The sequence below is a fragment of the Apteryx mantelli genome, chromosome 3 (assembly GCF_036417845.1).
Source record: "Apteryx mantelli isolate bAptMan1 chromosome 3, bAptMan1.hap1, whole genome shotgun sequence".
Taxonomy (NCBI): domain Eukaryota; kingdom Metazoa; phylum Chordata; class Aves; order Apterygiformes; family Apterygidae; genus Apteryx; species Apteryx mantelli.
Window position 1 is genome coordinate 39228394 of NC_089980.1, and position 511184 is coordinate 39739577.

The 511184-nt window shown below is 37.8% G+C and overlaps 2 protein-coding genes and 1 long non-coding RNA gene across 7 annotated transcripts; 1 reads left to right on the plus strand and 2 right to left on the minus strand.

Moving 5' to 3' along the window:
• Positions 1-460: 460 nt before the first annotated feature.
• On the minus strand, positions 461-144928 carry SRBD1 (S1 RNA binding domain 1). 5 transcript variants are annotated; one of them, XM_067293159.1, is made up of 23 exons: positions 144833-144928; positions 143127-143237; positions 138432-138528; positions 136757-136839; positions 136133-136298; positions 134702-135070; positions 132910-133076; positions 131965-132082; positions 131684-131822; positions 128890-128986; positions 127319-127454; positions 121387-121490; positions 116188-116295; positions 108718-108875; positions 107388-107478; positions 106068-106175; positions 75010-75101; positions 60458-60540; positions 24477-24583; positions 21604-21780; positions 18737-18907; positions 4167-4351; positions 461-1456 (listed from the first exon to the last, which is right to left on the minus strand). In XM_067293159.1, the coding sequence occupies exons 4-23, from the start codon at positions 136837-136839 to the stop codon at positions 1167-1169; spliced, it is 2949 nt and encodes a 982-aa protein (XP_067149260.1). In that variant the 5' UTR covers positions 138432-138528; positions 143127-143237; positions 144833-144928; the 3' UTR covers positions 461-1166. The 5 variants fall into 5 exon arrangements, with proteins under 5 accessions (XP_067149260.1, XP_067149261.1, XP_067149258.1 ...); XM_067293160.1 differs by having other exon boundaries at positions 18737-18904; positions 138432-138557; XM_067293157.1 differs by having other exon boundaries at positions 138432-138557.
• A 30503-nt stretch (positions 144929-175431) lies between these two features.
• On the minus strand, positions 175432-175932 carry LOC106485475 (uncharacterized). The gene is made up of 2 exons (XR_001292719.2): positions 175847-175932; positions 175432-175531 (listed from the first exon to the last, which is right to left on the minus strand). It is a non-coding gene; the product is annotated as an uncharacterized lncRNA (long non-coding RNA).
• Positions 175933-176012: 80 nt separating this feature from the next.
• Positions 176013-477973, plus strand: PRKCE (protein kinase C epsilon). The gene is made up of 15 exons (XM_013943872.2): positions 176013-177108; positions 281128-281191; positions 362491-362650; positions 363828-363862; positions 365193-365278; positions 367465-367597; positions 370404-370546; positions 371772-371868; positions 373611-373825; positions 374873-375046; positions 420793-420947; positions 444950-445088; positions 447520-447708; positions 452786-452932; positions 474749-477973. Exons 1-15 carry the CDS (start codon positions 176761-176763, stop codon positions 474893-474895), a joined length of 2232 nt encoding a protein of 743 aa, XP_013799326.1. The 5' UTR covers positions 176013-176760; the 3' UTR covers positions 474896-477973.
• The last annotated feature ends 33211 nt before the right edge of the window (positions 477974-511184 follow it).

Consider the following 511184-nt stretch of genomic DNA (forward strand, 5'->3'; position numbering starts at 1 on the left):
GCAGTGAGCTCTGTACTACTTAAACCCAACTCTTATTAAGACTTACTCCTGCCATAAAACCAACATGGAGCAGAGAAGAGAAAACAGTTTAAATGAATGGCTTCACCTATCATCTTTATGTATCAGAGGCTCTGATATTCAACCTAATGAAGTTACAGACAGCTAGAGAAGGCTTCTGTCACTAGCATGTACAAGATTTTACTATGCATTTTTTTCAGAGAAGTCTGATCCTGTAAGCATTTCCTTAAAGTCTCAGGATTGTTCTACTTCTGTTGACTATGCCCCAGAAGCTTCAGCCAATGGGAAAACAAAATAGAAAACAAATCCTAAGAGAGGAGACTCTGACAAGCGCATCCTCACAAGGACATCCTTAAATTGAAATGTTATTGAAGTAGCACATTTTGGAAACAAAGAGTGCTAAGACTCTTAAATTGCTTTTATAACCAGTACACTGAGAAAAGACGGCCAGAAGTGTTTTTATTATGTACAAGTATAGAACAACAAAAATGTTTTTGACACATTTGAGCAAAGTTTCTTAAACCCCAAGGTATATCCAAGTGTGTTAAAGAATGATAACTGATCAAGCAACAATAAAACAGGAAAACAGAACTCCTAATAATGTAGCTCAAATAAATTAAAGCAGAATATTTCTGAACCATCAATAGTATTAACAGATGCTCTTTTTCAGTCTACTTTTGAAATGATGTCATCACCAACTAAACTTAAAAAGATCATTTTTTTCTACAACTAGGTACCCTCTTTAGATTCTCTTCCAGAAAACAAGCAAACTGAATGACTGCTTTTTGTGTGGGAGCAATAGGTGTGTCTGCTGGAGCAGTACTGGCCAAAGATTGTTTGAGAGAGCAAATCTTGAACACACAGAACAGATAAGAGATTTGTCTGACAGTCCACTGGAATTTCATTTACTCTGTACACAAAATAAGAAGGTTGCTTGGAGGTAATCCAATAAACCATTCCAGCAATTATTAATAGAAAGGATTCAAGAAATGTGGAAAAACTGTTAGATTAAAAAAAAAAAAGTGAGATTGAAGGTTTCAAAATTCATTCATTTTCAACATTCTCATTAAATGCCTGAATCTTTAGAACCTTGCTGACAATACTTAACATTTAAAATGAAGCAAGACTCAACCATAAAAAAAATCCTCTCATAAAACACGAATAAGATCCAATGTTATCCTTAATCGAGGAATATCAATATTAACCACTTTAACTTCCACTCTTTCTCCAGGGCCTAACCCAAGACTTCTTCTCTTCTTCACTTTAGAAAGTTTTGCTTCTGTTATGTTTCGCACTGGAATCAAACCTGCTTTTCCCACACCAATATCAACAAAGACTCCAAATGGTGTTGCATTTTCAACTTTTCCGGTCAGAACAGTACCAACGCTTAGGTCTTCAAAACAGACTATGCTTCTCTTGAAGTCAGGTTTATCAAAATCTGTTACAAGAAACAAGAAACAAAAATAAGACACTAGAGAAAAAAACTTGCATTTTTTTTCTGAGGGTTGTTTCTAGTTGATTGTTTCTAATTAATAAGTCATTTCAAGGTAGCTCTCAGGCCCCACATACTGCTTCATTAGATTTTTATATAAAGACCCATCTATGGTAAAGAACTGATTTCTTCTATTTTATTAGCCACTTCAAAAGATTATGGCTAATGGAATAATAAGCACAGTGAACTGTGTGGTAGGAGAGTATCACAGGAGATCAGAAGCATATATTAGCTAGTGGCTGTGAAAGATTTCTTAAATATTCTTGGAGCTAGTGACAAAAGATGGGATGTTAGAGGTAACTCTTACTTGAGCTGCATAAATCATACTATAATTCTATTTCAGATCACAAATTTGTATCCAGGAAGGTAAACACTCAATCTCACCACATATTAAACAACAGAAAAGTCAATGATGCACTACTGTTCTTATACCACCATAACTCAGGCTTGTTGTTCATCTGCATCATGACAACACATAATCAACTGCTTCTTTGCACTGACAACATCAAAAGTCACACTTGTGATTTTAAGCAGGTATCCTAATGTATACAAATTCAGATGGTACAGTTAAGGTTTTTCAAACTCTCTTGTTACTTACTTTCCGCTTTCTGCTCCTGCACAACACCCTTCCACCCCCAAGCCATCTCAACAACTTCCCTTTCAAACTTTTCCTGTTGCTGTTTTATCTTTTCCACGATCCACTAGGAATGAGATTTTCTACACTTCCCCCTCACCAAAGGGCAGCGCCAAACCAGGATTCTAAAATTTTCCTATATTTGCCTCTAAGAAATAAAAGAGGGGAACAAGCTTTTAGCTAAAATGCACTGGAAATCAATGAGAATCTTTGTGACTTCACCAGGCTTTGGATCAGACTCCAAGAGAATACACAAGCTGGCAATGGCAGCAGTAGACTTTGAATGACATCAAAGTTTCCACTGAAGGAATGTACCTAATTGCTTGAGTCCAAAACAGTTAATCCTTTTGTAACATTATACTATGCAGTGGCACTTCAATGAAGAAAGCAACTAAACAGCCGTTCAGGGCAATGACCACAACAAGATTTGGAGGAATGATGGGAATCCTTTTAATGTTTGCAAATCTGTTTTTTCCATCCTGGCAGATTCATCACAGTTACCTGAGTAGCTGTTCAACTTCAGTGTTAGAAAGACCATTTCTTATAAGTAATGCCTTGTAAGGCTGGAAAAAAGGATTTTAAAATAATGTATTAAAAATATTCTATTCTCTCCCTTTTCCCAAACAGTTCTTTGTGTTTGCCTTGCACTAAACTCATTCAGGAAAAATAAGCAACAACATAGAATTTCAATTAAGCTTAAGAGGATGCATAGGAAAGCTAAACAAATTACACTAAGTAATATATAGTATGATATTGCTACCTTACTCTTTTACTCTTTCTTTTTACTCTTACACTGTTGTTGGGAACAAGAGTGGAACTGAATCTTAAACCAAGATTATTTTTTAAACCAGTGTAGAGTGCAAACTGCTCAGTCTGCCTGAGCCCTGTTAAACATTACCCATTCCTTCACTGACAGTTACTAGCGGAGTTGCAAAGATAGTGAATTACAGCTATACAAGGCCACTAGGAGAACACCTACTACGACTGAGACTTGCCACCAATCAGTGAATATCTCCTACCTTGGGCTTGAAATTCCAAAGTTGGAACACAGTTTTCATCTGACAAAGGAAACTAGGCTAGTCCTTACCATTTCTGAGTTACTATGCTATGACAAGCAGAGTTCCAGTCAGAGATTCTGTCTACAGTAATATTGAATGAACTAGAGCAGCAGAATCTGGATATTTCCACTGAAGATTCCCTTATGCATTTATGTTTATATCTTTATATCTTAATAATCTATCCTACTGTAATTTAGATGCGAGACCACCAGAATAAATGAACTCTCATAAAATACACATTTTCAAGATCACCGGTGGAAAATATTTAGAAAATTTGCAAGGAAGCTACTAATCAGTCCAAAAAATGTGGAACAGAAATGTTATTTTTCTTAAAGCATATGTTTACTATTTATTATTTCAAGCCTGTATCTTTGCTGTCTACCTTTATCTCTGGCTGTTGTAAGAGAATCCAGCTGTAAGTTTCATTAAACAACAGCATCTCCAGATGTTTTACTTCATTGCCTACCTCATCTTTGCTCCCCCCACCTCAAACTGTTCAGCACTATTGCAAAGTTCTAACCAAAGGTGGGTCACGACCATGTGCTCCAATTACACTTTTCTGCAGGAACTACTGCAATAAACGAGCAGAATCACACACTACTGCTCAATAGACTTTTATTACTACCGTTTCAGCTTGGTCTCAGCATTCCCCCCATGATGGAGAGCCAACACAGATTTAATCAGTATAGAGTCAACATATTGAAACTATTTCATTTGTTAACAGCCATACAACTCCCCTTCCTATGGCTGAAAAGGCCATGATTTAAGACAGGATTCACACTCCTTAATTACTGAGCTGGAAAGAAACATCTGACTATGATATACCCTTTACCCTGTCTGAGAAAAGAATGGGAGTTACATGTCCACAAAAATCTACCACTGACTTCAGAAGAAGAAAACATGCTGTTTTAAAATTGGTATGTAAAACAATCAAACTGAGATTACAGCTTTCACAAGGGTTTACCTGTTCTGATGTCAAAGCCTTCGGGCTGAGTCAGACCATCAATGATTAGCTGCAATGTGTGCACTGTTGTATTTAGCCTTTTTGCTACTCCTTCCAGGCCTTCCTTTTGAATTACTGCATTTACTTTTTGCTGCATATCTGGCTTTCCTATGTCATTTGGGTTTCCTCCAATGAAAGATAAAAACCTGAGAAGGTCAAACAAAGATATGGTGAGAGATTTGTAACATCCTTTGGTGGTAACTGGACATTCACTACATTCAGGGTTTTAAATTACTTTTGCATCGATGCATGAGAAAACTTCTTTTAAAAAATCTGAACAGTGAACAAACCGCTTCTTAAGTGCATACCCTCTCAACTCCTCACTGATCCGAAACAAACATGGAAACTTTGAGCCTATCTGCATATGCTTATCTCCTGGAATAGGTTACAAAACTGTAAGCAAGATTTCAAAATGGGAATCACTTCTCAGACTGCTGATTTACCTCATACCAAAAACTAATCCAATCATGACCGAAAGATTTCTCTTATCATGAAAGTTCACTAGAAATAAGTGAAATTTCTATAATATTATCATTTTTAATGTCTCTCTAGTTCAAATGAAAATGAACAGCAATCTAGTAAAACTACAATGAACATTTAAAATATTAAATCAATACAAGGAACCTCTAACTAAAATTAAGAATAACAAAAACTTTACATAAAATACAGGCGTACCTCATTTTATTGCACTTTGCTTTATTGAGCTTTGCAGATATTGCATTTTTTTTGTTTGTTTGTTTGTTTTGTTTTTTAAACAAATTGAAGGTTTGTGGCCACCCTGCGTCGAGCAAGTCTATCGGCTTGCAGTCCAACAGCAGGTGCTCACTTCGTGTCTCTGTGTCACATTTTGGTAATTCTTGCAATATTTCAAACTTTTTCATTATTATTATATCTGTTATGGTGATCTGTGATCAGTGATCTTGGATGTAACTATTGTAATTGTTTTGGGGTGCCAAGAACCCACCCGTATAAGACGGCAAACTTAATCAATAAATGTTGCGTGTGTTCTGCCTGCTCCACCGACCAGCCGTTCCCCCGTCTCTCTCCCTCTCCTTGGGCCTCCCTATTCCCTGAGACACAACAGTATTGAAATTAGGCCAGTTAATACCCCTACAATGGCCTCTAAGTGTTCAAGCGAAAGGAAGAGTTGCACGTCTCTCACTTGAAATCAACAGCTAGAAGTGATTCAGCTTAGGGAGGAAGGCATGCCGAAAGCCGAGATAGGCCAAAAGCCAGGTCTCTTGCGCCAAGCAGGAGCCAAGTTGCAAATGCAAAGGAAAAGGTCTTGAAGGAAATTCAAAGTGCTACTCCAGTGAACACATGCATGATAAGAAAGCAAAACAGCCTTACTGCTGACAGGGAGAAAGTTTTAGTGGTCTGGATAGAAGATCAGACCAGCCACAACATTCCCTTAAGCCAAAGCCTCATCCAAAGCAAGGCCCTAACTCCCTTCAATTCTGGGAAGGCTGAGAGAGGGGAGGAAGCTGCAGAAGAAAAGTGTGAAGCTAGCAGACGTTGGTTCATGAGGTTTCAGGAAAGAAGCCGTCTCCATAACATCAAAGGGCAAGGTGAAGCAGCAAGTGCTGATGCAAAAGCTGCAGCAAGTTATCCAGAAGATCTAGCTAGGAGAACTGATGAAGGTGACTATGCTAAACAACAGATTTTCAAGGTAGACAAAACAGCCTTCTGTTGGAAGAAGATGCCACCTAGGACTTTCATAGCTAGAGAGGAGAAGTCAACGCCTGGCTTCAAAGCTTCAAAGGACAGGCTGACTCTCTTGTTCGGGGCTAATGCAGCTGGTGACTTGAAGTTGAAGTCAATGCTCATTTACCATTCTGAAAATCCTAGGGCCCTTAAGAATTGTGCTCAATCTACTCTGCCTGTGCTCTATAAATGGAACAACAAAGCCTGGATGACAGCACATCTATTTACAACATGGTTTACTGAATATTTTAAGCCTGCTGTTGAGACCTACTGCTCAAAAAAAAGATTCCTTTCAAGATATTACTGCTCATTGACAAGGCACCTGGTCACCCAAGAACTCTGATGGAGATGTACAATGAGATTAATGCTGTTTTCATGCCTGCTAACACAACATCCATTCTGCAGCCCATGGATCAAGGAGTCATTTCAACCTTTAAGTCTCACTATTTAAGAAATACATTTCGTAAGGCTAGAGCTGCCATAGATAGCGATTCCTCTGATGGATCCGGGCAAAGTAAATTGAAAACCTTCTGGAAAGGATTCGCCATTCTAGATGCCATTAAGAACATTTGTGATTCATGGGAGGAGGTCAAAATATCAACACTCACAGGAGTCTGGAAGAAGTTGATTCCAGCCCTCATGGAGGACTTTGAGGGCTTCAAGACTTCAGTGGAGGAAGTAACTGCAGATGTGGTGGAAGTAGCAAGAGAACTAGAATGGGAAGTGGAGCCTGAAGATGGGACTGAATTGCTGCAATCTCCTGATAAACCTTTAACGGATGAGGAGTTGCTTCTTAGGGACGAGCAAAGAAAGTGGTTTCTTGAGATGAAATCTACTCCTGGTGAAGATGCTGTGAACATTGTTGAAATGACAACAAAGAATTTAGAATATTACATACACTGAGTTGATAAAGCAGCAGCAGGGTTGGAGAGGATTGACTCCAATTTTGAAAGAAGTTCTCTTGTGGGTAAAATGCTATCAAACAGCATCGCATGCTACAGAGAAATCCTTCGTGAAAGGAAGAGTCAATCAATGGGGCAAACTTCACTGCTGTCTTATTTTAAGAAATTGCCACAGCCGCCCCAACCATCAGCAACCACCACCCTGGTCAGTCAGCAGCCATCAACACTGAGGCAAGACCCTCCATCAGCAAAAAGATTATGACTGGCTGAAGGCTCAGATGATGGTTAGCATTTTTTTTTAGCAATAAAGTATTTTTTAATTGAGGTATGTACCTTGTTTTTTTTTAGACATAATGCTATTGCACACTTAATAGACTACAGTACAGTGTAAACATAACTTTTATATGCACTAGGAAACAAAAAAATTTGTGTGACTCTCTTTGTTGAGATATTCGCTTTATTGCAGTGGTCTGGAACCAAACCCGCAATATCTCCAAAGTATGCCTGTACTTCTCCCATCTATGAACTTCATGATCAACAGCAATTACTTTTTCAGAAACTGAAAAATTATCAAGCAAAAGTAGTCATGCGACACAAATGCCCTTATTGTTCCCTATTGTTATATGCATATGCACATTGAGGAATGAGACAAATTTGGACTGACATCTAAAAGGCTGAAAATAAATACCTTAAAATTAAAAATATATACATCTTGCCCTGATAGCTCTTAAAAAAAATCCCACAAAACAAAAAACCCAATAAAAATAACCTTACTGACATTCCAGTTCAACAACGTTGGCACATATGCTGGGGCAAGCACAGAGAAACAGCAACAAAAATTCATATGCAGACCCTGCTCCTTAAGCAATGATGCCTTAGACAGTTTATTTATCATTGAAGAAGTGTTCTTGTTTTGGCGCAAGACTTCAAAATGCAAAACAAGTTGTCCTTAATGCAAACAGACTATGAAATTGAATTACTTTCTCTCTCCTAAGGAGTTTGAATATTCCTTTCAAATTCCTAATAGAATCTCTCCATTCTGTCCTTATGCTACCTCATAGCACCTGACAGGTGTAACCTACCACCCACAGGAGACATGTAGATCAGCAGGTTCATGCCCTGCACTTGGGAGTGGTGGGAAACATTCCAGCTCCATAAGAAAGCAAGCCTCCCGGTACTCTCAGCCTCCGTTCCCCTCAAAAATACACACCCTGCTTTAATCGAAACCTGCAGCTAGTGTTTCTTTTGACAGGAAACAGTATCTTTTTTACCCAAGAAACCCAACTGACAGTGTGATAGGTGGTAACTCATAAAATGTTACATGCATTGAAATTTAAAATTAATTTTTTCTTTCAGAAAACAAAATAGAAGGAACAAAATACAAGCAATATCCTGACTTTCAGTAAATCACAAAGCTCATCTCTGAGCACAGGGGCACATCTTCATTCCAGACTGCCCACTGATATCACCAAGAGGAAGATACCAGTCTAAAACTGGCTGTCAGTACTTCCAGTTTGGTACTGACTAAAGGTGCAACCATGGTGATTTAAGAGTACTGTTAGCTGAAATACATACAGTTGCATTTAAGAGTCATAGATATTTTCTCACTAGTTTTCTTAATTTATATGGATATTTCATGTGGAAGCATGTGAAGAAAAAACAAAAAACTCACACAAGAATTCAGTGGGTGACTGCTTTAATTGACCAGATTTCAACTTTTAATGTTCCTAATTTTTAAAGTAATTTGAGGTTGTTAGAAAACAAAGTAAATATCAAAACAAATGCAAAATTGTTCAATATTAAACACAACCCTTTATTTCCAGTATACTATGCAAACACTACTACTACGCAAGTATTTTGTATAATAACAGCCAATATACAAAAACATCAGACCTTCTATGACAGTATCTTCCGTCTACTGCAGAAAACCATTAAAAGTGGTTGTAACGATGATACTGAAAATGTGTGTAAGTCCAGGCAAAATATTCTTCACAAAGCTACTAAGAAAGAGCTGCTGACTGTTGGTGTTGAGAGATGGACAGTGCCACAGCAGCGCAGCAGTGACAGGCAGCAGCTGTCCACGCTTTGACTGACATGCCAGATGTAACACGACAAGCCCTACTAGCCTCATGACTCAACCTTCTAAATAATATATGCTTTACTGAGCACTCCTATAAACAAGTTTGCTGACATTCACATACTTGGCTCTATTTTACTTCAAATGGAAATTCAGCTCGAGTACCTCCAAGTCACATTTTTTCACCCTTAGAATCTCACAGAAGCAAGCTCACATTGGAAATCGGCAATGGGGTGAGTTTCACTGTTAATAAGTGCAACTGCGTGGAGCGTTCACAGATGTATAAAACTTACGCACAGAACTTTTAGATGTGTGGCTAATGCAATCAGAATGCACTGCAGTATGTGCAGGCTGCTGGAAAGAAAACTAGCGAGCAACAGGATGTAAACCAGGTGCCTGATCCCTCAATAACTATTCATAAAAGTTATTCCCTCCCCTGCCACCCCCCCCCTCAAGGAAATCCCAATGAAAGTATTTAGCTGGTATTAAAAAGAATCCCTCGTGTAAGCAAAATGGTAGGTTTGGGCTCCGCATTGTCAATTATAATTGTTTCAGTAACTTAACCTGGTTACTGCTCAGAATAAAAATTTGGTTCCAACTGAAGAAAGTGCTTAAACATGTGCCCAGTTTTAAGTACATATGAAGTCCCACTGTCTTCAATACATTTATTCATGTTCTGAAAGTTTGGCAATTATTTAAGAATATTTCACAATTATGGGCTATAATAGAGACAGAACAATGTTTAAAAAGGCCCAACATGCACAAACACATACACAAGAAATACCCATAACAGAAACAACACAGTTCTTCGCAAAGTCTCTTCTCTTTAGGTTTTGGTAAAAAAACCTATGTATTAAAATATTTTCAGATAAAAGCAATTTGTTAGTGACTACAAATGTAATTTAAAAAAGATACTGTTTAATCTAGTTCTATTTTTCATGTATCATTTTTTCACTGAAATGAGCATGGTTTGAGGGCACTTAGAATAAAAATCGATATAAAGTACAAATCTCTGACTGAAGAGTGGTGCATTATATTGATCATCTCTATTTTTAAATGTCATTGCTAAGAACAAAGTTAAATGTTTCCTTATTAAAAGAAACCAACCCTACAACTTCCTTCAAGAGTTACTTCAAGGTCGGGGGGGAAAAAAAGATATAGGTCAGTAGTGAGTATGACTGCGATATGGCTACAAAAAAAAAAAAAAAGTTTCCCCTAGTCTCCTTATTTTGGTCTTAGTTATGTTAAACTCTTTCAATACAAGTCTTCGAAAATATCTAACCAAGTTTGTAAACGACAGTTCCAGCTGCATGAATATAGGAACATAAGCAATCTGTAAAAATGCAAGTCCTCCAAATATTTTCCCTGGCTACACATATGGACTAAGTAACATGTTGCAGTAGTTCAAGTGCTATGTTTATCTACTCAAAAGACAAAACCTAGGAAGTGAAAGATGAGATTTTTTTTCAGAAGTGAGGTCATTATTGTAAGATATACTATTCTTATTTCCTCAAATACTGATGGTTTGTGTGAATGGTGAACTTTGTGTAAGGAACAGCAACTCGCCAGTACCTTAGGAAAGTATTACAGACCAGGATGAGATTTAGCTGGTTTAGAGATTTAGAGTTTCAGGGTTTCGAGATTTAGATGTTACTCAAAGGCTTTTACAACAACCTTTGTTTTAAAAGCAATCTTTGCAGTGTTACAAGACCTGCAGAGAATGGTCATGGCTAAATCACTGATGTTTTTTATTTAATACATAATTTCATCCATCTTACCCAGATAAAGAAAGAAAAGTAGCATAAATGTAACAAATAAGCACATCATGTTCACTTAACACACACATCTGCACAAAATTATAGTACGGCCATTGCAATGCCTAAAAGATAATGTAAATTTCAGTGGAATGCAAGAACAGTCAGAAAAGAGTAAAATATTACCAAGGGACGCTTTCAGTAAAATTTTAAGAAGCTATTTTAACCCCCCCAAAAAGCTTCTTATAATATGCAGGAGTTCTAAAGCTTTGCAAGGGTTTTAGTCACAGTCGTTCTGTTTTATGTAATCATTTCCAGCAACACAACTTAAGAGCTGGGAGTACTGGGTTCATTACATTAAAGCAACATGATATGCCATTACGTCTTGTCACAGTGCACACATGAATTAATGGTAATGCAACATAATCACTCTGAAAACAAAACAACTTTGCATTAGCATGTGCTTTGTTAAGTAAAATGTACATACGTGACAGTAACAAACTGCTAAATTATGCAGACATTTATGTTTTAGTCATGTTTTGAAATGCAAAAGCATTATTGGTATAATGCAGATGTTGACTGTTCTCACGCTGTTTTCACTAGTCATATAAATCTTCAGTATTTCAGCTACTAATGGGGACTATGTATCAAATAATATTTGTGCATTACTCTATGTAATTAGTTGCTGGATACAAAAAGTTAAAGTTTCAAATATATTTAAAACTGCTTATGTGTTTGGCCAGATATAGGTATTAACCAATATGTGTTTTTCTCAGAGGCATAACTTATTAAAATCATAGATTATCTGAATGTATGCAGAAGACTACAGAGCACTCAGATAATTTACAATATTTTTGAAAGTACACATGTGAGAAACAATCAGTTTGACTGAGAAAAGAAATTCAGACATCAATACACTGCAGTGTGGCCACTTTGCTACCATAGTGTTAGGCAGGTTGTCATTAACCATTTTCACAACTACCAATATATCATATAACTGAAGCATAACCCTGAGATACAATGCAGTGAATCATGAATAGTTATCCAGAAATAATCAGTACTACAGCTAAATGAGATCATTCAATAAAAGAAGCTTCATAATTTTTTTCTTCAAAATTATTTTTTAATCCAACTGGTAGGAAATCATTTAGGTTTTCAAAACCTCAACCAAAAAAAAAAAGAAAGAAAAGAAAAACACCACTTAATTTTATGGGTCTAGTATTTACAGTGTAAATGGAGGATAAATTTGTTGTAATTTAAAAGTTCTCATAATCATTCTTGTCAACTGTGTGTTGCACATAATATAAATATTTTAAAATATCTTTTATCAAATGGCTATTATCATTTAAAGCCTTTTCTGCTCTTTTAATTTGTTAAGAAGATATTTTTCAAAAGTAAATGCTCTAAAAATCCAGCTATTAAGTTGAGAATCAGGCAGGTGAACGAACTGGTGTTCCAGAGTGATGAATATCAACTATTATTTATTGGGCTTAATGGTCTTAATTCTGTAAATGTTCTCCTTAATTAGGTAGCAAAGGGTTACCTTTGCTACTAGAAATAGACATAGCATTCATTAATTTACTGAGCTTAACTTTAACTTTTTCAGGCCTTTTTAAAAGAAACTAATACTTTACTAGGACACAAAAGGAATTATTTTGCACATTAAACAGCTTGAATACACACACAGTCCACATTAGCTAGGTAACTACAGTCTTGCTGAAGTGGACAAAAGGTTTTTCTGATGAAGTTGTAGTGAATTAAATAAAAGATATCCTATCACAGTAAAAATTCCCATCCTCTGTAAAATATACATGTTTAGAGTGTATAGAACACAAAGCTTTTTCACTTGCTCAAACACCTTATCGCATAACTGATTTATTCCTTTGCCAATTTCTATTCTCCTTATGGATCACCTCAGTTACTGGGTGACAGAACAGGGACCTGGACAGAAGGTCCCCACACCAGCCAAGCAGAGAGCTGGCAAGGCAGTCAAAGGAAAAGCGTACAGTTGTGTACAGGACAGATGAGGAAGCCCCTTTTCTTTTGTAGTTCCCTCTTTAATCAATAGCTTTCCTTCTCCATTTCCCTGAGTGTCAGTATTTGCCTTCAAAGCTAGCAAGTGCAGTTACTTGCTGCAGGTTTACAGCACAGCAGCTGAGATACTACCCATCAGCTGCTAAATCCACCCATTTACCAGAATGGCAGAAATAACAGAAACATCTGAAAAGTGGTCAATCCATATGCAATGAAATATAAAATTTTAACAACAGGATGCTGCATTTAACTCCAAAACTTTTAACTCCAAATATTTTTATGGTGAGTATAAACACGTGAACAAGTGCTTTGTTGAATCAAAGTCCTTTAGGGGCAGCAAGAAGCATTATCAATACACAGACCAAGCAGGAGGCATGAATCTTCACTACAAGTCACTCTGCTCAGTATGTCAAAAACATCTCTTAAGGCATTACCAACCACAGTTAGCACCATGATTCTTTACTAGGCAAGGCCCTACAACCATGCAATTAGCCAGGGGAGATTCCCACCTGCATTAAGCTAAATCACAACTTTAGATCTCTGTTCTAAACAGTGGTAAAAGATTTTTAAGAAGTCAGACTGATTGAAATACAACCTGCCTGCCAGATGCTGCAATTTGTGAGCATCAAATACACATGCTGATTGCGAATCTTTATCAAAGAGTACTTTTTATGAGACTTAAACAAAATCAGCAAAGGTTGAGATTCCATCATATGAAACTAACTACACTCAGCAGACTGATGCAACACAGAAAAACGTTGCCTTTTCTTTCCAGCATTTTGGTTTATAAGCATAACCTGGTTGTAACTTCTGGAGGTTTCCTAAACGTTTCCTTGGTTTTCCTAGCAGCTCTTTTACAATGTGTACCAAGAAACTGGATATGCTCTACATGTTGTATTAATTGTATGTATAAGATTCTGCCACTATAAACTGGTTTTCACATACAGACTCTTCATAAACTTAAAACACAGTCCTGTTTTGCAGGAAAATATGCTGTCTACAAAGTACTTAAAAATTTTTTTTTCCTTCGGTGTCTAAGAAATTATGATTCACACTATTTAGAGGTATTCCTAGGCTTGATCACTACACATCACAAAACCAAGCTTTGATAATGCAGAAACCATGAACAGAAATGTTTTGGTCATCTGCACAACGTGTTAAGACACCAGTAAGATGCTTTCCAATTATTTTACAGAAATTGTACAGATTTTAAGTTAAGATGACTAAATGCCATAAATCAATCATACCAGCACCATTTGTACCACCATAGTAAAGATTACATCAATGTTTCCATTATAAAAAAAACTTATTTTTCAGGAGGTTTCTAATTCATCCATAAAAATTGGCTCCAGCCTAAAGCTTGGCAACCAAAGTCGCCACTTGGGAGCAATTCTTTTAACCTTTTTTTTTTTAAAACTGCTTGGCCTCTTGAGCTACAACATAGTTCAGAAAAACAAAATTTGTGGTTTCAAGTTTTGGTGGACTTCTATCCCTCAAAAACATTGTTTTAAAAACTGATAATTTTGTATGTCATAAATCTGTAATGTGGACTACTGCTTTTGGGTAATTTGGGTGGAAGCAGTGGATAAAAATTACTGGTTTATTTTGTTTAAAAATAAATGCAATTTCCCATGAAAACTTTTAATTCAATAAAATTTTCATGAAAGAATTTTTCTCATGGAAAGATATGGTAGACATGGCATAAGGAAGTCTTTATGGTTTGTTCATGCAGCATTTATTCCAGCCATTTTGACTGCTATGGTAAGAGATATGTAATACTGTACTTTGATGTCTTTAACTAAATCTGTCCATCTTATTCATGATAATAATTCTGCCCTTTGGTAGCACAGATCCACCCTTGAGTGTGACATGGCCCCTGACAAAATTCTGTGAAAACAGAAAGTCCCTTTGAAAGCAACAAATAAAGAGTGTTACTTGGAAATGTATTAAGTACTGATTCTAACGGTCTCAGTGGTTCTTGTGTGCATTTGATTTAAAATATAAAAACTATCGATTAGCTAGATTTTAAACCATAGCAGAGTTAAAGCTTAATACTGACATCTTAAAAAGCCCCTCAAATGGTGGCTGAGTTCAGTAAGATCCTCAAATCAGCAACATGAACACAGTTTGACCTACAGGCTCTTAGAAACTTTTCCATGAACTTAGGCTCAGCAACAGGGAATTACAAGCCCAGTTCCATCCACTGCCCAAAGTTAACAAAACTCTTCATCAGGCCTAAAATGCTTTGGATCATATCTTACATGCAGTCTGTATTCCTGGTATAATTTTTTCTTAATTCAAATTTATGCAGCAAATTGGTTTGGAGGACAATTTCCCTAAGTTCTGAGAAGCTTAACAACTTATACACTTCTTCCGAAAGGTCAGTTTAAACATATAATCGTTACTAAACTATAGCATTAGTTGCTTCGGGGGAAGATATCTGGTTTATATTTAGCCTTTATGTCATCGGTGTCCATTTTTAATACTACACCTCTTGGCTTTTGTAAGGTTGCTGCAAAGCTGTGTTTTTTTTTTTCTTCAAATAACTATTTACAGTTAAAAAGCTTTAGGGTTATTTCCCTCCTTCCGCACACCATTATGTGTCATCTATCAACTCCATGTTAATATAATCTATACTGCAAAAGTTATCACCTTCATGTTTAATGAACTTTCAAAGGAAATCAGCTTTCATTGCAAGAAAAACACTATTGAACATAGAGGGAGTACATTCATAGAAAGCACTTTTTGATATTATTTTTACATCAAAATACGGATACCGATAAATATAAATGTATTGATACCATCTAAGAGGTAAGACAACAGAGAACAAGCCCAAAGCAAAAAGATAAGACTGATTCAGTTAGTTACAACAGACAAGGATGCTATGCTTACTACTTAAGGTGTTTCGCTAATAAACACTGCTATGTTTTCATATCTGTTTTGATCTTAACTGACATTCTTTTGAATAAGGAAACTACATGATACACTACCTACAAATTCCATTTGGATCTAAAAATTTCAGCTGAAGATTCTGGCTAAGTGGCCAAAATGCTTGGTAAGAAGCATAAAGAACAGACAGTGCCTCAGCTGGAAGCTTACTTCAAAGCAATTGCACTAGACAAAAGCGACACGGAACATAGCATCGGTCTGTTGCAATGCCACACTCCTCTAATGGCTTTGCTGCTCCCAGAGCCCAGTGAGTTTGGCACTGAGCACAGTCTGGGATTCTCCAAAGTAACTCTAAGTGATTGGTGATTCAATAGGGGGCAGCCTCCTCTCTGAATTACACAAAAGCCCAAGATTTAAACCACAATCTTTTGGTTGAGATGTAAAAAATTATGCTCATTAAAAATTCCAGGGCATTCATTTATTTATTTGCTTAATCGTGCTAATCCTGGATTGCCCACCAAATTCCAAATCAGGTAATTATATTCTGCTTTCTAAAATTGTCTCTGGAATTTCAAATGGATAGGGTAGTTCAGATATTCATATACAGTAATAATCCTACTTACCACTTCAGATATAAAGGTAACCTGTGCTGCTCCAGAATCACAGCATAATCCTCTATTTTCTGACCAACCTTCACAATATTATATACAGAAAAAATCCTATTGTATTATACCATTAACTGGCTACATTTCTCTGCTCAGTGAAGCAACCTTTTTGCATCACCTTCTAATTGAAGCTGGTAACATTGGAAACACTTTGATGGTTACATTATTGGTACACTAGAAAAGAAAAGTCAAACTGACTATTGACCAAATCCTGGCTACTTGATATTTAAATTGAATGAAATACAACATTGAATACTGACATTAATTTTGAATAACAGGTTTTTTTACATTATCTCACTATGAATTATCTAAAGCAGGGGTGACCAAGCTTCCTAACCCTATAAGTCACATACCAAACATAAGGTCATTAAGATCAAGATTTTTTCATAGCTACGTGTAGGGCAGAGAACTAATAACGACTACTGACGCATAAGAAGAAAGAAGAAAAAAGGCACCAGGAAAGGGAAAATGAGTTATCTACAGATTGCACAAAGAGTAGGGAATTGCACAGTGGCCCTAGAATTAGGGATGAAGAACAACGAAGGGACTGTGGCCCAGAGAGGATGGAAAAAAAAGTGCACTGCATGCCTAGCAGAGGGAAAGAATATGGACCTATGCATAGAAGGTTATATACGCAATAATCTCCGCTGGAGAGATAACAGAACGTGCATTGTTAGGAAGGTGTCCTAAAAATGAAAGGTACCAGAACAGTATTTTAGATAGGAAACACAAGTGCCATGAATTCAAAAAATTTAGCATATCTTTTTGAGGCTTAAAGATTCTGTTTGGTTATAAACATAAAGCACATATGTTTCTCTAGGAATAATGATCTCAGTGAGGACCATTAGAACCCCAAAGCACTGAACTACTGCTGAAATTAGCTCCAGCATGTTTTAAGAAAAGAGCCTGCTCACCACAAATCACTTAAAAAAAATAAATATGTGCTCGTTTATGGTAAGAGATAATGTTTTCTCTCAAAAGAACAGGCAGATTTCAATTTCAACCAGAGAGTGATGACAGAAGAAGATCACATCTTATACTACAGCTGCAGTACCCCCTAAACAGACACACACATGGGTTCCTAACTACTTTTTGTGATCTACACAAAAAACATTCTCTTCTTTTAGCCAAAGGTCACATACTAAAACTGCCATGGTGTTCATGTATTTGGGCGCTTAACATAGACATCTTAATTAGATCTTGCAACATCAGAATTTAATTTTAAAACCTCATAATAATGACATGCGCTCACATATGTCTTTGTGTGCACACACCACACACATGCATATACATATTTTGGTGGTCAATATTCACTGTGCAAAAATAGTTTGTTTTGCAAATGCTGAACATAAGCAACAACGTAAAAACAGCTCTTCATGATGCAGAGGTATCAAACAGCCCCAATTGTAAATCTGGATGACATTTCACTTAGACTTTTTTTTAAGAACAAAGAAAATTATACTTTAATTATGGTCTGGAGCAAAATAACATTGAAAGCACAGTCAAGTAAAAGCACATGATTAGACACTTTCTGTTAATTTGCTCTTCTCAGTGGAAGTTACAATGAGCTAAGACACTGTATTCCAGTATTTTAAAATTATCTACATAGATTTATTGAAACTGGACACCTTACTAACATGTACTGCTTTGCTGTTTGCCTCACAAACAGTTAAGTGCTTCAAGTTTCACTGAATTTAACAGAATATCTGGCTATCTGAGCATTCAAAGACAGAGACCATTTGCCAGATAACTGTGTTAAATTCAGCATTCAAGTGATCATATCCAGTTGTAGAAGCATTTGCTGAAAGAAACGCCTTCTCCTAATATACAGTCAATGGTATTGTTGGAGAAATTTAAATGCAGGCACAAGAAAGGGAAATACTCCTGCTTGAAAAAGTTACATTGCAGAAGAATGCCTCAGAAGTTCTTTACATGATATATGGGGGCAAGGTAGAAGACAAAAATCAAAACTTTTCCAATATTTGTGGAACAAATAATTTTTCTCCACACTTTGTAAACCAAGAAATCCAAACACCACAGCAAGTGGCATGAAGAAAGTTGGCAGATAGAAGGAAGTTGAGAAAAGTGGCCTCAGTGAGAGGTAAAGTGATGATATCAAGTCCGGATCGTGGGAATGAAATGCTTTGCTGTTTTAAGAACAAGGGAGCATTTAGATTTGATAGTGAGGTGTGCTGTCTTGGCAAAGTTTAGAAAATTCACTAAATACTGAAAAACAATGATATGAAAACTAAACGAACAAACAAACCCCCAAAAACCAAAAAAATCCCCCCAAACCCCCAAGGAATATGAACATATGAATTCAAATCCTTCACTGTAAGAGAACTTCTGAAACATGCCTCTTTCTTGAAGAAAGGTGAGAAAGAGCATCAGATCAACATATACATTCCTGTCTCAAAAGGCTGAACAGGCTGCTGTCAGAAAAATCAGTATTTGCTATTTTAAAAATTGACAGTGCAAGTGGTTCAAAAATTTTCCCATTGCTTACCTCATTGCAGTGTTGTAGGACTCTGGATGAATACAAGTTTGGTCCAAAGGATTGGGCTGTTGTGAGGCACCTGGTGTCAGTTTGCTCTTCTTTTTACCCTGTTTCTTCTTGGTGACTTGTGCACCTGCTTTATTCAAAAGCACATGACTTTCAAGCTCAATTTTCTTGCTACTGTCAGAAATCAAAAATGGACATGTTATTCATACTGAACAAAATTATAGCACAGTGCCCACACACTAATGTTAAAGCAAAACACTTCCTGAAAATGAGAAAGTGATAGTGCTGGCAGTCAGTTTAAAATGCCTGGCTGCACAAACTACTGTTTAGTACCCAATCTAGCTAGCATCTTCTGTCTGTAAAATGGGGACAACTGCATTTACCTACTTCATAAATATCTTGTGAGGATATTTTCATTCTTAACTGAACTGTCAGTTCACAGACTGCATTATTATAAAAAGGACTACAGTTTGAAGAGTTTATAAACAAAATATTATAAGGTAAGCAAATTGTGTCTCAAGCACATGTACGGAACAAGGAAGTCTGACTGCTTAAATACCACAGGTTCTTAAATTACATTACTTTGACTTTCTACACTTCACTTTCTATACTGAAACTCAAAAGTCTGAAGAATTTTGCTCAAACATGGATGTGGTAAAAACATCCAAAATTTCAAATCAAAAAGACTTAGATCAAGAATTGTTTAGAACAGTAAAAAACTAAAGGTCAAATTTATCACTATTCCAGAATTTATAAACCATTCTTGCAAAGTATCTTAATAGAGCTTTCCTTAAATTTTGTGAATACATTTTTAGCTCTTAATAAGTTAGCTTCAGTTAGAGGTTGAGTTTGGCTTTTTTTTTTTCCTTCAATTGCCAATGAGAAGGCTCCAAAGTCACCAAGAGATCAATACTTCAACAAGAGTGATACAACAAAAGATATGAGAGAGAAAGAGATCTATCTTTGTGCGAGCAGCACGTTTACAACACGTGTGCTTTTTCCCTTAAAATCTCCCTCCAGTAAAAAAAATGCTCACAGCAAAGTAAAGGCATCAAATGACCCCTATCGGCAAAGGCTCTTTGCTCTCTTCTTTGTTTGTTTCTGTTTCCTAAATCACAACTGTTTCCTGCTTTTGCAGAACAAAACAAAAGGTACCACAAGTCTTGGAACTAGCACTCACACTTAGGGCTCTATCCATGCATGGAATGTGGACAGAAATGCAGACATATAAATTTCTCTTTCCATATTAATATTTTAAATAACCACTAAGTATTTGTTAACTTCCAAATACAAAGCACAAAAACTAATTCACATAGTACTCTATAGCCAACAACATGATTTGAGAGGACAAAAATGAAATCTTCCCAAGATTCATTTCAAAGTGTTTCTTTTTGCCCCCTTGGGCCACAAGAAATGTTGTGGAGGCAATGGCATTTGAGCTTTATTTTGGCCCCAAAATCTCAGGCTGTAGCAGATTTTTCAAGTTATACAGCGTTCTCAAGTTTTATGGTATCTAACTAACATCAGACGTGTGCCCAGCAAGGGCGGGGAGGGGAAGTGTTCTTAAACATTTCACCAGTGAATTTCTGGAAAAGAAAATGGTGCTGTGTTCTTAAACATTTCACCAGTGAACTTCTGGAACAAAAGAAAATGGTACGCTGTTCTTAAACATCTCACCAGTGAACTTTCGGGGGGAAAAAAAAAAAAGAGAGGAGTCAGCCTTCTCTTCCTGTGTTTGTGTTACAACATCCACTAAAACAGATCTGTACAACGTGAGACCTTTCTGTCATCTACAGCCTTGAAAGCAGTTTCTTTGGCCTTCTGGTGATTACAGTGTGCACCATTTGGCCTGCAGCATGTGCCTCCCTGCCAGATGGGCAACCGATCTGTATACCTTCCACCTGGGCGGTGAGCCAATCCTAATGTGCCTACCTCCTGCCTGGAAGTTACGCATGTGCTGTTTGGCCAGCAGCAACTGGGAATACAGCACTGCTTCTGCGTCTTGTGTTGGCTAAAAAATAGCATGTGCTTCCCAGGAAAATATTTTTTGAGACGAGTGAGCAGCAAAAGGGTGGGGATGGTGCTACCACTGTGTCCTTTCTTAGCTATTTATACTGGAAGGAGAAATGGGAAAGATGGGAGAAAAGATATTGCCCTAGAAAGTAGGGGACATTTAGCACTGGAGAGAAAGCATTTCAGATGAAGAGCAAAGCAGAAGGGATGGTTGCAAGAAGGAAAGGCTTGGGTACAGAAACAGGAAATAAGATAATAGGGAAAAGGAGGACGCAGCACTGACAAACGGGAGTTGGTAAAGGGACTCTTACTCATTTGGGATAGACTGCAGTCACATTGCGCTTACGAGGCACGGTAGTATAACACATAGACAGAGCTTAGCCCAGACAGTTTATCAGCCTTCTCTGTCCTGGTAACGGAATTGAAAGTCTCTGAAAATCCACACAAATTTACTACCATTATGTTCTGCAGAGTATCCATCTTCACCACATCAAAATGAATTTACAAATTACTAAACTATGCCTGAAACACACGTCTCTGAGGTTTTAATATCTCATAGATAACCACACTCTGCCACATGCCAAATTTCTTCTACTGGTTCAGTGGCAAACTATGTAATTAAATTACATACTTACAGAAGCCCTGACTTTGGGTACTGGGCTAATAAGCCACAATGATTCATAGAAACAGCTACATTCAACCACTGACTTGAGTAAGTTTACTCATTAAGATACTGTCTTTGGAGGCCAAAGGCCTAGGACTCCCCAAGTCCCAGGTCTGAATACAAAAGAGAAGGGGGAGAAATCTTCTCATACCCCTTTGGATAATTTTTTCAAGATAACTAATATCTCCATTACCTGCAGAAAGTCTTGATATATTCTTGATTGAATCTGATGAAGCCAGCACACTGTTGGAAGGATTTAGGACCCAGACCTTTAACTTCCTTGAGCTGTTCTCGATTTATAAACGGTCCATTCTTCTCTCGCCATTCAATTATATTTTTAGCCCTGTTAGCATTCAAACCTGCAATATGTCTGAGAGTAAAGTTTACAGAATGCATTTATTACCATTGAACAGTGATTAATACAAGCTCCTACCTATTACAAGGATATACATTACTGTAGAAAATCTGGTTTACAAAACCTCAAAAACTTAAAAATAGCTGAGAATTTTGCAAATAAACTCCCAGACCAAAAGCTATAATCTGAAAAAGGATCTCTTCTCTCAATTCTATGGAAGGAATCCACTAAAGTCAACAAAACTTGGTACTGCAATAAGGTACTGCACATATCTAACTGGTAAGCCAGGGATGTGTAATTTATGATCTGTGGGCTATTTTTGTAATGCCAATTCAATTTGTCATGTCTTATGGCCTGCCCCCAGCTGCCCTCTTCAGGAAATAATGTGGGAGGAGGGTTCAGGACAGATAAATTGTTCCTGTGAGAACAGCCCCCTCTCAGCTATTATCTTCCCAATGATACTGTAACACCTTGCCTCAATACAAAGGGCTGGCGTCTGCTATGCAGAAGGAGGGTGGCTGGGAGCAGCTTGCCTTCCTCACACAATTTAACAGATCCACACAGCTTGTTCCTTTTCTCTCAGCTGCTCTTGAGATAAAAGAGCAGCTGGGAACAGGCTGCATGAGTTGTTCTGAGGGCAACTCAGGTCTGGCAAGGAACTTACCTGTAAAGTGCAACTGCAGTAAGCCAAGTTCTTTCAGGAAGCAGTGGGTTTCCTGCACATTTTCTGTATGTACATACACTGAAAGTTGTACTCACGTGGAACAGGTTAATCACAGAGAGAGGGAGAGGGGCTGTGGTGGGCAGTTAGCCCTGGCACTAGAGAAGGAAACGTCACCCATCTGACTTTAAATACCAGATGCCACTGCTTTAAGTCAATGGCAGCAGAGACCTGTTTATAGAATGACACTGACTGATTCTAGAAAAAGAGCATCAGCAAACCTGGCAAGAATAGGCAAAATCAGGAATGAGAGGAGGAAAAAAAAAAAAAAAAGTCATTCTCATCCTCAAATAAAAGTTAAAAAAAATTATTCAAAGCTGCTGAAACACCAGAACTGTAACAGAGACACACACATTTAACCACAGACAAAATATTAATCATCATGAATGGAAGTTTTTCCAAAACTTGCTTAGAAAGGTTATGAAATCTAGCTTTTTTACCCTGACAAAGGAGCATGACACAGAGTTCACAGAGTTTTTCACTGATCTTCACAAGTCTTTCAAGTAGAATACTCAGTATCAGTAATGCAGGTGCTGTAATGTTATCAGCCCTTCCAAGCATAAGATGAGGCAACGAGCGTATTCAATGCCTCAGAAGGCATGAGCAGAGCCTTGCTCGTAGTATACTTTAGCTAGGGTGACAATTTTGTACACTATACCTCCGAGAACAATTTAGATCATATCGATACAGTACAGCAGAATCACACTGTTAAGGAGCAAATCAGTTTCAGAGCTTGAAACAGCACAAGCATATGAGCACCATATTATGGGAAGGTTAAATAGGCCAGACAAAGTATTTTGCCAACTTGTATTGGCACTTGTATTGGTTACAATACTTTTAGGCTTCTGGTTGGTGCAGTGTCACTCCACATGGCTGGGCAGTTCTGTGGAGACACAGCAGCACCCAAGCCTGGTGCCCCCTGCTGAACTGCACAGTGTACATGCACCCTTCAGAAAAGTGACAGTGCTCACACTGCACTTGCTCAGGTAGGTTTTTATTCATAGAATCTGCTACAGAATGAAACTGTCCTGTGAAATGCAGCTCAGACTCATTTATCAATAGGTGCTGTGCAACAAAGAATGCTTTTTTTTTCCTTTCTAACAGCTGATCTAAATCTGGAAGAAGGGAAAACAAAATAATTCAGGAGTCAGACTAAGAATTAGACACACAGAAAATATGGAAGAGAAAGCAAACAAAAATAACAGAAAGAGATATTCAAAGATATATGGAAAGAAGACATTTTCAGGGATGAAAATAAGTGGTTAAAAAAAAAGAAAAAAAAAGACAGAGCTAGTAAGAATACATACTTCTTAATTGTTATACCCATTATAATTGCCACTACCAAGATCATGGATGTTCTTTTTTTCCCTCTCCTACTAAAGAGGATGACAGCAAAACTTTGCTCTTTTAAGAGTCTGTTAAGTTAAATGATTCTGAATTCTACATATTCAGGAGAGAAACAGCTTAAATTCTAACCCAGAAAAATAAACTCCACGACATTTTCGAAGCAAATATGGCATAAGTAAATACTTCAGAAAAAAACTATAGAAAAAAGGGACATATTTTTCAGAAATTTTCCCTTAAATCTTTCCCTTTCTCCTTCCCTCACCAAATTTTTACAAACTGTTCCACTTATCAGTGCCCATAAAATTACCTGCTAAGAGACAGAACATACATTTGAAAATCCCTTTCTTACTGCAAAAATACAAATTAATTACATCATATTTTTCTAAATTGCAATGTTGTTTTATAATTTTTTAATATTTGTTTTTCTCTGAAGAATAGTTCCACCCTGGAGAACTATACATACCCTTAAAAATGACTCTTAATGATCCAATAAAATACTGTCTTAATGTGTCATTTTCATGTAATTGGAAGTTTAACACAAGAGCCATTTGCTCTAGCTGAGTTTTAGTCAGATGGCAGACTAAACAGAGACTCTGTGATCCAGAGCCATGTAATTACTGGAATAGGAAAATGTTTGACTCACCTTAACAGTATTTCTGAGCAGATGTTAATATCAACTCCTACAAAGCTGACACACTCTTCAACCACACTGTCCAGAGTTGCTTTGAGCAAAGTCTGTGACACATCATGCTGAGAAACAAAAATGGAGATATCAGGTTACTGAAATATTGGAATATACATAAATAAGAACTACAAACAATAGGAATGTTAACAAAATATGTGCTAGCACTTCTCAATACATGAAATAACAGAATACAAGTACCTTCTGTGAGGGTACCAGTTAAGAATATAAATTGCAGAAGGTATTTTGAAAAGATCTCCAGTAGCTCTTTGCAACACCTCTATCATGATGCAAATCCCTAGAATAAGTGACTCTTCATATAAGACTATGCTGTTTAATAACCATCTCCCTGCACCATGCAAAAACAAACACTACATTGCATAAATAATGCTTACTTAGAAGGAGTAATTCTTCTTTTCATCCACAATGTCTTTAATCTGACACAGTTACTTACCTATAATCTCAGTTTAAGTTATTAAAAGTAAATAATATTTTCAAAATAAAGTATTTAGAGAAAAGAAGATCTCAATACTGTTGCAATTGTACACACAAATCCTTGCAAAAACTGTTCACTTTACAAGCGTTACACTATAGTACAGTTATTATCTACTGAAAAAATAAACGAGATATTGCATAAGGGTGGACAATATATAGGGTACATAGTCCTGCAACAACAAAATGTTTCAGATTTTGAACAGATGTTTCTGGGAAGATTGGCAGGTCCTTGACTGATGCACCACTAATGGAAATTCTTCCAGTTTTTCCATTATTATTCATAGTGTTTCCCTTTACTTCCTCTAAAAGAAAATCAGTCACACTTGTCAAAGGTAAAAATTCTGAAGCTCTAAGATTTCTTTCCCTTCACAATGTAGGTATACTTCAATTCAAAACACGAAGCTCCCCACACAAGCTCACAAGTGCTTAGAAGTCTGACCTGGAGGGAGATGCCTCTCTAAATGCAAGAGCTAATGCAATCACTATGTTGGCTTAGCTTCAGGGCTCTTGTACGTCACTCATGTAAATCTGGGTTGATCTGTTGTGGTTTTGTGATGCATTCATTTAGGACATCAAGCTGGATTCAAGCCAAGACACTGAACATTTTATCCACTACTTTATCTTCTAAGCCATTCAGATCTTTTAAAGTTTTCATAATTAAATTTAACATGCCAACAACACCAACCTTCATCTACTCATATTTGTAGTTCATTGAATAGTGGTTAATATCTGAAATGATCCTAAATCTTATACCAATGTATATCATAGCTTGCTCATTTCAACTAATCCTAATGTGATATATTTTCATCGTGACATACATAATAAAGTAACTTAAAACTATCAAGTGCAACTTTCACCCATATTACTCCTCGCTACATGAAAGTCCATATGCAAAAAGCCATATATATACATAAATACTTGCATTTGCACACATTTTTGGCCTCACAAATACAAAGCTTACTAGTAATCTTTGCATATCAAACGTCAGTTTCTACTAACGTGTTGCTAGTATAACACATTAGTACAACAACGTGTAGAAACGATATCTTTTCTGAAAAAGAGGTATAAATAAAAAAACCACACCCTAAGAAAACTCTCTTGTTTATGTTTCTATTTTTCCGACTTACTGAAAATGCAGCTCCTCTTAGTAAGGATGTTCTCTATAGGTCCTCCCTCCACCATCAGCTGAGTGTTTACTAGAACTGGAGGCTTCCTAGTCACCCCCCCCACACACACACACAAATGCAAGGATGTATTTATCTAAAGGAGTACAGGAACCAGAATAAGATATGAAAAGTGTCCGGAAACAACACCCAAATTCTCTTCTTTGCCGAGCATAGCTGCCAAATGCTGTGATAGATTTTCCAAAATGAACAACAAATTAAAAATTAAATAAGGATATTTATTAAACAATCTTTTTTCTTAATGATGGGGGAAGGCAAAAGAAGGAAAAAAAAATGCAGGATATTCAAAACTTCCTCTGCTTTTGGGAAAGGCTACTGACTCCAAGGCACTTGGAGGATGATTATCATGTGTTTCAGCAATTACATTAACCAAGAACTGTAACAGTTGTTGACCACCTCTAAAGACTTTGGTCTAAAATAACTACTCAGAATATAAAGCAGGAAGTCTGCGGCAAAGACTGAGGTAGAATCCTGTTTCCCTAGGTTTCAGGCTCATTCCTTAGGAAGCAGATCATTCTTCAGAAGGAATAGCAGGCAGTCATGTGATTCAAGACCGAGACATTCATCTCTGTCTCTGCAATGCCTTACAGAACAGGCTGCAGCAAAGGTGGTAAGCACACCCATAGATTTGGCCTAATCTTCCTAAGCAGCTATTTGGATGCAAGAGTTCCAGTTCTGCTGAAAGTGAACTTATACAGCAATTTAGTCACTTATATCCCAAGTAAAACTGGGGAAGGATATATAAAATCACGATCAAAAGCAAGAAGCATCCTGAAATACCGGTAGAAGAAAGAAGACCTGTGCTCACAGCTCCTGAGCTTGAAAAGTGAAGTTAGCATATCTGAAGTTTTAAGTTTGTGGATGCAATAGTTTGTGTAAATTTGGGGTGACAGAATACACATAATTTGGAAAAAAAAAAGTAATATTCAACTGTTTATTTCTCTTGCCAGGAACACTTGCCCTTGACAAGGAACTCTCAGGTCTCTCAAAGAAGGTTTGCATCTTTTAATTTTACTGGTGCTTGACAGCAACCATTAAAAACAAGAAACAAAACAAGACATGCACAAGTTCTTCTTTAACACTCCAACACATAATAGTTGTACCACTTTGAACAGCCACCACAGCATGCATGTGAATGTATGGATGATGAAAAAGTGAAAAGGTAGATGTGATAGATCAAGATAAGCATAAGACAGCCTAGCTAAAACCATTCCTCAGCTACCCTTACCTTACAGAGGAAAAATACACTCAGATAGTGAATGATGTTAAATTACAAATGCCAGGAAACTTTACAGCCAGCAAATCTGCCTCCCAAGATGCAGCTTCCTTTCCAGCACAGCTTCCTTTCACTACAATGGAGAACTTTCTACGCCCCTCTCCACACTGATACAGAGCACACAGAAGTGTTATAAATTTACTTTCTAAATGTAGTTAACTAAAATGATCAGTTTATTATCCAAATATCTCTATAGAGACTTCCTACTGCTAACAGGTTACTCTTCAAAAAGGTTTGAAGTGAAGTGTATTTTCAAGTCTTCCAAAAATTTTTATCAGCGGTTTGATATTATATCCTTTTATGCACTATTTATCACTGCGGTGATGCCATCAAATTATTCAGATGCTACCAGCACGACACATGCTCCATGCCTTTCACTGGCTACAACAGGTCTGCAAAGACAGCGACCCCTCCCAGCTGTTGCTTGCAGTGCATCAGAATAAAAGCTGCACAAGATAAAGCCTGAGTCCAAAACACAAGACTACTTTCAAAGTACGCCTGTGCAGAACGGTATGCTGTACAGCCTCTGACAACCCCTCCACCCTTCAGTGGGGCAAAACCTTGTATCAGCTGACTCCCAGCAAATCCTTCTTAATTAAAGATTTGCATATACAATGCTAGGTCTGAACAAACCCTGCTGCATGAGGGTGTGTCCCCTAAAACTGTAAGTATACATTCTTTTATTTTCTATATATAATATTTATTTATTTATTAACTGTGAAGTCTTTACCTGTGGAACAAATACTGCAACCTCCTCCAACAACTCCCTTTAGAAAGACAGAAAATATCAACTCCCTCAACCAGCTGAAACATCCTTACCAAGAGCTTACTCTGAGTCAAGCACACAGCACAACAGGCACCCCAGACAGCTATGCTTAACAAGTAGGAACATGTCCTTTGGTGTGAGTTTCAAACATCAACTTATGTTTACCACCTGGATAAATCACTGAGGTCTTATTAAAAAGATACTCAAAAATCACTTTCATGAAAACATTCAATGCTAGACTAGTAGGTCTAAAAAGCAGAAGGTACCACTATAATAATCCAAAACAAACTCCTTGCATAACGATCTCTAAGCAAGGAAAAGCTTTATTGCTGCCAATCTATTTAAAGTAAGGCCAGCAGAAATAAGGGACTTGCCCCAAATTGCATAGTGTCAGGTGCCGAGTTGGGAACTTTCCTTTTTCCTCACTCTGAAGCAAACAAGGCCAGCCTGCTCCATGGATACACAAAATACGTGCTAGCACACATTTTGGAAGTACTTAGACAGTCAACTACTTGTTTTGCTTTTTCTGGTAGGACTACAGAAGGTAACCTTAGAAATATCAGGCACTGTAACCATATTTTAGTATTTGTTTTTTAAAGTATTGCCAAGTGAGCCAGGGAACAAGATTCATAAAATAAATTATTTGACTAATTGAGACTGCTAAAGTAAATAATTGTAGTTGACCAATAAATGAAATTCTAATATTGTATTTTCCTAATGTTTTATAGAGAATATCTCAAATGCAACTTATGTTCATAAACCTGGAAAAAAGTTAAGGACTGCCTGTTTTGATTGCTGGTCATGACTACCGCCTCAAATTAGTCTGTGGCCAATTTGTTAAAATTACCAGAAAAAAAACATTATATTGCATGTTTTAAATCACCATTCTGCAAATAGATACTAAAAGAGCAATATAACTTCATTTCATATACTTTATTTAGTAACAGCACTGAATGTTTAACTTAAAGGAATAACAAAAAAACCACATAAAACCTGACTATTATGCACAATAGATTGAAAGCAATTTTTCAGTTGCAAAAACCTGTTGATATATAAAAAAAGACAACAGTAATTCAAGCAGCCTCAGCTGGTTTCTAGAGGTACACCAGTACAGACCCTGTGAAAATACACATTATTAGCATCACAAACACATAAAGTCAAAGAACAACTGTACACGTGAAGCCCAGAGGCTCTCCTTAGCCAATGTGCAGGAGCCTAGATGGTGGACCAGGAACCTCACCTGACCAAACACACAAAACACCAGATTATCAGTGCTGGACTACAACAATCCCAACCTGCAGCTTGTACAAGGAAGAAAATTACAGTTCTAAACTCTCTACTTTTGACAGCCTAATACTAAAACGATACATATAGCTACAAAGTGTAATTTCAGAAAATATGGTATGATTGTGTGTCTCCGTGAAAGATATTCAAAAGTTTAAAATTCTACTGCAACACAAACATGTATAGCAATTTTTTTTAAATACATCTATTTTACATTCACAAACGTTAGTAGAAATCAGCAAGACCAGCCCATGCATTATTATTACTTTACAATGCCCAAGAGTCAAGCAAGGCACCTTACAACACAGCTGAAAAGAAATTATTTGTACCCTGAGGAGTTTACAAACTTAGTACAGACATGATCTAATGAGGTTGTTAACAAAATAGTAGGGAGGGGAAGAAAGAGATTTCTCAAGTCTGTGCAGCAAATTTCAGGCTCTGGCCTCAGTCCTGGAATAGCAATAGTGTAACAAGATCAACATTAATCCTAAACAAGATTGAGCTGCATGTCAGGCAGTAATCTGTTTTGTTTCTTGATCAAGTTATATACCTCACTTGTCCTTTGAATCCAAAAGTCAACCTCCAACGAGGTAAAGAGTAAATGCAATTTATTTTTTTCTGTCTTCAAGTAAGTCCTGAAACACTTCTAACAGCTCATTAAATGTTGTTTTGCTGGTACCTACCCTTAACTCCTGTGTCCATGAATTTTAATACTGGCACGTGAGACTAGCCAATACGCCCCTTGAAAAATTACTTTTTTCTTTTAAATAAATAAATAAATAAATAAATCTTGCAGCCTGAAAAACATTTACATAATGAGAGATTAGGTGGGACAACACATCCTAAGCAAAGTTCAAAATTGTATCATTTTACGGTAAGGTAATCCATGGAAACGTGTTTAGTTTTAAAATTTATAAAAGGGGAAAAAAGTTCTCTACTAGTGTTGTGGCCTACATACAATCAGTTGCGTTTCAAATGTTTCTGAAACCACAAAAGCAGAATGCATTCAGGACAAGAAGTCCTTAAGTACAGCAGGACTAACGTAGTACACAATAGTCTAATGATTAGCACCCTTTCATGTACAGAATTAGGAGAAAAAAAAAAAACGTAAAAACACACCTTACACGTGAGGTAGAAATGCTGGAAAGTTCACGCTGGGGGGTTTTAATCTGTAGCGTCCTCTGGAAAATCCCTTTCAGTTAGATTCTAAGAAAACAAGATTATCCCTCTGATGTTTGATAAAAGGAACTAACATTGAGAATTTCTTTTGAAGAATGTTTGTGGTTTCTCCAAATGGGGCTATGCTGTTATCTTATGTACTTAACTCTGACTCATTCCTTGTCTTTAAAAACACAAATTCTGTTTATTTTTTAACAAAATATTACTATCATTGAAATACCCCAAGAGAGACAAATGGATTAATATTTTCAAAGAATATGATAAAACGAAATCAGTCTGTCAGTTCTGACATTAAAAAAAGAAAACAAAAACACACTCTTATCACATAGATGCTTCAAGTTAGTTGCAAGTTGCTGGAATTCATCTTACATTTACTCATGCTTGTGTCCTAACAGAAGCAATAATACTGCTAAGCTTGTTACACGAATTCAGTCCAGTTACTAATATGTCTGATTCCCAAAGCTTTCTTTGCTGCAATATGACCAACTAGCAGCAACTGACATTTATATATAAAACTTCTTCCTCCTTCCAGAGCACCTATAACAGTGCTCTCCAACACATACTGTTACTGTACTATGGGGCAGCAATCTGCTCTGCAATCACAACCAACAGCTTGATTCCTGTAGAGTTCAGTGCAACAAGAATCCGCCACCTTTTCTTTTTCCATAAGCAGCGAAGGGTGCTATACCCAACTGCCAAATGGAAAGTCGACAATTCCATTCCACTCTAACACTGTATTTTGAGGATATTAAAGATCTACAGTTATAGGGAATACCCTGCAATATTACAGAAAGATAAAGTCAGGAAGATCAGGACTGGAGTTTTGTAGACCATATGGCTGAAAGGCAACAAATTCAACCAGGATTTTTCCACAAAATGCTGAAGGATAAGATAGCAAAGCAGATTATATTTCGATAGAGGGAGAAGAAATAGTACATTTTTAGAGGGACAAGACAGAAGTCACGAAGCCCTGATGAGTCTGGTCATATGTGGGACTTCTGTTTAGTCTCAAGGCAATGACGCTCCCACTGCAGTGAGTGAATAAGGAATAGCAACTACTGCACATGAAGCTCCTCCAAGGCCTCCCTCAGAAGAAAGCAAGTCCCCCAGGAGATGTAAGGAGCTTGGTAAAAGCTTATATAAATAAACAGACTCCTGCCGGCTCCACTGAAGACACATTCCTCTAACCCATCTCTAACAAAGAATGTGATACTTTAATGTTACTAAAAACAACAAAATGCAAATCCATTTATGAGTATTTTCTAGAAAGGAAAGGTTTGCACAGTCGATATATAGTCTGGTTTTATTGTATCCTAGATTTGACACTCACTGGCTTTCTCAGGCTTAGTATAAAAATATACTTAGCAACTATTGTACCAGACTATCAATATATTACTTTGGTCATATCAGCAATGCACTGAGAATATATTTAATACAATTACACATTCATGGCTTCATTAGAAAAAAATATATATACCAAACAATGTCATTCAGCAGTTTTTTGACCCCACACCAACAGAATTAATCATGATCTAAGTCAAGAGGAAAAAATATTTTTATTTAATGTGACAACAACTCCAGAAACCCTTGTTTAAATAATTTGACTTTTTCTCTCTCTCTCTCTTTTTTTTCCTTTTTGGTTAAAATATAGTTTCAAATCCTGCTGTCTAGTCCTCTACCTCTCTTCTGTTTGGCTCCTCCTTTGCTCTAATCAGGCACTCCTCCCCTCTTCATCCCCACACCTCATCCACTGTATAGCTCAAGGCAAAAATAAGTTAGGAATGAAATGAAATGAAATGCATGATTGTCTTGCACAGAACACACAGCCAAACTCAAATAAAGCAAGCTTATTTTCTCTGCTTGCTAGAAAGCATACTCTTCATTTTGATTGACATACAGCACCTCAAAGAAGTCATCCAGGGTAGTGTATATTGAATGACCCATGAAAGACTGAAAGCTGACAGAAAACTGGGAAACATTTGAAAAAACAGAACAGTGTGTTCAGTACCTGTGTTTCTGGATTCGACAAGTATAGTATATAAGCACCCATTGTGTCATTCACATCTTTGATAACTGAAGCCAATTTCAGCACCACTCGTCAGGTATGAAAGTAAGCTGGTAAAAAAATTTCTCTGCAATGTAGCAAGTTTGTGCCTTTTCCTTTTAAAGTCTGTTTTGCACTAAGATTAGCAAACTTTGCATTAAAATGTGTATTTAGTACCCTTCCTGTTATGTATAAAATAGTACAAGCAAAATGTTTGCACACTGAAAGTTGAAAAGATGACAGGACCAAATAATACACTAGCTATATTAACTTTTCAGCACTAAAATTTTAAGTTCCCGTGATAACTTTTAAAGTAAGCATGAATAACAACACTTCTCTCATTCTCAAAAACAAGAGACATTTCTATTCAAGTAATTAACATGATATAAATGGTGAGAAATCAAAATGAATTAGTGGAAGGGTATAAACAAGAATAGTGCCTGTCCACACTGTACCTGCAAATAGTAGTTGAGTGCTTTTCCAGTGTAACTATTTTTTAACAAATAAGATCTCAGCACACAGGAGGGAAAAGCACAATCAAAAAGCACTTATTTTCCCAGTATCCCTAACAAATGCTGCAATTTTTGGCCTTGTAGCATAATCCTTACTTTTATTTAAGGCATGGAAATTCCTTCAAAAGGTTTCTTGCAAACTTTAAAAAATAGCATTTAAATTATTTGCAAATATATTAAATATATATATATAAATTTTTGTAGTGTAACAAATTAAATGAGCTTGTTTTGAACATAAAGTTCTCTTATGTCTTCTCTAGTGGAAGAGCTGGAGATGTAAATAAAAATTACATGAATATTTCTGGTTTATGAAGTTTAATGATAACTTTAAGTACTGCCTATATTAACATGCCTGTTTGAAATATATGTAATCTGATCACACCGATATATATCGCATTATTTCTACTAATTCGAAGAACTACCTGTACTTGCATTGCAAAAAATTTTTTAATGGATCTAAAGCTTAACCAAAGTTTCAGACATGCTTGGGAAATCATAAAGAGAATTTTTCACTTCCATCTTTTTAAAAAAAAATTTTTGAAAATTTGAGCTTTGAAAATTTAGAAACTCCTAAAACTATCATATTTAAAACAGATATCTTTATGAATTTTATTTATAAAAGCATTTAGTTCAAAAAGTGACTGTACTGAATTAAGTCCTTTCTCAAGGTTTTTGTTTGTTTTGTTTTATTTGCTAACGATGTAAGGTAGGGAGAATACAGTTCTGTTTGCTTGCTCAATTATTTACAGCTGCAAGCTGTGAGACTGGTATATGATTGAGCTAGAAGAGAATTAAAAACACTTCTTATTTAGTAGCACTTACATCTGCCTTCTACCATTTGCAAAAGTAGACGCTTACTTTATAATGTGAAGAGCAATACAGAATCAAAGCCTGTTCCATTGAAATCAATGGTTGATGCCCACTGCTTTTAATAAGGACAGAAGTTAGTAGAAGTTTTATCTATGCTTTGCAGAACTGGGAAATTAAGATATGAAGTACCTGAAGAATCCAACTGAGTGATTTGGTCAGAGTATTCAATGTGTGCCTGCTTTGTCAAATTTTTACTTAAAACGTGAACCTATTATTCCTAAGTATGCAAAAATTTTCCTTATAATTGGATGTTCCTTTCTGTATAGAATTTGTATTTTAAGAATACCAAAAGACAGTCTTTATTCTAAATAACTTAGATGAAGACACCAAGCTTCTAACTTTTCTCATACAAGGCAGGAGTTGCTCTGATAAGAAGTAAGACAATTGAGATGCTTCAGGACAGCTAAGGCTAAACTTCTGCGATGCATGAAGCTTGGCAAAAGAGCTCAGGTGAATCTCTCATAGCAGGGTCTACAGCATATGACTGGCTATACCAATGCCAGGAGTAAAAGGTAATCAAAATCACGGCAGGGTGGTGCCGGCTAAGGGCTGGCAGGTCTCCACCACTAACCTAGGCCATTTCTACCCTCCAATGCAAGAGAAGGATACATGGACACCTAATACCATTCCCTGCCTGCAAGCTCATCTCAGTTCCCCTGCTGCTCAGCCTGCAGGTCTCAGCCATGCAAAGTTTTGGTGTGTAGCTTATGAGGTTCAAAGGTAATGCTTGCACCAAAAGGCAATCTCGCAAATACACACTTGTAGGTACACTCAGCTGGAGTAAGGACCTGTCAAAGTTGCCTGACAACTCACTTCAGTACTGGGCATATGATTAAGTGTTGGCAGGATTCGGTCATCTCAATTAAAAACAGAATCTAGTAGGAAATTAGAATATTTCAGTAGTTCTGGTAGATAATTCAGTAGACTTAGAACAACAAAATAACAAGTTTTTCATATGGTTGTAAAAACAAAGTTCAAGGAAGACAAAACACAAAGCTCCGCTATGAAAGTACGGACTGGTCATTGGCATTATTTGATGCTAAAATTTAATCTTTGTCCTTGATCACTTATATTTTGCATCTATGTTAGGTTTGAGATGGTAAAGCGTTCTCAAATTCAACTTTTGTCCCATCCACCCAAATTTTATTTTAAAGAAAAAAGCTTCCATAGAAACACAGATAAAAAGAAAATAGAAGAAAATAGAAGTAACGGTAAAGTGACATTAACATGTTGTTTTCTGTTTTCCAATGAAAGTTTTTAGAGGAAAAGTGACCGAAAACCACTCTATTTCTTATCCTAGTCTTTGAAAACATAGGCAATCAAGAACGTTAAGAAAAAAAAGCAACTCCAAAAGTAACAGCATTGGTGATCTGTGCTGGCCGGCATGCTCTTCTGCCACAAACCCAGAACAACTTCCTCTTAAAATTCTTAGCTTAGCTTATTTAAATCAAGACAAAACAAAAAAGTCAGTCCACATTCCAAGAATGTTGTTTTTTTCCCCCCCAAAAATCAAAGGCATTTGATGTGCAGGTAAAAATTAAAAACAGTTATACACAGGTGTTATAATTACAATACATTCAGACAGCTCTGTCTTTGGGTACATTTCTACACCAGGCAGAAGGCTCTTCTTCACATGCTTTCCAATTCACACAGGCAAGGATATGATGCTTTCAGCAGACCAGGATTAGCTGCAATTCTGAAAGCAGGTTTGCATCATGTTGTAACAGAAAGAGATCAGAGTTCAAAGGCAATGTGGAAGCTTATCAAATCTCAGCTTGCTAATTTTTTAGCACAGCAAAGCTCTCAGTAAGTTTAATGCCCCACAGAATACACGGTTTTGATAGAGATTTAAAGTCTACATTCAATAATATATCATCCTTTTTATTTTTAAATGGATGTAAACATTGAGAGGTTTTAGCTGAATCACAAATTTAGTGTTTCAACATTTCTAAACTGTTACACATATAAATAACTACATGTGCATAAGGAATTCATTTTAGGTGATCTGTTTAACAGAGGCTTCTCTTTTTTTCAGTTTTATTTTCCCTTCTATTATCCATTTGAATACGGAAATTTGAGTGTTACAATACAAATATAATTAGCATTAGACATCATTAGAATACACTACTAGTCCTGAATAACCTGTACATGACTTTTTTTTTTAAATAACCAAAGACATAGGACCGAGTTACACAAATTTCTATGATTTTGTGTCTCACTGTCATTAGAAATGAAAAATGATGAATTGACTCTGTACATCTGCAGTATTTTTAGGCCACGAGATCATTTCAGTCAGGAGGCTTATAAACTGATTTGAATGTTTCGAGGAGGAAAATAAAATCCAAAAGCATTCAAATTTTGTTGGGTCTTTTTGATTGTTTGTTTTTAGTTACCACCAATTGGTAACTTAAAAAGTCTTATATTTGGGTTTTTTGGAGAATTTTTGATAACCTGAACAGGCATACAAATTGCTTCTGCATACAAGAGTTGTATACGCATGGTAAGGATACTTCTTTCTGTTGCTCATCCTGCAACTGATTAAGAGCAAATTAGTTGCAGAACCTCAATCTCTAGCTAACACTTTTTGATTTCCAAATCCTGCTCATAGGAGTCTAGAAAACCTGCATGTTAGAGTAGTGCATTCTCAAAAATTCTGAAGTCCTTTCATAAAACTCTAAAAGTACTCATAACTTCTCCCAAGTTTTCAGTGGCAGAAAATAAGTAGATGGTAATGCAGAGATACTAAGCGGTGACTTTTGGTTTTGGTGTTTGTATTCAGACTACTTTAACCTGTAGCTGAAAGAACTTTGGGGAAGAGATTTTTACAATAGTTCTGTTTTTGCTAGAATACTGTGAAATCAGAAGAGCAATAACCTAGCCTCCACGCACACATAAACACTGGAGAACCTTTAAACTTCACAAAGCTACTGAGATATAGACAAATACTGTCCCAGTGTTAGAGATGGCAAAACAAAAGCACAAGATCTTAGTAATTTCCCCTAAACCATAAGGGATGTCAAAGAAAAAGTAAAGACTACAATTCCTCACTTCCTTTCTGCAATTTGAGCAACACTACCTAGCAGCATACAGCATACTTTTTAGTACTCAGATATTTTACTATGTTCAAGCACTGATCATTATGTTCTCTGTTTGATTGCATGGACCAGGGTCATCTTACAAACATTTTCATATTTTTGGCTCCATGCATCAACAGGTAACAGTTAAAACATAACATCCTTCATTTTAGAGATTAATAATCATATCTCATTAAGTAATTTTCATTGTTAGCATGGTTGGAGAGAAAGTGCTGTAACTGAATCCATTATATCCTGCTCCAAAGGAAGCGCTCATATGCTCAGCGCAGTGATAAAAATTAAGCTGCACTCTTTCCTAAGTTGTTTTTAGATAAGTAGCAAGATTCAGATGTAACCCCCTTACGCTACTAGATTTAAGGTCTGGAGTAGAAGTGGGGAAAGAAAACTATTTAATAGCACACTGCAGTTAAATCCGAGCAGCATGAACACATAAATGTCTCCAAAAGCTGATCCCAAACCCTCCTGCTGCTACTTAACTGTTAGCAACATAAGCTGGACCACCTTACATGCTTGACCAAACAGGATCAATGGCTTCAAAATTGTTTTAGTTAAATAAATTCTTAAGATACTAACTTTGTACAAGAAAAAATTGCCTGTACATCAGTAGAGTTGTTTTTGTTTTTTTTTTATTAAAGTATGATGGGACTTCTGAGGAGCAGATTTTTTATTACTGCATTTATGCTTCTAAAAGATGACTGGCAACCAAGACTCAAATGGCTCAAGTTATAGGTATACTGATAACTCTTTCATGCTCAGCAATTTTTTTTAAAGAAAGCTCTTCTCTTTGAATGAAAAACTTAATTGCAGTCACTTAAATAGTGACAAGTTGGTGTGAATTTAAGCAAGGATAGTTGTTGATACTAGCACAGGCTATATAGGACCCTTATTTTAGCTATTTCAAAATGCTAGGAAGACGCTGAAAAATTATTTGCAAAACTGTCTTTGATCTTTCATCCTTTCCAAGGCATAAAGGTAACTACTCATTATGGGATCACCATCCTTACGCTTTATAAGCTAATCTAAAGGATACACCTTTCTACTCTATATCAACATACAGTTCACACCAAAAATGTAGGATTACCATATTTTCCACTTTGGTACAAAGGTGCATCTATCATGCAGCCACACATTCTTCTAATAAATCTACAATAATCTTCTACATAAACTAAAATTCAAAATACTTTTCATAATTATAATATACTAACCTCTAGCTAGTAATCTTAAATCCATGTGCTGCTGTATAAGGGACCTGCCTTCTCCTCTTCCTCCAGGAGAGAGGTTAAAATGAAGACTAACTTCCTTTAAAGCCTGAATTCAGAGTTGGGTTTTATCCGACACAATGAAAAAATTATTAATTTGCAAGGAAACAATGAATGGCAAACATTTTCCCCAAGCTGCAAGCTAATTGAAACATGTTTTATTTACCACTTTGCTAAATCATCAGATGATGAGCATTCAGGATAGCAAATGCACTTAATATTCCAGATGTGAAAAATTCAACAGATGTCTACAGAGCAATATTGTTCGGATATCTTAGTACATCTTAGTTCAAACATGCTATTAGGCAGGTTTTAAACTACAAAATACCTGTATGAGATCGCTGGTCTCTTGTATTGTCTATATTCAAGTGTTAAGTTGTAGTTTAAGTCATTTGTACTGTTATTTTTTCCACCTGAAACCTAAGGTAGTACTGTAGGATTTGCCCACACTGTGGGGAGGGGGGGGAAAAGGAGCAGTAGTTTTTTTGTTATTCAATATGGCAACCCCTTTTAGTTTCTGGTCTCTCCCAATCCCCAGCAAATACTAATACAAATATACACACTAATCTAGTCCATGTAATGCTTCCATGTGATCTAGTCCCTTTCTCTCAGAAGAAATGGAGAGGGGTCACATATTATTCCAATAGGCAAAGACAGAACTAAAAGCTTAAGCCACTATAAGTACATCTGCATGTGCAGAAAGGTCCTACCAAAGCTAGAGCTTGTGCTCCAATAGAAGAAAACAGTTTGAAAACTGGGATCTGAACTCAGTAGCCACAGGGACTGAACCTTCTCCGGGTAAGAGGTATGAGAACCTGGTCCAAAGTATATTGACATATGGATAGTTTAGAAAATAAGAAAAGAAATGCTATGAAAATAAAGAGCATGGACATAATATCTTGCACACACTTCAGGTCGAGTTCTGTCATCATTATCCTTCTTACCCACACTTACCAGTCTTTTCAGCAGAACACCCCTGTGTTCTTCAACAGTGCTACTCAAACTGAAGTACTTCTAGCTGTTTGAGAACCAGATGATGGCACACAGATAAGTAAGGAAAAGGCATGGCAAAAATAGTTTTACCTGAGACACCCCTAACATATTATTTCATCACAATATATATACACACACACACACACACACACACAAAACATATTCATTCAACATGGCTTTACTACACCACAGGAAAGAGAAGCAGTTGCAGAGGCAGAAGACAGCAGGCAACCCTAATTTGTATAGCTAGGCTAGTACTACTAGCTAGTAGTAACAGCTACTACATAGCTACAAGTTTGCATGTGTGTGCATGTGTGTAGAAAAATAAAACAGCTAGTATTTCTTTGCAACCCACCATTTACCTTTATAAGCAATTTTGTAGAGGATGAAAAATGCCCTTAAAAAAATGTAGTAGATACCTTGTCACTATAAAGCACTTCAACATACACAGGCTGAACTACCTCTCCCTGCATTTTAAGTATATCAATCCAAAATACAGGAAGACAGAATGGTTCTCAGATGATGCAGAGGAAAGAATCACCAAGAGCTGGATGTGAAGGCTGAGACCTGTTAGCAATCCAGTCACAAGGTTTCCATACAATCTGTTCTGCTCTGCTAGACTGCAGCCAGATCAAAACTAGGTTTGTTCTGAATCCGAACTTTCCAATTATTGTACCCTTCCATGAAGGGTAACAAATATTTGGAATAGGAAATGGTGATGCAGATTACCAAAAAGACTCATGACAGCCAGACGTATACTAAGAAGTCACTCAGAATAGAGCATCATACAATTTTTTTTTTCTTCATCAAGTATTTCTTACCTCTGGAAGGCACTCATTATTAATAGCAACACCTGAAATGCCATTTGTTTATTAACAGACAACCTCAAGTATTTTAAAACCCAAGTGGAAACTGTGAAGAAAAATATCTGAGTAACTGTACCACAATGAACTGCTCTTTCCACTCCACCCCCCCCCTTTTTTTTTTTTAAAATCACTTAACATCCTCTATATCTCCTTTCACTGAATGCTACAAAAGAGAGAGAGAAGGAGACAGCGTGCGCATGCAGGAGAAAGCGCGCTCACGTAAGAGAGAGAATGAACAGATTAATATATCATTTAATAGAGATAACTCATGTTTGACAAAAGCTTCTGGCAACATGCATACAGCTTACTGCTGAACATGAACCTTACCAGTTCAAGGAAAGAGAAAGGGTTATAAAAAAAATGAGAAAGTTTCTGGACACCCAACTGCTGGACTGAGTGAAGGTTGTGTTGTGGCTTCTTAGAAACAGATTTCAAAAACTTAAATGACCCTTGGTGCCAGGTGAACAAGCTCTGGTGTAATAAATTCTGTTACCTAAAGAGTAAAAGTTAATACAGTCACCAGAGCAGGCTGACCAAGTTCTTCAGCTATTTTAGAACAGCCGTCTTCAACTAAGGGCCAGCAAGGCAGTTAGACGATGGTGGATCTAGCAACCACCTACCAGGCTCACGCATGCCCAAAGCCATCAACTCTACAGAGAAAAAGCAATGAGCACTGAAGAAGAAGAGTTATAGCAGCTGGTTTAGATTGCCAGGAGCGGGTGAACAAAAGTGCACTCACACACACATGCCAGTCTAACGATCTCCTGCATCCCTAGTCTAAGGTGGCTGAAATGGGAATGGTGGTGAAGGGAAAAAGCTGAGCAGGAGCATCTGATGGGACTACTCACTCTGCTATGAAGATGTAATCGTTTCTCTTGGGGGGGAAGTGTGTATGTGGGTGTGTGTGCACGAAAACATATGCAAGGAGGCAAAAGCTGTAAGGAATGATGGAACTGAGCTACAACTTCAGAAATTATTCCCCATACCTATACTTGTACACAACATGCGGGAGGGAGAAGAGGAATGAAAGAAAAGTACTTAAAAATCCCATTTACAAACTTGCAGAAATATAAGGCAAACTACAGAGCAAAAAATGATGGGCAGTATTTATACTGTAAAACTTCAAGCCAGGGCCTGCCAGCATGTCCTAACATGCTCCCAGTCTTGTCCATTCAAAAATAGTTTGTTCAAGAACCCTACTTTAGAATAACCATATTTAAAAGTAGCATTTCACTTTCTTTTAGAATAAAATGGGACCTGTCGCTGATATAAACCTCTTCCACTGAAGAAACAAAAATTTAGGAAGACACAATGAAAATAACATTTCTGTAACCTCTCCCCTTCCAGTTCATTCATATATAATTGCATCCAACATCCAAATTAAAATAAAGGACAACTACACAATAGGAATAAAGAGAAGAACCCCTAAACAGACAGGAAGAGTTTTAATACTTAAAGAATGCTCCAGATTACTAATCCATCTGCTTGAAGGTTTCGTGACCTCCTAAGTTTATACTAACCTTAAGGGAGCACAGAGCTATGAGAATCTTGATTCACAGTGCCATTTCTATACGCATCTTGTATAGATGAAGCCAAACTGAATTAAAATATGATTATTTCAAATACCGAATTAGAGACAAAAATGTTACAAGGCTGCTTTAATGCTTCTGCGCAGGGAAGTAAGTCCAGGCTCAAAGAATTTTCATTTTGCTCTGTAATAATAATATACAATACATACACCACTACAAATAAGCATAACACTTCATCTTGTAAAACAAGTGAGTTTGAAGACCCTAAATGTATGTTTATGTGGTTAAAATGAATGTTTTTCCTTAAAGCTCATTCTTATACACTAAGATTTCTGTAACTGCAATTGCAAATCATTCTAATGTTTCTGTCCTTAAATTATTGATAAACATTCTGTCTTAACAGATCATTCTTTAAAAAAAAATTCCATTTGACAAGACCATATAAATTATTGAAAAGTTCACACAGAACACTATAGAAGGAGCCCCAGAATTTATGATGAAACGTAATAAAAAAAAATGCAGTCTCAACTTTGAATGTTTAGTGCTGTTGCTCTGATAATCATCAGAAAATGCCAACCTGTTTTACTCTGCACTGGAGCAGCAGGAAGCAGCAGCACAGTGGCCAGTTTTGCCTGCTCTCCATATTCTTCTACATATTTTAAACAAAATGTTCATTTGCAATCAATAAAACTTAAAAAAAAGTTTTTCTATAGAAAATAACATGGAAAACAGAATTTCAAAATGGTAGCCATCTTCCATGGTATCCAACATGACAGTAGCCATATACCTGTTCTCCTTGTACTTCCAAGTGCAACTCGAGGTGCCCGTACTGCCCTCTGGCATTTTGCATAGTTTGGGTCAAACTTCACAACAGCTCAACTTTCCTTTGAAACACTGCCATGTTTGGTCTGTTTAACAATGAAATCTGCTTGCCCTTAGGGCTTGATAGAGTTAAAGGGCAAAATCTTGGCTCCATTTAAAAATCAGTGGGCAGTTTGCCAGTTAATTCAATTGGTCTAATATTTCACAGTGACCTTCAGGGTATACTGAAAAGCTTGTACCCATGCTTCCTTTGCTTGGAGGTAGCGTGCATTAGTTTTTAACGATAAAGTCTGGGTGGCAAGTGGAATATGTTCGCTTTTACATTAAAAGCTCACAAGCACAAGCTCATTCAAAATTATAGGATAAAACTGTAAGCATTGGTTCATCAACATAAAATTTATAACTTCTAACTAGTACTTAAAATTTAATTTTAACTTTTAGAAACTACAGAACAGATAAATTTGAGAAAACATTCACTATCATTTAGTCCAGATGATTTTAAAGAAAAGGATGAAGCAAATCACATTTTATTTCACAGCAAGAATGCACATGACTCAATATTAACAAAAAGCAAGGCTGCAACAGCGCCATATTGTAAATGACTCAAGAAGAGAGAGCAGAAACACGACATTTTAGATTATTGTCTCAGCATCCTAAACAAACCATAGGACATAACAATACCTAATTCACAGCAGTATCCACATCTTCATTTTTACTTTTAGAATTGTAAAGCTTATAAAGATCAGGCTAGTGCATGAATAATAAACCTGAGAATTGAGGTATAAATATTTAGATGAACTATGAGGGTCTATACATTTGTATTCTGCTTTAGGTATTGAGGACAATTGTTTTCATCTCATTTTATTGTTTATTCTAAGACTCTCCTCCTTGTTCCACCTGGGAGTGCTCTTAGCACTAAAATATCTGGCTGCAGCTGAGAGGCTCAATTCAGCATCTAATAAAGACCTCTTCGGCGAGGAAGATAAGACAACACACAGAGCTCCAAAAGGAAAAACATGAGAAATTCCTTAAAGAGCAACCACATCCAGTAACACAGGGTTGGATGGGCATATTAATTTGTGTATCACCATGGGTAGCTGCAAGTCTGTAAAGAAGGCTTCATGAAAGAAATTAGTCAGCTAAGAGAAGAGTTGATTCAGAATTTCTAACTACTGAATGCAAAAATGATTTTTTTTTTTAATATCAGCAGCTCAACAATTTACAATTATTTGTAATCAATGACACACATAATTACTCACCTCCTTATAAAACAGGATTCAAATGCCCCCTCATACAACTCATACAAAATAATACTACAGGACTGTACAGTTAAACTGTGGAAAAAGAATGTTGATATTACTATAAAACCAAATATTTGCAGTGTTTCACCTCTCACACTTAAGTAAAACAACACTATACATCAGTGATGGATGCTGGGATGCTTGGATCTCCAATTTTTTTCAGTTCCCTTATATAAATACAGTCTTCTGTGTGAAAGTTAAAAATACTCTTCCTTCTCTCAGCTAATGTATATGGGTATTTATATATCCATATTTTGAAGCTTGGCAATAAATGCAGAGGGGAGCTGTTTTTGCATAATGTCTCTCTTTTCTGCTTTCAACAACCTGGCATAATATTAAAGACCAACTTGGAAAAAATGAGGGGAGAATGATTACATATTATTCACGGTTTTCTCAGTTTTCAACTGGAAATTAAATCAGTAATTATTGTTCAGAAGATTTGTTAATGGCACAAGCTTGCTCTCACCGCCAATACTTCAAAAATAAGAAGTAATAAAAACCGCAGGTAGTCATTTCTGATCTCAAGACAGACAGACTGGTGTACTTGCATATTCATTCTAAAAAACATTTTCCATTTATTTTCATCATGTAAAATAAAAATACACTCCAAAACTCACACAAATAATGGAAGCACAACCTGCTAGTTCAGAAAGGGGGAGAAAGAGAAAGAGAGAATTCCAATTAAAGCAATTACTCACAGAAAAGATCTCAGGATGAGTACCTATCAGGTCATGTTTAAAAACACATCAGAAGCACCAGTGTTTAAAAAAAAAAAAAAACCAAAAAACTCTATGCTGAGTAGCACTATTAAATTCAGATGCAGGGCTCTGTTTAGGTTGGACAGGCCCCAACAGTAGAACAAAGTCAGTCTGTCTTAGTACCATAACCAAATTCTACAAGTTAACAGCTTTTCATGAAAAGCTGCCATTTCAAAATGTCAATCAAACCTGAATATAAGTGGGAACTCCTGCAGAAATAACCAGCTGCAGGTTTGAAAAACATTTTTCACTGAAAGTGGAAACACAAAAGATGTTTGAATGAGATCTCTTTTCATTCCTGTAACAGTAGACGGTCATTTTCACAACATCAAGGACAAAAACACAAGACAAAATTGCAAATAATGTCTTGAAAGAACCATTTGCAGGGGTGATGAATGATTCAAGTTACAAATGACAGAATTATTGGCAAATGGAAATTCATTAATATGAAAAAGCTTCTCTTGTAGGATTGTAGTTTGACTCCGCTTATTTTTATTGCATCTGAATTATTAGGTTGTACGAATGAATTCTGATCCATGTTTAGTATTCTCTTTCTCACCTTGAGGCAGCAGCTTGCACCAAGATCAACTTGCAACAAAAGCAGTATGTCTTTACATTTGTTTATTAAGCAAAAGAAACACTTAGTTAATCGATCCTCAGATCCTGACAGAATGAAGTTAGAACTGATAATCTATACACTGAAAGAACCTGAGTTTTCTAATTCCGTTCTGCACACCCAAATGGAAGTGATGTTTACTCAATAAACCAAGGGGGAAATATTAGTTATACAAATGTACACCATAATGGAAAAGAAGCTGAGCACTAACACTTTGGCCACATTCTTCTTTCTAAAGAGTATAGCAGGAACAAAACTTTATTTTTCCTATTCTGTGAAAAATGAATACTGCCAGCCTCTGAAAATGAATTTTCTGTCCAAATACCAACATGAAGAAAAATTATATTCAACAATCAGACTGACATAGTGCTCACTTTATTCAAAAATCTCTACCCTCAATGCCTTGACAACACATCTAATAGGCAGCTCTGCTGAATAGCTATACTGGCTTTAAAAAGGCTTTTTTCCCCAGATAGTTAACAATTGTACTCCAACAGCAAGGTTTATGCTACAGTCAAGTGTTTTCTTGGTAAAATAATAAGAAATAAAAAAAACGCATGGTAGACGATCACCTCAGCATGTCTCAAAGTTTACAATATTATTGTAGATATACTGCCATATACATACTTACCTCCTTCCCAGTGTGATTATCACTGATTATGATTACCACATGAACGGGATAACAGTCAGCCTTTAAGTAACACCACCTTTTTCTGAAGTTACACCTTTCACCAAAGTGGAAATACGTTTATGAAGTTACTTAAAATTCACAAAGTAGAGTGAGATAAAGTGGCACAGTTATATAAAATATAACTGATTAATATTTATAGGAAATCAAAGTTTGAAGAGTAATAAAAGTTTGAAAATAACACAAACATGACTCTTCAGTTTTCATTGAAAAAGAAGATGCTACACAGCATAAAATTCAAACAATTCCTCACTAACTTCACTGTACTGAGATATTGTTTGCATCACCTGATTTTACATTCTAGAACTGTTTTCCACAGCAAACATTAGTTTCTGATACCCAAACCCTTAATGTTCATATTGTATCAATCTGCATTTCTATAGCTGCAGGCTGAAACATGCTACCAAAGTCACTTGAGAATTTTCTCTTATGCTCAGACTTCACTTCAGTAGAGTCACAGCAGGAGCTTATCAGTAAAGATGCGACATGCTTCCAAAAATACAACAAAAATAGCGGGAATTTCATTGCTAGCTCTTGCTCTTATCAATCTGTATCACCAGCATTTGTTTTCAAGTAAGGTGGAGTATATACTTCCTACTGTGAGATTTTGGGGATGAATAATCAGCTGTATGAATAAATAGTTGAAGCAAGATTAACTTGGCCATAAAAGGTTGCTACCAAGCTATTTAAAAGCTGAGACAGAAAAAAGGAAAGAAGGAAAGAAACAAACTGTGCCAAAATTACTGCCTTAGCAAGCAGAGTATTTTTTAAGCATTCTCAAAAGCATAAGGATTTTCTATTTACTTCAGGAAACAGCTTACAAGTCAAAACATGCTGGAGGTTTTTTTGTTTTGTTTTGTTTGGAGCTGCCAATTGTTAGTCAAGATTACCATTCACTTTGCAGGAGTGTTAAGAATGCAAATGGTTAACAGTAGTATAAAGTATATACTTGGTTCAAGTTTGAATGTCTAAAACTATTACACACTGCATTCATCTGCATTCCCTGTTTATGGGAATGAAATATGTAGTCATTTGAAGTCCACAATATGTATACTGTGTTTGTAATAACTGCAGATTTTACAAGCACATTATTCTTTCCATTAGGATTAAAACCTCACTGAATAGCAATTTGTGAAAGAATTCTAGCAGGGCCCTGAGCCCAGAACTCTGACCTCTGATGAGATGCTTGGCAGCAACAAACTCTAGGTCTAAGCAAAACATCTGGTTTGAGTTAGACTTCCTGAAAAAATAGCCCCTGTACTGGGGAAACTGGTATTCACTCAGCTTTGTCTATACACTTTGACTGACTTCAACACTGCTGCAGAAAAAAAAAACCTCACCAGAATGCACGTCAATCACTGTAGACTTCTTGGTGGCCTCCGAAGAGCGAGGCACTTACATTAAGATACACTGTATGCATTTGTTCATGCTTCTTGGGCTTTTTCCTATTGTACCTCATAGCTCAATGTTTATTTCAGAATTAGTGCCAACTCTGCATTATCTAATCCAGAACTACACTCAAGCTCAAAATATAAATTTTGCCTGAAGAAATAGTTTCTGCAGATTTTTTTTTTAACAATAATTATTTTAACCTCATTTTTCTTGCAAATTTAGACAATCACTGTCATCATAAAATGGATGGAAATATTCCCAAAATAAACACAAACTCAACAAATTGCCAAGAAATTTGTAAGAACAGCAACGGCTTTTGTTTGGCTCCCAAGATATTTTATACACAACACAATTTTTATGTACACCACACAGATAACAGTAACATAGAAGCATAACTGTAATGAGAATACTGATACACTGGCGCAGGGTATACTGAGAATGTTTCTCTGCATAATCAGCACAAGCTCCTGCGAAAAGGACAAGAAAAGGGTAGAGCTGGTTCTTGCTTCTCATTTTGCTGGGATGAGAGGTACACCTTAGCACAGCGTGTATGAAAATGAAGAAAGGAACAACTTATGTAGGCTCAGTGAGAGTTGCACTTTCTTAAAACTGCCAGCCCAGGTAGCAAACACAAAGATGAGCAGCCCAGTGCAGCAGGTAGGACATAACTTGAGTAACACACGGTACTGTCAACAAGAAGTAAACGGCCAAATTTAGTTCACGAGATATAAAATCTCCTGCAGAGAAAATATCTATCTCTAAATATCATAGTGTAGCCTTCTGAAACTAATTAAACAATAATAATAAAATGGTAGGCAATACGTACTAAGACCTGTTAAATTAACAGATCAACACATTTGCTTTAAATATCGTATATAGAATTAGGAAACTCAATATAATTGAGTTTAAAAATGACCGATACAGAAATCAATGGAGAGCTCTGTCAATACATTCACTGATGTTGCATACCCTTTATATGTGTAATAGATGTGTGATAATATTTATATACACACTTTTGCTTTGTATGGATGAATTTATCTTTACTTGGGCTAGTAGTAGGACCTAATTCCATTAACAGCATTCTTTTCTGTACATTCTGTACTGCTTGCAAAATTGAATATTAGCCTTGATAAAACTGGTTTTGGTGAGAAGAAAAGAAAAAAGCATATGAATTAAAATATTTTCTTCCGTCTTCCATCTCCTATTCTATTTTATAGTAGTCTGCCATTCTACTGTATATTATCAATGTGCTTATAGATCATTTTCTTCCTTTGATTGCTAAAGCAATAATATTTTTATTCTTGATGTAGCAGTACCTTTACACTGGAATAAAATATCAATTTCTACTTCCCACTCCCCAAATTGTAAACTGAATGCAATTGATACTAACCCCCTGCATTCAGGAAAAATGCAGCCACCAATCCACAAAGGGACATACATAAAACAAGCTGTGCTTGTTTGAACTGCAGCACTGCCGTCAATGGCATTTCACCCAGGAGACTTAAATAAATAAAAATAAACCAAAGTAATAAACACCGTGTTTTATGGAGCTGTACAAATAAAAAAAAAAAGAAAAGAAAAAAAGAAAAAAGGGGGAAAAGAAAAGAAAAAGAAAAGGCCTTCTGGTAAACTTATACAATTAAACTTAGAATTTGCCCCTTTCATTCCTGAAGACTTTGGGCCTAGATTGGCTCACAGTGCCATTCCTGAAGGACAAGGAGCCCTGCGCAGGAGGCTCCCACCAGTGTCTGTACTCTGCCTCAATGTCTGCACATTGTAATGCAACCTCCCTTGTCACCCAACACTGTATATTACCATATAGAAAACAGGCCTTGTAATATGCAGTTATCATGATCTCTGAGGAGCTACTACTTTTTCTACTACTGATAGCATTCCAGTGGTTATGTTATTCAATGTCTGAACTGAGACAGTGAATTAAAAAAAACAAAAAACCAAAAACCAAAAAAACCACACATCTGTCCACAGACTTCAGGTTTTTAGAAGATTGAATATAATTTTAGAATCATCAGCAGCAGCTGGTTGACAGCAATAAAGACAACATTCACTTTAAATAACCCTGAACTATATAGAGTTGAGTAAATTTGAATTTGTTTTGATTAAAGGTCTTCCAAAGTTGAGGCCAACATGCTGAACAAAAAATATTAAACTATCTATAACCCTGTGTCAACATATGATGCTACTGGGAATGGTAAGTGAATTAATTTTCCAAGGAAAATTAATTACTTATGACTTACAGTTGTAAAAGCAAACAACGTAACTCTGGATTAGGGCACATTTAATTTCTGTTTGGAGTAGCGATTAAATTAATTTCATATAATTCATGGTATGTAATGGAAAGCAGAACAAAGATGAAGTCTTAGACAATGACTGACACAGAAAAAAGTGTATATTTATGTTCCTGATCCAAAAATAAAGGTCACAGATATTAATCGCTGTCTAGTGAAACATGATTTTGGTTTCTAAAATGATGTTTTTTTCAAAACTGTTTGGAAAAAAAAAAAGTGTTATTAGCCAGATAAAATCCAAAATGCAACAAATTACAAAACATTAGAGAAGTCTTCCATGTTATGTCTCTATTAGTGAAAAGAAACTACAAATTTCAGTGATATCTCATGAATGACAAATAACCTTAAGTTAAAGGATTATTATGAGGAACCGTGACATTAATTTACATTCACCTTAATTTACGTAAGAGAGGAAAAATTTGATCACAGATCCAGTATTATAAACAAACATGTACATTAACACTGCACTACAACTTAAACATAAATTACAGGATTTTTATCAGTTACTCACGTCATCTAATCAATTTATGTAAAAATAAATCCACAGCTAAATGAACCTATGAACCAGTTATTGCAGCATTCCATAGTTTGCTTGTTCAAGCCAGGTAAGAGAGAAGTATTTTATACATTTCAGTACAAAACACACCAAATTCTTTTGTTGCATAGGATCCATCCCTAGAACTGTACACATTAACAAACAGTTTATGGGTTTAAAATACTATCAGGATTTTAAATGACACTTATGGTCTCCTTCTGAAAGTGAGTATGAATTTATTGTTGATTTCAGATTTTCAGATATCAAATCAACAGCTGCTGTACTATGAACTAAACTAGAATCAAAGTTGAGTATGATAATATCAGCATTTTTCCTTATGAGTCAAATGAATATACAGTTAATTCAAGAAACCAAAACAACAAATGCAACATGATGGCTGCGCAGCAAACAGTAACTAAGGAATTCCACTAACAAATAATATTTGCATCCATGATGTTTAAAATGACCCCCTGCACATATTCAAAGCAAGTTATTCACATCTCAGTCACCACTTTTACCTGACTTTGGACACTTGAGAGATGTTTTCTTAATTTAATCAATTTTATGATTATAATATTTACATTAAAATCTGACTACAAATCCTAACACAGTGCCTTAAGGATTAAATTACTTCACATGAAGATAAATGTTTGGGCTTGAAAAGCAAGTTCTACGAACAAAAATATCACATCACGGCTATAGATAAATGCCGAGGATAATCTGCAGCTCTCTGGCTGCTCTTTATTGTAGTAATTAAAAAATATGTGTTTCAAAAATTTAAAGAACTTCAATTTAAGAAAATTTAAATTAAATCTAGATGAAAGAGGTTGAACATTTTTTCCATGGTTAAAAGTATAGTTTTATCTAAAGCTATCAAACACTTTAATGTAAACAGGAAATCTAACAACATCTCATGCATTTAGAAAACTGTTCAATCAAGGTACTTTTGAGAAGATAAAGTTCATCACCCTATTTTTTGTTCCAGCTTTTAGTCGATTAAATGTTTCCAGTCGGATGTATAGAAGAGTCATGCCAAACCAATTTGAAAGCTCACAGCCTTGCAACTCACATTTTGTTCCTCTTGCCACTTGGCTTCTACATCAGAATGGTGTCTTGCAAGGATTTAAATCCACCCTGTTGGATCATAACTAGTCTAGCCTGTGTTTGAACTAGCTTTGCCCAAGTACACTTATGGAAAGGCAGATCAAACGGAAATATTCATCAGGCTTGCACAGAGGGTACGCTACACCTGAGGAAATTCTGCTCTTGAGGTCCTAGATGCTTCTTTTGTGGCAACCTGGAAATAAAGAACCTTTACACCTATTTCTTGTGAACTACAGCATGTATAATTGTAATCTAATTAGAGTGTAAGGCACATGAGAACGTTTTCACCAAATCTGTTTTCATATGGTGACAAAAAAACTTCCTAACAAACTTCTACCAACAGATTTGGGAATTAAACGATCAGAAACAAACTGATGAGTGAGGGCAAATCTGTCAAACAGCTGTCTTCTATCAGCAGGCTATAGTTCGACTCTTCCATCTCAGTGTATCAACCCTTTTTCCAAAACTTTCCCAATTTTGTTAAAATTGCAGAAGCTCCATAAGAACACGCATAGGCAGACACAAACAGTCTATAAAAATCAGCAGTAAGGCAAGAGGGGCAATATTAGCATTAATGTCTAAAATTTACTTGTAGTTCAGGTTGCTTACAAAGGAACAGCTCTGACAGTTTTCAAATGCTCTCTACCTCGCATTTTTTGTGACAGCAGTGAAAATGGACGCAGTCCATTGGCAGTTTGGTGAGTGACATGTGCAGATGCAGTGATACAGCCGTGCTCACGCACATCTTGTGAACACACATGCACAATTTGCCTTCGTTTCCTTAAAGGGACAGTATCTCACCCCACTGAGCCGGTACGTTTCCTTGGAGATGCCAGTAAAGATACGCAGTATATTAACTAAAAACAGTAATAACAGACAGTTACCTTCTTTCAGTATTCTTTTCTTCTGTTATAACATGCCATAACAGACTAGCAAAGGTTTATCATGCCATCGCTGACAGAACAGCCGACTTCTCTTTGCTAGCCAGCGAATAGGTAGACATCACTGTAGAGACTCTGCCATTACAGGATGTAAACCAGCACTGGCAACCAGCAAACCTGTTGCTGAAGATCGATTTAATTATGCAAATCCGCCAGAAGTGCAACTTGTTTAAAAAGTGTTTTTTGTTTTTTTGCCTTTTTTTTTTTTTTAAAGAGTTTTGCACACCTACTTCATTGGAGTGGGGAATGCAGAAGTATCCAAAAAACATTTTAAGAAGTGACTAGCTCTTCCTGACACAGCTGTCTTAAAGATTTTCTTCTCCATAGCTCATAGATGGTTTGATTCACTGCCTTTACTTTTCAAAATGAAAATCACATAATTCACCCTAAAACATGTTGGGCAGAAACGTGTATGATTTTCCTCACAGAGCTAATACCTTCCCACTACTACACTATAATCAAGAGAAACTTCAGCCAGCAAATTGATGGCCTGCAAAACATAACTAAAGACCGGATAACTAATCCTAGCAATAGGATTCCATAATTTGCTGGGTGTTAGAATTCCTGAATAACGCACAAACGCATTCACCAGTCTGCCCATCCACTCGCTTCACACAGCTTTTCCATACTGGCAAGATTCAGGGTTCTTCCTCCCTGCCTTCAACAATATTTTATAGACAAAGCCACCACACCTCATCCCTCAAAAAGGGAGGAGACTACAGGTTCACAGGAGAGATTTACGTTTCCTTTACTGAGAAGCAGAGCTAAGAGCACTCTTGTGAAATACTATCCCACATGCCCTTGTCTCTCAAGCCTCAGTGAGTTCATTCAGAGATGAGACCAAACACAGAAGAAGCCCAGAATCTGTCCAGTCACTGTCATAAATTTGTATTTACAATAGTGGCAACATAGTCATTGGTCTATTTGTTTAGGAATTTAATATCAGAATAGCCAGTTTCTCTCACGATACCCTACAGTTTCAGCCACACTCCATTTCATCAGAATATTTCGTATCTTAAGTTTTTTCCACTTAAGGTATATCTGTAATTACCCAGTTGCCATATACTGCCAGAAGGGAATGATGCATGTCCTTTAATAAGGGATCTGATTACTACGAGATGTATAAAACTGAACACTGGCATCCTTAGACCCCTCGTGTTTAAGCAAATACTTTATCTCTTTAGGTAGCCATTTCAATTAAAGTACAGAAACCCATAAGCAAGCTCACAGAACTGCAATTATATCATAAGAGATTCAGTTCTATGCCTAACTGTCCGTATATATTCCGTGCAGTAATTTAGAAGGAATGCTGAAGCATTTCGTAGACAGGCTGTCCAACTTGGTGTTGAAACCTCAAATCTACAGTTCTGACCACTGAACAACATTCCTGCTGAACAGAGTTTCCACAGGAGCTACATGAATCACACAATATAAAGCACTGTTCACCTAATAAATAAGCTATCCCATTTTCTTAATCACAAAAATATAAGTTGCAAACCAAAACAGATTTGTTTCAATAAACTTAATAAAGCAAGCTTGAGTTTAAGTTTGTTTTGACAATCATACTTTGAAGATTAAAAAAAAAAAACACTTGCACATCGTATGTCATCGTATTCTCACAACATACATGAGTGATTCTCCTATGCTATCCAAGTAATACACCTAACTACTCATATGCCCTGTGGATCAATTAATCAAAATACAAAAGTGAAATAAAGCTCTTAAATAATCAGTGAAAAATGAATATTTCAGACTGAAGTCAGCTCCATGTTATTAAATAAAAAAATTACTTTGCTCTGTCTTATTAAATAAAAACATACCATGCAAAGGATACATGACTAAAATCAGATTCTGAGAAAGATGCAAAGTCTCTTATATTTTGTCATTAAAAATTGTACATGTATTTTAATGCAAACTGAGAAAAAAACTTCTTAAACTGCACGCCAATTCTTTATGATGGTCAATGCTAAGTTTATAAAGACTCTTGTTTGTACTCACCAACTACTTCTCAACTTTTTGTTAGCAGTTTCCTCTATTAACATTAATTTTCAAGTTTCCACTGGTAGAGAAACAATACTACAGTTAAATTTGCCCAAAAAAGGGTTAGATAGTAAAGAAAGATGTCTAATAATACAGGTTATTAAGCCTCAGAATGACTTAACAGATGAAGTTAATGAATTATCTTCACTAGAGTTTTCTAACAGCAGGTAGGCAAGCATGTGCAGCGAAAGGTACAAGTTTGCTTTCCTTGAGGGAAAGACAACAAATGGAAATAATGCATAGGCTTGTTCAGTCCACAGATGTACCAGGCTGACCAAAGTGTATTTGATCTTACTCTTGGATTTACAGGCACCCTTGAAGTTCTTTTGATCTCTGAATTTCTAAAATTGTTATAGTTTACCTCCCAAATATTTCTAAAGCTAGTAAATATTAAGTGTTAAATATACAATCAGTTGCCTCAAGTAAATAATTTTCATGATGGGAGTGCAGAAGAACAAAAAAATTTTAAGTGATACTACAGTCATAAATGAGATTAACAATTTTCTAACACACATCCTGTTACTACAGAGACCCACTGGAGATTTAGAAAGCCTTGACAGCCACATCTTTTGAGGAAGATCAAAGAATGAAACAAAATAAAATGGCTCTATGGCAGCTTCAGCCTTATGCAGGAAAGGACAGTAATATTCTTCCAGCACTGCCTACTCAGTTCCCCCTCATCAGCATGAACACGCTCTAGCAATGGGGCAGGGACAGAAAGACATACACAGCGATAGCCTGTGATGACAGCTGCCTTCTCAATTGCTAGGGTCCGACTACAACAAGCTAGTCATGTGAGAGAAAGCGTTCTACATGATCTTCTCTAAAGGAGAAAAATTCCCTCGTTTCCAGTAAGAATTGAGATATTTGTTGAGTGAGAAAGCTCACTATTAACTAGCTGGCTATAGGTTTTAAAGTGGTTCTTATCCACAATCCAGTAATTAAGACAGAATTGTGTCTACCAAGGAGGAGGCATCTCCAGTTAAAACAGTGTTCCCTTAAGTTGTATTGTCATTTAAGAAAACATGCCCAACTTTTTGGGAAAACAACAATAAAACCTAAAATGCGTATCAAAATTCATCTGAAATGATAAAAGGTGCTAAGGTTAATAGTCCAATGCAAAACTGATACACTTAGCCAGAAGAAGACGGAGGGGAAAAGGATGAGAGGGAAATAAAAGGCATTTCCAAATTTTAAACTCTGAGGCATTCTAATTATGCTTTATGAAACTCTCCTTTGATCAGGATCCTCCAGCAATATACAGAAACTAGAACAGGAATTAGCTCAACTGGTTTCCCTGTAAGAACCTTCATTTAAGAGTATTTTTCACAAATTTCATTTGTTCAAAATGTTTCAGCTATATCTGGACTCAAGCATCCTATTCCAGAGGTTAGAAAATTGGACATTATACAAAAACAGATCATGATTAAAACTATAATCATCAGGATATTGCTTCTTTAAGATCAGACATGGCACACTTCTTTTTATTCTTAGACACAACTTGTTAAAAATTCTGACTCTTCAACACATGCCACGTATTATATTCCTAGATTACAGGTGAGCTTAAGCTCCACCACCACGAAGCGTATTTTGCCTATTTAGATTTACCCATTTTTCTAGTGTGCAAAGATTTCACTCAAAATCAACAGTGAAGGACCAAGCAAACTTCACATATTCCTTATCACTTCCTTCCCTCTTCTCTGCCTTAAAATATGGATTCAGGTTTGACTTTTTAAAATTTTATTAGTTTACTTCCCCCTTTACCTAGTTTTTTTGTCTTTGATAGGGACTGGTGGACAAAAAGTGTATTCTCGCACCGGTTTATTCTCACATCAGAAGTAGGAGGTTTGTTTGTTTGAGAGGAAGGAATTTTTCTTTCTGTTAGGACTGTTTTTTCTTTTTATTATTTTATTTGCTCTGGAAATCTATGCCATAGCCACAATCTTTGTGAAGCAGCTTTGTTCTCACCTCTTATCTGCATCATCCAAAAGCATTACAATCGCAGTGGTGATTTATCAGCCAAAATTCAGTTTTCAGTGTAATAAAGTCTTGAGCCATTAACTATTTTCCTGATGGGAATTTAGCTTTGAATTGGCATTGGGAGGTGACAAGGCAAATGTATCCTGTTATCAGGCAGAATCTGGGCATCATCTTCGTGTTCAACTACAGAAGAAACCATACTAATATGGACTGAAGGTGATAAATTAATTTTGGCTAGGTTCCTGTCTGGGAGGAAAGAACAATTTTCCTAATGAGATAAAGGTGTAAGAAGACAAGGACCTTTAGACAACTGGAACTGGGGTCTGAGAGAGGCCCTAATAAATCAGGTTGTAGCTTCTCTTTGTTCAAGAAAGTACCTGCTCTGACATTTGAGGCCTGTTTATTTTTCTCTGACAAAGCAGTTTTTCTTGGCAGTGTACAAACTCAAAATCATAACTTGAAATGAAATGAAAATAAAGCATGTGGTCAGGTACAAACTTCTAAGTTTTTGTCATCTTAAATAAATAAATACAAATCACAATTGACAGGACTCAATTTCCAGAGGTCTCTTGCTACCTGGAAACTTTTATTGAAGTGTCTATAAAACAACTGAGCAGATTTGCTTGGAAACCTTGCACTAGCAACACGTGCCTTGAAGAAAACACCAGTATTCCCATTAAGAGGCATGTGATGGGATACTAATAGCTCCAAGATGCCATGTAGGGGGGGGATGCAAAATACCATGGAACCAGTGACTGCAGAAGACTCAGCCCCTTCTCACAGTAGCCTTGAGACACACACAGGCACACAAGCGCTCCACGGACTTTGAGAAAACTCTTATTTTGAGCTGAAAACCTGCAGCAGATACAATACAGCCACTTTGTCTTCCTGAAGCACTGTTGTCATTATTGACAGAAGTAGCTCCTGCTCACGTATATGAGAATCACTCAGCTGAACAGGCAATGTGCCTGAATCACAGTTCGTGGACAACCCATTACAGAAACTATGGCCTTTTTCAGGTGGGTTCTGCTTAACCAGTGTCTTGCTTTGAGCTCAGGGAGAAAATGCCAAGAAAAGACACAGAAATTACTGTCTCTTGGCTATTGCCTTTCAAACCCTAGAGAAGCCTGAGACTTCTCTGACTATCTTAAACTGATGGAGAGGCCATGTCCCAAGTCAATCCAAACTCAGGCAATGGGGCAAGCAGTGGCCCCATCTCCTTCCCTCCTTCAAGCTATCCATTCCTGCCCCTCCCTTACCCAAGCCAGGTTATCATGTAGTTACTGACAGCACAGGAAAAGGATCAGGGACACTTGGACAGGAGTAGCAGAAAAGGCAGGACCACTCCTTTCAGGAAGTCTGCACTTAGAACAACATACAGCAAATGTGAGACCATCCCTGTAGAAATCACAACTGTGCTTGTGCTATAAAACTTCCACTTAGCAGCAGCGATATGCAACCCCACCTCAGCCAGAAGGGGGTCAGAAGCTGGATGAGTCAGAGGAGTCAGAAGCTGGGTGCAGGACTAATTACTGTCTGTCCTCCAGGACAGGTATACTCAAATCTGGATTTGTCAAATTCCTAAATATCAATTTCAGGGTGTTTAGAGAGAGGTCATATGTAAAGGCTTATAGCTACAGCAGGCTAAAAAGTAACATTTTCTGTGAAAAGTCTGTTATATTTGATCTAGACTGCACATTTTGTATTTCATCCCAGAAGTTAATAAAAAGTTACAGCCAGTAATTAGGTTATAAATTAAAGAAAGTATAATATAATCTTTAAAATTGCTTCAGATAATATCAAATTCTATACCTTATATACTGTTTATCTGAGGTATTAGATCAGCAATTACTCTAGGACTCACTATATGATACAACAGCTTTTTCCATGCCTAGCTTCTGAGATACAAACAAGTAACTCTTCTCCCTAAAGGGAGGCAAGTAATAATAGCTTAATTCCTCTCCTCCTCCCTTTCGCTCCTCTGCCAAGAGAGCAGTCTAGTGTCCAAAGGGCAGTAGAACTTTTGACTTTGCTTTCAAGAGTGCAAATTTGCTTTCAAGAATGTCACATAAAGCTCTAATACCTCAGAAACCTTTACATCATTGAACAAGCATCTTATAGCTACTGGGGTGATATTTAAAACTTCTGACAGGAGGTGTATCTATCTAAAAGGATTATCCAAACCATGATGAGACTTAAAAGTGCAGATTGCTGGGGGTGAACGACTTCCGAGGTCTACCTTTAACAGGCTTTTAGGAATTCTTTCTCTCAAACTTTTAATATAACCAGTTTGGACATGAACAAATAATGTAGTTGGACATTCACTTGTAAAACACCTTTAGTGGATCAAGAAGTTTCAGTGAAAGGGCCAGGAAGATGGTGCTTACCTGCTCTGTTTCAGTGCAAAGTAAATCAAGCTGGCTTAAACCACTGAGACAGTAATGAACAGCTGCTTTCTGTTTATTATAAATTCATCTCCTAATGTCTTCCTCCCCAAACCATACACCAACCACCAACTCTTCACTTGAGATGTTCAGTAGTACAACATGCATGTAGGCCACAGTAGATAGTGTGCATCTAAATCAGTACCTTTTAAGCCACAGAAATGCAAGTTCCTGAGACATACAAATCCACAGCATTTTGAACTTGATCTTTCTTTTTTTTCTTTAAAAAAATCCACCAACTTCTACTCAAAGGGCTGCTATTAGGATATAACATTTCTTTTTTTCTTTTTTCTTTTTTCTTTTTTTTTACTTTTTTTCTTGAAAGACCAACAAAAATTTGTACCACTTTGTTCTTCTTGTTGCTGCTTTTATAAATAAAAGCATTTGGTTTCCATGAGTAACGAAACCAACTATGCTTCAGACTGAATCTTCTTTTTGTCAGATCCCTGGTTTGTAGCAGCTGTCAGTAGAGCACACTTTTGCCACATTCTGGATGCATTCATTACAGAAATCTAAACTATTTTAACCTTTAAATCTAATTCTCCTCAAAAGCTATGGTATATTTCACACTGCAAGATTAATTATATTAGTTACTTTCTTGATCGGCTCTACAGTTAGCAAGCAACACAAGCACATTTTCTAGTCTGTGGTAATACAAGTACAGCTTGCAAAAACAGCACTGAGTGCTACCTTTACCAACAAAAATGTTGACCTAGGTTCTTTAAAAGTAATCCAGGATATTTCCATTTCTTTGAAAATAAAAGCTTGCAGCGAGTCCTCTCAACAACACACACAGACACAAATTTTTGTCTTTGTCACACCGCCTTTAGCAGTGGCAGTAAAACCACTGTAGTTTCTCAACTGCATTCTATTCCATTGAGTCTCAGGAGCTCACCTGAAAGCTCCAGACTATCTCAGAACAGTCTTACATTCTGTGCTTTCTGTTCCGACTTCTGTTCCATCCATTCAAATTTAACTTACAGGCTATAGTCTTGAAAATACAGAGGAAAGCACAGGCTGCATTTTCTATTTTGCACTTCTCTGTTCTGTGGGACTTAAGCACATGCATAAGTGCTTTCCTGAACTGATGCCAACATGCTATAAAATAACAATTTTTGTACCACTTCTCAACGCCACTCACTTTGTAAAGACACTTTGAAAATAAATTTCACCCCTCAAAAATAACCTACAAAAATGCACAAAACTGAGAATAGTCAAACATTTTCCAATTCAGCTTTAGTAAATGAAAAATGTCAAAACTAATGTTTTTACTACAAATATAAGAAGGAATGCACCTAATAATACAAATTAATGGCTTCTAAGTGAAGGATCAGTATCTCACTGCATTTTACACAAAGAGCTAAAACCCCATTGCTGTAATGATGCAAAAAAAGAGAAGGCTTTACAGATCAGGTTACCTACCTGACCTGATGTTTTAGACTATAAATCTGGCTACAGACATTTCAGATTCTCAGTAACAATTGTTAAAATCAGAGATAAAAAAAAAGCCACTCTATGACTTAAAATGTTTACTACCATTCTACCAACTCTATACAAACCTTTTAAAGATGACAAAACTAGTGGACACAATTATAAAGAAGTGTTTTGGTGTTGCTCTATATCATGATGGATTACTTGCATTAAATGATATGCATTACCTTACCTGATACATTCCAACTCCTATGTGTTTGGGCTCAATTTTCACTAGCTCAGCTAATGGGTCTTGTACGCGTCTAGCTATGGAAACTGAAAAACAGAATTAGAAAACAACTATATTTTTTATCTGAAAAGCAGAATTATATAATTACTTTTTCTATTTTTTTTCAGTATTCTACATATTTAATCTATTTTTTGACTGGGGGAAGAAAAAAAGATAGCAGCACAAAGTTATCAATAATATAATAGAAACTTTTTCCCATTGTTAGACCCAACAGATGAAGCGTACATTAACTTAAAAAAAAAAAAAAGAAGTAATTCAAGCAAAGACCCAAGGCAGTTTCATACTTAACCATGACATTCACTTCCGCAGTTCACAGGGAGAAGATACAGAATTATGGACAATAAATTTTGCACTTGTATCCATACTAAAATGCATAGATAACATCTGAAATTAAATTCCGAAATAGCCTTTAACCTTAAATCACAGGCATGTAACAACAACTTTTTTTTTTTTTTTTTTTTTAAAGCAGGTAACTGTTCACTGAATTATTTCTCCAATATAGTATTTTTCTAAGGTAAACTGCACATCTGGAGTTGAATCTTTATATACACTTCAACTATATAATTCAGTGTTCACTTTCAAAGTATACTAGACAGTAACAATGAGATAAATGTATGCAGCCCTTCTCTTGCCAGAAGGGGTCACTTTGAAAATGGGTCTTGGGTACTCAGTAATTTTACCATCTTTTAATCTAAACTTCAGCCTAAAACACATCAATTTGCAACCTACTTGGTTATAACCAAGTTTGGAAAAAACAAAGCCATTTCCAATGTTTCTGATGCCATTAACAGCACGTGGGAGGAACATTTAGCCTTATTAATCCCAACGCCCGAGCCAAGACTGAATTTTTGAAACCCACCTTTACTGTTAAATTCTTTACTTACTGAAATGTCAGAATAAATACTTATTTGCAAAGCCTCAACCTTGGTCTAATTCTGCACATACTGGGTTGCATTCTTCAACCTGCCCCAGCACTTCCAAGCGTGCTTCCTCCCACATACACTGAAACAAAAAGTTCTATCTTTATATTTCTGAACTCATTTTCTCCTGAGCTTGAATGCACAGAAAGGACAAGTTGTTTGATTTAGCACCTCTCAGTCCATTCATTCTACATAGTGAAGAAAACTCTGATGAAGAACACCAATACAGGGAGGCACTCTTAATACTCAAAACCAAACCAAAGGTCTTTCCAAAAAGACAAGTTATATGCAAAGCAAACATAATACAGAGGTAAAAAGAAGAGATTTTCAGAATAATATTCCTTCTCTGAACTAGTTTTAGCACTTCCTGATAATATTGCACAGAATCAGACATTGAGGCTGTAATACAGTAAATTACTTTCCTACAGGAAAACAAAGTCACTCTAAAAAACAAACCTGAACAGATTATCAAGCAGGTGGGATTCAGTAGGTTGACATTCAAGGAAATTAGAAAGTCAACAAATTCTCCAGAGATGCCACAAAAAATAAATTTACATTTGCCAAGGGAGAGTGGGGTTGTCTGGTTTATCCCAAGATAATTCCTGGTCATTGGAGTTCATTGACAGAACTCCAGCTATCTTTTCCTTACCTATATTCCCCATGACAACAGAAGGGCAGTTTAGCAACTCCAGTGGCAGTCTTAAAACAGTAAAGGTTCCCTGTTTACAGAAGATTCTTCAGGATCTGAGACAGCCCTTACATCCACCAATAAAGCTGTTTAGCATTCTAGATAATCAGCCTTGTGTTAAGAGTTATGACACTAATGCGCCCTTTTCAGTATTTTCCACAACGTTGGAATGCATTTCTGTTTTAAGTTCTGTCATGAGTTACAAAACACATTTTTCCCTGTGGTGACTCTGCTAAGATTAGCAAAATATAGGAAAATTTTTTTTTAAATTGAGTGGTTTTTTCCTGATAAATTAGGTAAATAGTTACAATGTAACACTATCACTATTAATGTTCCATGAGTTTTCTGAGGCCCAATCAGGGACCCATAGGTACTTTATTGGCATTATACAACACTAAAGAAATAGCTGGTACCTGTGCCAAAAAGATTACAAGTCAAACAGATGAAGACAGACAAAAGGCAAGGGAAAGAGACACAAGCTAATGGTCATATTAACCAAGGTTCCTTTTACAGAAGCAAGAATAGGAAAAGCTGGACCAACAGCATATAAACAGCAGAGAGAATGTATGGACAAATAGATTCTAATAAGCCAAGAGGAGCAGGAAAAGCACAAAGGTCAAAGCACTGGGGTGGGAAGGGATCTCCAAGATGTCAGTTGACAGAGGTTTTGAAGGCCAGCTCCTGTTTTTATGGCTGCTTTTCCTGCTGTGTGAACTTGTGTGAGAATAAGAAGAGTGCGGTTGGACAGGAGAAAGCTGTGACCCTTCTCCAGAAGCAGCTTTACAGTTGGCTTTAGCCACATTTCAAGAGGCATTTCCTAAAATTTATCTTTATTATCATTATTTTATTTTTATTTTTTAAATCAAGAGAGGGCAGAAGAAGAATAGGCAGGAATAAACAGGTATATACATAATGTGATTTGGTCAACAATACATACATAATACTTAAATAGAAAAACTGTAAGCATCTCCAATAGTCAATAGCTCATATAAATACAAAAATCTTTACATGCCTAATTTAAATGGCCACTACTGCAGATTGTTAAATACTGATTTCACAGCATTTTGGAAAAGAACTTTACTAAATATTGATACTTGAGGCCAAAATAGTAGATCTAAAGCCTGCCTATTTACTAGTTATGTAGGGGCCTCAGACCACAACAGCAAAATTTATCTATTGAATACAGCACCAAAGATTTCACTTTAAAGGTCTGCACTGCTAAATGTACAGTTAGCATGAAGTTCACTGCTCGGTCATGCAAGACTTCATATCCTTTATTATCAGTTTGAACGTATGCTGACAATGGCAGTTTGCTAGCTAGCCTCAGAAAGCACTATAGTGGTGACATCCGATCTGCCTGCTTCTCTAACAGAGGTCTGAATTCAAAGGCTCTCACATACGCCTTCTTGTCAGAATCACAAAAGGTTAATCAGAGCAAGTGCTATAGCTTACAACAGAAATGCTTTCCTGTAGCAATCATACATATTAATTACAATTTGAAACACTAGTGGTACAGATGACCAGTCACCTTTAAACGTAGGAAAGTCTGTGCTCAACAGAAACTAAAATAGAACAAAGCATCAATGAAAATAATGCTGATCCAAAACCGGAAAGAACTCTATATAGTTTTTATTCTGAAAATACACAAGTCTCTATGTAGGTACAATTCAGTGGTTTCAATTCAATTCCGTAGGCTCTATAATATAAAATATATTTCAGAAGTTACATTTTAGACAGCTTGAGAGCAAATATTTTTCAGTGTCCATATCCCCTTTCATTACACCTTTTAAAAATAAACAACTACACTGATAGGCTAGTACAGGAAATTTCCAATCATAACTTTTTCTCGGGAACCTTCTATTAAAAAGTAAAATTCAGAACCTTATTTTTATAATGGCTAGGTTGACAGCGTCATCATATCCCTGTGAAGCTTCCAGCAGAGATGTAGTCCCTGATCCAGCAAAGCACTTCAGCACAGATGTATACTGGAATTCCCACTGGAACTAGCAAAACTATTCGCACGCATAAAGTTACACAGACATTTAAGTGCTTTCCTGACTAGGTCTAATGGTTGTTATGTTGAAGGGTGAAGATCAACTAACAGACAGTTATACGGTTTGAAGGATGCAGTTCCTGCAGTCATAAGAGCAGGAGAGCTGACTGTCAAAGTCTTCTCTAAAGCCTCAATTCTATTCCAGAATTTCTCAAACTCAAAATACAATAAGAGAGCACAAGAGGGAAAATGCAAGACCAGCCCACCTGCTCTCTAGGCACAAATTTACTCCTACACTGACTCAAGGTTAGTGTCTACAGTCTCTCATACAGGTATAACCACCTTTTCTCTGTTACAGTAATAGCATGCTTCAACAGATATCTTTTTAGGGGGCAATGAGGCTCCACTCCAGCAATTTAATCTGCATGGCTGGATTCCTGCAATGTAAGCAGAGTCTTATTAAAATCATGAGGGCTGTGCAGAAAAGCAAGATCTGCTCCCATGGGCCAGAATACAAAATCGGGGTCAGAGAGAGTAAAAGCTGATGTTCTCATATTTTCCCTAAAATAATTAAATAAATAAGTTTCATATTTTTTTATATTAAATAACTATATTTTTATATTAAATAACTATTTTATACTGATACAGGTATTTCCTAAAATTAATTGTCTGTATGTTTAAAGTGCAATTCAGAAAAGGCTATAAACAATGCATTTTTTGAACAGAGACAATGAAATAGGCAGCGCAATTTCACTTCTACAGTTAAGTTATGCACCATTTTTGTTTAAGAAAATACAAAAATAAATTCTGTGATGACATGCAGGGCAAAAAAAAGAAAATCAAGTTCCTTAGAAGTAATCAGTAGGGCCAAGCATGAAATGCTTGACATAATAAGTGTATTGTGAGAACGGTCAAGTAAAATGTGGGGAAAAAAAATAATCAATAGTAAACACAGTATATTAACAGCAAAATGATATGTCCTTCTCTTAGAAAACAATCACAAGAACCTCACACCAGAGAGATGCAAAGCTTCTTCAAGTTGTCAATCAAGAACAAAACATTATTGCAACACTTGGAATGACAGCAACATATTGTGCTGCCATGCAGTAAATCCATGTAAAATTTTAAAGCTTGGGGGGAAAGAATGGCCTAGGTGGTCCTCTGACTTTAATGTACATGATCTTCACCTCCAAGTGGAATGAGAAAGAAAGAAGGTTACAGAAAGCATATTTTCTGAAATACTTTCTTATCATTACAACATTTTCTGACATTTTGTAAGAAAGCAATTTAATAACTGCTTAGCGGTCTCAATTCACTCCATAATCTGGTTGTAGGACAAAACAAACCCACCAGATACTTGAATATTTTTGCCTGTCAGAGCGGAAGTGCAATGACAGTGGGGTAGGTGAAAAGCTTGCATAAGATCTGCTTGCACAGCTCATGCCATTCTCAGCCTCTGATCTTCATGGAAAATAAATAATTATGTTAAAATGTTCTGTTTCCAAATGGCTAATGAGCAGATGTGCCCTCACGAACTTGCAAACATACTTAGTTATCCAGCTATTCCTGTCTTAAAAGATCAAATCTGTCTTAATTCCATACCAACAAATTTGAAATTAAGGCTATTTTCTCCATACATACTCATCACATTTCTAAAATTTGTTTTTACTATTACTTTCTACACCAAGCAATTCCACACTTTTCACAGGGATAAAAAAGGGTACAGTTTCCACTCTGGAACACTGATAAAAGCCTTCAGGCAAAGTCTTTTTAAGGACTGGGAGGGGGGAGAGGGGGAAGTGTCCGCTCCCAGCAATGGGGAAAAAAAAGACCCATAACAGTCTTCCAATTATTTCTCTAGAGTGTATATATGCTGTGTAAATATTATGTGACAGCTGTGTCAGCTGTCAGCCATAAAAACAGAAATAGTGCTAACTTTTTAATTAGGCTACCTGCCTCCCCTCACTAACAGAATAGATATAAACCATTCATTAGGGCCAAAATCAGATGTGCACCTTAAAGGTGCAAGAACAGCTAGTGAACTGCACAAGAAAATCCATAAGAAATAGTTAAGTATTGTGCCTGTTTCTGGGGCAGCCTGCCAATTGCTTTGGTTCAGACAATCACATATTAAAATGTTCTCCTTTTGCATTGCTATATGTAAGAACCACACCATAAAGCAAGAGCTTAATGGCTGTAGATGGGAAAACAGTAAAAATGAGCATAGAAAGTTCTGCCAAATGCACTATGAAAGGCTGCCAGAAATTATGATGGGTGGAAGAAGAAAAAAAAATAATTTAATTTCTTTCAGTTACAGCAGCATTCAAGTGTTGCTTGTCACTACAAGCAGTAAAATATTTTCAGCCGAAAATCTGAGTTTTATGCTGATGGCATTCCTTTAAACACATGGGTCTTTATATAAGGATAAAAATGTGTCCCAGTCAATAACTGTGACAGTTTAGCTACCTCATGTGAGTGGGAGCATTTGTTTGTGTTTTGAAACAACGTGAGGTTTCCAGATGTGAAGGCAATGGGCATAGTTTTACAAATAAATATATGGCAATCACAAGCTATTAGGCTATGATTAGTTCAGCCTCAATTTTGTCATAAATGAGAACATTCTGTATTTTTATTATAAAACCTCAGTATTTTGTTCTTGCTGAGACATGTTACTGTAAGAACATCCAAGTAACTCATCCCTCTCTCCCATTTTAAATCAACCTTTGCTTTTTGGATGTCTAGATTGAAACTTCAAATGTCAATTCAGTAAAAATTAATATATTAAGGTAATCAAAGACTAACTCACAAATGCATGTATAATTGCTGTCAATATATCATACCAGGGTAGATATGGAGACATTACAACTCATTTAAATCCTTTTATAAAGCCTATTATTGTGTTCAAGATCAATTACTCTCCATAAGTATCTGCAATAATGTTTGCTCAGTGATCGATTGTTCAGGTTTCCGGAGTCCTGGAAGCTTTCTATCCTGTTGACCTGAATTTCACCCCCCTTGAGAAGGATACAGTGAAACGTACAGTAGTCTTTTCACTAAGCATTCTTTCTCAGTAGGTCAGGATTTGTGACACAGTTTTGAATCCTCATATATCTTCTTGGTGGGTTTAAAGTATGCAATTTATTTTAAGCAACTGCTCAACAGCTGCATTTCATCCAAAATTCTTCTGTGGCAAGTGAGCAGGTTTTTGTTTTAAAAAGATTACATTTTAGTTTACTTTTAACTCCATAAAACTGATAATCTGTTATTTGCTTAAGATTAATGAAATAATGAATGACAATGTTCTATTTACTTACAACAAAAATCTTTAAAAGAGATGGCTTGAATACAAAAAGGAAATAAGAAATACATATAAAAAGAAAACGTCAACAAGTGAATACTGCAATGCTTTAAGTCAGTATTTTTCTTAGAAACACATCCTCACAAACACTTTCCGCTACTCACTGGTATTTTCTATATCACAGGACTTTTTTTATTCAGAGTGAGGAGGGAGATATATAATTACTTAACTGAAGCCTGACATGATTTCCCTTCTCCCCCCACCCTGAAATGAGTCTTACAGGATGGTATACATTGAGAAAACTTTCCCCATCTGCTCGGCTTAAAAGGTAGAATTTGCCCATACACATTTCACATACAGATCACTGGTATTACTTTTAGCTGCATCACCATGGCACTAACTACATTACTACTAAAAGTAAAGGTTTCTTGAAGCTCTATACCTGTAAGAGTTATTCATTCATGTCAACAACAAAAATTAACCTTTCAGAAGCGACCAGAGTGCCCTTTTCTAAGCCTATATTATGAACAACAGCTTTGGACAATAACACTGCTATATTAAAAGCAAAACAAAAAACTCTTCAAATTAAAGAGCAGCCTTGTACTCCTTGCTTGCCTGGCTCAGTGCTTCAAAGAAACGACACAGCCTTCTAAGGAAATTACACAGACACTGAAACAAACACACACACACACACACACACACACGAATGTTACATGAATAGGGAGAGAAGAAAGTTGTTTCCATCATTCTTTTATGCTTGTGGAAACTGGCTTTACCAGAACCTCGACTAATGCTCTGCTCCTGGAGATCACTTCTAGACAGAAGTGGTGTGGTATTTTCAGATTGTTCAGAAGCACAGCAAACAATGCTCTGAAAGTAAACGGCCACTTCCTTCTGCTGAATTCAGACCCATCTGGCATATTAGAAATAGGTAAATGAGAGGAAGGCAAGGCCAACATCACATCTTTCCATGAAGTATGGAAAGATCAAACATCAGTTGCAAACATTAACTTACAGAGTGCAGAGAATGATGCTCAGGTAAAAGCTACACACACAAGTCTCTTAATTTATTGGAAATATTCACCCCGAAACAGCCAAGCAGTAGAGTTTTCACTTAGTTCAAAATAATCTTGTTTTAATTCTGTAACGAGGTGAAAGCCTAGGGACATCTACATGGGTCTTGATTACGCAGCTCGGAAGATTCAACTCGAGTCTACTCCTCTGTTCCACAGCTTCAGAGGAGGTACAGTGCAGATCAGCAGGATGTGCATGGTTATATGCCATCTCTCCTGCATGCCATTAAGTTTGCACAGATTGGAAAAGATTTAGATTCTTGTCTAGAACAGCAAAACAGTAAAGACTGGAAAACATCTTTAACTCCTGTGTAACAAAATCCAGTATTGTGCCACTGTTTCCAAGTGATTCAAAACCATTTTTCTACGTATCAGAATCCCGATGCAGGCATGCATGTTTATGTACAAGTTAAAGAAGCTCAACCATTTCCAGACTAACTGCAGTTACATACTGTTTTTTAAAAACTATGCAAAGATTTGCTTTAACTTCTGCTCAAACTGTAGAATGCAGTCCACACCTTCAGGCGAGCTTCTTCTCATTGGCAGGAGCTGGATACTATGGGGCAACAAGGAACAAGCCTTCTTCACCTTGAGGTGACATCTTGATGATGACATTTTGCTTCATTTCAGGGAAAATTAAAACAAACAAACAAAAACTTACCAAGCAAAAAAACCTACTGCATCTCTTCCTTTCCAACACCACAATTCAACTCAGTCCTTCATAAATGCGATAGAATATAGCAGATTAAAGAGGAAATGCAATACCATTTTGTACTGCTGTATTTGCACACACTCCAGTGAAATGAATAACATTTTGTGGCCAAGGCAAAAATGTTCTAATGTATAAAAATTTAGAGCTTACTTTCCTTTCTTCTAACTCTTTCTGAAAACTTGTGGAACTTGTACCAATCCTCTGTGATTATCTGTAGAGAGAAGCTTATACTTAGGAAGCACTGGGAGTGGTATAACCATAAGACTTCTGTCCAATAAAGTTTTTGAAAAATGACCTTCTCTCCTGAGTAGCCAAGGGGAAGTAGTGCTCTTTTAAGAAGATGAAGAAATTAGCTCAAGTAGACATCAAGGCACTATGTCCCACACATCTAATCATCAAATTGTTTTACTTTCCTTAAGATAAAGTCAAAAGAAATTACATTTTCTCTGATCTTTACCTTCTATTTGCTGGCCACTATGACAGCTCCGAACTGTATGTCTCTATCTTTAACAGCACCCAAGGGAATAAAACCCTGCAGCATGACAGTCTCAAAGTCCTAACAAGCCCCAAAAGCCTATAAGGCTTTCTTTTGCAAGCAAAAGTGCAAGTGGTTTGCTGAACTTTGAGTGTACAATAATCCAATGTATTCTGCCCTGTGGAGAGGAGACAAGAAGATGGGATTTGACAATGCTAAGGCAAGCTGTGCCGTGTGACCTTTTGCTCTCCCAGACTCTTTATCCTCAGAAATCATCCTTTACAAGCAGCAGTTGCCATAGCAGGTCATACCTGTGCATGGAACATGGAACATATTCTAGCTCTATTAGTACGCCAGATCTTTACAAAAAGTAACTTTAGGAGTATTTTATCTACAATTGAGGTTCACTGCTTTGCTAACTGGGTGACAGGGTTATGTGGTCTATGGACTTCTTAAAGTCACTGCATTAGAAAAACACAAGTATGTTACTCCTGTTTCAGCATCCGAACACAGATTTGCAAATTTAAATCCAAATGCACATGGATTAAGGCATGGAAATAAATCAGACGGGCTTAGCATGAGATCTCTTCTAGCAAGGGATAATATAAATGTTCGTCTGAAAAAAAAGTAACTATTTGCCACCTTATCCCAATGTTTAAAGAATTCTACATGTTTGGGTTTGTTTGCATCATTTTTGTAAATCAATGTAGTGAAGTACATTAGGTTTTTATTTTGCTTTTTAAATATTGGAAGAAAGAAGAGATTGCTTTTTTATTAGAACAGTCATCTCAAAATGAAAGGTAATCAATCAATTTCATGAAATGAAGACATTCCTCATTTTATAATACTGGGTGTATATCTAGCCCAGGGTAAAATCCCATTCTCATAAACATTCCCAGCCATCATGTCACTGTTTCTCTGGAACTCGGCACTTTCCTCCATTTCTTAGAATTCTTATGCAACATTCAACTTTGACTTGGGTACCATGATGAAATGAGGTGACTGTTCCACTGGATCAACTTCTTTTTACATTATGTAGATGAAAAAAGAAGGTAAAACTTCTGATTTGAGCACATGACAAATATAGGGTGCATCTGTTCTCCTCCTTGTACTAAGCACAACACCACCACCAGCTGAGCATATATAAAAAGAAGTTTGTAGGCATCCAGGAAGTATATAAATTCCGATGTCAGTATTTCTAGGTATCAGTCCTTCAACACTGAGAAAAGTCATCCATGTTACTCTTTCCATATACTTCACCTGACCCTCCACAATCCTTCCATTTTGTCTAGTCCAAGTTTCAGCCAACAAGTTTCTGTAACCACAAGGAACTAGAAAAGTGAAGAAGTGTTATGTGAGAGCAATAACAAGAGTGGCATAGTGTCTATGCATTGATAACAGCACAGACTCTTCTTATTTCTTGTCCCAGAAGTCTCATTTCCATGAGGAGCAAAGGTTCTGCATGACAAAACAAACCCTTGAGCAACACTGTATAGGAAAGGATGGAGCTAACATGAGCAAGATAATCAAACTTTGGAAGATCATTTAATTCCAGAGTTCACAAGCCCAGAATAAGAGTGACAACAACTGAAAATGGGTCTACACTGATTATCACAGAGTCCATCTATTGAGGGAAGAATGCTCACCACCACTGACTTTAGCTCTTTTCTCTCACTCGTACAAAGAACACCACATCAAAACAGCCTTCTCAACCACTCTTATAATGAAAGAAGGCTAACTAATGGCAAGGAGAATTATTGGTAAACTTGCAATGCACAGTAACTGTTTATTGAACATGATGTTTACAGCTACTTCAAAGGGAAACTGGCATCCAGACCTTCCATTAAAAAAGGCACAAGCAAATCTCAACCACAGAGAGACCCAGAGTATCCCAAGGGAAGGTCTCATGTACAAGTTGCAATGAAAAACTCCAACTTAAAGCTGCCACAAATAAAAGCTCACCAAAGCTCTTCAGCCTGTTCTTAGGAACGGCTTTTGGGAAGGAGAGGTCAAGGAAGCTTTTTATTCCTTTCTCTCTCAAGTTGCAACTCTCTATGGCAAATTTATCCAAAACCTCCAATTCTTGAACTCCAGTGGCTTGTTCTTTAGGCAGTACCCTCCTAATCTGCTGCAGCTAAACTTCCTCAGCCTATCAAGTAGGAAATCCTTTTATTGCTCTGCCTATAAGCCTCTTACCTCCTAATTCTGTGAGACTGAGAAATAGCTGTTTTGCTCATTAATCCTACAACGACTGTCAGAAGGAGATATATACCTTCTCACACTACTCAAACACAAGTAACTAGGTTTCATTAAGTTCTTCACTATCCCGGTAGTTGAACTCCATTCTACAAGATTTTATAGGAATTTGAATAGCAATATAGAAGCTTCTGCTTTTTATGAAATATTCATACTTGGTGCTACAAACATTTTAGGGAACCTGGTTCAACGTAACAGATTGATACAGGAGCTGATATTGCCTAGAACCAGATTGAAGAAAGGGAGCCATCTCTGGAGGATGGTTCTAAAGTTAGATAGAGCCTAACCCATTTATGCTGCACTGTAGAGAAAAGCAAATGGTTTATGAAACAAGCATTTTTTCAAATAAGTACAATAGCGGTTAAAAGTGCTATACCGATGACTGTAAAGTCCTTCAACTATAGTTTATGCAAACACAGTTAGTTTTTAATGTGACTTTTCTCAATGATTTATTACAAACATGCAATATCCATTATCTTAAAAGACAGCTGAAAGAAAAATAACCAGTTGAGTTCTTGGCTTAACTGATTTCCCCCCCATACAAACACTTATCCAAGAAGAAATTAATAAGATAATATTTTTATCAGGATCAGTATCTTCTACTTCTATATGTGAAATGAGAACTGACTGAGAACAGTTGCTAAACAGCACAGTAAATACGACTGAGAAATAAGACAAGATGTAAAAGTGAGTTATTTAAAATGCATTATTTAATATTGTACATTCACATACCTGATAGGCAAAGAGAGACTTACCTATGTAATTCCTCCCTGCCCCCACAAAAAGACCCCTTCTATCAAGTTTGCGTTCAGAGAAGTGTTAAAGTGGCAAACTGTGTTAAGATCACAGATATCTCACGTCTGTTGTACCTTTTATTTTAACTATGTCACACTTCATCATGCAGCTGTCAGCTTCCTTTAATGTACTAAACACTATCATGTAAGCACAAAACTTGACATGATGTAACACAACAATTAAAATAAAAAAACAAGTCAGCTTTGACACCATGTAATCACGTTTATATTTGCTGAAAATTAAATTTTTGGGCAAAACCCCCAAATCATTCCTCTAGTATCATGTCACATATTCACTTTCAGCTTGAAAAAAAAAATGTGTCCACAGCTTTAGTGCACCTAATTACAAACTGGAAAAAAAAAAAAGTCTAAAAATTTTTAAAATATTTTAATAAAAAACCTTATATCTGTCAGTTCCATAAAAAGTGATATTCATGGGACTAAGCAATTGGTTTTTACTTTCTGTCCTATCCTTTTTCAATTTCTATCCATTCTACAGTCCTGCTGCAGAATGGTAAAAGAGCTGCTATTTTCAGTCCAGATGCAACAGCATGTAAGTGATGCCTGAAGCAGCTCCCAGTAAAAATGAATGGTGGACTCTAGATAATTAATATTGAAGTTGGTCATGTATTACAAATTTGATTTTCATTTACTGTATTTGATGCACAGCAGGAAACAAATTTTTCAGAAATCAACTTCAGAAACATTAAGAAAACCCAGGAATATCTGGAAAAGAAAAAAAAACACCCAGGAATATCTGGAAAAGTATATTGTTGATAATTAGATTTCTTCCTTTTCTAGTATTTTTCTGTTCATTTACATCAACTCTAAGAACATCTTTAACAAGCAACAGAAAAATATACAGAAATAGAAAAAACTTTGGCCCAAGGGAAAATTAGTGACATCTGTCTGAAACACAGAAACGTCACAAGTCTAATATTCACTCTGGCCATACCATGACACATTCAAGATCTCCTTGGCCCAAGGAAAAAGTAATCACCATGGAGTAAGTGAGCAGACAGGAAGGAAAGAGCCAAACAAAAAGCTAGAGGCCTGTCCTGGGAAGGGAAGGGTTGAAATAGACATTTAGAGACTATTCCTGTAAAACATCCACTTGAAATATCAAATTAATGCAAATCCTTTTTTCCCTTTGAGGAAATAAGAGGAAAGGGATCATATGAGGAACCCTGGAAATTTCTATCCTCAAATACCACACGACTTCAGAACTGGTTTCTGATGACCCATTTCTACACCCTCCTCACAATTTCCAAGTCAATAACCTGCTAATGGAACATTAAGACTAAGAATACTATCATTTTGACTGGAAAAGACTTGTATCGTGACAGTGTTGCTGCACTCTTAAATGTGATTTATTTGATTCAGTACGACAGCAGTTGCAGGAAAATCAAGAAACTAAAAAGTAAGGGTTGATGACACAACTATAAAAGAGTTGCAAATAAAAAATACACAAAGGAAGTAATCCCAAATAACCTTAGATCTGCCCTTACAGCTGTCTCCCAATAAACCAATTCCATGAGTAGAACTTGGACACCAGTGACGTTGCTAAGAGCGTGACCTTTAAAACTACTCTTTAACCAAACACTGAAAATTTTAATTATAACAGTGATTACACTTGTGTATTCTGAAGACATAGACTATATTATATGTCAGTAACATTTATGCTAAAGTGTTTTTTTGTTTGTTTGTTTTTAACTAAAACTAAACAGTATTTCTCCAGGACTGTATTCAGCTACATAAACACTTCAGAAGTGATCACAAGGAAAGCAAAAGTGCCATCATCATCATTCAAGATGAAGACAAACATCTGTTCTAATCTTACTGTTCTCCTAGCCCTTAAAATGTTTAAGGATTGTTAGAGACATCTGTGTACTTATAAGGAGGAAAAGAAAAGAGGGAAAGTCTAGCTCTTATAGGCATGGACACGTGCAACGTGCAACAAAGGTTACGCAATTTATTGGCTATATTAATCCCCATAAATTCACGTGTACCATCCTATTGAAGGAATATATCCACAATGACCTTTACATTACAGGTGGTGGTAGAAGATGTGGTCATTAATGGATAGCACTAGGACCTAGGACTTCGAATGTGAAATGATGCAAGAATAAAGCTAATGCCAAATTAAAGTTCAGAAACAAAGCAATCAAAACCTTCACTCTCTATACATTTGACCCTTATTGTATTTAACATTATAAACAATACAGTCAGAGAAGTGAGAATTGAGCCCCATGTTGAAATGATGATAAAATAAAATATACTTCTTACCTGCACTTCTTAGGTTAGGGTCTAGGTCTGGCATTTCCTTAGATGCTTCTGGACTAACACTGTAGATAGATGCTCCTGCTTCACTGACAATGCTACAAAATAAAATAGCAAAAAGTTAAAGAATGCACAACTGAGAACACCACCATTGAAAGACTTTGTTAGCACGTGAATTATTTGATTTTTTTTTTTTTTTTAAGTCTCATGTTTTAAAAATATTTTGAATTAACTGTATGCTTATAAAACAGTACAGACACAGGAAAATACCTCCATAAATGCCAACACCTATCCCTGACCTGCAACATCTTTTCTTGTTCAATTCCAGCCCTATTATAAATACAAACTGTCCATGATATCAAACTCCATATTAATCTTATAATGGAGAAAACAAGCATGAGAAACAAGCATTACTAGCAGTCAACAGGAAATGCAGTCTGCATAAACAAATAAACAAACGCAAAGCACCATTACCTAACTGGCAATTTCATTAAAGAATCAAATTGTGAAGTCTAATGTTAATTAAACTATTACATAAACCTGCATGCGTGTGTGTGTGGGGGGGTGTTGGTTTGCACATGCTTTAGCTAAAGCAAACTGCCTAAAATATTCAGGAAAAAACAGCTCTATGTAGACTGAATCACAGAACTGCAGCTCACTTCTCGGCAAAACTTAATACAGTATTCCTTCTGATCTCCTTGCCCTCCCCAAAGAAAAACACAGATGGCATGTCTTCAGTAAGTCAAACTATAGTTTATGCATCTGCAGCACACCTCTAATTCATTCAGTAATAATGATAAACTCACCAATTCAAATCACACCATATAATTAATAAAACCCTCAAGTGCTCTAGTTCCACTCAAGAGAAAACAGCAATGAAATGTTCACAGTATATGTTTATTTTCAGCTGTGAAATTTTGACACCACTAAAATCAATAGCATACTTCTTCCAATAACTTTTATCAACCTGAAATTCAAGTTTCGTTATTAAGGCATGATACAACTACTGCACTGAAAAGGAACACTATCAATTTCAGAAATATTTTTACTATTACTATTCCCCTCTTAGAATAACCTCATGTTCTCCACAAGCAGAGTAACCACAATCCTTAAAAAGCAGACCTTTCAATACAATCATGTTTCCTTTATAGGTTCCTAAATGAGACCGTACATTTTCCCTTTAAGAACATTTAGTAGGTCAAATTTTTGAATAAAGAAACTGATAGTTAGAAGCCCCTCCCTGTAGAGAAGCTGAGAACAGTTCAGAGATAAAACACACTTCCATTCAGTCATTCAGTACTGGCAATAAATAAAGTAAAAAAAAAAAAAAAAAAAAAGGACGAATTTGAATGTAGCAAGGTTTTTACAAATTTTTTTTTTAAAATTATCTATTCAATCTAAACTGGAATTTGTAAAGTGCTGTACACACAAGTCAGATTTTATAGTTACTGGAATCTCTAATGAACATTTCATTATTACAAACAGACTGGATCTTTCAATAAATACAGAGAATAAAATCCTGTTCTCATTTGTATTAGCGTAACTCCAGAACAATCCAAGCAACTGGCTGAACAGAGCACAAATTGCACAGACCAGTTGGTCAGCAAGCTGAGTGAGGCAAAGGAAAATGAAACTATTCCACGATCTTTTTAAAAGATTCAATGTTGTGGGCATTCCTTCAGCATAAACGGCATTCAGAATATAGTCCCGTAACAGACAATAATTGAGAGTCACCAACAAAACTAATTCCAAAATACAGTCATATCACAAAAATGCAACTGCTGAAAAATGAAGATGTTGACAGAAATCTCATCAAAATGATTTTTCTGATGAACTGGTAGTTTACCGAACAATGCAACAGAATGTATTTCTTAAGCTGTTCACACATTATAAAGGCAGCATCTGGCAAACTCTCCCTTTTTTCATGAAAGAGAAATTGCTTCCAAAAAACCACACACATTAGCACATACTTCCAACAGCTTTTAACTAACCTCTCTTCAATCTCAGTATTCAAATAGAACCAAAAGTTAACCTTTAATGCTATTTCTAAATTTAATACATTTTCTATGCATATTACACTTCCATTAAAAAAAACCCACATTCAATGTTTTGCACACATTTACAATGCTGTACTATAAAATGTATTACTGCACACAACTTATTGCTTGATCCGTTTCAGTATGTTGTACAGTTAAAAAAAAAAAAGTGACTTGGCTGGGAATTGTAAGGCACTTGACATTTTACTGATTCTCATTAATGATAAATAGACAATTTTCAGAAATAAGATGAATGCAATACTACGATTCTATGGCAGTCAAAGTGAATTGCTCTGCCAAATTTTAAAGTAGGTAGCAAAAAAAAAAGTTTGTTGCTAAAATGAGTTAATAAAATTAAATTTAGGATAGGAGGGAAAAAAAAACAGTTGAAAAGAGCACATTTCCTTTTCTCAAGAAAATTTACACACGTCGCTGGGAGGGGGAGGAGGGCAGCACAGACTAAGGAGGAATCCAAGCAAAGATTTGCCTTGAGCAGGAAAACAAAATATGAAGAGCACTTTCAGAAGAAGCATACGCTGGATATTTGACATCCACTGTGAGGTGGTTTTGTATGTACGCATATATTCTGTGAAGTATTTGGTATAGCTGACTTGAAAAAGGAAGAATTTCCACTCATACAGGACCTTGGTTACAACTGTTGTTCCTAACTGAGACAGTAAAACCCAGACATTAAATAAAAGTTGTTATCCAGAATAAATGCATAGGGCCACAAATTCCAAAGAAACTGTTCTCTGGTTGGTTCAACCACAGTCAACCAAGAGTTTACAGACCTATTAGCGCTTGTCATGTGGTTTTATTTAGGTTGTTTTTAGCTACAGTGAGGCAGTTACTAATGTGACATTGGCACATACATACTAAAACACTTTAGCTTGGTCACAGTACTAGGATTACAACAAGAGAAAAAGGTTTGGGGATTTTTGGTTTCTATTGTTTTACGTTTTGTTTTTTTTGACAGGAGAAGATACACTTTGGTTCACAGCCTTTTTTGTATTTTTTTTTTTAAATCCTATTACTCTTTAGGGGAGATATTACATAGGACAACATAGACTAATTTAATGTTGTAAAACACTTTTTTCAAAGAATCCGCATATTTTATGGCAGAGCACATTAGGCCAAAAATAAACCTGCTAAGATCAGTGGGCCACTTACTCTGGACTACTTTGGTCCACACTGTTGCTTAACCCTGTTGTTGTTTTTGCTTTGCCTTTAAACACAACAAAACTCACAAACTCCAAACAAACAAACAAAGTATTTTCAAGAGAATCAAAAGAAAGCCCTCATAAAAGATTGCTTTTGAATCACTGGAATGCAGGTACTCTTAAAAATTGTAGCTAAAAATCTGTGTATCTTTAAAATTAGAATTTGTTTCTAATTTGACTTTTTAAGCCAAACAATGCCCTAAACCCCCCCAAACTTCTAAATCATAGAAAATCCATATTCCTGTGCATTCCTTTAGACTTGCAGGAATGGTTCTTGTACTGGCCAAAATCATAACACTTAAAACAACATTACTAAAAAAGCTGTATTTTCCTATTGGAAATCAATATGTAATTGATAAACAATCAATTAGAAACAGTAGTCATGATATGCAAAGTGCTTATAATATATGAACTGACAAGTTTCATAAACTGCTGTCTGACTTAACAAAAAAGTTGGTAAAGAATCTGGGAATATGCCTCCATACTGTCTGCTGCATTATCCATCCTACAGACTAAATGTTTATTCTCAGGATCTATATGCAATTTTTTAAAAGTGCCCAAACTTCACTTGAGCACAAATCCACTACACAATTATTCAATTTATTTTTATTAACTGTACTACCAGTCCTGTTGCAGAGAAAGTAAATCTTTGTATACTGGGCAGATCTCTCACGTTTATTAAGACTCATTCTAAGTACTGCTAATCCATCATTAAACATATTCCACTAGCACCACCTGGTGGTCCATCGGCTTTATGCTAGACACTATGCTAAGCTGTATTTTAAAAGCTTTAGGTAGGAATGCCTTTTAACACTTACTAGAATAAATTATTTTCTAACTCAGCTTAAATTAATATTATATATTTCACATGAAAAGATAATTTGAAAATACAAAAATGCCTAATGGTAAAAATTACATTTAGCACACTAGAATTATCGAAAACTGCTTAAACATATTAATTTCATATACTTGCATATAATGGAACATTTTTTAAAAGCTCACAATGTTTTTAGGTAATAATGTTTCACTGAAAAAAAATTCTAGTCACTCCCAGGCACTTATAAGCTATGCATAAAAATCTGTAACATACGCATATGAAGGAGAAACATATACATCAGGCTGGAGGCTTCCTGAGTTAAAGATAGATACGGCTTTCCAACATTTTCATGAATCTTACCAACATTTAAAACTATTTTATTACACAGAAGTCAGTTCCCTAAAACTGAATGTAATGCTGGATTAATAACCTACAGCAAAGGAAAAAGTAACTTTATACAATTCTACACAACTTACTATTTCTACAGCCTCTGAAACCACTCACCCTGGTTTACAACTGAAAGCCTTTAAAGTAACATTTTAAAAAACAATAACAGAACAAAGAGGAGACCAATATTAACATTTGGGAGAAAACTGTGGTCATGCAGAAATCACAGGGAATGCTGACCACAAAATGGGCCCAGTTTTTCACGGAAGTTCATGAAAGAGAAATCCATGGGCCTTACTGAAAACACAGAAGCTGCATTCAGCTCCATAAGTGCCTAGAACTGAGAACGGTTGAGAGGTAGGGAAGTGCTAGAGCAATAGCATATATACACTTGCCTTATACCTTCCCTAGGTACCTGCTTTTGGCCACTGATCATCACCAGCTAGGGGAGGTCAAAGAGACTCCTCATATGAAACAGCAATAATCGCTTTGGCTTGTGACTCTCTTTCCTTTAATGTCAAGCAGGACACAGCCCAAGGCAGGAGCGACTCTGACAGCCCATCCAGCTCCTTGCTGTTATGGACGCGAGCTGCAGGTGGCATGGGACGAGGAGTTTCTTGCCGTGGTGGGCAGTTGCCTGCCGTCCCCAGGGTCTCTCTGCTGCCTCAGCACCCTGGTCGCGTAGGTGGGCACTCCAGTCCCTGAACACTCAACACGGCTCCTTCTGCTGGGGAGGGGATCAATACGGCCCACGGGAAACTGCAGGCCAGGGCAGGCACAGTGAAACGTTGCAATTTATTCAGCAGCCGGCACTTCACCACAGGAACAGGATATGAGACTTGACAGTGCTGGGGTCTGACGTGGTACAGCCATTTTTTTTTTTGTCTCGCGAGGAACAAATGTCATGAAAGTGCAAGATAAAAAGGATCTGGCATATACTCAATGACATATTCAAGGAGAAAAAAGCCCAAACATTTGAGAAAGCCTGTTTATTCCGACAGATGCAATTAAATGCAAAATCTGGTCTTTCCCTCACCTCCAATGAGCTAGTGGTACTGCAAAGGAAGATGTTGGGACCACGATAAAAAAATATTAGAAACCAACCATTATTCAACAAAATGAAGTCAAGAAACACACAATTCTTCATCTGTGCCTTTAAACAATCTGAAGACTTTAAATTTTAATAATATATAAAACTCAGTAAATATTTCAGCATTAAATGTATTTTACAATAATTAAACAAATTGCTTTCAAGGAAACATTAGTTTATGTAGCTCATAAATTTTGTTTATATGAAAATCCACCTTTCAAAAGTCACATGAGACAAGTCGAGGTGTTATAGCTTTCTTTTGCGACAGTACAGCAGAAAAGCTCACAGCGACTGCCATTCACTTAGAGACAGTTGTGGGGAAAGCAAGTTTTACAGAATTGCTTCCATTCAGGAGTTCCCAAGCATCCAAGAAGTTAAGCACACAAAGCGTCTTCAGATATCCTAACAAATCATAAGCAATTGTAAACAATGTGGTCCTCTCATTGCTGCTCAACTGCATTCTGTAAGTTTCCATAGAAAGTATTATGTGAAATTCTGCTTATAATGAGTGGTTTTGAATTAACAACAAAAAAGCCTGTAAACATTTCTATCCATGTGTGAATTAACCAGCTTAGTATTTTGCAAAATTTACTAGAAAATGCAAAGAACAGCAAAGAAATCTCTTCCTGACCAATTCATAACCTCCTTTTTAAAGCAAAAATTATTTCTCAGCTGTTTCAAACCAGGACCCCTGTTGTGCAGCAAGTTAGAATACAGCACAACAGTATCTCTTTCAGTCTCAAATCTACTTCTGAAACAGCTTGCTGGTCCTACAGCAGGTACAATGAGCAGCTTATGGAGCAGCTTCTGAAATGCCAGAATTTCAAGGCAACCATCACTGCATTAAGGTAAACTTAACCTGGGACCAATTTCACTATGTATTTCAATACATGCTGCAAACTAGTTAAGGGTTTAGTCACCTTCGTGCAGGGAAAGAACAAACTTACACAATTGGAAATCTATTGTTTGTATTTCCCACTGTCTCTGTTCTTTTGACCCACTTGATCTTGTCTGCCTGGTTATCTCATACTATGTCATCTCCCAAAGTCAGTATGCCCTCCATTAATTCGCAGAGGCTGTAATAATTCATGCATCAGTCTCCCCCCTCTCTGACTCTAGTGACTGCAGACATCTGACCTTCATATGATATGCTCGACCTCGTAGGCCTAGGTTTGGGCTCAAGTGTCTTTTTATCACTTGAGCACTTAATATTCGAGTAAGAACTGTTCTTTTGTGAGCATTCATTTATATTTTTCATGTGTGTTACAGTGGGGAACTTTGTAGTAACTATTAAAACATCTGAACAGTATTAAATTGGAATAGATATTCAAAACATGTTCTTCAAATAAACAAATAAACAGAAATTTAATTTTAGATATAGGTTTTCAATGGTACTTCAGAGAAAGGCAGCTTCTTGAGGATTCCTCTTCAGATAAAATGTAAAGCTAACAAAACAAATGTGTTGTTATATGCATTTTTCTCCCGTTCACACACAAATGACATTTAGCACCAGACAAGCAGATAGATGTCTTGGTACACAGCTTCTGTTTTTCAAATCTACTGAATAGAATGGAATGAGGTCTGTTTATTTCAGTGTTCAGCAAAAAATCTAATCACAGTTTGCATCATTGGTTCAAGTCATTAAAAGTGGCATATATCTTAAAATAATAAGTCTAAGAATGGTATTTGTTTTCCCCTTTTTTCCAGTATGCTTATACAGAACTAAACTTCACTACAGAATTGAGGTATGCACTTTAAGATGAAGATCAATATGCAAAAAATAAAGTTGCATTTGTTTAACATTTTAAAACACCAAATTATAATCTTTCCACATCAGAGAAAATGAAAGAATGCCTCCATGTCTCGACTTCATAAGAAATTAAAAGGGATACAAGAAAGTCAAAGCCAGTTTAACTACAAAGACCTGCAGCCAAATCTCAGAGAACAAATGAAATGCATAACAGAGACTGGAAAATTAGGAAATATATCCAAAAATGCAATTACTAAAGTAATTATCTTCAAGTACTGCCCACTTCCGTGCAAGCTGGGAAATATTAGCATAAACATAAAACCCAACATTTTAGACCTTCGCTGCTCTGCGGTGTAAGAGAGGACACTGTGTTGATTTTACATCCTAAGAGCATTTTGCAAGAATTCCAACATAATAAAAGGTTATTTCAAGTATAAGAGCAATTACATTCTGAGCCACACAACCTGTCTGCCTCTTTGTGAGTGCAAAATAGGTTTCAACAACATGGACACACACACACAAACTGTGGCATGCGATGTAAAAGCTTTTCCTTTAAAAAAAAGTTACTTCTCTGGAAAATGCAGCCCAGTTCTGTTAGCTTCCTTATTTGGATGAATGCAGAAAAAGTAGCCCAGATAAAATATTTCACTGACTACAGAACCATAAGAGTTCAAAATTCTCTGATTTTAGTTCTTCTACCACCATCGTTCCCTTCCCCAAAGAGGTGATATGAAATTTCCTGTCTGACACTAAAGCAATAAGATGACTGTATACTACATTTTACCAGCAGAATGAAATAGGTTTGAGAAATACTGCAAGATATAACAAAAAGCCATCATGATTTAATTTCTTCTCCATTAGATATAACTCAACCCCTAAATGAAACAAAAACTACTTACTGTACTAAACTAACATAACTAACTGTACAGCTATGGCCCGTAATCCTTTATTCATTTGTCTGTGAACCATGCCCTCAGCACATCCCTGCAAACGGAAGCATGATCAGATATCTGTCTTCATCTTGTCTGAAAATGATGACATTTTTCAGTAAGAAAAAGGTCCAAATGGCAGGTGTCAAAGAGCTTTAGCTTCACACGTGGTGCTAGGAGGCAGAAAAAACAACAGCAGCGTGTGGCCATGTCAGAGCTGTACAGAAGCTGCCGTACAAGTGCATATCTGAAAAGAGCAAACCTCATAGTCTGTTAAATCAATCTAGTGCCAGATGTTGTTATCAGAACAAAACTGGTGCTGCGGATTCATCCCCAGAAGAAATACACGTCCCGTGTCTATAGTGAAAAGTGAAAGACCTAGTGTGGCACATCTCAAGACTGAAGGTGACAGTTACCTGTGACTGCCCCCACCATTTTTATTGACAGTTTCAGAAAACAGGTCCTGTCATAGCTCATAAACTGGTTTGAGCTGAAGCTGCTTTCTGCTCTTGCAAAGAGCTTTAATATATGAACTTCATGTCCAAAGTCTACTTCCAACTTAATCATCCAACAAAAAAGCAACAAGTCATTTATTTTTACTTTAAACACTGTAATATAGTAGGAACTTAGAGATGGAATTTAAATACTGCTCTTTTCCCCATTGTAGCAATGCCTTGGAAAGGAACCACAGCAACTGGGATAATAGTTATAGAATAAAATATTTCCTCAACTTAAGAGGACAAGTACAAATAATAAATAAATAAATATAGAAATAGAAATGTCATGGTCTTCCTAATTCTAATTTTAAAAATGTTATTAAAAACATCATAGCATTAAAATAATTCTAAGCAGAGTTAATGATAATTACATATATTCAATTAGGAATACATGTATCAAAAACTGTTAAAAAATTACCTATCTATAGCCAATTAACATTAAATGCCCAGCAGTTCAGACTTAGAACCAAAGAAAGACAGTAAAAAAGGCTTCAGGATTGACATGGGAAATGAAAACCCGAAAGTCCATTTCTAAAAATAAAAATAGGCATGAAGATTGGTATACTCTTTATGAATATATTTCATGATTTCAAGACCACTCCTGCCAACATTCACTCTTTGCACACAATTGTCCCAATGACTTCAAGGGGAAAAAAATGTTTAAAAAACAAAATATATATGTAGCTGAATATTGACAAGATTTTACCTAGCCTATTTTACCTACTACAGGAAAAACAACTTTTGCAGTCACAGCTTCAAAAAAGAAGAAAAGCACTAGGTAGTGTTAAATGCTCAGGTCTGATGTATTCATAGACACTCTTTACATGGAATTGCCTAGATGGACACATCAAAAACATGGCACGTTCCAAAAAAAGATTCTGTCATTTCCCCCCAAAACCTAACAAAACTCTTCCAAACTGAAGAGTCCAACCAGTAACATTAGCCCCTGCCCCTCTTAATCCTTGGTCAGAGCTTGGTCAAGCAAACAAGCCCTGAAAGCCAACGGCCCAAAGGAAGCAGCAAGTTCAGAGCAGAGCGCCATCACTAACAGCATCCTGCTCGCAGCTTGTTCTCCACTTGGCCAAGTGGAAACCCCAGCAGCAGTGGCAGCCCAAGGGGAAAGAAGGTGTTTCATGCAGTCCATCTCCAGCCAGGCAGGATCTTGAGGAAGATAAGACCAACCCAGACTGCTTTTAAAAATCATACTAGCAAGCAGTGCAAATTCTAGAACTCTTAAATGACATATTTGTGCATAATTATTCAAGTGTACCTTGAAGGTGGAGCATTATAAAATAAAAGGAACTGAGTTTTTTGGAGCAAATGATAAAAAAAAAAGACTGTTTTTGTTTTGTTTTGTTTTTAAAAGATCTCTGCCAATAAAGGAATAGCTAGAGTTTGCTAGTACTGTCTGTATTTGGTGTTGTCACCGACATATTGCGTTTTTTTTGACATATTAATTTTCCTTCTACTTCTCCATGTTCTACTGGCTATAAGTTACTTGTCTCTTCTTCTCTTCCCCTGCTAACTTCCACTGTTCTCCACAAGTACCACTTATCTTCTCTTTCAGAGATAATCTAATTGATACACACCTAACCGAACTCTGAGCAATTGTTCTCAGCTTCTGTTTAGTCTGAAATCTCAAGTTTCCGTTTCAGACCCGAAAAGGGATATGTGCCAAAAAGTCTGCCTAATTTCTCAAACTGCAACATTTCCCTGTTGTAAGCCTTATCCTACCTATGACACTGCCCTGCTGTGGGACACAAGACATTTAAGACACAGGTGATTCGTTAAGGAGAGTCTGTGGGCTTCTCTAGTAAATATGAAATGGACCTCTCAACCAGTTAATTTGTCAATGAACTTCCTAGAAGTGTTAAGAAGTGTTGTATACTAATAGTCTGTATTAAATTACCTAGAAAGGCTACAAGAACATGCTATTTAGTAGCTCCACTTGACCCCTGGAATCATTTTTATTTGGAAAACGGGCAACAAACATGCAGCGACTGCAGTGGCTAAAATGCAGTTAATCATGCCAGACCAAAGGCTGGAGTTTAAAATCATGTTAATTGTCATGGAGACTTTGTCCCTAGAGTGGAATATAACTGGACAAGACCACAACAAATGGAGCAAAATGCCTCTTGGAGAATTGCACCTCCAGCAATTGTCATTTCCTTTAATGCTCATTCTAAACATTTTGGAAGGAGTTCAACCAGAATTTTGGTGCAGATTCTATAGCCTTGATTTATACAAAATTTTGGCCTGTAGCTTTGCCTTGATTCAGGCTTTATTCTGTTTTTCCTCCCCCCTTCTTACAATATCACTGATCCTAATACTTGATCTCTTTAGCAAGCCCTCTTCCCTGGTACGGATACATGGGAAAAATTAGAGTGAACTCTACCCCTTTTATTACGGGTTAACCAGTGCAAGATAGATGCTCCGCACTGTGTGAGCTAAATACAGTTCCACCACTGCTGCTCCTCCCTCCTCATCCTTGTTATGATCTGGGCTGTATCTGATCATGTCATATTAAATATTTTTGAACTACAGGCACTTCCTGGTACACATATAGAAACCCAGAAAAAATTGGAGTGATTCTTGACTGGAAAACTTCTTTGAGGTATTATATAATAACAAAAGGTGTGACTAAATTTTTCTAGTAGTGATATTTCTTCTGTCTTTGATTTGTAATTCATTTTAAAAAGGTATCTGTTTCAGCTCACAGTAGATAAGCCTCCTGTGTCTATTCTCTAACTTAAAATACTAGAGACAGATGTTAGATAAAGTAAATGGTGCTTTACACAGACCTTATTATAAAAATCATATGCTATTATCTCTCAAAAGTAATTTTGATACCTTACTGTAGTTTAGGAATATTCAAAGCTGCCACTTATCAAGGAAGAGTTTCATTCTGTCCATCAAGGAAATTTTTTTCACTGGAAAAAAGCCTGTATGTTCAGGGACTAGTTTAGTGCTCCCAGCAAAATCTATTAATCACCTATAAAGGAACTGTAGCATCATAGTATGAAAAGGATTATAGCAGCAAACAGGGAAAAAGTCAAGGAAGAGCAGTTTGAGGGGGAGGGTAAGGACACACTGGCTGCCTCTGACTGTTTATGGCCTGAAAGCCTGAACAATTATCAGAACAAAACATTTTTCACAAAAAGTCAGAAAGAGTCAAATTAAGCTTGCTTTACATTAGCAAGCATATTATAAAAGATCAAAGATGCATAAAAGAATTTGTATCTGTAATCACAAAGGCATTTTAAAATATATCCCTTCAAAAGCAAGATGTTCACAATTAAAATCAATTCTTCCTTAGAGTTACATTTCTCAGACACAGATTTCAAGGTGAGAAGACTTACTCAAGTGTCTGTAGAGCAACATAAGTAGAATTAGTGTTTTCTTATTAAATTATACAGTTTTCTCCTTTTAGGCCTCTAGGGTTCTTTCATGTCTTCTCTAGTGCTCCTCATTGTCATGTTTTTAAATATTGTTATTCTACTGATATCATATGCATCTTCTGGGCATGTGCAATAAGAGATGTTAATGTGAATTGAACATATTTCCAAATGAAAAGGGGTTAAACACTGGCTGCATTATTGTTTATCTTTTTATCATTTAAAACAGTGGATATCTTCTTATTTTGAGCTACAAATAGAAGCATATACAAACCTCAAAAAAGAAACAAACAAAAAAAACCAAATCCCCACAAACCTGAAATGGATTCATGAATTGCACATTTTTACAGAAAATACAAATGTCTTTGGTAAGACTCTAACATAAGGGTAGGAAAAAAAACACAAGGCAAAAACAAAATTTGAAATTAGTAAAATAAAAATTCAGTTAGGTAGTGGTATACTTTTTTCCCCCAATTCTTTCAAACAAGAATAATTTGTTCCCCAAGGTTGTGATGAATCCACACTACAGACTTATCATGAGTAATATTACTAGAGCTAGCATAAACATATGCTGAAAGACCACTTCATTTAAAACACGTTTTTCATCCATTTACAAACACTTTAAAAATTCTTCTTCTGGACTGAAATTTCTCATGCTTCATTTCTAAGCAATTACATTAAAACTGAAAAAAAAAAATCTTTTTTTTACCTATCCAAATGTGAAAGCATAGGAGAGGAAGGTTTTCTAATATTTAAAGAGGTATCTTTACATCTGAATCATAAAAACACACGTGGATTATTTTATATCCTACTTTTTACATCACAATTTTCAAAGTCATTCCCTAGTCACAGATGTGTAGCACAGTAGGTAGGTACTCAATCACCTGCAAATCTAACAGTAGAATATCTTCAAATAGGGTAAAGATTCATTAACACTTTTATACATCTAACTACTTGCAAGTCCACCTACAAATATTTTGCAGCTGCAAAGTCTTGGCATATGCATGTTTTTAATCATGCTAGCCCTCTTTTTGAGACCCATTTTATATGGAGAAAGTTTCTTAGAAACATTTGAGGACTTGTGGGTCACAATTACAAGTAACATTATGTGATTTTAAACAAACAGTAATGAAAATAAAGTGGTTGGTTCATCCTTTTCAAACACAACTAAGTTATTTTCTCTTAACAGATGACAAAGTTCACAACAGGAAGTTCAAAATCAGTTTCTTCTTGGAAGGCATAAAATGGCAGCAACAGCCCAAGAAGCGCCCCCAGACCTGAAGCCCTAAAATAAACCCTGTTAATGTCCTTCTTCCTCCTTTCAAACCTCTGTCCTCTCTCCCCACTACACACATTACTTCAAAAGGAGAGAAATTCTTTCAAAGAATCTTGCCAATTCATCCCTGAGCAGCAAGAAAGAAAAGTAGGCTGAAGAGTCTTCTGGAGGACATTATAAAGAAAGTGAGAACAGTCAATCACAACCTACACCTGTAAATATTGGCCAAGATTACAGTTATATGGGCAATGCACATTGACACCAAACTGACTTCTGTGGACTGATCATTAGGCTCTTATGGCTGGATTCTGCAAGATAAATAATCAATGCAGAATTAGCACCTTGGAACAATTCTTTCAACTTTTGGAAGTTACAGGATTTCAGTGAATCACAGAAGGCAAACCTAGAGACAGTCTAGCCCAATCCCCTTGCTCAAAGCAGGGGCAGCTAGAGCAGGTTGCTCAGGGCTCAGGGCAGACTAATGAGAACACTTGGATTCACCATAGCTGAGAACTGAGGTTTCAATGCTATTAAAACTAAGGTCCAGAGTTTTTTTAATGGCAGTTTAAAAATTCAACACTATACATACCTCTCAGAAAAGCAGTATATATTTGCCCCCAAATAGAGTCTGATAAACTAGCTTTGAGATTTTAAAAGTCCTCAGTGCTATTTGTTTTTAAACAGAGCTGCACTGAAAACTTGTTGAAAAGCCTAGCTTCCTCAAATGCTACAAGCAAAAACAAAAATTGAAATTGTTTAGAAATGAAATTAATGGGAATATTTGCACTGTTGATTCTTGCAGCAGCAGAGTAGGCCCACTTGATTTCAGCGTCCGATGTTAAAATGTTACAAATATTCTTGCAGTTGATAACTAACATCTGTTACTAAAAAAAAAAAAAAAAAAAATTTGGAGATTGGGGGTATGGATACCACAGTGTTACAACCACAGAAGCATATTTTAACTGTCTAGATGAGAATGAGAGTCTATCTGCTAGAGACTCTACTGCAGCACAGCAGTGGAGAGCCTCGAGGCATTCTGGCTGATGCAGACCACTCCTACCGGGGGTTGTGGAGAACATACGCCAGAGTGGACTACGCAACACCCTTTAATACAGCAGAGCATCTTCTGCCCTCAGGCGCCTGCTCAGCTCTGCTGGCTAGCGTGGAAGGTGGCAGCGCCAAGCAAGCCTCATCATCAGCCTCCCTCTGATAGACAGCCCAGGACGATTGCTGCCATTAGGGTCGCTGGGGCCCCGAGCCAGAAGAGCGCACGGCGCACATTCACACACCAGTGTCATCACTTGCAACAATGTGACCAAGAGCTGTACTGGACCATTCTAGGGCTTTTACTGGTCAGGGCATTTTGAGGCTGAGACTATTTCTTACCCACTACAGGGATGGAGTATTATAGCTGGATGGAAAGGAATATGGCACAAATATTAAATAATTTTGCCCCAGGGAAAGGATAGACTTCCAAGCCTAAACATAAATAAATACTCAACTAATTCAGATCCAAAGTCTATTAAGGAAGCATGCTTGTAGATTTTAAATGATAAGGGTCCAATTACCACTTTCCTTTCATTAGTTTTTTGCTACAAATTTATACAATTGTAGAAAGGAGAACCTAATCCTAAGAGGTCATGTAAATATTTCTAAAATGCATATTTGAAAATTATTTTCTAAAAATATTTAGACAAGTGTGTTCAGGATTCCATTCAAGAAGTGGAAAAACTTGCTTAAAAATGTAAATAAAACTTAAAATTACTGATATCTCAAACTGGATTTGGGTTTACTCAAACCCTGAGAATCAGAACAAAGCATTTCAAGTTCCTCTGAAGTTTAGAAGGGCTCAGTGTAATCATCACCATTACAAGCTCTGTGCCATTTATGCAATTTAGTTTTACCAACTGTTGCACAGTGAAGAAACTCCAAGCTTACATTTTCTCATGAAATCCAACAGAAGCTTACTTACAAAAGCTTCAAAAATAAGAAGCCACAGCTACACATTCTATTAAAATTTTTAAATAGGGGGTCTGTTTTAAGAATTAAAAGTTCCAATCTTTATTGGGTGCAAAAACTGGTATTTCAGATTACCCAAAGACAATTTACATACATAAAGCTTCTCTGGAGTTCACTGTACTAATGATAAATTGTAGCTCATCACAATCTAATACTATCAAAAAATTAGCTTCTTCATAATGCCCAAATGTTTCAAGCAGACCAAAAAGCAATCAACACTGCACTTTCTGCATTACATATTAAATAAAATATATTTACACAAACCTCTATAATCAACATTTAATCTGGATTTTTAATTCATAAAAAGCTAGAAATTCCCTATAGACTTTAAAATTTAAAGAGGATCTTCTTAGATGTCACCAATTTCCTTTTTTGGTTAGCAACAAATCAGTTCATTATTTAAAATCATATCTCAGTCAGAAAACTTCACTCTTGCTAGCATCAAGAGTCAACCTACAGTAACCACTTTACCAAAAAGATGACAGTGAAGGAAAACTAATTTCCCCTACTTTGCTCTGCTAATAAGCGTCAGCAGCATTGCCTTTCCAATGGATGGTCTTCTCCAGAACCTCCAAAGGGTCGTTAGCCAGTTTCAGTAAAGAGAAAGCTACAACTGAGAAGGCAACAAGTAGCTGTGGACAGACAGGTAAAGCAACAGCAATGTGCCAACAGAACCAGCATGGGCCCATACAAAAAGAAATATTCATAAGCAGAGCAGGAAAACAGGAATAGGAGACAAAAGGACAGCCTTGTTAAGCATTCCTTTAAAAGTATGTTTGTGTTAACTGAAGAAACAGGACATATTAAAAGGATACTACATAACAATTTTAAAATTGTGATAAAAGTTAATTTAAAAACATTCAAATTGACAATGTCTCTTTCTATTAACTTTTGCAGCAGAGGAGTAGATTTAACATCTCCTTCAGTAGGGAGATAAGCACTGAGAAGTAATACAGGAATATCCCATTTGATTTACTTAAAAATGACAAACTAACTTCTAGAAAATAACTTTAATAATAAATATGACAAAGTAACTTTGAGCTGTGATAACACTATGAGGAAAAATAGACCACGAACAAGTAATAAATGCATCACTGATTTTACTGAAGCCTACTTCCAAAGTGTATTTACAGTACAACATCATAATGCTGACAAGAGAATCATCCAGTGAAGATGCATGTCTAAATTGTTTCCCTGAAACATTTCTTATCAAGTTCAAATGTCAAAATGTGTTTTATCCAAATGTTAGTTCTAGTACATCCCAATAAAAGAATTGAACAAGCAGTAGGCATGTTGCCTTAGCTGCCAAAGATGTTTAATGAAATATGAAAATTAATAAGGTTTGAGAGAGAAGTTTTATGTGAAGAGCCAATTTAATATTAGCAATAACCATAACTGCATATAGATGAACATATTTTTTTTTCCTCCAAGATTTTTATTTGGAAAGCTCCAAAGGCAGCTGAGCTGTTTGAATAACATTGAAAGATCTGATGTTACTTGAAATAATTCAACATAATTAGATACTGTCATATATTATCTGCAGGTACAAACAGGAATACAATTAAACCATTATTTTTATCTTGATAAAAAATTTGCTTTCAGGAGTTTTTGAGTGTTTGAAGAAAAGGAAAATAATGCACAAAATTCTAGAAGGACACAACTAAATTTAAACTTGCATTTCAAGCCATCAAACCAAATCTATAACCGAAAAGGGGGGGGGGGGAACGGAAATCTCATCACCCGCTTTCTCTGCCATTCTCCCTCCAATTGTCAAAACAACCCACAAACGTATCTGTTTAGTTATGCTCTGGTCATCACAAATTACATCAATGAGAATTCTGTTATTTACTTATAGCAGAATAGATCCCTTAAACTGCCGAAGCTAACTATGAAAGTCTTTCACACAAATATCTTTCCTAAAGAATGTCTGTCCATGCATGTTACATTTTCCAAAGATTTAAGGTGAGAGAGATCATTAGGTTGTCTTGTCTGATCCATGCAGTTCAGGCTATGTAACAGCCATTCTCTATATTTTCCTATAAATCCCACACATCCAGAAAGACATCCAGTCTTGATCTGAAGATACCAAGACACAAATAATCAATTTTTCCTTGATGATTTCACTCCAAGGATCAATCACTTAGATTCTTAAAAGCACATACCTTATTTCTAATTTAAACCTACTTGAATTTAACCTCCAGACACTCATTCTTGCTTTATCCTTTTTTGTTATATTGAAGTGCCCACAGCAACTAGTTTGTTCCCCCAGTTACAATATTTTGTCCTGCGATCTTAGCATACCTGTTTTCCATTCTCTGTGCACCAGAAATTATATAGTTTCCACAATGCACCACTTGAATCGCAGAATTTTTTTCTATAGATAAACTATATGTAAGTCAAATTACTTGACAAATCTGATTTATGATAATACAACCATATGAAGGGAAGACAATACAAATGGGATGAGCTTGTTAAATATTTCTACAAACACATCCTTAAACAAACAGGTTGGTATAAATAGGTTGGAATCTACAAAAGCAATAGGTAATTTACCAAAACATATTATCTACCTGAATTGGCTATATTCCTTTACATTTTGTTCATTCTCTCAGTTCTGTGCTATCAAAAGGTACCAAAAGCATTTCTCTTTCACCAAGTGTTAACAAAGATGTAAACAAAACCATTACTATGATTCTTAAGAATCTACTAGGCTTCATTTCTCTGACATTCCTTTCAGTATCTTTTTAAAATTACACATTTTAAAGGTGCAGCTTTATTTATGCCAAAGGAAAACAAGTTTGACACAACAGCTAACAAAACTAAATGCTGTTCCAACTATATTCTTTGTCTTCTCTGTTCTCCCAGTTGTTCCTGCTGAAAGGGCCTGGTACCAAAGAAGGTGCTTCACATAGCTTGTGCTTTTTGATGTCTGCTTCTAGACATACTGTTTCTTACCTCCATATCATGAACTATGACAAATGGATCATTTCTCATTCCCTCCACTTATTCATCATTGACAAGACTGCTGGAATCCAGTTATAAGAAGGAATTCTCGACAGGCACCTTCAGTTACAGCTAATGCCTTTTCAAGCTGAAATAACCTACTCAAAGACCCTTTGAGACACACAGCATGTATATATTCTCTGCCTCTTGTGCCCTGAAAACATCAGGAGTATGCTGAAGCATCTCCTGTTGCTGTGGCTTCTTTTGATGTCATTTATGAAGCTTTTAAGACTGCCATGCACTTTCTTGATCAGAAAAGTCAAGAGTCCAGACAACCATAGGTCCCAGTTTCAGCATCATACAGAATTAGTCTGACTTAAGGTGCAACACGGGTAGGACTCAGATCTGCACTGTTAACAGCCTCTAAAAGCCAATAGCTTGAAATCAGGAGTAGAAAAGAACATTTTATGTAACTGCAGAGGGGAAGAGCCCTTGCTGTATTGACAGACACACTGTATTTGCTTTTCAGTCCTGGAAGATTCTCAAGCTATCAGACACAGAAGTAATTAAAGTCAAATTTTCAAGTTTCCCTAAAATCGAAGTTATTTTTCTTTTTTTATTCAAAGTTTGTAATATTTGAGCTCAGGGTACTGAGAGAATTTTTTAGCAGCCATCCAAATGTCAATTTCCTGAGGTTTAGTACTCAAACAACCCTGAGCAGATTTTCAGAGGGAGAGTTGGAGGCTTCTATCCAATCTTTGGATCTGTCTGAAAATTTTCATTTCTTCCAGATAACTTAACAGTGTTGATACTTCAAAGGGAAAAGGAACTTTTTTTCCCAGCCATTTCCTATTATTCTTTAAAAACACATGCAACTCACATATACACACTCCCTAACAGAGATCCAGGATAAAAAGTTTCCTCTCAAAGGTAAATCTATCAGTTAAAAGCCACTGAAATTAAGGTACATAATGTAGAGTGTTAGAGAACCTAAAATAATCTGACCACCTAACCTAAGCTTCTGCTATCATCATCAACTATAATAGTACAGTTTAAATTCAAATAAATAAATAAATCTATATACCACATCTCACAACAATAAAGGCAGCCCAGTAAGAGCTGAAATGCAGAACAGCAAATGTGGTTTCACAAATGAATAGGTATGAAGTTTGGCAGAATCTCAACTTAAGTAAAAACATATTACTGGCAATCTCACAAAACTGGAAAAATGCTTACCTTTCCATTATGTTCCTACAGAACGTCGACTTGAAGACAAAACACTATCCAAATATACAACCAGGTCAGACTGTGCAATAATACTCAGTCTTAGTACCTCACAAATCAAAGGATACATTATGGATTTATATCATTTTAATCTGGATGCTATCAATATTAATCACTCTGTATATTTGGATGCCTCTACTTAAATTAACTCCTGACAGGGCTCCATAAGTAATCCTGCTTTTTTACATGGTGAAGAGCCTAAATTAATTTTCTTAATCATTCCTGGTAAAAAGTTACCAATTCTCACAGCTATTTCACAACAAAATCACTTAAATACACACAAGCACATATTTCTAATGCCTCTATGAAGAAGATAATACAATAATATCCCAAATACCACAAGTATCATATATTTTAGACGGAAAGACAATACTGAGGTAAATCATAAGTTAACAATTTTACTAGTTTTAATTTATTTACATTCACATTTGAGTATTAAAGACTTTGTTAGCGTGGCAGTACCATACACAAATTCTGCACCACCACCAGTAAGTTTTCAACGATCCGCAAATCAAAAAATATATCAAAAGCAAACATTCACCATCATTCAGTTTAGCCACTATCTAATTGCTCTTGGCTTCCGTTTGAGCAGGTAACATCCGAATCTGATCATAATCCATTGCCATTAGCAAACAGAAGTGGAGGTGACTACACTCAAACATAAAAAGGAAGAGTACAAGAGGTGGAAGCAGGGGCAGGTGACTCAGGAGGAATTTAGAAACTGAGTGAGCATGGGGTTAGGAAAGCCAAAGCCCATCTGGTGAGGGTTGTGACGAGCAACAAGAAAGGTTTCTACAAGTACATGAGCAGCAAAAGGAAGACTAGGGAAAATGTGGGCTCGCTGCTAAATGGGGCAGGAGCCATGGGGACAAAAGACACAGAAAAGGCCAAGGCATTCCATGCCTCAGTCTTTACCAAGAAGACCAGCCTTCAGGAGTCCCTGGCCCCTGGGACCAGAGGGAAAGTCTGGAGCAAGGAAGACTTACCCTCAGTGGAGGAGGATCAGGTTAGGCACCATTCAGAAAAACTGGACGTACAACAGTCCATGGGACCTGGTGGGATGCACCCACAAGTGCAGAGGGAGCTGGCCAGTATCACTGCTAGGCCATTCTCGATTATCTTTGAAAGGTCATGGCGATCAGAAGAGGTTTCTGAGGAGTGGAAGAAAGCAAGTGTCACTCCTATCTTCAACAAATGCAAGAAGGAGGATCTGGGGAACTACATGCCATGCAGCCTTACCTCAACCCCTAGGAAGGTGATGGAGCACCTAATCCTGTATAATACTTCCAGACACATGAAGGACAAGGTGATTGGGAATAGTCAGCATGGATCTACAAAGAGGAAAACATGCTTAACCAAACTTGACTATCGTCTTCTACAATGAGCTGACTGACTTGGTGGATGAGGAGAAAGCAGTGGATGTTGTTTATCTCAACTTTAGGAAGGCTTTTGACACTGTCTCCTATACCATCCTCATAGACAAGCTGATGAAGTAAGGTCTAGATAAGTGGAGACTGAGGGGAACAGAAAACTGGCTGAACTGCCAGGCTCAAAGAGTTGTGATCAATGACGCTAAGACCAGCTGGAGGCCAGTCACTAGTGGTGTCCCCCAGGGGTTGACACTGGGTCCAGTACTGTTTAACATCTTCATTAATGACCTGGATGATGGGATCAGTGTACCCTCAGCAAGTTCACAGATGATACAAAACTAGGAGTATTATCTGATACACCAGTTGGTTGCACTGCTATTCAAAGCAAACTCAACAGGCTGGAGAAATGGGCAGAGAGGAACCTCATGAAGTTCAAAGCAAAGTGCCAAGTCCTGCATCTGGAGAGGAACAGCCCCTTGCCCCAGTATACACTGGGGCCAACCAGCGGGAAAGCAGCTTGCAGAGCAGGACCTGGAGGTCCTGGCAGACACCAAGTTGACCATGAGTCGGCAATGAACCCTTGTGGCAAAGAAAGCCAATGGTATCCTGGGCTGCATCAGGCAGAATGTTGCCAACAGGTCAAAGGAGGTGATCCTTCCCCTCTACTCAGCACTGGTGAGGCCATACCTGGAGTGCTGGGTCCACTTCTGGGCTCCCCACTGTAAGACAGACATGGATTCACTGGAGCAAGTGCAGCAAAGTTCCACAAAGATGATTAAGGGATTGGAGCATCTCTTATACAAGGAGAGGCTGAGAAAGCTGGGATTGCTCAACCTGGAGAAGTGAAGGCTCAGGAGGATCTTATCAATGTGTATAAATACCTGATGGGAGGGTATCAGGAGGACAAGGCCAGACACTTCTCAGTAGTGCCCAGTGACAGGACAAGAGGTAATGGGCACAAATTGAAAACACAGGAAATTCCACTTGAACATAAGAAAACAATTCTTCACTGTGAGGGTGGTTGAACACTGGAACAAATTGCCCAGAGAGGTTGTGGAGTCTCCATCCTTGGAGATATTCAAAACCCAGTTGGACATGGTCCGTGGCAACCTGCTCTAGCTGATTCTGCTTGAGCAGGGGATTGGACTAGACAAGTTCCAGAGGTCCCTTCCAACCTCAGCAATTCTATGAACATGTGGTTAGGAGGAAAAAGCAAAAAAGACAAAAAACAACCACCTACAGTGACAATGAATCATACATGCTAATTTTTGAGGCTCTTAAAATAGTGCTGCAGAAGTTTACCTGAATGCCTAAGCTTTTCTGTTTTGTTTGAGACCAGTATTAACATCAAGTTTGGAACATTCAGGGCTCACATAATTAAACCTTCACAATCCTGGCTGCATAAGGACCTTGATTCCTTTTCTGCCTATAGTGTCTCACAGTAATTGACTAGATCATTACCTTCTAAGCCTTATGATGAATAGACACCATTTTAAAACATGCTCTGGAGTAACATAAAACAAACATTCTTCAGCTCATTCCAGCCAAAAAAAATGTATTATTGGGCAAGTATTTATAGATACTGCTTGAACGCTTACTGTGAGAAGCAACAATATATCATTAGGTTGCACTTTTCAACTGAAGTCCCCACCAGTTTTAAGTTTGGACATGTACACTGTCCATTCACTCCTGCAAACAATTAGGGGAGGGAAAGGAACAGGACAGGGAAACTATCCTCTTGTCAGAATATGCTGTATTGAAAAGACAATGCACAGGAATGCACAGCTCAAAAGAGCTTTGGTGTGAGCAGAAGGCAGCTAGAGGTGCATGTAGCCTTTTGCAAGACACTCCTCCTGCACACTACAAAACTCCCATAACCACATTTGAGGGCTTCTGTCTGGAGGAAGTACCATGAAAATGCCTTGCCCTTTATTCCCTGACAGTACCTTGGTTCCTTTTGCACAGCTTCCTCTACCAAGTACCGAATTTCTCAGACTTCTTGCATTCCTCAAAGCATTCTGAGAACTTGGCCACTCCCTACACATCTCTTAAAAAAAAGGGTCCTATGTCTTTTCCTGCTGAGAAGCTGGCATACACAGTGCAGAGACCCATATGCAACCTTTCAGACACAGACTGCAGCTTATAAGTTTCATCCTTCAATGTGCCTACCAACACTCGAGAAATCATGTGAGTGAGCTGAAAGCCATCACAAGGAAGGGTGGTTTGGTGACCCTTCAGAGAAAGAAGATTGTTGGACTGAAGGAAGAGGTAACGAGAACAATGACTCTGCGAGAGACAAGTACGTTACAGTATCGCCTGTATGAGCTCTTCATGGAGACTTTCTTCAAGACAAAACTGAGAACAACAGTGTGCTGTTGACCAAACAGCACAAAAAAGGTTACGTCCAAAGGATATAATCATAACAAATAACAATAACCTAAATAAGCTTTTTATTTCAAAATGAAGTTATTTTTAACCTCTGAGGTACCCCCTTGAGGTTTTTTTCTCTCAAGTGAGTTTTTGAAATGAGATGCGTAGTCTTGCACCATGAAGGTACTCTGTACAACACACATATTCCATAACTGCTCCCAAAGGCCCGACAGACACACTCAGAGCAGAAGTACTAGCACTGTTCATTGTATATCTTTCTTTGCCTGGCTTCTCTGAATTACCTTTTAGATTTTCAACTTTTTCTTGTTCTTCTGTTTGCAAATATTTTTTCATATGCTTCCCCTTCTTCACCTGACTTCTGCTATACAGCAATAGCAGATGCCTACTAGCTCGTTATCTAAAAAACACCATGTTTTATTTATTTATCTGAAAATATCAAAGATTTCTACAAGGAAATAGCACCCCTGTGTACAAATTACTGCTCAGTGGGCAACATAAAATAAGATTGAAAGTAGAAGTTATTTTGCAATCCTGAATATGACAATGACTTCTCCCTCTATGAGAAAAAAGAAAAAAATATATATATATTCGGGGCAGGGAATTATTGTGATAAAGTTATCACATTGACTATCTGATTTGCAAGACTGGATTTGAGATCAGTACATTTCCAATTAAAGAGTAAACAGAGGTGCCCTTGAACACACTGTTATGTGCTTACCAGCTTTTTGGCCTAAAATTTTTCCTAATTTTATAGAAGCAATTCTTATGTTTAATAACTTTACAATGTCTAATGAGATTTACACATATATAACTTTTTAAATCACTGTTTGATACTACCGTTACTATGATTTTCTCTTGAAAGGATAAAACAAAGAAGAGAAGTTTTGTGAATAATTCCTCCCCACACACCAAAACTATTTTCCCATAGATTGTCCTGGACCTGAGTCAAATGACATGTTCTAGTGATCTGGAAAAATTGACTTTTTCTCCTCTAGATTTAGATTTCTTTCACTAGTTACTTTTTTCCCCCCTGCCTGCATTTCACATTGCTAAAGTCTAGACTCCACATATAACTTTCTCCTTTCTGTACTTAAAGGAATTCATAATCTCTTTAGCCGCACTGACACACTCCCAAATAGACAGTGTTCTCATCTTAACAACAGTAAAGTTGTTTCTCTGAAACAGAATTCAAATAAGAGGCTATTCCATAATTATTCTTATTTCCCTCATTGTTATCAAGACCATTTCACAGCTTCAATGTATTACTTTTAAAATCTGTTTCAAGAATTTCAATTTCATGCTATACAAGCCAGAAATTATCATCTATTTCACCTGTGCCATTTATGTGTTTCTTCATCGCTTCCCCTTATTTCCTTCTGAAAAAACTCAGAAAATGGTTCAAGATCGTACTACTACCTACAGTAAACCTTTATAATAAGCAACATAGCTAGGGGGAAAAAAACCAAATCTTTCCTTTCCTAGACTGCTTCAGAATCTAAGAGGACTTCTGAATTTCTCTTTTGAACATAGGATGGATTCAGCTCAACTTAGATAACAGTTTGTGGTTGTAACAGGAACAAACCTCAGATACCATTTTGAATGCTGCTACTTGTTACAGTTCATACTGTGCTGAACATATTCAGACTAATTACTACCAAAACTTATGAATAATCAAGTGTAGCAAGAGGAGAAAGCCTCTATGCAAAGTAAAGTTCCAGTTTACAGGACAGTCTCAAATACAAACATACACAAAATGATTGTTTACTTGAAGTGTACTTGACCATATTTTATGCAGTTTCGATAAATAATCACAATGGATAATTACTTGTAAGGAAGGGACAAAAGACAGCTTGGTTGGAAAGCAGTACAGTACATAGTTTTAAATATTTTTACTGATTATATCCTCTTCACACACATTTTAATCTGTTGCTCAATAAATTGTTTCTTTGTTATTTAGAACTTCTCATGACTCCATTAGAGCCTGAAAGAAATGAAAGCAGCACAAAGGTTCTTCAGTGAACAGGTCAGATGTGCGTGCACTGTTTCTGCAGAATATGTATTCCTTTTGCAAAAATTTTGCAAACTATTTTCTACATTCTGTATTAGACATCTTATGACTTAAGATGTGTTGATGCAGGTAATAAACGTGTCATTGATATTGTTATATTGCCTAACGGACCAAAATAACAACTTAAAGTAAATATAATCAAAATGAAATAGGAATAAAGTTTCCCATATCCCTACCCACCCCCCACCCTGGACTCTCAACAGACTTGAAACAACTGCATTAATGCAGCAAGCAATAGCTTGTAAAAGGATGCAAACCAGCTGAAACATTTGACAGACAGTGTTAAATACCAGAGGATTCATATCAACCACTTTATTTGAAAAGGTGCTTTGATGTTGGCTATCTTTCATGTACCTCTTTCATGGCACATTAATTTACCCCATCTCAGTTTTCCTTATTAAGTCCCAAGGTCGTATCTAGAGTTACAGCACTGTGGGTACCTGATGAAATACGGATTAATGCTGCATGAGCACTGAATAAATAAAACCACTTCTGTTAACCACTCAAACAAGTTTTACAAGTAGTTCTGAACTTCATTCGGCAACTAGACTTCAGACATCTTAATCCCCCCGCACTGCTTTGAAACCTAATTATCATAATGTGAACCCGAATGTTAGGTCCCTTTCAAACTTAGTGCTATGAAGCAGAAAAGTAATGGGAATTAAGCTAGTGTAACATTAGAAATGTAGAGGCACAGAACTGGAAAGTGGCATTTGTTAAAGCTGAGAGAGTATAATGTAGATATTCAACAACATAAAACACATTAAAATTGAAAGGGATATTTAAAGCATGTGCAGACACCTATAAAGTACAAATGGACCAAAAACCCTGTAGAACAAACATTTCCAAATCAATTTCTCGCCACCAAATTCCAACTTCAAAAGGTATTAAATGGTCCTATTCTACTTCAGCAGAACATTTCTAAGTATTCTAAAAGAGACAATTTAAACATTAAAGAAAACCAAATGAGAACTTTACAAGACATTACAGATTTTCCCTGATTTGTCACAGTACAGAAATGTTTGAACTTAAGGAGCAGTAAATTTTCAATTAGATTGCTTATAAAGCCTCAAGAGTCAGAAAACATTTTGCTGAAGGTGACAAAAGGATTTTGTATCAAGTTTAAAACAAAGCATAACAAAAACAAACACCAAGCCACCCACAAAACAACCAAAAACACACTTGCCTGTCTCTACTCTTACTTTACAGCTTGTTGAAAATCATGACCAATTCACAGTACCTATCAAACTTTTTTGATATGAGCTGAAATACTTTATTCTAAGTTTGGATTAATATAACAAGTAATTAAATAAGGTTGGCCAGCAAAAATGCTTGTATTGTGACAATGGAAACATTCAGGCAGAAAAAATTGCAATTTTATTTTTCTAAATATGATTGAGTTGTTTGTGTTATCCTACTCTAGCATAGCTCACCCATCATTCAGATAGTTTTCAGTCCCAAGATACCTAGAACTGACAGCAGTCAAAAGAAACCACAGTTGCAGTGATCTAAATATGGAACAGGATTCCTGAATTTTTCAGGATTTTAATTTAATCCAAAAGGCCAATGAAATCCTAAAAGTTTATCATCTGCCATGTTAATGCTGACACACTGTTGTTTCATTTACATTTCTGGTCCTGTTAAAACAAATACACTTGTCTAAAACAGAACATCTGTTTTGGTTATAATACATTGTATCTTTGGCATGAACTCACAATAGAACTAACATAAATAATCAAGAATATTTATTGAACCTTGTAACAAAAACTGATTTGTAACAAAAAACCTAACGACCAGATATGACTGTCTCTGGGCTCTAGCCCAGTCGTAATCTAAGTCAATAAACAAAGCTCTACAAGGGAAACTACATTGGGGAGGTGGGGGGTGGGGGAAAGGGGTCCTGCAGTTATTTAGGTTGGATGTAGGTATCTGAAAGTGTGTTGGTTATAAAAATATTGAAAAATATTTGCTTTAAATCAAAAATTGTCAAACTGAGTCCAGAGAGGTTTTTAAAGCCACAAAAGAAAAAAAAAAAAAGCGTGCCATATGCCTCATTTCCTATCACTGTCTACACCGATTTGTCTTGTCAGAAAAGTTCAGTAAAACTATACGTAGTATGTAATTGTCATTGCTGAGGACTTATTTGAATAGCTTGGCTTTTACATATTTATTGGTACTAGAAAAACACAAAGTGATGATCAAATAAAATACCGTGATAAATAAATATCAAATAAATGATTGATAATTCATAATTGGTTTATTGATAATAAATATCAAATAAAATATCACAATGTTTTTAAGAGACAAACTTAACTGGCTTCCATGAAGAAAATTATTCTGAAAATCTCTCAATACTGGTACAGCTTAAGTATATGGACTGGAAGTAAAAGAGTAAGAACAGGCTATTTTTATTTATTTATTTGTTTGTTTATTTTTTAAGAAAAATCACTTCTGATCCCTATCTCCACTTTTAACTATAAATTTAAGTAGTATCATCTTGCAGGCTTTATTTGCAAAAGAAGTTAAAGTCTGTAGCTCCTATCAGCCACCTCTCTTGAATGACAGCTTAAAACATTGATTGAAATTTTGTTTTTAAAGTCCTATAAAACAATCCAGCCCCATCTGCCAGGCGACTTTCTTTGGGGTCCTTTGGGGTCCCGAACTCCAGTACGATTGGCTTTTCTCCAAAATCTGCATATAGCAATGAACTGAGTTCAATTCCACTGGGCAGGGATTTCTGCCTTCCCGCCGTTCAGTGCATGAGTGTGAGAGGCCGAACGCTTGGAAAATGGTACAGTGTTAAACTGTAATAGAATGCAGTTGCACTTAAGTACTTTCTTTTTCTTTTCTTTTTTTTTTTTAAACAGTTCAAACAACTGAATTCAATTGTAAGCCCATTTGCCTAGTGCTGCAACCTTCTGAAGCAGATCTTCTTTAAGCATGAACTGTTCCAAAGTTACTTAAATTGGTTTCTTATAGACTTAAAATGAAAACCAACAATTTATACAGATCACTTGATCCAAAAGTATACTACAGGTTTCCATCAAACTAATTAAAGAGCTGTGTTCAACCTACAGGTAAACAAAGCCCTCACATTTTCTCTATCATGAGAAAAGGTACAGGAGAAAAACTAATCAAGGGAAGACTTAGTACGTGGAAAGTGAAGAGTCAGTCGCACAGAACATGCTTTCTTACAGCATCAAAACACTTTTAAAGATGACTGACAGAGCTCATTCTTCCATTTCATCTTTCATGGTCCCTCTCAAAAGGTAGCAGTGACTTTGCAACATATGCCTGCTGTGACCTACTGTTCAAATGATCATTCTCTACTAGCTGCTCCACATTTAGCAAAGATACTTATGCTTTTAAGCTCAGACTTAAGTATTAAAAGGCCTGACATGAATTCCAGGCATTTTATTGGATTATTTGGGGGAAGAGGGGGAAAATCATCATTACTTTCTGCTACTAAGAAATACCAAGGAGATTAAGAAGAAAGTTTTCTGGAGCTAGAATGGGGACAGAGTAGCTACTTTGCAGGATTCAGTGGCAAGGCTGTGAAACACAAGCACTAGATAATGCAATGAGATGCCTATAAAACTGGTTTAGCAGAAAGGGCAACATGGGAATCCTCATCTTGAAGAAAGAAACTCAGTCAAGAATGTCAGAATAGGACAAAAGACATCAGGACTGCAAGCCCAGCTTATCTGTAAGCCTACATACATACACACACTCCAGATGGTAGTATCTGCATAGTACAGTATCAAAAAGTTCATCTATAACATGTAGTGCAATAAAAACTTAAAATCTTCCTTCTTTATTTTACTATATAGTACCTCAGTGTTCTACATACAGATTCTGAGGTAGGGACCAACTTTTCATCATTTATGAGCATAACACAAGGAAACCATTAACATCACTACAATATAAAGAAATAGTGAGATTAAATACTACTTTGATTATGCTATTTTTTTTTTTGCAATAATTATTCTTGTGGATCAACAATTACATTTACATATTTTTCCTACAAACACCAAAACAAATTCTGGAAAAATTTAAAATTCACCAGTGGTCCTAAGTAAAAATGAGCCACCCTGACCCCCCCACCCCTCCCCAAAATCTGACACTACTAGACAAAGCAACCTACTTGACAACCTCTATGACTTCTGCCTCATACTAATTCCTATTTCACAACAGTTTTTATCAGTTCCAAGAACTTAGTAGTTCTATCAGCTCAAAATCAATACTGATAATAATTTTGCAAATTCTGTAGTCTTGCTCTACAAACAGGGAGAAAATAGAAAAACAGAAGAAACCACAGTAAGAAAACCACCCAGAGTATTATATAAATAAATTTTGTTGTATGACTAAACAGTTGCTTGCATTTTGTAGCATATGATGAAAAACTATTCAAATCAAATGACTATGGCTCCTTCAGACAAGGAACAAAGTGTTTATGCTACCATAAAGGATTTTTAAACTGCTTGAGGTGAACAACAGTGAAATTTACTATTTGCCAAAAAACTCAGTGTGAAGTGTTTGCCATTCTGTACTGTCTATACAAATCCACTTTTTGGGGGTTGAATTCAGTAGACAGCATACACAACTTTTCAAAAGCTTGAACGGTCTCTTTCCTTTGCAAAGAATTTAAAAAATCTGAAAACCCCTGCTATGTCTCTTGAAATAAAAAGCAGATTGAAGCATCAATCTTGTTGCAAATTTATACTCATCATAGAAGCAAAGAACAGTGCTATGAAATAATAGCGTCATTTCACAGGAACAATACATTGTTGAACATTTCTGTAAGATAACTTTATAACCTATGGAGAGGAGGGTCCATTAAATGGAGTAGTAGTTTGAACAGAAATAGGTGATGTCTTTTTAAAAAATTTAGACAATGTATTTCAGTATGCTAACACAGTAAAAACTAAATATTGCTTCAGCACAAAGAGTAATCCAAGATTTAAGTCACAAAAAAGGTTAAGGGAAAAAAAACCCCAAGTGTGAATAAAAAATTAAGAGCAGTTCTGCATGATGGAAAAGAAAGCAATATAGAATGGCTATCATTCAAACCAAAAGCAGAATAGTTTAGCTTGAGTTCAACAAACTAATGTATAAAATTTGAAGCTGTAACAGGATAAATACCTTCACAACTTTCTGCTGGATATTAACAAAATATTTTCTTGCGGACCTCTCTCTGCCCAGGATTAGCAAATATTCCATACCATAGACAACACGAGCATTAACATTTGCGTTTAAACCTCATTGATCAGGAAGTTAAACACACAGTGCAAACACAAGTCCTTGGCGTAGGTTTAAGCTGCTAGGCTGCCAGACTCTGTTATAACAGTAATGGCAACAGAGAGAGCTTCAAGAAGAGGAACTTCAGTGAGTGTCTCTTACTGACTCAGAGAACTACCATCTTGCTCCAAAGAGCTTCAGCCATCTTCCCTTGGCTAGAAGGATGAGTCAGCATGACTCAGCAGAAAAAGAAGATGAGATGACAGAAAGAACCACTTCAAAAATTATACTTAAAAATACCTGTTAAGTTAAAATGTGAAGAGATGAACATCACAGAAAGCAAAGCGATCTTACCAGTAAACGACATCCAACGGTGCAAAGTATTTCTTCATAATTAAGTCAGCAAAGTAAGCTTCTGTTTCTCTGCAGGCTGTGCCATTGCCAATCACAACAGTGCTACAGCTTTGCACAGGGTTTAAAGAAAAAAAACAAAGGTTATTCTTAATTATTCTTTTAAGGTTTTTTTACAGACAGTTTTGATACACAATAATTTTGATGTACAATTACTTTGCATAATACAGGGCTTATATTTAATAAGAACACATACCTCAGGAGGATCTTGGAACCTCACAAAGATTAGCATCTTTACTGGAAACCAGACTTAAAATATAAAAATTAAAAAAAAAAAAAATCAAGCCCGATAAGGCACAATAGGGGAAAGGAAGGTTGCAAGACTAGTAAGACTAGTGATATCACATTGTGTTTAACAGGTCTTCAGTACGACAGTTCGAGAGATGAGGCAAAATTTTCACTCATTTGTGATGGAATTGAACAGTGGCAATACTAACAGAGAAAACAAAAATGATGCTTCATATTCATAAAAGAAAGGTAATGTATTCACAGTCCTCGAACCCTTCTAACCTCGTATTTCCTTCATCTGTATAAGTCACAAAAAAGGGCAGAAGCCCAAGCAATCAGAATTTCAGTTCCTTAATAGGAACGTTATAGTTTGCAACAGCTTGCAAGGTTACTCCCTCTGAACGTCCCCAACACAGCCAGGCAGCCACCAAACCACCATGTTTAAAGGCAAACTAATGCTTAAAGACAAACCAGACTGTATACAGTGGCAGTTCAGCAGCTGATTCAGTGGACCAGCTGTCTGTCCACAGGGGATCCCAAAAGATCTAACTACAATAACCCTGTAATCACACTGTCCTCATCTGTGAGTCAGTCCAGAGTTCTATCCAGGCAAGATTTCCTTTGCTTAACACAACTCTTCTGAAACTAAATGTGGCTTTTCAAACAGGCAAGCATTGGTCAGTGATTTTATTTGGAAAGGAGGACAAGGACATGAGATGGGGGGGCCAAACCTGTTCGTTAGCTGAATGTTAATTTCTACTCCTAAAAATTAAACGGATCAGCAGAGTTTTATGGAGATACATTCATATCATGCAGTTTTAGTCACAGTCATTCTTTGATTTCACATGCTTCTAAAAGATACGTATCATAAAAGCATGAACACAGACCGAAAGAAAAATAAGCCCTGAGCTACGTAAAAGAGTAATTCCAGTTAAATCAGTAGAACTCTGATTCCACCCAAAGGCCAGTCTTGATATAGTGAAGATTTCTATTAGATTTAGTAAGAAATAATAAGTGGAAGCTTCCTTAGCATACTTGTATTGTAGAAGATGCCTCTTTATCTTCTCAGCTTCACGAAATCCTTGACCAGAGTGCAAGTAGACGACATCAGTATGGAGTATCTGACCTAGAACAATGAAAGACAAAGCCATTGATAAAAACAGGGATCCAAAAGCTATTTCCTATTTCCTGCTGAACTACTAAAGTAATTTGATGATTCACACAGAAAGCTTTTTAATAAACCATCCTTCCCTTTCATTTTTATATCTTATTATAAAAATAATTATGGTGGGTGGAGGACAGAAATGCTTTGGCTGCCAGAGCAAAATTGAGTTGACACATTTTCTAGGTCCTTGAAGACATATCCACATAACAAATAATGACGATCTAGTCACATTAAGAAAATAAAACATATTATGTTATCAAAGAGAAAAACAGCAATTCACTGAAAAGGACTTATTGCTATAGCCTTGTACATTTTACAGATCCATTAAAGAGAAATGAAAATTAGGAATCCAGATTTAGACTTGCAATCCAGAAGCCAGAACTCCAATGCCAGCTCTTGCCATAACCTCATCTATCAAATCTGGAAACAACTCGGTATTAACTGGTATTGATAGCTCATGGTACAGTAAAGTTTGAGCTGCCATTGCAATCTAATAACCATTTACTTTACCTTTATTAGCATTTCAGCACATGTGAATGACAAAACTTCTCTTCCTCCCTGCTGAGTGGACATATTCTCAGAGAACAGGCAAAGACAAAATACGAAGGAAAAACAAACCATTTTCTCGTGGGTATACAGAGTATCTCCAGATCAGACTAGGGTGCACTGGTAGGGTTTTGTCCTATATCTGTCCAAGAATTGAACTTAAAAAGTTCTGCAAATACTTCGTCTGACTGCTCACATTAACACACAAATGACTAAAGGAAAGGGGCCGATTTAAAAAATGTCCAGATGTCTGAGATACTACACATAGAAAAAAAGCTAAGTTATAGCAAGTATTTAAATTCAATTTTTTTGTTAATCAATAAAAATGACAGGCGTGCTCTTTGCTGACTACTGAGAGGCACAATTATTTGAACCTGTACTCAGGAAGACAGAGAGGATTTTAACTTCTACTTCAGAAAAGGGTAAAAACACCAAAAGAGACATTGGAATTCATACACACAAAATTTAACCTTATGCCCGAAGAAGGGAATTTGCATGACAGAATGTGTGGAAACACAAAATCCTTAGCAAAATAATAATTAAAAAAAAAAATCGGATAAAAAAAAACAGGTTTTGTAACAACTATCCTTTACAGTAATTGAATATATTTAACAGCCCTTTCAAAACAAAAGAATATTCAGAACTGACACTTACTGGTTGGTGAAATAATAGCCAACTTGCAGCCATGTTTGTAGCCAGGATCTACTCCCATCAAAGTACGACCCCTAACAGGGCTGGTCAGAAGCAACTGCCGAAGATTTCTTCCAAACATCATTACAGACTCTTTCTCTGCATCAGATGTTAACTTTGATCTTAGAAGGATGAAAGCAGAAAGCATTTTTCCTCCACTTAGCTTTCAAACACACTTTTGAATTGTTCGAAAGTTGTAAGTTTTTTCCAATAGGTCTTTATTACCTTCAAATAAACATTGCACTTTCAATGAAGTTTTTGACACTTTTTTAAAAGGAACAGTTATATGGCCATCTCATTCTGGTGAGATGAATATTACAAGTATAGTAGAAATACCTGTAAGTCTTATAAAAGCATGCACCCATACCAACTTCAATTGAAACATTCACTCATCATAACTTTGAGTGGAGAGCAATTTCCCATCAAAGCTTGTATCTGCTTGCAAAGAAAACTGGGTTTGAAAAAGGCATGGGTTGAATTCATCATAATTTCCCAGTTCCAGTGAAAAATCACAACTCAGGAGAAGAGGGATTATCATTTAGGCCAGAAATGGACTAGACAGAAACAGGAAGGGTCTACCCAATTAATTGCTTACACTCTATCACTCATGAGACATCCAGTCTGGTCTATGAATTACGTTATTTAACTAGCATAACGAAGTGTGCTGATTTGATGTCGCTCTGTGAGGGTATTCTGCTTGCTCAGCAAAACACAAACCAGAAAGTTCACAAGTTCGTAATATTTCCCATCTTTCTCTTTTCCATGTTTTTCAAAAGAAGGAATGGAAGTGAGTCAGTGCACCAAGGACTGACTTGGGTGGCTTTAACACTGTGCAGTAAGTATTCTCGTTTAGGTGAGACAAATCACAGTTGTCTTAAGTAAAGGTGTACAAGATGCATGATGTCTTATTTGTCAAAAGTGGCCAGTGAGAGAACAACTGGTAAAGACAAATATTTTTGTCATTGTATGACTTCTAATATAAGAAAGCAAAATTGAAAAGTTATGGGACACAAATATTCTTCATCACCTGTTTTGGGGCTTTTTTTTTTTTCTTTTTCTTCCCAGATATTCATTTCCATTTCCAACTGCATTCCATGGTCAATAACTAGAATAATTAGGCAAGCAAAAGCATTCATAACTTTAATACCATCTGTACAACTCCTTTCCTTTTATTCATCACTGAAAGGATTGGACATCTTCAGATGTTGGAGAACTTAAGAGTCTGACTTGAGCATGCCAAAGATCCAGTCATATACCCAGCTTAGCTCTGTCTCATCACACAGTGGAAAAGAGGGATCTGGTAAGTCCTCATCATCTCTCATTTGTAAAGTGGACTAAAGATCCTCTTGTCAATCTGTGGTAAATGGCCTGTATCTCTGATCTCTTAGTCATTCACATTTTTGGGTATGCAGCTGTGGGTTCAGAAAGACAGACTGCTGTCATCAGTGAGTTTCTGTGAATTTGACAGCATTTTACATGCAGCTGGTTCTACAGCTTCCCTCACAGCCAGTCCATTGTGCCCATTCTGAAGGTCAGAGCAGCCAAAGAGAAGAAAAAATATTTTAAAGAAACAAGCAAACAGAAGACTGAATGACTGAAAACCACAACAGGCTTCAGGACATATGGAGAAGTGGCATATTAGAAACTTGACTCCTTCACCCTCTCTGTCCTAAACTATCCCCCCCCTCCAGTAGGTGTGCTAAATTTCAGTTTCATGATATCTTGTTAATGCTCAGTCAACTGTTCTCTTCCACACATTATTGGTAGAGCATTTTCTAAGGAAGCATGCAAAAGGAGATGAATCCCCCTTACTCTCCCACCATGTTGTTTCTGTACAGAATATACTAAATTAACACAGATATTATTTAGAGCTAGATGGTGAAGGGTAAACATGCATTCCAAGACTCCCTAGGAATTCAAATGTCCTCTCAGCACCAAAGAGCTGATGCTCTGGATATCACCACCACTAAAAACAAGCATATGGGAATGGCAGTGCTAGTTGAGACAAGCGGTCCCTCTATCCCAATATCTTGTCTCTATTGCTACACCACTGCTATAAGCAGCTCTCTAGGGAACAGGAATAACAGCACTAGCACACCTGTCCCATAATCTTATCCTAGCCTCCAACTATTTTCAGCTCAGTAGTCCACAACAGATTTCTTGTCCAACTATTCGTCCAGTCTCCCACTGAACCCATGTGCATTTCTTGCATCCAGAGTCCTTTAGCAAAAGTTCTGTAGGTTCATCACAAACCATACGAATAGCTGTCTCCTTTTGGTTGGAAGCTGATTCCTCTTAACTTCATTTGATGGACCCCTGAGTTCTTTTTTTATTGAATGAGACAGTAAAAAAATTATCCTTAGAAACCTTATACCACTCATCACACAAGTCTTCTCTTTTCCAAGCTGAAGACTGCTAGCCTAGTCAACCCTTCTTCACACAGAAACCATTTCATACCTTGTTCATTACCCTTTTTCCCCTTCTCTGGGACTTTTCCAGTATTAATACATTTTTTGAGATGAGAGGACCAGAACTGTACATAATATTCAAAATACAGGCAGACTATATCATTGGTTCTGTTTTGTCTCTATTCCTTTCCTAAATAATCTCAACATTTTATCTTCTGAGCACCTAATACTTTTGTGGAGGTACCTTCCATAGCACCAAAGTCTTTTTCCTGAGAGCAGGGCAGCTCAGAGCTCATTGTTTTCCGTGTAAAAGGAGAATTATATTTCCTTGCAAGCATCACTTTACAGTTATCTGCACTGAATTTCAGTTGCCATTTCATTGCCTGGTCATCCAGTTTTGTAGCATCCTCCTGCGATGCATCACAGTCTGCCTCATTCTTGAAGTATTAAATAAATAAAAAAAATCCAAACCACAAAACCACCTTCTTCCATAGGGAGTCCAGAGATATAGACTGGAGGTGGTTGGCTGAATTCTAGCCCATGCAGTTAGCATAACAATTTGATGTCACTTGTGAGAGACCAGAAAAGACTGAAGCAAATACTTAAGCCTCACAGTCATATGGCTCTTCTACATATGTGCACGACAGAGGTTCAACCAGCAGCTTGTGTGTGGAAATGAAGTTTGTAAGTGGCCTGTAATGAAGAATGGTTGAATGCTCTTGGACTGAAGACTTTGTACAGACACAGAGCCCAAATTCTGCCTTTCATCTATCCCTGAAATATGGGCTCCCTATGGCCACAAGGCCAAGTGTTCCCACATTGCAAATTCACATCAGTCCACCTGCGAAGGGGGTCTTGTGCAGGAATTAAATTTGCCCCTAAACACATGCTATTAGTTATGTGCACCTTATGGAAGTCATGTTTAAAATTGGCATGGATATACAGAAATTTTCATAATAACAGGAAATGTTACAGAAAGTGTCAGGTGCATGGGAGGAACATAATGAATGCCCTTGCTATTACATAATATCCTGTCTTTTTAATTTCAAATATAGACCTCTCTTTTCTCTCTAACTGCCTCCCACTCAATGCTTGAATCAATGACATGATCTACCGTCCCAAGTACTGGCCCTTAATTCTAAGTTTTGGATAGTCATTTGATCCTTGAACAAATATCAAGCTACCTTGGACAATGTAATATCCTTTTCTTTTTCAGTGCACCACTGGCTTCATCCAAATGGCAAGATTCCCAGCTTTATGTTTTTCCAATTTCTGACAATTCTCATTAATATTACGGAGATATAAGGCAAAGGAGGATAGTGGTCCTCCTCTTTAAACACAAGAACAATGATTATTTTGCAAAATAAAAAAAAGCCCCACACTACTCAGTTGCTATGTTATGAAGAGTACTGATGAAGTCACAATTTCAAGCCCATCCCTTAAAATCTCAGAAGCACTCAGGCATGAGATAACTAACAGCTATATTTCAATAAAAGCAAATAACCTAATGAGCTATTAGTTTCTATATGCACTGTTAGAGGATTCAGTTTTCAAACTGAGATTTAGAACTCCCCACTTCCATACACAATCTGAGAGGCAATCCTTTCCATGGAAAAATGTCTGCAAACTAGCTTCAGGTGCGAAACAAGATATACAGAGAAATGTTTGTGTCTCTGAAGACAGAGAAGAAAGTATTCCCTTTGGGAAAGCATGGAAAATTAGGAAAGGATTATCCATTAAAAAAATATGTCCACGCCGCATCACTTGTATCAAATCTTGATGGAATTATTCCATGCAGTACTGCAACAAAATAAAATGTATTCTGAAGTGCCAAAAGCAACACTGGACATTATTATACCAGATACAAGAAATAATGGTATCCGGCAGAGAGTGGAAGAAAGGAAATTAAACAATAAATAAGGTAACTGTCTTGCTGGCAAGTTTTATCCTTTTGATGACCAGAATTTTCAATGCACTCTTGGAAACTTTCTGCTCCAACATTTAATAATTAAAAAAAAAAAAAAAAAGTGCGGGGGGGCTGGAAATACTAACGCTAAAAGGAGATATTAAGTACTTTAGCAGCCCTTTGCTAATACTCCTAAGAAAGAGCTTCTGTTGGGAGAGGAGAAAGAATAAAAGAAGGATAAGGGTTAAGTCGTCATGGGCCAGGAATACTACTGGCAGGTGTTTTGCATTCCTCTTCATAGGAGATCTGTTTCAGGACTCATCCCACATCACTTCATTCCTGGGCTTTTCCTAACTAGATACTGCCCATCATGCCAAGTTATCACAAAGAGTAAAACATAAGCAGATATCCACTCCTCAGAACAGGCAGCAAGCTTTGTTTTCTTTTCATCTGAGCTTTGTATTCTTTTCATTTGCAAGCTACATCCAGGAAGGAAGGGAAGAAACACTTCAAAACAAAACAAAACAAACAAAAAAACCCCAGAAAACTCTGCAATAATCTGCCACTGCAGCAACCCCTCAGTGTTATATAAACACTCATTTTTAAAAATTGAATTAAAAGAAATTAAAGGTGTTGGCCAAAACGGACCTGTGATAGGAACCATGAAGCAAAAACATGAGAAAAGAAGCTTGAAGAACCCTTATGTTACAGTTCCCTTACTCCTGATAAAGCCAAACACCACTAAAAAGGCAAGTCTCTCTAAAAGAGTTTGATTCCTAGAAGCCTAGGAATGACAACTACTTTCACGCACATTTGACAGAAGCCAACACTTGGACTCACTGTCATGAGATGTTCAGTATTTTGGCCAAACAGTGGACACAGTACCTCCCCTCACTTAGGTAGCTACATGTACTAAGGTCACAAAGAGGAGTGATCTCAACACTTTCAAAATCTCTGAAATTCACGATAGCTAAAACCAGCCTCACCATAGGGCGACTAGTCAAGTGAGTTGAAGCAATCATGCTTGCAAAGTAATGCACAAACACAACATATTGCAGTGAAGCAACCCAAAAGCCATTAGAAGTATCTGCTCTTCAAAATTTCAGCTGTCACTTGCTTTCAGAGGGGAAAAGTGTCCAGCCAACCACGTTCATGAAAACAAGTGCCTGGAAAACAACTCTTCAGTCGAACAGAAACGTAAGAGTGCAGCCAGGCAGGCATTTTTCAGATCAGCACATCTAACAAGTTATATAAGGACTACATTTCAGAATGCTATTGCTGATTTTAGATACTCAATAGTCTCAATAACCAACACAAATCATTTCAACATTTCTGATCCAAGAAACCAGGTCTCTTTGATAAACTCCATTTGAACTCCCTCAAAATAGATTTTAAAATTTAGATCAGGCACCAGGAAGCTTTGCCTGAAGCTAATATGTTAACGCTTTGGGGAGCTTCTCTTGTATTCATAACAGAAGAATCACACCGTCAGCCTCACAAAGCTCTTGCCAGATGTTTTACGGGAAAGAAAAGGCTTCTTCTTACCTAAGAAGGAAGAGAATTAATTTCACCTTAGATACTAAGATTAATTCAGAGGAGTAGAAAAAAAATGACAAGACAGACAAGTAAGATGTAGCAGGACCGTGCTTTTGGCTGGCTATTCTCTCAGAGGAAAACCTTGCTACTTTTCTCCTCTCAGCTTTTGATATGAAATACAGGAAGTGCTGCCATATTACAGCACAGCTACCAGGCAAGTTTTTAGGGCTAGTTTTATAGTACTGCATTTTCCTTTTGACATTTAATGGAAGACTCATCCATATGTCCCTCAAGAGAAAATATGCTTCCTCAGAGTATATAAAGGAATTAAGCTAGCTCTTATGCAATAATTTCTCATACGAAATGTACTAACAGTATTATTTCCATTTTAGAGAAGATATATCTTCAGTATAAGGTTTGAAGTGTTTCAGCTAAAGCCATATAAAAAAATCAAGAACATACCCAAGATCCTTTTCTGGGAGCCTCTTATCCTAGAATTGCTTAGCCATTGGCTACCTAGCTGAACAAGGAGAAGCCCCTATCTTGTCACAATATAAAGAAATCTGACTAATGCAGATGAAGCCCTGTCAGCATAAACAATAAACAGTAGCTTTTTTCTCCTCACAAGGAGACTAGCCATAAAGAAAACTTCAGATGCAAATTAAGCCTGACACAATACTTCATTAGAAGATAATGCTTTTAGAAAGTAGATTTTCTGCCCTTTTTGATCATTTCATAAAGGAGTATATGTTCAGTTCCCGTACTTCACCATGCAAATGCACTACCTAATGCTACTTTGACACTAAGTTTTAAATTTTCTTTAAATTTAGAACAATATTAAACATCTTACATGTGACACTTCATCTAATGACATTGTTACTACATTATCACTAGAAATAAGATTACTGAATTCTCTAGAGCCATTACAATATCCATGGAATAGTATCAGACTAACATTATGACTATTATATTTATCACAAAATGGAGATGACAAGTATGAGGGACACTTCCAGCCACAGCAGTTGCTTTGTCAGTTCCTTTCAGACAGGTAGAGGAAAGGGAGCCAGAACAATGCCACTGACAGTATTCGTGCAGTGACATGAGCAGATCCTGGGAAAATTCAGTGGCATAATGGTTAATGCTAATATGAGGATAATGAAGCAATTCTATTATGGTAATGTAACTCTAAACTGTACTTCATTGGATAAATGTACTGTCAACAACACAGGAACTCATAAATATTTCTTCTTCCATAGCCAGAGGTCAGGTATTTGTCCCTGGCAAGTAATGCAAAAAAAGTGGAATATGGACTGCGTGGGGGGGCGGGGCAGTAAAAAGAACATATCCTAAAAATAACAAACACACTTGCTATTCTGTGACTTCATAGATATAATTTCTTTATCTCAGACTAAACTGGATAGGGCCACAAATGAAATCTATAGCACCAAGACTACACAGTTTATTTCTTCCGAAAACACAGTCAGAAATGTACTGATATTTTCAAATATATAAAAGATTCTAATAAAAGGCAGGGAGGGGTTAAGAAATCAATAGCATGAAAATAAGCAATCATTCTGCACTTACCTGAATTCTCTACAGAGGAGAGGATATATAAGGCGCTTATATGCATCCTCTACTGAATTCTGTAGTATCCTCATTAACTCTGGTTTTACAAAGTGTTTTGGTCTCCATCTGTATACCCATAGAAAAAAAAACATATATTTTCAGCACATATGGAAAAACTCAGATAAAAAAGGAATTTTCCAAAAAAGTCTTCTACATTGAGTGTTACAGTGTAATGCCCTATAAATAGCAGAACTACTACAGCTTTTACGCAAGGAAGTCATAGCTTCAATTGTGAACAGAATCAGACACTAATGCAGTTCATGTTTTACTGTCAGACATGGTACAAGGCCTATTTCTTTTAGATATTAGAACTCAAATCATGTTTTATGTTTTACAGAAAATATAAGAAAAATAAATTAAATCTTACTCTTCACTTAGAGAAGTCAAAACTTATCACAACTGAATGAAGAAGTTGGTTCCATATTACCATTATATTTGTCTTATTTTCTATTCCTTGACACCTAAAAAATGACCAAACATCCTCTACCAATGTCACTACAGGGCTATTGACGTAAGGCAACTGTGTCCAGACAGAAGTTCAAGCGCTAAAATAATGCCAAGTAATGGAACACAATCCAAATTTCGTCTGGAATGCTTTGAGTGCCTCTATTCAAAATGACAATAAAACTTACCAATTTTGCAGCAGTACTTGTTCAAAAAACAAAATCAGTTTGCAAGTTATTTTTCTCTTTCACTGTTACAGATATGTTTAAAGCATAAATAATATTCTAGTAAAAGGCAAAACAAAACCAAAAAATACCAAACAAACCCAGCATTTTCTAAGCCAAAGGTTTTTGCACATTCCCTTCTTTAAGGAGAATGTGCACAGTGGTCAGGGCCACAATGAGTTACTTCAAATTTTGTCCTCAGTTTCAAAGCTCCCCAGAATGCAGATCCCAGATAGGCACCCCATTAACCTTTTTATCTTTGTCAATGTTACTATGGAAAAAAAAATCCTCTGAACAATTACAACTGAATCGCTGAGACTGCCTTCCCAAGGAGAAGGAGAGGGGTGGAAGGGAGACAGCCAGATACATAGTACTCAAATAACATAAAGACTGTGAACATTTTCTATTACAGTCCAGCTGTTTGTGTTTCTTTTTAAAATATTGATAACATCCATGCTTTTCTTCATTTGGTGTCTTTTTTTTCCATGCCTGGGTGACATACGTACATATGGGGGAAGTGTGGGTGTGCTTGCTCCCCCCCACACACATTTTTTTTTTTTTTTGAACTATCTGGATAATTTCTGTAAGGCTTTTTTTAAAATGCAGCAAGATAGAATTATGGCCATCTGAAAACGTGCCCAGATGCAGGCCCAGGCAAAAACAGGGCTGAATTTCACTCTTGGTTTGTTTACTTGTACTCAACTCAGAAATAATGCAAATCCTAAACTGCTCCTACCCAGAGAGCTTTTCAGTTGTTTAAGGGGATCTACAGTTTCCTGTAACACCTTTTACTTTTGTAAGTGTCTGTGTATATAATAGTTGAGAAACGTGTGATCAAGTCAACACTGCATTAATGCATACAGACATGGGAGCAGAATTAAACTTACCATTCAGTTTTACAACTTCCAGAGTTTTGAGTGCTTAGCCACATGACCTCATCACTTCGCTAAGAGTTTTTGCTAATAGTTGTATTATACCTATTTGTAACTGGAGACTTTTTCCATACATATTAAAACTGGCAGAGGCTTTAATTCCCCTTATCGCCACACAATCCTGTAAACATGAAATTTTTTACAGGTGTTAAGTATGACTAAATTCCCCCAGGAAGTATCCTCAGTACAGATAGGAACGAATTTGGAAAGCTGTTCCCCTCTCTCTTCCATCCATTAAAGTTAGTTAGTAAACCTTTTCTCAGCAAGTAGGTTATCACAGCAGATATTTTTATTACCTGCCTATATACAACTAAAAGTGATTCAGGCAAAATCCTGTTAGAAATCCTAAAAGTGCTACAAAACCAATTCTAGGCATATCACAAAACTAAGAATATCCAAATAGCAAGTTCAATTCATAGCAAATACTGTATTTTAATGATTCCAATACTTTGTGAGGAAAGAGAAAAATCCATATTGTTGTGAAAAACAAGGCACAAGCATGTCTGTATGCCTTTAAAGATCATCTAAGCCTAGTTAAACTTCTCCCTAAGACAAAATTTTTATTGATTATTTAACACAGAACTAACTTCTAAAATGCTTTAAATGAATCCCTATTCAGAAAACCTCCATAAAAAAAATAGTATCATCTTACTATGCTCATCAGCCCTCTGTGAACACATGCTTAGAACACAGACCATGATAAACCTAAGTGGCTTTGTATACACTAATACATCTCAAAGGGCGTATTATATTATACATCATCAACAGAATTTATGCAGCCCAGATAAGAACAACTAGTATTAATTAATGACTGTTTCAGAAAGTGTACAGCTAGTCATTTAGACCTGAATTACATAAAGCAGAGCTTTAATTTGTTTTCCTCCAAAACATTACATGAAAGTTATACCAAACTGCTAACCATACACAAAACATTCCTTTAAAGCCTTATAATATGGACTTTACACAGGATCTGAGAATTTTGTCTGGAAACTGCTGTGAAGTCATTTTTTAGGATGCAATCCCACTTTGGAAAATTCACCCCTCTTCTGAAGGAAGAATTCCAAGTTGTCTTTACTCTTAAAACCAGCCAAGCAGAACCTCTTCTGGCTGTTTCTCACTGTTCTTTTCTCCATGCCCCAGTTCACAATTACATCTTCAGGACCAGAGCAGTCCTAGTGCTAACAGAGTTATGTATGCTGTCAAACCCCACAGGGATGCCATTTTCTGGAAAAAAATAGATTTTATTCCCACCTGTAGTGTCAGGTTTAAGGATATGTACTCCTCCTGAGTTTTCAACACAATCCTGAATTTCAAGAAAACATAAATGCTACTACAAACATAAAAAAATATATACTGAACTTGCAAGGAAAATACAAGTCTTCTTAGAGGGTGACTACATGGAGTTCAACACAATAATGAAGAATTCCAGACTTCAAAACCCACTTTCCATTCAGTAGCATTTAATGCTAAAAAAAATGCCTCAGGAGAACAATTAAGGGTTAGCATATCCGTTACTAATTCAATATGCAGTAGGTGATACTGTCTTGTGGCAAGCATACTGGCCAAACTCTCTAGCTAGGTAATATTTCTGGTTCTGCAACTGATTTTGTGTGTGACCTTGAGCAAATTAGTTAATACCTTCCTCAAGTTTCGAACTCCTTGTCCCAAGCAAATATTCTTAACCTTCTGTTCTACCCAGTAAGCCAACACAATAAAAATAATCCTTGGCAGTCATTTCCAAGCTTCTAAAGCAGAATACACGTTCAGTAGGAAATATTTGTCAATTTGGTAACACTGTTGCCAGCCATTTAACAAGCAAGATCAGTATTTGTCATGCACCAAGATGTACTAAAACGATTCCTTCTGAAATTTTTTGGTGGAGGAAAAGTTGCCCCTAAATAGTAAAACCTATGAGCATATATAGCCTCATGAATGCTAAGTATTAATAAACGGTTCCATTTCCAAGGTCAATATTCTTTTTATCTCAGGATGACTCACAAAAGTGTAATCAATCAAAAATATCTCAATTTACATCCCGCTTTCATTTGTGTAGCACTGACAAGCTGTTCCAATAGCTGTGGCTCATAGTGCTTCCAAATTCTGTCACGGATGCAGTAAAAGCAAAACTGATGGATATTTCTTGCCTATAGAATATACATGTTGGGAGGGGGAAGTGTTCTATTACACGTACTAAAACTTAAATGAAACTTAAAGTGTGTTTATGAATCCTGCTGCTTCCCTGAAAAGTGATTTACTATTATACTCAGATCATACTATCCTATTTGGCCAAGGAATGTTTTAATTTCTTTCAGGGCTTCCATACTGGAGGCAGATCTATTAATTTTCTACAGAGAAGAAGTGCATTTTTAACTATATTCCTTTCTTGGAATTGGTGAAGAAGGAAAATACATGTCAAAACAGCATCACAGTATATAATTTACATATTACAGAAAAACATTTTTTCCCAACTTCTTTCTTCCCCTGGTTAATTGAATGTTAAGATGCAAATGTAAGAATTTTTAAGACGTTCTGAAAGCAACACCCAATATCTCAAATTATTGGAAAAGAGAAACCTATCTTTTATATGTGCAGGCAAAATACATGAAGTTTGGATAATAATATTCTACAAAAGGGGCCAAAGTCCAGTTTCCAATAAAAAGACTAATATACGGAACAAAATACTGAACTAAACAACCTATACTTATACCTAATGTTTTGCAACAAAATCTCAGAGAGCTTTGCAACACTAAACAAGCCATAGAACAAGCTTAAAAAAGCAACTTGCCAGAGCAAATCAGTAAGAAATAAAAGAATCACCCACTATTTGCAGCCCAGTTTTCTGACTTAACCAGAGATCACAATTCACAAATTCAGCTCATTTTATATATAAAGATGGGAATCATGGGCTGAAGACAGCCATACTTATGTTTGCCTCATAAAACCTTTTCTTTCCTTTTTTTTTTTTTTTTTTTTTTAAAAACAGGTCAATGAATGCAATTCCGTGTATTTGTGGAACTCGAACTAAAAGTATATACTTAACAGATCTAAAATACTATGTTTTGGATTGGGGGGGTCCAATTTTTATTAGAAATGACACTTTTTCAATTTTATCTCATATTTTGAAGATTGCCACCTTTAAATACTAATCATATATATAAAAGTATTTTTAGAACCTAGAAATAAACTCTATTCAATTTTACAAATTCTTATTGTTAATGACTACTGCATGCAATGCATATTGTAAATTCAAAATATATCCACATTTCATCAAGCCTTTGCATATTTTTAAAAGTTTATTTGATTGAAGAACGGTGCCAGTATTCCCAAAACATGGCCAAAAGCATCATATTCATTAGTATAATGCTGCAGCAGGTGGAAATACAGAATAAGAATTAGCCATTCACTAATTTCATCTAATAAATAATTGTTTAAATTATTCTCTTAATGTAACAAGACATGTGAGGTATGTTTCAGTATGTAGCTGCTCATGCTGGGTGGGGGGAGGGTGGAAGGACAGGGGGAAAAGAATTTCTGTAAGAATATGTGCTTATGCAGACCTTTCATTGACACACCACCAACAGAATTCATTCTTCACCCCATCAGGAACGTTGACCTTCACTGTCAGGATCTTCAGATTTTCCCCTCGGTTAATGGCCAGAATCTGAGTGCAAACATAAATGGCAGAGACAGGTGACACACAAAATATCCAAAAGATAAACTTATCAACATTTGTGTATGCGCTTGCTTGACATTCTGTAGCAAATCACAATGGTGGTACAGTAAAACAGTTCACAAAGCACTAGCATGTACAGATAGCATCCACAATTTAAACACATTAAATTATGCTGTAGCAGAACATGGCATACATTTTCCCTGCAGTCTGCAATCCCAAGATCCAGTTTATTTTACACACAAGTCAGCATGAATTTAGTTGCTGAAATAACCTTATTTAATAACCCAAATTAAAATTCAAGAAATTAATTGAAAAGTGATTCCAATCATAACTAGAGACCACAAAGTGAGAAAGTTTCTTCTATGCTTCAGGCTTCATTTTGCTTCCCAAGAGCAAATCCAAATTTAAAATTAATTATGCATCAGAACATGTGACACTATGGTAATCAGCTTAATTTGTAAGAGGATGAGTTCTTGATTATTTAAACCTAGATCATAAACAGCTGAAAATATTGTAGATACATCTTTAAATTAATATTAATACTCCGGCCTTAAAATGTATGCACATATTTCTGGCACAGTCTTGTGGGTACAAATGCATATTCATGAGTTAAATACAAATCTGGTTGCACAAGTGCTATTTGCATAGAAAGTTCTATTTTAAATGGACATCTGTGACTATACATTTAAAACCAGGATCACAGTACAAATGGCAGATACTGAGAGTTCCCTATTAGTCTCATCTCACTGTAAAGACAATGAATGCTCACCTGAAGCAGACCTTACAGTATTTATTAAAAAGATAATAAATAAAGGCACTAAGGGCTTTGAGAAACAGAATAAAAATTAGAAGCAGCTACAGATAAAATAATACAGGCTTTTAGATTTCATTTTCCTTTCCAAAATTCTTTAAAGTGCAGAAATCATTAAAAAAACTGCTAAAAGTTGATATTCCTATATTACTACACATGTTGCTGTATGTAACAGGCCCTAAGCACTGTCACAATAGAGCATTCTGTGTCAATCATGAACTTTAATTCAATCACTAGCTAACTCAGACATGTCACATATGTTAAATACAACAGTTTAAAATGACTGCAGGACATAGTACCAATTTATATTCCTCAACTTTACTGCTCTTGTGACATACCAAGCCTGACATATCATTGAACAACAAAGCTAATAATAAAAATTGCATGTGAAATATTATCGCATCAGGTACCTTCATTGCCAAAGCAAATGTTTTCATGTAGAGATTAGAAAGACATATTTTAACAAATCAAATGCTTTCATGTTTATTCTGATTTTATTAAAAAAGAGCTAAATGTCAAGCTAAAACAAAATCAAAATGATGCTCAGGAAAAAGAATATATCTGATAGAATTATGTTGTCATCATTCACTACACTGTTAGTGGGGTCAATATTTGCATCGCATTTTATTTACCGGCAACCAGTCTGTAGAATGTTTCATGCAGCCGACCTTAAAACAGCTGTATTGCACAAGCAAATATTTTTAACACCTTTATTCTTAAACAGTCTCTATCCTGTTGTAAATGACATGAATTGAGAAGAATTACAATCTAGGAAATGCTCAGTTAAAAAAGTAACTAATCAATTTCTCCTCTTAAGGTGATGAAGGTGCTTGTTCTTTAGGTAACATTCAATAGACACAAAGTAATCTTTCAGGTCTGGAGGAAGCCTGTTCTTAGGCAAAACTGGAACAGATCCAGCTGAAGAGTTAGTGAAAAAAGCTAACTTTTTTTTAAAAGAAAGCAAGAACAATAATTTGACTTAGTCACAAAAAAGATTTATCAAATCTTATTCCATTTATCAAAAAATCCAACATCCTTCATATTATACCACAGATCTTTATTTTCTAGACTTACTGAGACTCACTGCATAAGTTTTGCCTATTTTGCCAAGTACTTTAATTTCAAATTCTTTTTTAAAAAAGATTGAAAAGAGAGCACTTGCCTCAAGTATTACAGGTTATGAATAAATCTTTTTCCTCCCACCAACTCTATCTTCTCCAAACAGAGGAATGCAACCTCAAGGAAGACACAAATACTAAACTGTTTACTATTAGTCAGAAATTCAAATATACTGGCAAAAGGTTTTTTTTTTCTCCTTAGTTGTGGCAGTGTTTCTATGTCTAGATAGCTAATACAGACAGGCACATCCTGAAAGAGTCTGGCTGGATTCTCTTTGGAGAGAGGAAGGAAGGAATGTCAAAGGAAGGAATGAAGTTGAACTTCTTGATAGCAAAAATGTTCCAGCAGAAAACACCCACAAAATAGTCAGATTAACTGATCATGCCAAAATCTGGACTCATTTTTTTTTATACAAATAACTTTTCCTTACTTCAGGTTCAGTTTTTTAACCTTTTCAGTCAGAAAACCTGACTCCAACCCTTCCGATCATTTATTTCATGGCACGTCTAAACGCATAAAAAACCCAGCTTTCATTAACATTGAACAACAGCACATGAAATAATAGCTTACTGCACACCATTATACCCTATTTTAATATACACTGCAAGGCACACTCATGGCTATAAATATTTTGATCATAGAGTTTATTGTCTTACACATAACATGTGAGTTTACTCCTATTGCCTTTAATTACATGCAGATGTAGAGCAAAGTTAAGGTTGCATACAGGCCTATATCTTGGCAAAAGTACTTGGCAAAGCATGCAAAACTATGTTATATATAAGTATAATATATATTATTATATACTATATATTATATATAAATAGTAAATATAACAAACTATTTTTATCTATATATAAAAAGTATATGCAAAACTTAGTGAGTCTCAGTAAATCTGGGACATAAAGATCTGTGATATAATATGAAAGCTGTATTTTTTTGATAAATGGAATAAGATTTGATAAAGGCCTTCAGCTGATGACCATTTTCAGTGTAGTATTTTATCTGTATAAATAAATACAATCCTTTCTGTGGAAGTCTGTAAAGAGGTGATTTAAAGTTGCTTTCCACTTTTCCATCTAGCTAAATATATGGAGAATGCTCATCTATGAGCAGTCACCAAAGGAGCAGAAAAGGCCTTCAAAATAATCAGTTTTACAGACTGTACCCAAACACAGCTATTTAACATACAGTCTTGGGGGGCTAGAAAGTTTTGAAAATTCCTCCTCAAATTTCCAACTTCTCTACCTCATTTGTAGGTATAGGCTTCTTCTAGAAGTTCTGAACCAAAGCACAGGAATTCTTAACTTAAACTTCTTAAACATTTCTCTCAAAGCAGATTCAAGAATACATTTTTACACAGCTTTCTGAATACAGATAAGACTTCTTCAAAGTCTTAGATGAAAAGACTTTAAGGTATCAAAAAATAAGACTGTAATCCAAGAAAATAAAAGTGAAACACTGATCACTTGCATCAGCAGGATAATAAGGTCTGGTAAATAAAGAGATGGAAGATTATGAGCAAGACTAGTGCAATACTAAGGTCTAAGTTTAAGGATAAAATGGCAGATAAAACACATTTTTCTTTCCTTATTTCACCATCAAAAAGCAAAAGTGAGAAAAAGAAAGAAACCAGAAAGTTAACAAAAACAAAACAACAACAAAGTTGCAACATTTTGAGAAAATCAAGAACTTAAATGCCAAACTGCACATGTCAGAGATGATCATAAAATGCCTTTGTTCCTTGACTAGCACAGAAGAGCCCTAGCATGACTGAGGCCCTGAAACTTCAGCAAAGCACAAACAACTTGGACCTTTAATAATAGAGAAGTGTTCAATATGTTAGAATAAGTCATAATAGTTACATACAGAAGATGAAAGACAACAAGTAAGAGTGCAGAAGACATCAAGTGATAACAGGACTACTTGGTGAAAACATAATAGTTATTACTTTGCTGAAGACCAGGAAGAGGAAAAGAAAGAGGCATTAAGTTTACTGTCTAATAAAAAGCAAGCAAACAAACAAAAACGCTGAAAGAAACACAGATTTTGAGTTAATCCTAACATCAACTAGACAAAATGAGGACATGTCCTGGATGAGGAGCAGCGCAGCCACGTGGTCAGAATCTGGTTTCTAGCCCTGGCTCTGCCTGAGCAACAGTCTCCCTTATGCAAAATGGAAGCAAAATTCTGCCTTAGACAAAAGTAAACCATATCATCACTATTTCAGAAAATACTTGAACACCCAATATAAATCACACATCTCAACATTCACCACTCTCAATGCTGGAAATGCTAAACGCTCTGTGATAACCAATGTGTTCAAATATTCATTTAACAGAAAAGCAGCCAAAGAAAAAACCCATACTGCTTAACACTTAATCTCCTGGTGAATCTACAAACCTTTGTGATATTTCATCACAGTAGTCTTGGTTTGCTCTTTTGACTTTTCCAGACTCTTTAGACACAAGTTTGCACCAGATGATTACTGATATAAATACAGGAAACTTTCTTACTCAGTACAAAGAAAACAAAACAAGTACCTCTTCACACATGTATAGAGGGCCTGCCTATTAAAATCACTTGTAGTAATATTGTCCTGTACCCCACACTGAAGTCCATATTATAGGGTGGTTTAAAATTAGTTTGCATATGCTTGCGAAATACTTCTCCTAATAAATTCATTTCAAGACAGGCAGGAAAATCCATTATTAATTCAAAAGTGTCCTACTGTTTTAAAATGGCAACCAGAGAGAAAATGAGAGCCTACCAAAGATTACAAAAGGAATTCAGTTGCAAATTAAGACAGCCATCTAAACTAAAAGGATGTTTTCAGTTGGAATCATCTAAAAAATAAATAATTTTTTTTTTTTAAAGCTCTGCAACTGTGACTGGGAGGAGAGACAGTTCATGTGGTGATTAGCAATGCATCAGTGCAGAGGTCTTGACAGTTGCATTACAGAGGGCATCACAGTTCAGCAGCTGAGCTTCAGTTGCAGGGGCAGCCTAGCTGTTGAGGCAGTCGCTCATCAGCATGTAAGATTGCTTCATCCGTCATTCCTTTTCCTAGTCATATAGATCTAGGCTTGTAGCTTGGGATAACCAAAGATGTTTTAGAGAGGCAATACTGATGACCTGCTAAACATACCCCTGTTTGCAGGGGCTAGTGCATGGGACATTCCTCAGAGCCTTTTTATTTGGATTGTTCAGCTTCCACAAGAAGCTGCTGCTGATGAGAGCTGCTTTTATAGGTCACCTTCCAGCTCAATGTTTTAGAGCTTTCCCTAATGCTTTTCACCAGTTTCACCTGACAGGTTTAGAGCCAAACAGCTCAGAGGACTCTGGCCACAAGCACAGTTTGAGCTGACTCAGCAGCACAGCAAACATCCAAAGGCAACGCAAAGAGTAAGTTTATCTGAGTTTGCTTCCAATGCTTACACTAACCACAAAGCTTCCACTACTCTGCCACTACTCTTATCACCTAGCCTTTATCCCCCTCCTCATAACACTTGGTAAGTGCTTGACACCAGTGGAAGGGAGGGAGGGGGAAGCACATGATTTATTACCGTAGAGAAAATAAATCATACCAGTATTGAAATCTCTGATACTAGCCAAACTGTTATAAATATTTGTTTAATAAGAATTTGTTTAATAAAAATCAGTTAGACAACAGACAAACTGAGGATCCTCTACTCAGTTTCTTAACACAGTGCTTAAGAGTTTAGTCCTGTATTTCAAGAATCCAAAAGTCTCCGTTATCTTTGGTAATTGAAATGTAAAATCAAATATCAGTAAAATCAGTTTTAAAGCAACAAAATTCAAAAGCAAAGTCATCACTGCTACAGTTAAAATTGTAACAAATAAACCCATAATTTTGTAAGTGTACCTGATGATGCTGAATGTTCTTTATATTACAAGAAAACTCGTGGTATAGTTGGAATTTATCAATATCTTTCTCATTTATATTTTTGGATGACGCCTTTGCCAAAGCTGACTGGATACAAATGTATCTTTGCTGACATCTAAATACAAGAAACAAAATGTTAATAAGGTTTTTAAACATGAAACTTTTAAAAGGTGCTTGTATTAAGTAAAAAATGAAGTTTGGAGTCTGCCCAGTTACAAGTTACATTAACTCTGTAATCATCTGCAGAACTGTATTACATATCTTAATGCTGAGACTGAAATGACTATACCGAATGGAGTGTACCAACAGAAGAAAGCAAACTTCAGAAAATGCAGACCCAGGCCTTCTTGTGAAAGGCATGGTTACTCAAAAGCCAACATCTGCACTTCAGTTTGGTCACTTAAAAACTTCACACGACAAAGTTTAGGAAGTTGCAACAAAAAGTTATAAAAGTAGTCTATGTAATACAAATGTAACATCTCTCTTTTATTTCTACCCAGTGTCAGAACTGACTTCTTGCTTTGAGCACCTAACACTCACAGAAATATTAATTACTTTATTTTTAGAAGTAACTTAAGTTCCAAGCAGCTAGCTTCCTGGACACTCTTCAAAAGTACTGCATGTTAATGATTATTATACATATAACATGTATTAATTTAGACCAACACGATACATCTGTAGAGCACCATGGATCCAATTAAGAAGCTTCTGGTTGTCTGAAGAATGAAAATGGTAGTCTGATAATGACAGCATGTTCTGTACAAAACAACCCACACACTGAAATTAGCCTTTTGATGAAGTTGGCCATTACTCACCACAAATAGCAAACAAGGGTCAACTAAGCAGAATTGAGCAGATTCAGACTAACACTGTATATGCCTAAGAAGGTACCTGTTCTTTGATAAACCTCTTCTCTGTCCCAAATGGTATGCAGCAGAGGAAAAAGAATAGTGAGCAACTAGTCCTCTGTCACTGAACCCCCAGACATGACAGATACCGTGAAGTCATTATATAAGAAAAATTAAATTCAGCTAGCACAGTCCAAGGATCAATAACTCCTGCTTTAAAAACTGTAAGATTTACTTGCTGATTGACTATCAATGCCATAATCAACCATTACCTCATGTTCTCTACACTAACAGAAGTCAAGCACTAAATTTTACAGCAGCTGCTTAAGCAGACACACCTCTGAAAAGTTGTAGCTTGAACGAATGATGAGATTTCCCTTACAGTTTGATATTTTTCCCTTATAGATCACCCTGTAACTGCAAGGGAGACCAGTTCCATCTGTAACAATGCCACAGAGAATTTTGCACTCTTTGGGAGTCACAATATCTTGTTACGTTCTCAGGCAGATTTCTCCATCACAGACAGCTGGACAGGCAGAAAGGCCAAAGAATGCCTCCAGCACAAGTGAAGGAATGGGCATAACACAATCTCATAGTAAAACCGTTTTCACATCATTAGAAAACAGTAAATTGTATCTGCACACTAGGAGACTGAATTTTACCATGCAACCTGGAAAGCTTAGAAAGTAAATCCAAACTTACAATTTCCTGATGAAATCCAGTGTATCTTTATCTTTCGCAAACATGTCAGCTAAAATGTGCTGTACTCCAGCCTCTACCTCCTGGATGGTTGAAAGTCCTTAGAAGAAAAGATGGTTAGTAACTACAAAAAGGCTAAAATTACAAAGTACTCTGCAGAATTGCATAAGCACAAAGAAATATCTTTAAATATATACAAACTGGAAGAAAACTGATAGAAGATGTTTGACTAATTTGCAGAGGTTGCACCAAAAAATCCTAGTTTGTTAGAATTTTTTATTAACTGAGCTTCCTTTCTAAAACATCTGAAACCATTATCATATTTTTATGATTCTAGAGTGATCAATGCAATCAAAAAAAAAATTAAAATGAGAGAACAAGAATCATTTCTTGAGGCCAATACTAACAGGTCTTGACATTTATGATGCAAAGGAATCAAACTACTTACAATAGTAAAGTTGGATATTTGAGTATAATTTGTGAGGTTTTAACAAAATGAGTAATCACAGCAGAAGTTCACACACTCTTTTACTGATACGGGAAGTACTTAGTATCTTTGCAAGCAATGCCGTCCTTTCTGTACGTAATAGTTTTATATTTCTACTGGTTTGCAGCAGGAGTTTGCACAATGACAGTTCTGAGGTCAGGGCTGCCTCATCCTCTCCCATGAAAACACTGTTCAAACAGTGAAGTTACAAAATGTCTCCATAGCCAAATTATTTTAGAGACATGATAGCAAAATCATTCAGCTTTCCGATACACACAGAGACACTCACAGAGACACCCAGAACTCTCCCTCGCTTCAAAGGACTGCTCAGATTGAGCTTTCTGATGCATCACATGCAAAAAGGTGGCACTGTGTTCTTCTCAGCATGGAAGTGCAACTGGCCAGAACCAGAAGGCTATGGAACAAAACTGACATCTTGTATTTTAAATCAATATATCTAATCCTGTTTCTGGCAATAGCCAGTAACAAATGCTTCAGAGCAAAACACAAGAATCCTAGATTTGGCAGACATGGGATTGTTTCCTACAATACACATTATTTTTTTACTCTGCTCTCTCCTAGACTGTCTAATGCCTTGCAAGAGGTTCAATATCCTTTTGAAGAAACTGTGTAGCTCTAATAACTACTATTTTTCTGGAATTCACGAGTGCTAGTCAGTTTGAGCAGAAAGCCCCCTTCTTCCATTCTTGGGTTATGACACATGAAAAGAATCCCATACTTGTCTTCTCTAGATGATTCATTAATTTTTACATACCTTTAAAACAGTCTGTTATTCCATATCTGCCTAAGGTACCCCTCTCCCCACAGTGTTTTCAAAATAAATATTTGCGCAGATTTTTTTTTCCTCATTACACAATTGATAGTTTTTGTTATTTCTGTGGTTACCTTGAAGTATCCTTTTGGAATAGGTAACAAATCAGGAACAGAGTCTCCAGGTCACACCACAGATATTTAGAAACATACTGAATTTTGTATGTGGTACACCACCTTATTCCTCATGGTAGTGTTACTAACCTTTTTCAAGTAAAAAGAGCACTTTGAGCACAATTCTTCATTGAGCCGTCCATAACAAATACACAGTTTTTATTCAAACTATTACCATTAATTCAGAACCCTAATATCCACGTTGTTTATATTTGTCCTTTCAGTGTACTGGAAACCACAGTAAACTCAAAGTTTGAGAGTACTTTAATTTCCTTATCAAGAAGGATCAGGTCTACAAGTAGACTCTTCAGAACGTTAAGAAGAGTTCATTAAATATATAAACATATTTTGTTAAAAAACCTGGGCTCAAGTTCCTATGCAAAACACTACACCTGGGGCTTCCCCCTAGCTAGAGCCCCCAAAGGACCCAGCCACTCTTCAGCCAACTCAGGAAGGCATCCCATCTTGGATCTACAAGTTGTGTAAGGAAAGATGTGAACTCTGAAGCAAGAGAGGTACCAGCTGCTCAGGGGGAGCCAAGATCAGAAAATTTGTCAAATGATTTTCAGTGCCAAGGTAGGGTCACTTTATAAATGATATTTAAGTAAAAGGATGACTTAAGCTGGAAGTCAGGTTCAGCATTAGTATGTTAAAATTCAAAAAGTAAAATCTTAGGGCAGGGGAGAAGAAAAACATTTCTCTATTTTAACACCATACAGAAGGCTGCAACAATGTTGATTTTTTTTTGTCAGAGATTGCCCCCTACAGATTCACCCATAACTGCATTCATAAAGAAACAGAATTCTGTAGTCTATATACGTTACAATCATATAGTTTAAGTTCCTGCTCAAATTTCAGAGATTATATTTTCTGCAACCCCTACTGTCATCCAAAAGGAAAAACTCTCCTACTCCCTCTCAGCCACTAAGGCCAATTTTTTATTAAGATATGCTTTGATGGGTGACATTTACTTCTGTGAAGAGTATGAGCATAAGCTTCTTATAAAATCAGGGTCAAATTTTCAGTTAACGATTCAAATAGGATTAGAACCATGGAAAGGTCTCAGGTGTGTAGTGCAATTCTCTCTCTCCTACAACCAAATACAGACCTGAACTATCCCCTAATGTCTCCAGGCTTCTTTTTAAGGTATAGCACAATTACTACCATTTTGAATATAAAAGACAGGAAACAAAGCAGAAATATGACCCTAAATTTAAATGCTACTGCATCTTGCTAAAATATCTGTGGAATTTAAAATAGTTACATAACTTCCAACAACTTATGCACAACTAAAAACATTTAAAACCCTTTTAAACCATTTTAAGGCATTTAAGACATTACTGCTCATAGAAGCAGAGTGCTTACCTTTGATATTGGGTCTAACGTAAGAAAAGAGATTGAGTTCCATAGGATTCTGCAGAAGAGAAAGAGCAGCAGGTTCTAATCCCAGCTGCTTTGCTCTCTGGGCTTTGGTGCCTTTACTTCCAGTTTTATAAGGCGCAGACTTAAAACAAACAAAAAAAAACCCTGTTACTAAAAGACAGGGAAATATACTAGTCATGCTATATACTTTTCATTATGCACTATTTAGTTGTGCAAGATTACATTTAACTGAAACATGATCTAAAAAAGATTAATACACTGACCACATGGTCTAATTCTTCCAAAGTTCTGCAATTTAATAATGCTGTTAACAGGCCTCCTGATAGTTTCCCTTCTTTCTTCAGCTTTTGTATCATTGCATGTGTCTTCTTTGCAACAGTACTAAAACACAAGAGATAATATTAACAGTAACTTTTCACAGTGGACTTAAACACACTATTTGCTGTGACTTTGTCTCCTACACTGTTAAGTAGTGTGTTTGCTCTCTGAACCCCCTGCAGAGTAAATTGCATGTTAATCTTCAACAAAACAACTGTGACAATCCAAGAAAACTCCTATTTCTCTCCTACTTTAAGTAGTTCAAAACAATATCAAAATACCTTGTGTTAGCTTTAAGAAAAATGAACAAACAAGGGTGAGAGTCATTCCTGTTATATATATTTGTGCAAGGTGACTAGCCTAAAAGCCAAATTCAAAGGCTCTAAGTTAAATGAACGTTGATGAGCACTTACAGCTGTAACTCACATCAAGGTAGTTCTGCAGCCTCAAGTACAGGGTACCAGATTTTAAACTCTTAGACCTTCAACAGGGTATGTATGACACTATCCAACAACAGCAGACAGCAGAAGTATTTTGTTATCAATTCAATTACTTGTCAGGACAAGAACCATCTCAGGCCACATCCCCTCTTTGGGAAGAATCTCTTGCTAAGGGATAGCCCAGGATTAAAAAGGGAAGACACAATGTTGACAGAACAGCTCACAAGTCTGTTCCCTCACCATCTCAAGAACACAGAGCTGCCCTGAAGCAGATTTTGCAGGCCATCTCTTTGTTGTTGCAGTTTTAAATTTTCTGCTTCAGAGTCCCTTTGTAATTGTAGTGTGTACAAAACACCGTAACACACACAGCAAACACAGAAGCAGCAGTAGGCTGTTACCTCCCTCCCCTTTTTCCTCTCCCCAGACACTTCCCTGTATTAGCTTACTCACCGTAGCTCCTCCAGTGTTTGCTGTATTTCTCGCAAGGCATCAGCCTCCAGATTATTGATGAGCTCTTTTCGATACCGAGCAATAAAGGGAATTGTGTTTTCTTCTTGAAAGAGGCGAATTAAGTTTGCACATACCCATGGTTCAACACTTGTTCTTTCTGACAAGACCTGCCACAAAAAAATGAACCATTTTAGAAAGGTGGTAGACTTCAAGCAGCCTCTCACTTCAGGTTCAAAATCAAGCCCAGAATAATATGCTGACTAGTAGGGACTACTGTTCTAAGACAGAGTGCTGGGGCTTCCCATGCGTCCTGTCACCACATCGAGTACTTTAAAAACACACAGCAACCAAAGTTTCCAGAAACTTGTGACTAAGAAAGAAAATTCAGAAAGGAATGCCTCTTGGGACCAGGACAATCCAATTATATTGAAAATATTCATTTTAAACATTTAAGTTGATTCTCTTAACAGAATAAAAAAAATGAAATCAGAAAGAAGACAAACTGCCTACAACAAGTCAAAACTTGGATTTTTTTTAAACCAATACCAACAAACTTTATGATTAAACAAAAAACTCTAAAGTCAATCCAAATCCCACTGTCAATAATTAGAAACTAGAATGATGTTACCAAGGACTTCAACATGAATCAAGCCTCACAAAATTAAACATGTTTTTGTACAAATAGGGCTTTCTAAAGATATAGTCATAGTGTATGGAAAAAGGAAATGAGGATAAACTAAATGGCTATATTTGCGTTTGTGTTATCTTAGAAACTTTTTAACTATCCTGGTTTGTTCTTCACTATACAGTAGTTATTTCCATAGACAGCTGATTTAAAAGCCTTTAAAAAGTTTTACTCTGAAGCCTAAAAATATAACAACACCTGCATAGTCATATTTACTGCATTTAGAACAGTAATATATTTATGGTTATAAAACATATACTTTAACATACTTGTCTACACAGCTAATTCTAGCTAGTAGCATATGGCACACAAGTTTCACTGTAGGGATCTGAAAGATCAAATTCTCCATCTGCACTTCCAGGAACATTCTAAAAGACTCAGAAACAGTATTTTATAACCATTTTAAGCACAGTAGCAAGTATGATAGGATGTACCCAATCTATTCCCCATTCTATTCATATCAAAATGTTCTATAGCCATATCCGACCTCCCAGAGCAAGAGCTACCCTAGAACTGTTTTTAATTGAATGGCTTCAAAGTTAACACCCTACAGAAAAAGATCTCTCCACGATGTCACTGTTGTTCCAAGAATCTCCACTGATTCTCCTTCCTGATGGTATTGTAGATTGATATGTACTCTCAAATGTGTCTCTACAACCAAATGTACTAACTACTAAATCTTACAATTAGTTTAGTTAGTACACACTAGCTAAATCTTAAATGCTGGAAACTATGCACACAGGCATCCCAAATCTATCAACAATCATTCCTGTAGGATTTTCAGTTGACCATACTATCCACCAAAACCATGTCGTGGTACAGAAGAAATGTACAGTAAACTGTTACAGGCAAGCTTTGTACTAATGACTTCGTAAGTCAGGGATATTAAAATTATGTTCAAGTTCAAACTTGTGACACCAACAACCAACATTTATACATTTATCAAGACAGTTTACGTAGAGGTTAAATGACTATTTAATAGCACAGTGACCCACTGACACTCCAACTGAAGCCAAGAGGACTCAAACTGTATCTTAGATTCCAAGTCCTAATCACGTAAGGAAATGGTTTCACTGATACCTCAGAGAAAAGGAAAAGATCTCATACCTGTACCATGTCCCAGTTCATTTCAAATTCTTCTTTTACTTTGTTGCCTCCTGCATGTTTTACTGGCTTTCCTTCAAGGCATGTAGTTGACTTAATCCTTTTAAAAGGTGGTTCATCAAATGTAAAATCTTCCTCAGATTGCTCGTGTTTCACTTGCTTTCCCACCACAAGAACACTTGTTGAGGGTTTTTCATCACTCTCTAAGCTGTTTAAGTTCTTCCCTTGGAAAGAATTTAATTGCACTTTTTTAGGCACCTCTGGCTTTTTATTTAAAATCTTCAGATTAGTGCCTACATCTTCTTCCTTAGGTTTCGAAAGAGGCACTCCATCTTTACTACCTTCTGCAGGAGCAATAGGCAAGGATACATCCTGCAAAAACAAACAAAATCACCACTGAGACCGTGTTAGGCATTGACTCCAATAAACTGGTTCAACAACATTTCAGTCAAATCCATAGAAGACTTGATACCAGACATCATCTTCCCAAGTGCCTCTGTCTTGCAGGGAAATGTCAAGCGAGACACGAAGTTACCTGAAATCTTTCTTGTGTGGAGGAAAGAAAGAGATACAAACATACCCAGTGAGCTGTAATTTAAAAGGTAAAATAAAATTATCCTAGAAAGATTTTAATTGGGTTCTCCTACAGAAGACAGCAATGTGCAGTTTGTACTTCCACTCATCTGAGCAAAACAGGGAACAGCAAGGCAGGGAAAGCACACTTCTAACAAGGCATTAGGTGCAATGTGGGAACTGGAACTGAGATGTGGTCTGCTAAGATACTGTTTAGCTTGGGCAAGTCCTAAGTTCTTTCCTGAACTTCCCCACAGCTCTTCTTCAGAGTCCAAGAATGGATTTCTCAATATGACATCTATGTCAAATCATCTAAAAACATTAACATAAACTAGGAGGACTGACTTCTGTCACAGTCCAACCTGTCATAGCAATCTTTGAAAAAAGTAACTTCTATCAAAATTGTATCTTATATTGATCATCATAAATTGCCATCCTTTACTGAGTCAAATAGCCATGCAAAGAAATATATGCACAAGACTTCTTTTTGTTGTGGTACCCAGTTGGTAAAAAGGTAAAAGAAAAAGATGCAACACTGAAATCAGAGACATTAGTGTGTTTAGTTTTCCTTATAGAAAGGAGAACATTTTTATTCATTTACTGTTGTTGTTCAATGAGATCTTCAGGGAAAACTATGTCAATAATCACTGACCAAAGTTTTAAAAGAAGGCCCTTAGTTCTGAGACGCTTAAATACTCAGGAAAGGCAAGTTTATCAGATATACTGAACATTCACTGTGTGGAATCTGACATGTTGATCACTCAGAGTCAGGTAACCAAGTGAACCAAGGTTAGAAAAATTCTGCCCATATTTTACTTGCAGTCCACAGTAATTGTATGCCTCTTGCTTACAGATACTCACCAATTCCTCTTTTATTGCTATCTTCTTGACCCTTTTCCTGGCCACAGTTGACTGTGGAACAGCAACTCTTTTAGGTCTGGACTCATTTTGCTTTGGCAGCCGAGGCCTCTTGGCAATTTTGCTTTTTGGCTCCCATTCCTCCTCTTCCTCCTCTGATTCAGAGCTCCTGAAAAACAAATGAGTAAACAATATTGCTTGTGAGAAGAAGTGTGTAAGTAAGCTAGTCCAGATATTTTCTGACATAAAAGGAAGCGCACAGGAGAGAGACGCAAAAAGGTAGGCAGACTCAATAAACACAGGTCTTTCATGCTGCGGCAGAGCTAATGCCTGGAACAAATTACCAAGCTTTCTTGAAGCTGGTCAGTGGGATGGGTACACACTTGATTCTGTTGGGACAACTGGCAATTCAGTTTTACACCATCTTCACTGTGAGCACGAAGCAGCAAAGGTAATTTTTGTTTTACAATTTAACAGAAGTTTTGTGTGCTAAACCTTTTTATCAGCCTCTCAGAAACCAAGTGTTGTTCTTATGAAACCACTCAAGCTTTGCACAAACCATTAAAGAACACTTTTGTAACATATATGCACACCAGAAAAATGATTCTAAGAAAAAAGAAATCTTACAAATTAAGAAATGAAGATAATTCATCATCTTCTGATATAAGGGGTTTGGCTTCAGATTTCACCCTCCTTGGTAGAGATGACATCTGAAACAGAGCGGAGAAGAAGGAAACAGAACATTTGGTTTAAGATATATTCTCTTACTTAGCACTTTAACTCACTACATGTGAGTTAAACTAGCGTATCCTCAATGTCTTCACCAATCACAAAGAAATATAAACTCTCTCTGGAAGAAATTTAAGTATCTAAGAATTTAGGCTACATTCAACAGTCTTCTCAGCTTCACCAACAGACAAACCAGTACCAAAGACTTTCAAATTATTTTTCCCTTCAAATGGAGGTAAGTGTTGGGCTTGCACACAGAGGTACCCTGAGTACTGCTTCTCACATATATTATTGGGTGTCACTTAAATACTGTGCCAGTCCTGCCTCCATCAACATTCTAAGAAACAAAGAAAACAAAATTAAGATCCAAGAATGTGAGCTAGCAGCTGGTTTTGATGTGGACAGGATTGCAGGAAGATTTTCCAATTTGATCTATAGTTCCACCTCTAAGGACTTTATGTTGCTTGTATTCATAATAAAAGCAATGATTTTAAAAGAACTATTCATTAACATACCGAACATGCATAAGGCAATTACCAAAGATAAAAATATATACAATTTTCTTCATAGAAGACAAAAAAAGCAAGATCAGTAATTTACTGAGATCTCTCTGTATATCACCCTGTAAAAACGTTCAACAAGTTTCTACGAAGACCATGACCACCTTTCTTCATTTGCCTGCTTCTGGTTTCTAAATCCCGCCTTTGGGCCTTAACCACCACATTAAAACATTTTGGCTTATCCTGAGTAGAAAACAAAGCTATACATAAAGACACTTACTTATAGAAATGTATTCTATTTCCCCAGCCAAAAGGAAGGCACTGACCTTCTCCTGACTTGAGATTCATATCTACAGTAGTTGCGTTTTGGTTAATCAGTTTTAGAATTTTTGGCAATGGTTGGTGACATCAATTTCAATCATCATGTTTGGCAAATTTGGTTACAAAATTTAAATTCCTTCAAAACCTTACCTGACAAAATTAAAAAAACAAACCAAAACAAAACACCCACCTCAAACACAGCATTTCTATAACTACAAAATTAATGAACTTCAATTGACTATATTAAAATCTCTGGTACAGTTCATTCCTTCCACTCTATTCTCCAGCCCTCATACCCAAATAACTTTTAGCTCCTTGGTCTTCAAGTCAGCATTGCCATAGTAGGCGCAAGCCTTGAAGTCCCATGTTTGCACGTACAAACTGAATAAACTTAAGCTGCTTTGCAGAGCGCCCTTTAACTCAAGTTCATTCTGGCCTCTATTCAAGCACTAGAAACATAACTATTGTTATAAATGACTTTCAGCAAGTTTTCCTTGTAAAATAGTACCAGAAATTACTTAAGTGACAGTTTTCAACACCACAGTGGAAGAAGTACAATTGAGGCCCAATTCAAACAGCACTAGCTATTAGCTTGCTTGCAAAACCCCTTCCTGTGGCAAATGTCATGGTCAGAAAAAGGTCAGTTCTCCAGTGTTGTTCCACTGACTGAAATCACATTATGTGAATGATTAGAAAACAGGTCTGGCACAGGAAAACAGAAATCTCCACAGAAGACAATTAGTATTACTCACCTTATTAGCTTTCCCAGTGACTTTTCTTCTTCTCCGCTGTCAATTCAGAGACACCTGCAACTTCACCCAGCCACTCTGCTTCTGTTTTCCTTTGCTCCTTACAGCAGAACAGTCATTATCATAACCCTGAATTAATTAGATATTTATTCCTGTTACCTCAGAGGCATGAAAATAATGTTTTCATTTTATATTGTATTTTAATCTGTGAATGGGGGAAACTGAAAAACATTATTCATTTTTGCAGCACCAGGATTTGCAAATTAGGTAATGCCACAGTCAGATGGATCTCTGATCTTTTTTGTATGCACCTTTCACACGGTCAAGTCCCACAGTTCTCTCCATTTCTGAACTAGGCATTTAGTGCAAAATATCTTTATCAGTCATGCGTCTTCAGCTAATCCAAGTTATTTTGTTTAATATTACAGGCAATTTTGGGAGCTAGCGATCAGTATTTAAACACTCTAATCAGCTTCTTTGTAATTACCCATAGAACCATAGCAAGGAAAAAGGAAAAAGCCAACAAGCATGTTCTCTCACCTGAGTTCAGCATTCCCCTTAGATAGCACTCCTCTCAAAACCTCCCTGTTAATTTGGGACACCTACCATAGTAACAAGATTAGGCTTAGCGAAAAGCCCAGGTAGAGGAAAGCTTCATCCTGAAGATGTTTTTTCTGCTAACATTTCCCCCTCACCTAAAGAGGCCAAGGGCAGGTTCCCAAAATATCTTGATATCTATATTGCTACATTAAGTACCAATAATTAGAGCAAGCTTACATTATAAAGCTTATTCTACATCCTGCAGTGCAACACTGGTGACTGATTTAACCCCTTGCATCAGCATAAGAATAGAAGATGTCTTTAAGTCTGATTCCACTTGTCTTCATCCAATGAATGAAGCAGAAGTCCCATACAGCAAATATAAGAAATATCACTGGAAAGCATGAAATACAATAGAAAGTGATATGTAACAGGGCTAAGGCTTTATATGTCACTTCAATTTTTATATTTGTATCACTTTTGATTTCTTGGATTTTCTACTTAAAAAACAATTAATCATCTTTTAAGCATTTGTTGCATTCCTTCAGAAAGCTGGAGAAGTATCAGATACATGTAGTGAATGCAGAAGATGAACAGACAGATCTGTCCTCTGTCATACTCAACAATATTTTGCCAGCTCTTACGCAGACTTAGTGAGATGAGTGAGATGGCCTCAGATATATAAACTAAACTTCAAGTTTAATTATATTATTAATCTGCTAAATTTTCTTGAGAAAAGTGGTAACTTGGTTCCTAAAGGTTTTTATACCTGCACTTACAAGTTAATTTAGACTAAGGTAAGACAAGCATTTAAATCACAATACTTATTTCAGAGTAAGTCCATGAACAAGCAAGCCATGGTCAGAAGCTACAATGAAAATAAAAGCCCAATACCCAAGAGCATGTGCCAGATGAATATCAAACATGGGGTATTAGAAAGGGAAAAAAAAAGTCATGATATTTCACTGTAAGGTGGGACCAAATCATAACAACCTCCCCTTCTAATAAAAGTATAGACAAAACCAGAGAAAAAATGTACTTCATAGAAAAAGAATCCTGCAGTTGCTCCATATATTCTTTTTGTTTACAAAGAATCATTTTTTGATTCAACTCCACAAAAATACTTCTGATCTGATTCCAAATTGCCAGACAGCTGTCTGCTAAATTTTCCTTCTGAGCTGCCTGCACTAGGGTGTGCTAACACCTACAGTCAATGACTAAGAAAAACATTTCTTCTGTGATTCAGTGTGGGGAGGCAGGGAAGAGGATGAAAAAGCAACACGCCTAAATGCCACTGATGATGATATATAAATATTACAGAATATTTTTTAAAGTTAAAGTTGTCTGAAGTGAGGAAGGAAGAATCAAGTAACAGACAAATGCAGACATGCTTCACATGGGGCATCTAATATGTCAATTGCACTGACTACGTGACAAAGCAATCTACAACTTACTGCCTGCTTCGTGTTTTGCTTCTGCTGGGATACAGTATGGTCCCCTGTGTCGTGCAGAGTGGACTTTTTGAGAGGAGAAAAAAAGGGTTCCTACCTCAAATGTTTAGTGGGCTAGGAACAGCTTTATATACCCTTCCACAGCACAAGGATCAAGACAGTGCAAAGCTGGCCACTTAGCTCCTATTATATTTTCAAGATAGACTGGCTTGAGTGACAAAACTGGCTTTACCACTTCCTTTTCTGAAGCCTCCAGGTAACCTTACAGAATCAACTGAAGGCCTATAAACTTAGATTTATATCCTAAGGAAAGAAACTATGGATAGTATAGATTTGTCTCTCTTTTTCCAAATCCAGAAAATTCCCATAGTTGTAGAAGAGCCAATTACATGACTGAATGCTTCTTAAAAAAATGAAGAGTTATCAATTTAAACCTGAGAGAAGTCAGAACAATTTTTTCCCCCCTCCTCTGTGTTCAGCATTGATGTACCTCACGGCAGATGCTTGCAGTGTCTGGGTTACTGGAGACTCCTGTACTCCTGTAGCAGTTGAAGGAAGTCAACACACAGTATCCAGTAGGTTATCTAACCACCCTGTGTAGGTTTCCATTGGCCTGGCAAAGGGTGTATTGAACTCCTAGAGCTTTGTTCTAGCAGCTCTCCTAGTACCTGAAGCCAACAAACTTCCAAGTGAGGTTTGCTAACTCATTTTGCTACCTTTTTTGTATCTTGTCAGAAACTTAGCAGTAATTCAAATATGCTGTTCCTTGAGGAGACAATCATCTTACCAACACTATTTTACTTCTGTGCCAGACAACTGGAACTGGGAGCAGAGAACTTCTGCCTCTCACAAATACTTTAGCTCCCAACTCCTTTTTCATTTTGAATCTGTACACATACCATATTTTGCCTCTGTGCAATAGGCTGAAATCCTAATGGAGAACCTTCACGCTAGACCCTTTGCCATATTCAGGCAAATCAAAACTCTTCTGTTTGTCCTTCTACCAAATGTCAGCTGGCAGCTTGAAGCATCACTGCCAGAAATGTCTGAATTCTCTCTGCTTGATACACTCAGCAATTGCTAAGGGCTTGCTTCTCTGAAAACACAAAACAGTTCAAGCATGTTCTTCAAAAGTACTCCCTGCTTTCAAAAGAAAGACGACCTTCCAGAATTAACATGCTGACCAGTGAAGAAGAGTTGAATCTATTCACATCATTGCTATCGTAGATAAATATTCTCTCCATCCAATGCAGTACAACACACTGCAGTGATCTTGATGGCTGTAAATAGCACACTTTTCCCTGTCTGGCAGCTACTCATGAAAATAAGGCTAGTGTAGTCTGGTGTTGGGCCACACCAGCAATAAAGAGTGACCAGGGTAGCTCTTATTATTATTATTACCACCTCTTACCGTACAGAATCTTAATACAGGTTTGCACAACACAATCAGCAAGGAAGTAATCATCCTCCTGTTTTCTCTTTCCAAACAGGAGTTCTAGGCAGTATGTAGAATGTAAGTAGGTTTAGGCTTTAAAGGCCTTACTATGTTAAGGAGCTATCTGAGTTTCATTTAGAGACCTTGAAAGGCTGATATTCTCTTCATCCTCTCTATTCACACAAAGATACAACCCATTAAAAGTAAATTTGGTCATATGTGAATCCAGGTGCCATCAGCAACTACTCACAGAAGGAAAAAAAGGTTTCTAAAGTCTTAACAATTTAAAAATAATTAGATGAGAGGAAAAAAAAAAAAAATCCTCCTTCCCCCATCCACTCCCCGCCAAAACCAAGAAAACCCAGTGTTATCACAAGGCTGTCTTGTAACTCAACCATTAGAGCAACAATTTTCAAAATCAGAAATTGCTCCAGTAATCTTAACAGATTGTCACATCTTTTATAGTGCACTCCAGAAAAGAAGGTCATATTTAAAAGTTACAGAAAAGATTATACTTCTGCAGCATGATTAAGTGATGCCACTACGGTAAGTTTAAATCTCAAAACCCTACTACACAGCTCACATAATTTCCTCATAAATAAAAAAGGGAAATATAGATCTGAGTATCAACAATAGCTGCCTTACAATTCAATCAAATTGATTCTCTTTGCTGAAGGCACAGCATTAAAAGCTATACACATACACTTGGAAATTTATTTAATTTCAGTACCTACAAAAAATTCCTCTCCAGCAGAAAAGGACATGGAAGCATTTAAAGCTCTTTTCTAGTTAACGCAAAGTAATGCGTTCCTTCTGTGACTATGTAGGAAGTTCCTGAATCTTTGCTCTGGATGCTCTGCTTTTATAAACTGAAGCAAGGATAACAAAATTTTGCATTTGGGCCTTTTCTTAAATCACATAGTTGCTTTAAAGCACATAGTAGTAGCCAAACAACAATTTATTAGAACACCAAGTGTCCAGGGCAGGAAAGAAAAAGCACTATGCATCCCACATGATAAGTGAACTTTTAGTACATTATTAGTAGCAGCAGAGTGGCCCACTTTAATAATAATATATAGGCTTTCAACAGGTTCATTTTGTTTGCCATTTTAAGACACTTCCATTGCATGCTAGAACTAAGATTATAAGAAAAAATCAAAATGTGAGTGTACTGTCAGCAGTGAAGAGGAAAAGATGTGACACTGTTTTATCATTCCAGATGGTTTTTAATCACCTGTAACACCTGAACTTCAAAATATAAATCCAACTTACTGGAAACCTCTTGAGGTTGAAGTGCTGGAGAGCTCCCATAAAGTTTTGCTCAAAAAAGTTGGTGCAGTAGCTTTCCAGGGACTTTTCCTGCACAAAGCCAGTCAGGACTGCCTGAAAAAGGAGTCAGAAATACAAATCAGAAGATTCCAGAGCTACCTGAAAAGTTGCAGTCAGAAAGAAACAGAGAGACAGAGAGTGCACATACACAGGAAAGCAGTCCCCAAAGCTAATCAGAAATGAAAAGGTATAAGATTATTAGGAGATATTACAGAAGTACCATCAAAAAGACAAAACACCAATGTTACACCCTTAGAAAGCACACTCTCTTCTGAATCTGTTCCAGTAACAACCACGCTCATTGGAGAAAGGAACCTGCAATATGTAGCAATCTATCAATGAATCAGAAGAGGTGTGAACAGGAGGAAAAAATATACATCCAAGTCCTAGGCTAATATTTAACATCAAATTACCTCATGTGCATGTAAACACACACACTTGCCATGCATTTTTTTAAATCCATCTCAAATGATTAAATCCTCAAATCACCTATGAAAGCAATCAGCATTATCCCAAACCAAGGGGAGAGTGCTTCTGATTCACTAACAGGCTGCTACATAATGTATTGCTACTTCTTCCCTCCAACCCAGTAAACTAGCCATAAGGCAGCTCTCCCATTCTGTTTAATGGGTTGTTTTTGTCACTGAAGGGTAACAAAGATGTGTCTTTCTTCCGCATGGTGACAACCACAGCACAGCTTGTTGTACCAATAACATCCATTTGGGGTTCTTATCACAATGAGGAGAGTTGAGAGTAAATAGTTTGTTGCTGGGTGTTTCACTAGCATAGAAATCACTGTTTGCAGGCCCTGACATGTGACCAAACCTAAATGCACTTTATGTACTTCCAAGCCCCATCCTTCTGCCAGATGACACTCCACTTTCCTCAGATCTGATGACAGCATTCAAGATGAAGGACTAACAGAGCTGTTTGATACCAGCTTTCACCCCCAGTGCTAGGGAAATGCATTGCTACGTCAGCTCTCAGTCAGAAACCTATTATCTGAACCACACTCCAGTGCAGGAATCGGCAACCTTTCAGATCACTTCCTTTCCCAAACTGAAGGTTACACATACAAGAGGAAACTCGGCAGAAGCCAGGAGATGCTGTCTCTCTGCGAGCTGCACCTCGTCCTGGGCAAACAGGGCTCCTGCTCCCGCTCCCATCCCACCGAGCGGGTGCCAGCGCCTGGAGCCCCGGCTTGTTGCCAGCGCCTTTCAGGGGCGCCGCAGCCCTGTCCCGCCCTGCTCGCCCCCCGGGCACCTCTGCCCAGCCCGCCGACCCTACTCGAGGCGGAGGGGGTCCCTCAGCAGCCAAAAACTGCCCCCGGGGACTTCAGCGGAGCCAGTGCTTCGCTCTCCAGCGAGACTGGGGGAAGGGCGGGGAACAGAAACGGAAGCCCAGAGACAAGGAAAAAATGGGCAGCTTCCACCTGAATTTCGAAACAAAAGGCCGCCCCCGGCTTTCGCCCTGCGGCCGGCCCGAGGCGGCGGGGCGGGCCCAGCCCCGGGGCCCGCAGCCGCCCCGCGCGCCCAGCGGCCGGGCCGGGCCCGGCCCCGCCGCTCGCAGCGCAGCGCAGCGCAGCGCAGCGCCGCCTCGCCCGCACCCCCGGGCCCGGGCCCGGCGCCCCCTCCTGCCCCCGACGTTACCCCCTGCTGCCAGCACCCGATTTTGAAAGGGCCGCCAGGGCGGCCATGGCGGAGCGAGCACCGCGCCCCGCCGCGCCGAGGGGAGGAGCAGGAAGCGGCCGCCGCGCCGAGCCGAGCCGCGCCGAGCCGAGCCGAGCCGCGCCGCGCCGCAGGAAGCCGGGCAGTGGGCGGGGCCGCGCCTGCCTCCGCCCCGCGGCCCGGCCCCGGCCCCGGGCGCTGCCCGCCCCGAGCCGCCGGAGCCCCAGCGTCCGGCGTGGCCGCGCTCCCTCCCCGAGGCAGCAGAGCCCGCTCAGCCTCTCCTGCCCCGCGCAGCGTGCGCCCACCGTGCGGCCCCGCAGCCTCCGCTCTGCGCGGCGCGGGAGGCGGCCGCGGCCAGGCCCCGCCGCCGCGGCCAGGTGTCGCTGCGCGCCGGGGCGGCCGCGCCGCCGTAGGGCGTGGCGGAGGCCGGCGCCGTGAGGGGAGCGGAGCGGGGCGGGGCGGCCGTGGCGGGGGCCGGGGGCCCGGGGCCTGGAGCAGGGGTGGCTCCCCGGGGCTGCGGCTTAATGCCCCGGCTCATGTGCTGGAGCTGCAGGGGGGTCGCCGTAAGCCTGCAGGGGCGGGTAGAGGGGGTCCCGCGTGGAGCCTTCCGCCAAGCCGCGCGGTCGCCGGGGCCGCGCGGGGGACGGGGCTGGCGCGGCCGTTGGGCGCGAGGCCGTTGGGTGCGAGGCCGTGCGTGTCCCAGGGCCTCCTCTCCCACCCGCCTCCCTCCGCGGCGGCCCCCGGCGTGAAGCCAGGGCAGCTCCCGGACAGGCACTGTTCAGCAGGTAGCAGGCAAGTGCTGCTTAAATCTCCTGTTAGTGCTCAAGATGAAAGCCTCTCCTAAATAAATATTAATATATATCTCTTTTTATATCTCCAGCAGATTTGAGTAAGTAGCAGTACTTGTATGACATTGACACAGTTCCCAACAAAGGATTTATTGTCAAAAGACCCTTAAGAAGGGAGAAGTAATTATCTGTGTTTTATGGATGAGAACTATGATCTACAAATGCAGGAGGCCCGGATCCCTTCAAACCAGTAAGAGCTATATTCTGAAATACCTTTCTTGTGAATTCTGACCCTAAGCTACTTGTCTAAAGTCACAAGAAGAAGTTTCTAGTAAAGTGAGTGAAACCAGGTCTCCTGGCTCCCAGGGTGGTTGGATGATTAGGAGACAGTCTGCTCAAACAGCTCGCTCTCCACCCAGGCTCTTAAAGGTAGGTGTCATTTGCAGCTTTTCCCCAGGGAGATTCATAAGGAGCAGGCACAGTATGCCAGGACATAATGTAGTGCCTAGTTGCCACAGGGACAACACGATCATAGCATGTCACGATTTGTCTGCTATCCTCTTCCTCTCCTCCAAAGGAAAGATATTTGGAAAAGATTTTGTGTAAGCTGAAGGGGTGAGGACTGTGTGCTGTCGAGCAAGCTTTCCTGTTCTTCACAAAAGGTCTGCTGCCATTTGAAAGGATCAAAGGCCTTTCATTTAAGCTAATGATAAAGAATGGCAGTGAAAAACCCAAGATTCAGTTCCTGGTTGATAGGTTATTAGCTAGCTGGTTGGTAGATATTGGGAATGTTTCCACTGCTTTCACTAGACTTTGGATTAGAGCCTCTGTCATACTATGCATCATTTCTTTCTCTCTAAAATGAGGGTAATTATTTTTCATAGGGGTACTGGGAAGGAAAAAACATATTTGTGTGAGACTGAGATACTACAGTAAGGTCAACTACAGATGACATAGAAACAAATATAGTCTGCTTTTTTTTGCCCGCTGGTGTAGATAAGAACACGTAGATCCAAGCATATTTTGTATATTTATGTTCCTTTACCTCGTGCAGACTAGGACTTACATTATTTTTCCTCATAGCTGTAAACATTTGTACTGTAATGCTGGAAAAACTGTCAAAGTGGCAGCAGCCTGTCTTAAAGTTTCATGCAAAGTTATGCTTCCCTGTAACCTCTGTATTTATTTATTTTTCATCTGTATGTACTAAATTAACTTCCAGCAAGGATCCTATGAAGTCCATCTCATATGTAAGATTTAATGGGTGCTAGTTTTCTGTCATTATAAGAATGTAGCAAGTAGGCTACTACATTGAAACCTCCTTTTAAGCTTCCATTACCATAAAAGGTCGTCTTCTTTGTATCATAAATATTTGTAACTTGTGGTCATAACTACCAGCCTCAAGTCTTGGAATGGTACCATCTTAAGTGTAACTAAGGTGTAATAAACTTAAATAATTCATAATTTTTCTTCTTGACTTTATAATAAATGTGTGTTTAACGGTCTGGAATTACTTTAAACACAGTAATGTTCAATGCAGTCTCTCTCTTTCCGCGAAGTTTACCTGACCTCTATAGCTTTCTGGGGCCCAAACAGAGGCTTAAGCACATACTTGTCGTTATGCATGGGGATATATCTGTGGTGCCAAAAGAAGGTGCCAAATTAAGTTTATATCAGCTGATATAAACTGTCACAGCTCTGTTGATTTAAATAGGCCTATGATTTACACAAGTTGAGGATCTGACTCATAGACCTCAGCAGAACTGTTCACATGTTTAAAGGTAATCAAGAGTATAAGTGTTTGAAGGCTCAGAGCTGATTCACTTGGAATTTTTTCCTAGTAAGAACTGAACAAAGAGTAGTTTAGTCTAGCAATAGGGAAGTATTCACTGCTAAGACTAAACTGTTGTAATTTAACCAGCTAATGTCATACTTAAGAAATTATGTTAGAACCTCAGGCAGAGTTATTCAGTTGAAATATCTTCATTTGCAATAGGTAAGGTTCTGAATTTTTGTACTTCAGATCAGATGCTGCTCTTACTTATACCAATGTGAAAACAGCCTTTAAATACAGATATAAATATAGTGCACTCAGTGCACTATCTGATTGAGATTGTCACTATAAATAGCTTTAAGATCATATTTAAATACTTAGTCTGATTATATTTCATAATACTTACAGTGAAATTTTGTGCTTAATATAAAAATACTGCCTATGTCATCTGACTCCTTTGATGCACTGCATTAAAATTCCTATGTCTAGGTACATATCATGGAGTCAACTTCATTTCTTTTCTATTAATAGTTTGAAATTAGGTCACCATGCTTGTAAGGATGAGCTAAGCCTATACAGCTGATTTTAGAAAAATTATCTTTATAAAAATGTTTGTTTTTTTTTCTCATGCTCGCCTACTGTGACACTGTTCCTTATGTATAATCAGTAATTTTACTATCTGTTCTGGCATATGTATTCTATGCTGGCAGAATCTTTTAGATTTGTTTATAGTGACCCCTGCTGCAAAAGATTAAGACTGACATTTCTCTAAACCTTTAAAAAGGCATTTACCCAATTATTTCAGAGTTCAGTTCAAAGAACCAAACAGTTATAAATTCAAGTTAAGGATATAAAACTTGAAACTCCCTAATTTGGATCATTTTGAATAAAATAAATCTAATAATGCGAGGCTTTTTTCCTCTCATAAATATGTAGGATTTACTTTTTAATGCAATGCAGTATAGTTACAAAGTGAAATGCCTTTTAATGTCCCAGGTGTAATGCTTGTTCTCTGTGTTATTGTTCTTTGATAGGGTTAGACTCAACACCAATAAATCAGTCAGAACTCCCATATGTTAATGTTTTTAGAGTTCCAATCAGGAAAGCGCGTGCTTAAATTTATCTCTATTCAGGATAGCAAAATAGTAAAAAAGCAGATTAAAGCATATGACTAAGTTTAAACACAGATTACCCCTCAGGTTTCAGAGGGACTTAAAAGTCAGTCTGTTCAAGTATTGCCCTGAATAGAATGAATAGAATGCTTTCCCAAGCTTGGGCTTAAAAATTCTTCAGCACAAGGTAAGTCTATATGGTGTTTTACAAGCAAAAGATCCATCTGTTCTCTGAGCTGACCAAAACTTGTGCAGCCGTAGCTAGTGCATCATTTAGCTTGAAATAATAGAACCTGCTAATGGAGAGTGTATGAGCTCCAGCTTTGTGCTGTGCTTATATAGCTATTATGGCTTCCTACCAGTCTGCACGGTGGACAAAATAAGTGTATACTTGCTTGCAAAAGACATTCCAGGTGTATCCACAGTAAAATCCTTTGTCTATGTATGATTGTAAATATTATCCTATGTATGTGTGTGTGTCCGTATCTGTGTGTGCGCATGTGTGTGTTTGTGTGTGATGTATTTTTTAAAAGCCGTGTTAAAAGAACCTTACTTAGGCTGCAAAGCCAAGCAAAATGCCATGCTTAGAGCTACTTGTGTAATCGTGGCTCTGTCCGTTGTGCAAATATTTACTGATGGAAGTAAGCATCCCATGGAAAAAAATTGAAAATATCATAATGCAATATTCACAAGGAGGCAAAATTAAAATCTTATGAACATCCTGAATTCTCACTATTTGCCCATATTGAGTGCTTTATTTTGCAATCTCAATGGCATTCCAATATGGATGAGTGCAATTTCTGAATTTCTATAGAAAGGTAAAAGCTAAATTGAGCACAGTTGTCCCTCATCCTGTGTCACCAGTGGGGCTTGAATCCTATATTTTTTCCACAGTAGCCATAGTTGAAGATCATAAAACCAGTGAAATTTGTCATGTTAGTGTAGCAGTGATGGATTCTTGGTCTTAAAGGTAGTCAGTGGGAAGAAACCTAGCATAGCTGCCCTTTTTTTCTGGGAGCTGGAAAATTAATGCCACGTGAAATGTTGGGAGGGAAGGTGAGCCTGTGGGGCCATGTGCAGGGTCTTTCTCTCTCCTCTTTGAGAACTGGAAGAAATCCGGTTCTTCACAATGTTCCCCATTAGGGGACAGGAAATTGGCTGTGGGGTGCAGATGCTAGATTAGTTATGGTATGAGAGAATGCAACCTGGTTCTTGGCCATGTTGCAGGAGCATGCAGAGGGTCATATGGTCTGTATTCGGTCTTCATAAAGAAGGTAATCCATATCTCCATTTCCTACCTCAGTGCTTTGGCAGCTCATGAGTTAGCTTCTTCTGCAGCCATTGCTGCTGCTTTGGTGATGGTGTGAGCTGAACTGAGATTTTCATGTGTTTTGGTATCATCTTGGCAGACTGACAAAAATTTCCGTAGGAGTGCAACCGAGAGAAGAGAATTGTTGTTTTTTATCAGTCTATTTCTCAACAAAAGGTAACCAAATGTAATGAGACAAAAGAATACAGAGAGGGCCAGAAAGACATGTGAATTCTGCCCAAGCCCTGAGCTTGTCAGACGTAGGCAGGCCTTAGTCCAGAAGTAAGATAACTGCACAAGCCTAAGCTAATAAGCCCTGCTGAGAAGCAGGGTATGTTAGTTTGGGCATGGTGCCACATTAGCGTGACTCTACATCTTCCAGACAGAAGCTAGCTTATGTCTGGGCATCTCAGAGCATGAGCAGAGCTTGCTTGTATTTGTCTGCACCTGTCTGCGTAGCCTTGCAGAAGAATAATTTCCCAATTAAATAGCAAAGGCCTCTTGCAAACCAATGCTGACATAAGAGCATCTACCAAAAAAGTATATATCCTGCTTCAAAACCTCATCAATTTCTCCTTGTCTACAAGGTTTGGAAGAGCATGGCCAGTGGCGTAACTGAATCCGTTGTCCATCATTCCAATATGCTTTCAAAGTGCTTTTGTAATCCCCATCTGTTTTTGGATTCTTCTGTTCCTTCTTGTCTTAGAATGGGCTTCCTGTCTTTAGATTGAAAAGTCCCTGGGAGATAGACAATCTCACTGGTTGTATTTGTACAAAAATACAGTGTGATGGCATCCTCATCTGTGCCTCTTACTCCTAGATGCTGTTGTGTGTCTAGCAGTGATATGGGTGATCTGTGTTAAATAACCATTTGATTTGGGACTGACAGAAATTTTAATTAGCAAAAGCAGAGATCTATCGGGAAATAATTTTCACCATATTTAGAATTACCATATTTTCTACTTGACATCCAGACAAGGCACTAATATTTTTGTGTGGCAGTGACGCTTGTAAATGAAAACTCCAAGTCACTGTTAATTTTGCCACTACAACAAGCTTAACCTTAACTTTAGCCCATGTCCTGCCTATCCAAAATACAGATGTGGCCCCTGCAATTGCAGAGTTTGAGTGCCCCACATTCTTTAATGTATCTATCATGCCTTCTCAAAGTGGGTGTCCTCCGTGTTTAGATCCGAACTACCACTTGGAAGAAGACACTGCAATGAGCTTTCTTAGTCCAGCATCAGACATATTGAATCTACTGGCCATTGCTGTGAAGTCGTTCTGTACATGTGTACAACAGCTCTATTTTATGTGTGAATGAGGCAGGATTCATGGCCCATGTGATGTAGAGTCCCTGTGCATATATGCAGCCAGTCTGAAACATTGGATTTGCTGCATGTGGGCAGAAATTCCTATTCTAAGAGCATGTTTGAAGAGCTGCTGAATTGCTTCAAAAATAACTTGTATTTATCCTCTCAACCTTATTGTTTCCTGGTTTTGGAGGACCAAGGCACAGACAAAATAAGTGATTTGTCCAAAGGTACAGAGCTGTAACCTGCATCTTCAGAATCCACCAGTGTTCCATACAGGATCTCTTAACTGTACAGCTGCTCAGAGTGGGGTAGTTTGGCTCTTCTCCTCATTCATCCTGGCAGTCATTTTGCAGAATTGCTACTGAAGCTCTGCTACATGTTAATACTTCCAATATATATATGCAAGGGAATGGAAAAGAAGTAAGGCAAATCTTAGAGGAAGGTTAAGGGATACAAAGGATGTTTAGACTATGGTTCTTGGATTACCAGATACATCTAATTCAAACATTAAGGTCTATTCAGAATCAGAAGTAAACAGCAGCTCTGGGATTTCTAGTGGATAATTGTACCTTGAATTTCTGTAAATAAGCATGCTTAAGATTATAGGGAACATTTTTAGTAGGCTGTATAACAGTTCTGTGGAAGCCATCACATTTGGGGGGAACCTAGTCAGAATTAAAGCACTCCACTCAAAGTTAGTTAACAGAACTAGCAAAACCCTTTATTCCTGTACTGTTATCCACATAAAAGCATTTTCCCTATTTATTTTACCATTATTTGTCAGAGACAAATCAGAGTTTACAAAACATGCTTTTGTTTGGATACATGGAAGGATAGAAAGGATATAATGTATCTGTATTCTCTATTAGCATTTCTTTTTCTCTAGTTTCCTTTGTTTATAGAAGCACCTAGGTCAAGACCTTCAGCAGGCATAGGGCCGTGTGTCTTGTTACAGACTAATTAAATGTATCACTTCTGAAAGCAGGAGATGATGTTGTCACGTAGAGTGGCAGCAAAGCATGTTCCGTTATTCCCATCTGTTCGAATAGAGGTTTAAGTGCTTACAAATTGATCAGATGCTTTCAGCAAGATATGAAAAGGATAGATCTACGGAACATTAATCTAAACCTCAGATTCAGTTTCCTCCTCTGCAACAGATGTCCTGTGTGACCTTTGATGAGTTATTCTTTCTGTGCCTCAGTTCCTCCTCAGTAAAATGGGCTACTAACAATGTTTCCTAGAAGGGCATGTGAGGATAAATAATGATTATGATATGCTCAGATATTAGTACATAAAGGGGGCTACATGAGAATATTAGATTTTAGTAACTAGGAGTTATCCAAGCCTAGAAGGCACCAGCACTTTGTATTGGTAGTAGAGGGCAACAGCAAACATCATTTCCATCTGTAATTTGAATATTTTGACATTTGTTTTCATTAAGAATTAAAAATTGAAATATTGAAAAGTCCTGAAAAATACACTTCAAGAATTTCATAGTTTGGTAAGTTAATAAAAACTGGAAGTAAAACTTTTCATTCCAGTATAAAAGACATAATAACATAAAAGTTAAAACTTTCCAGTCCTCTCAAAATTAATCTTATTGTTAAATTCCATTTGGAAACATTGAATATGTTGTCATTTTTGTGCCTTTTTTAATGAAAAATTCCTGTCATAAAAATTTTGACCAGTTCCAGTCAGTGCATACAGTCACAATATCTGATGTTTGCTATGTTTGCTACTTGTCTGTTACTTATTGGCACAGTAGTTTACACAGAGGTACCCAAACAGCTCCAACCAAGTAATCTGTGGATTATTTTGAAACAGGCAAGTTTGTGTATAGTCAAAATTTAGTCATAGTACTAAATATCATGACACAAAATTATCATTTAGAGAACTTCTTTATTTCTCAGTCAGCATTTTCTCTCTTTTTCCATCTTCAAAAGCAAACATGCTTTAAAATTCAACAATTTTAGTCTAAGAGGTTTTTTATGTATGTATGTGGCCAAGTCCACATAACTATAAAGATCAAAATGAGAGTCACTTAAGGCGCCTCTCTCATGCCTGAAATTCCACTGTCTTCAGCAGAGCTGTTGCTGAGGATTGATCAGTCTGATCCTAGGTTTGAGCTGAGAAAGACACTGCTCTTCGCTGAGGGGAAAGATTTTTTCTTTTCTTTAGATCCAGCAGTTCTGTGATTGATTATTGCAGCCAACAGCTACCACTGGAATATCATGCTAGACCATGACATGGCCTTCCTGTACTGAAGTTATAGCTTGTTTTCTGATTGTGTTTGTAACATTTAAGTGCTTTTACTAGTATGACAGCCTGCAATTTTGTTAGTAACACTTTGAAGATGGTTCTGTTAGTAATTCTAGTGACAATTCTTTTAAATAATTATGATCAGTCTTGCAGACTCAGTCACAATATCTGTTCAGTTTGAAGTGCATACAGTATTTTGTAACCAGGCCAAACTTTGGAGGTAATATAAACATATTTAATACCTCATCTATGCTGACTTTGAAGCAATGTTGTTAGGTTCAAGAAACAGTGATCCAGCAACTCTGCTTTGATAGTAATAACAGGCCTAGAAAATGGACACTTTTGTTGCTTGTTTTTGTCTTTCTTATCCTGCACCATAGCAGGTCATTCATTCTCTGACAAGAAGTTTCAAAAATTCCAATGAATGGAGAATGTTGACATATAAAACTTAGCTGCTATTCCTGTAAAATAACTATATATAGCCAGATGTAATTGCTTCTCTAAATAAAATACCAGTGAACACATTACAAGATTAAAGAGGAACTTTGAGCTTCCATCACATCTATTTGCTAACTCCCACCCGTATACACACTATGACTTTGCAGTCATAGTTCTGCAATGCCATGGAACTTAATTTAGGATATGCTTGACATATTACACTTCCCCACATTCCTAAATGAAGTGTTCTTCCATTAGCAGTGAGCTAGCTGCTTAGTTCTCATTTTAGCTGCCCACTTCAGCTTTCATGGGTGAAAGTATGTTCATTTCACTGAATACTGTAATACTGTAATGCAATTGCTTGTTATTAGTAGTTTATTGTTAAGATTTGTGAATCCATAATAAAGCAGTTAGGTGACCATGGGGATTTGGATACAGTATTTAGATCATATTATTTTGAAAGTTGCAGTCTTTAAAAAAAGTCTCTTTAAAGTGGCAATTATAGACAGTAAAAGTGAGGTAAATTGCTAGAAGATAGGGTCAGAAGTGATGTATCTTACTAAATGTATGATCGACCTTTGAGAGGCAAGATATTACTAGCCTAAAGACCATTTTGGAGGTAGGAAGGAACACTGGTTAAATATTTTGGAGGATACATTTGCAATAATCTCAATAACCTCTGCTGTTCAGTAAAGGAGAAGTGCTACTGCCTATTAACTGTGGGGTTTTTGTTTACTAATTTTGGAAAAACTAAAAAGCCTGCTCATCCTTTATACCTTTTACTGGTATGGACTTAGCAAGTTCACATGCAAGAAGTACAGAGGGTACCTATATAAGGCTTTGAAAGTCCTTTGATTTTTCTTTTCTAATCTGTCAATAATTAGATTAATCTGTCTTTGCATATGAACCTTCAGGAAAGAATACAAATCTGTTTCTATGAAATATGTTTTCCTGATTCAGTCCTTTCACTGTTATTGTTGTTACTACTATTAATATTATCATAACATCTGGGAGCCACTGTGATAGAGCAGTATCCCACCATGCTGTGTGTCAAACAACAGATCAAAAGCAGAACAATACTGTGCATGCATTTGTAGGTGTCACAGTAAAGGAAAATTTTAAGTTCTGAAGAACAATGGGTAGATTGGCATATGTCTCCAGGGAACTCCTAGGGATAAGGGCAGCATAGGAAAAACACTCATGGGGGACTTCAACCACCCCGATATCTGCTGGAAAGACAACACAGCTAGGCTCAAACAGTCCTGGAGGTTCCTGCAGAGCATTGGTGACAACTTCTTGACACAGGTAGTGGAGGAGCCAACAAGGAGAGGTGTGCTGCTGGACCTCGTACTAACAAACAAAGAAGGACTGGTGGAAGATGTGAAGGTCAGGGGCAGCCTTGGCTGCAGTGAGCATGAGATGGTGGAATCACAGAATCACAGAATCACTGAGGTTGGAAGGGACCTCTGGAGATCATCTAGTCCAACCCCCCTGCTCAGCAGGGTCACCTAGAGCACATTGCACAGGATTGCATCCAGGCGCGTTTTGAATATCTCCAGAGAAGGAGACTCCACCACCTCTCTGGGCAACCTGTTCCAGTGCTCTGTCACCCTCACAGTGAAAAAGTTTTTCCTCATGTTAAGATGGAAGTGTCTGTGTTTCAGTTTGTGCCCATTGCCTCGCGTCCTGTCGCTCGGCACCACTGAAAAGAGTCTGGTCCCATCCTCTCGACACCCTCCCTTCACATACTTGTACACATTGATAAGATCTCCTCTCAGCCTTCTCTTCTCCAAGCTAAACAGGCCAAGCTCTCTCAGCCTTTCCTCATAAGAGAGATGCTTCAGTCCCCTAATCATCTTTGTGGCCCTTTGCTGGACTTGCTCCAGTAGTGCCACATCCCTCTTGTACTGGGGGGCCCAGAACTGGACGCAGTACTCCAGATGTGGCCTCACCAGGGCTGAGTAGAGGGGGAGAATCACCTCCCTCGACCTGCTGGCAACACTCTTCCTGATGCAGCCCAGGATACCATTGGCCTTCTTGGCCACAAGGGTACATTGCTGCCTCATGCTTAACTTGGTGTCCACCAGCACTCCCAGGTCCTTCTCCGCAGAGCTGCTTTCCAGCAGGTCAACCCCCAACCTGTACTGGTGCATGGGGTTATTCCTCCCCAGGTGCAGGACCCTGCACTTCCCTTTGTTGAACTTCATGAGGTTCCTCTCTGCCCACCTCTCCAGCCTGTCCAAGTCTCTCTGAATGGCAGCACAGCCCTCTGGTGTATCAGCCACTCCTCCCAGTTTGGTATCGTCAGCAAACTTGCTGAGGGTGCACTCTGTGCCTTCATCCAGGTCATTGATGAAGAAGTTGAACAAGACTGGACCCAGTACTGACCCCTGGGGGACACCGCTAGCTACAGGCCTCCAACTAGACTCTGTGCCACTGATCACAACTCTCTGAGCTCTGCCATTCAGCCAGTTCTCAATCCACCTCACTGTCCACTCATCTAGCCCACACTTCCTGAGCTTGTCTTTGAGGATGTTATGGGAGACAGTGTCAAAAGCCTTACTGAAGTCAAGGTAGACAACAGCCACTGCTCTCCCCTCATCTACCCAGCCAGTCATTCCATCATAGAAGGCTATCAGATTGGTTAGGCATGATTTCCCCTTGGTGAAGCCATGCTGACTACTCCTGATCACCTTCTTTTCCTCCACATGCTTGGAGATGGCCTCCAGGATGAGCTGCTCCAATCACCTTTCCAGGGATGGAGGTGAGGCTGACTGGCCTGTAGTTCCCTGGGTCCTCCTTCTTGCCCTTTTTGAAGACTGGGGTGACACTGGCTTTCTTCCAGTCCTCAGGCACCTCTCCTGTTCTCCATGACCTTTCAAAGATGATGGAGAGTGGCTTAGCAATAATGTCTGCCAGCTCCCTCAGCACTCGTGGGTGCATCCCATCAGGGCCCATGGATTTGTGGGTGTCAAGTTTGCTTAAATGATCTCTAACCCACTCCTCCTCCACCAAGGGAAAGTCTTCCTCTCTCCAGGCTTTCTCTCTTGCCTCCAGGGTCTGGGGTTCCTGAGGGCTGGCCTCAGCAGTAAAGACTGAAGCAAAGAAGGCATTCAGTAACTCTGCCTTCTCTGCATCCTTCGTCACCAGGGCACCCACCCCATTCAGCAAAGGGCCCACATTTTCCCTAGTCTTCCTCTTGCTGCTGATGTATTTGAAGAAGCCCTTCTTGCTGTCCTTGACATCCCTTGCCAGATTTAATTCCAAATGGGCCTTAGCCTTCCTCGTTGCATCCCTGCATACTCTGACAACATTCCTATATTCCTCCCAAGTGGCCTGTCCCCCTTTCCACTTTCTGTATACTTCCTTCTTCTGGTTGAGTTTTGCCAGGAGCTCCTTGCTCATCCATGCAGGTCTCCTGCCTCCTTTGCTTGACTTCCTACTCATAGGGATGCACCGCTCTTGAGCCTGGAGGAGGTGATGTTTGAATATTAACCAGCTCTCTTGAACGCCTCTTCCTTCTAGGGCCCTAACCCATGGGATTCCTCCAAGTAGGTCCCTGAAGAGGCCAAAGTTTGCTCTCCTGAAGTCCAGGGTTGCGATCCTACTTGGTGCCCTGCTGCCTCCTCGCAGGATCCTGAACTCCACCATCTCATGGTCACTGCAGCCAAGGCAGCCCCCAACCTTCACATCTTCCACCAGTCCTTCTTTGTTTGTTAGTACGAGGTCCAGCAGCACACCTCTCCTTGTTGGCTCCTCCACCACCTGTGTTAAGAAGTTGTCACCAATGCTCTGCAGGAACCTCCAGGACTGTTTGTGCCTAGCTGTGTTGTCTTTCCAGCAGATATCGGGGTGGTTGAAGTCCCCCATGAGAACCAGGGCCTGGGATCGTGAGGCTACTTCCAGCTGTCTGTAGAAGGCCTCATCGACTTCCTCATCCTGATCAGGTGGCCTGTAGTAAACACCCACAACAGTGTCACCTCTGTTAGCCTGCCCTTTGATCCTTACCCATAAGCTCTCGACTCGCTCTTCATCCACCCCTAGGCACAGCTCCATACATTCCAGTTGCTCTCTCACATAAAGAGCAACTCCACCACCTCGCTTTCCTGGCCTGTCTTTCCTAAAAAGCACGTAGCCATCCATGACAGCACTCCAGTCATGTGAGCTATCCCACCATGTCTCTGTAATGGCAATGAGATCATGGCCCTGCGACCGCACACAGATCTCTAGTTCTTCCTGTTTGTTCCCCAAGCTGCGTGCATTGGTGTACAGGCATTTCAGGGAGGTGATCGAGCATGCAGGTTTCCCAGGAGGGGTAAAAGAGGGTCCTCCATAGCCACATCCCATGCGCACTTCCCTGGCTGCATTCACCTGTTGGAGGCATCCTGACATGAGCAGTCTTTTGCTAACTACCCTGTCACTATAACTCTCCCCTTCCCCCATCTTTCCTAGTTTAAAGCCCTCCTTACCAGGTTGGCCAACCTGTTGGCAAAGACCCGCGTGCCCCGCCTCGTGAGGTGGATCCCATCTCTCGCCATCAGTTGTCGATCTTCAAACAGGGTCCCATGGTCGTAGAAACCAAAACCCTGTTGCCAACACCAGCGGCGCAGCCAGTCGTTAACCTGGAAAGTCCGTCTCCTCCTCCTCTCATCCATCCCCCTCACTGGCAGGATTGAGGAGAAGATGACCTGGGCTCCCAGACCCTTGACCACCATCCCCAGAGCTCTGAAATCCTGCTTGATGGTCTCCAGTTTGCCCTTGGTGTCATTGGCGCCCACATGAAAGAGCAGCAGTGGGTAATAGTCCAAAGCGTGGACAAGCCTTGGCAGTCTTTGCATGACATCTCTCACATGAGCCCCCGGCAGGCCACAAACCTCTCTAGACAAGAGGTCAGGTCGGCAGATAGATGCCTCCGTCCCCTGCAGCAGGGAGTCCCCCACAACAATCACCCGCCGCTTTTTCCGGGTGTTCCGGCAGGGCACAGGGTCTGTTGTCCCAGGTACTTCCCTGGCAGCCATGCCCATCTCCTCCTCATCCTGGAGGGCACTGAACCTGTTCTTCAGCTTCAGGTCTTCAGGAGGAGTAGGAGCCTTTCTCCTCCCACGAGCAGTGACCAGTTTCCAGCCTTCTTCTACGATGTTATGATGTACCGTTTCACACGGCACAGAGCCCTCTGGCAACTCCACTGCTGCAGGGGGTTGGGACTCCTGGAGCTGTACAGTCTCCAAGAATACCCTGTCTATCTCTTGCTCTGCTTCTCGGATGCTGCGCAGCCTACTGACCTCCTCCTGTAACTCCCTTACCTGACGACACAACTCGTCAACAGCAGCACACCTCCTGCAGGAGAGCTGACTGCCAGCCCAGGCCTCCTGGAGAGGCCCCAAGCACTCCCTGCAGCCTGAGACCTGTAGAGCTGCATCTACTGTCAGAGGGTCGGTCTGGGTCCAAGCCTCTGACACAGCAACTCCAACAGCCGCTGGGGAACGCGCTGTGCGGCGTGTCATGACCATACTTGAGGAAATGTACACCACAGGGAACAGAAACAAAGGTCCCTTCGCACGTCCCTTCGCGCGCCCTTCTGCGCGAACTGCTGCGCAAACTGCTGCGTCTGTTCGCTGCCTCTGTTAGCTGCGCTCTGAGTTCTGGAGTTCAGGATCCTGCGAGGAGGCAGCAAGGCACTAAGTAGGATCGCAACCCTGGACTTCAGGAGAGCAAACTTTGGCTTCTTCAGGGACCTACTTGGAGGAATCCCATGGGTTAGGGCCCTAGAAGGAAGGGGCGTTCAAGAGAGCTGGTTAATATTCAAACATCACCTCCTCCAGGCTCAAGAGCGGTGCATCCCTATGAGTAGGAAGTCAAGCAAAGGAGGTAGGAGACCTGCATGGATGAGCAAGGAGCTCCTGGCAAAACTCAACCAGAAGAAGGAAGTATACAGAAAGTGGAAAGGTGGACAGGCCACTTGGGAGGAATATAGGAACGTTGTTAGAGTATGCAGGGATGCAATGAGGAAGGCTAAGGCCCGTTTGGAATTAAATCTGGCGAGAGATGTCAAGGACAGCAAGAAGGGCTTCTTCAAATACATCAGCAGTAAGAGGAAGACTAGGGAAAATGTGGGCCCTTTGCTGAATGGGGTGGGTGCCCTGGTGACGAAGGATGCAGAGAAGGCAGAGTTACTGAATGCCTTCTTTGCTTCAGTCTTTACTGCTGAGGCCAGCCCTCAGGAACCCCAGACCCTGGAGGCAAGAGAGAAAGCCTGGAGAGAGGAAGACTTTCCCTTGGTGGAGGAGGAGTGGGTTAGAGATCATTTAAGCAAACTTGACACCCACAAATCCATGGGCCCTGATGGGATGCACCCACGAGTGCTGAGGGAGCTGGCGGACATTATTGCTAAGCCACTCTCCATCATCTTTGAAAGGTCATGGAGAACAGGAGAGGTGCCTGAGGACTGGAAGAAAGCCAGTGTCACCCCAGTCTTCAAAAAGGGCAAGAAGGAGGACCCAGGGAACTACAGGCCAGTCAGCCTCACCTCCATCCCTGGAAAGGTGATTGGAGCAGCTCATCCTGGAGGCCATCTCCAAGCATGTGGAGGAAAAGAAGGTGATCAGGAGTAGTCAGCATGGCTTCACCAAGGGGAAATCATGCCTAACCAATCTGATAGCCTTCTATGATGGAATGACTGGCTGGGTAGATGAGGGGAGAGCAGTGGCTGTTGTCTACCTTGACTTCAGTAAGGCTTTTGACACTGTCTCCCATAACATCCTCAAAGACAAGCTCAGGAAGTGTGGGCTAGATGAGTGGACAGTGAGGTGGATTGAGAACTGGCTGAATGGCAGAGCTCAGAGGGTTGTGATCAGTGGCGCAGAGTCTAGTTGGAGGCCTGTAGCTAGCGGTGTCCCCCAGGGGTCAGTCCTGGGTCCAGTCTTGTTCAACTTCTTCATCAATGACCTGGATGAAGGGACAGAGTGCACCCTCAGCAAGTTTGCTGACGATACCAAACTGGGAGGAGTGGCTGATACACCAGAGGGCTGTGCTGCCATTCAGAGAGACTTGGACAGGCTGGAGAGGTGGGCGGAGAGGAACCTCATGAAGTTCAACAAAGGGAAGTGCAGGGTCCTGCACCTGGGGAGGAATAACCCCATGCACCAGTACAGGTTGGGGGCTGACCTGCTGGAAAGCAGCTCTGCGGAGAAGGACCTGGGAGTGCTGGTGGACACCAAGTTAAGCATGAGGCAGCAATGTGCCCTTGTGGCCAAGAAGGCCAATGGTATCCTGGGCTGCATCAGGAAGAGTGTTGCCAGCAAGTCAAGGGAGGTGATTCTCCCCCTCTACTCAGCCCTGGTGAGGCCACATCTGGAGTACTGCGTCCAGTTCTGGGCCCCCCAGTACAAGAGGGATGTGGCACTACTGGAGCAAGTCCAGCAAAGGGCTACAAAGATGATTAGGGGACTGGAGCATCTCTCTTATGAGGAAAGACTGAGAGAGCTGGGCCTGTTTAGCCTGGAGAAGAGAAGGCTGAGAGGAGATCTTATCAATGTGTACAAGTATCTGAAGGGAGGGTGTCGAGAGGATGGGGCCAGACTCTTTTCAGTGGTGCCGAGCGACAGGACGCGAGGCAACGGGCACAAACTGAAACACAGACAATTCCATCTGAACATGAGGAAAAACTTTTTCACTGTGAGGGTGACAGAGCACTGGCACAGGTTGCCCAGAGAGGTGGTGGAGTCTCCTTCTCTGGAGATATTCAAAACACGCCTGGATGCAATCCTGTGCAATGTGCTCTAGGTGACCCTGCTTGAGCAGGGGGGTTGGACTAGGTGATCTCCAGAGGTCCTTTCCAACCTCAGCGATTCTGTGATTCTGAGATATTTGAATTAAAGTGTAAGAAAGGAGTTTTTCCTGCTTGTAGTAGAGAGTGACCAGAGGTGGGCATTGACATCTCTTATGAATGAGCCATTGTAGGTAGAGTGGGGATGGGCTGTGTAGGAACCTGAAAGTGAAAATCAGCAGTGCGAATTTATGAGAAAGGGAATAAATCATGAGAGCAAGCGGTATGCTGTCGTAGGCAAAACTTTGTCAAAAACCGACACAGATCTTTACAGCATTCTGAATGAATAGGAGTGGTGCAGGATTGCATCTATCACAGCCAAAAAGGCAGGATGTTGCTCAATTGTAAATTGGACAGGCTGTGATTGAAGATTTTAGTGCTGAAAAAATCAGCAAGGCAAACTGTGAAGACAATTCAGAGTAGAAGATGACGCCTGTGTTATTAGAACTGACAGTAGTGTGACAAGAAAGCAGATAACAAAGAAGATTCACTACAAGAAACAAAATCATACTAACTTGTTTGTTTTGTCTCTTTGTATTTGAATAAGTTTGCAGCAATTCAACATTAGTTCCCAAAAGTGCAGGCATTTTTGCTCTCAACTTGTTGTCAAACAAAATGACAGCAGGTAACAACCCATACTTCAGTAGTGTTGCTTCTGTAACAACAGTAATAAATACTCTCGATGGTCAATAAACCATTATCACAATAGTATCCCAAATGTAAATACACACAATGCCAAAGAATACTGACATTACTTCCCCTTTAACCTCTTTTTTGTGGCCTGGCTCCACTATTCTGTTTCTTTTGTTTCTTCCTCCCTTTTCTCTCCCAGAGGCACAGTGAATTAACATATATGGCTGCTCCACTGGAGAACTGAGAAAAATAGGGCTATGAGCTGCCTAAGTTTGCTGTCCCTATAGCTGACAGCTCTTCTCCATCTCCTCAGAGTGCCAAAGCAGAGCTGCTGTGCATAGAGCACAATACAAAAGAGGAAACTGGGATGGGAAGATTAGTTCTATATTCCAGAGTTCTGAAAGATGAGGATGTCCCTGTATCAACCTGGGCTGCAGCACTCTACCACATACAGACAGGTCTCTTTTAACAGACAGATCAGATGGGCTGAGTACTTAATGACAGAAAAGACCCCAAGGTTCCTAAAACTTCATAGCCCTTGTCCTGAAGGTTTTGTAGTGTCATGATATTTGATAGGTTGATGATATATTTTTATATCAGTACAATAAATATTCTAATGTTGTTACCCACTGTCATTACCAGTACTAAATACAGACTGGGCTCTGACTCTGATCCTTTCTGTGTAGAAACATTATTTTAGCACCACTTTTCACCAGTCCAAGAAAAGTTTTATGGTCAAACCACTAGTTTATTACAAACCAATTAAACTGATGATTACTAGAGGGTAGGCTATTATCAGTCATTATCAGGCAAACTGAATCTAGCAAAAATTGCTTTAATATGGAGGATTACCAGCTTCACATTTGAAGGCTATCACAGGAATGTGAGAAAATAATATAAGGATATATACTCTTTCATTCTTAGATAGTCACAGACTCTTCTAAGCTTTCACCTGCTTTGTGTACTGCCTGCTTTGTTTGCTGGTAGTACTGGGTCTAGATTTTGGCATAGATGACCAGTACAACCACTCTCCATGTATTCATGCACAGATCTCTTCTCCCAGTTTGAGAAAACACTTCTCTATAAAGCATCTTTATGAAAAAAATTAACTAGTAGGTTGAAACACAGAGGTACAAGTCCTAGTGCTTGTCCCATTAAATAGGGAGGTACTGAGTGAGCTTCTTGTAGAGTTTGGAAGGGCCCTCCATAGAATTAAATAATTTTCCATTTAGTCTCCTAGGAGGACTTTGGGAAGCTCTCTTGTAAAGCAGAATGATATAGGTGGATACTTTGAACAGCTGTTTGAAGGACAAATCTGGAAAGCATTCCTATCCATGAAATTCCAGGGAACATACTTAACTTTAATCATACAGTGTAGATTAATCCTGTATTTCCTATCTGTTGAGAATGGAACAGTTGTACCTTTCCATTACAGTAATGTGATTTTTCCCCATGGGATGTCTTTTTCAGTGCGAACTATTGGTCTGCGTAATGTTGTTGATCTGGTGTTTCTTGGCATGTTTCCCCTTTAATGGCAGAGGTCTGACTGCTTCCGAGTCTCCCCAATCTTCAGCTGAAGCTCCCTGAACACACTCATGTCTAATGAAGACGTGAGTCTCCAGGTCAGAAAACCATTTATGCACTACATATCCTTGTGTATTCTGAAGCATATTGCTTTAGTTACACACTTGTTTTAACCTAAATGTACACTTCATGATATAGCACTCATGTCTTCAAAACAGCTATAACTACTGGTTGTCTTCTAAGATAAACAAGCACTCACCTGCTAAGCTAGGAAAAAAAACCCTCTAAGGGGTATTTCAGACAGATCAGTAACACTGAGGATTATATTGTCATCCACTTTATGCAAACCACTGATAATCAAGAAAGAGAAGAAAACCATCAACATTTCATACGCCACATAATGATGCATTGTCCTTATGTAGACCGGCATGGGTGGCAATATCTCACAGCTTGCCGACTTCAAATATCTCTGTGAAAGCTATGTCTCATCAGTAGATTTGTATTGCCAAAGTAAGTAGTATCACGTTTCAGTGAAAGACTGTTCCATTAATGACCTAACGACTGAAATAGGATGAGTTTTTACCCCCCAAATCCCAGACCTCAAATATTTCAAATCCTTCTCTCCTGCATGCTTTCTCCTGCTATTCTATTTTCTTGATAGATACTTGCATGGATCTAAATGTAGGATAAAGGCCTAAATTTCTAAATGAGCAGAAGTCATTGGAACTCTTTCCAAAATTTACAAAAGAGAGGTAATTGAAATGAGGTATTGGAATTCCTTATATCTCAATAAAGTGCAATAACTTTAGGAAGCGCTAAGTATAATGGGAGCCTAGCTGATGTCATCATCAGCCCTGGAGACAAGAACTTTAATATTTAGATACCTAAATGTATTTGAAATTGTTAGCTTCTGTCTCTTTAGACTGTAAGAAGAATAAATCTGCGCAAAATTTTCTTGAGAAAAATGTCTCATTTAAAACTCATAACTTTGAAGCAATTATATTGATTTTTCCAGGCTTGGCATGTCTCAAATCATAACAAAATTAAAAAAACAAACAAACTAGGTGCGATGTTTCTGTCCTCTGCCATTATTGAAATAATCAGGCGTAAAATATGCTACTGAAACATCTGAAAAGGGTTATGTTATTAATCCACACATAACTCAAAAATGTTTGGAATGGTATTACCCAAACTTTTATATAAAAAAGATTAGGAAAAACTAGAAAAGTTTCAGTCCAAAAGAAGTAAAGCTTTGAAAAGTTATGAGAATATCAGCACAGACTTGGAAAAATGTGTTAGAAGTAAGATGAAATTCTACTTTGATTATACTAGATAACAGCTGCTTCTGCAGTAATAGATACTTATTAAATAAAAAAAAAAATATTACAGTTTTAAACTTGATTTTTATACACCTTTTCCCTCCTCTCTCCCTATGACTTCCTACTGCATATAACAGCTTTGTGTATTTTGGAGTAAGTCTAAGCTACCTCCATATGTTGGAGGAAGATGTATTCTAAGAACACTGTTCCTTTAATTTATAAACATGCATTTTTCCTAATACATAAAGTAGCAACATTTGTAACCAGGCTAAATACAGAGTGAAAATTTGAAATATACACTGGAACATAAGAGCACAAAACAAAATCTCCTTACTTTGAAAGGGATACAAGGGTATGCAAATGTCACTATAAGCAATCAGATTTAAAAAAATTAACTGGGGAAGAGTGAAAGTGAAGCAGTGAATACTACATGATCCAAATGAATATATATATTTTATTACTTACTTTCTGAAGAATAATAAGATACTCTGAGGACTGTGATACCTACAACAGAGTAACTCAAAAGCAGAAATGTTAATATTTTCTCTTTGCTGCTTTTTCAACCATCACATCTAGATCTCTAGATACAGTGAATTTCTTGCACTTCCACTAGGGATGGGTGAAGAATACCAGATTTCCTAAATTCAGGTAGCATGTGAAAACCACTGATATTGAAGAACTCCCAAGGGACTCTTTCATTTATATTGATATTAGAAGTGGGAAGCATTTGGGGTGAATAGCACTGCAAAAGAATGCTATGCCATTATAATTAAACCTACACATATATTTTCATCAAGTTATATTGATAGTTATGTCCAGAACAAAAAATAAATACACAATGATTTATTAATATTTAATCTTTTTTAAAGATACATTGTAACTAATCTCATTTGAACATTTTAATTACTATTCAGACTACTTGGAAATAATCATTCATACAACTATTCCTATCTTGGATTTATTAAGAGTCAGCAACCATATATTTGATTTGTTTGGATCAACCACCTATTTGACTTTAGAAGAGCAGCATTAAGGCAAGCACCATCTTATTAGTTTGTTTAGGTTCAGATAACAAGAAGTAACCCACCACATGATTGTGTAAGATTTAGATTAAGCCAGTCAACTCTCACACATTTATTGTGGAGCATTTCTTTCCTTAAAAAATATTTTCCTTTCATATGAAAACTTAAATTGCATGAGAGATTATTTTAAGTTGAGAGCTAGAATGGTTTCAGATACTGAGCATTGTAATCTATAGTATTGCTTTCCCCCTCCCCCAAATACTTGATATGTCCAAAAGCTGAAATATTTGTGATTTATGGTAGAGAGGGAAAGGATGTCGCTTAGAAGTTGTCTGCTAAATCCAGGTAAATTTAGACTTATTTTAAAATGTATTTAGATAAAATTAAAAAAAAAGTTGTTTTCCTTGATTTTTCATAAGGAAGAAAACCTGTTTTCTATTTAGATCCAATGAAGATTTTCTTTGTTGTGGAGGAATGGTTAACTGAGAGCGGGCATGCTCTGATTGGGATGAGCAATCCCGTCTTCGGGGTAGAGGAAGGCATCTAGGCCAAGGCCAGCGAGCCTGCTGAAAGCGGCCTTATGTAGGCCAAGGCAAGCGAACCTGCTGAAAGCGGCCTTATGTAGGCCAAGGCAAGCGAACCTGCTGAGGCCTGCTGAACGTGGCCGTATAGCGGCCTTGAGCACTACAAAAGAAGGTATTCACAAAACTGGTAAACAAGTCTGGACGGAACTAGGTTCCATAAATGTCGATGGAGCATAGTCAGCAACTTTGCACCAATCATGTATCCGCTTTATACGTATGGACAGAGACTGTAACCATCATGTAACTATTGCTAACGCATGCGTATTGCTTGTCGATATATATACTTTGTGTAAGCTCTAATAAAGGGAGAACGACCATACTCATATTGAGACTCATCGTTACTCCGGGGTCCCCTCCCTCACTCCAACACTTTGTCTTTATAGAACAGCTATCAAATTCTAAAATGAAAGTGTTATGAGAGTCAAGAAAGATGCTTTAAGGACATGTGAACGTTTTGTAGAAAGCTGTGAGATTATAGAGGTGCAATCACTAATTAAGTAATACTAACTCAAATCCTTAGGGCTTTGCTCAGGCTCAGAAGTTCACTACTAACTTTAATGGGAGTGGATCATGCATTATCTTGCAGAAAGTGTTCTGCTTCATAGAAGCACATCCTTTGTTTTTTACCCCTCTCATGCTGCACTGGAAGAGACTGGGATTATGTTTAAGGAAGAAATTCTTTGTGTTGATTTTGCTATGAGAGCTTCTACAATACAGTACAGAAAAGACTAAGAAAAACAGATGAAGCTTTTAGCTGGACAGATAGTGAGGTGGATATATGGTGGGTATGTAAATGCAGAAGAATAACAGAGTATGACAAATCACAACCATGCCCACAAACATAAAGAGGGAAAAGAAAAGTAAAATAAACTGTGGAGGAGTAATTATGGCCAGCTGATTCTTTAAGTTTTCATTCCTTATGTGAACTCTGAAGTTATGAGTCATGTTTGTTTAGCGGTCGAATGTCTTCTATTCTGCGTTTGCCAGCAAAGGTCCATAATGCATGAGCATGTGAGAAAAGACCTTTCTGTCTGTCCACACCTTAAAATTTTGTCCAGATACAGTCTGCTGACATGTTCTTACTTGTCCACCACCTGATACCACCCATGTATGTTCACATTGACTCCCTTCCTTTGCTTATGTGAAGTATGTTGGAGAAATAACCATTGCAGGAGTGTTCACATCTTAGAAAGTTTCAGCTGCCACCTATACCAGGAAAAGAGGCTGGACTTCAGCCACTTTAAAAAATAAAAATTTTGTAATTGCATAGCTAGGTATTACATTTCAGTTCTCTGAAGAAATGCAGAGGAATATGTCTACTGCAGAGTCCTGAATTCTGACATTTCAGATTGTGTAATATTATGCACATACATAAGCCTTTTGGGGCTTTTGCTATCATTGTATCTCGTTAATGAAGCCAGGTAGGAAGCAAAGCTCAGCATGTCCTACATGTCCTGAGTCGCAATACTGCAAATACTGTAAAACATTAAATCACTTCATTACTTTTGCATTACTTTCTCAGTTTAGAAAGTTTGAGTTCTTGAACACTGCAGTGGGAAAAGGCTGGTGGAAGGCTGATATCATGAGATAAAGCTTTTATTAATGACTCTTTTAATGATTTCATGTGTGATTTTAAGCAGGTGATTAGGACTACATTCTCAAAACAGTCCACTTGAGATACCTAAGATACCCTTAGTCAGATATTCCACAATTAAAGCACTCAATATTCAGAGTCACTTCCAAAATGTAGCCCTTTAATCATTCTCTTTTTTAGTCCTCCTCTCTGCAAAGTGGCAATAATACCTACTTTTGATAAGCATTTTCTTTTTATGTTTAATTAATACCACTGAACTGATGCATCATTTAAAATCATCAAAAATTAGCAAAAGCTCATACTGAAAGTCACAGCTTGGACACACTTAATACTCAGCTGCAATTTACCAACTGTGAAATGAGTTTGCCTTGGAGTGTCACATGTAACAGTGACAGATACTGCAAATTTTCTAGGGGACAGTTAGATGAATCCGAGCAATGTCTCTATAAAGTGCATATACCCTGCCAATATTCTGAGGAACATTACATATTACATTCAGTAATGGCTATGCATACAAATTTAAATGACTGTTTCCTTTGATTATGAGGCAGATGCCCAATCTAGAAGCACCAAAGTTTAACTTCCAGAGCAGATCACCTGTTTCAGATTCTGATCTCAGTTAAAAAGCTAAGTTTCCCCATTGTAATTAATGGAGCTTTTTTCTGTATGACATTTGTGTAACTAGAGTAACAGTCTGTCCTCCCCAACACCAATAACTTGAACCCATTAACATTTTACAGGATAGCTGCAAGACTAGTTACATTGTCATTGATATAAACTCCTGTCTCTGTCTACTGTAGCAAAACAGTAGGCCTTCCAGAGTTGCAGCCTGTTCTTCTGGAGGGAATATGCTGCATCTTGCCATGTGTTTTATGGTGGGCACTTTCTGTAGTGTATTAGGAAGCTTAGAGAAAATTCCAGTTCCTGGAGGCAAATGTGCTCAGATTCCTTGGGAGAGTACCTTTTGGGGAGGTCCCCCTCAAATGGGGAAGAGTTTCCAGTAGGAACAATACTGTAGTATTGTACTGATAGAAATAAAGTAGAAATAAGAGCAAAAGCCAACAGGAGTATGGATAAATGACAGCCAGACCCAAAATGCATTGGGTGTCCATCCTCAGGGGAGCTGTAACAATAGATACTACCTGAGGATCAGCTTTCCTATGATAAGAGGAATTGCATTCAGCACTGTACTATTGGTTACCTGGCAGAGAAGAAAGGAATGCAAAGGCCTCATCTTCTTTGCTACTTACTCTGCATTTTCTTCATATGATACAAATTTATGAATTCAGGCAGCATATATAGTGCTTTTTCTTTGTACTGCTCAAGACAGCAATGCTGGAAAAGCAAGACTGAAGTTCCTGTTCTTTTCCTTTTCTGGTCCTAACGCAGGGAATAAGTTGCACCTTTAGAAAAACACTACTTCCGAGGCTCATCTAGAGTGAATGGAGAGGCTGACTGAGGGCAGGGGGTGCTCTCTTGCAACCTGATCCACTTCACAATTCTCTCCAAGGTGGTGCAGCTCCTCATCACTCTGTCCCAAAATTATTCCTGGCAAGCACAACTAATCATTGAGTCAGAATATAGTTAGACTCCCATTATAGTCCAGAGCAATGTCAGCAAGCTGCAAGCTTTCCTGCCCAAGAAGCTTGTTTTAAATTCTCTAGTGAGGGCTGAAAACTAAATGTGATTGGAACAGAACAGATCTGGGTCTTACCCTGCACAAGTTTCTCCAGGAACTCCATGTCTAGAATAGCAACAATCCTGTGAACTGCAAGCCCATAGTGAATGCTGCCAACATGTACTAGACCAGGTCTAAGCCTATGTTTGGGACACATTTCCAGTATATAGTGCTGTATTTTACCAGAGGGCTGCCACAGTGCTAGAGCTCTTTATACCAGTATAATAAAATCACCATCCACAAGCAAAAAATTAAAAATTATACTGGTAAGAGTCCCTGGCACAGCTGTGTTTGTCTGGGCTCATACTGCTTTACAGCCCTGACTAGGTAAGCCAGAAGTCTGTAGTCTAGATATGACCTAAGCATATGCGCTGTAACTGGAGGTATGTTTTTGTAGCACATGCAGATATGCTTGAGCTGGCTCTAATCTATCTAACTCAGATAAGAACTGCCGGGAAGGTATGATATCATGGGTTTCAGTCTTGGCTAGCAAATCAGGTACATACCTGAAATCATAAGCTGACTAGCAGACACTGCACCGAAGTCACCATGTCACTATGTCTGCCAGAACTAGGTACCTTAAAGCTGCAGATCCTGCAAACCCATATCAGTTGCAATGCAGATATAGTCTAAAAGTTTTCTCCCCAACGAAAGCTAACAAACTGAGGCACAGTTTAATGTGTTCTTTTGAAAGAAGTTGGGAAGAATATCAAAAGTATAATTAAACTAGAGAGAGTTGGAGAGCATTAATCACTCACTGAAAAGATCTCCTTTGCTAAGACATTTCACAGAGAACATTAGGAGCGCCTTAAGTAACTTCCTCAGGTACATGCTTTGCAGTGAAGAATAAATTACTAGGAAATTGGCTGGACTCAAGAGAAGCTGTCAGAATGGTGTTGGCAGTTTGACCAAGCTCAGTGAAACTGGGCTTTTTCTTCATCTTTAGAAAAGAAGAATTAGCTATTGGTGTACCCAAAAGATCCTCTGCAGCATGATAGGAGTGAAAATGTTCTTGAGGATGCTTATTTCATAACTGTGTGTCCAAAGTTAAATATCTAAATAATAATTTGACTTTCAAAGATAATCAGCATTCACTGGCAGTCTTTGATTCTAGTGATTTCATGCCAGGAAGGGGCTGATCCCACTAATACTCAACTATTTTTCTTGTATAAGCAGATTCATTAAGTTCAAAGGAATTCAGTGGAGGTACTGGTGTTAGTGAATGTCTTCACATGCACAATGCTTTGAACATATTCATGTCTAGTGTGGAAGTGTGGATTCAGAGCCAAAATTCCTCAAATTTTATAAAGTTTGTAATTTGGGATCTGGCTTTTATTTCATTTTTGACATAGAGGTGTTTCAGAAAATCTCTCCTTCCATGCAAGCCTGATTTTTTTGAATGTGCAAATACCTGTTTTAGTATAACTTTAAGAAATGATGCTCCTTTAAAAAACAAAGCAAAACAAAATCCCTTCTCATTCTTTGAGATTACGTACCAGGAAAAACCTGAAACATGTCAACAATTCTCAAAGATTTAAGTAGTTCTTCAGGAAAGCACTAGAAATTGACTTTAGCATTAGTTTTGAAAAGACTAAGATAGGTATATTCCCCTGCTTTATTTACTGTTGATCACCTATTTGACCATTTGGACAGTTTAAAAAAAAAAAAAACACTCTTGCCTCTTGAAAACCCAATCAAGCTATCCATCAACCTTAGGCAAGAACACCTCAAAAGCAGTTGGAATTGTGGCTTTAATAATAGAATAAAGTCCATTAAAAGTCCTGAAAGGATCTTACACACTCCCTCCACCAGATAGTGCTGTTTCTCCACAGAGCTATTTAGGATTCCTAGGCCATGAAAAGGTCAGGGGCTGACTCAAAGTAACAAATACTGCCTACAGCTTGCTAGTTCCCTCCATTTCACTGCCACTGTAAATAAAACAGGGGAAGCAGAGACTGAAAGGGATTTGAAGGAATAAAAGATGTATTAAAAGGCTGTTCTTTGCAGATGACTACTTGCTGTTGTTTCCATTGCTATCTGTTACAAGTTTAATGTGTTCTTGTTCCTAAATTAAGAATGCAAATAGAAGCACATGCAAATATAGTGTGCTTTTATGATCTTTTGGGAGTGTTTTCCTTACAACGTTCAGAACACCCTGACTATACTGTTGTCTGCCAAGTAGTTGTTTGGACTGAGGTAACACTATTGAGAAAATCAAATCACAAATCTGCAAACACTCCTACAGATGAGCAGCATAGGCCTTGAGAAGTCCTGACACAAAATGATGTGTATTTTGGTCTCCCAGGCAAAGAATCCTGAGGAGAAGGACTTAGCTAGCAGAAGCTGCTTTGGGGGAGTAAATTGATTTCCTTAACCAGTCCTGAGTGTGTGTACCCTGTAGCCAGATTCTGGGCCCTCCACGTTCTTTTAAAAGAAGCTGGGAAGAGTACCAGAAGTATAATTACTATAGGGTGTAGTTTACTACTCTGCTGTAGGTTTTGTACCAGAATACAGAAATGCAGGTAGAGTGCTTTCTCTTGCCTTTCTGCAGCAGAAATATGGCATGTCCTATGTCTTGTTGTCTTTACCCTCCTATGAGAAATAGAAGGAATAGCATTTGCTCTTTAACTCTTTAAGAACCAAATCCTTCTGAACAGTAAGAGAACAGGAAATAAAATCATGCAAACAACTAAATGCTTAAAAATCTACAAGGTTAAAAATAGTGCCTACAGCTGGAATGCTCTTTATTGTCTGTTAGGTAAAAATAATTTTTGAGACAGTTGTGCCAATTTTTCTATTGATGAACTTTGTAGGAAGTATCTGAATGTTGTTCATTGTATCTGAGTTAACTGGATTTTAAGAGTATTGTTCAGGGGTCCTTTGGTAAATTAATAACTGCTTAATGTTAAAAGCTCAATCTTGACATAGACATGCTTTCTGAAAGTTTATTAAAAAAATAAAAACATATATACAATGGAGGAAATTAAATGAATATAATGAAGGAAAACAGTGTAGGGTATGTGCACAGATGTTTTCCTAATCAATGTAAGGATGGAATTGACTGATCCTAATGAGCTTGTTAGCCCTCATTCATGCAAGCAGTCTCCTTACAAAAGATTAATTGTGGAACCAAACTTTATCTTGCTTCAGTGCATGGAAAAGTACAGATGAATCAAAGTAGACATCAGGGCCTACATATGTATGCAGTTACCCATGTAGATTATATATGTAATTTTCCAAAAATAAGATTTATTTATATTATTTTATATATTATTTGTGTAAATGTTATCTGCATATTTAGTTATTTAGACTTGTATAATATAGAGGTGTGATCTCAAAGAGATGCTAGGTCATTAAACTCACCATGGAAATTGTGTTTATTTAAATCTCACCTTGGGCATTCAGAATATATGTGTAGTTGAAAGTCTCTTAAAAAATAAATAGGAAAAAATCAAATAGTGTATCTGCTCAGCTTTTAAATTTTCTTATGTCTAAAGAAATAGAAAATATTTTCTACATCAACTGTAATTCAGAAACATAAACACATCCAAAGGAAAGATTTAGTTGCATAGGAATTCATTCTGACACATTAAAACTAAGACCGTGTAGCTTAGTGTGTAGTACTGTATGGGCTAGGTTGTGATTGGGGTGGAGGGGAGAGGAGGAGGTAATTCCTGTACTTGTGATGTGGCCTGTGAGTACAATGCTTTACAGAAATAACACTGTAGATGTATCACAGCTGCCTGAGAGTGAGCCCAGGAAACACTGAATTGTGGAGGAAGACATCTCCTGTAATTGGCTCCATATCACAGCTCCGCATCAGAAGATTGTACTTGAGGATTGTCAAAATGATAATGAACATGGAAATTTTACAGTACTTCTGCTTTTACTGGTCGTTTAACTAGCAATAGGCACCAAAAGGCTTTCTTCCATAACGTGAATGCTGTCATGACCCTTAGGCTTCATTAGTACAGTATCCTCTACCTGGAAACTACTCCAGAAGCACAGATCCTGGAGCTATTTTATCAGCTCCAAATATGATGCCTGCCCCTGAGCCATTACCTGTAGAAATCCATAATTATCTGTTCTTTGCTCTCCAGTCAGCAATTCAAGATCCAGATCAAGGATTTGGTGTGAACCTTTTAAATCCTTACTTGACTGGATCCAGGCAATCAGGTTGCTTCTTTTTCTGTTTTGTGACTCTGAAGCACCCCAGCTCTTGAATACTAGAGCTGGCCCAAGATTTCTCTTCCTAGTGGTATTAAAGTGAATTCAGATCTTACCAAATCTTCTAAAAGGCCTTTTTCACAACAGATTGGCAAAAGCAATAGCGAAAAATAAGTAAGCCAGTGATAATTTTCACCAAAGGAAGCCATGTAGACCCTAAGTCTATGTACGTTTGTTCTTGGGAGGAGAAACCCATACTGTACCTCGTCCCCTGGTTATTTAATGCAGCATTCAGTAACACGGTGATGAAGATGACCGAGTGTTACATGGCGTGTAGACAGGCTCGATAAAATACTAAGTAGCCCCTTCTGGAGTATTTTTTTTCTTTCAGTGCCCCTAAGTACCGCGGCGACTGCCCATGGCACCGCCGGTCGGTGCCTAGGGGAGGCAGCGCAGCCGCGGGGCGGCGCGGACGCAGGTGAAGGCGGGCGGCGCCGGGCCGGCACCGCCGGGGCAGGCGATCGGCACCGCACAGGCCCGGGGCGGCCGCGCCACGGGCCGCTCGGGAGGCGCCTCCTGCCGCCCCGCCGCCCGCGCCCCGCGCCCGCCTCCCGCCTCCCGCCTCCCGCAGTGTGTCCGGCCGGCAGGAAGGGCGGCCGGCGCGGCAGCGGGGGCGGGGGCGGGGGCGGGCTCCGGGCCGCGGGAGGCCGCTTCCCCGGCCGCGCGCGGCACTTCCCGGCGCTCGCACACCGCGGGGAAACTCTTCCTGCGGCCCGGCCCCCGCTGACGTAGCCGTGTCTCTGCCGCGGCGGCGGCGGCGGGCGGCGGGCGGGGGGGCGCTGCGCAGCCCGCGGGGCGCCGCCGTCCCTGCGGAGGGGGCCCGAGCGGCGCGGCTCGTGCCGTCTCAGGCGCGATTTATCGCGGCCTGGGGCGCGCCGAAGGGGTCCCGGGCTGGTGCTGTTACCGAGAAGAAAGTGAAGAAAAACAAAACAAAACAAAACGGACGGATGGAAAATCCGGCAGGAAGAAAGGCTTACGTTCAGCTCCGACATCCTCCTCGGCCCCTCGGCCCGGCGTCGCGCAAATAGTTTCTGCCCGTGGGCTTGCGGGGCTTGAAGTGCCAGAAACGTCTGGAGATAATGCACGTCAGGGTGGAAATAACTGATGTAGTAACGGCAGCGCTGTGCTATAGCCGAGGGGGGAAGGGCTTCGCGGTTGCAATGCTCACTAGGGGCAGGATTTAAGTGATAAAGCACTTTAATAAAACTGATATGCTATTTAAAGCTTCGGAGGAAGACGATCAAGGATGTTTTTTCCACACTGGTTCACCGCTTTTATCCTGTAAGGAGGAGGAGGAAGGGGGGAGGAGGGAGAAACCATTAAAAACCAGCCCAGAAGAAAACAAATCGCTCCATGAATATTCAGCAAAGAGCGAGTAGAGCCTGCAGGAGTCACGACCCCAGACATGGTTTCTCGACTCGCTCGCGGCCGTGGCTCTTTCATGCTTTGACCGTATTGCTCCCCCCACAGGCAAAACTTTCTACACACGCACACACACTCACACACAGAGGCTCGCTTTCTCCCTGACACACACACATACGCACGCACGCACACACACACACACACATACACACACACACACACACACACTGACGTCTTTTGCGCATTTCCTGCACTAGAGCGGGCGGCGGAGCGGCAGCGGGAGGCGGGCTGGTGCTGCGCGCAGCGCGGCGCGGCGCGGCGCGGCGCGGAGGGAGGCGGCGGCGGCGGCGGCGGCCGGGAGGCGAGGCGGGAGGCGGGCGGGGGGCGGCCGGCGGGAGGCGGGAGGCGGCGGCTCTGCCCATCGCCAGGGCGGCGGCCGCCCAGCCGGAGCCCGCCGAGCCCCGCGCGGCCCGCTCCGCTCCGCTGCCGTCGCCCCCCATGCGCTGGGGTCGCTCCGCTGGCTCCCTGGCCTCGGCGGCGGCGGAGGAGGAGGCACAGGACGGGAGGCTCCCGGGTCCGACGCGGATGGAAGGTCCCCGGGTGGATGTTTTCTGAGCGGAGGCTGTGCAGTAGGCAGGGCTGGTGGGTCGGCCGGTGTTTCTGATTTGTGTGTGTGTGTGTGTGTGTGTGTGTGTGTGTGTGTATTGTGCTGCACACGGACAGGACTAGCGTGTGCAGGAGCCTCGGATCGCGGCTCTGCCTCCTTTGCAAAGACTGATCCAGGATTATGGTCTCGGTGAAGGGAGAAGTCTTTTGCTCACCCCAAGGATTTATTATGCTCCGATTTTGATTACATTCGGGGGTTTCTGCAAACACGGACGCCTCCCCCTCCCCTGCGCCCCCCCCCCCCGGTTTTCCGTTAGAAACACGGGCAAGAAAATAAATGTATTCACTGGGTGTCGCAAGAGCAAAGGCTAAATAATCAAAGGTAACAGCAGCAGCAAGGCGAAGAGAGACCCGCACTGTATTCTGCTCCCCCACTCTCAGACCTGCCCTCCTATTTATTGGTGAGATCTGCCTCCCTCCCTCTCTGTGCGAGTGTGTGGTGTGAGTGTTTAATCCCAGGAAAAGTGCAGCCATCCAGCCATGGTGGTTTTCAATGGTTTGCTGAAAATCAAGATCTGCGAGGCAGTGAATCTGAAACCCACAGCGTGGTCTCTGAGGCATGCGGTGGGTCCCAGGCCACAGACCTTTTTGCTGGACCCTTACATAGCCCTCAATGTGGACGACTCCAGGATCGGGCAGACCTCAACCAAGCAAAAGACCAACAGTCCTGCTTGGAATGATGAATTTGTCACCGACGTTTGTAATGGCAGGAAGATTGAGATGGCTGTTTTCCATGATGCCCCCATCGGGTACGATGATTTTGTAGCTAACTGCACTATACAGTTTGAGGACTTGCTGCAGAATGGGAGCCGCCACTTCGAGGACTGGGTGAGTGTTTGCACTGTCAATACATATATATACATATGATTTTCAGTGGCACTACTTTGGATGCAACATCTGTATTGCAGAGCAAGGTTGCCAAGGGCATGTAGTGGCTCTGAAGGCTTTTCACTGTTTTCGTGCTTTGCTATACTGAGATAGTCATGGTTACTGCATATCTAATGCATGTGATTTACAGACAAGGGAAGAAAGAGAAATACATTAAGTCTAGGTGAGAGATGTATAATTACTGCTTTAGCTTCTGAAATTACATTTCCTAAATACAAGTCTAGTTATCTTGCTGTTCTTGAAGAACTCCAGTCAAATACGTCCATACAGAACATTACTGCAAAACCCAGATCCAGCACCTGGACTGTGAGTTCTTCATTTCAACGTGAACGCTCTTGATCATGTTGCAACCTAGCATGATAAGGCTTAAAAATACAGATCTGACCTCTGGTATGAGGCACTTTGGAGTCTTCGTACCACTTGGAAGCTCACTGCATCATTATTGATGCTCCTCCTTCCCCCAGATAATCTAGACCTTTATACATAGCCCTAATGCAATGTGTCTACAAATGTTTGACATTAATTAAAGGATCCTGGTGGATTTTGGCCCCAACCAGACAAATTCTGTTACCTGTATACACAACGTGTTTCACTGCTTCTTCTACTGCATCTTAAAGATACAGATGCTAACATGTCTCAGTGGGAGTACAAAAAAGCTGGAAAACCCTTGGTCTGACATCCTCAGGTACTATGATTTAACATCAAAAAAAAAAAAAAAGGAACCCAGAAAACATGAACATTTCACAGTTCTACAGTTAGTTATAATGATGTATTCTTTAAATAAGATAAAACAATAGGAGCTGTCTTCTGATTTTAAATGTGCCCTGCTTGATCAGCCATCTGAAATGTGCATGCTCATCTTTTTATGTATTTATTTATTAAGGTCAAGGATCCTAGTCAGGGCAGTATTTCTTTGGCAAATAGACGAAGAACCCAGGACCAAAGTAAAAATAGCAAGAGTTAACAGATCTGAGTTTCTTGCATTCTTTGGGGCTCCTTTACTTAATGCAGTAGTATAAAGAGTTGTCAGAATGATGGAAAGGTGAGAAAGAATTATTCTCCATTTATGCTGATTAAGAGCTGAATAACTTTTACTGTAAAAACTTTTATCTTTACAACTTTAAAATATATATCATTTTCCCTAAATATGTTACGTTATGATAATTAGGCTCTAGATTATTCTGATACTCTATAAAAGCCACACATTAGTAAGTAAAATTGTGTGATAGCCAGAGAAAAAATAGCAAAATCAGGAAAAGACAAATGCAGCAGTACTGAAGATGTCTTTTACCTGGATTGAATGATAATCAAGTCTTGGACTCCTGAAATCAGTGGGTGTTTCACCATTGAGACCAATGGGGCAAGGATGTCTTCACAGAATTTTAGTGAAGGAATAATAGATTCATAAGTTTTTCTGTTTATAGGGCACGTTCTGAGTTTGTGGCCAAATCTGAAAGGACCTTGCAGGTTACAGATGCCAAGTTTGAATTTTGGTGGGGCTGTTGTGCTAGGGTACATTCTGGCTCTGATTTTTCAAGTGAAATCAAAGATTCAGGCATTTTTCTTACATATATAGTGGAATTTAACAGATTGAGACCCAATGTAAACATGACCTGGAGGGATCTAAATAACTGAATTAGATAAATGCTGTATTCTGTTACATCAGGATCCATTGCAGTCCAGCGATTGGGTGATGGGAGGACACAAGGGAGTGACTACGGTTGTTGTCTGTCGATGTGAGATAGTTGAGGGCATGGCGCTGGATCATAAAAATTGGTCAGCCCAATATAATATGGTTTCTGAAGCATCATTTATCTCATTGTCATGCTGTAAGTCCTTATAGTTTGGACTGTGTTTGTGTATATGAAATACTGTGTACTGCACCATTCCTATATTGCAGTTAGAATTTGGGGGACCAAATATTTATAGGATTCCCCTTTAGCCTTTCCAAAATATTCCAATTTACTGAATGTATTACAATAATTGTAATACTGAATGCGTTTTTTGGATTGTTAGTAGATAAAAACCTTCAGAGAACTGGCTTTTACAGTATCACACTGTTTCTTCATCTGATTTCACTGAATTAAAATAAATCCTGTGGCCATGACATCTCTATAGAGTCTGTAGTGAAATAAATACATTTATTGATTGCTTCATCAGTGTCTGGAATCTATATTAAAACCTAGAGAAAAAAAATCATCTATGAAGTTGAGTAGTCAGATGGGTTTCACACTACAAGGGAAATGCACATGGCCTAAACCAACATTAGTCTAAGATCTACTGGTACATTGCAGTCAGTTTCTTCTGTTTAATAAGAGGGCTAATTCCTTCATTTCACTCTTGGCATTTAAAGCAGGTATATTTTTAGTACTCTTTCCCCACTTTATAACGCTCAAATTAAAAGGAACAATCACAGGAGCCCATTCTTCCTCACTGCCTGAGATATCAAATAAATGCAACCTAAGAAACACTCTTGGAGACTCTAAAATATTTTTATGCTTTTCTCAAGGTTTCCCTTTAAGGAGTCCTGAAAGTTTCAACTGGGTACCCCATACTTGTTGAGTGTATTCAGTGTAATTGAATTGCTGCCCCTCTTTACCTTCAGAGTGATGCAACACTTCTTCCAGGATTGAATTGACATTAATTAATTAGATTTGACAAAATGCTCATATGTTGAGAACAGCTCTTGTCAATATATTAATAGCTTTTATGCAGTCAGTCTCATATAGTATGGCAAATGTTTTGGTGAGGAAATTTTCAATATTTGCTTTATAATATCTGCACTAGGCTGAAGGTTGTATTACTTATCCTGTAATATATTTCCAGATAGTTGCCAGAAGTCCAAAATGCAAAAAGTATTAACAAAGAAATAATGTTTTGGTTTTTTACCCTAAAAGAAACTATTTCTCTCTTTAGCTAGCTCACCTACTTTGATTGTTTTTTTGTCATTGTGTTAATTCTTGTATTTTTTCTAGGAGATGAGTTTTTCAGGAAAATACTGGGTATTTTTCTCATGTTAAGCCTGTGCTATATACTGATGCCATGGTTACAGTGGAAACACTAATGATAAACAAGTACAAAGCTTGAAATCCTGATAGCGATTATTGTATTAGGAAGAATAAGATAAATATGCAAAACCCTGGTTCCTATTACCTACAGAGTATTCAGCAGTTACAAAAATGATTTTTCAACCTTATAATATATATACTCCCCAAATATATATAAATATTTCAAAGCTGTGGCCTAACACAATGGTTCAGATTTTACTAGATGGAAGCTTTTAAAGAAAATATATACAATTAAAAAAAAATCAATATGAAAATATTTCTAAAATGGTATAGTGACAATTAAAAAGATGGCTGCTTTTCCAGTGGTGCATCAATACAGACATAGCACAGTAAAAGTGTCAGTTTTGCAGATTTTTCATAGTAATGACTACACTGGAGTTTTAAAGAGAGCTCTGGATTGATGACATTACAGGCTTTTCTATAACTGAATAAAATGTTATACAGAACGGTGTAAAGAACATTCAATAGGATGTTGGTGAACTTGCATTCTGAAGAATATGAAATACAGAACAATAAGTAACCTGACAATTCTGATTGAACCCCCCCCCCGATAATTTAACATGAAAGCTTTAGCTATATTTTTTCAGTTAGATGATTCATGTAGTAACAAAGTACGTGTGTCTTTCTCTAGTTTTCCTACATGTAGCATATGTAAATTTTGCAGGTGAGTTAGTAAAATAGCTACATTTTAATCAGTAGAATTTAACTCAGGAAGGAGAATTCCTTTAATATTTAGCCTTGTGGTTATACCTTTGTGAATCAGAATGATCTATATTTCTGTGTTGGGATGGTTGGTAGCATGGGTTCGGAGTTCAAGTCCGCTTCCCAGAGCTGACAATAAATGCAATCAGTGTCATTGGACCTATGCCAAAGACTCCATCTAAGTGTCTTAGCCATTAGGCCTGACCAGAAGACCTATAGAGTCGTCCTAAGAAATCCTTTGGTGGACTGAGTAGCAGAACTCACCAAGTCAATCAGAACATCACAACATTTAGCAAGAAAAGCCTATATTTCCACTGAAAATATTTTACAACTATATTTAGGTTCGTGAAACAAGGTTAATTTTTTTTGTTAGGGTTAAAATCCCTAACACTGTCAGGAAAGAATTAAAATATAAATTTCAGTGAGCTTTTCTTTGCTGGTCCTAAATATCTTCCATGTTACTTTTCTTCTTCAGTGCTGATTCTTAAGATCTAAATTTAAAACAATATACTTTTAAAAGCATTCTTTCCTATTTCCATTTTTATCAGTGTGACGTCATACAAATGTGCCATCATTGCATACAGGAAGTTTATTATGAATTAATGTAATATCTCAATAACAGGTTGATGACCAGTTGCAGGAAATGAAATGTGGAAAACATACCCTCTTTTATTGAGTTACATGTTTTTTCATCATGCTTACAGTGTGCTATTGAAATTTTTGTGTCAGAAAGACTATGTGTTGGGTCTTTAAGTTATAGTCCATAAGTGGTGAAGGTCTGAATTTCATGGTGCTGACCTCTCATAAGAGAGATGTTTGACATAAGGAAAAGACATAGAAAGATTTAGAAATAACAGTAGTGAGTATGTCATACATTAGAAAATCTGAAGACACTTTAGCAGGAGGTCAGTATTGCCTTTTCTCTTTGAGGAACTGAGAAGTGGGTGCAGTGATTTGCCTGAAGTCACCCAGAAGGCAATAGCAGGGGCATGATTAAAACTCTTCTGAGTCCTCGCCTAGTGAGCTGTCCATTTATTTAAGAACTGTGTCCTTACAGGTCCTCTGATCTGAATTAAGTGGAAAGACTGCTTAGGTGCTTATCTGAGTTCTTCCGTTTGTTTGTTTTTAATAATCTTTTGCCTTTTCTGTTGCTGAAATGACAACTCATTTCAGGCAGCAGGTGATCTGTTATAGCTGGTGGACAGGGAGCATGATTGTAATCATTTTAGTGCAGATCACTCTGCATGTTAACCTCTGCTTGCGTCCTCCAGATGCTGTTGAATGTTGGCAGTGGGCTAGTAGAGTGTGACTGGACAGTATTTACTTTTTTATTTTCATCTACTGGCTGAACTTATCTGCGGTGAAGGTGTTGAAAGGCCTAGGATTTTGCTTGTGAAACCTTTACGTCTCATCGTTCATGAGCTGCTGAAAAGCATTGTTATCAGAAGAGTATTTATTGAAACAAAAAGGAAATCGCTGTCCTTTTTGATAGATTTCTGCATTACAAGACCATCACTGCGCAAAGTCTGTCAGGTTTGGGGGGTGAGCATGAGAGAGTTACCAGAGATCAGCAGGGTTTCACAGGGACTCACAATAATTTTGAGGATGGGGGGGCTGTGAAGAGGACATGGGAGATTTTGGAGAGGGCTTTGTGTAGGTAGGGGTCTCCCTGTCTTCTCGCCCAGCCTGTCTCCCTCCTGCGCCTCCTCTTTTCCCTCTGCTGGGGATGTGGTGCTGTCACCACGCAGCTCTCCCACCATCTCGTATCAATCCCTTTGTGCAGCTGCATAATTCTACTCCTACTCCCTGCTAGGAATGATCTCTCCTAACAGCTCCTGCTTACCTGCGGTGCTTCCCAGACTGCCGGGAGGGAATAGAGGGGAAAAAAGCTGCACCTGCAGTTGCTGCTGTGGGGAGAGGGAAAGGGCAAAGTGGGGAAAGGAAGAGATGAAGCATGGAGAAAAACCTGGAGGAGGATTATGAGTAGTTGCTGCTGCCCCACATACTCCAGCTGCTGTTTTGGCAGCAGCAGAAAGCTACGCAGGTAGGAGATAGGGATGGGCTGGCATAGGCAAATTGACTAGTTGATGGCCTTATGTTGCCCACTGACTTGTTTTTTGCCTGCTTTGCTCAGAGTGTAGCTTTCAAAACCTCACTTCAGACATGAAAAAATCGTTTTGGGGCATGACAAGTGTGTGGTAGAAGGTGTGTTTCACTGAACACTGAATACAGGAAGGTCAGGGTTTGATCCCACGATTGATCAGAATTTCATCTTCCTATTGCTAATACCAATACTGATACTAAGTTCCACATAGCAAAAACAGTTCCACTGAACTCTGTAGAAGTATTTGTAGAATAAATTTACTAGTAACGGAGTCCAATTCATAGGTATTTTTTCTAAGCTGGGCTTTAACAAATGTCCAAATCCGATGAAAACAATTCCTATATGTTCTCCTGCAGCCAGTTTTTAGACAGTCCATATCCTTATTCCAACTCAGGCAGTTGCATAGATACTGTGCAGAACTTCACTGATCTCATTGGGTTCGCTGAGTTCACTGGATTTCATGTAGGCATGTGTTTAAATTCTTTCCTGAACTGGGGCCTGTGTTCCAAGGGAAAACTGACAATAAATAATGTTTAACAACATCCTTTACTTTCATTTTACTCTTTCTGATTTATTATTCTACTGCAAATCTTGCATATGCAAGCCCAGTTTCTGCTTTCCTCAGCCATCAAAACTATGTCTCTGCCCTCCCCATCCAGAATTCTTTAAATACTGCTGAAATGAGAATTTAAGTTGGAATCGTAGGATTTGGCCTCTAAGTGTGGTTAGTTTCCACTTCCTAACTAAACGTCCATTTAAATGAACTTCTGTTATGTTTTCAAAATTTGAAGGGGGAGTGTGAATACAATTCATAAAAGTCAGAGGTGAGAGCCTTTCTGCTTGGAACTGGCTGGTTGAATTCAGTACTGCCTTATCCAATACTTTCCCTCACCCCTATTATTAGATGTAAAGACAGACAAAGACATCTGTTCCTTCCAGTTCATGGTAAGAGAGGTTTTGGAAAGGACAAGGTATGCATGTAGTGGCAAATTTGTGGTCAGAGAGGATTGAAAAGAGAATTTTCCTCCATCCACATGGAAAGGTAGGGCTGGAAATATGTGGATATGGAGTAAGATCAGAAGTCCAAAGATAGTTTGGAAAGCTGCCAGTTTTGGGGGATAACAAACAAACCCTTTTGTCTCTTGCAAGGAGCGAGAGTGAGTAAGATCTTAAGAATGGGGTTATTTCCCTTGCCCTTTTGAGACATGCAAACTGTAGCAGTTATAGGGGTTTCTATAGTTTGGGGGCAAAGGGGCCATTAAAGAAGGCTGGCAAAATATTTTAACCTTGTATCTGTAAGCAACTGCTTACCTATTTGGCAGGCAGTCACTAGAAGATGTTAAAAGTATATTCAGCAATATTAATATGAAACTGCAACTATAGAACTAATAAATAATTCTAGAGATTGGGTGACTTCTGCAATGACAGTTGTGTGCTTTGTACTATATTTTAGTAAAATGAAATGCAAGTAAATATTTAAGAACATCTACAGAATTATATCTATTCTGATCATTAGTCAGAGTTAGTTGCTTGAATTGCTAGTAAAGTTGATTTCTGATTGTGTCCTCTAACTTATGTTGCTCTTATAGTTAAGATCTTAAATTATCACTGCTGTGATTTAAAAGGAGTGACAGAAGCCAAAATCTCACATATTTCAGAATAGCACAGCTAAAAAAACTAGTGATATTGGCATGTTCCCATTAAATCTAACAGGAGTTTTAACACTCATTTTATTGGAAGCAGTGTCAGAGGGATGCTAAATAATTCTGAGAGATTATGGAATTCTGTAGGGCTTGAATCGCTGAAGAACAGAAATAAAGGAAGACTGTTGCTTTTAGAATTAAAAAAGGCAAATTTTGATTCCATCAGAGGCTTGCAGGCAGCCATTTCTGCTTTGTATCAGCTAAGTTGAGCTGATTTAATTGTTACAGACAACAGAATCATTTTGGTTGTTTCTGGTGTCCTGCTGGGCAGTTTCAGCACAGGCAGGAACAAAAAGGCATAAATAATGGCTAGATGTTACTGAATACTTGCATGCCTGTGTTGTTTGACCAGGGAGCCCTACTGAATCTCAGTATCTTAAATGAAGAGTAGGCAAACTTAATGCTTAAAAAGTGTTTCAATCTTAGTACTTTTCAGTACTTTATGGTATAAATATGTATCAATCCTCTCATCATGGGGGACCAGAGTTCTTATGCACTATACTACTCTTCATTGTTTGATACATTGGCCATTTTAATGTGATTCAAAAATATATGTTTTTTTCAAATGTTAATATTTATAAGTGTCTTTAGATAAATAGTGAAGTGGTAGCAGTAAGACTGATGCAATGGTAGTGGAGACGTGAAGGGAAGATTGATGCATACTCTGCAAAGGTGGTGAGGAAATGTGTTGGATGGAATTGCATTGCTTTGTTTCGCAGAATAAAAGCCAGCAAAACAAGAATATTTTCTCCTTCCTAGTTTTCTTTCCTTTTCTTCTTTATTGTCTGTTCTGTCTTCATGCTGACAGTTCTCCATCTTTCTGGATCTGTTCTGGCTCCAAGACGGTCAAGAAATGATTGGGTGACCGTTGCAGGATTGCATAAGATTTGTTGTTGGTAACACAAGCCAGCTACATGAATGAAATGTCCTGCTATAGATCTTTACAGAGACCTAGTGCAAGTATAGACCTCCTGCTGAGATCAGCTTCCCTTTATTTCAAGGTGTGATTGATCCATGGTTTCTGAAAACAAATGAGTTTCAGAATGTGTTGGAACAAGAAAGGCTAAAGGTCACCCAGGCTGTACAGAAACAGCTTTGTCCACTTTGTTCTCCTTCTCACATGGTTCTAGCTGGATTTATTGAGGAATCCTTTTCTTTTTTTTTTTTTCCTCTGCATGTCCTTGCCTTTCCCTTCCTTATTATCTGCTATTGCCTTGGCATCTCTTGAACTGGTGATCTAAATGGCCTGCTTCTGTTCTCCTTAATTCACTGCTATCGCCTTGTCCTGGAGTCCTGGCTGTCTTAACTCTTCCTTTTATTTTCTTCTTATTATTACTTCCCATATTTATCCTTGTTGCTGTTCTTTCCATCATGCCAACTCCTTCTCCATTCTGAGCACTTGGGTGGACTAGTGAGCTACTTGTGTCAGGAAGACACAGAAGCATCTTTAGTACCACAAGCTCTGTGAGCATTGCCCAGAAGCTCTCATCCAGAGTGCGTCTCCCCTGTGCTTCTCAGCAAGCAGCAGGGAACTAACTGACAGACTGGTCGGTGTCTGAGCAGTTATCTTCAATCAGAAAAAGTGATGTTCTGAATTTCCAGTTAGCTACACGGCAGAAATGGTTGAAGAAAGAAATGTCATACAGTAGGTTTGAACTTCAAACAAAAGTCTCTGATTTTAGCAGAGCCAGTGGGGTGTTGTATGGACGTGATGATCTTTCCCTGAAAACTGGACTGTCCCAAACAATGGAAACAATATTGCAAAATTTTAGTTGATACTAACTATTGGGATTTTCACCCAGGGAATCCTAATCAAAGACAATACCCAGTATCATTTTCCTTTTTCATTTATATAAAGCAAAATTATGTTTTCTGTCTTAAAAAAAATTACAGTCCAAGTACAAGTCAGGAAGAGACAGATTGGAGAAACAAAAAGAATCAGTAAGAAATTATCGACAAGTATGATAAGCTGTAGTGGTAGCTGAGCAGCAGCCTATCAATTCAGCTTTGCTAGGTGTCCCTAACTCAAAATCCCAAATGGAGTGGAAATTTTGCTGGAGATACTGTGACACTTTGGTTGATGTGGTGTTTCTTCTCGAGGAGTTGGTAAGTTTAGAGGGATAGCCTTTATGATCTAGCCCATGGTTCCCAAATTTCTAGGTATTTCTGAATATCCCATATATCCTTAAGAATGTTTGTGATCACCCATTTTTATGTAACTACACGATTTTTCTGTATAATCCCATGATAGCTGGTTTCAACTGTATTAGTACATTTGAGCCTTTTTCTTTATCAGCAGCTGGGCTAGAACACTCCCAGTGCAATAATCAAATACATACTAATGCCCCATACTAATGTCACTGGTCTTTGAGATGAGCTTTGTTAAGTTTCATTCCACACCTTTACTCATCGTCTAGCAAATTCTCAGAGCCATGTGAAGCGGAAAGAAAGGTTTTATTAACCTCTCACAGTTACTTTATAGAAATGCTAGTCATTGCATCAGAAGCAAGCAACAGAACTTTTCACAGAAAGAACAAAACCTTGTCTTGTAGCTCTTTCTGATAAGCATTGTGCAATACTTTATTTTTATGTATATACTGTAAAGTCTGTTGCTTTAAAAAGAATATTGGTTTAGTGGTCACATTTAGGAGGTGGCTCTGCTTTTGCATTTTTTATAAGGCCACGTAAAAGGTTTTAAAATACAAATTCAGCAAAACTGTTTTTAAACAATTGCCCGCAGCATTAGCAGCCCAGACACTGTGACCTATCCGATCTTGTAGGATCTCTTTATGTGCTCTTTCCCTCCCAGTTCACACTCATTCCTTTTGTCTGTTTTGTGCATCTGTTGCAAGCCGCCTCGGGTAGAGGCTATCTTATTACCTTCTTGTATATATCATTTAGTAGGACAATGGGGTCCTGATCCTGCTTTGAAAGGCATTCACTTCACAACACTAGTACAATATAGAAAAATAGATCAGTGCAGTTGACCTCTGTTTGTCCTAGCTCAGTGCAGTGCAAAAAGCAAACACTTTCCATTTACAAAGTTAGGGGTTTTGTTGGTAAGAGCATGTGTGAGTAAGTAAAAACCCAATATGCCTAAAACAAACACAAAAGAAGTTTAATTCTGTGATGTGTGCCTTACACCAGTGACTGGGGCAGACAGGGCCTAATATGTCTTGTGCACCAATTTATGTCTCCTATATTGATTTTACTGGAAATTTCTTTGAGTGGTGTTCCATGTTGCTGAAACCATTGAGAGTACTAGGTTATTATTTAGTTGTATACATAGTGATTCTACTGTGCTAATAGGTACCTTAGAGAAATGAGTAGTTACATCACTATCAACTGAATTCCTTGTATGTTTAATACTGTACTTTAATGATTTCTCAGAATTGAGGCCTATTGTAAATTTTTGAAATATGTGGAAGTCATTGAAGAATATAAGCTTTTCATCAGTGATTATTTCAGGATAGTATCTGCAATAAGCTTACTTTCTGAAGAGTTTGTGAATCTGCGCACACATTGTTCAGAAGGATCAGTCTCTCTTCCATGCGATTTGTGATTGGTATTCTTTGTAGAGTTCTTAAAGTAAAATAGAAAAAAAGCGTAACATTTTATTTTTTTGGACCGTTACCTCATTAATTAAACAGTAGTATATTATTGTATATTCGAACAAAGTACAATTAAACTGAACTCTAGGCTTGTTTCAATGTACTCTTGACATCAAAATGACAGGCTTTAACATGTTCCAACAATTATATTCTATTTAAAAGGTGTGTGCTCTCCAGCCAAGCACAGTTTTTCCGTATCAGTGTTACTACCCTGCCATAAAGCTTTCAAGATCCTTAGCACAGTCCAAAGTTCAGATCAAAGACAATTTTTAAAATCATATTTGAAATCAGATTTGAAGTATGAGAATGTCATTTTGCCTTTTATGCTGTTCCTGGAAGACTGAGGTAAAAAAAGCATCTAACTGAAGTTAAAGACAGGGCAGACTGAGAACTAGGTGCAACTGGTGAAGCCTCTTTCCCTACGGCACTCTCCCATTGTACTGTAGGGTCTTCTTCTGCGTGGGACCAAGGGTAAGTGTGGCTGTGAGCAGTAACACAGATTACAGGCTGAATGTTTTGTGGAACTGCTGGAAAGCTTGCAGCTCTTCCAACAGCTGTGAATCAGTCCTGCACCCTGTTTGCAGATTAGCAAGTAAATTTTGATTTTGCTTCCCTGCACCAGTGTGCCTGTCTGCAGAACCTGTGTATTTGAACTTTATGCATGGTTAATCAACTTTATGATGCAAATAAAGTGAAGTCTCAGAGACATTTTATGCACCTTTGAAAATTTGCTTGATACTAGTGGTATCCCAGGTGCGATAAGACTGAAGTGCTGAAACCTTCTTAGAGCATGGGATGCATACATTCTGACAGGATGATGGTTTTGAATGTAGAAATTATTACTTTATCTTTGATAACTCTCATTGTGCGTTAAGTAATGCAGATATAGTGCAAAAACAGAAAATATATTGTTTCTTCCTGGAGGATCTTATGCTGTAAAATCAGCTAATGTATTATCTCACTTTTGAATAATAAGATCGTAAACTGTAAAAGACCTTTGAAGGTTTTGTACCTCTATATCAAGAGTGAAGTGAAGTGCAAAAGCCAATCTCATAGAAAATGCATAGCAACATAGAAATCTATGCTTTGCAGAACAGAAACATGCAGCAGAAATAACTGGTGTGTTATTGCAACTTGAAAAGTATATTTGATGGCTCTTGAGGAAGGAGTAGTTGTGAGACTAGTTAAGGGGAGGTATTCTTATTCACACGAGTCAGCAGAGAAAGAGGCTGAGACTTAACTTGTGTGCTCAACCAAGGAATGTGTAAATAAGATGGACACTTTTGATAAAGTGCAGTCAGCAAAGTGAAGCTGCTTTGTAATAGGCCAAATAAGACGAATTAGGAAGATCAGATTTTTAACAGACTTTATTTAAAAAAATGTTTCATAACATCATGGCAGGTCACAACGTAAAAATGGTTGTCATCAATATTGTTTGGTTTTCTTTAGAGTTCATGGTAACAGGTGAGGCTGGTATATTCATTTTCAGAAACACAGTTCCTGAACCTGATTACTTTATGGTGTGAAGTTCTAATCAGCAATGAGATAATGTGTAAAAACTTCATCATAATCTTGCTTGCTGTGAACTGGTCAGGCAAGTTTTTACATACTTAGTTGTCCTGCGTCTATTTGTGATATAACGTTATCTCCTCTTTCCTCTTTAATTTTTGCCTTTATTTCCATTCACATAATTCCTTCAAAAAATGAGGATGTCTGTAATAGGAAATGATGGGATGGACGTCTACTCATATCTGAGTATAAATCTGCTTATAAAATAAATAGTCCAGCTGTTTCTATTAATGGTTCCAGAAGAGGCCTTTGTCTGCTTTAGATTTACACATATTGGTATATAGCTCTTATCTGTCTCAGGTAGTAATTAAATTAATTACCAAAATACCCGAGTCTGGAAAATCTTCAGCACAGTCATCTTCACAGTGTTCCTAAGAGGAAGTGTAATGGATGGAGAACATGATTTTCCTCCATGTCACACAGAAGTACAGCACAATCATGTTTTTCATCTCAGAGCTTTGCAATAGGGGTACCAGTAACCTCATTTTTACAGAGAGGAAACTAGGGTTGAGAAGTGGAATGAATTGACCAAAGTTCTTCAGAAGATCAGGGAGTAAGATAAGAGCAGAACCTAGACTCTTGAACTGAGGCTTCCGGCTGGCACCAGTTAAATATCTTTCTTTCTGCCTTGCAGCTTCTTCCTCAGCTGTCCATCACTCATCTTACTCTGTTTTCCTGAAATAAGGATTCTTACCATCACGTTTCCATTTCCTTCTTGTAGCATGGCTTTTGCAGGCTATTGTGTTTGATATTTTTGTTCTGCAACCGCTTCATTGTGGGGATGCTTTCCTTCCATTATGATGGACACACAGAAATTCAGGACCTCAGTCTTGCTGCATTCTTGAATCTGGACCTTTCTCTATGGAGGTACGGAGCTGTAGGACCTGTCTTTCAGAATGTCATAGTACAGTGAGCAGTTTGAAGCTGTGCTGCCTCTGTGGTTGAATAATTGGGGGCAGCACCAGCTTTACTGTTACAATCAAAAAATCACCATGTAGAGGTATCCTGCATGCATGCATTTTGAACAACTCTGATATTGAGCCTATCTGCATATGAATATACATGGGCTGTCAAAAGAGCTGAAGAATTGGGTGTGCAAATCCCTTTGAAATGTAGAACTAATTGTTTTAAGTGCCTTTGAAAATTGCCATCCTAACTCATAATTTTGTGTATCATTGACAATCCCATAACTGAAGTTAATATGGTAAAAGACAACAGCAGACAAAATGTAAAGCTGCAGTATTTGTTGTTTGATCATTCATGCACATAACTGAAAAGAAAGTGGACTTCTATTTGGATCACTCATTTGAAAAAAATAGAACGTTTGATTTTCCATTTTTAGGGCCCTGTCTTGGTTACTAGCAGTAGATGTGATAGATTTTTATAGAAAGGCTTAGGATCATACAGCTGGACTTGTGTGAAAAGGGAGTAAGTGCAGCTGGTGTGTGCTGTGGAACAGCTGTGCAATGCAGCAGAGCCCGATAGCCCAACACCTGAGCATGTTTATAAAACAGATACAGTGAGATTATATTGGTGTTGCTTGCCTGGCAAACTATTAGCCTGTGGTTTACGCAAGGCTGTCCCTGGTTTGGAAAAAGCCACAGAGTCAGTATACCGGATATGCTAACTTGTCTTGGGGTTAACATGTTACACTTTGGGATTGATCCTGAGCTGGATAAATTGGTGCAGTTTGTAGCAACTGAGGTTTTATGAATTTGAGGAAGAGAGATTCTGTGCAAAGTAAAAGGAGGTGTCAGTTTAGTCACTCATAGTTGTTTTGGAAATTATTAATTATTTATTGTATTTGCAGCTCAAATCAAGAGAGGGGAGAACACAACATACCTGCTGTAATTCTTCTGCAGTGAAAAAGTGGCATTCTCTTGGGTCTTTTAATCTCGTGTATATTTTTCATCTTCCTTATCAGTATAAATTTAACAGCTGGACTTGTAAGTATAATAAACCTTTTTACTTACAGTCCTTTCGTCCGAAAGGCATTATGCACACACTACAGAAAAGATGTCAAAACGGTGATTGTTAAAGTCCATCATACTAAAAGTAGTCAGTGACTTGAATATCAGTTTTGTGGTGTATTGGGAAGCTCAAGGTATTGGAGTACAAAAGTGCTGAACTTAAGGCATCATTTACTTGGAATTTTCATCTGTTCATGAGAATTACCTTTAAACTCTGGGTTTATGCATTTCTGTATGGCCACCCAAAATTTAACAGTGACTTTGCAATACACTGGACAAGGGTCTAGAGTGAGAAGCCAGCATTCTTGGATTATAGTCTTGTTTTGCATTTGATTGATTTCAAATATATGTGGCTCATGAAATTTAATAAGAATAGCAGCTTCAGGAAATGTTATTTTAACAGCCTGATTTTTTACTGTAGGCTTATAATAGTGTAACACCTTTGACTGTAGTGGACTTACTACTTTCTTGCACTATCATTATGCAAATATGAGGAGGCATGGTGCCCAAATGCAACTAGTTCTCTCCAAATTCTCCTAGTGTCACAGATTTACTTCCCTGGAACAGTGACGCTAATTAAGTGTTAGCTTTGCTAAGACAGAATGGTTTCCAGATGAATACAGATTAGTTTATTAATAATGTTGTTAGGTCCACTGTACAGTGTGGGACCATGTCCATAATCATCACTTCAGTGTGAAGTTGACACCTGTGTCCTCACTTCTTAAAATATGAATTTAGTACGTTAGATGTTTATCTCAAGGTTGACATATTTCAATGGCAAAAAAGAGTGTGTGGGAGGGATACCCAGCAGTTCTGAAAGTAACTTTGCTCACAAACTAGGGTCCCAATAAAAGCAATAGTCAATGACCCAGACTAGCTCCTTTACGCCTCAGAACTCATTTCTTCTGCCCAGATCCCACATTCCAGAGCTTGCATCTTCAAACTACTGGCTTAAAACTACTTTCTTTCAACCCTCCTATCCTAGGGCTGATACTGCTTTTCTAATACCACTTTCCTTTTGCACACTACTCACCCAATGGCAGTTGCTGTCACTGTTTCACTGGTGGCTGTTGAAGTCTCATCCTTTGAGAAGTACCTTGATTCTGATCCTGGCAGAGTTTAAAGATCATTATGACAGGCTGCATTTATCAAAACTCCTGTGAGGGACACTGTGTCAGAGAAAGAGGATATAGCCAAGGAAAACAAAGCATGTGATAGCCTCATTTAAATAAATAAATAAATAAATAAATAAATAGATTTTGGCTCAGAATGTAGGGTGAGACCTCAGTACATGAAGATGAGAAGGAATGAAATAATTTATCTTCATTTATTTGGGATAAGTGTGTGCAACTCATTCTTGATTTTCTTTCCTTTCTTGATTCTAGAAAAGTAGATGCCATTCTGCAACACGTATGTTCTTTTTTCCCGGGAGAAAGAGAGATTGGTAGCAGCTTTAATTACAGTTAACATATTTAATCATTATAAAGCTTAATTTGAAGACCTACTTTGTTACATTGTGTTTCCCAGTGGCTTGATCCGAATGTGTGCTTGTACTTGTGGTGTCATAATGGATAAACTACATTAAAGCTGTGAATATGTGTCATAGGAAGAGGTTATATTGACAGGAAGGAGACATGTTGGACAGTCTCCCTTTTAGGGTTGTCTGAATGATAACTGTGTGAACGCAGATAGAGAAGGAAAATACATTATTCAGGGAGAACAAAAGCAAATTCTGTCAGGTATTTCAAGACCATGGTGATTCAATTGAATTATTACTGACTCTTAGTAGCATGCCTGAAAAAAGTAATGTTCTTTGCTTCAGCTGGGTGGCCCTCGGAAAGGGGAGAGATTCTTTCCTGCCTTTTGAAATCATCAAAGAATATGAGAGTAATCATTTCCAAAGTTATCTCTATGTCGGAAAGCCTTGCTGTTCAGGATAAGCCAGGGTAAACAAAGGACAAATAGGAAGTGACTTTTAAAAAGTATGGGTTTGAACCTGCGAGGTGCTGAGTGTCTCCAGTGAAATGCTGAGCTTGCTTGATTTCCAGTAAGTGTATGGCTCTCAGTTCCTGACAGGATCAGGTCCTAAGATTAGATCTACTATGTGGAGTAAAATCAACTTATTGCTGTCAGCTTTTTTTTACTGACATTATTGCTTTCAGTGCACATCATCAGTGCTGTATATATGCAGGCATATACAGCACTTGAGTAAAGATAAAAGCTGATCTACAGGGACTCTATCACTTTCACATCTTAGATTTTTGTCTTTTGCACTAATAAGAACTCTCATATAAAAATGTGACATCAGAGGGTCAAGCAAAATACCAGATGCTTCTTAGCTAAAGGAAAAATTCTTCTTTAGTTTTGCTATCTTTTTTAGGAGGGTTTCTACTAGGTTTTCTCTTGTCTATTCTAAAATAATGCCAGATTTGTGTAGTACTTTTTATCAGTAGATTTCAAAGTGCATATCACTTTGATGAGTGTATTGAATATGCAGTCAGGTCCTTTGGGTAAGGGAGCATGTAGTTGTGTAGTGCTTCACTTTCAAATGGATTGCAAAGTCCTTCACATTTAGGTCTGTTGACTTCAGTGGAACTGTTTGTGGTGTATGGGTAACTCAAGTGGCCCACAATGAGGTTAAGAGCTTGTAAAGAATATTTGAGTTATATTCCTCCTCTCCCTCTAATACATACTTTACTGTCCCTACAAGGTTAATTTGCTACCAATATTTAGAGTTCAGCCATTGCTGGCATTATTTGAACTAAGGGTAAGTATAATGAGACTTTGCTACCAGTCATGCTGAAGGGGAAAACTACGTATTTCCTCTGAGTAGTACATAGAAGTTACGTGAGGAAATCGATATGCTGTAATCATGAACTGAGAAATGTACATACAATATTCAGACTGGCTCAGTCCTTTCATACTTTACTGCTAAAGCATAATTACTGCTATGATGAGGAAGTGGTTAAAATTTTTGCATCTGGTTACTGCAGCACATAGACATAAAACTCTTTATCTGAAGTGGTACTGCAGTACTTCTTGGCATGACAGAAACAAGGCATGGTGTCCCCCCCCCCTTTTTTTTTAGATGAAGTAGTAAATCTGTGCTAACATTGTGTAGAAAAGTTGGGCCATCTTGAGGAGACCTGAGGGGATCTGGAATACATTATACCTTTACCAGTGTTTCTGTGTTGCATTGTATATTCATTCACTCTTCCAGTATATGGATTATAAACAAATTGGAGGCAAAAGAGAGTAAAAAGTAGGCAGGCTTTTGAAAGGAACAGTGTTTACTTCTGCAAAACCTCCTGCCTCAGGCTTCTGTGCTCAGAGTTTCATTTAACAGGTTCTTCTACCTCTGTTTCCTCATTCCTCCTGAGGAAATCAAGCTGACCATGCTCATTTAATCATCAGGCCTCAGAGCCTTCCTTGTGCTCCACAGAAAGAGAAGACTACCTCCGTGCCCATGGAGCAGCAGCACCCGGAGAGTATCTAAAGTACAGATCCTGTTTTCTAACCATTGAGGGTGGGGGAGGGATTGTTTTCTAGGACAGCTTTTTTTTTTAACTAGGTACATGGTGACACTTTCTGGAAGGCCGCAGGGAAACTAAGCCAAATTTAGTAAGCCAGAAAGGTGGCTACTCCTTTGGGGTGGGAGGGAGTCCCCTGTCAAGCCTGGGGAGCCTTTGTTTCCCATCATGCAATGATGAAAGTTGACCAGGATGGTTCCTAACACAGCAGAAAATAAGGCAAAGGACAAGCCTGGGAAATATGGTGTGTTCCTTATAGATATATAAGTATACAGTAATCTTGAGTGGATAATATTGCATAATCACGAGTGGAGAACTCAGTGTTTGGGGGGAAGGGTGAGCTTAATTTTGAAAACCATGGTGGTAAATAGGGCAGCTGTTTTGTACTTTCATTTCTAGCCTCCTTTCACCTTGGGACATAGCCTTTCCATTTCATATTTTTGATTCCAAGTATTTGGTAAAGGACTTCCTGAAAAATACTGATAACTTCCTATGAACCATTTTCAGACTGCCTTTGAAACTCCGAATTCTTAGCATGAAAATAAATGTGCTTCAGACAGTGCCTTCTCTGAGAAAAGAACTGGACAAAATCATACTCTTCACCCTACAGATATGGTCAAAATTAGTTGAATACTAGCAATTAATTTTGAGATGGAAGATATGGCTACATCTCTTACAGTCAGGGCTGCAGTGATCAAGAGTTGGGAAAGAGCTGTTCACAGTTTGTTTACCAATACAATGAATAAGTAACCCTGTGATATTTTTGGCTTGCAGACTGCTTCAAAAAGGGAGTCCAGAAGCCCTATAGAGCTTTAAAAATACCTCGTACTGATTCAGAATTCCAGGGCTACGTGTTCCCATTGTTTCCTTGAGTGTCAAGGAACAAAAAAGCCACCTTTATCCCCTCTTTTCCTTAGTATCTGTAGAATAAAGGATGGGTGGAGAGGATGCTCCCCACAACTCTTATTCCTCTTTTGAGCCCATGAAGGTTGTTAGTAAATACTGATGCTGCTTTTAGTGTGAATTGGTTCACTCTAGGTGTTATGAAAACCCCTCTCTGCAAGAGAATGTAGCTGGAGGCCTCAAGGGAAAGTATGACATGGGAGAAAATCTCCTACAAGAGTGTAGCAGGTAACGGGGAGCGCAAGGCTTAACATTGATGGACGACTGTTTGGAAAGTTTTTGAAATCAGTGTGGTTATGGGGAGATCTGACTGCAAAGAGCACTTCTCTTATATGAAGAGGGTGAAGCTCAGCCCTCCCTCTTCCTTCACCCCAGTTTTCTATTGGGAAGTATAAATCAAAGCTGGCAGGCTGTCTTGGCCCTAGATAGAAATGCCCGGGCGGGGAGAGGAGGGAAGAAAACTGGAATGATAACAGCAACCTTAAAATAATAAATAGTGTCTGAAATACTGCAGTATTACCCCAGAGAAATGCATGTCCCTGATAAATGAGCCTCAATATTCTCTTTATAATGCTTATGGGAAACTTGTTGTAACAAGCCATATTATAGCCTTCTGGGGTTTTAATACATTGATCTGTCTGTAGTGCGATTCTGTAACCTGGCTAAAGCAACTTGCTCACAGGATGTGTTGCAAGGTTATTGGGTTGTACCTAAATTACTGCATACTGTATGATTTATACAATGTGTTTATATGTGGCTCTCACCACTCCTTATATCTTTGACACTAAGGGCTTAGTGCTTTAACTAGGAAATTATGTAGACTATTCTGATACCTACAGTCCCATTAGATGTCCCATCCTCAGATGGTCATGCATCAGCATATGGAACAAGTATAGATTGTGGGGAATTAGGAAAATGTCCTTGCTGATCTGGTTGTTCAGTAATTGTCCACTAGGAGGTTTCTTGCACCTTTGCTTGATGTGTCTTGGGGTGGGGGTGGGGGGGAGATCTGAAAGGTCGCTTCACTCTGCAGACCTCTGACAAAGCATGGCAGTTCCTGTTTTCCATTTGAAGCTGTCAGAGGTAGTGGTTGTAAGTACTGTATCAATAGAAAACTATTTTTTTCCTAGCTGGTGTGTTTGATCATTGTCTGCTTTGATTAACCAGTTCTGGGGCTTAAAGTGAGACATATTGTTTTTTCCATTCTTTGTAGTGTTTTTTGGCAAGGGGTGGAGAAAAGGTAGTCATTGCTCCCTTTTCTCTCTGAATTAATTTTGTTTTATGCTCTTTGTGCTAGAGTACAAAATGAAATGGTTTGCAAATAAACTAAATATTAAAACATAACTAAAAAGTATTTTATATTCCTTCCTCACAGTGCTTGTGTGAAAATAAATAGAAACAGATCATACTGGGAGAATATTTCTTCCCCCCGCTCCTGAAAATAAAGCAATCTCTCCGTTACTGAAATTTTCTGCAAAGTAAACCACAAGCAGTCAGGCTGAGTGCTGCAGGGCGGTAGCGTTGTTGTTGTTGTTTTTGCTGGGTTACATTTTTTACTATTGATTTAGCCATTAGCAATTGAACTGCTAAAAATGCATCAGTGTTATTTTGAAAATTCACAACATATTCAGCTCAGACCAGGAAGTGAGGTGTTGTCCTTTTAAAGCCCGATACACAGAAAAGGGTATTTCTGACGCATGACCTTCAGTGCACAGGAATTCCTCTTCTCAAAATCTCATCCTTACCATGAACTTCACTGCCACAATTCATCCTCTCACAGCTGTGTGAAAAGTGATATATCATAGAAGAAAAAGACTTTGAGAGATTTGATCCTATTTTCTTAAACAATACGGCCTTGCAACATCCAGATCATGAGTTTTTGCTGAAATTTGTTGTGTGGAAATAAATGTAATTTTAAGTTACAAGACTTTTTTTTTCAGTAGAGTTTGTTAGCTTTTAAACAACTAGATAACTGATCAGATTGTTCAAATCTCTATATGAATATCTGATCGTAAGTGTAACAATAGCAGTTAGTGGGGTGTTAGTTCCTTTGAAAATCTGGTTTGAATTTTGAGTGGTGAGTATTTGAAGCTCCACTCTGAAAAAATCTGGCTCTGCATGCACTTTTTTGGTATACTTTTGCTTTCACTTTTTTTTTGTTTGTTTTCCTTTGCTCTCTTTCTCTCTCTGTCCTCCGTTTAAAGGCAGTGAAAGAACACCTAGTAACTGCTAAGTTTGAGAACTCTGCAAAAATGTTTTTATGACCATAGTAGGTAACGTGCTATGTTCGGTCTGTGGTGGGAGTGAGTTAGCAGTGGTAATTTTGTGCAGATATGGAATATGACTGCAGTTAAATGCCTGCAAAAATGCCACCTTTTTACCAGAGATCTAGAATCTGGAAGCCATTGAATTGAAATCTCTTTGGAGTGGGAGACAGAGGCATCTGGCAGGCATCTTTTGAAGGCTTGGTATCTTTAGAATTTGCCAGTTCCTGCTGTTTAACAGCCCAGATTTGCTAACCTCCAGGACATACTACAAGGCCTAGTCTTCTCTTTTTTTCTGTTTTTTTTGTGGAAGTGGGTGTTGGCTAGAGCTGGATAAAGTTGCAGAGGGTTATGGTGTGGAGATTGATCTGTTTTGCTTTTGCTTTTGTTTTGTTTTGGTTGCTGAATTATTTTATTTAACCTGAAGCAATTTATTGCTAGTGTTTAATTTTCCTAGCTTGCCAGTGACAGAGAGATCACTGAACGACACTCCATTGTTTTAGCAAGAAAGTGAATAAATGATAGTTTTGTGACTCAAATTCCCTATGAAAGCATTGCAGCTGCTAATTATATAGAGCCTGTATTAGTTTTATCTATAGGATACAATAAGTGTATAAGAATTCTTTTCCTTAAGGAAAATGAATTCTCAAAAACAAGTGAGTGCGTTGAATCCAGGTGAATGTAAGTGATGAGTCCTGATGAGATGAGACTGAAGGTAATTTCACCTACATTAGAAGGCAACACTAAAGCATAGGCATCACAGTGCATACTATCACTTTCATGCAGTAGTAATACAGATTAGTCAATGAAAGACTTTGATCATAAGACAAATTTTACATTAATTCATAGATTGGGAAGGAAGTAGAAATCAAAGGGCTTGTATGGTCATATACCTGAAGAGAAAATAACATGCCTTATGTATAGAGATATGCAAGCACAGTGTCAGATGGTATTCATTTTTAGTTGCTCAAAAAGTTGCTCATATTTAAATTCAGTGTTTTGTCATTTTAGCTAATGAACTTCTGACAGTTAGTTTTGCCAGAACTGTTTTAAAAGTAATTAAAAGTTAATCAGTCTTGTTAAGAAACAGGGCTGAATTTTATTTTTAAATGTTGGAAAAATAGTTTATAACATCTTGATACGAAAATTTGTGAACAGATATAAGCCCCGCTTAAAAAAGCCTACATAATACAACTTTGCAGAAAATGTTCTAGCTTAATTATAGTAATGTGCCTCGAATTTTCCAGTGGGGTCATTTATTTTGAGTATATGTCTTGTCTCTTATTACTGTAACTACGAATAAGCCTGTTGTTGGGTATGTGTTGCCTAAACGTTGCACGTAACTTTCCTGGAATTTGTAAAGCTATTCTGTTTGACATTAGTTGGCATACCTTGTTTGCAACCCTTGTAATCCAAAAATAAAATATTTATGTGTCTCTAGTAGCAAAGTACAAAGTACCATATTAAGAACAGCCATATACAGGCCTAGCTCTGTAAGCGTTGTCAATTCCCCCTAGCTCAGCAATTGATTTCACGTGTCTTTTAAAATCCACTGGAACTACTCTGAAGTTACAGCTGTAAAACTAGAATCATAGTCTGCCTGGGCTGTGTGAAGCAGCCAGAGAGACTCAACTCTTTTGGTTTAGGATGCCATCACAGTGGAAGTGCTGCTTTTGCAAGCAGACACCGAGAGGGAAGTTGCCTGCTGTGGCCTGGCTGCTGAGAAGAGTAGCTGCCACTTGATCACCAAAGCGAGCGAAACCATTAGAAGGAGGCAGGAGCTTTTAAAGAGGTGTATATGAGGGAAAGGTGTTCTCTTTCTCAAAAAGCAAGTGACCTTCCGATCATCTCCAGGAGGCTTTGGGGAATTGCCTAGCAGGTCAGGGGATGGACAGGGCATGGTTCTGACACCCAGAGGTTGTACTCAGAGCTAGAGCTGTGCTGTCTCCCCAGCTCCTGGCTGTAGGAGAGCTGTGTTGATTGACAGGCACCCAAGCTACCTGGAGTGCACTGAAACTTTTTCTGCATTTTATTTGCTTTATTGGGATCTCCACTTAACTGTTTGCTTTGTTTTTATCCATAGTTGATATTTTTCCTGTATGTTCCTTTATGGGAGAGGGAAGGAAAAGTGGAAGAGGGAAGGCTGGTGGGCTTTCAACCTGTCTAGGGCTTCAGAGGTACATTGAGGATTTTCTTCAAAAAGAATACCATGTCAGCCACATTGTCTACCAAATAGTATTTTATTCTTTACTGCAGTGAGATTTATTTACATACATCTTTCCCATCCTATCTCATTTTTTCCCTCCATAATTTAAATAATTTCATTATAGAAAAATAGTAATAAAAAATCCTCTAAAGGTTATGCCAACTTCATGCTTCAGGGCTAGCAAATCATGTGCATAGGTAGCAGTAGAGTCCAAAATGTGTCTCAATGTTGCTCATCCATAGCCGGATGTTTAGGAGGAATAAAGCATAGCTGTATTTGAGTTGCTAGTGTGTGCCTCATGGCTTTCATCTTGCATTATAATCTTTCTCATGGAAAGGCTGAATAGAGATGCAAAAGGATTAAGCAGAGTGCAGCTTATATTGTTTTTGTATCTCAGTGAATTATCCACCTGATATTCCATTTACCAGGGCAAATAGAATATATGTAAAATATATTCCATAAAAATATGTTTCCTACTGAACACTGAACTATATTGTAACATGGTGCTTTGCTTACAGGCAAAAAGCTAACCATTTATCTTGTATTTTGTTTAGTAACTTCTCAGGGGGGTTAGTGCCAGTTGGAAAATAAGGAGTTAGCTGGTGTATACTGATGAGTACTTATCAGTATGAAGATGGTGCTGGTAGTTACAGCAACTCAAAACAAATCTCGTTTAAGCTTTGCAAGTGTAACCAGCATGGTGCCAAACAGACACTCTTCCTCTGACTGCACTGGGATTTCTGTCTTTATAAGGGATTGCAGGAACTCTGAGTGGAAGTATTGCCTTGCCGAGTGCTGCTGAGCATGGCCCAGAGGAAATCACTGAAAGGAAGCAGAGGGACGGCTGCAGTCAGAAATACACCTACTGCAAATCACAAGTGGCAGCAAATGCAGTAAGGAAGCAGACGGCATGTATTGTGGTCACTGCAAAGACACAGTGAAATTCTCTGGCATTGGGGCATCGCGGTGAACCGAAATCGTGAAAACCCTTGGTCTGATTGTGGTCATGGGCAGCAAGGTGGTGGGGAAGATAGGAAAGGGAAGAGGCCATTTCAGGACATACAGCCTGCAGAGTTGCCTGGGACTTTTTATGGTAACAAACATTTTAACATTATACTCCACCTTTATGCTAGGTGTGGAATATATCCTACACAACCTCCCCTCCCTCCTTTTTAACAGCTTTTCCCTGTGAGAGCCCCAGTCTGTGGGGATGTGATTGCTTAGAGATAAACCTTCTCCCATTTAACTTTTCTAATTTGTTTTTGGTTAAGAGGCATGAGTTTTATGTATCATTTTTTGATACATTTTGATACATTTTGATACATTTTGAACTTTTGTTCAAGACACTCTTGAAGCAACTCTATCCAACGGCCATTTGGATTATTTTATACCTTTTTCAAAAAATGAAGATATTTGAAAAACAAACCTTAAAAAGTTGCGTCCATCCATTCACTTACCTCTTTAGCAAATAAGCCTGTGAATTTCATAAAAAACTACGGATAGAACTTGAGCTACTTTTTATCAAATATGTTTGTTTATATTTTTCATTATACCTTCAATGTTTAAAAAGGGTGATGCACCTAAGAAAAAGGTATTTAACAATACACTGACTTTCTAAAAATTAAAATATTTAGTCTGCAAATGAGCATAAATATATATCATTCATACAGCAAATTTCAAAACCAAATAGCACACTGTAGAGAATTTTATGCATTGTGTGGCTTCGTCTGATTCATATGAATGCCAATACTGTTTATTTCCACTGCTTCATTGCTGCCAAGAACTGTTGTAGCATTCCAAACCTTCCAGCAACTTCAAGCTGGAAGGAGGAGATTTTTGGATTTGCAAGGTCCAAATATCAAAGTATTGATGTATTTTATGCTTTTCATAATAAATATATGTACATATTCTTAATTGATATTTGGTTGTACTGAGAAATATGATTAGTAGCGTAACATTAACACCCTTCTAGAAGGACAACTATTTTAGTTCATTCACGTCTTTATTCCTTTTAATGTAGCCATTCTAAAGTTGTGCCTAGAAAATCCCTATACCACTGTGCAGCATAGTGTTATCAGTAAACCCTGTGGATGCAGTGATAGGGATGTTTTAAATTGCATTGCTGAATTACAATCTGTATGGGCTCAGTTGTCTATAGAAAGTTAAATAACTTACAGTGTATGTTATTCTTATTAAAATCTACAGACAATATCTATCCAAATTGAATATTTTTTGCATGATTCTATAATATAACTTGTAGACTTTTTCTTTTAGATTGATAGTAGAACCAGACACAAAGCTTTTCTGGGTTAGGTACTTCAGTACTTGTGGTTAGAAACTAGTTTGTTGAATACTTCTGTTGCTGGTAACTTGGAGATATGCAGGGTTCCTGGTCAGTTTTTAGTGACACACTTTGGGTCACATATACAATGCCATACATGCATCATTATGTATAGCTCGTCAAATGTTTGTGGGTGTTAGTGCATGTGCCAAAGATGAATTTTGCCTGGGTGATAGCTTCATAAATCATTAGTGTGGTTTCCATTGCCCATAGAATTAAGCTATAAATTCCTTGGCAGTCAAGGTTACCTGGAGACTAATATAAAGGTTGCTAATATAAAGGTAGCTTGCACTGGTATTTTTGATGCATGGGTATGCCAAAAAGTAAGGCTAATGGTTTGCATTCTGAACTTCAAGGCAAAGACAGATCCACAAACTGGAGACCACTGGTGCATCCTATTTATTCCAGCTGATCAAAAATTTTTTGTTAAGCCGATTTTTATTTTGAAAATACCGACCTGTCACAAACAAAACTTCTCAGTAGAGCATAGCTGTTTTCACATAACTTACTAAAGAAAGGTTTCTTAGGTCCTGATGGAATTAACACTCCTAGTTAGCAGCTAGTGATAAGAACAGGTCAATGGCATGTAGGAGATGGCTTTCAAGGCTGTGTTGCCTTGTGGGTGTGGGTTTCTGATGTCACATCTGAGTAGCCCAACCATGGGACTGTTCAGCAGTGAATCTCTCTTATTCTCCCCCCCTTTCACTTCAAGACCTCCAAAGATAACTGGTTTCATTTTAATATGTAGTAGGATAATTCTGAAATTCAAATGGGATGGTGTAAGTAAGCCATTTTCTGTTGAGCTCTATGTAGTAGGTAGGACCATGACTATGCTATAATGCTGTGTAGAAATACTTCTGTCTTTAAATCTCACCATAGTCTTCTTTACACTGGAAGAGTGTGAGAACTAAAGATTTCCTGTCTTTGGTGTCCTTGATAACTCTCTCTTCCACGTGTGTCTGAGTACACAAGAAATTCTGTACTGTTGCCTATTGTCAGATGGTGTTCGTTCATTCTGCACTTTCTTTACATTGTAAGTTTTGTTGTTAGCTAATTTAAACCTCTCTGAAACGAAGGGTGCAACCATTCTCATTATTTATGATGGTAGTAAGGATTAAGCTTCTTTATGCAACCAGGAAGCTAAAACAATAGCAGCCTCCGCCCTGTTATGGATTCTGTGGATTGCTGAGTAGATGGTTTAAGAGGTAATCTAAACAGTTAGTTAGGAGCCAGGTTGATTTCCAACAATACCAAGTTTCATCGGGGTTAGTTTTCAGATGCCTGAAAAAATGTGTGCGAGTTCAACAACGGTACTTAGTTTGTAAGGCAAAATTTCATGGAAAAATCTAAAAAAGGAATGACCAGTTGGCTATGTAAATTCCTAAAAGGAGGCCTGATTGCTTTCATTTTTTATGGGTAGCAACAAGATGTTTTCTAAGTAAAAAATGAACAAACAAGTGGCAATATGACCTTCCATATGATAGAAGCTGAGCCTCCCTTCCCCTTTGCACCCTGCTGCTTAATCTTTTTTTTTGGTTTTGTTGGCAATACTAGAGTTCTTATATGCACAAGTGAGAAGAGAAACATCCTTTTTCTGATGCATCTTTTCCCAGCAGCATTCGGTTCACAAATCACACTTCAGAACAGTAGTTAAGCTGGGAAGCTAGCAATTTGTCGCTAGTTAGTTTACTTCACATTACTTCCACAGTTCTTCACAGTTTTTAATGGTAGCACTGTTCTAAATAGAGATGTAAATCTTTTATTATTCATATTTATTATTGTAGTTCCTGAGGCTCTAATTTTGGTTAGGCTTTAAGCAAAAGATGGAGCCTTGTTTTAATAGGCATATCACAAAAAGAAAATCGCTGCCTCAAAGTGTGAATGATGTGGTAGTTATTCATTTTTTTCTAGAAGATAATTTATCTTGACAGGGAAAAGAGAGAGAGATTAATTTATAATAGGTGAGTAGTACCCAGATCTTTGGTGTCCTTGATCACTCTATCTGTTCCTAGCATATATTAGCAAAGAAAAAGGTCTGATCTACTGCATCATATTAGATGGTATTCATTCATTCTCAGCTTTCTCTATGTTGTAAGATAAGTTAAACCTCTCTGAAACTGAGGTATGTAGAGGAGAAAAGGTGGAGGATGAAACAGTAAAGGAGGATGGAGTGACTGTGAAGATGAAGCAAGACTGGTTGTTTCCCTGTAGAGCAAAGTCCTATCAAAGTATCAGAAATTCTCATCAGGTCTTGGAAGTTGCTGATATGTGCTTTTCCTCTTAAGAGCTAGAATCTCTAGTTGGCTATTTGTGGTTTACTTATCTCTAGACATTAAAGGATGGGGAGACACTACTTGGATTTTAAGATGTCTAGTGTTTCAATCTTTACTGTTATTTGTGTGTGGTATGTTACTGTCTGGGTACCATAGACCCATTATTATCCTAGTGTTGTACAAATGGTATCAAATTATGGTTATTGTTCAAATTATTTCAGTGTCTGTGATGGAAACAGCAACTGTCAAGAACAGCAGGTTCAGCTGAATTCTGAGAGGACTTTAGGTGTTTACTTTGGGTGTTTTGCACAGAAGTCAGATGTCTAGATAGCCTCCTTTCCTGGCCAGAGGTCAGTCATACAACAGACATCCAAAAACTATTGCCTTTGGCAAGTTTCTCTTCTTTGGATGCTGGATGAAAACCTGTATTCACCTAGATTATGTATTGTACAAACATTTGCAATATTTGAAACTGCCTGTTCACAAACTGTAGCTGATAAGACAATAGAAAGAGCATTAATAATGTTCTGTGACTGGTAAGTATTCAAGCAGTACATAAACCCACAGAAGGGAAGTAATTTCAATTAATGTTTCCACAGCTCCTTTAATTTAGTGCATTTGAATTTAGTGATTGCAAGGCTATGGTCACGATGACTGGGCATAATCCTGCTTGCTTTAGTGTGAGCAGTCTTTGCTTTTAGGCACTTGAAACTCTTCAGGTCTGCTTTTGGAAGGACTCGTTTGCAAGTCCTGCATTGCTTTCACTGACTGGTCAAAAACCCTGCAGACTCCATCTGAGACTCGCAGAAACGCACAGAGAGGGAAGAGCACTCACTTCCTGCATGCATGTGGCTGCAGCTGGGTTACTTGTGTGGCAGTTCAAAGTTTCTTTGGGTAAATATACTAAAGCAAAACTGGGGAAGGAGTTGCAAAAATATTCCATCAGCACATTCAGTTATTAACAGAACCTTTCTTTCCTTTTAATGAATATCATAATGTATGCATTTGCAACCTAATAAACTGAGTAGTGATTCATCACCAGCACAGGAAGAAACTCTCTTCCTGTGACATCTGAGCAGTTTCTTAGAGAGTCGAGGCTTTGGACTTTGGATATTCTTAATAAAAGAAGTTTCTATAGAAACATAACACTGGTCATAGGTGCAGTGTCTGCTGAAAAGGGATGCCTAATAAATAATCCATTGTGTTTATATTCCAGTAATCTGATCAAATCTTCCTGTGCAATAGTACAGAGAGCAGGGATGAGTCCCTATTATAAAATGCAGGAAAAAAACATTTGCCCTCTGCTTTAAGAACCTTCATGTAACTCTTTAAAAAGTCTAGACTTTAACCTACAAATAGTTATTTTTGCATTAAAGAGTCTTTTAATTTTGCTAGAGTCTTGCCCTTGCATACTGAAAGTAGATACATTAAGAAAATAGTGATCTCTTCAGTAGTTTGTTGATTGCTTGAAGAATTTTTAATTCTGCATTCACTTTGAGGACGCCTTTTCTAATTGTGACTCAATCTCTTGATATCCTTTTTTTTTTTTTTTCTTTTCTGGAAACAGATTGCCAGTTACAGAGATACTGATGTTCACACTAGAGCCTGGGTTAGTTTCCTCTTCAATTTGCATTTTTTAGCAATTAAGGGAATCTCCAATACTGTCACTGACTGAAAGGATAACACCATCTGTTGACCTTGAGAGCCTGTATCATATTACTTGATGTCCAAGCTGTGGTTATGACTTTTCTCCTAGTTTCATGTAAAATTGTATGTGATTACTTTGATGTACATACGTAATATGGATTATGTTAATTAAGCAGCAGTGCATAATAAAAATAACGAGCATAAATTCAGGAGAATAACTTTCAGAAGATATACTGATTCAATAAAATTTACTGACATTAATGAGTAATATGACTAAGCTTCCTTGCTCCAAGCGTACGGCTGAAAATGAGTTGAACTGAATCATATGATAATCTTGTCCGTGGAAGGCAACTGCAAAGAACACAGCAACCAGGTACCATAATATTCCTTTAAAGGGAAGTTATTTATTTGTTAGAAACACTGCATAAATCATCTGTTATTTCGTGTGCTTCTGTTACAGTGAACACGTTAGTCTCTTCTGCTTCCTTCCATGCTCAGGCCAAGTGTACTGCTTGTAAGCTGTTTCTGCTTCTTTTTGTTTGTATTCACCTCTTCCGTGCTTCACCCTGTTCCAGTTCATCAGCAAAACCTCCCTTCCAGTGTTCACATACCATCCTAAAGTATTTTTCTTTCTTCAAGATCTTTATGTAAAGCTAGCCTATGAAGAGCAGAACTTGTGAAAGTGTATACACTGCAAAAAAACCTCTGTTGAAAATGAAATATTTTGTGGGACATATGCGTACAGAATTATGTTAAATCTTGAGGATGGTAAAGCTGTAAGTTAGGAACTGAAAAATATGATTATTGTGTCCTGAACAATTTTGGCAGAAGCTTCCTGTAAAAATACAGCCTCACAGACACCCCATTAATTTGAATGTTACATTTATTTATAACAATATTGAGTGAAATTCTGTTTTCAATGAAGTGAGTGGCAAAGTTTCTAGGAGTTCTTTTGATCAGTGGGAACTTTGCCTTGAGCTTCAGTGGAACCAGGATTTCACTTTTCATTTTTACTGCTTTTCATACTGAAGGATTTCACAATGATTCATTGTTACTACATGTGCTGTATGCTCAGATATTGGTGAGATACAGCATTTTTTGCTTTTTGTGCCGGAAGGTAAAGGCTAATAGCTTGTGTCAATACTATAGAATCATTTTTTAAAATACTCTTCATTTCGTGTCTTGAAACTTCTGTGAGATTCTGTAAGCAGAGATCTTCAGCTATTTCCCCTGCATATCAGAGAACAGCATCTTAGTCTTGCCAGCAAAAACATGAGAACTTTAATTTTGAAGAATATCAGACTTTCTATTCTTCTGAAAAATAACTTCTGTAGCTGCACAGCTGTCAATGGATTGTGTGTGTAATTTCCACTAATCTGTTAGGAATTATGTGATTTGATAGAAGAAGATACAAGAGGTATACACATGAAATGGAACCTGAGGATGGAATTAAAAATGATGTGTACTCTGTTAAAAATGCTTCAGCTGTCTGTGTGCTGTTATTAAACAGAACAGAAACTAAAGAATTTGGGGGAACATACTTCTTCAGGTGTTCACTGAATTCTTGTTATCAGTCTGAATTGGTACTTCTTTGGGAAGCAAACATAGCAGATTTGCAGCAGCTGAAAGCGGCTATTACAGCAGTCCTTTGTGTTGCTCTTTCAGCGATGGCTCTGTCAACTTCTTCTACTTTATGTCCAAATTCAGATTTGACTGGAATGGCTTGTTACTCTTGCTGTCATTTCACATACCAGTTTTTCTTATTAAAAATATAATTGAATATAGGTGTTCTTAACTTAGCATAAGATAAGCTTCACAGCTGCAAGGTGTGCATGCACACCTTTGGCTCGAAATGGTTTATTTTGCAGAAATGCAGAGGGAACTGTGCCGTATTCCAGACTAAGGAATGGAATTTCAAGGGTAAAAAATGTGAAGAGATTTCTTTAGATATGATGGGCTAGATTGTAGCATAACCTTCCATACAACAATAATATAACTTCCCCTTTCTGCTCGTCTTACTATTTTTGCATTGTACATTCTCACATCTTTAGGTGGAGAGTGGTAAGGAAGAAGGTAGTGCACACTCCTGTCCTCACCACCAAACAACTAAAAACTGAATGCACAAAAAACTTCAGCTTCACCTCTCTTGCCATCACTGAGCTAATAAATCGGATTCATAGGCTCTTTCTTTTGAACAGATAGTTTGTTTCCTTACCGGTTCATTTTCTCAAAGCAGAAATTCATTAAATAAATCCTTTGCAAATAAATCAAACTGATTTAATATTTTCCATGTTGAATTATGTTGAGAAGAACCAACCTTTGGAAGTATTCCTTCTGGCTTCAATGGAGATACTCGACACACCCCATTCAAGCAATTAAGTATGACAGTTAAAATTAATAGAGTTTTGCTTAACTTCTCTTGTTTGGAATAAACTCTACTGCATATCTTGAAAGAAGGGTGTCAACTGCAATGGGAGAAATCAGAGTCAGGAGTCCACACCACGGCGTGTGTAAAGAATGGTGGAGTGTTTAGGCTGACTTATTTGCAGGCCTTGGGTTTATACCAATACAACAGATTGCAAGCAGTTCCAGTTGTAACTTCACTAAAATAGTCATTTAAATTGCAAGTTTTTACATATTTATTTCCCAGACATATTCTGTGCACATACAGCATTGTATTTGCTGACTGTGGGAGGTTAAAACCACTAACTGTCTCGTGGCTTGATTAGCACAAAGTGAGACTGAAGGTGTTCCTGTTTTTTGCTGATAATGAAAAGAGAGCAGACAGCTACATTTAGCTCATCTGTAATTCTGTAATAACTGCAGAGTTCACAATTTGTACCTTTTCGACAATTACAAGTTTGAGTATTACAGGTCCCTTGACTAAAACATTTGATACTTACCAAAATAAGAACAGTTCATTTTGTAGCTGTTTTAAGCTAACATGTCTGGAAGTCAGATAATGTATACAGTTTCCTGCTACACTTTTTGAACCTGCAAGATAGGTACATAGCAAAGGAGGAGGTACCTGTGTATACTAATTTCTACATATATCTTCTAGCACTTTGGGACACTTTTGGTGTTCTCTGGAAAACTTTGGGTAGATATGGCAAAATTAGATTCATAGAACTATGAAATACATTAACATTTATTCTGTTTCTTCTTTTTAATGCATTTGCAGAATAAAATGATACAAACAGGAGTTTGCTTAAACAAAAATATTAATAAATATTGGTCAGTGATATAGTACTGTTGGATTCTTTTGGAGTTCAGATACACAATTTGTGTAATTTGGCTTAATAGATCTTAACAGTGGCTTAATAGTCACTCTTCAAAAAAAACTAGTGCAGAATCTCTTCATCCTACAGTACAGACTGAAAGCACTTTTCTGGGTTTATACCAGTGTAATCGATCCAATCTGTAATTTGATTAATTTATTCATTATATTTGAATATTTTCAAGCACTTATTTATGAATTATATTCTATAAATATCCAGCATGGTATGTCAGACGTTTGATACCACTGTCTTGTGGTATGTGAGAAAGTTTTGGTTAACATCTGATTTTCTGAGCAGTGCCAGTATACGTAATACAATAGTTCATTCTGAGTCCTGCTGTATTGGTGTTGTTTGTTGACTTATGATGATAGTATGGTATGAGAATAATGTATGCAATATTAAGAAAATGTGTGGAATTCAATTGCTATCTTATTGCAACAGTTTCTAACTGTTACAGTACATTAACACAATTTGGAAAAAGTACTTAGAATAAAAATTACATGGTTGTTAGTGTGCTATATTGTCACATTTGTGCCTTACTATGCAATTGGCACATACTTACCGGTGCAAAATGACATCTTTGTAAGTCTGGTAACAAAATTTTCACGGGTGTCAGTGGTGCATATCAGAATTCAAGAGTGTGTATGGACTGGAATGTAAGAAGGGATAATATATGAATAGTGGTAATACAATAACTGTCTCTTATGGCAAGTTTTGCTAATATGAAATTATTTCACTGTTTTTCTGCGTTATAAAAATGCTAGATTTTGACAGAACACTGAATCATAAACATAAGATGGTTATTGAAAGGTTATATAACAATACGTAGAATGCTTCTGTGTCATACAAAAGCGATAGCTGTTGCAGCTTACAAGGTTTTCAATAACAGCTGCATGAGTACTGTCTATGTGCCATCTTTTAAAGGGTTTTTCATGGCAATTATGAGAGAAAACTGCATTACTCAAAAAGTAATAGCTTGTGAAGAAAAAGTGGTTGCTGGCATATTTCTGAGAGAGAATCTTCTTCACTACGAGAAGCCAAGCTGAACAGTACAATTTAAATTTAGTCAGGCCATCTCCTTTTAGTAGAGTGATTCTGAGTACTTTGAGAAATTTGAGGTGGGCAGAATATATCTTAACACATTAAAAAAGGGCTTTCAGACTTTTGGCACATTTGGTACCAGTTTGTTAGACCATGAGGTTTTTGGATATTTTCCATCTCCCATGCATCTGTGTGCATGGAAATCTATAGTGCTCCAAACTGTGTCTTCCAGCTGGAAGGAAAATATTCAAGGCTCGTGGGCTGAGCAGCAGAACTGCTTCATTGAGGAAAGGAAGCAGGAACTAAAGTCAAAGAGGCCTTCAGATTAGAATCAGTATTAGTCAATTAATTTTGTCCAGTTCAGAACATTAGAACAGAACTGTTTTCATATATATATATACACACATACACATACACATATATATGTTTATATTTTTATATATATTTATACATTTATGTATTTATAACTTTGATAATTTAGAAATTATGATTTTCTTGAAATAAACTCAAGATTTTTTGTTTTAGATCAGATCATTGCTTTCAAACAAGTAATTTACGTACTTAATTTAGGAAACTCATAAAATATTTTGCATTTCAGAAGGAAAAATTTCAACCAAAACAGAATGAATATGATCCATATTCATAAATAGAGTCTGATAGTTCGAAACTGTACCTTTGGTGAATAAGCTGCACGTTTGAAACTTTTTGCAGAATTCTATTGCAAAACTCAACAGGCCTGATTGAGTTGCCATTGGCTTCCATTGCTTGAGGTATTCAGTAATCAAGTTTCTTCAAATGAAGTAAGCTAAATGATTGTCCTGAACCACAGTGTTTGAATGTCAGACATCTGTAAGATGAATTTCTTTCTCAATGGTGTTGATGAATGGAGTACTTGATTAATTAGTAAAATAGCTTAGGCAATAGAATACAGTAAGAAGCCCTTTATCTAAGAATTAATCATATAAGATGGTATTACACATTCTTAGAAGAAATTAAAGGCCTTGAATCAAGTCATGCTGGAACAAGCATAAGATTGTTTGCAAATTTTAGATATTTCTCTGAAAAGTTTCACAGGAGAGGCATATTTACATAACTTGAAGAATTATGGGAGTTTGAAAACTTAAGAAATGATAAATGGTAAATTTGTGAGTAAAATCCTGGCCAAAGATACAGGTTTTGTACTGTAAAAAGAGCAGGAATTCAATCTCATCTGTCTTTATGATGGCAAAAAGTATCCTGTTACAAATGCAGAATAATGAGTTCAAGCTCTTCTTGGATATGCACTGAAACCCAGTGCCAGTCAAACCAGTTATAAACTGGTCATTGGAATGTAACGGTGGTTCTGATATGGGCTTAATCACAACATTTCCTTGGATTGCTGCATTCAGCATGCCTTAAATAGTGCTTGCTCTTAGGGCCACTTTGGTTATCAAGGAAAGTGAGTAATACTAGCACAAAACCAAATGGTTATACACTAATCATGAGTAAAATTGATACTGGAAGTTAGAAAGAACCTTCCAGCCTTTTAAGGATTGAAGTTCAGGAATAGTGTTCCTGGCTTGATAGTGGTGGCAAGATAGAAAGGTTGTTTCTGGGATGGAGTGAGACAATTTTGTCCATGACAAAATAGGATAGTTCCTGGAGATAGAATCTTCTGTCCTAGTTTATGATAGAAGTCCTTGGATACATGATGTATTGATATCTCTCAGTGGAGTTGAAAGAGGGTGTTCTGTTGTTTGCTTCTACCTTATGTAGTTATATGAAACCTGCCTCCCTGGGCTTCTAGTGGTCACCTCCAGGAGTGGGAAGAAATCTTTCTTTATCTTTGATACTTGTATCTGCATCTGATTTTTCTTCTTCTAAGATTTGACAAGTGTCACAGCAAGAAACAGAATGTACCCAGAATATGCTGGTATAGCTTATGTAATTCAAATTGTTTAGGTGTAGCATATTTATAAGCTAGCTGTTAAACCTATTGCCGTATCTCAGGTAAGGAAAATGTTTTTACCACTGGTTGTATTGGTGGGGGTATGGTCCATTTCCTAAAATCATCTAGGATAGGAGTTTGTTGGGTTTTTTTTTCAATCTGCCTAGACTGTCACACATTCTTCGTCTCTCTCTGTTTCCCTTTATCTTTCTGGTGTCTTTCTTTGGCACTTTAGAGGTGTTGTTTCTGCAAAATTTCAGTCTCTCTTTCTTTTTTATCACCTTCCTGAAAATACTTCAGTGTAGAATTTTCTATTAAATGCAGTAGTGATTAGCTCATGCAAGTAGATAAAAGACTAACACGTATATTATCTGAAGACAAGGGCCAGAGTAATTCCCATATAAGGTGTATTGTCTTGTCTCTGCTCTTCCCCAGGTGTTGGTGCATCTCTGTTCTGTCCTTGAATTCTGCTAGACTGCAGAGTGAATTGCTGAGATCAGGCTCTGCACTGGAAGGCACCCAAAGTCCGTCCTTTCTCATTTTCATCTAATTTTTGGAGAATTGTGACATGGTTTGCAAACTTGCTCAACACCTGCAACTCCCACTGACTGGTGTTAGTTGAGTTATGCATACTGTGGTGTACCCAACCAGCAGAAGGGCCCACTGCTTCTCCCAGGCATGATTAAGCAGCCAATTAGCAACACTTGATGTGAGACGATAGTCTCGGAGGTGGCAGGGTCTGGAATGGCTGCTCTTGGTGAGAGGCTTGAGTTAGAGATGCGGAGGTGAGAGATATAGATGAGAGATTTGACAGTGCTGTGTCAGACCTGGCTGTGGTGGGGGAGAAGGTGTTTCCCTTTGACACACAATAATGTGTGATAACACAAACCTGAAGGAGATATGACATACTATTTGTGTTAACAGTAGTTTAAATGTTAAATGCTGAAAGAATTAATTGACGTAATAGTTTGTGATAAACACTATTCTGAATTATGGATGGTCAGATATTCTCAGAGTTGCTCTTAGGGTAGGAATTAATTTATAATTTTAAATAAATTTGATCTGTTTTTTAAAAAACTGAGCAATATCTTTACTTTGTTCATGGACTAGCTACAGGTGTTTGTGTTTATTTTTTGTTTTTAATTTGACACACACATTGCATGAAATTCAGTTGGTACTTTAGTCAGTCCTTTACGTGTGCTGAGATACGAGTGGATACAAAGTTTGGTTCAAAGCCACATGAGATTCTCTAGCCAAGAAATAGTGTTTCATCTAAAGAATGCCATTTAAAATGAATGATCTCACAGGATGCCACACAGATGCTATTGTTGTGTGCATCTGACAAGACCTATGAATTTCATGTGAAACAGACCTGTTTTTTCTTCTGTTCACTATTAAACTTCCTACATGAAGCATGTCCTTAATATTTAACAGATTTTACTACTTTTTTTTTCAGTGTGGTACAGAATTCAAACGCTGGTATGCCATGATTCTTGCTTCCAACCAGAACTTCCCTTAGCTTCCTTAGTCAGTCTGTACTGTAAACCACACGTATTACTGTGTGATATTCCTCATATCCATGATTTTAGATTCCTGCTACCTCTAGTTTGGATCAGCTAATATGTAGCATGGAAGCCATGGTCTTCTTTCCATTTTGCTCTGCTGAGAATTTCTTATATCTGTAAGATGAAAATTTGTCTTGAAAAGCAGTCCCTCATAAGTGCATTTATTTTTCCATGTAGCAAACAAGCACATGAAAAAAAAACCTGACATAAAAGACCATATGAAATCCTCTTCTTCTGATTACCCATTCCTTGGAGCCTTGTCTTGGTTTATGTTCAGAGCTCTGCCCGATTATCTTTTTCTGTAGGAGCTTGTGAGACATTCATCTCTGCCTTTACAACTCGTCCCTCCCTTATGCCCACTCATAGACTGAAGGGCACAGTGATTGTTACTTCATATTTGTATAATCTTTTTCTTACAGCCACAGCAACACAGTCTAGTTGGCAGCCAGAAGCCCTGTGAAGTTAGTCATTCTGTCACCTTTTGCTCAGGTAAAATATTTCTGTGTTTTAAAGAAGTGCAGGTGAGCTTCTCTAATGACAGTGCTTCTTTGTTAATGTTGAAGAGAAAGAGACTTTCTGCAGTATATATGGTGTCCACAGTGTTGCTATGAAAATCATGTATAACTGCTTGGTGTCTATGCCCTGGAGCATAGGTTCAACCAATTTCAAAGTAGGCACTATGCCATCTGAACAGATGGGTATTAATGTAAGTGTTGAATATAGATGTTATAGACATAATTCCCAGTTACAAATGTTACAAAAATGTTGTCTCTCCTGAACTTCCTCCTCTGGGTTTAAAGAATAAGTTGTTAATCCAGCTCAGTGAAGAATTAGCTTTACAGTATCAGAAATTTAAGTCTTGGACCAATGGTGTCATTTATACTGTTCAATAAGGATGTAAAGATGCTCAAAGAAACTTGGTTTTAATTTTTGGAGGAGTTCCCATGAACAACAAAAATACAGTTTCTATGGCCTTTACCATTTTCATATGAATAATTTATACTGGTAGGTCACAGGAGTAGAAAAGATTGATTTTTTTTTCTGTGACCACAAGTAAGGATGGTAATTTGTTAAAAATCTGATGAACTTCATTTAGCTCACCAGCCTTGTCTGCTCCCTTGTCTAAAGGGATAACTCTTTGGGGTGAAAGGATCTTTTTTCTGTTTCCCCTTTCTTTCCCTGTATTTTTCAAATAAGCCTTTACAAGTAGACATGATGGAGAAACCATGCTTGACATTTTCCTAGTTATTGTTGACAACAAGGTGTTTTCTTGCTTGTGTAGTCTAAGAATTTTCCTGATTCTTCCAAGGATTCTTCTAGATCCCACCAAATTTGATTTCCTCTCTATTGCCAGACTTTTTGTGGGTAGGAGGCCATGGGAGGCCATGTGCTGAAATTTTTTTTGCAGGAGCCTTTTCTGCACTGCATCATAACTTGAGATGTAACAAGACACGGAGGAAGATGTATCCTGAGAGATCTATTAGAGGTGTCCAATGGTTAGCAACGATCTGAATGCTGAAATTAATAAGCATCAGTGGGAGAACAAATGGAGGCCTCTCTAGTCTTACGCTGTGACTCAAGAAGTGTGGAGATGTTATATAGCTGCGGTCCCATGTATGATCACACAGGAAGGAGGTTGTGTCGGAATTCAGCTGTGGGGGCCTATCTCTGAACGGTCTCTGCAGTATTGAGGATATGACCTAAATCCTATTCATTTTCTCTTTTTATAACACAAAGGGATTAGATTATGTATTTACACTGGAAGTCAGCTCCTTTTCCACATGATCAGATTATTTATCTTTTGCATCCTGCCAAAAGTGAACATAATGCCATTTGTTTGTTTATTTGGTATTTCTAAACTATCTTTTAAAATCATTTCTTTTGGGAAGAAACATCCCCCAAATTGTTAGTTTACTTACAGCATGTCTAGTCCAGATAATTCCAACAAAAAGTTGATGTTAGCAGGATCATCCACTGAGGTCTTGGCTCTCATTCCGTCTGTACAGATGTTCTTCAGACTCTTATCCTGTCTAGATAATAGGAAGCATGACTAGTAAGCAACTATGGAGAACGTTAGCATAGTCCACGTCCCTCACAGCACCTCAGCGTTCTGCCTGCAGTGGCAGGTTCTAAAAATCGAGCAGCAGATTCTGGGCAGCTTCATCTGCCCTGCTGGTTAGTCATCGTCTTAATAGGCAACTAGCAAGTACCTTTTGTTTATAGAGAATCTTTCCTTCCAAAGGTTTTCCTTTTCACTGGGGAAGGAGGCCGGGGCTTTAGCTATCTTCTTTAGTAAAGCATCTTGTGGGTGTGTGCTGATATTAAAAAGTTCATAGTTTCATGTAGTTTTTAGGATTTCTTTTTTGGTTTATGTAAACTTGGAACAAAGAGGAACAGATGTTAGAGAGGAATAAATTAAGTAGATGTAATTCTGTAATTCTTTAAATTTTCAATTCAATTTTTTAATTAGGCAAGTATGTTCAATTAGGCAAGGTGAGATTGTCTTGTTTCTTTAAGGATATGCAGGTTGTAGAGGAAGATGGAAAGAGTTTACCCTCTTGGTAGACATACCTCCATGCATCAGGAGCTGCATGCAATGTCATTATTATGCTGAGGGCTTTTGCCAAGAGAAGAAATTTACTCATGTTGAAGTGAAAGTAGTACATAAGAAGGGAAATCGAAAATATTTATGTCAATAGATTGGAAAACCAGCAACTTGAGTTTAATTTTTGTGTCTTCCAGAGATAACGTGTTATAATCCTAGGAAGTAACTTAAGCCCAGAATCTCAAATGCACCTTACCTATTTGATTCTCTCTATTTCTGGTACTAGTTTCTTTGTGCCTCAGTATTTAAAAAAGGAAGGATACTGCTTCCTTTTTCTCTTTCTAGGCTCTGTAAAGACATATAGTGCAATGAAGCTCTCAAGCTTGCTTGGAGCCTCTAGGTCAAACTGTAGTACAAATAACCTACTAATGAGAGGAAAGGAAATGGAAAAAAAAACCTTGGAATATTACATAGCATTTATGGAAACAACAACAAGGCTGAGAGGACAATAAAAACTTTTTAGAAAGATCGTGGGTAAGATTTGCAAGAGGAGTTCTTCATTTAGGGATACATATGTCCTGCTCACTCCAGTTGTTTCTTTTTGAAAATAGGACTTTAGACATCTAAGTCAGTTAAACATTCTTGAGATCTTTAATTGGTTTATAACTATGGATCAATATGCTGGTAGTATAGTAGCTGGAGTTAAGAAATACAACAGAGGAAAGTGAAATCAGTACTTTTAAATGCCAAGAGAATTTTATTACATGTGCTAATGATATATATAAAATTAAAACCTTTATACATTTATAAATTGTAACTACTAAAATATAACTGGCTCTTGGTGACTTAAAATAATTTGTACTTTCTTTTCCCTTATTTATACATCTTCCCGTGGATGATGTATTGCTAGGAAAGAAGAATGAATATGATCAGTCAATGAAAAATTTAGCTGGTCTATGAATTTTATATGACTTAGTTTTTTACTATTTACATATATTGGGAAAAGTCTAGGTTTAGGAAGCTTTATAGTTTTATCCGAGAGACTGAAGAGAGCTGCACTGAAAATTATTAGTTGCTGATGTCGCTGATGTTGTCTCTGGACTGTGAGTAACATTAGTTCATCTGCTTTTAAAAATTCACAAAGGAATCTTGCTAGGGACTTTTTCATCCTATGAAAACACTGAGGGGAAAAAAATGTTGCTTTTCTGGGTATTGCTTTTCCTGAGTTGCTTTTCTGAATATGTGTTTTATAGGATATATGACTTATAAAAGCTGAAAGTGCTAGTGATTACTTCTTTGCTGAGCTGCAGGAATTTGTGACTGGTAGACCAGGTTTTGATTGGTAAATTGGGACATCTTTCAGGACATTGTAAGTATTCATATTCTGAAAACTGAGCCTATTTTAGATTCCTCCTGTAGGATCCCAAAATATGAGCCACCCAAAACCATTAGCTGCTTTTGAAAAACTTTGCCTACTTGCCTGAGTATAATAGGGTTTTACATGGTACATGAAGCTATTAGACTTGCTGTTACTTGCTTCTAATATACTGAGTTATAGGTTAGAATTGCACCATTAAGTCCTTGTTCTGTTTTTCTCAGTTCATACTTATTACTGTCAGTGCTACAGTACTGTAGTTTTGACCTACCTCCAGTTGAAAGTTAGGAAATGTCTGGTTATTTATAACCAGCAAGCACAGATCTTGTCTTTTCATGTAGCAGTAACTGCACACAAACATATTTTAATATATTTTTCTTGGTTGTGAATGTAGCTATCTGGTCTTTGCATCAGTCAGCAAAACTGAATATGTCAGGTCTAGTCCAAAGCAATTCAGCAGCAAAGACTTGCTATTTAAGGCAGAACTTGTGTGAGATTGATGGATTGCATTGACTTCTGCAGAAATAGTACACATAAGTGAAGTTAGGTTAAACTAGGTACAAGGAGGTATGGGTCAATAGTATCCACTCAAATGTCCAAAGGATTTCATGGACAGACAAACTATATCTAACATATATTCTATGATGCTGTTAGTTCCTAAATATGTGAAACTGCTCGCCTGACCAACTTTATACACTGGCATCCTCTTGAAACTTGGCTTATTTTTGTTTTAAAGCCTGGCTCACATTCATATGGAAATTGGAGTTTCTTTCGTTCCATTATTTTAGTTCTCAGTAAGCTATCGGTTCTTGGAGTCCTTTCTTTGTGAAAGTTCTTATGCAAATTATCTTTTCAAAATTTTCTGAATCTTGAACACACCCATAGTTCAGAATCAGCCATCCTCATATGCAGAAAGTATCTTTGCTACTATTCAAAGTCAGATAAAAAAAAAGATTACTCTGGGAAGGTTTTTAACTTTATATTGTGCAGTTCTTTTGTTGTCTGGATACCTATGATTAAGACTGTTTAAAAAAAAAAAGTTGCCAACACGCACCACAAGTCCAAAGAATTGCAGTCTTTACATATTTCTTGAATCCCCAAGTAAAGAAAGATTCAAAATATTCAAATTGCACCTTATCTTTAATATAAAGCTCCGATCAGTGTGAAAGAATAAACTGAGGCTGAGGCTGCCTCCACGTCACGTATTCTCCATCTAGTACCATACACAGTGGAATGGCTTGGCTGCCCTGAAAAATGCAAGCCGGTGACGGGCACCAGGATGTTTCTGTCAGAAACCAACTGTCGTGACAGAATGTATGGGAAAGAAGCAGCGAAAGTCCTCAATTCTGGGACTTTTAAGGCCTACCTTTCTCCTGACTTGGTCTCAAGGAGTGTCTACATTGATCCTTGTGTTTGTGAACCGTGTGGTGAAAATGCATCTTAACTAGATCTACTGCTGTGCCTGGGTTGCTGCTCAGCAGCTACCTGGATACTTAGTAGCTTGGATGACACTGCTAAAGGTAGAGAAAAGGTAATACTCTACTGTAGTTTGCTAGTCACTTTGCTGCCTTCTTGCCTCTGATGGATTTGGTTGGTTGGTCCCTGTGAGCATGCAGCAGAGCAATCAGTTTCTGTGTTTCACTGAAAGAACAAATGTGGCAGGCATGGACATGCTCTATTATGCAAAATACAGTATTTGTGTTTTTTAGATGCTCTGGATGGTTTGAATACCTGAAGCTATAGCATTTATAACAATTGTGAAGTAACTTCAAGGGTAATTTTTTTTTCTTTGGAGCTTTGGACAGCTTATTTTGACAAAGCTATCTTGTAAATGCATTAACTTGGGATCTCTGAAAATGTGTGATGGAATCAGATTTGATATGCTCTGCTGGAAGGCCAGTGTTGCTATACAATACATAGAGAGTAAGCCAAGTGGTCACTTTGTTCAAAGGCTGAGTAAGGCTTATTTCCATATTGGTAGAAAGGACATTCTGGAGTTGCTCTGACCTTTGAGGACCCTCAGAAAGCCAGTTGCAAATATTAGTTAGCAGCATGCTCTGGGAAATGCATATGGTTTAAGGAATCCTGTTGTCTTCGTTCAATGTTTATTCCCCGTGGAGTCATTAATGAGTCTGTCTGAACTGAGAAAAAGCCTCCAGGATTTGACCCATGAAATACTTAATCTTTGTAGGTTCTTTGAAGTACTTCTCATGTGCCATACTATAATAATAAATATATATAGTAATAAAAGAGATTTTGGAAAAACATCCAGAAAATTGGTTAAATGATTCTGGGACAAATCGTTTTTTTTGTCTGGCTTACTGGAATAATCTGTTTCTTCATAGAAGAGATGGTATCACTTTATGGAGGACTGTTCTTTTTGGTTCTGTTGTCAGATATTGGAGTCTTGATTGGTCACCTCCACTGGATAACAGATTTCCCAAGGGAAGATGCGTAGCCCAGGCAATTGGTAGCAGGACTCCAGGGACATAGTAGCTTTCAAATTCTGTCTGAGACTGTTGTGAGTGGTACTGTCTGAGGGCTCTCTGGTCTATGACATGTGCTAGGCAAGTGGTCTGATGTTAAAAAAAGAAAAATCCATTGCAATGGGTTATAGCTGATAATATTTTAGTTTTCTTGACAGCAAGGGAATGAATTGTGCTGAGAGTGACAGTCTATAAAGCACTGATTCGGTAAAAAATAGTAAAGTTGGAGACTTGAACTACTTTTCTTTCCCTGTAAATGACCCTGGTTTATCAGGGCTCCAGTGCATTGGGGAAGGAGCACACAGCTTCCCAGCTGTTCTTTGTGCAGATGGAAAACAAGAACCTGCTTTGCCCAAGCACAAAACTCACATCCTACGGTTTTCAAACAGCAACTGAAATGGACCCCCCATTTCTGACAGAAAGTCCAGCCTCGTTGTATGTTTTAGCTGGATGTACAACTTTTGGTGTTCAGCTCCTCTTCCAACTGCCTGCAACAAAATCTCTGTTGCTAGTTGAGCTTTTCTCTGTGCTAGTAATTTTGATTTGCCTTTAGTTCTGTAGTTGTTCCACTATGAAAGTTGACGTATAGGTAATTAAGTAAAATGTTTTTTATGTATCTGTAAGTTCTGCTGCCAAAACCCAGCAAATCCCCCTTTTTATCTTAGTGCACAAATTGTTTCTAATATGCAACGCATTTTTAATTTAGCCCTCACATCCGCATTATTACTATTTAAATGCCATAGTATATCTGTGACACTGTTTGATGTATTCTGGATAGGAAGGGAGTTCTGCTCAAGCAGTATCAGATGTAACTCCATATGGCATTGTTGTGTGAGGCTAAGATGCTTGCCAGTTCCAATTTGGAACATGACATTCAATGCAAATATATTATGATACAACTGCATTGCAAGGATTTGAACTGATTGCTGCATGCTTTGCTGGTTACAGGCAGATAGATATGGTTACAGTGTTGAAGTTATGCTGTATGCTCTTGCATTTAATGCTTAATGAAATAAAGGTGCTCTATATACTCAACTCCATCACATTTTTATTTCTCCACCTCATGAGGGTGTAGTGCACTAAAGGGTCTGTGGGTAGACTAAGAGGGGGTTTTGTTTGCTTAGTGCAACCGAGATGCCTAATATGGATTGTTTTGGCGTGTGTTCTAATAATGTAATATTGTACATAGCTCTTCTGGGACAAAGAAAAAAATATATACTGATTCTGACTTACCTGAGTCCCTGCTACTGGCGTTGACTCCTAAAGATCCAAACAGTGGCAGAGGTAGCTCTGTAAGGGTGGGTGAGAGTAAAGACACAATCCGTCTGTATGTTTGGGGGGTTGAAATTAAGGGTATCTCTTACAAATATTGGCACCAGAGTCTTCAAAGGGGACAGGTGGTTGGTGGGTTGTTTTCTTCCCCTTCCTCCCCTTCGATACCAGCTAGTAGGCCAGAGTGACGCACGGGAGATCATGCTGTACTTTTCAAAGGCCAGCCATGCCTACAGTGATGTGCAATGCAGTACACCTTTTCCTGCCCCTTCTTTGATGCGAGCTCTGGTACACTGTTTTTTCTCTAGGCATTCGCAGTGATAGGTGCTTCCAGTAGACCCTTGTAAATACTGTGTAAGATTTGCCTTCTCTGTACATTTTGGCATATTGTCAAGTGTATTCTCTCTTTTTTTTTTTTGAGTTTGTTCCTTCTACATCTTGGATGTCAGCACCTTCATGACTTCTTCATTGTCTTTCCTTTGCTTTCTATCCTGTAACGTGCACAGTTCATCCTGGAAATAAAATCCATATCAAAGGTGGTCTTAAACCAGCTTTATGGAGATGAAAATAAATCCTATATATTTCAAGTAATGCATCATTAATTTTCACCCAGTATACAGCTGTTCAGAATTGTTCCTAATAGGATGGGAAAATCACATGCAGTAGCATGCTATAGAGCAGAGCTTCTCCTAAAAAGAAGGGATCAAAATAAGGGATCTGAAGTAACACTTCTAAACACTTACTGCATCCTGTTGTTCATAGTCACAAGAGAAGTATAGAAATTGTTTAGAAATCACTGAAACAATGGTAAGATACTATTTATGAGAAAACATTACATTTTTTCCTGTCACATTAGAACTTTTTAACATTAACTTACATGTGAAAAAATTATTGGTAAAAAAAAAAAAAATCCCACTGCACCACATGGGCATAGGAAGAACAGATGCTGATTAGGTCATCTTGTTAGTGACTTGGAAGCATCACTGCAGATGGGTACGGAACTGAGCCTAGGCTAGAGAATGTTTTCCATTGCTGGTGAGTTCCACAGGCTGCTAGAGAGCCACAAGTGTGGAGACTGAGAGAGAAATCTGGGATCCTGGAAACTCTTATAGCAGACTGAACAACTCTTCTGTTGTCAATAACAATCCAGAATGCCTGAAATAAAATTCATTTTCCGTGGCTTGTTGGAAGAGATATTGAGAGAAATGTCTGACATGTTTTCAAGCTGTGTGCAAATCAAAAGGGCTATTAGTCTGAAGTCTACATGATAAAGTGTTCAGTTCATATGATAAAATTTTTTAGGTCCTTCTTAAGGGGACTAAACTTGTTAGCAGATGCTGCTTGACACAGTTATGGTTGCAGAAAGAGAGGTATAAAGTTAGTGGTTTGTGTGTTGACAGCTGTGGAGCTATGTTTTGTGTAAATCAATATTGGACATGACTTGCAATTTATTTTAGTTCCTGATGATCTGCCACCTATAGGGTATGAGAAAGCTCTGTTCTGTTGTGTATGGTGCTATTTACAGAGCTCCTGAGCTGGTGTGCAGAGCCACGGCAAAGTAGGGTGTGAGAGGCTTTGTGTTAGAGGGCAGCAATGTCACTGAATCTGAATGATTCTAAAAAGAAAGTTTCCCATACAAAGGAGGATAATGGTAGCAGAGGCTTCTGCAGCTCTAAGCTTTCAGTAATTTGCAGAGACAGCTCTTTTTCCTCTTTTTCCTCTCTGTCCAATCTTGCTTGCTGCAGCTGCCCAGTAACTCAAGTGATATGTGGGGAATCAGGTTTGGCTTTTATATCCATTGAAGATCACATACAACAAATACTTGCATGTCCTTTTTGCGGGTGAAGTCTGAAATCTGAATATTGCTTGCTGGTTGAATATTGTGTCATGAAGGATGACACTTGGTTTCACTTGTGTTGACAGTCAGTTTTGCTTGTACTAGTTTGCATTGTGTTAATTGCAACTAATAGTACTGTTAACATTACTGCTAGTCAGTTCTCTCAAACTGTAAGTCAAGACTGCAAAGAGTATGCAATTAGCCTTAGAGATCATAAGTTTTAAATAAGTGTAAGAGTTTTTATTTGTATTTTAGTTTTTAAGACTTCTGTATTTCATGTTTTCTTTTGTCTTCCTGGTGGTGGTTTGAACGGTGGAAACTTAAAAAAGAACTTGCAACTGAAAAATGAAATTGTCATGTAACTGTCTGGGCTCAACCATTAAATAAAACACAAATTAAGCAATGCTGAGTTGATCTTTGAACTTTCTCCTATATCATTACTCTTCATTTGTCACATGGTACTCTGTGTACTGTTGTAATAACTGTCACTGTAAAGACAAATATTTGAGAAAATGAATGTTGCTTGCTTTGCATGTCCTATAGCATGCTCATGCAAATTAGCAATAGGCCTGACCTCCAGCTGTTTGCAGAAAGGTGTTGGAAATGATTCACTGAATACTATCCATAGTGGTTCTGCAACCATAATTGTTTGACCACTACATGCGTTTGTTTCTCTGTTCTTTGAATAGATTAATCCCAGTTTATTTTATTTTTACACAGAATTTTCTCTTTTTCTGCTGTCTCATTCTCTCTTTGTTTGGACTTTGTTTGGACTTTGCATATACCAGGACAAAGCTCAGCTTTACATTTACTGTTCATTCACAAAACTCACCATTGGAAATTTGGGTCTGTGCAGTCTTTATGACTAAAATTTCCTGTGTGAAACTTGCATTTCAGTTAAAAAGAACAAAATCTGTCTGTTTCATTTTTTTCTGTTTTTCCCCATCACCATGACATCTTAGTACTCAGTAATTTTGCAGGCTGAAAAAGAGCAAGCCAAGTTTAGTAAGGAAATAGAGACAGATCAAACATTTGTTTGATGATACAGCACAGTTTGAGAGTGCCCACATGGTAGACCTCTGGGTAAAATGTGTGTAAATAAATTAACTCTGACCACAAAATTAATATAGGTGTGAGTAAGACAGAATCACCTACCATATTCTTTGTTGGACTATGTTCTCCTGAAAAAGATGATGTGCTGACATCCTGAGCACTCGGGAAACAGAGAGAAATTAATGTAGCTTGGAGTAGTGCTGTTACATGGTATCATCCTGAAAATCGCTAGATGTGTAAGCAATAGGCAAGTATTCCCTGGTGAAACTCCTCTCCCCCATTTTCATGGAAGAGCAGCCCTGGGCTCTGCAAGAAGTAGCTACACTGTAGAAGTTGCTGTTGCATTCACTAAACCACTTGCATCAGGATTTCCTGACACTGGTACCCGTATTTACCATTCCATCATTTCCAGAAAGATTCTGTGGCTACTAAGAGCAGATATTATAAAAAGATTACAGAACCTGTCTGATCTGTCAGAGTATTTTGAGAACCAATATGCATGCTGTATGCAAAGGACAATGAGTTGAGTTTATTGGTTAAAAAAAAATTAGCAGGTTGAAAATTGCCTGGTTGAAAATTGGCAGGTTGCATGCTTTAAAACCAAGCCTCTACATGACTGTTGGTCTGCTCTTTTTCTTTTGCTATTTCTGCCTAGATAAATTCAATTCTCTTAGAGCTCGCTTTCCGTGGGTATTTTTAAGCGTTACTGCCAAATAAAGTCATGTAAACACCAAAATATACAAAATTTAACTAAAATGTTCTGCTGTGAATTTGTCTAAGACTGGTTTTCTTTTTCCATTGCTTTTTTTATTGCTTTAGCTCTTGCTTTGAATTGGGAAAGTTGTAGCATGAAGACGAGTGGATTTGCCAGTTGAGCAATTTTACTGTAATGAAATCGGAAAGTGATAAGGGGGAGGAATGACAGAAAACAAAATAGAGATTGAAGAAAATGGGTAGAAAAAGACATATTTCCTACAGTTAGCCTGATCTGATGAAGAAACAGATAGGGAAAACATGAACTGATGGTCATAAAATGTGGAAGAGAAATCAACTAACTTAAAAGATTTAAATTTTAATAAAAAAACCTTTAGCAGCTACATTATTGTAATGACACAATGCTTGAAAACATACAGAAGTACAAACAGATTGAATGGAAAGAACAAATCCTCATTGTTGCACTTATTAGTGTATCAACTTCAGGGCCATTTGGTAGAGTGCAGTCATTCATTTATGGTTTTGTGTTGGGACGATACAAACCCATGCTCCAGGATTTTTTGCAGTATTTGCAACCATCATCCCTAAGCAGATTCCCAGATCTTGTAAGTTATGCAGATATTGTTATATAATCAGGGACTTTCTTCAGAGATGCCTATTAGATCTGTTGCAGTGTTGATATGCTAGGGCTATATTCTTCTACCTTAGAAAGCATGTAATTTTTGATTGTCTTCACTATGGTAGGTAGACTTAGATGATACTCTGGACAGTACAGTCTAAAAAAGTTTCTTTAAGACAAATTTTGGAAAATGAGTCTTAGTTTCCTCCAGGGAGATTTGCAAATTTGAGTGACATCTGTAATGTTGTTGATGAAAGTCTCATCCCTAGAGCAAAGATGATTTGTATTGTAGTTATGACTTGACATTTGACTTGTAACATCAACATTCTTGATGAAACTGGATCAAATCCAATAGCTTATAGAGGAAATTCACCTTCTGCGTGCTGATACCTTCTGTATCAAGTCTTTCAGTATTCTGAGAAAAACTGATGTTGGCAAGTGGAAAAAATATGGTGTCTTTTCTTCTGCTTGTGCAGGCTTTGGCACTGCAGTAGAAGGCAGAGGAGGGGAAGAAGTTGGGTCAGAAGACTGACACTGTGTGGAGAGTGAAAGCAGAGAGGTAGATGTTATTGCCTGACTAGCACATGAAATGCTCCAAATCCTTCCTTTTTGCAGGAGTCCCACTTAATGAGATATTCAGACTGGGATGTGGGATGTTTGTATCATCCTACTACAAAAATAAAAATGAAAATGAGGATTTCATGAGGTGAAGTGAAGCCTACAAGTTGAAGTACCACGTGAGGTTGTTTAACACAAAGCAAGTCTGCTTAGGAATTGCTGTAATACAAACAGTAGAATAATAAACATAGCTGAGCAAAATCTCTCTTAGACACAGGCAGAATACAGCTTTAATTCAGTGACTTTTCTAGCCAGCTCAAGGGTGAGTTAGCTACACCATAGGAAGCTACACTCTTTACATCTATGATTTACTACAGTGTTCAGATACCATGATGATGAACACACATAAAAGCTTATATAGTTTAACAAAGGCATTAAACTTTGTAAGAGGGAAACAGAAGAGGACTGTCTAAGCATTGAGTATTCCTATAAAAATGTACAGGATTCATTCTGTGTGACCTTTTTTTATCGATAGTCCTGAATAAGAGGGTGGAGCTTATACTTTATGCTTTGAACTGATGGAACTAAAGTGCAGATACCTCCCAAAAGGAGTAGTGCAGATACCCCGTCAAAGGAAAATGGGCTTTGAGTAAATAAAATGCTAAGACCTTTCATGTGAGGCTTATCTATAGGTTTCTGGATAATCTTCATCAACTGCAAGCATTTTAATTAGAAGCATCAGTTTCTAATTAAAAAGAATGGAAAACATTGTTACTGATACCAGGCAAGTAATGCATCTGTTGAATCTTACAGAAGTAACAATATACTAATTAAAAGAAATGACAGTGTACTAGTTAAATTTAGATGAAGACATTACTTCTATCAGGTGTGTTCACCATCTACGGTCCAAGTCTCCCTTTGTTGCTAAGGAGAAAGATTCAAATTAAGATGTTAAGACTGCAAGAAGAGGAATGTTCAGCAAAGTTCTGTAATGCTGAGTAGTCCTTCCTTCCAGTTTCAGTCGCTAAGAAAAGGTCCAGCCTCTTCTAACCTGTGCTGAGGAGATGCACTAGCTTCAGGAGGACCAGCTTCAATATTAGAGTTGGGAATGCAGGTATTCCCTGACTTTGTTAAGTTGCTGACAAAACAAGGTAGCTGCAGTAGATGGGATAAAGAAATTTCTTTCTTATTAATGGATGCTCCCTGCTTCTCTCCTTTTTGGTGGAGGCTAAAGGCAAGAAGGATAAGCCTAAAGGGAAGAGTACTGGGTATGAGAAGTGGCATTCATGGCATGCCAGGTGCACGCCTGTAATGCTAGTTGTCAGAGTGGGCTGGGGATTAATGGTGGTAGAGGAGTTCCAGATCTAAGAAAAGTTGTTCTAGTGATCCTGTTCCTTCTTAAGTCAGTTCATCATTACTCATTTGAGGATTCTTACTCTAGGTTTCTGACAAAGGAGTAAGCCAAATAAAACAGGTTTATTAGCAAAGAGAAAAGAAGTTACACACAACCATTATCAGAGTATACAACAGTAGCACTTACATAGCTTGTTGCAGAATTGATTCAGTGGGTGTTTGGGACACTGAACATATTGTTGGATGGGCTGTCAAAGTGAGGAGAGATGAAGTGATGTGCATGATGTTATTAATTTAGATAGACATGTTGAAATGACCAGAGTGGATCTTCCTGAAATTTTAAAGGTTTATGTTTCTGCTAAGTATGTCGTGATAATTATAGGCTGTAAAGTAAGTGCAAAAATTCTATCAAACTGGAATGCCAGGAGAGGAAAAAGTGTGCCAGGGAGGGATATTCATGCATTCTTCCTTATGGAGCAGAATTTAGGTGCTGAACTAGGAGATTAAGTTGCCTGTGAACCCAATAAACTAAAGGCTTCTTTTGCATAACGAGTCAGAGCGGAGGTCTGCATCTCTAAACCAGTTTCATGGTGAAACTAGGCTTATAGCATAAGCACCCAAATTTAGATGTCTAAAGAAGACTGTGTGAATACCATCCTACAGTATATGTTGCCATAGTCACAAGGAAGGCAATCTGCATCCCATGAAGTGTTTCTGCCTCATATGATTTAAATGAATAGCTGCTGCAGTGTTTGGTGTTCTACTAAAAGCAGAAGAATCAGTCCAATCAGAGCATTATTTTTATATTTAAAAACATGATTGGATTTTTGTGTGTCAGAGCCAGTGAACCAATATATGTACTAAAGCTTCTCTGTGCTTTGAGTTAAACCCTTTCTAATTTTGATACTCAAGACTGTGATTCAAAGAGTACTCAAGAAGAGCATTTAGACTTCTAGTAGGCCTTTTCCATGAAACATCTTTTATACCGCCTGTATTATCCTTTGTTTTTACTGCAGTCACATTGCATTTCTTTTCATGTGCTGTGCCAGATGTTTGATATTCAGCCTCTCTCTGCACATTTTTATTTAATGGAAAAGGGAAAACTTTCCTCCTCACCCCATTCCTCTGTAGAGAACTAACATGAAATGGGAATGCTAATTGATATAAATCCACTGCAAAGAGTCTAGTGTTAAGAGGAAATTAACCTTCAAGTAAGATTATTTTGTGATTTGTTCATAACAAAGATGTCTTATTTCTTTTAGAAAGCAGTTGTTATTAGCACCAGAGTGGATACTTTACAAAATAGGTCACTGCTCTGCTTAATGCATGATCTTAAGTAACAATTACGTGAATTTTACAGCCACATCTCTTGTATTACATGGACACAATTGTTTTGTAGGAAATTTTAGGGCCTACTCCTTATCGGTAGAACTACACTGACTTCAGGAGAGTTAACTTTGGCACTCTACCCTACACAGAGAAAGACTATTGTAAATCTGAAACTGCTGTTAAGTCAGATGGGAATCAAATCCTTTCTTTCAAAACTCTCTATATCTTTGGAACTGTTAGCATTTCCTGAATATAGAGCAACATTTCTAATGAGTTCTTCAAAGCTGTAAATCTTTTCATGTCAAATTATTGATATTGGTGTTTGCAGAATTAAATCAACATAAAATTTATCTATTGCTTAATGAGGTCATTGACCAACCAGCTTGCAGGCTGTGAGGTCATGTTGTACTTTCTAAAGGCTTATTAAAAGATGTGATTTGTATTTCATCTTCATTAAATGATTTTGAACCTCAGAATTAAAATTTTCAAGCCAAGCTGGGAGGTCTCATCACAGTTGTATATATTGCATAACGCTGTAGAGTACAGGCTCCAGAGTTTCTGCAAAGAGCCTTGGGAAGTAGGACATAAATGTCAGTGATTGACAGTTGTGTTACAGCAACAATTCATCTCAGATTTTCATAACAGATTTGACTAAATTTCTTATCAGCAGGTTCTTAGCTTCCAGTTAAGCCAATTACCAGTAAGACGATTTAGACAGAGATGATACCAAAGTTTTTTTTAATGTATTGAGTGGTACCCTTTATGAATTTCAACCTTCTGGCCCTGTTTGAATATGGAAGATGCTTGGTTGTGGACAAATATCATCTTTCAGCCTCCAGAAAGGCTGCAAACTCTCATTGTCAGAATGTACAAATAGTGAACAGGTATGGGGGGGAAGAGATGGAAGAGAAGTAGGTAACTGGGATTGCAGGTAAAAACTAATTATCAATCTGATTTTCCTGAATTAGGAGTTAGAGGAAGATTTCATTAGATTCTTTCCCTGTTGCTGCTCCATACTGCTGGATATGAACAAGAGAACTTGGTTTGAGTGTCTTTTTTTTCATATCAAATAAGACCAAGGGTAATATATACGTTACATAATATGCTGGGCTTGCTGGGGGCAGAAAGAACCACCCTTACTTTTAAAATAAAATTTTATGTGAACTTTACAGTATCAGCATTGTATATACTGCAACTGGGTATGAAACATAAACAAAGAAATGTTGTATTTCTGAAGTTTCAAAAGCTTTATTATAAAATAATTTAAAAATATGGCAAGCTAGATAGGAGCCTTACAGCTTGACTGATAGTGTTAATTCAGTATAATGGCAGACGTTTTAAAAAAAACCTAAACTGTCTTGTGGTGGTAACCAAGCACTGGTAATCTTATGTGCAAGCCACCTGAAAACACTTGTAGTTGATTTTATTTTATTTGTGACCACTAGAAACCTCAGCAACTGTTACATTTGCTGTGGCTTACACATGCAATAACCACAGAAAGTTGTTTCCAACCACTGATCAAAGTTCTGTCACTACTGGTCACAGTTTAACATTTTTTTGAAGCTCTCACTTTCATTTCAGCTTTCAGAATACAGTAGAATAGACGTTATGTTTTTAAGAAAAGATTTTTCAATCTTAAACTCTACTGGAAGTGACTGACCATCTCCTTAGCCCTGGGTTTGGACAGCAGCCCAGGCCACAGGGGGCTAGAGCAACAGGTATCATTAATTCCAGAATTTGATATTCTGTAGGACTCCAATTACTGCAGTAGCCTGAAAATGTGAATAATTTGGCTCACAGTTCATAGTGAAAGCTGGGAAAGTTTCCAAACTTAAATTTGCAAGGGAAGATATTAATGCAGAAAAAGTGATTAAAGAAAATTTCATTTGAAGGCCAAAGCTTATCCTCTGTTAAACCAGATATGTCTCATCCTGTCTATATTTCCCTCAAAATCTTGCTCTATTTTAGAAGTAGGACTTTCTGTTGTCTGTTAGCTCTGGGAAGTATTAGGAGCTTATCTCTTCTGTATCTTCTCTGTTACCATCTTCAGTATCTCTCCTTTTTCCTGCTAGTTTTTAAAGAATCTGCCAGATAATGGATTCTCCTGAAACTCCCCTGTTACCAAATAAGAGATCCTACTGCAAAGCGGGACAGAACAATATACATGCACTTCACACCGTTCTGTGTGGTCATGTTATGGGGCTGCCACTTTCAGCATCAATTGAGAAGCACCTTTGCAGCCTGAGTCATGGCTACAGTATACTCTGCCTATCCCTGCCAGGATCCTGACCACTCTGAGAGGCTGCACTCATAAATTGTCCCTCTCCAAAGAATGCTTCCTTGTGTATGGATCATCTTTATGGAGGATCTGAACCAGCGCTGGAAAAGGCAGCATCCACTGCTGAGAGAGAATGCTGAATTGGAGTTCAGGAGTTTTGTAAGACCATCTTCCTAACCTCTTGAGGTTCACAGGAAATATCTCTTAAATTGTTGTAGTCTTCTCTTTACTGTACGGTACCTTTGTTTTCTTAACTTTAAACTGTGTTTTGTTTGGTCTCTGTACTGGGACACATGCTGGGTTGTTGGGGTTTTTTTTGCCGTAGCAGGAATCCCAGGCAAAGGATTTGAGGGTATAATCTCCTTAGTTCTAACAGAGATTTTCACTCATTGTTAGAAACTGATGATGGTAAAAAAACCACTACTGTGATTTAATACCCACGAGCTCTGGTTATCTGGATCCTGAATATAAAAGTGACCTGTCTTCACTGTCTAAATATTTGGCAGCTATTAACACCTGTCAGGTAAAAGAGTGGTTAATACAGGGTGACTGTATGGTGTCAGACTGTCATTATACCATGATTCCATATGATGGGAAGTTTGTTCCTGGTCTGCTCCGGAGACAGTAAGGCACAGTTAAAGCTTGTGTCATTGTGATCTGTTAAATATCTCTATTAAATATCACCTGTCATCAGCAGATTATGTGAATTTGAATGGCTGTCAGGATACAGTTCAAGAATGCTCAGCTTGCAATCCAAGGCACATGCAGCTTTACAAAACAGTCCACATAGCCTCCTCCTGGCAGTCCTCTTTCCTAGCGCAATTTAAAATGGGCTGCAGTTTAGCTGGTTTGCCTAGCAGTGGTATCAGCCTGCTGCTGCCGCCTTCCTGAGGGACCTCTCAGTTGTACTCCCTTTGAGGAAGAGTGCTTCACATGTAGAATGAGATTACTGTATATATGTGGAGTGGTCGTTTGTGTGCGCCTGGTGCTCCAGATAGTGGTAGGGCGACTGCGTGCAGCCCTGCTCTGAGACCGAAGAAAATCAAGTGGTCTGCCTAGCCAAAAAGGCTGAGCAACATGAGTATAATTTAATCATTGGATGTCAAGTTAAGAACATTGGAGGCACATATAATCCTCATAAAGATTGTAGGATTTTGACAAAATGATAGGCCTTCAGTTCAGAAGAGAGCTGGTGAATTGGCAGATTTTTTTCTGCAGGCGGGTACTTGGTTTGGAAAATAAATTGGTTAACTGTGGAGTTTTTTGGGAGGGTAGTGGAAGTGGGAGCTCATTTTTGCTATAGCACAAGGCATGTAAAAGGGAGATGTTGACAGTGACATACACTCTGATTGAATTTATTATCAAACTGATACAATCATTCTTTTTTCCTTATTTGTTTTCTTGAGTAGAAAAGAGGTGACTTGGCAGGGACTGTTTAATATAGACTTAAAGTGAGGGAAACAAGGCCCAAAAGTTGGGCTAGTAAACAGAGGATGGCTGGTAGGTGCAATTCCATTTTGTTGTGTGACTTATGGCAAATGACATGACCCCTTTTCTCCTATAGGTGCTTTCTGTTTGTTTTTTTTTTCTATTTTTTTTCACTTCTATGTGCTTTCCTTTCTGACTCTTTATTCAGATTAAAGAAAATTAACCTCCATTTATTTCAATGATCCTTGTTTCTGTCTGTTGTATGTTACATCTGTTTTTATACAAACTGTTAGAGTTCAAAGGGGAACAGTTCTAAAAGTGGTCAGTCTCCACTTCTGGATGCTGATGTTTTGTCTGCTGAAAAATTGACTTTTCTGGTCACTGGTAAAATGCATTTGGAAGGATATGGAGCATCTGTTCATAACTTGACAAACAGATGGAGCTAACTAAGTGAAAAGCATTTTTGTGCCCATAGTCCCTTTAACGTATTGCCTTCCAGCTGCTTCTTTCTTCAGAAAGGGCATCTTGCAGAAGACATCCTGAGTATCTGGATTTCTTCATGGTAAGTCCAAATGCCTGCACTGAGATGCTGAATTAATTACAATACTAAGTTAGTCTAAATGGAGTCATTTGAATAATTTTCTTTAATATATAAGCAGACATAACTGTAAGCCAAATCAACATGTTCTGTGTAGGGGAGAAGTACACCCCTCAGTTTAATGGAATTATTTGAGAATGCCCACAAAGTAGTGAGTGAAAGTGAGTGAGGCTGATCCAGCTTAGACTTTTAAAAAATTTTCGACAGAGTTCCCCACAAAAGACCATTCAAGTCATGGGCTAAATACTCTTGGGCCAAAAGGCAATGGAGCATCATTATTCTGAAATTGTTTTGAAAAGATACAAGTAGGAATTTCTGTATTAAATGTTCATAGCAGTTCCAGTGTTGCAGCATATCTATCTCTGAACATTTGTTTGAACTAAGCGAACTTGTATTGCTGAAATGGAGGTTAATTCTAATTTTAAAGGTAAAAGCCATGGATCTTGTTGTCAGTGGATATGATAGTTTACATAGAGAAATGGTAAATTGGTTATTTAGAATATAGAAATATTTCTTCTCCTAAAATAAGGAAAACTGAAATATGTGACTAGGCTGAAAGACAATACATTTTAAAAAATACTTAACAAATCCCACTGTACATAAAATGTAATTACCTGGAAATTGTAGAGTTCCTACAGGTTTCAGTGTGAAGGCATGAACACACTTTCCTTGGGTACAGGGACTCCCAATAGGCTGTTCCCAGTAAAGACCATGCAACATTTGGAGTGCACCTGCCTGCTCACTGGGTACTGTAATAGGTGGACTAAATTCTGATGCAGTCTGACAACTTCTGTACTTTCAGGGACAAGGTTCTCCTTTCTGCAGATATCTTTCCAGGCATTCCTCTTCTGCGGCTGGGCAGCATATGCTGCAGCACTAGCCTAGAGGAGGATCAAAGATAAGGAGTTTTAAAAAGAAGATTAAAATATTCATGCTGCCTGTCTGAGCATGTCTTTGAGGAGGGGTCTTCAGAATATCTTTATAAGTGGGTGATTTTCATGCTAATACTAATGCTCACTTGCCTATTTTTAGGAGAGAACACACCCAGCAGTAGTCTATTTAAAAACAAAGGTGCTGACCAAACTAAGTTGGGAGAAATTTTTTTGTGAAACAGCTGATTTTCATATTCTTTTAATAAATAGAACCTGTGTACTGACAAAAGCAGAAATCTCTTATTTTTTCTTATTTTATCTACCACTGCTGCATACAGCAAGCTCCCCTTCAGCCTTGCTAGGTTTGTGGTTGCACACTTCCTCACTCTGCCCCCCCACTCTGCCTTAAACCTCATTTGCAGAGTCTGCTCATATGAAGACTTTTATTTTTTGTTTTCTAAAAATCTAACCCTTTTCTCTGTTTACTTACCCTTGAAAATAAAAGTAACATATATAAAATGATTGCAGAGAAGCAACCAGCTGTTTTTCTGAACCAGGAAAATAAAGGAATTAAAAACCTCTGACGTAAAATTTAGGCTATGTCTCAAAAAATTCTCTCTCCACCATTCTTCTTTTCTTTCCCAAGTCCTCAGGCTTGCCATCTGCACTCCCACTAGGGGCCAGGATTTGGCTATGTGTGTAGTAGGGTAAGAGAGCTGAAAAATTGTAGGAAGAATTGCTGCCAAAGGCGCTCTGCGTTAGAATGATGACAACTGAAATGAAAGGATTTATCTTCCTCCATTACTGAGTTTATCTTGATTGCTGTTGATATTTTCCTGTGTTTTAAGTTGCACTCTCAGGTAGATTCTATTACTATTGAGAAATATTTCCATTTCTGATATTTATAATTGTAAATCAAACAATTTTCTCTTTCGTAATTTCAGAAACTCCTTAATAGACGCTGCTGAGTAAACTGGGCTCAGTCTTTTAAACGTTCTCCATATTGCCTTTTTAGCCTGGGTTCGTTAAAGAGTGTACATGGACTTTTTCTTCCCCATGAGGAAAGTGTGAGCCAAGCCATGCTGTAGACTGATTCCTCCCTCTCCTGTCTTTTTGGCAACTGCACAGGATGGCTTATTGTATGTGGAGTTTGGTTAAATTCCATAGGAATTTACTAGCATTGCACTGATTTATAGCTGGTGTGAATCTTGTTTGTCCAAAGTATCACTGATGCAACAGAAATGTGGGCCTGAAAAGTCATTAACAGTAAGCAGCAATAGTCTTTTGTTCTGCAGTAAGTTAGTGGATCATTGTTATTACTGGATCATTGTTATCACTAACTTCAGCTTTCATTATCAGTTGGAAAAAGAATACTTCCAAGAGTATCGGAACAAAAACACCAATAAAAATACCTTATTTAGTAGTTTCCGGCAGGGTGATATGCCTGAGACCTTGCCATGACTACTTCAGAAGCAACCAGTGCATCTCTCTTAAATTGATAGGCTGCAACCCAAAAGTTCCCTGTCACTTGAATAGACGGTGCTAATGATCCTTGCAGGCGGCACTTCCCTGTGTTGTTTCAAGTATCGGTTCTTCCCAGTGGCTTGGGGGGGATGGTAATTGGAAATACTCTCTTGTGAGATTGAAAGATAAATGGGAATAGCTTCAGTTATAGGTGTGTGATGCCTGTGTCTTTTTTCTGTAGGAAAAAATTCTTAATCATGCTACCCAGGCCTTAATTTATGTGGTAGAAACATAAAAAAAAAAAAAAAGGCATAAAATTTAAGAGTAGAAATCACCCCATTCTGAGATGGTGCACCTCTTTTTGCTGCAAATATCCAGGCAGTTCATAGTGTTATGGACTAGAAAGGTTGTCAGGCCTAACAGGGAAGTCACTGAGTAACAAATTTTTCATTTCAGTTGTATGTGATGTGATTCACTTCCTGCTTCAAACTTTAGTTCTGTGTTCTTAGGCAGCTGAAGTTTCACGCCCCAAATCTGTTTTTCTACAGCATTTGAACTGATTTCTGTACAACTAAGGCCCTGCAGTCAAAGGACTGCAACAGAGAATGTACCATGTGTGAGCAGGTATATGTTTGCAGTTGCCTACAGAAAGAACGTCATTACATCATGTTAAAGGTGCTCTTTGCCTTTATGAAAACTGTGTCTCACATAGAGTCTTTATTTTTTTTGTGTATGAGGGGAGAGAGAGCGAAGGGAGGGACTGTGAAGGCAGTGGGGGAATTTGTTGGAGTTAAATGCATCTATGAAAGAACAAATATTATTTATCATACAGGTGCTGAAGTTTAATGTAATGATCTTCCTCAGAATCTTGTGATCATTTTTTGTATGAAAATTTGCTACCTAGTTCTAAAAGCAAGGACCTACTTTATTATCATGCAACACTTACTATTGTCAACTAAATAAATTAGATCTAATTGTGTGGCTTCTAGGATTCTGTGTGTTGTGAGTTAAATTTGGTGCAACAGTTAATGTAGTTCACTGTAAGTTCAATATGTTACTGAATATTTATGAATGAATATTTTTGTGTTTTACAATGACATCTAGCAATACATTGCAGCTAAAGCCAAATAAAATAAAATGTTCTTACAGAAGGAGCAGAGTCTGGAGGAAATATCTCATCAGATTCCTGCTTTTCCTTGACAGTTAGTTTGGGGATCTGATCTGGAATTATTATAAATGACTTGTTTGTGAATCTGGGATAAAATCCTCGTCTTGCTGAAGTAAATGAGTGTTCGGCCACTGAGTCCAGCAGTGGTAACATTTGAATTCTTGCTTCTAGCATACTGTCCACTTCTCTGTTCTTGAAGCATTGTGAGGTGCAGGGATGCAGACAGGGAGAGGGTTAGTCTCCTCCTTTCAGCTTATGAAGTGACTGCATGAAAGGATTTACAGAGCTGGGCCATCTGTAGAGAATAAACTTGTTTCCCTACCCTCTTCTCTCTCCTCTGGTTCCTTAATTCTCCCTCCCATCTCCCACACACTAGGTCTCTCACTCTGTCTCTGGGATTTTCTGCAGAGAGCAGAAAAGGAAAACCTGGGAGGAAAAACTGCTGGTTATTAGCTCAGGCAAGTTCTGCCTTAAATGTTTACTTTTGCTGAAGGAAGGAAGGAAGACTGTTTGGATTTGCTTGATCTTTTAAGGGTCTGGACAATACTTGCATTTACTTTTCTGTATCAATACAATGAAGCCCAACACAGAGGTGTGTTAAACTTGACCCTTATGTGCACCATTCCATCCCTGCCCTGACCAATCTGTCTTAGCTTGGTATGATAACATTGTTTTCTTTGCAACCAAGTCGATCCAAGTGACTTACTCACCTGCATTCCTTCTGATGTGCTTGGAAGTTCTTTCCTTGTTTTGGGCTTGAAATACTTTTGATAATTTTTTCTGATGAGTTCTCTGAAGTCAAGCTTACTGACTCTCTTTGACCTCGCAGGTTCTGTTCTACCCCTTTCTGTTGGTGGAATACATTTTTTTAATTTGCTGCAAAATGTTTTTACTGAGATTTTGATATTTATAATGGCTGTTTCCAGGCTAAGGTACAAATGAATAGCATATGGCTGTTGTGAGAATAAAATATTAATTTTGGCAATTTCAGTCAATTCACAGTGGGTGTTCTTAGCCTTTAAAACAAAATTATCACATATTTGGCACAAATAACAAGTGCTTGGGTTTTGACTCTAAGCCTTAATCGCCAAATGAAGAGAGCAATATATGATTAACATATTATGAAGATACAGTAGCTATGACTGTGCGAGCTGAGAGTTGGTGTTCTATATGGTTGCTTCATGGTAGAAAAGAGGACAGGTTGCAAAGTTAGGGCAGTATATAACAATAAATATACTCAAAATGGAGTGATCTGAGTGATGTGTTTGGATCAAGCGTGCCAAAACAATGAGTTTGGATTCAAAATCTGAAAATTCTGTGAGTATCTGGCTATGTCTAGTGTTTGAGATCATCCAGAATATTCAAGTGTTTCTTGGCCTGTTGTTATCATTGAGTCCCAAGGAAGAAGAGAATGGATTTATGCATTGAAAAACAGCAGAAGAGTATTGATTGGCTGATTGGACACCCACTGATTATAACTACCTGCATACAAGAGCATCTGGCTGGCAATGCTATATGGCAGCGCATAAGCAGTATCACTTAAAGTTTCATTTTGCTAAGTGCTGGCAGCTCTTGTGGGATCCTCTCCTTGGGAGAGGAGAAAAGTCAGTATGACATAGGAGCACTCAACACTTTGCAAGGATAAGAACCAGTAACACATGGTGGGACCTGGATGCAGTTGCAAAAGTTGACTGTTGACGTTCCAGATGTGTGCGACTCTGAGCTTTGTATCTGCATAGATACACCCAAGTCACCTTCATTCATTTCTGTATGTGTCACCCTTGTCTGACTGCAGTCCAGAATGACATTCACATTTCAGATTACATATTGTGGTCCAGTGGTGTTATTGATGATGGCTCTCATTTTCAAGAGCATTAATGACGCATGGTTTCATGAAGTTTGTCTTTGGTTCTATGCTTCACTGGAGCATGACCTTCTGTAGCACCACCGGCTGATGGCCTCTGGAATGCGCTGATTTTAAATCCCTTTCCACTAGAAGACATACACCTCTGGCTTTTGTTTTGCCATCTCCTCTTGCCCTTGCTTTCATCATCAAATATCTTTTTGTCTTCCCTTTGTTAGTGACCTCTTTAAGTTGCCAAATACCTGAAAATATGTGCCATTATCTAATTTACTGATTGAGAATGAAGGCAGATAGTAGATTATACATTCTCTCTAACCAAAACCTAATACTGAAGGAAAAGTGCATTCAAAACTAGAATTTTGAGTATGTGCCTGCGCAGACAGTTGATGTCAGCAAGAAGTTAAAGAATATTTGCATTTTTGTACAGACTATAGTCTTGTTTGTTCGTTATTCTGCAAAGAAAAATCTAGAGAGATTTTATAAATATGAGTTAAAGACAAAAACCTCCAAACCTGAATCTACAAAGTAATTTGTCAGATCTTAATGGTAAAGATAATATTGGTTTAGGTGCTTCTAGTAGACAGTTTGCTCACTAAAAGATTACACATTTTAATCTTTTAAGAGGTCCAGTTATAGTAGTAGTAATTGCATGAGGAATATTTCTTTTTAGAATACTAAAAAAGTAACTGTAGACAATTATAAAAGTTTGTAATCATTTTTACAAGAGTTTTCATGGGCTGGAGGCAAGGCAATCTTTCTTTTGGTTGTGAAATACATGGTCTTCCAGTTATGTCTGTTTTAAGATATTGCGTGTCCTGATGAAGGACTTGATCTTGTTTCTGTTGAAGGAGATACCAAAACTGGGACTGATATACGTGATACTGGCACTATTGTTCGGGAGCTGACTAGTGCTGGCAGTTATGGGTCTATGAACTGTCTTTGACACTAGTACTTAAAAAGTCTGGAGCTAGCCTTGTAGAGTTTGGGGATTTTTTTGAGGGCAAGGGGGCAGTTTGGGAGGGAGCAGTAAATGAAACATGTCTTAAGCATAAATGGAGCTTTATTAATCCCTAAGATATGAACACTTTTTGTTCACTTAAAACCTATTTTCAGGAAAATTTTAGTATTTTCTAAAAATAGTTGGGAATGTGGTCACAGACATACGGTATTCTGTTTTTAACACAATAAAATATTTGTGTGTGTATGTGCATGTAAGTTTGTGTGGACAGACACTGAGTTGGAGGCAGATTGCCCAAAGAGAGCAAATTTCAGTTACCCGGCATGTAATTTCTGCTCCCTGTCTGTATTTCTGTTTGGAAGCAATATGACAGTATTACTGGCTCCTAGAGTAGAACATTTTTTCTGCATATCTCATATGCTAAGCAAATATAAATCCTTGTCTCCTGTTTATACTTCTTTAAAAAAAAAAAAAAAAGAGAGAGAGAGAGAAAAGCAAAAAGAGAAAAAAACATTGATGAAACAAGATTTTGGTTGTTGGTTCATTTTTCTGGAAGCCAGCATGCCCTTACCAGAACATATGTTAAACAGTAACTTTAAGGTGTTTTGGTAATATGTGAAATCTCTTCCAAAACATTTAAATAAGCAGTTACAAGTCTGAACCAGTTAACTCTTACTAAACACTCCTACATTTTTCATTGTTCTCCAGCATTGTTTAAAGGATCTGTCAGATTTGCACTTTTTTTCACAGCCGTGTTCACAAATGGAAATATGTAGCTGTACATATGCGTACTGGAGGAAGGTTTTGTATCATGGTTCATTCAGTTGTGTCAAAGTTGTTTAATAAGATTACTGGCAAAGCAGCATAATAAAACTGTGAACAGAACTTAAATGACTGTCTGCCTAGTGTTCAGAAATACCTTGGTTTCAGGAGCCAGGGTTGATGGGTTATTGCAAGCTAGGTTTTTTATGTAGTGAGAGCACAAACCTTTTGTAGGTGGTTAGCTCTAAAGTGTGTTAGCTTCACAGCATACCAGAAACGGGTCTCTTGAACAAAATGCTTTATAACTGGGATTAGTACCTACATACATCCTGTATTATATAGTGTCTGATCACCTGACAGGGCATTTATCTTCCAGACTTAGCCTCCATTGCTCTTTGGCTTCCAGCTTGTAGTTGAGCCATGGATCAGCCCAGGTTTGCACAGGTATTCAGTCAGGGTAGACTTGAACTTGATTTTTCTAAGTCCTGGGTTAGTAATCCCTAGACCATTCTTCGTCTAGTTTGTTAATAGTGTGTTTGGATTGCTATACCTTTCTGTCATTCTCTGTACATTTGTATCTGTGCTCTGTATGTGTTTACACCCTGTCCTTTGTGCAAATTTTAGAGGGGTTTAATTTAAACAGATAAATTAATATGATGAGGGGCATCTGGCTCATTCCTTTCTATCTTTTCATACTGGAACATTCATTTTCTTTTTTTAAGCTGTAGAATTCTTAAAGAGAGCATATTCTTGATTTGATTGGTAATTTCAGTGGGTTTCTGTGTTGGCTCTTTTCTTATTTTAATAATTTTATTAAGGATACCATGCAGATTCCTAAAATGTTGTTTGTAGAGTGAGTTGAGTAAAAATTTTGAAATGCATCTTCATGAATCTTGGTTTGGATGCGTACAGATGTTTGATCTCTTTCAAAAATTGGAAAGTTTTACTTTTTAGTAACCAGGATGCTCTTTCTAGGCCTACTGTCATAGTGACCCTTCGTCTGACCATGGGAGCAAGAATTGGAGCCCCCTTGAGCTTCTGTAATTCTGCTCTGAGCTGCTGCTTGCTGTCCCAGGAGGCTGGTGGAGCGTAAATTGAGATGCTCCCTCCCGCAGGATTTGAATGTGCTTGTTTCCATTACCACATCCTGCTGATACAGTGGTAAACGACTGAATTGAATATCTAATCTGTGATGGGCCTAATTATAAGCCTAGAGGCCTTAAAAGCATATATTGCCCGTATTATTCATTTGGTGTGTTTGTGTGACACTGCAGTCTCTATTTATGGTTTAATGCATATGTTGGCTAACATATGTATTATAAACTGTTCTTTTCCCTACTTCAGAGATCAATAAAGCCTGTTTTAGATGTTTTTTCACACAAAATGCAACTTTTGGAAAACATAAAAAATACTGCTTTTTCCATTTGATGACAGCATATTCTACACTTGCAAAAAAACCAATATTGCCATCTAGTGGGAGTCAAGATTTTGACCTGTCATGCTCCTCCCTCTAGATTACTGTTATTTAGCTTTTCTCTTGGAGTCATAACATATGTTTCTATTTAATTTCAGTGGTCCTTCTCTTTCCCCAAACTGTGGGGAAAATCTCAGAATTTTAATGCTGAAATTACTCTTCCATGTATTGCTGAATAATCAGGAATATTTTGCAGGTGTAAAGACCCAAACGTGACTCTTTACAAGCTGCTTTCTAAAGTAAACCATCAAAGGACAGCATAGGACTGCTACACTACTATCTGTTTATGTAATGTTACTGTGTCAGTTCCCTTGCAACAGAGATGAATTTAAGCCTTTGAACTTGTGAATTTTCTGGTGTCTGTAACGTTTATTAGCTTATGAGAAAATAAGGTTTTTTTTCTCCTTCTTTGAAGCCTTCATACAAAAATATATTCACAGTGTTCTGGGATTGCTTTGGGACAGAGCAGGAGGTAGGATTTGGCTGAAGCATCAGGATGAAGTGATTTACAAAAGTATTTTTCCACCTTTTTTCCTTTGTTTCATATCAGGGTGCACTGGAGGCTCATATTGATGGAAACAGGATGACACCAGATTAAATTAATGTAACACTTTACTCAATTTTTTTTTTTGTTACTTTCTTGCACTTTTTCTTCTGAAACTGTAGCTGGCTAGAATAAGCTTGGTAGCATTTTTTTTTTCCTTGGGTTTAATCATAGCATTTAATTAATCACCCCTCTTTTGTAAGCAGTCTGTAGCTTCACAATACAAGTTCCTAAGAACCTGAGCGTTGCTTCTTCTAACTGTGTCAGTAATGGTTTTAGATAATTCTTATGTCCAATCATTGCTTCTTTGACTAAAGTGATAGAAGATAAATCACTACCACTCCTTGACTTATTTCTACCTCACTCTTTTTGTTTTTGCAGAGTGATGGTTATGACAGTCTTGCTGTTATCTCTCTTTCTTCTCTCTTTGTTTTTTTCAGTCCTCCAACAATGAACTGAATTCCATCTACAGTGCTTAACATATATCTTGGCAAGCAAATTGCTACCTGTCTTCCTGAAAACCTATATGATCCATGAAAGAGACAAATCTATGTGTTTTCTTCTTCTTCCAAACTGTCGACTGTTACTCATCTTTCTGTGCTTGAGGTTGTTTATCTGTTTTTCATCAATTGCAATTGGCCCTGCTAAGGTTTTTGTTGCGTTCTCTTAATGCTGCGTTGCTGCCGGTGCCCTGCCTTCCTGTTCGCATCTGTGGGGTATGCACAGGGCATGCTTTGGGAAGGGAAGGTTGGGGCTGTGACGGAGGAGATACCAGTGCCCCTATTTTAACTGATTGGAATTTTTGAAGATCATTCTGTCATGCAGTATGTTCAGTGCTTCTCACAGGCGTTTTTTCTGAAACTGATCATTTCCACCTTGGGTTTCAATAATCAGTGAATATTTAAGAATTTTTTCTAGGGGAAGTATTTCCCATCTGAGGCCAAGTAGCATTCGGTAAAAGGTAAAGAGTAATACATCTGTGAATATGGCTGACCAAAACTGAACTGAAATACTAGAGCTTGCTCTGTTTGGCAAGTTAGAAAATCTGTTCATGTATCTGATCTGCATTTCATCCACTGCTTTTGTGGATCTTCAGTTACAAATCATTAAGATGTGAGAAGGTGTTTTCTAAGCAAAAATGTACCTTAAAATTCCTACTGTAGACAAGACTTGCAAAGACAATGTTTTCTTCTCAAGACCATGTTTCTGAAATACTGACATGGATTCTGAACCATCTTCTCTTTGTCTTTCTGTCTTCTCCATTTAAAAAAAAATTTGCATCCTAAAATAGTGTATTTAATAGTAATTCTCTATCTGTATTAGCAATGAAGAGAGAAAAGGCAAAGCTGATAAGGAATGCAAAAATAAAATAGCCAGCAACCAATGATCTTTATTAAAGTAAATAATTTTGTTAAGAAGAGAAAATATAATTAGAATTAATCAGCAATTGCTGCTGTGTTATTATGATGGAGAGAAGAACTGACACAAATTACTTGTAATTTTCAGATTTTGCGTAACTTAGGATATAAAGATCAAAGTGTTTTGAACTTTGCAAAGCCTCTCCTCATGAATATTATGTGTTTTCCATCTGCTAGTGTAGGTGAAAAAGATACTGGGAGAAGAAGAGTATATGTCTGGGTTTGCATAATTGTATTTGTATTTGCTTTGATGTACTTTTCTTTATTAACAGGTTTTAAAAATACCTTTTCTTCTAGTAGAACTGTATGAGAAAAGAAATTAGTCAAGTGGCTTCATAAAACAAGAGCAATATCTGTCTGCCTTCTTTGCTATCCTTTATCAAAGAGGACATGGATATCCCGAAGTTTCTGCCACGGTTATAGTGTAGACTGAAAAAAATGTTATCTAGGGAGCACAAAGTTTAACTCAGACAGCTTCCCAACTGTTCCCCCTAATTTTCCTGCAGGTTTTCCTATCTATCCTGAGCCCTGTGCTTTCAGAGCCGCACTGCTACCCTTACTTGAGCTAGATTTTTTTAGAGAGAGTTTGAGTATGTAAAGGATATATTTGAGTTCAGCAGTTATTAGAAGGGAGAGATGTCCTGAGGATGGGAGCCGAGTAGGATATTTTACCTGTTCATAACCTGCTTGCCAGGGTGAATGTTCTCTCATCGAGAATGTGTTAACATCTGTAACTCAAATACCTCATTTCCTATTGAGATGAGGGACATTTTTTCTGTTTTTTCCCCAAAGGGCCATTATTTGATTCTAGGGAAAAATAAGATTGCACATGTAATTTTAATTACCATATTTTAAGGTCTGAGAAGCTGAGATCTTGATTTCTTGAACATGTATTTTCCAGGTATAGTAGTTATTCAAAGATCCTCTCTCCCTCCTTCATTCCTTCTTTTTGAAATTTGTCTTAAATGATCATTGCTCGATAACTCTGTGTGAATAGTAATGAGCTATCCTCTTGGTGCTTGTTGTGTGTCTGCAAGGGCACCCATTAGATGGTTAAGATAGCAGCTTAGTGATCTGAACTGTAATGTGCAATACAAGGTCTAGAAATAAACCATATAAACAGGAAAAATCCCTGCAGCTTCTCAGTAGCTAATTATATTGCACTTCATGTATTTTATGATGCATCCTATTTGATATCTAATTATAAGTACATTTCCTATGCAGGCTTTCTAATTTCTCAAGACGTTATACTGTCACCCTTACTATCACTGAATAGCTCCTTAAAACTCCTCTAAATTATTGTTTGTTGCAGAAGAAAGCACTATTCAGCTTTGTTAAAAATCTGGCCTTGTTGATATTCAGACCTTTAAAAATCTATAGATATTAAAAACTGTAAGTGGGACTCCATTGTACCGTGCACAATTATAGAAATAAAAGTGTATAATACAAGTAGTTGAACATTTCTTTGTTTTGTGTGCTAAGACACTGGTCTGTTCAATTTTTAGAAGGGAATACTGGAAGTCTTGAATTAATTTGCACTGAACTCCTCTGGCTTTCACTGTAATATCAGTACAATGTCTATACAAGTTCATTAAGACATTTGTGTTCCTATTTCTGCATATGTTATAATGCCCATGCATTTTCTTTTGATAAGGTCCATCAGCTGAATGCTTAATGCTATCAGTGGGGCTACATTCCACTTGTCAGCTAAGTGGATTTTGTCTGATAAACCTGAAAGTGAGAAATAAAAATCTAAATTAAAACATGTCCTGGTTTGTTGTGATCATCTCTATAAAGGAACGAGGGGAGACAGTTTTACTTACTTTTGCTAAAAGAATCGTCTAGCTCTCTATTTTGTAATTTCTAAGTTTTTCCTCAGTACGCACAAATCTTTTGACTCTCTGTTATGATTTGTTCCTCTCTCCAATGCTTATTTATTTGTTTCTTAAATTTGCATAGAATTCCTGTGTATTCGTTGTCTTGTGCCGAAGGATGACTTCAGTAAAACACCTGGGAGGCAGAAATAGTACAACAGAGAACATTTCTCTTTGATTACAAGAGAGGAACTTTTAAGCAGTGCTGAATTATGTGTTTTGGAGGTGATTAGTAAACTGAAACAGAGGGCTGTGTTTAGATTCTTGCCTGGAGATAGAAGTGTGATATAACTCCAGTAGGTACAAGAAAAAAAGGAAAATCTACAATATTCGTATTTGCACCAGACAATTTTGTAGGCTGGAGGATAACCTTTATTCAGTTGAATGCAACAAAGTTGTTCAGAGTAAAATCTGTAGGAATGATGAAGCCTACACAGAAATCTAGTATAGTGAAGTGATTCAACTATAGTTTGAAAGGCACGTAGCATACTTGTATAAGGCACTGATCTTCTGGTTGTCTCTGAGGGAAGGAGTGAGAAATACCATAGAGGGACTGGTGTTGAAACTAGCAGAACAGAGTGAAAAATGGTCTCAGATCAATGCTGAACTGATCTGAAAAAACGAGAAAACACATCATGTGCATTTAATTCAGTTACCTGGTACCATCCGGTTGTGGACTTTAGTTTTTGCACTTTATGTTATAATATAAGGTATTTGAAGCTTAATGTATATTTCTTCAAATTTACGTTGCCAAGTGATGGTCACCTACAACTTTTTTGTTCCACTGAAGTACAGTAAAAGGAAATTAGATAATGGGAAGCATTCCCTATGTTAAGGTTTTCACTGGAAGTGGATATTTCTATGACATTTAATTCTGGAAATCAGCAAAGATCTGTACACTATACCTAACCATACTATACATAAGTATACTATTAAGAATTAATTTCAGAGGGTGTATTTTAAATGTCTTTTGCATGCCATTGTTTTTTGAAATAGCGCAATCCATTTCCTCTTCATGAAAATTCATGAGCTTCCCACTCCTCCTCTCTCATTTGTGAGCCATACTGAGGCAAAAATATGCCATTTCCCATTTTCCCTGTTAAGGCCTATGAACTGTTACTTTGTAATTCCTGGAAACTTTCAATCTTTGTCTTGTTGCTAACACTTAATTGACTCAAAGCAGAAAACTGCCTCCTCCACTTCATACATTTTGTGTAATCGGTTAAAATTTCTGCCCCAGCTTCAGAAACTTCCCCCAGCGGGAGGCCAGGGAACGTGTTTGCTAAGGTACAAACACAATGATTGTTGAGGTATTCTGAGTGAAGACTCAGAGGTGTGTGTGGCTGTCAGAGGAGACAACTTCCAAAAGCCAGAGTTAGGAAGAACCTCAAGACCAAAGTGCTGGAATTAGAAAAGGTTACGGAAAGTCAGCCTGAAGTTTTGCTCATTTCTGTTGTTAAGTCCAGGATCCATACTGATCTCAAGGTTGTAAGGAGCATATCTTGTTCACAATATGTAGTATTGCAGACAGCATTCATTTTCATAGTTGCCCCCAAATGTCACCTGCATGCCAGGACTATCTTTTTTAGTATTGTTTGTCTACATGCGATTAGCGGTTTTCTTGTTATTTTGGAACACATTTCTGATGTTTGTTATATTGCAACATCTGTCAGTAAGTATTCTGAAATAATCTTTCAGTAGTCAAACTGAATTAATTTTAACTGAACTGCAAAAATAAAGTAGTCTTCTCTTCTTCCTTGTTTTGGCTTTTATGTTGTGTTTTGAATGTCACTAAGTTGTGCTAGAGCTTTAAAGGCAATCCTGAATTACAACAGCATTATCAAAAATAACTAAAATGTATTCATTTTCAGGGGTTCACATTAGGTGAATTAACAGGCTGTCATTTCCATCCTGATCTCTTCCTTTATTTGCAGTTGAATTTAAGACACTTTAACAGCCATACTAATGGTAAACTGGATTTTAAATCTAAAATCTACTGACTTTGTTCTTTGGAAATTGAATTTAAAAAGAACTGAATTTCCTGAAATTTGTGTTTGTTATTTCACACTCTGTGGAATTGCTGTTTGAATGAAGCTAAAAAGTGGACACTAACAAAACTTTTATAAATACTGTTTTCAAGTACTTTTAAGATTACTTTCAAGTGCACACTGTAATTCTTCATTGATAATTATGTGCGAGTTTTAAAGAAGCTTGTTCTTATTCTTGTGGTGGAAGTGCTGGTTGATTATAGCACTGCATACTGTGGCGTTTCATATCAGATGGAATACATTTCAGAGTCAGACCAACATAATCCTTTTGGGTATCCACCACACTTTAAATAGTGGCTTCTATGGTTGTTTTGGAGAAATTCCTCCAAATGCTTGCTGTCTGACTTGATTCTTCTGTTCCTCATTGAAGAAGCTGAAAATGCCTGCCATCTGCTTTCCCCTTCCATCCACTCCAGCACATTGTTAAGGTTGTTTCTGGAACTGGTTCAGGGAGTTTGTACATACGGCTTTGTATTAGATGGGATCAATAATTGCTGTAGCAATAGAGGAATCCTTTTATGATCTCAAATGATTCTGGGAAACTAGTGTTTTCTATTATCAATAAGCCTAATTTTTCAAAATTTGGATATACAATTTTCCCTGGGATTATTAGTATGTTTATCATGATATCATGAATAGCATATCCATGTAGTCTTATTTCCAGAAAAAAAATATATTGTTTCATATTACAGGGAGTATAATATAGTTGGCAAATATATCTAGATAAAAAGAAAAATAGGCAGAAACTTACGGAAGTCTCAGTTCAAATGAATTACCTGGTTTTGGTGATGTTTTCAGATATAAATATTTAGAGTGAGAGCTGAATTTACCAAAAAGAATGTGTCAGGATCCCATAGCTTACAAGCTTGCAAAAAACCATTTTAAAATTTTTTGCAGGGGGAGTTCAGTTGTATTGTACAAGTAGACTATGGCCACTGAGCAAACAAAATTGAGGCATTTGCTATGTACTCTCATCTCTGCTGCTGTTCCCCCCCCAACACACATGCGTACACACACACACACACACACACACACACACACACTCACTCTTTTCTGCACATAGTGTCTACCTGCACCAGGACCCATCTGGAAACCCTCACGTATGGTGCAGCTGCTACAGCCTCATCCAGCAAATGTGATTACATCACTGTAGAGCTCCTTTTAGGGAGCTATGTTATTGATTTCTGAATAATGGCCCTTTTATCTTTCACTTATTTTGCAGCTTTCAGCGATTGGCTTTTTCTTATTATTGCTCCTATGGACCCATTTCAAAACCAGCACAATAGTTTTAGTTCAGCAGAAATAAATGGCAAGCAGCATCCTCTGTCTCTTCTAGGAATAATGAACCAGCAAGGAAAGGACTTGGTCTTTAAAATCAGTAAATGTATTGCTGGGAAGGACAGAAAAGATTTAGACACTTATAACTCTACATAAACCTTCTTAATCCTATCAAACAGGTGGGGGTTTTTTGTTGTTTTTTTTTTTTTTTAAGTATTCAAGTGCAGATTTTCAAATACTCATTGGAGAAAACAGTGTAGGGTTTGTAAAATAGGAGTTGATTCAATTTACAGGTATTAATTAACAGAGAGCAAACTTAAAAACATGTATTTGTCTTTTCATGGCTTTTTTACACTTTTCAGAACTACTTCTCTGAGAGCTATTTCTGCTCCTGGCCCCAGAGGCTCTTGTGTCATTCCCTCTCAAGTGTACTGCACCTTCCTGCTAACAACTAACTGACTTAAATGCTTTACCCTCACTAGAAGCACTTTTCTCCTCCCTGTCCGCAGCAAGCAGCTTTCTTCTTCATCTCACCAGTCCTTAACTTGTATCTTTCCTCAACTGGTTGTAGACCAAATACCTCTGAACTTCTCCATCACAGAACAACCTTTTGACCTGAAGACCTTCTACTCTCTACTTAACTCTCAGATGTCTACCTGTCTGCTTTTATGCACTGGTGTTGTTTATATTAGTGCTGTTAGGAATAGTGAAACTACATTGTTACAGAACTTATTAACCTTAAGCTTAACCTCCACAATGTGTGGCAACTTAGCTTCTCTGATGAGACTTCCAGTAAGCATGACAATTAAGCAGTTGTAAGGATGACTTGTATGGTGTGGGTGCTTGCTAAATAGGATCTGAACTAGGAATGTCACTATTCCCTGTCACTCACCAGCGCTGCAGTGAGAACTAAGTTTTCCTGATAACATACTCAGTATATTTGATGGTTTTGAGTGGAATTCCATCCTCGTGACAAACATCTCTCAACTCTGTGCTTGAGACATATGGTGAAAGAAGCTTAGCAGAGTAAGGAACTTCCATGTTAGATATCACACTTCTGTGTAAAAATACTCATCAAAATAGTCCTTTCCTTTCCAGCTAAAGAAAAGTACAGTGCTGGCAACAAGAGGGATATTGGTGTTGGGGGGAGGATGGAAAAGAAAGACATGCTAGTGCTAAAAGCAGAGAAAGAACATCATGAAAGCTAGTTATTAAGGTAGGGTTAACCCTGCCTGATAGCCTGCCCCATGGTTTGCAAAATTCACTTTTTTTGACAGACCTTGAGAAGAGTCTGTTAACCAAGTTGGGGTACTTCTGCAAAAACTCTAATAAGCTTTTGCTTACATTCATGCAGCTCCTGAAATCACATGAATATCACTGACATTTTGTTGAGTTAAAGTTAGGTCAGAATTTAACCTTATAAACTAAATACTATTTCTCAACATTAGACCATAAATATTGTATTAGATGGAGATATGAGATGGACTTGAATTGGATGGATGTGATTAGGAATGGTTTCTCTTCTGATCCCATTAAGCAGCTCTGTCACCCTGAGAATGCTCAACTGGGACATTTTTTTTCTGTTGTGACGAACTGCAAGAAATAGTGCCTCGTGATGCGCTTTATAAGCGTGGCAATTGTTGCTGGGGAAAGGTGATACACTGGATTTTTTTAAATCTGACCATGTGCCATGTGGCTGGAGACTCACAGTGGAGTGCTGGGGCACTGGTGATGGTACAAATGCCTGGCAAAAATCTTCTGATGAAGATTTAGAGGTGCATATAGCACAGAACTAGGAAATAGTTGTGTGTTTTATTATCACAGGATAATTAAATCTTCTATAACAATTTTCCTAAAAATAACATATTTCTATGAAGTTCTATATACCGTAGCAATCCATCCTGTTTTCAACACAAGGTTCTGAGCAATAATTGATAATATAATTTTCACATCCTCTAAGATGTATTTATTGACATGAACTAGAAAAGCTATCTAAAGTAGGTTACAAGTTCTGTAGAATCAAAATTGTTTAGAAACTTCTGACTGATTCTGGCATATTGGGGACATAAACTCCTGGGGGCAGGATTTTAAAAAAGAAAGTAAAGAAAATTTTTATCAGTAATGAGATGACTGGAATTTCAAGTTCTGAATGAAATACAAAGCAGTTGAAAAGTGTGTGATAGTTCTGAGTTGGTTACTTCCCATTACAGCAGATTTTATTTACATTTTCATATTTGTATTTCTGTAAATTTTATTAAATTTGATTTGACTAATCTGAGAACTGTCCATTTAGTGTCAGGTTGATACTGAAAATACAGTTTGATACCACAAACATGAAAGCATCCTGTCGTCTGTCTTGTGTTTTGGGAAGTTCCCCAAGGAAGTCAACTGTTAATATAAAAATAAAAGTGCATAGTAAAAGAAGAGGTTGAAGAATAATTTAGTTCCATATGTAAAAAGCAGGATATTTTCATTCCTGAAATGGATTAGCACTATAATAAATAAAGATGAGATAATTCACTGATGTCAATGCTGCTGCTAACAGACACATGGGTATAATGTCCACTCCTTTAGTACTTTGGATTAGATTCAGTGATACATTTTTTAGGATTTGCATGGTCTCGTGTGAGCTTTAGCAGAGCAGAAATTAGTGGGCACTGTTGAAACAGCCAGGCTTGTAAGAGTTAAGATGCAGCTTTAAAAGCCATTTGTCCATCTTTAGGCAGATCTTCAGTGAAATGAAAATTGGGTTGAAAAATGTTATTGCTACATATTAAGCCAGAGAATGTTTTACTGGAACAGCAAATCTTACAAGTATTGCAGGGGCTGTAAAGCATCAAATATATATAAATAAGTCAGTTGCTATGCATAAAAGAAACTACAGATAGTTGTGTTTGTTGTGATTGATTTATCACATGAAATTTTGAAGCAGTGCAGAATAAAGCACAGAGCACCAGATGATATTATAGAAGTGTTGGGCAGTTTTAATTAGGCAGCATTCTTTGTCTGTTCCAGCCTTGCTTCTGTGGCTGTTTCGGCTTTCAAGAACATTTTCCAGGTGTTTTCATGGGGATTCTAATTTTGTTTTTTTGTTCAAGTTCCCTACATGACCAGCTCTTGCTGTTGGTAGGTTTGATCAGCCCCCTACAGTGCCTAGGAGGCGAGGAGCTAAAGCCTTGTCCCAGGCTGCCAGACCCCCCTAATGCTGCTGCCAGCAGCCCCAAAATAGGGCTTAATAGAAGAGCAGGTGTTCCTTGGGGGGTTGTTAGCAAGCCTAATTGGCAGCATGCATGTCCTTCCCAGTGCTGGGGATATTAAGCCAGGGCAGACAGAGGCTTGGTGTGGAGCTGGTGGTGGAGCCCTCAGGCAGAGAGGTGGGTGAGCTAGGTTAAGTAGTTAGCATCTGGTTTACTGTGCTGCCTCAATGCAGCATGGAGGTGAGCTCTGACAGCTATAGGCATGTCTCCCCTATGGTTTTGAAGAAAGAAGGGCTAACTGTGAGGTGCAGGTTCCTTTTTACTAGCAGACTTATCTGCTCAAGGGAAGGCTGTCCTGGAGCGAGGGCTTGCTGGAGCTGACAAGGGTTCTTAGTCTCTTGCACTGTCTATCAATGAAATCCAGTGCTCTGGTCTTGAGTGCCGTCTGACCAGCTCCTTGGTGTCCTTTACTGGCCTCAGCCTTTTCTCCTGGAATGCGCTCAGGCCAGGCAACTTTGTGTTTCCCTCTGGTAATTGCAGTTCAGCCAGCAGCGGTGGACTTGCAGCTGAGTGTGAGGCATGAGGTTGCACTGAATCGCTGCCCAACTTGCGCTCTTTCTCCTGCTTGGTAGGTTAGGGGACGTGGGTGGTGGGGGGAAGAAGTGTCTGTGCTCTCTGCACCAGATAATGCTCTTGCCTCCCTGACATGTGACAAAATGTCACTGGACTTGCACACTGAGTTTTCAGTTTCTGTGGTTAGGCAGTGCAGCACCCTGAATTACCCACCGTTGCAGAAGCTAGAGGTTGTTATCAAAGATGTTTGCATTGCAAACAATCGCAAAGTAGCATCTGCAGGCGCTATGTGAAAAGCCTCAAAACCTTGGGCACAAAATGAATGCAGATAGTCACTGTCCCAAAGAGCTCCCTGTCTTAAAAATACAGAAGGAGAAAAAGAAGAGCATATTATGTAATATGCAGAAAATTTGCTTTTACAAATGAGTCTAGTCTCTTTTCTTTTACGTTCTGTGTCTGAGGTTTGCTGTCCTTCATCAGCCTTGTAAAGTATAGGTATGCTAGGTGTTTCAAGGTCTACCTCGTTAGTATAAAATAAATATTCCCGTCTTTACTATGACACCTGGAAGTACTTCTGTATTTTGGACCTGTATTTTTGGAGCTTTGTATTCAGTGCGTTTTGTTTTTAAAATCTGACTTGTGTTTTAGATGTTCATTATAAAATGGGAAGGCCTGAATCAAGTAATGGAAGAAGAATAAGGATTTTAAAACAAGAGTAACTTTATTAAAGAAGCTAAGCCTTTAATGATCCATTTATAAATGTCATGCTACTTTGTAGATTAGATTTGTTTATTTAAGCTACATTTGTAACTTTTTTCATCTGCATTGTGCAGGAGTAAGTATATGAATATGAAACTCAAACTTTTTCAATTATTATTTTGTTTCTGACAAGGGTAGTTGGGGGGGTGTCTTCTGTTTTGGGGAGGTTTTTGGCTTTGTAGTTTCATGTTGTCCTTTGATAAAGCAAACTGATTTATGAATGGGAGCTGTAGTTTAAATTGTTCTGTTTAGGCTAATGGCAGAAATGTTTAATAAATTGTTCCCAAACTGCTGTGGTAACATAGTTGATTTACTTTTTAAACATATCACATCTACTTTAAATTCTAACTTTTAAATAAAATATTAAGTAATATTGTATTATTGAGGAAATTATTGGTGTATTGTTTTTTTAGAAAATGACAGACATGCGACTTATATAGATTTAACCAGGAATGTACTAAATAATTCATTTTTGCAGTAAGTGAAGATAGATAACAATTTGAACTGTCACAGTTTCCAAAGGGACTTAAAAGCACAAGTTACTGGTGATTTCATTCCTGACATGCTATTTATATTTATTTTAGAATCATATGCTTCTTTCTCTTCCATTTCATATTTCTGTAGCTTTGATTATTTGTCAGGAGAAGAAAGGAAATTAAATTTTAACTTTTCATTGAAAACCAATAGAGCTGCAAAAAATCTGACTTCTGTTTGCAGAAAACAACCTTGTGTGCATTCAGGGACTATTCATTGTAAATTTGAACACTTTGACAAGAGAATTACAAATATTAAAAGGGATAAATTGCCTTCTTTTCCCCAGCTTCCTTTTTTTTTTTAATATTACTTCTGATATGTGGGGAGAGAATTTTCTTCTCAGTCTCCAGAACTGAAGTTTATTAACCATGCTTGAGGAAACAAGATATATCCAGAAATGTAAATCATAAAGAATTTTTCTTCTTTTTCAAGAGTATTCATTTTGCTGTAATGGAAAGTGGTTTCATGAAATACAAGACAACCATCAGTGACCATTAATAACCCTTTTGGAAAAAGCACTACTCTGTAAAGAGCAGAGTTAGAATAGAGCTAACAAAGACTGCAGCAGTCTAAACAGCTATATATATTTTTTTTTGTTTGATGCTTGTAGCTGTTTATCCAAAGAAGTCATATTGTATCAATGACTCTTTTTTCTTTTTTTTTAATCTTGCATGGTTTAAAAAAAGAAAAAAACACATAACAATAAGGTGGTTCTGTCCATATGCTAGACCTTAACAATGCAGAAAGCCTTGCCTTTAACTTCAGTGGCAGGGAAGCCGGGGAGTTCACACCTTTGCAGTGCAGGGACCTGGAATCCCTCTGCTTCTCTCTTCCTCTCCTTATGAAATGGCCTATTGCTGCTGTTTGCCCTCCTCTTGAAAGCAGCTTGCTTGTTCAGAATGAACCGTTACACAAATTCTGTCTTTAAGAGGAGTATTACACTTATGCTTGGAAAAACTGTGGGTGTAAATTCGGAAACACCTAGCTGACTTAGAACCATACATTTCTCTGAAAGGCACTGGGATGTGAATGCTCAAGTCACTTTGGTACATTCAAACATCCTCCAAATCTTTTAAGTTCTGCTCGTTTTCAGAGGGGGTCATGCTTCTAAATCCGTTGGGTGTTTCTGAATATCTCATTGTATAAATTAAGAAAATAGATGGGAAAAGCAGGTGGAAACCTCTCTGGGGGATTTTGTTTTTTAACTTGTTATAATGTTTTAATAGTTAGCAGTTAGAGCTAAGCAGGTGTTTTAAGAGCTCTTATTTAACAATTATCACTCATTTCCGGGCTTCCTGTTTGTTCAGACTGCTGGAGAACATCATGAAATCATCCAACTGCATTCAGAATCTTTCTTAACCCTTCGTCTTCCAGCAAAGCTGCGAAAATCCTAAATTGTTCCAAGATCCCTGTGGCTGAAAGGATGAAGGACATATTACAAAGCCGTCGTGGCATAAACATCGTCTGGCAAATGAAAACATGTCTCTTAAATTATATCAGGCCTAGGAGCATTGTATTGCTGGTCAGACAATAGTATCATTGTTTGATCTCTTGGTATGATAAGCTTGGATCAGTTGTTGGGAAGGACCAAGCTCATAGAAGACTTTTTTCTTTTTTTCCCCTCTTAGCCCTTTCAGTTAATTATTGGCCTGGAACATGGCACATGAGGATTTATCAACATTATGGTGTATTAATTCAACATAATTTAACCATCTTATATGTATGATAGAAGTTCAGTAGTGCTTTAAAATCTTGAAAAGAAGAATAGATATATTGCTTAAAAGCTCATAAAATGTATATGAATTTCAAACCATTGGTTTGAAAGCGTATAATTCTGTCTTGTCCTATCTATCCAAATATTCTTTGTCCTGAATCACCATGATAGACTGGGATATATTTAAAAATAAAAAATAAAAGTACATAGAGCCATGAAAGATTTCGTTTCATCTTTAGCATTTACCCTTCTGTTGATAACATGCAAACAAGTTTTTGATCTGTACTCAGAACTGGTCTTCCATAGACTCATACTAAAAAAAAAAATTTTTTTCTAACAAACTCTATGATGAAAGGGTAGTTTTAATCAAGATTTTAAAGTTAAACCACTTTGAGAAATAAGGAGTTTGATATTTGAACACACAGCAAACCGTATGACTATGAGGTGCTTTTTTTGATAAGTACTATAGCAAGGCTTACGCTCATGCCATAGCACTGCTGTTAATATTTAATCATAAGATTAAGTAAGTGTAGGCCATATTTTCTGAGGTGTATGTATAGTTTGGATAGTGGATTTGTTTGTTTTTCCCTTTCAGAGCAAGAATCTTTCAGAAATTGTCTTCATAGATTCAGAAACACTGTTATACTTGAGAGCTAAAAATGGAAAAAAGGCTTTTTAATTCTGCTACAAGGCCAAGTGCCTCTGGAGGTTGTAGAGTTTGATAAGAAAGGACAGCCTGCTTACTGGTGATGGTCCTCGAGTGCGGAGTCCTGGTGAGAGTAATAAATCCTGGATATATGTTTGTTCGTACATTCACATGCTGTTAAAGGTATTCATGGCAATTTTAACTCAGTTTACTTGGTTTGAAGATGTACTCTTTCCAGTTTGCTGGAATTATTCCTCGCTCCTCCCAGTGTAAGGGAGACGAATCAGACTGAATGTAGCTGTGCTCTGGTAGAGAGAACTTTTACTGAATACCTGTCACCAGGAATTGGTCTGAATGGGATAGAGCAGAGGAAATAACAAAGCATTTTAGTTTTACAGTTTTTGCAGGCTTGGGCTAGTTTGCCTAATCGTGAAGCAGTACAAATGTATAAAACCAATCTACATTAAGCATGTAAGTAGAAAAACTGATCTGAAGTTTAACATGCTGCAAGTTCTTTTCTTCAAAAGAGAACAGAATTTTTTATTTTTTTTTGTGTGTGTACCAGTTCAGGTACATTTCAGTTTCCTAGTTAAGTGTGTCATCATTTTATTGATTATTTTAATGATAAAGTACACATTCTACAGATTTTCTTCTATCAGGAAAATGCTCTCTCCCAGATTTCCTATTTGTCTTCTCATGCTGTGTCTAAAATCAAATTCTACTGCTTCATTAGTGGGAATTAATATATTCTTATACTGAAAACCTAAGAAGACAAAGCAGCAGAAACTAGTGAATGGTGCCCAAGAAAAGGAATGATGATGTTTGCTTGAAATGCCAAAGCGGATGCTGTTATTCCTTAAATTGCAAGTTCCATGGAATAGGAGGTTAATGTTTCATCCTGTACCTGCTAAGTGGGGTAAAAGTCCTGACGGACATCCTTCAGCGTTACTGCAGCAGAAATAGTAAGTCAGTATTCTTGATGAGAGTCAGCATCATCTTGTAACACTTCAATCTAAGTAGAGTTGCCTGAGGTACTTTACTGTTGGCAGAAAAGTTGGACTTTATGTGCTGCAAGCAACTGATCCAGCTTACATTTGAGGTTAGTATTCCTGGTTCAGGTACTCAATGCTATTTTAGTTTGACTTTTCTCAGAGGTGTGTTGAGGTTTTGGAGGCACAGTGCAGGGGCTAGCTGAGCACTTGAATCCTTCAGGCATGTTTTGAAAACCTAGCCCTAGTTTAGTTCAAGTCACAATTGCCCAAGTAAAGATCTGTCCAAATTTAGATACATCAACTGGTAGATAGATGCTTATGAATGGTAGTATTTTTTATTTTCTGGTTGTGCAAGTATATTGGTGGCTGAACAGTTGCATGAATGGTATGTTAGATCTTGTCTTCTGATACTGTTGATAATGAAGTTTTGGTCTTTTTTGCTTTTACTATGGGTGATAAGATGTTTGCTTTGCAGCTTTTGTCATGTTCCTCAATTGTTCTGCTTCACTGACTCCTCATCTAGTGTCAAATCTCATATGAAGATGAGTGTTTTAGGGAGAGAAGTGGTTGTAGGATGGAAGCTTTTTCTGTTTGCTTGAACTCTGTAATGTGTCAGTCTGACTTCTCCCTACTATACTTCTATTTTTACTATAAACAATGTACATTCCTTTAAAGTATTTGGGATTTGTTAGGATGACTGTATCATATTGGTAGTAAAGAAACTTAATTTACTGCTATGTACTAAGGGCAAAAATACCATCACAAAGTGCAGTCATATGTTTACTTTTAAAATAGCATTGAGAGTGTTTAGTCAGTGAGGCTGTGATAAAGGAGCACGTCAGATTTTTTAAATACTTGGTTGCCTAGATAACTCCAGTTGTTTTCAGTACCTTTCAAAAGTCTACCTCCTAGGTCTTACTTTTTTTTTTTTTTTTTTAATATTGTAATGCTTGAGCTGGATATGTAATGTTCAAACTGAGGACTATTCTGTTGGTGTGGGAGCAGCAGGAGCCAATCCAGCGCTTAAATTTGCAATGAAATTCAGATTAAAATCCAGTTGATGCATGCTTTTAATGGTTTTAATTTAACAATTATGCTTGACTTAGAGGAAAATAGTTATACAGTCTTTTTTGTAAAGATTTTAATTTTTGCAGAGCAAATATGTTTTTGTTTGAAATGTAGTTAATGTATAACACAAATTCTCACATTTCTTTAGATCCTTCCAGCAGTTTCTAGAAGCTTTGGTCTTGATCACTATATAATTTTGAAAATTAAAGTGCTAATATTTTTGTTTCCTTGTATGAAGAGCCATAACCAGAATATCAGTGAATAATCCTTCCCTAAAATTTCTTCTCCCCTCTCTTAATCTTCTTTCATGGTTGAGTGTATGTATACTGTACCCCCCTCTTTGCCCACCAAAATGGGTCTAAGGCAGAAGACAACTCCCTAAGCCTACTTCCTTAATGAGAAGGGGAGGGAACATTGTCAACCCCCTCCATATTCAGATATGATGTGAGAACCCTGTGAGATCTGTGTATCCCCAACTTAGTGTTGTTTCTCTTTAATATGTGTATCACTTTCAGATTATTTTTATTTCTCACAATAGTTTCAGAAGTTTTTTTTTTTTCCTTTTCTGTGTTGTAGACAGCTTGTAAGAGTATGGAAGGCAAAGCAGGAGTTTAAAATTTGAAAGGTTTCCTTTTCTTTTTTTTATTCCTAACACATTCTCTGAATAGATGAGCAGTCATAAAACTTTTCATTTACCACGCAACTAGATATGGGTTTGTGTGTGATTCTGAGAACTGGAGCAATAACAGATGTTCTCCAAAGCAAGAGGTATAGGGTAATTCCTTGGCAATTCGTCAAGAAAAAGCAGCAAACCTGGGGAAAACCAGGCTTCTTGTAAAGGGAGTAGTCTGAACTCCCGGTGTATAAATCAAAGACTCTGTGTATACCAGGCTTTATTTTGGTGGGCCAGGAAATGTAACCAGTTTTGTGTAGAAGGGATCAAATCGTGTAGTTCCTATAAATGTTTGCAGAGTGTTTTTTGTTTTGTTTTTCCATGTAACAAGAGAATCCTCAACAGCTTTCTGCCAAGCGAAGGCGTTTCTTCATACTGTTTCTTTTACATTATTTCTTTTTCGGGCGCCTTAGGCTTATGTCTCTTCAATACTAACATCTGAAAAAATTCTTGAATCTTCTGGCTGGTAACACAATAGAGCAAAATTCATTGCTTATCTGAAACTTTAGAAACAAAGGAATCCATTAGGTACAGAGGCTGCAATTCCAACTTATTAGTCCTAGTTTGGCCAGAAGAGGGTCAAACAGATTTGACTCTTAACATTTTTCTAATGTGTTTTTAGTAGGTACTTAAGGACTGAACACTAAAAATGCAGGTAGCTGGAGAAGTTTAATACAGGCAATATTGTCATTTACTTAGAGTCCAAAATTTACAGTGATTTTTACAGTAATAGAGATCATAACATCATATAAGTATCAGGTAGGTTGCACAGATGTTACATGACTGCAAAGCAGCAAAAATGTGGCACTGTTAATATTGCAAAGAAGAAAATAAGAAAATATCTCTGTAGGCCTCTCGTTTCTAGAATCTTTTATTTTGGAAATGGGAGTGTGGCTTGTGCGTGGTGCTCCATATTTGTCTCACTCTTTGAGGTGCTAGTGATCAGTATTATTTACCATCTGTGTTACTTATTTTCATGAGCTCATCCTCTGTCTTACCTGAATTTGCAGACGTATTACTTCATGAGAATAGGTCCTTCCCTTCCTGCAAGCTGGCTACAAGGTAAAACATCTGATGGGAAGAACTTCCCACACATTTAATTCCCACTTATTCAGTAAGAGCATCCAGTAGTAGGAGCTGGATGCTTCCTGTGGTCTCCGACTGTCTCAGGGAACAACCAGGGTCCAAGGTAAAACAGATTTAGTAACACTTTAGTAACTGCTACAGTTTATGTTGCTCAGTGTAGAAAACTTTCTTGTGTGTATGAGAGTTAAGGATTAATCTTTTACCCTTATGTGCAAGGATTTCCAAGAAGAGAAAAGGGAAGAAAGTTAAAATTAAAAGGGAAGGGGAAATAAGTGTCATGCACATTTGGAATGGTTGCTTTTCCCTTTTTGGATCCTTAGCTTCCTTCTCCACATAAAGTGGTAGGTTTTTTCATATTGGAAATAATTCTTGAAAATTACTCTGTGGGAGTATTTATATTTATCTAACTTTGAGAAGTTAAAAAATTTGATGTTTGTGTACACTGTTTTTAGAGTATGAAATATGAGCTAAATCTAGATTAAACTCCAGAAGCTAAAACTGGATTAATTTTTCAAATAGAGATTTATGGGTAGCTGGTATATCAAGTGGATTTCTCTATACTAAAGTGTGGGGAAACCATAGTTTATATCTCTGCTCAGCATCTTGCTTTTTTCAAATTGAAGTATGCATCCCAACATTTAATCTACTGTGCAAAATTTGTCTTAGTATGTTGTTTCAGTTTTACAGTTTCGAAGTATTATTAGCACTTGTATGATACATACTGCTATAGAATGAATAAGAAGATTAATTAAGTCATCAATTTGGAATGCCACACTCAAATACAGGTCTCCTGAGACCTTAATTTTTTTGAGTTTGACAAAACTAACACAATTTAAAAAGAGGTGGTTTTTTTTTCTTTTCTTTTCTTTCTTGGCAAATTTAAACCTAGCAATATTGGACTGATATTAAAGATTCTTTGGTAAAGTTTTAAAATAGGGTTTCATTCAACATCCTTGTTGAAGTTCCCATCTTTTTTCCTTCTTTTGAAACCTACTTTGTATTCTTCTGATTGCTACTTTCCAGAGATGGTTACATGTGGTTTGTAATTCACTTTAGGGATAAAAGTATCCCTGACTATTATTACATGGCATCTTTATTTTTGTGTCATCCATTTAGTGACACTTAGTAAAATCAATACACCACAAATAATGGAATGTAAGACAGAAGGAAAGTATGAACATGCTCATAACCATTACCACTGTAACAGATATTTTCAAGGGAAGGAACTTTGAGATAGATAACTGGATGATTTTGCTGTTATATGAGTGTCTGATTTCCCAAAAGGCCCAGCTGTCCTTCTCTGGAGTCTTTTATTCTGTTTTCACCAGCTGCATCTTTTTTGTAGAGCTCTGAACCAGTAAGGGCATGTTTTTTGCATTCCCTTGTCTCTTCCCCCAAATACATTGCAGTAAATGTGAGACCCTGAGGTCTGATGGATTCTTTAAAACATTGGATGACCAAGTGCGCACATTGTTGAGGTACCCCTTTGAATGTTGGTCTGCTTGAGCCATCTGTGCAAATGGATCAGTCATGACACCAATCTAATATGAATCAGAAGTTTGGCAATTAAATGGGATTCAGACACCTTAGTATTTGGGGAGGGGGGGGAGGGGGTTATTGGTTTTATTTCTAAAGTTTGATTCAGTCTTCTCTTCCAGACTACAGCCAAGCAAGCCCACTGAGGCTGCCGTGTTCTTGAAACGCTGCTTTGGGTTTCACCCTTGGCTGATCTCTCCCGGCTCTCTGCAGGGGCCTTCTGTCAGTACTGGGACTGTTTCAGTAGCTTTCAGTTTCTCCGTATTGATGATCGTTCGTGATTATCTACGTTTGGGGTGGAGGGGGTAACCGCCATAAACTAGCGGTATTTTAATGTGTGGTCCATCACAAAAGCTCTTATATTGTGGTTTAATCTGATGCTTCATTGAAATTTTTGCAATGAGAACTCTAATTCTGCTGATTTACATAAGAGGTGAGGGGAGGTAAAAGGAGGGTAAGTACTTGAGGGTAAAACATAGTTTGGTTAGGCATGAGATTTGCTTGCTTAGCCATATGAGAAGGAAGCCATGTTTTTATGTATTGTATTACCATTTCTTTAATGGCTTATATATATACACACACCTTATAAAACACTACAAAATACTGACATGATACAGCTATAGCTGTGATTTACAGCTTTCGTAGGAAGCCTGATATATTCAATCATTTTGTAGAAACACAAGTAATAGCTTTTATCATTAGCTACTGAAAACTTTAGATATAAAAGTATCTCTTAAAATAACTGCTTCAATTCCTAGCAAAAGCTATGATAAAATAGAAATTCACGAGCCGGAGTAGGAGGTATTTGAAGTAGCTGTTGCTCTAACATAAGTTAATTGTACTGCAGTTTCCAGAAGGAGTGGCTGTTTCTAGAATGCTCTGAATGAGCTAGTTGCCAGCATTTAACAGATATTCATTTTTTAAAAAGTGTGTTTTGGTTCATGGTTATAAAAACAAAGCCATGGGGTTATGAAAATAATCCTGAATAAAATGCTGATTTATCAGAGTATTATAGTTAACTGTGTACCTGAAAAATCCTTGAAGCATTGGTTGTGCTGCTAAAATATCAGGTCTCAAAGCAGTGCTAACAGAGACAGCTTTAGTATGTATTACCGCTTAATCCATTATTGCTTTTTCTTCCCCAAATGTCTGTTACAGCTTTTGAGATCTGTGCAACATGCCTATGCAGTGGGAGACCCACTCTTTCTGTTATTTTTAATATTAGCATGTTTGGTGTTTCTTGCTTTTTTTTCCACCATGCATTTTTGTAACAAAATTGAAGGGGGGAGGGGAACTGTACCTCATTTAAATAGTTACAAAATAATTTCAACCAGTCAAGCCTAAGGCTGGAGTCTGAGAGGTGCAATTTTTTCCTTTCATATTGTTGGAGGGGTGAGAGCAAAACAAGGTAAAAGGTTCAGTTACTGTGCGGTAAATTTATGGCAGCAGCCAGAAAAGCTGTCAGTGCTCTCCTTAAATACATGGCTGTAAACAGCAGAGTAGTGAGGGGCGTGGGGAGGGGGGAGTGCCGGGAGAGCCCCGTGTGGCCGAGCGGTTGTGCCCTCCGTCCGCTCGTCCTCAGGCGTTTCGGGGAGCGCCGCTCTGATGCGCCTTACTGCGATGCGTTTGTGATCCTCGCTGACCCAGCAGCAACCGAGAGAGGAACCGCTCTGCCGCTGGCCAGGTTAGGCAGAGAGCCTTCAGCTTAAGCCTTCGTTAAACTGCTCTAAATAGCCCAGCAATGTTGCAGGCTTACTGTTGGGCCTGTTTGTGGTGTTATAAACAACTAATTTTCTTGGAAAATGTTCCAAGATGAAAATGAGAACAAATTGCAGGTCAGGGTTCAAAATTAACCTGTTCTTTGTTAGTGTACTTTTGGCAAACCTAACCAGTGAACTTAAATCTCAACAGTGAGAAGGGAATTGCATGCTTTTTCCAGAAATTCCTAAAGTATATGGAAAATGCTGTTAAATAGTATTATTTGCCTTCAGAAGACATAATTCCAAAATTGCATGATGTCTGTGGGTTTTTTCTTTTTAAGACATTCTAAGAAAAATTACCAAATTACCAAGAAGTAGTCACATCTCCACAGCTGAATACCATCTCCAGTTTGAATCGGATCATGAGAATGCTAAATTTTTTTGTCCTTTAGTTACCTATATTAGATCCTACTGCATCTTTATCTTCAGTGCTTAGCAATTTTGTTAGCATGCACACTGCCTGTGTTAAATTTTTAGAAAAGGAACCTTTCTTTTTGTAGCTGGCCGGGGGGGGGGGGGGGGGAGAGGAATGATGTTGTAATTGGGTACATAGAAAGCACTTTTAAAGGCAGCTGCTTTGCAGAGAATGAAATCTGAGACCATCCCAAAGAGAAACTTTGTAGACTCCTGGGAAAAGTTAAAATGCAACATATTTGACTGAGCCACAAGCAGCATATTGGATAAGGTCAGAGAATCAGAAATGGAAACAGTCCAAAACTCACACTCTGCAATATTACACAGACATCATGGAGATCTATAGGATTCCCTGGAGAGCCTTATTTAAAGGGGGGTTGCCTTGACGGTTAGCAAGGTCATACTTTTGCATGAATCATTTTCATCTTTATTACAAGCTGGGAAGAACACTGCAGTAAAAGAAAAGTAAAAAGAACACCCCTTCTCCTCCTGATACAAAGGTAATTTTTTTCCAACCCTGTCTTTGAAGTCTCTGGAGTAAAGGAACTCCTGCTGTTTCTCTGGACAGGTGGATTTTGGGAACTGGTTTTGCACTCTTAGCTACAATTTTAGATATGTAATTCCCATTTCAGGTCACCTTTTAAGATCAGTTTTTTTTCATGTACAACTGAAAAGGGAGTTTTGAAGCAAGCTCTAGTAGGACTAGGTTTTGACCCATAGCGGATGATTATAGAGCTCTCCACAGCTGAGATTTCTGCAGGTTGTGTGGGATAGTGCTTATGGAGATTGTAGGCCAACCAAAGATGGAGGAGCAATGGTATACAAAATGTAGCGATGCATTCCTAAAGCAGCATGTCTTGCTTGCCTCCGATCCTTACAGATGACAGATTTTTCATGTCACTTCCATCAGGTGTGAATGGTTATTCCTCCTTTTTCAGTAGGCTGCAAGTGGGAAGATTATGGATGGTCAGCATTTAAAAACTGGCTAGAAAATATGAGACAAAAACTATGCTGGTAGCCCGATAGACTTGCCTTGGCGTGAGATGTATCTCTGCCCTCTCCTGTGTGGAATTAGAATTGCAAGGTCTCCTGCTGTAAACCCTGAATAGATACTTTTCTATATATCAAGTAGAAAAGATCACTGCTTTGGGGAAGTGATATGGGCACCACAGCAGCAGTAGTGAAGTATATGAAGGTTCACCAATAAGTTACAATAATGAGTGAGTACTCCTTCTAGTCAATTTAGCAGTTCAAGTAAAACTAATACAATAGTACACCTATAACCCCCAAACTCCTGTATGGTAAAGAGATCAGGGGACCAATTGCATAACTGTGTTGAGAGAACCTGTGCCTTTAATGATCTGTACTCTAAGACAAGTTGCAGGAGGTGCGATGAGCATGTGGAGTTCTGTGCCCAGGGGAGCCCAGCGGATCAATAGCAGAGCTCACAGTGGAACTCCTAAACATATTCAGATTTTGGAGAACATTCTTTACAGTGAGATACTTTGACCACGTGGTTTATTTAAAGGGAACAATGCGAGATGATTTAATTTGGGTATGTAAAGTATCATTAAAAAGAGGCTTTTAAATCTGGCAGAGATGGGTAAAACAAGAACTGATGGCTAGTCAGACAATGTGAAATGAAGATGAAAGCACGTATTTCTTTGCACTTAAAAGTGATAAACTAGTGAAACCAGTGAGCAAGGGATGTAGCAGATCCTTCATCCCCAGATACTTTCAGAAAAGACTGAAAGCATTTTGTGAAAGACGGGCATTAGCTTTGCTCTAGTGACTTGACTTTGTACAAGAGCAAGTGAGCAGCATGCTATGCCCTCGGTTACTGAGGCTACTGAATAGTTCTTTTAGATCTTTAAATTTAGTTTAAAATGTATATGAACAAAAAAATTCTCTTCAGTTATCCTGAGTCTAGTTTCAGGAGCCATGACTACTGACCTGTACAAAATCTAAACTAAGCTGTTATGAAGAAATTACGTAAATTTGAATACTCCTGTTAAAACTTGATTATAGTTAAAGAAAAAAAAATTAAAAGAACAAAATCCAAATGCGCATGTATATGTCCCTGCACTTTCTGTTTCATCACAGCCTGAAAGAGGAACAACCAAATCAGTGCAATACAGGACAGGCTAAAAGTCAGGGTTTTTTAAACTTCCTGAATCCAGGAAGTACTGGAAAGCTTGCAAGGGTGTCTGAAATTCTAAGAAATGAGGGTAAGATTAAAAAAAGGTTTAGTCAGCATCTTTCAAGCCTTCATGTCAAACTCCCATCTAACATGTGAGAACTCTACATGTGATTCAATTTAAAGCACTGCAGTAAACATGAATGCTAAAGAAAATGTCAGACAATGCAGCATTCACTAATAAACATTTTTGTTCTTAGAGAATTTTATCAAAGGTGTATCTTATTTCTAGTCTTCCAGATCTGGCTGATGGACTCTACTCTGTCTTCTGACTTTTCAGGAACAGTAATAATAATGATTATTCTTGCTGCTTCTTTTTTGTAATCTCCATATTCAAGATGTTATGTCCTGGTACATCCGTTGCACAGAATATAGCATGCCTGGCAGTATGTGTAAAGTTACTAACTTTTGCTAACTTCTGTTTTACTCAATTTTCCTTTTTGGATTTAAACACGGGTAGCATGCACTGAAGCAGTTTCTTGTTTTGATTTTTTTCATAAAGTGCTTTGTAGCTGACATCAGAGGAGTCTCAGCATTGCTCTGTGTTTGTTAAGGCTAAAGCTGCAGAGGAAGTCGAAGTGAATCACAGGTAATTGCAGTCCTCAGGATAGCCATTTTGTTAACTGAATTAGCTTCATTAATCTTTCTAATCTGATAACTAAACAGAGGGTAAAACATCAGAGCAAGACAAAAACTATGTTTAAAAAAAACACCGAACTATGAGATTGTCTCTGAGGATCTTATTCAAGTACTTCCTAAAGAAAAAAGAAATATGAGTACCAAAGAGAGAATGTTCCAATGATGTTTCCTTCTGGAAATAAAAATACTGGCTCCCTCTAAGCAGCCTTTTAGAAAGGCACACAAGATAGTGCTTGGGCTACATTTTTGGACAAACTTTTGAGGTATTTCTGGCCAGCTTTGGGTATTTGTTCAAGGAACTAATTGTTTTGGTGTTTTTAAATTGTGTGTGTGTGGGGGGGTGGTCCACCAGGGACTGAATGATTGAACAGATCTATTTTGAATAATCTTGTATGCTTGAAGCTGCCACAAACTTTTTGCTGCTGAGAAAAGTTTTTGAAAAACACTTTTTGCTTTAGAGAATAATGATCTTACTATTTAGATATGGGACTTATTTAGATATGGGCTTGAGAGGTGCAACCAGTTCCCAGCCTATTATAGACATCCTTTGTGACTGCTATTAAACCAGAACGAGGCCATAATATGTTCAAATGTCAGTGTTTTCTGAAACAGTGCTAAATTATGCTGCTTAGGTGTTCTTGTGTTGCTTCCATTTGCAGCGGTGGAAAAATGTGACTCTGTAAGTAAGGTTAGAGATTTGGTGGGCCACAGCTGTAAATCGTAATTAACACATAGAAACTCTGTGAGGAGTGTAATGGGTAGCCACTGTCCTCTGCTTCCACACGGTGCTTGCCCCACATCATAAAGAGGATGGCACTAGATTTCTTCTCATTTCAGTTGTTTTCCACAGTTTGAATTACCTAAAAAGCTCCAAAGCTGAAAGGGGCCATGGGCAGTCAAGTCAGGTCTTAGAGTGGTTGATGCAAGTTTGGTGTCATTCTGGGTAAATACAATATGAAAAAGAGCTAACATCAATGACTGCATATGCACATGACAGCCAATTTTTGAAAATACTGCTTGCAGTTTTGTGTGGCATACTGTGAAAGCAGAATGAAGTCATTCATTCTAAACTAAACAAATATAGAAAGCAAAGACACTTTTGCAAGTCATTTGTGGTTTATTTTCTTAATTCTGTTTTATTCCTTCTTCTTTTGAATTTCTTTAAAACTTAACTTTTAATGTAACTTGAACAAAGCCTCTGAATCAATGCAACTTTTGGCAGGCTGTAAGTAGGAGAGCTATTTCCAGGAAGGGTACTTTTGTTTAAATACTTGATGCCAGTTCTGTTTTACTATTGTGGTTTGTATATCGTTCACTGTTTGTTTATTGTAGTGTTCGTGTTTGTTGGAAAGCAGCTAGGGTAGCTGATACATATGTGAAAGGACATAGAGAATATTTGCGTAGAGCATACTTTTTTTTCTTCCGTCTTTATAATCCAGCAAAAGAGTGTTTATTTGTAATTCATGAAGTCTGTGTATTCATGCTTGCATCTTAGAGCTTGCTGGAAATAGGGTTTTTTTTTACATGGAAAATAAGTTTCTGTGATGTTTTTTACAATCTCCTCCCCTTTCTATTGTCAAATTTTGATAATTTTAAAAGATGACCAGTCCTTTTTGCTTTTATTTCCAGCTTCTTCCCTAAAATCAAAGGGATATCTGTGGTAAACCTGAATGGGAAACAAGGAGATACACTTACTTTTAAAAGTGTGCTAAGGTTACTAAAAGTGCTCAGTTACAGGGATGTCTAAAATGAGACAAGTTATTTAAAAAATGATGAGCTTCCATTCCCTGAATGAACATATAACACCTGTTAAGTTATCCTATTATTGGTGTCTTGTTTTAGAAACAGTTCTGAACCCATTAATTACTTCTAAAAAGTTTAGTCCTTTTGTTTAAAGAGAAAAATCTTTTAACATAGTAGGACAACTGAATTAGTTACTAGAAGCATTCTAACATTTAAGAATGAGATTAAAAGAAGTATGGCTCTGTTCTTGAAAACTACCATTTTCAAAGTAATTTGGCATAGCTTTGCTTTTGAAATATTAATTTATTTCCTCTGGCTTTGCTTGTGGGTAGCTTCAGGTCACTTTTAAGCCATATGTAGAATTTTGTGCTCTGTATATTCCCATAATTGTCTCTTTGCCCAAAGTCCTCTGTTCTTGTTGTTGTTGGATTTTTTTGTTGAAGCAAAGCTATTTTGGTCGTCTTATAATGTTATTTCATCAGCTTTAAGTTCTGCCTTTCTGAAGGAGCATTCTTTGTTTCTTATCTGGTAGTTTGTAGATCAGGGGCTACGTAGCACTACCTCATAGCTGCCTGGCCGTTTGATGTGTTCAGCCCTCTGAAATTCTTTCTTGGCCTTAGGTGGGAAGGCAAGACTTGAAAGACATAAAATAAAAGCTTAAGTCAGTCACTGCACTATAAGTGTAGAGGCCTCTGGAATGTTCAGCAGGGCATGGACAGGTTGATTATCAGCTGAAATTTCATAAAGCATGCGCTCCAGGTAACTGCGAATTTAAAAAGGGACTTTGTAGCATTAAAAGACCAGTTTTCCTCAGAAAGAGGAATGGCATTGAATGCTTGAGAATTTTCAGGCAAGTCTTAATAGTTTCTAGAGATGTTTACTAAAATAAGATATTGTTCATTTTCCGGAAATTTGGTGGAAAGCGCTCAGTAATTTACAACCAGCTACTGAGATTGAAGATGCTTCTGGGCAGATCTCCAGGCCTATCTTAATTGCATATTCTGTAGTTTCAGCCACTTTAGTAGTGCAAAAAGATTTCTCATTCATGTCTAAATTAAACTGGCAAAATAGAACAGTAAGAATTTACCAATCAGAACTTTTTTTCATCTGCTGATGAACTCAACTGTTGTTGGTGTCAAACATCAAGTTACCTAAAAATTCCAGTGAGTTTCATAGAAGTTGTTCATTTGCAGCATATCGAAACAAGCTATTTCCTCCCTAATGGAGGGTTCATTTCTGTTGTGAATACCCATGGAGAGAACACTTAGTAGGGTTGCCTTTCAGATAAGAAAGGCCTCTCTCCTTTCTTCCCAGGGACCTGAACTGAACTCTAACTCATAAACAGCAGTGTTTTTTTTAAATGTTTTTTGTTGCTTTAATGTTAATTTAAAAATTTTTTTACCTAAGCTTATTTTGTTGATCTCCAACTGGAACAAAGCCAGTTACAGCTTCAGTTGCAGCTGAACCTGAACTAGAGCTGAACCAAAGTTGGTTCACTTCCCTGCTGCTTTCTTCTAGTTGGCTCATTAATGGTTGCAAGTCAACTAGGACATCTCCTTTAAGTTCCTGAAAGGTATTAGAGAGTAGTGCTTGAAACACAGAAAATGCTAACCTCTTGCAGGATCTGAAACTAATGCTGAAGGAAGGGTCTGCCCAGGGTGTGCTGAGGTTTCATTTAAAGGTTATTTTCTAATAGTTTAAATTTGCGTGGAGAGGTCTTCCCTTCGAGACAGTTAATAGCAATACTCAAACCATGGCGTCACTGATATTCCTAACTTTTGTTTAAGATACAATTGGTTAATAAACAAGTTCCAGAATCTTTCATTTCTAAGAATGAGAGCTTAGAATAGGATTAACAGGTAAGAAAATAAACGGTGGTTTACCTCATCTAAACATCACAATTTCCTAGCACTTATTTGATAGCCTACCTTTGGAGATTATTCTGCCTCATTTGGGAGGAATTTGAATTTGTGCCACCTCAGTCTTAGATCTTCCAGCTGTTAATCTCCCTGAATTTCAAGCTCTAAAATTCAGCACAGTTATTTCCTTTATTCTTGCTACAGTAATGCTGTGTGGGTACTTCCTACTATATATACTGTCCAAGTTTTGCAAAATACACTGGGGAGGAGGAGAGTGCATGAGGAAAAAAGTGTTTTTGACCAAAAAGGGAAGAAAAATACCATATGCTTTGCAGGAAACAGGAAGTGTTGCTTTAACAAATTAATTAATTTAATCTATGAGATTTCACACACTAAATTTACAGTACAGGAAAAAAATATATATTATAGTGCACTGATTGTTGTATGTGACCAGGAGAGGTACCAGTCAGTCATAGTCTTCTGCTTATCCATGCCCTTAGTGTTGTGAGGATGCCTACTTCATGATACCTATCCAAAATGTTGCGGATGTGTCTATGCAGAGATAATACTGCTCCAATTTAGGAGAGGTACCAAATATCTGTGTGGTTAAATCATAATGTTTATGATTTCTCAGACTGAACAAATGTGCCAACAAATGTATATGAGCAAGTGGTCATCTGAAATTGTATTGTGATAAAATAATTTCTTGAAAGGATTCATAAGTTGTTACATGTAGTAATCATCTATCTTGTAGTCCTGAGTATATTGTAGAAGCTCAATATTTTATTCCCAAGTGTAACCTGCTCCCTTCTGGTTACAGTTCTGTAGCGTGGTGTTTAAAAAAAAAATCTTCATAAGCCAACAAGAGAATTTTTTATATATATAGTGAGAGCTCGTTATTTCCCTATAGTTTGGGGAATGCCACTGCACTAGTTGCAGTGCATTGAAAAACAGATATTGAAAAGCCTTGTGATGAAATTACAGGTCAGATTTTACCATGTGATGTAATTTCTGTGTTCTGAAATCAAATAACCATCTGCTTGGGAAAGTGATTGCACTCTGAAGAGATTCTTTTCTTTCTTTGAATATATTTAACAGATGTTTCAAGTGAATAGCTTTACGCAGTCTTTTGTTTTGTAGGTAGTTTTACCCTCCTTTCACTCAAAGTCTACTTCAGTGTCCTTCACTCAAACCCAGCTCTTGCTCTTTGCACTTCAGGTTATCTTTGGGCTTGTGCAGCTTCTTTGTGCTTTATCTGTACTACTATTATTAAAATAATGCAACCTCTATTTCTAGTGTGGATGCTGTTATAGTACAGTGGAAATGTACTATATTGCTATATCTTAGTCTTATGAAGGTAGAGGAATAAGCTATACTAACGTAAGACATTTACATTATCAGAATAACTGTACTCAATTAAACAAACCAACACAATGGAATGCACATGTGCCTGAAATACTAATACTGGTATGATTCTCAGTTGACCTGTTCACTTGCAGAGTACCCTGAATGGTTAGCCTAGGTATGCTGGTCTCTTCAACTTCTTGACTTCTCTGGTCATGAAGAAATTTCTCTCTCATAGATTTATTTCCCTCTCTCAAGAATTCTGATGTTAATATTGTGTCTAGATGGTAGCACTTGTAGGTTTTTAGAAACCCTGACCAGGTTTGGGCATCTGTGTTAAACAGATACAGTTTTATAAGGCTATATCCTCAATATGAAGGAAAGATGAAACAGCAATCTCTAAGGAGCGTTAGGCAGCAATACCTAGTCCTGTACATGTTCTTTCACCACCAGCTTTCAAGAGAGTGAAGACCATCCTTTTCTCTCTTCAGATCGGGGAGTCAGAAACTTGATTTTGTACAACCATGCTTCTGTGGTCATTCTGCCTGATGCTTCTGCAGCAGTTTGTACAGCTATGCTGTTCTATTTAAATTATACTGTCATTCTGTGCTGTAAAATGTCTCTGATTGTGCCTCCCACCTTCCTGAATATCTCTTCTCTGTACCCATCAGCCAGAATCCCCCACTACTTCTTTTCAAGTAGTTGCTATCCCACAAGGAATTTGCCATCTTTCCCCTGATATGCAGTGTTTCTAGGGATTTTTGATGCGCTTTAGAGATATTTGACCCTGAGCAAATGAAGTAATGATATATAAGCCTTTCGTGTTGGGAAGATGGGGGGGAGATGGGAGGAATGACAGGAAAATACTGTTAAAATAGCTCTTTGGTACAGTAAATACCCAGTTACAGAGACTGTCTGTGAGGCTTTAGGTACAGTAGGTTATGGGACATCCTTAGCTTCTGCCATTGAATGGAAGTTGTATCACATGTGGTTTGGGACACTGCAATTGAATGTCAGTATATGCTTTAACAAGTAATGGAAGCATTCTTGTTTTAGAATTGATTTCTGAACACTGTGGTTATTTAGCTGAATCTTGTTTTCCCCAGCTGCTTCTATTCTGTATTATGTCTGTGCATGTGTCTGGTACTGGAAAATGTTTGATCTTTTCTGTAGGTCATGCAAGATGTTTGTCTTTTTGTTGACTTTTGAGTAGGAGTAAATAAATGATAGAAAGTCCTGTGGCGAAAATTTCTTAACTTTTATGTATATCATTGTGGTCAATTACAATGCAGGAAGCTGTGTTAAGTTTCTCTGTAATCATAATAATGAAATATGTAACATTTGTAATGAAAGGCAGCTTTGAGCTTTGTGGCAGTGCACTGGCTCTGAAAGGGACCTGATTTTTTTGGCCAGAAGAGCAAGAGGCTGTGGAAAAAGGAGCAGAGGGCAACAGAGATTCTAGGGAAGTTTCCTCCACATATTACCAATGTCAGACAGTTTCTTTAAAAGTCAAATTTACTTCACATAATTAGTGATGTAACCTGTGAATTCAGTTCATCTTCTCATCATGTTATTTAATAAAAAGCTATTTTGTGGCCCTTACAGAATGTATTGCAAAGCCATTTAGGTGAGCTTGCTAGGGATTCAGGTGTGAATGCTAGGGGAAGTATGTCAGTTTAATCTTAGCTCTAGCCTGTTGTTTATAACAGGAGTTTGCTCTTGTTCTGATAACACTTGATGAAGGTGTTTTTGAAAAACATTTAAATGGCTTAGGAGCATACAAAATCAGTTAAAGTTGAGTCTGCAGTCACTTTGGATATATTGAAAAGTGCCACTGTTAGTGTTCTATTTTCTATTAAATAAGTTAAAATAGGTACTCTATCAGCTATTTAAGTTAAAACAGAAAAATCCTGTGCTTAAAGAACAGAAGAAGATTCTGTCTAAAGTCATCTATTAGTTTTCAAGTGTTGTGATATTTTTGTAAAGTTGTAGAAATAATACATGATCAAAACTGGAGAATCAAATGCCCCTCAAAGCAAGCAGATTTACCTCCCAGCCTTTGCAAATATCAGTTCTTGAAATTTGCAGTTCCTTCTCTCCTTTCAGGGAAGTTGTAGTTTCCAAGAGAAACTTTCCCATGTTATGCTGTGCTCAGTAAGGGTTAATACATATTGGCTTCTGAAATCCTACATGACTGAAATAACAATCTGCAGTGACAAATCATGCACTTGGAGGTTTATGCTTTAAGCTATCCAAATGTCAGATAATCCTAGAACATCACAACAAGAGATGTAAGCAGGTTTTATGACTTAATTCTTTCTGTTTCCGTTGCTCCTATAGTCCATTTAGGCTTTTACTATTGCAAAAATCCTGAATAGCTTTATGGTTGAAATTTTTTGTTGTTGTTGCTTTTAGCCTAATGTCTAGCTACGGAACACCAGAATAAAACTTATTCACCTTTGTACTGTTAGCAAATTCAGTTACGGAAAATGCATTCTCATTGCCGTTGCTTACCCCAGATCTGAGTTTTATGTTAATGCCAATTCTTAGGTTTCTCTCTTAAGAGACAAGTTAGTGTTTAAGTAAATATAAGGCACCTAATTTTAGATGATGTACTTGTGTTGAGCATAGGTGACTTGCATAGTCTCTGCTCTCATGGTCAAATTAAAACCTATGGTGATGGGGTGCTGAGTCATTGAATATAATGGTATTTCACTTGCTTACAATAGGTCTCAGCTTGCTCCATAGGGCCTGCTAGTCTGTGCCAGTGTTACTATCAGCTAGAATAAAAACAAACACCCCCTGATGTTAATGGAATTATTCCTGCTTTACATTGGTCAAGATCCTAAAATCTTCCTGTGCATATTCAAATCTGAAGCAGCCCAAGAAACTGCATAGCATATTCTAATCTTTCTAATCTTCATAAGATTAGAGATAGTTTGTGGTTACCTTAGCAAAATTTCTGTCTAGGAGAGTCCTGCCCAAGTTTCCTATTTTGGGGATAGGAATTACAGCTTCCACTGAAGAGGAGGAAAATGGTGAGTGTCTACATGAGGTTAGAACTCAATTTTTCAGAAGAAAATTTAGGAGTTAAAAGTTTACAAAAAGCAACATCGAGGAAAAGCTGAAATATTGTCAGTTTTCTGCACATTTTCATTAAACCTTGTGTTAACTCTAGAACTGCCCAAGAAATGGCAAGCTTTGGAAATGCTGAAGAGAAATATTTAAGCATTCTTTTTTTTTTTTTTTCCTAGCTGAATGGAAGAAAAAGGAAATGGTTTCCTAGATATGTATTAGAGGGTTGGTTGGTTGTTTTAAAGAACAGTTCCTAGGTGCTTCTGACTGATATTGCAGGAAAACAAGATGTGTACAGTCTGACAAAGTGAATCTTAACTGAGGACTAGGACAATGGCCCAGTGGGCAGTCTGGGCCTTGAGAGACCAGAGTTCAGTTCCTGGTTAATCTGTAGACTTCTTGTGTGCCTTTCCGGCAAGCCACTTAGTCTAGCTAGTGCCTTTGGGAGTATCTCATTTTACAGATGGGGAACTGTCTCAGAAGGGTGTTGAAAATAAAATCCATTAATGACTGTGAAACTATATAAATGCCTTCAATATGCTGAAACTTGGCCATGGTTTCAACATGGATTTTTTCCTCTGAAAATATGTCTGGTTTTATGGATGGTTGCCTTTTGTTCCCTGAAACAGACTACTAATATGCTTTACTCATGCCTGGAGTTTTTCAGGATCTGCTGTTTTCCAGCAGTCATTGTACTAATCTCACTGTACTGCCACATAAAGATTATTTTAGCAATGTAAAAGTTGTTTAAAATTAATTTCGATTAATTATGTGCACCTACTAAAACTTTGCATTTTGGCAAATGTCACAACAATAGCATGGGCCGGTAACCAAGATGAAATATTTTGGTGGTGATCAAATATTTTGCTCTGATTGTTACATCTTTTGTTGCATGTCGAATGTGGTCTGTATGTACAAGTCATACATTTTGCAACGCGGTTACAGTAAAGCTCATCTTGTGTCAGCTCCTTTCTCCCATGCCTTATTCGCATCTTGCCTTGTTCCCTGCTGTCCTTTTCAACAGTCATTTCTTCTTAGATTTCTTCTCATAGCATCCCTCTGCATGTATAAGTGCTTGGCTCCATTCAGAGAAATATTTTTAGTCAAAGGGCAGGGTCAAAATCAGAACTGCTGTGATCAGACAATTTCCGTTGCATTCAAGGATGTCTGTTATATTCAGCTGAATTTGGCCAGTCATTCTGTTTCTGGTTACATATGTCTAAGGGTATTTCTCTTGTAATATCTTTCTGCGCATTTGGTGAAAAATTCTTTTAGAAGCTATCTCTAAAGCATTAAAATAATGGTTTAAAAACTGTTGTATTACAGTAAACTAAATGTTAAAAAAAATATATAGAAACCTTAGATTGCTGTATGCATCTTTTGTTAATTATTTGTAAAATGACCATGGTCATTTTATAGTTTCTGCTGCCTTCTAGGTATAGTTTAATGTGTAGATTAAAAAAACCAAAAAAGTATGTGGCTTTCATTCTAGTAGTCTGACTATTTTTGAGGTATTTATACAATTATGCTTCTAGGCATTCAATTAGAAATGTTCTATGCAAAATCAGAGTTGAATCCATTCTTTTCCTTTCTTTTTTTCTTTCATACGTGAAAGACTGGAAATCAAAAGAAGGGTTCCTATTGGTTTTGGGAGTTTGTGCTGCTCTTTGAGTGCCTTCCATATGTAAGGTCAGCTGAGGCAACTGAACTGCCAGCTTTTGGCAAAAGTACTAATTCATGTGATAGATTAGACTGTCAGCATAGGTGTTCACTGAAATAAAGTGGGGTATTCTAAAAATTTAAAAATAAGAACATGCCAGTTTTATTCACATTGGTATTGGAATGTTTTGTGACTGGAAAAATCACTTCTTTGTGAAGGAGACTTCTTTCCACAAACACTCTGCTTATAGTATCAGCAAAAATTCTCAATCAAAATCAGTAGACAACATTTGGAATAAACTGTATATGAAAATTGTCCACTTGATGGATAATGGAAATTTGAGTTCAGTGCTCCATTCTTTGTCCTGGGCATCTTCCAATGCTTTTTGAATTTAAAAATAAATGAGCAGAAGGGATGCTTTGTAGTGGTGTTCACCAACTCTCCCAGCTCCACAGGGGAATCACTGCCTGATTCTTCTGCAGGTGTGGTGTTGGGGTTGTGTGTGTGTGTGTGTGTGTGTGTTTAGATTTTAAAACTGGATAAAGGACTTTACTGAAAGCTCAGCCAAACAGTATATAATGCCGATACAAATAGAGCATTAGGCATGCCTTTCTTAAATACAGCCATCTGTTGAGTACTATAGCAGTTGTTCAAAAGCAGCCCTCAGCTTAGACATCAAAGTCTATCTGTGCACCTGTGTTTCTGATCGAATATTTTGCATTTAAAAACTCTGCAAAGGGAGAGAAGCAATATTTCGATATCAGTTGCTTTATTCAAAAACTCTCACAGCTGCTATTTCGGAAATTGTTAAAAATGCCCTTACTCAATATTCAACACTTCATTAATGGAAAAAAAAACTCAACCACGCTTTCATTATCCTCTCCTCTGAGCAACCCTTGGCCTTGCTAACACCCATTTCCTCCCTCATCTATTTAAAATAGAGTTGCTGAGATCATTTTCTTGATCCATTGGTGTGATGACATCAGACCCTTAAACTCCTCTAGCAGCTCGTTCTTGAGAGCCTCAGAAGCGTTTGCATCAGAAGCTGGTTCATGGAGGGAGGAGCCTGGTGTTGCTCTCAGTACCCTGAAGCATTCAACAGCTGTGGCCAGAAAGAGGGAAACAGCAGAGGTGCCCCTGTTGTAAAGGTCCTTTTAAGTGAAAAGAGAAAAGTGGAAATGAAAGGACCACTACAAAAAAAGAAGACCCCACGGAGTCAGAGCGGCAGATAGGCAAAGCCTGGCATTCCCTGGACCATTTTCCATCTCATTCCTTTTCCCCACCACTTTGTAGTGAGCTAGAGGAAGCCTCCGTTCTTCCTGCTCACTGAACAGCTTGACAGGAGCGGAGCAGGTCAGAGCACTGAATTCAAATTGCAGTTACCTGCCAAGGGGACAACTTTCAGCTACAACTGAATCCAAATGCTATGTACTGATTTTTTGATTCTGAATTTTTGCTGCTACTCTAAGCAGAATAAAGTATCTGTGAAAGAGGAACTCTTTTGCAAAGAAAGCTGCAATCAGCTTTTGACAAAATGATTTTGACATATCATTTAATCTGTAACTTTATCAGTAATTCCTACATTTGTTTCATTAAGAGATGTGTGACCTCCTCCCCTGTGTGATGCAGTAAGTTCTCTTGTTATGAAGCATCTGAATTATCATTAATAATTAAATTCAAGTTGTGGTTGTCAAAGTGATCAAAAGACACTTTATGATGCATTATCCTAGCTCTGGTTTAAATGTTCATTTACTTGCTAATCTGCAAAGCTCAGTAGATTGGTCTCCCAAGTTATTAGTGTGAATTATTGATATCCTGATATCATTTTATTCTATCCTAATATCATATCTTAATGCTATTTGTGACTTAAGGTGCAATTTGTATCATTCCTATTAGCCCAGATAGCTGACAGCAGTGAAACAAGGTTCATCTTCCCTAGTGCCATAGACTAGCATGGAGCAGGAGGTGATGGAATATGAAGTGGGATTTGAGATAGTCTGTGTCTAGTCACAATCCGAGTGTGCTGTTGGATCAACTTAGGAGGGGCAGCCAGAGTATTTTGGGAGAGTAACAGTTTCAGGCTTCCGGAGAATGAAGTATCCTTCCTTCCTTCCTTGTCTGGTCAGCTGGTGACAAGGAATCGTAGCACTACTTTTTCATTTGAGGAAAGAGGGCCTTTTTTTGGCATGCCTTCTTTTCTTGTTTTCTCACCTGTCACTTTGTACATCACAGGTTTAAGTCCTGTGCCGCTGTCCTGGCCCTGCGGGCACTGTCAGCCCTCCCTGTCCCTGCCCACCCTTGGGGCCTCCCTCCCTCCCAGCCCCCATTTCAGCCCAGCCCAGGGTCATCCATCCCTGCAGTGGTGCTGCTGGCTCCAGCCCTGCCACCGCCCTGCCCATGCCCCCATGGCCCGTGGGCACCTGGCTCCATCCCCACGGTGGTGCCTGATGCTTGGGACTGGGGCTACCCCTGGTGCCCTGCTCCCTTGGGGCAGTGGGATGGGCCCTGGCGGCAAGGCCTGGCTCTGCTGTCACTGGGAGCCCCCAGCCCACGCAGCAAACACCCTGACTGCAGGCCATGTGATACTACCTGAGTGGATTTAATTACCAAATAGAAGGGAAATACAGTATTAATGCACACCACACTGACTTCACTCACAATTTCTGAAATTGTGTGACAACTAAAATCTGAAAGTAAGAGCTAGTGATTGCACAGTGTTTTAACTACAGTTAAATTTTTTGGAGATGAGTGGCTGCAAAAACTGTCTGTAATATTTTGGGGGTCATCAAGACACTCACATCCAGCAGTATTTAGAGTTGGTGATAAAATACTGTGGTAGTGTGTGGTAGAATGCTTAAGGATTTGTAATGAACTCTTCATTGTGGTACCTAAATGTACAAGATCTTATTCCTAAAGCCCATGAGATCTTCAAGTAGGGTAGCTTGATACTGAGCACCTTACACCTACTGAAATCGATGGCCGTGAGAGCAAAGGTTCCTTGAAATCTTCCAGAATGGTGCAGCAATAAAACATTTTGTACTTTGGAGCAAGAGGATAAAGCATGCATTTTGTTTTCTCAGTGGTGAAAGTATTGAAAGTATGCATTAACTAGCTAAACAAGTTGTATGCACTGATTTTTATTTTTTTTTTCCCCCTCCTCTGTTCTACAGCCAGAACTGATCTGTGTCTCTTTAGCATCTGAGTAGGATAGAGTATTGTTTTTCATATTTGCATAGCTGGGCTCAGTACAGTCAAAGCTATTCAATACTATCACTTTTTTACTTTTCTTTTACTTGGGAATAGTGGTTCAAATTTATGGCAGAATAGTGTTTAAAATGTTTGATTTGTAAAGTTCACTGGGTTCAAGCTTTCAAAGTGCTAAGGACTTGCATTTGTGTTTTACTTCAGTGAAGGTGCAGGGTACTCAACACCTCTTCTATTAGAGCATGTTTGTTATTTGCAAAAGATGGAGAGACTGTTTTTAGTGAACTATAGAACTGCCCATGTGTCCTGTCTACACTTTGGCTTCAAGGGTTTTGGAAACTTTGTTTCCTGCATGTGCAATAGCTTGCTTTGGGAGCCATTCTAAGTTATATTTTAATTCTCTTCTTGATTGCAGATTGACTTGGAGCCAGAAGGGAGAGTATATGTCATCATAGACCTTTCAGGATCATCAGGTGAAGGTAGGGACTTACGATATTGTATCTGGTTCTTTCATGAATGGAATCTTCCAAGGATCTCTGTAATGGAGGTGTTAGAGAAGGTGCTCTGTGCCAATACCCTCTTATGGTGAACGCATTTTGATTAATGTGCCTGTGAGTCGATGAGCAGTTGCTGTGCATCTTACCCCATTAATCACTGATAGTAACAATACCAGCTAAAAGGATAATAACCAAATGAGAGTAGATTAGAGCTATTAATTTCCAGAAGAAACATCCTGATCCTTATCTTTGAAAGAATGCTAACCACTGTATAGGAAGAGATGGTGAGATGTCAAACAGAGGGAAAAGAGTGTATTTGCTTTTTAAGTTTATCCTAATATTTGATATTTTTCTACTAAATGTTTTCTTTTCCAAGTAAAGTAAGGAGCACAATTGTTGTAATGATAAGACATGTTTTTGTATTAATGACCCGGTAGTTACATGTTGGAGGAAACCCAAGAAATTGGGAAGAAACATATTTATTAACTTCTTCAGACATTTTTCTGCTGTTTTTAAGTGGGAGGAGAGTCAGGTGTTATATGATAGAAATATGAAAATTTATGAAGAATTTATGAGTGTCCTCTGAGACATAGGCTACTATGCCCAGTAGCTCATAGAGCTCTTCTAAACAAGGTTATTACTGGTTCAGAGCACATAAAGAAGATTCACATAAATCCTGACAGGAGCTGAAACAGAAAATGGAACAAAATGAAATTATTTTGCCTGGCATAGTTGAGAAACAGCAGAAGAATGTGTTTATCTTTCTGCTCTTCATAATGAATTGCTGTAGTCTGACCTATTACTAATAGTAGCTTGCAAAAACACATACTGCACTAAATCCTGAATTTAAAAACAAAGCAACCATTATTCAGACTGCATCTTATACCCATGTGCCCGCATAAGACCTACTCTCCCCCTTTTTTTGTACTACATAAGTAGCAGCCATGACTTCACCTGTAGTTTCCACATATCTTGCTAATTGTTGTGTCAATTTTAGAACTAAAAAGTGATTAGTAATATTAATTTGATTCTGTCATAGGGCAGGTAGATGTTCTTCAAAGCTTCCATTTATAGTTAGTTAATATCCAACCCAGTAGTGTTACTGTACCATCCCAAGATGAGTTCTGGCATGTTGGATTGTCAGGGGGCAGGAAAATTTGTGTTTTATTGTTTTTCAGAAGTTCTTAAGACTTTATAATCTTTTAGGCAGAAAGAAATTGGCTATGGTAATGTTTCCTATGTTATGTGGTGCATTAGCCTATGGCCTTTAAAAGATGCTTGGAAAGAAATTTGCAGAACTAGGATTTGTGTTGCTACGCTAGCATAGAAGGGGAGCATAAGAATAAGAAAGCTTGCAAGGAAGTAGGCCCCTGAAGAAAAAAAGCTTAGGAAATGGTGTCTTATGGGAAGGCCAAGGGACTTCAGTAGGGATGAATTTGGTAGAACCTTAGAGAAGTTTCTGTGCTTGAAAAGTGCTGTAGAACTTGTGTATTTTTAGAGCTTTCCCATGCACTTAAGTAACTATGGAAAAGTGTTGTGTGGAAGTATTGCAAAATTCTCTAGGAAAGTTAGTTTTCCTCACAAGGGAAGCTGGACCAATTTTGTACAGCAGTCTATAAACTTGTTTAATGGTGTTTTGGTAGCACCATTGTGAAATTCTGTTTGTAGAATCCTTTATTAAGGCTGAGATTAGCTAATTTTGGATGAGGCTCTTTTCACTTCAGCTATCTTAAAGTGAAGCACCTAGTCTAACACAGCCACCATATGAGTCCTCCTGTAGTAAGCAGAGACACTTAACCACACATATGTCTATATACATACATACATACACACACGCACACATATACATCCTTTTAAGTGTTTTATGTATCTCAAGTTTATCTTACTCTGTATGTACACATTGACTACAAAAATAGCATAGGATTATGGTTAGAGTAAATGCATGACTTTTGAGTGGCTAAGGTTGGTTGAGGTAATTCCTACTTTTGACCTAATTTGTTAACCACGACTTTTGTTTTTGAACTCTGGCCTCCATTGTGAGTTATAACAGAATATACAGTATTCTTTTCATGCTGAGTGAATCTTGATATAAAGCCATTATTTTCTTTTAAAAAAAAAATAAAGGAATCATATAAGGGCGTTTCATTTTAAGTTTTAGAAGTTTTTGGTAGTAGTCTTCAAAAATTAGTGGTAACCAAGAGCTCGATACTTCAGTCTATTCAGGCAGAATTGCCTCTGAAGTGAGTTTTCTTAACAGAGGAAGGTAATGTGTTAGCATATGGAAATTTGGATCTGCATCTAAACCCATCTACATTCTCCGAACCCACAGTTAAGGACTTCCACCATTGCCGAATAACTGTAATTCCCCTAGGAAGCTGTAGGAACTGCAGACTGTCATCCAAAAGTGCAAAAGTACCAAGCTGATCAGAAAGGTCCTTACTGGGACTTATGAAAGACCGTCAATACCTATTGGTGAGTGCACAATATTCACCAACTTTAAGTCCCATTATGTCAATATTTCACCTCTGATTCTGGAGAAAAAAATGTTGATAATTTACAAAAATAAAAATAGTTGTAGCAAGAATTTTAGCTGGAAGAAGCAATCATCTTGCATGTTTCTCAGTATATTAAAAAGTCTGTCCCAGAGCAGGCCCATTGTTTATCCCTCTGTGCTGCTTGTGCTTGTATGGCAGAATAATGAAAACAGTTTGTTGTTATAGTCTGACTTCCTCAACGGAAGTCCACAATTTCACCTCCTCCTCCTTCCCACTCCTCTGAACTGACTCATTTGTGGACTTTCATCACTCCTGTGGTTTAGGTGTAAAGAAAAGATGGAAATACGTCACATTACAAATGGAGGTAAAGAATATTTCTACCTGTCCTTGTCATATTGCTAGACTTGTTGAGATATCAATATAGGAATCTGGCAGGTATTATTATGTGGAACCATAGAAAAAAGGGTTGCTGGCTTTGCTACTTATGATTTTTCTCCCAATCTAAAGACAAGCTAGAAATCCACGGGAGGTTATAGAGCTATGTTAGCTTGCCTGCCATTTTCTACATTGTGAAATTTCCTTTCAAAGCAGCCTGAAGGAGAAGCTCTACTTCTGCAGCGGTAACACTGCGGTTGTGAGGAGGCAGCCTTGAAAGCCCAAGGCTTTAGACTGCTCTCCACTGGATATATCTTGCAGCATTGCCAACAGTGGATTGTTCAAATCTCAAGGTATTTGGATTTGTTCTGAAAAAATCATCTCCTGGAACTTGTTCTCATTCAATTCTAGTCTTTGAAGTGGCAAATGGTTGGAAGACACAAATACTGAAGTCTGAGAAGTGGGAAGAAAACTACATAAAAAGCCCTAGCAACAACAGCAAACCCGACAATCATTTTTATCATCACTTTTTTTTTAAACTAATCCCATTTTGGAGCCTGCTTCTGAATGCTTGTTCTGCGTTGAGGGGGAGGGTGAGAAACTATTGTCGCAATCTCTTACAAATTCTGTAGTAGGAACAATCTAGCCCACATATTGAAGACAAAATGCTAAATGAGCTGTTTATCACACAGAAGGTGATATTCTCAAATGTTAGGATTCCAATTTTACTGCTAAAATTTGAATATCCCCATATTTGTGCTTTCAAAACCAGTTCTGCAAACACTCAGTATGCTTTGCTGCATATGCGCCTAAGTCTTAGTTGCACATCTTCATGTTGTTAGGCTTTTCTAAACACCTCACTGAGGGCATGCATAATTTCTGTAGGTGAGAAACTTAGATGTCTTGCCTTGCTGCATGAGACAGCAAGTCCTCCTTTTCATAGATTCTGCTTAGATCGGGGTAATTCACAATATAGACATTGATGTAGGAAGAAGAGGCAGAGAAAACAACTCTCTTCAAATACTTTTTGAAATTCTTCATTTTGAACTATGTAATCAATATTTCCATAGCATGTGTGATTCAGGTCTTTACATTGTCTTTGCCAAAATTGATCTGCAGGATTTTTTTACTTTCTATAGGGCTTCTTATTTAAAATGACACTGCATTCAGAGTAAATATATACTTGTTTCCTATGAATGGAAACAGCTGTGTCAGTGGAAACTTCCTAAAGGTAGATGTATGCATACGTACACAGATTAGAATAACTACAATAGTTAATCAGTAAAGATCTGTTTATACAAAGATTTGATTATACTTGTAGTATTTTTACTGGATTTCTTAAGTATTGACAAGTAATAACGGTTAACTAAGAACTTTAAGGGATAATTTAAAAACAAATCCTTGCTGGCCAAACAGAAATATGAAATCTCTATAGAGCTGCCACACATCTAGTAGTATTAATTGGAATTTTTCTGTTAACTTCATTGGGCCATGTACTGTGCCACATGCAAGCATGTAGGATCTTTAAGAAAGAATAAGCATTTCTGATAACTTGCTTTTATGAGACCAGTTCAAAATATGGGTTGTCATTGTCACTCTTCTGGGATATCTTGTCGAACATAATCAGTCAATTCCACTGTTACCCAAACATCTGATAACTTTATGTAATTTTTTTAATAGAGCAAGATTTATAGTGGACCAGTGTTAGTAAGAAGTAATTAGCTTGGGAAAGGTCTGTCATATGTGTTCTCTATGAGTTTACTTGACAAAGTAGATCTAACGTGTGCGCTGGTTTTCAGTCTTACATCTTCAATGTCTGCCGGGGCTGTGGAGAAGGGTATGTGTCTCAGGCTTTGACTGGAAAGGAGACTCCTTTAAGACATGCTGCCTTATTTCTTTGATGCTGGTCATTGTCTAAGGTCACATTGTTTTTTGTTTTTCCTATATTAATTCAGTGGTGCTGTAGTATAGGCTTTATTTCTAGGCTGAAATGCACTCATTGACTGTTTTATTGACCTTCTTTGGTGGTATTTTTGATCTGGTTTAGTTAGGGCTTATAAAACTTTGTGAGTGAACTTTTTTTTTCTAATGATTTCAGAAATGTTTAAGAGCTCCAGTGTAGCTGATCCAGATCCAAATGCAGTCAAAGTTTAAAACATAACCAGTACAATGACACAATGATTCAGTTTATAAACTTGGATAACAGGTGGCCATCAGATCAGTAAGAGGTAATTGCCCAAGGAATGATTAAAAACATTTTCAATAAAGTCAGTTTTATATACAGTGAAAGACAGAAGCTGCTATTTTTGAAAGCTTATGGCCTCTTTGCTACTTTTGTCATCTCAGATGTCATATTTCTTTGGAATTATTGGTTTGTGTGTGACACACATGTATACAGTTTCTTATGGTAGTTTTATACCAACTTGCAAATTAAATTACCATTTACAATATGTCAGTGTTGAATCAGTAACTGTAGAATGAATTGCAAAATGACCTTAACGAATGAAATGTTTTTTTCTAACTATTATTATAGGTAACCTGTAATAAAAATTTTAAATAAGAACTATTCAAAACTCTTTTCCTACATATTATGTCTAATCAGTTGTGGTGATTAATTATCATTGTTAGGTGCCTGAATTCATATTATGTAATTGTCTTTCTATACAATTACAGATTCTGCACTTAAGAGTGGGCAGTTAAATTCCAATAAAATACCACAGCTCATGCTATAGGTGGTAGGTACTGCAGAAAGCTGCCTGTTGAAAGTTTTGGGTTATGTCTACAAATTTTGTAGTCACAAAAGATTACATCTTCTAATACATTCATCTATTCAGATTCATCTGCTGTTAAGATACTTATATTTCACAGGATGAAGAACTTAAGGTGATATTTTACAGCAGAGTCTTTTAGCTGAAGTCATGGCTATATTTCATGAATACAAAATATTTTCTGTAAGTTGATTATTTGGCCTTTTGCATTGAAATATCCAGCCAAGAAATCCCTAAAATAATTAGGTTATGTATTTAATACCTAAGTCAAAATATGTGGTTCGGAAGAGGTTTCCCAGTTAGCTCAGTTGCCTGAATGCTATCAGTTCTGCAGATACAGATATTGCTGATTGACATACATGTTACGGCACAAGTTCTGCAGAAGCAAGGAAAATAGTGTTAGGGGAAGCAGGATATGTTGTTGGTTTTTTTAATGTCATTTATGTTTCATACCTGATAAATCTTTAACATGGATCCTGTTAATCAAGATATCCACAGGATTTATTCCAGGCATCCAACTTTGGTAGAATCAATAGAGCAGGAAGAATTGTATTTCTGTTCCAGGTGTAGCATCTTTTTGCGAAGCTCTGTTAGTATAATGTACCCCATGGGTTGCAAACTGTCTCTGCAATTCCTAATGTATCCATTTGTCAGAACTCTTGTTCCTTAGATTGTTTTGTCATTGTCGTCATTAATTATGCTTGTTATGCTAAATGGGCCTAGAAAATGAAGTCTGGTTGTGATAGGCACGGTCTGAACAGAGAACAACAGAAGGTGCATGCCTAGAAATCTCTAAGTAACATATATCCATGAACTAGGCTTTTTTGTTTGGTCGTTTTAGCAGTCTACCATAGTGAAGAGCAGCGTTTTCTTTCACTGACTTCTTCGATTGCTAATACAATTTTGACAGTTTTCTTAAGTTATCTCTGATTGTTGCCATTTTGGGAATAGGCCAATTTACGGTGTTGCTGAAAGAGAACCTTTTGGAAAGCAGTGGCAGCTGGGCGAATTGAAGCCTTTCTTTCTATATATCCCTGCTCTCAACCATGGGCCGCCAGCTACTGGCGTGATGAAACTGGGATCTGTTAGCACTGTATTTGGTCGTCTTCTGTTTGAGGTGCAAGTCTGCCTGGGATTGCGTTGCTTTTACGGACAATCCTAATAGTGTCTTCTGTGATGTTTTTATTCTTTTTCACTTGTTCTCTTCCGTCCTGAGCGCTCATGTGCAGTTTTGCTGCAGGCTGCTTGCGCCTCAGTGCGGAGGAGCTGTGCGGCGCCTGTGGGCTCCCTCAGGAGCTGCAGCGCCAGGCCATTGCACCTGCGGCTCGTCTCGTATAACCCTCTTCCGGCAGGTATTCAGGTAGCGAAGTCAGGCAGAGAACTCGCACATGACCTGTGTGCTTCACATCAAGATGTGTTAGGGGCTGACACGTACACTGTGGAAGGGAAGACCTGGAAAATGATGCATTTATATCCTTTTCACTGCTGTCTACTATCGGGAGTGGGCTGTCACTAGGGATGTTACTGTTATCTGCTCTATACTAGTTCTTCCTACATAAGGCTCAGTGAAATACAGGTACTGACTGACTGTCAAAACCCTGTGACTCCTGAGGCAACAACTCCCAAGGAGCTATGCCTTCTCCACCTCAGTTCTTGGTTTTGCAGGGACAGTGTCCTCAGAAATGGTGTCATTCTTTTAGCCTGTTATTTCCCTCACTTTGCTGCTTTGAATGCATTACACCAGTGGTAGCTCTGTGCTTACAGAGAGCACTTTGTATGAGTTAAGTTTTAACATGTTTTATTTCTACTTTTTGAGGAGTTTATTAACATGACCATTCCTACAGGATTCATCAGAATTCATCAAATACTTTCTAGGCAGCCATCAGCTACCAATCCTGGGGTGCTTGATGGGCTCTGAGAGGATGTTTGCATTTGTGCTGAATTTCTAGCATGTGTCTGCCAGCTAGACCTTGCCTGAATATTTTTCCGCTAGGTGAAGAGCAGTTCGCTGAGACTCAGCAGCATAATCGGACTCAGCAAACCACATGCTCTTCACACTTTTAGACTCAAGGCTGTGGCTTTTTCCAAGAGTTGAAATAGTCTGAAACTCCATGAATAGGACAGTGCTGAGTTGTCAGTGCTAATTGAATGTTTTCTGCCTTCAGTCACTTGACTCAGGTGTGGTTAGAGCTAGAGCTCTTCACAGATACAGCTCCCCCTCAAAGTTCCCGGGAATATTGTAAGCTCAGGGATGTACGGCTTGCAGTGTCCGTATCATATACCTTTCCTCCCTTCCTGATGTAAAGCAGTATATTCAGTCAAAGAAACCAGGCACGCAGTTGTTGCTCTCCACCATCAGCCTCAGTAAGCTGGGCTCTGCTGCTTCTAAAGGCCTGATCTGACATTTTTGTTCATAGCTGGGGTAAAGGCAGAATATAATTTTGTTTTCAGTTTTTCTCCTGTCGGGTCCTACATTGCTTCCTTGCTTTCACAGGACAACTGCAAGCAGGAGTGTGTGCCAACTTCAAACGTAACCAGAATCTTTGTTTTCCAAATTCATTATGCAGTTTATCAAGTGAGAACCTATTTCCTTTGAAGCTTTGGTTTTATGTAGGTAGAGGGTTTAGGGATTATATATATATATATATATTTTTTTTTTTTTTGTCCATTCAGCTTTTTGTTTCTTTTCCACACCGGAAGATCAGAACTTATTCACACCACAAGAAGGGGAAAAAAGATAAAATAAATAATAAAAAAAAAAGCTTAAACTGATTTGCAGAGTTTTATTTCTGCTTCACCTTTGTTTTATTCTCTTAGAGTTAATTCAAATCTATTTCTAATATGGCTTTTCTCTTGGGTCTTCTTTGATTTAATCTTAAAATAGTTCAGTGCTGAAGGGTGGATGCTTATCTCAAGAACGAATATATCTTGTTCTAGGTTTCTTTCTTCTTAGACCTGTTCACCTATTTTGTGACCATGTTTACAATTGTAAGAAATCTTTGCCCATTCAGATCTTCAGTTTCTAGCTAAGAATCTTAAACTGGGTTGTCTGGGTTGTGGTTTGTCACTAGATTTACTGTTAGCCAAAGAGAAAATCATACTGTTATTACAGATGCAGCATATGCATTTATTCTAATACGGAAACTTGAAGGCTGTCGTGCTCAACTAGACAACTTTTCTTATTTCAGATGAACAGTTTTAATCTCAGTTTTCCCAAATCTGTTAGAATAAGTTAACGTCAGTAGATATTGAACCTCTGTAACATTTTGGGCACTAGTGTGGATTTACTCTGTAATGTGTTCCTACTGAGACAGAATTTCACATGGTAGCATGTCATCTGAAAGCAGATATTTGTGCTTTGTTACCCAAAAAACAATAACTGAAAAGTATGAGAACACTTTGCACATGCCAGTTAGACTGCCTTCAGTAATGGCACAGACATTTGGTTAGGAGAATAAACCTTGCAGGCTAACAGCTGAAACTGGGATTTTTTTTTTTTTTAAGGTATTAATGGAAACACAAATGAGTATTTGGTGGCAATTCAGTCTGTCCAGTTTTATGCATTATACTTCTAAAATGCCCTGCTCTGTGGAGAGGCTCTCCAAAGGGTGTTTATATAATTTGGATTTTGTGTGGCAAATGCCTTTGTAACGAACATCTCTCCCTGGATTTATAGCCATCCCTTGGATTGTATCCAGTTAGCTGATGGAACATCTGGTAAGCGTTGTGTGTTTGTAATAAGCCCTTACTGTTTAAAGCTGGCTCAGGCTTTTCAGGCAAAGATCAATGACCTTTTCTTGGCAGGCTTCTAGCTGTTTGCCAAAACAAGTGGTACACAGGGAGCGAGTCACTGGTAGAAGATTTGGTTTAAAGGGGCCTTTGTATTGTACTACAAGAGTTTGTAGTTGTTTAAGAAAAATTACATTAGACTGCAATAGAAAAGTAATGAAACTCATATACATATCATATTCCAAATTGTTGTGAGTCTCTTTTGCTCCATTTATGCAGAATATACTCTGATTTCTGTATCTTTTTCTAACAGAATTATGCAAGGAATAGCCATGTTTAATATTACCCTTGCATGTGCTTAGTATGTTTTTGAAGAAAACTGGCAGAAGTATCGGAGTGCTTAAAACTATACTGATGGTTACATACCTAAGTGAAACATAAACTAGTTATAAGATTTGGGATAGAAGTACGTTTTCAAATTCTATTTATGGCTAGCTATTTCATAATATGAGACACTGAGAAGAAATTAATCCATCACTCTATAACATGGTATATTATGTGAAAAAGACATTAATATTATAGTATTTTTTTCTTGCAGTTCATAAAATATATAAACTACATTCTCTTATGGTTTGTATAGGTTATATATTTTAATTCTGCTCTACATTTTTTCTTTGCTGCAGTAACGTGCTCTTAATTGATCTGTGCCTTCCTCACCCTCTTACCCCCCAATAATAGGCAACTCTGTTTACTGTTGTGTTATTGAGGAAAAATTCCCAATACAGTGCTTTTCCATCTGCTGATCAGGGGATAAATAGATGAGATAATGCACACATTGAGGATAGTTCTAACCATATTCTTGGCTTGCAGGAGTCTTCCACAGGTCAGTTTGGGGGTTTGGTTGAGCTCAATGTGGCTATTTTTGGAAATAGCCTCAATCTTTAAGATGTTATATACCAGCAGCCTGTACAACTTTCTCAAAACAACACTGCAATTTGGTAGTTCCAACATAGATTCAAATTTTATTGATAAGAGGATTTTTTATGTTGAGATGGGTTACGGTTCTTATTATCCTAAGTATGTCAAATAAAGTAGTTTTTTGGAAGATATTTTATCTTAAGGTGCTTTAGAAGGCCCTGGCTAATTTCCTGCTTAGAGCAGACAAAAGATTAAATGATTAAAATTATAAAAGTCTGAACTGCTGATTCAGACTACAGCCATTTTAAAAAGGTATAAGTCAATGTATAGTTTTTGCTACATATTGTAGTATGTGCATTTGGGTTTAATATAGTCTGAGCTAAAGAACAAATGGAAGGAGATGGAATAAAAAATGTAAATGTTGATTTTTACTTATTAGTCATTAGACCATGTGCTTTCTTTCCTATATACTGTTGGCCATATTCTCAGAGGTGCTGAGCACAGACAGTTTTTATCACCTGCAGCTAGAACTGTAGTTCTGCATCATTTTTGTAAATTGGGCTCTCAATGACTCGTCCTGCTCCACTGGCATGTACCATGAAGGTTGTGAAAATTTTGGGAGCGTTAATGTCTTCTGAACATCATTAACCAAATATTTACTGCCTTCAACAGAGCCTAAAAGTCTATTTCTATCCTTAAAATAGGAGGTTCACAGCAGTGTAAACAGATGGAGTCTCAAAAACTGTATTTTTTGAATATAGTCTTAGAAGGTTAAAATATTTATGAGGACAGTTGGCAACAGAAAAGTCAATTTAGAAAAGTGCCTTGTTAGTAGAGGCTCAAAATCTATACACGAATTCATGATTGTTCCATGAATCCATTGAAAATAAGCATAAAAGAACTTATGATAATATATTAAACAGAGGTAAATAATTTTTTGTGTTCTAGCATATTTAGAAGAATCTAACATTTTGCTGGAAAGTACCACCTTAATTTCATAGTTAACAGTCTGAATTTCAAACTCTTAGACTTCTTAAAAATAATAAGCAGGTGTTCTAAAATGACAGCCCCATTAGCTGTACTGATTTGCTGCAGGATCCTAAATTATTTCACTCTTGCACTTTGTCCTTAGGAAGAGTGAAAAATACTCAAAACCTGTAATGCATAATTTTGAGTTTCAGTGAAGATTAAAAAAAAAAAAAAAGCATTTGAGAAAAGTTAATACATTATCTAGCTTTTACTTTTGTTTTGAGATAATACTCATGAAGTGCAGTGAGTCTCCCGGGAATTAGAGATGCAAGTTAGAGTTAGGAACACAAGTATCAAACACTACAAATGGCATACCCCTGTCTTTAGTCAATGTGGCCATCTTTAAATATTTTACTACTGGGCATACGGTACTGTTAAATACGTGTGTGTGTTCATGCTTCTTATTGGGACTCCATTCTTTATATGGTTGGAGAGTGAAATAAATGATAGTTTGATTATTTTATAAGTGACTATTATTAGATTAAGCAGATATAAATCTAAAAAAATCTTTTACCTCAGAAATAGGCAAAAAGAGCAGCAGATAAAAGAACGGTAGTTCTGTCACTGGTCAAAAGTTTTGGTAGCATGTTATGCAGGCTACACTTGCACAGTAAGTAACCTTTTACAGTTTTTTGTAACGAGAGTTGAACTCATAGTTTGGTAGGCCTTCAGCCCTTGGTAGATCTTTAAGGTGTGTTGTTGACGAAATCTGTGAACTGCATAATCCCAAAGTAAACTGCATTGGAACTTCATCATCCCAGAGTACAGAAGGGGTTTTTTTCCCTCTAAAGATTTGCCTCATCATAGCATGTCTTTGGAAATGCCTCCATGAAGAGATCTGCTCCATTATATAAATATGATATTTATTCTTGCAGTACCATCAGAACATAGTATGGCTTGAGAGACTTGCTAATGTTTCTTGCTTCTCCTCCCCCAAGTCCTCCTGCCCCACCTTTGTACAGATCTAATTTGGCTGAAAGAATAGAAGCATTTTGGTAGCCTGTTGTTGTGTGTAATAGGAATTACCTTTAAAATGATGAGGTAGAGTATATACCTTTCAATGAGGTTCATTTTCCATTGCCACCTTTATCTCTTCTTCACAATACATTCGTTCCTTTTCTGTGCTAGAGCCTTTTGGCAAAGCAAAATTGTTTTGCTGCTGCAAAAGACATTTTTTTGGACATAAAAATCACTGACCAGAACATGTTTGTTACTTGCAAGTTTAGGGTGTTGGTTTTTTTTTAAAGAAAACTTCAGAGAAAGCAAGATGCAAGTAGGGACATGGAAGGTCAAGTTCTTTCATCATTTCTCTAGATTTTGGCAATGATTGTGCTAAGGAAAGCATCAGAAGCTGTAACTGAAGCCAAGATGAGATACTCTGACCTAAATATTACTTAGTCTTTTGTCTTTTTTCATGCTGTGAATTTTAAATTGTTTTCATTATTGCTGCCATGTTCTTTAATGTTTTTTTCCCCAAAAGTGACTTGTATATGATACCAGGAATAATATAAAATATACATTTTAATCTTCAGTAACAACTCTAACAAAAGAAATGCCTGATATGTTGGACTTTCAACTCTTACATGCAGTGTAGGTCATTGATTTTCCCTTATTCTAATGCTGGGGTTTATTTCCCAGAATTGTACTCCTGTAGCACACACTGACAATTTGAATTTAGCCATTAATAAACAATGAACTAATATCAGGCTCTTGGACAAAATACTTAACAGGTCTAAATCTGAGGAGTTGTAGTAACTTCAATTTGCACTAATGTGGCTCTTTCCTGCAAGATATAGCAGATCAGAAAATCTGATTTGTATAGCAGTATTGTAAAGGAACACTGAGAACTATTCCCTTTCTGTTTCCTTCTCTATTTATAATTTCCAGATCAGTACCAGGAAACTATCTTTCCAGTTAATTCCTAAGCATATGCATGAAGGTTTTCGTCTTTATTAGATTCTGTGTTTTCAAAAAAAACCCCTTAAGTTAGCACTTTTTTTAAACTTGTTTGTCCCATCATCTTAGAAATCTACTTTGCTGAGAATGGTGCTGTTTAAAGGAAACCTCTCCCATTGCAATTCATGGATTTCTATAGTAAGTAAAATATTACAGGATGTCAGTTCACCTCTGGCTAAAATACTGGGAGCAGCTGTACTTCTCTCTAGTCAGAGCAATGTAATTGTTTACACTTGCGCAGCAGTACCATAAGGCAAGAAAGAATTAGAAGGGAAGAAATAACTTTTTTCCACTAAGATTTCAGAAAAGTGTACCTGGGCAAAAATATAATCACTTTCAGAACTTGGTCAGGACACTTGAAGATACAGCCTCATCAAGTATCATACAATCTTTAAATACCAGACTACAAATAACTGAAACTATTCTGTTTCCTTTTTTTGAAAATGTGCGCATGGAACAATACACTTCTCCCAGTAATCCTGTGTGAGAATTTTGGGGGGTTTGGTAAAAACTGGATGACTACTGTTGGATTGGCTTCACGATATGAAGACAGTTTGCGATTCAGATATCAGAATGTTAAGATTAGGTTTGAGGCTTTCCCTGAGTAATGAATTCCTAATTTTACAAAAATAGTCCTGTGCATTTCAGTTGATTAAGTAAAAAATAGAACTGCATATTCAATTAATATTATAATCAAAAATAGAGATCAAATATGTTTTAGGGTTTTGTAAGTCTTGGTGTGAGAATCACATAGGGTAGATACTGAAGGGGGGAGGGGAAAAAAAACAAAAGGTCTGATGATAACTTCAGACAAGACAATGTTATAGCTCTCAATGTCTGTAATTGAATTACTAATGAAACCATTTTATAGTAACCTGTCTGAGGATAGGATTGTCTGGTTAAACCCCATAACTGGAAGCTGTAATGATCTGGAGTGATTTGTACATCTGCTGTCTTCACTTTGGGCTAGATTTTTCTGTGCTTCAGTATACTTCTCTAGAAACTAAGAGTATTTCTGACAATTGTGATGCAAGGCTAACTTAATAAGTGGAAGTTTTGTTTGAGAGAAAGGCCTTGGTAAAGACTGGAAAAGGACTTGAGATTTAGATTCGTATCTCATTTTCAATTAACTGCGTCCTTTGCACTGAAAGGGAAGAGAAAGTAAACTCAATGTGATGTAATGCACTTAAACTTATTAAAATGCAATTTTTCCCTGTCTCAGAATCCTAAAGGAACTTTTTGTTTTTTAAGATGCTACTTTTAATAAAGACTTTTTGCTGGCTGTAGTTATTAAATCAAATTAATCAGGATTCTGTCCTGAAAATTCAAAAAATTTAAATTTTAGAGTCACAGTTTGACCATAATGAATAGACTTTCTCCTGAGGTACTGTGATGTAGCAGAATTCAAAATTTGTCTTATTGTAGCCAAAAAAAAAAAAAAAAAGTTGAAGATTCTACTAATGACTTTCAGGATTTAAAGATGAAAATTTTTCATTTATAGATTTAAAAAAAAGACTGTCATCCTCAGTCTTCGTTGTCAGAAACCATAAATTGTGTTTGCTCAGAGGAGGCTCTGATATCTAACATCTATAAGATATATTTTGATTCCTTTACTCTTCTTGGCTTGTAATAGTTCTCAGAACCCATATTCCTTGTTTTGTCAAGATCCCACTTTTGAGGCAGTTTGAGTGGGTTCATTTCTGAAGAAAATATGGATCACTGGAGCTTCATTGGCTTCTCCTAGGTAGATTAAGTGTTTCCTCTGTCTGTACTTGCTTGGTGTATGACTAAGTCATATAAAGAAAATATATCTTGTTCTTCAAGTATTTTGTCTAATATTTTGAGTGAGGGAAGGAGATAAGAGAGAAAGGGAAGGAGACCCCACATACTCAGTAATGTATCTCATTGCATGTATAGGCTGACTTCGGATATGAATCACCAAAGAGCACAGGACTATGTTTCTGTACCCTTTTCAGACTTTTCATATATCATCTATATTCATGGCCAAAGCAGGCGTCTGGGGAGTCAGTGGAAGTCTTCCATCAGTTGGACTGATCACTTGGATCATACTTTTCCCTCACAAAGTAGGAATGGTGACTTAATGTAAGGTTGAGAGTAGGAAATACAAACATTTCTTTCCTTCTATGCCAGTCTTACTACATCTATGCAAACTATGGCAAGTAACAGAGCATTGCATTTCATTGCTCCTGAATTTGGAAAAGAAAGGCTTTAAGAATCCTGAGGTCATTTGCATATAACTTTGTTAAAAGCTGATGCTGCTATTAACTGTGCGTTATATTTTCTGCTGGTTTCTGTGCAGTGTTAGTATTTCTCAAGGGAATGTAAGACTGGTGATTCCTGTTGTTGTGATACATAGTAACTCAAGTAATTTTCCTTTCATGTATATATGGCAAGCATGCAAGCTGTAGCCTTTTTGTGTAGCGCAGGCTCTCCAAGTAAAAGTTGTATGTGAGAACTTGCGTCTTTTTTTTTTTTTTAATTTCTTTCCTTACTCAAACTCTTTTAACCCTAAAATATCAAAATGAAACTATTTTGTTATCAAATTATTTTTTTCAGTTACAAATACCACATGTTGCTGAAATCCCAGCTGTCCTCTCTCAAGATTATATTTACATATTAGTCTAAAAATGACTTGTTCTAGCAATGCTGCTACCACTGAAGTTACCAGCATTAAAGCACTGCACAGAACACTTCCGAAATGCACTGGATTTGCTGTAGCACCGGTAAATCTGAAATCATTGCAACATTGCTGGTCTGAAATAGTTTGGATAATATGAGGCATGCAGTATTTCTTCTGTGATTGCAGTGAAGCCAGCTCAGTTTTGCTGGAACATTTTTACATCAGTAAGAGATTTGGAAGACCACATGGAAAGACTCCAATCTTCCAGTTTCATACCTACACTAGAAAGGCTAAGAGCAGAATCTGTCTTTAAACATCTGGAATCTATTTCTTCAATTTGCTGGTTCTGATGTTGAGGTTTTTCTTTTTATGCATTCTTCTCCTCTCTTTTCCTGGGAGACATAGGGGTTGGGTTTTTTATTAATTAGAAGATGGAAGTTTCTGTTCAAGATTACTCAGCTTATTAGAATAGAGTTAAATAATGGTGTTGCTAAATTCAGTAGGATCTAAATTGTATTATTCATTTCCCTTTCTTCTAGCCTGTCCCTCACCCAACTAAATCTTTCCTTTTCTCCCCTTCTAGTCGTCCTTCCTCGAATAACAGTTGAGTACTGACTTTGTAGGTTGACACACATTAATCATGGATGAGCTGAACTTAAAGTGCACTGTTAAACTTAACCATTTCAGACAAGAACTACCTTATCTTACAGGGTTTTTAATACTGATGCTCCTTTTGGAAATTTACTGCTATTTTTGTGTTGCTAAGTAATCAATACAAAATGACCTTCTGAAGTGGTAAGAAACACACACAAAACCTCAGTAATTGTGATTAAAGGAGATGGTTTTTATTTTGCTTTTTTCCCATTTCATTGGTGTATTAAAAAGGTTTTTTTTCCCTCTAGTGTTGTCTGAATAAGCACAACTGTATATATTTAAGTCAGTTGCCAACTGTCAAAATGTTTGTCTTATTCCAGTCAACAGAAGTCTGGTCATTATTGTTTAAATTGTTATTGTTAGTTTGGTAGGATTTGATCTTAGGTAAATTTTAATAAATTAATAGCCTCACTAGGTGTTAAAAAGCATCGTGCTGAAGAACTCTGAAATGAACAAGTGAGCCACACGCTATGATTATTGGTCTAATCCCAGCTTAGTCCAGTATGTCCATGGAACATCATGTTTCTTTTTCATTTGTTTGGTGCCTGTTCTTGGTAGCTCCTTCTAGAGAAGTCAGCAGAAACACTGCAGGAATTAGGTCAGCAGGCTCTTGAGGCAAATCGCTTTCTGTGGAAAGCCATGTGGAAATAAGACATTTCTTCTATTTTGTTCCTTGATTTCACCAGGGTTTAGCTGCCTATCTCATTTAAATTCTTTTGAAAAACCCATCTGCTGCTAGCTGTCTCTCTAGGTGCTAAAGGCTTAATCTGTGCTGTGGCCCTTTGTTTGTACAGGGATGGATTATGTGCGGCTCCTCGCACCAGTGCGCCTGACACATGTCCTCTATTGCTCTGAAAGCTGCCCACAGTTGTTTGGTGCTTTGTTACAATGGGAGGAAGAGAGCAAATGACCATTAATCACATTGTTTGAATTTGGAACTTAGACTCTAAGTCAAACTTCTTGTCCTCCCCATTACTTTACGGTTTGATTGAATTCATTATCATGCTGGCAGGTCTGTAACCGCCTACCCTTGCTTCCTGATGAGCTTCTTATCCAGTCAAAAAGTACGTTACTTCCCTTCCACCTCCTGCCAGTTTAATTTCCAGAAATGCAAGTAGGCCATTCCTGCTTGCATATTGATATTTGGAGCTGTAATTTCCTGTAGATCCTTCCTTGCAGATATCTTTAAAGCTTACTACAGTTAGGATAAATAAAAGCAGTTACATAGATGACAGAATCAGTTGAACAGCAGAGAGGATTTTACTCTTTGATTTGTCTTGGAAAGACCACAAAAATGTGTAAGTGCCCCTCTTGCCGGGGGGGAAAAAATACATGAATGATTGTGAATCAAGCAAATAAGGATATGAAGAGACTGGTACATGTTTGAGTTAAGATTAGTTCTTGAGATTTCCATACTGCCAACTCTGAACTCAGTCAGGCATTATCAAAAAAAGGCTCTATATAGTTTTATGTCAGATGCTACCTGATGTCTGTCCTTTACATTCTTTTTTTAACAAGAACATTTTGCTGATTCTGAAAGAAAACATCATATGGATGCTGATGTTTCTATTTTTATTCCTTTTTTTTTTTTTCCAGTTCAGTACTTTAGAGCCTACAACTAGTAGCAAGGGCTTTATATTTTGCCTTAGACCATCTAACTGTGGGCAGATTTTTGAGGCAGAGTTGCTTCCTGGGACCTAGGCATTGACGCTTGGGATGAGATTTCTAAAAGAGAGTGATAGTCTGCATGCTGTTTATTATAATATTATATGAAGTTTTCTTTACTGAATAATTTATAATTAAGATGTAATAATTTAAAAATTTAAAAATATTAATTTCTGAATTGCAGAAATTGATTACATAATATATTTACTTCATCCTTCTGTCATTTAGAGGAAAAGCTATTGGTCCACATTGTGTCTTGCTCTCTGTCCTTTTCCTGTTAGGCTGTTGACAAAGGCAGAGACAAAGATCTGGCTCTTGGGTTTTTTCCCATAGGATCAGATAGGCAGTTTTTCAGTATTTCCATTAACGCTTTGTCTCTTCAGAGATGCATTAAAATCCTCCGTATGCTTCATCTGTGACCTATTTGAAAATTAAATCAGGTTTTGGCTATAAATTTATGTAATAATATTGATGTGAGTGTAATTCATTTTAAAGCTATTGAATTGTGACTGAATCTCTTCTCTGGATTCGGTGCTGTGATCTTTATTCGTGTAGGGCAAGTGGGGATTGTTGATGTACAGGCTGCAAACCATGTTCTTTATCCTACGTCCCACTTGTGTGACACAAATAGGGGGAAAGCGGCAGCTTAATGAAAGGGTGCTAATTTAGTTTTTTGAAAACATATTCCACATCACAAATTTAGTGTACAGTACCAAACCCTCTCCCTCTTGCTCAGTCTTTTATCCTTATGCCAGTCACTGAAATGTAAGATATGGACAGTACAATTTCCACACTGCTTTACTTGAACTTTTAAAGGACAGAGCAGTTGATTATGCAAATAGCTGTAATATACTTTCAAGTAGCGGAAGGTCATGTTTCGAAATAGGTAGCATATATAATTTTAAGGAGGTTGAAAGATGATTCTTCAGATCCTTGCTCAACTGCTACTTGGCTCCTATTGTGACAGAACTTCAACCAGTTAGGATTGGTCCATGTTATATTATTAGAATAAAATATGTTTATTAAAATGACAAGAAGTTGTTACAGGTTATGAGAGAATTACTTTAAAAAGTGAAAACCCTTGGAGGAGTTTCTTTTACTATTGTTTTTCATAATTTATACAGTGTTAATGTTTGGTTCAAAGTATTTCAGCACAATGCTTTTGCCTCAGCAAAGCTGCATTCATTAGTAGTGCAAAGAATGGATTTTGATTTGTAATTGATTAACTGTCTTAATGTGTTTGCATCAATTGAAAAATGCACTAGCACAAGCAAAAGCAAATTATTGCTCCGAGTGACTTTCCAGCCCTTTGTATTTCAGTGGTTGGATGGCATTTAAGGTAACTATGCAATGTAACGGATGCTGATTTCATCCTATATTGCTGTCATGGTAATGACTAATAGCGCTGATAAAAGGCAGTTGAGCATTTGCCTGGGGCATGGAAAACTGGCTCTCTGGGCTGGACTGTACCATGATGTCAACAGTGTTTGCAACGCATGGATTCCATCGGGGCTCTGTTTGTCCTCTCTTTAAACAGTCCTTGCTTTTCTGCAGTTTTGATATACAGTGAAAATCTTGTTGCTTTGGGGTTGTTTCGCTGTGTTAAATTACAATCAGTACTATACGCAAAAGAAAATCTTATAATATTCAAAAACAATCTCCTTTTGCTTTTGATATGGAGGGAATACTTGGGTGGCCTGAAAGAAATCGGTTGGTGGTCTAGCTCCAATTCCTCATGGACACATCAAAAACAAACAAACAAAACCCTTCCTTATAAACAACACCCTTGCTGATACATTCAACATGGAGCAAGAACTGGACTGATGAGGAATGAAATCCTCTCTGACCTTTAGATATCGCTTCTCCTGGAACGGTGTCCATACTGGTAGAGAAAACTGCATACTACTCACTGCATTACTTTGTTACTGGATTTCCCTTTCCTTAAGTAGGCTTGCAGTTATAGTTTAAGGGAGCCCCTTCCAGCGTTTCCTGATTTCCAAGAAAGGACCTCTTGTTAGAGAAAGCTAGCAACACAAAGCTGAATTTGGATGCTTCTTTAATACCTGAAAGTAATTCAGGTATGTCTTGCCTTTAAGTAGGCAATATACCTAAATCTGATAAGATTTTTTTCCTTAGCACTTTATTAATTAAACGAACAATTGGCAAATTGTACATAACTTGTGATTCCTCTGCCCGTGAGGCTGCATTTCGGCTGGTCAGAGCACTGTGCGCCACCAGGCAGGAGCAGGCAATGGCGTGAGGGCAGCACCGAGCTCCGCTTGCCGAGCGCAGGCCCCCACCAGCTGTGGCTGAGGAGACCCCCGTACTGGCTGATGGGAGCCAAATAAATACATGAGGCTCTTAGTAAGAAATCTGAAAACTCTGGTAGGCGTGACAGAGTTCAGCCAACTGCATATGAGAAATGCATAGACGGGGGAAGGGATATTTTCTGTGATTGGTTATTGATCTCTGGAGATAAAACTGACTTTTTCTTCCAATATGAAATAGGTTCTTCTTTAAGAAACAGCAATAACAGTGTATGCAATCATGGTCATTTTTGGTTTGTGTGCATCTGTTCATAATAGCTTAAAAAAATCATACACATGAGCAAAATACATCCTCTACTAACAAAATAGGTTTTTTGTGTATTTAAGCAATGACTTAAACAGTAATAATAAAGATGAAGTAGAGTGTGAATAAGAATAGGGTGGTGTAGAAGTTACAAACCTTGAGCTGCAAGGTGCTATATGAAACCTGTCAATTTGCAAAATACTCAGGTATATACTGTATCTGAATGGCATCAATGTTGTAGCAACCTGTATTATGACTTGTAAAATAAATTCTATACACATAGGAAGATGTTAAGTCTACAGATGTCTATCTCATGCCAGCATTCCTTGGAAGGACTCCTTGGGGAACTTCCCCGGGATGGACGGGGTCTTCTTTAGAAGTTGTGACTCCTTTTTCTAATTCCAAATGGTAACATTAATAATTTTAACTGATGCTCGTGGAATTTTATAGTTTCTATTGTTTGGTTTACATACGCATCTCTGCCCAGGTAAGTTTACATTTATCTTGTTCAAGTATGATCCTGCTTACTGAGAAATGGTATTACACAAGTAAACACTATGCTAAACAAGTATACTTTGACTTTGGTAGATTGTTGTTGTTTTGTTTTGTTTTTCTTCCCTGTGATTATTCAGAAAAAATCAGCAGTGAGACATAGTAGAATTGGTGGATTATATAAAACAGTTTAAGACAGAAAGACAACAAAGAAAGTATTAATTTTCTGACCTGAAATAGCACAGCTCTTATTTGTATGAGGTTTCAGAAACTGTAGAATAATGTCAGTGACATTATGTGGTACCTACATCCAGAGACTCTGTATATCCGTGGTCCCCACCTGAACTTGTTGAAGTGAATAGGAATGTAGCAAATGGTAAGGTTTCAATATCTACAATGTTTCAGGTTATCGGCACTGTGTTTTTTAGAGAGGTCTGCTAGACAGCTGTGTGCAAACAGTTGTGCAATGTTAAAGCAGAACACAAAACAGTCACCCAAACCTTTGCATATGTCCTAACTGTAAGAATGTTTTGCAGTTTGTGTTGATAGAAGATGCTGATTCTCCATACTGCGATAATTTCCCAGTGCTGTATGCCCTCTCATGCTTGATTGAGAGCCTTTTTTCCCTCATACTTTCATTAGCAATAATATTACAGTGCTCAACTGCTTGTTGAGCCTGATAACCCACTGGAGTTTAATAGGATGTTTTACTTTAAACAAACCATTCGTGTTTCTGCTTATGTTGTTTCCCAGTATTCTGAGAAGCAGGACTCAGGAAGGGGAGGCGCCCGAGCGGAGCAGTCGTGCAGCTGAAAGCCTGCACGCTTCCTCCTTGCTTGCTTCAAAACCACTTTTATAAGCCCAGTGCAGGACGTTGTCCTGTAGTTCAGCCAACTCCTTCCCCTGTGCATCTGCAGTAAGGATCACTACTAAGAAACTTAATAAAATTAATAATAATTCGGTAGTATTATCTGAAGAATTCTCAGCCACAATGGAGTTTAGCAGTAGTAAAAGTGGAAAAACATGATAGTGTATTTCTGTTGCAGAAGCAGGAAAAAGGAGTGATCCTGTTCTATCCACTCTTAACAGCAAATGCACAGTCTTAAGGCATTTAGTCCAAATTAGTTGTTTTTCTCATTCATTTCCCTTTTTTCATTTCAGTTTCAAAAATGTGTTAATATTGTTAGACTTAGCTTTAATTTTGTAAACTAACTGTGGATAAAATCGTAGTTTCTTTGCTTTAGTTAGTTATTCACGTCCAGATCACTCTTTCTTGTGGCATAATGTATAGAGGGAACAGAGATGCGGGGGGGAGGGGGGAACAGAGATCCGTCTGATGGAACTAAGTGTATTTCCTTCAAATGAGCATCCTCCGCCTAAGAGAAGTGGGAAGGAAGTGAATGGAGAGTGGACAGAAGGGGGAAAATGATCCTATGTCTCTTTCTGCTACATATCTGCCTTGTCTGGCTGTCTTTAATCTGGTCATGGAGAGATATTTGACAGGTATGCTGTCAGTGGACACACCATGGTGTTTTTACAAAGAGGAGATTCGGCAGAGACAGTACTCTTTCTTATATATGGCAAAGGGACATCTGCAGGTGCATCTGGAGGAAACACTTGGATCCTGTGTGTTGCTGTCTGTTTTTACTGTGCTATTATTATTGGTCACTGAAAGGCAAGATGCCAGAACTGGGCAGGAAATATTTTTTTCGTTCTATGAGGATTTTTGACAAAAATATATTTTGAATAGAAGCTTCTGAAAATAATGCAGGGTTTTGTCAAAAATCCTATTTCCCACCCTCCCCCAACCATTTTTCCAAAGGGTTTTTTTTGCCAATCAAAATCCGCTCAGAATCACTAATCTCAGCTAAACTGGCTTAAGTAGCATGGAGGTTTTTTGACTGAATTTGTTTAAATAGTGTTTCCACTCTGCCTTTCATTTTGACAAAATAAGTTTAGAACAAAAATTTCCTGATATTTTAGGAGATATTATTTCTAAATATAGGAACTCGTAAAGGGAATCTGAAAAGTTTGCTCAGGTAAATATTATTCCAGAGCACTACGTAGTAATGATGGTAATTTGTTAAAACTTGACGGATGCATTGCAAAGCAATATTGTACAAAAAGTCCATGTTGTTCAGGCCTTTTGACTTCCATGATTTTAGCCTGTTTCTTCCTCCCACACCTCAACACACACTCCCCAGAAAAAGGTTCTAAGCTAGTCTATATTTTTGTGTCTCTATCCCCTCCTTCCTAATAAAGAAGATACTGTTTCTTCTGTGAACTTGCTGTCTGTTTTCAAATTTGGCAGACCAGCAGAAGTGTCCAAGATAATTATGCTCCTGCAAGCTTTGTGGAAAAAACTGCCTAGGTAGGGAAGGGAAAGCCTTTATGTGCCCTACAAATGGAGTTCACTAGTACTTAGAGCTCATCAGCTCTGCAATGCAAATCTGTAGAAAACCAGGCGGTGGTAATTCCAGGACATGTGGAAGTACTTATTTCTGTCATGCACATCTCTATTTATTTTACCTGTTGTCTTTCTAGCTCATTTTTAATTTTTCCTTAGAGGAGCCGTTGGAAAAATGCTCATTGCTTTAATGAAAAGTTTGTCAAAATGAATGTTAATTTAAAAGCACAGGCTATTGGTAATAGCCATCCAGTCTGCTTATATCTTTGTGTGCACCATGTGGCTGTTGATCAAGCGCTTTTGTATTGGGGATGGATTTGGTGGTTAAAGGACAGTTTACCCTCTTACCTGTGGCCTGAAGCTAAGCTTGTGCTCCTGTTTAGCCCTCTTGCAATCTGAGAGGCTTAATAATATGACAGCTTGCTGTAGTGCTGTGAACTGGGAGCAAATAGAGTGTAATACTCCTGTCTTTGACTCTGAATGATCCACCCCTTTCTTGAAGACCTCACTTGACCTCTAAATTCACCTGTCTCCCAAGATACAAGTATCTGATCTATCATTGTGATTCCTGGTATAAAAAGCTTGAGAGCTTTAGTAAGCAGCTCTGTTGCTAGTCCTTTGGCCTGTCCATCTCATGTGAAAAACACCTGCAGTAAACGAAAATACTCTATTCTTCCGTGGAGCATCAAGCAAGACCACCAGATCTCATTTCTTTAAACCTGTAGAAGGAAGGGCCTAGCTAGTGTTGAGGGGGTTTTGGATCATCCCTTATTGAAGTTTAACTGGTTTCTGATTTATTATTTTTTAAACAATATTTGTTACTTTGGTAGGCATGTGTTAACAAAAGACTTTAAAACAGCATGAAGTTTCTGTGGTATCCTTGGAGATGAGGGTCAACTAATATAAACTTAACTGATTGGTGGAATAGCTACTGAAGAGAATTAGTGTAAAACCCATTTTTTTTGAATCAGATTCATTGTGCAGGTGTTATGAAAATTCAGTGTAAGTTGACTTCACATGGTTCATGTTGAAAATTTGATTAGGTTGTACTTCTTACGATCACCTTCTTGGAAGGACCAGATGATCTCAGGGTCTAGAATCAGTTTTAAGGAGATATTAAAGGTAATAGAGTAAAGCTATGTGGTGCTGCACAGTTTTAAATTCTGGTTTTGGTTGTTATATTCAGACTGCAGATGGTACTTTGCTGAAACAGAATCTGGCTTCAGGCAGGTGATCTTGGCCACGCTGGGAGTTGCTCCAAGTGCGCTGTTGCTGGTGGAAAGGCTTCCTGAGCTTCCATTTGGTTTTACGCTGACCCTCAGGGCTCAGTTTTGACCTTGGCAGCTCATTGCTGTGGTGTTTTCACCCATGATTTTAGAACTGAACCTACATAACGTGATATTACAGGTGTTAGCGCCCGTAGGTGCAGCTGTGGCAGGTTTTGTGCACAGGGCTTCAATGTGTGTCCTCTTATTAGCCTTTGTTGCTTGGGTCTGCCCAGGCTCTGGGAGGGCTGCGGGGAGCAACGCGGTTACAGGTTAATCGGTGATTGCCTCATTGTTAAACAAAATTTCCAAAATGGCTGCGGTTGTAAACAGTGGCAAAATGGAGTAACTGTTTTAATTTTAACCTGAAGCATACTGTAGTTTCTCTGACTTCATTAGTATAGTTTGTAACGTGTATATACGTCGTATGTTTTTATTCTGCTGCTATTCATTCACAGAGCATCTGAAACCTTACCCTTTTGTAAATGTAAGATGTCTGTGAGGCTGATGATAGCCTTTTAGCAGATGCAAAGTCAAGTCAGGCAACTTCTTTCAGCTGGCTATGGTTTTTGCAGCATTTAGCATTGCAGCTTCCCAAACATGTGGGGTCTTTCTGCCCAAGGGCACTACAGTGTCAGAAGCAGACACAGAGCAGGTTTATATTCAAAATCAAACATGGCAGCTATTTAGATTTCTTTAACACACATATATGACATGAATGAAGTGCCTTGAGTTCAGACATTAGCAAGTATTGGTAGGAAGGCTAATCAATAAATAGGCCTGCCAAAGTACCTGGAAAAAAAAAGACTAATAAATAAGACTCAGAAAAAATAAGTTAAGAAACTTAGTTTATAAATTTATTTTTAAATTGTACTTGCCTGTTTGTGTGCAGTGACGTTTACTTGTTGGGGATAAGATCCGAGTACTTTAAGAGTGAGCAGCACCTTGCCCTTGGCTGACCAGCGTGTTCCTGGTCAGCCCTGTTCAGGAGGCGGCACGCAGTCATGCCGTACAGCCATGCTTGGCTGCTTCCTCCCTTGGGCTGGCTTCAGGACCACAGTCCCACCTTCTCCCTGCATACGGCTGCTAAGTCAGTATGTCCCCTGCATCCCTGCTCAAGCATGTGCTGAAGATTTACCTTTGAACCCTCAAACCCTTTACATACTTTCAGTAGATTTTTTACAACTAAGTCATGATAAGGGCATTGGAATTCAGTCTTTAATATACGTTAGTGTTTCTGTATGTAAGACTGTTATTAATGACTATGATATGATAACTAGCAATCACAGCTATATTAGTCGCATTTGGGAAGCTAATTTTTTTTAGTTATTGAAATGAAGTGTCAGTTTGTATGAATAAATGCTCTCTTCAAACACACAGCCAAATACTAACTGAAGGTTTAGTTTTGAAGTAATCCAATTTGCATTCATTATATTTGCTTCCTAATTTGATCTATCTTTGAGATTTTTGGGGTGTGAAGTACAATTATATTCTAAAAGCCTTTAACTGTATCTTCAGATTAAAGAACAGAACAATGTGTTAGTTTGGGGTGGGGGGTGTGTGTATGAATATATTATTAATTTGGGGAATCTTTAAACTACATTTGCGTTTAACATAGGAATATGAATGAAAGCTTTAATTTTTGGCTGTGAAACATTGTTCCCGAGTCCAGAAGAGAACTAACTTTAAAATAATTCTAGCTTTGACATATGTAGTAATTTGCCTACAAAAATTATTTTAATGGGGGGGAAAAACTGAAAATATATATATGTTCATTCTCTTCCATCTTGACTTAGTCAAACATAGTTAGCACATCCCAATAATAAATTGATAGAACAGCTGCAGTTGTACCTTAACATTTTACTACATTATTCTTGTATCTAGTTTATACTGGGCGAGTTAGAGATTTCTTTGAAGAATACAAGTGACAATGTACTCACCTTCATTCTAGGTTGTTCATTCTTGTCGGTTATTGCTTTAGTTTAAAAGAGTCTAGTCTAGAATTTGTGTGACTTCAACCTTCAGTCCTTTAATTTCTTAATGTATGAAGAGGAGACAAAGTAAAAAAGTGAATTCTCATTAAAAAATAATTCTTCCAGAAATGACCTGGTTTTAATATTGCAATTGTATTGTTTTATTTTTTTTTTTACAAAGCATGCTTGCCACTATTAATTTTGGACATACTAAGCCACAGAAGATCTGTTTATTCTGTACCTTGGTGCTGATAAATGGAATAGATTTTGTTTGCAGAATCACCATGACATTGAAAGATGTTATGTAACAGCCATAATTTTGGTTAGCAGGAACTCAATATTATGTAAATATCAGAATAACCTGGCTGACTGCAGCAGGGGGTTATAGCACAATCAGATTGATTTTCCGTAATGAATGTTAATAATGATCAGTTAATATTAACTACTACTTTCTGCTGTGTGATAACAAGGGCTCCCGTTAAGTTCAGGATAACGTGACAGGGCTTTTAGTGTTGCATGACATTTCATACAGGGATGGAAAAGGTCTGTCCTATCAAAGCACTGTTAAGTAAAGATACTGCAGTGGGATTTGCACTCTTCTGCTTGCCCCTACCTCAGTACCAGAGTTCCAAAATGTTTTGAACAAGCAACTCGATAAGTCGCGAAAGTAGAATTGCTTCAGAGGTCATGATGACTTTGCATAATGAGTCCATTAGACGCAGTAATCAATATCAGGCACTTGGATCTTATGAATATTGATGAAGCAATTGTAGTGGCGAGGTAGATGGGGAATTGAGATGCATTTTGATATGATCAGGGAAACAGTTAATGGCCTAAGTAGAATATGGGTCCAGTAACCACCTTAAAACATTTTGGAACATTCAAAGTTATCATTAATAATGGAAAAGCCATTTTGGCATTTGCAGAAGAAGGATTGCACAAGGCTTGTGTTGCATTCTGCCCACGCAAATTTTCTAAAGACATTGGTGTCACTACATTGTTTGAAATATTGCAAAGTCAGGGGATCAAAAGAGAAAGAATTACGTCACCTTTTTAATAGAAAGTGATATGAAATATTGAACAAGAAAATAAGAAGCTAGATAATAGTTCATTTCTGACCTACTGTGATAGCACTCAAACCTGAAAAGGCTGTGATAGCTGCGTTGCATCTTACATACTCTGATTTTAACTGCCAGTCTCTGAATTGTTTTCCCTGATTTTTGTCCTTATGATTCTCCCTTTTCTGGAGAGGAAGAACAATTGGAAAGGTTTTGTGAGGAGTCATGAATGTTAAGCTGATTAATGCAGATGTGCACTATTCGGTGCCTCTTAGGCTTGTGTTCAGTGTAATAGCTAGATCCCTCTAAGCCCTGTAAACAGCATAGAAAGTTCTGAAAATCTCTGCTGATATCTGAAATTTAAGAGGTAGCTGAAATATGTTACACTGGTATTATGGAGTTTACAAGCACAAGTACTTGTAGTTCTATTATGTAATTATATAATCTCCAACTTGATCATCAATCTGTAAAATAGGGTAAACACTTTTTTTTTCCCCTCTCTTACGTAGGTTGACCTGAACATATATCAATAAATAACTGGCTAGCATATGGAGACTGAGCTCTGGTCAGGCCTTGTCCTGAACATGGAACAAATTAGTCAAGTGAAAGAGAGCAAGTGGAAAGATGTAGAAAGAATGAGGTATTAAAAAAAACAATTGTTTTGTAAAGTGAGAGAAGAATCCCAGACGGTAGCATGAAATTTTAAGTGAGAATTCAGTAGAAAGGCCTATGAAAAGAATGTGTGTAATTTTTGTTTCATGCTGTTTTGCATGTGAAAGCAACAAATGTCGTGTTAAAGAAAGCCACAGCCTTTCTCATTTGTTCCTGGAAACGAATGGGTCTGACTTTGGAGGACAGGTCAAGCTTGTTGGGCAAAGAGTCTGTAGGAAACTCGGTTCTGCTTGCAACCATCAGTTCACTCAAGTAATAGTGTAAAACCCTGAGGTGTTGACTCAGTTCTTATTCCATCTTTACTTAAGAAAAAAAGTACTTGGAGCAACTAATTTTTGACAGGCTAAGACCTGCATGGGGTCAAAACCTGAAGAGGGACTTGGCGATTTTGTCTGTTGCTTAGGAAAATAACACATCTTCCAGATGCTGTGGAAGTGTAGGCGATTAATACACCCAGTGTGTGCACGGAGAGGAAGATACAGTTGTACAGAGCAACAAAAAATTTACATTGACAGAGGATATTTCAAAAAATAGATTTCCAGATAGTAATAAATACATTTAGCTGCAATTGTTCTCCAGTGACTAAAATAAATGCCTAAAAATAAATGTCTATAAATAAGTGTCTGGCATATAGCCAGATTTCTCTGCTGTTTATAGAAAAGCAGTAGCTGTGACTAGTTTTCCAGTATGACCTATTTTGACCCTTACTCTAGCATTGCTGAAGTGAGACCAGTGTGACTGAACACTTTCATCTGCAAGTCCCTTGCTGAAAGAGAAGTGTGCTGGGGACATTTGGAGGAAATTAGGCCTATCATTTTTAAAATATGAGTTTGAAATTACAAAGATTCTTAATTTAGGAATATTGTTGTTTGCTTTTTTTTGGTAAATTTCATAGCCAAAATCAGTGTGACCTTGACTAGATTTAGTTGAGTCTTCAGTAAGGACTGTTTTGTTTACTGTTTATTTTGGAAAGAGATCTTAGACTATTTGTGTGTGTGTGTGTGTGTGTGTTTGCTATGGCTCTTTTTTATTCTAGAAGAATCTGAGGGCCCTTCTAGGATTCAAAAGACCAATGCACCAGAGCAGATTGATTTCCTAATTCTAAAGAGCATTCAGATGATCTAAATGTTACCTGATGTACAACTTTACAGTGCTGATAACTTTCTCCAACTGATAGTGTGCTCATACTAGTCTCCAATTGGACACTGCTCGTGTCTCACACTTGGTTGTTCAGATGTGTTAATGGTTGGCAGTGGTCCAGCGTTGTTACCTGCTGTAGTCACTCTAGTGTTGTCAGAATATTTTTTGGTTTCGGCTTAATGTCAAACAGAAATCCATGTACCAAATTTCAGTGCCACTTCTGTCAGTTTTGTGATGCCAAAACCTGAGGGCTTGAGACAGCTGCCACTGTATTTATTTTTTTTTTTGAAAAACTAACACACACCTTTTCTACTTAGAATTAATCTGCTTCACTGTAACACCAAGTAACACCTTTAGGACATCTTGCTGTTTGATGTTGCTATCATAATTTCAATTTATAAACATATATGTATAGTTTGGGGGTAGACTTTGTAAGTTTGTTTATTGCTTTGATTTTCCTGTTTCTTTTTGATTGCTAGGATTATGGGGAATATGAACATTCGGGTGTGAGAATATATATTTTTTCCATCCCTTTTTTGCAGACCCTACAAGACTATGGACCACTAAGTTGAGTCACACTTAGTATCCCTTAGGTATTACATGCATGCATATTTTTAGAATGGTGTTAAAAATACCAGTTTCTCCCTAATAATTGGGCAGAAATTGCTTCTGTATTCTTGCATGTAATTTAATAAAAGTATTTATTTTGTTTATATTTCTATGAATTTGTGCACCTAAAATTTAAAAAAATGGCTTCTCAATCTTACAAATTGATTCCATTCTGCCTTTTTTTCCTAAAGTACTTCTCCACAGAAAACTGAGAATGCAAACTCAGTTAAATTCCTTTAAGAGCAAATCATTCTGTCTTCTCACTGTCTTACCATGATTCTATTAACAATTGCTATAAATTGTACAGGATGTGTTTTAATGTTGTATTATAGCCTTCATTAGTCCCAAACAGTGAACCATAAACATATGGTTCTAAAGGTATTTATTCCTCAGCTATTTTTTTCCACTGTTAGTACTAATTTGTTCCAGAATGCTACAGCTTTTTGCACTCTCCAACAAGTTGCATGGTCACTGCAGTGCAAATTATTTCCACACTGCACCTCTAGTAGCTGTATCTTCCGTGTTACAGAAGCGGGCGACAGGAAAGTAGCACAGTTGCTACTGTCGGCTCAGACCTTTCAGCCCAAGGAGTTGTTTGGATCGTTTCAGCTCCCCTGAAAGTGTTCCAGGATTTCGCTAGCGCTCTTCCCGCTGCAGAGTAAGTGGAGTTCAGGGAACACAGCTTTGTCACGCAAAGGGTTTGAAAAATCCAGTCTTTCCTATCACATGTTGTGAATACACTGGTTTATCTCAGTTCATGACATTCAGACCTTTCTTGTGGCTTTCCACCAAACAGCCACCAAACAGCTAATTTCAGTTTATGAACAGGAATACAATTAATTGCAATCTGCTTTATTGCAATTTCTATCCTATTTTTACAGTTCTGCGTCATTTCTCTGCTTTTGCTCAGACTTGTTAGGTGTTTTATTTCTCCTTGTTTCATGAAAAGGCACTTTTTTCTGCATATGGGAGTACTGGCTTTCAGAAGATAAATTTTAGAAACTTGTTGGCCTCTATGAAGTTTCCTTGCCCTGTTAGGGATTCTTGGCTGTTTTTTCTTGTTTTCTCCTTCCCCCCCTCCCAACTTTGAAAAGGACCTTTTAAGCATTCCTTAGAGACCCAGTATTGCCAGGTGGCCTTGTCAGTAACTGGGCTTTTTATGTCACTGAAATTCCCACTGGTTACACAGACTTAGTCTCTGACCCCATTTGTCTAGTGCTACCTGTATGAACGTGTTGTACATTAAAGCAGTCTTTAAAATTTGAGGATTCTTGTCTTTTCTCAAATTATTGTTGCAGCTAGCAAGTATTATCTCATAGTAAAGATCATTCTAGTGGTCTGTTTTACATCTTTCAATTCTGCTTTTCAAACTTCTAAGGCATGTTTTTGATTCTTGATTTTCTTGTTAACCTCATCACATTCTTTTTACCCTAGTGGAAAAAATATGGGAGCCCTCTGGTGGCTGATTCAACATCTGCAAATACCCCTGTAAATAAGAGTCTAAAACATGAGGTCAGTTGCCAGTGTGCCACCACAGCAGGCAGAAGGGAAAGTGTGTGCTTATTCTCATGTGCAGCCAGCTGAAATTCTATTATTTGCCCTTCTGTTAACAATTTCCATTACCTGAATCCTGATCTCTTCAGTCCTGGTGGCCTCTCTAACTACACCATTGTTCAACCTGCTCAGACCCCGTAAATCACCTAGGACTTGTCTAGTGGCTGAAAGGAATGGGAGGAGAGAATGAAACCCTATGAAATATGCTAGTGTGCGTATTCAAAAACAGAATAACAGCAGCTCTTTATGAGGATCATCTTACTCCACATTATCAAAGCCTGAGGGTGCTTTAGCTTTTACTGGTTTTCTTAATGTGCCAAAAAAGGGCACTTCTTATGAAATAAGAGCATCCACTGTGGGAGCTGGTGAGGAACAGCCATTCCAGCCTACTTCTCCATGTCAACAAGCACTCACATTGTATCTGCCACCCTTTTTGGACCGTTACAAAGCTCGCTCTCTTATAAGCTTGGCAACACTACATTTGGAAAAATGTAGACTGATTTTGCCAATGCAGGAGAGCATTTCTGATGACTGTACTATTCAGGACAGTAACATTAGGGGATGATGCTGTTTTTTCAGTGCCGTAATAAGGTAGAGTACCTCACAAAACATAGGAATTTAACTGCATGCCAGCACAATAGAAATAGGCTGTTCCAGACCACCTTAGTATTAGATGCTGCTGTCCCCAATAGAGTGTTTAGGCAAAAATGATATTTGCAATTGAATAATATGACTATTATTCAAATCGCAAATGCGATGAGCAGACAAATACAATCATACCACTTATGACTTATGCATGGTGGCTGGCAGTGTTATTATATTACTCTAAGAGCCAACTGCTGAAAAATGTCATGAATTTCTGGGAATGTAAAATGTGGACTTCCCATGTATGATTTCAGTTGGCATAGTAATGATATATAATTTCATGCAAAAATTTCCAGATGTTTCTCCAGGTTCATTAAGGTGGTACTGATCATACTCCTGGAAATTAGCTTTGTCTCTCCTCTGCCCTGCCCTGCCCTGTTCCCTCTGAGCTTGCTGTAAGGGCTAATTTAAAGTACTGGGAAAGACTGAAAAACAAGTCAAGGTCAAAGATGAATAGAAAGTATCATGATAAAACTGGAAATATGAAGTGAAATCAAGTTCTGTGATTAGCTATAAAGAAAGCAAACTTCCAGAAACAGCAAAAAAAGAACAAATAAATAGAATAAAATAGTAGCTGAAAGAAAATTAGGGTTGTTGGGTTTTGTTTTGTTTTTTGATTTACACAAAAATAATAAAGGAAGTAGTTTTCATGAGAACGATTATCAGGAATTTGAGTTACTTGAGTAAGAAATAGTATCACACAGTAAGTTTGCAAAAATATAGCATGAGGTGAAATCTGCAAAATATTTGAATGAGCACATAGAAGACAATTCCTATTAACACCATAGCATATAGTACTAGATTTTGGTAAGGCCTTTCAAATACTTGCAAAGAAAACATTCCAAACATGAAAAGAACTTTAAAAGTGTTGAAATGATTTCCTGAGTTTAGAGGAGAGTCTGAAACAATAGCTATGAGGTGTGAATTGCTTCCTTCATTTCAGTTAAATCTAATGTGAATTAACTTGCTTGTACGCACATATTTTGTTAAATCATTGTTCAGGTAACCGATTCAGGGAAGATGATTTAAGAACCTTATATGCTCACTCAGGTTTGCAAATCCACAGGACTTTTCACCTCTAAATTTCTCTTTGACCTTTAATTCTTAAAACTTCACCATCTGGTTGTGCTGGCAAGTGCAAGTTTCTTTCATGGGGCAGGGGGGTGGGGTAAAGTTTGACTTTTCTCTAGTTTTAAGAAGTCCTTACGTATTTTAAGCATGATGATAGTTATTAATAAACTTTCTACAGAAGGTGAAGTGATTGGGGAAAGCTTTACCCACTGCTTTTCCTCATTCCTCTGCCATGTACCTGAGCAGGGAAAGCAGCAGTTCAGCTGATCAGTATTAGGTGGCTGGAGTGGGGCTTTCAATGTGGCTTAGCAGACTAGGCTGTCAGCCCTGCAGACATGAGGTGGTGGTCTGGTATCCAAAACCCAAAGCCATTGCAGTGCATAGTGAGCAGATATGAGGTCATGTTAAGGAAAGGATGGAGCAACAATATTGGAAGTATTAAAAAAAATACTGTTAAAAAAGTTAATCTCTTCTTTCTGTCGATATCTTTATTACTCTAAATGGCTGTTGCACAAAGAGAATAGTCCTGAAAAAGGAAAGCAAATTCTTTGATGGAAGTGTGTACCTTGTGGGAGGTAGTGCTAGTGTACTAGTTCTCACAGTAAAATAAAGTAATGATAGAAAAGCAGCAGAAGCCTATATAATAGCAATGGGGAAACATATTTCTATAAGTATTTCCTAAAAAGAAGTTTGGAGAGACATCCAGTGAAAATGAGAAGCAACCACTTCTAAAATTGGTTAAAGGAAATCATAGCCAACATTGTTGATACTCAGCAGAATATTTAGTCACAGGTAAAATACTGTCACCTACGTAACTTCTACACAGATCTGCAGATTTAATATATAAAATGCATCAAGAGCTATTTCTAAATTTACTGTACTCCATAATTAACCTGTCTTAATAGTTTTTGCTTGGACTGCTTGGGGGACTAGATGAACAGTCTGATCTGCAGTTCCTTTTATCTTCCTACAGGACATTATCCAAAGTTGAATGAAATAGTAGGAGAGTTCCCATTGCTTACAAAAGGCATCAGTTTAGGCTTTCAATGCACACTTTTATTTTTCAGGTGATGTTTTTCAGAAGTGCTACAGTACCAAGTGCTCTGGCTTTTAGGATCCCTTAATAATCTCTGGCATTTCTGAAAATCCAGCCCTGGGAGCTTAGTGGGGGCAGGAGGTTGCTATATGCAATGCATATGAGGCTCACTCTTTTAACTCTGTTCACCGGTATGTAATACACCAGAATGACAAAATTGGATACAGAAGGAGTCAATGAGCTTTCTTTCATGCATGCAGGAATTGTCGTGTTCCTGCTGATTAGAATTGCTCTGGGCACTGGATTTCCTCTTTTCAAGATAATCAAAGCTGTGGTAGTCCTAAATAGCTTGTAATTTGTTATTCGCTTATATATACATTTGGGGGAGACAGTCCAGTAAAGAATGAATTATTCATCTTAGTAAAGAGTAGTACTTGTTTTGGATTGTATATTCAGCATTTACAATAACTGCTAATAGAACTTTTCAAATCTCTTTTACTACAGACAGTTATTAGAGAAAACTTGCTTTATCCATGTCCTGTTCTTTTATTATTAACATTTCTAAATGAGTACTAGGAGGAATGAGAGTAGATTTGAGATTGACTTCAACCCATGATCAGAATTTTTTATTGAGAATGAAGGAGGCTCTTTTTTATTGTTTGTTACAGTTCCCAAAATCAATCTGTTTTTTTTTTTATATGGCCCTTTTGGTTCTGGAGCAGAAATTAACAATATTTTATTTTAACTTCATGTTCTTTTAATCCTAGATTCATTAACAGTATAGGAAACTTTGCATACCAGTTTGCATGCATGCATTTTAGGTTAAATTCTCCATAAGTGTATAAATTCTTTTATTGTAACCTCACCAAACCAGCATCAACTTGTGCCCTCTTGTTAAGGAACAAATAATATAGAAGACTTGGCTTCAGAATCAGTGAAGGGTTTGAATTTCTTTCTTTCCACAGTCTCAGTTGTGGGGTAATAACTCTCTTCTGAGAATTGAGCAGCTCTGTATTGGACCAAAAAAGCTGTTTGTTTAAAGAAATGCACTATAGTATTTAAATTCTACAAATTGGAGAAAACAGGTTAAAAAGTTAATGAAAATTAAACTGTGCATTTTCAAACAGATAGGTTATGCTACCCTTTTTCATGCTCCTCCTGCTGATAAAATGTATAGAGTTGTAATTTTTCATCAGTGTTCTCACTGGATTTGTGTTAATTTTAACTACTGATATTGGGATCGCTGTTAATAACATATATTTCTGTATAGACCTTTAATTTCATGCCATAAAATTAGTTCTCTAGTAGTACCTTTTATATGGCATTTAGTATATTCTAGCTTGCTGATATATAGCTTTCAAGAGCAATACAATATTAATATTACCCTTTCTTCAGCTTCCTTGCTAAACTTAATCATCTTTAGTGAAGCTGCACAGGAAGCTACGAGAAAGACGATTCTTAGCAAATCACATTAGTATTGATGACACATAATTAAATCCAAAATTTGTAAAAGTGGTAGCAGCACTGGATGTCTTCACTGCACTTATTAAAAGGCAGGTTAAGTTTAAGTATTAATACTTTCTATATTCAGTAAAACTTTAAAAATAAAACATCCATCTTTCCCATCAGTATTTTCTGGGTCTTACCAAAGAGACATAGAGAAAGTCAGTGCCACACAGAGTAAGACATGCAGTTCTTTAATAAACTTTATTTCTCTTTTCAGTGTAATTGTGGATGCTTCAGGCAAATGGAATCTTTTCTGAGATCAAAGTTATTAGGAGCAGAAAGTTGAGTTATTAACCTCTAGAGATTTAGTTTTAGTTCCACGGCATAAGAGTACCAGTGGTAATCATGTGTGGGGAAAAAAAAAAAACTTAAAGGAAAATTTCACATGCATTGGGCCTTTTATTCTTTTATTTTTACTTTGTGGGGAGGGAGGGTGTAGTATTTGTTTAGTTAATGCTTGTTCCCAAAGGTGCCACAGAACTAAGGTGACCTTAACTGGTTATTGACACTGTTTCTTTTCACATTTGAAAACTCCACAAAAAGAATAATCAAAACTTCAGATCAGTTATCTGTAATTGTTTTCAGATTTTGAAGATCTTGAAACCTGTCCGCAGTATTTGCGACTTTTTGTTTCAATAAGCAAGCTACCTGTGTTTGGAAATCCTGCATGAGCAATGGTAACAGTGTTGATAGTTACAGATCTTGACTCTACTTCACTTGCCAGCATTTCATCCAAGAATATGCCGACTGATTATTTCTGCTACAGTGATGAGCCAACAAAAATATTTGAAATCGTTATGAAGTTGTCACTACTGGACTTGAAACTTAACACAGTAAGGGGAGTAGGTTTTTTACAACCATCCGTTGTTTTTTCCTTCTGTCTGCAGAGACCTTTGGACATCATATCCATTCAGTTAGAGAGGGTTATCTATTTGACAAAGAGTAGAAACTGTGTATTTTTGTGACAGTGAAAGCTTATGTTGTTCAAGAATCAATGCGGCAATCAGAGAAATGCGTATAAGGTGCTCTACTGAGTAACAGCAATTCTTTCTCCTCTCTTGTTCACTGGACTGATCAAGTAATTTGTTATAAAATTAATAAGATGATCACAAGAGTAGTATTACTTAAATGTTTTTTGTATGTTGTCCTTGCAGACATTTGATTTATTTGTTACGAAAGTCTTTTTCTTCACCACCAACTACTGTGGTTGTTTAAAGAAGATTGGAAGGGTTCTTCAGCTGTATTGGGTTGGGAACTGAAATATTTTCCTTTATCAGATTTTCAACTGTGATGTATCCACTATGTATGATAATAGCTTGTATGCGTACTTGTAACCTAAAGCGAATGTGAAGTACTTAATCCTCTTTCATTCTGTAGTGCTCATGAATTGTTAATTTAAGTTCATACTTTGCCTAATGGCAATCTGTTTGTATCTACAACCTCTCAGTTGACTGTAATGAAACCACGCTGACCTGGCATTGTAAGTGGGACAGTAGTTCTCTAGATCTCTCCTCTCCTAGCAAGTTTTACTATTTCACATGCCAAACTGACAGGAGTATACCAGTGGTAATGACCCCAATCTGTTTCTATACAGAAAGCTGTTTTGACCACAGGCATTCTTAGTTTTCTGATGTCCTGCTGATGAATATTTATCCTTCTTATGTCTCTTGTTGCACAGCCAGAGGATACCTTACTCCCTATGTTTTAAAAAGGCCAACATTTGCATTAAGGTTAGTAAAGTCAATAGCCAGCCCTGCTTCATATTTAGTACCTAAATAAAAGATGAATTTTTAAGGAAGTACTCATAATCCACACCAGCATCCAGATGTGGGTGACTGACAGTGTTTCCTAATAACATCAAAAGTGATTCTAATTCAGAAGCAGGAAGTCCATTGTCCTTCATGTGCGTTGACTAGTTGTCCTAGACTCATCATGGAATAAGTTATCCCTAAGGATGGCTTTCTGTTGAAAAGAAAACCGCTTCTGTTGTGCTCTGTGCTTACACATGTAGGTTGTTCAGCTTAAAGCTTCTTGGTATGGGTAGGCTAGTAAAAGGCTTTCTAGTGTGAATATGTTCCTACCTGTATACTTCTACTTTACATTGTGGTTACTATTCTTATAAGGAATGTAGTCATCGTAATAGGCTCAGAGAGGGATTTGTTTCCATATATGTGTCCTGACAAATTATCAGAGCCTTCACTGAAGGAAGCTCTATTTCAGTGTATGTGCTCGCAATTACTTTTTGTAGAGCAAGCTTCCATTTTTATGAACTATTGCTGGGACAATAGGATCATTTAAAATTAGCACAAATACTTGATGAATGAGTCCTTTTTAAGTCCAGGAGCAACACACAATAAGATGTTGAAAACTTTACAATGGAATTTAATTCTTGCAAGCAAACTATCACATAGCAGATTTTTAAGAAGTGAAGTACGTATTTGAAATCTAGCTAATGTTCTCAAACAGATGGATTGTCAGGCTTTGAAGACCCATTTTTCAGCAGGGTGTAGATGAAGAATTAATGTGCTACAACAATTCAATCTCCCACAAAGAAAGATGTCTGGCATACATTGTAAAAAGCCGTTCCTTTTGTGCAGCTCTTTACCTCGTCTGTTTCGAAGTGAGAATAACATTGTGACAGAAGCATGAACAATCTGCCCTTTTTGCCTTCTTGCTCATTCAAATCTGAGAAGAAAGCAGGTGCTGAAAGACAGTAATAGTTTGTCTTTGTATAATAATGAGCAGGATTTGTATGCGTTGATATGCAACCTGACCAGTACAAGAGACTGCTTGGCACAGAAAAGGGCCTATGTAATACAAAGCAAAGCATGGCTACTGGGTCTAATTTTAGACCTTCTGGCCTTGACAATGTCCTTTATTTCAGTTATTTTTATTTATATATTTATTTATTTTTGCTTTTGTTAGCTCTTCAGGCCATCTGAGTTATGGCAGAGTGCCTGGATTTCAGTCCTTGAATTTGGCTAGTTATGTGTCCCCCGCAGACAAATATGCTGCGTACTGTTCTTTCCCTAGGATATCCATTTACTCTGCTATTGCATTCCAGCTATTTATTTTAGCCATGTTAAAGAGCATTATGAATGGTAGATAAAATCTTTTGGAAGGACTTTGCCCACAAAAATCTTACTATCTAGTTTAATCTATAGACAGTTTCCTTTCTAGGTATCCAGCTTCCATCTTTCAATGTTGAAAACATGCTCTCTAGGAGTCTGAAACAAGCAGCCCATTAGGCTGAGGCAGACTAAAGTTTTGCATTTCCCCTTTTTTGCCATCCTCACATATTCTAGTGCCTGGTAGGTAGGCAGGTATGTAACACAGCATGTTGCTTCCCTAAATGAAAAAATATATACACATAGTACTAGAAGCAAGAACCTAGTCAGCGGTTCTGAAGAATGCTACTATTTATGTAAAACCATTGAATTTTTAGGCTCTTTTCTCCATACTTTTGAGTTAGAAGTCTGTTATACAGCTGCTTGCCATTGGAAGTTGAAGGGTAGAGAGAAGAGACTGAGAAAAAAATAGTGATCCAGGATGATTGCTGTCTTACAAGTTTGGAGTAGTATTTTATTAAATTTCTTTAAAATAGTTTGGTGTGCTTTTGTCTGTCGTCTTTGAACAGAGTATATTACAAAAATAGACTCTGAGAGAAGAATGCTCTTTCCCTAACCTCTGTTTTGGAACAGACTTTCTCTTGGTTTTATTGAGTGTGTGTGTGGTGATGGTGTTACAGGTCACTGCAAGGTTAGGACTATTCGAGTTAGAGTAGCAACAGAGCTTAGCACTGGATTTCAATAGGTACTGTACTAATACATGTTAAGACCAAGTTCCTTTTAGAGGAGGTTAATCATGGGCTCATTTCACTTTTTTTGTTTTACAAAACCAAAGCGCTGTCCAAAAGAAATTAATTATATATAGTCTTCAGTTATGGACAATTATAGTTACAAAAATTTAAACACTTCCATGAATAACATATGTGTTATCCAGAATAGAAAAGGAAGGTTGTAGAAATCTTTAAGAGTTGGAAAGAAATTTTCCAATTGACAAACTATTGTCTTGACAGTCTACCCCATGGAGCAGTTACTCTCTTCTTCTGAAGCATCTGCTATTTGGGCCATTACTGTATAAAACAGTGAGTTAAATGTCTTCTATTCATACAGTAGTTCCTATGCCTCTGGGTCAAACACAGATTTTTCCTAGCTAGTTGTTATAGGTAAGGCAGTTTTTCCTTGGTTCTCTTCATGAGATATTAACCTCTTGTATCTCTATTATTAGGTACCCTCATTGCCTACTTCACAGATTTGGTTTCTCATTCACTGTATGAGTCTCTAAGAGACACATTAGCAGGCTGTAACTTAATTTTCTCAGAATCTTATTGGGATCTAATTTCATGTACTGCTATTTGTTGTTATGGAAACAGTATAATGAGTTCAGTTGTATAGGGGTGGAAATATCACATACAGTTTCTGTGCAGGATAAAAATGACAAAATGGCATTTCTATAAATGGTTCTCCAGAATAAACTGCTTCTGTGGGACTCATGAAGTTTTCCTTCCAACTAATTCTTCATCATTCTACATTTTTCCAAGTAAGTGGCAGAAGAAACATTTTAAAAATAAAAATCATAGGAGACTTTTTATAAAAATAGGAGAATGTTTACTATTCTAATTTAAGAAATAATCAGAAAAGGCAAGATACTGTGGGGGAAAAAAGTGTCCCTTTAATACTTTTGTGATATTAAAGAATGTGAATGTAACATATCTTTCTTTGCAAGAAGATTTAAACTGCCAGCTGTTTTAACTAAGAGAACAATGCTTTTAAAGTGTCACATAATTATCTGTCTTATAAAAATACAATAATGTCCCAGTAAATTTGAGGTAACTGATGCTGTCATGCTTGAGGTCTTTGTCCCATTCTAGGAATATATAAAAGTTTTGCAAATATGTTACAGGTGTCATCTATGGTGATAAGAGCTTCATCCAATACTTACAGAACTTAAAGAAATATAGACTATAGATAGATGAGAGGGGCTAAATTCTGTCTTCACTGCTGATTGCTGTTTGTTCCCACTTTCTCCTTTGACCAGTATATCAGGACAGTAATTTAAGAGGATTCTCACCATCTGGGTAGCAGAAGTGCAACTTCAATTTTCTCTGTAGAAATGGTAGCAGTGCTTTTGATTCTGATTATCTTGCTAGTCTCTTCCAGATACAGGACTTGCATTATTGTTATTTTAATATGAAATCTAAAGTGTAAATCTAAAGTACAGTATAAATCTCACTTCTTCTGGAAAGTTGACAGATAAGCTCACTAGAAGTCCTGTCTCTGTGTCTAATGCTCAAGCAGATTTATTGTTGACTTTTACTTATCCATCTGTTTAGAGATGGATCAATCCTTCATGCTTGGTATAGCACTAGATTTACATCAGTTGTTGTTTTAGTTTTTCTGTAAATTGGGGGAAGTTTTGAGAAGCCTGGACCTTGTTGCACCAGCATTTCATGAAAGCAAAGCAAGAAAGTAAAAAAGATGTTGTTTGCACCAAAGGGTTTATAAGGTAGACAAGTATCATCATTTCTTGAATAGAAAAAAATCTATTTCTGTATTAGCAGCCTTAAAAAACAACACTTTCAAGGGTGTTAGATCTAAGAATTGCATAGCTCCTTAATTAAGGGATATCTGCCACAAAAAAGAACCTTACATCACTAGGGCTCAGGTTAAATCTGTGGCTGAAGCTTAACTTCTGTAGAAGAGTTGTTAAAGTCACTGTATTCCTCAGGATCTTTCAGTCACAGCAGTCTGTCTTCGGTGTATGGTCTTTGAGTACAAAAAGCAGATAGCTGGCCCCTGACTCTTTGCTCAGATAATGTATAACATAATCAGCACTTGGAAAAATTTATAGTCTAATTCACAGCCTTTGATATTAAGACAGTGAAGTTTAGGCTTCCAAATTGAAGCTGAGTTTCTGGCTTGTAAAGTTCTCCTTCTCATCATCTGACTTTTTCTATGTGTACATATGGCAGAGCTCCCTATCTTTTCAGTCATTTGAATTGGAAATTTAATGTTTTATTAGTATCAATTTAAACATCAAGTGAAATAATTCCAGCCACAATATTAATTAAAACTAGGCAAAACAATTTCTCTGTATAGTTTTCTATCAACCTTTATTTAAAGTTGATATTTCAAGAGAGACATTAGTAAATATGCCAAACTGTGAAAGCAGTTCAAACACCTGGTTAGTAATGAGCTGACTGCATCAATTCTGTTGCCTTAGTGTGTCCTGGACAATGTTTAAAGCTGATTTTGTCTGTGCGGAGTCAAGAGGCACACAGGTGTCTGTGCTGGCACAGTCACTGCAAATAATGTCTGTATTAAGCCAGGTCAATGATTACATTGCTGTGTGTGTGCTCAGTGGTTATTTTCTTGTAGTTTGGATAATAGTCTGGGCAGGTCTTATGATTTACAATATAATAAGCAAAAGACCAGATTAAAATATGTCTAGCTACTTAGAGGAACATATTCAAAATTCTTTATTCCTTCTAGGAGAATTCCAGAAAATTAAATGTGTGTTTATGTAGAATTTAAGTAGGCTAGATACGTCTTTAAAAAATACCCAACACCCTTTGTCCAGTCTTTTTTGCTCACTTTCATAAACAATATTTTTTCCATGATGCTGCCTTTAGCTTCCTTTAATTGTTATCTGCTTATTAATATATAAACAGAGAAAGCAATTTATCACATATTCATAAACTAGGTTTTGTAAAAGACTTTTTGGCTTAATGAGATTAGACTGTGGCAGTTTGGCCAAATCCCACAGTCCCACATGATGGAAAAAGGCTGCAAGTTTGGTCCATTCAATTTTCGCGTGTACCTGAAAACGTTAAAAAAATACTATTATGCACTGCTTAATTATGAAATATTCTGGTAGCATCTGAGGTCCTGGTGCTGATGAAGAATGAGCACAAGCAGACCATTATCTCAGAGGAGATGGAAATAACTGAAGGATAGATAGATGAAGAACAGGACACTTAGAAAGGACAGGATATATACTTCTGGCTGGAATGGAGAGAAGGGAAAAACTCGATCATGGGAAAAGGGATAAATCCAGATAAATCCAGGTCCAGATAAATCTCATTATTTGCTGCTGCTACTAGGAATAAAATTCCCTCTCTAATTTGCAAAGGTGAGAAATTCAGTTTAGTCATTTGAACTATGCATCATTTCTCAGTGTACAGCCTTAAGCCAAACAGTTTTTGCTGAATAGATTTGATTAAAGACCAGGTGGTCAGAACATCAATAACTAGACTTAAGCCCAAATATGCATGAAGACACCTATCTCCAAAAGTGATCAGTCCAAAAAAAAAAAAAAAAAAAAAAAAAGCCATGGAGCCACAGCTCCCACCAGAATCTGTGGCTTCCAGATAAACAGAGTTTTGGAAAACAGGCTAAGCTAGATTTAAATTAGACATACATTTCAGTGAGTAGTTTTCAGATGGTAACACTGGTTTTAACTTCTGCTTGATTGGTTTTGATTTACTTCATTTTTTTTTTTCTCTAAAGAGATACATATTTAGTTACATCAAGAACTGGCTAGATTATTAAACAACTCAGCCTGCAATTGCTAAATACCTTTAAAATCAGTCTTAGGCACTGTCTGGAATATACTAGCTGCTGAGTGTTTACAGACTATCTAGAAGCTACCCTTATTCAATCCGTTCTGCATTTCAAATTCTTCTCATACTTTTATAAACAACGGTCTGATTCTTCCTTTTTCTTAAGATGAACTTCTACTTGGAATTTTCTTAACATTCTGCCGAAAAAGAAAAAAATTGGAATTTGTAAGCTCTCCAAAAGTGTAACTGTTTCTCTGCTGCTGATCTTTTTTATATTTCTCTTATTATCTTGCCTCTTTAATTAAATTGCATTAAATAGCAGCATGGTTCAAAACATAGAGGTACTAATATGCAGGACATGCAGTTCTTGCAGAATGTGCCCAAAACTTTCTACCCTGCGAAACACTCAATATCAATTAAAGAATGTCTTGTTATTATGTGACCATCCTGATGGTCATTACATGAGAAAATTTTTGCATTGTATATGCTAAATATAATCATTATGCAATGAGTATGTGATTACTCGTTTAGAATCACATAGTGACTGAGGTTGGAAGGGACCTCGGGAGATCCAACCCCTCTGCTCAAGCAGGGTCACCTAGAGTCCGTTGCACAGGATCGCGTCCAGGTGGGTTTTGAATATCTTCAGAGAAAGAGACTCCACAACCTCTCTGGGCAACCTGTTCCAGTGCTCTGTCACCCTCACAGTGAAGAAGTTTTTCCTCATGTTCAGATGGAACTTGCTGTGTTTCAGTTTGTGCCCGTTGCCTTGCGTCCTGTCGCTGGGCACCACTGAAAAGAGTCTGGCCCCATCTTCTTGACGCCCTCCCTTCAGATATTTGTATGCATTAATAAGATCCCCTCTCAGTCTTCTCCACATTAAACAGTCCCAGCTCTCTAACCTTTCCTCATAAGAGAGATGCTCCAGTCCTGTAATCATCTTCGTAGCCCTCCGCTGGACTCGCTCCAGTCGTTCCATGTGTCTCTTGTACTGGGGAGCCCAGAATTGGTCACAGTACTCCAGATGGGGCCTCACCAGGGCTGAGGAGAGGGGGAGAATCACCTCCCTCGACCTGCTGGCAACACTCTTCCTGATGCACCCCAGGATACCATTGGCCTTCTTGGCCACAAGGGCACATTGCTGCCTCATGCTTAACTTGGTGTCCACCAGCACTCCCAGGTCCTTCTCCGCAGAGCTGCTTTCCAGCAGGTCAGCCCCCAACCTGTACTGGTGACTGGGGTTATTCCTCCCCAGGTGCAGGACCCTGCACTTGCCTTTGTGGAACTTCATGAGGTTCCTCTCTGCCCACCTCTCCAGCCTGTCCAGGTCTCTCTGAATGGCAGCACAGCCCTCTGGTGTATCGGCCACTCCTCCCAGTTTTGTATCGTCAGCAAACTTGCTGAGGGTGCACTCTGTCCCTTCATCCAGGTCATTGATGAAGAAGTTGAACAAGACTGGACCCAGGACTGACCCCTGGGGGACACCGCTAGCTACAGGCCTCCAACTAGACTCTGCGCTGCTGATCACAACCCTCTGAGCTCTGCCATTCAGCCAGTTCTCAATCCACCTCACTGTCCACTCATCTAGCCCACACTTCCTGAGCTTGTCTATGAGGATGTTATGGGAGACAGTGTCAAAAGCCTTGCTGAAGTCTAGGTAGACAACATCCACTGCTCTCCCCTCATCTACCCAGACAGTCATTCCATCATAGAAGGCTATCAGATTGGTTAAGCATGATTTCCCCTTGGTGAAGCCATGCTGACTACTCCCGATCACCTTCTTTTCCTCCACATGCTTGGAGATGGCCTCCAGGATGAGCTGCTCCATCACCTTTCCAGGGATGGAGGTGAGGCTGACTGGCCTGTAGTTCCCTGGGTCCTCCTTCTTGCCCTTTTTGAAGACTGGGGTGACATTGGCTTTCTTCCAGTCCTCGGGCACCTCTCCTGTTCTCCAGGACCTTTCAAAGATGATGGAGAGTGGCTTAGCAATGACATCCGCCAGCTCCCTCAGCACTCGTGGGTGCATCCCATCAGGGCCCATGGATTTGTGGGTGTCAAGTTTGCTTAAATGATCTCTAACCCGATCCTCCTCCACCAAGGGAAAGTCTTCCTTTCTCCAGACTTTCTCTCTTGCCTCCAGGGTCTGGGGTTCCTGAGGGCTGGCCTCAGCAGTAAAGACTGAAGCAAAGAAGGCATTCATTAACTCTGCCTTCTCTGCGTCCTTCGTCACCAGGGCACCCACCCCATTCAGCAAAGGGCCCATGTTTTCCCTAGTCTTCCTCTTGCTACTGATGTATTTGAAGCCCTTCTTGGTTGTCCTTGACATCCCTTGCCAGATTTAATTCCAAACGGGCCTTAGCCTTCCTCGTCACATCCCTGCATACTCTGACAACGCTCCTGTATTCCTCCCAAGTGGCCTGTCCCCCTTTCCACTTTCTGTATACTTCCTTCTTCTGGTTGAGTTTTGCCAGGAGCTCCTTGCTCATCCATGCAGGTCTTCTGCCCCCTTTGCTTGACTTCTTACTCATAGGGATGCACCAGTCTTGAGCTTGGAGGAAGTGATGTCTGAATATTAACCAGCTCTCTGAGACCCCGCTTCCTTCTAGGGCCCTAACCCATGGGATTCCTCCAAGTAGGTCCCTGAAGAGGCCAAAGTTTGTTCTCCTGAAGTCCAGGGTTGTGATCCTGCTTAGTGCTCTGCTTCCTCCTCGCAGGATCCTGAACTCCACCATCTCATGCTCACTGCAGCCAAGGCTGCAGTGGATTGTTTAGGGTTGTGGTGGTGGTTCTTGCATTTACAGGACCTTACTACTATTTCTTTCAAATTGTTCTGGAAGACTTGGGATGGGAGGGGGAGGAGAGACAGATAGAGACAAAGGGGAGGAGGTATTTCTGGCCTGCTGGGGCTGTGTGTGTGAGCATGTATGTATATATATACACCCACACTGTCCTTGTTGCCCACGACACATCCAAATGTTAGCCCTAGATTTATCTCCAATCTTACTGTTTGTGTATTAAATAGATTGGCTGAAAAAATACTTAAAACTGACAATTCTACTTCTTTCTCTGAAGAAGTAAAAACTTTTTTTCTTTTCCAGACAGACTGAGGAGCTTGATTATCAGAGTTGTTGGTTTAAGAGAATGGTGAAAGTTAGGTGTTTCTGATTTTTTCCAAGAGGGCATAATTTTTGTTTTGTTTTATGACACTTTGTAATACCTTTAAAAGCTAGTCAAAATCAAAGTACTATTTTTGCTTAATTCAGCATCCCAGATAATATTTGTCTTTTATATAAAATATTAAAAATATTTTTAAAATCATTCATTTTACCCAGTGTCTGTTTTGTGACCCTGCAGCTATGAGAGTGTAACATCTGAAGGCTGCCAGTAGAGATTGTAAAACCTCAAGAGGAGGTGGTAGTACACCAAAGTTCAGGTCTTGTAGGAAATAGTAAGTAATCTCGCATCAAGGTAGTTGGGTATCTTTGACCAATGTTTAGGTATCACTGTTGTTACATATCAGATGTAATTAAGCAAGTTGTCTGGCTCTCTTAATTTGGCAGAAGGGCCCAGAATAGGATATCTGTGGCATGCAGCACAGCCCTGCATGGAGCAGAGCGCTGGCGCTTCTGCCCTGCTTGAGGGACTGCTGCCTGCAGGAGCCCAGCTTCACTTGAGGGCACCTGGAGAGCAGCATCTGTAGGGGCTTACCCCGCCAGCAGCCTTTGACATGAGGAACTGTAGAAAGGAGGGAAGAAAAGCTAGTTTTTTCAGTTTCCTGCCTTTGCTGGCTCCTACCTGCCAGAGAAATCACAAGCAAAAGGATTCAGCAATGTCCATTCTTGCGCGAGGATGCAGGAGAGAGCAGAGCATCTTCCCCCTTGGCAACTGTGCATCCCCTGCAACCGGCTTGCTTTCTTGATTGAAAAGGTCATACTGCACTGAGGAGGAAGAGACAGCTTAGTGTCTTCTGCTAAATGGTGGAGCTGTCTACGAGTGGGTTGTGAGGAAATTTAAAAAAAAAAAAGGTGCGTCCTTAGGGGAAGTTCCCATAACACTTTCATTTTGGTGCCTAGTATTCTGTTGAAAAAACAACCCCCCAGGCAGGATTACAGCTGTGAAAGTTTACACTTAGTTACAAATTAATAATGTAAACTAGACTGGGGGTGATTTAACAGTATTTTAAAATTAATCACCTGTCATAAAGCATTTCACTTCTTCTTTTGCCTGGACTCTGGCAGCCTTGGCAATATAAATGAGTTTAGTAAATCGCATTTATTTGAACTCTTTTGGGGTACTTTTAAAAGAATTACTAATGAGACTACAATGCTGTAGATGCTACTGATTAAACCCAGAGTAAAGTTATTGATAAGCTATGAACTGGCAAGTTTGAAAATGGAATATTGAATGATTATCATGATGAAAATATACTTTTAGCAATTAAGCAAGTAATAAAGCTATTTTTAAAAAGTGGTTTTGCTTGCAGTAACACAACCGGATTTGGTGAAAGAAAGAAATATCTATTTTTTCTTCAGATCAGTGTCTGGTTTTAGGAGAAATGTGAAGTAGTTTATGTGGGAGACTGTTCAAAGAGAGCAGCCCACACATGAAGAACTTGTCTTTTTGTATGAGTAATACAATTTAAGGTTTTTTTTCAGGACACTACTTAATTTCTATACAAAATTCCAAACTAGTAGAGGCATTGCATAAATATGTGCCTCAGTGGAGACACTTTCACAGCTACGTTCTTTAGAAGCACTTATCCAAAGTTTTAGCGACTACATCTGCAGTGACAAGGATTTACTGGGTAGTATAATTACATTCAAGAGCTGGCAGGAGACCTGGTGGGTAATTAAACTTTTATGTTAGCTTGTTTTAAAGTAATTTTGATTTGATCACAGATTTCAGTGTTTGGGAAGGAGCAGGGAGTGATGATCCTGGTGCTACACACAGAAAGATGTCCCACACAGGTCTTGAGTGACAGCAGCCTCCTCTTCTGCAATCAGTGGGAAAATGCAAGAATCTTCTTTGTCATAGGTCCTCTCCCTCTTGGGTTTTGAGGAGAAAATAAATTCAAAGCCTTTTTCAGTCTTAGGCATATCTCGTATCACTTTGCTTACTATTTATTATAAGTTTAGTTTGCAGCAAATAGCCAGTGACAGGATGGCTTTAAAATAAGTGAATAGCAGTCATTGTAGGCAAACCTAATAAATATATTCCAAATATAAGGTACCGTAGGCTAGCAAATATTGTTCACTATGGAGGAACAAGAACAAAGAAGCGAAGCAACCTGAGTGGCAGGCCCTGTTCCCTGTCGGTGGTCTGAAGTCTGTTTTAAAGTTCAGTACCTGAGAGTCTGATTCTAGTGCTGTCTTGCTGGGTGATGGAGGGAAATTCCAGCTGAGGTTACCTTTAGGTTTTCCACTAGCAAAATGAGACTAGTATATACTTGTTTCATGGAGTGTAAATCCTATGCAAGTACAAATGATTAATGCCACTAATTTACCTGGGAGCTTAGCGATAGCAACAGACAGTATGGATATGTTTATACTGTTAAGAAATTCCTTGTCTCTAATATGTTCCTTTTTGTATCCTAATACGTATCTTTTCCACTTAGACTGGTAACCATTGAGCCATCTTTCCTTTTTTTTTCTTTTTTAATTCTGCTCCTACATTGTAAAAAGAATCTCAAAACAGTTTCTTCCATACAGTAAGGGAGAACTGGACTTTGTTTTGTTTGAACAGGAGACTCCAGTTTGCTGATCTGCTTATTTTGTGGTATTATTGTGGGAATACTGGGTTGTAGCAGTAGGTTTTGTGTTTTACCATTGGAGCACTCAGGTCCATGGTCATCCTCTCTGGGGGTGAGCAGCTGCCCTGGCACCTCCTGCAAGTGCCTGCGGCTGCACGTAGAGCAGTCCGGGGCCTGCACCCCTCTGGTCCGCATTCAGAGGGCATCCCGGAGCCCAAATGCTATTAAAATCAGAAGGATTTAAGCACTTAAAAGCCTTTGTGAATCTAGAAAGTTTGTAGAAAGTTAGTTGTTGATTGACTGCTTGCGCTGGACAAAACAAGTGCTCAAGCCAGCTGAAGCTTCGGGTTGGGGCGGGGGGGAGCCGTGGCCGAGGCGCTGACCCTCGGGGGCCTGCGTGGCTGAGCTGGGACAGCAGTGGTCTGGCCTGACAGCGTCGTCCTCAGCCCGTGTGCCTCGCACACAGGTGTGCAGCGAGCGCGGGAGGTGCTGTGCGAGCAGCTGCTGGGCTGCTGCCCTGGCTAAGCCCCAGTCTGACAGCAGGGAGTGCAGTCATTGTGTCAGGTGTAAGCAGGGAAAGATGGCTTGGTAGCTCTTTTAGGAGGCTTCGTGAACACCGAGCCAATAAGCTCTCTTAAAGTACATATACTGAAGGAACAGTAGTTCTGAATCTAAAGCGTTTTTGACAATGCTACCTCTGCGCACGAGCATAATCTGGCTCTTAAATGAAGTAGGGCATGGAATGAACAGATTGAGGCTCGCTGGACAGGAGGATGGATTTCTGTGGGCAGGAGCTATGGGAAAAGGAGGACAAGCAGGTGTTTGTAATGGATGTTTGTGTTCATGACATGCTGAAAGAGCTTTCAAAGAACTGTTAAGAACTGACATAGTCTAGTTATGATAGTATAGAGCTCTGTGCATGTTAATCTGTTTTGCAGAGACATAAGATGTAAAAGATCCAATACTATGTCATTGAGCAGACACTTCCTTTTTAAACTAAATTCCAATTCCTGTCTTTTACTGGTAAGAATGAGACGGAGCATGTGCAGACGTTTAGCCTGTATGTTACCTCGCAGAACAGTCCATATCCATGCAGACTGTGCACGAGTAATTAAAATGTATCCTGTAGGCTGTTTGGTGAAATGGGGTTGACCTCTATTCTTTGTCACGATACAAGATGAGTTCATAAACTGTAATTAGTGCGTTGATAGTGATTTGAAGGCTATTTCAAGGTGTTGAACATTTACAAACAACAGAGTGCCTCATCCAACTCCCAGACAAGACAAGAAGCAGCTGCAGTTACTGTTACTGCTGCTGGAACCTAGGCAAATCCGTTTTAGGAAGATGTATGTTTTCCAGTATCTCTGTTCTCAGTTAGTCTGGGCATAAAAAAGAGAAGTCCCTGGCAGAGCACCCAGGTGCAAGACTATTTGGGACCACTCATTCTGGTTAGTTTCTCTGCAATTCTGTCAGAATCGCAGATCACGGTTTGTCCCTTATAGTCTTCCTCGGGCCATAGTGCACTTGGATGTCATAGTGCACAACTAAAATTAACATTTTGATTACTCAGGAGATGTCCTCACCCTCACAAAACACCCTGAAAACAATAATCACTTTCTTAGAAAAGACTTAACAAAAAAAGTGTATACTTCTAAAGAAGGCCCTATGGCACTATTTTCACTAATAAATTGATTCTTAGAACTTCACTGGTGTTAGCAGTAATTCCGGTACAAGGACAGATGTTTTGGCATAATCAGGGTGGTTTAAATTGAAGCTGTGTTAAAATAGTCATGAACTTCAGTTTAATTGCAGTCACAAAAATATCAAGTAGAAAAGGACAATCTGACAACAAGAATAGGAGTGGAATTGCCAAATTCAAGCCCTGACAGCTGAATATAGACCAAGGAAAAGAAAAACTTTAAGAAAGTTTTGGAGTGCATGAAGGAACAAAAAGAGGGGCTGAAAGGGGAGGCATGCTGACACGAATGCTAGGAGGGGGAGAAGACCCTTTTGCAGAACAAGCTAGCAGAATACAGCCCTTCCCTCTAGGAATCCCTCTAAGAATTTAATTCAGAAAATAATACATTCTTTTTGGTATATTGTGACTTTTTGCTTATTGCATAGCAAGCAATAATAAATAGGAAATACAGATTTTTTGGATAAGGGAAGGGGAGAATATTTGAGCCCATAGTCAAGCAACTTAATGTCATCCAAGTCCCTTTGCCTAATGTGTCCTGCTGGCTCACTCTCGACCTTTGGAGTGCCCGGGCAGTAGGAACTGTGAAGCCTAGGGTTTTAAATAAAATTTAGGTGCCCAGAATCTAGACCTGCGTGTCTACATTTGGGATGCTCTTCTGTGCACCAGAGTGGCATGAAAAAAGATATGAATTTGGGAGTGAATGAAGGAACAAAAAGAGCGGCTGAAAGGGGAGGCCTGCTGACAGGAGTGTTAGGAGGGGGAGAAGACCCTTCTGCAGAACAAGCTAGCAGAATACAGCCGTTCCCTCCGAGCTTTCCCAGTGCTGGCATTCTCCCATCTGTGTTTTTGGCTGATGCCTGGGGATAGACGTGTGGAATGTGATGCAGCAGGGGGAGTGGGAAATTTAAAAGGGGATGGAAGATGGAAAACAGAAGGAGCTGGCCCAAACGAACAAGCTGTGCTAGTTCCCCAGTGCAGGATGCAGAAGGAGTTTCTAACATTTGGATGAGCAAGTTTAACCTCCTGAATAACTATTAGTAGTGCAGTCTATAGGTATAAATTGTTTTTCAACCTGCAGATTTTTTACTCCTCTCTTTCCCTTTAAGCAAGCAGTTAGCTTTCACAATGCAAGGCAAATACAGCTCTCCTTTTGTTTTGAGTTGTTTGAATCCACTGGAATAATAAAGGATTTCTGGGAACTGCTGCTTTGCATAATCTTTTCCAAATTTGTGCCAAGGTTTGGATCTATCCCTAAGATTCAGAATGCTGTAAGGAAATAAGTTGGGGCAAAATTATTTTCTATGACAGTTATTTCTTTGTCCATTAAAGTTAATTGGTTTTAAATTTCCAGGCTAGATCGCCTCTTAATTTCACTGCTGAGTTTGCAGAATTACCTGCAGTTGCAACTTTCAAGGACTTCCGAATTACCACTTTTAGAAGCATCATCAAAAGCAGACTGAGGCCATTTTCCCACATACTGCTATTAAACCTGCCAGTTCCTGGGCAGTGATGCCAGGAAGGGGCTATTTTGTAAAGCTGAATATTATACGAAGTTGCCCTTTTGAGACTGCTTGCTTTTTCACTTGTACGGGTAAATTTAAAATCTGTATTCCGGTGCAAGTCTGACCAGGTCTCACCAGATATTAACCCTGTGGTCACTGACAGCAATGAGCCTAGGTTTTGTTTCAGACTTGTGTTGCGGTGCTTCACAACTATTGTTGGGTGCCTACTAGGCAACATGAAGTTTTCTTGACTTCAGAACCAAGTCCTGAAGGGCAAAGCTTCATAAGGTTTAGCTCAGAGTTTAGCTCAGATCTTCTCAGAAGCAGAGGCAAAAAAAATTTTGCCATCCTAGGGATGATAAGCCAGGGTTTTCCTGCTGTAGAAGGGGTGAATGAAAGCAAAAATACCTGGAGCTCATCTGAAAAAGCGGCATTCCTGCTCTCTTTGCAGGATAGCAAAAGCAAAGCTGGGACCTGCTGCTTCTTAGCAAGGGCCACCCTATACTGCTAATTGTAATCATCAGCTCAAACATCATAACCTGTTATTCTTCAACAGGAATCTTGCTTTCCAGGGCTCTGTTGGAGGGAAGAAAGGAACAGTAGGGTATCAGAGTTACAGATGTTAAATCAGCTGGTGAAAGTCCAGTATGAAAGAAACTATGCAAATGTAAGATCATTTCATTATGTAAAAATAATGTACCTGTAATTGCATCTCTAAATAATATGCTAATGTTATTGTCCTTGATGTTGGGCTTAGTTTTGTAACGTCTAGTAAGGCTATAGTGGCAGTGTCTTTTGGAGAGTCTTGAGAATACATGGCCTTATATCTCCTGTTTGAAGTCATAAATAAAAAAAATAGCATGGTGTCTAATGTTGAAATGTTCTGGAAAATTAAAATGAGATTGTGTTTAAATGTGCACTTTAATCTGGCATGAGTTTCTGCTCTCCCTGGACCTTCTTGCTATGCTGATTTTCAGCATGTTGGTGCCCTGACTTAACCCATCATACAGCAGCACAAACGCTGGAGGTGATGCTCTAGGAAGGTTGAAAAGGGGAGAGGATCGCTTCTTCCACTGGCAGCATGGATTTATGCCAGACTGACATGACTTTGCAACCAGAACCTCAGTGATATTTTTTTCTCATAATTTGAATAGGAAATAGCTCTCTCTTAGCAGCATTAGTGCTGCTTGGATTGTTGTTCAGCAGCCAGCTCTCCGGCCATGTGATTTCATGCAATGGGGACCTAAGATAAGGTTTTTTTTGTTTTTTTTTTAATTCTTCAGTTATAGGATATACCTCAATATCTAAATGCCTCTTCAAGTGCTTTTTTTCAATTTTCCTTTCTGTGATTTCCGCTGTTCATATACTTCATGCTCATTTATTAGTTTCAAGGTTTCAAAGGTCTGTATAAGCTTTAGTAAAATATTTCACAACTTACAAATGATGTACTATTGTTATTCTAGTACTGTGGCTAGAGAAACCTGAGATCTTGTGAATTATTTAAATGTATGTCATAAGGCTGTGAGTGAGGAATGGAGAGCCCAACACAGACAAGTACTATGAGCTCTGTCCGACATCAAAGTTAGCCCTTCTTTGAATGGGCTTCCAGCCCAGGTGACCCTGTGAGGTCCTCTCCAGCCTAAATCACTCTATAAATCCATGTGCATGGCCATGGTACAATGTCACCTCAGTCCTGGATGCAATGTGGATATGTTAGCACATAGCAATGCATGAGTTAATAAGCCTTGTTAGAGAAATAAAAAATAAAGCTAAAGAGATGCTGAAGTATTAAGTTTCTTTGTATAATCTAGCTAGGGAAGAAACTTTCCACAAGTGTAAGTTATAATTCAAACTTCTGTTTTAAATGCAACAAAAATCATTTCTTTTAAAATAGAAGTATGTAAATTCACACTTCTGACTGTAAGGTCAGAATTTATAAGTGACACCATTATAAGACACCTTTACAAGTGACACCAGTCAAATAGAGAAAATAATCACGCACAATCAGAACTCAGTACTTAATAAGCTTCACTATGGCTCTCTGCTTTTTAGAGCTGAAATACTGCTAAAATATATAAGTGTCTTTGTTTTACTTTATGTTTAATTTATGTTTTAGATTTTACATATTTCTTTTATCATTTTATTTCTTTTCAAAGAAAATCACAAGGAGAGGAAAAAGATTAAGATTCTGTTTGACTGCATGTATCAGAAAGCTAGCTTAGGTGTCATTTGCTAATATGAACATTTTTTCATTCAGAAAACTGATAATGAAAATATCCTCTCAGAAAATACTTACTACAGATTCCTGTTGGAGTTTCTTACTCCTGAATATTGTATTACTTGTGTTTTGGGGAAGGAAAGGAAAATTATTCTGCCTAAATTATTTTCTGTGACTTTCTTGTGTTTTTATGCTCACTTTTTCACTAATCTTGCTGAAATCGGTAACTTAACACAGATTTTCCAGTAGCTGAAGTTGGTTAATTATTTAAAAGAAACATTTAGTAGTATTTTTCGCAAGAGTTTTTTCTGCTTTTTTAATAAACTTGTGCTTTATTTTTAATGTCCTACAAATGATAAAATGTACCATGATAGACACGTTACAATGTACAGAGGAGTAGAAGAATTAAAATGAATTCAGGTAGCAACGGTGCCATTCAGATTTCAGATTCCTGAAAGGTATTTCTGAACCTGCCGTGCCTGCATTAGCCCACAGGGCGCCCCGATAAGTCTGGCTTTGCCAAGCAAAGCGGTCAGCGCTGAGCATGCTGCGTCCGTGCTGCCTCTGGTCTGAAGGTTTGGCTTTGGGCTTGCTCTTCCTGGTCCTTAGGCCAAGGTCCCTGCTGGCAGTTGTTGCTCCTGAAGTTCCTCTCTGGAGCCCGTCTCCTGCTTTAGTTTCATTCAGAAGAATCCGGTTTGGTCCGAGAGCACTCCATAATGTGAAACAAAGCATGGTGACTGGGGACGGTCGTGGGACTTGGTTCAAAAAGGCACGTCTAATCTGAAATGAAATGCCAGTGTGGCTGCACCTCTCTCCACTCTAGGAGTGGGGTCCTACGCTACTCTTTCATCCTTTACACGCAGCCTCTCAAGCTGACCAAAAAAACTTTCTATGATTACCATTTTGCTGCAGATTTGACTAGTTCCAGTACCCATGAATATCACAAGAAATCATTAACAGCTTTCATTATGGGATCTACATCTGCAATCATTCATTCTTTTATTTTGCTTCAGTCCAGCTGAAGGCTTTTCCAGCTTTGTCCATAAATGCTTAGAAAAAAGAGAAATCGCTTTTGGGAGGTAAAAGCAATATGCTAAGTATTGATTTATAAATAGTAGCAACTATATTTAATGAGCTATATAAAAAGGTTGCAAGACTCCTTTAATTGGATCCCTGGTTTTGGTTGCAAAACAGAATGATTTGTTATAATTTATATTAAAAAAAAAAAGGTGAGCACAAGTCATCGGAAGGCGCTAGTTTCTCCTCGTGCAGGTGCAAATGTCAGTTAGCTGCCGGTAGGCAAGGGACGCTTGAGCAGCCATGCAGGGAGGGCTCACACCGCGCTGGAGCTGTCGGAAGCGTCTGCCCGCGCTCCCCTCAGCTGCATCTCTGCTGCCTCCAGTTCATGGCTGGGAGAAGCCCAAGCGCTTCCTGTCTTGTGCACGGCCAGAGACAGGCTGGTTTGGGAATTTTGGTTACAAAACACAGGAGAGAAAAGTAAAACAGCCTTTAATGGAATCCCCCGTTTCTTCGTCTAACTGGCGAACTGTTTGGAAAAGCTATAAAAGACTCCCTGGAAGTTAGGGGTGCTGATGTGAATTTTTCAGCGAATGCTGTTATTTATTCTGAGTTTTCAAAGGGAAATACTTTCAGATTTTTGAACTGAATGTGGGATTACAAAGATAATTATAATTATAATTGTTTCTCAAAACGTCATTAACAACTCAGTTTAGAATAACCTAATCTTTTTTAAATTAAAGTTTTCTCTTAGTAAAATTTTCAATCTATAAAATAGCAATTCCCTTTGCAGTAGCTAGAATTCTAGGGAAAAATGCATATCCATATCACTCCTAAGGGTTGAATCATACTGAACCAATGCATTTTTCATCAACATTATTAGCAGCAAATCATTTACTGTACAGAGCAAACCTGGCACGTTGTGTGTTTTCCTGAGAGGAGGGCAGTGCAGTTTTTGAGCAAGACATTGATTCTTCTGCCACCATGTGGTTATCTTGTTTAGAATAGACAACCATTTTAAGATACGCTACTGTGTTTTTATAAAAACTGATGATAAATTATCACAGTTACTATTTTATTTTTGATGGTCAGACTTCATTAACTTATGTTTTTCTGTTTTTAAAGATTTAACTTTAAGATGCACATTAAGAAGGAAAAAATTTCATTTAGTAAAAACTGTGTTCCTTCACCTGCTAGGATTTATAGCAAATTATATATTCTTGGTTTAGCCCTGTCTTTTTCTTGTTGGAAAAAAAGCAATAAAGATCTTTCATTTGATATGCTAGAACAGGATTGATTGCTACATTTTGAGATCAAAAATTAAATAAGAGCTTCTAAAACTGTAATAAAACCTTAGTGATTAAACCTTTCTCCTCCCCCCTCCCTTTCACCATAATATATTGAAAAGTTACTTTGTTTAAAAAATAAATCCCCTCTCCCTATTTAACAATTTCCATTTCAGTGGGAGATGGACTTACAGCAGCAAGTTTGGATGCAGCTGGACTCCTTAAGACTTTTTGCTGCAAATTCCTTTTTTATCTATTCACAGAATTCCTAATTGGACCCTAGATATCAAAAACAGAAAAGTGGCAAAGGACAGAATTTGCATGCTTTATAAAAGAGTATCTGACATGTCAGACCTATTGCTTTTCTTTCCTTCTCTCCGTGCTATTTTCATACAGCTCCTTCAGATTTCTTGTCAAAATAACCAGTTGCCATAAACCCCATGATTATTACGTAAGCTGTGCTGCTACTGAAATACTCATTAATATGGCAAGGTACATGTCATTTCACACCATGCATTGTCTCAAATTATAATTTTTGTTCTGAATAAGCTTTTTGCTTTTACTCCTCTGTAATAAAAGATATTTTTAGTAAAAGGGATGAAACTAAGTTTGAATGTTGAACTATGGTGTATATGGGTGCAGGCAGATTTGAAAGGTGTAATTAAATTGCTTAGCTCTTTTTTATTAACTCTACTGAGTGTTAACTCTGAATCTCAGTCATCTATGTTATACTGTTAATTTAGTTATAAAATATTCAATAATGAAAACTGGTTCTTTTAATTGATTTTGCAGATTTTGAAACCTTAAGTACATCAATGTCTCTAATCAAGAGCTGTAGCATTTGATTCTCAGTGCTCATTCCTTTATGCTTAAAGCACTGGGACTTGCATTCATGTATTAACCAACAGACCTCTGTCACATGGTGTTTTTGGGTCATGTTGTGATAGATCTTTCTTTTCTTTGGAGATTTTCTTGGATGCATTTAAGTACATTTCTACTGTGCTGATGGCCATTGTCTGGATGCATTGAAAAGGCTTCAAAATTGTATTGTAAAATACAATGAAATATGCTTCACTGAAGAAATAATGGCTTTTGCAAAGTGTTAGCACTTTTAGTGTGCGCTGGAAGCAAATTCCATACTGCTGAGTATTGCTTGGGCAGATAAGGAAAGGCACCACAGCCAAAAGCAAAGTTTGTAAATGCCAAAAAACCTTGGTTTTAAGAGCCAAAAATATAATGCTTTTACATTTTTTTAAACTAGGTCATAGAGCTGTTCAGATGGAAGTCTTTAGAGGACCTTAAAATGAGTTCTGCTAAACAAAAAAAGGTAGTGCTGTCACCTGAATCATAAATAATGTGCTCATTTATGGCTTGTGGGTGTGAACGTTTTCAGGAGGGTGCCATGTTTTCCCTTCTGCAGCTCTTATTCTGGAAGCAAATCCTGCACCCGATTCACTCTAAAGGAAACACATTAAAGCAAGTGACAGCACTACTCTGCAACTAATAACACCTTATTGTCATGTCTCTGTCATGATATCTTAAAAGCAAACTTGAATATCTAAGCTTCTTGTATTAAATTAAAAATTTATTTTTTTTTATATATAATTATTCACAGTTTACTTTTTGCTAGGTGGCCTCTCCGTGTAAATTATTACAGTCTTTGAAGCAGTTTGGCAACTTTTTTATGACTAGGTGAGAAAACCAAATTGTTTTAAATACTTAAGAAAAAACTGTGATAATTATGTTTAGATAATAGTGTCTTGAAAGTTAGCTTAAATGTTTTTTCTTCCTTATTGGCCTGTTCCCCAAAGTGATTGAGGGCTGGGACTTGTACAGTATTTTATCCAGAAGCACACACTGTTGGTGTTCTATACCAAGCATAGCTGAGCTTATATGAACGTCTGAGGATAAAATCTCTGAGTTACTTAAAACAAGTAGCATGAATTAAAATAAAAAAGTGCCCCTTATGGATATGATAAAATATGTCATGATTGCTGGTTACTGTCATAAGGCAATGTTAAGTCCTGAAATATCTAATTATATGTTGGATCATAGCTTATAGTCTTCAAAGATGTTTTATGATGTATGGAGTGTAAGTGGTTTACTCTTATAACTGAAAGGTTTGTGCAGCTTGGAGCCTGAACATTAGTGTTTGAGCTAGCAGACAGTCTGAGGACGGGATGTTTGAACTACAGTGTCCAACGGTTTATTTACATTGCTTATGAATCCTCTTTTTTTCAAATGCCCAGGATTGTTATAGCTCCAGTAGTTTTCCTACTTTATTCATTTGGCTTGCTTTTTTTGTTTATCTTTTACGGTTTTAAACATTAACATAGTGGTTTTGTTTTAGGAGAGGCTATGCTGCCTAGGCATTCCCCTTTCTTAGAAGTTTTATATGTAAAATTTCTAAAATGTTACTTCCAATTCTTAGATATTCAGTTGGAAACATAATACTAGTTAACTGATAGTCACTAAACTGAAAGAGTCTTGAAAAACCACAAGTACTGAGAGGGATCGATTTTCTCCAATAGGGGAGACAACACTTCTCAATATTGCTACCTCTTAGCATCTTTGGATGGTCATGGTTTTGTGCAAGAGGCCCAAAAGTTGTGCCTGTGTTTGATAGGATAAGTAAAGGGTGATAATGAAAGTGATACTGCACTTTCAGAATAGAATTTACATTAGTAAAGTATATAAAGGAGAGCCCCTATGCTGTTAAATTAACAGTGATTATAAATTTCAGAAGGAAAGGAGGGCACTCCAGAACTGTATGTATCTATTCTTACACCAGATTTGACCATGTACATACATGTTCATGCTCCAGAAAACCTATGTTAAATGAAAATATTTAGCCTGTTTTTTTCTTAAATTTTACTTTAGTCCATAAACCAGCCATACCGATACCCCTGTGCTGAAGACTATTTATGAGCATGAGTTGAGTCCAATCTCAAGAAGCCTGTGTGCTGGTTTGCAGCTTGGTTCCTGCAGAACTTGTCCAGCTGAGCCGTAGAGTTCTGCAGAGCTCATGGCACACACTTTATGCGCAGGAAAACTGAGATTTCGTCAGAGATCTAATCTTACTGCAGCAAATGAGTTTTAAACTGTGCAGACACCATGCTTAAAAATATTCATGTGCACTAATCTTCCTTGAAGACAAGTAATGAGTCATGAGCTGTTAGAAAGATATGATAACAAATAAAATAGAAAATCCTAAACTCCTCTCTCTCGAAAAATATCTCCTTTCTCAGTAAACCATAAATACTAAATTTAAAAAGTTGATTGATCTATCTGCCTGCCTGCCTACCTACTATATTGTAAATTATATATAAAAATCTTGCCAGCTCCTATATACACTAACTGTGAGTCTATTTTCTTAGCCATAGTTAAGAAAAGAAAATTGGCAGCCATGGCTGGGTCAGTGTTAGTGAAATCATATCATATATAAATAGGTTTTGTGTAGTTTAGTGACCTCTTTGTAGTTTCTATTTAGACTTCAAAGTCATGTATAATGTATTATTTAAAAGACTTTGTATAATATTTCATTGAATATGGTACAATTATTAGGATGCTGACATGAAGAGAAGCAGGTATTTAGAGAATCATAGAGGGCATCCTCAAGTTAAGTGATGTCAAAAGGTTGTGAGTATCAGTGCTAGCTTTAAGCAGCAGTAAGTTTTCTTCTGTTTTTCTGCAATAAAATGAGTTAAACACTTTAACATTTATGTAATATCACCTGCTTCTTTTATTGGTCTCGCTCTAGCTTTTTCTTTTTTATTTGCATTTTTCTAAAGGACCTTTCAGTGATGTAATAAGGCAAACTAAGAAACTTTATCTTGCACATAGATGTTCTAGGCATTTGTACTATAGATCTTAGAATCACATGATGCTTAACAAAGTCCTGTAGTTGATACTGGAGAAGAAATATTGTAGTATAATCATTAGATCAAATGATCTAAACTCAAATTTTGGGGGGGGTTAGTCCTGGCTTTGTCATTGGTAGACTGCCTGACTAAAAGTAAGCGAACCAACAGAGGCTACACAGGGGATAACTGTTGGAGCAGGGGTCCAGAGGGGTTGTGAACTCTCCATCCTTGGAGTTGTTTGGAATTGGACTGGACCAAGGATTGGACTGGACCACGGCCCTGAGCAACCGGCTCAAACAGGACCTGTTTGGAGCAGGAGTTTGGCCTAGAGACCCCCAAAGGCACCTTCCAGCCTGACTTATCCTGTGGTTCCAGGAAAACTATCTGTAAGAGGGATACAATAATTTTTACCTAACATTTAGTTATGTTTTCGTTGAAGATCTTTAAATAAAACAACATTTTATAGGAAAAAAATGTTGTTATGGCTCCTAAGTATTTAGGGTAGTCTTATTATCATTTTTTTTATCTTCTGCTTTCAAGCACAAAAGACAACTCACTGTGATGACTTTCCAGTCTGAATCACAAAAGACAGGTAAATAGGATACAGGGTAAAGCTAGCTAACCGGTAAGATGATGACTGACAAAACTTGTTTCAGTGGGGCAAGATTAAGGTGCCTAATTTTAGAGTATATCTATGGCATGTGTGATTTGATTATGAACAGAACAAAGTAACGTATGTGGATCCCATTCTCTTTTTATTTAGCTATCCACCTTGTGATATAAGTTTCCCTTTGAAAAACACAGCTATGGCATATAGTACAGATTAAAAACTCTTGGCAGTTATTGTTAGCTCTGTTTTAGATATCACTTTCAGACACAGGCGTTTCTAAGATTTCCGTTGGCTTTTATCTGTAACTGATTTGCGGTTACCAGTTTCTGCCCAACTGGGAGCTGGTGGAATCTGCAAAATAGTTGCAACTTATGGTACAGAGTTAAAATACAGTTCAGAAACAGAGATGTAGGGTTCAAACTATTGAATATAGGCTAATGCCCTTCATATTTTCATGCTGTGGGGAAAAAAAACATAGGAAAACAAAATGTCATTCTAATTTAGTGATTAAAAAGCCGGATACAAGGAAATGGTTATTTAGTGTTAGTCATTAGCTCCTTATCGGTCTCTGGGTTCTTTGAAGGGCTGGGAAGGAAATTTTGAGGAGAGACCACTGAACTAGCATGCCATGAACCCATGCGGCAGGTCTTCTCCTTGGCCATGGGCAAGTCATCTAATGTTTCTGTGCCTCTTAGGGAGAGCACTGACATGTACCTGTAAAAAAATGCTGTATCAGAGATAATGTGACTACTGCTTACATTCACACACACTCTCTGCTTTTACTGCATTTGTAAACCCTGTTAGACTGGATGGCAAGTAGAATCTGAGGGCAAGGCAGTATACTCTAATTATGTTTTTTCATCTATTCATGACATATGAATATTAATATATTCATGGGCTAAATTCTGGGTTAGCCAGTTGGCTTTTGTGTATGGATTTATTAAGAGCAATCATTGACTATTTCTTTAATAGTTGTTTGTTTTGATGTTATCAGCATCACTTTTATGTTATTCTAAAATTAAAAAATATTATTTTGTTTCATTTATGTATCTATTTTTTATAATTTTACCTATCACAGATTCATTTACTTAACAGACTATATTCATAAAGTTTGAGCTGCCACAGTCACTGAGATTAGTGCATGGAAGATAAAAAAAAAAAAAAAATCCTTGAAAGATGTCATATATTAGACAAAAACAGTCACGTCAATTCCAGCTATTGTTCCTTTGAAATCCAGGGGTGGGGGGAAAGAGAATGAGTATTTGACAGAGTGTTAGAAGAAAATTGATCATAGGAGAAATGCCATTCTTCAAGAGTTAGACCTAAAGGAAAGGAAGAACAGCACCATTACATGTTTAAAAAAAAAAAAAAAAAAAAAAAAAAAATAGCAAGTGAGTAATTATTAGCCTAGTCTAATATAATGTGTTATTTCACATTACCTATAAGGAAAATTTCTATTTTAATTTTTTTAAGAAGTCTCACACTTGCTGAGAGATTTTTTCTTTAATTTTCTTTTATTTTACATGTTCAAAATAAGATTCTTTCTGCATGAGTTTACAGCACTATAATTCAAAACTCCAGGCAGTTTATCAGAGATGGTTCCTGATCAGGACCATTATATTTTAGCATGTGCACAATTTCTGCCTGAGTGGAGAACAATGGTTTTTAGAGGTAGTACTCCTTAAAGAGATGAATTGTAGGCTGAAATAGTTCATATTGTGGAACCAATGATAGAATATCATGTTAAAAAGGGTAATTTTTCAGCAGTATCTCAGCAGATATTTGTAGGCATTCATCTTCATACCGCATGTGTATCCAGACTGATTGTGTTCTGAAATCAGCACGAAGTTACACATTGGTGGGAACACTGTGCTTCAGAACAGAGCTATAGGTTTTCATTGGTGTGAAGCCAAGTGTTCCCTTGTATCTCATAATTGCCCCAATAGTTTAAAAATTTGTAGGTGTCCATGTTAGTTTATTATGCTAGTTTCATGTTCAAGAAAGCTTGATCAAGAAAGTACTTCTGGTGCACTTGTAGAGCCTCTTTCATTTCTGATGATGGACAAGAATGATTTGCTTATCTCTGTGTATTCAACGTGACCAATGTTAAACTGAGATCTTACCGCTTTTAATTTGTGATGCAGCCTTCTACACCTCTCTAGACCAACTACAAACCATTTTCATCCAACCCACAGCTCTAGCATAAGGAGCATAACATTCAAAATGACCTTTGTTAAACTGAGATTGATTTTTTGCCCTTAATTTCCAGGAATACTTTCTATCCTGTTTTCCTTGTTTCTGGCAAAGATAAATGCAATGCAAGGAGCATATTTTAATGATTTTGTATCTTTTTTTCTATCTAGGAGACAAGTGTAGTTTGTGTTGCCTGCTGGGATAGAAGCTGGAATAATTATTTTAAATAAGTTTCAGTGCTGCTAATAATAATGCTAATGCTTGCTCAGAGGAATGCTTTCTTCCCCCTAATGTTCTGTGTGGGCTGGCTGAAAATCAGTTAGCTACATCTGATTTTCTTGGGCAGTTTCTGTGACTTTTTTTCCATCATGGAGTGAGATTTATTTTATGTATGGATGAGATCCATGTATGTAGGAGAAAAAGCAAACCGATTCTGAAATACACACATGGAGTTTATAAATATGGCCAGCTATTCTGAATACCTCAGGTTTTGAATATAGAATTTAAGGCATGTTTAATGTAGCTGAGGTCAGACAGTTTCACTACACCTTGTAAAGCCAGTACTTTCTAGCACAAGTTTAGTGTGATGTACCCCAAAACAGAGGAGCACAGAATCCCTAATCGCATTTGACTGGTTTGGATTCACTGCGTAATATTAGATTTTTAAATGCATGAGTGTTCCAAGTAAACTAAAAAGAAAGGTTTGTTTTCATGTGTTGGATATGAAGTTATTGTGAGCTTTGTCACATCATCAGGACAAATAGTGAAGAGTCACTTTAGGTGATTTTTGGAGTACTAGAAGTCAGAAATGGTGTGTTTTCTCACCTGTCTTTAGAATTTTTTTCTTTGCTGTTCAGATCTCTTGGCTGCTATTTCTTGGTTGTGGAATAAGGAAAAAGGCAGACTATAAATATGGCTTTGTTTAATCTAGATTACCTCAAAGAATTGTTTTTTTCCATCTTTATTATTATGACACTTTATTATTATGACACTTTTTTTATTTGGCTACTGGCATGCTAATAACAAAGGTAATATTTTATTAAAGAAAAGGAGTTCAAAGTACTTTTTTCTACATGTAAGAATATACTCATTTTTTGATAAATATTTTACTATAGGAAAAGTTTTCATTGGAGACATTGGCTTTTACCTATGTAACTTCTGATAATAGAATCACTTTCTATTCTGGGTGAAACTCTTCTTTTTAGGGAGTTCTTTGCCTCATTGTTAACAAGGAAGCTAATTTTTTTCTGAATTGAAATGATTGTAAAAAATTAATTCATGAATGCTGTAATGTCTCATTTGGGTAATTAAGTCAGAGGCTCCAGCTATAGAGCTGTCAAAAAAGGGGGAGTTTCTGTTTAGAAGTCCATTTTCTAAAGACAAATTGTGTTAAAGGGATTTTTTCAAGGAACTTCTGACACTTTCTTAGGTAATTCACACTTAGAGAAAGTAAGTGAGAAATCAAAATCTGTCTGAAGCCAACTTGGAAATTCTGCCATATGTCTTAATTTTCTTGAGATTATACAAGTAAAAAAAAAAAAAAAAAAAATCCAGCCTCCAGCTTTCAACTGCCACATCCTTCAACCAGACAGTTCTGGGATCTGCTAAATCAAATCTCCATACACCACACTTCCCAACTTGTGAACTGATAGGTGATACAGCTTCCGGTGGTGGTATTTAAGTTTACCATGGGAACAGCTAAGTTGGTGACAGCAGCAATAAGGAGTCACTGAATATATTTTATTTAACTTATGACCAGCTGACTTTCACATCCTTATTCAGCAACCTGATAAGGCCAAGTTAAAATGAATTATATAGTGTTTGAATTTGAGCAGAGGTGCTTGGGAAAACAGAGAAGACAGAAAGAGTTTGAGTTTCTAGGCTGTGACTTGAGTATGCTTTTAAGGAAAGTTATTTTAATAGTGTCTGCTACCTCTTGACCTCTTATTAAACAAAACATTAAATAGAATTAAGTTTTAGAGTTTAATATTTTATAATTGCTGAAATACTTTGTATCCTTACACTTTGGACATAAAAAAGATACCTTGATTGTCTATCTCTACTGTAAGTAGTCTGAGCCAAATTCTGCTTGGTTTTATATGTGTATCTCCACTCTCTGGAATAACTGTAGGGTTGTAACCAATGATAGATTTTATTCTATTATGAGTACATATTAAGATTAGTGGTCCTTCATCCTGCAGGCACCTCCCTTGTCACCCCCTTGTTTCTCCATGTATTTGGCTTAGGCCTCACTTTCCTTGCTTCGTAGGAAGGATTCCAGGTAGGTTTGTGTTGTCAGTGTCATTAGAACTTGCTTTTCTTTCTGCAGTAGTTAAAATAAATGGTGGTACTGGTGATGTAGAAGGCAGGTCAGTGTCTAATGGAAAACAGCTAAACAGAACACTAGAATAATAAGAAAAAAATTAAATCACCGATAATTCCAAGAATTGTGTTGTCTCCATTTTTATTGTCTGATTTAGTTTCTGCCTCTCTGGAATAAATAGGGAGAAAGTTGTTTGGATCCTGAAGTGGTATTTGATTATCACATTTGTGCTAGAGAAAAGACAAAAAAGATTTCAGTATTTTTCTCTGTGCTCCACTTTCAGCTACAGTATACAGATGCACAGCCCAGAGTTTAACAAATATTTTTCTTGGAAGGCATACAGTTGTAAGAAATGTTAGAAGCAGAATTTCTCCCACACACATAGATTAATTCTTTTATTGAGTCTTCACATATATTTTGAAAGTCAGCTTCTAGTGAATGCTGTGGGGATTCACTAGTACTGAGCTATTTTAAGTATTAAAAAGTAACAAATGGTGATAAGATTTGCTGAAGCAGAAAAAATCAGTTAGCTTAGAGTAATATAATAGAATATGGTATGTAACTGTCTTAAGTGTCTTAATCTTGCAAAGCTATTTTTCTCTACCTGTTCTTCTTCATAAATATAGTTTTTCAGTGTAGTCTGCATAAATGTAGCATTAAATATCACATATCTGGGGGAAAAAAAACAATAGCCAGGGTCAACCAATATCTATTTTTTGAAGTTAGTTGCATTAAATGAACTTGATTGACCTAGTATCTTTGGGAAAACGTTAGTGAATCTAAACCTAAATCTTCTTTACACATGAGAATAACCATTCTCTTAGAGCAGTCCAAGACAAATGTCTAGATTCCTGTGGAAAAAATATAGATCTTGAGTACTTTTCTCTAGCTCTCTCTTATACATATATATATATAAAATAAAATCTGCTAGTTCATTTTACAGAACAATTATTTGTAAGGAGAGTTAACTTTTCCTTAGATCAGATGAATAGAAAGGAAAGCAATTTGCTGATTGCCAATAATCCTAAACTCAGATTGTCCCTGGAGGTTAATCCATTGATTAGCATGAGCTGCATTGCTCACAATTTCTCCTACAATGAGCAAAAGGAGTATTCTCTGTGTTCTCTTCCATCGTCCTTGGGTGTGCTTTCATTTCTCCTTGCCTTTTCATTGATGTCCTGTTTTTCACTGGGTCTCTTTCTCCAAAGTGAAAGGATTAAAACTATGTCTGACATTTTGGTCTCCTCTTTTTTTTTTCCCCCTCAATTCCCACAGTAAGGCATCTCATCGTCCAACATCCCACCCTTCCCACTTGCCGGCTGCTTCAATCAGTAAGTTCTTAAGCATTCTTGAATATTACATCAACTTTACAGAACTATGAAAAACAAAATACATCTCAATCAACACATCTGTTGCCTCTTCAAAGTCCATTTGCCAATTCTTTTCCTCTGGGAGTTTACTTTCATTAGAGACATAAACTGCCATAGGTCAGAAAAAAAGGCTCATGTCCCATAGATTACTTCAAGCAGCTGATACTTTAAAACTTTACTGAAATTCTGACTCAGTTGGAATTTAATTATTCAATTAGATATCTTTTCATTAGCCAGAAGCACTTTTCATTTTATATGAAAGCTTGGACAAAATGCTCACCAAATTACTGAGAATATGAAAGACACTGAAATTCCTGCCTTTCCAAAGGCTGGAGAATACAGAGTAACGGAATATGTGAACACTGGAGGTAGGAAGTTTGGAATATCAAGGAGATAGAAAAAGTTGGCAACAAACAAGTTTTTGTAACCCATGTCTAAAACAGCATCTTAACTTCTACTGCTGTGTCTTTGTTGTAGGGTAAGACACACACTTTGACCAACCCCATACTGATTTGAAATCGTGTATCCAGTGTACAGAGAAAAGTGAGATTTTCAGTAATAAAGATTCAGGGTGGTGGGGGGTTCCCCTTAGGGCTTTTTTTTGCTTTTCAGTCTTCAGGTGCATTTGTGTCACATTTTTTAAGCTTTTTCCCATAGCCTGAGGGCTGGATACATGCTGCTTTGTTTAACCAGAGGTGAGAGTTTCCGCTAGCACAGTTTACAGAACACCAAATACCTCAAAACTTTGCAGGCAGGCATAAGAAAGAGGAGAGCGATTTCTTTACTGTTCGTTTGTCTGAAGAGCTGCAACAAGAAAAGTCAATGGTACGTTTAGAAGGGGCAACCTAATATTAGCAGTTAGAGCAGAGGATGGAGCTGGGAGCAAATGAATGGTAGGCACCAAATTGCTTGTACAGAAGGAGTATGAGTAAACTCTCTTGGCTTGTCATATTGCTCTTTGTATAGTGCTCATACAGTAAAATAACCTATATATTGAAATCCAAAAGCAAATAAGAAATCTTAGAACTTCCCTTATTTAGCTTTGTTATTGAGAAATAACATGTCTTGTTCTGCCAATGATAGGTCATGAGGGCCCACCATGTAAAAACCTATTTAACACATTCGGGCTCTGCTGACAATTTGGAAGTTCATCATTTGCAGTTACCTCATGATGCTGTGCCCATAAGCCCTGCAGGGAAAAAGAACACATTGTTTAGCATGTTTCTATTTTTACAGTGTAAGAGATGCTAAGACTTAAAATCTAGCAGGGCAGTTAAGTATGTGCTTTAAATATTGGAGGTTTTCCATTGAAATCCATGGTCCAGTGAATATACTCTTTCATATAGTCATATGCAGAAGTGCTTTGCTAAATGGGTGTTTTAAGGTAGTATGCTGATAATAAATTGTATGAGTACTTCAGGATTTACATAACATAACAATTATTGTTCTCTGAATGGAAATTAGGAATTATATATTTTATATTGAAAGACATAAATGGGTGAGTCGCTTTAATAGTACTGCTCATTTGAGTCAGAGACTTCCTTAATTAAGCTTTCTTTGGGGGTGGGGGGAGTATCAGAGTAAGACAACTTCCTGCCGTGTTTGTAAGGAAGTCAATGAAAAGAGGGAATGAGTTCTTTTGCTGTCGATTTTTGCCTATTACAAAGGATTGCAAGAATTGTCCACGCAAGAAACGGACAAGATGAGGATGCTGGTAGAGGGCGACATCCCCCAGGCATGAGTGTCAGAATATGACCCCTACTAAAAGGTGTAAAACTGAAACAGCAACAGCATGTTGAAACACTGGTAGAAGCATGTTATAGGTTACATATTGGGCCAAAAGGAAAAAAGTGATAACAAATAGTATTTATTGGTGGCAGCTCTCTTGGAGAATAATCCTTTCTAAGGTGACGAGTAACACTAATATCTCTATTGTTTTATTCAGTGCAACAGTAGAGCTGGGAGAAGCAAAAAGTCCAAAGGATGATTACCCTTTGGACTAAAGGACCAAAGGACAACTCCTGCCCCCCTCCCGCCCTCCAAGAAAAGAAAAAGTCCTGTACAGTTCAAATGAGGACCTGCTCTTTTACCCTTTGGGTGCTCTGCAGGCTTGGCTGCGGAGCGAAGGTATTTGTTAATACCATGTGTTGCTAGCCTCCAGAACCAATTTATAAAAGATAAAAGTGAAATGACAGAAGAAACATGCTTAAACTGCATATGGTTATATTAGAAATGCTGTCTTGCTTTCTGTCCAGCTGACTGCATGTCAGCCACGCAGTTCGCTTGGTGCAGACCCGGTGCCTTGGGGTGCCATGATGGAACTTTGGTCAGAGCACATTTCAGTGCTACCCTGATCCCCCAGGTGCTTCTCTGGGGTACCCAAAGTTAACAGATGGGCTTCCTGGCCACATGAAGAGCTGGCATGGTAGCCTTTAGACAGGAGTGTTGTTGCTTGTGCTAACCCGGTAATTGTTTCTGACATGTATCAAGATATCCAAGTGCATTCTCTAACTCCAAAAATGACCAAGAATGTGGCTCAAGAACAAATCTTTAATTGAGGAAATAATTGAAACAGTGGCTACATACTGTCTCTATGATCAACCCAAAGTTTTAATTTGCTTTGGGAAACAGAGCTTTTCAAGTTATTTTGAATAAAAAATAATTTCCTGCCCTGTTTTACTGGTGCAAGATGTCTTTCCTGACACTAAATAGTTTGATTGCTAATATTATTATAAATTATTTGCCTGAACAGAACAAGATACTGTACAGTTAGAGTGAGATAAAACAGGTGTGAAGCATCCTGAACTTATTAGTCAAAACAGGGGCTGTGAAGATGATTGTCTCATCTGTTATTCTAATAACAAATCACATTGCTTGGAGTCAAATCTTATTCTGTTTATCAAAACCATTACAGTGTCATCAGTGGGACTGCCTGCATGAAGGTACAAATACTTTGTGTCTCATTACTTGAAGACTGTTGGTGGGAAATAACCCCCAGATTTTTACAGCCTCTTTTTACTTTGGTGAAAAATATTTAAAGAGGGACATTGTAATTATCTGAACATATAAGGAAAAAATCTGTAAATAGAATATTAACATATCACTGTCATTCTGCCTGCCCTTGAAACTCCCTCTGGCCTTCCTGACAATTTTTGAGCAAAGAATTCAGGGTTCAGTGCTTTTAAATTTACTGCAAATTTAGTCATGCTAATGGAAAGAATCCTTACTGCTTGTGATAAAGGAGGTGCTGTGCTGTCTTTTCTGGCTTTCGCAGTTGTTGGATGGGGCCCTGCCTGATACTCTTTTGAATCAAAAGCAGTTCTACAGTGGACTCACTCTGCCCTATTGAGGATACAAGCTTCAGATTTCTTTAATAAGACTGGAGGGTAATTTCTCATTTATCCTTTAATCTCCTAAAATTGTGTTTATGATCAGTTAGATTGATCTTATCTTTACCTCCAAAACTCCACAGAGCATTAACAGCAAAATTAAAATATTTACATCTAGTTTCATTATTAAATTAATTATCCTCTGGAGCTGGAAAAGCAGATCTGAAAAAGCGAAGGTGGAAAAGCAGATTGCTTTGTTTTGCAGAGTGGCAGGTTTTAGGACTTGATAATGAAACAGGATCATTCTAACTCTTAGGTCATGTTTTTTCTTACCAAACAATTTAAAAGAGAACTCTTCAAAACTTGGAAAATTAGTTAATATTTTTAAACAACAAATGTGGAAAAATCAAAAAAAAAAAAACAGAAAGAATCACTTCTCCGAGGTGACCTTATGCTGAAGTTTGTCTTCTCTTGTCTTCACGTCTGCAATGGTGACACACCTCAGAATAGCGTTTATCTAAAGAAGATTTCATTTTCACTGTGAAATACTCTGAAATCTGAGTATGCGTGACATTTATCATAGGCTTGAGCTTCATGGGAGTGTAGGCATAATAAAAGACTGTTTTGAAAGCTAACTTTTCTGACCTGTGTAGATTATACACCATGGGTGTTTGTCCTTAATGCGTTTACATGAAATTCTAAGATTTACTATGGAGATTCTAGTGCAAGTGAGCTTTTGTATGTGCATTTCTAAACTCAGATGAAAACAAGCTGTCACTATCCGGAAGGTGACCTCGAAATGAGATCAACAAGATGAACTATGAGATTTAGTAGCATAAAGAAAGGAAGTGGTTTTCATCCCCTTTTTTACCTTCATATATTGGGGGGGTTGCAGCTACCATGTGACTGCAGTATCCACAGGAATAGCTCACAGCAACTTCTGTCTTGCTGTGGCCTGAGAAGTACTCATAATTTTTACAGTGCTCTTTTGTGTGACTTCTTGCTGCGTCTGTGGCCATCCCCAGCCTGGTCTTTTGCATGTGGTGTACAACAGGATAACAGTCCCTGGCCTGGCTAGAGATACTTCAGTAGTTCCTGTGCTTGAGAAAACTTGCTTTTTCAGATTACCATTCGCTTATCTGGCATAACTTGCTGCAAAAGGATTTAGGTTGGATATTAGCAAAACAAGCTGCCTGCCAGGGTAGTGAAATAAGATACACGAGTGTTTTGTGGAATTTCCCTCACTGGAGATTTTCAAGAACAGCCAGGCAAATGCTAGCTGGGTTTGACTGAAGCACATGAGACCCTTCCCCACTGCAGGAGGCTGGACTAGGGCATCTCCTAGGTGCCTTACACTTACATTTCTGTTATTCTATGGTAAAGGAACAAAGCCAGAGTTGAAAAAATATTTGAGAAACAACATTTCTGAAAGACTAGAAATCCCAGTCATACAAATTTCTGTTTCATCACCCTCTACAGAGCTTTTGCAACTATTAGGAAAATAGTGCTGAACTTCTCTGATCTGTCACAAACGTGCTTAAAATACTATCATTTGGGATCTGTCTGGTTTAATCGTTACGTCTGGGAAAAGGGCTCTGCACCGAAATTCTCACAACGCGTGTTTTTAGCATCACGGCACTGTTTCCTTTCCAGGAACTGACAAAGTGTAGCGGCTCAGGTGTTGGCCCCGCACATACTGCCATAGCCTGGAGCTCTGTTAAAATAAACATTCATGTGTACACCGCTTGGAAAGATTATCTTCCACAGCAGCCTTGATCATGGTATGTTTGTCACACTTTCCATCTGTCCTTGAAGACAGCTGAAGGACAGTCAGTGTGAGCACGTGTCACCGCCATGTCTACTGCCCAAGTGTTTGTGCATGCCCTGAAGGGCACACCACTGCAGCCTGGAGGCCACGTGTGCAGGCTTGCAGCCCTGAGGACAGCTTTTGCTCTGCTCACAACATACTGCATAGTCACAGCGGCTGAGCACTAGCTCAGGCATCTACCTATACTACATCTCCCAGAGCCTTATTTTGTATGCCCCAGACCAAGTTTGGTCCTTGAGGGGCTTGAAGAATAGCTTACGCATTCAAAAGATTGTCTACTATTGTAGCTATAGTAATTAGTTGGCTTAATAAGGACTAGTACACCTTACTGCAAATTTTGTTTTGCCTATGAGCACTAACACTATGAATGCTACCATCAGACTACTAACACTGCTCATCACTAATGCCTTAACACTAACACTAACTGAATTCCAGTGCCACAAACAAAATTCATTTTCTTCCCATGTACATGTATCAGGTCAAATTATAGCACAAAAACTAAGTTTTACATTACTTCTTGATTAGACCCTATTACATTCACTGGAGTAAGATACCTCTCCTGAATAATAGCATTAGTATTTAGTATATGCAGAATGCATTTCCACCTCTCTGATTTCAGTTGCAGATTTATTGACATAAGGGCATTGTGTTTAGAGACAGGCTCTTTGTTCCTCCTGAAGGATAATACTGGAAGACTGAAATAACCTTAGTTAGCACTGTTTTTTTTCTCTCCTACAGTCTCCTTTCAAACTGAAAACACTCTGTCTTTAGGAGAAAGTCTTGGAAGTTAAAATTTGGTCTTAAAATTCTTGAGATGTGAAATGGACTTTTCAGAAAACCTGTTGTGTAGCAATAACTTCCCTGTGGTATTTCTAGCAATTTAACTTCTTTTGCCAAATGGAGTGTAATGTGAAAATTGTAGTTAAAAAATCTTATTTCAGGCATGCCATGTTTCTTAAAAATCATACTTCTACCTAACATGTTTTGTTTCCTATTGCTATAATTAATGTTAAATACCACCAGTGAAGAAATTGGGAGGGAGTAGGAGGAATCTGTCTCTAATTTGCTTACTTTATGGATTTGACAGCTATTTATGTATCAGAATTTCTACATCCACCTCTAGGTTCAGATCAGCACCCTCGTCATTCCTGTGAGTCTCAAAGAGCCCCCTCCCACACACACCCAGAATTAGCAGGGCACTGAAAAACAGATGTAATAGCTAATACTTATATCTATCCCCTACCAGTTGTCTAATTAACAGTTCCTTTAAAACAGATATCTCTTCATTAAATATTAGACCTATTAAAGCATGTCATGTGATCATCTGATAAAGTACATGTGTAATTCTATGTTGTTAATACCGTAACCTTGTGTAAGTTGTTGTCGCGGTATTGTGCAGATGGACTGTGGCAAGGTGTTGGGCTCATCTTGAAGGCTTTCTTGAGGGAAGTCTCAAAGTCATTTGAAGGGGAATTTTGTTCAAGAAAGCATGGGACCTAATATCCCCCCCGGCCTCTGATTCAGCAGAGGAGGTGGGGCACAGCTGTGCCAGCGGTGTCCCTTTAGGTACCCAATGCCACGGTTTCAACACCAGCTCCAAACTGTTGCCAGCTGACAAGGTCGGAAAAACTCGGAAAACTAAATTAGACTTCTCCATGTGCTGAAAGTGCCATGGGACCTTTGATATCTGTGAGGCATTTTGGTACTTTTCTGCTTTACGTTTTCCCTCATTAACTGCTTCAGCTGTGTCTTCATTTGCCAGGATGGGTGGGGGTTACTGTTGTCTATGCAGCTTTGAGTGAGCTAATGAGAACATTCTAGATAATAATTATTTAAGTGTGTAGAGAAGATTGAGCCAACTGTAAATAATCACTGAGTATAAGGCAGTTGAGAATTGCTTTATATTTTTTTTAAAAAGAAAAGTAAACCAAACCCAGAAACAGAAAGGCATACCTGTCACAACCCAAATCACTTTGTATCTGTTCACATGTTGAGGGAAGCCTTTAAATGCATATAGGCAGAATCTCGCTTTTAGACAGAATTTAAGCAAAGGTTTTAAAGATAAGCGTGTGTTTGAATAAAAATGAATTTGAGTCTGAGCCCATGCTAGAAAGTCATCCACGGTATTTGGGCATTATATCTTTTAAAAAGCAACGTATGATTCAGTGCATTCAGTAAATGGCTCCTGTTAATAGATATGCCTTGTCAAGATGCCTGTCTCTCCTAAAATTCTCCTATTCTGTGATCATTCTTTAATTTCTTTAGTAACACTCGTCATCTTTGTTTTCTTTAGCAACAATGTAAAGCTACCTAAGGACCTGGTCCTTCTCCTATTAAACAAGAAATTTTCTATCAGATTTCCAAAAGAAAGCAGGTTTAAGATAGAGCAAGAAAAATCTTTGTTGAAGAAATAAAGTGGGAATATTGTACTTTCATGAAAGCTGCATGCTCTTTCTATGATTATGGTAGACTGTCCAATTAATTTCTGTGTGCAACAGGAAATGCCTTGCAGCTTTATGAGATTATACTGTAGCATTTACCTTACTATTTTTTATCTTAAAGTTATGAGATTGGTTTGTTGCAGGTGTTCCTACTAAGCAAGACTTTTAAAAGAAATGGAGACTGAAACGTAAAGGTATGGTGGAGGGGGATGAGTTTTTTGTCTTTAAAGAAGATTAAACCCTTAAAGGCAAAATTCTGTGTTTCTGCCTGGAGAAGCCTTGATGACGGTATATGTGCTCCTATTGTAGAGGCCCAAAATAGAGTTCCGGCATAATCCCAAGAGACCTAATTTTGATGCATAATGATCTGGTTACACTCAATCCTGAGATCTGCCGAGTCCTGGATATTGTGCCTGGCTCTGCCTCCCGTTTCCAGTGTAACTTCAGGCAAATTGCCTCTCATGCCTCAATATCCTTCCTCATCTGTGAAATGTCAATAATAACATAGTCTTATTTGAACAGGATGTTTATAATGTGCAGTTTGGCCATTGTGCAGTGCTAAAACAAAGGCTCTGTATCAGTACATACATACTGATTGAAGTGGTCATGTTTTAAATATTATGATACAAAAACTCTTAATTTTAATCTTCAGCAATAAAACATCTGTAGGATCATTGTTCCTTTGCATTTATTGTTCAGTTATGCTCTATTGTAATCATGACGGGTTGGTGTTAAACCAGCTGTTTTTTCTGGACTGTTGCTTGTATTTATGGATGACAGTAATTTGAAGACACCCAAGAGATGCACAGACTGAAAAGCGCTTAGTTTGTCCCAGAAGTCTGTGGAAACGTTACTGTTCTGTTACGTGTGTTATATGCTAGCTATAGATGTTATTAGCGTTACCACTAGAGATGGCCTATAGTTTGGCATTGGTGGTGCAGTAGCCATCTAACTGAAGCTTACAGTTTTTTTTCCCCTGCAAACGCTCTGTGCAGTGCAATGCAAGTGCCCAGTGCATTTGCTTTTAGAAGTTGGCATTCTGAACGAGAGCAGCAATGCCGAAAAACTTCTCTGTATGCTTAACAGCTCTCTCCTTTTCTGCAATATTTTTCCACTTACTCCTTTTTATTGTCAGAATTTTGTAAGTGCTTGAAATATAGAGGATGAGGAATATAAATGGCACATTTTACTACCCAAGATAGTTGCAATTAGTGCTCCACACTAAACCTTTTCAATTTATGCTGAAACTGTTTTAGTATGAAACAAGACCTCACAGATTATAGAGCTTTTGTTGTTCAGTGACTGGGGTTTTTATCCCCCCAAGCTTGCTCCCTTTGAGGGTTATGGAATATTCTGTGTTACTTTGTATCTTTAAAGTTATAATTTATAAAATGTGCTGAACAGATATTACATAGTTAACAGTGTTAAATGTAGTTCCAGGCAGTTCATTTAAACACACAAGTACTTACAAATTTCCTTAAATTTTGCATTCCAAATACTTCTATTGACCTTTGTAATACTTCTCTAAGTGCTTGAAGCTAAGCCTGAAAGTCTTCAGGATTGTGACTTATGAAATTGTAGATAATATGTTTGCATGTACATGTGAGTCTGTAAAAATAATTATATGCTATTGTTTTCCGGATAACTCAGAGTTACTCTTGGTTTTAATGAAAAGAAGTAATGGCATTATTCAAGAGGTTTTGTAGAGAAATAAGTTGTAAATTTGGCAGTTCTCGAGTACCACCAAACTCAGTACACTCAACTGACAGTATTCACCATAAACACTCTGAAGTTATCATGAGCACTTTTTATTCCTTCTTTTGAAAATGATGCATTAAAGAAAGATAAACTAATAATATAAAGGATTGAAGGACTTAAAATGAAAACAGGGAACTGAATGTACTTTGCATAAAGAAACAGCTTTTACTGAGGGAACGGTAAACCCTCTGTGACTATATAGCAGAAATACTGTGAGCAGAGATTACTGTTTATGTTGGAACTTGCTTATAGACTGGCTATGACAAATTCATTTGATTTTAATTTGAACTCCTCTGCTAAGAATAGAAATGTCAGTGTGGGCAGTATACTGTGTCTTAATGGTATTTTTTAGAATCCATCATATACCAGTGTAGGACTTTTTCTTTTTAAAATATATTTAAAATGCCAGTTTTGCTTGGGATGCTAAAATTTTCCAAAGCACATCTTGAAAATACTGGTTGACTGTATCACACAAATGTTTGGGGTTTTCCCAACTACTCTGATGAGGTCTAGTAATCTTTACTTTCCTGGCTGTGAACAGGAAAACTTTGGGGAGGGCATTGTAGCTCATTATCTAAGTAGATGTTGTGAGATAGTTAAATGAATGTCTTTAGTGTGGCAGTTCAGTATGAGGTAAATGGAGATGTACTGGGCTTAATTTAAAGGAGCGACTATCGTTAGCGCTTATTGAAATGGGTGGTTCGCAGCACTGAGGACGAGCGGGCAGGTGCTAAAGGCAGGTGTGATCACCCAGTACTGTGTCGCCTGGTAGAGCGACTGCCCGATCTGTGTCTGTGGCGCAGAGCGTCTTTGCAAGTCACGCGGAACCGTAGCATGTCTTGCACGAGCGGCGCAGAATAGCTTGCGTTTTATGTTTCTGCTGGGTAATAGCAAGCTAGCCGTGGGAGCGTGAAGCTCCTGGGTGAATTCATTTTTCTTGTGACTGTTTGACGAAAGGCTGGTGTCCGGTAATGCCAGCTACTGCTACAGCCCCCCCAAACAGATACTGCTGCTGCCTGCTGAGGGACGGGCTTGGCGTGGGCGGCAGTGAGACGCATGGTGGAGGCCGAGGCGCTGCTGCCCAGTGGCTGCATCCCAGGCTGGACACACGGTTCATCTGTGCAGTTCTTCGCTACAGCAAAAGGCGCTGCTCTGCTTACGGCCACATGGTTGTCTTTGGCGATCAATACAGAGCAGCAGACGAACGGGAAGGACAGTCTGGGGGACTGTCTAGGGACTTTCAGGTTCATTCAGGAAAGCTGCATTTGCCCAAGCTGTTGGAGCAGCCTTTGCACACACATGGATGCAGTTTGTGGGGAAATGACATGGATAATCCAGAGCTGCCATTGAATCTGAGAATTTCAGGATCTGTACATTGCTCGCATCCGTTTTCAAGTCAGAGCAGATGCGTTTCCACAGTGTTTGTATTTCTGAAAAAAAGCAGTTTTGTTATTTTGTTTTAGGTATAAATATTGTAATTGAAAAATGTAATTTGATGGAAGTATTAAATGTAGATCTTAATATTATTAAATGTAGATCTTAAAATAATGAAGTAAAATTATTTTTAAGACATTTTTGCTAAGAAAGTAATGTCATGGAATTCTGTTCCTGTAGCCAAAATAAGAGGAATATTTTTCATCTGCTTTGTAAAATTACAGAGGCTTTATCTGTGAAGAGTTATGCTTAAGAGGAAAAAGGAAGAAATCAAAAAATGAAAAAAGCAATATTGTAGACTGATTATCATATCAACTGTGAACTGCACACTGTCAGAACATCGTGTTCTTTTTGTATAAGCAGATAACTTCTTGTGAAAACTTTCCAGGAGAGTGGTATTTTAACATTAACTTTCTCACATGCAGGCTGCATACTTTAGCAAATTCTGAAATCTGGATGATAACCAAAAGAACAGTGGTAATACTTACATATTACAGAGGGAATTTTTTCCTATTAAGAAAAAAAAAAAAGATTTCCAGCAGCTTTGTGATGTCAATAAATCATTCAAAAGCTGGGAATCGGAGTCTTTGATAAGATTTCCAACTGCTTGCTGTCCATTCTCTGTGAAAGACAATCTTTCTCCAGCAGGGCCAAGTTATAATTAGATTTTGGTTTATTATTTCATGCATAAAAATAAATATAATTGATACGTATTTGTTATTTCTTATCTCTTTCCTTGAAGGGAAGGTTAGGACCTTTAGTTTTTGGTTGTTCTTCGACATAGGTAAAAGAGGTAGCTTTGTGTAAATCAATGTTTATTCACCTAGAATACAAATGTAATTCCATTCTGGCCATCCCACAGATGTGTCTTGGTGAAATCTCATTCTGAGTATAATGTTTTTGCAAGATGCTAATGTGTCAGTAGCATGGGCTTTTTGGTGTTTAAATGACTGTGATGGTGTCATGGTTTTTAGCCCTTGCTGTGCAGTGAAAGAAATTGGTCTCTGTTCATGGTTCTGTGCTCTGTATTTTCACGTGTTCTCTGTCCGTTAGCTTAAGACCATTTTCTAGCAACTCCTAAATAAACAAATAACTTGCAAATTTTATGACTCTCAAAAACAGGGGTTGGTTGAATATTTTAAACGAAATTGAGATTACTATAGATTCATAGATTTGAATTGTGCTGACTTCTTTTTTCTTTGCATCATTGTTAACACCGTATTACTGCTTGGAAGAGAACTCGGTGTAAAGAAAAGCTTGCAACAGACCAAATATGACTTTAGCATCACATTAAAAGATATAATGATTCAGAAAAGGTGAAATCCCGAGAATGACAACTATTAAATACTTTTCAAAATGTGATATACATGGAAGTAGTGAGTGCATAGTTTCATTTGGATGTATCTCTGTCCGAAAAGAAAGTCATTCTTGAGAATATATGCATCAGTAAGAGAAGAAATTAGTGTAAGTTGTATTGTATTGATACAAGCACTTGGCCTTAACAAAATATATGTAAAAAGAATGCAATATACATAAATAAAAATACTTTCCCTTGCCAAGTATCTTAGCCGTGGGTCTTCCTATTGTAGTACTAAAGATCACAGAAAGGGATTTTCTGCTGAAAGGATTGGTAAGGATGCTGGGTGGCTTGGGTGAAGGAGGTGGTTTGAGAAAATTTGCCTCTTGCCAAAGATGATTTATGCTTCTAACAGTTTATCCATATTGCCCTTCCATACTTCTGCTGCCAACAAGAATGAGTAAATTCTGGCCTGGAAATTTAGAAGCAAGTTTCAAAGTTCAAAAGGAATAATGGTCTGGCACAAATTTTTGATAGGAATTGGGGGCAAAAATCTTTAAAAGTTTTATACTTTAAAATTTTTAAATAAAGCTAGATGAATCATGAACAGGATTGTATGACATGGTTATCTCTGACATCAGATGACTGGATTTGGGTCTTTTTTAGTTTGCTTGTAAACCTGTCTCTCATTAACAACTGTGTAGTGTTCTTTGTTGCTAATTCCTTCTGAACAGTTGTGTAATGGGTACTGAATTCTGTACAGGTGTTAGTGATACTTCTCAAAATAATGCCTTGGAAAAATGGACCCAGTGCATTCCAGAGGATTTTTTTTTTTTTTAAGTTTTTATTTGGAGATGTACTAACTTAAACTTTTACTTCTTCTACCATTGAATCTCTTAAATACAACTGAGCAGGAATTGGTTAAGAGGAACAACATCGTCCCCTTGAACATTTTGTTGAGAGTGTATTAATACTGAAGTGGAGCACTACAGCCCAAAGCTCAGATACTAATCAGAAATTCTACAAAGTAATCAGTTTTGAATGGAATTTGTGTTCTGCTTGGTACTAAGCTTTCCTATGCTTGTGTCAGCACTTTCTGAGTTTTTTTAGAGGGGTGGAGAGGGAGTGGTCTTCTGAAGATCAAACGAGATGAGAGTCTGAGATCTTTGGAGAATCTAACTATTTAATTACAGTTTAAGAGCTGATTAGTGTGCTTGGCAGTTAAAAAATTAAGAAGACTTCTTCCCAGCTTAGGCTGAATTTAGCGATAAAGGTTTATGATTATTAGAAGTTCCTATCCTATGCAGTGAAAACTCTTGCCCTTTAGTATTTGATGCTGAAAGAGAATAAATTACACCTGAATTAGGGAAGTTTTCTTGCACTGCTAGCTAGAGAGGATTATTTTTATTTTTGGAGAATATAGGATTGTTCATTGCATTTGGGTTATTCAGTATTTGAGTCTGATGCAGTCAGCATTTATTGGTGGTTTTTTTTTTCCCCCTCTGTTTCAGCACCCAAAGACAATGAAGAACGTGTATTCCGAGAACGTATGCGCCCCAGAAAGCGCCAGGGCGCTGTGCGACGCAGAGTACACCAGGTCAATGGACACAAGTTTATGGCCACCTATCTTAGACAACCAACATATTGTTCACATTGCAGAGATTTTATATGGTATGAAGCAACTTTAACTTGGCTTTCTTTTCAGCTGTGAATTGAAGAGTTAATATACCATCCTGTTTTACTGAAGTATAAATGGAACAGAGTACTAGTTCTTTTCCTTTTTATTTTAATATTAAGCTGTCATCGGTTTTGCAAACAATAATAAAAGACTGTCAAACTTTCATTAGGAATGTTATAATTTGCTGTGTTTGTGTTTGTGTTTTTTCCTCTGAGCCACAAAGTTCAATCTCTTCCCGTCTGGTACACACCATAAATTCTAGGTAGACAGCCAGCCTGCTGCCCTGTAGGTGCCCAGGTGTAGCTTTCGACCTAATATTAGACCTTTGCATTTTGCCAAGATGCCTGAATTCTTGTTTAGGCACTTAAGTGTTACCATCTTCTTCCTTGGAAATACCAAGCTCCTATACATCTTACTAAAGTTAATGGAAGATGAGAATATTGGACTTTTAACGATGCAGTTTTTTGGGTGTTAAGTCTACAAGGTCTTTGTTATTGCAATGTATGTCAAGAATTCCCTTTTAGAAATGATTTACATGAATTTTGAATAGACCTGTTTTTCAGGTAGAGAACAGGGGTGGAGGCATTCATTTTTCAGTGATTTCTCAGTAATTTTTTTCATGTTTTCCAAAGTTACCCACAGATACTCTGTTGCACCTTAGTAAATCTAAGTCTGATCTGATCCATAATTATTATTTCCTAAGAGTTTGTAGTAGAGAATCAGTCTTTCTTAATGTGGAACAAGCTGAATGACATTGTACATGAAGTCAACTGCCTTCCTGTAAGAAATGTTTGCAGGTTAGGCTTTAGGCTGGCCAAGATTATCTTGAGTAACAATACTGGCAAATGCAATCTTGCCTCACTTTTCTCTATTTAGATACCAACTTAATGATCATTTTACTAGCTTGTGGCTTCTTTTTTTATTATAGCAAATATGTCTGCACTTCTGAAACCCTTCATGGCCTGTGTCTTCTGACCAGTTACCTCTTAGTAGCTAAAATGTGATTCCTACTTTGAACTGATCTCAGTCAAGGAATGTCCTTATCAGATTTTTGGTTACAATAATATATTCTTTTAAACTTGTGTATGTCCAGTAAAAGGAGGGTAAAAAAATTGTAATTTTTAAATTTGTATATTCTACATTTTCTAAAACACTTTGTTTTATTTTCAGGGGTGTAATAGGCAAACAGGGATACCAGTGTCAAGGTAAGAGGAAAATGTACAGTAGGAGGTTTGACTTTGTATATTATATTATAATATATAAGTAAGGCATTTTATATGTACAAAGACAAGGCTTTAGCACAAGACTGCAGATCTGAACATGTTGATCACACCAAAGATTCGGTCTTTACAATAAGTCGCAATAAGATTTTCAAAACTGTTGGTCTTGGGCAGAATATATGAAGTAGTAGCAAAATTAACATCTCTGAATAGCAGATCCTAGTTATCTCTTGATGTACATCCAACTTGAGGTAGTTCTGGTGATGCTGGCTTCTTGGTTTTTCACTTCTTGCATTTTAAAATTGTGAAATATTTTTTCTTCTTAAGATCCTTCACTGAAAAATACCAGGTAATTGGAAAGACTGTAATTAAATAGATGAGATAATTATAGAGGTCATCAGTAGAGAAGGTTATAGCTAAGACTGCCAAAGTGCTTCAGCTCTCAATTTCTTGTACTCTTAATTTTTCTATTCAGTCACCTATTGAGATGAAGTTTTTCTACCTAATTCTCATTTGACCTGAGTAGAAATCATCACGTCAGTGATGATTTTTCAGTTATGAGAGACTTGATGAAATCTCATAAATAAATAAATAAATGCAAATAATAAGAATTACTGTTTTAACATACTGCAGCAGTTCCCCGAGTTCCACATTTTTCTCTCAACAATGGCCAAAGATAGAGGAAAATAAAATTCATTATTTCACCTTAGAGTAGGTTTTTTTCAGGAGTTAATGACCTTGAATCCTACAGTATGATAGTCCTTGCAATTTTTAATCTAATATCTCACATCTGCAAATGTCATTCATTCATTAGGTAATCAATATGAATATTGACAAAGCATTTTTTGCCTGCTGAAACACCTGTTCTGTTGTCAGCTTTCAACAATGTGTTATAAAAGGAATATACAACTTCATTTATTCTATTCTCTGAATTTTACAATGAATTGTCTTTATGTTTCTGTTCCTCTGGAAGCTCTTCAGACAGGAATTATTTTTACCTGTGTGTGGAAATCATGGACTATATCAAATAAATAATGATTGTTACATAAGAATGAGAAAACTACAGTTAGTTCTTTAAAAGGTGATTTATAGTTTTACATAACTGAGATTTTTGGCTTTAGTTCTCTTAAAATGCACTGGTCTTTTGAAAGTGCATGTCTTCCACCTTTGTAAGCCAGACTTAGAACTCCCCAAATCAGCAGTCACTTGCAGCGTGTCTTTCATGTCCCAGTGTTTCTGGTCTTCTGACTTCAAACTTTTACTTTAAAATCAATCTTCATGAAAACTCATTCTTTTATCTGTTCTTTGTTTATAGTTTGCACTTGCGTAGTCCACAAGAGATGCCATGAACTTATAATAACAAAGTGTGCTGGCTTAAAGAAGCAGGAAACTCATGATGAGGTAAATATTTATACAATAAATTTTCTAGATAAAACTATTTCTTTCATCTGTTCAAATTAGCACCATCTCCTCCATTTAATCAATAAATGTTATAGAGGGTTATTGTGCCTTCTGATCTTTTTGTAATATAGCATTTACTTTGTAATGACAGATTACCAAAACAGTTTCATTTACATGGGAATTATTGTAAAGCAGTTTGTTCTAGTTAGTAAACTTTTTATAACATCTGAATGCTCAGTTAAAGTTTCAATGAGTTCCATCTCCGTCTTTTCATTTTTAACCTTCTCCTTTTCCAAGTTAAATGAGCTTTGTCATTTGTATTCAAAAGAAGCAGGATCAGACCCTTTATCCCTTAACTGCATTTTGTGTGGCTGAGTCAGTAGCAGATGATAGTACATGGAGTATGCTCGGGTATCTTATGTCAGCATGAAAGACTACCCAGAAATTGTTCACCAAAGCTTACCTCAACAAAGACTGCATCCAAACTGTCGAAACGTAGAACAAAAGTCATATGTGCACTGAAGAAGACCCATGGCTATTATATAACAAGACAGTAGTGATAACACAAGGTACTGCATAGCTAACAGGTTTTTCAGCATAATTGCTTCCTATCTTTAGTAAGCTTTTGTATATGAAGGGAATTAACTCAATATGGGCTTTATGATATTGTGCATTTAAATAAATGAGGATATCACCTGAAAACTAGATGAGCTGTCTTTGGAACAGTACTCTCAGGGAGATAAATACATCCGCAAAGGACAGATATTTTGCATCAGAATACGAAATAAAGCAATCCATTCACGTGGTTAAAGGTCTGTCTCAGCTAAGATGGCCTTCTAGGCTTGCTTAGTAAAAGCATGCTAATTTTTCTAGACAGCAGGACACGAGGGAGTAATGTGACTACAGTCATACTGAGCTTCTTCAGGCTGCTCAGCTTTAATGTCTTAAGTATTTTTGTGTAGCTGGGTTGATAGGACAGAGTTGTGTGTGGGGAGGGGTGTTGTTTTTTACAACTTTAGCCCTCAGCTGTAGCCAGTGAATCTTATAGGGAAGTTGTTTGTTTGTTTGTTTTTGTTTTAATGGAAAAGCTAATCAAAGCTCACTGTCCTCACCATACTGTGAGGCCCTACTATCTTTCACTGTCTTTCACCACAGAAAAAACTAGGGTAAAAAGAAAAAGTACAGAAAAAAAGTGCAGGAAAAGTACATTTCTGTGTTTCTTTTTTTTAAAATCCTACGTTTATAGATCTGAAAAAGCATAGTAAGGGGTTAGAGCTGTGTGTACAGCCATTATTGCAACTTTGAATTTGTCTAGATGCTTAACAGATCCCATTCTTCCCATGCAATTCACTACCTTTTTTCATACTAGAAGCACTCTTGAATTTCTGGTTTACAACCAAGAAGTACTGTATTTTAAGTCTGAAAGTTGATCTCTTGCATAGAATTGTGATACAGGACTGTATCTGGCTAGTCCAGTTTTTGAGTAGTACCCAGTGTCCACAGGAAGATATAAAATCTTGCTTAGATTTATATATTCCCAGGCTCCAGACTGGTGGAAGCTTGTATGGTTTGCTGATACAATGCTCTCATTGTTTAGAAGGGGTGCTAGATCACTGGAGGGAAGCCAGCAGTAATAGGAAAGGGAAGGAAAAACATCAAAATAAATCTCTTGCTATACGGTGGCCACCATAAAAACTTGTCAATGACATCCTTTAATTAGTAAGTAATCATACCTTGGAGTCCCTGAATGTAACAATTTCTTTTTATCATTTTCCTAACCTAAAGAACAGTGGGATACAAAAAAGTAATGGGTTGTGATATATTTCTCTTTCTTATTCCTGTGTTAGCTCTGCCTCCTGCTCCTTATATAATTGGGAGTGACTTCCTTGCCTTCCACATTAACAGATCTTTCCTGATAGCTAGGTATTTGTTTTTCCCAGGAGTACTAGGAAGTAGACTTTAGTCTTTATCTCTTGGAGAACAGCATCCCTTCCCCTTCTTTTTCCCAAATAAAATAGTGAGAACTCTGGGGCTGGAGCATATGTAATAAAAATATCATCATTTGAGCACAGACTTATTTCATCTTGTCTGACTTCTCCAGGGTTTCAAAATATAACAGGGCCTCAGTGTACACTGATTATAAAAAGATTAATTAGAATGAAATATGCCATGCTTTCCTTTTTCAGCAAGTGGGATCCCAGCGTTTTAGTGTCAACATGCCTCACAAGTTCAGCATTCACAATTACAAAGTGCCCACCTTCTGTGACCACTGTGGTTCATTGCTCTGGGGTCTTTTGAGACAAGGTTTACAATGCAAAGGTAAGGATTACCACTTCAGAGCTTTTCTTTGTTTCTGTGTGAATGCAGTAGACTTGGAAAGGCCTTCCCTATTGTAATCAAAACATATGCTACTCCCATAAAACCGTTCTGTCCTTTCTAGGATGTACAGAAATTAATAGAAAGCAAACAGCAGAATGTTGTGGGGATTGCCATCGTGGCAAGATGCAATGCCAGCCAATGAGGGATGTAGACAACAAAGGTGCAGAAACAAATCCTGCGCTGGCTGCTGTGTAGTTTTACTGCCACACAGGAAATTAGAAGTTGACATAAAATTAGGAGCGTGACAATTTACATCCCATCAGCTCATATGCCCTGTATGTTTTCAGGGTTGTAGTGGTGGTTGTTAAACTTCTGAAATTATTATTCTGGTAGGGCGCCTTATGCACTACTACTTTACACCGCTTTTTTCCCTTAACATCATCTTCAAAAATGACTATATGTATTGAAGGCTAGGCAGAACGAATGTTGCGTGATATCCAGAAGATGAGGTGTTTTTTTATCTAGCTAAATCATGCATCGTGATAGTCTGCCTAACCCCTCTATTCAGAAAGGAAAGGATTCATAGTGTTCTGTAGCTCGTGGACTATATATACTGGACTATGTATGAAGTTTCTGAAAGAAACTAACAGAAATAGTTGGATACATATTTCCATGTTTCAAGCAGAGATATATATTCTAAAATGGGGAGAAAACAGTATACACACTTGCAAAGAAATTGCATGTTTTTAAAATAGTGAAAAAAAAGCTGTAATTAGTGTGTTTATGCTAATGATGTCTTGAAGATTATGTCAGATCCTTAGGAAGTAGTATCTAATGGAATTATAAACATTTTCATATTATGACACCTTTATGAATAGGTAGGTTCGTCTTCATAAATACAAAAAAGACTTTATGTGCCCTTCTAAGGGGCAGAAACACTGAGTCATGTATATAGAAAACCCTGTAATCTATTAATAAAATTTATCTTTTGCAGTTATTTGAGATAAGACATAATTATAGGTGAATTATTTGTGACCTAATGTTTCAAGTCACAAATTGCTGACCAACAAGGGAAGGAAGAAGATTGTCTCATGGCAAAGTGATACATGATAAAGAGCATTCTGAAGTTTAAGCTTTCCCTTGTGGTTCTAGCTAGTGCTCAGTGATATAATGTCAGACTTGAAATACTGTTGCTTCACTCTTATTAAAGATTTTGTTCAAAAGCTATCTTAATTATAGTGGAGCTATATTCAGAGATTTTTGAATTAAACCTGATTCCTTTGCTCTTTAATTTTTAATCAACATACTGGCTCACTTTCTGTTAACTGTAGGAAACAATGTATGTCTCGTGTATGAATATACAGTGTAGGAGATGTGTACAAACAATAGTTCAGAGAGCCTACGTTACTTTCCATATGGTCATAAAATTTGTACCTACAAAATATGGCATGGTCTGCATGAAATGTAGAACTCATCCAAGCTGGAAATGTAATTTTCCCTGTGCTTTGTTTTCTCTCTTAACAAGCGTCGAACAATGCTTCCTTCTTCAGAGATGTACTTGCATGTCCAGTGCTCTAGCATCATGAGAAGTGTATTCCAGAGAATTATTCTTCTTGTATTTTTTCACTGCTTATTCTTGTACTACTTTTTACAAAACATTTGCATGGAGTTGGAGTATACAAAATTTTCCTGCTTTCCCTATTTCAAGCGGTTCAATTCCTATACACCTGCTATTATGGGTCTCAAGTCAAATATTTAACTTGCCACTAAGCTTTGGTCATCGGATACTCTTGCCTTGAAAATATGATGTGTAGCAATTTCTTCTTGCTATTCTGGTGAGCAGAAAGGTACTCGAAAATCAAAGGCACCTGCTTTCTGAAGTGCTTATGGTTACCTCATAAATAATGCCTATGTGCATGGCTGTTTTTAATCTCCGTTTTGTTTAAAATTCTGTTGAAACCTTTGTTGACTAACAATATAATAAAAATATAGCTTTATAAATACATACTTTTTTTATATTTTTGGTCTAATGAAAGTAATGAAGTGAGAAATTTGACCGATTGAGTGTTAATATAGTACTTTATTACACTTGGGAGTTTTGCTTTCTTTATGCCTTGTTCCACAAGAGGGCAGTGAAGTCTAAGATAAAATGTGTTCTCTGGCTCCGTACAAGGTCATTCTGTGCTGTTTGTAATGGATCAGAGGTATTCTCCCCCACACCGGGAAGCAATGAAACTTTTTTTCCCCTACTAATATACTAGCAAAGGTATTTAAGAGAAAGACATTAGTAAATGGATTGTGATCTAAAGACAGAGGCAGTTTGATAGTGCCATAGACTTCTTCTAATAAAACACTCTTGATTTTATGCCTGCCTACAGCAGGAGTTAATCTTCTTGAGTAAAATAGAGTAAGAGGCATTAATATATGAAGGACTTATGTTGCTCTGACAGAATGAGAGCAGTGAATGGTTAAAATCTAAGCTCTGAAAGTTTTTTTCTAGTTCAAATTCTATTTAAGATTTACAGAATCATTAGATGTTTTCTTTTGTTCCTGTATCTGTTCTTTGGACTGTCTGAAACCACAGTTCTGTATTTTCATAGCAGAAGAATGGTAACCAGGTTAATAATTTTATATTTCCATTCTAAGTGCCATTGTAAATCCAACTAAATATTTTTCTACTGAAATTGTATTGTGTTTGAAAAAGATATTGTTAGGTCCAATAAGGTCTGATCTAAGTAAGACAAAATGCATGCTAAGGTAATATTCAATTTACTTAAGATTTTTTTTCTGACACATTTCATTGCAGTTTGCAAGATGAATGTACATCGACGCTGTGAAACAAATGTGGCACCAAACTGCGGAGTGGATGCTAGAGGCATAGCTAAAGTTCTTGCAGATCTTGGAGTCACTCCAGATAAGATTACTAATAGTGGGCAGAGAAGGAAAAAGGTAATTTAACTATTTAGTGTTACATAAAAAATGAGATAAACCTGATTTCATTGTCACTTTAATAGTTGGAGCGGAATCCCACTCACTTGACTTGCACAACAATTTTTTTTGAAATCAGTGCAGGACTAAGATTTTGGCTCTTGATTTATAAGTGCAGATCATCTATTCTGAAATTCATTGTGAAATTTATTTTGATCTGGTAGAGTTTTGCAAACCTGGAGACTATATAACCTGGAAAAATTTACTCTTTTTAATTGAAGAAGAGGTTTTGACAGAAAGACAAGGTTTGGCACGACCATTTGTAAAAGCATCAATGACTGTTTGTCTCAGAATTGGTGTGGAATAATTGATTGGTTGAGACACTACACCACTCCCATGATATTGTTCATAAATGCTGATAAATGACCAGTATGCTGACTCTCATAAAGAGGAACTGTTTGCCAGATGCTGGTTCCAGAGTTAATTGGATCCAGAGTTATCGTCACTGTTATAGGAAGAACTAGGCTGTTGTTCTTGGAACAAAAAGTATAGGTCACCTTGGGTACTTCCAATTTGATGGAACTATTCTGATTTCATAATGTGTATCCTGGATCAGAATTTGACCACACTTTCTATCTGTGTTTGCACGGTTGTGACAACAAAACCATTGCTCATGAACAGAAATAGAGAAATTTTACCATATTTTCATAAAATATTGTCTCTCTGTTCTGCTGTAGCTTCATTTTCCTGGTTATTGCACCCTTGGGCCCTCTGTACACTCTTTGAAAATTATACAGAAACATAGAAAACTCAGAAATAAATAAAATGAACTGTAACTCCTGAGAAAGCAAATTGCCATGTTCTTAGTACATTAGTTAGTTTGCAGTGCTTGCTGATATTTAATGTAGTTAAATGTATTTACCAGACAGATTTCTACACAGGCCCAGGGTGGCTATTCAAAAACTTTCCTGCTCACTGAATATGTTTATTACATTTAATTCACCTTAAGAACTTAGGTTTCTCTGAATTTCTGTCTCTTTCTCTGTTTATATTCTGGTCTGTGTTTGAAGGGATGCCATGTATTGTATGGGTTGAGGTCTAGCCAGTGAGATTCATCAAGGCTAGAACATCTTCAGTTTCCTTCATGCTTTCTACCTGTGAATTAATGTTGTTAAATTAAATTTCCTCTTGGCACTCTGCTCTGGAGGATCTCATTGCTGAGTACTCCTTTTGGAATTGTTCTTAGCTAATTGCAGGTGCAGAGACTCAACAACAAGTTCCTGGAACCGCATCAACAGAAGATGATAGGTCAAAGTCAGCACCAACTTCTCCATGTGATCAAGGTTGAATCTCTTTTCTTATTTCCCAGCTGACATATAATGTTTTAATATCCTTGACTATAAAGAGTAAAATTGCTATTGCAATCAGCTCCAGCCTTTGTAGATCCAAATCAAGCAAGTAGTTACCACCAAAAAACAGAGCATCTACTAAGAAAGTTATGAAATGTGAAAAACTTTTAAAAAGGCCTGCTTCTTGTTTCATTTAAACCTGTAAAATTAAATGGCTTTCAAAGTTAAAATTATAAAACAGTCATCTTAACATATTGCTAATTTTACTGAATGAGTCTTTGCCTCACTAAATGCCTTTACATAAGGAGAATATTCTATTGTAAGTGCAGGAACATTTTAGATAGTACCATGGATCCTGAGCAAGCCTTTATTTATCTGAAGGATAGCTAGTAAGTTTTTGAGATGAAACTGTCTTCTTGCAATTCCTTGTTGAACATCTGTGAAAAAAACAACTTCCATCTGATTAGGCTATCCTAGAATGTCTGTGTGGTCTTTAGAGATAACGATGAAGACACGAAGATGGTTTTATGAAGATAAAACCATGTTTCTTGTCAGTCATTCTTTTCATGCATTCATTTGGAAACAAATATTGTAATCCTCAATGATATGACCTGATTTTATTGAACTGAACAGCCTGACTGACAGAATGCATATGTCAGCAGCACTTCTAGAATCTGGTCTGCTTTATGTTTTTAAAAATCAGGTAGTGTATGAGGTATCTTATGTACCATCCTGTGTATACAATGGTGTATGAAAAATCTTCTTTACATCAAGAGATAGGGAGGCACATACTTTTGTGTCAAATTCTTGGCAAATTATTTACAGCTGAGAGATTTCTCACCCTTATTTTGAGGGGGAAAAAAACTTCCAAAGCTCCATGACAATACCTACTGTAAGTCTCTGAGACCAGAACTAATTTTAAGTTTTCAGCCTTTTGGTTTCACAAACAACTTTTTGGTTAAATAATATTTTGGAAGTATCTGAGGTTTTGGTTAAAATAAGAACAATGAAGATATCTAAATTCTATTTAAATTCCACTTTTGTATTTGGCCAGGGAAGTTGTTGCTTCCAAGGCCATAAGGAGGAAGCACTATGTAAGAGCTTGAGGCAGTCACTGAGGTCCACTAGGACTCACTGTGCTTAACCTTTAGAAAGCTTCAGAACCATTTAGCAGATCTACAATTGCTGCTTGAAGCAGCACTCGTAAGTGGTCAAATACTTTATTGGTGGGTGTCTGATAAGAACTGGAGCTGAGTAAGATGCTGCAATCACATTGTCTTCAAGTAGGACTGGGACGCCCAACTATCCTTTGAACTTTTGAAGATCCAACTATAAAATACTTAAGCAGGAAGATGAGTAAGTGCTTCAGGAAGACAGGGGTATCAATGTAAAACAAAGTACTGCTCTGTGGTGCAGGAACACCCCAAAATCCCCGAAATAACTATTTGGCCACTACTCTGACTTATCTTTCAAGTGTTGGATGTGTCATTCTCTTAGGATCTTTTTAAAAGGCCACGCTTCCTGTTACAGCAGGTTCTTGGCTGGTTACTGTAAGATGGAGAAGTAGTTTGTTAAATATGTATTCTTAGCCAAAGAATGCACTATATAGCATTCAAGAATGCTGATTAGAAAAGGTGGGAGATTCAGGATGGATGTCCCCACCCAAAACTGATATGGGACAAGCCTGGTTTTCTAATGTTTAGTTAAAGTGAACACTTTTCCTCACATTTCCACAGAAATCAAAGAGCTGGAAAACAACATTAGGAAAGCATTATCATTTGACAATCGGGGAGAGGAGCACAGGGCAACAGCTACAACATCAACAGACAACCAGCTTAATAAATCTGGGGAGAATGGTGAAAATGGGGAGCTCAAACAAGCCCAGACCAAGCGAATAGGCCTTGAAGAGTTCAACTTCATCAAAGTATTAGGGAAAGGCAGCTTTGGCAAGGTGGGTAGCATTTTCTTTCTGGTGTGCAGGTTATTTTTGACTGTTCTGCTTTGAAAATATCGTACTGCTATTTAGAAAATGCTTCCACCCTAGTGGTTTCCTTCCATTCTTTACCCACTGGGTAAAAACAGCTTTTATTGTGAGTATCAGGAATATCAGCCTGCTGATCAATGGAATTTTCTGCACTTTAGGTCACTACAGTAACTAGATTCAAGCATTTTGAAATGACATATAATATTTCACTATTTCAGGCTATTAATAATGAAGTGAAGAATATACATACTGTTCAGCAAGGTATATAGTAGTGGTGAAGCAGGAAAAAGGAGCCAGGAGTTCATTTGCTCTCTAGATAATATCCAGTTCAAATTTACTCACTTCACAGAACAATTTATGTGTGTTTGTTTTTCCTCGGTGGGTGTGCTCAGTGCTGGAGGAAGCAGAACTCAAGCATTTCCACTCAGATCTGATGAGCAGAAGAAGCTTAGAGAGATGCTGAAAACACCATGTATGCTGCAAAGATGTAATTCACCAAATACCTTCCCACAATAGGGAATTGATGAGGGTGGAACAGAGCATAGGGCTTAAACCTTAAATAATAATAGCAGTTAAAATCGACAGCTTTAAAACTGCCAGAATTGTATGTGTGATTGTATATCATTACGTTCATCACACACAAAGTTTCCCTACCAAAAATGGGAATTAAAAGTGGGATACCAACTTACTTACTTTATTAGTTTTTGAGATCTCATTAACAGGCATTCATTAAGATATTTAAATAAGGAATAAAAAAATTTTATCCTCTGCATTCTTAACTAACAGATAAAATAGATACAGCTTTTCTCAAATCTAACAACTACCAGAGGTATCTTTTTCTAAAATTGCATTACTTAATTATATAGAATATGCAGTTTCATCTAGGCATGTATGTAGTTATCATTCCACTGTTATTTTTAAATCTCTTTATACTTCCAATGTATTAAAACACATATGAAACCCTGCATTTGTGATATGTTATGCATATATAAACATAATTTCTGTTTGTTTTAGGTCATGTTAGCTGAGCTAAAAGGTAAAGATGAAGTGTATGCAGTGAAAGTCTTGAAGAAAGATGTTATTCTTCAAGATGATGATGTAGATTGTACAATGACAGAAAAGAGAATTCTGGCATTAGCACGGAAACATCCATACCTAACACAACTTTACTGCTGCTTCCAAACAAAGGTAAGCTACATGAACCTTTTTCCAGTCTGCACCCAAAGAACAGTATTAGCTATTTCCAGAATAAAGGACAGCAACACAAAAAGTACAGCAGTATTTCTAAAACGTTTCTGAGATGATTCTGACATTTCAGCATTTCAGTAGGATTGAATAGAAGTGCTGGCTATTGTTAAATAGCATAAATACTATTACCTTGTAAATGCCAGGAGATGGCAGTAAATGAGTTTAAAAAAAAAAACACAACAAAACATAAGAAAAAAAGCTACTGAGGTGCCATTTTCTAGGTTTCTGGTGCACATTAATAGGGTGTATCATTTGTTGAAGCAGGCACAAATGTTAACAGCCATTATTCAGAGTAAAGATTCTAAAATGGTCATAGAAATGCTTTCTTGTTAATTCCATCAGAAATAAGGTTATGGCAGAACACTCATCTTGTCAATTTTCTTGTGCTGTGTAGTATATAAAATATTCAAAAAAGGAAAGAAACAGGTAAGTTGCTTTTCAAATAAGTTCCTATAACGGTAATGCTCTGCATGTGCTTGAACAACAGGCAGAAAGAGCTGAAAATAAGATCCTATTCCCACAGTATGTTTCTTGTTGGGTATCTTTCATATAGATTTCCTCTTTGTAGTACACGTTTTGGATTTGCTGCTTAAATGTAAGCAAATTTTTGGATGGTGCAGCTGACTGTCTGGGATTTCTGAACCTAATCAGTCTAAGTGCTTGAGACCCCTTGTGTTCACAAACTATTTCTGTTTTTCTTTTTAGCCTCTTATTTCTCTCTTGTCTTTCAGCAGAGCTGACAGTTTTTTATCTGGTATTTATAAGTCATCTGATTGTCCAGAAAGCTTTATGAACAAAAAATACACAATATGAATCTGTCTTGCAGATAGAATACCAGTTCTATACTATTGAATTTACTGAAGCATCCTTTATCTTTGAAGTGCCTGATAAAATGTTTACTATTTCAAAGCACTACGGTTTCAGCTTTAGCCTATTGAACTAAATATGTCATTCAGTTCAGTGGGACCAATTTTTGACCTGTAAGGAATAGGTTTAGACTTTTTCTATAAATAAATAGTATATACGTACAATATAAATAAAATAATTGAAAACAAGTTATTTTGCTTCACTTACCAGTCCTTTTATAGATTCAAACTCTTGGATTTATTTTTTTTAGTTAGAGATGATATTTGAGCATTTGAGTCAATTTAACTGAAGCAGAAGTTTGGCAGATTAAATGAATAATGTATTTGGCCTATTACACCAAATTAAGAGTTAGTAGTAGTGTGTGTGTACAAGCGCATGCACGTGTATGTAAATATCTATATATTGCTAACCAGTCACAAAGTATAATCAAAATGCATATGGCACAAATGAGCAATTGCAATAATTAAATGTATAAATTACAAAAAAATTGCAACTAAAAGATTTTTAAGCAGAATTGTCAGAAAAGATAAATATGGCAGTGGGAAAGCCATAGGAAAATGATTAATAGGATTAAGATTATAGTGTGTTCAAATATTCAAATGCAAATATTTAAAGTGATTTTACAGTTTTTAAAATAGCAAATGCATTAGCTTTTTATATGCTTTGAAGTTGACACAAAAAATGGCCCAGTAAGGTATATAATAATCTTACATCTCCGACTTATGAAGTATGTTTCATTCATTCACACTTTCATTTAATTTTAATATATATGTGAACATGTAATTTAAATGTTTTAAAATATTATTTTAAAAGATACTATTGTAAATGCACATATTATTTAAAACAAAGAAAGTGGTAGAAAGATAGTACTTGGGGTAAGGCATAAACTCTGTGAACAGAGAGGGATCTCCAGGACTAAAGCAGACCACACTCCCTGAAATGTAAATAAATATATCACCAGCCTGACATGAATCATGTAGCAGAACATCAGTAAAGATTACTTTTACATAAAGTGAATTATGCCAGAAGGTTCTTCTGCTACTTCTCTGGTTTCCTGGAGTTTTCTTTCCCTTTGTATTTCTCATCTGTTCTCCCCTCTTTTATATCATGCTTTTTGTCTGATCCTCCCTACTTTCCAAAGCTGTTTTTCAGAATAAGACATTGAGAAGTTCCTCTCACACCATCTTCCCTCTTCCCAAAGAGGCCATCTCTTGACCAGACAAACTGAGCTTCTTCACTGTTGCAGTGTAGTTTGTGGTTTTGCTTGAACTGAGATGAATTGATAGGTAATTTATGTTAGTAGTTAGAGTTATAAGTAGTCCAAAATAGAGTTAGAAACAGTCAAAAGACCCTTATCAAGCAAGCAAAACTACACGTAGTGATGCACAATCAAATTAAAAGAACACAGTTGAAAAATTGGAGGGTTTTTTGAGCATGGCCTAGGAACAGTTTACAAGGAACTCTTATAAATAAAAAAACCCTCCAAAACATATTTATGAATGTCAACAAATGAAAATCTACCAAGTAAATTAGTCATTGAATTATTTGCTCAGGTTCAGTGGAAAAACAGATAGAGAAACTTGCTTGAACAAACATGGTCCATAGTAAAAATAGCTTTACTGAGACAAAGGCTATTGTACAATAGACTTTAAAAGGTGTTTGACAGTAGCGTCTTGTTACTTATGCTGCAATTGTATGCAGTGCCATGGCTGACTGCATGTTGCAGAACTAGTCCCTGAAGTGATCATGCTGGAATTAAATTTTACATTTCAAGTAGAAATTATTTGTCGTATACACCCTGACTTAATGGAAAGATTGGCTCTGTATTCATTGCCAAAGCACTCAACAGGTTGGCTTTCTGTATGTAATGAGATTACTTGCTTTGTTCCTCTTGCACAAAGATATAAATGTATGAGTTTGACTTTATATGTTACAGTGTTTTCCTTGAGTAATAAAGTGAAGACATTGCAGAAAAGTTGCCTAATATGCTTTGTGCAGTAAGTATGGTTCAGTATTATTTTATTTTCGTAAAGCAGACTTTTCATTAGTATCATTTTTTAAATTATATTATTATTATCATCAGGACAAGTGAGGGATCCTGTTTAAAATTATCTTGGAATTCAGAAATCATGCCAAATAATGGCTAATAACAGCATACCTTTATATACTAATGTGTTTTAGCCCTACATCTCTGAATTTACTTTTAGCAGTCTCATGCAGCTTTTTGATAGTGCAGATTAAAATTCTGCAAATTACAGATATTGGGATCAAAACCAGTTTATGCACATCACTATTTTAAATACAAGAATAATTCCACTGAATTCAGGATTAGCACTATAGTCTTAGTGTGGCCTCAGTTCAGCAAAATATTTCTGTTTGAATAAAAGCACATACTTTCACTCAGTCTCAAAGCTGTGCACGTTTAAAAATTTTCCTGAGTATGACATGTGCTTTTCAGAAATGGAGCCTTCAACTGAAGAACTAAGAAAATTTTAAAACTTTATATAAAAGTTCAGTTCCATCTCTTGTTCAATTAGCTCAGTAAGATGGGTCTATATTGAACAGGGAAAATGTAAAGTTTCAGAACTGTGAAACTTAGCCTTTTTTAATGGGAAGTTCAGATTATACAGAAGGTAGGTATGTCTATCTTCACTTTATGCCTCCTGTCCCCATATCAACCTTTTTCATAGTACTTATAATTTTATAGACCTCTACCGTATGTTATATATGTATATACACCTTACAATTTATAATTAATTATCCTAATAAATACTTTAGGAAGGATTTTTTTTAAGTAGTAGGAAGGATTTTTTTACGTATATAAGACAGTGAATTTTTTTTAGGGTAATTCATTATAAATTTAGAAGAATAGAGAGCTACTGCTTTAACATCTACTATTTATTTTTTATCCAACTCCATGGAATTTGTTAAATTTTGAGAATAGTGCTCTACTGTACTTTAAAGATGACTGCCTTCAACAAAATTGCTTTGTACACATACATGACCAAGCACAGAGCAGTCTCCTTGTTGAAGACACTCATAACTTCTAAAGGACCCTTAGCATTTCTATTTCTATTAGAGAAAACAATTATTTGAGCAAATGTTAGAAAAAATCGGGCAGGTTACTAGAGATAGAGTTATCGCAGTCATGAGAACAGATTTTTTTTTCCCCCACAATGACTACATGTTAAAAGCAATATGTGTATTCACGGTGCATAGTTCCTGAGCTGACCTGCATGACCATTCATTTTTTTCCCATGTTCCAGTGCTATTAGGTAGAGATTAGCCACAGGATGGTGGCAGAACTGAAGGACATGTAGGAATTGGCTGTACTGACATTATTTCCAGCATGTGGATCACTTAGCTATGACATTGTACCTAGCTGATTTACGACTGGTTTATCCTAGACTGTGCGTGCTGTGGCTCAGGTACCATTCCTTTCTGTGCCTTTGCACTGTATCTAGCGCACTTTGAGTATTGTTGGAAGGCTATTGTTTATGAAACTATCATTTAGGAGATTTTGTATCAGCTTCCAGCTGTCGTGATGCTCCTTTGTGATTTAGGCATATCACTGAACCTCTTTCTGCCTCAGACCTCCCTTTGTAAAAACCAAAAGTAATCAGTCCTTCTTCTACTCGTGGTTTGAATTTGAATGTTTCCAAGGAGGGTTTGGAAGTCCAGTAGTACAATAATACAATTATGCATGAGGATCAATATGGAAAAGGGGAACATTGCAAAAGGTGTAAACTGGAGTTAAATTTTTTTAAGGAAGTGCCTTGTTTTATTTGTGTAAGAAAATGTAGTGCAGCAAGAGGAAGGATATCATACCTTTCTTTAGTCATGACTTTTAATTTATTTAAGAAGAATCATCTTAGTATGTGACCAAAACTCTCTTTGATAATGTAAAAGCAAGTTTTATTTCTCTTAAGTGTACTTGTAAAAAAAAAAAAAAAAAGGTAAATGTCCTGTGTAATAATAGCTCAGAGTAGTGCCATTTATGATACACAGTGCAAATTAACCTAACTCACTGGCCAGTGTTACATTCATCTGGGACTAATCAGAGCTTATAATCCATTTTATCTGGTATTCTTGTGCTTTCGTTGCTAAGCAGCTAAAGCCATTATGCAGATATTGCTATATGGGTGTAATCAGGTTAGCACAAGTTTGCATTGCCTTTTATTACTGATTAGTGTCAAATTAGAACTTTTTAGGGCCCGATTCTGTTCATTATTATCCCTGCTTCAGTGGATTTGTACATGCATGAGTCAAAAGCTAAATTAGCCCTTGTATTTTTTAGTGCTAAAATGTTTTAATACGATTTCAGCATAAATTTATTGATTAAGATTTCATACTGGTAAGTGTTAACTGTGGTAAAAGTTGGAATAAAATGGTAGGGAAGCACACAGCAATGTTATTAATACAGTTTATATTATGCTACCTTTTTATATACATTTATATTTATAAATTATATTTAAACTTCATTTAAATATTTTATTTAAATATATTATTATATACATAAATGCACACAATTTATTTAATAACAGTTTTTTTATTCCTAACTGGTTTCAACAGGCAATTCACATCATAAGAAATTAAAATGAATTGATATTCACTCATGCTTCAGAATAACTCATCAAGCACTAGCAGTTGGGAAGAATGATATCTGGTGATGGCTCATGTATTGGACAGTCGAAAAGCCATGGAAATTTACTAAAGTTTGGCAGAATAAGGTTTCTCAAGAATTTTGGAACTATATACATTAAATTTAGGTAGCCTATTGACTGCTACACAGTATGAACGCATTGATTGCTATCAGTGTATTGTCTAAAAGTAGACACTGTGGTCAAAAATAGTTGGAATGGTGAAGCTTATGATTAAATACTGTAATCATTGTGTCTCACACACACAAGCCCCTGTTTCCAGCATGATGACCCGTTTTTGGGAAACTTGCTATTATGCTGCTCAGTTATTGCTAGCTGTTCTTGAAGGATTATTAAAGCCTGGTTAGCTCACTGAAGGGTCATTGTTCACATTAGTCCTTTTAGTGTTAAACTTCAAGTCAGGCTATTAGTGCAGTCAGACTCATCAAGGGCCCGTAGGAGAAATTACTCCTCCAGCATAAAGAAGGCATCAATCAGAAGAGTGTAAATGCTTCGCGTTCAGACAGGAAAGACTTTTATTTTGTGATGTTGCACCCAAACTGAACAGGACTCTTTCACACCCTCTCAAAGCTAGGGCTTGTTCCTAGTTTGCATGTATGAAAGTGAGTGCTGCAGCTGCAGCTCCACAGATTGCCTTGCTGTAACCGACTGGGGCCTCGACAACCCCAGGAATAGCCCTGATTCAGCATCTGTGGCCAGGATTCAGTGTAACTACAGTAGTGAAATAGATGAGTTTGCATTAGAGGTGGTTGCAGTAGATGAGGTGGAGTTTGCCTTGATTTTATTTGCACATTAGGGTTTTAGAGTTAACTAGACCATCTCAGTGGTAGCCAAACCCAAAATTCAGCTTCATGATTTTCTAGTAGATTTTATTCCTGATGTGATCATGTGTAGACAAGAGGTTTTTCAGATGACAGGTGGAGCTAAGGTGTGGACCTTTTGGGTACTGTTTTCATATCTCTTGGACAGATTACCTGGAACTACATACTGCACACTTTTCCTCTTGAGAAAAATTTGTTTCTCCAGTTGAGGCACATCTGAAGGGAGGAATTTTCAGAATATCTACCAGATGCTTTGCCAGCAAGTTTCCTGGCAAGTCTGTCTGTCTTGTATACCATGCTTTAGCAGAGATCAGGGGAGTCAGGGATATTGTCATCCAAACAGGGCAAAGGGGGAAGCAGACTTTGAATAGAACTTGAGTAGACATGTCATTTACTGGGTCTACAAAACCTCCATATCAACTTTGTGTTATGGCTGTTTTAACATCATGCTTGTTGATTCTTCATCTGGTATTCTTAATTTAACTTATCCTCATCCAGGAGGATAACCGAACAATGCTGCTTTAAATGAAATTCTTCAGGTTAAGGCTAGATCGTGGCTTTTAATTTAGCTTTGTCTTGGGAGAGAGGAGTGGGAAGAATATGGGTAATCCATCTTGTAGCAGCAGCCCTTGCAAGAAATGCGCCTGCTCAGTTTGCAGCAGGTCTAGCTGGCTAAGGTGGGGAAATACAGCTTCCCACTCCCCCAGGGATGGGGCTGCACTGCCACGCTCAGGCAGTGCTGTGCCATTACCGGCCTCCTATTGCTTGGCCCTGTGTCCACAGCATGCTAATCTGTTAGCTGTTTGCCACCTGGATCTGGCATGCATGGTTAAATAGGAATGGGAGAGAAGCTGAACTGCTGGAAGCCCTGTGAGGAGGCACTCTCTTGCCACAGCCATGTGCTATGATGTCTCCCTTTCTGTCCTTCGTCTACACCCAGGGCTGGACAGCATCCTCAGACAAGGTGCAGGATCTCCTCTGTTTGGACAGTAGAGCCCACAGTACACCACCTGCATGAACCCACTGGCCCTTTGTCCTGGCATTCAGACAGAGCAAAATCCTAAGGACCCTTTGCGCTTTTTGTTGTATTTTATAGCTGTATAGGACTATTCACAATTTGCCTCTCTTGGGTTCGATATAAAGATGAATTTGTTATGATGAAACCTATCTTCAAAATAGATGGAAACATAATGCTTACATGGTAGCTGTCAATTCCTTGTTTATGCTAGCTGATTGTTTAAAAAGCATTTGAAAGAAGGCCTGTTTCACTCCCAAGTGATTGTGGGAGACCATTTTACGCTGTGTTTGTTAGGTGTTGCTCTTACAAGTAAACAACTAACTCACCCAGAGGAAGACTCAGGAAAAAGGAAGCTGTACATAAAATTTGATTCTTCTGCAGCTTCTTTTCTAAATGCAGGAAATGATTCTCTCTGGGATTCATCTGGGCCCTTTAATACTTCTCTTTTTTGTTCAGTAACAACAGTAAGCTCAGTAAATGATAATTGTACACTAGAGAATTTCACCATGGGAAAGAAATTGAATTTACAGAACACTTGTTTTTGCATCTTCACCAAAATAGTCATTGTTTTTTTTAGCATGTGCTCCAAGTAATTATTTTAATTTGTTTTATCTCACATTTTAATATATTGTTATGGACCAGAGTGAAAAATTTTAGTTTTGGCATAGTGTGTATGGCGGACCAAACTTGGGTGCTGTATTATTTAAATTAGACTTTATCTCTGCTTCTCAAAACTGCATCATCAGTAGCTTATTTTTACACTGTTAAGGGGTGTGTGAGAAGATTTGCGGGAATCCAATTTATGCCATTTTGTGTCTGTTTTGAAGCTGTGTGTTAGCAGAAATACACAAACAAGCACACACTTTTTTTTCGCTGGCAGCAGAGTTTGCTGTTGCCTAATTCCAATGGGGTATGAGTAATCGTGCCTAGCCTACATTCTTGTGCTTATGTGTGGAGAAACAGAACGATGTAAACAGCTTCTTTGTGGTCCCATACAAGGTGGGCCCACGGCCATTGTATAACCTAGGAAGTATTCACTGTATTGTTTATCTCCTCAGAAAGATGACAAGCAATTTGATCCATAATGCCAACTTAGCAGTTAAGAGAAACGACTCTGTGGAGGAAAAAGTGGTGTCTCATTTGTGTGCCTGTGATTCCACCCTGCCTCTAGAATAGGGCTGAAATCTTGTATACACAGTATATGCATCTTCCACTAATAGTAAGAAACAGTGTATGTAGGTCTGTAAAACATGTGTGGGTAAATTGTATCTCATCATTAATGCTTTCTGTTCTCTTCTCCTAGTAAACTGCATGCTCAGTTATTAAAACTTAAGTGTTCAGGACTGAGGAAACCTGATTTGTAATGCAGTGCTTCTGCAAAGACTCCTTCCAAATCCTGGCTGAGCTTATCAGTAGAGTGGTTCATAGGAATGCAAAGATTGTTTAGCAGTTGTGAGATCGTGACAGTGAAAGTTAGAGCTTTGGGATGCTACTGTTGCATTTCCCATCACATGGCTATGAAATACTGTGAATCACTCTCTTTTTGCATTTTCTGCTTTCCACATCTACAAATGTGTACAGTCACCTTTGAATGGGAATGAAAAGGAGGAGAGGCTTGCTAGTTTTACTTTATGTTCCTTGTCATAATAAATAGATTCTGATCATTACTGAAGGATGAATGTTGTTTTATTGTGATCTCAGAATATATTCCATTAGTATGTCTATTATGTTATAAAACTAGTATAAAACAGTGTTTAAATTTATTTCCCAAAGGGAACTCCTCCACTTAATTTGCTCACAGTATTTCTCCTCCTACACAGTATAGCATAAATATTTTACTTTTCCTGCATCATTTGTACTAATCCATCTTTTCCTGTATCATACACTGTATTTAATAACTGTAGGTCTTTTTTCTATGCACAGTGACTCTCTTTTCTGTGTGCAAGGTTAGCTTTGTAGCAATTAGACCACTAGATCCTCTAAGGATTAATGAGATTTTGAAGGGATGGTATGACTATTAAAAAACAGTAATCCAGTGACACCACTTATTGAAAATAATTTCACTTAATTCCAGTATAGCAAAAGCTATACTGGAAAAAATCTTTCCTTGTTTTAAAGGTAATATATTTTAAGGGAACTGAATGTTCATAGAAGGCACTCTGAAGATTAACTTGCAAACTTAAATACTTTAATTGTATACAGAATAATATCAGCTAGTAGTAAGTCTGCATGTTTCTGTAGGCTAATTTCTAAGTTGTGACCTAGAGAGGCCACCCCATTTTATCCCTAATACATCCAAAATAAACCCAGTTATAACTCTTCCTTTTAGAGTATGTATACCTTGCCACATACACAAGAAGAGAAACTGTGCTTGCAGGTACTTAATTTTCCATTCAACAGATGGAAAGATGAAGGAAGTCCATTTCACAAGCTTCTGTAAATAAGTTTTTCCAATAATCTTTTCAGAATCACATGAGATAATTAAATTCAAAACCTCTAATTGATAAATGGTTTCTTGAAAAATCTGTGGTGCTTTTTATTTTCTTTTTTCAAAAGGACATTACTAAAATAATCACAGAAAGTTCTGCCTCTTAAAACTGTGTCCTGAATTGTAGAGAAGACTATGCCTTGAAGATAAAGAAGGGCTCTTCTCTTCTGTGCTGCTTTACTTCCTTAAGAGGGTTTGGATGGCTAAAATGATGGCAGAATTTTGGCCACTTTTTCCTGTTGTCTGACTAATTTATACTTGTGAATTGCCAGTGTTTTCAGCTGCAAGAAGCATATGCTTTGCCAAAAATTAATCATGTTCTGGAAACAGGAAAGTATGGAAAATAAAGTAGATATAATTAATGCTTTTAAAGGTCACTGTTGCATTTATAGAACTACAGAAATCCAGATGATGAAGAGCTGTATGAATAATCATTTTCAACAGGTATTGAAAAAACCTAACTCAGGTAGCTCATGTTTATCATATAGAACAAAAAAATCAGTGTGTGGTACTTACACGGATTAATGGATGTTTACAAAGACCTGTATTTTCAGGAAGGATTGTGAAAATGTATTGAACTGAGAATGTTATATGTGGACTAAGGGTTTTGCATGTATTTATCAGTTGTTGTTAATTCTGTATGCTTCTGTAATTTTTCTCTTGAAACATACATATTTTTAACCTCTTTCTAGACTTCTTTCATCCTCTTTTGGAAAGCTAATTTGTACAGAGGGTCAAAGAAAAAGCAAAATGAGGGTGTGATCACATGAAGGACTGAATAAGACCTATTAACATAAAAACAGCCAAAGGCTCATTTGGCCCAGTATCCTGTCTCTAACAGTGCCAAAGCAGATGCTTAGGAAGAATATATAGGTATAGGGTAAGCAGATCATCATATTTTTCAAGAATTCTCTCCCAGTATCAGGAGTTCTATGACTTGGGCATTTCCTGAGTCAGCAATGGTGTTCCTGCATGTAATGAGGTGGTGTTTTTGAGCACAATATTGTATGTGGGAAGTGTTAAAGTGAGAACTGTACAGAAATGTAAATGTTTGGGGAGCACTGTGTTGTGTTCACCTTATAGTGGAGAAATCCTCTTAATACCCCATCTGCAAACAACCAACCCAGTACAGTATAAATTTTTATATGATGTACTTTGTAACAGTATTTCTGAAACTCTTGTAGCTGCACAATTTTTCCACCTTCTCCAACAATAATGAAATAATGTGTCTGATCAGCTGGAAATAGCATCTAAACGCATTAAAGTTTCTCAAATAGAGAAAACCAGAATTCCCAAAAGATGGTTTGATATACTATTCCATAATGGATTGTCATGGATACATTAGGTTCCAAAAACATTACATACTGTAATACAGGTAAATGCTACATAATAAATTTGATGGAACATATCTCAAATCAGGGTTTCCGTCACTGAGCGCTTAGGTACCAGAAGAAAGAGGTAAGTGTTACAGCGTTCTGTGCTTCCTATCAGGAATGTGAGTAGTGAACCACAGCTGGCAGTCATGCCAGCGCCAAAAGGGCATCATGCATAATTCATTAGTCTTAATTAAGAAGCATGCCAAAGAGTGATGCCACCGTCTTCCACATATTCAGTCTACAGTGTTCTTCTGTTGAATTTCTGAAGTAGAAATCAAGTAAAGAATATTTTAAACTTGCTTCAGCCACTAGTTAATACTTGTATTGGAGTATTTATTAAAGAAAAGGTAGGATATAGACAACTCTTTCAGAAATGAGCAGAGCTTTATTGGGTATATTGATGAGTATAATCCATGGATTCATTTATTGGCCCATGCTACTAACGTAGGAAAAGTCCTGAAAGAGAAGTTACTTAGCGTATCTGGACGTTCAAGAGAACTCACATTTTGCATTTTGTAGAGAATCAAAATGTAAAAATTAAATTAAAATTGGGGTGCAGAAAGGGCCTTTCTTCAGGGGTTTAAGCTTCCGTACAGTTCTATGATGTATTTAATTCCAGGAAACACTGTCTGGTTGCATTCAGATGCGAGAAACTTGGTGGTCATGTTCCTGTATTCTCATTAATACAGGCTTGTGCCACATGTTCGCTTTATGCATTGTGTATATAAACATCCACTCTGTGAGTGCAGTGTTCAAGAGCAAGTCCTTTAATGGCAACTGCTGTATTGCAGCAATGTTGAAAAGGAAACTTGCAGGGCTTTTCTAGCATAACGAGAAACAGGAAGATCGTATCCAGTGAGATTTCTGCATCAGAAATGACAGAGCTTTAGATAGGAATCTGAATTTAAAGAGTCTTAAGCTCACCAAACCTCTGAACTTTTGGAAATTTGCCATGAATCTGTGGGAAAAGTTAAGAAAGAATTGTTGCTGGGTGATATGCTCAAGGAGATTAACTGCTTTCCACAGTGCAGTTCAATGTTGTATTATTATATAAAACACTCAGTGTGGTTCAGATATCCCTTTAGGCTAATGCATAATCTCAGCTACATGTGTAACCCAATATATGAGTATTGTTTCACTCTGCTTTTTAAGTGGATTTAGACTGATGATTTGGGTTTAACATGCCAAAGACAGCTTCCTAGAACCTAAAATATCACCAAGTTCAAGACTTGATACACAATACAGATTTCATTAAAATTCATTAAGCATTATCTGATTGCACAGTTAACATCAGTCTGCAAATAGCATTGACAGAAAGGAGGTTTATTTACTGGTCTTGTCCAGAGAAAACTAATGTTTTATCCATTAGTAGTATGTTGTTTTTAAGAGTTGTTTACATTCTTTGAGAAAATGTGGAAGTTACTGCTTGAAGAGGCTAAAGGACATATGAGTTTATGGGTTCTTTTTGAAAATACTCTTGAAGCAAATGCTAAATTACATTATTAAGTTATTTCCCAGACAGCAGAGAGAACATTGTGTCTTGGCAAACTGAATTTACTGTATTATATTTGAATAAAGAAATATAAACTATGAAAAAAATCTCCCAGATCTTATCATGATACAGTGAAGAACTCTATAAAGTCTTTTTGTCCTACTCACAAGTTTTGCTTACAAAAAAGCACAATATCGCCTATGACAAGTTACTGGTGCTTGTAGAAAGATATACAGATTACAAATAAAATTATCTGAGGATTAAGTAGAATGTTTAGAAGGTTAAAAATGTGGTTATTTGTTAACGTAAAAGTCTGGGTTTTAAAATTATTTTTCTTTTTCCTTCTTTTTTCCTGTAAGTGTAGATGTCTGTTAATTTAACAGGTAGCAATTTGTGACCTTTCCTTGAAGCTCACCTTTCATTATGTAAATTGTTGTCCCATAGAAACCTTTGGTTATAAACTTCAAAGGAGTTGCACAAAGCCTCAAGATGAATTTAAGGGAAAATTTCAAAAAGAACTTCTCTCTTCTTTGGAACTAAAGGCATGGGAAACTGTGTCGATTCAACTAAAGTTTGCTTTGAAATGCTAGGTTTGCTTGACCACAAAGTACAAAATGGGAAGCTTCAGATCATTGCTAGTATACTTACTGAATCACAAAAGACTAAATTCATGCAAATTGTTACCACTGCTCCTTTGTTCCTAATTCCAGACAACATTTTTTAATGATTAATATACATTTTCTCAGAATGAAAAGTAGCACTGGGCTAAATTTAAGAGGTGCTACATTCCTTGGACATGTTTTTTGTCCTGGAATAGTGTTATGAAACCAATGAGGCAAATATAAACTGAGAGTCTTACATTTTGTAATCTTGCAAAGTTAGAAATATATACCCCTGAGGATGTCCATTTTCCACTAAAATATGAGATTTCTTTCTATTTCTTGTTAGTTAAGAGACGCTGATTGCGTCTTTCTGCTTTACCAGCTTGCCATGCTGTCTGTCATTTCAATTCTTGTGGCTTGAGAGTAGTTTCTGGTCCTTCATGAACCAAGAAAGATAAATACTATGGCCTCTCCTTCCCGTGTTTCATGTAACAGCACAGCTGCTATTAAGCAAAAATAAAATAAATATATATGGAGATGGAGCTTTTTTTTGTATTTATGTTAAAATGAATTACATGAAGTTTTGATGTTAGTTTCAAAATATATGACTCATCAATTATTGTTTGCAAGATACTGATCATCGTGAACAAGAAGCTGTTCATATGTTCTTCAATATGCTGGAGAGCTTTACTGGGTTAGGGCCAGAATACTCAGCAGCTTGAAGGATAAAACCTAAAATAAATAAAAATTGGGAAAAAAATACTGTCACATTTCTCTCTGATACACAGTGTGGAATCAGATAATTGATGATGAAGAGAAAAATACCTCTTCTTTTTCTGAGAGTTCAAACTTAAATACGTCCCTCTACCAGAGAGCAGATAGCATATGCCAGCAATCACAGGTACAATTCCTGAGTGTTTTTAGAAATTCAGAAAATACATATTAGGGGTGGTCTTTTAAAATTTTTAGTTGCAATCCTGTTTGCATTTTTCAAAGAGATTATTTGTATTATTTAAGGAAAGGCAGCTTGCCTTAACTTTGCATATTTAGTGAAAAAGAATTCCTGAAAGGAATTTTCCACATCTTCCCAAACTATTACGAAGCTTCCATCACTCCACTGTTCATAAATACTGTTGACATTTGCATAGCTGATACTTGTAATCTCACCAAGCTACTAGCTGTTTCTGCTTGTTTTCTTAATATAAAAGGCTGTTGAACCTACATTGAAACTTGCTGGTGTTACACATAGAGGATAGGATTTTTGACTTGCAAGTCATGCTGCTAAGCATATAAACATTCTTCATTTTTACTTATTGCTTATCAAAAACGAGTTAGCTTTGTATGTTTTTAATCTTTATGTGTTCTTTGTAGTCAACCTTGATAACTGTAGGAAAGAAAAGATAATGAAAGCTCTGTCTTGAAAACCACATCTTAAAAAATAAAGTTCATTTTCATATGTTCTCACTGTTTGCAGGAAACAATTAAGTGAAGCTATATAAGTTAGAACTAGAATTTTGATTTGATCCAGAACCCATAAAAGTTGCTTTGTTTCTGATCAAGCTCGTAGTGATCAAAGCAGGATATTATGTGATGACACTTTACAGATTTTAGCAGTGTTGTATAACATTTTACTGCTGTAGTCTGTCATCTAATGAGACTGTTTATGGAAAGAGCACAGAAAATCTTCTCAGTCCATCTTTGACAGTCAGGTATAAGTCAGTGAAAACTTTTTTTCAGGATATTGAGCAACTTGAAGGGGGTTTTTTATTATTAGAGGCTACATTTAATTCAATGAAGCTGATAAAATAAAATTAATTATTAAAGGAAAAAAAATATAAAATAAATATTGTTTGGATCTGTTTGTACAAAAACAAAACAGAGCTGCTTTTCTCCGGGCCATTCAAACACTGACCAGTTAATAGTGTGGTTTCGTGTAAACTGATCTAAAACCATATTGCTGCTACTGAAAGAGGCATCTCACCCTCCGTTTCCTCTTGCTCTAGGTACCCAGTCTCACCATTGCATCTGTTCTAGCAAGCCTTTGCATGGATTAGTTGGATCAGTTTGCTGATCCATCTGAAAACTAAAGTTGCAAAAAGGATTAAAATGTTTTTTATCAAAAAAAATGAATGAGCAGCTCTGACCTGCCAGACACTCACCGGTAACAAAGAGGCAGCAGCTGGAAATAAGGCTGCTGCCCTACTCAGTAACTGTTACTACACCTATGAAATTGCATATAACTCTGGCTCTTTAGACATCGATGATTTTTTTTTCTCAAAAGAGTAAAATAAAATTTGCACTGCAGGTTTTTCACATTTGTGTTTTGTGGCTGTAATTAGCTTAGATGTTATCCTAAACTCTTTACTGTCTTGCACTGATTACTATTAAGTTGCTCATGAGAATGGAAAACAAGATATATAGGTCAATTTTGATCCCTTTGAAGATAATAGTTGTATTCCCATTGACTTAAGAAGGATCAGAAACATTAGCCTTCATGGTTTTTGTCATGACTATTCCAGAAGTGTGTTTTGCAGGTGAGATGTGTCATTCTGTCATCTGCAAGAAATTCAGCTTTTGGCACTACAAATGCATGAGTAGCACATGCAGTTGATATTTTGTTTTTGTTTTTTAGTTCTATTTGTTAATTCCACAGTTAATTCCAGTTTTATAGTCAATGAAACCTCAGTAGCTGTTGTTATACATAAATTCATCATAATTTTAAAGTGATATGCCATAGTTTTTCATGTCTATCTTTGGAAATAATTATTTCATGTCTCCACAGCATGATTTTTGCTGATTGTGTGGATTAGACAGCACGTTACCTGTGCAGGGTAGTGGTGTAGATGGTGTTCCAAATGGAACTTAAAATATTTGAATGTAGAATTTCAAAGACCAGAAAAAAAAAATGGCCCATAGAATTCTATATATCAGATGCAGCAGTTAATCTGGAAAACAGCTGAGCATTTGTATAATAAAGTAGACTCATGTTGGCACTCTCCTGACAAGTTGATCTTTCAGGAACTGGCATGTCATTGCATATTCTCCTTCCTTTAGACAATTCTGTCTGACTTTTCTCAAATATCCACTGTGACTGCCTTTCACTATCTTCTCGCAGGACTGCGAGCTCTTTAGGCAGGATCAGCCTGCTCCTGGACCACTGCTCTGCTTAGCTTCACTGCCAGGCACATGGCTGTTAGTTTGAAGTCTGCAATCTTGACTTTCTGTGTTTGAGCAAGGCCTGAATCAGTTAGATAGATACAAGTCTTAACATGCTGACTACACTTATTTTGCACCTTACCCTCTGTTACATGAGTTTGTGGGATGAAATGGATAAAATAGAAAAGCCATAGGAAAAAGGAAATAAAGGGCATGCACAAGTGAGTTTTCTATTGCTATTTTGATTGTGTATCATGGGGTGTTTTGTTGTATACTTGAAACCCAAGTGACTGGATGTTTGCACACAGTTTTGACTGTGTTTCTGAAACAGTTTTTGCTTCCTGTTCTAAAATGGAAGAGAAGATACAGAACAGTATGTTTCAGGAAACGGAAAGAGGTTAGTCTATCACTTTTTCTGGCCAAAGTGTGTGTATAAAATATTTGCAGGAATGTGTGTGTATATCCATGCACCTAAAGCACATAGGCTTTTGTTATAACATATTTCTGTCCTGCTTGTTCACTGTTTGTCCAGCTTCCCTTGAGCACAAGTTAGTTATTTTCATAACCTTGTCTTTAATGTGTCTGCTCTACTTTTAAAACTTTTGGAGCTGCTTGCCTTTTTAATTTTGTCCTCGCACTCCAAAAAATCTTGGCTTCCTTCTTGAGTTGATTTGACTTTTCCTATATATCTTTGTGATTAATACTTCTTTCACATTACAGATCTAAGCTAGATCTGCTGAAATCATTTTAAACATGGTTCTACTTAAATTCACTAATAGTTACTAATAGAAGATTATATTTTTTACACTTCTGTATGACTCAGTGCTGAGAAATGATTCAAATCCCACATAAAAATGCTTTGCACTGCAAAAAAATATAGTGTACTTCATTGGCATTGAGGAGATGAATGCTTAATGTTGAAGGCTTATAAGACTGATGGATTGTTCATGTCAGTGTAACCTGCTGGTCTCCTTCCTTGCAGTAAGAAGAGGAGGGTCGTAACAGATGTCCGTGTGCTTACTTTTCGTTGTTACAACACACAGTCACATTGCTAATGCAGGGAGGCTATCTGTCGGAAGAGAAATACAGAGCAGTATATTCTTCCACATATTTCTTTCAACAGAAAGGCTCATTTTGCTCAAAACCAGTACTATCCATACTGGAGGCAAGGTGAAGATCAAGTTGTGGATTTTGTTCTTCATTCAGTTTTCAAACCAGAGTCTTTAAGTCTTCTGTTCTAGTGCTTCAGTATGCTAACATAAATATTAAACTCTGTCTTCAGACAACTTTCAAGATCTATAAAACTATTGATTTGCCTGGATTCAAAGATATACTGGGTCTAATGTACATCCAAAGTTCTCTATCAGGTGTTCTTAAAATGTTTTTTTCTGTAAGAATTAGTGTAATTTTTTTACAACGAAGATGAGGTCTGTCCTTTCACTTAATTACTTTTAGTCTAGATACAGCGGACATTTTGAGTCAAGCTTGATGCTACTAAATCTTTTTTTGCTTTTTTAACTTATGCACCCATACTCTTACTGACTTCCATTAAAGGTGTTTAAGTGCAAAGTTTCATGTCCTAGATGTTTAACTGTGTGTGGTTTAAAAAAAAAAAATCTAGGTCTGCACTTTTAATGACCCAAACTTTCATTCATCATAGAATTCTGCACTTAATCTGTTCTAGGATCTCTGCCATAATCTTATCGCTTTAATTATAGTCCCCAAAAATGCAAAAAATGTTATATAACTCTTTCTGAACTTGTTTGGGCTTCTTATAGACATGCTTATGTGGCAGGAAAAACATCATGCAGTCCAACAGTGGCATAGGGGAAAAGTCATGCATGCAATAATTAGGCTCTGATTTTCTAAAAAGAAACTTCTAGAGATAGTGTTGACAAGAATTGCATTTTGAAACATTAAATCACAAAGAACAGTTTCATTATTTATTTCTGAGAAATGTAGACTTCATAAACCAGATCCCAGAGTTAAGTAGATTTGAATTTGTCTAATCAAACTTATTGCAAACTTTCTGTTTTTTCTTATGAAGTCAAGTTCTAACAGATTACAGGTTAGTGTGCAGTAAAATTACTTGCACCATTTTATATCTGTAATTTAGAAAATTATCATTTCATTGTTTTCACATAGAAATAAAAACCATTTGGGAATTATGCATATTGCAAAAATATATGTCTGTAGGGGTTACCCAGCTAGAATCATAATAACTTTCTGCCTTTTGACATTGTGAAGTGTGTCTGCATTTCCTTTTGTGGAGTTCTTTAAAGATTATTTTCATTTTCTTTTTTTAAACAAGTAGAAAAATGATTGTACGTATTCTTGCCTGTGCTGAGGAAAGCAGTTAGCAGTTTGTCATTAACTGTTAACGTAATTATAATGCTAAAGGCAAGAAAAAAAGAGTAACAAGTTTTTATTTTAAGTTAACATATCCTTTGTTTTTTTGTGTAGATTAAAGGCCTTTAAGGGCATTTTTCTAATAACTACTGAACTTTTGAATTGTTCACTAACTAATTACTAAGTGCTCTTGTTTATTTGACTATATCTGTCTTGTATTAAGTTGAAATTTTGTGAGTCTTCAGACTCAATTTTTTAAAAATCTGTCATATTTTAATACTGAAATTTTTTTTTGAAAATGTCAAATGAGAGGTAATAGAATTATAGCATAATTTAGACTTAGAAGGAATCTCTCATCTGGGCTAGCTCTTCCCCCCTACACGCACACACACACACTCACGCACACAAGCAGTGCCAGCTTTATCAGACTGCTCAGAGCCACAAGGTTGCTCACCTTGACATTGCAAACATATTTTAAAGGGACGGTAATGCTGGCCATTATCAGAGAACTCATTTGATGGGAGCATAATAAGTGCAGTTTCTGCAGGATTAGCTTCATGTGAATGGTCTACTGTGTGTTAGGGTGTTATAAGAAATTCCATTATATATCAGAAGGACATTTAGCTGTTGAACAGTTTCATGGAAATAGAATGTAGTTGTACAGTTGTACATGTTTGTGAATACAGGCAAGGTAGCGATAAAATGAAAATTCCTTACCAGACATTTGTACTGGTGTTCAGGCCATCAGAATTATCTAAAAATCTGGCATATAGGTTGGACCAGAGCTGTCATCCTGGTGAAAAATATGGATGTTTTATAAATTTACAAATTGTCCAGACTCAAAGCATCTGAATGATAAAGCTGCCACTAAGCTGCCGCTAATATTTGGCTATGTCATGTTGGCTCATAACTCTTCTAAAACCTATTATATGAACTCCACATCGGTAACATACTGCACACAAAAGTTGTTGACATTTAGGAACAGCTTGATAGAATGGGTATGTTGCTTTTTTTCAGTTGATATCCAGACTTCCAGTTCTTGTTTGTTTTGTCTTTGAAGTTTCTGGATTACGGTCAAGAATAATTTGGGCATTTTGAGGGGTATGTTACATTTCCATTTTGATACGTGGGGAATTGCTTGTGTAACTTCTTGGCTTTGGTGATTGCCACGTCAGAGTTTTACTTGAAGATCATAATAGCACAGAAAGTCATAGTTTTAGTTCCCCTTTGTTAGAGCTTTAAAAGTCACCCATGTGAAACTGGTGATAGTGAACATCTGTAGTACCAGTTACATCACTGTGTCATTAGCAGTGTCTTCCAAAGGAGTCTTTAGGGTCCCACAGTTTTCACTGGAGCAGGGGATTTTCCTGGCCAGAAGTTCTCCATTTGCACTTCTGTTTGTCATCCTTTTTCCACTAGTGATTATCCATCCTAGAAGAGGCTCCATTCAAAGAGTAAAACTCTGTGTGTATAGCTGGTAATCTCCTCTACAATGGATTTTTAAGAATTTTGAGCAGTACTCGGACAAGGACTGTCAGGAGTTTGGCTGCTGCTTTCAGACTGCAAAGATCAGTCAGACTGCAAGATCATTTATTTTTAGAATGTATGTACATTTTATCTTCTTTCCTTATATCAGGACTGTTTCTTACTGGGCAATTGCTACCTTAATGTTTTTGATTTGTTTTTGCTTGGAATATGTATGAGTAACATATAGAAGCAATATGAGGGGAGACCATTTAGGGGAGAGTGGATTTCCAGCTGACACCTGCACCTGAGTTCTTGCCTCTGAGTGGCGAGAGTGAATTCTGAGCTCCCCAAAGCTGTTAAAGAGTTCTTGTTAGTCCCCTTCACCACTGCTTTTTTTTTCCTTCTATTTTTGATAGAGCTAAAATAAATATAGCTGAGGTATCCAAGAATCCTTTGGGGGGGAAAAAAAAGCTTCTTTGAGTGTATCTCCTTACATGGCACTTATCACAATAGTGCTTGTGCTAAATATTCCTCTTGTATGAGGCAGTGTCATGATTTTAAGTAGTTGCTTTTTCTCTTTTATTTCTTTGAAACAATTTCTGCAGCATTTTGAAGTTGTTCAAACCCTCAGTTTTTCTGCAGCAACAAGTTCAGTGGAGAATAGATGATTCCAGCAAAAAATAGGTCCAAGAAACTATGCTGGCATACAAAGTATCTTATATAAGAAGTCAGATTTTTCTTCCTCCCTCTTCTGCCCAACCCCTTTTCTGTGCTAGTCAAGGCCTTTGTTATAGCAATAGCCCAGCTGGATGCTACTTCCTCTGCTTAAGTGAAGTTCAAGAAACTAGCTGCTGCTTAAAAGAAAACTGCTTATTGTTAAGTTCCCCTTCTTCCCCCTGCCAAGGTTAAACATGTCCCTTCTCCGTCAGCACCTCCGATGGAATGTGTCCCTAGATATTGTGGGACACGCCTTTAAGGATATAAACCTAGTCTGATACCAAGTTACCTGCTGACGAGGCAAAAAGTTAGACAACAGATTCTAAAGTTGACAATGTTAGCCAGCCGTGCTAAGATTGGTTTCCCTTCCTTTAGAGGATTTTTCTTATCCACAAAGGTAGTGGCAAGGTGAGATTCTGGCTCTACTGAAGCCAATGAGAACTTTATGGCAGATGATTTGCCTGACTCTTTTCATTGCTATTGTAAGGGGATATGTTTTTTCTTCCCTCTTACAAACCTCTTTGCATATTTTATATGCATATTCTATGGGTATGAAATCTTGTACTTTGGATATTTTATATAAGAATTTGCATGATAGCTCCCCAAAATCTCTCAGTCAAGTGGATCACCCACACTTAGGTCCAGTTCTTAGTAGCTGGCAAAGAGCATATAAATGCTTTCCTTATGTTTGCAAATAGCCACTTTTAAAGGAACTAATCACCAAAGCCTTTAAATGTTTAGCTTAAAACAAGAATTCTATAATCTCTCTTCAAAATTGCATCACAGAACACTGTGGTAAAAGAATGCTAAGGTCACACAGCCAAACACTCACAAGCTTAGGAAATTCCATTACTGTACTGAGATTTCCTGTGCAACTGAGCCTCTCAAGTATTCAGTATGGTGCAGTCCTTAATTCCACAGTTGTGTACATTTTTATCCCAGATCATTGCTCTAGTAAAAGAAGGAGTGTTCAGTCTTTTTTCTGTATCTGTGTTGGTTGGTGTGATACCTTATGCCTGCACCATATGTAAACCTTATGCTTATTAATTTCCAGGTATATGTGTTTACGGTTCTTTTACCATGCTGCCTGAATGCTTCACAGAAAATAAACAGAGCACTATTGTGAGAGTAGCTGATATTATTATGATCATTTTACAACTGGCCACCCGAGGCAACAGTATGGTATTCTGTAATAAACCCCTGTACCTACTAGATTCATTCTGCCTAACTGTAGCACTGAAATTGGAGATATACTCTGTCTTCGTGTAGGGAGCTGAGGGTATCAAGACTCCAAAACTCTGCATCTTTATAACCTACCTTAAAGTTGGGTGGAAGGAAATTGTCCCCAGGGCCTATTAATGTCTTTGCACTATTAGTGTTTTATACTCTATAAAAACATTTTCCATCAGACTTCATGTGTCACTATTAATGTCCCGAGCTTCTGCAAATAGGATGCAGAAGAAAAGAGAGTGACCCACTCTTAAACAATTTTACGTGAGAGGCCTGACTTGCAAGTGATGATGTAATCAAAGCAAGGACAGACTCCATCTGTTTAGCATGACAATCAATTTTGAAACAGTCCTTTCTGCAAAAATCAGCTTCACTTACAACATTACTTTTAGCTTTTCTGTAGTAATAAGATAGGGGTTGAGCAGAAAAGGTAGCCATCACTTAAATAAACAATGTATCAAACTGCAGGTCAAAGAGGTAAAGGGGGAATAGACAAGGTTGTGAAAGCATTCTTCATTGTGGCATTTCTTAGGTTCTGAGTTTTGACTATGTTTCTGTAATGTTCTTTTAGGTATTCTTGTGTGTGGTTTTGTAGGTTTATTTATTTCCAAAATGCATACGCGCTTTTGTGTGCAAGCATACATTCCCAATGTGGGGAAGCCAGGATTTGGTATTTAGCCCTGAAACCAGCTTTTATGGTTACAAGCAATTTCTCTTACTTCAGTGATGTACATAATCTGGCCCTAGTTTTATGTTCTTCTTGTCTTAAGTAGTTTCAGACATACTGTTTATTTTTTTTAGGGAGACCTATTCTTTGGCTTACATTGACTGCATTTGCCAAATTTTTCGTTAAGTCTCCAGTGAAGTCTACAATGATGTGTCTGAGGCCTATAATACATTCCTTTATCAGAGTAATTTCAGTAACACATCCGCTGTAGTCTGATTGATGGAAAGTCTACTCTTTGATGACAGAAGAGTTTAAGTGTTATTGTCACCTTCTAGTTTGTACGTCATCACATCTATTCACAGTCAAGGGACCTGAAAGGTAAAATTAAAGGCTTTTTCCACATCTTTCAATAGCTTGTTTCCCATGTAGGAATGAGTATGTTATATTGTGTTGACATGGTGTTTCACTGATCTCCAGCATTCTGCATGTTTCCAAGAATGCATAATTCATAGCATGTAACATGGGAAGCTTGCGTTGAGCAATGATTGCTGTAAATATGTAGTAAACATCTTTCACATCATTATTTACAGCCCTGGCATTTCCTTTCGCTTTGTATCTTCTCCTGAGGACACTGTTTCTGAATTCACATCTCTCTTGGGGACCCATCACAGGAACTCCTTTTTCTTTCCAATACAATCTTGAGAAGGTTATTTGAAGTTTTAGTGTATCTATAGTAAACAAAAACAAGGGAAAATCATTGCAATGAGTTGGCATTTTCTAACCTTGCATCTGGTCTTCTCGTGGGTGATGGAAGATAGTGTGCTGGACTTCCATTTAATATTCATCAGTGTTTTGCACACAGTGAGCTTATGATGCACATGCATTTAAGTGAGAGGAACTTGAAGCTGTGTTTACAAGTCTTTGTGATAGTCCTCAAAAGCTAAAAAAACCCCTGCTCAGCAGTAAGTTAATTTTGAAAGCACTATGCTTAGTTTTACATGTTCTGTTTTTCATAAAGCATTTCTGTAAAATCTGGAACTGCATATGAAGTTTAATCAAAGATTTTTAAAAAGTGATTACCTAAAGTTAAGTTCCTAAAATATAGCTAAACAAACGGGCAGGTCATTGAAAAGTTGTTATTAAAGTTTCTGTGTCTGAATGCAGTGTGAGGCAGAAATTTATATATTATTTTAAAATAATTGGCAGTAGTGTTTCTTCGTCTCCAGAAGGTTTCAGCAGGTTCATATTTCACAATAGCCTTGTTTACTTCAAGTCAGTTGCCTAATCTAAGCAGTGCAAGAAGGCTGGATGTTGCAAATCCATCAATGCTTGCCACCTTACTGCTGTGCCAAACGATAAAATGTATGGATGACTAAAGGGTTGATGTTATTTTCTAACTATTCCCCAAAATATTCCATGACAGGAAAAAAAAAGGACTAATGATAATGAGACATGCGTGGTCTTATCAAATATTTGTAGTATCTGTTTTTCCTTACATATTAGGATCCCTCTGCCACACAGAAGGCAGTAGCCATCTATAGAAGCGGAAATCAGTAGTGCAGAGTCCGACTGACTAGTGAAACTTCTCATTCTTGGAAGACATTATTCAGGAAATTTATTCCTCTTGTGAAATCCTCGGCTTCTTGTCTTCTCTTCCTTCTCATTCTCAGTTCTAGGGAGTAAATCTATTTCAAAATGTAAATCTAATTAGAGAGTAAACTCTTCACTGCCTGCAACAACTGTTTTATAGTTGATCACATAGATCTCTATAAAGTATCATACAATTAGATGAAATTGAATGATGTGTGACAAGAAAAAAAAAAGTTATTATGTCCCCAAAATGGTTATTTTCAGTTTACTGTAATTGATCTTATTAGGTTCTATGTAATTTACTTTTTTTGTGATTTTTTAAATGTTTGGAGCAAAAGTTTTCTTCCCCTTTTGATTTTAATGAGAGTGAAAGGCTTTTAGAGACTTGTTAAGTTTTAAACAGGTTACAAACATGATTTTTCTACTATAGACTGCAAATCTTTTTGTTCAGCATCCCAAGTAGGAATCATGTCAGAATAGGTATTTCCTCTATCCAGCTGGGGTAGGGGAAAAAATGGTTTTTTTCATCCTATCTAGTAGTTTTGTTTCCAGTTCTCATCAAACTAATAAGATGGCAACCATTTGTGAAAACCAAAAAAAAGCAAAAAAACCAAGAATTTTCTTAAACTTCAAAAGTCTGAATTTCTGTATAGTATAAGGTCAAGTGATTTTTTATTTTGTCTTACTCAATGTTTGTACATACAAAATACTATCCAGTAGCAGTACTCTAGCTGTTTACTTTGTCAGTGTCCAATACTGTTAAACACAGTAAATCAACTTCATGGCTGGTATAGGTAGGCACAGATTCATTGATTCAAGTGAGTTTTGCCTTGCTTGTACCAGCGGTGAATAGGTTATTTTTTCGTATGAGGTCATATTACCAAAAGCTTGCCAAGATCTTAAATACCGTGCTGGAATTAGATTTGTAGAGGCTTACTACATCTTGTGACCTCAATTTATTTGAACTTATATTTTTTCTGCTCTGGTAAGACATAAATAAACCAGCACTGAATAATACAGAAGCTGCAGAGAGCACAGTGCAACTCGGGACACTTCCACGGCCACCCCTTTCTGAAGGATAAGCGCCTTGTCCCTCCGTATGTCAGGATCAGTCTGGCAAAGATCCAGCAACTCATGTTGCGATGGGAAGAAATATTTGGAAGGAACCAGTCCACTGTCCAGGATGTTAAATATTTATTCAGTAAAACAAAACTGCATTTAAATAAGGTCAAAGGGCTAACTTTTAAACCTCACCAAGGAAAAATGTAAGGGTCCCCCTGCTGGCTGACAGAGTTTAATGACTCTGAAGGGCAGAGAATACTTAAACTATAGGCCCAAGCTATCTCATTGTATTTTGACCATCATATCTAATTTTAGGATAATGTTAAGCTTAAGTGGATTTTTCTTCCCATTGCTTAATAACAGTAGGACTGAGTGGCATCTTCCTGGGTTTTGGTTTATTTCTATAGTATAGTAGAATCTCCTCCAGAAATCCCAGGGAAATATTAGATCCCTGTTTTGCTCACTGCAAAGTGGCTCCCTTGAGGCCTTAGAAGGACTAGCCTGAAGTCGAACACGCTCCTGCAATCACGGGGTGGTGAAGGGGCTCTTGGTGATTGTTGCCAGATGGCCTTTAGGGCTCACTGGAAAACCTTTGATATCACACTTGGACTTTTCTTCTGGAGGAGTGGATTTAGCTAAAGTTCGGTAGCTGGAGGAGAAGGGCATCTGCTTTCAGTCGGCTGTGGAGCATTATGTTGTTGTCATTGGATCAAAGTAAATTATTATGCGTTTTTTTAGAGTTTAACTATTGATGTGGAGTTTTCTGATTTTTAAATTTAAAACATTAAGTGCAAGCAATTGTTTTGTCACTGTTGTCCTGGTAGACATGGAAGTAAAGATAATATGCGAAGAGCAAAGTAAACTGGTGATTGTGCTGGCTCTGATCCCTTGGTAACCTGCAGTAAAGTGGAAATTCACTCCAATGCTTCACTGATTTCCAAAGTAGAAAGAACTTTTAGAGTAAAAAGAATGAAATGATTCTACAGTAGTGGTAAGTTGCTTGTGGTGGCAAAATATTAGCTAGACAGTACATTAAAGTTGTGCTCTAAATAATATGCAAGTAAAGGAATTCTTTACTGGCATAAATGAAGGGACCTTCCTCATTCTTATAGCAACTTTGCTGCAAAATGTATATGTTTTAGGGTTAAATTTGTTAAATTGAAAATCTTCCCTCCTATTGTGCTCTTGAAGTACTTCTAAATTTCTTCATATTTTGCAGAATTTCAACAATAATGCAACATGTAAACCATTGCACATACCCTCCGTAAATGCACCTCATTGAATGCAGTCTGTGTGCTGGCTCACAGGCTGACTTCACACTAATAAAAAGGACTTCATCTGAATGATTTGGTCAGAAAGCAGTTTGAGAGTTAGCAAAGCAATATCATCCTAGAAAACAACTTAATAAATACAGATGAAGGTCTATTTCTAGTGTAGTAATTATTTTAGCAGCAGGATAATAAGTGTAGAAAGAAAGGAGACAGAAAGCCAGGACTTTTGTTTCTTTCTTGCTCCTGCTTGGTGTTTTTGTTTTACTTCCTGAACTAGAGCAGCTGAAATAATTTTATTGTTTTATTCCTGCTCACCACAGACATAGAAATGTGTTTGGATTGGCTTTGCAGTTAGAATTAAAAAAAAAAAAAAGCCCACCTGATGGGGGAATGGAAACTTTTTTTTTTTAAGGCATTTGAGATTCTGTGAATCAGTATCAAGTTTATATTTTTCCTATGTACAGTAAGTGAAATAAAAAGTGTTCCCGTGTCACAAAAGCAAGACACACATGTTTTGAAAAAGATTTCAGAAGCAAAGTTGTCTACATATTGTTTTGGAATTTATAATATTAATCTTTATCGGTTTTATTTTCAGGTTTTCTCTGACAGGGTTATCTTGTACAACTACAATATTGCTATATTTGGTATGAATTTATGCATAAAACACCAGTTGTCACAAATACCTATCCTGTGAAAAGACTGAGATTAAAAACATGACCTATATTCTGTTTATTTGTTTATTTTTTCCTTTTTTTCTTTAATCTACGGCTTGAAATCAATCCCTTTATATAATTCTAAGCTCCTGGTTTATTTCTAGTACTCCAGTGTGATGGGCACATTTCTACAGGTAACAGACCCAGTAAAAAAATCGGGTCCCATTGTGCAATCCAATCTATTCAGGGTGACCTTTCAATCTATGCAGAATCTGCATGGATCCATCTGATTGGAGGCTTCAAACCCTAATGAAATTTATTCACAATATATTTTTCTAAATGAGACTTTTTATTTTTAATACCTGCTACGTTCTACAAAGTGCAGGCTTTTAATAAAAGCTTGTGGTTGATGAATGGATTTTTTTCTTATGTTTTTATGTTTGATCTGCATTTTTGCACTTTATTAGCAGATGTCACAATTCGTTGATATATGCAAAGGAAAAATCTTTGAAAGACTCCTTCAGAGTTGAAAAACTGGAAACACACAAGTAACGTGGCACCTATATATTTCTCACTTTTTCCAAACATTTTTATTTAAATATTTTCACACACTAAGGTTAGTTCATGATTCCTAAATCAAAAATATTCGTGGTGCCAAATATGAACTGAAAGCCTGAAACAAGGTAATCTGCAGTCTGTTTTCCAAAATACAGTAAAAATAAACATGACTCATATCTTGTACTATCACTCTTCTTTCAAGCTGGTGCAAACATAATTTCAGTCCTTGTCCTGACAATGCCTATATCACCTCATTCATTGTTCTTTTAAAAGGATCACTATAGTAATGCAGTTATTCTTTCTATATATTGTCACCTTCACGAGGATAGTGATCTTTAAAAAAAAATCTGTTTTGTGTATGTCTTTATAGACATATATAGTACACATATATATCATGTAAGTTTATTGATAACCTGTGAACATAAGAAGTGTCCTACTAGGTCAGATCAGTGGTCTACTTAGTCCATTATACTGCTGCTGACACATGCAAAAAATGAGCCTGTTTAGGGAGAGCATGTAGGCACCGCTTTCTGCAGTCTCTTGTCCTTATATTCCTCCAGCATCCAGAACTGTATAAAGATGTTGGAAGGGACTTCTCTGCCTTATGCCTCTCAGGATCTATTTATGGATTTATTATCCAAGAATTTTTCTAATCCCTATTTGAACCAGCTGATACAGTCTGCCTCCACAGCTACAGCAGCAAATTCCTGAAGGTCACTACTCACTGTGTAGAGAATTACTTCTTTACCTGTTTTAAACTCTTGCTGCTTTCACCAGTGTCCCAGTTGTAATATTGCAGGATTTGGTGAACATCAGTTCCACATCCAGTTTATCCACTGTCTTCATGATTATGCTAATCTCATTTGTATCCTTCCACAGCCTTTACCTGAAGAGTCCACAGATTTTAGTCACTTCTTGTAAGGCAGCTATTTCATCCCTGCTTTGGGGTCACCCTCCTCTGTACCCTGTTTACCTCCACCACATCCTTCTTGAGTTGTGGAGGCCAGAACTGCACACAGTACTCAAGATGTGGAGACACCAAAGCTTTATGTAGTAGTAGAATGGCACCCTCAATCTTTTTCTCAGTTTCTATCCTGATGGTACCCAGCATTTTGTTGGCTTTTTTTGAGTGCTCCTGCACTTTGAGCCAATGATAGAGAGAACTGTCAAAAATAACACCAAGATGTTTCGCCAGAGTTGTAACTCTCAGTTCCAAGTTCAGCATCATGTAGATGTGGTGTCAGATGTTTTCCCCTAGAGGAAAAGTTTGTTTCCATTACATTTATCTATACTGAAGCTCCACAGCCACCTTTTGCCTGCCCAGTCTGAGAAGTCCTTTTTGGAGTTCCTTACCATCAGCACAGCATTTGACTGAAAGAACTTAGTATGATACACAGACTGACAGATTTCACTCCCTTCTCCAAGCCATTGATAAAGAGGTTGAATAAAACTGAGCTCAGCACTGATCTTTGGAGAGGACCACCATAAAATGAAAATTTTTTGTAGTAATAAAATGTAGTAATAGTAATAAAATGTTGATTTGTTAAGAATCTGTCAGATGAAGTAGCTATACTCCTGTATTAAGTTTCTCTTAGACCAATTCCTCTAATCTTAAAGAAATTCTCTCCAGAAAAATCCCTCTCTTCCTCTTTTCCTCACTCTTGCCTTATTTTATCCAGATGTGATGTTACACTGTGCGACTTGTGCAGTCTTCCCTCTTCACCTGCATTTCCCCAGCTACTTCTTGCAGCTGATACTAAGAACATTTCTTTTGCTACCCATAGTCACCTGCTTCAGATGAAAAGTGCACATTCTTAAAAAGTCTTTCCTCCCACATAGAGTTTATTGCCCTTTCTGTTGTGCTTGTCCATGTGTGTTGGACCACCTCACAAGTATTCCTGAGTTTTCATTCAGACTAGGAGTGATGCTATCAGCATTATTTTACAGATATAGAAATGGACCTCAAAAAATTCTTTGACCAATGTCATTCAAGAGAATTTTTTTATTTCCAGTGTAGGATTACACGCACACATACGCACGTGCACACGCGTGCACACACACACACACACACACACACAGGTAGACGGGGGCAGTTGTCCTCACAGGTGGTTCTGGTGAAGTGTATCTTTAAGCTGGCATTGGGGTATGGTACAGCACAATGGGTAGAGGCTGTAGTGCAGGATTTAAGCTGAACCATTTACACTGTGTCACTGTCCTGGGTGATAGTTCCTCATTTTGTATCGTTTGTCTTGTATCATTTGTCTTGAGGCTCTTATTTTGGGAGAGAGAAATTGCAGTTCTTTGTGCAGTGGACTTCCCATTCTAGTAGTCCTGCACATATTATTGCAAATAGGAGTTGTTATGAACTTGAGTTGATACTAACCCCTTATTTCTTTAAGATAAATAAATAAAAAACAGTTTTGAGGGGTTTTAATGCAAAGACTTAGCAAAATTGTTGCGCAAGGAATGTTTACCAATCTTCGTGAGTGATGGCCGGGGCTTCATTTCTGAGGTTAACTTGTTCCATCCACTTGGTAGCATTATCTCCTTATGATGTCACCAGATGGCTGAAAGTTTTGTGACAGTAACAATACCAAGAATCTAGTGTAAATTGAATGTTTCCACCTCATAATTTCTCTCATGAGCTTTGAATCATGTTACATTTTCTATTTAAACTACCATTAAACTTTCCTGAACTGGATCATTCTATCATCTCTTTAAATATTTTATGGAAACATCTTTCTTCCTAGCTTATGAAAAAATGGTACTACTTAAGCTATTTCAGTAACTGTCAAAATAAGAACTTCACTGTATTCATGCACATGTACATTCCTTTTTCAGTCTATCTTACAGTGAAACACATTCTGCAAATTCCTGATGCACACATCTTTCTTTTTTATGGGCATTCTCCAGAGAAGTAAACTGCCAGGCTATTCTGTAATCATCTTTGATGTTGCAATAAATGCTGTGTTCTGTAAAGTTTTTTAACCTTTAACCAGCTAAAGAACAAATCAAAGAAGCAGATTTTTAGATAATTTAAAAAGACTATAGACACAGCAGATAAGTTGAAGTCTGTGTTTGCTGTGTATCAAAACACTGTCCTGCCACAAGAAGATGGAATTTCATTGAGCAGCTGGCAGACAAGCTTAACTTGGTTTAGACATCTCAGCAAAAAGAGAAATATATATCCAAAATGTGTAGGTATTTACACATACAAGCATGTAGTCACAGGACCAATGTTTCAAATTACCTATGCTTCAATATGTACTGAAGATGTCTAATAATGAATATATCCAGCCTGCAGGCAGTAGACATATGCTACTCCAGGCAGCAGGTGCAAATCTGACCTTAAAAAAAGCTTTGCACAGACCAGAGGTACCCAGTGTATCCATTCATGGCTTCCAGACTGTTTTCAAATCTGATTCTGCTCCTTAGAGCAGAATGCAAAATGTTTAGCATATCCCTACCAAGTGACTGTGGATAATGTTGTAATACCATCACTTAATGTCCCCACTTGTTGTTTCAGGGAAAACTTGGTCCTAGTTTTAAAACCTACTAACGTTCTACTGGGTCTTGTATCGCTCGGAGTTCAGCCTTACTCAGTCCAGAGCAAAGGCTTCGTATATAACCTGCGAGGCCCTTGCCATCTCCATAATTAGCCAAGGTAGCTCTCCCTCCACACCGCCACCTTTCTTCCTCATAAGCAGCTTGGCTAGAGATCAAGACCTGCGGGGACAACCTGTGCTTCGTGTAGATAATGTTCCCTTACCGAAATTTCCCAGGGATCACACTGGACCAAGCACCGCTTGCCTTCCTCTGAAGGACATAAACTCAGTCACCCTTCAGGGTACCTGTGGGCGCAGTTCAGGTTACCCGTGGGCGCGGTGGGGTGAGGCCTGTCCATGCCCTCAGGGCCCTGACGCTGTCGTTAGCACTTGTGAGAGTGCCAGGAGGGTTAAATGCTAAAGTTGGGGCTACAAAACATGGCTGTGCTCAGCTGAGGAGGAAGTCTGACACTGAGGTAGTCAGTCACGGCCCTTATCTCTCTGTATAGTTTCATGCAGTAGATTGGTCTCCTACCGTCTGCTGAATCAGAGAATCTGTGTGTGCATTAGTTTAAAGTAACTGAGGAATCTATCGAAAGTGGAATTTATTTAAAGCGGGCGTATTTATTTGAATGTGTATTAATTGTGTTAAATGTTAACTTTTTTAGTGTTTAAGATTATTTCTGTTTATTGTTATGATTTCATTCTTCCTTTTTTTGTTGTTTTTTTGGGGTTTTTTTGTTATGGGAGCTTATAAAAGCAGGAAACGCTGAGTTTGTGGGTATAGTAGTGGTGGGTACAAGGAACACAACAGAGAACAAATGAAGGTTAAGCTTCCCTCTCTGGCACCTGCTCTGTAGTAGAGCAGGTTATCTGGCATCTGCTTAGCAACAGCGGCTGTGCATGGGTTTGTTCAGAATATTTTAGCCAGGGTGAAAGCTCTGCCCATAAGCTGCTGTTCATACAACCTCCATCTCCGTGTGACGGGGAAATTTTGGTGTTGTCATATTTCCATGCAGAGGTTCAAGGAAAAGCACTGAAAATCTTGAAATCCTCTGTGTTAATCTGTATTATTACCATCTAATTAAGCTGTTACCCTAACTGCTACCTAGGCCAGCCTAGGAGTAAGAAAGGTAGTGTAAGATGAGATGCAGAAAAGACACAGTTTTGTGTTCGGCCTTGCACCAGCCATGAGATTAGCAGCAGGTCTTTTAGGCTTCTTCCCAAATAGCCTGCCTCAGTGATAATTTTGTGTTGTCCTCTCTGAGCAAAGGGTACAATTCTCAAGCAGTTTGTGAGTTTATTATTTCTTTACTGCAGTCAACACAATGAAGCTTTCTATATGGAAAGCAGGCTAGGCACCCCTACAAAGTGGGTCATAGCATCTGCACTCCCTGGAGCTTGGAGAAGGACTTGGTGCAAAGTGAAGTGGTTGCTTGAGGCTTCGGCAGTGCACCACCTGCAGCGAGAGCTGCTGCTAGCTCTGGTTAGGCAGCATGTACTCTGCAAGCACTTCCCTTAGTGTTGTTTTAACTAATTTTCTCACTGTTTCCCTCCCAACTCTACCCCTTCTTGCCTTATACTGAGTCCCTGTGCAGAGGACCTTTCAGTCTGTATTTCTACATGCAGTGTCTGGTGAAGTGCAGTGGAAAGTTGGTCTGTCACTAGGTCTTGTAATGGTATTATATTACAACTAATAGTAGTATACATTTGAGCTCAACATATTTCTTTAGTTCTTATGTATACCGTATGAAGTTACTGAGCCAGAATTTGAGGATATGTGTGTCAGCATGTTAACGTGACTGTCAGTGTTAGCCTTGTTACTTTCAGAAGGGTATTACAAATTAATAGCCGCAAGAAAAGAGTAATTGTATGAGGGTCCTGAAGAAAAAGTTGGAATTAGATATTTCTGAATGGAAACATTTCTTAAATTATAACAACACATCTTTTTTTGCTGTCATAATTATTTTGTTCTGGCTCAGCTGAGTTCCCCGAAAGAAAGTTGTTTAGTAAAGACTGTGAAATAATACTATGTTGTTTTATTTTTTTCTTTCATGTGAATGGAGACAGACAGTTACTCATGTTAATGTTTCATTTTAAGGGACTTTTAAATCTCAACAAGATTTTGGTAGTACAAATAGAACTAATTTTTTTATCAAGTAAACTGTAGAATATAAATTATTTCTGGCATCCAGGGCATAGTTGGTGAACTGATGTGACAGTATCTCATAAATTTTCCATCCGGATGATCACAGTGCAGTAGAAGTTTCTTGCTGTGTTGTCAAGCTAGAACCAACTGTTGTCACTGGCTGACCTTTGTTTATAAGTACGTGGGAACATTATTGAAACACTTCACATAATAGAGAAGAGCTGTTTCTCTGCTAGTGAACATCTGTATGTTGCCAAAGATTTCATTCATCTGCTTCTTTTGAATGGAGCACAGGATTCCCTCTCCTCCCCCACTGCAGACTTTTTAAAAGTATAAATGAGCCAATTCCTTACTGCTTAATCTCGCAAAATGTCCCATAGGAGTCAGCGGCGTGATCTGATGAATAAAGTTACAAAATCAGGTCCTAAAACAAGGCCAGAGAATGTTTCATTGTGTTCTGACTTGCGTATAATCACTGAATACAAAATACTGTGTACTAGAGTAGGTGGGTTAGTGAATAATCTTATCCTTTTTTGCTTAGATCAAAATGATTGCGTTAGTTATAGAAATACGCAAGTGTGAAGAACATGCAAAGGGATGCTCTGGTGGGAACCTTAATTATGAATGACTTATTGATGACTACAGGGGAGATGCTAGCCAGCTAGGGGGTGGAAGATTATTGGCTCTGAAGAATAAGAAACTTGTATTGAGAAACTGGTAAAAGCCCTTATTTAAGGCTCATACTTGAAGTTTACTGAGTTTCATTTTGTGATTCCCCTTCAGAACAGAAATCACATGAGGGGAGTACTTCTCTTTTCACCCACACCCCCCACCTTTTTTGCTTAGGCAGAAATAAGAATTTAAAACACTAAAGAATATCTGGAGGCAAATTTTAGTGTAACACAGCAGACCATAATAAATGGAATATCTAGACAGTACGCGTACAAGTTGGCACTAGTGCAACACGGTTTTCCAAAGTCTGTCTCCACATTACAGGGAAAGAAGCTTGAAAGTTTTTGGAGAATTCTGCTTTACTTTTTTCTCAGCAAATGCACTAATGTTTATGTCAAGCTTCTGTTAGCCAGGTGAATTTACAATACAATACATCAAATGAATTGTGTGAACTAATTTTCAATAGCTTCTTTACTATTTTACATTGTCTCCTTTCCTTCTACAGAGTCTACTACTCTGTTCAAGGAGAAGTACAATTTTGAGCTAGAAGAAGAGGCAGGTTTTCTCCAAAGCCAAATTCTATAATGCAGGACACCTCTCCTTTCACAGACTGGAGCGATGGCAAAAAACTGTTCTTGCATGAGGAGAGAGGAAAGTTCTATACATCTGTGCTTTCTTTTCTTATAAAGATTTTAGCTGTTTAGTGATCTCCTATGTGAAATTCTAATTCTGAAAATGTAAATGGTTAATGAAAATTAAGCAAAAAATATGCCTGTATATTCCTACAGTAGTACCCATTTTGCTTCAGTATGGCTTGTCCTGATATGCTTAACTGGAAATCAGATCTCAGCAGGCTTCCTTGTCTGGGTAGCTTTTCTACAAATAACTCAGTGATAAAGACATTTTGGTTTCCTTCTGGATCGTGACTCATGGGTTCCTAGATCTGAGAAGAATTCTTTTGCATTCCAGTCAGTTGATTTCAGTCCTTGAAACAAAAAATCACTTTTGCAATATATCATCACTGCATTTCCCATTCATTTAATTACTTCTAGTAAGTTTTGCAGCACGAAGGGATAATTTCTCAGAGAATGTTTGCAGGATGCGTATTTTGTCCCACCATTTTCATTATTTTCTTTGAGTAGGTTCCTTTACTTCTCGTGAGAGAGGTGCTGGGCTGAGGGGCTGCATTCCACACAGAGCTCTCCACTAATTGTGTGCCTGCTGATGATTTCCCTGTGCACTCAAAAAAAACAGTCTAGGTCCCCAGGTGGCATAAGGAAACAGGGCTTATGAAGACAAGAAAGGTTCCAGAATCAGCCCAGGGGCTGAGGAGCCTCCTAGGACATGTGCCATCTTCATCTAAGCTCCTCAGTAAAATATAATCAAGTTAAAAGTTGTTTTTTTCTGTTCTAAAGTACCTTCAAAAACTACATGGTTATAACTGGAAGCCAGTGTTTATATTTTTCCTATAAGAATCAGAACAAAGGAATATTAATAGCTGCCTGCACATTGTAACATTTTCTGCATAATAACATTTTGCAGGCTTGATATAATTTTCTGCCATGTGCATCAGGCCATTAAATGAGAGGTCTTTAAAATTATCTCACCAGAACTGTTCTTTTTTCCAAACAACACTGAAAGAAAATGAGATCAAAGAATTTCATAAAAGGCCCTTTTCACAGCTTATCTGTCATCAAATGAAGGTATTAGGGAAATGGCCTGAAAAGCTTTTCCTACTTGATACCCCTTTTGAAGTGACTAGAACTACAAAACATGCCATTTCTGCAGAGGATTCCAGTTATGTTTCTCTCTTGTGTAAGAAGAAGGGCACAAAAAGGTGATTACACGAGCTGGCACACCGTCTGGCAGACCTGCAAGATGAGGGTCCCTGCTCTGGGGGCTTGCCTTGGCTTACAGGGAGGCAGGAGCAACCATCCCCCCCTGAGCTCGCTGGGGAGCATGTGACTACCAGCACTGCAGCTTGGGGCAGAGACTGGAAGATTTTCATCAACTCCCAGAAAAGTCCAGTGACCACAGAACATGTTTCTCTCCAGACTAATTTGGCATTTGGGGTTAAAGATTTTCCCAAAACTGACAGTCTTTCAGTTCATTTCTAATGTTAAACCATAGGGGATCAAGTTGATGAAATGGCAGTGCATATAACTTGTTCTGTGCCTTCACTGCATGCCCTGGCCTAACAAATTCCTTATATTACAGCATTAAAATATAATATTGATCTAAATCACATCTGAGTTAACAAGAATCTCATCACTAACCCCTGTGGGTTTTGCTTCAGAACATTAGATACTGTGTCACAGAAAACATTCACATAGGCAGAAAACTTAGTATTCATTACTGACAGAGAAGAACAAGAACAAAATGGTTTGGGGTTTTTTTTTAGAAAAAAGGAAGTAGCTATAAAAATAAAATATTTATATTCATGTGACTATTTTAGACTTACTATGAAATTTTGGTCTGTTCAAGAGACTTAAGCAGAGCTTAAATTTTACCTCATATTCTCACTAACAAAGTAACAAGATGGAAGTCAGGGGAACAAGTTTACAACTCTCTACCTGATATTTCTGTGCTACTTTGAGTTAGTCTAAACTTCATCTTTTTTTAAAACAAGATTAATGAATTTTGAAGCATATTTTCGTTTTACTTGACCTATTATGAGCCTGATACACTATCTAATCCATTCCATAGTAAATTCAGTCAAAATAGTATCCAGACAGAATTACTTATCTGGAAAAATAGTAGGAAGATTGTATTATAAATACATAAGGTATTTGTAATTTGTAATTTACACAGGAAAAAGCTCCATGAAAGAGACTTAGCCTTCATCAGTTATTCTGATGTATATGGTTGGTAGTTAGTTCCAGATTCTAGGGTGCCAGTTTTATTCATATCCATAGCATGTTCCGAAACTTATAATGCAGATGAGGACCTGTACATTTCAATTGCAATATTGAAGTCAGTCAGTCTTGCTGGCCACAGTAATATGTGACTGTTTAAACACTTGAAACAGTCAACTAAAATTTTATAAAAGTGTTAATGCTAAGGGGGTACCCAAATGGTGCATTTTTTCATTCTTTACGATGTTATCATCCTTGTCTGAAGTTTCAGCCAAGCGGACTTCTCCTCATTTTGGGCAGTTTGGATCAGTCTTTGGAAAAAAAACATTAAGCCAGATTTCCTTCTTGAATGCCAATCCAGGTAAAACCTAATCATCTCTTGACATTTTTTGAAAAGAATAGGTGCTTTCCGTAAGGTCCTGGCCAACATTTCTTGCTTTGAATCATAAGTTGCATTTTCCCTAATTCTGTGACTTACTGCCAGTACATAATAGGTTGCCCACCCACATTCCACTTGTTTATCTGATCATCATATATACACTAACCATATCTTTCTTCTTGAACAGTGGTACAGGATGCGTTAGAGGCGTGAAAAACATGCTAAACCTGCGTTCTGTTCTAATGTCAATTTGGTATTTCACAGGGAGGCAACAAAATCTTCCAAGACAAAAGCCACATACCAGATCTGCTTTATGAAGATTAGAGATCTCAAACAAACATCTTGCTTAAAAACCCTATTCCAGCGAGTCACATTATAGTTTGGTAAATGCTATGATGCAAGTCTTTACAGTAATGTGGTGTAAAGGTTATGAGATGCTCTGTGCTACCTCCAAAAGCATTGTTTTGGAAACTAATCAGTTTGCAGCTTTTTCTTGCCTTTACGAGGTTTGGCATGATGGGGTGGAGAGTGTTTCTAGAAAAGAATTACTTCACTGTTTCAAAGAGGGCCAGCTATCCCTGAGACCCTATTCAAGAATTTTAAAATGGTTTTTATTCTGCACACTCTCAGTTGACATAATATCTGAGCTCTCTACAAACAGAGTAGAAATACTATGTAAGCAGTTTTGTAAAATCAAGAAAAATTAGTAACCTGTTTTATACATGAGAAGCCAAGGTACAAAACACCAAAGTAATTCTCTGAAGTTAATATATAGCATGTGGCACAGCTAGGAATTGACATTATGACTAAGGTGAGCACAAACAGTAATGCAATTAATCTGCAGCAGTGAGAAGTGTTTCTGATGGTATTTTCTTGAGTACTGAAACAGACTGCCAATGAAAGTTTAAAAATTCTTATCGGTGATGGTTTTTAAGCTAATCAGATTAATTTCAGGAATTGATGCAATTTCTGGATACCTGTGTATTTTTTCGGCCAGCGAGGCAGAAGATGTTCAAGGAATACTGCTCATTGCTGGCTTCTGCTGCTGACAAGAGGACTGAGAAGGGAACAGAGCATTTCTGGCACAGTGAAGACCCCCTTACAATGCAGTGCACACAAACCCATTTTCCCTCCATTAGGCCAGACCAGTAGAGACATGTTACTTCTGCTTCTAGGTCTTTGTGGACCAAATGGAGTCCATGCAGCAGGGCTGTGCAGGTTCCCAATTATATCCCTGCCTGACTGCCCAGAGAGAGGCAGGCTCATAGCATTGAAACAATTAGTTCCCCTTGGCTTAGGTGCCACTGATCCTGCCTGTCAGCAGTGGAGTACACCAGATGACCTTGCAAGGCTCCTTTATCCTATTTTGTGTGGTTCTCTGAACCTCAAATCAATATCTTAACTTTGAGGTCGTCCTTTCTTTCAAGGGCAAAAAGCCAGATTCAGAATTGAATACTGGGCAAAGCTGAGTAAAACTGAGCAATGAGCCCCTGGCGATAACACTCACCTACTTGAGAGAAATTTGAAGTGTCTGGTTGACAGAAAATACCTTCAATACAACATTTGAATGCATGCATATGTGTGTTTTTTTAAGTGGAAGATGAAAATATCCCAAATTTACAGTCCTTGTCAAGTTTAAAATAGCAGTTCCTATATACAGGGCATTTATTCCAAGAAATGTGGGATTCGCAGAAATTATTCTCATTTTATTTTGAATTCCATGAAAACATTGCTACAAAACAGGAAAAAACACCACAATTAGCCTTGAGTATAAACACTGAAACCAGAGACAGATAACCTGTCATAGTCTCTTGTTGAAGATTGTTACTGTAAACTTCAAAAGGAATCACATGAACAGGAGAGGGCTTTTTGTTATTTTGATTAATGTTATATCTAGTATTTCTTTTGTTTTTGTATTTGTCCTTCCTAATGCTGGGATTGTGAAAGGTGAATTTACGGTTCTGGTTAGTCTTCTGCTCTGGGTGTTGAAGGCTTTCGTTTAGTTTTGTGTACAGCGTGCCTGTACAATTTCCATCAGAAGCAGGAAATGTTTATTCAAGTTCTAAGGGGTGGAATAGTTGCTGCAGTTTTAGGTAATTTTAAACAAACTGTTTGAGCATCCTGTTTAAATAGACTTAAGTAATCACAGTTTTGTACTAGTTGGAAAAGAATTTCATACATGCATGATATGAATAAAATATCATCTTACACAGCATACCAAGGTTGTGATGTATTAATCTGACTTCTTGTGCAATAAAAGTTACAACTTTGACTTTTTTTTTGGGGGGGGGGGGGTAAAATATTTAGTAACAAAACTTATTCCATTATGTGACTACTCTATTACAATATGAAGTATTTCATGTTTAAATTTGCCTGTATTTAATACACGTTTTAGTTTCCCTAATATTTTTAGTAACGTCTGGAGAAATCTAATTCAAATATGACTTTCTGAAATTGTTTGGGAGAAAAAAAGTCTATTCACACAAAGAACTTAGCCCTTAGTGTAGGGAACTAATGAGAATCAGGAAGAATTTATTCACACCCAATTGTATGAGAAACATAAAAGAAGGAAAAAATGGTAGTTGGAGTAGGCTGATAAGTCTTATCAATTGTGAATTTTGCTTGAGGAGTGAATGTTTGAAGCCTTTCCTGAATTCTCTGCTTTAGAGTGTTGTGTGGGTAGATCTGAGAGACAAAAAGCAGTAGTGGAAAGATTCGCTCCCTGGCTTAATAGCATAGGTGCACATCTCAGATTTAAAAGTGGGAGATAGATTGCACAATTTATTTTTGTTTTGTAAAATTTCAATAATGAGGCTGTGCTGAACTGCATACTGGGTCCCCCAGCTTATAGAACTGATTGGAAAGAAAATAAAAAGTTGGCACTCTTCAGATCGTCAGTGTAATTGTACCCAGCCTTATGTCTGTTAATGCATTGTCTTCAAGCTGCAATCTAATGTTAGTGAGATTTTAATTAGAAAGCAAACAAAGGACAGGCGGATTAATGAGTGATAACAATTTAAAAAAATCTGTAAAAAGGGCTACACAGTAATTAATGTAAACAATACATCAAAGTCGTTCCGCGTCTAAGCTTTCATACAGGGTTTACATGGAAGCTTGTTCCTCAACAATGCTATCATTCCACATCTAAACAACTGATAGACAGTGATGTTTAGGGTCATCTGTTGAATCAAAACTGATTGGCAAGATTATCTGGTCTTACTAGTAGGAAGTTCTTGGTCATTAATCACACCTCCACAGTAAGGAACTGGATTGATTCTGTTATGTCCTAAAAGTTTATTACTATTAATATTTTTGGAACTCACCCCACTTTTCCTAGTTAAAGACTCGTACATTATTGTGGAAGAAATAAAAGGTAGAAGCTCTATCCATTGGAACTCATAAAATCTGAAACGAAGGAAATATAAAGAAGGAGGATGGAATGCATAATATATAGGCTTATGTTAACAAAACATATATAAATAAACCCCAAAATTGGAGGAAGTAGTTTTGAAGAGGGAAGGCAATCGTAATAATCAGAATGAAGAGTAAAGGCTTAGTCAGAAGCATTTGCTATAGAGCTGAAACATGGCTATTTTAAGTATCAAGGAGGATGAAAACCAAGATTTGGTCACAATTAAAGGAGTAGAATAAGAGAGAAGATGAAACTAGGTTTCTAGTTTAAGTGACAAGTATGCTTCTCCAGATAGTGGTAGGGACAGAGACCAGAAGAAAGGATGCTTTTGGAGTCCAGTTTTTTGGAGACAACATAAAGCATTCAGGAGAGTATCTTAAAGAAAGTCAAGAGGTGATATTGGAAAACAGAGGTTTAAAGACAGGCAGTTATCCATTCCAATATACTAGTTAAAGTCAAAGTCAGAAAATACTACGGAAATACAGAGTAAAGTTGAACTTTTCTTTTGTCTTGACTTCCATGTTTACTCCATGTCCTCTTCAATTTTAAAATCCCTTACCCATACTCTCTGTTCTGTTTTTCTTTCCATTTATTATTTTAATTATTCTCATTCAACCATACCTTTTGAGAAATTCAAGGAAAAGCAGGTACGATTAAGGGAGTAAATAAACCCTGTAAAAGAATCTAATTGCTTCAGAAAACATATTGGCTTACTTTACAATACTTTCTTTGCTTTATAGATGCCAAGACAGGATTAATCTATAATGCCTTTGTTTGTGATCTTTCCTTTTATTTCAGTTTATGTAATTAAAGAGTTCCCAGGACTGCTTTACATTTATTTTATTCATCAAAACATACTTCTCAAATGTTATGAAAACGCAGTCCAAAAATAATCCAATCCAAACCAAACCCATTCAATTTTCTCTTGGAACAAAATCAATGATAAAGTCATACCTTGTATCTCATTTTTAGCTGAATAAACACTATGTCGTCCCTTAATAATGTATAATTTTTTAGGGTGTTGACTCTGTATTCTCCTACTTCTCATGTTTGAATATATCCTGGAAATATATGTAGCAAGATATTAGCAGGCATAGTTCAGTTGCTTCACAATTACTATTTGAGGGTGAAATCCTGTTCCCATTGAAGTCGCAAAGATCTTGTTGGGTCACTGTGTGTGTGTTCATACAGTATGAGAGAAATTATATTTTCATAGTGTTAGGAACCTATATTTTGATTGTTAAATTTTAATGAAAGATATGGGGAGAAAAGATTAAGTAGCAAAAAATCAAAAAGTTTTTCTCTGTTACTGAAGTTATGAGAATCAAAAGAAAAATGGATTTACCAGTCCCAGGTGGTACAGATAAAATATTCTCTCTACTCTTGCATCCTCTTTTCTTGTAAATTTGTGTCTAGTTCCAACTGGTCATGTCATTGTTTTGACCAACAAAAGACCAGACTTTTAGAAAAGTAGTTTTCATAGGAACTGAGTATATTTCATCCAAAAAGATCATATCTTCTAATGTTGAAACACTCACCTGCCGTGCATGTACATGTTGTGCATCTCATTGTTTATCCCATGTTAGTGCTTGAGAATTAATATTCTTCTCCTCTAAAAATTCAATCCTCTCCCAAATTCATGATAAGCAGAGCAGAGAGCAGAGCTTTTAGAGTAATTTTTCTTGTGAATTCTGATTAGGAAACTGAAATGTGCACCCAGGAAAGCTAGAAAAGTAACTTGAAATATTGTTGTATAACAGAAAAATGCAACAGCAGAGCAATTTCAGTCTCAGGGCTGTTAATTCAAGTTTCAATATCTGTACTTTTGAAGAGATGATCAACTAAGCTGCAGAATGTGACAGAAATACTCCTTCCCGTTGAGGATGGGATGCGCATAATAAGAAAGATATGAAAGGGAATAGGAGACTTAGCACTGTCCAACTCTGGGAACAGAGCTGCTGCTAAGTCTTTTGTTCAGGCTCTCTAATGACGTGATATTTTGCTAAACAATTCAGATTAATTTCCAATTGGCATTACTGGAAATGTCCTACAAAGAACTAAACCAAAACAAAAGAAGTAGGAGTTTGAGCGGAACACAATTTCTGATATTTAGAATTGGCAATTATGTGTTTGGTGAATGCCACAAAAAATATTGGTTCTGTTGGGATCAAACATGGAAGTATTTAATATAAAAGTAATGAAATGGATATTCTGATATATTAGAAAATGATCATCATCTAGAAAGTCATGTAAGGCAGCCTTTTTATTTCTGTGCACCATCACTGGCAGCGGGAAGGGCAGCAGTATCCCCATTGGGAGCAGGAGCTCCCAGCTCGGTGGCAGATTGTGTACCACAGCTTGGGGGTCACACCTGTAAGCCATAGCACAAGCGTTTTGCATCAGCAGCATTTTATACTTGTGATATAGGTGCAGCAAAAGGGTAGCAATGTTGGGAATGAGTATGGCTGCTCATAGGAATGTGAATTGATGCTTCCTTTTCCTGTTGTTGCCCACTTGCATCCAGACTGTTGACTCTGGAAAGGTTAAAATAGCAATGTAAGATGGTTCAACTTCAGTAAATGTTAGAAAAAGTTAACTTAGCAAAATGTTCATCAAAGACACTCCCTGGCCTGCAGTCCAAACCTCTTTTGTGTTTGGAAAACTGAACTGTATCTTTAGTTTAAGGCACAGTAAAGATGGCATCATGTTGCAGTGGAACCGTCATACCAAAACTACTCATTCAGAGGCGCTCTGTCTATAGGGCAGCGATGAGGAGCCTAACGGAGGGCAATGCCTGCATCTTCTGAAGAGTCTCTTATGCTACACTGGTGACTAGAAAAGCTAAGTTTTGTGATTTACTTTATTGCAAAACTGACTGTGTTTGGTGATATCCTTAAGCTCTAGCTTCTGAAATCATAAGACCATCTGAGATCGATCAGATTTTCTTCTAAAAGCAAAGCTGTAATTCTCATTGGCTCCAGAGAGAAATCGGAGAGACAACACAAAGGCCTGTATTTTTGCTTAAAGCAAGCAAAGGTGATATTTAAACCCTACAAAAATGTTGAGAGATCTGCATCATGATTTTGAATGTTTCAGATCGGTAATATTGAGCATTGCAAAAAGAACAAAGGCATGGCTCTAAAACCACCCTCTTTTGAGTATGTGATACAGCCAGAAGTTTAGATGCTATTCTTGGTAGTTTTTCCTTACCAGCTATATGTCAGTGTTGTTAGTGGTTCTTTACAGAGGTCAGTGCCAGAATGCTAGTCCACCTGGATCCTGAATTTGATCCAGTCTGGCAGTTTCTGTGCTTCTAAGGTAGGGTGGGAAAGGCACTTTTTTTTTTTTTCTGCATCCTCTTTTTGTAATCAGTAAGAAGTCAGCCAAACATTTCTAGCCCCCTCCAGGAAACATCCCTGATAAGTATAGCATTTAGGCATTTAATGAGCAGGATAAATGCACATGCTTAATGTTAAGCATATTTTTAAGTGCTGTGCTTTGAATCTGAGTCTTAGAGTAGATGATTAAAGAGAAACAGCAAACATTTATGAATTTCTGGACTCCTATCTATAAGCTATGTAATCTGCAGGCTTGGATTCACCGGTGGGAGGTTAATTAACTTCCATCTTCTGCTGTTTTTGCTCATCCAAAGCAATGCCACATCTCGTCTCTTTTTCTTCAACCCTGCACACCAGATGCTGTGGGCCAGACCAAACTGTAATGTTATGTGAAATTTGGAGAGGGCTTCTTCTAGGTCCGATGCTTACAGGCCTGCCTGCCATGTGATGCCAAGCACACATTTAATTTATTAGTGTTTTCAAGCCTCACTGTTTTACTGAGTGCTTAAATTTGTTTTGTTTTGTTTTGTTTTTTTCTTAAACACACCAAAATGTGGTGGCTACCTAGTGGTTACTTGCAAACAGTTACTGTCTGCAAGCAAAGTTTATTTCTAGTCCTCTGTCATGGAGTATAGCTTGAAAACTTGAACTTTGAAGTGATAAGCATCAGAAGTAAATAAAAAGAACTCAATATATATTTTAATAACCTAATTACGTTGCAGTGTCTTATGAGAGTTTGAGGCAATTCAAATAACCATATGTGAGTGTTCAGGATTGGCAACATTGTTTTCTATAGCTTAACAGTTCTGATTCTTTTTTACATTTTGGGGAAAAATATTTTGTGGACAAAGTAGCTGATAAGAGATAAGAGAAGAAATAATAAGCCTGGAATTTGTCCGGCAGGCCTTGAGTAGTTAACAGAATTGACATTATCGCTTTATTGTTATGGCTAAATTTAAAAAGAAATAGCATCATGTAAATATCTCTATTATTATATAAAATTGATTACAATTCCTTATGTATATGTGGGTGCACAGATATATGTGTGTGTGTTTATTGCTTATTACTACATTTTGATTCTCTTCCCTTTTTCGTATTTCTCACTTTTTCTTCTCCCAGCCTCTTTAGGTTTTTGGTTATTTGGTTGCCGGCTTTTCCTTTTTCAGAATTGTAGCGTTTGTTTCTTTCATTTCTTGACGCAAATCCTGCTGTCGCCTAAAGTGTAGCTTCAAGCAGTTCTTTGTGTAACTAAAAGAAATTAGCTAAATAGCACTGTTTTAATTAATTTCAGGACCGCCTCTTTTTCGTCATGGAATATGTAAATGGAGGAGACCTAATGTTTCAAATCCAGCGCTCACGCAAATTTGACGAACCTCGATCCCGCTTTTATGCAGCAGAGGTCACATCAGCACTCATGTTTCTTCATCAACATGGCGTCATCTACAGGTACTTTTTTGATCAAAAATAAAGTATTCTTGAGGCTTAGGGCTGGTTTTGGCTGAAGTCCTCTGTCTCTTAGCAACCAGATTTAGATTAGTTGTTTGTTCCAATTTGCTTACATAGAACTTTTTTGGCTGTTTATCATTCCGAATGTTAACATTTGAATAGCCTCTGCAGCAATCGCCAGCTGTGCGTGCCAGTTTTGTATTATAGTACAAATAAAGCTTTTTTGAAAAAGCTTGGCACAGTGTGACCTAGCGGTGACCTTTCTGCAGATCCGCGCAATTTCTTCACTTTCCTCTCTGTGCCATAGATTTCCTCTTGGTTTCTACCTCCCTGCCACTTCCTGAGTTTGTTTGTCCTAGTTGTCTCCAGGCTGATAGAAGCGGGATAGTAGTTTGCAATGCTTTACTTTATGCCCCTTCCTCTTAACTGTTTGGGTGAAGCCTTAGTCACCAGCAGGAAGTGGCTCCACGCAGCCGGTTTTGATTTGCTTGCAAGTGCCCCTCATCTATTTGCAAAAAAACCCCCAGAATCTCTAGTCTTGAACACAAAAATGTGCATATTCTTGCTATGTTGTGAGGAATGTATTTAGGGGTAAGCATTTATTATTAAAAATAAAGGATCACTTTGGAAATTTTCACCCTGCTGTCAATGTGTTTATTAGGTTTTTATCTTGTCTTTCCATCCTTCCTCTCTTTTTTACTTGTTTTTAGCAGCCTATTGTTATTTCTGATAAATTCAGACTCTTACAGGCAGAATAGCTTATAGGTTTTGTGATAAAGATCTGTTCTATCTTACTAAAAACCCAGAATACTATGAATTTAATTGAGATTTGATGTTCTTGCTCTCTTTGAGAGTTATCAGTTTTGATTTTGGGGGCGGACAGGCAGTCTTAGATTTCTTAAGCAATAGCATCAAGAGAGGATGTGGAATTTATCAAAGCCATGGATTCATTTTTAATGCTGCTCTTGAGAGTATTAGAAATTGAAAGAAGTTAATTTTAAATAAATAATTTTTAGTAACCGGGACTGGGCAGCAACCTTCATCAGAGGTTGTTGGCTTTCCCACCAACAGGAATTCTGAGTGAAAGCTCTCACAGAATAGGTCTGCTTTCCAGAGACATCACAAACAGCAGGAGACTGCATCTTCTAAGCAAAACAGCTCTGTGAAAATTTTCTTTCAGTCAAAAATCCAGTTTTCTTTAGAAAACTTTTTTTGCTAGCTGCAGCTCTTCGTTTCCATCTTCTGTTGACACTGGTATGGTGTTTGATGCACACTGTGTTTGACTTTTCTCTCTACCTTTATATAGGTTTGTTTTCAAGTGCTGAAGACCCAACTATATTTCTAAACTTTGGTACCCTTATAACATTTCTTTCTCCTTCTCTGCATTTATTTTCGAGCAAATATATTTGTAGTTTTAGATAGTAGAAGGTGTCAATTTCAGAATTTCATAAAGAATCCGTAATAAAGGAGCAGACAAATTTGGTGCTTTAAAAAGTTAAGGATTTGAGGATTTGTTTCCATAAAAACACTGAGATAATTTCCCTTTCCTAAAGGTGGTATTTACACACATTGTAATTAACAGTCAGTTTAATGATTGCAGTGAACCACTCACACAGAAAATCCACATTGGTAAAATTACCTTCCTCCTGCTTTCAATGTGTATGCATCCATTCTCCCTTTTCCCTCCCACCTCCCATCCTTTCACACACATTCTCTTTTCTTGCCTCTTTCTCTTTTCTTCCTCCCTTTTGCCTTGTTTTATGTGTAGCTTCTGCTGTGCGTTGACTCCAAGCTGAACTGAATCACTTTGTGTGCATTCATTCAATGTTTGGCTTTTTATTGTCCTCGAAATGGTTGGATCCCAAGAGAAATATCTTTATGATGGAACAACGCTTTGTAATTTAAAGTCTGCAAGATACTTTGACTTTTGATTCAGAGGCTATGCTGACATGGCTTTGATAGTGGCATGTTATATTAGGTGTATTATCAGATGAGGCAAAAGAGGAGAAATAACGTGAGTTGTAGGATGAAAAAAAAGAAAGAAAAAAACGTTAGGGACACATCTAGTCTTATTCGGCTTTGACACAGGCTTGTGCATCTGGATAAGGTTATGTCCATAAGAATAGCTTGTTTTCCCATCTGAGGATTCTAAAAGTTTCAGCAATACACAACATGTATATCCTAGTTACTCTATAAAATACAAAGAGAAGGAAGAAATTAGCAATTGTCTGACAAAAAATTAATCATAAGAATATGTCACAATTCATTCATAGTGTGCCAAGCCCTAGGAGAATACATATATTACAGTACAGTTGTCTTGCACGGAACAGTTTCAGCCTGATTATTCAGTACCCCATTGCATCATTTATTGCAATGTTAAAAATGCACTGGGATCAAGTCACTCCTGTACATCTCCAAAAGCTGCTATTAACTGCCAAACAAGGGAAGGAAAGGAGAAAAAAAAAGAAAAGAAAAAGAAAACCTATGCTCTTGAATAACTACCAGTCATAACTACCTAACCTACCTTCAGATATTTTAATAAAGAATACCTGTCTTCCATGTAATTATATGTCTAGAAAAAACATGGTGGTGTGAAATTAATGGTTGTTCTCCCAAGTGGGAAATGCTGCTTGTGTGGGTAATACTTCAAGGAAAGTGGAAATATATAAATAAACAAAGAAGTTTGATGGAAATGCAGGTTTCAAAATAACTGCTATGCCTTCTGATCTTTTTTCAGCCATGTATGTGGAAGTATCGGTTTGGAGCTAAACATAGCTATACTTTTGGAAGTAAATAGCTAGCTTTAGCTAGAGCTTTGGCTTGTTGGTTAGATTTTAGAAAGTGCTATGATGATACTGAATGATCATCTTTTTTAATAACTAGTTTATCCTCATTTCCTCTGAAGTTCAAAGTGAAAGCTAGTTCCCTGTTTGGCAATAGAAGTTATTCTTTAAGTTCACATCTTTGCAACTGGCACAACAGCAGCTCCCAGACCTGTCCAATTACCTGTGTGTTCATTGGAATTATGTATCTTCCTGTTGTTCATAGAGTTTATGTTGGGAATAAAGATTTAAGTTCACCATTTTTTATAAATTAAGATTCTGCTGTTACTAAATTCATCCTGCTTGATAGAAAACCTTTAGGATAATTTTCACTATGGAATTTTTAAGGGTATTACATTACTGTTGTGTCAAAAACACTTCAACAACTTAATAAAAATATTTGCACAATCCCTGCCACTTTCCCTCTCATCTGACATTCAATTATTCAGGCATATGTCAAGTTGGGGCCTAATAATACAAGCAGAGTCAATCAACACTACAGATATTTCTATCGCAGTTTCTGGCAGTTATTATTATTTGTGTTATGCAATTGCACCAGTATGAAAAAATGTAACCAAGCTTCAGGAATTAAGGGCTAGACTATGAATCACATTTTGCCTGTGAGCTGAACTGGACTTTGAACTCAGTGATGAAAGGTTGTGGACTGTTTTCACTGTCACCTGTCTCTGGAGTCTGGTATATTTAAAGTCAGTCATCAACAGCTTAATGTATCTTTTCACATAGGGAAGATGCACCAAACTGGGTGTTAAGAAACCATCAGTTCAATACGTTGCTCTTATACTGACTTTTTATATTTCTGTGCACATTACAGAGTTATATGTAAATGTAGCATGTTCTCATTTAGCCTGGAGTCATTGGGCTGAACACAGGAATCCGTGGGTGTGTGCCTCTGGCTCTCATTGTGGGAGTTCAAACAAGGTGAACACATGTAGCCCATTCGGGCCTTAAATACATACAAAGAATTCTTGTTTCCCCAGCTGAGGACATCAGCAATAGAACAGGGTACCACTTCATTAAAATAAATGCCTGTGCCCCTAGTTAATATTTGATTTAAAGAACAAGCATGCAAGCAACACAGCTTGTTTCAGTGAAGACTTGAGGGGCCAACAGTTACATGTTGCAGTGATCTCTACCATGTTTCAGCACCAGTCAAATAATTAAACAGGGTACTCTTGCTGTAATGCAAAATAAACATGAAAAATATCTTAACTGGCAAGTTCATGTCACCTGCTTTGCCTTATCTCATTCTTCTGGTTTAGAATCTAACGTCTGCGTAGAAGATGTTGCCTTCAAATTGTGCAGCACCTGGTCACAGGGAAGTCCTCATTTGTAACTTGGGCTATCGTGTTCCTCAGTGATATGAAGTAAAAATCCAGTCAGTAACTTACTGTAGGTTTCTGAGGCTGTGTGCACTTTGTAATTAGTATGTCATCTGTGTCGAAGGATATATTAACATCGAGTTGAGGAGGATGTGAATATAAATATGCCGATGCCAGTCCTTGAGTACCTCCAGGCTTTTTTCTTACACAAGTATGCTACCAACTTGTTTGAATGCTAGTCGAATTTTTCCTTGGCTGGTCAGTTTTCCAAGCAGACCCATTTCTCAGGGAAAACCACAGCAGTGTTGCAGAAAGAACAACTACATAAAATTAAAAGCATTTTCATTAGCGTGTTTTTCTGTGAAATACAGAATATTTAGAAAGTCTGACTTCAGTGGTGTATGATTCAGTACACCCGTGGCAGAGTAATGAGGAGTTATATTTACACTGATGAAAATGTTGCATGGTCAGTGGTTAGCATGTTAAAAGTCATCATTCTCCCAAGTTACCTCATTGGGTTATTTCTGAATGGTAGCAACCAAATAAAAGGATTGAAACACATTCCATTCCTGCCCCCCCTTTTTTTTGGCTTTTTGAAATACAGAGCTAAAATTCAGAGGGACTTAGACAGGGAGCACATTGGTTTAATTTTTTTTAACTACGTAAAGATCATCTTATTGCAGATCTAAGCCATTAAGGGTTGAATTGCTTCTTGAACTAAGACCCGTGAAGGAGGGTAAGAAAGACCTTGTACCCTTACGTAGCATATTCAGACCGAAGCATGGGGATATCCTGGCCTCTACCCTTTCCCCACATAAATTGCTTGTTGCAGGAATCTGCTACTGCAGTTTGCTTCTGGCTCAGGTGAGCAACAAACTATTTCCAACACCTTCAGTAAAAGCAGGCAGCAAGGAGTGACTTGTGGTGCTGCAGGTGTGTCCGAGTCCCTGTGCATCCAGGGACTGCTGCTGGCATCATGCCACCTACCCTCTGCTCCTGCCCAGTTTGTGCCTGGGGACATATGCATGCTCTGCTCTACGCCGTCTGGTTTCTGAAACTGAGTGCAAGCTCTGACGGGATTTTATTTGGTGGCCTTCTGCCCTCTTTGCACTTTCTCGTTGTGGATCTGGGCAGGCCAGCAGTCATGAAACACATAAATAAGCAGGATGTGTTCCCCGCAGGAAAAGGCAGCGGGCCGGGGTGGAGAGGAGCCGGGCTGAGGGAGATGTGAAGCAGGAAGAAGGGCTGGTTCCCAGGCTTCTGGAAGCCTGACTGAGCGAGGCCACCCTGCCATCTGCCCAGCTTATGTATTGTGCTCCAAGCTGCTGCTGTATATGAGAGCCTTTGACAAGATTTCCAGCTGTGGAAGGATGAGTAAAGACTGTGGGAATAGGATATGAACCATGTGGTCTTGCCAACAGTAGAATGCTTGCTAAATTTCTCCTGGTTTTGGAACCTAAGAAAGTCCTTAGTTGGCTTCTGTGTAGGAGTTGGGTGTGTAGAGGAACAGTAACGGGCAGTTAATATTTAGAAGAACAGAGAAGCAACATTGCCCTCATTTGGGGAATGACAAGTTACATCCAGGGGGAGTTCCTAGCAGCAAGGTCAGCATTGTTTTTTTGGTTCATGTTTGTTTGGTGCAAGGTTTTCTTGTTTAATGACCGTTTGTATAACGCTGTATTGTGTAAATAAAGCTATGACCTTTACCTTCTGATAACAGTATAGGAGTGAGTTAATGTTAAATGAGAGAGGGCAGGGAGTGGGAATCTGCCAGGGTTAATGCCAAGTTTACATTCCTGCGAGGACAGCCATGTTCCGGTATACTCTGTAGAAACAGCGACAGCACTTCTTAACAGATAACAGCAGCAAAATGTTATAAAATGTATTTGTATTTGTTTCTGGATGGATGTCAGTGATTTTAGGTTGATTGATGTTTGTGCTTTTATAACAGGAAAAATGTGTGTTATCTTTCTGCATTTGATAAGAAGATTTTAACTGAGAGGAGCATATGCAAAATAAAAATCCACTAGAATTACAGCATATTTAATACTGAAATTTATTGAAATAAGACAATCCCTGTAGTTTTTCCTAAAATGCTGAGATGTAGCTTTGTTTCTACAGAAACATGCCCGCCAGTTCCAAACAAAGTCATGTTCTTCAAACAATTTTCTAAAAGAGGAAAAAGAATGCATTTTGTTTTGCATTGGTATGAAACTCTGGAAGTGCTTCCTAAGTGTAATTCTGCTGTGAACTGACAAAAGTTAGGACTGAATTTTGCTGTGCCCTTCTGTCATGTTTGTCTTCAAACAACAGAAAATATTTCTATAACCCAGTTGCAGTGGTGTTGACACTGTGTCGTGTTAAGGGTGAGGCTTTTCCCCTTCACTTGCTATTGAATGCATCTGCCAAAGTTTCACAGTAATACAGGAAAAGGCACAGTAGATGCAGTTCTACGGTGACAGGCGTTTCGCAAAGTTTTTGCCATGCTCTTGAGATGCAGCAGAGAAGCTGGAGAGTAGTGCAAAATGTTAGATCAAAACATGTCAGCAACTCTGTATTTAGTGTTTTTAAAATAGTGAGATTAAAAATACTAAGCAAACTTGTAAACAAAATTTGGATGCTATGCTGCTGAAGACATTTGGATACCACCTCTCCCATCTTTTGGTCAGAACCTGGCTACTTTTGGCTCCGGGTTTGCATTTATTTTCTTTTCTCCCCCTTTCCCCTCCCCTTTCTTCTTCCTTGTTATAAAAGACCTATCACTTAGTGCTCCAGCAAACATTTCTGCATGCAGATCCCTCCTGTGCTCATAGGCTGAGTTTGATTGCATGAGACTATTCATACGTGTTAAGTGTGCAGCATCCTACATGATGTGGCGCCCATGGCATGACTTTTCAAATCAAAAATCTGTTTATTTTGAAATAGAAAAGTATTATGTTTGAGAAAGAACAGTTATTAAAAACTGTAACAACTTTTTTTTTTTTACCATTGCAAAAGACTATGGAAAATGAGAATCTAAGCAATCTGAAAGCTAACATAACAGAGTTATCATTTAAACGTTTTAAAACTTTAAAAATGGAGCTGACAACTTTTACTCAAGTATAAGAAAAAAGATATAATATTGCTCAGGAGGAGAGGTTATCTAAAATGGCCTAATGAACTAAAACAGAGAAAGTAAGAAACCCAACATTTTGAGAGTGCCTCAAGATCTTTACTACTACCGGAATAAACAGTACAAGGATTACGTCAGAAAAACCTCAGGTAGACTAGATGCCGTCTAACCAGGGGAATCGAAAGTGGAACAAATTGGAGCAGGTGGCCATGACTATGCTGAAAACGAACTGAAAGGTGAGAGGTAACAAGGCCAGAACACTAAAGAATTAGTTGCCCTCTTATATTCAGGATTAATGCTCACCCTGTCCACCACTGCCAGCATTTCACAGAGCCCAAACAAGCAGCTGCCAAGAGCAGCAGGATTTGACAGAAATATGTTGTCTTTAGTGATAGAGAGAGACTCACCTGATGTCACAGTTTTATTTAAGACTTCGTACCCAACGCGCACTGGCTCGGTAGGGATTTTAGATTGCTCCCGCCAGGCAGTGTCTGAGAGCAGGAGCTTCCTGGCTGCGAGAAGAAGTGCTCATGGCCTGGATGGACCTGGTGCGCCCAGCCCCTGAACTGCAGGGCAGATTGTCCAGCTTAGGTGTCGCTCCCGCAGAAGAGGTGGGGACAAGTAGTGAAGGGTACTGAAAGCTGGGCACGCTCCTGCCGTGCACCCAGTCCCTTTGCCTTGTGAACGTACCTTGTCTCAGCGGCACTGAGCACCTTCTCAGCGCTGGCAAAATGTGCAGAGGAGGCAGAGAGGGAGCCGAGCTAAGCGTGAATGGCAGTGAGGCCAAGGCTAGCTTTTACCGAGATTCCCCAACCACTTGTGTCGTTTCTGCACTGCGATACACTCAGGGAAGGATTGCACTGGGGGAGCCACTCTGCCTCCCTCCCCTTTTTTTAGAAGCTTTGAGCTCATCCTTGTCATACTAAGTATAATGGTTAATGATGTATTTGAATAAAAGTATAATACAGTTAAATTTTCATGTGGATTTTACATTAAATTACTGAGGAGGTCTTTAAATGAGGGGGAAGATAAAGCAAAACTTAGCTAAACAAATGTAAAAATTAACAGTAGAGCTTGAAACCCCAGTAACTGAAAAATAAGTTGACTGCTTATGTTGGCGGTATGATGTTCTGGTTTCAAAGGAAATCACACAGTAATATTCAGCATATGAGGGGAGGCCTGAGCAGCACTTGATGCCACAGGGTACAGGTCAGACTCATGTTCACTCCTTGCCTACTGCTACGAGAATTTATTTCCAGTCTTGCGATAACAGCAGAGAGAAAAAAAAAGTGTTTGGAGGGAATGATACCAATATGTACATAGGTATACTTTTTCCTCCAGAATTTGATAGACACCTGCTAATATATGGAACTCTCAGAAAATACAGTTCTTGAAAGTATGTCAAATACAGTTAGTACTTATGTACATATACATAAATAAAGATTGTGTTAATTTATTTTGACAGTGGCAGCTCTAAAAATTTTGCTGGCCAAGTATTTCAATATTAGCACAGGACTGCGGTCCCCTCAGAGGGGAGGGAAAAGATGGAGTAGCTTTGACAGATAGATAGCTTATATAGTGGCTGGTACAGATGCACTGTATGAAACTGAGTATGAGTATGAAACTGAAAGAGCAATTCTGGAACATATCTAGAGCCTATGTAATACAGAAGTAATGTCCTAATAAAAACAAAGAAAACTAGGCCACTAATAACCTAAATTGAGAAACTTCACGTGTCCAAAGTGTGCAATATGAAGGATAAAATTAAGTAGAAACAAATAAACATTATAGCACTCAGCAGGTATTTACTTGATTTATTATACGGTTTCCAAGGGAGATCCTATGTCTATTAACACCCATTAAAAAAAAATGCCTAAATATATTCTAACAAACATAAATAATGAGTCAGATGGAATTGCTATGGTCAATTAAGTGGGTAATGGATATTTAAAAGGTTCCAAACATCAATAAATCTGAAACAGCTCTGAAGGAGTACTTGTAGAACAAAAATAATATGCACTTAAGAAACTGCCTGAGTACATATTTACCTAAGCTTAACCACCAGGAGGAGGACAGCAAGCATTTATGGTACTGTATGCTGAGGACATAAAAAGGTGTACCAAATGTGTGGAAGTTCATTAGCTGAAAATTTGTAATAACTCCAAAGGGGCCAATGCAGTTTATTATGCTACATAAATATTTTAAAGAGGCCCTGATTCTCATTTATACAAGTACCTTTAAGTACCTGATAGAATAAAAGGATCCTTAGACAGTAAACTGGGGAAGCAGACATTCGCTGTGCAATATACCCCTTGGTACAAGGGTGAAGGCAGTCCTTTGCAGCATGATGGAAGGTGCCTCTGTGAGCTGGTTTCCACAGATGACGAGGGAGAAATCCTGAGAGTCAAGATGAGAGAATCCCTTTCAGCAATGCTATTCTTTAGGCTGGTTCTAATTTCAACCTTTGAAACTTCACTAAGGAAAAATGAGGGGATCTTTCATCAGCCTCTACAAGATCATAGTGGTACACTTGCACACACAGCGGGAGAAACATTCTGGTTTTCTGTCGATGACCTGAGCGGAAGAAGATTTAGCTAAGAGGTCTGAAACATCTGCAGATTGGGTTGAAATTGTTCCATCCATGAGCAGAAGAGTCTGAAGAAGTTTGAAGTGGTGTCCTGGAAACTACATACAATTCTCTATGTAGTGATGATAATTACAACTAATTAACTGATATTAGTGAGGTAGATCTTAAAAAGGCACAGATATATCAGTGACAATTGTGGTACAAATCTTTGCCACTACAGCTTGCTTCCCTCTGGCTCAGCCACAGATCCTCACAGTTAGGCCAAGGTAATTGTCTAGATAAGCCCAATCTGAGAGAGATTTGGTCTAAAAAACCAAAATCCTGCCATGGAAAATGTGTTTTACTTTTTAAGACATCTTATTTCATAGAATCAGTTTAAAAAGCAGTCAAACACAGTTATGTTAGCCTAATTGCAGGGATGGTAGCATTGGGGTATGAAAAAAAGTGGAAGGAACGGTACCTGGGGCAAAGTGGGCAGGCTGAACTGGATCATTGCTAGTGGAGTACTTCAGGTAACCACACTCAAAGTCTCTGAATACGGGGCTGAGAATCATACTGTAGTCCGCCTTAATATTTCATTTATTATAGAGTCAGCTTTTAACAGAGTACTACAAATTCGCTTCAGAGACTGTAAACTAATATCTACATTTGTTTCAGGGCTGGGCAACGCTGAGTTTAATGTATCATATATGTGTCTTTGGGATATAGCGCAACTTCTGCAACTTCTCTCCCATTTTGTTTTTAATGTGTTTTAATTATTTTTCTCAGAGATTCATTTGTTTATGCATTTATATTTGAAGTGCAGGATGTGATAATACATAATAAAATTATATGATAAATGTGATTACAGATTAACATGGAGGTATAGAGGCTGCTGTCTGGGGTATAAGAGACTGTTTCTTTAAAAAACATGATTCTTATTTACAGTACAAACTTTCTGACATGAGCTGAGCAAAGCAGTTTTACGGTGGGATTAAATTGTACTCAGTGTACTCAGTTTAAGGCTGTCAGAAGAATGCAAAGAGACCTTATTGAACATTATAATTTAATGAAATTTTATGTAAAATAGTTCTTCTGTAAACTGTATAATTATGTTTCTTGCTAGTGTTGCCCACGTAACTATCTGGGAGTTTTATAGGATAATTTCTGATCTTGAGAGTGTAGAGTCTGGTTAGCAGGTCCCTGAAGTATTGTGCTACATGCTAGAAGTATTGAAAATAATTCTTCAGGCTCAAATTCATTTTTTTTTAATGTTGAGGAAATTGTTCAGGAACAGCTCATTTTGTTTACACTGTGATCTTGCTGAGGTCAGCATTTACAACCAATGGCTACCCAGTAAGTAGCAAATGTTACAAGTTAAGATCGTCCTTTAGCCTCCCAAGATTTATACTCAGAATTACCGCTCTTTTTTCATTTGGTCTGGGTTATTAGACACTTTGTAGCCTCTCTGTCTTTCCAAGGGAAGGTAAATTGGTATAGCGCTCTTGCTAACCTTGATGTTGGTGAAAGTGAATGACCTGTAAATCTCCTAAGTCTTGACATGTTATTTTTCATGTGAGTAACACACATGAGCCATCTTTCCATTGCATTCATATTAATTAAAAATAGTGGGGCATTTGTATGAGTATATTTGAAATGATGGTATTATACTGTTGGTACTACAGCCAAGGCAGGGTCCCATAATGCTTGTTATCTGGAGGAGCTGGGGGGGCTGCAGGGGCTACATCCAAAACAACACTGGAACTGAAGCTTGCTGCACAATAAGATAATGTTTAAAATGTTTCTAAAACAGTCTTTCAGAGGCTGGGGGAAAACGTAATTTGATTTCTCTACACAACTGTAGTTTTAGAAGTCTATCTGGTAAATTATAGCTGTTTCGTAGTAACGTATGTAACCCTTTTTAATTACAGATGGAAGCGGGGTTGGAGTTGGAACTGTCAGTGCTAAGCACAGGCTCTGTGATCTCTGTCTGGAAGCAGCATTAGAGTTTTATTTTCTATATAGTTCAACGTGAAAGGGAGAGGCAACTCATATTCTTTCAGGCATCTTCTTCTTACATTACAGATAGATAATAAAGATTCTTCTTAATTTTGCCAGAAGCCCTCCACTGTAGTAATCTTCTGTCAAACAGAAAATTGTTAACTATACAGAAGTTTGAAACAGATATATATATCTGTGTAACAGAATTCCTTTAGAGATTAAAAAACAGAAAGGATTTAACTCACTGTTTTTACAAGAATTTCTGCAGAAAACCGTTAAACTTCTGTTGAATGCTGATGTTTTGATTCTTCTTAAATTCAGCAGGGTTAGAAAATTTTTTAAATTAAGAGCCTTGAATACCCTTCCCAAGTTCAGATCACATGATTGTGTAAAAAAACATTAGGCATGTGAATTATGCTACTGAAATCAGAATAGAAGCAGAAATTGTTAAAATCTTTCCTCTAGTGATTCCATATAAGTAAACATTTTGTTGGGAGCAGCATTGTTGCTGAGTTACATCATTTTATTTATGCTACATAAATTATTTAATCCATTCTGCATAATATTACATGCACTGTTCTGTGGAAAGGCTCTCCATAAAAATACCCAAGAGGTTGAACTGAGACCAAAGTGAGGTTGGAAAAATCAGTATCTGTACAAAAGTTCACTGCAGTCTTTTTTCTTTTTTTTTTTTTTTTTGACTTAGAAAGCATTCTTCTCCATGGAAACATGATATGGAACTTTAACAGGAGTTTGCTTACTGCTAGGAGCTGTATTTGTTCCTTGCTAAGGACACCCTTGGGAGCACAGGGAAGAGAATTCTGATAGACTTGTTTCTTTTTATAAAAGGAAACATTGTACGCAAAAACCTTCAGCAACCCTTTTCCTTTACACTGTCTGTGCATTATGAAGTTGCGAAGGGCCTTGGCTATTATAAAAAAGGCACTGAATGCCAATTCGTGCTGGCATATTAATGGCTTGCTCAGGACATGCTTCTGATTACCTGTGTTTGGCCATTTTATTCTATGCTGTGTGTTGTGGTTGCCAAACTAGGATCATTTTCTTGGAAACATCTTCTTTAAACGTCTATAGAGAGTTTTGAAATTACTCAAAAATTTTGAAAGAAAATGAAGATCAATTCAAGTTATAACTCAGCTCCCAGCATCGCTGGATTTTCACTTTTTCTCTGAATCTGATGGTAGTTCTGTCTGTTCTTGGTGGAAACACAAAATAAGCATTATTAAGGAAGCAAAAGATTTGTGTTACCATTTATGAGCAGAATATAATATTCTAGGAGTTCTTTGTCTTCACTGTGTGTTCTCTTCTTTGAGTATATTGAAGGTCTGGTCCTGTGAGCTGCACAAAAGGTTTTTTAATTGGAAAATGAGGATTTATGTAAGTCTCATTAGGATTTTTTTGATAGACAACCTCATCTGAATTAAAAAAAGAAACATTTCTAAATTTTTGAAGCTTTTAAAAAAAGAGGGGGGCAGGACAGGGCTTAAGGCAAGCTTTGGATATCAGCTGCTAGCACTGAGTAGCCTCTGCCATGTGCATCTATATTCAGTAGGTAGATAATGCGATGGTTGCATGATGAGTTGGCTTTCAGTCTTATCACTACAGTGAGGCAGGCTGACATTCTCTAGTCCGTAGCAGAATTTGACCAAAGCACAGGGGTTTCCAAGTACCTGCTGGGAAAACCAAGTGGCATGTTTTTCCCTTCTTTACTGAGTCAGCAATATGTTTGGAACTGGTCACTGGCTAGGAAGGAGTCAAAATTTGTGTTACATTAGCAAGAAAAAGAATGTCCATTGGAACTTGTGGAAGAAAGGTGGGGGTTTACTCTAGAATAAAATACTGTTGGAGCATAGCACAGGGATGCTATATAGCTGCTGTATACTATGTGTCTGTACTTAGGGTGACAGCAGGAGGACATTTGGATTAAATCAACTTATGATGTTGCAGCTTTGACTTTTTTTTAACAGTCATTTCAAAACTTTCAGTCTTAATAGGCAGCATTATGGAAGCAATAGGCTTGCAATTGAGGGAAGTCTTTGGCCCAGTATCATGACTGTGAGTAAAAACCTGTCTACACTGATGTGCTTATATCATACTAAAATAATAGTGGTATTGTTATGCAGCATGAGGTTAATTGACCTTTAGGCTAGGGTAATTTTAAGCCTAAAAAGCTAAGTGCTATTGAAGAAAACCATCTAAATCACAAATTCAGAAGGACCTATTTTATACCTCTGTGATTTAAGGAAGAAAATTGGAGATCTGGGATGAGATCCAGAACTAAACCTCTCAAAGAAAGAGACTGAAGTAGTCAACTTCAGTTGATTAAGGATATTCTGATCCTGTTTTTCTCTGGTGTCTTGACCTTACTAAAGTTCACATAGTATGTAATGGAAAAAACAACAGGTTTGATAGCAAAATGCAGGAAATGCCTTCAATCATGGCTGATTACAGTAGCAGCTTTTCTTCTGTTGTTTTCATTTTTTAGAATGCTCTTTCTATGTGCCTGAAACAATGTAGAATAATAGTGCTTTGGAGCCCTTTATTTGGTATTTCCAAGTAGGGCAATTAAATGTCTGGCTTTTCAATGGATATGCATACTCTTCTGGATGCTGGGAGATTTTGCAGTCAGGAGAGTGCAATATGAGAAATGTGAGAAAAAATAAGAATTATTACAGGGCATAACTTTAAAACCTAGCAAATTTTGTGCATGTATGGCAATTCCATTGTATATAACATGCCAAATAAATGTAGAACCTTTTTTAAAATCTGCCTTTGTTTGGCTACATCCTACAAAAATGGAAGTTACACCACTAATCTGAATGAGAACAGCATAAATCTCTAGTAAGACACAGGAAGCAGGGAAGCAGCTATACTGAAAATATGCAACAGCTCAAATTCATCTCGCCTAAATTTAGAATGTAACTAAAGCTCCTAAGTCAGGAGCCTGCTTGTCCTAGACTGCATTTGCAATTGGTGGAGAAAGGTGGGCATCTCTAGGGAGCCATTGCAGCACACACGTTCTGTGCGTCATCCACTCGGAGATACCTGTGTCTCCTACATGGCCATGGAGGGAGCCTGGGGCAAGCTGTGGTACCCCAGTCAAAAGCCTAATGCTTAGTGGGATGAATCTGGGCCAGAATCCTGAAAAATGCATAAAAGAAAATTACCATCAGAACAGAGCAAAATGTTTCAGAATTCTAGTTACTTTCATGTCAAAGGTAAATTTAAAAACAGGATGGAATCATGATTGATTACATGGCATCCTTTTATTCTGTCTTTCCTGTTATCTGTGTGGGGCTGTAATATGTACTTGTGGGTTATTATGAGTTATAAGGTTTCATTGCTGAGATACTCAAATGAGGGGAACTATTTAAGATGCCATGTGGATAGACATGCATTTCTTGGCTGTATGTTCTTCTATTATGTTTAAAAAAACTTTCCATGAAGGAAGCAGGGAATAGAAAAAGGAAAGAATGTCAGTATTTTCAGTTATCCACAGAACCTGTATGCATGAAACCCAAGTATTGTTTTATTTTCTGCATGTTTGCATAATTTGTATTGCATTGGTGTTGAAATGATGGTGACTTTGGCATCTTACCTACTAAGAGCACCCAAAAAAAACCATTGCTCTTGTTTTCAAAAGGCAAACTTTTGAACTGATCTGAATGTAAAAAGTTCATTAGTATGCCTGTTGATAAAGTTGCTTTCTGAGGCTCTGTTAACATTTTTCAGAATTCCATTTTCTAAACTTGATCTGACAAGCTTTTCTAGCTTCACGCCATCCTTTCACTATCTTTCATCAAGTGGCTTTATCAAATAATGATTTAGAATTGTTTTGCTTAAAAGGATTATAAATGTACATAGTAGGCACTTTCAGTTTGCACTCCACCTAACCTATTGTTATAATATACAATCTTGTTCTTACGTTATTTGAGATATAAAAAAATAAGAACACAAAGCACTGAACCTCACAGAGTAAAGTACCTCAGCTTGAGCCTGTCCTTAGCTAAACCCAGGGAACTCTATTGTCTTCAGCGGGATCACTGAGGAGTCAGTGAGGACAGGTTTGACTGCATTACGTATTTAGCAATGGCTTAACACATGGGCTTTGTAGCAGAGGTTGAAACAGTAATATGGTCAGTAATGGTACAGATTTCATCCTGTCATTCACAGCCGATTATCTAGAAGCAGTTAGGAATTTTTCAACTGAAATCTTAAAAAAATTAGAAAAAGCTGAGTTTGACGAAACTGGAGATGAAGAGAAAAAAGAAAAAAGACAGAACCATTAGTAGCCTTAATATCAGGCATTCCCATGTGAGGTAGGAGACCCAAAAGACCAGGGATCTCAGCCTCAGCTAAGAGCAAGTCTCCAAGATTAGGACACTGCTCTGAGCAACAGGCTATCTGCTATTTGCATGCTACTTTTGCAAAAACCTTTGCCTTTGCTTGGCAAAGTCTTTGAAAAGTCTGGGTTTTGACCCAGCATGGAACAAATGATTTTTAAAATCTCAAGAAGCTTTACAAAATGACAAATTCATTTACTAGCTAGTTTAGCTTTAAGTTTATGAGGCAGATCGTCATATACAAAAGGCCTAATATGAAGCCAGCTCCATTTGGGATAGTTCTGTACTTGGTATAAAAATGCCAGGCTTGCAGGCCGTGTGAAGACAGAATTGCCACTAGAATTCAACACAAAACTTGTCTAAATCAGGGCTTCAGAAATAGTTTAAGAAATAGGCACTGTTGTAACTCTACATCACATTCTTGCCTTTGGCTCATTGAAAAATTACTTCTTTCCCAGGTAGGGGTCATGGAAGAACTGGGTTTAAAAAGCAGTGTGATGCGAATATAAAAGGCAACTCTCTCTTGAAAAGGAGACGGAGACCACTCCGCTGGTGCTTAGTCAGTTTTTGAGAATGTTTTATGTAATGCATATTTAAACTTCCAGAAAGTTCACTTATGTTCACAAGTAAAAATGTGGAAATAATAAGAAAGGAAAAGCAACACAAAGGAAAGCTGTTAAGTACTATATATTTATTTGTCTGCACATTATTTTAAGGAAACTCAGCATAATAAGATAAGCAAATCATGCACTTGTAATGTCCTAAGCTGCTACCGACAATTGTAATAAAGTTATGATCAAAGCCATTAAAAAGCCATATATGGAAATTGTTATATATAAAAAGGTTTTATGCTACCAGAAAAGTCACTAGTTTCCTTAAGCTACCTTGCCTCTTAATGACTAGGGTTTACAGAGCCACCGATGGCATTTATGTGTCTGTCTCCCTCTGATTTTCTTGGCAGGTAGGCAGCAAACTTCCACACGCTGCCTCCCTCCTCCTGTCTCTGCCACCCTCACAGTCCATAAAGTATTTATGCAGATGACATGGGGATGAACATTACACTAGATAGGGAAAGTAAATGCATGTGCTTTAAAAAGTAAACATGCACTGACAGAAAGTGTAACAATAATCACATTAAAAGTCAGCATTTCCTTTTAATGTTTACCCTCATATCCAAATTCACGCAGTGTTCTCCCATGAAAAAGTAGCTATGGTATCTTTGACTTTGTGGGAAACCAAGTCTATGCTCTTAATCCATCTGCCATACTGATGCATATCAAAATAAGGTAGATTCACTTTATTTTACATTTGACACTGCTGAAAAATAACACTGTATTCAAATCTGCCCAGCAGATTTTGCTGTAGGTTGCTGGGTACAGTTCTGCTACAGCTTTTTTTGTGATAGATAATGTCCTTATTCTTTATTAAAGTCAAGTAATGTAACAGTGACAAAGAAAATGCTTATTATACATTCCTTAAAGGATCAACATAAAAGCAAAACAGAGAAATTTGAAGACGTTCAGGTCAATATAGGCAAAAATCCCTGAGATCTTTTACAGCAATAAGAGCAGCAGAACCATCTGGTTCTAAGATAAGAAAGGAACATCTTTTTCTCTTAGTCCCACCCAGGTTTCTCCTTACTGCTAACAAAAACTACCCTGCTATCTTAGATTCAGGTTCCTGGGGCTTCTTTCCTAAATAATTTCTAGGACGGAAAAAAAATTATTATTTTGTGTTTTCTTAGAAGTTACACTTTGGATTTTCTCATTTATCTCTAATCTGTACTGGGAAAAAAAGCCTTGCTGGTGTGTTTTGACTAAAATATTTAAAGCAACAAAAGAATCCACTAATGAAGAACATTCCTGATATATCTAGCCCATCATTTATGTATGGAAGTTGAGATTAAGCTGTTGAGAGTTAATCACAAAAGAAGCTAATATCAGAACATAAACATTATTTTTTTGTTTGTTTGTTTTCTGAGCAGCTTCATATATAACTCCATCTTGCTGAGATACGAACGTAGTACATGAGTTATCTGGATATTCTGGGGACACCAGTGTGTTTGAAGAATTAAGACAAACATTTTGGTGAATTCATCAGTCTTCTGGAAGATAGTGTTTCAGACAGTACAGTACAAGTGATCCAAATTCTATGATATTTACTGCTTATGATTGAGGCTTATGTTGAAAATGCAATGTTATAGCAAAGAGTAAGTTCATACTGGGCACAGGAGAGACCTGTCGGGGCATGAGGGTGTCTTTGTCCCAAAAGCAATTTGGATACCATTGAGTAAGTTAAAAAGTAGTTCTAGGAATGTAGAAGTCTTACCTTAATTAAAATAGAAAAATAATTTCAGCTTACTAATTGAAATTGTTAATTGATATAATGAGGATATTGCCTTCAGTTATGAATTTCAATAACAGTAGTAACTGGAGAGTGGTTCTGTTGGGTTCTCCATGTCTTGTTATGGGGAAGTTTCCCTCTTACCTTCTGCAGTTTCTTCTGTGAAAAGCCCATTTAAGACGTGCAGAGGAGATGGGATTTTCCCATGCAGGAGAACAAAGGCAACAGCACAATGATCTCAAATGCACTATTGAAAGGATTTAATGCAGCTGAAAGTCATAAAAAAGAAGAAAAAAAATATGAAGAAACTGTTCTTTGATGGTTCTCCAGTAACTATGTACTTCTAACTTGTGTGGCTTCCAGATCTTTCCTCTTAGATGTCCTATACATGTTCAGCAAGGTACAGTCCTTTACTGAACTCTCATCCTATAAAGAAATATCCGTGCTTCCAATACAGTTGTGTGTAGACAATAATTATTATCCTTCATAGCTGACCTCCGAAATGTATATGCTTTCTAGTTTTGTTGCTCATTCAGCAATTAGAGTAGAAACAGATGCTGTGGAGATATTTCGTTGTCAAGTGATTGCTTAAACCAATGTGTGATTGTGTTTCTTAGCTACTTGATCTTGTTGTTCAAATTTGGATCTATTTAGTCACTAATATTTACCTGATTCAAAGGCTACCATTAATAATGTTTGGCAGACTTTCTGATTTTACTGGTTAAAACCCATCTTGACTATTTAATTGCCTTACTTCAACAAGAAAATTATCTGTGTTATTTAAACGACACGTGACACACATGGCCACACACACAAGGCAGTTATCTTACTGGCTACTGTTTAAAATCAGACTTTGGGAATCCGATCCTGTGCAGTCCTAAGCAATTCAGCATTTATGGGAACCGAGGGCCATCAGCATCTCATGGAGCTGGCATGTGGAGGAATGAATGAGCATTGTGGAAGTTTTCTTGCAGGTTACTTGCAGCCAGCCTGCTCTTCTGTTCTGACTTGCACCAACCTTACTATTATAATCCTGATTCTTTCTTGAGATCCTGCCAGTCATTCCAGCTTCTGAGGTGCTTGTGATGCTGGCAAGTATCCAGAAATAGATACCATGGATTAAATTTCTGTTTAACACTTTCTGAAAGAAAGAAATGTTAAAAAACATATTTTATGTAATTGACTGCTCGAGTCAACTGAACTGACTGTGCAGATTATCTTGGCAAACAAACCAAGGAGAGAAATAGCTTAATATATCATTATTGCATTCAAGCAATCTGTGCGTTTTCCTAGCTTGACTGGTTAGGCAGTTTGCAGTTGCATGTAATTACTCAGGCTGTAGGAACTCACTTTGTCAGACACAGATAACTTTTCTTAGTTCCTACAAAGAGAATGCAAAATGAGAAAAAGAAGAATTTAATAGACCTTTGTCATTGAGCTATCTGACACTGTATCATTTGGTAAGCTCTGATTTAGAGGCAGACAGCTGGCGCTAATACCAGGAACCAACTGAAAGACAGAATGAATCATTCTGTACAGACAATTAATTTACATTCCAGAGACTGATAGCTATTTACTTTACTTTCTGACACGATAGGAGAGTTGGCTGTTTCTTAGAACAGTTCTGGGGAGATATAGGTCTTAAACTAAAACTTAAAGTTTTTTCAGTAACACTGCTGCACTGGAAAGACATGATTCCTTGACAACTCTTTTCTGTTACTTTTTCATTTGTTTCCTCATCTGTATCCAAATGTTTTGTTTGGTTGGGTCTTTTTTCTATGAGAGGTTAAATGACACATGCTACCCATTTTCTCACATTTATTTAGTCACTGAACTTTCTTTTTCCAAAGTTGCATAAATACTTTTTTTTTTTAATCTGGGAACTGTAAATTAACAGAATAGTTTTTGAATTGTTTTCAGTGTGCGCAGTTTTATGGACTATGATAATCTTGTGGGCTAGCTATGAATTTGGCACTTCAGCAGACTCTCAGCTTACTTTTTCACCTCCCATCTGTTCTTCGATGGGAGTCATGCTGCTATTGCTTTAGTCTCTTCCAAATTTCTTCTGACTTCATTCAACTCTGGTGCACTTTGTATTTGTGCCAGTAAGAATCTACTGGTATTAAATTCCATTAATGCATGAGTAATTAAGATGATGTCCTCAGTGCCTGGAATAGCATTTTGAAGAGGCTTATAGACTTCACTGCTTTGTTTTGGCTTGATGACAAGGTGCCAGATGTTTTTGTTCTGTCAAATAGGCTTATAATTTGGTAAATGGTAAGAACCTTAAAATTGACTTGTCCTTTTACAGGTAGGCTTGAAATTTCCCTGTTGGTCTTTTCAGGTAGTCAGAATTTAATATTTAGAATCTTCCTGGTTTGGTTTTTTTTTTTAATTTGCTCATTTTTTAATTTGCTCTTTTCCCCTGTCAGGTTAATTTTTTATTCAGATTTTCTGTTAGTTATACAAATCTTTGAGCCAATAAAGACAATGGTGAATATTCTGTCCTTCTCCACTATGTGGTGGCTCAATGTTAGAGCTTTATTACAATCCAGATTTCCCTTAGCTTAAGAGATTCTGGGGTTACCACCTATATCTACTTTCAATTCCATGTCAAGCACGTGGTGGCATTAAACAAAACTTAAACAATTATAGGTCCTAACAGCTCCAGTGTGTCATCTGTCACTGGAAAGTCCTGCTTCCGGGATGACAGAGTTAATATGACATGAGATCAGCCTCTACATTCAAGTGGATCCAGTTTTCTGAGCAACTTTTTGAATTTCATCAGTTCCTGTCACAATTATTCACTTTATGACCTTCTTTCTAATACTCTGCAATGCTGGCTGGAAGTGGTTCCCAGATTACATCAAATGTAATTATGCTATGATTGCTTTATCTGAACATCTTAACTTTTTGAAATTCAGCTTGTATTCTTCCGCTTAGGAACATATAATGCTGGATTTAGAAGGTTAAAAGATAAGGCTACAAATACAAATTTATTTCCTTTCCCTATCTACAAGTGCCCAATCTTCTTATTGTAAGATCTACTTGATGATGTCATAGTCTTGTCTTAAAACATGTCTTTTGATTGTAACAATTATGATTCACTGGAAGAGAAATTTGGAGAAGACACATGATTTTTGGAGCTGGGAGTTTTAATTTGTTTATTTGACTTCTTTGGGATGGACAGAGCTGTTGATATCTGTCTGTCCAGATAATTCCTGCAAATGCGTTTCCTGACATATGCAGAAGTGATTCTTTGACTGGTCAAATGGTTGGATGTAGGGTGTTATGTTGTGCCCAGTCAGATACTGGGTTGTGTGTAGGGACTGGTAAAAAGGATGACTTTAAAGAATGGTAAAATATATAGTCTGCCCCAAGGGACCTTAATGTGCGTAATCAACTGAGGACCTACAAGAGCAGTGTAACTGATCTGGAGATGGGAAAGTCTGGTGTAGGGCATATTGGTTGCAAGGAACATTTCTACAGTTCATATGTATTTCAACCACATAACCCATATCTGATAAGACTAGTATATGTTGGAGACAGTAGATTTACTGTAAGTCAGGTAAATCTGACTGTGTTGGGCTATGTCAGGCTTCTTGCACATGCACAACCCCCTTTGTAACATGTACACTGCACAATTGATTTCTGCATGCACAGTAAGTCATCCAGTGCTTCCCAGAAATGTCTGATTTGCTGCACAGATGTGCGGTGATTATGCAGCATTTGAGTAGTAAGTCCAGTGCATCCCAGAAATATCTGATTTTTATGCTCGAGAAATACATGTTAGATTCAGGTCAGCCAGCATGTCCAAAAGTCTTCAACATAGGTCAAAAAAAGAAAAAAAAAAAAGAAAAAAATAATGCACCTAGGTAAAATTGGGGTGATAGGAAGAAAATGAACACATCCATGGAAATCCAAACATATTGTAGCCCTGGACATGTCCAGGGAAACTCCAACATAATGCAACCTTTGAAGGGCTGTTTGATCATTTAATGTGTCTGAATGCTTCCACTGTGCTATGCTGACTTTGGTTCTGAAGACCGGGAGGCACTTCTGCAAAACAAATGCTCAGAGTAAGATGAAGTCTTCTCACTCCTCACTCAGATGGAATTTGCTGGCAGTAAGGGCTTTTGCAACAAAACCTGTATCTTTCTTTAGGCTTTTGGGGTGAGATTTGTTCACAGAGGCTGGCATGGGATTTTATTACTCAGTCTGATTGAGAACTTGCCTGCGCAGTTATTTCTGATCAATTCCATTTATGGAAACTTCTCTAATAGTGCTAGGAACAAAGTTCTGATAAGCAAGTATCCACACGTGGAGTCACCAAAGGACCTGTGTTGTGCTTTTGATTCTTACTCCCATAGGTATTCATACATATGATGTATTCATTTACACATTACTATGTATTTTTAATACACTACAGAGGCACTTAGAGCCTAGACAGAAGTATAAAAATAAAATAAGCCATGCAATATAAGTGCTGTTCATTGTCTTTGATTTTTTATTTTATTTTTTATATTTGATAAAATATTTTTACTTGTTTTTTTCATGCAACTGTGGGGGTTTTTTTATGCACTGACTTTCCAGATCCTTTCTTAGCTTAGTCTAAGGCAAGTGGCAGGTAAATTAAATGGTACCTAGCATCCATTGTTTTGGGTCATGAGATAACCATCAATGGTATATTTAGAAAATGTGCAGAGGGCAAGACAGGATAGGTGGATATCCCTTTCTCAACCTGTTTTTGACCTCACCCAATTTAATAACTGAAGAATTGTGTATTTTTGACACAAATGCATTTGTACAGAGGGTGATCAGAGACAGCTGCTAAGATGTGTTGTTTAACAATGAATGCAAAATATTCCTGTGAGAGTATTTCTCAGCAGCTTTTAAACTGCGGAAAATAATTATACTTTGCAGAGATGGGAGTATTGTCTTTCAGCCCTCTCACTGGAATCAGAATTTTGAATTATAAGTATACTTTAAGAATCCAATCCAAAATAATCCAAGTTTAAAAGTAACTATTAATTCAAATCCTGTATTAGAATATCAATAAATTGGTGCTATGTACTGATGCAGAAATGGAGCGTGGCTTCATTACTGGACATGTTTTATACTTTACATAGAATCTGAGATATGCAGCAAGCTAAAGAGACTGAACCTTTTCCATACATTTCTGATGCTGTGTTGAATGCAACTGTGCTATCATGTCGCTAAGGAAAGGATAAAGGCCTGGTCTTGCAAAGTGCTTGTCATTATCTGCTTCCTTATTGGCTTTAACCAGGCCTGCTTAGTGAATACTACCAGCTTTTCAAGCACACGTGGAAAGGATGACTACACAAATGGTGTTTGTGAAACCACCTATTTGTCATTTTCTGTATAGTTTGTGATTACATTTAGGAGCACACATTCAAAACTTGAAAATTGATTTAATTTGGGGCCTTTTTATTACAGGGACCTGAAACTGGACAATATTCTCCTGGATGCTGAAGGCCACTGTAAGTTGGCTGACTTTGGAATGTGCAAAGAAGGGATTCTGAACGGAGTGACAACCACGACCTTTTGTGGCACACCTGACTATATAGCTCCAGAGGTATTTTTTGTGCTGCACTAAGAATACAGATAATATCGTTTGTTAGATGGACTATGTTACATGTGTTGTTTTAGACCTTTTTTACATGTAAATGAAATTAGTAGAAGATACAGACTAGTCTTCTTCCTGGGTAATCTTGCAGAAATCTGTTGCTCTGGGTGGTGCAAGCAGTGTTCTGTGTTGGTCGGAGTGGCAAAGTATGGCTTTTCAGTTATTTTGTCCCTGAGCTTAACGATATTCTTCTGCATATTCTCATTTCTGACACAGCATCACTCTGAAAGCACTTAATAGTCTTTAAGGTGCTAGATGCAACTGAGTACTACCAACACTGATCTTTAATAGATATGAAAATATTTTTAATTTTTAGTGAGACTTATAAGGTGATATTCTGATGCTAGGGAGAATAGTTTGGTATCATTTTGCATTAGATCCTTGTGGGAATATCATTGTTTCCTTTCTTTAAAGTACTTGTGAGTAAAAGATACTATATTTGTGGTATTTCCATTCATATGGATGAATAGAAAATACAGACTCTTACACAGAAAAATAGGAGCTTTTCATATGGATGTTGCATCTTGGTTGGCAACACCCAAATTCATTTGAAGGAGTTTATTGGATGGATAAAAGAAATGGCACATATTTGTGCTGGTTTTACATATCCTAAATTTTAATATTATGCGATGCACTTTCCAAGTGCCTAAAATGAGTCAGTATCATATGGTTAGACTGTCTCCTAGACAGACTTTACTGTTCAGTTTTTTTATTAATCATTTTGCCAAAGATTCAGTGTGCCAGTTTAGTGCAAAGTTTCGTTGGTTTGTCTTTCATCAACCATAAATTTGCAGTGGGCAAAAAATGTTAGTTTGTTATTTGCTAGAGATGGTAAGTCTGTGGCTGTCAAGCTTGGGTAGCACAAGTGGCAAGATTTGCTAGAGATTGTAAATTTGAAATTCATATTGTTAGCATTGATGGCTGTCAAGCTCGGTAGTACAAGGGCTAAGGTGTGAATCATCTTGAAACTATCATAATATCAATGAATGAATGTTTTATGGAGTTTGGGAAGTACTCTGGCAATAAAAAAAAAAAGCAAATGTGATGGTTTTGATTTTGTAGGACTTTTTTTCTGATTCTGTTTACAAGTTGAGTCCTTTGATGAATCCTTTAAAAATTATTACTAAAAATCAAGCAATAATAAGATTCCAGGAACTTTTACATGGAGTCAGTAACTTAAGCTTCCATTTTGTTATCTTATTTGCAGCAACCTTATCTCCTGCTTCTATTTGCATCATGCTGGTATCTTTCAATTTTCTTTTCTTTAGTAAAATCTGAGTTCCAAAGAGTGCCCAGAACAGTGGAAAAGTCCAGTTTTTAAGAGTATTATTTTCTGTAATTAATCTCTGTAAAGTTTAATATCCAGTCACCTAAGAATCTAGTTGGGATCCAAACATCTGGATTCAAATGTTAAACTCATTTCTGTTTTTATGTTAAGACTGTATTTGGTTTTATATATACAGTACAATCATGATTCCCCAAAATAGTACTGAAGAAATGCAGTTCACCACGAGGAGTCTGTCAGTAATACTAATATTGCGCAAGGAGTCCGTGCGGTTGTTGCCATTCCAACTCACTTTAAGCCATTCAGCTTCACCTTAAGCAGTCGCCTACTCTTCTTTCACCAGTCCCCTGTCATGCTGAAGCATTGCAGCCAAACTACAAGCTGCTTTTCAGCGGAGAGGAGCCAAGAATTAACCTTGTTCCTTGTACAGCGATAGTTGTGTAACATGAAGTAATACAATAATAATCCATCATACTAAGCTCTACTCCCCGCTAAAGGTGTTTGCTACAAGGTTGAACTCGTGCCACACAAAAAGTTGTAGCCAGTTTTTTTCTGAAAACAAAGGCAGTTAAAGCAAATTCTACAGCCATGTATTGTGCAGTGTTTTAATGCTGTAAAAGGAACTTCAGCAAAAGCGCTTTTGGCTTCCTTCAGTCCTACCTAAAGGACTAGTATAAATCTCTCAGATGATCTCTGTGCAGCAGTACAAACTGATTCGGTTTGTTTTGTTCAAGATAGAGACAAGGAAGTATTTCACATTTTCCACCAATCTGTTTTGTATATGTGATTTTTTTTCCCCTATAGCATGGCATGTTATAAACAGTTGGGAAGGATATACAACTCTTTTGCTCATGAATATACTCTTTTACTCAAGCAGCCGATAAACTCAGTTAGTATTTCTGAGAACTACACATGGGTACTTAGCTCTGTTAGTGTAAACTGCATGGGTAAGAAACCATGCCTGCTGTTACTGAAATCAGTGTGGGACTGAGTCCTGTTTACGCATTCAGAGGAGAGGGGGTGTATTCACGTTAAAGCAGTAAATGTGCAGCTGAGAGTGTTATCTAACTTGCCTGATCTCTCTTTCTGTACTAGATCCTCCAGGAGTTAGAATATGGCCCGTCAGTGGACTGGTGGGCTCTGGGGGTTCTCATGTACGAAATGATGGCTGGGCAACCCCCCTTTGAAGCTGACAATGAAGACGATCTCTTTGAATCCATCCTGCATGATGATGTCTTATATCCAGTCTGGCTCAGTAAAGAAGCCGTCAGCATTTTAAAAGCAGTGAGTCTTCAGTTACTTGTTTTCCTCCTCCTTGCTTTTTTGTTTTTTGATTAAAATTGAATTTGCCTGAAGTGGTTGAGAACAGTCCCCACTGGGAGTTCAGCCTCAGTTCAGAGTGCCACTGTTCGGATAATGGGGCCTGGGATAAATTGCTCTGCTTGTGGGAAAGGAACACAATGTTTGTATTCCAGGCAGTTGTACGCTGTGTAAATCCGTGTACTGCAGATTCATGTTTCAGGGAAAACCCAACCAGCTAGAACTGCGTTATCACTTTGACACTCTATATGCTGCATGTTCACCAGGAGTGGGGGAAAGCAGTGTGTAATTAAAGAAACAGTGTCAGTGTTTTTGTCTAATCCAGTTACGGAAAGTGCCATCCTGCTACCTTGCTTCCCCTATTATCAAGCTAGGTTGAAAGCCATCTATTTAGAGCTGCATGCTATACTTCTTGCTTCACGTAACGATTTCCTAAGCAGTCTTACTCCAGTGTAGCTGTTTCTGCCCTGGTTGGTGTTTTTAAATACAACGAATGGTTTGACAGAAATGTGTGCCACCAGTTGCAGCAATTTTTTCACTCAGGCAGAATGTGTCACTGGGCAGCTTTGGTTTTTAGAATACTTTTCTGAAGTTCGGTGTGCTTCGTTAACATGGCACTGGCATAAATTCCTTCTTCTGTGCTAGTACCCTCTTAAAATAAAAAGTGAAACAAAACAGAAGCAGTATACTGATTTCCATTTTTTGAAAACGTGAGGATTATTGGCTTAAAAAATAACATGTTTTATTCCAATTTTCCATCTTTTTGAGCTCTATTTTTCTTTCAATACCTGGGATAAGGGAGACTTTCAATTTAAGAAGGCAGCTGATAGTGTAAGGTCCTATGGAGATCTCTATACAGGATTACATTTTGAAACTGATATGAATATCTTCAGGCTCATCCTAGCCAAAAGAGAGAGACAGACATCCTCTAGAGGATAAGTCATATCAGGACTCCAAGTTAACCTCTCTGAATTGTTGGCAGGGTGTCTCCTCTGCTCCATCCACGGTTGTGAGAACACAGGAGGATTAATTAAAGATGGCCTTCATGCATATTCTCCCTTCTCCCCTGAACTGCCTCTCCTTTGTCTTTTTATTAGCTGACATGATAGTTTCATGTGCTCTTTTTTATTCCCAGACACTTCAATTGTTTTCAGTTCATGAATTAAAATTTATGGACCTGAGCTGCAGAATTCAGACTGATATTCAGGCTCCAGGAGTTATTTTGGCCTATGGTAGAGAAAGGGTGTTTTGTCAATGTTCCTGTCTGCATCTGAACTTCACTAAAGTCCAAGAGTTTTTCTGCATGGTGTTTTGTTTTCAGTCTCTACAAGATCCGTTCCTTTGACCCCCCCCCATCCACAGACTTCTTTCTGTGACTTAACTGAACTATCTGTTGTTATGAATTATGGAACCATTTGTTGGAGGGGAAAAGTTAACTGATAACCCTTGGTAAAATGTGTAGTGCCAGAGCCGTTGCATGTACTGGGAGAAGGGATCTGATTTACAGAGGAAAGGGAGAAACAGATTTAATAGTCAGCCTCACTGTGTCTCATTTGTGGCACGTAGTGAGAAGTCTAACTACTGATGTTATGCCTGTTATTAACCACACACAAATGCAGACACAGAATTTGGCTGCATGTTTAAACCGTATTTTTGTGAATGTGAGTATAAGGGCATTGAACACTAGTTTCTTTTAAGCCTGACTTTAATATAAACATTTAATTTAATTTTCATGAGGCTGTTTTCTTAGTTCTACATTTTGATAGTATGGTTATTTATATTCCAATGTAGTCCATTTTTTACACTTTCTAGCTAGAGTCAATCCTTAATGCCATGTTAAACCTTAAAAAGAGAGCTGCATCCATTAAATAGATTTGTACTCTAATAAGAGATTCCTCATTGGGCAAGATGCCTTGGCTGGCATAAATTATGTAGAAACGAATGGAGCTGTGCCAGTTTACATCATAAAAAGAAAGCATTCCCTTACATTTAGCAACCCGCTGCCTATACAGCTATGGTGTGAAACAAGTTTGAAACTTGTGATCTTCATCTCATCTTTGTCCACGTTCTGTTAAATGAAGAACAGGAAAAATGGAGGAAAGAAAGAGGCATCTATGTGTTTTACTGCTGAATGCTAGCAAAGGATTAGCTTTGGAACACTTCGTTTCCTCACCTTGTGCTATGAGACATGGATTTTATTTTTTAGAAACTGTGTATTTTTACCCTCCTCCAAATAGCATGTAAGGAAAGTTTAATAACATAACATTTACTTAAATAGAGTAACAATGTTTTTTATTTTCTCAAGAAGCAGTTCTCTCACTATTTCTAAGAAAATACTTCTGGGAATAATTGTACAGCTCAGTATTGCAAGGCAGCATGTTGCTTATCCCATGAAATCCCACAAATCTTATCAGTCCTGTTCCTGTGAATTGACAGGAATTGCTATTTAAAATTCTTTCCTGTCTTGTAAGGAAAACAATTCTTCATTGAAATTAGAATACTTACTGTTGACAATACAGGAACGTATGATAGTCAGATTGCATGGAGAAGCAGACTGTGCCCGGCTCTGTGCTTCTTTGTGAGTGATGGAGAGGGGCTGTGCCTACACAGCTACTGACAGTGCGTGTTCCCTGTGTATCCAAATGAACAGATTTTTGGGTGGACAGAGACAGAGCTCTGTTTTCAAGTTGCACAGTTTATTTCAAGAAGCGAAGTTTTGGAAACCTGGTGATCCTCAATTCAGGCCCCAGGTTGCACGGCTATTGCAGCAACCTTTTGTTCTGTTGGCGTGTAAGACCGTAGGAGCACTGCCATTAAAAGAGTTCTGCTCTTTTAATAACGGAGGTTCCTGCCTTAATACAGGAAAATAAAAAGGCAACTGTTATGACTGTGGCTATCAGCTCCATTGGCAACCATCTCTTCAACACAGTACAGTTAACAGCTGTCGGTGCAGTGACAGTTGTGACATTGTTGATGCTGTTGATAAACAGGGGAATAAATAACCTGTGTCATCTTATGTTTCACAAATAGAAATAAAAGTTGAAAAAGTCAATGTTTGTGGCAGGGAATTTAATTTATAGAATTAAATGTCCACTTCAGAATTTTGAGATTATTGCATATGATAAACTTTTTTCTTTTTGTTTGCTTGTTTTAAGTATTCATTCTTAAAACTTGTTCTTCCTCCATCATCCATGTCCAAGTTTCAAGAAATTTGTGGAGTATGGAACTGTGCTGCCTAGTAGCATTTTCTTGTCCTCCAGTTCTTAAAAATGACATGTTCTGGTATTTTCCCTGCTTCCAGCTTAATACAAAAATAGGGCATGACAGATAGTAGGATCAGATTTTGCTTCTTAGATACCTGAATTATACAGTTCAATAAGCAGTTTCTGTAGTTTCCGTGTTCTGTTTCTCCAAAGCACGTGGCTGCTGCTCCCTGGCCTGCTCTCTCCCAGTCGCCAGAGACTCCTGGAGGTGAAATAAAGCAGAGGAATGTAGGAATGTATTTTGTGGTTTTCCAAGAGACCTCACCAAAGCACAGTAATCCTTTCAAAACCTTTGTTTCTCCTGCCCTTAGAAAATATGGGCTGTAATTTAGATATGACTTGTCCACTTGCAAAAGAACTTAGGGAGCAGTTGAGCACAAGCCCAAACAGAAAGGGTCGTCTTTGGGGTGGCGCATGTGTTTCAGGAGCCACAAAGAGCTGCCTGGCTGATTTACATTATGCCTTTACAGTGATAGCAATGTTATTCTCCTGTGGATAATTGATCAAGCTATCTTAAACCATCTGAAGAGTTTCAGTAACTGATTCTGTAATAACTGGAGTAATAAAGCAAGGGTATGCATTATTGTAATTTTTTTTACTGTTTTTTTTTCTATAGATGTATAGTGTAATGTGGTACCTTGGTTAAAAAGACACTGGACAATTATTATATTTTGCTACATTTGTACAAATTTTTGAAATTTAAAAGTGTTATAATAATAGCTGATTATGAAATCATAGCAAAGCTCAAGGTAATTCTATATTTTGCATGTGTTTGTTGTGTGTATATGTGTAGGTGTAAAAGCAGCAGTCATTGCTACTTGAATTGCAAAGATTCTGTGTTGACATGCTTTAGGAAATAGCTAGAGCAATTGCTAATAAGAGAAGGAAGAAATAACAGATCAGAATCAGAATATACATGCTTAGCTGCCATCATTTGATGTCAATGCCTTACACAAGTTGTACAGCATCTGGATGAAAGGAATTATAGGGGCTTAAGAGTGAGAAGCTTCGAAATTATCACACTAGAGGAGACCAATTAGTTCCTGTTGCTGCAGCCATCCAGCTGATGGTATCCTGTACTGACGATGAAAAAGGAAGGTGCAAGCTGTGTAATGTTGTTTCTTGAGGGAAGCTTTGTCTGATCAGTCAGTGTATTTCCTGAATTCTTGTAATTCACATAGCTGCAACTGCTGGTCTTATTTTCACATCAGGACAGAGTGCTAGAAACGTGTGAGGAGTTAGGGCTTGTCACGTGTCTGCTTGAATGCAGTGTATGTTTATGCAACGTATGTATCGAAGGGAAAGAAATAATGGTAAGAACAATACATGGTCCCTACCCCCAAAATTAGTACTTAAGGTAGAGCAAACACAAGGAGATAAAGTAAGAGCTATCCTGAACATCTATTTTAAACTGTCTCTGGAGGGCTTAATATTTTCTTTCAGTATTTTGGCCAAAACTGGAAGTAGAAATGCTGAAAGAGAATCTGTTCTTGCAGCACTCCCAGACAGATGAAATTAGGAGGTCTTGGAAATCAGCTGAAAGCACTTTTCTGCAGGAAATACGCACATCAGAGTCTCTGCATTTTCTAGGTTGACTAGAACCTCTGGAATTTAGAGGGGCTCCTTGCTGCACATACAGAAGAAGAAACTTTTGAGCCGGGCTGTCTTTGCAAAACAGCCGGGGGGGGGGGATTAGAATGCATGACTGAATTGCAAACAGTTTCCAGCCGTTGTCACTACTGTTTGTAACTTCTTCCTCCTCTCCCCCCCGGCTTCAGTTCATGACAAAAAACCCAAACAAGCGACTTGGCTGCGTGGCGTCACAGAACGGGGAAGACGCGATTAAGCAGCATCCGTTTTTCAAGGAAATTGACTGGGCTCTTCTAGAGCAAAGGAAAATCAAGCCGCCCTTCAAACCTCGGATTGTAAGTAGCCCTTTGTGTAACCTTCAGAGAAAACTTGGTCTGAAAATTCTCGTGGTTGGCTATTTTGAAACATTAAACTCCTTGAGACAAAATTTCGGGCTTGAAACAATAGCGTAAGAGTCAGGCTGAAAAAATTGCCTTGTCGCTGTGTCTGTGAAGGTAAGTGTCCAGAATAGATTCATGCACAGGAAGGTATTTATGTGCTGTCACATAAACCATGGGAGAGGGTTCAAGGCCCTGTTTGAATTATTTTCCTGTGTTCCTAACAATACCTTGGTCTGAAGAGTGTATTGCAATGGAGTATATACTTTCTGTATGAACTCTGCTACAGTCTTGCATTGCCAAAGGCCGGTAGATTTAGCAGTGAAAAGCAAAGGAAAGAATTTGTGATTATTAGTATTTTAACTAAAGATATAAGAAAAAACAGCTTTATGGGGGAAAGAAGCATACATCATAGATAAGTTAATATATTTACTTGTTGCTAAGTAATAATCGAGTATTTATATTTTGAACTGACAAAATATGCAAACCTCAGCCTCACATGCAGAAACAGTAAAAGCCAAGCAAAAATACTTTATTTTTCTTGCCTTCCTCTGGATGAAAATAATCAAATATGATGCACTTATAGTTCACCAAATGTCAGCTTTTTAGCTAAGAATATGTGCAATAAATTTTGTATTGGAATAGTAAATGAAAATAATTTTATGATAAATCCTTGGAGATTGATTTGCATCTTGGGACTTTGCACCTTCCTAATTACAATGCTTGATTTGCCTATAAATATGGTTCAGGTACTTGTTTGCTTCTTTCTTTAGATCATTTATGAAGGTATTAAAAAAAAAAAAACAAACTTTGGGCTTAACACTGAATCCTAATTCATAAAAGTTAGAAGCAGAGAAGTCACCTCTGTCATTGCAGAGTTACTGTCTATTGCATTTAATACATTTAATTTTAGTCCAGCGAGATGCATTTCCCTGAGCTTCCTGTGTGGAGGGTGAAGGTGGGGCTGCTCGTGCAGGGGCCATTCAGAACAGGAGCCTAAAGCAGCCGCTTCTGGAGGAGCCTCTCTCGCGCGCGCGTGTGCTATGGAAAAAGAGCCCAGAAACCCAGAAGTTAGCTGTTGTGAATGTCTTTCTGAGAGTAATGTTAAGATATAACATTATCATATGGGCAAGTTCTGCTCAGTATATTTCTTCGAGAATGGAAACCTTGTAATTCAGTAGGTAGGGACACAGGGAGGCAGGAGACAGCCCCAGTCCTGGAGAAAGACCGGCCAGCCGGACACGCCGGCTATGTTGGCCTTCTGCCCAATGGCTCTGCTCTGGAGGTGGGGCTGCATCGCACCTAGCACCTGAGCTAGCTTATGAATCTCTACACTGCTGCAGAAAGTGTAAACCCAACGTTAACTCTGTTAGTGTCTGTTTGCATGATTTAATACTGTACCTAACTGCTTTCCATTCAGGTTCCACAGCCCTCAAGCAGTTGCAGACAGCCTTGTTCAGTTCTCAGCTGAGCTGCTTGTGTGTAGCTCTTTCCCTGTTTTTATAAAAATTTGTCCTTTCATCTCAGAATAGTTATGGTTGCTTTGCTATAACTGTCCTCAATATTTATCAATGTTTTGGTAATATCATTACCAAGTCAGAATGCACAATTCCAAACTAATTTTCACTTTATGCCTGCCACCTAGTAAGTCCCAGATTCCTCACATCCAGTCTGTTTATTAGCTGTTTTCCTCTGATGTTTGAAGATGAACATTCACTTTGTCAATAGCTATTTTTACCAGGCCTTTATTATTTTAGTAAGCAGTTCTTGCTTTGGTGGTTGTTCTTAAAAGTCAGGAAGGATTTGGTATGTCAGACCTTTTTATTCATTGCTGATATAAATGCCTTCTCTATTCTCAGTGCAGCTTCTTTCTCTTTCTGGTAATTATGTCACTGCTGTTATATTGCAAAGCCATTTTTATTTTATTCACTCCTGCCATTTTGTTCCTTCTCTCCTTTACCTCTTTCATTTAATGATATTTTAGTTGGGGACTTCAGTTTTAATAGCAATTTCAGAGAATTTCTGAGCAGCCCTTTGTAAAATTTCCGAGATAGCTGGTTGTCCTTTCATAATTGTTAGGCTGATTTTATACATTGTGCTTTAATTGCACCTTCTTTCATTTTTCTTCAGACTGCTTCTATAGTGTTGGATTTTTATACTGCTTCTTCCTGTACTGTATATGCCAACTTTCTTTATTCTACCTAATTTGATTCCTATAGTCTAGTAGCTCTGTATGCTTGTTTTCTTCTGAGCTCTTTCTTTATGGTGGTGAATTCAAGTAGCATGTAGTCTATTATACAGACATCCCTATTATTTTTGTGTTCTCAATCTATTTTCTTTAAGATATCTTCCATGGTGACCTGATCCTGACAAATTTTCTACACTTAGAAAGGGTATAGATTGTATAATTGCACTATGTTTATGACCCATCAGCTGTTTTGTACCAGCTCTATAAATTTTGCAACTGTTGGGTTTTGTTGTTTTATGAAAATCTTGAGCAAGATCGTACTGAAATTTTTACTTGTCCTCTTAAGACTGAACAAATTATTAGTTGGAAATAAGGTGTGACATGTATCCAGGTTGGACAGAAAGATTGCACCAAGAAAATATAATTACTAATGATGCGGTTTTGGAAATGGGAAAGGAATCTGTTAAATTCTCTGTAGGGAATTGTTAAGGCAGTAATCTTCATAAATGCTGAAAAGGTGATTTTGGATACTTGCCAGGCATGGAGAAACTGCACTCACTTTGAAAGATACAAAAAAAGGAGTAAGTTGAGAGTTAATGAAATTAAAGTCTACCTTAAAATCTAGATAGAGAGTTCCTCTCTAAATTTATTTGTGAGAGTTGCATTAAGATGCAATCATTCAGATTAATAAACATAACTACTCCAGTCTTATATTGCCTGTGTTTGGAATGTTTTTTGCTTTTTAACCTCCTTTAGTATTGATAAAGAGCTATCCATTAAGTAGAAGTGACTTATGATGTTAAAAGGGAATACAAAAATTGTATTTGTAATTTTATCTTTAGGTGAACCTAGGACTGTGAAAATAGCTATAAGAAGAGAGGCCAGATTAATAGTCAGAAAATAGACATTCTTACATGTGGAATGAGTGTACATATGCACAGGAGGAACAGCATACAATGTATATATAGTCCTATGTGCATTCAACCTGAGATTGGCATGCACATATAAAATTGTACTCATGCAAGAATGCACATACTTACACAGGTATTCAACTATTTTCTGACCAGCGGTTAAGATGACTAAGGGGGGAAATTTTATAATTACTGTATCATATACACTTCAATAAATTTTAAAACATAGCATCTATTCAAATGAACTCTGGGTAAAATAAAACCCTGATACTAGACATTTAAAGGCAGGGAAAATGGTCAAACACTGAGGTCCCGTCAGACAATGGAATAATCTCCCAAGGGAGGTCTCTGAGGTTCTAGCATTGAAACAAATGCTGCTTCAGTTCTGCCTTGCTGCTCCACTGATCCCCAAAATGCTTGGGCATCCTTTGGTTAGTACAACAGTCTTTTTCTTTTCTCATACCTTTTATTCTTGTTGTGCTATATGTAGGCTTGATCTGTATCCTTTTGAAATCAATACCAAGATTCCCACTGGCTCCTCCATGGCAGTCTGAGGCAGCAGGTTCCAGCTCTTTTCAAGGGAGACCATAATAAGGTTTCTGAGGAGCTATACATAATAGAGTAAGACCTCTGCTTCTCCTAGTTCAGGTATGTCTCCAACTCTGCCAAACAGAAGTTTGAATTTTCCAACTGGACTTGGAAGAAACGCTGCATGGCTATTTATTAGCCAGATTTTTGAGAGTATTTTTTTTAAATCTCATTCATGCTGTGGATGTATACAAATATATTCCTTATTATATCAGAAGTTAATACCATTAATGTGCTTCCAGTTTGTTAATGATTTGCTGATTCTAATGGTGTCTTGGAAGCTGAAATTTCTTTCCTAACTGTCTTCAGACTTTGAATGAAAATTACTTAAGTACAAAAGATCCTTGAAAAGCTCGCTGCATTTTTTGAAGGCTTGCAGGAGAGCCCTGGGCAGAGCAATCATACAAATGGCTGATTTAGATTGCTAAGCAGTGACAGGAGTGGAACACCAGGTTGTGCTAGATAAAGGCAATGGAAACAGATCTGGTGGCCTTAAATCCTGCTGTGAAGGATCTTTGGCTGCTATTCCAGCTTAATGACCTACAGCAAATATGAAGGGGTGAAAATGCACTGAGGCCCAGTGCTATGATGCTTATTGTCTACCAGCCCTTCCTTTCATAAATCCAGATTTATAAAGCTTTATAGTTGCAAAATTAATTTATTCTTTGATATATACTATGATTCATTATATTGAGGGTTTCTCCCATATGGAGCTATTATAAAGGTTAGGCTACTAGAGAAAAAGTAATAGGTCTGGGGAATCTATATTGGGGGGAAGTATTAGAAATCAAGTAGACTTTTGAACAGGTAAGAAGACATTCGCTACATCTAAGTTCCAGTGACTTTGACAATGTTTCTTGAAGATCATTTCCATGTTCTTAAAAAGCTGATTCTTAGAGTTTCACAGAATGTCTTGAAACTTTCTATTATTATTCTTCCCTGCTGCTTTTAACGCAGTCATGAATGTGTAATTTTATATGCAAGAAATAAGTACAGTTTTAGTGTGGACGGAAATCTGTTCTCCAAAGTAACTGTTGTGAGACAGTACTCCCTTTGAGGCACTTTATTCCTCTGTTGAGATATTTTGGCTTATATCTTTCTTCTGTAGTTTTTCCATCTGGGTAATGAAATCTCTCTAGTCACTAGCCCTAACAGCTGGCTATAGTTTCCAACATAATTTATTGCCCAAGGACCACGAAGACCTTGATAGTACTCCGTGATTCTCTGCTCTCCATCTTTCTTTATTTATTTCATGGTTATGTTCCTGGCTTGGTTGAATTGGATTATCTCCCTTTTCAAAGCATGTTTGCCATATTACAAATGAAAACAAGGGTGCAGTAGGTTAATTTCTACCAAAGTCATTGATATTGTTTTAACTGTGGCCAATCTTGCTTAGTGTCATGATGGGATGATTCTGTTTATCCCGTACTAAATAATAAAATATGCATTCAAAACAGTGATTAAAACAGATAAGTGTTTCACCTTGAATATGTATTAATGAAATTTATATTGTCTAAGTTGTTATTTACTGGCAAAGTTTATATTTGAAACAGTGAAGCAAAAGTATATTTGACATATTTTGCTGTTGCCTTACTGTTCTCCACATATATTAGATTCCCTGCAAGAAATTGTGTTGCTTTGTGCCACTTCTGAGGGCACAGCTGGTCAGCTGCTGGCTTTCCAGAATGAAGTTCTGGCCTGCTAATTTACCACTAACATCAGCCAGTGAAGTTCACAGAGAGTTGTGCACAAGTAGCGTAAAGAATGACAATATGTAACATCCCAGTCCCCCTGGGATCACTTGCCAGCGATGGAGGAAATTTATGGTCCTAAATTTGTAGCTCATTTGTCTGAAGTCAGCAATAGCTTCATAAGAGCATCGATTTCTTCTTTCTGTGTAGAACTAGACCGGCACAATAAACTTCTTATTGTGTTTCATAAGCTGTAGATCACAGTGACTTAGTGTGCTGTGAAAGAAGTGTCAGGAACCGTGAGACCAGAGGAAACTGTTGTGCAGTTTACAGCAAAGAAAATCGCGCTAGCTGCACACTCTTACCCTTTCAGGCTGAGTTTTTTCTGTCAACCTGCATGCATGCATGCAAACAAAATTGTCATTTTCATTGCCCCTGTTGTAAATGTCAGGGTTGGGAAAATTTGAGACTTTGCCTAAGGAGTCCTCAACATGGAAAGGCTGAAGAACTCTGAGCCAGCGGGTAATACAAAGCCGACAAAACAGATGTTTGCCATATGTATTATCTTTTTAGCAATTAAGCCAAAGTTTCATCTCTAATGGTTTTATCAGTGCCTCTGGCAATCCATTCTTAGTGTGGCTATATAAAGATGGAGTTAATAAATTAATCGTATTATGATGATTTACTGTGAATGTGCAGCTTTCATAGAACAATACATTATTTTAATTTTATCTATGCCTTTGTAAATTCTCATTTTTCCACTTTAAAAGCTAACTGTCTTTAAGAGTGTTAGAAACAAAATGAGCAAGAAAGTCTATTGCAGAATTGTGTCTTGCAGTATGAAATCAAAGCAGGTGCTGCTAAAAGGGCCTATTTAGTTCTTCTAATCTGACTCTCCATTTTTCAGACTCTTCCATTCCTCCCATTTTATCATTGAGAATGTTTTCTGAGTATTTGTGTGTTCTTTCTCCAGTGCTGACTTCTCTGGGATAGAGGATTGGTCTAGCAACTAAAACCAGAGACCTGAGAACTGCAAGATAGATAGGTTCTTTTACCAACTTTTCTAGAAACTAAGAGAGTGGCCCAGGACTCGTCACCTAACCTTTTTATATCTCACTTTCCACTCTGTGGAGATAATAGTATCTCAAAATGCTCAATGCACAGTTACGTTCTGTGACAGCAGAGGAATAATATGATTGAGAGGTGTTAGAATCCAAATGTTCAAGATCAGCCTGGCTTTAAATTGACTAAACCTGCATCACTTCCCTTGGAAGAGTGTTCTGTGCTATACCAGACCTCAGTGTTAGTAGGTTTCATCTAGATTTTCAGTCTCAAATTGCCTACATTAATTTGCACGTCTCTCTTTTCACCTGTAACTCTAGGATAAACCGTTGTCTAATCGCCTCCCCCCTTAGTTATCATTCTCTGAGCCACGGTGTCTGTATTTCGTTTCCTTGTGGATCTAAACTCCCATGTTAAGTCTTGACTTAAGGATGCCAGCAATGTGTTCTCTTTTGATTTTGCACTGCAGCAAAGGTTTGAAATAAAATCATCCCCAGATACCAAATTCTAGTGCTAGCCAATGATTAAGCATTACAACTTGAGTCAGTGAGCACTAGCAATTTTTTTTCTTTCCCTCCCTCCCCCAAATGAGTGAAAAACCGGCGAAATTTCGGCAGACCTTTGTCAATGACCTGTGCCAAGCCAGATGCCCACAACGTTTGAAAATTGGTTAATAAATAGCGAATGTAAATCGGCACATTCGGAGTGTGCAGTTAGCCTGCTTGCACAGGCAAACAGGCAGAGGCCGCACCTGCCTAATGGTAGGTGCCTCTCCGAACAGTTACTGCCAATGCGTTCAATAAGAGAAGTGCGTGTTTAAACTGCTGCAGCAACCGTCTGCTTACTGTGGAATATGGCTGGAATCCTTAAAGAGGGACCGCATTTCTGGAGAAAACTTTTAAATATATTAGACTGAAACACAGGTCTTATAAATCTTCCCATGTTTTCACGCTTATTTGCATACGTGACTGCTAAGAGGCAAAGACATTTTAACTTTTTAATGAGGGATTTTTAGCCTCCTGTTGGGAAGTCATGATACTGTTTTAGTGGGGGGGTTTTGACACACCTTCTATTTTTTGTGACAGTGGATTGTATTGCCATAAGTGCAGAATTATGACTTTGCCTTTACGCTGTGGAGAAGAAGCCCTTTAAAAATGCAGTATCATTCAGTAACACCAAAAGGAATGTAGGAAATTACTGGCCAAGTAAATTTCTTTTTGTATAAATGTTCTCTCTTTTCAAGTTTGCTTCAGTGTGAATGTCCCTCTTTAAGGTAAGGCCTACAATATGGGGAAAATGTCAAGGTAGGTCCATTTTTAGGCCTAATAACCTTGAGGTGTCCCTTCAGTTTCATAATATATTTCCATTCGGTCATCAGTGCATGGCAATGAGCATTTAGCGGGTGGGCACGCAAGGGGCTATACTGCATGCTTTTGCATGAAGTGTTACTGCAAAGATGAAACACTGGGGGGTGATCTTCAGACCTCAGGCACTCATGTACCGTTGTTAAACATTGTACATTATGTATTCCCCACTTTCCTGCAGGCATTTTAGGCATAGGAAGACAGTGGGCCTTCTTCTGAGAGCAATGCTATGATAATTAATACCGATGTACAAACAAAGGTTTAGAAACAGGGAAAATTTTGTATGTCCTTTAGAAAAACTAAGGAAAAATAGATGTGGGCTTTGGGAGCTTAGGCTTTTTATTACAAACAGCCATAATTGTTGAAATCCAACTTTTTTTTTTGTACTCTGATCCTGTCACAGGCGTATCATGAATTAGAATATTAAATGTGAGGTGGTTCCAAAATGTGTTAACCAGTCTGCTACAGACTGAAAAGCATTGACTATTGACAGTTTAGCTTGCAGCAGACAATCATCAACCACAGTACCAGCACTGCCTACCAGGACGCTCAGACCAGTAGGTCTGCATGTGGCTGGGCAGGGCAGTGCAAAGAATCTGTGCCTCTTCTACCCTTTCCCTCAACAAAGTAAAGGACTTTGGCTTTCAGATAACTTCACATAGCTTGGGACCTTGTACGATCACTAAATTCTCCCAGAAGTGTATAGCTGTCTAGGAGGTTATATCCAGCATGTATCACAATTTAAGGAAGTCGAGTAAGTGAGCTGGTAATTTTAAAGGATTTTAGTGTTGTTTGTTTAGATGAGCAAGGTTCTGCTTTCCCAGAATTTGCTCATTCTCTTAGTCTTAGTTTTTGCTTCTTATTCTGTTCAGTGTCAGAGCATGCAGCAGCTGTTTTTAGCTGTGATTGCCACAACACTAGAATTAAAGAAGTATGAAAGCTACTTCCCAGCACTGCAGGTTCCCAAATATTTATAAGTTAAACAATTTTTATTATGCCTCTTTTGATTCTGTACTGGGGATCCTGCAGCGTTTGTTTGGTTTTGTTGAGTTCTAGTTTTATAACATTAAAATCTTTTCATACTAAATAATTAAATTTCATTTAACCATCTATTAAACGTACATTTTTAAATGGTGCCTGTTGGGATGGAGTGATAAGCAGCAGGACCATTGCAGCTTTGCTTTTTGTGTTCTTCAGAATAACACTGATTCTCTTTCACTTTTTGGCTGCTTAAATCTCCAATACTATTTTCAGAAGGTAATATAAACCATTAAGTGAAATAATATTTTCATGGTTACTTATGGTATATTCTTAAGCATTCAAATAGAAGCACTTTATTTTTATATTAGCACAGATAATAAATAAAATTCCTGGTTTGAGCCTGTTTCTGATGTCATTAAAGCCAGAGGTAAAACTCCAGCTGATTTAAGAAGCAGTGGAATCTGTCTCTTTATCAGATTGGGGAGAGGAATTTATCAGAGAAAAGGAAAGACCGTTGCCCAGGGCTGAAAGTCCATGACTAGTTCCATTTGCAACTGGAGTCCAGGGAACATGGAATATAAGAAAAGCTTTGGCTTTGGGTTTAATTTCTCTTGCAGAGCCTTTTGTATTAGCAATATGCCATGGTAATGTGAGCACATGGTTAACAAAGGTGGCTTATTGGGATGTTTATCTGAAATGGACAGCAAAAATATGTCCATAGATCTATTCATAACTCAGCATACTAGTGCAAAACTTAATTCCACTGGCATTTACACTAATATGCAGATGGTGGACTGAAGCAGCTCATGTCTTATTTTCAGTAGCAGGACAGGAAAGGCATCTTGAAATGATAAGGGAATTCTAGCACTTCATTAACTGCCACTATTCTGTTGTTATGCTGCTGTGTTGTTATGGGGAAGACTTTTTGTTACCTGCCTGTGGGGGCACAAACCTCACACTTGTTCTCTCAACAGCATGCTCCAGAGGCTTAAATTATGAGGGACAAGGGGAACACTCAGTCTAGATTACTTACTGAATATTTTAAGTGTAGATCTTATTGGTTGATTTACACACCACATTCATGTTTGCAAAGGACCTATAGAAGAACAATTCCCCTTGCTCAAACATGGAGAATGGAGAAGAAGGGCATTTGAAGATCCCAACTGCCCATGGTTCTCTGAAGGCTGCTATTTATATTTGAAAAGAACAAGAAGAAAGAGAAATTGAGTGAATACATTTGTGCCTGCAGGTCTGCAATAACAGCTAGAGTTCCTAGAAAGATGAGGATTCTGCTGTGCAAAAAGTTGTACAAGTGCACCGTAAGACACAATCATACATAATGACAAAGAGACCCATGTACGGGAGATCAAAAATGGGAGGGAAATTAGATGCACTGTGAGGAGAACGTTGCTCAAGCTCAGAGCGGAGCAGTAGCAGAACCAAGAATGAAACCCATGTCTCTACAAACTCTGCTAAACCCCCCTGCACCCTTAACAAAACCACGTTCAAAAACCAGTTCCAATGTCTGGAGGAAAAGTGGCAATGAACTGCACTGAGGTGTGGAAGTAGTATGCATTCATTGTGCAATGAGGTTTTTTAATCTGCAACTTTTTTGAGTATACACATTAATTTAAAAAGAGACAGAAGCAACAGCAGGTGTTTTTTAAAAAGTCACATATATCTATATTTTAATGTATCTTTCTAAAGGCTTAAAAATAATCATTAGAAATCTCTAACAATTTAGTAGTCTTCGTATTAAATTGTCTTTACTTAGCCTTCTTCATTCATATAAGGTAAGACCTACTATATCATTTCTCAGTATGAAAGTAGTACGAGCAACATTTTTAAGGTTTCAGCTTAAGCTCAGTTTTAAGTCCCACAATTTATAGGTTTCTTTGAACCACTTTAAATTTGAAAGAGCCCGGAAAATTCATAAGAAGAAGCCATGCTTTAAGATCTCTAGAAGAAAATGGTCCAAATATGTGATTTTCTAGTATTCTTGCAGGCTGAATTATAACCTGGAAGCCTGTGAGGACATATGTGCTATTTCATTAACTGCATTTCTGAGGGTAGAAATATGCCTTTATTTGGAATATTTTTTTGATAAGATTTAAAACATGAAGTATTTTCTACTGCCAGTCCACCTACCTATCTTTCCTATCCTGTAGTATCATCACATCCTGTTGGTGTTTTGCTTAAAATCCACTAAAATCTGTTTCATAAGTTTCATAAGTTTCAGTTCATGTGTTCCTTAGCATGCTTTTTGGTAAAGAACAGTGGTGTTCGCTCTCCTCCTGAAATCTAAATGGTATCTTGTTCACGTGATCGTTTCTGATTGACTTCCATCAGTATCACATTGATGTGTTTATAGCATCCTCCAAGTGGTAGATAGTTGTCATTCTCAATTCTCGTCTCCACTGATGAAATTCTTGGACAGAATAAAGTTGCAAAAGAATGCTTATTCCATGAAACTTGGGGACTAGTCAAACTAAGAAAAAATGTTGAAGGAGTTCTTGAGTAGAACAGAGCAGGACCCAAAAGATCCTAAAAATGATCTGAACTATAGGCCCAGAAGCTCCTCTTTAGCAAACTTATTAGTTATGCATAGTGAATGGAAAGACTTCTGGAAAGTGCTGACTAAAACGGAAAAGAGAAATGTGATCATCAAGTCAGAATGTGAGCTTGACCAATGCAGTCAGAGGATTGATTTTGAAGGTGTTTGATCAGGGAATGGCGAATATCACCCTGTCACACAAAATCAAATGGAGAAATAATAAGGAAGTAATCGAGGAAAGTTCTTGTAATGTATCAAAGATTGGCTGAAGTCTTAATGGCGGGAAATATCCCTGTTCTACTGAAGTCATGTTGAAAGTTTTTGATGTAGTCCAGGTAAAGATGTCTCTCATTTCTCTGGAAATGAAAACATCTCTCTTTGGCTACTGTGTAAATGTTCAGACTCCTGAGTAAAGAAGGTTGGTCACCAGGTGACAATGGAGCAGTCATAATGCTCTCTTCTGGCAAAAATAGTGATAGGAAGGCTTAGACAAGAATGTTTTCCAAACTTAGGATCAGGCTGCAGGAAAGGGAGACAGTTTACACAATTGCTACTTTGGAAATCATCCCCTGGGGTTTTCAGCAGCAGTTGGTGATATATATCACCTTTAGAAACTTATTTGGCGTACTGAGGAAAGGTATCTGGAAATGTGGGGACCATTGTGGACTTCCAGAAAAGGTTGTTAATGTGGTCATACACACAGTTGACTTGCTGAGGTTTAGTCACCACCCTGTGTAGCTGAGTCATGCTGACTGTGTGCATGCTCATGGGCAGTGTCATATACTATATATAGTATATTACACACTTTGCCTTAAATTTATTTCACCAAGTCTTAACATAATTTTACTTTCTGTTCATTCATCATGTGTGGAAGGCCTACCTAATGTGTTTTTGCAGTTCGCTTGACACTCTAATTTTGTATCTGAGCCTCAGATAGCCTGATGTAGTACTGTCATTCATTAGACAATAATGGGAATGTGTGCTCCATAAAAGTGCAGAATTTGAAAAGGTAAAGATATAGTGAATATATTGAGTTCATCTGATGACCCTGAAGAGGATATCAGCAGTAGAAAGCAGAAATAGCTTTTATCTTCATGAAATCAAAACCCAACTCCATTGAGAACCAAACTAACAAAAGTGTAAAATTAATTTTATTTTATGGACCAGAAATATAAAGAAATACTGAGAGACTGACGAAGAGAGTTCAGGTATGTGTAAATCAATGACAGCAACAAATTTTAGGTGCTGAATGACTCTAATGGATAACAGATAAGGATCTACTCCGATGAACAATGAAGCACTCCACCAAGTGGATGTCCACCAAGATGTCATCTGCTCATAAAATATTTTAAAGTAAGGGACAGAGAAGTGTTACATGTTTATTATTTTTAGCTAGTATCTACAGGTACACTTGCTGTATAAAAGACCTGATTCAACAAATGCTTGAATTTAAGCACAGGCTTATATAATTTGCTAAAGCCAGGTCCAATATCTTACAAATAAAATCTCACTGAATTCTAAATATTTAATGATATTCTAAATATTTAATTGTATAGTCTCTGTATTATTCTCCTTATTTAACTACACCATAAAAACATTAGTTCAGAGTATACTGTACTCTGATGGGGCAAGGAAGGACAGCCTTCTTTAGTTTCCATTTTTGTGTGCCTTCCAGTATTTGAAAATATATTGTAACATTCTGACTCGGATTAATATATGAAGCCATTTCAGAGAAGTCTCAGTAAGCCGGTACATGTTATCTTAAGACAGAAAAATCAGCTGTGATTACTTGAGAATTATTTATGCATCTGTATTTTTCCTAGAAATATCATATGGCAAATGTATTAGAAATCAGTGAATGGCATGTAGGAACTGCTCAGACAATTGAGTTGCATTTGAACAAATATGCTGAAGAAATGCGAAATAGATTATTGTGTTCCAGGTGATATACCATGTACTGGAGGTAAAAATATTAAGAGTTATTACAGGCAGCAGTAAAGGACAAAAACTGGAATCCCTCTGGTCTTGGAGAACTTCTTAGTAATAAAGATTTGCTGCAAAAAAAAAGTGGAACAACCAGTCCTGATTTAGTGCAGGGTTTAAAATAAAAAACGGATAAAAGGTTTCATATGCATGGTCCATCTCAAAATAAAAGCTTTATCCTTAATGAGCTGTATCATCATCAAAGAGCGTGAGTTTGCTGAAGTGTTTGAAGAAGGCAGTCTTTCCCCAAAACTATGTAGCGTTACTGCTCTGTGGCCTGTAATGCAAACCAGACTGAAGGTTTGCATTGCTACTGTAATGCATAGCTGAGTCTTGGAATGATGTTCCCACTATACATGCTTGCTATTACCTTTTACACGGAACATCAGTAAACATTCATGGTTCTTTGCATCCACTGTCACCTCTTCATGGAGAAGGGGCTAACACTCACAAGATAAGGCTATATATTTGTAATTTCATAATACATTCAGAAAGAATTTTGTAATCTGTTACTTTTCTGTAATTACGTTGGACAGCTGACTGTAGGCAGAATGAAACACTGGAAATGTCATTGATCAGTGCTTTATCCAGGAATATGGATGAGATATGAGACTTGAAATATTTCTTTACATCCATTCATTACATCATTCACTAGCATCATATTCTGCTTGATTCCCTATCTCTTTGTGGTTGCTTAAACCATGGAAAGCAAAGTAAATCTTTAAGTTCTCCCTGCAGGTTAGAAGCAATACAATTTGAACTAGTGGCCCATTGTTTTCCACTCTTGTGAAAATTAATTTTAAAAATTACAGAAATGTAGAGGAAGGTGAAGTGAATGGGGTACGCCCTAGTCACCAGAACATGAAAGAAACTTTTTGCAATTTTAGTGTTATACATGCACATTCATTTAGTATGTAGGGGCTACATGAGAAGTAGGATTTGGATAGCTGCCCAACTCACATCCTGTGCAGGCTAGATCTGCGCTAGTCAGATTTCATCTTTACATAGTGCTCATCTGTTCAAAGTAATTATTTTTGTCACTGTTTTTAACACACAATTTCACTACAGCTTACCCCTTAGCATTGCATTCAACAATCTTTTTGTAACTCACAAGCTGAGCAGTGTCAAACTGCTCAGTATTTAAGTGGCTGAAATAAAAAAGACTGTGTTATGAGTTGTGTGAGAGCTGTTGTGATTCCGTAACAGGGTTCCAAAAGAACTGCTTTCCCATGAATTACTGCTTCACTGCAAGTAATATGCCTATGCACTATTGATCTTTTTCAGAATAAATCTGGTCAGGTCTCCCTATACTGTGCTAGACAATCTGTACGTGGGTATTCTCTCAGTGCTTTATAGAATAACTCCTGGAAGCCACTGGAATTCTAGGGCCACATGTCAAACTTGCAAACTCTCCAGTGTCATCTTTTTTCTTCTTTTCTTTGCAAGTCAGCTCCATTTTCTGGTTTTAGTCACTGCTTTGTGCTAAAGTGTTAGTGAACACTAAAAAACAAAGACTTCTACACCCCAAGAAGAAATGTAGCTAAAGCCTCAGAGACACCCACCATAAGAGAAAAAAACAGTATGGAAATTCAGAAGTTGGCATTCTTCCTCTGCAATTTCTCTTTGCTCTAAAACAGGTATATATGCTACCATAGCATAGCTGATGTGCAGTACTTATGTCATGATCAAGTCCTAACAGAAACAAGTCCTGACAGTATTTACCCCAAGATGGATTTTGAGGGTAAAGGATTAACCACTGGCAGGAAACCTGTAGTGCTGGCCACCCTAGTAGCTCCTGTGAAATCTGTCTCCGTTGGTGTTTTACACTCAGATTACTATTGTACTTTAGCAGTCAGGCTGTAAACAAAGCAGGTTTGGTATATAGTACATGGCTTTAGTGCTGTGTACAAGTTAGTGCTAAAACCATACCCAAGTGTGGCTATAGGGAACAATGTTTTTACAGTGGCTTCAGCTGCGTGAGATTCTTTTCCCAGACTCTGAATATGGAGTGATTTGTCAGTGAACACGCAGAGCTTGGATTTTGTTGTTGTTTGTTTCCTTTGCTATTTGTTTTCTTGTGGTGTTTTTTTGGGGTGTAGGGTAGGAAAAAGCCTGGGCAATTGTGTAGGTTATTCCCCCTTCCTACTTGACCCATTTTACGTTCCCAGGAAAGATAGATGGCATTTGGTTATAAAGGTGGTTTCAGCTTACTGGATCACAAATGATCTCTTTTAAAATTCATAGTTCTGTGAATTAGTTTGTTGCCTGTTAAAGGTCTGTGTACTTCCATAACAGATTGAATTATGGACTACATAGCTTAGCATATTTTCCTATGTTGTTTGATTACCTATTAAAATCTTTGCTGAATATCTTTTTTTTTTCCCACTTGTTTCTCTTAATTTTGTGTCTTTTGCATCTACTGAAGGAATAAATAATCAAGGAGCACAAAATCACACCCTAAGCTTAAAAGTAATGAATGTTGGTATACTTGTTAAAAACTATTTTGATTCAAAACCCTTTTTATCATCATAACTGTCAGTTGAATACAATGCAGTGATGCTTGTTTGACAGTTTATGTCTAATCTGTTGTAGATCCTTTTCACGTGACTAGAGTAACTGACATACTGAAAATATTTAATAAATTGTAAAGTTATTCTGGTATTTTATATTTCATATCTTCTGAAATAAGATATTTTAGGAAATACTTTTAATACTAATATGGATTCTCAGTGCATGAAAATACTGTGAAAAGGCATCAAAGTGATAAAAAGGAAGACAAGCCTGAAGTATTTTGCTTCTCAACCTCTTTCTTTCACAATATTCATACTGAATTTCTGTATATGTAGAAAGAGTTAGATGTGAAAGTGAGTGCTGATCAGTTGTCCTCAACCTTTTAGAAACTACTTCACCTTTGTGAAAAGAGATCTGTTGATTGGTGCAAAGTGATCTCTGCCTGTGCTGTGGTTTCTGTTATCATAAAGAAGAGAGGTGAATGAGAGGACAGTGATATGTGAGGTTAGCCACATAAACTTGTGCTTCAAACCAGTTTGTTTGATGTCTTTAGTTTCCATTTGTCTTGAAAAAATTATCTAAAAATCTTATCAGTGACAAGGTAAATACAAAATACTCAAACCCTGATCATCCTGATCTAAGAATCTCTTCTTGCTGATACTGCATCAAGCCTGGGAACCTTTTCTTTCTTACTGAAGCAAAGTTCTGAGTAAAATTAAATGATACCATGTAATACATATGAAAAGATGCCAGTCTTGGTATGCAACTCTTGCTCTGTTCTGTTCCTGCTTTGCTGCTGTCCCATGCCTCTACAGCTGCACACTGAAAATTGTAGCAACCTCCTGCCCAGATTTAATGCCTACCTAGTTTTAAGCCCGTCTTGTGCTTGATGTGCTGCTAATACAGCCATGTATGCACTAAAAGGATTTTCCGGAAACGTTCCTGGGAAGAATGACAAACTCCAGGATTTCAGTGTGGGCCAGAAGACATAAGAGAGGACTCAAGAGCTGCTATTGACAGCAAACTGTATTGCACTGAAGTAAAGTTAAAGATACTTCATTCGGTCATATAAAAGGGCCAGTCTGCATCTGTAGGACAGTGATGACAGTATTTCAGGCTGTGGAGATCATGGACAAGTTTGGTACATATTTTGTGTGAAAAGGTCCACTTGTTCAAGAGTATAATAGCACAATAATTTTATTTTTTTCTACTAATGTATTGGTTCTTAGTTGTAATAATCATTTCTGTCCTCACTTACTTGTGTTGACTATCTATTCTGGGATTAGCACCTCATCCTGCTAAACTGAGCAGAGATGTATTAATTGATTTAAAGAGGAGTAGAGTTCTGCCTTTTTTTTTCCTACAGTTATATTTATCAGCATCATGTAAATCTGCATCTTTAGCTGATTTTCCTGACACTTTTGTGGCAGTGTTGGTTTTGTAGCCGCCACTTCCATCTTTCTTTCCTCTTCTTTGAGTATCCTTTGGACTCACTGGACAACTCCAATCTAATTTAGTGGAGCCACTGAGCTTTCAAAGGATTTGAAAGAGTTTCCATGATTTTCAGCAAATTAAGTGAAAACAAATAATGGAGTAGAGATAGGTGCCTATTAATGCTGCCAAGCTGTAGAATTAATTTAATTCTTGCTAGCCATCAGAGAGTCCACTGAGCCTCTTCACCTCCCAACACAGCTGGTGAGTTGGCCAAGCTTTGCTGATTTCCCTGTTCCTGGAATGCCTTGTTTCAGATGCTTGAAAAATCATTGTTTCAGTGATTTCTGCGGCTCTTCCAGTCTAACAGAAGTGGGTGGCTCCTGTCACTCACGTTTGCCTCAAGTGAGTAACAGAATGAGGGGGAAGCTCTAACCCTTCTTAATGCATTTTCAGTGATAAGAACATCAAATCTTTTTTTTTCTCTCTGCTGCAATTCATATAGGGTCATTTAGTATTTTATTGGTTTGTGGTTCAACAGAAATCATTAGCAGACAGGGTTGATAATCCCTGGTCCTAGAGAGCTTATTAAGCATGTTTTGGGGGGGTTTCTAAGCTTGAGTCTGTGAATGCAGGTAGAAAATTAATTCTTCACTGAAATGGTGGTGAAACTAAATCAAGTTCAGAAAACCACTGTTTAATGTGTGCTTATTAATGTGTATGAAGTCACTTATAATCTTTTTGTAATAAAATGCAGAGATTTAAGAATATACTTAAGCATTTTTACTCATAAAATAACATTCCTTTGTCCAAAACACTATGGGCCCAGTTCAGAAAGAGGTTTTATTTCTGTAGCACAACACAGTGTTAGATCTGATCAGATAATATCAGCCACAAGAAGCAGGTTCCATCATATCTCCTAAGATAAGCAGGTCTCACCAGGTCAGTGCTCAGATGTTCAAAATTCAGATTGCTGGGAGGGGGGAGGATCAACTAGCTGTCATGTTTCCTGCACAAGAGGTAGTAAGTCACTATTCTTTCTCACTATCAGAGATACTGTGAGCCCTCTTTCAGATGAGGTATAAAATTGGAGTCATATCACTTTTAGTCCTTAAAAGTGCCATGGCAGTGGTGCTGCTCTTCGTCAAAAGCAGAATGGTTGCCGTCACTGCCTGCCTTAATGCCGTTTCAGCGCGGCCGGGAATCAGGCAACCACTGTGGGAAGCTGCTGTGCAGTTGCTCTGCCTCCTCCTCTCTTGTAGCATTGACACATGCTGAAAACACGTTGTTTGGATAATGTAGAGAAAAAAAATAGCTTCTGAAACCAAATAAAGTTTCTATGTGCCTCGGTGGACAGCTATGGTTTTGAGGGGTTTCTGCACTGGAGCCCTCCCTCTGTGCCATTGCTGCTCATGGCTGTATCAGAGTCTTGTAATAGTTAGGTGCTCTTTTCTTTTCTAATACCCTAGCTCCTTCAGTCATTTGAAATTTGAAATTGAGAAATCAGTGTTTTATCTAGAAAAAAACTTTGAAAACATAAAAATAATGTGTCTCAAATTCTCAGAAACTATAGGGTAAGTAAACAGAACCCCACCCATTTAATTACTGCATTTTTAATGATGCATTTGTCAGCCAAGCTAAAGATGTTTCTGTTTTTCTTCATGATTTTTTGAACGTTCAAAGTTGGATAATAGCAGCAGTCTGTTTCTTTTGTATACTTTTGTATACCTTGCAGATCTCTTTCTTTTCTCAGGTTCTCTGCTAGGAGACAGCCACAGCCCTTCATCCTGAGCCCTCATGCTGCAACTATGTATTTGTTCATGCTGTTGGCCTACAGAGTATTCACAATGCAAGAACATTAAAGTAGCAGTGCCAGATAGTAGCAGAAATGCGGCCAGACCTGTTTCCTCTTAGTAGATGGGGCCTTGCAAAATAGTCATAGCTTCAGGAAGAAATTGCATAAGCTACTAAGGAGGGTTTCTCAAATAAATGTTTCTGCTGAGAAGAGGCACTTGTTATGAACTCTTTGCCTTTTGTCTAGTTAATCCATTCACTTTTGTGCCCTATGGCTTATTTTATCTTACTTGATCAATTGGTTAGTTAGAGACTTGCTGGAGTATATCCTTCAGGTTGCTCCATATTTGTCCTGTTAATAGGCTGGGTGATTTACATCTGTGCTGCCAAAGAGAAAGGGAGTTGGTTCTAAATCTAAGACAGGGAAGAGTTTTATTTCCTTCTTCAGTCTTAAAGGCAGATTTTTAGAAATACTAGGCTTTTAAATCTAAGCAAATACCTTTGTTTTTTGTTTCAGAAGTGCTTGGAATTCAAAGTTCTACAGGAAGTGCTATGATTGTCAGTCCATAGGTTTTAGGTACATCAGTGTTGGGACGGTTTTTCAAAAGTACTCGTCTGAACTTTTTTGCCCCTACCACTTTCACAAATCTCAAGGATATTTTTCTGGAAAAGAGCTCATTATGAAATAATTGCCCCTGGTAGGGTTTGAGGAATTTACCATCCTATTATTTTAGCTTCGGAAAGGAAATAAAGCTTTTCAAAAATATATTCTGTATGAAAAACTGAAAACAATGTATACTGTATTTGTTCTCAGTCCAGAGCTTATTTGCCCTGAATATCTAATGGTTAAAGTATGAGTATAGTTGCATTTCTCTTGCACATAACTATAGTTCTGAATTTGAATTTTACTTTCTGTAACTATTCACTTACCTCTTTTTGCTCTAGTGACTGTTCCTGGAACAAACTCATTGTATGAAACTGTGAAAATACTATGGGAGGACAGGGGGAAAAGGAAGAATATAGACATAGTTAAAATGTAATGCATTTGAAAATTCATGTGGGATTTCATTCTTATTTTGCAATATTTGCCCAGATGACTAGGAAAAAACATAATGTCCCAAGCTGTGTCCCATAGACTTTATGCAGTTGGAAGTATATGGATCACATGCACTTTACTTGCAATCTTTATGTACAGAGTAAATATTACAAAGGATTTAAATGCAAACAACATAATCATATATATGTGTGTGTTTATTAAATCCATATTCCTTTCCTTTTAATGGAATTTTGTAGAAACAGGATATGGGGGTTTTTTTGCTCATACTTAGAAAGTACTTGGTTTACAAGTGTCAGAGAGGTCTTAAACTTTTATAGACCATTTTTTTTGCTACAATAGGTAACATCTATAAAATTCTTACAAAGAATTCTTACCATTTTAGAGTTGTGAGAAAGAAAACTATTTGTTTTAGTGCCTCAGGAGAGCTGATGAAAAAAAATCTTAGTATGTATATTTTATATGAAAATTTATCTATACTGAAAGAAGGCATATGTCCCAATGGAATACATGAATGTACTTACTTCATGATGTATCACTTTATGATTTTATCATTTTACTCTGCAAGTCAAATAGCTGTTCTGTTTCTGGTAATTGCCTTAATCTTAGACATGTCTAGGATGGACACAAAGACAGTTTTTGTAGTGGCAGTGCACCTCAATTAAGTATCACTCAGGTACCTATTAGATTTCGTGAAACAAGGAGAAAAGACAGACAGCCAAAAAAGTATAAAGAATATTTGTTCCAATTCTGAAATACACTGCTAACGTGGAATACAAGAACACTGCAGAGCTCAGGGGAATGACCTGAGGATGGCACGTTTTCCCCTGTTGACTTGAGTTTTTCACATGTAAGTGGTTACAGCTAGTCGCTGTCATCAGTGCCCTAAAGAAAATGGGTGGGCCTTCCCAGTTCTGTCTCTAGTTAATATGTTTTATCCCAACAAAACATGCACAATTGCACCTTGCTGAGCTGACTCAGCTGAAAGACCAGTGTGCTTTAGCCTTCACTGGGGAAATCCTGGTATCGTTTAAATTAATAAGAATTCTGAGATTATTTCTTTGGAGCCAGAATTTCACACTTTGCCATGATTGCTCTGGGTCACGTGCAGCTGCATTGGGAAATTTGGTCTGCCAATGTTGAACTCAAGGATTTTGGACTGAGATCTGTTGTGAGGTATGCATCTAATTTTAAAGCCAAGCATAGCCAGATGTAGAGAAATAGATAAATTAGAGTTGAAACAGTAGGCTATATTGTGGGGAAATCAATTCTCCATGTGCCTCTCAAATGAGATACCATTATATTCAAACATAACAGGAAACAGCCATACCGCCTACTATGCTAAATCCTTCTTTAAACTATTCCTAATCTCAGCTTCCTGCTTTATCATCATCCTGCTATTCCTTCACCTGTCAGAGACCAGTGAGTCTCTGCAAACTCATTTACAGTACTTGCTTCTGTGGCCTCTCCTGAACTCATTTATGGTACTTGCTCCTGTAGCTTCTCTCATACGTCTGTTATTCTTTGTGTGAAGTAGCTCCTTTTTCATTTCAATCATTCCAGAAAATTTTGCCTATCTGGGGGGAGGACGGGAGGAGGGAGAGCACCTTTTGTTTTAATGTGCTATTTTACCATTCACCTTATTTGTACTTCTCTTCTCAGAAAACCAAAAGGGATGTAAATAACTTTGATCAAGACTTTACACGAGAAGAACCAGTATTAACGCTAGTGGATGAGACAATTATAAAACAAATCAATCAAGAAGAATTTAAAGGGTTCTCTTATTTTGGAGAAGAGCTACTGCCATAGACAACATTAGGCTGACAGATGAATGATGCTGCAAGAAGTGATTCTGAAGAGATCGTCAAATTACTGAGACTCAGTAGATCAAGAACTACTTCTCTTACCCTGAGCCCATATCCCCAATTAAAGTATATATTTATTGTTTTTTCCTTTAATCTTCTGACCTGAAAGCACTCTTAATTTCTGTCTCACAAAGCAATGCAAAACAATTTTGTATCAGAAATTGTAGATGTAACACACTGCCGTACATTTGCAACTTTTCTTTTGTTCATAAGATCTCCCCAAAGGACAAAATTTCATCTTTTTCATGGAAAACAGAACCATGCTATTAAAAGTGATTTAGCAGATCATGTTATTTAATTGTCATACGTATTTAAACTGAGAAGGCGAGAACTGTTTCTCCTGCACTGGTGGTTATGGTGAGATCTGTACTCAAATATGGAACACATAAGTAATATATTGCCTTCTGGTAAGTGAAGAAGTCTGCTTTCTTGGAGGTGGGATTATTGATTATGAATGTTTTATTGGGTGGGGGTACAAACATAAAGTGAAACTGTCCAGAAAAAGAAGCACAGCTAATTAAGGCTTTTGATGAAGTTCCTTTTAAAATTCATGGAAAACTTTTAGGAATAAGAAACACAAAGGTAATTGAAATTCTATTTACAGTAGGAAATTAGATACTATGCGGATAGCTATTAAAGGGCTAAAGAATAAAAAGCCTGTAATAGTTTAACACTGCTATACATAGACATTTTACAGTTTTTCAGGCAACTGGGTGCACTATCCATGCTACAAAATTTAATATCCATTCAAATGAACCATTAATGTGATGGCAAGGTTGCAAATGTTTACAATTAATTTTATATAAAATTAATTATAAACATTATAAATCTGCCTTTTTCCATTGTAACTAAGTTGATAAATAATTTCTTAATTATTTATATTTATTTTCTCAGCAGTGTGTTACTTTTGCACACTTTTACAAAACCATAATACTACTGTGGTTGTTGTTTTTTATGCTTAAAATCTAATGAGAAATCTGCTTTTAGAAGACAAAATAAGGCTACACGTGCATTATGTGGAAGTGTGTTAAAATACTGAAGATCAAACATTTGCAAACTGACATTATTGAAAGTTGTAAATTGATTTTCTTTGTGTATTAATTGAAATGGTAACTCATGTGGACAATATTACTAATGTGAAGTTACCTCCTGTAGATATGCTAACAGTGTTATGTACTTATATTTCCAGGAGTACCCTGTGGTTTTTTTGTGTACATGTATTGCTGAGGTCATTTTATTATATATTTTACTGGACTGAGTGAGCGGTCATTGGAATCCATTTTAAATGTCATACATGGATTTCCAGCTGCACAAAAATATATATACTTCTGATTGGCAAAGTGGCACTAAAGAAGCTTTTTTGCCTTTTGTACAGGTGAGATTTTGTATATAGTGTTTGCTGCAAGGCCTGTGGAATTCATTGAATATAGAGGTATCAACTGCTGCATGTTCAGGCATACTATTAAAATGTTAGTCTATGAAAGAATAATTATAATAATGTCCATGTGCAATACTCTTGTATGTGTATTGGTTCCAGTTACTGTCAAAGAGATGAGGTTTTTGTTATAAAAAGATGTAGACATATTAAGCTATACTAAATCTCTTGTATAGTTCTCTTCAACTCTATTATGATATGATAGAGCTAGGAAAGAGAAAGGAATGTTTCAAATTGTGGGGGCAAAGTGCGAGTCATTGGCTTTGAGAGAGACTCTTGGCCGCAAGCAGACGAGTCGGTTTGTGTCAGTTTTGTGTCTGGCTGCTCCTAGCCTTTGTTACTGATGACAACGTTCAGTTCCATTTTGTTTTGTTTTTAAAACTCAGGTGTAATTATTATATATATTCTTATGATGATTTCAAAATATTAAATATTATGATCTATCAATTAATGTGTTGTCTGGCCTACAGGTGTAATAATGGATCAAGCCTTTAGTTTAATTTAATTTATCTTCAGTAATCTTTTGTACTGGGAAAGACTAGCTTCTGGGGCTGAGTTCCAGCACAGAAACATCTTAATGATCGCATCATCTCAGTGTTTAAATTTCTTTCTCTTTTAGAAATATATTGTAGAACTGCCCATCAGTTTGTGTGTCACTACTGGCTCTGTTTATTTCTCTTCACAGTTAGCTTTTGACATCCAGGCAAGAACTGATCACAAAGCTAAAGCGCTCTTTTCCGTAGGTGAGTAGACTGGCTAGGAAGACAAGTTATTGGATAGTGCACTACTCTTTGTTTAATGAGAGGCCTTTGTATTAAAACCATGAGCACTTCTTTTGAAGGAATAAAAGCATCCCGCAAAGCTTTTGTAAGTAAGCTCCGTAGTCTATATTCCCATTTCTAACATGAAGATAATTAGCAAACATTTGTATTTCAAGAGGCCTCAGCACCTGCATTGTTTGGTGGGATGCTAAAAGAAAAGTCAAGGAGATAAAAACTCTTGCATGGGCAGATATTTCTTCGATATAAATAGTTAGATCCTCTGCATTGGGTTTACATCAGAAGGTTTGTCTGTTACCTTGAGCATTTTTTAAAGATAACTCTTAAAAATGGACATTCTGTTACATTTCTGCCTGTTCTGTAAAATCTTTCCTGTTCCTTCTTTGTAAAATGAGTGCAAAATGCCAAAAAGATTATTAATAATAATAACTGTTATTATAAAGTTTCCATTGTTTCTTGTTTTTCCTCCCAAATAGACTTTATAAAACAAAAAAAACAGAAACACGTTTTTCTCCATAGACTGAAAAATAATTCTCTCCAAAAAAGGCTTACAAATTACCTCTTTTTAAATTATGTGCAGAATAGCTCTGGCTAAATATAAAATGTATTCAGTGGGGGGGTAGTTTTTTTTTATTGTGAGGATTTATTTGTACAGAATTTTTTTTCTTATGGATGTAATTTGAATCTCTTGCCATTCATTAGTGTTATTTCATCGTAAACATTATTACTGTGCCAAATGTACTGTATTCAAAAGGATGTGAATGTGTATTGTTTCAGAACCTAATAAATACAATGATGTTAAATCTTATTTTTTCCCCAAAGTTTTCATGAGTATTTCCTAATGAGGAAGAAACAAAGATGGAGGATGAATATTTTTCCTGTTACATGTCATAGAAAATACCGTGAGCTTGTCTTTTAGGAGTGGACATTTTGCAGTGGAAGGATTTGCTCATCCTGTGAAGTACTAAACACCCGAAGAGAAACACAGGTGACAGTGACTGAACTCCATTTAACTTGGGCAATGTCACATTTACCTCAGATATGCCAAGCAGGTGAGTTTACAGACTTTTTTTTATTTACCCTCTACATAATGGTTACTGAGTCCCTGGATTCGGACTGATCCTAGCATTCTGCTTAGTTGCATTGTTAAAACTTACTTCAGTAAGGCATTTCATGTATAAATATATGAGACTGCTTTAGGCTTTAACTGGATTACATAGCGGGATTAATATTATGCATAAGTTCAATTAATTTAAGTGGGGTCATACACTTATTAAATTATTTAACTTAATCTTTCAATATGACATTGTGTGAAGTATTTCAAAGTGAGGAGGATACAGAAGGTCATGTTCCAGTTTGAACCTTACATACTTTCATTTTTCATGGTCTAAAATTCTTAAGTTCTACTTCAGTAGATCAGCATACTGTTCTCTGGTAGTGACTCTGGCTCAAAACTACTAGGTATACTACCTAGCTTTAAAAAAAGCATTCCTTAAATTACAAAGAAGAGTGTTTTCTTTTACTGACTGCAGCTTTTGCATAATCCTCCATTTTTTTCCTTCACACTGACTCTTCTCAAATTCACTCGGTACCTACGAGCAGATCCTAAATCCTGTGTTGAGAGCATTAGCATAAATTTGTCACACGGATTTTGCCAGTTAAACAACTGTGTAACATCTTGATTTTCTGGGTACGTTTGGCAAAATCTAAAGCATACAAAGAACTTAACTGTCATCCTGCGGACATTAAATATCATTGGTCTCCAAATACTTTAATTCACATCATGTTTTCTCTTAATGCTGTACTAAAGTCTCACAGGTTTCCAAAACATAAGTGATGCGTATTGAGAAGAGTTTTCATCTGTCATGGTGGACTGTAAGATTTGGAGAGACAAGAGTCTTTTGAACAGGAATGAGTCTCAGTCCGATTCACTGCACGTTGTAAATGCGGTACTAAAAGTTCAGAGAGAATCTCTGTATGTATCCATCTGCTTCTGTGGCCTGCCATTTTAGATCACCTCACAGTCAAAAATGTCTTTAGCCTACTAATAGTCTAGTCAGGTACATGAGTAAATTAGCATGATAAGCATCTAAACAAACTGGTGAAAATCAGAATAAGTATTCAATGGGGAACTGAAGCATTGAATAGGTTGACAGCTCACAGAAACTCCAAAAATTCAGTTTGGGTCTTCATCTGTTCTGTTTGAGCAAAAAAAAATTGAATTAAGAACATGTGTCCATACTCTGTTGCTGCAAGCGAGTGCATGGCCATGCTCTTAAACCTACAAGAATGCTGATGGAGAAAATTTTGGTTCTTCTTGTTCTGTAGTAAAGACTAAACCACATATTTATGGGGTGAGTGGATGGGATCAGGCACACAGATCCCAAAATTGTCTGATACAAAAGCAGGTGGAATTTTTCAGCTGCCTGCCTTTATTCGGTGAGGACCCTTGTACTCACATTAGTCCCTCCAGGGTCACTCCAGTGTAGATGCATAGGGATTGAGGTGGGAGTGTAAAATAAATCAGTCACAAATCTAGTCTCTTAGGTTCAGCTTTTTTGTTGTGTTTTGAGCTCAAATGAAAGACCAGTCTGTTTACTTAAAAATAAAGGCTTATTTTTTATCCTTTTTTTTTCTTTTTTAACAATTTCTGGTTACAATTTTAAGCCAAGACTGTTTTTGCTTAGTAAAAATGTTAGGATGAATAGAAATGATTCAAGCCCTGTGTCAAATCATTGATGCAAAGACTCCTCCAAACAAATGCAAGAGGTACAAGGTGTGGCACATGCAGTGTGGGGATAGCAGAACATTTTCAAGGCTGTACCCAGAAGCTTGAACAGTTCTTAATAAAACCATATCTCTACTAGAACATCTTTTAGTTGTCTGGTAACTTTACATTTAACTTCCCATTGTTCTTGCTTAACTTTTAGATGCAAAAACTCTTGAGGTCCTTATGTCCAACATGCAGCTAGCATCTACTAAAGGGCAAGTTTGGCTTATGCAGCAGGAGCGTGGTGCTTTTTACCGTTGTGTTTAGGCTTTTAAACTCTTTCTGGATCGCAGGGAGGAAGCCAGGATGTCAGCTATGTATTAGTGTAACAGATCCAGTCTACCTTCTAACTTTTACAGATCATATTTTACAGTCATACAGTGAAGTGGACACCATTATACTGTAAAAACCAAGGATTTTAGCTATTCCTGTGATTCTCTGCTGGTTTCAAAACCAGTATGATAATCTGCTGAAGGCAGATCCTACCTTTTTAATTCATGCATTGATTTTATGCTCAAAATTTGACAACAGGTAAGAGAAATCTTTTTATGATGCTAAGTTAATTCATTGTGATATTTATATTACACAGTCATAGTTCTTGTTTGGTAATTACTAGAACGAAGTCATAATACTGTCCACTACTAGTTTGAGGTAGCATCGATCTCTCCTCGAGCTTCTATAGCTACAAACAGGGGCTAAGAGCTCTCTCTCAGTAATAAATGAATACATGGGACTCCTAATGCCCATTACCATTCATGTCCCTAATCTGATCAACACAATAAAACTAGGTTATATGACAGTCTTATCTTGGGGCAATCTTGTCACCTTTTGCAACCTCTGAATATCACAGACCCAAAACCCCAAAGTTGTAGGAGATGCAGTATATGCAGGACAGACTTCTTCTTGAAAATAACTCTAGTTGAAGAAAAGAAGCAATCACTGAGCCCTGGCCTACCAAATGAAAATTTTCTATTCAGTCAGACTTCGGAAGATGAAGGAGCAGATCTGAGGTGAACATGGAGAATCCCGGGCATGAAGAGAAAACAGTGAGAATGAATTAGATCACAGTGGATCTCTTTTAGAAACAAGAAGGCAAAACTTTTAATCTGAGAGACATAAGATATTCGTATCATCAAAAGAAGGGATGAGCAGCCATATGGGTGCAAACCAAATATCCCTTGGGTCAAATATCCTATTCTTGACAATGGTCGGTAGCTTAACCAGTAATGTTCATCAATTACAAATCAAAAGGTGTTGGTTGTGATTGTAGCTACTGAAGCAGTATAACCAATAGGAAATACTCATGAAAAAATACAAGAACAAGGAAGTGTAAGATGGTATTCTTCTTGCCTGCAGCAGTTTGTGACTCCATGTCTTCATAAAGCAGATGGTGGTGTCTTTATTATATTTAATATCTCTGAATTAGTTTTCTTTTGACTAATCAGTTTTTGAACCATGTAAACTTCTGGCATGCAACACATTCTGTAGGAAAGAGTTCCACAGCTGAACTACTCATTGTGTAAGAAATTGTCTCCTTTTGTTTATTTTGACCAGCGATCGTATAATTCCATTTTGTGCTGCCTGAGTCTTTTTCTTCGGAAGAAAATAAACAGTCACTCACTATTCACGTTTCTCGTGCCACTCAGAAATTTATAGATCCCTGACACATTCTTCCTCAGCCAGTTCTTTTTCAGACAGAAGACATGTCTGTACATGTCTGTAAAAAGGCTTCATACAGGAGCATTCCATGGTTTTGGTCATCTCTGTGAACCTTGTCTGAATCTTTTCTGGTTCTACAGTATCCCTTTCAAAGACAGGGGCACTAGAATTACATGCAGCGTTTCATACGTGAATGCAACATGGATTATTATAATGACTGGCGTGTTCTGTTTTGTTTTCTATTACATTCTTACATCTTTTTTTTTTTTAATCTAAGTTTGTTCTCAATTATTTTATAGTCCTTCCCTGATTAGTGTCATTTGTAAATCTAATATGCACTCTCTCTATTAGATTCCACAGTCATAATAAAAACAGCTTCTGTCCAGGACATAATGAAAATAGGTTAAATAGAAATTTAACCAGTGCAAAAACCTCCCTCAGTGCAGGTTTCCATTTTAGCAGTAAACCTTGATGGTTACCCTCTCAATTTGGTTTTCCAACTGCTTTTATACCCTATATTTAACTATCCTTAGACAGTCTTTCCCTATCTTGCATATTAGAATGTTGTGTGCAACAAAAATCTTCACAAAATCAATATATAGGACATGCTCTATTATCCTCCAATCCATGGGGGCTGTTACTCTGTTCTTGCATATCCCTTCTTTTGGCATGTTAGCCACAATGAAGGGGAGAAAGATAAAGGTTTTCGTAGCAGTTTGGAAAAATGCATATATTGCCAAAATAATTTCCACTCCATCTTTCCTTTTACCTCATCACGGCCATGGAAGCAGGAGATAAGAGCAGCAGCCTGAGGCGGAACACAAGCTACCACTGTAAATATTGTGAAATGCTTGCACAAGATTCTGTCCAAAATTTGGAAAAGCATTAAAGAACTTTTAGGTTTGTACACATATGTTTAATACTTGGAAAAAAAAACAACGGTTAGGGAGAAAGTCAGTGACCTGGAGTCTATTGCTGATTTGAGAACTGCATTAAGAACTGAGTTGAGCACTGCTTACACTTGTCATCTCCATCCAGTACTACCAATTTGATCTAGTGTCTTATGTACCACAGGAGGCAGCATGAAGATAAAACAATGCTAGTTACAGGAGCAATGCTATACTGATGCTCCTCTGGGCCAATGTACATTCTCACTTCTCTAAGCCTAGTAAGACGAAATGTTACCCAAACATGCCATTTTTGTGTGTTGTTGTGAGTAGGTAAGACTTTTAGAATTGTGGTAAGATGTTGCCTTTACGGAAATAAAGTTATTGTTGAGCTGATTCCCTAAAAAGGACCATTTTATCCATATCTACCCACAAGACTATGCTGTTACTAAGTTTTAATTTAAGTGAAAAAATAGGAAAATTCAACCGTCATTGATTTCATTTTTGTTTGTTTTCCACTCTAGTTATTCTGTATATCCATAGTTAGTATGTGATGTAATGCCCTTGTAAATGAGTCTGTTTCTCTTAAGGATTATGTAAAAGTTAGGAGATCACAAATATGTCCTCATGCCATCTTTTGCACGGACACTGAAGTAATCAAGCCTTGGTGATCCTCCATCTGAGACCTACACTAGATAGAATTATACATTATGACAGAGCCAGTCTTAACTAATTGCTGGTTACCAAAAGGGGAAGGTCTTGTTTGTATTAGCTTCCCTACCTGCTCCGAGCCATGCATTTTTGCTACTGGCCTCACACTCCTCTGGTACTCACTGACCCCCTCTGTGGACTGATTCAACTCACTAATCCAACAGACAAAACCAGAATTCTTTTCTGTAAATGGATTTTGGTTAGAAAATTCAGTTGGCTCAGCAAAGAGTCTGATGAGCCCCAGATCTGCGACAAGGGAGGGGTTATGATCAAGCATCCAGGACTGGTGCAAGCTGGAAAATGAGGAAACGAAACTCCTGCTTCTGGCATCCACAAGCTGGCAGGTTGGCTTGACCACCTTATGTAACTATACCCTTTTGGGAATAGGCCAGACATTCCTTAAGTGACAGTAAATACATCCCTGCTCAAGTATGTCTATCAGAGGGAGACAATTACTGAGAGCTAGACTGTGATGTCTACATAAAGAAGATTGTCTAAATGTCAGTAATGTGTTACTTGTTAGCTTTTACATCAAAAAAAAAGGGGGGGAGCGTATTTGCCTAAGCAACCTTCTGTTTTCCTTAACAGAAGTGACACGGTATTTAAAACTTTAAATTTATGCAAAGGAAGAGATACTGTTATGGCCATTTTGCAAATGCGCAAACTGAAATCAGGTGAGATGATGATTTGCTCATTGTCATGTATAGTCACGTATAGTATGTCAAGTATAAAGTCAGCAGAAGTGCTAGAAACAAAGCATAGATGAAACTTCTCAGTGCCTGCTCTCACTGTACTGGTGTTTTTCTGAGAACAAAGTGTTTTCAAACAGTACTTCACCAAGTACCTGCTGGTGGTCTCCCATTAAAAGGCTTCATGGCTGCTTGGTGTCCCTTAGTTCCTCTTTTCAGTTGCTAAGTCAAAAAACAGTTAAAAGTTGTGTGTAATCAGATACAGTAGTTGGTGTATAAGGGAGGTGGTCTTTAGGCTTTACAAATGGAAGATGGGTATCTGTGAGATAAGCTTTTTATTGAAAAATGGTCACGCCCAGACAGTTTGAGGACTTCTAATCCCTGCATGTTCTAGGAAAGCTATTTACCCAGAGTCTTTGGTACATCAAAAAAGAACATTTTGTGTTGATTTTTGGTTAATGAACACTGAGAAGTAGGTGAAGATATCAGGCACATGCAGGCAAATTATTTTAAATAAGGATGTGGTTGATTAAGTTAGGTGAAACAGATGAGGGCCAAAGAGATTATGTAAATCTCACTTAGGTAAGTGTTTATATTAGGGTGGGGATAGCTGTCCTATTTAGAAGTACACTTAAGACCTTTAAACTTTACTTGTTAGGATAATGTAGAGACGTAGAGACGTTTGTTCTTTGATTAAATGATATGCTAACTCCTTATATGCTAGTGCATTGTAACTGCCCTCTGTTATCCTTCTTTAAAGGACAACATCTGAACTTGTAGACCCTGAATTCTGCTGTTATGAGGCCTGTTCACAGTTTATTATGCTGTACCACTGAAGTAAGGGATTGTGTGAAATCCCTCCAGCACAACCTCCTAGCTGCTGAGCTGTTCTGTGAGGCCCTGGATAACCCCCAGATCGATTCTCCCAGCATGCAGGTGTCTCATGGATAAGCTAATGTTCTAGAGCAGATTTTTTCAATGCTTTTCTAGACCCAAATATAGGACCAATCTTTTAGGCAGCTGCCACAATGATATTCTATGTTTGTGCACTTTGAAATACAGTCTATGACGTGTGTACCCCCATTCAAAACATACCTGGTCATACAGAAAGCATGCTAAAATCATTGGCGTATTCAGTCTAGCAAATACGGGCCATAAACCGCTGATCCGAAGTCCACATTGCAGTGAGTTCCTCATATTGTTCATTACATTATCATCTTACCGACTTAGATATGAGAACACTAGCTCCCGTTGCAGATCCCCAGTGTTGGCAGCAGCTGGATACACCTATTGACTAAGTGGGAGAAGAAATGGAAAACTGTGCAGAATGCCAATATTCTGACAAGTTGAAGGGTTACAAAAGCATCATTAAACCATCAATCTTCAATATCACCAAAGAAATCTCATTCCCCCAGGAGTCAACTTACATAGACATCTTCTCAATACAGTCTTGCTGAAAGCCCTGTGTACTATCAGCCATTAACCTTTTGTGAGGCCCATGCCCAGTGGTGAACTGTCAAGATGCTCATCTCAGTTGCATTATCCCTTTTTTTCATTTGCTTGCTCAGGAATAAAAGTAACACACTGCAGGAACACTTCACAGTGGATAATAGTTCTGCTGCCGTGTATTTGGTTGGTATACTGAGAGAGGATCTCCAGCCGGGAGACATCAAGTATGAGAGCTTTACTGATGTTTTTGTTCTTGTTAATATTCCTGTTTGTGGTGGAAGAAGAGTCTGAGTGATGAAGAAAAGTGGAGAGTATTAATTTTCATTTACTAAGCTGTCTAGCAATAATTTGAACCACTCACACAGCTGAACAACTTGATTTCAGAGCCGGAGAGGTTATCAACACCAATAAAAAAGTGGTTGTCATACAGTTTAAATATTATGCATGGGCAAAAACTCCTGGTATTTCACTCATATGCAAATTGAGAGTATTTCTATAACCTCTGACCATGCTTGTAAACAGCAGATTCCAGGAATTCTACTTGAAACTATACATTACTGAGGCAAAATTACACTTAGCAATAAACATTCTTTCCTGAGCAAAAGAATCTGGAAGTGGAAGAATGCAAGACCTTGAGACGTAATGCTGATTCTGAGGAAACCGCTGAGGCCATTTCTGCCTAACATCTGGGGAAACACCCAACCTTTAGGAGCTTCCGGTGGAAATATATAAACCACAAATGGATATAGTGCATGAGCACCTTGTTAACATGTTATCAGACATTCACAGATGGCAGCTGTGCAGTACCAGGAGCAAGCAGACACGCAGTTTAAACTTGCTCTGGCATGAAATGGGAAGTCATTGGACGAATTCAAAGACCTAAGTGGAAAGACAGTTGTTTTAATGACAGCAGGAAGACTGAGCAAAAGTAGGTGAGAATTGGAGAGGCAGAAAAAGCAGTAGTCCAAAATGAAAAATCCCCTTGGAATGAAAGAGCTTTCCGGTAATCAAAGAGATAGGTAAGATTACTGAAAGATGATTGAGGAAGGACACATGAATCTTGGATAGAACCTAAATGTAAGAGGGAATAAGAAAAATGCAAAGTGGATGTCTATGCTTCGAAGACCCAAGATATGCCCAAGTTCATTTTAAAATTGCTAACATGGATACCATTACCTCAGCAGCACTGCCTCCTGCTTAAATATTTATCTGGTGCCTGAGGGAGGGGAGTTTACAGTCAGCACAGAATTTGATGTGGCTGCTGATTACATTGCTAGGAGTAGCAGAGCTAGGTAGTTTAAAGCTAATTCAGGGTGTCTATACACAAGTTCCAATGCTATTGTTGACCTATATTGGAGGTACACCTGAAAAAACCTAAAGGTTATCGTGCCCACAGAAAACACGCCACACGGTATGTTCCATCATGATTACCACTCTTTCACCATCTCCTTTCCAAAAATATATTCATCAGGCTCTCACATTCAACTCTTTTAATGGAAGGACATAATTGTTAGATCTAGTAATATGGTGTTTGTGAAACACAGCAGGAAATCCAAGCTTTGACACTTATGTGTTAAAAGTCTAGGACAGATATTGTGCTAGGGTTTTTTTCCTCCCAAGAGGTGGATTGTTTTAATGTAAAACAGAATGAACCTCAGTTATTGGTGTTGCGTGTCTCCTCACACAAGGAAAATAAGTGTGTTTCTTCATGACGGAAAATTCAACAAAAGGTGAGGAAATCAAAAGCTAAAGAATCAACACTCATTGCAATGACAGTCTACAACTAGCAGCCTACTGCCATTCCACCACATGGACACACTGATTTTTTCTGTGTTGTGCCTTGTGTTTATTCAGTAATGCAAAAAGCTTATTCATCAAAGGCAATAAAACAAAGCAATGCAACATAACAAATATGACATCTGTTTAATAACTCATTATATTCAATCTAGAAGATAAAAATTTATGCTAGAGAAAAAACTGATAATGTATTCAGAGCATTTTAATTTACCGACAGTCAAACTTCTACTCTGTATTTGCCTGATTTTTCAGAATAGCAAACATATTAGTAGAGCAAGTTGACAGAAGTGATGCTTTACAAACCCCCCCTTTTTTTTTTAGCAGAGGAGCCTAGAAGGTCTTCTGCAGGTGTGATGTGTTGAGATAGTTAAGGCAGTCTGTCAGCTCTTGGTGGCTGAAAGGGGTGATCCTGCCCATCTGTCCCTGCTCTCAGCCACATGCTCCCAGCCTTATGGGCACTGTGAGCCAGAATTCAACTGTGCTAGGTACTGTACAAACACAGAGGCAGTGCTCCATTTCTCCTCTGTGCTTCTCCGTTCCCTGAAAAGCTCATATGTGAAATAGTATAGCTCAGCATCCACTCTCTTGTTTACAATGTGTAGTGTGTATTAACCACACTCGACTGCATAAAGGGGGCAGTCTCTCCTCCTGCCTCTTGTAGTTTCCTGTTCCACTGCTTTCTTTGTGCTGGCTCTGGCAATTGTCTGACCTCCTTTGAGACAATCCAGCTTGCTAACCTGACAGAAAACTGCTCACTTTTTTGTGAGTCAGTTTTCTGCCATTTTAGGAGGCTGAATTTGTTCATCAAAGTGTGGGGTGCATGCCAGACCCAATAAAAGGGAAGGGGTGAGGGAGTGGAGCTGGGAATGGCAGGGTGGGAGAATAAGAAAAGACACCGATGGAGGCATATCTCAGGTCACCTTACCCCTTCTTAACTGTACAGACTCAGGAGACACCATTGCAAAGATGAGAAATATCTGAAGGAAACCATGCTGGTGAATCAGTGAGTGTTGCCTTTTCTTGAAACAGTACTGGTCCAGTGCTGGGCATGCTAAATTATGATGCAGTTGCTGAAAAGGTAGTGATTCAAATGAGATACAAAAAGAAGTTCTTGAAAGGTAGATTTAAAAAAAAAAATTATTTAACAAGAAAGTTCACAACTTTCAGGGGAAAAATTCCCTAGGGATTAAGATAAAATACAAAAATTAAATGTCCCACCCCAGAAACGTGAAGGAAGACTTGCCAGTGATTCCTGTCAAGAATGTCTTGTCCCCAGCTAAGTAGCTTCTTTCAGCATCAGGGCTGAATGGCAATCATCCTTCTCACTCTGGCATGAAAGGTCACCCAACTGGATATGACCTGCTAGCATACTCTCTGCAGCCCTTTTGCCTTTGACATTTGGACCAGAACCCAGAATTATGCTCGGTGCTTTACAAACACAGGCGTATATTCCTTCTGCACTTATCAGTCTTCTGCACTGCAGAATTGGTGCAGGTCAGCACTCACCCTCCTACTTGCTGAGTGTGTAAAGCTGACAAAACTATAGCATTTTAATAGAGTTTTTTACAAACAGACATTTTTGGATTTTTTCCAAGATGTAGACCCCAGATACTCCAGAGGGACACTTTAGATCCTCAGTGAGTACCTCTACAGCAATATTCAAAGACCTCCGCATGCTTAACGTTTCATCAAAAGAATCAATGAACTAGCAGTTGCTTTGCTGCAAAGTTATCTTAATTTCTGTGTCTTCCATGGAATGGGAATGGGATTTATTAGCCCTTTCCAAGTCATCAGCTTACAGCTCAACTGGCCTCGGTTAGTAAGATGATGGGAGAGTGGGTCCAGTTGTTTAAAGCACAGGGAACTGAGAGCCTGCCCTGTGATGTGCACAGCAGCCTCAGGTTTCAAGAGGAAATAGAGTAGTGGGGTGGAGAGCATGCAAGATGTGAAAATCAGCATCTCAAAGAGCCCTGCAAAAATGCTGAGGTAGTTGTATCCCATTCTCCTAAGTAACTTGGAAATTCGTAATGAACTGTCAGAAACACTCTTTCCCTGCTGTTTGTGTGTGTTTGTGTGTGTTGCTTTGATTTTAGTCTACTTCTGGCTATTTTCCCTCTGATATGATTCATTTATTTTTCCTTCAACACAATTTTGTCTCTTCCTCCATCTTTCTCATTTTTTTTTTCTCCCGTTCATGTCAACAGCTGGAGATTGAGCTGTTGGGTGAGGTTCCTTCCTACATTGTACAGTGTTATCCATTGACCCAGTGCCTGCTGTGACTTTGGCTAAGATAATACAATTCATTCAGTGTCATTCACAGCAGGGGCAGAGAAGAAATTGTTTCATTACAGGAGCGCAGAACAATGATAATGCTACCAACTATATATAAACACAGAGCACTAGCTGCCACCAGCCAACATTTAATGGAGAGGGAAGGCTGAGGGAATTTCCTGTGCTGCCTCCCTCTGCCAAAATGCCTCCTGAAAGAACAGACTTCCAATGTTGCACTTTGAAAGTTCGAAAACTTGTGATCCAACTGTTGAATTCATATCCCCCAGACTGTAAATCACAGCTCTCCTAGCCTGCAAAATGATACCAGCTGACTGCAGAGTGAGTGAAAAGAATTGCATCAGACTCCAGAAACAGTGAAGTAATTCATCTCTTTGATTTAGCAAAATGTTTTAATAGGTACAAACGCTGATTGAAAGAAAACACTGGCACTCTGCCTTGTTTTACTACCTCACTCTCCTTTCCTTCCCCACAACCCCCTTTTCCCTTCCCTGAAAAAAGTGAGTATATTAAAGGAAACAGATTTACGAAAATCACAATCCTGCATGTGAGCCAGCAAGTTTTCACAGTAATGCAGTCACTAGCATGTGCTCCTGGAACATACCACTTGGCTATCAAAGAGAGATTTGATCAAGAGGCTAATGAGCGTTCTGAGCAGCAACTTTCATCCCTCAGTTTGCTTTGAAAGCTAGTTTCCATGTGCAATAAAAGTAGCCATACACTTTTGTGCAACTGCTATCCAATAATCACAATGAGTGATTCTAAGTGAAAGGAACTACTGATTCATTTAGTCATCTTCTGTCACAGATGCCCAATGACCAAACACTAATTGACTCTTTGAAATCTTTTTCAAAGCAGATCTATCCGAACAGAAAGAAAAAAAAATTACTCCAAATACTTGTGGTTTTGTCGGTAGCTGTTGTGACTACTGATCAGTCCCCCGCTATTCTTTGGAGATGGGAAATGTGTTTGAGATTTTCAGTAGAAAGAAACAAATGAATTGGCCTTGCAAACTTATCCCTAAATTAAGAAATCCATATTGAAATTAAGAAATCCATATTGATCCCACAATTAGCAGTGAAAAACCACATTGTGGGGATTTTGCTCTGTAATACTACTGTATATCATGTAAGGGAAGAGTAGACCAGATGAGGTCTTCTGCTACTGGTTTAACAGGAGTGGACCAGCAAGGGGGATTCCTCAGACTTATGACTGAGACCAGAAATTCTCAAACACAGTTGCCCTGAGTCCTAATCCATCTGCACTGTGAGTACTGCAGAAACCTCAGAAAAGCAACCGGGCTTATTAGAAGAGGAACCATTTCATCTGCTTTTCCCTGCTGGAATAAAGTCAACACTCTGCCATCTCTCCTTTCTTCTTGAGACCTTTAGATGGTGAAAAAAACTAATCTCTTACTCCTGACTTGAGAGAGGATGAGAAGGCCCTGGCACGGTGTCTTCTATTGGTTTTGGATGACTGGTGGCTATTTTCTTCATGGAGTAAGGCTGTGCATGCTATTCTCATTGCCTGTTTGCATGGTTGGTGAGATCCCAACAGCTGCTTCCTCTGACATCTACATCTTGTTTTTTCCTTTTTTTTTTTTTCCCCTGCCCTGCCTTGCCCTCCTGGAGTGTATGAACCATCCTCTCCTGCTACAAGACAGAGGAAACATGGGGCACAGTGAGAACGAGTACACGCTTGCTTCACAGGTGCAAATCACTAGCAGGGTTAGGCAGGGCTAGTATCACATTAATGATTCTCCTGCCATGGGAACAGTAAAGTAGCTGTGTGCTTACTAGAGATCTGCTAGCTGTGTTGTTTAAGTGAGGCCCTTAGCAATGTTATTTGGACTGCAGTATGGGGAAGCATCTTGCCAGGATTTAATCATGTGTCTTCTCCTTGATGTGTTGTTCATCATGTTGTTTTTTTTTCCCTTCCTGTTCTTTTTCATTTGGTCAATTGAAATTTGAAAGAAGACATTTTTTACAAGGATCTAGAAGTGCCTGATTTTTCCTCTTATTGTAAGTTTTCATATTGCGATATACAATACATTTACTTGTTGCTTGACATGTCAGTGTGAATATATACAACTCACTTTCCTGAGGGTAACTGAAATGACAGATGATTTCATTGTTAGGTGTACAATAGGCATAAGTACAACGGAAAAGAAGGGCTGACATCTGCTGTGGTGATATGTTTTCAAAAACATGTATTGTCATCTCTTTCTCTTGTGTGTTATGCAATGATAATTAGGAGTGGCAAAGTGAGCATCAGTTTGACTGCTTTGGAATGATTCAGAGTTTCCGTTCAGCAATCTGTATAATATAAAAGCCTTCCAGTGCCTGACAGTGCGGTAAGTATGTTCAGATACCACATCTTTCTGTTTCTGAAGCTGTGTGTTAGCTGTGCACAGACAGCAAAGGGACTGCTATTTGTATGAATTGAAATCTAGCAGTCCTTACTTAGGTTAACTCCCGGTGCCTCCATTCTGTCTGTGAAATGTCCACAGAGCGATCTATCCTGGAAGTGCCTCAGGTTAGTTTTCTATGCCATGTGTTTTATCTCTCCTGATATTCTACCCTTAGCATGAAGTTTCCATCATGTTTCACACCCACAGAATGCCATGCAGGTGAAAATTATAATACTGTAATGATCGTTCAATGACTAACCTCTGTCTGAAGAATAATGTTTACAACTTGGCTGAATTTGACTCATGCTCCCCATTTGAAAAATTGCTACAAGCCCAGATATGATGGGTAATAAAGTAACACTTTGCCCACTTGAAATATTAATCTGTATTCTCTACTGATAGCCATATTTCTAAGCAGCTCAGGATCCCATTGTGTGGGAGATATACCTAAAAATTTAGGTAGCATGGTAGTTCTTGCCCTAAAGCCCATTTCTAATCTAAAAAGGAGAGAGAACAAGCAGATGAGAAAAGCAGTGGAAGGAATAAAGGGGCTATATTAGAAAAGGTAGGTTCTAAATCAGTAGCTGCAGTCATAGCTGTCAGCACACTGCAATGCTTTATGTGCACTATACAGAAAGTGAGTTTTGAGCAGGGAGCTGAGAGGTGTTAAAGATGGTGCTTACAAAACAAGAGCTGACTCTCTGTGTAAAAGGTAGTCTGGGAAGAAGTTAAAGCATTGGCAAGAGAACCAGATGTTGTTAGCAGAGCAAAGAGTAGGGCTGATCTTGTAATGACATACAGATCACAGCAGGAGAAGGGAGCTGAGTTGTGAAGAGATTTCAGAGAAAAAGCAGAGAAGAAGTTGTATTTCCTTTCCTGTCATAGAGAATTTTATTTTCTTACCACGTGTCTTGCAATACTGTATTACCTGAACACATTGTGCTCTCTGGTGTATTTGTCCCCCTCACACCCTATGAGCTAAGGAGGAGTTGTGCTCATTGTTTTACAAGTAATGACTTAATGATTTACCAGTTCAACCTTTATACATGTAAGGTTATTCTTCCTGCCTAGGGATGGCTGCTGAGCTCCCAGCCTTCTTAAGGACTGGTAACAATTCTCCATGTGGAGATGGCTTATTACTCAACCTTCTCACTTGCATTGTTTGGGAGGTTTCAGGAACAGCTTCACCTACCTCCTGCTGCACTTGGGTTTGGGAGGCTTTTGCCTCCCCCGTAGCATGTCTGGAGAGGCACCTTGCACCTGTCACAGGTGAAAGCTGTTAAGTAGCAGCGCAGAGCTGGCAGGGTGATAACAAGCCCCACCTGTACCAAAGTCAGCAGTCAGGGCTGGTGAGGTTACAGTGGGGGCTTGGTGGCTGTGGCAGATCCTAAACAAGCTCTGTGGTTAGAAGATTTGCTTTTGTCCTTGTCCTGAGATGTATTTGCAGCAATATGTGCCAGAGATATACAGGTAGAGCAATAACTTGTGATTTTTGCAGTGCTGGTGTGAGGGGTGAGTTTGAAAAGAGGGGGGAAAAAAATGTATATGTGAGTACTAGTGTAGAGATAGGCGAAGTTAGTCCTCTGTTGAGAGATGTGACTTTACTCTGGAATATATCAGTGGATTTCACTGTTCTTGTGTAAAAAGTTTGATATGGGAGGTGTATGTTTCTGTGCTATTGATCATACAGTATTCTGGATATCCAATACTTTTCTAATATAACTAATTTGGAGATTCAGAGTTATTAGTAAGTGAGGTATTACTTGTGGTAGCAGCTAAGAGTTTCACTCAGGCTTCTGTTGTATTAGATGTTCAAATGCAAACTCTGCTGTTGTTGCTCGTAAGTCCCTTTTTGAGTTGTTCTAGTCATCATTGCTAAATAAAAGGTATCTTGAGCTCTGTGGTAGGATAGAATATGGTAAAAAAATAAAAAGCATGTTGCTTCTTTCATTGTTATGAAATGAATTTACTGATATGTATTGAAAGAATCCCTTATGTGATAATTAAAAAAATGTGTGAAGGCTTTATTGTATTTAAGCATAAATTGAATATATCCTTCTATCGCTATTCTTGGAAGAAATTAACCTGCCATTATGCTTCATTATTATATTGATATGTAAGGTCTCTTTTGATTATTTTCATCAGAAAAGTAGAGCTATCCAACATAAGCTAGTGAAGATGTAGTTGTTTGCTCCTTAAGATATAGATGTGACAGTAAAGTATCAAGATCTGTAGCTTGTTCTCTGCTTGCAATTTGCTGTATGACTTTGGTAAATCCCTGTGTTTTCTGGATCAGCGTCTGATCCCTATATCCAACCTGTCTTGCATCGTTTCAGTAGTAAAAGGACAAAAGCTATCAGGTGGGATCCTCTGATGTTAAGACCAGTTTATTCTTGCTCTTTCTCACTGTAGGGATGACTAGAGGGACAGAGAAAGGAGCTGTAGACAAAGTTTTGTTGTGCTCTAACAGTCCCATGGAGGCAGAGGCAGGCTTGTGTGGTGAGAAGCAGAGATGAGTGGGATGCAAGGAGCTGCATTTTCACTTTAGCCATGTGTGCAAAAAAACCCCACCTATTACTAATACTTCCCTGTCTCGCTGAAGGACTGAAATGTCTTTCATGGGTAAAGGTTCAGGCTAGCTTCATCTGTGTATGGTGTAAACCGTATGGTTTATCCCCTGTTTAACTGCCAATACTTCCCTCTTCTAACAGAATGTTATATTTCCAATGTGCTTGTGTTGGTTATTCTCGGAGCAGGTGTAGGACCTGTGGCAGATCCCTCCTGAAGCACCTGGAGGGGAAAAAAAGGCCTGAATATGGTCCATGACCAAAACTTGGGCCCAATGTTGCTAACAAGAAAAAGAAAGGCTCTTACGGCGAGGAACTAACTTGAATAATGGGGGCTTCATTCCTTGTCCTGCAGCCTGCGGAAAGGATAAGGAAATTAATAAGATTGTCTGTGATTGTGGTTGGACATAGAAAGGGAAGCAGTTATATGGTGAACCTGTCTTGGGGTGCTTTTTAGCCACCAGTGCAGTTGTAGTGTCCTGAGCTGTAATTAGCTGGAAAACAGAGGGAAGTCAGTACAATGACTTCAATCCACCCTTTTTTTTCACTGTGCATGTTTTTTCCATATATTTCTTTTTACTGTTCTGTTTTCTTTTAGACGTGATTTCTCTGTATTGGCATTTGAAAAGATGTGAATGTTTTTGAGTGGGAAACCACAGGTCATAGTGACCTGGGGAACCTATACTGTATTTTCTGGGGAGTGACAAAAAGGCTATCTGAACAACTTTAAGCCAGGCTGAGGCCAGTTCTCCTCTTATACTAGGAAAACTATGCAGGCATTAGCATCAGTAGCCAAGGTAGAGTCAGCTAAAAAGCGTTTTCCTGTTGTAGGAGAAAAGGATTGGAGGGAGGGGAGAGAGAAATGTTAAAATACTGCAATTGGAATGTATCTCTTGTTTTGTTTAGGTGAGACCTTAAAGGCAGAAGGGGAGGAGAACTTATAAAAACAATACAACACCAGCATAAATGCAGACTATAGTTTCACAAGCACATTTTTAAACTGGTGTAGTCTGTAGCAGTGCAACCCCGGGGGTGGGGGGGGGAGGGAAGGAGTCCGGTCTGTGTGCTGCTGCCTCTCCCTTGTGCTAGCTTTGCACCCGCGTGGCTACGCAGTTATTGGGATTGTTGAGCTGAATAAGCAGAAAACTAACTTTGCAGGAAGAAGATCATGCTTTTAACTTGGCTCACCGTTGCCATGTGGCCATGTGAAATGTCCATGACAGTGTAACGGATGGACGTCAGGGAGGACTGTAGGATTGGCCGTAGTGGGGGGACTTCTTTCATTAGTAGTGCTGGCTTATTGCAACTTTAAAAGTATTTGTGAAATTGGAGTCTGTGAGAGAGGACTTACGTTCAAATAGCTTGTTCTCAGAAAGTTTAGAGAGGTTACAGATGCAGGATCAGATAGATGAAATACTTTCTAACACTTGCAGCAGAGGAAACCTTCTCCTCCAAGTTTAACTCCTTACAAAAGTGCGATGAGAAAGTGAGAATAGATAAGGCCCAAAGGTAAAACTACTTTTATTCTTTCAGTCAATGCCCATGTAAACAATCACCTGCTCCTTACAATGCTATATATTACAACCGAATCAATTCTGTGTGGTTTCTTGTGCTCATGACACAGAATAAACATGCAAAAAAAAAGCTACAGCTGAGGCTTAGATAGCAGTGTTTACTAAATATACAGAAATGTCTTGGCTGTGTATCCTTACTCTTCTGATTAATCAATAGCAGTCTTTAAGATTGAACATAGGAATGATGGAATGATATAATAATTTACCCAGAGGAATGGTATAATATCCTATCATCCCTTGAAGGAGTTTGTTTTTTTTTAAATCATCCTCTCAAACTCTTTATTAATCTAAAATTTAAAGCTCTCCAATACCCTAAAACAAGGCCTCTCAAATTTTTTGAGGCAGAAAAAACCTTTAGACAATCTTATTCTAAATATAAATTAAATGCTAGACTACATTCTGAATTTTGGCTCTCTGTTTGCATACTTATAAAGGTTTTTGGGTCGTCTTTTCTTAGTTGTTTGGACAATCCGTTGAAGTCTTTCAAATCACAAAACAAAAAATACCTCCTTGATTCATCTTTTATTTGATCCTTTGCTATCTTTGTTCCATTTTCTTTCTCCCTTAGACAGCCTCATTTCTTTCTCACTTTTTTTTTCCTTCCCTCCAAAAATCAAAATTGTAAAAACTAAGTTAGAACTGCTCTCACAGTGATTCTTATGCTCTCTGGTGGTGATTTTTTTTTTTTTTGGAACCTTCATTTCAAGTTATGTGGTTGGGAGTATCTTGTCTATTACCAAGAGTGGGGATGGTTTTGTTTGTGGTATGGAAAAACATCCCTATAAGTTCATACTTTCTGATTGGAGTAATTAGAAAAAAATTCTTTAATTGCATGTTTGAACCTTCTGTTTGAAACTTGTAGTCTTCATTTTGGTAAGTACGTGTATTTCTCAATTGGGCCTCTTGATCCTTCTCTCCTCACTTTTGTCCATCATTTGACTAATGAAAAAGATATAATTGAAAAGTAAAGAGGAGAAAGTGGAAAGCGAGTTTGGTGGTAGAAAGTTCTTAATGATGTTTCTGTTTATTGCCCCATTGGTTTGGGGGGGAAAGGAAGGAATGGAGTGGCATCAGCAGGCATGGGGGTTTGGTGGAGCAGCAGTGCTAAAACAGGTTTCTCTGAGTGATTGAAGAGAGCTGCTGTACTCCCAATTCTGGTCTGTCTTTGCCGTTTCTCTGTGGAAAGCAAGAGGGCTGTTGATGTGTGTCTAACTGACAGCTGAACAAGCCAGAACTTACCATCTCTGCTTTATGTCCTTTGGTTTGGCTTTTGATGACCCTGTTTGGGGCTGGGTGGCAGCAAGAAAGATCGAGGGCAAGGTGCAAGCTGTGGGAGGAGACTGAGCTTACCTTTACCAGAGATAACTTGCTTATCCTGCCATTTACGTTTTATTCCCCTTTTACACACATACTGGTACACTGACCTGAGTTGTGCTGGTTGTACCAAACTATTCATAGCCCCATGCTAAAACTGAATGTTTTTGCTGGGCTATTTAAACCCGATTGGTTTTCATTTGGCTGGATGCACGACGACATGAACAGATGTACCAGCGTAATGTGAGTGAGGGAGTCAGAGGGGAGCAAATGAAGAACAGTGAGGAAAAGGGATGAGGGACTGCTAAAGCTGGAAGATGTGCCTGTCAAATTGCAATGTAAGAGGCTGATTACAGCAGCAGAGCAGCATGTGTTGTACTAGAGACCCTTCAAAATGCATCTCCTGAATAGGCTAGAGAGGCATCTGTCCTGCCTTGCCAACACTCATTAGCAATCAATGCACAGTCAGGAGCATAAGAGCTTGGTTAGCTCTATCTGAGTAGATGAAGGCAAAAGAGCTTTTAATAGTCACAAAATGTCATTGCTCTCTTGGAAATGTAGCCCTACTGGGTAAGGGAGTAACTTCTTTTAATAACTGCTATTTTTAGGTCAACAAAGACAACTTAAATGTATACATCCCCTTGTTTTACGAGACAATGCAAAAGAAAGGCAAGGAAAATGAAAGCCATCCATTTGCTATGTACTCTTGTCACATTTGGGTAGCTTGCTACTGCACACTCTAAAGTCTGCCTTCAGTAATTCCCATGTGCAATCCTGAGCCAGATACAGTATTTTGGTGTCTGGAACTGAGCACAGAAGGAGTTGGCAACTCAGATGTCTGCTTTCTAGACATGTTCCCCGTAGGGTATCAGGTGTTCAGAAATGCCAAGTGCTGGCATTCTAAGTCTTCCTCTCTTTTTATATTTGATTATCGCTAGTGGACCCAGGATCTCTGTTCCATGTAAAGTACACTTCACAGTTAAGGAACCAAATTTATTTTCATATTATGGAGCCCTGATTGTCTTACATATGTTCCACAGGGCATGTGGAAAATGCAGAACTTGGTCTGTACTTTGCTAAGCTTGTGGTGCATATGCATGGGTGTTTCCCAAAAGGAGGAAAGCCCTTTTCCTTTGATGGTAGGAATACAAATACCCTGTAGCTGAAATCTTCATAGGTGGGGAATAATTTGACTGCTAATGAGAGTGGTAGGTGCCCAGCTTCCCCCAACAACAATTTAAGGTACCTTCTGGAAACTGTTCCCTCCTACTGATTTCTGTGAAATCTTTGGAAAGAGATCTTTTGTGATAAGAGGTCTGGGGTCATAAATGATATCTGAAGTAGTTCCTAGTACCTTTTAGTGGGACTTATGTTTCATTATGTCTCTTACCAGGACTTCATCCACCCTTTTCACCAGGCAGTATCATAATTGTAACATTTAAAAAGATTGAATTAAATTGTAAATGGCAATTCAAGCATTAATTAATTTTGCCTTTAAATGAGTTGGATACCACAGTCCTTACCCAAAGCTGTGCTTTCTTACTGTTGACTTAGCAGCGTAGAGTTATGTGACTTTACACACTTGTAATTTTGTACAAAAAAAAGGTCCCTTGCCAGTTGGGTATGGATCTGTGTTGGTAAATGATGGAAAGTAAATAGCAGATCACATAATATTGTGTTTGTGGTTTGATCTCTACTGCCAACTACCTTTGAATCAGGAGATGATAATACATGTGAGTGAAGTTCATGGGTGTTTACAGTAAACAATGTGACATTTTTGGAGAGTAATACTGCAGGCGGTGCATCATTTCAACACAGTCTTCACCAGTACTTGCTCCAGAATACCTTTGGGCTGCCATAGCCTATTGGACATCCAGGAGCTGGAGGACACAGGTTCGTATTTAAGTTCTGAATCATGCAGAAAAGGAGGTGCTAAATTTGAGTCCTTCATGTCCAAACACAGCACTTTAAACCCTGGTTATTCTGGTACATGAATGTCTTGTTTTTTCACGGAAAGGCAATCTGTTTAGACACCTATCTCCAGAGGGAGAGTTTCCAGAGAATTAGGCACTACTTCCTGTTTGTTTGTTTTAATTATTCTTTTTATGAAGAAGGGAGTGTGCATCTGGAAGATGGCTCTTATCTCCTTATCTCTTAGCTCTGGCATGTGTGATGGAATAACAGGCTAGGTGAGAATATCCAAATTCATTCCTGCTTACAGCCATAGTTTTAATTTTGATTAGCCCTTTGAGTTGTTTGCATTATTCATTGATGTGGTCTATGGGTGCTGGAATCATGTTGGGCAAGGATAAAAGTAGCCTAACAGTGCAGAGCTTCGACTTCTTGGGTTTGATAAATTTTGTTTGAAAGAGAGGTAGGTACAGAAAGACTCTTTCTCCATTACTTGTGGAGATTACTCCTCCATTACTTCTAGCTGGATTAAGTATTCATAAGAAAATACTGTTCAATTTAGACTCTTGATCACTCTTAAACAAAGGTTTCAAATCAAGAAAGAAGACAGGTCTGGTGTATGCCTTCTTTACCTTCCCTTCCTTGCAAAAATTGTCCTCCCACCTCATTTCTAAATCACAGTGACCTGATGTTAAAGCTACTAACTTCGTGGGCCACTATAGAAACCTTGTCTGTTCCCATGTGATTGCTTGTGAACCCCCTGAGCAACCCCAGAGAGAGGGTGAATGACGCCAAAGAGATGAGGCCTCCTCCATCAAAGCCCAAAAGCGCACCCCAGTAGAGAGGCCCCTTGGGTGACTGCATTGAGGGAAGATGAGGCAAAAAACAGAGGCAAGAGTTGGCCCATGAGAGCACTCTGTCTCTGCTCCTTCGAGGTGGGAACTGAACAGGAACAGGGCTGCGAATGGGTGCAGAGAAAGCCCATGGTGAAAGCCCTTGGAGAGATAGAAGTGAATCAAAGGGATGGAGGATTGGTGTCTGTGTTTTCAGGCCCTTAAGGTAAAAACATTCTGGTCAATATTAGTCTTTCAGTAATAGATTTTCATGAATTATTACCAGCCTGTGGACATGGATTCTCTCTTAGATCTTTAATTCAATTTGTGCTGTTTAAACAAATTTTAAAAAGTCTCTAGAGGCTGGAAAAATGCATTAAAATAGTCCAATCTGACTCTCTGCAAAGAATGCCTCTTGGCCAGCGATGCCTGCAGGTATCCCAATGACTTAAGAATGAACCTAGTATATCTCTTTAGAAATGTGCCCTTTTCAGCCCTGATCTAAAGATTGCTACTGCTGGAGTATTTGTTGCAGCCTTGTGTAATTTGAATTCTAGGTATTGTTTTGTCTTTGTCTAAGAGATGGAGCCCTCCAGTTACAGCTATTCTCTCCTTGTATAAGTACCTGTAGATTGTGATCAAGTTAACTTTTGACCTTGCCTTTGATAAGTTAAATCCCCAAGTCATCCTCACTGCGAGGCCTTGTGTCAGTTTTGTTTCGCTCTTCTAGACAGATCTGAGGATGGGAATGTGGAGGGAATGGCAAAGGTTCGAATTCTTGGTAAAAGGAGCTCTTACATACGTAACTTTGTGTTTCTAATATGGAAGTACTGTTGCCTTTTCAGCATTCATGTGTATATGTTGATTTATTGAGGTAGTTAAACATTAATATTCCCATTTCCCAAGTTGAGAAACTTGAGCTGAACAGTCAAGTAACTTATCCAGGGTCATGCTGTGAACCAGTGGTAACTCTGTGGCACCTGCTCCAGTGCTCTGTCTGCCAGATGCCTGCTGCAGTGCTGCTGCTCACGTGTGAAACTAAATGTTCACTCCGAAATGACTTTGAGATGCTTGTTGTTATCGTGACGTGCATGTCCCTCATCAAAATAAAATCAGTTGGAACTTTTTTGTAAGTGCTAGACCTTCCAACTTTAACAAAGTTTACTGTTAAGATTGCTTATTAAAATTTATCCCCACTTTTATACCTCATGAAAGTGTCTAGTTATGTCAGCGAATATGCTTTTATTTTATTTTTTTACGAATACTCTTTGCCTTACTAAGTACACAGAACATCAGCAGATTGATAAGCAGCTGAAAACACTTTCTCAGTCAAAAATGTTAAAGCAAATTCAGCTTGTAATTGAAACCTCAATCTTATGGTTTTTCTTTAAAACTTATTCTGAAAAATATCTTTGCTTTTGGAGTATTGTAGGTTGGACTTTTGTCATCAAATCGAGTAAAATGGATGATCTGATGTCAACAATTTTTTTTATTATTAAGACAAACATGGATAAACTAAACATCTAAATAACTCACTCTGGTAACAGGTAGTACTAATGCAGCTGCATATGCATTATTGAGACACCAGAACTTGAAGCAATCTGTAACATAGGACAGGCTCCAAAGAAGCTTGCAAATCCAGTTGGTGGTGTCTAGAAGGAATATGAATACTCTTACCAGGTTGTGACCTTGCAAATTCCTTCATAGGGCATGTTCTTTGTCATTATCTATGAGACTGAAACTGTTGCATTTCAATGCATTTAAATTTCTTTCCTTTGTTTGCTTCTGGAATGCACACTCTTAGTCATCTAGCAGTTGAAGACTTAGATGTCTTTTTGACTCTAACCTGTCCTAGGACACTATCTCTAACACTGTTGTAGAAGAGGATAGGTATGGCTGATAATAATATTTATATAACACTTTTCTTCAAATCATGTATCCTGAATAGGATGAACAGACAGGCTAGAGCCTGTTCTTAGTGTTTCAGACCCCTGTAAAATTGTTTGGGGAGAGGACTAATATTTTGTTAGTTCCAAGGCCTGAAAAATGAATAATCCAGTTTATCAGAAATTCAGTTTATTCCTTGACCAAAGAAAAGGGTTTTTTGACAGAAGCAAACATAGTTTATAAGGGCTAGCTTGTCTAATCAAGAAGCACAATGATAGCCAGGTTAGACTTCTAAAAGGCTCAGTTTGGAAATTGATATGCAACCAGTAGAAGTGCCTCTTTGTTTTCCCCCCTTTTTTTTTTTACCTTTAATTTTTTTTTTTAGAGGTAAACCAAAACATGCCTGAGAATCCTACTTAGTATGTCTCTGTATGTTTCAGTTCCTGCATTGCTAGTAAAACATAATTCACAAATGTATGCTGTAACATTTGCGAACAGTCCACTGAATTAGACGTTTGATTCAAGCTACCTGACCAATTCCAAATAATGGTGGGGGGGGAGGAGGAGGGGGGGCTGGGCACCAAATATGTCCTTTCCTTATTAACAATTTACAAAGTGCATGAAGGATAAACTAATCAAATCACTGTAAGTAGTTCAATCTGTTCCCATAGATATCTCCTATCTTGTCATTGCTAGGACTAGAGTCACTAGGATTTGAGTAAAGTTGGATTTATTATTAACCAAAACTTATGTAAGATGTTATTGCATCTGATTCTATTTTTGCAATTACTTGGACTCTATTGATCTCTAAACCACCTTATGCTGCCTGTATAAAAGTGCTCATAGGAAGTAATTGCAATTTGCACTGTATGGGCAATGAGTTGGAGTTTATTCTTGGAGACTCGTGATAATGGTGTTTTGGCCTGCCTGTGCTTCCCGCAAACCAAAATGCGACGCCTTTGTTTTGCTGGGGGGAGGACTGGGGTGCTGGCTGAGGGGTAGGGCACCGTACCTACCATGTATGCAGACTGGCAAACTTGAGCTGGAAGGTGGCGTAAGCCCTGCTGGCAGACGGCTGTTGTGATGGCTGCAGGAGCCCCAGAGGTGCGCCAAGGCGCCGGGCACCCTGCCAGCTCCCGGAGGGTGTGCAGCCTTCTCCTGCCGCGCATGCAGAGCCTGGGGAAAGCGCTCCTTAGAAATCAGCTGCAGAGAGCCTTGAAAAGCTGCATGCGCAGAGGGAAGAGGGTAGGGTGTGCAGGCTTTCCGAGCAGCTGACCAGCCTGGTGCGGGAAGCTGCCTGTATGGCAAAATAAATCCCTCCTGCCAGGGATCCTCTGCCCTGAATCTTCTCGGAGTCAAGTGAGTTCTCCAGCATGGCATGAGCCTGTGGAGAGCCACGCTGTGATGCCCTCAGTTTCATGGAAAAGTACGTGCTTGTGCAATGTGGGATCGATGAATTACTACTCTGTGCAACAAGGCACCAGTTTGGCCCTTTGGATTTTCTCAGTGTCATCACTACTATGTTGATTTTTAGGGAGGCATGACTGGAAACAGTAGAGCAGGACCAAGGGAGCAGAAATCCCAGGACAGACATCAAGGGAACTTTACTCGGGGACAGACGAAGCCCTGCTGTGAATGATGAGGAGCTGGGGAATAACGCCTGCCCCTCCTTTCCTCAACCCTGGCCCACCCCCAGACTGTGCGCTGACACTGAACCCCAACCCGCTTGTGGGCTGGCGTGCAGTGTGGCGGTTCCCACCCCCGTGGGCCCAGTGCAGTGGGCAGATCGGCTGATTCTGGCATGTGAGCTTGAAGAGCTTTGAAAAAGTCTGCCATACTGCCTTGGGAATGCTTGGGGCCCTCTTTCTACCCCCTCCCTTCCATGCTCAATATAGCAAGGAGCAGGATATGGAGATGTAACAAAATAGTTAAAGCCTCCCTGCTGTTGTGAGATAGTTTGGTTTCATTCAGGTATCCAGAGATGGAGGTTTGCATCCATCCCTTGGGGTATGTGGCTGCAGTAAGGCAAAACAGAATGTAGGCTTGCCTAATAACATGCTGAAGTCAACATGCACCTCACTTAAATGTGTCATGCTCATATGTAGCATGTCAGAGAAGGGGAGGGAAGACCTTTTTTAATTTTTGGCAGGTTGGGCTATGTCATAAATATATACATAAATATGTGGGACTTAAGAAAGTCTTGTCTCTGCTGCATGTTTTATCCCACATCAGGTGGGAAAAAAACCTGGAGACCTGGGAATTGCAACCTGTGGCTCCTGTGTCAAAATGTGCATGTCAGCTTTATGGAAGGGTATCCCAGTATCTCTAATCCACTTATCTGCCAGGAGCCTGTGTTCTTTACTGATGCTGACACTGTAAATACAGCACTTATGAAGCATTCTTCACCATTAGGCAGCAGTTGGAAGTCCTCAGCTGTTGCCTCAAGGGCAGTTCATACTTGATTTCTCAAACTTTCTACATAAGTGAGCTCAGGGTGAGATAGTGCCCCTAGAAACATGGATATTTTGCCGACTGAGGTCCAGATCTTACTTTCTAATCTGCCTTGTACCTCTCTTTAGGGATGAAAGCATCTTGAAGTTTCTGTTAAGTCTGAGGTATTTGTCACTGCTTCAAAGATTAAAAATTGTCAGACAATGCCTTAACCATTTCTGGAATGAAAAAACACAATGAAAAATGCAACGTGTCTGTGCTAGTTACATAAAAGTATACGGTAGTTCTCCCAAGTTTTGCCTAAAGTGTTTCCATTTTGTTGTCCTTTAGGAATACAGGCTGTATCTTAGGGTGTATCACAGAGCCTGTGCTCTGAGTTGCAACTGTGGGTGATCACTGCCTCTGGATTAAGTCTGTTGTATCAGAATGTGAATAAGCCTCTAGAAAGGCTCACATCTTAAGGAGGGGAGAATGGGGCTTTCATATGACTGTTTTTTGTCTCTGCTTTACATGAGTTTAAAGATATAAACAGCTGCAGAAAACAGGCTGGCTGATACATACGCTGCTGCAATACAGCGTTTGCAAAGTGAAATCTGCCTGCTTTTCCCAGGCAAGGATGAGGGGGGACTACTTTGCATCTTTCTTCCCTATCCTGCCATAAGGGGGTGGGGGGTTGGAGGTTTTTTTTTTTTTTTTTTACTCCTAAATCTTTCAGGAACTTAATGATCTTTTGATACCCCTTTGCCAAGCTGGATTGGAATCACACAAGTTCAGAAGTTATTTGAGGTGGGGGGAGGGACTGAGAGTTTAATTGCATTTTAGGATCACAGGATAATTCAGGCTGGAAGGGATTTCAGTGTGTCATCTAGACCAACCTCCTAATCAAAGCAGGGTCAACTATTTTAGTTTATGAAATTAGGCTATAAAAAACAAGCAAACCCCAAACCATTGAATCTACATCCTGCAGTAATTACTGAAGACCAGAGTGCAGCTGTATATGTTTTACATGTGCTCTGATTTCCACAGAGCAACAGGCCTCTTCCTTGTGCTTTGGCTACCTGTTGTGTTCATATCTCCTTACTACTTTTTGGAGTAGAGAGGGAGGTGTTGGATCCAAGGAAGGACTTGAACAGTCTTGAGGCCCTGCCCTTGCTCTTGTTCTTAGCTGGTCAGGGAAACACTTGCAGAGGCAGGCTTGTGCCCACTGGCGTTTCAAGGGCTAACAGAATGCGCTTTCCTGAAATGCTGGTCAGAATGCGCAAAATCTTCTAGAGCTTTTCCCAGCAGACTAGCACCATCCATAGGGAAAGCAAGTTGCTGCAAAAAGCCAAATCTTGGCCCTTTGATACTACGCCCAATCAGTAGAGCTGACAAGGATTTTCTGCAATGTATATGAAGAGGAAAATGGAGGAAAAAGTTTGAAAACTTTAATTTTTAAAAATGCATAGCAACCTAGGTAGTTTACACTAAAAATCTGTCTTTCTCCTTAAAAGAAAGAAAACCTTTTAACATTTTCCTATGGTGCACTAAGTCCAAACATAACAGTAACAAGCTGGTTCATGGGAACTGGAAACTGAGACAGACTAGAAAACAACATCCTGGGGGTGGGGGGGAGACAAAGAATGCTGCTTTCAGGGCTGGGTTTTTTATTATTTTTATTTTTATTGCTGTCGGAAACAAGTGACCTACTGCAGCCAAGTAGGCCTATGGCTAAAATGAAAGGACCTTCAGAAGGCAACCAAAATACACAGACCAAATGCTGTACTCAACATAAGTGTAATTGCTACTATGGACTACGTTCCCCTATCAACATATACCATTTTAATTTCTGAGGGAAAACAAATGGAACTAGGAAGTTTCTAAGCTGAATGTTCCCAAAGGGGAGAAAATTCAAGCTAAAAGGGAAAAATAGACAGGAATGTGAAGTCTGTGTGCAGATAAGTGCCTGTGGGGGGGAAGGAACTGAAAGTAGGTTTGATATAAAACGGTTCTCACTGACATAAATGGAAGGATATAATATACAGAAAATAAATGTTACTATATTTGTGTATCTATGTGCCGTAAAGTTGACAGATGCCAAGTTTTGAACAAGACCACAATTATGGCTTATTTTAGGCTGGAGTAAGATGCAGGAAAGATTGCCAATTTTCAGCAAGACATAGGTCTAAGGGTTGGAAAATACTTGTTAGATGGCTCTAGTCTGTTCTGCCAATATGCAATTCCTCTGTGAGGCGCCATTCCAGTAACATGCCTGTGTACTCAAATGTAATTAAATACAAAAATAATTAAAAGTAGACATTTACAACTAGTACATCAGTCAATGTTACAGGTGTGGGTATAATGAACAGCAGAATTACGGGCTGTCTTTCACGCCTGCCTATGTTCCTGCTTTTCCTGTGAAGTGAAAAAGTCTCAAATGCTGACAGTGAGGTCAATGTGTCCCAATTACAGCTGTATTCTAAGAACTTCTACATTGAAACAGCCTCTGTGAAATCCATTTGCAACTGAACTAATGCATGCAAAACTTTGTTTTCTCTTATCAGTCAAAAGTAGTTTTTTTTTAAATGAAGATGACCTTTCTTTATAAAATAGTGTGTCAAACTTCTAGTGAAGTGTTCTGCCAGATGTTTAAAATAATGCTGCTAATTCAAGCACTTGGGAAGGGGCATACTTTAGAAGCTGAATTTGCATCTGAAGAACAGTGTGTGTGGGGGGGGTTGTTTGTTTGTTTTGGTGTGTGTGTTTGCGTAAATATCTTATTTTCTGTTTCCTCAACTTACAAGTGTTCTACTCTTCAGGGCTCTGTATGAGAGATCATTCTGATAAATAACGCCCCTCAAATGTGGTCAGTATTCCCTGCTAATCTGGACTTATATACAGCTGCTTTCCTTGGCTATTTGTTTCACAGTAGAATCACATTTACTATTAGGTATGCTTTTTTGCCCTACTAACTTACTTTCCACTGTTTAATTTTATCTCATGACGCTTATTTGCTTTGTATTTCTGTAAGTGAAGTCACTTACAGTTTTAGGCTTTAGATGAAGACTTCTACATAAATTTACGGGTCTGTCTCCCATTGCTGCTGGAGACTGCCCAGCCAAGCTAGATCTGTTTTGTTCTTATGAAGAAGCTTTAGTCATTTCCTCCAAACACATAATTGTTTTGAAGTTCTTCTCCAAAATCCCTCATGGTTGTTTATCTTTCTGAAGTTAAGGGGACAATCCTGCTGGATTGTCACTGATCTTGCAAAGAAACAATTTTTGCCCTTTCTAATTCAAGCCTTTTAAAGACTAAAAATTTTGGCCATTATGTTGATCACAAATCATGTTGCCTGCTCTCACTGCAAGGGCCAAATTGGTTCCCACTGGTATTTAAATCAAATGTTGCAGCTTTATAGCAGGTATGAAACAGGCCCCAACTCTGAAGTTCATGCTTCCGTGTTACTGTGTTTTGATTAAAATTTGTCAATTTTTCCTTCCAAACCCTATGTATAGCAGATGTTTTCCCATGTTTTCTTCCATTTAACTGTGTCCTTATTTATAATCCTATTTTGTCCCTCTTCTGCTCATCATGTCATCTGTGGATGATAATTAAGATGCTATTCAAGCTTGTTTTCAACATAATTTAAAAATACTGAGGGATATGTAGTCTTCCTTAACCTCATGCTTTTTCTCCCCCAAAAAAGCATTCAACCGGAAAAAGAAAGGGGGAAGCAGACAGGGTCCCAAAACAGTACTTGTTGTTCATGCACAACTAACTTTAGCTAAAGTAAGCCTTAAAATTTACTTAAGGACAGATCCTTGGACCATATCACTTGGCACACTGTCCATTAAAGATTGGGAGCTTCACTGGTTTATACCAGTTGAGAGTTTCTATTGTCTATACCTACTCTTGTAGTTTTATAGGAGCCCTGTTACTTTGTTTCTTTCTTCTGCCTAAGAAGTTGAACTCTATGAAATCTTAGTTTTGTACTTATTCCAGTGAAACAGGAATACTGTTAATGATCTGCTCTGTGATCTCTAATTCATCAATCTAGCTGAAAACCTAATCTCAGGTATGTGACATCAGGCGTGATATTCACCTACTCTGTGTTCAGTTCTCATTCAGTGCCTTGTCTTCTCTGTCAAAGCACATACAGATCTTTGCTTTTTACAAGAATCTATTTCATAAAGGGACTGTCCAAGACGGAAAATGCTTTAGCACCAGAAGAAGATGCAATGCAAAGCAATGAAGACAATCACAGCAAATGCAGAGAAGTAGCCAAACTTGCAGACAGTTGTGGAAGACACAATGCTTGGCAATACTGCTTATCAGCTACAATAGTGCACTGAGATATCTGTAATTAAGCAGCAAGCTTTTTCAAGCCTTTTGTAGTTTTAGAGGCAGCCCATCTATACCAGTCATTAGCAGATAGCTGCATTAGGAAACTCCCAAAACATTTATTGTGTTGCATGAAGATGCAAATTTCCTGTGACAAGCGTTGTTTTTCCGTGTGTGTGTGTGTGTGTGTGTGTGTGTGTGTGTGTGGTGCCACAGAGTGTGGAGCTGGTGGCCCCATGCTCCAGTAATTCCACATGACTGATAGACCACTGAGGAAGCAGCCAGCTGGTGTAGGACTGACTCGTAGCTGGCGCAAGGTAATTTAGGTTGAGATCAGGGCTGGGATGTTTTTTTCCTAGGAGACAAGGGAATTCTAAGCAGCACCCCATGGCTAGTCCCCTGCACTAATACTAATCATGTTACTACAGAGTTTCTGCAGTTTTTCCCTCCAGTGGTTTTATGAGCTAACCACACCTGCTGCTGGTTTCTACAGTACCAATTTACAAGATTGGCTGGTTTGGGTGAGGAAACCCACACTTCCTGAGGTATTCCAGGGAACTCGAAAGCCAAGATCTTCAGAAAATTAACAGAACTGCTGATTTGGAGCATCCTGCTTTAGAGGAGCTTGTGTGTTCCTCACTCTGCTGAGGAGACAGCAGCAGCTGCATGCTTTCAGATGTCAGTAGCTTCCGGTGTGTCTCTTGTCACACACCTGGAATCACTAGGTGTGTGGTGGTGTGAGAGGTTTCTGTGTGGGTGTTTTGTTGGCTTTTTTTTTTTTTTTTAATCTTGATCCAAAAGTAACCTGCTGTAGAAGTAAGCAAGGTAGAGTCCCTGTGCACCCTTACTCAGGTAGGCAAATGGACAGGCAAGATCCTGGCTTTACAAGGTGAATTAAGCAGATGTATCAGTCTTTCACTACAAAGCAAGTCTGTCTCCTCTGCACCAGTTATGTGCTTGTTGGACTCTTTGATATTGTTTTTTTTTCTGGTATTGAGACTGAATCATCTATGTCACTTTTTGCTGTGTTAATAAGTTGAAGTGGCTCATAGAACAGTCTAATAAGCATCAGGCCTGGCAAAACATAAGGCAGGAATGGGTGTGGGAACTGGGATGGTGAAAACACTCCAGCTGTGATGAATAGTTAGGCTGGCTCATTTGCTCTTGTGGAACTGTAGTCTTATCCTGCAGCAAGGCCTTAATGCTCTGGGCAAATGTATAAATGGAGTGAGAGACTGGAAGGACTTCAGGTTTATGCCAGTTTGTACTCTTTGATAGGATACTGGTGCTTTCTTTTGCTTGCTGTGGAGCTCTGCTCAAGTGCTAGAAGGTATTACAAAAACTCTTACTGAGGAGGATGCAGGCTTTTTCAGTCTTATTTAACTCAAAATTCTTAGGCATTCAGATTTTTTCAAAGTTACTTATAACTGTCCTGGGAGAATCAGTTTACCTTTATAAAAATGTTAAAATCCAGAGTGCTTGTGAGAAACTGCTGGTATAACTGTAAGAAAATCATTGCTAATATTATGGGATAACTGTTTAAGAAAAAAAAAAAAAGACTTCATCTCTTATTTCCTGTTAAATTTTATGTAGTGTTTTTAGAACATCAAGGCGCTTGAATTACTATTTATGTCTCAGTTCTGTCCTTTGTAACACTCAAGTGATGATATTGCAAATATGTGGTATACAAAATCCAGTCTAGGGTAATGCAAGGCTAAGGCTATGCAGCTAGGAACTGCATAGTCAGCCTGTGCAAAATATGCCACTGGAAAGCAATGTTAATGCGGCAGTATAGCCATTTGATTTTTATGGCATATGTTTAGTAAATGCTGAAGCATGAATCTGGTGCTTAATGGCTGCATCCCTCTTAGTTAAGCTCCCTGGGAGCCCTCTTCATATCACTGGGAAGTGCACTGGGTGTCTTGCAGAACAAAATGGAAAGGTATGATCTATCCTTGAAGAGGCTACAGCCTGACACCAATGACAAGCTAATAAAAAGTAGAGAGGGAAAGGTACAAGGAAAGATAAGGGTCACAGTAAAATGATTGTGTGATTACAGTTTGGGCATGTTCACAACTGGATGGTTAATTCTTGATCCTGCAACTGGCAGCAATTCACCCACTCACTGCTAATCCAAAGCCCTGGAGGCTTTGGGGGATTCCACAATAGGGTGTCAGTATCATATGTTTTTCAGGAAGGGAGTTTTTTAAAAATAATAGTGGATATTTACAGTTAGATGATAACTGCTGCTGGAACCTTAACTCTTGCATTACTTATCTTTTAGTGAAGTGATTTTTTTTTTTAATTGGTTTCCTTTAATAATCTACCAATCTTTCCCTTTGGTTCATCCTACCAACTAGTTTTTTTTCATCTTAAATGCGCTCAGGTTATATTTCTAAAATTTGAAATGCTCTTCTTAAATGTATATATCTTTGTCCTACTTTCTAGCAAATATACCTTCTCATCCAGCAGCATGCAAGGAAAGCTCTGAATTAATACAG

Excerpts from the sequence above, each read along its gene's own strand:
- SRBD1 (XM_067293159.1), bottom strand. The coding sequence starts at position 136,839 with ATGTCATCTCTACCAAGGAGGGTGAAATCTGAAGCCAAACCCCTTATA. Across the intron at positions 136,299-136,756 it reads TTATCTTCATTTCTTAATTT|GAGCTCTGAATCAGAGGAGG; the intron begins GTAAGATTTCTT and ends TTTGTTTTTCAG. Across the intron at positions 135,071-136,132 it reads TAGCAATAAAAGAGGAATTG|GATGTATCCTTGCCTATTGC; the intron begins GTGAGTATCTGT and ends TTGTTTTTGCAG.
- PRKCE (XM_013943872.2), top strand. The coding sequence starts at position 176,761 with ATGGTGGTTTTCAATGGTTTGCTGAAAATCAAGATCTGCGAGGCAGTG. Across the intron at positions 362,651-363,827 it reads CATTGCAGAGATTTTATATG|GGGTGTAATAGGCAAACAGG; the intron begins GTATGAAGCAAC and ends TTTTATTTTCAG. Across the intron at positions 447,709-452,785 it reads CCGTCAGCATTTTAAAAGCA|TTCATGACAAAAAACCCAAA; the intron begins GTGAGTCTTCAG and ends CCCCGGCTTCAG.